Source organism: Nematostella vectensis, chromosome 4 (genome assembly GCF_932526225.1).
Source record: "Nematostella vectensis chromosome 4, jaNemVect1.1, whole genome shotgun sequence".
In the NCBI taxonomy this organism is placed as follows: Eukaryota; Metazoa; Cnidaria; class Anthozoa; order Actiniaria; family Edwardsiidae; genus Nematostella; species Nematostella vectensis.
Window position 1 is genome coordinate 941,977 of NC_064037.1, and position 496,461 is coordinate 1,438,437.

Consider the following 496,461-nt stretch of genomic DNA (forward strand, 5'->3'; position numbering starts at 1 on the left):
CTGTGTCATCAACCACGATAAACTTAGAGTTGTTTTCAGCAGTCAGAAGTAAACGTGTTGGAATGTTGCATTTTCAACTAAGTGCTTAGTGAAGTGCTCGAGCGTATTGATACGTACAAGGGAAACCAATATCAGCTTGAGCTAATGGATTCCCAGATCCCACCCCAGCTCGCTGTTTTCGTTCAGCAGTCTGCATGTGACCGAGAAGCTCTGGGAACGATAATGGTCACCGAACAGCCTTGAATAAACCCCAAATCAGGCATCGTAAACAGTGTCAGTGAAGTTAAACTTAATAGAGTTTTTCTTCAGGATATACCTAATTCCCAATATTATGCCGTTCTCTTTGTTATTTCGCAAAAAAAAATATGATTGGGCTACCTGTGGTCAGCTTGAAGTTGTCTTCGACAAAAACCCGACTCCAACCTAGAATCGACGTGCTGTCTAGGTAAAGTCGTTATAAACCGAGTTGTGTAACCGCAAGCTGTTTCTACCGTATTTTATGCGTGCAACTCGAATTGGCCAGTCTTTCATCCAACATTTTCTTCTTTCCCTTTTTTAGCCTAAACGATAAAAAACTTTTTTAAGGTCGGGGATCGTTCCAGATATAAACATACAATAGTTAAATACATACCTTTTCTAGATAAATAGCCTTTATCCAATCGAGTTTGAAAGTGTTGTTTCATGCCGACACTGCTTGAAAATTAGCTGTCGTAAAACACGCTTTTTAATTTGTGATTCAGTGGGGGTCTGGGATCGTTCCAGATGTAACCATGCAATAGTTAGATACATGCCTTTTCTAGATAAATACCCTTTATCCAAGGTCGTGTTTGAAAATGTAGTTTCAAGTCGACAACGAATTGAAAACACGTTTTTGCAAAAAACAAGCTTTTTAACTTGAGATTTAGTTGGGGGTAGGATTGTTCCAGATATAAAGATGCAATAGTTAGATACATTCCTGCACTCTGCGCTAATAATATTGAGAAAAATCAAGTGGATTATTTAAGTAGAACTGTAAATTAAAATTGTATGCCTGCTTGTATCATGGCAACAAGCAAGTTCCTATGGATCTCTACGTTGCTTGTGTTTCCACAAGAAATAGTTTTTTTCCCGAACAGAGCGAGTTTTGTTTCATCAGAGAAGACGAAGGCCTAAGGTTAGTCTTGAGTTGTTTCGCATGCTTAGAATTCTAGTAATCTGCCTCCATTTTATTCATAGTTTCTGTACGTCCTTGCTACAAGCTGTGTATCTGAGATTTTTGGAAAACTGCTTTCCATTTTATATACGAGAAACTAACCCTAGCCCTAACTTAACTAAAAAAACACACGCAAATTAGGCTCAACATTGGAATAAATGGTGCTAGAATGTGCTGAAAAAGTAAAATAAAAAAGTAAAATAAAATACATTTAAAAACTTTCAGAGGACAAAAACATTTAAAAAAAAATTAAATGATAATGTTACGTGAACGTTTAGGAAATGTTGCATTTTCAACTTTATGAAACTTTTTAAACGTTTGCGATGGATGTGAATGTGTGGGAATTATCAAGAATATTTATCTTGAAGAAGCTTAAAAAAATGCCAGGTGCTTATCAAACAATTCCTTTCACTGGATAAAAGATAACATTTCAGTTATGTTTAAAACAATAAAATTATCATCAAACAAGTAAGACATTCAGTTTTAACGATATTCTTGATACTAGAGGTTCTCGTAGAGAAGTGGAGATGGGATTGCACAATCAACAGTTAGCTTTGCTTGTTTTAACACCATAGTTTTGAAGTTTTCAACATATTTTTCTCTGCAGTTTGATTTGGGCCGCATTCTTGGTGACAATGGGCACTGTGCATGGCTTCACAGCCATACTGCTGACTATTGTACTGTTGGGACAGACTCGTTCTCAGGTCGCCCGACTTGATTGCAAGAAAGTTGGAAACTTCCAGCATTACGAAAAAGGTAAATATATTATCTACGCCTCGTTTGTTAATGTCGTTTCACATTTGTAACAATAAAATTTTCAATGCGACCAATCGTTTTTGGTCGCCGCCTGTCTCCAGAATTTGAGCAGCATGCAACTTTGATTCTGCTTTTCTTTGTAAAACCGCTAAAGCTTATGACAGCACAGGCAGCCCAAGGCAACCGTCAGTGGTTCATAAAGGGATGTATGGGGGAATTTATATGTAAGCGAAAAAATACTTTATCGTGGAAAATAAAACTTTAAATACATTTACATAAAGTAAGATAAACAATTTGTATCAGGCTTCAAACTCGCTCTACTGACATTTACTATCGGCAAATTTAAAATAAAGGAAGACTCAAACACAATATTACATGGTCTAAAGTTTTATTTTTCACAATAAAATATTTTTTTCGCTAACATATAAATTCCCCCATATATTTCTTTATAAACCACTGAAAGTAGCCTTGGACTGCCTGTGATGTCAGTTTTGAATTTCGCCTTCTAAACAAATTAGGAAAAAGACTTCCTAACGCGCTAAAAACGACAAAGCTGCCAGCGGCGTAGACAGAATTTTTGTCAGGAGGGGACCCAAAAGGCCCTTACAAGGCATTTTCTCCTGTATTTTAGATAATGTCTCCTACATTTACTCTATTTTTGGCTGCTAGAAGGGGGCCACCCCCTGGCGACGCCCCTGGCTGCGCTCAGTGCAGGAAACTGTCTATGACTGTATGATCCCTTCCCCTCACACGCGAACAATATTATTGTACGCGTTCTGTGATTGGCTTAAGATCAAGAGCATTTTTCACAGCGCAAATGTCTTTCTAGGTGGACAAACTTGTAAAGATCAGCTAGCTCAAATGTGGACAATGATAGCATGAGTAGCTGGACAGAGACCAAGACAGGACAATTGCTGGCTAAATGCAAAGTGCGAGCAAACTGTTTTTTTTTTAAGAATAGTCAATTTGACATTTTGTGTCCCACCATAAGATCAGTGCTTCAACTAGAGATCCTTGTGCACGGGTGGCCTAGTTTGCTAGCGCGTCGTCCCCGCTAAGACTAACGTTCAAATCCCGGGCTGTGGCTGGGGATTTTTTGAAGCTTTTTTCTTGATTCGAACAAGCAAACAAACAAGAAAACAAGAGATAATCAAACAAACAAATCTATAAATTAATTAATAGATAAAAGAATAAAAAAACGGAAACCCTTTCACTGCAGTAAAGCTGTCTGACTTGAATTTTTCAATTATCTCTTTCAAATGGCAGACAAGATGTTAGCAGGTCACGTGATCACCAGTTTAGAAATGACATCATTACTGGACTGTGTTGATGAATGCCTTACGGAGATAAGATGCAAATCAATCAACATAAAAGCAAACACAGGAGCGGAGTCTTTCACCTGTCAGTTGAATAATGCAACAAAGAAGAGTAGTTCAAGTGGCCTGGTGACTTCTAGCGAGGGATTCGCTTACTACGACGCTGATAAAAATGTAAGGATTTTTTTAAGTTTGTCTGTCTTCATGCCTGCCTGTGTTTATTTATGACCTGGTTTACATGTTTTGACATGTTTTGACATGTTTTGTCCAACAGCCTCACCCCAGCTGTGCCTCCTTACCTTGCCGTAATGGCGGTTTGTGCGCTGACTCCTGTGAGAGTGATTCATACACATGCGTTTGTGGGTACGGAACTCAAGGCAAACACTGTGAAAAATGGTCAGGTAAGAAAAAAACTTTTCTCCTGTTTTTTCTTCTTTCTAAAATCTTCCCTTACCCACACTTCTTTACCCTGCTCTCTCACTTTATCCTCGTATCTCTTCCTCTACTAAATTTCAATCAATTCTTCTCCCCTTCGTCCCTCATATACACTTAGTCATCTATCCGTCCCTCTTCTCGTCCCTCCCTCCCGCTATCCTGCATCCATACATCTAGTCACCCATCCATCCCTCCCACTCCATCCCTTATTCCTTCCGACCCCCCACAACGCTTTACAGTCGCTCAGCAATTAACCCGACAATTTTGATAATTTTGCACTTTTGTTTTCTGCTAGAATTTTTCTATAAACTTATTTATACTCTCTGAATTGTTATTTGCTAAACGGATTTACTAGCTACCTGTGTCTGGCTTAGTGAAATATATTCTTCCCCATTTCTCGTTTGTTTTTGTATTGCATTGTTTCTTGCTTTATCTATTTATTATTGTCTCTTTCTTTTGTTCCTTTTTTTTTCCTTTCATTATTGTTTATTTTTTTGGGGCTCATCACAACCTTTCTCTGTTTGCCGTGGTAATATTGTGGGGGTTTTTTTCTAATAAAATACTCCCATATTTTTTAGGGAAAGGCAGCAAATCCTGAAGCATTTTGGTATGCTATTACTAACCTGTCTTTTGTTTAACAGAACCGCATTTAGAATCGCGCCTTGACGTGCAGGAGGCCGGTGTGAAAAATTATGCAGAAGTGTCGCTGACTTTCGGTGTCTCAAACTTGACAATCTGTTTCGCTGTACTTCTGAAAAAAGTTGCGTCAGCTTTATTCACATTTGAAGACGAGAATCAAAATGAAATTCTTTCAATGGTGATGACAAGTAGAATGAACATGGAAATAAACATTCGCCTTGAAACCCGGTATGTTTTTCCGAGCTAGCCCATTTGGCGCTTTATTTTCCCGCCCTTAAAAATTTGGCTTATCGCAAATGAAAAATTATCGGTATTTCAAATTATTGTTAAATGTTAATGGATATAGGGTACGTGTAGATGGATATAGAGCGCGTGTAGATGGACAGATCATGTAGATGGACATCATCATCATCATCATCATCATCATCATCATCAACAACATCATCATCACTATGGTATGTTGATAAATCGACCATGAGAATTTTTTTCTTTTTTTAACGGCAGAAACCGATCAGATAGTGTTGGAAGGAAAATCTCCATGATGGTGGATTTATCAACAAGCCATACCCCCCTGGAAACCGGGGGATCTCAAATTTTGACAAAAGGTAGCTCTGGCCTTACAAAACTATGGTACCAAGTTTCATTGAATTTGAACACTCTCATATGAGAGTGATGATGTTGTATAAGACCCTATGGGAAGAGTATACCTCAACTAGACTTTTTAGAAATTTTCGAAAAAAGATCCCTTGATTTATGGTTGAAGATGTAAAGCTATAGCAACCAATTTTGGAAGATCAATTGCTGAGGCCGACGACCTACACTTCAACTCGAATTGACATAGGTGTCATTGGGGAACTAGCGGACATGACGCACAACGCGCCTGATTAATCAATCTATATTTGTCCCGAGTGTAGCAGCTTTATATTAAACAGAGTTTTGTTGTGGCTTTTAGAATGTATCCGTGCTAGGGGCTGATGTGCCCGTGATAAGAATCACGAATATTTTTTTCCTTAAATTTAATAAAAGCTAACGTCAACGAATTCCCGGAAGATCTTTATTTAAACTTTTAATACCCTGCTACAACCTATGACACAATCGACCTGCCCTGCTTTAGAAAATGCAACGAGGTGTTGACGTTGACTGGTGTAGCGCTGGGTAATAGACGTGATACTGTAAAGAGCATTAAAAAGATATATACGGACAGACGCGTTTCGAGGCTCTTGCCTCTTCATCGTTGTCTAGTGCCAAAAACGTGTCTGTCATATCTACCTTTCTAGCCCTCTTTACATTTCCCCGGTATATCTTTATAGTTATTGACGAGCCTCTGGAGACCAGGGTTTCTTTAAAATCAAAACACTACGGCCTCTCGAGGACTAACTGACTTACTGACAGAGCAGTTAAATTATATTTTATACAAACAAGGAGCTTGCAGTGATCAAGAATGCTTCAAATAAACAGTCTGGATTTTTTGCGAGCTTTTATTGGCTTGTATGCTTTGTGTAACCAAAAATTGTTAATCGAATGTTTAGCCTTGGTCTTAAGTTTTGTGGTCAGCATATAAATGCTTATTGTATCAGTTTCTTATTTCAGGAAGATTTATTATCGTTACCAAATGAAGGTTTTACTACTTTTCTCCTCTAACAATTAAGTCGAATTATCAACAATTCAATTATCAACAGTCGAAGTCGAATTATCAACAGTCGAAGTCGAATATTCAACAAGTCGATTTATCAACAAGTCGAATTATCAACACTTAAGTCGAATGACCACCACCACCACCACCACAACCACAACCACCACCACCACCGCCGCCACCGCCACCAACACCACCACCACAACCACCACCACCACCACCACCGCCGCCGCCACCACCACCAACACCACCACCGCCGCCACCACCACCACCACCACCACCACCACCACAACCACAACTACCACCACCATCGCCGCCCCCGCCACCACCACCGCTGCAACCACCGCCACCACCACCACCACCACCGCCGCCACCACCACCGCCGCAACCACCGCCACCACCACCGCCGCCACCACCGCCGCCGCCGCCACCACCACCACCACCACCAACACCACCACCACCGCCGCCACCACCACCACCGCCGCCGCCACCACCACCGCCGCAACCACCGCCACCACCACCGCCGCCACCACCACCACCGCCGCCACCGCCGCCACCACCACCGCTGCAACCACCGCCACCACCGCCATCACCACCACCACCACCACCGCCACCGCCGCCACCACCGCCACAAACACCACCACCACCACCACCACCACCGCCGCCGCCGCCGTCACCACCACCACCACCACCGCCACAACCACAACCACAACCACCGCCGCCGCCACCACCGCCGCCACCCCCGCCACCACCACCGCCGCCACCCCCGCCACCACCACCGCCGCCGCCGCCGCCGCCGTCACCACCACCACCACCACCGCCACCACCACCACCACCGCCGCCGCCACCACCACCGCCACCACCACCATCGCCGCCACCACCACCAACACCACCACCGCCGCCGCCGCCACCACCACCACCACCACAACCACAACTACCACCACCACCGCCGCCGCCGCCACCACCACCGCTGCAACCACCGCCACCACCACCACCACCACCGCTGCAACCACCGCCACCACCACCACCACCACCACCACCACCGCCGCCGCCGCCGCCACCACCACCGCCGCAACCACCGCCACCACCACCGCCGCCGCCACCACCACCAGAGCGCGTGTAGATGGATAGAGAGCGTGTGTAGATATATATAGGGCGCGTGTAGATGGACAGAGAGCGAGTGTATATGAATATAGGGCGCGTGTAGATGGAAAGGGCGAGTGTATATGGATAAAGGGCGCGTGTAGATGGACAGAGAGCGAGTGTAGATAGACAGAGAGCGTGTTAAGATGGACACGTTTAACTAAACAATCCGCCATTGGGTATGAAAGGTGAAGTTCCTTCGGACATGCGCTTAACCCAACTTCAAACTTTTCAAACCATTCCACCATGCGAAACTAGAGGCGCAAAGATGACGTAGTCACAATTTAACCGGTTTTGCTTGTAGGAACATATACATTCCATGGTTTGCAACTATTTGGAATTATCTTTGCTTCACGTGGGCCACGCAGCAAGGAACTTGGAATTTCTACCGGAATGGAATACTGAGGGGAAGCGGAAGTGGGATTGCGTCTCTGAATAGCACACCACCCGGAAAAATCATTTTGGGACAACGGAGAGACAGGAATACAGGGAAGTTTGATCCTAGTCTTTCCTATAAAGGCCACTTCGCACACTTTAAAGCATGGACGTATATCCAAAGCAAGCAGATGATAGAGGTGTCCTTGACACCGTTAGAACGTTTAGCGAGGAGCACAATCAAGTGGAGGGATTTCTTCGCAGGCACAAAAGGAAAAACAAGATTTAAAATCTTAACCACTAATTTATTTTGTAAGTTTACGCATTCAGGTGCCTTGTAAAACTTTAAACGATAAATCAATTAAATAATCATCAATTTATAATATGGGCTTGATTAATTGATTGGTTGCATAATTCACTTGAGATAATGGCGATGGCTGATGACGATGATCATGACGAAAATGGTGATGGTAAGGTGAATTGTGATGGTGATGGTATTGGTGATGATGATGGTGAAAGTGATGGTCATGATGATGGTTATGGTGATGGTAATGATTATAATGTTGCTAATGATTAATGATGATGATTAAAATCATTACCAACTTTATTATTTGACTGTTTCCTTTTTCAGTTACTCCACCCTACCACCAAACTTTTGTCTTTAACGGTCGAACCGAATCCACGTTCGTCAGGTCCCCCGCCTTACCGTCCCCAGATATTGCTGAGTTGACTATTTGCGTGTGGTTCAGGACGCGTCCTCAAGCAGGGAATTTCCTCGGTGGCCATCTTTATTTCTATCATACAGGAGACCACCCAGATCAAACGAGGATAGCGCTCTACCAAAACAGCTACGGAAAACTTGAATTTAAAGTCATGTAAGTAAGAAATATCCATGGGCGAGTAATCTGGAAATTTCAGAACATGAAGTGCTATTTAAAACACGACCTTCGAGTGTTTTGAAGGGCTTAAAATTCTCTCCAATGTTCAATGGCATGTCGATCAATCGAAACAAAACAATAGCTTTTGAATTATCAGAAGAAAAAACACGATGTACCATTGGAATTTCGGACAACAAACGATTTAAAAAACACTAGTAGAAAAAAATTAGTAGAACAATAAACACGACCAGCGTTATTAGATCGCGGACAAACATTTTTACATAAAACTGAAATCTCTCAAGGTATTAGTATTCTAAACCTTTCTTATGCACTAGTCAATTGAAAACCCACTCCCATGGTCCCGGGGAAGGGTGTGAGGTTAGACTTTGACCCTTTACAAAACCGAGAAAAGCCCCCACCCCCTCGGGACAAAACAGCAGTTAAATGCCCCTACCCCTTGGGATGCAAACTATAGGCAACTACCCGACAACAAGTCATCTGAAATAAGCTTTTTTTATCTTCCAAAGCCAGTACACTTCAGCGAGTACATTTGTACCAATTACTATGAAGAAACAGTTACAAAAAAGATGGAAAAATCAATCATCTTCATCTGCATTATTTTTTTTTAATATTCGCCGTGCAGCATGCCACACGCTGATACATGGAATTGCTTGCTACAGAAGAGTCTCAAGCCAGAAACTAACATGATATTTGTGACACTATTCACTTGTCCCAAACCCCCACGGTGGGGATAAGTCTTAGAATCAAAAACCGTCAATTCTCCCCACCCCCCGGGACAGATTCTCGTTCAAAAGCGCTCTAAACCCTCACCTTAACCCCACACTTCCCCGGGGCCATGGGGGTGGGGGTGGTGGTTTAAAATGACTAGTGCATTATCTTTTCTATACCTTTCTGCTGTTGTCTAGACCTTTCTGTTGTTGTCTAGACCTTTCTGTTGTTGTCTAGACCAGTCTTTGTTCTAGCCGTATAGGGTGCGTAAATAGTGAATTACTAACAACGATAGCGCGTTATTTTGAGCCCGGGTTACTGAAAAACAGAAGACGATGCTTATCTAATTTGAACGGTGTCTTGTAGTGTGGTTCATTCTTTATTCATTCATGATAATGATTAAAGTCGATGATGGGGATAATGATCGACGTCGATGATGGAGATAATGATTGAAGTCGATGATTGGGATAATGATTGAAGTTGATGATGATGATAATGGTTGATGATGATAATGATTGTGGAGGTAATATTATTGATGATGAAGATGAAGATGATAGGGTAATGATTTTGCCTTCTCTTCTTTAGGGATTCGGTCGCAGGATATTCCGACCCGCTTATCCTAGGATCCAGTGCGATGCACCATTTATGTGCAACTTGGAAAAGCTCATCGGGAATCGTTCGACTTTATCTTGATGGGACTCTGAGGTTCACCAGGACTGACTTTGCAAAAGGACAGCTGATTCCCCACACCAATAACTCTGGGATCATCGGAGCCAAGCGCATTAGCTTTGAAGGCCCAGTGACGTCTGTTTTTCTTGGTGAGATCACTGGCTTTGACATGTGGAGAGCTGAGCTAGCACCGGAAGTGATTGATACGTTGTCACGTGGTCCTGGAAGAGATCGAGGCGATCTTATTAATATGGCAAAATTATTAAGCAGTCACATGTCTGGTAATATTTCCCTACTACCGTCGCCTAAATCGCCAGGTAACCGATCTTTTTATATTAGTTATATTGTCATCTTAATGGCGGCAACAATGATCAGCGCTACCCAGGAAGATCAGTTCAGTTCCCGTCAATGTATAGCCTTTTAGGGGAGGAGGGGACGGGATGTTTTCGGGGATCTCCCTAGGGAGTGATTTTTTTAGGGTGTAGAATATAGGGTAGCTTTATATTCGACCTTTGAGCATCTTCTCATAAAACAAACAGCTTCTTACCATGTTGTGAAGCCTAAAGCAAAAGAATTTACTTTAAGACACATCTTGAAAGTTGGAGTTATCGTAGTGGTAATATAATGAAAATCGAAATTTTCACATTGTCACGTTATCCAAAATGCATAAAGAAAATGTTTTTGGTGATAATTTTGGAAGGCTGGAGAGAATTTGAGCTATCGGCAGTCAATTTACGAAATGTTTAGTATTCGTATAGCGCAATAATCAGATAATGAGATATGATAAATGTGCGCTTCATAAGTGAATGCGACTGACTTCTCTCATCAGTATTGAGACGGACAGCTGTGACTGTGTAAGCACTGTCACTGAAGATGGAACCACGTGTTTAATGAAATACCTTTAGGCAGGGGCGTAGCCAGGGTGTGGCCTAGGGGGCCCGGGCCCCCTTTTAGCAGCCAAAAATACAGTAAATGTATGAGACATTATCTGAAATACAGGAGAAAATGCTTTAAAAGGCCCTTTTGCCTTTTCAATGTAGAAGAGCCAAAAATAAATTCTAAAGTAGACCTGACCTTTGGGTTCGAACCCTGATCGACAAGAGCCCGTACCACTGAACCCTGATCGATAAAAGCCCGTACCACTGAACTATCGATATCTGCTCTTTAAGTTTCAGCAGTGGAAGACGTGGACTTTCTTCTTCGCTATAAACCATCAACGACCGGCGCATGCGCTAAGACGATACGCGGGTTTGAAGACATTAGCTCATTCACCATCTCAGTCTGGTTCACGACCAGTATCGACAACTTCACCAAGACCTTGTTCTCCTATCGTACCGCTGACCAAGCGGATGTATTAAGAGTGGACCTCAGGAAACAGGGCGTGTCCCCCAATCTCATCATAGTCGTCGACATTTTCTACCTGTCAGAGTAAGTTTGCGTAAACATTAATTGTAAAATACAAGGCATACTTAGAAATTTCAAATGGCCCTTTCTGAATGACATTTTAGAGAATTTTAAGTTCTTTTAGTGACCTTCTCAGCCACACCTTTGTTGTTGTTCTGTTTTAATATTGGAAAGAATGTGAAATACACCTTTTGCTGTTCAATAACGGGAAAGGGACATTCATTTGTGCCAAACGTTGTATCATTAACGTGCATTGTATGTTCATCAACATCGCACGAAACATCCTTAGCGTGACTCGACTTTCAATAACAATGCTTGAATATGCGCAAACATTCAATAGCATCAACGGGCAATCAATAACGCAATTGGGCATTCATTCGAATGGAATGAACATTCTTTTGCATGCAATCGAAAATTCAATTACACGTTTGGACAATCAGTAGCGTTTATTGACAATCATTTATAAAAAAAAAAAGAAAATTCATTAGTGCTATTAACATAAACAAAGACAATCAATAAGTCTTTTCAGACAATCATGTTCATCAATGTGACATTCATCAATGTGGTTTGACAACCATTTATCCAATTCAAACCAAACAACAAGGAAAAAGGAAAAATTATATTTCATTAGAGTTACTATTTTTCTTTTTTTCTTTAAACAGTGGGCTCCTAAAATTAAGAAAAATTTAGAACAAAAAATAATTTTTAACAAAAAACAAGACAAACAAACAACACTTTTTGTGGAGGGTTTATAAAAATTTATACTCACTCGTTCGCTATAGAAAACCAGAAAACGTTTGTATGAGAAATGCCGCCAAGAAACCGCTCGAACACAGGGAAGAGCTAGAAGAGTAGAGAGAGAGCGTACAGCCAAGTATGTGGTCAAAGTGGAAGAAATATCACAGTCACTTTGGCTATTTCGCCCACTAACGGTCTTATCTTCCACTTTTCTATCATCGGGGGAATGAATGCACAAAGATTCAACGACTTCACAAACACGACTGAATCTTTACCCCAACGAAAACGTCATTTTTATTTACGACGGCGCACCAGCGCACCATAAGCCACTAGATACCGGCCCAAACACTGAGCTAAAAAGTTACCGTCCTACAGCCCATTTCTCAACATCGGAGGCTACACCATAGGAACAGTCACGGGAGCGAAATGTGGGCAATGGTTTCGTTTTATGCAAACCTATATTAACACAGCGAGGTACATTCATTTGCGGCAATTTACGATCAATAACGCGAATATACATTCATTTTCGTCATAAAGCGCTCATTTGCGTGAACACAAATTTCATTAGCGATATTTACATCGCCAGTAACATTCAATCGAAAAAAAGATCGACAGTCATTCGCGCCTTTCGTCATTCAAAGGCGAAAAATGTACTTTAATCTGCGTGTTTATTCGATAATTAACAAAAAATCTATAGACAAATGTGCGAATTGACAGTCGTATGAATTTAGCTTCTATTTATTAGTGTTTATTGACATCTTTAACAAAAAGAGTGAATTCAATTGAATTTATAGACAACCATTTATACGGACATGACATGAATTAGTGCGATTATACAAACATTTGGACGTTCTTTGCATTCATTAACCAAAAATCTTTTTTCAATAAAACAATAGATAATTTGAGTGTTTTTTTTTTACCAAATTAGATATTTTATAAGCTTTCGCATTCTGACAAAAAGTTATGCAACCCTTTCCAAACAAATAACGGTATAAATGTAGACAACATTGTACAGTCTTTTTCTGTTCGGCAATACTGTACAGTTCGTGCCCTTGTTCAGTACCGTTGCAATGCCTCCAAGAAATAGAATCCCCTTTGAGCACCGCGAGCGAATTATACGGTCATTCGAAGATGTAGAGGAAGATTATCTCCTGGTGGCGGACACATTGGGGGTCAACCCTTCAAAAGACCGTGGTATTGTTGCTAGATACGTACGAGAAGGGAGAATTGAAGAAAGGCCACGAGGTGGAAGAAATAACGTAAGAGTAGATGACGAGATGATAGTCTGCCTAAACGATATCATTAACGACAACTGCCTTCTTACTCTCAGCCGTATCAACCAAGAACTAAGCAGGGATTCACCAAGGATTCACGACCGCAAGGTAGCGAGAACGCTAGATGGCATGTTGTTCCGTGTAAAGCTGGCAAGGCCCCTCCCAGCGGAAAGGAACAGGCCTGACGTTCTACAGAAGAGAGTAGGCTACGGCAACTGGTTCATGAACCGTGGTGTCGTGCATCATTCGGTCTTTGTAGATGAATGTGGCTACAATGTCTGGACCGCAAGAAGTCACGGGAGGGCGAGACAAGGAGAGCGAGCCTATAGACAGGTCTGCGGGCAGCGTGGGAGGAACATTACCGTAACAATGGCAATATCACCAATCAATGGTCTTGTATTCCGCTCGGCAATTATTGGTAGCATGAACACACAGCGGTTCAGCGACTTTCTTACGCAGGCTAGACTTAACCTCGACCCGGACGAGATGGTGATATTTATTTACGATGGAGCGCCACCACATCGCAACCCTGCCATACCCGGGCCCAATACAGAGCTGAAAATGCTACCACCCTACAGCCCCTTTTTGAACATTGTGGAGCAGGCAATAAGCTCTTATAGCTCTTAAAGCGGCTATAAAGGCTGACATCTCAAGACCAGAATTACAAGCCCGGATGGGAGATAGGGGTGCGGCTAGAGACCAAGGCCTTGCATTGGGAGTTTTCCGTACGCGTTTGCTTTTGCAAGCGTTTGTAGCGCAATATTGGTATTACAACCCCTGCTAAATGAGCTCAGTGGTACCGATTCATGCAAACATATTTACCACGATGTCTGAATGGTGAGGTGATCGAGGGCTAATGCAAAGTGCAGCGAAATGCTCTATGTAGAACTTTAACATGACTCACCGTTATTGAAATAGATTTTTCGTTATTGAATGTAAAGAACGCGCAAATGCTTGTATAAACCCAGTAATGTATGTCATATTTGCGTGAATGACTGTCTATAAATGCTATTGAATTTCACTCTTTGTTATAAAGATGTTAATAAATATGTGTTGCAAACAGTTGACTGTCAATTCGCCTAATTGTTTATCGATTTTTTGTTAATGGTCGTATGAAAACGCAGATGAAAGTATATTTTCCGCCTTTGAATGACGAAAGGGGCGAATGACTGTCGATTTGTACGATTGAATGATACTGGCGATGTAAATATCGCTAATGAAATTTGTGTTTACGCAAATAAGTGCTTTATGACGAAAATGAATTTATATTCGCGTTATTGATCGTATATTGCCGCAAATGAATGTAGATTTCCTGGTAATGAACAGCAAATCGAACCGAATCTAAATCGAACAACAATCGAAATAAAACTAATGATATTTTTCTTTCTGTCTTATAATGTTTGTTTGAATCGAACAAATGATTGTCAAACCACATTCATGAATGTCACCTTGATGAACATGATTGTCTGAAAAGGCTTGTTGATTGTCCTTGTTTATGTTAATAGCACTAATGAATTTTCTATTTCGTATAACTGATTGTCATTAAACGCTTGAATTTTCATTGCGCGCAAAAGAATGTTCGTTCCATTCGAATTAAATGTCCAAGTTCGTTATTGTTATTGAAAGTCGTACAATACACGCTGTCGATGTAACTTTTGGCACAAATGAATGTCCCTTTCCCGTTAATTAACAGCAAAAGGTGTAATACAATAATCATCTTAATCTAGTCACAGTTTTAATACTTGATTAATCATAAATTAAATGGAAAATGGCAATCCCGATAAAACTTTAGGTTTATCCTTCTGCTAGAATGACAAACTGGATTCTTGGTGTTTGTACTTGATTGACGTTATCATGATATTTTTAGGCTATTTACGCATACGTCAACATCGTTGACATCTGGCTGGTATCACCTCGCACTCGAGAAAACCACATCAAGGGTGAAGTCTTACATGAATGGCATTAACCTCGCCGTCGATGAAGTCAGTCACTTGGGCCCTGTCTCTTTTCCAGGACGCCTTGTGATTGGTCAGAAGCAAGAGACATTCAGTAAGCTATCTAATAATAATAATAATAATAATAATAATAATAATAATAATAATCTTTATTGCCTTAGATAAATCAACATGTCTAAGTTTACAAAATGTAGGAGAAACCGATTATAAGTAAATAGTTACCTAGCCTTAGCCATAGTTACCTAGCCTTTGACAAACCCTCCCCTCCCAAACGTTTTTTGCGGGTTCCTAGACTGGATTAGAATAAACATTAAATTTTGCAAGAGATATTTATTATATTTTTTATATGTCTGAGTTCATCTCATTTTTCGAAACTCGGCTTTTTTCCTGTTTCTCTTTTTGTTTCGCCTTTGATTAGCGTTGATGCTGCTTATAGCGCATTAGACTCATGGTGACCTGTCTCCTGCTGATAACGAATTATACTTATAATGACCTGTCTCCTGCTTATAGCGCATTATACTTATAGTGACCTGTCTCCTTCTGATAGCGCATTATACTCATGAAGACCTGTCTCCTGCTTATAGCGCATTATACTTGTGGTGACCTGTCTCCTGCTTATAGCGCATTATACTTATGGTGACCTGTCTCCTGCTGATAGCGCATTATACTTATGCTGATCTGTCTCCTGCTGATAGCGCATTATACTTATGGTGACCTGTCTCCTTCTGATAGCGCATTATACTCATGAAGACATGTCTCCTGCTGATAGCGCATTATACTCATGAAGACCTGTCTCCTGCTTATAGCGCATTATACTTATGGTGACCTGTCTCCTGCTGATAGCGCATTATACTTATGGTGACCTGTCTCCTGCTGATAGCGCATTATACTTATGGTGACCTGTCTCCTGCTGATAGCGCATTATACTTATAGTGACCTGTCTCCTTCTGATAGCGCATTATACTCATGGTGACCTGTCTCCTGCTGATAGCGTATTATACTCATGGTGACCTGTCTCCTGCTTATAGCACATTATACTCATGGTGACCTGTCTCCTGCTTATAGCGCATTATACTTATGGTGACCTGTCTCCTGCTTATAGCGCATTATACTCATGGTGACCTGTCTCCTGCTGATAGCGCATTATACTTATGCTGATCTGTCTCCTGCTGATAGCGCATTATACTTATTGTGACCTGTCTCCTGCTGATAGCGCATTATACTCATGAAGACCTGTCTCCTGCTGATAGCGCATTAGACTTATGGTGACCTGTCTCCTGCTGATAGCGCATTATACTCATGGTGACCTGTCTCCTGCTTATAGTGCATTATACTTATGACCTGTCTCCTGCTGATAGCGCATTATACTTATGGTGACCTGTCTCCTGCTGATAGCGCATTATACTCATGGTGACCTGTCTCCTGCTGATAGCGCATTATACTCATGGTGACCTGTCTCCTGCTTATAGCGTATTATACTCATGAAGACCTGTCTCCTGCTGATAGCGCATTATACTTATGACCTGTCTCCTGCTGATAGCGCATTATACTTATGACCTGTCTCCTGCTGATAGCGCATTATACTTATGACCTGTCTCCTGCTGATAGCGCATTATACTTATGGTGACCTGTCTCCTGCTCATAGCGCATTATACTCATGGTGACCTGTCTCCTGCTTATAGCGTATTATCCTCATGATGACCTGTCTCCTGCTTATAGCGCATTATACTCATGGTGACCTGTCTCCTGCTCATAGCGCATTATACTCATGGTGACCTGTCTCCTGCTTATAGCGCATTATACTCATGAAGACCTGTCTCCTGCTGATAGCGCATTATACTTATGATGACCTGTCTCCTGCTTATAGCGTATTATACTCATGGTGACCTGTCTCCGGCTTATAGCGCATTATACTTATGGTGACCTGTCTCCTGCTGATAGCGCATTATACTTATGGTGACCTGTCTCCTGCTTATAACGTATTATACTCATGGTGACCTGTCTCCTGCTTATAACGTATTATACTTATGACCTGTCTCCTGCTGATAGCGCATTATACTCATGGTGACCTGTCTCCTGCTTATAGCGTATTATACTCATGGTGACCTGTCTCCTGCTTATAGCGTATTATACTCATGGTGACCTGTCTCCTGCTGATAGCGTATTATACTCATGGTGACCTGTCTCCTGCTTATAGCGCATTGTACTTATGATGACCTGTCTCCTGCTGATAGCGCATTATACTTATGGTGACCTGTCTCCTGCTGATAGCGTATTATACTCATGGTGACCTGTCTCCTGCTGATAGCGTATTATACTCATGGTGACCTGTCTCCTGCTGATAGCGCATTAGACTTATGTTGACCTGTCTCCTGCTTATAGCGCATTATACTCATGGTGACCTGTCTCCTGCTTATAGCGTATTATACTCATGGTGACCTGTCTCCTGCTGATAGCGTATTATACTCATGGTGACCTGTCTCCTGCTTATAGCGCATTATACTCATGGTGACCTGTCTCCTGCTTATAGCGCATTATACTTATGACCTGTCTCCTGGTGATAGCGCATTATACTTATGATGACCTGTCTCCTGCTGATAGCGCATTATACTTATGATGACCTGTCTCCTGCTTATAGCGTATTATACTCATGGTGACCTGTCTCCTGCTGATAGCGCATTATACTTATGGTGACCTGTCTCCTGCTGATAGCGCATTATACTCATGAAGACCTGTCTCCTGCTTATAGCGCATTATACTTATGGTGACCTGTCTCCTGCTTATAGCGCATTATACTCATGGTGACCTGTCTCCTGCTGATAGCGTATTATAATCATGGTGACCTGTCTCCTGCTTATAACGTATTATACTTATATTATTAATGATACTATACTATACTATACTATACTATACTATACTATACTATACTATACTATACTATACTATACTATACTATACTATACTATACTATACTATACTATACTATACTATACTATACTATACTATACTATACTATACTATACTATACTATACTATACTATACTATACTATACTATACTATACTATACTATACTATACTATACTATACTATACTATACTATACTATACTATACTATACTATACTATACTATACTATACTATACTATACTATACTATACTATACTATACTATACTATACTATACTATACTATACTATACTATACTATACTATACTATACTATACTATACTATACTATACTATACTATACTATACTATACTATACTATACTATACTATACTATACTATACTATACTATACTATACTATACTATACTATACTATACTATACTATACTATACTATACTATACTATACTATACTATACTATACTATACTATACTATACTATACTATACTATACTATACTATACTATACTATACTATACTATACTATACTATACTATACTATACTATACTATACTATACTATACTATACTATACTATACTATATATGATGACCAATAGGGGCATGGCCGTGGATCGTGCCACTACATTTTGCCGCTAATGTGGTGAGATCTCAGGCTGGACGTTAAAATGAGTGCAAATCACTCAAGCTTATCCGTCCATCATAGTTATCGATCCAACATTTCTTTTTAAGATCTAACGGATGACTGGACTCAGCCTTTTTTGGGTGATATCACCCGGTTTGAGTGGTGGAGTCGACTCGTCGATGATGAAGTTGTCTGGGTGAAGAAGGCATTGTCTCAATGGTGCGGACCGATGGGAAGCGGTGATTTGTTCGGATGGAACGAAGCAAGGGGTTTCATGGCGGGGAGCTCATCACCAGAACCTGTCAAACCTTCACGTTGTGCTGCTCCACGTAAGTAATACACTGTTTATCATCTTGATGTACTCGTAGTAATCATAAGCGTCTTCGTGATGCTGCATCAGTAAAGACTCCTACACACCGAAAAAACTGTCTTTCTATCTGTCTCTTTCCTTGCAAATTATTTAATTTCGCTTCTATTTTTCGTCGCCAGGTGTATTGGCTAATCAAAAAGCCGACAGTTACTGTGAGAAGAATTGCATCGTGAACGCAGCTTCCCCGAGAAGAGCTCTCTTTGATCAACTCATCGGTGATACCACGCGACAATGGCGTTGTTATGGGGCGGCGTCGGTAAAGGCCATTAATGAGAAATACGGTTATCAGGCTGATACGCTGTCTAGCAAGGGGACTTGTATTCCTGGGCACGCGATGTGGCAAAGCACAGAGCCATAAACCGGTAAACAAGGAAAGGACGGGCCATTTGGTTTCTGGATTTTGTTAACACATTTTCTCAGTTATTTTTAAATCGATTAAATCAACAGGGCGGTAGCTAGCGGTTTAAAGGGGGGGAGAGCAGTGGGTCAAGTTTAACTCAAGTAATGTCGAGATTTTTCAATGGACATGTGGGTAAAAATCGGAGTCAGACTCTGCCATTCCCCTCTCCCCACTCTCGCACAAGCAATGTTATTACTCAAAAACCTATATACGTATCGTGTGAAAATCACATTAAAAGAAGAAAGCGACAGGCTAGTAGGGCAGGGTAGGGCAGGGGGTAGTGCTTCTGTGGTACTCCATACGATCACTGTTAGTAGGGCAGGGGGTAGTGCTTCTGTGGTACTCCATACGATCACTGTTAGTAGGGCAGGGGGTAGTGTTTCTGTGGTACTCCATAGGATCACTGTTAGTAGGGCAGGGGGTAGTGCTTCTGTGGTACTCCATAGGATCACTGTTAGTAGGGCAGGGGGTAGTGTTTCTGTGGTACTCCATAGGATCACTTGCTAGTAGGGCAGGGGGTAGTGCTTCTGTGGTACTCCATAGGATCACTGTTAGTAGGGCAGGGGGTAGTGTTTCTGTGGTACTCCATACGATCACTGCTAGTAGGGCAGGGGGTAGTGCTTCTGTGGTACTCCATACGATCACTGTTAGTAGGGCAGGGGGTAGTGCTTCTGTGGTACTCCATACGATCACTGTTAGTAGGGCAGGGGGTAGTGCTTCTGTGGTACTCCATACGATCACTGTTAGTAGGGCAGGGGGGTAGTGCTTCTGTGGTACTCCATACGATCACTGTTAGTAGGGCAGGGGGTAGTGTTTCTGTGGTACTCCATAGGATCACTGTTAGTAGGGCAGGGGGTAGTGTTTCTGTGGTACTCCATACGATCACCTGCTAGTAGGGAAGGGGGTAGTGCTTCTGTGGTACTCCATACGATCACTGTTAGTAGGGCAGGGGGTAGTGCTTCTGTGGTACTCCATAGGATCACTGTTAGTAGGGCAGGGGGTAGTGTTTCTGTGGTACTCCATACGATCACTGTTAGTAGGGCAGGGGGTAGTGCTTCTGTGGTACTCCATGCGATCACTGTTAGTAGGGCAGGGGGTAGTGCTTCTGTGGTACTCCATAGCATCACTGTTAGTAGGGCAGGGGGTAGTGCTTCTGTGGTACTCCATACGATCACCTGCTAGTAGGGCAGGGGGTAGTGTTTCTGTGGTACTCCATACGATCACTGTTAGTAGGGCAGGGGGTAGTGCTTCCGTGGTACTCCATACGATCACCTGCTAGTAGGGTAGGGGGTAGTGCTTCTGTGGTACTCCATACGATCACTGTTAGTAGGGCAGGGGGTAGTGCTTCTGTGGTACTCCATACGATCACTGGTAGTAGGGCAGGGGGTAGTGCTTCTGTGGTACTCCATACGATCACTGTTAGTAGGGCAGGGGGTAGTGCTTCTGTGGTACTCCATACGATCACTGTTAGTAGGGTAGGGGGTAGTGCTTCTGTGGTACTCCATACGATCACTGTTAGTAGGGCAGGGGGTAGTGCTTCTGTGGTACTCCATACGATCACTGTTAGTAGGGCAGGGGGTAGTGTTTCTGTGGTACTCCATACGATCACTGTTAGTAGGGCAGGGGGTAGTGCTTCTGTGGTACTCCATACGATCACTGTTAGTAGGGCAGGGGGTAGTGCTTCTGTGGTACTCCATACGATCACTGTTAGTAGGGCAGGGGGTAGTGCTTCTGTGGTACTCCATACGATCACTGTTAGTAGGGCAGGGGGTAGTGCTTCTGTGGTACTCCATACGATCACTGTTAGTAGGGTAGGGGGTAGTGCTTCTGTGGTACTCCATACGATCACTGTTAGTAGGGTAGGGGGTAGTGCTTCTGTGGTACTCCATACGATCACCTGCTAGTAGGGCAGGGGGTAGTGCTTCTGTGGTACTCCATACGATCACTGTTAGTAGGGCAGGGGGTAGTGCTTCTGTGGTACTCCATACGATCACTGTTAGTAGGGTAGGGGGTAGTGCTTCTGTGGTACTCCATGCGATCACTGTTAGTAGAGCAGGGGGTAGTGCTTCTGTGGTACTCCATAGGATCACTGTTAGTAGGGCAGGGGGTAGTGTTTCTGTGGTACTCCATAGGATCACCTGCTAGTAGGGCAGGGGGTAGTGCTTCTGTGGTACTCCATACAATCACTGTTAGTAGGGAAGGGGGTAGTGCTTCTGTGGTACTCCATACGATCACCTGCTAGTAGGGCAGGGGGTAGTGCTTCTGTGGTACTCCATACGATCACTGCTAGTAGGGCAGGGGGTAGTGCTTCTGTGGTACTCCATACGATCACTGCTAGTAGGGCAGGGGGTAGTGCTTCTGTGGTACTCCATACGATCACTGTTAGTAGGGCAGGGGGTAGTGCTTCTGTGGTACTCCATACGATCACTGTTAGTAGGGCAGGGGGTAGTTTTTCTGTGGTACTCCATAGGATCACCTACTAGTAGGGAAGGGGGTAGTGCTTCTGTGGTACTCCATACGATCACTATTAGTAGGGTAGGGGGTAGTGCTTCTGTGGTACTCCATAGGATCACTGTTAGTAGGGCAGGGGGTAGTGTTTCTGTGGTACTCCATACGATCACTGTTAGTAGGGCAGGGGGTAGTGTTTCTGTGGTACTCCACAGGATCACCTGCTAGTAGGGCAGGGGGTAGTGCTTCTGTGGTACTCCATACGATCACTGTTAGTAGGGCAGGGGGTAGTGTTTTTGTGGTACTCCACAGGATCACCTGCTAGTAGGGCAGGGGGTAGTGCTTCTGTGGTACTCCATACGATCACTGTTAGTAGGGCAGGGGGTAGTGTTTTTGTGGTACTCCATACGATCACTGTTAGTAGGGCAGGGGGTAGTGCTTCTGTGGTACTCCATAGGATCACCTGCTAGCAGGGTAGGGGGTAGTGTTTCTGTGGTACGCCATAGGATCACTGTTAGTAGGGCAGGGGGTAGTGCTTCTGTGGTACTCCATACGATCACTGTTAGTAGGGCAGGGGGTAGTGTTTCTGTGGTACTCCATAGGATCACTGTTAGTAGGGCAGGGGGTAGTGCTTCTGTGGTACTCCATACGATCACTGTTAGTAGGGTAGGGGGTAGTGTTTCTGTGGTACTCCATACGATCACCTGCTAGTAGGGCAGGGGGTAGTGCTTCTGTGGTACTCCATACGATCACTGTTAGTAGGGCAGGGGGTAGTGCTTCTGTGGTACTCCATACGATCACTGTTAGTAGGGCAGGGGGTAGTGCTTCTGTGGTACTCCATACGATCACCTGCTAGTTGGGTAGGGGGTAGTACTTCTGTGGTACTCCATACGATCACCTGTTAGTAGGGCAGGGGGTAGTGTTTCTGTGGTACTCCATACGATCACTGTTAGTAGGGCAGGGGGTAGTGCTTCTGTGGTACTCCATGCGATCACTGTTAGTAGGGCAGGGGGTAGTGTTTCTATGGTACTCCATACGATCACCTGTTAGTAGGGCAGGGGGTAGTGCTTCTGTGGTACTCCATGCGATCACTGTTAGTAGGGCAGGGGGTAGTGTTTCTGTGGTACTCCATGCGATCACTGTTAGTAGGGCAGGGGGTAGTGCTTCTGTGGTACTCCACAGGATCACTGTTAGTAGGGCAGGGGGTAGTGCTTCTGTGGTACTCCATACGGTCACCTGCTAGTTGGGTAGGGGGTAGTACTTCTGTGGTACTCCATACGATCACCTGTTAGTAGGGCAGGGGGTAGTGTTTATGTGGTACTCCATACGATCACTGTTAGTAGGGCAGGGGGAAGTGTTTCAGTGGTACTCCATAGGATCACTGTTAGTAGGGCAGGGGGTAGTGCTTCTGTGGTACTCCATACGATCACCTGTTAGTAGGGCAGGGGGTAGTGTTTCTGTGGTACTCCATACAATCACTGTTAGTAGGGCAGGGGGTAGTGTTTCTGTGGTACTCCACAGGATCACTTGCTAGTAGGGCAGGGGGTTGTGTTTCAGTGGTACTCCATAGGATCACCTGCTAGTAGGCAGGGGGAAGTGTTTCTGTGGTACTCCACAGAAGTATAAAAGTGAAATATGAATAAAAATTTGGTGTTGGGACTACTGAGCCTCCTATTTTTATTATAGATAAATAGATTGAAATGGTCCGTTTAAGGCCTCTGAGAAAACAGAGTAGTAACCGGAGGCGTAAAAAATACGCCTGTTTTGTTAGTCTACAGCTTGTTTGTAGTTTTTTTTTTTCTAGTCATACCATCTAGTTATTCTACAGCTTGTCTGCAGTTTTTTAAATCATACAACCTAGTTATTCTACTTAGCTTGCATGCGTAGTTTAGTTACAATAAAAAGATATGAAGGAGGTTTTCAATGACCCCTTAATTTACACATCAAAGTAAATTGTACGTGGGAATTGGATATTAGACGCACTTTTATTGTTGTAGCGCCGAATGAAGTCGTGGCTCTCTAAATGGCGAGGCATTATCAACGTTCTAAGAAAGAAATCTCGCGATCTAAAAAACTTTCAATCGGTTTTGGCATCAATTCTTAGAATATAGGTATCAAGCATTAAAACACTAGACAAGTCGGTTGTCGAATTTACTTCCCTGGGCGAAGTTGTGGTGGTCTAAGAAATACGGGTTAATATTGTATGCATTAAACCTCTAAAATCAACATCCTTTATTTTCTCAAAAATAAAAATTCAAAAGTGAAAATTGTTCAAAATCTCCTCGCAATTGGAAAACGATAGTATCTTCAAGCTCCATGGATTTATTTCATTGGAACTTGCGATCTGGAGGCAGCATTAATTGTATTAGATTAGGTAGGGTGACGTCATATCTTGAGACCACGCACTACCTTGAAATATTTCAGCATATATGAACTTTCATCTTTCCTTGGTAATGCATTTATATCTACAAATCAGTGCAATGCGCCCGTGTAGCAAAAGCGCAAAGTGGAGAGGTGTCAAACTTCTGGTACGGTAGTAGGTCGCCTTAAGTACCATAATACCAGCCCAGAGCGAAGGTGATGGCAGAAAAACGCCCAACCTCCTTTGGACAAGGGGGAGTCCCACCCCAGGTCCGAACTGCAGAGGCTGAACCTGTAAAGATGGCCAAAACCTTACTGCTAATCCAGCATATCGTGAAATAAGTAAAAGAATCACCAACCTTAGTACTGCCCTGTTATGAATAATGGCAACGTGTTGTAATAATATTCCAATAACATTCCTGCCCCTGCTAGTGGTGATTATAGTAATGTTTTGACATGAAACTTGTCATATTTAACCCATAAACTGATAACGGTAACTATAGTTAACAAAACTATAAAATTACCGCACGGACGCGGTTTTCCTTTGTGGTCCATTCTAAACAAAACCAGTTTAAATATACAGGTTGTGAAGGAAAAACAAATTGCACTGCTGTACCGCAAAAAGGACAGGCCGCTCTGTGTAAAACATACAAAAAGGGAAAGGGTGTATTCCGAGTCATCTGTTCATGTTCTTCTCTCACGTTGTGAGATAGAGAGGAATAAACTGGCACCTCCCGCCAGGTGGACGGCTAGTCCTTCATCAACCCCTCGACACTACAATGTAGAATAAAAACCTTGTTCTTGTTCTATTGACCATTTATGTGACTAGTTGGGTATAATATCTTCATGTACACTGAAATTAAAGAACATCATTAAAAATATTTTCAGCCTTAAATAACTCCCAAAATAAAAACGTTCCGTTTCTCAACCGAAAATCAGTCACTTAAGAGCCTTGTGTTGTTAACAAAAAATAAGTATTACCTTACTCCTATTTTATCGTTTTCATATCTGTTGTTTATATCACACCACTCTATAAACTATATGTTTATACACCATATTGAGAAATGCTTATTCTTTAATATTTCTCAAACACGACACCTCTATTGTGTATAAAGCCTTTTGATTGTATCGGCGTTTGACAAAACATTGCGTATCAAACGACGGTCATTTGCACAATTAATGAGTTGTTTTTATTTCCCTCGAGGTCGGTTTATTTTTCTGAGTTTATTTAATTGCAAATGTTTTGTTGACAGCGATCACGGGCAGACAAATCGACATATTCCTTACATCTAGGTTTTCTGAAGCTGTACTTTGTATGGCGTTTATTACTGTCCGATTTGGAGGTAAGGATCAATAATATAATAATGAAACGATGTTATCATCATAAATAACGATAGGCACTAAGTGTCCACAGATGATGGGCGGCAGAACAGCTACCAGCAACCTATCGAATTGATTATTAAATATTTGAGTAAACATACACTACACATAATAGAAACGAGAGAAACGTGAAACCTAGATTCTGTCACATCAAACTCTTTACATGCAAATCATAATATTAGCATTCCTTCATGTAGTCTTGCCCGCTTAATCCCCTCAATTAACTAATATTTATGTTTATTTTTCCATCTTTTGATGGAGGTAGCTTTTATAAACTGAAAGAACTGGTTATAAACCTGAAAAACTTGAAGACTTCAACTCGCTCAAACATCTCTATTATACATCTTTAGTGTCGTGATGACCTTCCTTAAAGGCTCAAGTTGGTAGGATTCGACTACAGATGTTGCTGTTTAGTTTATGTTGATTGTTTTTGTTTTCGATTCCTACCTTCAGATTTAAGACAGAAAAAATGTTTTTCAAGCAGGTCTTCTATGGTGGCAGCATGCTTTTTTATCCGTTTCTTTTTATGATCTCAGATGACGAGGACGAGCTTTTCAATCCAAACTTTGTCACCCAAAATCTACTGGAGAACATTAGACGACGGTGTCGTTGTCAGCGGGGAGGTGAGATACCCAATTAAAGTGAAATGGTACTTATCCGTGCAGCGAGCTGATAACCGTTTCCCCGTTGTAATTCATAACACTAATACGCACTGAAATTCAGGGCATCGCCTGCAAAACTGCTATACACCTATTTCAATTAAGTTTGACTATAAGAAATTGGAAAATGGAACAAAGTTTGGCCGATGATAATGTCTTCTTGTATTAAAAATGGGTTCATTCATTACATGGCCCTAGCTACAGGAGGAATTTAGCCTCACTGAATGTTATTAAGATACAAGACTTGTTTTCCCTAACCAGTGGTGCTCTAGGCATTCATCATTTTCCATTTTCTAAGAGTCAACCTTAATTGAAATAGGTGTATAAACTGTTGGTTGATAAATGATCGATTGATTGATTTCATAGTAACCCTAGACCTGTCAGACGAGGAAGGGGATCTAAAGAATCTGCCGGACTATCTCCACCAGTATGCCCACAAAGTCCTTAAGCCCAGGGAGACCTTCGTGCTCGTCAAGATAGAAAGTAGGTCAACGGTTAGGATGAACGGTTGAGAGGGGGTATACACAAGCTTTCAAGCACAGAGAGACCTTCATGCAATTGTCAAGATAGAAAGTTGGTAAACGGTACATGGGAGGGGAGTACACATAGGTTTTCAAGCATAGAAAGACCTTTGTGCAATTGTCAAAATAGACAGGTGGTAAACGGAACATGGGGAGAGGGGGGTTTACATAGGCTATCAAGCATAGAGAGACCTTCGTGCAATTGTCAAGATAGATAGGTCGTAAACGGTTAGGATGAAGGGGAGGGGTATAAACAAGGTTCTCAAGCCGCACAGAGAGGAGACCTTTGCTCACCAAAGCCACTTTTCAAGGTCCGGAAGGTACCACTACACATCAGACCCCCCTCCCCCCTGTTGCATCATGGGTAGATTATACACGAGGTAGAGTTGTGTTGCATCATGAGTAGATTATACACGAGGTAGAGTTATGTTGCATCATGGGTAGATTACACACGAGGTAGAGTTGTGTTGCATTATGGGTAGATTATACACGAGGTAGAGTTGTGTTGCATCATGGGTAGATTATACACGAGGTAGAGTTATGTTGCATCATGGGTAGATTATACACGAGGTAGAGTTATGTTGCATCATGGGTAGATTATACACGAGGTAGAGTTGTGTTGCATCATGAGTAGATTATACACGAGGTAGAGTTATGTTGCATCATGGGTAGATTATACACGAGGTAGAGTTATGTTGCATCATGGGTAGATTACACACGAGGTAGAGTTGTGTTGCATTATGGGTAGATTATACACGAGGTAGAGTTGTGTTGCATCATGGGTAGATTATACACGAGGTAGAGTTATGTTGCATCATGGGTAGATTATACACGAGGTAGAGTTATGTTGCATCATGGGTAGATTACACACGAGGTAGAGTTGTGTTGCATAATGGGTAGATTATAAACGAGAAACAGCTATGTTGCATCATGGGTAGATTATACACGAGGTAGAGTTATGTTGCATCATGGGTAGATTGCACACGAGGTAGAGTTGTGTTGCATCATGGGTAGATTATAAACGAGAAACAGCTATGTTGCATCATGGGTAGATTACACACGAGGTAGAGTTGTGTTGCATCATGGGTAGATTATAAACGAGAAACAGCTATGTTGCATCATGGGTAGATTATACACGAGGTAGAGTTATGTTGCATCATGGGTAGATTATACACGAGGTAGAGTTATGTTGCATCATGGGTAGATTTTACACGAGGTAGTTATGTTGCATCATGGGTAGATTTTACACGAGGTAGAGTTATGTTGCATCATGGGTAGATTATACACGAGGTAGAGTTATGTTGCATCATGGGTAGATTATACACGAGGTACAGCTTTGTTGCATCATGAATGAGTACATTTGGAATGTATTCTATAATTTATGAAGATGTATTCTATAATTTGTAATGCATTCTATTAATACTTTGGTGTTCTACGATTATCATATATTACGCCTAAATTTAGGATGTATTCTATAATTTGACGTATTCTATTAATACTCGTGGTTATCTACCATATAAAAATTGCAGAGGGGTTGGGTGACTATCCAAAGACGTATACTTCAATGCTAAATGACCTGGAAACCAGCAACCCGAAACTGCTGGGTAAGTATGCTAATAGCTTGCCCTATGTTGCCTTGAGCAACCCGAAACTGCTGGGTAAGTACGTGAATAGCTTGCCCTATGTTGCCTTGAGCAACCCGAAACTGCTGGGTTAGTATGCTAATAGCTCGCCCCATGTTGTCTATCAGAAAGCACGGTGCGCAAAGCATCGTGAACACGAATCAAGGGTTGGAAGAGACTTCTAGTGATAACCTTTCCGTGCAACAAAATGGATAATACCAAAGTTAGAAAGCACCACACAAAAAAAAACAATTCGCATTTTTTTTAATTTTACAGCACGTCTAGAAGCCCTCTCTCAAAGGCCCCCAACGAGACTAATCAAAAGTCAGCACAAAAAGCCGCACAAAAAGAAATCCATGTGGAATTTAGCTAACCGGGTGCGCAGTAAAAACGGACAGCGAAACAGCGCCGGACGTATCCGGTCCGAGACCGAACAAGCAAAGACCAAAAATAAAACATCGGGTGCCACGCCCTCCCATCAAAACAAAACGCGACAACGAAAGCCTACTAGATAATGAGCCCCTCTTCCCGTAAGGTTCTTGAAAAATTTCACATTGTTTAATAACACACTGATATTTTATTGATCTTTCTAAGTATAAGCGTGCTTAGAAAACTATGGATATATATTTATTCAGTACCTAAACACCGAATAAAATAGTACTTTTCCACTTGCTCAATATTTACTTCCTCCCTCTCTACTCTCCTGGTAGTTATAACAGTGTCAGGGGCATTTTAAATAAATAAGATACAATTTAAAAAGGAATCCAGAAAGTAGACAAGACTATTCTATCCATAACAGAAAATTAGAAGAAAAAAAAACTCGCGGCATTGTGACAGGTAACGAGTGTAAAAAAACACTTGTAATCAATCAGTGCGATTGCATTTCCTCACCAAGGGGTGTAATAGCCCCGTCAAAAAGCGAGGCAACAAGGGAGTTCGGGGGCATACGGCATTGCGAGTTGGGGTCCTTGCGAATTGGGGTCCGTGCGAATTGGGGTCCTTGGGAAATGGGGTCCATGCCAGTTGGGGTCCTTGGGAATTGGGGTCCTTGCGAGTTGGGGTCCTTGGGAAATGGGGTCAGTGCGAATGGGGGTCCTTGGGAATAGGGGTACTTGCGAAATGGGGTCCTTGTGAATTGGGGTCCTTGGGAATTGAGGTCCTTGGGAATTGAGGTCCTTGCGAATTGGGGTCCTTGGGAATTGGGGTCCTTGGGAATAGGGGTCCTTGCGAAATGGGTCCTTGGGAATAGGGGTCCTTGCGAATTGGGGCCCTTGGGAATAGGGGTCCTTGCGAAATGGGGTCCTTGGGAATAGGGGTCCTTGCAAAATGGGGTCCTTGGGAATTGGGGTCCTTGCGAAATGGGGTCCTTGGGAATTGGGACCTTTGCAAATTGGGGTCCTTGGGAATAGGGGTCCTTGCGAAATGGGGTCCTTAGGAATAGGGGTCCTTGCGAAATGGGGTCCTTGGGAACAGTAAGCTGCGCTGTTCCGACGGCACCACTTAGCAACATGGCATCATGGGAAATTAGGCCCCTGGAAATGAAGTCTTAACCTGCTATACTGGTCTGCACCATGACATCAAGAATCATGGAGGCTTGGGTCGCTCGGAACAGAATCATATATCTTTTTACCGCTAGCATAATGTATCATGGGAACTTGGTAGCCGATCCTTATAAGGTATACCGCTAGCATAAGGTATCATGGGAACTTGGGTCCTTGGTAGCCGAGCCCTATAAGGTATACCGCTAGCATAAGGTATCATGGGAACTTGGGTCCTTGGTAGCCGAGCCCTATAAGGTATACCGCTAGCATAAGGTATCATGGGAACTTGGGTCCTTGGTAGCCGAGCCCTATAAGGTATACCGCTAGCATAAGGTATCATGGGAACTTGGGTCCTTGGTAGCCGAGCCCTATAAGGTATACCGCTAGCATAAGGTATCATGGGAACTTGGGTCCTTGGTAGCCGAGCCCTATAAGGTATACCGCTAGCATAAGGTATCATGGGAACTTGGGTCCTTGGTAGCCGAGCCCTATAAGGTATACCGCTAGCATAAGGTATCATGGGAACTTGGGTCCTTGGTAGCCGAGCCCTATAAGGTATACCGCTAGCATAAAGTATCATGGGAACTTGGGTCCTTGGTAGCCGAGCCCTATAAGGTATACCGCTAGCATAAGGTATCATGGGAACTTGGGTCCTTGGTAGCCGAGCCCTATAAGGTATACCGCTAGCATAAAGTATCATGGGAACTTGGGTCCTTGGTAGCCGAGCCCTATGCCGCTTTTTCCGCCAGCACCTCGCGACAGCTGAAAGGCACGTGATCGTTCGAACTCAATCTCAAGGTTGTGCAGGAGCTCGCTCTGACCTTGGCCTTCAGGCTTGGCGGCTGCGGGAGTACTCTCTAGCTGAGAGTCTTGCGCTTCTCCCCCCTTGATACCCATCAGTCGGCGGAACTTGGGGTCCATCTCGGAGGTGTAGCTTGCCGCGCTCCACTGACCTGGGGGAGCAGCTGCCTGAAAACACGATGGGGCAGTCTAAAGTTTTACCAATCCACCCTTAGCTTGGTTTCCCCATACTAAACAGAATGGGGCACTTTAAAGTTTTACCAATCCACCCTAAGCTCAGTTTTCCCATACTAAACAGAATGGGGCAGTTTTATCAATCCATCCAACCCTTACTATCTCCTCTTTGAGAAAACCCCTATGGCTCAACGCTACGGACAGTTTGTTTATGTTTTTTTATCGAGTAGATATTATATCATTGAGCATGTAAAAACCTCTCTACATTTGGGACTGTAAGCCCTTCGTCTTCTCGCATAAGTACGTCAATCACGAGGTCCCGTCCCTCGTGGACGCATAAGAACCGCTGGATACGCTGTCACAGTTTTTACACAATAAATCTGACTCATAACTGCAAAGTGCGAGGAGCAGTTGGTGTTTATATAATAAAACAACCAGGTGCATGTGGAGCACTAAAAGACTTTGTTTTTAGGCATTTTTCTTGTCAATAAATGAGGATGTTCCTCAGTTGTTGTGCCTCATTACCTCTTTTTTCTTGCCGCTCCATAACAACTTCTTCTTCTCCTGCTGCACTTTGTACTGCTGAGGGTTGACCACCGCAGGGTTCAGGTAGCCGGGCATGTTGATTGCTTTGGCCTGGGTCTGAGCCTGTTGGCGCAAGACCTCTGCGTGCGCCGCTAGTTTCGCTTGGACCTCTTCTGATGTGGGCGCGCGAACGGGAACAGCTGGGGCTGCGATATAAGAGAGAATTCAACGTGGAGACATATTTTGTGTAGGAATAATTTGGTTTACATTTTCAAAAAAACGTACAAACAGCACCAGCTATCTGATCCCCTGAGGTGTTGACTCTAATGCTGCTTGCTGGCGCTGTGCTGGCATGTACTCGTGTGGAGTAATTTTGCCGATAGTCCCCTTGACGCGTGGTCAATCTATCAGGGCATTGTCCGCTGGGTCATGATGGTTGTTGTTGATAGTTTGAATAATGAAGATAAGAGACCTTTTATGCCTGACAGGAAAGACAATACTCTCCAGCGTTCATAAGACAGACATACTGCACGGGATTTATTAAGGTGTTGCGAGGGGGCAAACATAACCTATTTTAGTAGATATTTTCTTGTCAAAATACAAGAAATCTCGTCACTTTAGCTTTCGATAGGATTGCTATTCCGGTACTGTTAAAAAATTAAAGAAAAATGCGGAGAGGTTTAAAAACATTGACTTACTTTTGACCACAGGTGTGCACGGCCCAGGTGAACGTCGGAATCTGTCACGCCTTCCCCTCCTGTCATCACGGTAGCGGTCGCGGTCACCGTCACGCCGTCCCCTGTCACGGTCATAGCGATCGCGATCGCTGTCACGCCTTCCACGATCACGGTCATATCGGTCCCGATCACGATCACGGTCACGGTCACGGTCTAAGATGGATAGATAACAGAGAATCAAAAGAAGTTAGAACATAAAATTGAGAGAACAATGATGAGAGCAGTAATTCATAGACAGCCATTTACAATACAATACAATAAACTTTATAGCTTGATAACTTTTGACAGTTTTCTAACCCATGGCCCTCCTAAAATATACTATACTAGATTATAAAAAAATATTTACATAGTTGATCATATTACAATCAAAAGCAACTCTAGACTAATGTGAACTAAACAAAAATATTACTAGACTAAGAAACTGTAACTAGATACTTTGAAACTGTGCTACAAAGACAGCCACAAACACAACAAAATGTACAAACATGGATTACAGATGACAAAAACATGTACATGATGAAGCAAGCTTCACGTGAAGCTCGAGCACATCGACAGTTCAAATAAAAGCGGCAAGAATAGCAAAAAAGTTCTTCGAGGTGCGAAACGTGGCTTAGGCGAGGCAAAAAAAAACTTTGCGAAGGTTTTTCTTAAACACAAGCGACAAATTCGGAAAAAAGGAGGAAGTAGCGAGCCTTTTCAATTCCGGGGTAAGAGAGTTAAATAAAGACACAACAGAAAAGGTGAAAGTTAGCTTGCCGGAATCCGTTCTAGGACGGGGCAGCGCAAGATTATTTGTAGTGGCGGCTCTTGTAGAACGCCCAGAAGAAGAAACAAAAGAAAAATTATTATTATTATTAGATTTAGAAGGCGAAATATTAAGAATTTTTTTCCATAAGTTTTTAGGGTTTTCAATGTTGTTTTTATAGCATTATTAAATGCACTACTTGGTTGTGCGCGCGGCGGTATTGATTCCAGGAATCGTGCGTTTTAAAGGCCTTGTCATACGTACTTTTTTTCTCTTGCGTCCTGTCTCGCAAAAAATTGTTGCAGGTCGCACGCGCATTTTTTTGCGTGACACCCCCTTTGCAACTTAGTTTGCATTTCTTGCATTTTGCATTTGTTTCAAGTCTCAGGAAAAACTTCACGTGTGACAGGGCGCGTGCAGGGCGCGTGAGACAAGTTGCAGCCGAAAAGTCTACATGTAAAGGCAGCGATGCGATGCAGCTAGTTGCGTCTTTTTATTGCAGCACCTATTCCTGCAGAAAACCAATCAGGTTTGCGTGGTCGTTTAACGCGTTAATTTGGAAAAGAGAGGGGGATACTGCGAGCATAAGAATTCTTTTGGTCAATGTTTATTTTCTCTTTTGTCTGCTGTAAGCGCTGAATAGCATGAAATAGCATTCTCTACCTCGAGGCGGTCTTCTCTCCCGAGACGAGCTCCTTCTTCGATCACGTCGATCTCTCGCATCAGTCGATCGGTCGTCGCTAGAGCGTCTGGAAGGCGAGTGCGAGCGTCTACTGCTGTCACGTCTATGTGGAGGGGATCGCGAATTATCGGAAGAGACACGAGCAGACGGTCTGCGCTCGGAAGAGTCTCGACCAAGGCTAGACGGCCGTTTCCGTTCGGGTGATTCTCGGCTTGACCTCGGCCGTCTATCGACTGAAGATCGGCGTTTAGAGTCTTCTTCCTAGAGGATGCAGACAGCGAGGATCTTTAAGAACTGAAAGAGTTAGTATTTGCTCCGACTACAGGGGTGTGAAGGGGGCTGCGGGAGAGATTCGTGGGCTAAAGGAAGTTAAACAGCTTTCCCCAAAGGGCCCCTGTGGGAAGGGCCCACTTGCCTTTTGGTATCTGCTACGGTTATAGTGCAAGCGCGCTATCGGGGCCGCCAATACAAAAAAACGACTAATATACGAGAACCTAGTTTGGCTAGCGTTCATGTCAATCAAACTAACATCGCATCCTCGTTGATTTTCATTGATTTAACTTCTCGTTAAGGTGGCCACGACAGCGCGCTTGCCGCTGTTAAACCACTTTCCTGAACATATCTAGTTTACCATGGATTTATGTACGTTTCTATTAGGAAAAAAGGGGTGAAATTAAAAATAAATAGTGGGACCCCTCAATTTTTTTCCAAGTTCCTTTTTTCGGTCGGCAATCTTTTACGCAAAAAATGTGCATGTAAATCTTGCTCAAACCTCCTTCGACAATTCAAATATTAAAATGGTCTGTTCCTCAAGGTTGATTTTCACTATAGGTGGAACACAACTAAACAATATAATCAAGCTGCTGTGTTGCTCTTGCGTTCAAATGGGATTCGGGAAAAACCCTAGGTGAGCTCAGAGGGCACGTCACCAAACAAGTATGGCCTTGGCGGGATAACTTACCTGGCGATGGGATGCTGGGGGGTCCCGACCAAACTCATCCTCTCGGGGTTCTTCATGATGGCTGTCAGACTAGTCAGTAAAAAAAGCACTACATACTTAACTACTTCGTACATGAGAATGGTGCAAACACTTTGTTTATGTAAACGGCAGATTATTAGAAGGTTATAGCTGAATGCGCAGAGGGTCTAAGTGAGTCTTACACTTTGTAATGGGCTTGATACAAATTTCACGGAATGTGAGCAAGTCACGATAAATGATGCTAGCACCATGTGAGCAAGTCGTGATCAATGATGCTAGCACCTCAATAGTTTGACTATCCATAATCTGCATCTGATGGCAAGATAGCGATATCTGAGTAGGGTAGTTATGTCTAGCAAGTGGTCATTGCCCATGAAAAGGCGGCTATTCTAGCCTAGTCTTTTTGTGACAGTTGCTTCAGTCATCCTGTTATAGATAAGGACTGATGTACAGGGTGGGCCAATAAGCAGCCACTTTATAGGACAAGAACATGTTTTGGGACAAGGGAGTGTTTTTAGGAGGGTGGAGGGGTGGAGTTTCCGGGCAGTGCAGTCAATGAGATAAGGTAGGTAAATGGCAGAACAATGGTTGCATTTTTTTTTACAATTTTTACAAATAAATTTGCACTCAGGAATGAATGCATCATAACCAGCAGTGGCTCATGGGTAGCATATAAATGACTGAATCATAGTCTGATGACGTAAATGAGCACAGAAAAAGAACGATACAGCTTACTAAGCCTAGATAAGTTTTTATTTACATTTATTTGCTTATTAATTTAATACCCATGGAGCCCTGAGAGTATGGAACATGGATATCCTGAGTGTTACTTTTATGAAATAGGGGTATAAATAAGTTATTGAATAGTTTTCAAAACTCAGCACAACCACAATGGATTATAGAATACACATAATTCCCGAGTGCAACGTTGCCAAGTTGTCAATGCTCTAAAATAATGCTTTGATAGCTGCATACAAATAATGCACAGTATTGGGACCTGAGTTCCGATGTATAGATCCAGACATTGCAAGCTGTGGAATAACAAGACATTTACTGTATACAATTTGCTGGTTGATGGGACACTGTTTGCTAGTTTTCTAATAGACAGTTTAAAGTATTTTTCCTGTAAATATTCCATTACTACTTTCCTGTTTGGTGAATTGTAAATTGTTTTTTTTAGATTGAGCCAAGCAAAAAGAGCGATAAAAAGCATAAAAGGCAATGCCTGATTTGACTTACTTTTATGATAGCATAACAACAAAAAAAAGTTTTAAAAAGGCAGAATATCATGCATGCATTTCTAGTATTCCGGAACAGCAACTAATCTTATTGTGTACAGCAACTAATCTTATTGTGTACAGCAACTAATCTTATTGTGTACAGCAACTAATCTTATTGTGTACAGCAACTAATCTTATTGTGTACAGCAACTAATCTGATTGTGTTTAGCAACTAATCTGATTGTGACAAAGCACTTTCCACTATCCCATTGGCCTGATTGGCTGAGTCTGATTGAGAAGCAACATTATCATCTCTACAGTCATCCTTGGTTTTACCATCCAGACTAGTCCTACTACATGACCGAGTCCTGTTTCCGCGTCTTAGGAACTCATCAATGGATACTACACACTTTTTTCTCCAAACAGACTCTTGCTCCACCACATCCATGGGGTACAGTCTAAAGGTACAATATCGCACAAAGTTCAATTTATCTGCATCAAGTGCTGTCTTTCCTCTTGATCCGGTACAGTTTCTGTTCAAGAGCTCTTCTTTGGTAAACAATAGTTTGACCAGATTAGTAGCAAAATTCCCCACAGAGCAACTTTTCTGTTTTACCTTCTCAGCCCACCGCAAGAGCTCCTTCATGCGAGTACTGTCACTTTCTGAAATTACCAGACTTTGTTTGGAATTCCCATCTCCCTGGGTGCCAAACACTTCATCCTGGAATTCAGCTGGTATTGTGAAAGTACCTACCACACTGGATTCCTGGAATACCTTCCCTGGGTTGTTCCCCACTTCAGCCATACTCTCATCCTCTGTTTTAGTACCATTTTGGTTTTCCTGGATTTGGGCCACAGCAGGGGTCCCCAAAACACCATTAACAAATGTGATGTTTTCAATAGGAATTGTTGGAATCTTAAATTCAGTGAAACAGACATTCTTACTGGCATCTGTGACTACAATGTCCGGTTTCCCAGGCATGCTTGGTGACATGCTAACCAAATGAGAAGGGGATGCAAGGGTTAGTATTGGCGCTTGCCTGGGTTTACCAGGAGTGCCAGACCCATCTTCCAGCAAGCCCAACAACTGTTCCTGGTATTTTAGCATCTTCTCCTGGTTTTTCAACAGCTGGTCAACCTTGGTGAGCAATGTTTGTAGTTGCTGCTTGGTGGCTGGGTCAACTCCAGAGCTTTCAAAGAACTTTAAAGAGAAATTACTTGAGTCAGACTGCACCCTCAGAAATATGCTATGGTTTACTTTGGACAGCTATGTTGCCCTATAGTAGAATAGGTACAAATGTTGTAGGTGATATATAGTTCTCACATTACATCAATGTTAAAGGTACATGATGTTGAGTTTTAACAAAAGATGTTAGCCTGGCTTGTCTTAGCTACGGTAGTATGGACTTACTAACTACACAATTCTCGAATATTTTTTTACATTTTATACTAATGCTAATGACACTGTAGTACATGTAAAAGAAAAATAACCTGATAAAAAGGTATAAAACAAGAAGTTAGCCTTAAAATCCAGTTTCTCAGGGGTCCAATGACTGCACTGCCCAGTCGGATCATTGAATCAGTGACATAATGGGGTGGGTTGGTATAAGGGGGAGTGGGGTTTAAGGGGGGCAGGGTGGTATGAAGGGGTTGGGGTGACATAAGGGGTGATATAAGATGGACGGGGTGGTGTAAGGGTTCACTTACTCCTGGGCTTCTATCCCGGCCAGGGCTGGAGTCTTCATGTATTTGTCTGTGGTTATCTGCACACAGCAGAAAGCAACAGGTTACTACTACAAGGCCAAAGCCACCCTTAGAAATGTCTTAGTTCATATATTTACAAAGTCACCCTTAGAAATGTCTTAGTTCATATATTTACAAAGTCAAAACTAAGGCTTGAAGATTGAATAAAAATAAGGAAATAATTGAAAACTTGTTTTTGTGTAAAAGCTCAGTATCTGTTAACCTATTGATTCCTTGGTATTTTTTAGCTAAATTTACAAAAAACAGACTGAAAACAGATACCCCCTATTTTGCGTTTTATACAGCCCGTCAAAGTCAAACACCACTTTTCCTAGTCAGCAGTATCCTAGCTTCTAACAGTGCTTTGCAGTCCCATTTTTAATCCCTTGTTGCTGTGCTCATACAAGCACAAATTGATTGTATTTTGCTGTATTTTGTTGCTTGTATTTTTCATCAAAAATACAGCTATAAGCATATTGAAAGAGTGTCCTAGGACATCATGAAGTCTATTGGGGCACAATTGAGTGCTGTGCTTATGGATAATTGCAAGCAAAGGTGGATTCATGGTGATTTTTTCTTGTTTGGCTTTGCCTGGATGAGAAAATAATTTTCCAATGAACCACCAGAGTGCTCCCAAATGCTGTCTTTTCCAAAACCAAATTGATTCTAAAATTGTTTACACTGTTATTCTGGGTCTGTATGACCTGGGATTGATTTGTTTGGCTTCGGGGTGAAAAGACAAAAAAAAGACCTTAAAAAAAACATCTGACTTTGTGGAGAGGAGCATTGACTGGCTCTCCCCTAGTGAATTTTTCCCAGATCACCCAGAATGCTTTGCAATCCGTAATGGCATCCAAGTGGTTTCACAAGCTTTCAAGGAGTAGACATTGCTTTTTTAAGCCATGGATATGGACCTGGAGGATTAGAATAAAAGTATATATCTGTGTCTTGAGCTGTGTTTGCTGATCTCTTTTCCCTATGTGGTATTTTGAACATTTTGTTGAGAGGGGAGATTCTGCTTTTTTCTCCTTGTATGAGTTGAATTTTGTCTAAGAACCTGAGCTATTATTTGGCTAAAGAGTAGTTGCTATCACCTTGGTTGGATGCATATCTTCAAGACCATTTATTCCTTAGACTGCTGCCTGAGTTTGTTGTGTTTATTTTGCATTTATATTTTTTTGGGGTGGGTACTTCTCAAGGCCGGTACAGGCCAGTTGAGGGGTCAATGTGTTGAATGCAACCATTGCATGCCACTGTCTAAAAATAGGCAACAATACTGCTTATTGTAATGTGTTTCACATAGTAGGAAAAACGAGGCCTTCCTTTTGGAGAAAAGACATTGCGGAAACAAATTCAAGGTATCAAAAAAATATTAAAAAATAAAGCTATCGATTTTTTTTGCAAATCATAAAAGTAGAGTTTGGTGAAACCACACAAGACAATATATATATTGAAATAAATTATTCTTTACATGCCTTCATTGAGTTTTAAAAACTGAGGTGTGAAGGGAGAATTCGAGAGCAGATCAGTGGAGCACGAGACCACAGGTCAAGTGCTTAACATCGGGAATTCCCAAAACGAACAACAAGGTTTTCAAAACTTAATGAAGGCACAAAAAGAATCATTTATTTCTTTTATAAAGTTATTCCTAATCCTAGGCAAAAGACAAAAATAATCCACAACAGTGCACGCTCATGTTGTCATTCCAGTGCACCTCAAAACAGTTTGAAAAACTGGCTTCGAATTCCAAGCAATGTTTTCTTCATCATTTGATGGTTCATCTATTTGGACTTATTTTGCAATTTCCTATTTACATGGAACATGTTTTTCTCCCGAAGAATAATATTTTTTAGTGTTAATATTTTTTAAGGTAGAAGTTTGTGGGAATTCACAGGGTTGTTGACTGATGATGCACAAATTCCCCTAACATGGTTTTATGCTGCATCATTGCATGTCCTTCATAGCGTAATGAAAGTGACCAATCCCACCAATCAAAAACCCTGTACTTAGTTCAATTATTTTATAAGAGATATACAGTATTATTCATTCTCTATTCACTAATAAACATTATATGTAGTATGGAATGCTTTCAAGAGAAGTCTTGCATATGCTTCCACATTTAAAAAAAAACAGCTTTGGAAGAGAGTCAGTTGTAGCAGAGGCTGATAGATCCAAAACTCATGATAAAACATACCATTGCTTTCTTCACTTCTTGTCTTTTTGGTGACCACTGGAGCGGAGGATGCATCATCGTCAGCTCTCAGCCTCTTTGACACATCCCCATCAGGGCCTAACGACATTGGATTTGGCCTTGATTCCATACCTGAGGTGGTCTGCAATTCATTGGATAACTACATAATAAAAACGCACACTTCGCAGTGCTAGAAAAACATAAAGAAACAGCAAATCCCGAAAAACAAAAATAGGCAAGCACGTTTTTTTTACTGAAAGCACCCCTTTTCAGTGACTTGAAGTATTTATTTGAGCAAGAAAAGAGTAGTTGCAATGCATTTAACACTGTTAAACAGCACGTAAAAAGTTGATTTGGCCCTCTGGTATATGTCCCAACGTTTTCGTCCCAACACCCTTTCTGTAATTATCATCCAATTGATTACTGTAATGCTCAGTATGGCTTCCATTACCATTCAATCAATTGTTATTGATTCATATTGATTACCTATCATCAGACTTATTGACCACTCACTTCAGGGTATATAAAATAGTGTTACACATAAAACACAGTTTGGTTTTGTCTTTGTAAGGCAGTAAGTCCAATCAGGGAGTTGTGATAAGGCATCAAAACTTAATTTCCTATTACTAAATCTCACAGAAGATTGTATCCACAAATTGAAATGATTGTTATTATGTCATGCTCTATTCATTATTAGTTCACTCATGCCTACATTATCAGCCACCTTAGGTTTATGCTAAAATATCTTGCAAACAAAAAACATTCAGCTATCAGTATTAATAACAATAAATATTTGACTCTTTCTTATTAATAATTCAGCCTACATGAAATTACCTTGATGGCTACAATTAAGATAATTAGCTAAAAAAGGTTTGTTTTCCTATTTTCCCCCACCATGTCCTATCATCTGCCACCCAATGATCGCTCGCTTTTTTCAGGAAAAATAGCACAGAAAACTTGCATCTTTTTAGCTAAAATACCACAGAAATATCTGATAAATGTAGTTTAAAAAAGAGCCATTAAATTATAATTTAAGCTCCATTTGTCTCCATACCAAGCGATTCAAAACTGACATCACACGTGGCAGGTGTGTCACACTGCACGGCGAAGCTCACAATTGTTCAAATTTGTTTTGAATCATTCGAATGGCCAATAATAGGGGCCCAAACAATGAAATCTAGCATGAAACCGAGGCAGAAACAAAGGCCAGAAAGCACTCTGGGACATCAACAGAATGGTGGATTTGCCAAGCAGTTTTCATTGCAAGCGGTAAATATTGTATTTTTTTATGACATTTTTTCGTCCTCACCTTTTCATCTCAAATACAATTTATATTTTATGGTGCGTAAGAATAAATTACCTAGCTAAGCGAAATAATAAACAATCGTAAAAAGGTTTAGAAAACATGTTTCACAGATGTTTGTTTCTTTAAAGTTATGAAATATTTGAAATTATTTTTGGGTGGCCGGTAATAGAAAGTGGCCGTTAATTCATAGATTCTACAATTCAATCACATGCACACGAATAGTCAATCAGAAAATATGATACAATAACAGCCATGTGCTTCCACAAAAGTCCCACAAAAAGACGTCAATCGACATCAAAAAAGATTGGTTTAAGATTTCTTTATGCGAATCTGGACAAGCAAATAAGCATTTCCAGTCTGTGAAGTATGTGCCAGCCCTGTTTTCTTCGACTGGCCACATTTAGTGTAGAGTTGGATTGTGTAGAGTTGGATAGTGTATAGTTAAATTGTAGAAAAACACATAAAATTTACTACAAAGAAATGAAAAACAAAAAGCAAACACATACAAGAGCAGTGTAAGTCCTACCATTAAAATTGTGTTTAATATTACCTAGGTTACTTCAATTACATATAGGAATGACACTGTTGATGTTTGTATTTTTGCTGTAGTAAATCTTGACATTCACCAATAAAACTTGCAGTTAGAAGTCAGACGTAAACAGCGAATTCAGCTTTCTCTTCTACTTTTCCCCACACTTAAATCACTGCAAATTGACAAAAATAGCCTTGAAAACACATAAACACATAGTACCTACTGAAAAGAGCACAGCTTTATCTTATCATTTCCAAGTTTTTGTATTTTGAGCTGGATTCATGGCTGTTTCCATTCAACAACCAAACTCGTTGTTTTTGTTATTTCTATGCTTCTCGACAAGATTTTCACCAAGCTTGGACAACAAGACAAGTTTCCATCATTTTAGGTGACCGTGTTTTATTTCCCAAGTTGCAGGAAAACCCCTATAAACGTCTGTTTTTTAGATAATCACTGTCCTTATCCGACTGTTGTACAATTTGTGGACTTTTGTGGGACATTTGGCTTCTATTTGCTGCTTTCTGATTGATATTTGTGCGCGCATCGGATCTATGAATAGGCACAAGTACCTTACTGCGTAGATGTCAACTCACTCGCATTAGGTGGGTGTCACAAGATTTTGGACTTCATCACAGGCCTAATTTTTGTGAGAATGTACATACATTCTTTGTATTCACCCGCATTGGCTCTCTGGAGTTTTTCACATTTTTACTGAATTTCAACCGATTTCACAAGATTTCTGTCCAAGTTGGGTTGACAGCTATGTTACTGCTAACAAATTTTATTTTCCACAACTGTACAAAACAAAGCAAAAACATCAACTTCCGTATAATCGCTGCTTGAAAGTTGCAGAACTAATATGGTATGGCATTAAATTAAAAACGTAAACGAGCAAGCTTGATGTTTTATAGTTATTATTAGTCAAACCTCTCGGTATGGGCTCTTCACAAAGAGAAATAACTAAGGATTTGACTAGATGTCTTGGTAGGTATTATAAAAGTTAAAGATTTTCCATCTAAACTGGGAAAAGAGAGCGAAAAACAATGTAGTACAGTTCTCGAATCACCTATTTCTACATTAGAATGTGTTTAAATTGATTATCACCTGGTTTGGAGCGGATTTGGGGTGTTTTTCGCCGTCTTCTGACGAACTTGATGTGTAACCAGTGAGTCCCTCCATCTTGGATAACGATCCCCGGATGTATCATCCAAATCTACACAGGGTACCCAATACCTTGGCTGTCGCAATTCATCAATGGAGCTATGGATTCCTTTTAAACTGTTAAATGAAACAAAAGCAATTATACAGGGGGAGGAGTAAACTGTGTATTTTTTGTTTCTTCTTTCTTTCGGAATTTGGTTTACTTTCAATTTTGTTCCAATTTCGTGAGAAATTGCTCTTGACCCTCCCCTCTCATAGTGATAACAAATTTGTTTCGAGCCCAGTCTTTTGCGATTTCAATCTTCGCGCGTGAAATCAACGACAACAAACTTGACAAGCAAAGCGCATGCAAAGAACAACTCATCGCAAGCTTGAATAAACGCAGTCACAAAAAAGGAGACAAATTGGTGTCACGCGTAAGGCATGAGTATGTGAAAAGTTCCATTTCCACCTTTCAACTCTTGCGCTGAAAGCGGCCGCCGAAAAAGCGTCGAGCTAAGGTGAAAGATGTCTTTCACATTCTCGCGATTGCGATAAGCTGACAGAAAGAGTGAAAGCAATCATCTGGTGGTCTGGGGAAGTGCACATGGGGAACTTTCAGACTAAAATTACGAAAGACCATGCGAATCACAAGCGACAAAGACCCAGTAGCATAGCTGTGGATAAAGTCGACAAGTTTGTCTCGAAAGGTGCAAGACAGAGAGAGCTAAAACGCGATGGAGGCCAGAGTTCGTTCCGGCGACGCTACAGTGAGTCGGGCAACTACTCGTACAAAACGCCTTGGCCAGCACCCATGAGCGAAGTAGCATTTTGGCCGGAGTATGATTCAAAACCTCCTGTGAAATTCACGGATTTCCAGGTGGGAGTTCACTACTAATTTGCAATATTTTGGATGTGCGATAATACTAACGATTTTGCGGTTGGGCACGTGCCGCCGCCTCTTGGCGTGCATCAAAACAAGTTGTCATTGTATGTGGCTCGTGTATCTTTATTTTGTTTATTTTTGCTTTTGTTTTGGAGACAAGAGAAAAAAAAGGGTTTAATCGTTATCCCTCCTGACTTTTGCCTCAAGAAAACTTTGTTATTCGCACTCTTTTATTTTTTTAACGCCCACGGTCTTAGATATCCTGGTTCAGCAAGCAGTCATAATATTTTTATACAAAATTCAATTAAAGAAGTTCGCTTCCTTTTGATTATCCAGTGCAGCTTCCTGTTCGATATATGTGTGGTTAAAATACCAGAATTGATAAAAACCGCAATTATTTCTCGGCCTCGCTTTAGGTCCTTATATTAAATGGAAGATAATAAAAGGGAGAAAAAAGTTGAAATATGGGATGGCCACAAGGAGGTTCCGAAAAGAACCTGAAGAAAATACTTTTAAAGCTTGAGGTTTCATTTTCGAGAGGATGTCTGGATCTAACAAATTAAATTAAAGCAATATGATGGAATGTGTACATTAAGGCTGTTTATTTATAAGAGAGGTTGATTTGTGGTTTGTTAACCAGAATAAATGGCGCATGCATGGAAGATTAGTTGCTTTTGTTATTAATGCATTAACCACATTAATATTATTACTGTAAGCTTACAATGGATATAATGCATTGTGTTGACCTTGAACAGAAAAAAAGCATAGGATTTGAAGATTCCTCAATAAAAAATGAAACACTTTTGGGCCACCAATGGGGGCGTGAGTGCATCCAGTACACCACCCCTGTGTGTAGGCCTGGTAATTAACTCTGTTGTGTGTTAAACTATCTCATTTAAGGAGACAAGATTTAAAAAAAAAATCAAGAAAATGTTATCTGAAGTTGTTCACTTAGAGTTTTCTTATTTAAGTTAATTCTGGCAAACCATTGCCTTTGATAACATTCACATCACTCTAAAAAAATCATTTGGGATGAACATGATGCAAAATAAGAGATTGGAAATGGGCTCTTGCAGTGATCATGTCACAAACATTTTAATTCTTGTTAACTTCTTTTGACAGATTTTGGCCACTATAGGTAAAGGAGCTTTTGGCCATGTAAGTACTAGGATCTTACTCATCTCTATCTTTATGACAGACAGTCAAAAACTAGGGATTGGGGGGTAGGAAGTGCATGTACTGTTCTTTTCTTGCCTCTTTCTCATTAATCTCCTTATTCTATATCTTATGTGCCTGGCTCACATCCGCCCCTATTCAGCAAATAGACTGGTCTATCTAGGATTTGCCCAAGCGGGTACCCAGGCATATATATGCCATGTTTTTCAAGGGTCTAAATTTGGTCATTCATCAAATAAGGAGCATCCTACCTATACAGTACAGTACATCTTTGTTATACAAGCTACGAAACAACACAAGGTTGAAAAAGTAAGTAAAACCCTTCTGTGAAACAGAGTTGTTGCGCTGATGTTTCGAGCCTTAGCTCTTCGAGCAAAAGAAAATTAATCAGATGGGGATGGTATATTTATAGTGTAGTGTGCGACTAGTAGGCCGGCACCATGTGCGAGTGTTGCCAAAGTAACAATAGGCAATATGTAGATTGGGGTGCACTAAAGAAATTGTAGTTATGATAAACAAAATAAACAGGTGTTCAACATAGGGGAATTAGCCACCACCAAAAAGCTAAAGCAAACAATTTAATCAAAATTCAATACCCTCTCCATTTTGTTTCTCTTTTTTTTTTTTAATGACGACCAAGACAAAGACGATTAAGAGCTTTTGTCTCACATCTTTGTTGTGTGTAAATGTATTAGAAAATAGCATTAAGCACAATATGATTTCTACACGTCTTCAACTTGTTATGTTGTTGTAATGTTTAATGAAATTCTCAGAGAAATGTGTTTTTAACATTTTTGCGAAATTGAGAATGATTTTGCACCCAAATCGCAAAATCACGCGAAATTATATGCTGATCCTTTTTTTTACGAAATTAAGTGCCCGCACAATATAGTAACAATATGGTAACCAAAAGTAACTGGAGATTGTCAAGAATTATCCTCTTCATGAAAATATTATGCGACCTGGAACTAGGAGACGAAGCAAAACGAGAGAGAGTTCATTCTTTGGCCTGTGTTTTTCTGATTTGCAATTTTCTTCAGTAAGTTATTTTGATGTTTTAGAAGTTTGATTTTGAGGTGAAAGATCATGATTCATAATTCCGGTATAGGAAATGGAGATTCTCTACCATTGCGAACGTGTTGGCAATAGAATTCGCCACATAGGGAAGGAATTCGCATTTTGCAAAGTGGAGAGCGCTAGCACGCCCACAGAGATTGCTTGTCTACATTAGTTTTCCTACAGCTTGTCTGTAGTTTTTCTAGTTATATCTTTGTTATATACCTTCTTATTCAGTTAATTCTATCACTTCTCTCCTGACAGATATTGCATGCTCCTTTTAGGTTTTACAAGTGCAGCATAAGAGTACTGATGAGGTATTTGCAATGAAGGTATGTCAGGAATCACCTATCATTAACTATAGAACAGACTAAAGTTATGGTCATGTGTGGATTTGTTTTATCATTACTATAGAACATAGTAAAGGTATTGTCATGTGTAGGTTACCTTCGTTTTATCATTACTTGTAATAACACGGCCTTTTTAATAGAGATGACAGTAATTCAAAATCTTAGAAATTCGACCCTAATGTCACGTTGAATAATCCTACCAAGAACTACATCTAGCTATTTACATAGTTAAATAAAGAAGCGCACATGCATCTAAGGAATGTCCCTTTGTGTTTTAGTTTAACAGACAATGTCTCATGTGATAGGTACTCATAACACTACCCCCCTCCAAAAAGAATATCCATCTCAGATTTGAACTATTACAAAATCAAATAATGTTGTCTCTAAATCTTAAAGGGACAGTTCTTGTCCTTGATGGGCGAGATCTGCATGATTCCACACCATCGTCTCCTATAGTTGTGTCTCTAATATCTCGATCAGATACTCTATCATTCCCGTTAGCATCTCCTGTCTTCATCAGCTGTGTCGATATCTCCAGCCAGACTGAACCATGTAGGCGCTACCCTTCCCTCATACCGCCACTGCTTGTTGCAATGTACAACCTTTGGCTTGCTTCTGCTACCTTCCGGTGACGATATAAAGTCCACCGTTATGCAGAGCATCAATAAATTGATCCTTACTCAGGACATCCTGGACTTCATGGCCAGCCTCCGGGTATGCTAACCGCCCAAGCCACTCTATATCCTCCGCCAACTGTGGTAGTGTCTCTCCTTTTCTCCTCTGTCTGTTGCGAAATCTCACACGTAACAGTTCTGTCTGATGACTCGAACCAAATCTTCCGGCCAGAGCCGACACCAACTGTTTGTAGTTATTTCATTCTACATCTGCCATTGCACCGAAAACATTCAAGGCTTGTCCACGTAGGCTTGTCACCAAATTAACAGCCTTCTGACTGTCGCTCCAACGGTTAAGCTTTGCTGTTAACTGGAACTGAGCAGGATATGGTTCCAAGGAACTATTTCTGCAAAAGTCGCAGATTTTGCACCGGTCTCTTTTCTCTCTCATTGACAGAATCTTCTAAAATTCCAGACCTCGACAGACTTGTCTCCAATAGTTCTCCTTTCAACTCTTCTTTTAGCTCATGTTTTATACTGTAGCACTATGAGATATTGCCATCAGCTTTGTGTGATCTTAAGCAAGTAGGCCTTTCCATTCTTCAGAGCGATCGGAAAACTGGGCCTCCAATGCTTTTCGATTAAAATTCCCTTACCATCTCTGTCATCGCTCGAGTTCCCTTTCCATCTCTGTCATCGCTCGAGTTCCCCACATCTCTCACTCAGCACTGAGCTTAAGGCGTCAAATTTCTTGTCGATTTCTTGCACTCTTTATATGTGACTGCATAGCAAAGTTTTCAGATTGAATTTACTCTAAATTCGCTTGTTCACCGTTTTTTCGAAGCCATACTACGAGCCAGCATTCCAAACTAAATTTTCTAAGGATCCCACTGCTGCCACCAGTGTAATAACGCGGCCTTTTTAATAGAGATGACTGTAATTCAAAATCTTAGTACTTCTTAAAGAATTCAACCCTAATACCACGTTGAATAATCCTACCTAAGAACTACATCTAGCTATTGACATAACTAAGTAAAGAAGCGCACATGCATCTACAGTAAGGAATGGCCCTTAGTGTTAGTTTAACAGACAATGTCTCGTGCAATACTCATAACACTATATGTAGAAAAGACTAAATTTTTGTCATGTGTGGGTAACCTTTGTTTTAGACTAAAGTAGTTATGTGTGGTTTACATTTGTTTTATCTTTACATAGAACAGACTAAAGTATTGTCATGTGTGGGTTACCTTTGTTTTATCATTACTATGGAACAGACTAAAGTATTTTCATGTGTGGGTTACCTTTGTTTTATCATTACTATAGAACAGACTAAGGTATTGTTATGTGTTGGTTTGCATATGAAAGTTGTCCTTCATTGTTCAGTTTATTGAATACTTATTGAAGTGTACAGGTTCCATGAGCATTTTAGGATGGGAATTCAACAAACAATAAATATGTTGACCCCCCTGCTCCTGCTGTTATCTGAGTACCCCCTTAATGGTACAGTAGGCTCTCCGATTAGAGTCACATAGCTGGATCTATGACCCTATTAAAGAAAATGAATGGATAATTCAAATAATTTGATCAGAAATTCAAAATGGGGGTAGATAGCCACCCAATTCACCTCCCCCCTCCACCTGGATCCCACATGAAGTTCATACTTCTTGTGATTTGTGTTCTTTAGATTCTGAATAAGGCTGCCATCATAAAGGCAGACGCAGTGCAGCAGTGCAAAGAAGAAGTCAATATTCAGGTTTGTCTTGCCACTTATATGGACTTGACAAGTTTGCACTTTGGCCACTGTAAGTGGGAGATGAGCGCTAACTCATTGCTGCATACTGTAGCGCAACTGCTAACCCACTGTTGGAAGCAGGTATCGCACAACATTCTGGTCCTTATCATCTGCTGAAGTTATGGATGTATTCCAGCAGTTCATTAATTTCACTTATAGGTTAAATGAAATATCCTTGGCTTATAAGATTCAATGTTTAGCTGTACTTCTTAGGTGGAAGCTTGAAAGGGCTTAAAATGATTTCACAAATCAAAGTATGCTTCAGTCAACTGAAGTCGTGTTCGCAAGTAGCCACTTGTCTCAAGTCACCAAGCACCAGCTCCAGCCTTCAGACTATTGATTGCATCTTTTTTAGTTCACGTGTTACTTTGATTTATTTATTATCCAGATGAAGCTCAAGTCATTTCCTTTCCTTGTGAAGACATTTTATACTTGGCAGACTAAACATAACCTCTTTATTGGTGAGTAGAAATGGGTGGTACTGCAGTATATCTATGTCAAGTTCGATAATTTTTATTGTCACAAATCTCCCACCATCTTTCCTATTGCACACTCATTTCAGGTTGCTTATGAACTGTTAATGGGCTAACCGATGCTACACATGACAAATTACTTTACATTGCATTCTAGTATAATAATCCCATTTACTTCTGAGTTCTTTTGTGCAAAATGTGATGGAAAAAACTGAAAAGAGACACTTACCCCTAGTCCCACACTACTGATCAAGACCCAAGACTGTACGTCCCCAACAATGCACTGGGGTGTCTCTCTAGGCTAGCGATGATGCTGTGACAGCCTGTTGTTGACGACAGTTTTGCTTGTAATTTGCTGGTCTCTCCGAAGTGAGAGTGGCATTTTTGCCACTCAACCTAATTCACAGATTCTTTTCAGGCTTATTTTGAGTTCCTTGGCCAATTGTTTGCTTTGGGGCAGAAAAACTTATAGGAGCTCCCCCCCCCCCCCTGTCAGTGTTTTCCATAGGCACCCATGATGCAATGCAGTCATGCAAAACGGGGTATGCACTTCTTGGCTTGCGAGATATTAGCATGTTTCTGAATTTAAGCATTTGTTTACATTACACTGCATTGATGCGCTTTTAAAGATCATCTATCCTTGGCTAAATCCTTGATTATCCGGGTCTGGTGATGTTTAGTTTGCATGTATGATGCTTTAGAATTGGTCCTATATTTTACGGTCTTCTAGGGGCATAATGTGCTAACGTCATAACCGCAGAAAAAGACAAACATGTTGATAAATTGTAATTGTAAAATTGTAACACTAATTTCGGTTATTTTGTCGATTTGGGTTTCCTGTGGAACAAGCTGCCGCCATCTTGGGAACGAAATCTCCCGTCCCCTCCCCCGATGCGCAATTAGTAGTCTATGCGTTGCCTTTCCAGCTTCGTTTTGGATACCCTGGGTTCCAGAGGCTGAATATCCGCTTTTCCCAGCATGCTAGGGGGCGGGGGTTCAAATGGGCTGGCGGCGTCGCTCGAAAAACTCTCGCTTCCATCGAAAAATCTCCCGTTTCGCTCTAAAAATCTCGGTTCGCTTGAAAAACTCTCGGAGCCTCTGGTCTATTTGGACGGCGTCTGTACCAAGATTTGGGCTACCTTTGGCAGTCCGCGATACAAAGCGGCCATGATTTTTCGCACTTGCCCTGTGTTTACGATTGAAAGCTCCTTCTTCGATTTATACCGCGAATACGATGGCGATATCAAAGAATTATTTGGTAAGTATGACGACTTATGATCCGATGTTTTACGGGGTTTTCTTATCATGGCTTTCGAAGTTTGTCATTTGATAATAAAAGAACTCGGATAATCAAACTAGGGCAAAGCGAAAGGTATTCAAACAGCCCAAAATCCCATTGCCTGACGTTTGTACCGTAAGGCTTTGTTTATAAATGCAATTGATCGAAATTACTTTATGAAGGGAAGACAAACCAACCAAATTCCTAAGATGACGGGTAAATAATAAGCATTCAGTAGATCTCTGCGTTATTTGATGAGACTTGAGGAAATATAAAATCAATCCGAATAATCTCATTTCTCTGCCCCGCTTCTCGGCCCTTCTAATATCGATACTGGGTTTGCAGTATTTTATATTTTGAGTCTATTTTTCCACAGCAATGTCTAGTCCAGAACTACTATGATTGCAAATCATTTCCCAAGAAATAAAAAAAAAGGAATGCTACATTATTTTAAACCAAGGCAAACACAGCCACGGAGGAGAAATCAACGGAGGAGAAATCCAGTGAATACATGAGCAGTAATCTTTTCAGTAGCTATTATCATGGCAACCACTTAGACCCAAATAGCTTACTGCGTATGTACAGGCATGCAGCCCAGGGTGGGCACACGGGTTGTGTCCCTCCCACTCAACTACCAAAAAGCAGTCTTTTTAAAATATACTTACTTTCCATAATATTTATGACTGCACATCCCCTCCACAGCTAATCAGATTGTTTGTTATGGTTATCAGACTTCACCTTTCCTTTTCTAGTCATACAATGCCTTCAATTAAATAATTTCTTTTGTTTAATTAAATAAGACTACAAGCAATTTGTTTTTGTTCTACTTCTCTTATAAAACAAACAGAGAAACCATGAAAGGGTTAGTAATCAGCCAAGACAGTGGCTGCAAAGAAAATGGGGTCTTGCATAAATCTGGTCTATGGAAAATGTGCGAACTGCCCCACACAGATCTAAAAGAATATTGATTTAACCCTTGCAATTGAATGACCAACCAATCTATGAGCACTTCACTTCTTCACGAGAACTTCTAGTTTAAATTATAAATTTGAATGATATCTAAAGTGATTGAAAACTGCAATTGACAATTCCAATTATTTAATTTGCCCAGTGTCAGATTTTGTGGATGGCAGCGATTTGTTCACCCTCTGGAAGCAAGATCAGGTTTTGCCTGAAGAGCTTGTCAAGCTGTATGTAGCTGAGTTAGCTTTGACATTAGGTGGGTTACCAATAAGACTGAGGTCCTGTCCAAGAAACGTTTTTGCATATATTGTACATCCAAACCCTGACTGTAAGGTCTGACAGCCTTTTGTTTATTTGTTGAACATTTTTCGTCAAAATTTTCAAAAATTCCAAATAGAAAGAAAGTGATATTCTCGTGTGTATATTCGCGGGGACGAGGCAATTTTGACGGTTGCCAAATTCATTGTTGGCAAGCATATTAGTACGGCAAAAATACGAATATTCTGCCGGATTCCTCTGCAATGGAAAATCGTGTGGCGCTTAGATTTGGGCTGGTTAGACTCCATCTATCTGTGAGGTTGTCGCCGTGATTTGAGCGCGATTAAGCGGGAGGGGGTGTGTTTTTTAGGACGGAACGTGAGGTATGTCCAAAATTACTTGCCTACCTTTCACGTCGTTCTGGTAAGAGTTCAAATCGTGAATCTTGAAAAAAACCACAAAGGAACTTTAATACGGCCAGAGAACACGCAAAAAGTAAACATAAACACAACACTAGACTACACATGTCTTTTCAACAAGCTGTTTATCATTTTTCACCAAGTTTGTTTACCGTAAATATCAATGGGGACAAATAAAGAGCTTGGGCTACCTGTGGAAAAAGCAGGTGAAAAGCAGATTGCTTTCTTATGAGTGACAAAGATTCTATTGTGATACCTGCCTTGCATTGGGCATTCCATTTTTATGGATGATCTGTCATCACAACTTTTACCTTGAATACTCGCCTTTACGATAATGTTTCCAATATATAATTTATGCTCACAGATTTCCTTCATGCTAATGGAGTGATTTACCGTGACCTGAAGGTAAATCCCATTATTTTAACGTAAAATTTTGGCACCCTCCCAGAAAATCTATACTCCAACCACGTACGAAATTCCTTAAAGGGTCCCCATGGATTTTTTCCCTGAACATTCAGTTCTTTTGTATAAAACAGAGAAAAATAAGTCATAGGGCTGAGCCAGGTTACCCAAGAATGGATTCGAACACAAAGGATTGAAAATGGAGGGCCTCTCTAGGGCTCTCAATTTATATTTTATGTATTTGGAAACTTCATATATGTGAAAATCTCTTTTTCAGCTGGAAAATGTATTACTTGATAGAAACGGTATGTAGTTTTTTGTTCATGAAAGTCAGTGTCATAGTTTCGTGTGATTTCATGGAAGCTCATTAATTTCTTGTAGCTACGTGTAATTTTTTTTCGTTTTTAATCAGGGGTGAAGGATTGCATGGGCAATTTTTTACACATTTTAAATCTCCATGGTGATGTTTTGACAGGTCATGCTAAAATAATCGACTTTGGGTTGTCAAAACTAGTCACCCCTGGAGAGCGTAGGACGACGATCTGTGGAACGCTGCAATACATGGGTAAGGTTTTTGATTAGGGCCATTATTCCAGTAAACGGATATTTGTTATTATATCCCAGTAATGAATTTTCTCCCACGCTCATTGGTCAATACGGGTCACGTGCACATTTTCACAGGACAAATATCAGAGAGTTGATGACGTCCAGCCAAAGTGATATCTGTCCTTTGAACATTTTTGTGCAGTCAAAACTCACTTTTTGGCTGCTCAATAACTCCTCAAACAAGGATTTCAAAACGCTATGAAGGCACAGAAAAAAATGTTTCTTTTATAGAATTATAATCAAGATATTTTTTTAGAATTTATCCTGTTTAAACGCGAAAGAAAAAGCAATGACAAAAAACTTTACAACAGCGAGCGCTCGTGGCGTCATTCCCGTGCACGTCAGCGCGCGCATAACACAACTTTTGCTTCAATTTCTATATTCCAGCTCTCAGAAGAACAATAAGAAAACATTCTAGGTGTAAATCCATCACTTGAAATGCAAGTTTTGAGCTAGTAGATTTTGTTTTAATAAAAAATTGTTGCATGGTTTTTTATCTTTCGCAAATGACAAAAATAACAGGGTGCGCTTGTGGCGTCATTCTAGTGGTGTTATTCCGTTCCAGTCAGCACGCGCAGAAGACACTTTTTGCAATTTCAGTGTAGTCACTGGGATATAAAATAAATAAACCCCTTCTTTGGCTGACTGTGATATCGGCGGATAATGTCCGCGGGTGAGAAATGTTCCTCAAAATTTAACAGTTGCCCTCAAAGCTTCGTTCTCGGCCAACTGTTTATTTTTCGTACCATTTCACACACTTGGACATTATCCCCGATATCCCAGCCGCCAGAAGGGGTTTATTTACTAAATATACATGGTTGAGTATGTGATTAGTGGAATTTTTCCATTGACCAAATATTCGCTTTTTGATAAGAATTCGAATAACGAATAAAATATCTCTGTAATTCAAAATTCTATAAAAGAATAAATACGCCAGCAAATTACAAATACAAATTAAGCGGACCCTCGCCATGTAGGCCCGATAACCAGCCGTTTCCTTCTCTCCCAAACCTTCGGGCTTGTTACGCAGGCTACAACGCCAGAGGTCGCTTTCAGCCTTTTCCCCCCATAGTCTCACTGACATGATGAAATGCTAAATGGTCGCCTTCAAATAGAGCCTTTCCCCCCCGTAGTCTCACTGACATGATGAAATGCTAAATGGTCGCCTTCAAATAGAGCCTTTCCCCCCCGTAGTCTCACTGACATGATGAAATGCTAAATGGTCGCCTTCAAATAGAGCCTTTTCCCCCCGTAGTCTTACTGACATGATCAAATGCTAAATGATTGGTTCTTGAAGCGTCACAGTTGTGATGAGTTTGGTAGGAGAGAAGGTAAAAAGTAAAAAAGAGTTTGATCAAATTTATTGCTTACGCTTTTATATTTTTTTCAGCCCCGGAGGTGCTAAAGGGCGAATGTTACACGGCCGCGTGCGATTGGTGGAGCCTTGGTATTGTCATGTTTACTCTACTTGCTGGAAAGGTAAAAACACATATCAAACGATGGCCTTATTTCAGGACAAAGTGTGAAAAGTTATGAACACATCTTCGGTGAAACATTTATCTTGAGACTCGTTTTGTTTTATTATCCAAGTTTAAATACCATTTTTTAGTTCTTTGCTTTTTTCTAAAGGGGGGCGGCCCTTTTACTTTTATTAGCCTTTTGGTTTCACTTATCCAAATAAAACAAAGAAAATCGAAATGTGAATGAAATGCGAACAAAAATCCTCCATTGCCCTAGCAGTCGAAGCTTTCTTGGGTGTTTCCTTATTATACTTCTGCAAATTGTAGAGTTCGAGAGTTGATTGTATCTATTTTAGTACCCGTACGCATGCCAGGAGGACCATAATGCACAGCGCAATGTGGTGGAAGAGACTGGGTACGAGGTTCCATCACATGTTTGCGAAAGCGCGCGAGATCTGCTGTCCCAGGTAGGCCAGACGTTTTGTGGTGTGCGACCTTAACGTGAGGTGTAGCTCTCAAAATAGGAATCAGTTATAGAAATTGAAAGCTAAAACATTATTAAAACTTTACTCATAATTTTCATCGATGGGACACAGAAAATATACATAACTTTGTTATGTTATGTCATGTCATGTCATGTCTTGTTTTGCCTTGCCTTGCCTTGCCTTGCCTTGTTAATTATCACTTTTTTTTCGTGTAAAGCTCTTGCAGAAGGACCCCAAGTTAAGGCTGACATCATTAGAGTCTGCACGGAGTCACCCATTTTTCAACTGCTTGTCGTTCGACGATGTTATGGCTAAAAAGGTGCGTCAACTAAGTGTGTCATACACACCTTGGACTGATGGCTGAGTACTCTGAGCTTATTGTGCATATTCTGTATTTATGATTTGGGGATTGTCGGTACTTCTCATGGCCGGTTTTGGCTAGCATAGGAGAAAACGTGCTCAGCAACAACAGTGGAAGCAAAGGATTGAAAGTTAGACGTATAAAAGTCGATCCTTTAAAGTCAATTCATTTAACCAGTTTAGAATTAAGCCCATGAAAGCATTGTTTCAAATCATGTTCACCCTTACTTGCCACACCCTCGTTGGCACAATGTCAATTAAGTATATTTCTTTGTTTTCTGACAGTCAAAGCCATTGGATGAAATGACGATGAAAAAGCTGCGCAGACGCAGTTCAGCATCGAGGATGTGAGTTATCACTGAACAAACCTTATGTCTAATGTTCGTGTTGTGAGGTGTCACAGGTGAAGGGATGTCATCTGGAAATTGTTAATCACTGAACAAACCTAGTATTCGTGTTGTGAGGTGTGGCAAGTCATCTGGTAAATTGTTTTAGTTTTGGATACCCATTAGGCTGTCCGGTAGCTAATGGCCTCTTGGGATATTCTCTTGGGGGTTGGGCTTCCAAACTCTTTTTCCTTATAGGAAATATTGTGTTTTTTTGTGTGTGTGTTGCGTGTCCTCAAGTTTTGTTTTGTTATATATATAGGTTCTTTCCTCGTCATGTTGAACAGCGGAAAGATAGAAAGGTAATCTCATATAACCTTATTGAATAACATCTTGACAATTAGCAGCAACCCATTATTGCGACCAAAACAACAACAATACTGTAGCAACTCTAGGAGAGCAACTTTTATTTCAAAGTAGCATTATCGGAACACCAGCAGGAATGAGTCAGTTTCACCAGTTTGAGCCATCTAAAACTTGTAAAAACATCGCTATAACAAAACTGTTAAAAAAAACAAGGTATTTACATCGATGATTTTCTTCGAAGCAGCAGGTCTAACAAGAAACATTAATTTTGGTGCCATGTTTGTTTTCATTCCTCCGACCACTTTGACTTTTTTGCTAAAGAAATCATTCTCAAAAGTATTTTACAATTTAAAACAAATATCAGTTGAAAGTCAACACATAGTAAAAGCTAACTTTCTGTGTTAAACGTGGGATTTCGGTGGTCAATAATACGAAATACCTTGCCGTGAATTACTTACCTCTAGAAGGGGTCCCAGCCATACAAAACGTGAACTTCGAACGGCAAACGCCACGGCAAGCCCTTCACCTGACCGCTTGAGGTTCGCGGGCAGCCGGAAATATCGAAAAACCTGATCTTATAACCGTGACTTTCATGTCACCTAGAGCTGTAGTTACCGCTAAGAATCAACTCTGGTAGACAAGGTTTCGAAGTCCACCATTAGCCAGATCAGCAGTTGATATGACAAAAAAGCTATAATGAAATAGCAATGGCACAAGTATGGGCAATAACACACTTTAGGGGTGGGCATTTATTCATCCATAATATTTTGTTGGCAAAGGGCCTTGTGCAAATTTTTGTATTGTTGCAAAAGTAACCCATCCCCTATTTAAATGTCGAATAGTTGGCGTTCTTTATTTGGCCAACTTATTGTGTTATTTTAAACATCCGATTTGAACATTTTCATAAGCGGACAATTCAGACCTACAGACACCTTTTTGAACTCCGAATATATCCACTGTCCTAATATGTCCACTGTCCGATTATGTCCACTGTCCGAATATGTCAACTGTCTGAATATGTCCACTGTCTGAATATGTCCACTGTCTGAATATGTCCACTGTCTGAATATGTCCACTGTCCGAATATGTCCACTGTCCGAATATGTCCAGTGTCCGAATATGTCCACTGCCTGAATATGTCCACTGCCTGAATATGTCCACTGTCTGAATATGTCCACTGTCCGAATATGTCCACCGTCCGATTATGTCCACTGTCTGAATATGTCCACTGTCTGAATATGTCCACTGTCTGAATATGTCCACTGTCCGAATATGTCAACTGTCCGAATATGTCCACTGTCTGAATATGTCCACTGTCTGAATACGTCAACTGTCTGAATACGTCAACTGTCCGAATATGTCCACTGTCCGAATATGTCAACTGTCCGAATATGTCAACTGTCCGAATATGTCAACTGTCCGAATATGTTAACTGTCCGAATATGTCCACTGTCCGAATATGTCCACTGTCCGAATATGTTCACTGTCCGAATATCTCCACTGTCCGAATATCTCCACTGTCCGAATATGTCAACTGTCCGAATATGTCAACTGTCCGAATATCTCCACTGTCCGAATATGTCCACTGTCTGAATATGTCCACTGTCCGAATATGTCCACTGTCCGAATATGTCAACTGTCCGAATATGTCTACTGTCTGAATATGTCCACTGTCCGAATATGTCAACTGTCCGAATATGTCCACTGTCTGAATATGTCCACTGTCTGAATATGTCAACTGTCCGAATATGTCCACTGTCTGAATATGTCCACTGTCTGAATATGTCCACTGTCCGAATATGTCAACTGTCCGAATATGTCAACTGTCCGAATATGTCTACTGTCTGAATATGTCAACTGTCCGAATATGTCAACTGTCCGAATATGTCCACTGTCTGAATATGTCCACTGTCTGAATATGTCCACTGTCCGAATATGTCAACTGTCTGAATATGTCAACTGTCTGAATATGTCCACTGTCCGAATATGTCCACTGTCCGGATATGTCAACTTTCTGAATACGTCAACTGTCCGAATACGTCAACTGTCCGAATATGTCAACTGTCCGAATATGTCTACTGTCCGCTAACAAGTGAATTAACTGCCGTACTATACTCGTGCCTTTCAGCCTCGGCCGCTGTCATGGGCAAGTCCTGGTCATTTCACGATCCACGACAGGGTTGAGATGGATTTCCTGGTCGCCGACCTCGGCAGTCTCAGCATCATGGAAACTCCGCAGGATTCAAACAGAGACCATTAATAACCATGAGAAGAATTCTGCTGCTCAATGCTGAAAGTTGAACGTGGATGACGTCATTTTTTAATTGTGACGAAGTGGCAAATATTTATGTGATCTCGTCGAACGCATCAGATAGATAGATGGATATTCATTCTGATAACGAACTGCATTCGCTGATTGCATTACAACTGTTATGTTAATGACATTAGTATATGTCAATACTGGTAATGTGCCATTTATAGTTATGCCGAGAAGACCAAGTCACTCATCACAAAACCGAACACCATGGTAACGTCATGGTGCCACGCCTCGTATCATTGCAATGGAAGGGCGCATTGAGTCGCCTTGAGAATGTGTTTTTTTTTTTTTTTTTTTTTTGCTGTATACAATAGATTCTACTTGTTTATTTAATAAATTGGGCGAAATATGGTGGTTAATAATGGTACGGGCATTGGTGCCTCGAAAAAGCATGGAAATTAGTCCTTATCTAAAAGCATAAATTGATATGACAAATATTTTATAAGAAATAAAATATTTAGACAACATGTAAATAAAGATGAAGTATTCTATACCCTGGTCATGTCATGTTTTCCAGATGCGTTCACTGTATAATTTCTAAAGGAGAATATAAAGCCAGGGTATTTGCCCGGCGCAGTAGGGGGACGCATCTAACCCACCAAGGGCTCATGTCTTGGCCTAATTTATAGCCCCGTCACAAGACTGGTGCAGACTATCAGGAGTCACTGTAAGTTAGTGAGGGCTCAAACGAGTTTGTAGGGGAGGACGTGCACACTATCGGAAAAGTCGATCCACACTTGCCGCGCTAATCTCTCGTCATATCCTATCCCCATTCTCTAGCGATTTGGTGCTTGAAGATGAAAGAAGGAAAATCCAAAGCATTTTAGTGAGAGACATCGAAAAACCTCATCTCAATAATATATAAGCCCATTTACACGACACGAGTTTGACGTGCATTGTATTTGTCGATACAAGTATACGACTCGATCTGTAGTGGACGATTCGCTGGGCATTCTGGGAGGAGTGGGTGGCTGAAGGCCTGGGGCTAGTGGTGACTCGTGCACGTTTTCAAGATGGCGGAACACGATCTCACCTCCAAGATGGGTTGCTTTTTAGACCGGCATCTGGTCTTTCCTTTACTAGAATTTCTCTCGGTGAAAGAGGTATGTAGAGAATGTTTCATTCTATCCTTTTGTTCGATGTGATTGCTATTTGTTCGAAGGATTTCACGCCACCTTCGGTTTTTCTACGTTTTACTTTGTCCCGAATTGTCAACGAAATGAGAAGGGCACGTGAAATCTGCCTTTTGTGTAGTTAGCCATCCAAAAAATGTCCAACTGCTTCATGTGTGGCTTTTTCTAGATCTACGACGAGCATGAGCTGCTAAAAGGAAAGCTGGATCTACTGAGTAACACAAATATGGTATGTAGGGAGCATACAAGCAACTTTAGAAACTGAAATGTTAAGATTAATTTATTTGATAGATAAGACGCCTTTTTCCTCTATTTAGATAGTGGTATCTTAATACGTGTAAGGCCTTATTGTTAAACATTATATTAGGTTCTATATTTTCCAACAAAGAAATTCCTTAAGACCCAATATCTCTACAATTACATACCATAGAAAACATTTTTATGAGATCTTAAAATAGGCATATTAGGTTATTGCTAATACATTATATAATCAACGGCTCCCCCCCCCCACCCCTATGATACACACTTCGTAAGCGAGGAAAATACAATACAATTCTACTCTAGTTCTCCTTTTCTGTTTACCTGTTTACCCTTCCCAGGCCAGTCAGTAGAATTGTATATATTTAGAATAATAACAGTTACAGCAAGGACACCGAAAGCAGGCCATGGTGAACAACTTAGACCAATCAGATTTGGCTTGAACACTGTAAACATTTTGAAAAAAAAGTTTAGCCAATGAGAAATGCCGGACGTTGTTTTTTTGGCCTTGTATGTGTAGTCAACCGTGGAAAACACGGCAGACCTTGTAAAAAAAATCAATGATAGACAGAACATGAGGTAAATGTTACAGCAGATAGCATTAGTTACCGTTGGATGCACTCTGAGAGGAGCATGAAGCTCTCACCAATTCTTAAATAACTCAGCTTAGAAGTGTGAATTTTATAGCGAAAGGCGTGACAGGAAGAGGTGCCCCCCCTTAACACGACACTTGTTGCTATGGTTTATTGGCAGGTTGACTTTGCAATGGATGTCTATAAAGGGCTGTATCCAGATGAAGAAGTCCCAACTTGTAAGTAAACCTAACACAGACTGTATCCAGATGAAGAAGTCCCAACTTGTAAGTAAACCTAACACAGACTGTATCCAGGTGAAGAAGTCCCAACTTGTAAGTAAACCTAACACAGACTGTATGTATTTCAGGGCTGTAAAAAGTAAAACAAACACCACTAATTATTTTCAACTGATAAGAGTTTCTTTAGTGTTGTTTTATAAAGCTTAATGAAACAGGCTTTCCTTCTCAAAGGTGTGAAAACCTGTTTCTGTCAAGTGTCAATCATACGTTTCAGACTGTTAGAAGTTTAACTGCATTGGCCCTCTAAAACAGCATAACAACAAGTAGCTGGTAAAGTTCTAATCTTAAATATGATATTGATTATAAATGAAATTATTATAATATCAAATTTTAACCTTCAGCTCTGGTTGAAAAGCGTGTGGAGGTTGTCAAGGAACTGAAGGATTTGCAAGCCCAGACAGAGCCAATCATCAACTGCTTTAGTGACCCAGAATTTACAGCACAAGTACAGTCCACACGGTAGGCATTATATACACAGTAAAACCCTTAGATCAGGCACACAGGGAGAGCGCAAGTAAGAAAGAGGAGTGACATTTTTCTAAAAACTGCAGCAAACTTGCTTTCTGATTGGTCTCATTATAATTAAATTAAAATGAGAGGGGAGGTTGGTCTCATCATAATTAAATTAAAATGAGAGGGGAGGTTGGTCTCATAATTAAATTAAAATGAGAGGGGAGATTGGTCTCATTATAATTAAATTAAAATGAGAGGGCAGGGAGACAGCTGGGCACAATATCCGATCATGTCTTTGCCGGCTCAGCTCCATTATGAAATAGCAGGTAATATACCTTCTGAGTACATTGGAGAATGCCCTGACATAGATAAGATCATTGAAGAGTGGGCCACCGACTTCAGAACCATTTTTTCTTCTTGGATGCTCCTTGTGTGCCTGATATCCGCGACGCCCTGGTTTCCAGAGGATGTAGTCATTTCTTCTTGGATGCTGTAAACTCTCTGTTTACTCATAACTGTCCTGCATTGTTTCCCTTGAGGGTTCAAATGAATGGGGTTACATTGTACTGTGGTTTGTGTTTGTACGGGAATGTTTTAGCCTCTACACAAATTGTATATGGGAAATACTGTAAGTAAACTGTTGTTTATATTTAAGGCTTTCTATTTGACTGTATATTGGCTTGCACATGCACATTTAAATGATGAAGCAGGTTGTAAATTGCAATATTTTCATTTTGACCAAAGATGTAAACCATCAGCATTATTTAGCATGGATTGATTCACTAAATACATTGTATTATGTTTTCATTATTTATGGGGATTGTGGGTATTGATGGTAATTGCAGTTAGGTTTTCTTTGTGTGGAGAAAACCTCTTTTGAAATTATTTTGTTTTTCTGCAAACACAGGGATGGCAGACAGTTGTTTGAGTATCTAGAGAGAAACCATGATGTGAGTACATAGTATAGAACCAAGTTAAAAAAAGGCTTATTAAAAAACCAAGGCCAAAGGGTTTACTTAAGTATGTGATATTCAGAATGTAAAGTCACTCGGGTAAAATGTAAATTCATGTGTTTTGGTGTGTGGACTTGACAGAGGTGCATGGGCTAACTGAGTGGGCCCAAAATTAACTCATACATGGTTGTCTAGATATAAACCAAGCTACAGTATTACCTGAATTCCAGCCTCTCATAATAATAATAATCATCATCATCATAATCATACCTAATTTTTATAGTGCCATTTCCTTAAGCTTAATGGCTCTTTACGTTTTTTATTAACTAAAAGTTTAACATTATAGATGAAAGATATAGATTAAAGATAAAAATTCTGATAATTTACAATTTGATTAAAATAGTAAAAAGATAAAAAAATTGTTCATAACGAAGTAAATAGGAAGTAAAAAGTAAGTTAATCATAACATTGTTTAAAACATACATGAATCACTCTGTGTTTGTAGATAAAGCCTGAGATGCTGGATGTTCTCTACAAGTTTGCTAAGTTCCAGTATGAATGTGGAAATTACTCTGGGGCAGCAGAATACCTTTACTTCTACAGAGCACTGGTGAGTACCTTAAACATCAATCCCCTTTTTTGTTTGTACTCCACATTTTGTTGCTATATGTTTTCTGTTCTTTCTTTTAATGTACTTTAAGGCACCTGGGGGTGACACAAACTCATTGAATGCACTTTGGGGAAAGCTGGCCTCTGAGATTCTGATGCAAAACTGGGACACAGCACTTGAAGACCTAAACAGACTCAAAGATGTCATTGAAAGCAATGTAAGTGCCATCACTCCGAAAACACTGATACCCTTGATCACTCTGATAACCTGAACAGACTCAAAGATGTCATTGAAAGCAATGTAAGTGCCATCACTCCGAAAACACTGATACCCTTGATCACTCTGATAACCTGAACAGACTCAAAGATGTCATTGAAAGCAATGTTAGTGCCATCACTCGGAAAACACTGATACCCTTGATCACTCTGATAACCTGAACAAACTCAAAGATATCATTGAAAGCAATGTAGGTGCCATCACTGTGTCCCTTGAACACCCTATGATGAGAAAGTAACCAAATTTGTGAGTTGAGTTTCTTCAAAACTGTAGAGGCCACCGGGTTCTAGTGGGTCAACACAAGCTACTGTATTGGCACTCTAGGATCCTGTGGCCTCAACCTGCAAGAAGAAACCGATAAGTAATCTTCATATAGTATTGTATATTAACTATTTTTATCTTTTGTTAGTTAATCATCAATGAACATAATACACATTATGTAACATGCCACTGTAACCCACTGTAACTGTTCTGTCTTAATTGGATGGTCATTAAAAACTGGATTGATGGGGGTCACCTCTATCCAGCTATTTTTGTATTTTCTCAATTAATTTTTAAATTTACAAGATCCAATAGCACTTTTTTTATTTGTGAGTGCTTGCCAAGCATTAGTATAAAAGGAACCCTTATTAATCTGTGACTCCTATGGCTAAGAACAGAGGAGCCTTAAAATCTAAATACATGCTTAGTTTGTCAGGAAAGTTCCATGTTGGTTGAGTGTGCCCATGTGCATTACTGTCTATCGATCTTCTGCGGTTCAATTTGATTAATGTTATCTGGGGAAAAGAGTAAAATGATAGCAGAGCTTTTCTTTCTCTTTGTTTAAGAATGTGCCACTTCATGTCTCTTTTTTTTTTTCATTGTTCGTTTGAATTTGTGCTGAAAATTCACCTAGCTAAATCTCCGTCTAAGCCGGATAAACAGGTTAAAAGACAAAGCCTCTGGGTAGAAAAGTAAAAAAGGAGAGGATAGATTTTTACTATCTTTTCAATAATTCTTCCCATTAATACTAATAATCCAAATTCGTAACAAAATTTGTATAAAACACAAGGTGCCTGTTAATTAATTGAATTATAATTTTAGGCCTTGCTAAACTGTTAACATGCGTAACACACATTGTATAACATTTTTTTATGTTTTGTAGCTACTGTACTTAGTGTGCTTTACAATGTACAGTAATCATGAAGGAAAAAAAGGACAGTTTTATTTACTCTCAGCATCTTTGATGCTTTGTTCAGTATCCTGTATGTATTTTAGGAAAATAAATTTGCATTCACAAGTTGACTCACAGAGCCTTTGATTTTTGTCATTTTACTATAAATGGTTAACCCAATTTAGAACGAGACAATGAAATAGAGTACAAAGGCCTTGAGTACCAAAAACAAAGCTCTCCGTAACACCAAGGAATACCCAAAATTTTGAGGTGTGCTGAGTCAAATCCCCCCCACCCCCAGGTTATTTAATAAACTCCCTAAGACATTGTCTATTTATTTGTCCCAGACTTCTGCAGGAACCTTGCAGCTTCTGCAGGAGCGCACATGGCTGATCCACTGGAGTTTGTTTGTGTTCTTCAATCATCCTAAAGGTCGTGATCTTATCATTGATCTAATCCTCTATCAGCCGCAGTAAGTAGTAGAGTATTATGTAGATAGTGCAGGGTGTTAATCTGGAAAAAAGGTGTATTCCATATTCAACCTTAAGAGTAGTGGAGAGGGTCATTGACCGGTTCTTGTAGAATGTTTCGTGATGTGTGAATATTTAACAAAATATTGTGAATAATATATCTTTTTAACGCTGAATAAACATAGAATATGACCATATATATCTACATTTAGCGATTTGTTAATACTGTATGATATGCGTCCCGAAAACTTTACATATCAAGCTATTTGACCCATGGTTACCACTTAAAACCAGCTCATCCGCAGAGTATCAGCACATCAGCACATAACACACACCAAAATCATATGTCTGCGAATTTTGATTGGTTGTTTTGTTCGAAACATGGTTTTCAAAGGTGTATGACGTTTTGATACCGGATCTTCATTACATATACAGTTTATAACTTGGAAATCTGAAGTTATAGACTAGGATAATGTTAAACATGGACTCTCCATGATGAATTATATTTGTCCAATAGCTTCTCAAAGCATGCAGATTGAAGCGAAACCCATAGCTGCTAAAGCTATGTAAACCTAAGGGCGATTATGTGGCAGTCTGTCAATACTCCATTCAACGCTGGCTAATCATGGGCAAGCTTCCCAGTGATAAGAAGTGCTGTTAGCTGTTTTTCAATAGGAACTCCTTTAGGAAATAAGCATATTCGTTTCTACAGTATGAACAAAATACATCTAATTGGTAATGTTGAAAATCAAATTCTACATTCCTCAATTGTGTTCTAAGAGGATTAAGAGGATTAAGAGGATTAGTCTCGCCTCTGTGTATGTTTCTTGTGTGCAAAAATTATGTTTCTCTTATAATTACAAGTAATATTTTAGAACTTTTAATAAAATTATTTTGGGAAATGATAAAACATTCTGTCATTAAGCGAAATTAGGGAACATTAACAAAAATAACAAACCTTTCCACTATCCTCAATTGCACTTTAGATTTTCAGGAACTTTAAAACCCTATGAGTGCTGATATAGTACCAAATGGCGGTCTAAAGGATGTATTTGTTTTGGATTTACATTCAGAAATTCAATGCTGAATTTAAGTTGATTATTTATTCTACAGTGATCACTTTATGGATATATTTTATTGTGTCATATTAATTTAGTATTTGATACGCTTCTGATGGTTGTGTCACCACCCACTGTGGCAGATTTAAGAAAGGGTGCACTAGGAGAACGGGAAACCTCCCCCCATTGTTTAAACAAAACATTTTATTTTAAAAATTCTAAAATTTAAAACAAATTTAAAACATAAAATAATATAAAATAAAATAATAATGATATTAAATAACAGATAGCGATCCGTAGTGTCTTGCCCACTACTATGACAGAGGATACAGTAGGAATGTAGTATACTGTAGAATAAATGGACTCCTATTGACACACATCCATTATGGTATGGAATTGAACACAGATGCTATCATTGGCATGTTTGCGCAACAGAATCCCCGACAAATGGGGCTCTTGGAAATTTTTGCAATGAATAGGTACATACTTTTTACTAGTTATTTTCACAAAAATGAAAAAACAAATAGGCTATTAATTAATGAGTCAACCTTATAAAATCGTTTGAAGAAAAATAAAGTTGAATCATAAATTTTGTGATTAAACATGCAAAATTATCAGTTAGAACAATCACGGATAAAAATTGCCAAAGCGAATTAGTAAACCACCACAATAAAATCATGAAAACTGTGGTACGTTTTGATGTAGATTTTGATTATTTTTAGAGTTATACACTACAGCCTTAACCCTCTTACAAAGGATGTGGTACGCATAGTCCTAAAAAGCCTATGATGAAAATTGGGCTTCCTGTGGTTTCTGTCTGACATGTGCAGCCCCCAACCAAAATCCTGGGTCTGCCTTTGACCCATAGATCTGCCCATGGCTAACATAATTCTACTTTTGGTTAACCAGCTAAACTGGGACACATTGAAAATAATGCAACTTTACCCGCAAATAGTATTGCTGTATAAATTTTATAATAATCTTGTGGCTTGTCTTCTCCCTAGCTGTGTCATTCCGACAAATCAATCTACTCGGAGGCACTCACTTAGCTTTCAACAATTGTACTTGAATATTCTTTTCTTTAATTATTCTTTTTTTCCTAGAGCAATAAGGGCATGGAATTTACTTCCTGAAAATATTGTAAACCTAAGTAATCTGGAGTCCTTTAAAACAGCAGCTTTGCCAGCCATCAGGCAACTAAAGGTGCCTCCGCATCTCCGCCGGCTGTAAACTGGCCGTGCCCTCCCTAGTATTAGCGTAAGCTACTTTAAACTATTGTATAGGGGAGTAATTTATTAAAGTATTTATAAAGTATAAAGTATGGCTAACAGAATTCTACTTTTCTAGGTATCTGAATGCAATTCAGACCATGTGCCCACACATTTTACGATACCTGACCACAGCAGTCATAACCAACAAGCGAAGACGACCGGTGCTCAAAGACCTGGTTAAAGTGATACAGCAGGAATCATACACTTACCGTGACCCAATAACAGAGTTCCTTGAATGCTTATATGTGAACTTTGACTTTGATGGAGCCCAAAAAAAGCTCAGAGAATGTGAAACAGTAAGAGAACAAATAATGCAGGGCACTTTGTCGAAGTGATTTATACATAATGCTGGATATGAAAATTTGAATAAAGTATGGATAACACAATACTAAATATATGCCAGAAAGATACCTAATTGCATCCATTTCACAGCTCAAAGCTTATTATATTTACTGAGCACATGTGTGCAGTTTCGACATTTTAGTTACAGGTTTTTAGTAAAACCAGTAGTGCACACTTTTTTATACAAGCTTTGCAACAGACTTGCCACATGTTCAAACATTTTGCTGTCCAATTTATTTGAAACAAATCTTATAATTTTCTTCATTAGGCAATGTATTTTTATCTGATTGCTTGCTTGCTGACTTGTTTGTTGGCTAACTCGATGCATTGTATTTTACAAATATCAGTGTGTTGACACATGGCTCACTTTGATACCACTCTTTCAGGTGCTGCTGAATGATTTTTTCTTGGTCGCCTGTCGGGATGACTTTATAGAGAATGCAAGACTGTTCATATTTGAGACATTCTGTAGGATACATCAGTGTATCAGTATAAGGTATGCTTCCATAGTGACTTTTGTGATAAGTAGGACTTCCATTATAGAGATACAGTACTCGATATAACAATATTGATTTCAGGCCCTGCAGACTAAAATAATAAAATTTTTATTTAAAGCTGGTTGAAAGTGGTTTATTGTGAATTTGGTAGTTACCATTAAATCCTGGTTTAGTGATACAATATAAGGTAGATAAGCCATTTACATACTATACAATACATATTATTGTATTGTTGACAAACTTGGGGGATTCACCATTTTTCCTTGCCCCTTCCCACAGCCAGTTTGATCAGCCTTATTCCTAGCTTTGCCCTATACTAAGATCTTCTAGTCTATCTTTGACATATTTGCTTCACGTACCGTACAGTAACTCTTGCTTTACACATATTATGTAGCATGCTTGCCGAGAAACTAAACATGACCCCAGAAGAGGCTGAGCGTTGGATTGTTAACTTGATCAGGAATGCAAAATTGGATGCTAAGATAGACTCCAAACTGGTATGTACATTATATATACATTGTAAGTTGACCTCTGTGATATTGTATTGTTTGTGGTTTCACTAAGTACCACACTGCAAATTGTGCTAGCTGCATGGGCAGGCAGGCAACTACACAGAGTACCCAAATTTTCCACTAGATTCATTAAGGGGGGGGGGGGGGAGGTGGTGAGCTTAGTTAGGCAGTGATGACATGAGATGTACCACTTTCAGCAATTCACTGCTAATTGATAAGATGATTTTGTAGCATACTAAAATCACCTAAGCAGCAATCACGAAGTAGATGTTATTTTATTTTCTCAGATCCTGCTTAAAATTTTTGAAAGGTTGTTTTATTTGGTGTTTGCTAGATGAGCAGTGTGGCCACAGATCCAGTATTTTTCTCAAATTATCGTATCTTTATCTATGAAAGGAAAATAACTGGAATTCCTGTACTAGCCCATAACCCAAATAGATACATAGAGGGGGGGGGGGGGGAGGGGCTTGGGTTTTATACTTCCAAACAAACTGACAATAGGAGTTTTCTTTCTAATGTAGGGTTCAATGCATATATGTCAGTCACCAAGTCGTTATGTTATTCACCGGGGGCTCATATCAAACCTTTGCTAAGTGAAATCACTCAATGATTACTTATGTGTAGGGTCATGTGGTGATGGGGGTCCAAGCACCTTCAGTGTACCAACAAGTTATTGAGAAAACGAAGAACTTGCAGTACAAGACCCAGGTGCTGGCAGGAAATATAGAAAAGAAGCTTACGCAAGACAAGGGTGGATATGATGCCTATGGGGTAAGGAAATGCTCACATCTAGTAGTCAGTCTGTGGGTGAGCACACTGAACAGTCAGCGCTATCAGCCGACTGGCTGGTTAGTCAGTCTGTGGGTGAGCACACTGAACAGTCAGCGCTATCAGCCGACTGGCTGGTTAGTCAGTCTGTGGGTGAGCACACTGAACAGTCAGCGCTATCAGCCGACTGGCTGGTTAGTCAGTCTGTGGGTGAGCACACTGAACAGTCACCGCTATCAGCCGACTGGCTGGTTAGTCAGTCTGTGGGTGAGCACACTGAACAGTCACCGCTATCAGCCGACTGGCTGGTTAGTCAGTCGGTGGGTGAGCACACTGAACAGTCACCGCTATCAGCCGACTGGCTGGTTAGTCAGTCTGTGGGTGAGCACACTGAACAGTCACCGCTATCAGCCGACTGGCTGGTTAGTCAGTCTGTGGGTGAGCACACTGAACAGTCACTGCCAACTGATCCAGGTCGTTTTGTTGGCGGTTGCACTGTGGACAGTAAACTAACCGCCCCTCGGGTTTGCCAGTGATCGGTCCTTTGGTCCTGTTCAGTTGGCTGGTTATTCTACAGTCACTCAGTCAATGTCAGTTGCCGTATAACACTTAATTTTCGCCACTTCAAAATTTCGCGATTTTGAGTGGGCTAAATTTAGTTTCATAAAAATTTATAAATATAAAGTCCAACTCAACTCCTTACCGTACTATATGTACATTAGATGACTAAAAAGACAAGGTGTTTCCATAAAGCTTATTAAACGGCCAATATTCCCACAAAGGCTTTTTGAGAACTCACAAAATTTTCGCATATCCTAATTTTCGCGAATCTTTTTCAAACGCGAAATTCGCGAAATTAAAGTGACGCGAAAATTAAGTGTAATAAGGTAATCAGTTATTCAAAGTCAGTTTGTTAACATTTTTAACACATGCTTTTGCTTTGCACATCAGTCATAAGTTTTGTGTTGTATTGCTTATTCAGGGAAGTTGGAATGCCTATGAACCAGGATTTTTAGCACACTAGTAAAATCTTCAAATGCAAGTGGACATGTCTTTGGACTTCAAAGAGTTAGAACCCATCAAACATCGTGTGTCAGACGATACGAAGGATGAACCAATATCTTACCAAAAGAGGGAGAGACTTCTTGGTAATTCAACTCTGAATGCGCCATAACCATGTGATATGTGGTTTTTCTTTTAACCGTATCCGCGTAACACTGGGACTTATATCTATGTGTAGAACAGCATGTGTTGCTGTGAAATACCTAAGCGTTGGATTTGAGAATTTTATCATGAAAGCCGCGTTAGATATGAACGTCAGTGAAAAGGTCTTTTAGTTATCTATTTCCAGCAAAGTAAATATCGCATCCTGTGGTTCTTATGACAAACAAGCTACGCCCCTGTTTATCCACCCTAAGCACCACGATGAAAAGGTCCAACAAATTATGCCTTGCTGAGCTCACGTAGTTAGAAGTTCGGGTGCCCAACATTAAATGTACGAGAGTTTGGAAAGTCTTAAATAGTGCAAAACAAATAAAAATGTCAACAATGTGAACTCCTTATTTACTAGCCTACGTGTCCATTCAAAAGGAAAGAGATGTTTTTTTTGGTAATGTTTATTTCACGGGTTAATAAACCCAATGTATTAGACAAAATATATAACTATAAACGTAAAGCCTTGTATCATCCACGTTTGCATATGTTGCAAACAAGTTATTTACCCAAATATTAATCATGTCAAACGTACTCCTTGTATTGCCCCACCTTGCATTGCAGTTACCTCCCTAAATTTTTCCCCTGTGGTCTAAAATCCATTAAATATCAAGCATGTAGCTGCTGACTTAATACTTGATTACGCACCCAGGAAAAGGGCTCACGCACCCACAGAACTACCCGCTCTTGCTGCGCGGTTCTCCATGCACACGTGGTAACTCGACAAATACGTTTGGCTGGACGAGTAGCGAGTTGTACCTCGGGTTAAACCCGTCCCCAGGTCTCGGTCCGTGTACTATTGTCATGTATCTCGCCTGCTGTTTGCTCTGAGCATGCGCAATGGTTCCTATGACGTCAGTGGAAGTCACAGGCAATCGGCGGCAAGAAACTAGCAAGGGGGCAGGGTCTGAGTCGGGCAAGTCCTGCCTTTGAACGGGTCTAGTAGTCGTGCGTGGTCTTCCTGTGGTCATAACTTGATTTACGGTGTAGGGTACCATGCCTGTAAATGTTGTATGTCCGTGATGGACCTTGTTTAGCTGGATAGCATCTGTTTCCGGTGGACACCAAAACGAGGCTGGCAGATTGCGTTGCTTCATGGGTAACAATCGAGTATCTGAATATAAATGGTAAGATAAAATAAAATAAAAACCGAGTGACTGAAAATCCAGACAATCTTTGTTCTTGATATCTTGTTTTCACTGCACGAAATATGACTTCGGAGATAATAATATAAATGCTTACAACTTTATACACTCGACAATGAAAGATGGTACGGACAGAGTGCATAATAATATGCAGTGTGATCTGATCAAAAATTTGCATTTGATGTCATTCAAACTTACCAGTTACATTCTTCGTCTGGTTAGCTTCCATTGCCCTTTCAGTTGAAAAGAAATGCTTCAAAGCTTCCTCGAAATGCCGTTCAACTGCTACCCTTGGGTTTTCTTCGAAAAAGGTAAACAAACAATAACCGTCTGCGGATTGCGACTGTGGCCTACAACAACCACCTTGCACAGCTTCGCGAATCATCTTTCCATTGGCACCCACGAAAAATTGCGGGGAATTTGCACTGCCACTTGCCATTGGAATGCAATTTTGTCAATATTTCCTAATATGCCTGTTCAAAGAACTGCATATATATTTCTAAATTCCTTCAAAGGAATTTGAGGAGATGATAGAATTTTTGGACTCGCGCTGAGGCTCAAATTCTCTAAAATTGTTCAAAAAGCGTGCGCCATTAGTCGCGTTTTGTGATTCGTCAACGATCTTTTAGCGCTCTATGATTGGCTGGGTGTTCCCAGGGTAGGACTGGTACTAGACGCACGTGTTATTTTCAACACCCTTGTGAATTTCACCACCACTAGAGTGTTTTTCAAATCAAGCATTTGTAATATATCATAATGTAAGGGGAAATGAAATATCAGAAAAGTAAGGTAAGAATACAAGTAACTCTGTAAAATCACGATGCCCCCATTTAAAGATTTCCCTGGTCCTGATTCAGGTGGCATACAACTGAATGCCCAGAGCAGATGGAAAGTAAATCACTTAATGTTACACTCTGTCTGATTCATTCAATCGTTTCAAGGTCTGTAATCTAAAGAAAAGAAAATAAGAAAAATAGAAATCACTTTTGATGCAATGAGAGGTATCTAAGTTATCGGGTCGAACGCTAGTTTACTGCCAGGAGACGAGTCTAACGCTAAGAAAGTAAATTAATGAACCAAATACAACCACATCCTTTTCGGTACAAGTTACTTTGGATTTTTTAATAGAGTTCTGATTTCAAGTATTCTTATGAATTGCTTAAACAACAAAGTTATATTGATGGTAATAGTTTTTATAATTGCAGGCCTATGAACAAGTATGAATAATTAACGTTGCTGATGAATTGTACCATACAACCTGTCAATAACAAAACTGTGTGTTGAACACTTTTGTGGCGGACTTCTTACCGACAACTTCAGTCATGCGAGAGCTTTATTTCCTCGCTCAACTTCTAGCGATATTCCTGGGTTTCATGTTTTACGCTTGCTGTTGGCCTTGCGGAGTCTAATCGTTAAAAGAACACGTCACGTACTTAAAGACTTGAACGCCGCTAAAATATTGCTGTAATTTAACTACAGCTCATGCAGGTAAAATACAAAATTTGGAAGCTAGAAGTGAGGAAACGGACAGTGTTGAAGTTATGACAGCTGGATGGAAATGATACATCTAATTTGAAAAAGGCACTTTGGATATAAATTGCTGACAATGCAGCTTTACGTCGCGGTAAAGAGCCAACGCGTCACCATCTTGTCCCGTGTTGTCCAGATAAATACGTCATGGATTTTTATCGCAGAAACAATGGATAAGTCGCATGGACCCAAAAGGAGAAGCAGAACCAAGATATTTGCCCTAAAAGCATAGTAAAATCCTGCCTTTATATTGTTTATCTTAAGGTAATTCGTGTAACCAATTAATGGAGGGCTGCCAACGACACATGCTTTATTACTCATTAATCGAAATGGAATATCTTTCCCATCTGAAGTGTTGTATAATTTTTGACGGAGTTTTGAACTAGCGAGTAGATCGGATCTATAGACAATTACTAGTTTTATAAAGGGTGAAATGGTTCAAGTATCTGGACGTTATTGTTTTTTATCTCATTTTGCTCTTCTATATCGTATATCATAAGGCGAATGATCATTCGTCTTGCAAATACCACGTACAGCAGTAATTTCTATGTTTGAGTCCTTTGTTCTTTTATTAGCTATAGCCTACGCGCGCGGCGCCCGAAGTTTATGAGCTGATTTTCCCGCGTGCATGTCGATTGGCCTCGATGTGTTTGCTCAAACTATGCCCAACTCTTAAGCAGGTATTATTGTACGCACAAACTGCCGGAATAAATTAACAGTCAGGGCATGCAGTATGTTTGTTTTATTCACTGGTATTGGCCTTTTATTAGTTCTTTTAACTATAAATTTGCATGACTGCAATCGTCAACCAACATCTTTAACCTTAATTTTTCTAAGGAAGTCTTTGCATTGTTTTGTCGGTCATAGTTTTAAAATAAAACATGTTATTGAAAAATAAAATTAAAGATGGCATTTTACGCATTTTTTTTTTCTTATAACAAACGCCAAACAACGATCAATTTTGTTTTCTTCTAAATTGATGGTAGTCTGTGATGAATGTAATCGTTCCTGATCAGCTCCCGGCAACGTCTCCTTTGCAAGACGTAAACACACACAGTGTAAATAAAAATGTAGTTTTTTTTTCCTTTCCTCGGATAGATATGTAATTAATTTTTCGTTTGAGAATGGAAAATCCTTGCGACGCTGTCGAACGATAGACGCTTAAATGTCTTCTACTCCACATAACATCAACAAATCCGCGTTGTTGATGGTTTCCAGTACCAGTTCTTCTTGGCGTTTTCTGATATTAAAAAAAACTCGCTGTTTGTTAATGACATGAATTTTCGTATCGTATCGTTAAAAAAACTATTTATTAAGTTGACTTGCTATAAAAGTTTCCCTACGTGGTTTTCCCTTTATCATCATCTGATGTCAAACTCAAACAGCCTTGCTAGTTCTTCTCCAGGCGAAAGTACAAAGTATGTATGTTGATGATTTGCATATATCGTAGCCTCTTTTTTATAACACAATTTAGCACAATGCTCCACCATGTTTTCTTGTACACCAGCGCATTGCTTTGTGCACGTTCTATACAACAGCCTGCAGTGTAGCTTTACAGCAGTGAGGAAAAGCGTGCATTGAGAGCCACTTGGCGTGTCTGTCAGTGTGCAAAATTGATAAAGTTCGAGCATAACAAAATGAGATGCGGTGCAATTTCCACTGTGAAGTTTCTTCTCAAATCCTGTGGAATTCAAATGTCCATCCCTATGTCATATAAGACACTGGTTTTGAGGGCCATTTTCTGATGGTTGCCCTGCTCTAAAGCATTTCCCAATGTAGTATGCTTGAAAAAACGCCAGGACTCCAACAAGACCGATGATAAAACCCACGAACAGCACAGTAGCGGCTCCCACTGTCATCCTCACAATGCTGTATCCTGTAAATGCTTGTAAACCTTTAAAGATTTCGTGTTTATTATGGGAACATCACTGAGCTTTTTCAGTTGTCACTCGAGAAGCGTTGTGTCGCGTTTTCATGGTAAATTCACACAGGTAAACATGAATAATTGAACAAGTTCTTTCTTTACTGCCTCATAAGCGGATTTTTCTCAGACCAAGTCATCACGTGATAAACTTCCAGTCAGGTGTCACTTTTAACTCGTGAATGCTTGCAAAGCATTTACGAGTTATTGGAGGGACTTCTGTGTCACTCGATCGTCGGATGGTCGGATGGATCATCCGTAAACTTTTTGTGGTCTTTCTGTGCTTTTACAACACAGCAATTCTTAGATCTTCCTGTAAACTTCCGGTGACCAACTTCCGGTTAAAGCTTAGTATTATAAAAGAGCCTTGTCATCGACCTGTGACCGCTACGGGCATAACACGTGTTATAGCCGTAAAGTATATATAAACTAGTTTTTTTTTTTTTTTTTTCAGAAAAGTCTTCGATGTGGGTTGAGCGTGCGCATGCGCCTTCGTCACTGACGTCAATCCATCTTCTACGTTTCAGTCCAATTCAAGTTGTTAGTTTGCAAACAAAACAAGTTAAATGCTAGCAAAGCTTTTAATTCTCCTTGTTTTAGTACCTGAAGATTCGCTTCTCTGGGTTTTCGCGTTATTTTTTTAATTTGTGCTGAAAGAGCGGATAGCCAAAGCTGCGACTTTTAAAGTCAGAGAAACACAAGGTAAAAGCCTCTGTTAGCAGGGCCTTTCTTTGCAGGGTAATAAAAGAAAGCCTCTGTTTGCAGGGCCTTTCTTTGCAGGTTAATAGGAGAAAGCCTCTGTTTGCAGGTCAGATCACTACTTTTGACATCTAATTATTATTATTATTATTATTATTATTATTATTATTATTATTATTATTATTATTATTATTATTATTATTATTATTATTTTTATTATTATTATTATTATTATTATTATTATTATTATTATTATTATTATTATTACTTTTTATTGTAATAATAAATAGTCATACTGTACTTGGTGTTTCATCACATCGAAAAGAAAGGACATTTTTATGTACTCTCAGCATCTTGGATGTGTTTATCCTTTGTTTAAAATTCATCCTGTATATTTTTATGCACACAAGAAAATAAATAGAAAAACAATTTTGCATTCACGAGTTGGCTCACAGAGCCCTTTGATTAAGTTCTGCTGTCACCGCTCCGCTCGGCTGGCCGCAAGGCAGCATGGGGCTGGCGCGCAACGCTTCCAGTGCCTATATAGGACAGTACATAAGCACAGTAGCAAACCTTTTCTCCGCTCCTAAATGAAGCCAAAGAGTATCATAGTAAGCACACTAGCAAACCTTTTCTCCGCTCCTAAATGAAGCCAAAGAGTATCCTAGTAAGCACAGTAGCAAACCTTTTCTCCGCTCCTAAATGAAGCCAAAGAGTATCATAGTAAGCACACTAGCAAACCTTTTCTCCGCTCCTAAATGAAGCCAAAGAGTATCCTAGTAAGCACACTAGCAAACCTTTTCTCCGCTCCTAAATGAAGCCAAAGAGTATCATAGTAAGCACACTAGCAAACCTTTTCTCCGCTCCTAAATGAAGCCAAAGAGTATCATAGTAAGCACACTAGCAAACCTTTTCTCCGCTCCTAAATAAAGCCAAAGAGTATCCTAGTAAGCACAGTAGCAAACCTTTTCTCCGCTCCTAAATGAAGCCAAAGAGTATCATAGTAAGCACACTAGCAAACCTTTTCTCCGCTCCTAAATGAAGCCAAAGAGTATCCTAGTAAGCACACTAGCAAACCTTTTCTCCGCTCCTAAATAAAGCGAAAGGGTATCCTAGTAAGCACACTAGCAAACCTTTTCTCCGCTCCTAAATGAAGCCAAAGAGTATCCTAGTAAGCACACTAGCAAACCTTTTCTCCGCTCCTAAATGAAGCCAAAGAGTATCCTAGTAAGCACACTAGCAAACCTTTTCTCCGCTCCTAAATGAAGCCAAAGAGTATCCTAGTAAGCACACAAGCAAACCTTTTCTCCGCTCCTAAATGAAGCCAAAGAGTATCCTAGTAAGCACACTAGCAAACCTTTTCTCCGCTCCTAAATGAAGCCAAAGAGTATCCTAGTAAGCACTAGCAAACCTTTTCTCCGCTCCTAAATGAAGCCAAAGAGTATCCTAGTAAGCACACTAGCAAACCTTTTCACCGCTCCTAAATGAAGCCAAAGAGTATCCTAGTAAGCACACTAGCAAACCTTTTCTCCGCTCCTAAATGAAGCCAAAGAGTATCCTAGTAAGCACACTAGCAAACCTTTTCTCCGCTCCTAAATGAAGCCAAAGAGTATCCTAGTAAGCACACTAGCAAACCTTTTCACCGCTTCTAAATGAAGCCAGAGTATCCTAGTAAGCACACTAGCAAACCTTTTCTCCGCTCCTAAATAAAGCGAAAGGGTATCCTAGTAAGCACACTAGCAAACCTTTTCTCCGCTCCTAAATGAAGCCAAAGAGTATCCTAGTAAGCACACTAGCAAACCTTTTCTCCGCTCCTAAATGAAGCCAAAGAGTATCCTAGTAAGCACTAGCAAACCTTTTCTCCGCTCCTAAATGAAGCCAAAGAGTATCCTAGTAAGCACACTAGCAAACCTTTTCACCGCTCCTAAATGAAGCCAAAGAGTATCCTAGTAAGCACACTAGCAAACCTTTTCTCCGCTCCTAAATGAAGCCAAAGAGTATCCTAGTAAGCACACTAGCAAACCTTTTCTCCGCTCCTAAATGAAGCCAAAGAGTATCCTAGTAAGCACACTAGCAAACCTTTTCACCGCTTCTAAATGAAGCCAGAGTATCCTAGTAAGCACACTAGCAAATCTTTTCTCCGCTCCTAAATGAAGCCAAAGAGTATCCTAGTAAGCACACTAGCAAACCTTTTCTCCGCTCCTAAATGAAGCCAAAGAGTATCCTAGTAAGCACACTAGCAAACCTTTTCTCCGCTCCTGAATGAAGCCAAAGAGTATCCTAGTAAGCACACTAGCAAACCTTTTCACCGCTTCTAAATGAAGCCAAAGAGTATCCTAGTAAGCACAATAGCAAACCTTTTCTACGCTCCTAAATGAAGCCAAAGAGTATCCTAGTAAGCACACTAGCAAACCTTTTCTCCGCTCCTAAATGAAGCCAAAGAGTATCCTAGTAAGCACACTAGCAAACCTTTTCTCCGCTCCTAAATGAAGCCAAAGAGTATCCTAGTAAGCACACTAGCAAACCTTTTCTCCGCTCCTAAATGAAGCCAAAGAGTATCCTAGTAAGCACACTAGCAAACCTTTTCTCCGCTCCTAAATTAAGCCAAAGAGTATCTTAGTAAGCACACTAGCAAACCTTTTCTCCGCTCCTAAATGAAGCCAAAGAGTATCCTAGTAAGCACACTAGCAAACCTTTTCTCCGCTCCTAAATGAAGCCAAAGAGTATCCTAGTAAGCACACTAGCAAACCTTTTCTCCGCTCCTAAATGAAGCCAAAGAGTATCCTAGTAAGCACACTAACAAACCTTTTCTCCGCTCCTAAATGAAGCCAAAGTCAGTATCCTAGTAAGCACACTAGCAAACCTTTTCTCCGCTCCTAAATGAAGCCAAAGAGTATCCTAGTAAGCACACTAGCAAACCTTTTCTCCGCTCCTAAATGAAGCCAAAGAGTATCCTAGTAAGCACACTAGCAAACCTTTTCTCCGCCCCTAAATGAAGCCAAAGAGTATCCTAGTAAGCACACTAGCAAACCTTTTCTCCGCTCCTAAATGAAGCCAAAGAGTATCCTAGTAAGCACACTAGCAAACCTTTTCTCCGCTCCTAAATGAAGCCAAAGAGTATCCTAGTAAGCACACTAGCAAACCTTTTCTCCGCTTCTAAATGAAGCCAAAGAGTATCCTAGTAAGCACACTAGCAAACCTTTTCTCCGCTCCTAAATGAAGCCAAAGTCAGTATCCTAGTAAGCACACTAGCAAACCTTTTCTCCGCTCCTAAATGAAGCCAGAGAGTATCCTAGTAAGCACACTAGCAAACCTTTTCTCCGCTCCTAAATGAAGCCAAAGAGTATCCTAGTAAGCACACTAGCAAACCTTTTCTCCGCTTCTAAATGAAGCCAAAGAGTATCCTAGTAAGCACACTAGCAAACCTTTTCTCCGCTCCTAAATGAAGCCAAAGTCAGTATCCTAGTAAGCACACTAGCAAACCTTTTCTCCGCTCCTAAATGAAGCCAAAGAGTATCCTAGTAAGCACAATAGCAAACCTTTTCTCCGCTCCTAAATGAAGCCAAAGAGTATCCTAGTAAGCACACTAGCAAACCTTTTCTCCGCTCCTAAATGAAGCCAAAGAGTATCCTAGTAAGCACAATAGCAAACCTTTTCTCCGCTCCTAAATGAAGCCAAAGAGTATCATAGTAAGCACACTAGCAAACCTTTTCTCCGCTCCTAAATGAAGCCAAAGAGTATCCTAGTAAGCACACTAGCAAACCTTTTCTCCGCTCCTAAATGAAGCCAAAGAGTATCCTAGTAAGCACACTAGCAAACCTTTTCTCCGCTCCTAAATGAAGCCAAAGAGTATCCTAGTAAGCACACTAGCAAACCTTTTCTCCGCTCCTAAATGAAGCCAAAGAGTATCCTAGTAAGCACACTAGCAAACCTTTTCTCCGCTCCTAAATGAAGCCAAAGAGTATCCTAGTAAGCACACTAGCAAACCTTTTCTCCGCTCCTAAATGAAGCCAAAGAGTATCCTAGTAAGCACACTAGCAAACCTTTTCTCCGCTCCTAAATGAAGCCAAAGAGTATCCTAGTAAGCACACTAGCAAACCTTTTCTCCACTCCTAAATGAAGCCAAAGAGTATCCTAGTAAGCACACTAGCAAACCTTTTCTCCGCTCCTAAATGAAGCCAAAGAGTATCCTAGTAAGCACACTAGCAAACCTTTTCTCCGCTCCTAAATGAAGCCAAAGAGTATCCTAGTAAGCACACTAGCAAACCTTTTCTCCGCTCCTAAATGAAGCCAAAGAGTATCCTAGTAAGCACACTAGCAAACCTTTTCTCCGCTCCTAAATGAAGCCAAAGAGTATCCTAGTAAGCACACTAGCAAACCTTTTCTCCACTCCTAAATGAAGCCAAAGAGTATCCTAGTAAGCACACTAGCAAACCTTTTCTCCGCTCCTAAATGAAGCCAAAGAGTATCCTAGTAAGCACAATAGCAAACCTTTTCTCCGCTCCTAAATGAAGCCAAAGAGTATCATAGTAAGCACACTAGCAAACCTTTTCTCCGCTCCTAAATAAAGTCAAAGAGTATCCTAGTAAGCACACTAGCAAACCTTTTCTCCGCTCCTAAATGAAGCCAAAGAGTATCCTAGTAAGCACACTAGCAAACCTTTTCTCCGCTCCTAAATGAAGCCAAAGAGTATCCTAGTAAGCACACTAGCAAACCTTTTCTCCGCTCCTAAATGAAGCCAAAGAGTATCCTAGTAAGCACACTAGCAAACCTTTTCTCCGCTCCTAAATGAAGCCAAAGAGTATCCTAGTAAGCACACTAGCAAACCTTTTCTCCGCTCCTAAATGAAGCCAAAGAGTATCCTAGTAAGCACACTAGCAAACCTTTTCTCCGCTCCTAAATGAAGCCAAAGAGTATCCTAGTAAGCACACTAGCAAACCTTTTCTCCGCTCCTAAATGAAGCCAAAGAGTATCCTAGTAAGCACACTAGCAAACCTTTTCTCCACTCCTAAATGAAGCCAAAGAGTATCCTAGTAAGCACACTAGCAAACCTTTTCTCCGCTCCTAAATGAAGCCAAAGAGTATCCTAGTAAGCACACTAGCAAACCTTTTCTCCGCTCCTAAATGAAGCCAAAGAGTATCCTAGTAAGCACACTAGCAAACCTTTTCTCCGCTCCTAAATGAAGCCAAAGAGTATCCTAGTAAGCACACTAGCAAACCTTTTCTCCGCTCCTAAATGAAGCCAAAGAGTATCCTAGTAAGCACACTAGCAAACCTTTTCTCCACTCCTAAATGAAGCCAAAGAGTATCCTAGTAAGCACACTAGCAAACCTTTTCTCCGCTCCTAAATGAAGCCAAAGAGTATCCTAGTAAGCACAATAGCAAACCTTTTCTCCGCTCCTAAATGAAGCCAAAGAGTATCCTAGTAAGCACACTAGCAAACCTTTTCTCCGCTCCTAAATGAAGCCAGAGAGTATCCTAGCAAGCACACTAGCAAACCTTTTCTCCGCTCCTAAATGAAGCCAGAGAGTATCCTAGTAAGCACACTAGCAAACCTTTTCTCCGCTCCTAAATGAAGCCAGAGAGTATCCTAGTAAGCACACTAGCAAACCTTTTCTCCGCTCCTAAATGAAGCCAGAGAGTATCCTAGTAAGCACACTAGCAAACCTTTTCTCCGCTCCTAAATGAAGCCAAAGAGTATCCTAGTAAGCACACTAGCAAACCTTTTCTCCGCTCCTAAATGAAGCCAAAGAGTATCCTAGTAAGCACACTAGCAAACCTTTTCTCCGCTCCTAAATGAAGCCAAAGAGTATCCTAGTAAGCACACTAGCAAACCTTTTCTCCACTCCTAAATGAAGCCAAAGAGTATCCTAGTAAGCACACTAGCAAACCTTTTCTCCGCTCCTAAATAAAGCCAAAGAGTATCCTAGTAAGCACAATAGCAAACCTTTTCTCCGCTCCTAAATGAAGCCAAAGAGTATCCTAGTAAGCACACTAGCAAACCTTTTCTCCGCTCCTAAATGAAGCCAAAGAGTATCCTAGTAAGCACACTAGCAAACCTTTTCTCCGCTCCTAAATGAAGCCAAAGAGTATCCTAGTAAGCACACTAGCAAACCTTTTCTCCGCTCCTAAATGAAGCCAAAGAGTATCCTAGTAAGCACACTAGCAAACCTTTTCTCCGCTCCTAAATGAAGCCAAAGAGTATCCTAGTAAGCACACTAGCAAACCTTTTCTCCGCTCCTAAATGAAGCCAAAGAGTATCCTAGTAAGCACACTAGCAAACCTTTTCTCCACTCCTAAATGAAGCCAAAGAGTATCCTAGTAAGCACACTAGCAAACCTTTTCTCCGCTCCTAAATGAAGCCAAAGAGTATCCTAGTAAGCACAATAGCAAACCTTTTCTCCGCTCCTAAATGAAGCCAAAGAGTATCCTAGTAAGCACACTAGCAAACCTTTTCTCCGCTCCTAAATGAAGCCAGAGAGTATCCTAGCAAGCACACTAGCAAACCTTTTCTCCGCTCCTAAATGAAGCCAGAGAGTATCCTAGTAAGCACACTAGCAAACCTTTTCTCCGCTCCTAAATGAAGCCAGAGAGTATCCTAGTAAGCACACTAGCAAACCTTTTCTCCGCTCCTAAATGAAGCCAGAGAGTATCCTAGTAAGCACACTAGCAAACCTTTTCTCCGCTCCTAAATGAAGCCAAAGAGTATCCTAGTAAGCACACTAGCAAACCTTTTCTCCGCTCCTAAATGAAGCCAAAGAGTATCCTAGTAAGCACACTAGCAAACCTTTTCTCCGCTCCTAAATGAAGCCAAAGAGTATCCTAGTAAGCACAATAGCAAACCTTTTCTCCGCTCCTAAATGAAGCCAAAGAGTATCCTAGTAAGCACACTAGCAAACCTTTTCTCCGCTCCTAAATGAAGCCAGAGAGTATCCTAGCAAGCACACTAGCAAACCTTTTCTCCGCTCCTAAATGAAGCCAGAGAGTATCCTAGTAAGCACACTAGCAAACCTTTTCTCCGCTCCTAAATGAAGCCAGAGAGTATCCTAGTAAGCACACTAGCAAACCTTTTCTCCGCTCCTAAATGAAGCCAGAGAGTATCCTAGTAAGCACACTAGCAAACCTTTTCTCCGCTCCTAAATGAAGCCAAAGAGTATCCTAGTAAGCACACTAGCAAACCTTTTCTCCGCTCCTAAATGAAGCCAAAGAGTATCCTAGTAAGCACACTAGCAAACCTTTTCTCCGCTCCTAAATGAAGCCAAAGAGTATCCTAGTAAGCACACTAGCAAACCTTTTCTCCACTCCTAAATGAAGCCAAAGAGTATCCTAGTAAGCACACTAGCAAACCTTTTCTCCGCTCCTAAATAAAGCCAAAGAGTATCCTAGTAAGCACAATAGCAAACCTTTTCTCCGCTCCTAAATGAAGCCAAAGAGTATCCTAGTAAGCACACTAGCAAACCTTTTCTCCGCTCCTAAATGAAGCCAAAGAGTATCCTAGTAAGCACACTAGCAAACCTTTTCTCCGCTCCTAAATGAAGCCAAAGAGTATCCTAGTAAGCACACTAGCAAACCTTTTCTCCGCTCCTAAATGAAGCCAAAGAGTATCCTAGTAAGCACACTAGCAAACCTTTTCTCCGCTCCTAAATGAAGCCAAAGAGTATCCTAGTAAGCACACTAGCAAACCTTTTCTCCGCTCCTAAATGAAGCCAAAGAGTATCCTAGTAAGCACACTAGCAAACCTTTTCTCCACTCCTAAATGAAGCCAAAGAGTATCCTAGTAAGCACACTAGCAAACCTTTTCTCCGCTCCTAAATGAAGCCAAAGAGTATCCTAGTAAGCACAATAGCAAACCTTTTCTCCGCTCCTAAATGAAGCCAAAGAGTATCCTAGTAAGCACACTAGCAAACCTTTTCTCCGCTCCTAAATGAAGCCAGAGAGTATCCTAGCAAGCACACTAGCAAACCTTTTCTCCGCTCCTAAATGAAGCCAGAGAGTATCCTAGTAAGCACACTAGCAAACCTTTTCTCCGCTCCTAAATGAAGCCAGAGAGTATCCTAGTAAGCACACTAGCAAACCTTTTCTCCGCTCCTAAATGAAGCCAGAGAGTATCCTAGTAAGCACACTAGCAAACCTTTTCTCCGCTCCTAAATGAAGCCAAAGAGTATCCTAGTAAGCACACTAGCAAACCTTTTCTCCGCTCCTAAATGAAGCCAAAGAGTATCCTAGTAAGCACACTAGCAAACCTTTTCTCCGCTCCTAAATGAAGCCAAAGAGTATCCTAGTAAGCACACTAGCAAACCTTTTCTCCACTCCTAAATGAAGCCAAAGAGTATCCTAGTAAGCACACTAGCAAACCTTTTCTCCGCTCCTAAATGAAGCCAAAGAGTATCCTAGTAAGCACACTAGCAAACCTTTTCTCCGCTCCTAAATGAAGCCAAAGAGTATCCTAGTAAGCACACTAGCAAACCTTTTCTCCGCTCCTAAATGAAGCCAAAGAGTATCCTAGTAAGCACACTAGCAAACCTTTTCTCCGCTCCTAAATGAAGCCAAAGAGTATCCTAGTAAGCACACTAGCAAACCTTTTCTCCACTCCTAAATGAAGCCAAAGAGTATCCTAGTAAGCACACTAGCAAACCTTTTCTCCGCTCCTAAATGAAGCCAAAGAGTATCCTAGTAAGCACAATAGCAAACCTTTTCTCCGCTCCTAAATGAAGCCAAAGAGTATCCTAGTAAGCACACTAGCAAACCTTTTCTCCGCTCCTAAATGAAGCCAGAGAGTATCCTAGCAAGCACACTAGCAAACCTTTTCTCCGCTCCTAAATGAAGCCAGAGAGTATCCTAGTAAGCACACTAGCAAACCTTTTCTCCGCTCCTAAATGAAGCCAGAGAGTATCCTAGTAAGCACACTAGCAAACCTTTTCTCCGCTCCTAAATGAAGCCAGAGAGTATCCTAGTAAGCACACTAGCAAACCTTTTCTCCGCTCCTAAATGAAGCCAAAGAGTATCCTAGTAAGCACACTAGCAAACCTTTTCTCCGCTCCTAAATGAAGCCAAAGAGTATCCTAGTAAGCACACTAGCAAACCTTTTCTCCGCTCCTAAATGAAGCCAAAGAGTATCCTAGTAAGCACACTAGCAAACCTTTTCTCCACTCCTAAATGAAGCCAAAGAGTATCCTAGTAAGCACACTAGCAAACCTTTTCTCCGCTCCTAAATAAAGCCAAAGAGTATCCTAGTAAGCACAATAGCAAACCTTTTCTCCGCTCCTAAATGAAGCCAAAGAGTATCCTAGTAAGCACACTAGCAAACCTTTTCTCCGCTCCTAAATGAAGCCAAAGAGTATCCTAGTAAGCACACTAGCAAACCTTTTCTCCGCTCCTAAATGAAGCCAAAGAGTATCCTAGTAAGCACACTAGCAAACCTTTTCTCCGCTCCTAAATGAAGCCAAAGAGTATCCTAGTAAGCACACTAGCAAACCTTTTCTCCGCTCCTAAATGAAGCCAAAGAGTATCCTAGTAAGCACACTAGCAAACCTTTTCTCCGCTCCTAAATGAAGCCAAAGAGTATCCTAGTAAGCACACTAGCAAACCTTTTCTCCACTCCTAAATGAAGCCAAAGAGTATCCTAGTAAGCACACTAGCAAACCTTTTCTCCGCTCCTAAATGAAGCCAAAGAGTATCCTAGTAAGCACAATAGCAAACCTTTTCTCCGCTCCTAAATGAAGCCAAAGAGTATCCTAGTAAGCACACTAGCAAACCTTTTCTCCGCTCCTAAATGAAGCCAGAGAGTATCCTAGCAAGCACACTAGCAAACCTTTTCTCCGCTCCTAAATGAAGCCAGAGAGTATCCTAGTAAGCACACTAGCAAACCTTTTCTCCGCTCCTAAATGAAGCCAGAGAGTATCCTAGTAAGCACACTAGCAAACCTTTTCTCCGCTCCTAAATGAAGCCAGAGAGTATCCTAGTAAGCACACTAGCAAACCTTTTCTCCGCTCCTAAATGAAGCCAAAGAGTATCCTAGTAAGCACACTAGCAAACCTTTTCTCCGCTCCTAAATGAAGCCAAAGAGTATCCTAGTAAGCACACTAGCAAACCTTTTCTCCGCTCCTAAATGAAGCCAAAGAGTATCCTAGTAAGCACACTAGCAAACCTTTTCTCCACTCCTAAATGAAGCCAAAGAGTATCCTAGTAAGCACACTAGCAAACCTTTTCTCCGCTCCTAAATAAAGCCAAAGAGTATCCTAGTAAGCACAATAGCAAACCTTTTCTCCGCTCCTAAATGAAGCCAAAGAGTATCCTAGTAAGCACACTAGCAAACCTTTTCTCCGCTCCTAAATGAAGCCAGAGAGTATCCTAGCAAGCACACTAGCAAACCTTTTCTCCGCTCCTAAATGAAGCCAGAGAGTATCCTAGTAAGCACACTAGCAAACCTTTTCTCCGCTCCTAAATGAAGCCAGAGAGTATCCTAGTAAGCACACTAGCAAACCTTTTCTCCGCTCCTAAATGAAGCCAAAGAGTATCCTAGTAAGCACACTAGCAAACCTTTTCTCCGCTCCTAAATGAAGCCAAAGAGTATCCTAGTAAGCACACTAGCAAACCTTTTCTCCGCTCCTAAATGAAGCCAAAGAGTATCCTAGTAAGCACACTAGCAAACATTTTCTCCGCTCCTAAATGAAGCCAAAGAGTATCCTAGTAAGCACACTAGCAAACCTTTTCTCCGCTCCTAAATGAAGCCAAAGAGTATCCTAGTAAGCACACTAGCAAACCTTTTCTCCGCTCCTAAATGAAGCCAAAGAGTATCCTAGTAAGCACACTAGCAAACCTTTTCTCCGCTTCTAAATGAAGCCAAAGAGTATCCTAGTAAGCACACTAGCAAACCTTTTCTCCGCTCCTAAATGAAGCCAAAGAGTATCCTAGTAAGCACACTAGCAAACCTTTTCTCCGCTCCTAAATGAAGCCAAAGAGTATCCTAGTAAGCACACTAGCAAACCTTTTCTCCGCTCCTAAATGAAGCCAAAGAGTATCCTAGTAAGCACACTAGCAAACCTTTTCTCCGCTCCTAAATGAAGCCAAAGAGTATCCTAGTAAGCACACTAGCAAACCTTTTCTCCGCTCCTAAATGAAGCCAAAGAGTATCCTAGTAAGCACACTAGCAAACCTTTTCTCCGCTCCTAAATGAAGCCAAAGAGTATCCTAGTAAGCACACTAGCAAACCTTTTCTCCGCTCCTAAATGAAGCCAAAGAGTATCCTTAAGCACAATAGCAAACCTTTTCTACGCTCCTAAATGAAGCCAAAGAGTATCCTAGTAAGCACACTAGCAAACCTTTTCTCCGCTCCTAAATGAAGCCAAAGAGTATCCTAGTAAGCACACTAGCAAACCTTTTCTCCGCTCCTAAATGAAGCCAAAGAGTATCCTAGTAAGCACACTAGCAAACCTTTTCTCCGCTTCTAAATGAAGCCAAAGAGTATCCTAGTAAGCACACTAGCAAACCTTTTCTCCGCTCCTAAATGAAGCCAAAGAGTATCCTAGTAAGCACACTAGCAAACCTTTTCTCCGCTCCTAAATGAAGCCAAAGAGTATCCTAGTAAGCACACTAGCAAACCTTTTCTCCGCTCCTAAATGAAGCCAAAGAGTATCCTAGTAAGCACACTAGCAAACCTTTTCTCCGCTCCTAAATGAAGCCAAAGAGTATCCTAGTAAGCACACTAGCAAACCTTTTCTCCGCTCCTAAATGAAGCCAAAGAGTATCCTAGTAAGCACACTAGCAAACCTTTTCTCCGCTCCTAAATGAAGCCAAAGAGTATCCTAGTAAGCACACTAGCAAACCTTTTCTCCGCTCCTAAATGAAGCCAAAGAGTATCCTTAAGCACAATAGCAAACCTTTTCTACGCTCCTAAATGAAGCCAAAGAGTATCCTAGTAAGCACACTAGCAAACCTTTTCTCCGCTCCTAAATGAAGCCAAAGAGTATCCTAGTAAGCACACTAGCAAACCTTTTCTCCGCTCCTAAATGAAGCCAAAGAGTATCCTAGTAAGCACACTAGCAAACCTTTTCTCCGCTCCTAAATGAAGCCAAAGAGTATCCTAGTAAGCACACTAGCAAACCTTTTCTCCGCTCCTAAATGAAGCCAAAGAGTATCCTAGTAAGCACACTAGCAAACCTTTTCTCCGCTCCTAAATGAAGCCAAAGAGTATCCTAGTAAGCACACTAGCAAACCTTTTCTACGCTCCTAAATGAAGCCAAAGAGTATCCTTAAGCACAATAGCAAACCTTTTCTCCGCTCCTAAATGAAGCCAAAGAGTATCCTAGTAAGCACACTAGCAAACCTTTTCTCCGCTCCTAAATGAAGCCAAAGAGTATCCTAGTAAGCACACTAGCAAACCTTTTCTCCGCTCCTAAATGAAGCCAAAGAGTATCCTAGTAAGCACACTAGCAAACCTTTTCCCCGCTTCTAAATGAAGCCAGAGAGTATCCTATTAAGCACACTAGCAAACCTTTTCTCCGCTCCTAAATGAAGCCAGAGAGTATCCTAGTAAGCACACTAGCAAACCTTTTCTCCGCTCCTAAATGAAGCCAAAGAGTATCCTAGTAAGCACACTAGCAAACCTTTTCTCCGCTCCTAAATGAAGCCAAAGAGTATCCTAGTAAGCACACTAGCAAACCTTTTCTCCGCTCCTAAATGAAGCCAAAGAGTATCCTAGTAAGCACACTAGCAAACCTTTTCTCCGCTCCTAAATGAAGCCAAAGAGTATCCTAGTAAGCACAATAGCAAACCTTTTCTCCGCTCCTAAATAAAGTCAAAGAGTATCCTAGTAAGCACAATAGCAAACCTTTTCTCCGCTCCTAAATGAAGCCAAAGAGTATCCTAGTAAGCACACTAGCAAACCTTTTCTCCGCTTCTAAATGAAGCCAAAGAGTATCCTAGTAAGCACACTAGCAAACCTTTTCTCCGCTCCTAAATGAAGCCAAAGAGTATCCTAGTAAGCACACTAGCAAACCTTTTCTCCGCTTCTAAATTAAGCCAAAAGTATCCTAGTAAGCACACTAGCAAACCTTTTCTCCGCTCCTAAATGAAGCCAAAGAGTATCCTAGTAAGCACACTAGCAAACCTTTTCTCCGCTCCTAAATGAAGCCAAAGAGTATCCTAGTAAGCACACTAGCAAACCTTTTCTCCGCTTCTAAATGAAGCCAAAGAGTATCCTAGTAAGCACACTAGCAAACCTTTTCTCCGCTTCTAAATTAAGCCAAAGAGTATCCTAGTAAGCACACTAGCAAACCTTTTCTCCGCTCCTAAATGAAGCCAAAGAGTATCCTAGTAAGCACACTAGCAAACCTTTTCTCCGCTTCTAAATTAAGCCAAAAGTATCCTAGTAAGCACACTAGCAAACCTTTTCTCCGCTCCTAAATGAAGCCAAAGAGTATCCTAGTAAGCACACTAGCAAACCTTTTCTCCGCTCCTAAATGAAGCCAAAGAGTATCCTAGTAAGCACACTAGCAAACCTTTTCTCCGCTTCTAAATGAAGCCAAAGAGTATCCTAGTAAGCACACTAGCAAGCCTTTTCTCCGCTCCTAAATGAAGCCAGAGAGTATCCTAGTAAGCACACTAGCAAACCTTTTCTCCGCTCCTAAATGAAGCCAAAGAGTATCCTAGTAAGCACACTAGCAAACCTTTTCTCCGCTCCTAAATGAAGCCAAAGAGTATCCTAGTAAGCACACTAGCAAACCTTTTCTCCGCTCCTAAATGAAGCCAAAGAGTATCCTAGTAAGCACACTAGCAAACCTTTTCTCCGCTCCTAAATGAAGCCAAAGAGTATCCTAGTAAGCACACTAGCAAACCTTTTCTCCGCTCCTAAATGAAGCCAAAGAGTATCCTAGTAAGCACAATAGCAAACCTTTTCTCCGCTCCTAAATAAAGTCAAAGAGTATCCTAGTAAGCACAATAGCAAACCTTTTCTCCGCTCCTAAATGAAGCCAAAGATTATCCTAGTAAGCACACTAGCAAACCTTTTCTCCGCTCCTAAATGAAGCCAAAGAGTATCCTAGTAAGCACACTAGCAAACCTTTTCTCCGCTCCTAAATGAAGCCAAAGAGTATCCTAGTAAGCACACTAGCAAACCTTTTCTCCGCTTCTAAATGAAGCCAAAGAGTATCCTAGTAAGCACACTAGCAAACCTTTTCTCCGCTCCTAAATGAAGCCAGAGAGTATCCTAGTAAGCACAATAGCAAACCTTTTCTCCGCTCCTAAATAAAGTCAAAGAGTATCCTAGTAAGCACAATAGCAAACCTTTTCTCCGCTCCTAAATGAAGCCAAAGATTATCCTAGTAAGCACACTAGCAAACCTTTTCTCCGCTCCTAAATGAAGCCAAAGAGTATCCTAGTAAGCACACTAGCAAACCTTTTCTCCGCTCCTAAATGAAGCCAAAGAGTATCCTAGTAAGCACACTAGCAAACCTTTTCTCCGCTTCTAAATGAAGCCAAAGAGTATCCTAGTAAGCACACTAGCAAACCTTTTCTCCGCTCCTAAATGAAGCCAGAGAGTATCCTAGTAAGCACACTAGCAAACCTTTTCTCCGCTCCTAAATGAAGCCAAAGAGTATCCTAGTAAGCACACTAGCAAACCTTTTCTCCGCTCCTAAATGAAGCCAAAGAGTATCCTAGTAAGCACACTAGCAAACCTTTTCTCCGCTCCTAAATGAAGCCAAAGAGTATCCTAGTAAGCACACTAGCAAACCTTTTCTCCGCTCCTAAATGAAGCCAAAGAGTATCCTAGTAAGCACAATAGCAAACCTTTTCTCCGCTCCTAAATAAAGTCAAAGAGTATCCTAGTAAGCACAATAGCAAACCTTTTCTCCGCTCCTAGATGAAGCCAAAGAGTATCCTAGTAAGCACACTAGCAAACCTTTTCTCCGCTCCTAAATGAAGCCAAAGAGTATCCTAGTAAGCACACTAGCAAACCTTTTCTCCGCTCCTAAATGAAGCCAAAGAGTATCCTAGTAAGCACACTAGCAAACCTTTTCTCCGCTTCTAAATGAAGCCAAAGAGTATCCTAGTAAGCACACTAGCAAACCTTTTCTCTTCTCCTAAATGAAGCCAGAGAGTATCCTAGTAAGCACACTAGCAAACCTTTTCTCCGCTCCTAAATGAAGCCAAAGAGTATCCTAGTAAGCACACTAGCAAACCTTTTCTCCGCTCCTAAATGAAGCCAAAGAGTATCCTAGTAAGCACACTAGCAAACCTTTTCTCCGCTCCTAAATGAAGCCAAAGAGTATCCTAGTAAGCACACTAGCAAACCTTTTCTCCGCTCCTAAATGAAGCCAAAGAGTATCCTAGTAAGCACACTAGCAAACCTTTTCTCCGCTCCTAAATGAAGCCAAAGAGTATCCTAGTAAGCACACTAGCAAACCTTTTATCCGCTTCTAAATGAAGCCAAAGAGTATCCTAGTAAGCACACTAGCAAACCTTTTCTCCGCTCCTAAATGAAGCCAAAGAGTATCCTAGTAAGCACTAGCAAACCTTTTCTCCGCCCCTAAATGAAGCCAAATAGTATCCTAGTTTACACTTACCCAATTTGAACTTGAACTGAACTGTGCAATAATTAAAGCAAGAGTAAACAAGTGCAGAGCAATGTGTAACGCATTTTTTGGTGACGTTTTAGTGTAATAAATGATTGTCTCACCTTATGACAAAATGCAATAAATCTTGATAAAAATGAGTACAGGTTTCATTTTATACCTTCAAAGGCTCGTTTTAGGTCCAAACAAGCCCCCCAATTTAGCAATACTATTTTAAGCTTCACGCCATATTAGGCTGCCGCTTCCACTACCCTTCACCCCATATTAGGCGATCCCTTTCCCTTACCCTTCACGCCATATTAGTTGGTCCTTACCCTTCACGCCATATTAGTCGGTCCCTCCCCTTACCCTTCACGCCATATTAGGCCGTCCCTTCCACTACCCTTCACGCCATATTAGTCGGTCCCTTCCCTTACCCTTCACGCCATATTAGGCAGTCCCTTCCCCTATTCTTCACGCCATATTAGTCGGTCCCTTCCCCTATCCTTCACGCCATATTAGTCGGTCCCTTCCTCTACCCTTCACGCAATGTTACGCGGTCCCTTCACCTATCCTTCACGCCATATTAGTCGGTCCCTTTCCCTACCCTTCACGCCTATTAGGCGGTCCATTTCCCTACCATTCACCCCATATTAAGCGGTCCCTTCCCTTACACTTCACGCCATATTACGCGGTCCCTCCCCTTACCCTTCACGCATTATTAGGCAGTCCCTCCACTTACCCTTCACGCCATATTAGGCGATCTCTTTCCCTACCCTTCACGCCATATCACGCAGTCCCTTCACCTATCCTTCACGCCATATTAGGCGGTCCCTTCCCCTATCCTTCACGCCTATTAGGCGGTCCATTTCCCTACCCTTCACCCCATATTAAGCGGTCACTTCCCCTTCCCTTCACGCCATATTAGCCGGTCTCATTCCCTACCCTTCACGCCATATTACGCGGTCCCTTCCCCTACTCTTCACGCCATATTAGTCTGTCACTTCCCATATACTTCACGCCATATTAATCGGTCCCTTCCCTTACCCTTCACGCCGTATTACGCGGTCACTTTCCCTTCCCTTCACGCCATATTACGCGGTCCCTTCCCTTATCCTTCACGCCATATTAGTTGGTCCCTTCCCCTATCCTTCACGCCATATTAGTCGGTCCTTTCCCCAACCCTTCACGTCATATTAGGCGATCCCTTCCCCTACCCTTCACGCCATATTAGGGGTCCCTACCCCTTCCCCTTCACGCCATATCAGTCGGTCCCTTTCCCTTACCCTTCACGCCATATTAGGCAGTCCCTCCCCTTACCCTTCACGACTTATTAGTCGGTCCTTTCCCCTACCCTTCACGCCATATTACGCGCCGGTCCCTTCCCCTATCCTTCACGCCATATTAGTTGGTCCCTTCCCCTATTCTTCACGCCATATTAGTTGGTCCCTTCCCCTATCCTTCACGCCATATTACGCGGTCCCTTCCCCTATCCTTCACGCCATATTAGGCGGTCCCTTCCACTACCCTTCACGCCATAGTAGTTGGTCCCTCCCCCTATCCTTCACGCCATATTAGGCGGTCCCTTCCCCTATTCTTTACGCCAAATTATGCGGCCCCTTCCCATATCCTTCACGCCATGTTAGGCTGTCCCTTTCCCAAACCCTTCACGTAATATTAGGCGATCCCTTCCCCTACCCTTCACGCCTTATTAGTCTGTCCCTTTCCCTACCCTTCACGCCATATTAGGCTGTCCCTTTCCCAAATCCTTCACGTCATATTAGGCGATTCCTTTCCCTATCCTTCACCCCATATTAGTCGGTCCCTTTCCCTACCCTTCACGCCATATTAGGCCGTCCCTTCCACTACCCTTCACGCCATATTAGGCGGTCCCTTCCACTACCCTTCACGCCATATTACGCGGTCCCTTCCCCTATCCTTCACGCCATATTAGGCGGTCCCTTCCACTACCCTTCACGCCATAGTAGTTGGTCCCTCCCCCTATCCTTCACGCCATATTAGGCGGTCCTTCCCCTATTCTTTACGCCAAATTATGCGGCCCCTTCCCATATCCTTCACGCCATATTAGGCTGTCCCTTTCCCAAACCCTTCACGTAATATTAGGCGATCCCTTCCCCTACCCTTCACGCCTTATTAGTCTGTCCCTTTCCCTACCCTTCACGCCATATTAGGCTGTCCCTTTCCCAAACCCTTCACGTCATATTAGGCGATTCCTTTCCCTATCCTTCACCCCATATTAGTCGGTCCCTTTCCCTACCCTTCACGCCATATTAGGCCGTCCCTTCCACTACCCTTCACGCCATATTAGGCGGTCCCTTCCACTACCCTTCACGCCATATTAGGCGATCCCTTCCCCTACCCTTCACGCCATATTAGGAGATCCCTTCCCCTACCCTTCACGCCATATTAGGCCGTCCCTTCCACTACCCTTCAGGCCATATTAGGCGATCCCTTCCCCTATTCTTTACGCCATATTACGCGGTCCCTTCCCCTATCCTTCACGCCATATTACGCGGTCTCTTCCCCTATCCTTCACGCCATATGAGGCGGTCCCTTCCCCTATCCTTTACGCCATATTAGGCGGTCCCTTCCCCTATCCTTGACGCCATATTACGCGGTCTCTTACCTTATCCTTCACGCCATATTACGCGGTCCCTTCCCCTACCCTTCACGCCTTATTAGTCTGTCCCTTTCCCTACCCTTCACGCCATACTAGGCCGTCTCCTTCCCAAACCCTTCACGCCATATTAGGCGATCCCTTCCCCTACCCTTCACGCCATATTAGTCGGTCCCTTCCCCTACCCTTCACGCCATATTAGCCGGCCCTTCCCCTACCCTTCACGCCATATTAGGCGATCCCTTCCCCTACCCTTCACGCCATATTAGGCGGTCCCTTCCACTACCCTTCACGCCTTATTAGGCGGTTCCTTCCACTACTCCTCACGCCATATTAGGCGGTCCCTTCCAATACCCTTCACGCCATATTAGGAGATCCCTTCCCCTACCCTTCACGCCATATTAGGCGATCCCTTCCCCAAACCCTTCACGTAATATTAGGCGATCCCTTCCCCTACCCTTCACGCCTTATTAGTCTGTCCCTTTCCCTACCCTTCACGCCATATTAGGCTGTCCCTTTCCCAAAACCTTCACGTCATATTAGGCGATTCCTTTCCCTATCCTTCACCCCATATTAGTCGGTCCCTTTCCCTACCCTTCACGCCATATTAGGCCGTCCCTTCCACTACCCTTCACGCCATATTAGGCGGTCCCTTCCACTACCCTTCACGCCATATTAGGCGATCCCTTCCCCTACCCTTCACGCCATATTAGGAGATCCCTTCCCCTACCCTTCACGCCATATTAGGCCGTCCCTTCCACTACCCTTCAGGCCATATTAGGCGATCCCTTCCCCTACCCTTCACGCCATATTAGGCCGTCCCTTTCCCAAACCCTCCACGCCATATTAGGCCGTCCCTTGCACTACCCTTCACGCCATATTAGGCGATCCCTTCCCCTACCCTTCACGCCATATTAGGCGATCCCTTCCGCTACCCTTCACGCAATATTAGGAGATCCCTTCCCCTACCCTTCACGCCATATTAGGCGATCCCTTCCCCTACCCTTCACGCAATATTAGGAGATCCCTTCCCCTACCCTTCACGCCATATTAGGCCGTCCCTTCCACTACCCTTCACGCCATATTAGGCGGTCCCTTCCACTACCCTTCACGCCATATTAGGCGGTCCCTTCCACTACCCTTCACGCCATATCAGGCGATCCCTTCCCCTACCCTTCACGCCATATTAGGCGGTCCCTTTCCCTATTCTTTACGCCAAATTATGCGGTCCCTTCCCATATCCTTCCCGCCATATTAGGCTGTCCCTTTCCCAAACCCTTCACGTAATATTAGGCGATCCCTTCCCCTACCCTTCACGCCTTATTAGTCTGTCTCTTTCCCTACCCTTCACGCCATATTAGGCTGTCCCTTTCCCAAACCCTTCACGTCATATTAGGCGATTCCTTTCCCTATCCTTCACCCCATATTAGTCGGTCCCTTTCCCTACCCTTCACGCCATATTAGGCCGTCCCTTCCACTACCCTTCACGCCATATTAGGCGGTCCCTTCCACTACCCTTCACGCCATATTAGGCGATCCCTTCCCCTACCCTTCACGCCATATTAGGAGATCCCTTCCCCTACCCTTCACGCCATATTAGGCCGTCCCTTCCACTACCCTTCAGGCCATATTAGGCGATCCCTTCCCGTATTCTTTACGCCATATTACGCGGTCCCTTCCCTTATCCTTCTTGCCATATTACGCGGTCTCTTCCCCTATCCTTCACGCCATATGAGGCGGTCCCTTCCCCTATCCTTCACGCCATATTAGGCGGTCCCTTCCCCTATCCTTGACGCCATATTACGCGGTCCCTTCCACTACCCTTCACGCCTTATTAGGCGGTCCCTTCCACTACTCCTCACGCCATATTAGGCGGTCCCTTCCAATACCCTTCACGCCATATTAGGCGATCCCTTCCCCTACCCTTCACGCCATATTAGGCCGTCCCTTTCCCAAACCCTTCACGTAATATTAGGCGATCCCTTCCCCTACCCTTCACGCCTTATAAGTCTGTCCCTTTCCCTACCCTTCACGCCATATTAGGCTGTCCCTTTCCCAAACCCTTCACGTCATATTAGGCGATTCCTTTCCCTATCCTTCACCCCATATTAGTCGGTCCCTTTCCCTACCCTTCACGCCATATTAGGCCGTCCCTTCCACTACCCTTCAGGCCATATTAGGCGATCCCTTCCCCTATTCTTTACGCCATATTACGCGGTCCCTTCCCCTATCCTTCACGCCATATTACGCGGTCTCTTCCCCTATCCTTCACGCCATATGAGGCGGTCCCTTCCCCTATCCTTCACGCCATATTAGGCGGTCCCTTCCCCTATCCTTGACGCCATATTACGCGGTCTCTTACCTTATCCTTCACGCCATATTACGCGGTCCCTTCCCCTACCCTTCACGCCTTATTAGTCTGTCCCTTTCCCTACCCTTCACGCCATACTAGGCCGTCTCCTTCCCAAACCCTTCACGCCATATTAGGCGATCCCTTCCCCTACCCTTAACGCCATATTAGTCAGTCCCTTCCCCTACCCTTCACGCCATATTAGCCGGCCCTTCCCCTACCCTTCACGCCATATTAGGCGATCCCTTCCCCTACCCTTCACGCCATATTAGGCGGTCCCTTCCACTACCCTTCACGCCTTATTAGGCGGTCCCTTCCACTACTCCTCACGCCATATTAGGCGGTCCCTTCCAATACCCTTTAACGCCATATTAGGCGATCCCTTCCCCTACCCTTCACGCCATATTAGGCCGTCCCTTTCCCAAACCCTTCACGTAATATTAGGCGATCCCTTCCCCTACCCTTCACGCCTTATTAGTCTGTCCCTTTCCCTACCCTTCACGCCATATTAGGCTGTCCCTTTCCCAAACCCTTCACGTCATATTAGGCGATTCCTTTCCCTATCCTTCACCCCATATTAGTCGGTCCCTTTCCCTACCCTTCACGCCATATTAGGCCGTCCCTTCCACTACCCTTCACGCCATATTAGGCGGTCCCTTCCACTACCCTTCACGCCATATTAGGCGATCCCTTCCCCTACCCTTCACGCCATATTAGGAGATCCCTTCCCCTACCCTTCACGCCATATTAGGCCGTCCCTTCCACTACCCTTCAGGCCATATTAGGCGATCCCTTCCCCTACCCTTCACGCCATATTAGGCCGTCCCTTTCCCAAACCCTCCACGCCATATTAGGCCGTCCCTTGCACTACCCTTCACGCCATATTAGGCGATCCCTTCCCCTACCCTTCACGCCATATTAGGCGATCCCTTCCGCTACCCTTCACGCAATATTAGGAGATCCCTTCCCCTACCCTTTACGCCATATTAGGCGATCCCTTCCCCTACCCTTCACGCCATATTAGGAGATCCCTTCCCCTACCCTTCACGCCATATTAGGCCGTCCCTTCCACTACCCTTCACGCCATATTAGGCGGTCCCTTCCACTACCCTTCACGCCATATCAGGCGATCCCTTCCCCTACCCTTCACGCCATATTAGGCCGTCCCTTTCCCAAACCCTTCACGTCATATTAGGCGATCCCTTCCCCTACCCTTCACGCCATATTAGTCTGTCCCTTTCCCTACCCTTCACGCCATATTACGCGGTCCCTCCCCTTACCCTTCACGCAATATTAGGCAGTCCCTCCACTTATCCTTCACGCCATATGAGGCGATCCCTTCCCCTATCCTTCACGCCATATTACGCGGTCCCTTCCCCCATCCTTCACGCCATATTAGTCGGTCCCTTTCCCTACCCTTCACGCCATATTAGTCGGTCCCTTTCCCTACCCTTCACGCCATATTAGTCGGTCCCTTTCCCCATCCTTCACGCCGTATCAGTCGGTCCCTTCCCCCATCCTTCACGCCATATAAGTTGGTCCCTTTCCCTACCCTTCACGCATCTGATGAGCCTTACCATTTTTTCTTGTCCTGAGTCGGCGTCTAGGATTGACAAATTTGTGCTTGAAAAAACCCGCTTTCTAAGGATGTGGAAGTAACTCTTGCAGTTGACAACTTTTCACCCGTCATCGGCTGCGCACTATTTACGCTAATTAAAAGTTGTCATTTGGAGCAATCTTTAAAAATAAATCAAATAAATTTGCCCTTGATTTGAAAAATGTCGAGAAGCTAAACCGGCATGTAATGTATTTAGACAACTTTGTATATTATTATATTATATGGGATCCGGATTCTGTTTTTGTCTTTTCCGCCAGGCTTTCCTCACTCTTCGCCCAAACATGAAACCACAGGGAACCCGTACATGCCTTGGTCGCTCACTAAAACATAGCAACCAGTAAACGCGGCAAAAGAAATCGTTTCTTATTTTATAACTCGAGAAATTCATCTAGCACCGTCTAGCCTAATCCATGCACTAGAAGGTAAGCTCACAGTTCAGGTTTTGTCTGTTGAGGAATTCTCTAAGATTACTACAGGTTAATGTGTTGGAAGCTCCGACGAACACCGAGCTCGCAAGTTAAGATGGTGGTTGTGTAGTGTCTGGTAACCTTTCAACCTCATTTACGTTATTCTATCTAGATGAGAGCTTCGTCATCACTCTATCGTTCATTTTACAAGCACAAGGACCTAGAGACTCTGCCACACAGCTGTCAGCTTGTCTTCGCCGTGGAATAGATAAATATACGGCACTTCGAATTTAGTTGTTTGGCACAACTTCGCTTTACCGTCGCCCTTGAGATAACAGATCTTGTGAAACTAGACGTAAAGATAGCGAAATGTATTTCTAACACGTAAGTACCTCTGTGTTTTATCGCCTGTGATATCTAAGAACGATTTCCTGTTGTTAACCTTTAAATATATAGACCTTTACAGAATTTGGATGCTGTGTCGATATTTTGCTGATGTTGAAAAGCAAGCACATGTCCATAAAAAATAAATTGATATTAGGTTGTACGTTTGTATTTCTGACCAAAGCTAGAAAAGTTAAGTTCGATATAACCTTATCTAAAATTATTTTCCTAAACCACTACGCTAGAAGCATAATTAGATAAGTACTGTTTATTTAGTCCTGAGTGAAAAATATCTGCTTTTGTTTACATTAATCCGTATAAATATACCTACAAAACTACCGGTTTTATAATGCTTTGAAATATCAAACCGAGGGAATTAACCAATTTTATCAGTACCCTATGATTAACGATGCTTTTGTTTTCAGTGTATAATTTCCAAGAGCATAAAAAGTTGTCTTAAGCCTTATTAATTATACACACAATGTAGTTAAGCAAGACCATGGCAGACCGAATTCTCCAAACATTGTCATAAAACCATTCATTAACATCAATATTTTCTTATTTATTACCTTTCTCTGGAATTCCAGGGTCCAATCGCCAGGAAAAGAGAACCATCTTGTTTATATTTTAGATTTGCTACTAATTTAGAGTTGCTATTTGCCCAGTTACTAAATATGAGGTCAGCTTTCAAGGCATAAGGGGGGGAGGGGGGTAAGACATAAAACAGCAGGTAAGAGAATATACCTCTTCTGCATTTTATGGTAATAACATAATATCTAGGCTGGATTTCGAGCGGATGGTGCATTTTATGGTAGTAACATAATATCTAGGCTGGATTTCGAGCGGATGGTGCATTTTATGGTAGTAACATTATATCTAGGCTGGATTTCGAGCGGATGGTGCATTTTATGGTAGTAACATAATATCTAGGCTGGATTTCGAGCGGATGGTGCATTTTATGGTAGTAACATAATATCTAGGCTGGATTTCGAGCGGATGGTGCATTTTATGGTAGTAACATAATATCTAGGCTGGATTTCGAGCGAATGGTGCATTTTTTAAGGTTCCTGTGAAAATAGCTTACTTGACAATAGCAGAGAAAATGCTGTCAAAACTCTTTATTTCCTTACAGCCTTTTCAATTATTGTATTTTCTGTTATTTAAAATTGAGTGTGCACCTGGGATAGGGGCTGCATACTTGTTATTTAGATAATCTTACTCGAAATCAGGGCACATTTAGAAAATAAATTAGGAATAAAATGCGATAATGGTGGTAATAATGATGATGACGATTATAACGGTTTCTCCAAACAATACAGAGTACAGAACTTGCTTCGATACTCGTAGAACCGTATTTGTGCCAGCACCAAGGAGGGTCCTTCATCACTCTCGCCGGAAATGTTTCCTCTTAATGGGGACACCAAGCAAGAACACCCCGGGGGTGGGGGGTGGGGGGCTCTCCCTAACAAAATGTACATATGCTCGTTGAGAAAAGGAATTTTTACCCTAAAGCATAGCAAAATGGGTGTGGTTTCTGGATTTTTTTACCTTAAGGGATAGCAGATAAACAAAAGAATGATCAAGTTTCTGAGCTTTATTAACGACTGATTAATGAATTTTATTAAACAGAAAATCTTACAAACTGTAACAGGAGGTGTGATTTGTATTTTTCGGGGTCGAATTTTATACCCTAAAGGATAGGACGAGCATATGTTCATTTAATCCCCCCCCCCCCCCCCCCCTGGGAAGGACGACGACGACGGCTAGGACCGCGAGATTGAAAAAGATGCGTTCGCGCTTGGCGATCATTTCCAATTTATCGCAATGGTATATATTAGGGTCAGAAAGAGATATATAAACTAAGGATGTTATTTCTAGCGAAAATAGTTAAAGGAATTTACAGAGCAAACTTCCGCATCCACAATTAACCGCGCAACTTTTAACGTGTTTTTTTTTGTGGTTTGGTGGGAAATGGCTGAAATTTTTTTGGACGGAACGGTTTTCACGTGCAGCTATTAATTTTTTTATCCAACTCCAATGTTTCTGTCGTCGTCCACGTTGTCTTGGTCCGTAACTTACATCTGACGGGAACGAAATGACTTTTTTATCTGCGCGAATTGTATCGCTACAGTAGATACTTTTCATTTCATGCCTTTTATCGGTTGCTTCGCCATTCCTTTTACCCGATGCTTGCTCGTTCGATATTTTTTTCTAGAAATGTTTGCTTGCTCGATTTTTTGTGTGGATTTCATTACCAACCCATCAGATATCAAATGGTCTTCCCCTTTGTATCAGAGAATAACTGATCAATTAAAACCTCTTGTTTTTGCTTCGGATTTTGCCTTTTTCCCTTTACATTTTGAATATCATCACAAATCTTGCTATTACAATATTGTTGGATAAAATCTAGAATTTTTTTAGCCCCGATCACTTTCTCGTCCCCGAATAATATATTGTTAGGGTTAGGATTGCTTTGATTCTACAACAAGGTCGCATTGGGGTTTTTCATCACCGAGCGACTTTTTATTTAGTAATTTTGGAATGTCAGACATATTCAATTCCAGGAGTTTACTAGATTATTCGTTATCCTGTACTATTATTATTAATTTTTTTTAATGTCTGATTTTCTTACGGTCTGAAGAATACAAAGCACTCATTGTTATTACGTATAAATATAGTTTAATTCTTTCCTTGAATTTTAATATTGGACGAAATTTGGGAATTGAAATAAGAATATGTTGTTTAGGCCGAGTGTATTGGGCATGTTGTGAGGCAGTAAAATATTGGTGAGTAAACCTGTACGGGAATCATATCCAAGTGTTCGTTTGGATGAATAAAAAGGGAAGCGCTATACTAAATGCGAAGGCCATTACCCATTTTCATTTTGTAAATGACAGTTTGCTTGCAGGTGCTATTGTGGATTGCTAGACAATGTCACTAAACTCATTTTGAAATATAAATTTTGTCATAGAAGTGATTGTTCATAAGTTTAAACACACGAATCCATCCTAGAAAAAAAATATATATATATTCCGATCAAAACGTGTCCCATTCAAAAAAAAATCTCATTCCATTTTTTCATTTAGCCAAATGACTGAACTGTATGATATATAGCGAGTAACATTTTTCTAATTCACTCTTGAAGGAAGCATTTTCATTGGACTTCGCTTTGCTTGCTCATTAAATGTGTTCTTTTTAAACATGTACACAACCAGTCGAATCGCTTTTCATTTCGGTTCCTCATTATCATAACTGCGAATTAGGCCGTTCAAAAAATCTGCTCTCGCTCGCCAAGTTGGTACAAGTCGCTATGGTAACGAGAAGATGATGGATTCATGTGTGGGGCGCTGAATTCACGTATGTTTTCGACGTAAGATTTAGCGAATATCACGGACAACAGCGCGGAACGAAACTCCAATTCGCGGCGAATCTCCGTAAAGCAGTGAACTCCCAGGACTCGAGAATGTCGTGGCGGCCAAGCTCGATAAATAAGCGCTGTGATTAACTAGAGATTGCCCTACGGTAAGAGTTACAATTTGGCGAATTGGAGGGGGCCCTTGCAAAACATTTCGGTAGTTTGTTAAGGTACTACCTGACACAATCGACGTTTTCTTACCACACTTTGTTCCATATGCCAATACAATTTCGTTCGCCCATTTTTCTATCCCTTTTTTTCTTATTTTGTCGCAGTGTGCGTTTCAGCGAGCTTAACAGCACCTGTGGTTTTAAATATTTTTCTACCGGAAAAGTTATATTTCATAGTACTGATTCGCTATGTTTTCTACTCGTTTTCCCTTGAGTTGCGTTCAAGAGGCGTCTTAAGAGACGGTGTTAAGGAGGCTTACAACTTTAAAAAAATGTCCCGATTTCGAAACGTGAGCTTAAAATGATCAATCACTTAAAGTTTATTGCGACAGAACAGAGTCGAGCACGGGCTATAAAATACGGTTATCGAAAGCCGTTTGCTCGGCATGTAGGACCTTGGCTCCTTTTTACTGGTCGAGTTATCTTCCAAACGCCAAACGGAATAAAAATGTAATGTGATGATTACTGTAACTTTAGTCAATATTATACAGCGATAGGTTTTCCAGACAATAGGGAATTTATCGGTTGGGTTATTTCTCGAGGGGATCTTTAGTTTAGTGGCCTAAATCCTTTGTTGTTACATTCTCAACCGAAGATGCGTGTTGTGTTGTTTCTGTGAGGATCCCTTGATTCCAACTTGTGTGCATAAAATATGGTAACAGAATGTTTTTTCACTTCTTCCCTCTAAACTAATCTCTTGAAAAGAACTCCTTACATTGATATCGTAAAGAGAGCGTGTTTAGACGATATCCTAACTTCTTATCTTTTAAGTACGAGATTCAATCGATTCATTTTTTCCAGAGCTCTCATTTCGCAACAGTTCGGGTTTAAATGAAATTTTAATATTGCACGAGATCCTTTGGATAAAAACTTCACCGCGTCCGTGTTTGTAATGAGCGACCAAGAAGACTGTATTTGCCTTTTAAATTTGCATATACTTTGTTGGAATTATTTTCATAGATACTTCCTAGCAGATCAATGTTCCAACTTATAATATATTTGAGTAAGTCTGACCTTGTAAAAGGGCTCGACTTGGCTCGAATAGTTCAAAAAATATTTAGCTTTAGTTTTAGCAGAATAAAAAAATTCTGGTGTTATAAGCAAATATGCCCAAGGCATTGATGTTTTCGACATCATTATTTCGTTATTTGATTTCCGATTCTTGCTTAAGAATTTTAGATTATATGGGTGCAGTGCATTTAAAGCAAGTGTGTTAGAAGCTACCTTTTCTTATCTTGATAACACTCAAATAGATAACAACTCATAATTTTTTTTTCTTGAATCGGTTAAATATTCAATCTTGCATTCGCTCGTTTTTCAAAATAACCCTTTTTTATTTGTCTTCCATCATATGCATATACATTTTCGAATGTAAATCGTGATCTTGGAAATAAGAACAAAAGTTTTAAGTGATATTGTTCTAGAAGTGATCGTTGCGACTTATCATGATAGTAGCTTTTGCTAAGTCTTCTCTCTCTGAGTATAAAAATGATGTAAATTCTCAACACAAGCTTTTTTATATTTTTTTTATTATTTCATTGATAATAGTAAAGCATTATGGCTAGCGCGACAGATGGTAAAATTGTATTTTGTCTGGTTTATCAAATTCAAGTTTTCAGTAGTCCAGACTTTCCTTTTTTCCGTTCACTCAAAAAATCATTGAAAACATTTCTTCACCTGAAAACTACGTCAAAACATTCAGTCCTCTTGAAATTATCAGTAATGAGTTTTCTTTTATTGAAACGATGCTGTTTAGCATTGATTAGTATTCATTTGCTAGCTCGGCGATATCAAATACTAAATGTATGACTAGAGCTAGGTCATTGATGATCTAGCTCTAGCCCAGCCTTGTTTTTTTTAATTCTGATTATCTTTTTGACATTTTCAAAGGCATATTGATCATTTTTCTTTATTTATTCGCTTCAATCCAACATTAAATCGCATTCCGTTTCTATAGTAACCATATGTTGATGACATATATGTATATTCTTATACTTGTCAATTACAGATTTTTATCAGCCTTTGTTCACTTTTGTTTTTTGTGTATGCCTTTTTTTACTCTCCTTTCCTTTATAGCAATAGTTCAATTGTTATAGTTTATAGCAATAAATGCAATTGTTCTACTCTTTAAACGTTTTTTTTTTTAATGCTCAGACTGCCAGCTTTTTTCTGAACTTCTGACTGCTAAAGTGTTCCACACTTCTTTGCATGCAACCCCCGAGGTACCAAGGTGCTCAAGATAATCTTTCATATAATAACTTCCCCTGTAATTGACGCGGTTATCAGTCGATACAACCCTTTGGGTTTTAACTCTGGTCTCATTTCTAGTTGTTTCTTTATCGTAACTGTAGTTGCGTGAATGTTCCAAAGATGATATCTGGTCAAGAAAATTGAACACCCAGGGATATAGCCACATAAACAAAGTAAATCAGAGCGCGATTTTACATTCCTATATAATTGTAAACCATGATTGGCACATTCAAGCGAGTAATTTAGATACCGCTATTCAAGTACCAAACTTCAATTGTGAATTTAATTTAATTTAATTTTTATTTGCAAATAGCCCGTTACTTTCGGTAAAAGTTTAGGAAAGTTATGAAAGTCAGTACACATACATTCAACGGCATTGAGCGGAAGTCAGTACACATACGTTGAAATACTACGAAACGGCATTGAGCTGAAGTCAGTACACACACTTTCAAATACTTCAAAACGGCATTGAGCGGAAGTCAGTACACATACGTTGAAATACTACGAAACGGCATTGGGCGCAAGTAAGTACACATACGTTGAAATATTACAAAACGGCATTGAGCTGAAGTCAGTACACACACTTTCAAATACTTCAAAACGGCATTGAGCGGAAGTCAGTACACATACGTTGAAATACTACGAAACGGCAGAATAGAAGAAGCGCGCATGCGCATGCCTACCGACACCCTTCAAAGTTATACATCATTAAAAAAAAAACGTTGACTCACAGTAATTTGATGTTTGACTCAATAATGTTCGTATGTTTCGTAAACCTCGAACTACATACCCAAACAAGATGCGCGCAAGCGCTCTAGCGAAAAAGAAACCCAGAAGTGCATGGGCTTAAGGAGCTACCGCTGGCAGGGTAACCACGCACTGCCTGAGTATTTGTGCTGGCACCCGACAGGGTCTGGGTGGGGTTAACCGACTAGCGACAAACGGGGTCTGGATGGGGTTAACCGTCTAGCGACAAACGGGGTCTGGATGGGGTTAATCGACTAGCGACAAACGGGGTCTGGGTGGGGTTAACCGACTAGCGACAAACGGCTTAAAAAGTAACTGACTACCGACAAAACATGAAAAAAACTAGTGACTAGCGACGAAAAAAATATTTGCCGACTACCGACATTTTATCATGGTATTTTTACTCTTTACTTCCATCGTCAATTTACTTAAATTCGCCCATTTTAGAATCTGTACTATGTATTTCTTGTTGCATCAACTTTTCAGTCAATTATTAACCCATAATTAAGAATTATAAATAAGTTATTAGTTACTAATCAATCCTAAATAATGTTTAATCTTGTTTATACGTGAAATCAACAATCATGGTAAAAATCATTGGGACATTGTCGGAATTTGTCCAAATTCTAAAAAAAAATGAATGCAAGAAAACACAAAACTCGTTAAATAATATTTACAACCCCCCTTAGAACCCCCCCCCCCCCCTTCAATGTTGCGTCAAGTGTTTTGGCGTTGGCATCATCCAACCTTGAAGAGGGGGGGGGGGGGGAGACGGAGGGGGGTAAATGGCGCGTTCCATAAAGTATGTAAAAGCAGCACTCAAGGTCTCATACCTTGGACGTTAAAACTCTTTTCGTGAAGTCCTTAAACGCTAAGCTAATAGTCAATAGAACTTACTTTATTATAAAACAGTGCTGATTTGGGTTATTTTGACATTATAGGTTCTGTAGGAGCATTCAACTCAAAACAAAAATGAATTATGCGCGCACGCTTTTTTAATCGCATCGGAACCCTGTGTCCATGTGACCACGATTGTAGGTCATGTGACCACGATTGTAATACAAAAGCGAATAAATGCTTAGATTCACCGACTACCGACAAAGACCGATAATTCTTACCGACTACCGACAGATTATGGAAATTTTAACTGACTACCGACATGCAAACCACTCCATCCAGACCCGATTCAATAGACCATGAGCTTTTTTTCATTTTGTCGACATTTTACTTTAGAATTTTTACTGTTCTGCTACCCCAAATCAAATGTTCGCGTCTCTCAGACCGTGAATCATAACAGTAGTAAAACTTCCTGTGTTATAATGTTATCTGACCATGAGTAGCCAAGTTAAGGCAAGTTAGCATTCTAGTTTTATCGCGTTTTATCACCAGCTTGCGTCAGTTGATACTCAGACTGAGGTAGACTCTCACTTCGCTAAATCGCGATGAGAAACCTTGGTAACCTCTCTTCTCACTAAAATAACACCATTTCCCCTGGCTTCGCCTCAAATACGTTTACTTTAGCGCGCATATCCCTATGGCTTGCATATTATGGGATTGTACTGATTTTGTCGTGACTCTCCAGTCGCGACTCTCCAGAAAATCCACGATTACTTTCATTAGATTCTTAGCCCAGTTCATTGCTTCTTTTAAACAAATCCCATTACTATGACGCCCGTCTCGCCCTAATCAATTACAACTCCCCGCCCTGTCCAGTTTCCCTGCCCTAATCAATTACAACTCCCCGCCCTGTCCAGTTTCCCTGCCCTAATCAATTATAACTCGCCGTCCTGTCCAGTTTCCCTGCCCTAATCAGTTATAACTCGCCGTCCGACGTCGCCATATCATGTTTTCCTGCCCTAATCAATTATAACTCGCCGTCCGGCGTCGCCATATCCTCATGTTTCCCTGCTCTAATCAATTATAACTCGCCGTCCGACGTCGCCATATCCTCATGTTTCCCTGCTCTAATCAATTATAACTCGCCGTCCGACGTCGCCATATCCTCATGTTTCCCTGCCCTAATCAATTATAACTCGCCGTCCGACGTCGCCATATCCTCATGTTTCCCTGCTCTAATCAATTATAACTCGCCGTCCGACGTCGCCATATCCTCATGTTTCCCTGCCCTTTCGGCAGTTGTTCGGCGGAGAGCTTCTGTCATTGAGTCATATCCATATACATGTTATATACATGTTAGAGTAACAGGGGGAAATTGATTCAGAATTTTATCTAAATGGCAATTGGGGTTTCGTGAGAGAAAAGAGGCATTTTCTGTTCTTGTTTACCGACAAAATGCTGCTAAACTATTAATAATTGATAAAAAAAACTCTTAAACATTGGTCTAGCCATCATCTGATTGAAGGTACCTCAGGTGTGATGCACATTTTTCGCTCGCAATGTTAACGTCTAGCGTGTTTTACAAACAAGAATGTTTTTTATCAAGTATGTATGTAGTGATTTTCGTAGCGCGTCCCCCAGTGTCTTGTTTGTAGCGGCCTAGGAAAACGTTCCTCATAACAAATTTTCTTAACACTTCTCATGGTATCGCGGAAAGTTTGGTTCTAGATTATTTTTCTTTGAAATTTGATGTTTTGGCATCTCTTCGCATTTCCAAAAACCTTAGTTAAATGTTTCTTCAAGCAAGCAATAAAACCAGTATAGTATACCTTAACTGGGTAAGAATTCTCCAGCTTTCTACACTTCAATTTGGAATAACTGTTCTTCACAAAAAAGGGATTCTGAAACCTCCGCTCAATGGTTAATGGCTTTATCTTTGTTTCGCCGCTCATTGGACAATGGCTTTGCCTATGTTGCGCCGATCATTGGTTAATGGCTTTGTCTTTGTTGCAGCAAATGGGTGGCTGTGCATCGCAAGTTGTACCAGAAGAGGTTGCTGGGCAACAGCCACGAAAACGCGTTTGGTGTGTTTGCTGCACCGTCCGGTAAGCCTTCAAATCTAGACGATTCGGTTCTCCACCAATGCACTTGACAAATCTATTTCCCTCTAAGAGAATACTGATGTGACATGGCAAAATTGTGGGTAAACAGCTAGGCTGAGGATTAAGAGCCTTTTCGGAGTTATAATTGATTTACAATCGTCGATTTTTTAGGGCCGAATTTTTGTACGCTCATTCACAAGTACAAGTAGAGGTCTCTTTTCTTCGCGAACGCTAGACCGACGAAATACAAAGGAAAGAGACCTTTGCTAGCAGGAAAAGAGACCCTTGCTAGTAGGAAAAGAGACCCTTGCTAGCAGGAAAAGAGACCCTTGCTAGCAGGAAAAGAGACCCTTGCTAGCAGGAAAAGAGACCCTTGCTAGCAAGAAAAAAGAGATCCTTGCTAGCAGAGACCCTTGCTAGCAGGAAAAGAGACCCTTGCTAGCAGGAAAAGAGACCCTTGCTAGCAGGAGAAGAGACCCTTGCTAACAAGAAAAAAGAGACCCTTGCTAGCAGGAAAGTGCCTTTCCGCCCCCTGAGAGTCGGATACGACGCTACAGAGTTTGGTGTCGTGTATGGCTTTCCTCTTTAAGGGCCTGATATCACAGCTTGCAAATGCTTTAGTCGACTGCTATGTGACTAAACTATTTTGTGACTCCGTTTTTTCACAATGTTTGTTTGCTATACGGACGCTAGAACGTAATCCCAGAGTCTTCCGTCCTAAGAATATTTTTTGAGCGTTACGATTTAATCTGATAAAGGTTTGGCTAGCGATCAATGCAGCGGTTTTTTGTCACTTTTTTAAAATCCCTTTTTGCAACATGACTATGTTATGTATAGCAACAATAGGTCTGTCTGTTTCCGCGAATGCAATTTTTTACTTATAGGTGTGGTTTTTGACGCACGCTTTATGAATAAAATTCAATCCTGTGCCTGAATCCCATTGCAACTCAACGTGTAGTACCTAGTTAATCAATTATTGTCTTTATCCTCAAACGCGTGTATCTATGGGGGGGTACGCAGGGTGCGCGTCTCCATCTAGGCCGACAAAAAAGGGGGCATTTCCTATTGAAGTTCCCTGCTAACAGAGGCCGCCTTTCCTGTATTTCGCTAAAGAGGCCTCTGCTAGCAGGGAAATTTTGAAGAATTGTCATACAACAATACTATGTGTACAACATATCATAGCTGTGACTGTAACCCCCCCCCCCCCCCCTTACAGCAAATCCTGATTACGCGCCTGTTCCCGTTGGATATGGCACCAAGGAAGCATATAGATATGCAGTGCGAGCCCCGGGCGTGGGGGAACAGTTTGCAAATAGCAGCGGGATCATGAATTATTTTTTCATTGTTTTGTTCTAACAACCAGGGGATACTCGCTGATATGTGCATTGCCTCAAACCGAGACTACCACTGTATTCATGCGTTCTTAGTCCGTCTGTTGAATTGAAGCAAAATATGAAAATCCAAAGGGTGTAATGTGTGTTTTACGGGCATCCTCTTTCCATCGTGGCTTCATACCGTGCGTGCCATTGAAACGTAGCTAGGATTCTTCAAAAATAATATTTTCGCGCTCTTTGCAAGTTTAAAGAATAGAAAACCGCTGTTTTATTTATTTGTTCTCTTTAACACAGCAGTTCTTTGCCTAAAATTAATGGGCATAGTTTTTTTCTCTTTGCACAGGGTTTCCTTTCATTGTCACTTTCCGTTCTAAAAAATGTAAATAAAAAATATTTAAAAGCACTGATAGGCAACTCACCAACGTTTTGGTAACGGTGCCTTGATCAGGGATAACGGGTGAATATTATAAGTAACGCATAGGAAATGATCTTGTCATAGTTATGATGCATTATCTGCAATCTCTGTCTTAATATTATATTTCCTGTCATCCGAGATACGACGTATTTGCACTGTTCTCCATGACAATGGTGAGGGAGATTAGTGACTTATCCTAAATCCTAGTATCTAAATCTATTATAAGAAAGGATAGGACGTTCATATGATATACGTTATATTCAAATCGGATTACGTACCGCACGACAGTAAAAACATCATGTCTATCTCACCGGTCACCCTGTGGTGCCGTAGGTAGGGGGTATGTTACACACACGTGACTGTCTGCAATAGGGGATCACGTGACGTTTTAGGTGGCAAACTAGCACACGCTCGGGCTTTTAGCGGCAAAACAACAGCAAGGAAAAGCAACTTATTCAGCGCTTTAGAATAGGGCCAGCAATGTTTTTCTGTAAGGGTTAATTTTTTTTTAGAGATTTTATTTTTTCGTTTTTCTCTGGTGTGACGGGCGCATTAATTTCTGTTTATTATAGCTTGTATTTGCCACCGAAAACATAACGTGATCTCTTAGCGCAAGTCCCCTATTATGACACAAATAAGTGTCACAAATGATTTTTGAGTATCTCAAAAAGGATGCACCTAGCTATGGATTGGATTCTTTATTTTGAGATAAATCTTTTCAGTGCGTGCAGATGTTTGTCCATCGTTACTTTCCACGCTTGCCTTACTGTGCATTACTGAATACCGAACATTAACAAGCTGCACGTCATCCGTTCGCGACAAATTCTGCGTTTAACATGCCATTTGTATCCTTTATTTGTACAGAAAAGAGAACTCCTCCGTTAAGTTGTTGAACAACTCAAATGGAAGTGCCTCTGAAATGACAAAGTGAGTATGACATATTGTCTCCAAACACTCGAAGGTGACGTCAAATTGCCATATCTAACCACAGACATTCAGATGATCTGACGGCCATCTTTACTTCCTATTTGGTATTTGAACTTCATCGTAGAGCCATTGACAGCCACACCTTATTGTATTTATTAAAAATTGGAAGACATTTTTTGAAGAAATTTCGAAAACAAAGTTTATATGTTATTTACGACATTTGATAGCAAATATCGCAATAGCTTTCGCAAATCAGCCGATGGAAATTGTACTTTCTCGCTACTTGTATTTTGCTCTAGGATGACAAAATGCGGCTGACAGGGAATCTTGGGACAAAGACAAGTGGCCGCTTTATAGGGGTTAATACAGCATTCAAGAGAAAAGTAGATATTTTTGGACTTTGTATAGTGGTCGCTACATAGAGGTTGATACAGCATCCAAGCGAAAAGTAGATATTTTTGGATATGTATAGTGGTCGCTACATAGAGGTTTATACAGCATCCAAGAGAAAAGTAGATATTTTTGGACTTTGTATAGTGGCCGCTTTATAGAGGTTTATACAGCATTCAAGAGCAAAGTAGATATTTTTGGACTTTGTATAGTGGTCGCTACATAGAGGTTGATACAGCATCCAAGAGAAAAGTAGATATTTTTGGATATGTGTAGTGGTCGCTACATAGAGGTTTATACAGCATCCAAGAGAAAAGTAGATATTTTTGGACTTTGTATAGTGGCCGCTTTATAGAGGTTTATACAGCATTCAAGAGCAAAGTAGATATTTTTCGACTTTGTATAGTGGTCGCTACATAGAGGTTGTACAGCATTCAAGAGAAAAGTAGATATTTTTCGACTTTGTATAGTGGCCGCTTTATAGAGGTTACCACTGCTGTTGATCCTTTCACCCACTACCCATGCTCTTTTCCCCATGCGCTTTTGATCATAACTTCAGAAAAGATAGCATTACCTTTGCCGTTTCTTTTAGACCAACAATAGACGAAATGAAGAATTGGAAACACGATTTCCATGCGTTGCTAAGCAGCAAGTACGGCGTTAATCAATTCCAAGAATTTCTCCGCTCACAGTATGGCGAGGAAAACCTTTGTTTCTGGCTGGCCGTGGAAGACTACAGACGACTAGAGGACAGGGAGAGTCGACGAGATATGGCTAGGATGATCTATGAAGATTACGTGTCAACGCTGTCGCCAACAGAGGTAACTCTTATGAATACAGTCAAACCCACGTTGTCAGATACTTACTCCCGGGTGTCCTGTGGTTTACCAGCCCTAAATTATGTTCTCAAGTCGACTGGCTCATCACATCCTTACACGGCCAACCGCAACCACAGGTATCCGGAGTTGAAGACCGAACGTGGGCAAAATTGTTACTAAATACGCTATATTGACAGTTGATTGTCCCTTTTTTGCACAGAATATTGTAAAAGAAAGAGAGAAAGTAATTTCAACTTTGCAAGTGCGAAAATACAACACATACATTGCTCTGCATTCCTGCCAAGATCTACTTAGTTGACCACAAACAAAATGTTAGCGAAAATTGCATACAAATTGCATTGCATTGCGTTATCATTGCATACAAGCATCAGCGCAGTGCATGCTGGGTATGTTGTTTTGTCCAGTAATATGCCGGCGCTGTTTGCACTTGAGTTTAGTGATTAAATAGTCTAAACGTGTATCATCGTATAATTCGTAGATAAGTCTGGACGCCAAGATCCGCGCCACTGTGGACAAAAGTATGTCTGATCCGGACCAGAACACTTTCGACCCTGCACAAGACCACATCTACACGCTCATGTACCACGACTGCTTCCCTCGATTCATCAAGTCGAAACATTACAAAAACCTCATCAAGTCCTCATAGGCGCTTTATGTAGACATAGTGTACAGCTTTTGCTCGGGCCGTAGCAAGTGGGGTGCGTGGGAGACTGCTTTGTCGTGATACGGATTGTTGAGTGCTGTCGACAGCGAGGACTTATGTTAGCGTATTGCAATTGTGGCAAACACTACATCAGTGTCGTAGAACTGGTGTCGACCTCATGGTGGTGCTCGTTTTGCAACCCAATAGAAACAATATGTTGTTGTTTACATCCATTGTTATCGGTTAAGGTGGCACAAGGACGAATTGCCAGAATGAGTTGCGCGGAAAAAGACTAGGACGAGAGATGGTCAGGTGTAGAATTGAAGGAAAACTCTGGTTTGTTATGTCCTAGAGATGGTGCGCAATGTGATGTAACCAGAGCGGAACATATTAACCTCTCAATGGAACCTCGGCTTGTTAAACTGGTCCACTTTTATACGGAGAAGCAGAAACAAATTAAAAGATCTACAGTCATCAAAAATTGCATGTCAATGTAGCTACGAAAACGGGGATATTTTAGTTGGGTGTTGGTGAGTTTTATATCAAAATAATGTATATAACTGCGGTAATTGAACATATGAATCATATACGAGAGAAAGTAGACAGAAGCAGTTAGAGATATATATATAGTAGATTACGTAGTTTAGTCTTAACATTTTGCTGAGGAAAACCCCATTTTACACAGCCTTTATACAAATTGTCCTCAAAAATTATGTACATATGTGGTTAATGTTTTACCGAAGTAATAGGGGTTCGGGACGGGGCTAATTTATTACAAAATTGATTTTGAATTGGCTAAAAGTTACCATAGTTGTATAGTGATAAATAGATAATTGTTTATAGATACATATCATTCCTTCATTTCAAGAAATTAACGATGGGAACAAAAAAATTAGTAGAGAAGATTTTTCCAGTTCAGTTTTTCATCGCGAACCAAATCCGTAACTGCTGAACCGCTTTCTGGCTCCCGTCGATCAGACAGAAGCTGACAGGCATTTTAGGCATTTTGTCGATTGGGATCCGTAAGCGCAAGTTCGTCTGGTGCACATTAGCAAAATAAGAGCGTTATCTCAGTTTTTTACATGACATGTTAACATTGCATTATTGCTAGAATTAAGTGTATTCATTTAAGTGAAATGTCGCTGGTGAGTTGGAGAATTTTGTCGCCGTGACGTCATGCTTATGTTAAGTCACTAGTGTGCACTAGGCTTTAGTAGCCGCCCTTAGTATCACAACAGCTTCTGAGCAGATAGTCCTGGCTCCGCAAGTTGACACATGAAGAGGCCAGGCACGGTAATAGTTGCGGGTCGCGTGTGAAATTTTTAGTAATAGTTGCGGGTCGCGTGTGAAATTTTTAGAAAATTATTTACGAATTATCAAATACATTTACGGATGAAATGTACAGAATATATATAGGTATATATATATATATATATATATATATATATATATATATATATATATATATATATATATATATATATATATATATATATAATATATAAATCTTCTATTGATTACAAGTAGACAATCTAAAGAGATGATTATAAATAAACGGTTACCTTCATGTACGAGGCCATCATTTAAATTCCTTCCCGAGACGCACCGAAATCACTCTTTATCATATTTTTATCAATCTCTATCACACTCTTGACCACGCTCGTTATCACACTTTTAATCACTCTAAATCGCACTTTTTAACTCTTTATCACAATTTTTATCACTCTTTATCACACCTTTTATCACTCTTTATCACACTTTTTATCACTCTTTATCCCATGGCTCTAAAGTGGCGGACTCGGTCAAAATGGGAAAGGGTTAGACGTCGCATGTCCTATGCTAGGGGCGATTGAGCAACGCGACATTGTTGATGAGAAGGGTGCGATTGTGCAATCATTCCTTTGCAAGTGAGTCTTAATGCGAGGTAAAACGAGCAACGAAATCAATCAAGTTTTCTCGCAACAGTTGCTGAACGTGTAGTAAGCGATGTTGCGATATATACACCTACTTCAATTAATTTTACTATAAGAAAATGATCAATGGCAAACACTACTGGCTAGGGAAAACAAGTCTTTTACTGGTTATGACATTCAGTGAGGATAAATTAAGTTTGTTGCGAGGCTCTTGTAATGAATGGACGGATTTTTAATATAAAAAAAAACATTGGCCAAACTACGTTATAGGTGTAAAAATAGTATTTATATATATAGCGCTTATACAGTGTAAACCATGTTCTAAGCGCTTCACATTTAAAATCCTATTACGTATAGAATGGGAGGAAATGAGGAACAATTTTCTAGTAAGCTCACATACGTTCAGCAAATCATTTCAGGGCAGAGAAAGAAAATACTATCCTTGTCTCGATCGGGAATCGAACCCGTTTCAGGAGAGGTGAGAGGCCCCATACGCTAACGCAATAACACACTGAAAACTTGTCTCCCAACAAATCGGTTTATTGCTAGTTGAAAAGTAAAAGTCTGTCGTACTTAATCAGCAAAACTTTATTTTGTTGCTTGTACAGCAACAAAGAGAATTTATTTGCAACCAAAATCAACACTTCCAGAGCTTGTGATTGGTCGAGAAGACTTGCAATAAACTAATCTGTTAAGAGAGATGATGCTTTGTCGGTGGTAAAACGCGCAACATTTTTCTTAAACTCATTTGGCAAAAGCTACAAGACAAGTTGAGCATTTCGGATAAAAGACAAGTCAATGACAGTTTTGTACACATACTTTTTCCATCTATACATTTAGAACTTCACCAATAAGTACATGATATATTACAATGATTTTAAGACTGCTTCTGGTGACCCCCGATTGCCAAAAAATCTCATCTCAAGAAATCTTTCGAGGAAAGTGCGTCAAGTGTTGACCTTATTTACCCCCATAAAAATCTCTACAAAACAGGAGCCGGGGAGGCGGTTTGGGGGTGGGCAAGTCGCAGGGCTGAGAACAACCAAGGGAACTTGCTGACGACGAAGGGATCTTGCCAACAACCAAGGCAACTTGCTGACAGTCAACAGCAGCTAGCAAAACTGCAAAACAAATGTGTGATTAAAGGGTGGGGGGATCATTATTTGATATATTTCTGGCAGTCCATAGAGGGGGGGGTTAACCCCCCTCAACCCTCAACAATACAACAATAGATAAAACCCTTAACCCGTACAACAACAGATTTGCCATACAACAACAGATTTAACATACAACAATAGATTTACCATACAACAATAGATTTACCACACAACAACAGATTTACCATACAACAATACATTTACCTTAAAACAACAGATTTACCATACAACAACAGATTTACCATACAACAACAGATTTACCATACAACAATAGATTTACCATACAACAATAGATTTGCCATACAACAATACATTTACCTTAAAACAATAGATTTACCATACAACAATAGATTTACCATACAACAATAGATTTACCATATAACAATACATTTACCATACAACAACAGATTTGCCATACAACAATAGATTTTCCATACAACAATACATTTACCTTAAAACGATACATTTACCTTAAAACAATAGATTTGCCATACAACAATAGATTTACCATACAACAATACATGTACCTTAAAACAATAGATTTACCTTAAAACAATAGATTTACCATACAACAACAGATTTACCATACAACAACAGATGTGCCATACAACAATAGATTTACCATACAACAATAGATTTACCATACAACAATACATTTACCTTAAAACAATAGATTTACCATACAACAATATATCTGCCACACAACAATAGATTTACCATACAACAATACATTTACCTTAAAACAATAGACATACCATACAACAACACATTTACCATACAACAGATTTACCATACAACAACCATACAACAATAGATTTACCATACGACATTAGATTTACCATACAACAATAGATTTGCCATACAACATTAGATTTACCATACAACAATAGATTTGCCATACAAAAATTAGGTATACCATACAACATTAGATTTACCATGCAACAATAGATTTGCTATGATGTCTCACCTTCCATCGGTTCCCACAGTTCATACAATAAACAAACGTTGTCATTGGCTCGTCTGCACTGCGTGTTTGTAGCTGCAAGAAAAACAAGAGATATCAAGTCATGTCTTTTATAAATATCTCACTCTTAAGTTCATAAGGTATGTATGCTATGATTGGTCCAGTACATACTGTAGATGACCAAGATAGTATATATGCTATGATTAGCCCAGTACATAGATTACCAAGATAGTATGCATGCTATGATTGGTCCAAACACAGATTACCAAGATAGTATGTATGCCATGATTGGTCCTGTACATAGATTACCAAGATAGTATATATGCTATGATTGGTCCAGTACATAGATTACCAAGATAGTATGCATGCTGTGATTGGTCAAGAATCAAAATAACTTGATGTAATTTTTTTAGAATGAGTCAACTGGTTTGATGGGTTTGGCTGTATCAGCAGGTTTTAGGCTGATTCAGGTGCTTGTTGTTATTAAAAAAGAAATAGAACAAAGTTTCCTATGAACCATCACTTAATCAGGCTCATACCTTGGATGCCTTTTTTATCTAGTTCACTTATGCTTTATAGTTTTGTCTACAAATAGCACGTCCATTGTGAACCGGCAATGGACCTTTCCACTGTTGTGGGGGGAGGGGATGTGCACCCCCTGCACCCCCCCCCCCCCCCCCCGGGAATGGGTCTGGCTTAATAAAAGCACTGGCGAATACTTAGCTGCACAACAAATAAACTGGAATCACTTGCTCCCAGGGTATTATTTTATCTCCCTGCGGAGCTACTATATGTGGTATATGGTATAATAATATCAATAAATAAATATCACTGCATTGTGATGAGTGATGATGTCACAGTCGTATAGACCTGGTTGTATGTTGTCTCCCTCTTCCCACATCGCCCACACTTGAACAGATTGGTTTTCGTGCCAGCATTTTTAGCCATCTGTGCTTCCCGGATGCCTTCTTTTGTAAACTCCTGCCGGAGTTTCTTCATTTCGTCGCTAGCCATTTCCTGAAATGGGGAATACAAAATAAGAAATTCTATTTAAAGATGTTGACATTTTGACCTTTTGACCATAAGATGATGATTACCTAGTAGAACTGATATTGCCATGATGGTAGTAAACTGTAGATATGTTGGTGATTTGTAGAACTACATCTTAAACTGATGATAGTGATAATCACACTACTTGAAACTGTTGTTTACTATATACCTCTGATGTCATGACAGCAAGTCTCGCAGGGGATATCTCTCCTCCTAGCACGCGGACTTTCAACATTGGATTCTTAGGGTCCCTGAGGTTGTTCACCCGTGACCTGATTCGCTGTTTGTATTTTACATTAGTGTCCTTAAACTCCTCAAATATAACTAAGAAAAGGTCAAGGGAAAAACTTCCAAAAAGTCATTATTCAAAGCGAACATTCACAACTACTTTCACCTTAATAATTATATTTGTTCAAACAAAGATGTGGCATTTTCATAACTCTCATAAGACAATACAGAGATAAACTGGAAGGCAACACAGGGATTTCAAGTCTGTTAGCAGTCCACTTATAATACGAGTTTTAATTACAAGAGAATTGACCACATTACCGACAGTATGCTGTCACGGCCACTACAGCCTTCTAACTAACCCACTCTGACTTGTTTGGAGTGAGTGGGGGGTTTGGGTGGGGACATTTAGAAGGATACGTTGTTCACAAGCAGCTGCAACCTCCTCTGGTTTCGTGACTGCAAAAGCAAACAAAAAAAGTAAAAACTAGCCTATGCGTAGCTAGACTTGCAAAAAATATCGTCTCATACCCTCTATGCAATGGTGGTGATAATCGTGTTCAATGACGTCACGTCTTTAGCAGAAAAACCTATAATAGTCTCTGATTGGCCACTCACTTAGTAAGTTCTCTTGGATATTTTGATTGGCTCAGATTTGAGATTATCGAGTGGTTCAAATATGGAGAAAAATACTGCGACTCTACCACCTATTCGTGATAAATCTGTCCTAAGATCAGCCTTAGAAGTTGTGTCAACGTTATTTGGGATAGAGAAACCACAAAGAACAAGAGAAGGCTATTTCTACTTTTCTGAACGATGATGTGATGTCTTTGTGAGCCTTCTACTGGCTACGGACAGTTTTTCATTTACCAAGCAATTTTGTTATGTAGTTATTATCCAAAGAGGGTAGTTTTTTTTACAAATTTTCTCCTTTTAAGCAGCCGATCATGGCAACTCCTGCATATGTATGCGCTTGTGTTGTGTACACTGAAATCTAAACTTTCGAGTTCACTTCGAATGCTGAAAGTTGAGAAGCGCTTGCTATCCATGATATACCCTTTTTTATCTTTCTCAAGTAACCTCTTATAAAGAGTGCAGGTATACATTAGCAGAATTAAAATAAAGGAATGTGCATTTGGAAAATAGCAGCATTATAGGGCGATAGGGCTTTGCAGGATGAAACCTGAACATGTTTCGCGTGAACCCATGCACAGCTGTCAAATTAATTTATCAAATTTATTACAATGGCCTCACGGAACACAATAACCATCACTATTGCGTAGACGCTACGAGAGGATAATTTCCTGAGTCAGCGGCTAAAAGTAGGCTATGAAGAAACATGCAAAGCTTACATACAAATTCCCATATACAGGAGGAAAATTATCTCCCCTCTAATGTTGAAAGCTGACCCTGTCGCCTCATCAACCAACCCAGGACACGAAATGATCCCCAACTTACCTGGGACCCGAAATGATCCCCAACTTACCTGGGACCCGAAATGATCCCCAACTTACCTGGGACCCGAAATGATCCCCAACATACCTGGGACCCGAAATGATCCCCAACTTACCTGGGACCCGAAATGATCCCCAACTTACCTGGGACCCGAAATGATCCCCAACTTACCTGGGACCCGAAAGTACCCCCACTTATCCTGGGACCCGAACAATACCAAGGAGTCCCCGAAATCAAAGTGAAAGCAGAAGAAATCACTTGCAATTCTTAAAGCATAATTTAGTGTTTACAGCGACTCTTAAAAACTTAAATTTCAATTGCCCCTGCAGTAGACCCATAAACAGAGTCCAAAACAAATACATAACTTTTGATTGCTACTGAAAGGAGTACAACATAAACATAACACAGCCTTGCCCAGAACAACCAAACCTTCCATCACACTCTAAACATTTGCAGTTACAACACATGACTCTGACACTATAAATCTTGTTTCCGGTAAACATCACCCCTAAAAATACATATTCATTTGACAACCAAACATGTATTTCACCACAAAATCCATGTTCAACCAAGATAGTATTTATCGACACATTTTAGGCAGGCCCATTGGCTTCCTACGGAAATCAGCATGTCTTACCTGTGGAGACTTTCTTTTTATCGCCTGTTATGTATAAATGATTTATTCACGCCTGGTTATTAAAATTAACATCACAGGAATTGATATTTGACCCCAATTTCTTTTGCAACCACTGTATTTCCTGTCGTAGCAGTCATAGCCAAACCTTAATACTATGGTTTTGGTTAATGTAAATTTCCTGATTGTAAAACAATTTACTCTAAAGTGTTTTATATGTTTTAATAATTGAAAGCCAATCCTTCCACATTCCTTTTGTTTGTCCATTACTGCAATTCCTTAGGGTTCATTTTGGGGACTCCTGGGGATCGTTTCAGGTCCTGGGACCAGTTGGGGAACTTTTGGGGACCGTTTCGGGTCCTGGGATCATTTTGGGTCCTGTACAGTCCCCTTCTTCAATTTAGCACTTATTTGAGGAAGAGCACTACGGTAGGCCTGTCTCACCTGCTTCAAACTCTCCCTGAACCTGTAGAGAGTTGACGATCATCTCTCTGCACTTCCCTCGAACAGACTCATCAGTGATTGTATTTGGGAAGGAGATTGGTTTGTTGTCTTTGGGCGTGGTGGGTGCGTCTGAAGTGTCCGACTTTGTACTGAGGGCGGGGGAGGTACTTCTGCTGGATTTCTCACTGCTTGCTTTACCATTGTCAGCTTTCTTGTCAGATCCACTTTTTTCTATAAAGTGACAAGAACTTTTTCTATAAAAATAACAATATTTTTTCTTATCAAATGGGACCAGTGGTTGCAATAAGAATTGAAAGATTAAATAATATATTTCACATACCTGGAAGGAGCTTTTTCCACAGTTTGATCAGACTCTTTGCTAAGGTTTGTACATTGCTGTTGTTGCTCTTTTTTCTCATTGTGTTGACAGACATTCCAATCCTTGTTTTCTACAAATTCCAAATTATAGATTAGAGATTTATATAAGCTTGAGGTTTCTCAACAGCTGGTCTATCGTCTACCATGCCCTTTCCCCTGATTAATTTAAGGGTGTACTGATTTTAGTGTTGCTCAGTAACAAGGTTGCTACGCTGGCAATGTTGAGTGCGCACACACATAGCGGGAAAAAACTTTTGGAATTTGTTTTTAAACTGCTGTTTCATCATGTGAGATATCTGTGTGTCTGAGCAGGCCGACTGTGCACGCGCGGGCTTTGTTTCACTTCCGGTTCTGCGTTTTCTGAAATAGCTTTTATTTTAGCCATTCTATTTCAAAATTTTTTCAGTATTCCTTTTTATTGAAATCTCCTTTATAGAGCCAAGCATGGATTTAACGTTAATCTAACAGAAACGAAAATTATATCAAATAATCTGGATTTCAGGACCTTTGAGAAATCATTTAAGACTCATACCTCAATCATTTCTAAAACGCATGCTTGGCTTAATGCACCCATCTCTCAAGATTCATAGAACATATTCCATAATTATTTTCGAGCAAGTTTACTTGAAATAATTGTTGTTGTTTTTGTATCTAAGACGTCACAAGATGTCATGGGGTAACCTCATCATAAAAGTGAGCACACTTGTGTTGGTCAACTTGGCAAATATCAGACCCTTTATGACTTTTAAGGCTTTTATGCTATGTTCACGTTTCCTTAGCAACAGATGTCAGTACACCCTTAAGCAGATGAAGACAACCTTACCAGGCCCGTAGCCAGGATTTTGAGCAGGGTGGTTCGTTTTTCCATTTCAGCCGCCCAAATTTCTGGTATACCCCTCTCCTCGCCTTATTACATTATGCAATCAATCTTGTATTTAAAATGTTATAAATAGGGTGCTTTTTAACATATAGCGATAATAATAAAGATAATTATTATAAAAAGATTTTTAAAGTCATTTTAAAGACATATTGATGTGCACGGTATATTTCCAGCCAAACATTATATATTTTTGTTTGTTCTGAGCAGACCTTCAAGTTGGGTCCGAACCCCCCAAATCCCCCCCTGCCTGCTGTGAGCATAATGTCAGACATTTGCATACAATATACAAAGCTGACACGACAATTCATGGGATCACTTGCCTCCCTTGCATATTCAGAGTATTGGTGTATTGACAGAAGATTATGCCCTAAATACTGACCTGTAGGCATTCTAGGGTAATTGGTAGATCTTTCAGTTTTGTAAGTAGATCGACTGCCTCTTCAGGTACCATCTGTGGATAGTACATTTAAAGATTTATTGATTATGATGGTTAAAAAAAGGTCAATTAACCCAGATGTATAAGCCTAGGCTAATCATACTTTACAAAGATGTCTGCTCTACCTTAGCACAGCACTTGATAGTCATGTAGCATCATCTGATGTATGGACTAGCTCAAACATTTTCCTTAAACGTCCCAGAGTTGCACATGTTTGCTACTCTGTCTGGTCACTATTGTGCATGAATCATGCTTTTTGCAAATCAAACCTCAAAATTTATATAATACAGTATTGACCTTTTAGTAAAAATGTGCTAAACCAAGAGTTTTGGGAAATGTTTTCAGGCTTTGCCACCTTGTAAAATCTATGCCTATGATTAATTTATATGTATTTTGATTTAGTTTCCCACAACCCCCAAGGGAAAGAGAATGGTATCTGCCACCCCCCCCCCCCCCCTCTCTCTCTCTCTGTCTCTCATCTTATAATTGCTTATGGCTTAGGCATCCATTTTATCTAGAAGAGCTCCAAGCACAATTTGATCATGGAGTTCTTTTAGAATATATTCTTCTCTGATACAGCTATATTTGTTGGTTACTTACTTGAAAATAAGCATAAAGTATATTGTCGACGATACAACTCATAATAATGACTGCTTTATTCTCAATAATATCTGGCGGTTTAACGAAGCAACTAACAGAGCAGTAAAAAAATTAAGAAACTCCAGGTCGAAGGAGAGGTGATCAAACACGATCACACAACGCGGACTGCACATGGTTGTTGTGCGTGTTTAACGGGCTTACGGGAAAATGCACAGATTCGGAAACTTTGCGCCTTACCGCTGAATCCTGGCTCACAATCTTCTCAAGCTGTTTTCCGATCCTGCAAACTTCCTCCTCAAGACTCATTTCGGCGGTTTTATCGAAGAAACCGGGGAAATGGTAACTCTCACATTGGAGCCAAAATGGAGACCTTCTAACACATTGAGCCAGCGATAGCTAACCAGCGGAATTCGCCCAACACAGGGCGACCAAAGAGTCCCGGAAAAAACTCGCGTGCGCGTGACAGATCCCAGCCGTATAGCGTGACAGAGTTCACCAAACGCACGAAATAGTATTAAAAAACTAGTATACACCTACTTCAATGAAGGTTGTCAGTGCACATGGCAAATGGCGACTCGCAAATGGCAGTTTTGCGACCGAAAGTAACCATGCGTCTCGAAGAATATGAATAAATCAAAAGAATTATCCATTAAAGGTTACCAATGCTTGGCTCTGGCATTGCTGGACTTTAGTTTAACACCTTTAATTTTACGAATAATTTGTACCCATAAGCCATTTACCATTTGTCATTCGCCATTTGCACTGACAACCTTTAGTGAAATAGGTGGGTACAGCTAGAATACGACTGGGCGCGAATGGTTCACAGGGGCGTACGCAGCCTATAGGCCTGCAGTCACTGGACTGCAAAATAAATGGCGATCTTATTTGCATAACGAGGGGGGAAAATCAAATCTTTACTCATTCATTTGTATGTAGGTAGTTTTATATATATGATAAGAATAAAAACTATTATTTTTTTAATCATGGTAGTCTACAGATGATTTCCAAACATATTGTTATGTCGTTCGGTACCACGCAAAGACTGAAGTCCTATTTTAGATCGAGGATGACAGAGGATCGTGTAATAATCTCAAAAGTCTGACGCATTGGCGCCAATTTCAAACCCAAAAGCAGGAGCTATGAAATCTTCAAGGGGATGCGGGATGAGGGGCCACGCCCTCATTCGGGAATTCATATATTAGTTAACTTAGCAAATTAACTTACTAGTACTAGTAAATGAAATTGGGGACGAGAAAGTTTAGTGGTATTATTTTGAAATTTTATAGAATTTTAAAATTTTATAGATAAAAACAGACTAGTAAACAAAATTTCGGGGCGAGAAAGCAATCTGACAACTCGCCCGAGATTTGGTTTACTAGTATAATAATAACTATACTATTAAATGAAATTACGGGGCGTAAAGCAAAAGCGACAACTCGCCACACGAGATTTGGTTTACTAGTAGTAAGTAATTATAATACCGAGAAATTACGGGGCGTAAAGCAAAAACGACAACTCGCCCCGAGATTTGGTTTACTAGTAGTAATTAATTATAATACCGATAAACTACGGGGCGTAAAGCAAAAACGACAACTCGCCCCGAGATTTGGTTTACTAGTAGTAAGTAATTATAATACCGAGAAATTACGGGGCGTAAAGCAAAAACGACAACTCGCCCCGAGATTTGGTTTATTAGTACCAAGAAATCATAATACCGATAAATTACGGGACGTAAAGCAAAAACGACAACTCGCCCCGAGATTTGGTTTACTAGTACCAAGAAATTACGGGGTGTAAAGCAAAAACGACAACACGCCCCGAGATTTGTTTTACTAGTAGTAAGTAATTATAATACCGAGAAATTACGGGGCGTAAAGCAAAAACGACAACACGCCCCGAGATTTGGTTTACTAGTAGTAAGTAATTATAATACTTATAAATTACGAGGCGTAAAGCAAAAACGACGACTAGCCCCGAGATTTGGTTTACTAGTAGTAAGTAATTATAATACCGATAAATTACGGGGCGTAAAGCAAAAACGACAACTCGCCCCGAGATTTGGTTTACTAGTAGTAAGTAATTATAATACCGATAAATTACGGGGCGTAAAGCAAAAACGACAACACGGCCCGAGGTTTGGTTTATTCACGGGAATTAGGATACTTTGTCAGCGATTTCTCTATAAAATAAACAAAAATGAATCCTCAATTTATGTTAAATAATGAACTCAGCTAATAAAATATTTCTAACCTTATAATCCGAAAGGTCACCTGCCTTCTGAGTTAGCGAAACCCTTTTTAGTTTCCTCTTGTTATATTTCTATTTCTCTTGTCTAAAAACCCTAGCGATCGTTGTTTTTACTCGAAACATTTGAACGGTACTGTGTAACCATAGCCTCTTTAGGCCCGAGCCCTCTCCGAACCTAACTTCGTATTTAGGTTCTATATAAAATGAGAAGGGAGTGAAACAACGCTCGATCCCATTGGTCGAAAACCTGCCTAGTTACGGCCAATGATGTGATGTTGGTATGAGACATGATTGACTGAGAGCTCACCTTCTCTTTGAACTTATCTCGCCGCCGACACACCCAGGCATGCGACAAGTGCTGGGATCGGGGCTTCTTTTAAAAATGTTTTACGTACCCAGAACCGTACCCAGGGGGGTGCAGGGGGTGCGAACGCATCCCCCCACAACGGCCGAAAGTCCACTTTTGGTTCTCAGTAGACGTGCTATTTGAAGATAAAACTCAAAATCATAAGCTAGATCACTCTGGTTTTAGCCAAATCCGACAATAAACGTCCCGTGGAGATACTGCAAAGGCATAAAAAAAGTCCCTTTTTGTTCTTTCGGAGGTGGTTAGACTTTTATCCACCCCACCAACTCGAAAAATTAGGTCCACTTTTTCCGATCTAGCACCCCCCTCCCCCTCCCCAAGAAAAATCCTGGGTACGGGCCTGCTTCTTCATACAGGAAAAGTTAAATGACAGGAGCTTATAATTTGATTTGCTTTATCCCCCCCTTCTCCACTTCGCCATTAATAAAAACACTTTGCCCTCTGCCGATAACTTGCAGAATTTTCTGTTGTTCCGGGTAAAAATTAAAATTCATTTGGCAGTTATATAACATCTTTCGTTATATGGGCGGGATTTACTTTTCCCGCCTAGTTCGCTTAGTTCGATATTCAACATAAATTGAATCATTTTTGTTTATTTTACAAAGAAATCGCTGACAAAGTATCCTAATTCCCGTGAATAAACCAAATCTTGGCGTGTTGTCTTTTTTGCTTTACACCCCGTAATTTCCCGGTACTAGTAAACCAAATCTCGGGGCGAGTTGTCATTTTTGCTTTACGCCCCGTGATTTCTTGGTACTAATAAACCAAATCTCGAGGCGAGTTGTCGTTTTTGCTTTACGCCCCGTAAATTATCGGTATTATAATTTCTTGGTACTAATAAACCAAATCTCGGGGAGAGTTGTCGTTTTTGCTTTTACGCCCCGTAATTTATCGGTATTATAATTACTTACTACTAGTAAACCAAATCTCGGGGCGAGTTGTCGCTTTTGCTTTACGCCCCGTAATTTATCGGTATTATAATTACTTACTTCTAGTAAACCAAATCTCGGGGCGAGTTGTCGTTTTTGCTTTACGCCCCGTAATTTATCGGTATTATAATTACTTACTACTAGTAAACCAACTCTCGGGGCGAGTTGTCGTTTTTGCTTTACGCCCCGTAATTTCTCGGTATTATAATTTCTTGGTACTAATAAACCAAATCTCGGGGCGTGTTGTCGTTTTTGCTTTACGCCCCGTAATTTTATTTAATAGTAGAGTTATTATTATACTAGTAAACCAAGGGCCGGTTCCTGAAAGGCCGATTAACTTAACCCTCGATCAGCGCCTAATCCCGGGTTAAAATTCGCTAATCGTAGGTTAGCTAACCGACGGATAACTCACCGTTCCCGAAAGCCAAGTAATCCCCCGAATTACTAACCCTGGATTAAACGAGTGAAAAAGTGGTTTGAGGAGTAAAATTCACACAGGGTACCCAGTATATCAACAGAAAGCAACTTAAATTTACCTTTGGTGATTTTATTTTCACAGAAAAGCCCCAAAACACCTCTACATCACCTGTAATTACCTCCATTTCATGGCCAAAAAAGTGTCATTTGCAGGATTCGAGTTGGTGCGTGACACTAGCGAGACAGATTCATTTCAAGTATAAATTTCATGTAACTTTCTGTCTGTCCCAGCACAATTTTCAAGTCGGCATCGCAACGAGGGTCACATAATAAAGCGGAATGTTAGGATATTTGATCCCTACATTGTGTAACGTCTTTTTTGTCGACAAATTTATTTTATGAAGCTTTAGTTCTACTTCAAAGTTTGGGAGGCCTGTGTTACGCCAACTAAACAGTGGGTTAGCGAGTTAACCCACCTCGCGAGCAGGGTTAGATTTTACCTCCAAACTGACCCAGAGTTAGCGCTAACCAGCGTTTCGTGAACGGAACTAATCTGGGGGTAAAAATTTAATCGTGGGTTAGGGTTAATTTAACCCTGGGTTAGCGCAAATCGGCTTTTCAGGAACCGGCCCCAAATCTCGGAGCGAGTTGTCAGATTGCTTTCTCGCCTCGAAATTTTGTTTACTAGTATGTTTTTATCTATAAAATTTTAATATTCTATAAAATTTCAAAATAATACCACTAAACTTTCTCGCCCCCAATTTCATTTACTAGTACTAGTGAGTTAATTTGCTAAGTTAACTAATATATGAATTCCCCCCTCATTTAGCTTCTGAATGCTATGACTGCAACTAGTTAAAATCCTGCGTACGCCCCTGGTTCATAGGTTTGGATTGCCCGTGCAACAGGTAATAATCACATGCCGATTACACATTGCTTGCAATCCCAAGAAAAAAGTTTCCTATTGCTCGCAGTACTGTTTTTTGCTGCTCGCCAGTGCTCATGGCGTGGCCCTAGCCTGGGCACATGTTGACGAGGCTCTAGAGCTTTATTGCATTTTTTCGGCGTTGGTGCGAGTTTTGGGAGAGCCTGTAGCAGCTGTAGCGACGGCCGCATGGAGAAGATGCAAGCGTATCCTGCGAGCCGGCTCTCATTCGGGCTCATTCGAAAATGTTTTGTTTTCGAATATTGTGAATTCCCTCGCCCCAGCGCACCTTGGCCTTCACGCGCGCCACAGAATTCCCAATATTCGAAAACAAAACATTTCCGAGGAAACAAGAGGGGAAAGAAGCAGATTGGAGGGGAAGAAAGAGGGGAAAGAAGCAGATTGGCAGATTGGAGGGGAAGAAAGAGGGGAAAGAAGCAGATTGGAGGGGAAGAAAGAGGGGAAAGAAGCAGATTGGAGGGGAAGAAAGAGGGGAAAGAAGCAGATTGGAGGGGAAGAAAGAGGGGAAAGAAGCAGATTAGAGGGGAAGTAAGAGGGGGAAGAAGCAGATTGGAGGGGAAGAAAGAGGGGAAAGAAGCAGATTGGAGGGGAAGAAAGAGGGGGAAGAAGCAGATTGGAGGGGAAGAAAGATGGGAAAGAAGCAGATTGGAGGGGAAGTAAGAGGGGAAAAAAGCAGATTGGAGGGGAAGAAAGAGGGGGAAGAAGCAGATTGGAGGGGAAGTAAGAGGGGAAAAAAGCAGATTGGAGGGGAAGAAAGAGGGGGAAGAAGCAGATTGGAGGGGAAGAAAGAGGGGGAAGAAGCAGATTGGAGGGGAAGAAGCAGATTGGAGGGGAAGAAAGAGGGGAAAAAAGCAGATTGGAGGGGAAGAAAGAGGGGGAAGAAGCAGATTGGAGGGGAAGAAAGAGGGAAAAGAAGCAGATTGGAGGGGAAGAAAGAGGGGGAAGAAGCAGATTGGAGGGGAAGTAAGAGGGGGAAGAAGCAGATTGGAGGGGAAGAAAGAGGGGAAAGAAGCAGATTGGAGGGGAAGTAAGAGGGGGAAGAAGCAGATTGGAGGGGAAGAAAGAGGGGGAAGAAGCAGATTGGAGGGGAAGAAAGAGGGGAAAGAAGCAGATTGGAGGGGAAGTAAGAGGGGGAAGAAGCAGATTGGAGGGGAAGAAAGATGGGAAAGAAGCAGATTGGAGGGGAAGAAAGAGGGGAAAGAAGCAGATTGGAGGGGAAGTAAGAGGGGGAAGAAGCAGATTGGAGGGGAAGTAAGAGGGGAAAGAAGCAGATTGGAGGGGAAGTAAGAGGGGGAAGAAGCAGATTGGAGGGGAAGTAAGAGGGGGAAGAAGCAGATTGGAGGGGAAGAAAGATGGGGAAGAAGCAGATTGGAGGGGAAGAAAGAGGGGAAAGAAGCAGATTGGAGGGGAAGTAAGAGGGGGAAGAAGCAGATTGGAGGGGAAGTAAGAGGGGAAAGAAGCAGATTGGAGGGGAAGTAAGAGGGGAAAGAAGCAGATTGGAGGGGAAGTAAGAGGGGGAAGAAGCAGATTGGAGGGGAAGAAAGATGGGGAAGAAGCAGATTGGAGGGGAAGAAAGAGGGGAAAGAAGCAGATTGGAGGGGAAGTAAGAGGGGAAAGAAGCAGATTGGAGGGGAAGTAAGAGGGGAGACAAGTGGGGAAGGAAGCCACCATCAAAACAGGAAAAGGAAAATAAGAAAATATGGCAAAGGAGATAATAGCTCTGTGTATTATTAATTCATTCATTTATTTTCTTTACACCCCTAGGGGTAGCGCTTTATCTAGAGACTCAAATCAAGTTGTCTAGGGAACACCTCTTGAAATCTGTCAAACCTTTTCGCACTTGATTGGCTTTCTGACAATAGTTTCTTTCTTCTGATTGGCTTAGCCTAATTGGTACTAATCTGGACCGCATTAGGGCCTTCAGAAAAGAAAGAAAAGCGCCATAGTTCGCTTTTCAAATTGCAGATAAGTTCTTTAACCCATGTACTTTGTAAAGTCTCGTTCAGAAATTGAATAACGTACCGTATATATGATGAATAATGAGAACGGGACTGAGGGACATTCACCCCGTGTAAAAAGCCTTAAAACTAGCAGCATAACAAACGATGTTGCTACCCACGAGGTTGATCGTAACAACGACTTGGAAACTTCGCAGGAAGGACATATCGACGATACAAAGAATGGGCAAGAGCTAGATGACAGTAATAATAACAACTTGGACGTTAAACTACCGGAGACGTCTGGGGAGAACACGAATTCTGTTGATCAGGAGTTGGAAAGCCAGAATGAGCCATCAAAACACCTAGAAGAGACGGCAGATAACGAAGATACCAACGCCGTTACTATAAAAACAATAACTCCACGAAAAGCGAAGAAAAGGGGAATATTTGTGTCTTATTCTCCGGAAGCAGGTTTTGAGGAAAAACGACTAATAGCGTATACTGTCAAGGAGTTGAAAACGGACGAAATAGGATTCGCAAACGACCTGTGGTTCGACAAAGATGATGCCGTATCTGTTCCCTATAGTCCGTTCTGTTATCAACAGCGCCTGGAAATCGCAGAGAAATGTCGTGCAGTGCTTGTGTTTTTATCAAAGTCTTATTTGCAAAGTAGACTCTGTCAGCATGAAGCGAAAATTTTGCTCAGCAGACACGAAGAGCTCGAGGATTCGGAAGGAAATTACAAGCAAGTCCGGGTGTTCTGTGTCAATTACGATTGCGCTTCTATTCCTCACGATCTCCGTGGCTTCGAGGAGAACATCGTTGACTTCAATTCTGAATGTTTGGCGTTTAGAAGTACTGCCGAAAAAGCTTCAGAAATTGTGGGAGCTTTTAGTGTGGAAATGGAGAAATACGCGCCGCTATTCGGCCGAAGCCCCCCCTTGTCTAATAAAGAGAGTGAATCGTTCGCTAAGAAACGGGTTTGTTTTTGGAACATCAACGATGTGCAAGAATGGCTCCACTCGCTGAGGATCCCACCAAGATTTTGTTTAAGTTTTGAGGAAAACATGGTTGATGGGTTTCTGTTGTTGTCTCTGGATTGGAAAGGGTGCGATTTAGAAAGATATCTCATGGTTGACAGCAAAGTTGTTAAGCGCAAACTGGAACAGCAGTTGAAGGGTATCCTAGAAACCCAAGAAAAGGATTTGTGGTTTGAGAAAATACGGAAGTGCAAAGTAAAGGATGACTCCGTGTATATCATTTATGATCCTACCGATGCAAGATTCTCAAACAATTTGAAAGAAGATATCAAGAGGAAATGCCCCAAGGTAAAGTTTTTAAAAGGGGTTTTTAAGTATATTGTATAATTAATTTAAATCAATATATAATTTTACCCCAACGCCCCCTTATCATAATCTTTATCAGGTTTACACGGACATAATCTTTAATGGGTTTGCATTAAGATGCTTGCTTTGTTAATGAATGTTATTTCCTTTGAACAAATAGGAAATGATATATTGTGTGTATTTTGATTTTCAATTATTACGGAAAAATCCAAGAATACATTACAAGTGAAATTAGTCAGTAAACATACAAAGTTGCTCAAGTTTTTCAAAGTAATGTATATTTATTTAAATGGGATACTACACGGTAGTGAAAAGCGTAGCAGTATTGTCATTGTGTATGAAATGAAGAGCCATTGATTCAGATGCGTGGATTTGAATAACTTAGCAGAATCTATTGTTTCGTGGAGGATACTAGCTAGCAGCATAAAAGCTTTTAAGCTTTTATTAAAATATCCTCCAGGACAAGCAGCTTGAAAAGTGACTAAACTTTGATATTCTCTAACAATAATTTATCTGATGGCTATGGTTACCTAACAAATAGTACTGGGAACATTAAAATGGGTCTTAATGGACATTATATTTATTCATTTATTTCCTCCATTATTTATCCATTACATGGATAAATAATATTACTCTCAATGGGTGGGGGGCGTTGGGTTTTGCGGTATTGGCTCTTTTTTGTACGATATTCAGTAAAAGAGCACAAAACATGCGGTGATGCAGTATTTCAACCTTTGCTATTTTCTTCAGAGGGTCAAATATCACCTCTGTTATTTACTGCAAATATTCACTGCAATGCACAACAAAGTGGAGCTGGTCCTTCACAATCTCAGGACAGAATTGACATTTGTTTATAGGGTCTGTGATTCCTCCCTTTTTCTATTTTGAGATCATATGGTTGCTGATGTGCAATTCAGAGAGGCACCTGTGATGATTTTGGTTCAGGACATCTATTGTAATAGACCTCCCCGAAATCCCTACTTGATTGATACTTCATCTGCTACTTTGCTTTCTAGGTTGCCATGCACAAGCGGCTTGGCCAGTCCAAAGAAGACTTCCTTAAGCTCAATGGACCAGACTTGGGAGCTTCAAGTTCTGTGGTTGTCTTGATGTCTGAAGCATCAGCAACATCAGTATTCGTCTACAGTGAGTTGTTGTTTGCTGATTGGCTGAATAAGCCATTTATTGTTGCTATGGCAAAGAATTCCTGGGGTGCTATGAGGCCAAGTGTTCAGGCCATATTAGGAGATTGCCCAGCCATTGACTTTGAGAGCTGCTCATATCATGACTGTATGGATGTCCTGCGTTACCAATTGAAGCCTCTGAGGAGCATGCCTGCAGTTATTCTAGAGCAAGAGTTCCTGGATCATATGGTGGATAGCATCAAGCCATTAAAAGTACTTGCTGATAATGTTGGTAAGTTAATTTAAAAAGTAAAGTTTTGTAGTATTTCTCTTTTTTATCTGACCATCTGCATTAATTTCTTTCAGCTCCAAGCATTCCCGATAATGAAGATATTTCAACACAGCCTAGGGTCTTTCTTAGCTACCACTGGGATGTCCAGACCAAAGTCCAGCGACTAGCACATTTCTTGGAAAACCAAGGGTTTGAGTGTTGGACAGATGTCAGTGGTGTTTCTAAGCAACCACTTCCGAACACTTCACTTCATGGAAACAATGATACTGGGACTCTTCAAACACAAATTAAGAGAAGTATGAAGTCTTCAGTTGCCATTTTGTGCTGTATAACCCGCAAGTACATATGTTCAGACAATTGTTTGAAGGATTTGGATTTGGCTGAGTTGCTATCAAAGCCAATAGTCCCATTGATATTTGAATGGCCTCTTGAGTTTGCCAGAGAAAAAGAGAAAGTGAGAAAAATTCTCGCACCACTGCCCTCTATTGACTTGAGCAATGATAAACAATTCAAGAGAAACCAGACCACATTAATGACACAATTGAGAAAGCATGCTGCACGTCACGCTAGTCTTAGCCCTAGAGATGGAGCACGCTCATAGTGTAGTCTTATTTCAAAATTACTGGTCTTAGCCCTAGAGATGGAGCACACTCATAGTGTAGTCTTATTTCAAAATTACTGGTCTTAGCCCTAGAGATGGAGCACACTCATAGTGTAGTCTTATTTCAAAATTACTGGTCCTAGCCCTAGAGATGGAGCACGCTCATAGTGTAGTCTTATTTCAAAATTACTGGTCCTAGCCCTAGAGATGGAGCACACTCATAGTGTAGTCTTATTTCAAAATTACTGCAAGCAGGGGCATAGAGGACATTGGGATACTCCCCCTAAAAACTCACATTATGCTTTTCAAGAAAATAGATACTAAAATTGGTTTGATTAACAAAATATTCAACCTAAATAGGATATTTTGGGGGTCCCTTATACAATACTATACAATACTATGGGAATACCACATACCCTTTGAATATGAGCTTGAAGTCAACACCTGACACCTGCTCCTGACTTGATGATGTTTAAAGGCCATTTCTGCCGCCCCTTGCATGGCCTGTCTGCTTAGTCCCCCCCCCCCCCCTCAAACACATAATAATTCAGTGGGGGGTCTCCTCTAGGCATGTCCCGTTTTCTCAATATTTCCTGCTCCGAGGAAATATACATTACCTGCTATAGCTTTGTCACTACCTTGCGTGAAATGGTGTTCCTGGGGGGGGGGGTGTACTCTGATATGAAACAGACGGGGATTATCCTCGGGATTTCTTGAAAACAACCCTAAAAGATACTAAAGTGGGCGAGGTCTGGTTACATTTTAACCCTAAAAGATACTAAGTGGGCGTGGTTACTCATAAATTTACCCCCTAAAAGATACCTCAAACAAACGTAAATTATTTGTAATAAAAACATTTATTTAAAACTGACTCTAGTGATCTAAAAACACCGATTGACATGTTAACACTCTTTTGTGAGCTATGAGCGATGGCTATAATAGCACCCTAAAAAATACAGAGGTAAAAAACAATCTGGGCATTCTCATTTTCTTCTTTTTTTTATAGGGGAGATACCTCCCTATGATTGACAAATCTTACTTTTGTCGTTTTTTTTGTCGGTGTGGCCGCTAGAATATGAGTGCTTACACGGGAGTCTTTCTGAGGTTGAGCTCAGGAGACATCAAGACAAACAAATAGCTCATTTTGTCGCTAAGGGTTGAGAGATATAGAGATTTATGAACAGAGCGGTCCTTAGTTAGACTACTGCAAAGAGGTTCTTAAGTTTGCATCGATTTTGTGTTTAAAGGAAAAGATGACATTTCTAACAATTTTCGCAAATTTTGATAAATCTTGATACAAAACGAACATGTCATTAAAAGTAAGCCCCTCCCCCTTTTATGTTTAAGGCTGACCCCCCGGCTATCTCGGCAACATTTAAACTTAGTGCCCCCCCTCTTGTTTTACAGCCCCCCCCCTCCTTATAATTATTGCACAGTCCTTTAGCTTCTTTTTGTTCTGGGGAGGGGCTTAGTTTTTGGTCGCCTTTTTGGGGGAGGGTCACAATTTTTGGGCTTTAAATGGGGGGCGGGGAGGTCAAAATTTTTCAACCAGAAAAAGCAGCCTTCCCCCCGATAAATAATGACGCTTCCCTAACTTGATGAGCAATATTGAATTCCTTGCCATTTCGCTAAATGGCTTACTTCACACACAGGTAGCCCAATGTAACCATTCATGCGCATAGGATGAGGGTGGACAGCCTAATACACAATCATACATCATACAATCATACAGCTTTTCACCCGTACTAGCTCAGAGCCTGGGAGGCCTGTGTCTTATACTTCTTGTGTACGTGAAAGGAGGCATTGGTTATTATCAAGAGACCATGATGTAAGAGAACGAATCCCCCGTATTAGGGTGTGTTCCAATGATGACGTCCGTAAAAACTATATTTAGAACAAGCAGTTATTTTTAGATACGCCTCTGATTGGTTAGCGCTCACGTTTCCTAGCAACACGAGTCAAACGCGCGATCACATCTTGAGCGATGTGAGCCGGCAGAGGCTGTTATGGAAATCTTTTTGACCGAAAACCATCCTTTTTTACAAACGCTGTGAAAATGATTTTCCATAGAGTACGCTGGATCCAATCAACCGTTTCTCGGACATTGAAATGCATAGAGTGCGTGATTTTAGGCTCGGGGATTTATAAGTATAACAACAATCAATCATAAATCTGTGTTTACAACACACAATTCTCTTCCAATTCCCTTTTAATGAAAAAGATACATCCAGAACTCAATACCATTATATTCACACCGATATTGTGGTCATTAAGGCAGGTATTTCACAAATAAAAGATTTCAAGTCTCCATAATGAAGTAAATCTTATTCCGGTGACAAGGGTTTCTTGAGTGACATGATTTCTGAACATTTGCGTGAAGAATTGAAGTTCATTCATCATCTAAAAATATTGTAAATCAAAGAAAAATAAAGGCCTTCTTGTATTAAAATACATAACATAGACTGAGAATGCCTAAGTTTTTCATCTCACCGTATTGAAGAGAAAAAGAACTTTTTAGGAGTCAGCCTGATGCATCTTGAATGAACTCCAAACTCGCTGTTTCCCCGACGTCTTCCCGTTCAATATTTATATAACATTTAGATAACTTAACAGATACCAGGACACCATCCTACAAGTAGCATTGTAATCATGAGCTATGAGAAGCAGCTAAAAGGATAAAAACAGGTAGCGAACGAAGTCAAGAAGTGCAGAGGGAAAAAAATTGGGAAAATGTACTATAGCTCGCGAGGTGCCCATAACCAAATATGGCGCGACGAACCATTGGATGCTATGATTGAGGAGCTCGCGCAATCTAAAAATAGCTTTCATAGACGTTATCATGGGCCACGGGGATTCGTTCTCTTATATAGTGGTCTCTTGTTATTATAGAATTAGACCCCAAATTCTGAAACAAAAACACCACAAAGCACTATAAGAAGCCGGAGAGTACAAAATGCTGGTTGCAGGTCGGAGGTTGGATGCAGGTCGGAGGTTGGATGCAGGTTGGATAATGCAGGTTGAGTACAAAATGCAGGTCGGGTGATTCCACCGTTTTGCTTTCTCTACTTCATTCAATTTCTACGGCTCATGTGACGCGTTAAAAATATTGAATACTCAGATTCTCTTTTATAACTAAGCAATAACGTGACCATGGGAATAATACGAATATCTCGCCAGCGATTTGTTGCACATCAACCAAACTTGGGTCAAGTAATGTACAGGTAATCTTGAGACTCCCGCCTAATGCGGGAGAGTTGACAGGTATGCAATCGCGGGCTCCCTGTGATATGGACGACGACGACTGTTAAGGGACTGTATTTTTAATGCTAAACGAAGAAAAAACGGCAAACTCGTTGCAGTTCGTGGCGGACAAAACCGAACTGTACAAATTACGAAGCAGCCCCCCTCCCTAGTCTCGCGCGGTTCGGACACAGGGCTCCCGCGCTTGCATAAGGGAAAATGCAAAATCAACATATGTAATCGTTCAAAACACCCCCACCCGTGACGTGATCCGGGGTGAAACGTCACTATCTAAACACAGTTCAATATCAATAACAATAACGTAACTATCGTCTTAGCTGTTCGGTCATAACAGTGTCACTGTTCCTGGCTTGCTTCCAGGAGCGCTAGCTTCCCAACAGGTCGGATCAATGTTCCTTTCGTAGTTGCGACTTCCGCTGATCGCACAAGACCATCAGGACTAGCAATCGGTGCCAGAACTCGTCCCAAGCGCCACTTGCCTCTGGGTACATCTCTCTCCACGATCAACACAAGGTCGCCGCGGCGAAGATTGCGCTGTATCGCACGCCACTTGCTGCGCTGGACCAGGTGTGGCACGTACTCTCTTCTCCACCGGCGCCAAAACTGATCGGCCAAGTACTGACTATGGTGCCATCGACGACGAAGTGACATATCTCTCTTGCTGAATTCACCGGGCGCGGAATTTGTACTCGCACATCCATGAAGGAAGTGGTTTGGCGTTAGCACACTCACATCAGTAGGAGATGACACACTTCCCCCGTACACCAGTGGACGCGAGTTCAGTATAGACTCTGCATCGGCGAGAACAGTGCGGAAGACTTCATCTACTGTAAGGACGTTTCCTAACATCACTCTCATCGTGCGCTTGGTAGACTTCACCAACGCTTCCCAGGCTCCACCGAACCAAGGCCCATCAGGCGGATTGAAGTCCCACTTGACACCGTGCACACTGAGCTCATCTGCGATTCGTTCTTGACTCAACTCCTGGAGTGCATCCCTCAACTCTCGCTCAGCTCCTACAAAGTTCGAGCCATTGTCACTCACAATCCTGACAGGATTACCTCGGCGGGCGCGAAAGCGAAGCAAAGCCATAATAAAGGAATCTGTATCGAGGCTATGCGCGGTCTCTAGATGCACGGCGCGCATGTGCTGGCACGTAAATAGGCACACGTAACGCTTCTCCACGCGATTTCGACCAACACGAACTTGAAACGGCCCCGCGTAGTCTAAGCCTACATGCTTGAACGGCGTGCTGACACCAGCAAGACGAACGGCTGGAAGGTCACTCATCTTCTGGGTCATCGGCTGGACGCGACGGCGATGGCACAGTGGGCACTTAATGGTGCACTCCTTCACTTCTGCCCGCCCACGCAGTATCCAGAATCTCTCGCGTAGGTGGTTGAAGACATGCTCCACTCCAACATGGCGAAGCTTCTGATGGTACTCGGCGACTATCAGGCGTGTGACGTCCTGTCCGTGGTCGAGGATTATCGGGTGCTTCGTTTCCCATGGTATGTCGGCCCGGTCTATCCTCCCTCCGACGCGGAGAACTCCATCTACAAGCTGTGGGTCGAGGTTTGCAATGCGACTTGCTCGAGGAACTGGCTGTCCCTTCTCCAACGACTCAATTTCTCTGGCGAACCTGTCTCTCTGTGCCCACTTGATCCAGTACAGCTCCTCTGTCTTCAACTCTTCAATGCTTAGTGCTCCCGACTTGGGCTTATCTCGGTTGCGCAAGTTATACAGGAAACGCAGGATCCAGGCCGTAACTCGGCGCAGCTTTAACCAACTGGAAAACGCAGCAGGGTCGATCAAAGGGGCGTCTGCTTCTTGCTGCACTCTCAGGACCTTCTTTCGCATCTCAGACTTTTCCGACGGCGGTGCAGTGGTTTGAACGTCATTTATCGGCCAAGCGTGCACTGGTAACCTCAGGAACTCCGGTCCTTCAATCCAAGTTGTGTGGGCTTGTATGTCGCCTGCGGAGGCTCCTCATGTTGCCAGATCGGTGATGTTCATCTCCGTTCGTACGTGGTGCCACTGGATGGGGTCACTCTCTGTCAAGATCTCAGCTACACGGTTGGCGACAAACGGCTTGAAATTCCTCGGCTCGCCACGAATCCACCACAGTGCGGTAGTGGAGTCCGAAAGGTAGATCACCTCTTGCATACTCAAACTGAGCTGTACACAAGCGGCCTTGGCGAGTCGTACGGCTAGCTGACACGCCATTAGCTCCCCTCTCGGGGTTGAGATCGGCTTCAACGGCATGAGGCGCGTTTTTGCGATGACTAGATGACACGTGACTTCCCCGACTGTCGACGTTGCGCGCACGTAGGCGACTGCGGCGCATGCTTCCTCAGACGCATCGCAAAACACTACTAACTGCTTCTTCCTTAACTTACTGGGCTGACGGTAAATGTAGCGTGGGACAACAAAGGACTTTAGGGCAACCATCTCCGCCTCCCACTTACTCCACTCTAAGCGCAGATCTGACGGTAGTAACTCATCCCAGTCTATGCCACGTGACCATGTACGCTGCAACATGACTTTGGCGCGAACCACGTATGGACTTGCCCATCCTAACGGGTCATACAATCCCGCTAGTTTCTTGAGGACACCCCGTTTTGTTTCTTCTGCGGGGGGTCTTTCGACGTGTGCAAATGCAAAGCCGAGGGTGTCTGACTGAGGATCCCATCGCACCCCAAGCGCTCGACCTTGCGGCAGCTCCCCCATCTCTAGGGCCTCGTTACGGACGGCTCGCTCTGTCTCTGGTACGGTAGCTAACACCTCGGCAGACGACGACATCCACTTACGCATGGGAAATCCCCCTTCAGCCATAAGTGCGGTAACATCCTCGCGCAGCTTTACAGCTTCTCCGACATCCTCACAGGACGTGTATAAGTCATCAACGAATATGTCGCGCTTGACTACGGCGGCGGCATCTGGCCATTGCTCCTTGTTGTCTTCAGCCGTACGCTGGACGGCAAAGTTCGCTTCACATGGCGACGACTTATCTCCGAACACGAGGCAATTCATCTCATTAACATCGGGCGGCTTGTCCGTCTCTAGATCTCGCCAAAGATAGCGGTGGTACTTGCGGTCCTCTGTACGCAAGCGCACATGACAAAACATGTCTGATACATCACCCGCGAGCGCTACAGGTCGTTCACGGAAACGCATCAAAACGCCTGGTAGATCGTTATGTAGACTAGGCCCTGCTTCTAGACAGTCGTTGAGACAGATCCCATCGTGCACTGCGGCTGAATCAAACACGACTCTTGGAAGAGGCTTGTGTGGCGACAACACCGGGTGATGGGGTAGCAGCCATTGCTCTGTATCCTCCACCCGTTCCTCATCTGAGAGCTTGCGGGCAAACCCCTTCTCGACGTACGCGCTGATCGCTTTCTTATACCCTTGCGCCAGCTCCGGGTCTTTCTGCAGGCGACGCTCCACTGACTCTAGGCGACTCAAGGCTGTGGCGTAGTTATTAGGTAATGGAGGTCGGTCAGGTTTCCACAAGAGCGCTAACTCGTAACCTGAATCCACTAGTCGGCATGACTTATCCAAGGCATCCAAGGCTCTCTGTTCGCTGCGGCTGTATGGTGGTGATTCCTCGACGCGGACGCCAAACGTGTCTACTTCCCAAAACAGGTTGTGATTTGCGTCGTCTTCGGCTTCTGACACTTGTGCGCGGAGTATGCGCTTTCCCGCGATAACCCACCCCAGCGGTGTCTTCTCAGCATACGGTTCTGTGACCCCACCCCTCCTGACTTCCAATGGGGCCATTAAGGCTGCTGTGTCGAGGCCTAACAAAACATCAACCGTCCCGTTGCCCGTGTTCTCTACTGGGACATCACACAAATGCGCATAGCGTCGCTTGACCTCTGACCAATCAATAGCACTGACAGGAGCACAGATGCTTTTCATTGTCCACGCGCTCACAGTTCCTTTAACCGCAGATGATGCAAATGGTAGATGCACGCGCTCTGACTTGACCGTGGTACTAACCCCCCCTACTGTGTCAACGGTTAGGTTTTGCCTAGGACCTGATATCCCCAGTTGCTTTGCAAACCCAGTTCTTACAAGGGTAGTTTCGCTGCCTGAATCCAAAAGTACTAATCCCATAACTACTTGGCCAGAGTCACTGGTAAATGGTACTGCAACAGTTTTGAGCGCGACTTTATTGACACTTGGCGTGCTGTCTTGCGCTTTCCCGCAATGAACCCCTTTATCCCCTGGAGGAAGTTCGACAGTTAAGGGCTCTCTAGGTGGTTGTTTGGGAGCAAAGGAAAGCAAAAGGTAATGATGACCTCTGTCACAACCATCAACCCCGCATTTCTGGGATCTACTGCACGAACGTCGCTGATGTCCCCCCCTGAGACAGCCAAAACAGACTCTTTTCTCCTTAACCATCTCCCAGCGCTTGTCTACCGTTGCTGGTAAAAGGGTTGGGCATTTTGACTCTAAGTGATCCTTTTCACATAGGGCACATTTTCGTTGGTGCTTCTCACCAACGTGCATGGTTTGGTACCTCTGGTGTCGCCTTTGCTGGGACGCACCTTTAGCTGCGGGCACGCTTTTAGCTGTGGGCTGTTCATTATAGCGCTCGCGCATGCGCAGTGTCTTTGACCGTGTCTGCGCCCACTCAGCTAACCCCTTTAGATCCTCTTGCACCTGCCCCCTCTCTACTTGCCGCAACTAACTGGGTGCAAAGTGGCAGACTCTTTAGCTCATGTTGAAATGTAGGGTTATCTAGCGCAAACACTGCGGCCTGCAAGGCGTCTGCAAACCCCACAAACCCCGTGCGGTCATCACTCCTAACAGCAGGCCAGTCTGTGATTCGGTTTAAATGGGCCTCTATCACATCCCTCGGGTCCCCAAATCTTCCCTCTAACAACTTGACAGACTTCTCATAATCCCCAGGACCCCCGGTTAGACCCGAAATCACAATTTTGACATTGTCAGCGAGGGAGTTGTTCAAATGTACGAGCTTCACAGGCTCACTCAGCGTTTTATTGTCATGCACAAGGGACTTGAAAATACCCCAAAAATATGGCCAGTCTTCCCGATTTCCTTTGAAAAGTGGGACCTGAACTCCCTTCAAACCGCTTCTATTACTATTTCCCATGACATCGCTACTGTTAGCAGGCTCTGAACTAGCGGCTTCACTGAAATAATTTACAACTTCTCCCATAATCTCACTTACGGCTTCCTCTAGGTCTTGTAACCAGTCCCCGTCCGCTTCTATGTGTTCCGGATCGAGCTCCTCTAGGTCAGCAGTTAATTCGCTTGCTTTACCCCTTACCTCATCAAGGTTGTTTGCGAACTGCCTCACTTTTGACTTGTTTTTCTTGTCGGGGAGCAATTCTTTGATCTTGTTTATGTTCCTCGTGCAATTGGACCTGACGACTTTTCTCTTCGCTCGGCAATTCTCCACATTCGACCGGGTTTCTGGCATTCTGGCTACTCCAATATTCTTCAATACATCCGGCTCGGAAGGACCAACTAGATATGGACGACGACGACTGTTAAGGGACTGTATTTTTAATGCTAAACGAAGAAAAAACGGCAAACTCGTTGCAGTTCGTTGCGGACAAAACCGAACTGTACAAATTACGAAGCAACCCCCCTCCCTAGTCCCGCGCGGTTCGGACACAGGGCTCCCGCGCTTGCGTAAGGGAAAATGCAAAATCAACATATGTAATCGTTCAAAACACCCTGTGGTTAGCTATCTCCCTCGCGCCTAAATTTTAAAGTTCCCGGATAATCGAGCGCGCCTAACAACAAATCTCTGAATAGTGAGTGAAACTGAGCTGATGTTAATATATAGATTTAGGCACTGCCTAAAAGCGATGCCTGCGTGGATGCACTTTTTTAGCAATACTTGTAGCAAATTTAAGGATATAGGGGATGCAAACTAGCTTTGGAGTAGTTTTATTTTATATCCATTTCCAAGTAAATCCTGGTGTCTTGGGTACATTACTAATTTCTGCCATGACACCCACCCACTGGGGTTTGACTCTCCAAAAAGTAGATAGGGTGTAGATAATCATCTTTTAGGGTATAAAATTCACCCAACTACTATCCCTCAGGGGGTGTTTAATGGTTATTCTAATACTGCTATCCTTTAGGGGTATCAAATTAATAAATTTTTGTATTCAATAGCAACTGATATATTTACCTCCCTCCACTCCCCTAGGAAGACTACGCAGGATTATGATGGATGAATGAATTGAATTGAGCACGAGAATGACAATAAATACTTATATTAACAAATGGGTGCCTTTTAGAGAATGCTTGTTTTTATTTTTTATCATTGTACTAATGCACCATTATTTGACATGAAAAAGTCAAAGCTGAGATCCAGCAGTATGGGATTGCTTTTAGTAGGAAAGTGGTGTATACACGTAAGTAGGAAAAATGCATGATGTTAAAAAAGGTGTTATTCTGAATTATTAAGAAATCATGGCTTTTAATTTAAAAGCATTTATTTAGGCTGGTGTCTTATCACATATAATTTGGTTGTGAAAAATTGTGCTATGGCAGAGTCTGCTAATAGGACTTTATGCTTGTACTCCTGGATTTCAAAATAGTACACCTGTCATGTACAGTATCTTTCATTGAGAATTGTTGTGCAAAATTGATATTTTAACTATAAAAAGGGTAACATCAAAACTTTGAAACTTTTAGAAATACGACAATCACCACCTACAATATGTATGTATGTATAGTCAGGTCTCTTAAGCATTTGATCGTTACAGAACTGACAAAAGCACCAAACTTGGTACAGTTATAGCTTATGGTAGTACTAACAAAATTAGAAGGGGTGCCCTTCCCAAAAATTCCTTTGTAGCAAATTAATGAGAATTAATTTTCGAATAAATCATTAGTTGGGCTCCCTATGCATATTTTGAATATTAATTTATGAGGCCTGAAATAAAAATGAATGGCGATATATGCGAATAAGTATGCTTTCCATGTTAATCTCAATATTTTTCATCGAAAAATATTCTTAAAAGCAAAAGCGAAAGATTATTTTAAGCATTGCTGAAAATTGCTAGTGCCAGTCCCACACGGCCATTGGAATTAAAAATGGCGGCTTCCAGGAGTCACATCTCCGATATCTGTAAGTATTGACGATTTTCTCGTTGCTTTTACCAATAATTGATCAATTTTACACCACTGGTATCTTGTTAAGGTCAGCTAAAGTCATCCAGATCAGTTTTTCGTCGAAATTGATGTGTTAATTAGAGTAAATACTAGAAATGTTGATCGTGTGGCTTCGATGGTTTCTTATCTTTCAGGCACATAAATGGCATTCTCCTGGAGCCGCTGTATCGTTTGCCAAAAAGATACAACTGAAGAACTTAAATGCCCGCTAAGATCCCTTGGTTCTTCACTATATGAGATATCCGCTATTTACGGCTCTTTTCTAAGAAACGTATCGGAGTTTTCTAGATTAGATGCGCTTCCATCAGTAGTATATTTGCCTACCGACACACAGACAGAGGAGCTTGTTGAGAAAGCAGCAGTTTGGCATAAGTCCTTTGTGGCCAGGCTGGAGGAAAACATATCCACGAAGTGTCAACGTATCCCACAAATAATAAAATCCGCCACATGGTTACCGAATTGCAAGATCATACAATCTTGCCCAGGATTTCTGGAGCAGAAGATCTTATGGCAGCAGATGCGATCTACCATTTTGACTGTATGACCGATCTACGCAACCGTTATAGAAGTCATGTTACAAGGAACAGAGTAGAGAACTTAGAGAGAGAAGATGAGAAAATAAAAGAATCGCAGGCCTATGTTGAGCTCACGGAATATATCAAAGATTCAGCTACTGCTGATGGCAAATCATTAGGTTAAGTGAACTGCATTCGTTGTACACTAGTCGCCTCCAGACTTTGGGTGTGGACAAAAAAATAAATAAAACGAGACTTAAAAATTCTCTTCTAGAAAGTTTCCCAGAAGCCCAAGTCACCAAGTTGTTGGTGACCTGCTGATGGATCTGGATGGACTGTTGCCCTTACAGAATCAAACGTAGCCTCATCGGGTGAAGCCGATTCCTTCTTAAGGGTGACTTATCTAAAGGACCAGGTATGTGGACAAATTTGTATTTGTTAAGCTCTACTTACTATATCACTTGATGTGTTTTATTCAAAGTACTTCTTTTATTTAAAATTGACTGTATTTTCGGCTATCATTTTAGACACGCCCATCAAGTTACTGTTCTGGCATAACAGAAACTAAAGAGCGAGGCGTTTTCACACAGCGGCGACCAGTTAACGACGGCTGAATGGGAGCAAACAATGAAGTCAAGCCCAACATTTCGCTTCTGGAATGCAATACTACACTACCAGATGCTAGTCTTACTAGTGGTGCGTGCTCAACGTCAGCGAAATTTTGTCTTGTATGTGGAAGCCTTGGAGGAGCTGGTCCCGCTGTTTTTCGTGTTGGACCATGTAAATTACGCCAAATGGACGTCAATTCACATCAGGGACATGAAAAGCCTTCCACAAAGTATCACCGAGAAGTTTCAAGACGAGGGCCAGTTTGTCTTGTCAAGGACTGACAACGACTTTTCAGCAATGCCGTTCGACCAGGCCCATGAGCAGGAAAACAAGATCGTGAAGAGTGCAGGCGGGGCAGTTGGACTCACAGAGAATCCGACAGCTTTCAGGTATGACTTATTAGTTGATCTAGCAACTTAACATGAACTGATTTATTACTTACACTAGATACAGTGAGCTGATAAATATAAGCATGAGCTTAAGAATAATCAATGATATGGTGTATTATAGTAAGGAAGACAGATAGCCTAATAGATAGATATTTTTCATAAATGACACGGCTGTTTCTTCGGGGTCGCAGTGAAAAGTTGAGTCTTGCGAAGCTCACAAAACATGACTGCCAGTGATGGAAAATTAGCATTGTCTTGCTTTCGAGCAATCTTGCTAAGCTCTCTTGCTGCCCCAATCGCACATTCATTATTAGGTAATCTATAGTTTGCTACAATACTGATGAAAACATTTTTCTTTCATGTAGGCGCTGGATGCTATCAGGCCCAGAAACGACACGATTATTACAACAGTTTTAAGGGCAGTACCTGGACGACACAGACAGCGAGACAGGAGATCGGACAAATCATGAGACGGGACTGAGCTCTCAGAAGACCTTCAAGATCCAAGTCAACAATCTGATTGATGTCATCCGAAAGATGGGGAACCCCTTCCTTGACAACTTTCCTGAGCTCGTTACCCTGGACAGCCGCGACTGTATGGATAATGAAGTAGCCGAGACTATAGTCAACCTTGATGCTCTTGGTAAGAGCCAGTATTCAAGCTTCCTCAAGGATGTAATCAAGGACAGAACGGTGGCAATTGGCAAATCCCTAAAGCAAAACAAGCTTCCCCTTTTTCGGAAACAGGCGTCACGCAACAAGTCTAAACAGTCCAAGACCATCTTCCTTTTGCAGAATAATGTCGCCCTGTTTGCTCAACTGTACATAGCTATGCAAAGCCGTGATGCGGACTTGAGAGAGTTCTTTAGCCATGAGGTTCAGCCATTCCCGCCTTCACTGTCAGAATTTGGAAGTCTTCGTCTTCCGACGGCCAAGTCCGACCTTCTCAAGTGCCTCAGTCAGCCCTCCCAACCAGAGCCCCCTACAGAAGTGGACTGCAAAGTCTGTGATGGGGCTGTAATTGTCCACTCTCTGCCCGTGCCCGGAGTGATGACATTCGATGACTATGCGGAAAATGTCTTCCTCCCATATATACGTAATCTGAGATCCAGACGAGTGGACATTGTTTGGGATTCTTACATCCCTAACTGTCTTAAAGAAGCGACTAGAGAAAAGAGAGGAACAGGCTTGAGACGAAAGGTGGAAGGGAGGACCAAGATTCCTCCAAAGTGGATGGAGTTCTTGCGTGATCCCCGCAACAAGCAGGAGTTGTTCCAATTCCTGTCGGTCAAAGTGGCTGAGTTCCCCTGGTTTACTGTCAGAAAGGAAGTTTACATCACCAGGTGCAAGTGCATCAAAGCACACCAAGAATGCACACTATTGTGCAAGTGCAAATGCCGCAACACTTGAACAGCCATGCAAGGCAAATAGGTTTTTGGGACAAACCTATATTTGTGTCAAAGAACAGCAAGGAATGGGCTCATTCAGTATACATCTTGCTGCTTAGATGATTGCCTTACTTTTATATGACACACTAGGCCAAGGAGTTGGAACGTGGAACGAATCTTACTCATACAGAAATGGACATTTTTCGAATAGCTGTATTTTATATACATATTGAGTTCTATATTTCATTGGTTATTTTGATTGGAATATAGATACAATATCAGTTTGCACGATAGACCAGATCTGCACATGCGCAGTAGCTGTTTAGTGCTAAACAGCAGACCCAGAATAGAAGAGTAGACACCTGATTTCATAGGTCGAGGGATATTTTGATATGGATATGGAAACATTACACAAAATTGTGAACAGGCGCTATGGTTGCTGATTGTAGATCTGCACATGCGCAGTAGAGGTTTCTTATGTTTAACTGTGCTCTCCGCCTTTTCGAACATGTAAAGCTTATGCAGATAAACAACTTTGCCAATTTGTTTCACCATTGCTCTTTTTATTTCGTTGTAAATAATTTTTATTTGAAATCAAGACTCGGGTACCCTGTGGTTTTTCGCATAAAATTAAACTATCCCCGTTAAAGGAGACCCTGAGCAGATTTTTTGGGCACCCCTTCTAATATCATTAGGTATGCCTAAAGGAATCTGTGTACCGTGTTTGGTGCTTCTGTCACTCCTGTAACGATCCGGCCAATTTTCCGGCCTAAAAGACCTGACTAGTATACGAGATTTAACTAAAACACAACTATAATATTTATGAAACATCTGAGGTAACAAAAACACAACTATAATAATTATGCATTATATTTTGGGTGCCAAAACTAAACCCAGCTATGATATTTATGCAATATTTGAGGTGACAAGAAATAAGACAACTATAACATTTTGATATATTTGAGTTGACAAAAACAAACACGTCTATAATATTTCTCTTTCGGATAGGCCTTTTGATTACTGTACACGAAGTTTACACACAATATAATGCAGAACGAGAATTTAACTCAACAGAATTGGGCTTAACAGTTTTAGCTATGCATTTTACCCAACCAAGCTAAGTATGCAACATCTGGCACACTTAGCTTGATAAATAAACTAAATGACAAATAAACTAATTGTGCATTACTGATTCTAGTTTGCTTTATTTGAGGTATTTGCTCTTACTCTCAATAGAAAATGATAGCTTTAGTCTAAGAAGAAGAAAGAAAACAAATAAGAATATCGATACAATTACAAAAGAATATCGATACAATATAGACACTCAAAGAAAACTCACCAACAAAAGCGGTAGTAGTGGAGGGCTGCCTCTGTTGTTTTCTCCTGAGTCTAGATGCCCTCTGTCGCTCACGAGCCCTTTCTCTTTGCCTTTGAGCAAACAAGCTGTCTTCTGCCATCATTGCACGCTGGGCGTTGAGTGTTTCTAAGTTTCTCTGCCTCTTACGAGCTCTCTGCTCGTCATCTAGTTCGTACTCCGAGTCCTTTTGCTTTTTCCGGACTCTTTGCTTACCACTTAACCTGTACTCGGAGCTCGTCTGTCTTTTTCGCACTCTTTGCTCCTCTGTGAGTACAAGGTCACGCTGTCTTTGCCGAGCTCTTTGTTCTTCTGTCAACACTCGTGGCCTGCGTGACCTCTCCTTCTCATTATTTCGCTCCTCCCCTCTTCTTGGTTCTTCTTCAACTATAATAGATCGAAACGAGATGACATGATATGAAAATTAGCCCAATGGTATAAAATATACCTAAAAAGTCAAGACAAGCGCGCGCAAGACTACCGCCATCTTGTTTTTGGGCACGAGTTTTAACAAAACCATTGTACACACACATTCTTCTCTGTAAAATAGAAGTATTTTATTCTTAAAAATAAAATGCTAGTATCGTCTGATAATAAATCCGTGAAAAACCTTTCTAAAATATACTTAAAAAGGCACTCAGTTCAAAACCGTTTGTTTTTTTTTAACATAATACCTACTGGATGTAAACATGAAACTATAATAGTTGTGCACTTACCTCTTTTATCACCACGTGAAAGGTCGTCCATGGTCACAGTGGAAATAAAAAACTTCTCAATATTCAATTTCTTGTTTCGCTTTGCGGGTTTGCGTTGTTCATAAAAGAACTTTGAAGCATAAGTACGGAAGTTTGGGGGCGGTGGTAAAAAATGTTATTTCCAGTTAGACTGGTTATAAACCGGTTATGTCCAGTTTGGTGATTGAGTTAACATCTTCATGACGTCATCGTGATTGACGTGTCACTTGACGATGACTCCTTTCTAGTTGGGCCGGGTGGGGCCTGGGAGTTGCATGATTAACTGGATTGTGACACACAGGGTACCCAAGCGATGACCGCAAAAACCAAGTCGCATAGTTATACCATATTTCCATACCTATGGAGCTCCGCGCGCGGCCTGCGGCCGCGATGGCTCCGCTATGATAATAGACAGGACTGAGGTCTCCATGCGCTTCTAATGCTGATATTGAATATTACATAGAGAGAGTGGTGAGTACTCTGTTAATATATAGATTTAGGCACTGCCCAAAAGCGGAGCCAGCAATTTTTTCCACTCTAAACTGGATGTATGTGCTCATCCCCACCTCCCCCCCCCCCCCCCCCCCAACGAAGACCAAACTTCAGCGAGGGACACACACAGGGACATAACAGGATTCTAAAATTCGATTTTGCTTCAGTTATTTGACCTTCCAACCCTATCTTAAATGCATAAAAATACATGGCTTATAACTTTTACTTTTCAACATTTTCATATTATATCCTCCCAATCCCCCAAGAGAATACCCAGAACAATGGCGCTATTAGTAGTTTTTATTGACAGTACTCAGGCTTCTATTTGCATAAAGAGGGATCTGAGCTATTATGTGTGTTGTACTTGATAGACAACTGATACAGAAAATATATTTCTAAATTTGCCATATAATCAGATATTGCTAAATTGGGAATTATACATTTATGTTAGTCTTGTTTTATTTATTGAGTATACTTTAGAGAATCTACAAAGAATTTTTAATGGGTCAATAGACTTCTTTGGGATCATACCCTAGAAAAAGGGACCCTCAAGTTTATGTGCCATTGAATAAGAGATGAGTGGATATTATTTGGATATTATAAAAAGGGACTATCCTGAAATAAAAATGATGACTGAGTTTATGCAGTCAGTACTATAGCCAATGTTGTTCAGCATAATTTCAGGTTGCCATGAAGCAAGGGGGAAGGTTAGGCTATAAGCATGGTGGTATGGGCCAAGGTGCTGTGGGTGGCTGGTTGCAATTGGTAATAGTCGAAGTAGTATGATTATAGATGTAAAGAGTGCTGAAAAGGATGATATTACAGACATTTTTAGCCTTTTCTAGACTATAATCATACTATGGGGCCTAGAGAGCCCAAAATTACATACCCCACAACACCTAGGTTAAAAACTTTCCACCCCCTACTGTAGAATATGTGATCCTCAATTCTACACCACCTCATATAAAGTATCCTAATCCTTTTTATACATTTTTACCAATTACTATATTCATTGGATACCAATCTGCAAATCTTTGATAAATCAAATCCTTTCATGTATACATCATCCCTTCACTTAGATCCTGTATTAAAATCAAACTTCCATCTTAATAACAACAGACATATCTATTGAACTACATTTAAATATTCCAACCCCTTTCCCCTGTCATTATTACATATGAGTTACTCTCTTGAACCATGTTCATGAATAAGTTAAAGCTAATCAGACATGAAGAGGGCCAAGCCATTGAGCAAATGCATAAGACAATTACAAGAAAAAAAGACTATCTACATTTGCTAATGACAGTTTTGCCAGCATTCATGTGTCAAAACTGAAAAAAATACAATCAGTTGGGTTAATTTGCAATAATGTTAAATACAGTAAGTAACTTGTATATGATAAGTATACGATAAATTATTTTGATGAAAGTTAAGGCTCTTATATGCGCAGGCGCCGATCATGGCGGCCACGATGTTTTTTGCTCTGTGTTTAATTTTTTGTATGATCGGTACTGTTCCTCATGAAAATCTCTCAATCAATGAAAGGGATTCGTCTTCGCCGAAACGCCCAAGGCAACACCAGTTCGGGTTTTTTTGCACTGTTTTCAAGCCTTTGCCAGTCTTATTGCGCTTGGCGCCATCAGGATTTCACCGATCGACGCGTTCCGTCACCAAGATATCAAAACATGGCTACACATCCCTAGCAATCCCAGGACATGATCCTCCGATTGATGTTACAATATTTATGGACATTTCTATAAACCCTGGCCCAGAAATTCACTTAGATTATTCTTCGAGACCTGCTATGGATTTGCATACAGCTTCGTACACTAAAACAACACCAACATTCTCTCGTGAGTCCCTCTACAGTATTCGCCGCCAAATGAGAACAAGGAATCTGTTTCTGAAACCTGTTAATATCTCATTATTTCGCACACTAAAGCACCTGGGTATATTCAGATTCAGAGGGAAAAGAGCTGGAAAGAGGAAGAGATCTGAAGCTAATTTACAACTTGAGTTACAACTTCATGTCAACACCGCGATCTCAAGTGATCCTGGCCGCAACCATTCTATTGTTCATGGAGCTAAGCTTTGCGAGAACAATAGCCAACACCTACCTGTGTTAATCACCACACGCCATGATTATTCGACCAGCGCCAACACTCATAATGCCAGGAACTCATCTAATCTCTTAAAAATAAATACTGGAAAAATTACACCGGACAGTGCGCCTCGATTACACTTAGCTACTTGGAATATTCGTGCCATGAACAGGAAAGCTGCATCTATCTGTGATCTTGTCATATCCAAAAGAATTGATGTCTTAGCCCTTGTTGATCCTTGGCTGACTGCTGAAAACACTTCTAAGTCTACCGTGGTTGAAGACACAAGCACCCGGTTGCCTGTTCCTAACTGCTCAGATCCCACTGTTGCCGATGTAATAAACACTCTACGGGACTTCGACTTCATTCACCTACCGCGTGCTGGACGAGGTGGCGGCATTGGTTTCTTTCTTAGAAAGGCTTTAAATGTTAAACCTAATACGTCGACTGTCTTTAAGGCTCTGGAATATGTTGATCTCTCTATCACTGCATCGAGCTCATCGATGCGTCTAGTCACCGTTTTTAGACCTCCACCGTCTAAAGTAAACAAACTTACTACTCGAATGTTCTTTGATGATTTCTCTGTTCTTCTTGAACACCTTGCAATGGATCCTGGGAAATTAATCATAACAGGTGACTTTAATTTTCACATTGAAGACCCTGGTGACGCTGATGCTGTCAGACTGTTGGATATGCTCGATGCAGCTGGATTCGAGCAAAAGGTAGTAGGTCCTACGCACAGAAAATACCACACCCTTGACCTAGTTGTTGTGCGGGACGCCGACTTGTCAGTGCGCGGACGTCCTGAAATCATTGCATTCCCTAACTCTGTATCTGACCATAGTGCCATTATTTGTGATGTTGACATGCCAAAGCCATGTGCCTCCAAGAAAATACTGCATCGGCGTCCGTTACGGAAAGTTAACTTGGACTCTTGGTGCAATGACATCAGGGATTCCGCCATCTACAGTTCTGCTCCGAGTGATGACTCTGACTGCAACGTCTTATGTGACCAGTATAACACTGTGCTAAACCACTTCATCGATAAACATGCTCCTGTTCGCACTTTTTCAGTTACACTGCGACCCTATTTACCTTGGTATGATGATAGTCTTAAGTTATTGAAAAGACAGAAACGCAAAGCAGAACGGAGATACGTTTCATCGAGATTAGAAATCCACCGCCAGATGTACGAAGAGAAGTGTAGAGCTTACAACACTGCAATGAATGTAGCTAAGCGGAACTTCTACAAGGATCAAATATCTGGTTCCAATCAGACGCAGTTATTTTGTTTAATTGATGGCCTTTTCAGGGTGAAGCCGGTTCCGTACCTACCATCATAGGAATCCCCTCAAGCTCTTGCAGAAGATTTCATCTTATTTTTTACTATCAAGATTCAGCATTTAAAGGACAACCTACGATCATCGCCCCTGTTAACGATGGAGATGTCAGTGATGCCAGCTCAGCCACAATGTGTGGCTTCATTCCCTGAGTTCTCTGCTGTATAAGTAAGTTATATACGTGATCTTTTACAACAATCAAAGCCTAAATCGTGCATATTAGATCCTGTGCCGACAAGTGTACTAAAACAATCCATTGATGTTATTGCCCCGGCCATCACTTCCATTGTCAACGCATCTTTGTCATCTGGTGTTTTCCCTACCTCTCTCAAGGGTGGAGTGATCAACCCTTCCATCAAGAAGCAGAGTCTTGACCGCGAAGCATATCCAAGCTACCGACCGATTACAAACGTTGCCTTCCTATCAAAAACACTTGAACGTGTCGCTGCTAACCAGACGATGAACTATCTCATCCCCAACGGCTTACTGGCTAAATTACAATCTGCTTACCGCCCCTTCCACAGCACAGAGACTGCTCTTCTTCGCGTCTTTAATGACATTCTGACCGCTATTGACTGCCAACAGGAAGTAGTACTTGTTCTCCTTGACCTGTCGGCTGCGTTTGACACTATAGAACACTCGGCTCTGTTGTCGCGTATGCAACATCGTTATGGAATTAATGAGATAGCACTCCAGTGGTTCAAATCATATCTAACTGGCAGAACTCAACAAGTCCTTATAGACGGTGTTCTATCCTCCAGCCAACCACTGTGTTATGGCGTTCCTCAGAGTTCTGTACTCGGCCCGTTGTTGTTCTCTTTGTTTTTCGCGCCTATCGAAGATGTTGTTCGTGCACATGGTCTTGGTGCGATGATGTATGCTGATGACACGCAGTTATATGTGTCCATTTGCACGTCTGAAGATCGGTCAGTTCTATTAAGGCTTGAAGTCTGTGTCAAGGATATCCTCATCTGGTGTACGTCAAATGGCCTCGCTTGTAACCCCGATAAAACGGAAATTGTACATATCTCATCTCGAATCACGTCAACCAACATAATTCCTGAAATCGACGTTGATGGACATTTCATCAAACCAGCCCAGGCAGCACGCGACCTCGGAGTAATCATCGATTCGAGTTTATCTGTGACAAAACATGTCAACAGCATCTGCAAATCAGCCTACCATTCTATAAGGAACATTGGCAGAATCCGGAAATACCTTGACCGCAATAACTGTGAGCAGCTCATTCATGCTTTCATAACTTCAAAACTAGATGCCTGTAATAGTCTTCTGTCTGGACTCCAAGAAAAAGAAATAGCCAAACTACAGCGTGTTCAGAACTCTGCCGCAAGACTGATCGTTGGTGCTAAGAAGAGGGACGCCATTACACCCATTCTTAAGGAACTTCACTGGCTACCTGTTGCTTCTAGAATAGACTTTAAAATTCTTACAATCACACATAAAGCTCTCCACAACCAGGCTCCTGAATATATCACTGAACATTTATTTACTAATGCTGTTCCTGTTCATCTGTGCTTTCATTTCAACCAGCTACATAATGACTCTGGGTACACTTTAGTCCTTGCTTTATTCACCTGAATTCACCTGAAAAAAGGAATACTTAGTCATTTCATAGCTATACCAGCTATATCATGTCATTACTTTAGCATGTACCTAGGCAAGCACTTTTTATCTCATAAAACAGCTTGATATAAAAGACACAGAAAACAAAAACAAACAAACACAGACAAAGAAAATTTCAAAAGATTTTTATAGAGAAGTGATAGAAAAATATTTTAGAGCTCTTGAATCTTAAAAGTAAGATCAAAACTAGAGAGTACTTTTTAGATGTCTTTAAGTAAGTATATACTTTGATTGCAAAAACATTCGCTTGCTACAGAAGGTAAATAGCCGGATATAGTTCTCAATCGATTATGCCAAACAGTACATCATTTCTCCAAAGTAACTGAGCATTTTTAGCCGTTAATCTCCTCCTAACTTAAGAAAATAAGCCTTTATTTGTAGAAGGAAGACTTTTGAGAAGTTTTTCACGATTTACACAGACATGGAAGCCAATAAACTGCCAACAAACAATCAGCGTTCAAGGATTTGCTTTCTTAGCCAATCCAAATCACGGTGGGTGATTTGAATCAATGACAACTACAATGAAGCTACGACTTAACTTTGAAGCGAAAAACAAGACAAATATAGGGAATTAAATAGAAACTGCTCATTTAATTTATATATGTTCGATTTAATTATCTGATTATTGTGAATAAAAAATATCCTTCGTGGTTTGTGTTTTCTTTCTGCTGATGAAAAATTATCTTGTTAAATAATAATATGATAACTTTACCTTCCTGCATTGATTTTGCTTCGTGACATCTTTATGAGAATAGCAGTGTCTATAAGTCCTCCTTTTAGCTGCTGCTACAATTGAAAAAACGAGACGGGCGGATTCACAAACACACGGCTCCATTTTACTATCGGCTCGTACGTAGGCTTCTAAACTTCTCAGTTTCGTCAGACAAACGCTTCCTCAAAGACTTGTTTGACCCTAGACCACAAACATCCCATTTGAATACGCATATATTCTCATTAAATACTATTTTCTATTTCTGTGAACATGCGAACTGACGCGGTAAAAAACACGTAAAAACGTAAGACCGAGTGGGGCCTGGGAGTTGCATGATTTACTGGATTGTGACACACAGGGTACCCGCGCTACGACCACAAAAACCAAGTCGCATAGCTATACCATATTTCTATACCTGGAGCTCCGCGCGGAAATGAGCGAATAAGGAAACAGACGAATAAGGAACTAAAATCACAGGTAACCCAAGCACTCGGTTTGTATTCTAGTACGAAAGAGAATTTGTATAGTGATAAAAAAATGGAAAATTAAAGAAAATAGACTTTCTAGTGGACTCACTTTATTCTTGTCTGTTTTTGGGATCTCTCCTGAGTATTATATTATATATATCATCTGCCAACCCAAACTATCAACTCTAAATAAACGCAATGAACTCGTGTCCTCGTGCCGCCACAGAAACAAAGCCCTGCTACGAAACAATTAAAGAACTGTTAATCCCGTCACCGTTAAATTTTCGCGCTATCAATTTTTCACACGTTCCGCACTGTTAGTTTTCGCCCCGCATATTTAATGTAACTCGCTATTGTTCCTCTTACCGCGTTAGCTAAAACTATCAGTCTATTATTATGTAAATTTCAATGTTAATAGTATATATACGATGGTAGGAATATTCTCATTAAATCCCCTGATGAGTGGGCAACCACGAAACAGACCTGTAGGGAAACCTATGTAGTTTGTATTTTTCTCAAACCAACACTATACACCGCTCTACTTTCGAGTATTGAGCACTTTCTATGAAAGCCTTCAACCATCATTTTATATATATATATATATATATATATATATATATATATATATATATATATATATTTATATTATTTTATATATATTATATTTTTATTATTTTATATATATTATATTTTTATTATTATATATATATATATATTTATATTTATATTATTTTACTCACTCGTTTCCCTTTCAGCACCAATACAAGCACCCATTCAAGACTTCCTTTAATTTTCCATTTTTTCATCACTAAATATACAAATTCTCTTGTGTACTAGAATACAATAAATATGACATAATACAGTATTTCCAGTTATTCGTAAGGCAACTGGCGTGATGTTACGCACGCTTTTGTCTTTTTGCTCAATTTAAACGTTCTTAAACAGAAGCTTTGTCAACCAAAAGCAAAATTTATATTTCAATTTATTGGAGCGACGTTGTCTTACAGCCTTAGCATATTGTTTGTCAATAAAAAGATTTGAAAGCGTAATTATTCCCAGAATTTCGGGCGCAAACTGGCGCGTTTTCAAGTTGATACCAACATCATGCACATATGTCATGCACATATGTCATATGTCATTTTTATGTATGTGTTGTTGTTGTTGTTTTTAATTTACTTTTATGATAATTAATTATACTATTCTTGGTGTGTCGTCACAACGTAAAGAAAAAAGGTAAAAGGACATTTTTATGTACTCTCAGCATCTTTAAACTGACGTTCGCGTTTTCTTTTCCTCGCTAACGCCAGCCCAGCGAAATACAAAGAAAGAGGCCTCCCTAGCAGGTAATGTTTAAATGTGAACAAAGTTCGAAATTCTATTGAGGAAATAATAAATATGAACAAGAGAGCATGAAGCATCGATAACTGGAGTTTGCCCTTGTAATTCTTTAATATTGATTTTCCTGATAACAGCTTTTAGATAGGTCAGCAAATCATTGTTCTACGGAAGCCCAGGCCGGTCACGCGTGAAGTTTAGTTTTGAATTTCACTTTGCGACTTCAACTATCAAATTGCAATCTGTTATCAAACTCCAACTTTCAAATTAAAGTCTATTATCGAATTCTAACTTTGAAATCGCTCTCCAATATCGGGCTACAACTTGAAAAACAAAAACAAACTCCCAAGTCGCTCTATTTTTAGTCAACATAAAATTGCGCCTTCGCTTTTGAGCTAGCAAGTCACCCTCGCAAGTCAATCAACGCTTTCGATTTTCAACTTCTCTAATTGCTCTCGCTTTTTAACTTCAAATTACAACTCACAAACCAAGATCGCTTTTCATCTCCAAATTACAACTCTCAAATCACACTCGCTTTTTATCTTCAAAATTCAACTCTCAAACCAAACTCGCTTTTCATCTTCAAAATTCAACTCTCAAATCACACTCGCTTTTCATCTCCAAAATCTAATTTCATCTCTCTAATCTAATTTAATGTCATCGAACATATTAATCCGTTAATGTGATTGTGACTTCATTCTGAAGATCGATTACACAATTGGATTTGAGAGTTGAAGTTGAAGTTGTAGAGAGATTTGAAAGTTGAAGAATTGGTCCGGTGGTGGGCGGCCACCACCGGACCAAGTGTTGATTACGTGGAGCGTAAGACTGCATTTTAATTCAGTCCATGCAGTCTTTGCTTGGTGCTCATCATATTATTAAAATAATGAGTGATGAGCACCAAGCATGGATAGCTATTTTATCCCTTGGGTGGCTGTTGAGTGTTTTAAAAGAGCCTGTTTAGGTGTCCGCTCTGGGGCACCCCATTTTGCTGATAGCCTAGGACGGCCAAATGATTCGCCAAGCTCTTTTATCGGGCAACGCCCCATAATGCATTTGGGTCACGATGCAACCACCACCTTCGGTAAGCCCGTGTCTTAGGTTTGTAGATCACTCAAGACACAAATAGATACCTTTATTTGAGGTAAAATACAAGCAACCATCAACTTGTGCCGAGCATTAGCACAGCGACAGGGATTAGAAATGGGACCGCAAAGCACTGTTGGAAAATTTAGATACCGGTTACTAGATACAGCGGTTTTTCACGGGCTGAAAAAAAACTCAAAATAGGGTGAAGGTATTTGTCTGTGGTCTGTTTTTTTTTTTCAGTTAAAAAATAGCCAGGTGTCAATGGGTTAACGTCGCCTAAATTACAGCCATATCAAAAGATAATAGAGAGATATTCAAGCAGAAATTATATTTTCCCGGAGGGAAGGAGCCTGATGCGAACAATGCCATCCCCTTCCAGGGGACCTTCCGGGCCTCCCCGCATTCTTACTTTCATTCGAACCTTCCCACTACTCCTTCAGATGAAGCAACACCTGGGATACTTTTAAAATTATTTGTCGTTGACATCGTATTCGCAGTATTAATTGTAGAAAAATTCTCAACATTATCGTAAGCTAGCTCTAGTAATAGAAAATATTATTGTTAATAATAATAGTAATAATTAATCTTGATCTATGTTCCATCGTTTTAATAATTTCTTAATAACTCTTTTTTACCCTGTTCATAACCCTCTCCACGTCCTGAATTCTTTTAAGATTGATAACCTTATTCGTAGCCTATAAGGTTATAAGAAGTGACTTCCTTATTCGCTTCTCCCCTCATAAGGTAGCCTGTGTGCATCCGGTTTCAAAACTCTTATTGTTTAGAATTTTTGTGGTCTGCTACGCACGCCACTCGCAATTTGTGCTGCTGAAAACTTTCATAGCTATAAAGATTATCCAAATCGGAGGTGAGTCATTTATAAATGTGATATTTTTGTGTGTTTAAAAGAGTGTGTCAGGATTAGAGTGTAGCATATTTGTTGAAATATTAGTTTTGACGAAAGATCTTCGGTACCATCAAAGCATCAATCTGAGTCTAACTGGTGTGAGAGCCCGACCGCCTTGTTGTAATTTCGGTCTCCAAAGTGCAAATGAACCAATGCGAATGGCAGCAACGCAACTGTGCTTTATCGATATTTCAAGATTTACTACTTGTATAAGTAACAAACCCTAAAAAGATGTAATTTAAGTGTCTATAATCATAGTTTATTTGCTGCCATTAGTTAGATTCGATTTTGTGCAGAAGTAGTACTTGAGCTGTTTGATACAATTCACAGCCATTTAAATGGCAAACAGCCTCGAAAAAAAGGAATTAAATAACCTTTCAGACTTCAATATGTGAACTAGATCAAAAAACTTGCTTTCTATTGCGACTTCCCTTCATGTTTGAAATGCTTGGCAAACAACGTTTAAGTTTGTTGACCTGAATACAAAATCCTAGGATGTGGAATATGATATGAAAAAGCGCATTTGGAAGATGTCGCATAACAAATAGTTTTAGACGAATCGGGACTTGCCACCTACTCATTTCATAATGGAAATTCGAGCGTTTGGAATAACACCAAGCGATAGCTATAAAAAAGGGCTGCAACGCCACACAATGTATAATACTACCTCGCAGGCAATATAATTCCCACGCAAAATTATATACATTCCGCCACAAAATTTGATACCTTGGTAAAAGAAAAAGGTACTCGCCACAATTTAATACCTCAAAGTAACGCAAAATGTAATCCCTTTAGCCACAATGTAATACCATTTACAAATTATTTTATTGGCGGTTATAGCTGCGGTAAACGATTGTTTATTTGACGCACAACAAATGTATGACGATGGAGATGGGTCGGAATTACAAAAATACATCAAGAAAAAAATGGGGTTAAATTAAAAAATGTGTATCGATGAAGATGGGGCTGAATTACAAAATGTGTATCACGATAAAAATGGGGCTGAATTGCAAAATGTGTATCACGATGAAGATGGGGTTAAATTAAAAGATGTGTATCGTGATGATTATGGGGTTAAATTACAAAAATGTGTATCGCGATGAAGATGGGGCTAAATTACAAAATGTGTATCGTGACGAATATGGGGTTAAATTACAAAAATGTATAAAGATGAAGATGGGGCTAAATTACAAAATGTGTATCGTGATGAACATGGGGTTAAATTAAAAAAATGTATAAAGATGAAGATGGGGCTAAATTACAAAATGTGTATCGTGATAAATATGGGGTTAAATTACAAAAATGTATAAAGATGAAGATGTGGCTAAATTACAAAATGTGTATCGCGATGAAGATTGGGCTAAATTACAAAATGTGTATCGCGATGAAGATGGGGCTAAATTACAAAATGTGTATCGCGATGAAGATTGGGCTAAATTACAAAATGTGTATCGCGATGAAGATGGGGCTAAATTACAAAATGTGTATCGCGATGAAGATGGGGCTAAATTACAAAATGTGTATCGTGATGAAGATGGGGTTAAATTACAAAAATGTATAAAGATGAAGATGGGGCTAAATTACAAAATGTGTATCGTGATGAATATGGGGTTAAATTACAAAAATGTATAAAGATAAAGATGGGGCTAAATTACAAAATGTGTATCGTGATGAATATGGGGCTAAATTACAAAAATGTATAAAGATGAAGATGGGGCTAAATTACAAAATGTGTATCGCGATGAAGATTGGACTAAATTACAAAATGTGTATCGCGATGAAGATGGGGCTAAATTACAAAATGTGTATCGCGATGAAGATGGGGCTAAATTACAAAATGTGTATCGCGATGAAGATGGGGCTAAATTACAAAATGTGTATCGCGATGAAGATGGGGCTAAATTAAAAAATGTGTATCGTGATGAATATGGGGTTAAATTACAAAAATGTATAAAGATGAAGATGGGGCTAAATTACAAAATGTGTATCGCGATGAAGATTGGACTAAATTACAAAATCTGTATTACGATAAAGATGGGGCTAAATTACAAAATGTGTATCACGATGAAGATGGGGCAAATTACAAAAATGTATAAAGTTGAAGATGGGACTGAATTACAAAATGTCTATCGCGATGAAGATGGGGCTAAATTACAAAATGTGTATTGCGATGAAGATTGGGCTAAATTACAAAAATGTATAAAGTTGAAGATGGGACTGAATGACAAAATGTGTATCGCGATGAAGATGGGGCTATATTACAAAAATGTATAAAGATGAAGATGGGGCTGAATTACAAAATGTGTATCACGATGAAGATTGGGCTAAATTACAAAATGTGTATCGCGATGAACATGGGGCTAAATTACAAAATGTGTATCGTGATGAATATGGGGTTAAATTACAAAAATGTATAAAGATGAAGATGGGGCTAAATTACAAAATGTGTATCGCGATGAAGATTGGGTTAAATTAAAAGATGTGTATCGTGATGAATATGGGGTTGAATTACAAAATGTGTTTCGCGATAAAGATGGGGCAGAATTACAAAATGTGTATCGCGCTGAAGATGGGGCTAAATTACAAAAATGTATAAAGATGAAGATGGGGCTGAATTACAAAATGTGTATCCAATGAAGATAAGGCTGAATTGCAAAATGTGTATCACGATAAAGATGAGGTTAAATTAAAAGATGTGAATCACGATGAAGATGGGGTTGAATTACAAAATGTGTTTCGCGATAAAGATGGGGCAGAATTACAAAATGTGTTGCACGGTGAAGATGGGGCTGAATTACAAAACGTGTATCACGATAAAGATGGGGTTGAATTACAAAATGTGTTTCGCGATAAAGATGGGGCAGAATAACAAAATGTGTATCGCGATGAAGATGGGGCTAAATTACAAAATGTGTATTGCGATGAAGATTGGGCTAAATTACAAAATGTGTATCGCGATGAAGATGGGGTTGAATTACAGAATTGTATGGAAAAGTTTATCCCATATGCGTGGCTTGTTAAAACAAAAACTATATATAAATTAGAAGTAATCGTAGATTAGTGAAGTGCTCTCGTGTTAAAACGAACAGGAATGGCTGTGGCGAGTAACAAATTATTGAATAGGCAATGTTTACAACACAACATTTTATTGTAATTATTGATAATAATGTCAACTGTAAACTGTTTGTGGCTTGTTTTCTATATAAGGGAAGGGTCATTATTTAACGGGGGAGGGCTTTTATGTTTGAGGGGAGGGTTGCGATTTTTTGAGCGCCGATTTGGAAGAGGGCCTCGATGTTTAAATAGGGTTTAGGGGAGGGCCTTAATTTCTTTTTTATTGTAATTATTGATTATAATGTCAACTGTAAACTGTTTGTGGCTTGTTTTCTATATAAGGGAAGGGTCATTATTTAACAGGGGGGAGGGCTTCTATGTTTGGGGGGAGGGTTGCAATTTTTTGAGCGCCGATTTGTGGGAGAGCCTCGATTTTTAAATAGGGTTTAGGGGAGGGCCTTGCAATTTTTAAAAAGGTGTTCTGATCAATTTCCGAGCCTCCTAATAGTCTGGAATGTCAAGATTTATTGGGGAGAACCCCAAAAAAATTAAATAAATAAATATGATAGGCCTCTTGCCTATACTTTTATGACTCCGTTTGACTGCGCTTCTATTTGTTTTATCTTTTGAAGTTTCGGTTTTTTCGAATTTCCATTCATGTCAATCCCCCACTAACTTTTTAGATTGGTAGTATGAAAAAATATACAAATAAGAATTCTAGTGGAAAGGAGCTCTAATGTTGCTATTTAGCTTTTAACAATAATGACTAATATTTCACTGGGGAGTATGCCCCCGGACCCCTATATACAATACTATATATACCCCTTGAATATGGGCTTGAAATCAACACTTTTCCTGACTTTATGATTTATGAAGGCCAGTTCCGCCGCCCCTTGAATGGGCTGTCTGTCAATCCCCCTTCCCTTACACACATAATGATTCGGCGCCGCGGGGGGTCTCCCCTCAGCATGTCCCGTTTTCTTAATATTTTCTCCTCGGAGGTAATATACTGTACCTGAATAGCTTTTTTACTTTATTTGGGTGAGATGACACTCACGCCATTTCCCGAATAACATAAAGAAAGTCTTTTTTTTTCTTGACAAAGTGCCCAGTCTAGTTTTTAGTACATCACGGCACCGTAGAAAGAGTTCTTTTACAATCAAAAAGTCTTTTGGTACTCCTGGTAGAAATTGCCGTACGTAAAGGGTATCCCACGGCTAGACTATAATTTTAATCAAGTAAACCGGATATTTTAGGGGGTATCCTCTAAGCATGTCGCGTTTTCTCAATATTCTGTACCTGAATAGTTTTTTTCACTCCCTTTCGTGATATAGTGTGAAAACGACCAAACATTTACATGGACGAAGTTAATGGATTTACATTCTTTTTATTCTGGGGGAGGGCCTTAATTTTTAGTCGCCTTATTGGGGGGGTGACATTTTTTAGGCTTTAAATGGGGGGGGGAGGGCCGTAATTTTTTAACCTTTCCTAACATATAAATAACTTTTTTTGAAATACAGCAAAGTACATCAAATAATGCTCAGGAACGTACTGTTCTTGCAAGTTTTTTGAAATCTTGAAGAAAAATGTTCTTTTTTTAATGCGTCTGAATAAAGCATAATACACAATTCGGATCCTTGCAAACGTGCGAAATTCCGGGAAAGTACTTTCACTACGTCATGCAAAAATCTGTCTGGCGAGTCCGACCGTGAAAACCCGGTTTGACTGCTGTTCATTGGCTGAGAACCACCAAATGGAGGCTAAGTTTACCCGCCACATCAACCTTGAAACACTTCGGCATTCAGCACACGGGCGACAGGATTAGGAAGCGCTTGTATAACTCGCGCAATAAATACATATAAATACACAGGTTGGTGAAAAAACGTGGTTGATTTTATATGATCCAAAACTTTACTCATGATTCTGGCTCCTTCGCGTCGTCGGTATAATCACAATTATCCATGACCCCTTACCATATAATGAGTTTCTGTTACGTGGCCGCGCAAGAGCATTTAGCGTCCCTCTGTTACTTGGCCACGCAAGAGCATTTAGCGTCTCTCTGTTACTTGGCCACGCAACAGCATTTAGCGTCTCTCTGTTACGTGGCCACGCAAGAGCATTTAGCGTCTCTCTGTTACGTGGCCACGCAAGAGCATTTAGCGTCTCTCTGTTACGTGGCCACGCAACAGCATTTAGCGTCTCCCTGTTACGTGGCAACGCAACAGCATTTAGCGTCTCTCTGTTACGTGGCCAGGCAAGAGCATTTAGCGTCTCCCTGTTACGTGGCAACGCAAGAGCATTTAGCGTCCCCCTGTTACGTGGCCACGCAAGAGCATTTAGCGTCTCTCTGTTACGTGGCCACGCAACAGCATTTAGCGTCTCCCTGTTACGTGGCAACGCAAGAGCATTTAGCGTCCCCCTGTTACGTGGCCACGCAAGAGGATTTAGCGTCTCTCTGTTACGTAGCCACGCAAGAGCATTTAGCGTCTCCCTGTTACGTGGCCACGCAAGAGCATTTAGCGTCTCTCTGTTACGTAGCCACGCAAGAGCATTTAGCGTCTCCCTGTTACGTGGCCACGCAAGAGCATTTAGCGTCTCTCTGTTACGTGGCCACGCAAGAGCATTTAGCGTCTCCCTGTTACGTGGCCACGCAAGAGCATTTAGCGTCTCCCTGTTACGTGGCCAGGCAACAGCATTTAGCGTCTCTCTGTTACGTGGCCACGCAAGAGCATTTAGCGTCTCCCTGTTACGTGGCCGCGCAAGAGCATTTAGCGTCTCCCTGTTACGTGGCCACGCAAGAGCATTTAGCGTCTCCCTGTTACGTGGTCACGCAAGAGGATTTAGCGTCTCTGTTTCTGGCCCTTGCCACAGCATTTAGCGTCTATCTGTTACGCGGCCGCCAAAGTTACTGGGCCTCGCCAGAGAAAGAGAGGCTTCGAGGCTTATGGGGCCAGGGTAAATCACAATTCCAGTCTCATTAACTTACGTGTTGATAAAACCACTGCATTTCCACTTTAATTGCTCTGGTTGTATAACCATTCGTTCTGCCTATGATTACTTAGGAGTGCAAGTTATTCTATCATCAACAAAGCCTAGCGTTCAACAAATGTCCAAGAACTACCCTAACGTTTCTGCGGTGATAATTAGCAGTGTGAGCCTGGGTGCGGCATGGAACCAGCTAGCAGCAATGGTCAAGACACCCTACACCCTCATCGCACGGGACCTTGTCCATTTTGATTTCAACGCCCGCCTTGAGCGCCAGATAAGAATGATAAGCGACACAGATCACGTAGGGGTAGTGGGTGGGGCGTTTCGTAACCTCACGGGTCACTGGAGGGTGGGGTGTCGACAGAGCCGGATGTTTAACTACGTATTGAGTTTCCAGGAAGGCTACCATTATTCCAGAAAATCTTGTATGTTTTGTAGCGATCTTGAAGGGCCCTTTGTGGCTACAACTGATTTACTGAAGTCTGTCAAGTTCAACACAATACTTCCCAAGGAGGTGGTATTTGAGGACTTTTTCATCAGGGTTACTCGTGCTAGCTACCTCGTCATGAATTGCCCTGATGTTATGTGTTACACAACGGATTACTCATCCGAGACCAAGATGCGTGACAAGGCAATTTGGCGGGAGTTTGCCACCAAATGGGTATTAGTGAGAGTTGCGTTACCAAGCGTCACTCATTCATTCTCCTGTAGCGACATCTCTTACAAGTGTAGCGTCGGCGTGACAAAATACTCCCCTCTCCCTAATTGCTGCTTGGAGCAGTTTAGCGGCGCAATGAGATTCCTCCAAGAATTCGCAGAGAAAAATAACGTGGCTTTTGAGTTGGACGCTGGCTCGGTACTGGCTGCAGTTAAGTTCAGTGACTACAATCCCTTTGATTTGGACGGTGATATATCAATGCTTTCATGGAATTTCTCATTCATCAAGGACAACATGCCATATTTCAAGAAAAATGGCTACACTTTCTCGTCTTATTCCGCTCCATCATTTGACAGCAAAGGGAATGTTAAAGGAAAGGGCTATTTCATGTACTACAGCCCAGATATATACACTGAGTGTTATGGGTTTGCCGATATGTCGGCAAATAGACACCTACCGAAGGACCTGCGCGATATGCCACATTTCACAAAGGCGTTGATTGGCGACTCCTGGATCAACATCATGTTTTCACCTGGATTGTTCGCACAGAACCGCTACGGTTTGGACATACTAAAGCATTCTCAGAGCTGGATGCAGGTTGGAGGAATGGGATCTAGTTGGGGTCGTTACAAACCTGGGCAGTTTCTGAAATGTTCAAAGCCGGATTTTCACTCCTCTGTCTGGACAAGTTCCCAGCAGATGGAAACTTGGCGTTTAAGGTGGATTAATAGAATGTAACTCCACGGTTTTTAAGCATAAGGAAGTAATTTTATAAGAATTTAGCCTTTAATTTGTACTGCTATGTTCTAAGTTAAAAGAATAAAAGTAATAGCAATCATGTTCGCATTATTACTCTCGGAATACGCGACTGTATAGTCACGTCGTAGTCACGACGGGATGAAGAGGTTTCTCTGATCGTTACACATTTGTTTTTAAGGAAAGCAGTCTTGCTACCAAAGAGGGTATGAATTTTCTCATTAGCTGAGAAGTGTCCATGTCGGCGTACTCGCCCTTGGGGACTTGTGGTATATGTTCGCTGGTCGAAGACTATTTATTAAATAAACCCCATCTGGCGGCTGGGATATCGGCGAATGATGTCCAAGGATGAAAAATGGTGCAAAAAATAAACAGTTGGCCGAGAAGCGAAGCTTTAAAAGCAACTGTGAAATTTTGAGGACCATTTCTAATCCGCGGACATTATCCGCCGATATCACAGTGAGCCGAAGAAGGGGTTTATATAAAAAGGGCTTGCATTAGGAATTTGCTGTCGTTGCGTTTGCTAGTAAAATGCTTGTAGCTGGGGTCCACTCTCCCGTGAGTTTTATATGTGCTATGGCCAGGAAGTGCCAAGGGCATTCCGCATTGCTGACCTGATAAGTCACAATGTAGCGGACATACCAGAAACCACCTTGTATCACTTAGTTTAGATTTATATTAAGACTTCGTATCAATATTCACGACAGCGTAGCCCCACACCGCCCTACCCTCGACTTGTCTTTGTCACAGTTTCCTCACTAACTTTAAAATTGTGAGTTGTTGTGTGAAACGTATTGTACAGCTGTGGATCATCGACGGAAACCTAAAATTACTGTTGTCAAAAAAATCATTTCTCGCAGGTTTTTAAGCGGATTGCTTAAAAACTCGATTCGGGGATAGTTCCCTCCCTCTCACATCCTGTACCAGTGTCAGTGTTTTCGTACTGCTTAAAATCCGGCAGAAAATCGCGCTGAAGCAGAGGTAGTCATAGAATATAGTTTCCAGCCTTACTCATTAACATACAGACTTATCGCTCTAAACTCGTAAATTTGAGCTTCTATGAAAGAAAAACCAGCACAGACGGATGCATTTACATTCCATCTAAGTTTATTTCATGAATTAGAGAATGAAGATATAACTCGTAGATAATTATTTGCGTTAATTCGTATGTCGTTAGAAATCCTTCACTGACGCGGGTGGGAAGCCTGTGGTTGACGCTATGAACATGTACAGCCTCGATTTCAAACTTCACTCACATTACGGAGACATCGGCGGTGAAAATAGGCACAATTCGTGCTGATGAAAACTTTCAAAGCTATAAAGATTATCCAAATCGGAGGTGGGTATCCAGTCATTTATAAATGTGATATTTTGGGTGTGTTTACAAGAGTGTATCAGGATTGCAATTTTTCCTTCATTTTCGTTCTAATAAATCGAGGTGTGAAGTTGTTTACTCTTTGTGGACGGCTATTCTGCAGTTAAGTTATTTTTAGAAAATAAGCTTGGATGTGGCCCTAAATTCTAACTTTTTTGCGTTCCATTGTATTTATTTGCATTTCGATTGTATCCTTTGCGTCAGTATATTCGCTATTCATTCGTTTTTTTTGGCATTGTTTTCGTATTTTAGAAATTCTCGCTCGAGTACCCGAAAAGCGACCATTTTAATGAATTCCAACGGCGGCGCAGTTTTGAGCAGCGGTATCCATCGTTTCCATGGTTTCTATTGTGATGTCACTGGTGGGGATAAATTAAAATGTATTGAGAATTCGGCGTTCGAGTAGGCGCTCTGAACATACCTTTCACGAAAACACCGACAAAATAGGCTTTTGAGTCCCCAAAAATTGAATGCTCTATAATTAGGATGTCTACAATCGAGCGGTTAATATACTGTACTTGTTAAATTCTCAAAAGATAGAGAAAATGGTGAGAATCATAGACAAATGGCTCGTTGTTCCCGCTGGCCAAGTGACCGTGTGCTGTGGGAACTACATCTGTGTTGCTATGATTCTGCCGCCATTTTGGAAAAGAGTTCTAAACTAGACAAATGTTCGATCAGAACTGGTCAATTTAAAAGTCAGTTTCCCGATCGAAAAAGCACATCATTGAACATTTCTTGATCAATTTTGTTCTTGGCCTACATTATTTAGCGTCTAGCCACGATAAAAAAGAATTTAGATAACTGTTTAAAACATATTTCTGAGGTAAATTGTGTTACATGACACCCTAATTTCTTTGTAACAAGCTTACTTAGCTTATCGCTGGACAAAGATGGTTTAGATCTTCAATCGAAGAAATTTACTTATCAAGACAGGTGCACTTCCAAATAATGGCAATTGAAAAACTGGTAAGTTACTGTATACAGTATTTATATTAGTGTATTTTCGGTATTGATCTAGATTGCTGTTGCGTCAATTTGAAATCTCCTTTTATTGTGGAAATACAAATAACTTTCTTAAGTACTAAGAATACATTATTAAAATGGTGCAACGACAACAACAACATTTTTATTGTCTTTGAATAAAGCAAATAACTATTTAGAATAGCTGTAAGTTGTGTGCGATGGACTAAATTCCACGTTTGCTTGCTTTGATATGCACTCACTCCATGCTTTGTAAATAAAAATGTTGTACTGTATAGCTTATCATATGTAATTTTTTCAGCAATGGCTAAGGAAATAAATGACTGCAAAAACCTATAAACTTCACATTATACTCAGAATCATATGTACCTAAGCTCATTTGCATAGGCAGGATATAATAACGGACACCAACAAAAAGTCTTTTGATCTTCATCTTTTTTTGTATGTTGTGTAAGGTTCATTAAATGTTAATGTGTGCTTATTTGTTTTAGTGCCCATCTTCTAGCAGCACCATACAGGGAATTTCATCTGGTGGTCAGCTCATGGCAGGAAGAGATGTTTCTTCCACTTGTAGGGGGGTTTGTCCAAAAGTAGGAGTGTTTTGTCCACAAGTAGAGTTTTTTTTTCATCCACATATACTTTTTCCAAAATCTTGCCACTCAGCTTAAGTTCAGCTTCCTGTGACATGAGTTTCACACATAACTTTTGCGTTTATCCCTTAAAGCTACAAATTTCATAGTTATAACTGTGCACTTTCAGTTGTGCTTCACTAAGATTAGTTACTTACAGCTCAAGCTGACAATTAGCATTCTATATCAATTCTGATCAATCAATACAAAACTTTTTCTAGAGGAAACAACAATATTCTGTTTTATTAACAAGCAAAATCAGTTATGCTTTATCAGTAGAAATAGATTGAAAATGGCATATATTATACATATCTATATATATATATATATTTTTTATATTTATACAAACATTGATATTTATACAAAACTTCTGGATAAACTTCCATCTAGAGTAAACCTGGAAAAGTCTCCTGCTCTAACAAAGCATCTTTGTCCAGATTATGGTGTGATGCAATAAACTAAAATCATATGTAGGTAACAAACTTTGTTATTGTTGGCAGTGCAACTTCACACCCATTACATATCTAACCTCTGCAGTATGAATAAAGTTGAAAAAATTCCAAGCATTGTTGTGTTGTTGATTTTAGTTTGTGTCTTGTGTTTGCATTCTCCTTGATTATAGAGTCAAACAGTTTTCCATCTTTATTGAGTCAACAACAATAATTACTACTACATTCAGAGACGATACAATACAGAAACATACAAAACAGAGAAGTGAACTCAAAAGGGAACACTTTTGGGCTGCCAGAAAGCCATATGTAACAAAAAATACCTACTGCCCCCTTTACCAGTGAACCAAACCCCGCTTTAGCGAAAAGCTAGATCCACCCATGGGATCAACAAACTTAACTTAAATGAATTACAAAATCATTCTGTGACATGCATGGTAGGTACACAAAAAATATGTCAAATGTAGATGTTCAATGTCAAATGTAGTGGTGAGGTAGGTTAAGAACTGGCTTATTACATAATCTGTACTAAGTAAAATACTATTTAAAGAAAATATCATACTTCAAAAGCTGGGTCAGTAGGCAGCTCTTACAAGCTGTAATTTGATTGGACAAATGAACAATATTAGCACCTTGACACAAAGAACAAGAAGAATAGAGATAAAAGAACTCCTTTCACGGTGGGCTAATAAGTGGTCAAAATCGGCGCTTTTGTATTCTCGCGAGCCCGCAAAAACCAGCGGTTATCCATCCAAAAAACACTCTGAATTAAATATGGCGGCAAAGGCTGTTCGAAGGAGTCTTGTCAAATTATTTGATTTAGAAAGGAAAACAACTCATAGTGGAAGATAAGAAACAAAGCAGCAAAAAATTGAGCTTCTATGACAAGCGTGAGTCTCTCTGAAGAAATAATTTTGTCGGGGTTCGAGAAGAGCGACGCATATTTTCTTACCAATCTGTTCTCAAGGCTGCACAAGAGAGGTTGCAATGTGATTGTGTTTCTCTAGGAACGAAAATTGAGGCCCAATGGGACAGATCCCCGAGGAAGGAGTCTCTGGAAGATTTCCTTAGAAGGATAAAGTCTGTGAGCATGTCGAATTATTATTTTTTTTTTATTCTATCGTTTTTTAAAGTATTTTTGCTCTGTTGATTCTAGCTTCAAATTTTACCAAAAGGTCCATGATGGTGATATTTGTAATAGAATACCTGTTATTTATTAAATAATATGTCTTACATGATGTTTTTTTGCAAATTGATTTACATGTAACTGTCTTCCAAACATCGGCACTGTATATTTCAAACCCCTTAACATATTTTAATAACAACCTTGTACTATACAATTCGAGCATCACTCCCCTTTGAACAATTTATAAAATGCTAAATTCCTATCTCAAGCATCTCATTATGACTGGGCAAGAAAGTAATTTTTATCTTGCCTTTATCTTTTCTCTAAAAAGTATATTCCTAAGCAAAAATAGTAGTATTAGAATTGTCTTTTAAATCCACTTACTCTTTTGTAGCTTGAAGCAGTCATAAAAATCCTTGATACATGAGTCCACCTTTTTCATGAAATCTCTCCAAGCTACTTGGCTTGTACTGTTGTCTTTCATCAACAACTGTACAAGGGTTTAGAATACCTGTTATTGTCTGAGTGGAATCTATGATTTCTCTATTTTTATTATTCTGGATTGCTTTTACTTAAAAAAGCTTTATTTTTACTTGCTATTCCAAGTCCTTGATAGCCGTCTTCCTCTTCTATGCCTTATCTTGTGAATCCCATAAAAGGTGATAACTCTAGTTCATGATACCCAAAGAACTATATCAACCAAAATATATTCAACTATATCAATTAAAAAATTATATGAACATAGTTTTCCTTACATGTCCTAAAATCATTTTTGGTTTGTTGTGAACAGACACATCATTTACATAACCATTGATGCAATGTCAAAGTATTTTGTGCAGCTGTCCTTACTGTCAGACTAGGCTAAGACTAAAGACCGCTGTGGTAGAGACCATAGTCTAGTGGAAATAGAAACAGAATCTTTGAGACTGAGGAGGTGTTAAAAGTGCTTCAAGAAACTGATGATAATTATTTAGGATGTTCATGATAATGTAAGTGATGCCTGTCCTTTTTGTTTTTGTCTACACATTAGTCTACTCAACTGATTTGACAAATTCCTAGTCTAGCTTCTAGAGCAGCTGTGCAGTAGCTGGTACCAAGTACTCATATATTTTTTTATGCATAGGAATCTTTTTAGCTAAAGAGGGGGGAGGGGGAGGTCAAGCATGCCTACCTGCCAAGTTCTCCATACAGTAGGTCACTCAAGAAATAGGAGCAAAGTAAAGGACACCCTTTTTCCATATGTGAAGGCACTAATACAAATAAAATAGATGTTGGACCTGTCACATTCCAAAAGTTAAAGTAAAACCTAAGGAAAAACTTACAAGCAAGTGTCATCCAGCCTTCAGATAATATTCTACAACTACATTCGGTGAAGGGTCCAGCCCTAAGAGCAAACTAAATCCAGGAATATCGTTTGTTTTGAATTAGTTGTGCTGATTCAGGGTGGAAGAGTTAACAAGAACATAGCTTAAGTAAACAAATTTCCCTCTGTTCAAGTTTTAGCGGGTGAAGTACAAAAAAACACTTTCAAATAACAAAATAAGAATTTATGAATATATGAAATAGAGTGGGCCTACGGTTGAACAATTGGGAACCACGGCAAAGTGGACTGAGAATTACGCTTGCTCTGACTTTGAAAGCTAATAACTTCACAAAAACCAAACTAAAGTCGATGGATTTTATAGACTGAAAAATTTCCGGAAAGACAGGTCAATAGCTACTCGATCCTCTGCTGAAATACTATCGGCCAAAAATCTCATTTAGATATCAAATCGATACTTATTCGCTCGATCCCCGTTATACGCTCGAACCATCTCATTTTCCGACTAGATGCGAACTAGAGAACCTCACAAAAACTTTAATAACTTGAAAAGCTTTAGGTAAGACGAGCTGATTTTCAATACATATACACAGAGAAGCATAACAAAGAAAATGTTAATGAAAGTTTTGCTTGTTCGTCTGATTTGATAGGTTATTTTCTCGCGTTTTTACAGAGGACGCTCGAGTAGATATCCCACTCGCCAGAAAATTCTGATCGATTGACAATCATACGCTCGAGAGTTTTGTCAGTTTCTGAAAAGAGGTTCTCATGAGAAAGACAACGAAATTTTCTTTTGAATCCTGGATTTTTATTAACATCAGATACAATATTTGTGCTGCTTTGGTGGTCTGATTTCAGCGCTCGCGCCAATCGGCAGTGCATTGTTTACAGAACGCGCCTTTGGTTACCGTGGAAGCGAAATGCATTCGAAAGTGGGGAAATCTGCCGGCATTTGAAAGCGCCGATTTCGTGCGCCCGCTAGCCCATCGTGATTGTAGAACACAGATAATAGGAGACAAAGCAGCTGCGTACTTACTCTAAAAGCTTCAAAAGCTCAGAAGGTCAATACATAAACCACAATTATTTAGCAACCCTTGCATGCATCTGGGTCTTGGACAATATAGCCATGGAGAGCTCATTTGGGCATTGTTTTGCCTGGCTAGTTGAAGTAATGAAGAAAGCTTTCTTCGTTACGAGATTACTTAAGTACATTTTGAATACATACGGGTAAAATCATCAACAAGAGAGTATTCGAAAGATGCATTTTGTACTAGAGCAAATAAGTAAATGTACTTACAGTATATGTCAGAATGATTTTTATTTAAAACAGATTTTCATACTAGTTTTAACATAATTTACATTCAATATTTTATAGAACAATCGCTTACTTTTCTTCAGATGATCGAATACGAGCTTTGTGTGAGCTATCAATACCTTTTTATACGCTTACAGCGTACAATAACAGCACGGAAATACAGATAATGCGCAGACAAAAATACCTCGCAAATCTCGACCTCTTCGTCAGATATAACTTGTGTCATCAATCCTTATTTAGAGAACAATCGGCAAGGCTATTTTGCTGTAAAAACTAGCAAAAGAAGCTGTGATAACATTTTCCCCTTTAGTGACGGCCATCTAGAAATGACATGCGCATTAGATAATTTGTTACTTTGGCAACATCCCCACCACTGGGGTACACCGCTAATAGTTTTTGCGCCGACGTACCAAGCGGAGTTTTTCGGCACTTTTCTTGAATTTTCTCAAATAAAGCGAATAACCGCGCAAAAACACCCGCAAACTTCTTGAAGACCCAATCATATTTAGCATCCAGTGTCCCTTTAATGCATTTTTTCGAGGGTGTCTACAAAACGAAGACCCGAAACCTGTGACTCCAAAAGCTACGAACCCTAAAGCTACTTCCCCAAAAGCTACGACCCCAAAATTATTTCAGTTATTTTTAGAAAATAAGCTTGGATGTGGCCCTGAATTCTAACTTTTTTTGTATTTATTTGCATTTTCATTGTATCCATTGCGTTAGTATATTCGCTATTCACAGCTATTTGAATGGCAAACAGCCTCGAAAAATTCACTTTAAAAATCTTACAGATTAAAGACCTTCAATCTATGAGCTAATATCGAACAATTGCTATTCATAAAACTCATAATCGTATGCAATAGGCTTACATAATACACCTGTGAGGCAAGGCATAGTTAGTAGAGTATAAAGTGTAAGGTGGGAGGTAGTGTATGTGTCGGTGTGTGGGGCTTAGGTGGATGTTGGTGTTGTGTTGGGGCTTGGAATAATCGTGGTGGGTTGTATGATGGTGGGGTATGGGTAAAGTTGGTATGGGGCTGTTTGTGGGGTGAGGGATGAGGGGGTGCTTGTTGTGGGGTAAGTGGGTGGTTGGGTGTAGGTGATGTGAGTAGGGGGGTACTTGGGTGGTTAGCTAGGTATGAGGGGGGAGAAAGGGGGTTGTGACATGTATAGAGCTGGGTGGTAGTAGTGGGTAGGTATGTTGTGTGGTGAGGATAAAATAAGATTTAATTTGTGAGAGGGATGTGGGTGAGGGGGACGGGGTGGAGAAAGAAGTGGTGTGTGGGGGATTTGGGGGACGCCTTGGGATCCCTTAATGTGATACAGCACTTTCCCAGTATAGTAATCATAGTTTTGGTTTTAATCTGGTATTCGTACTGAGGCTTCGATGCTTAACTGTGGCTGTGTGGGGTGATAAAATGTGTGGTAATGGACGTTGGTGTGTGGGTTAAAGTGTGTAAGTGTGGCTATTTTATATGGTGTATTGCATTGAGGGCTTTAAGGGTCGGAGTAGTGGCTATGTATGAGAGATGGAAATAGGCTAGCAGTGAGATGTTAGGGGAGAACTGTGTGTTTGACCTTCGGAGGAAGGTGATAATTACATGTTGATAACTTCTTGTGATAACATATTGTTCAATCTTGTGGAGTGTAATGTGAGCTTGTAGACAATTAAATAGAATTACAAGGCCGGTGATAGGAATAAAATATGAAGGCGTGCAGATACGGTATAAAAGAAAGAAATGGATGGCAAATAGGAGATAGATACTGGTTATATAAGTATAGGACAGTTGGCTCCTTGAGTACGGGGTGTTCTATTGTGTCGTGTAAAGAGAGATTGTGTAACGATGCGCGCTCTAAGATAGTGGCTGATAAGCGATGAGTTTATGCGATGGCCTATATTGAGCGAAAATAATACGCAGAGGCACAGACAGCAGAAACGGCAGGAATACGAAAAATCGAGAGAAGTGAATGGCGTGTACCTGGGGGGGGGGGGGGGGGGGGGGGGGCTGATAAAAGGAGATACACAAACACACAGAAATAAAACAATAACGTGAGAAATTTAATAAGAGCTCTTAGAAATAAATGTGCCACCACACTAATTCTAGCCAAGATTTATCGTCAGGGAGCAAGATCGATGGCTAGTTAGACGCGGTTAGGGAGGTAAAAACTGATGGGTGCCGAGGGTAGAAGACACGAGGACTAGGGCGGAATAGGAAAAGGCTAAAGGGGAAACAGGAGATATTACCGCGTCTGAGGTGTATTTCAAACTGTTGGCGATCGATCTAAACAGCTTGCTCCTATACACCAACGTGTGGTTGCACATGTTATGTGTTTGTGTGTGAGGCTTACCTTACGTCGGATTTTCGTTTTACTAAGGTCCGCATTTTCATAGCTTGAGCTTGTGATAACACGGTGCGACTAACCTAATAATGGCATGTACCGGATGTGATCAGATTACGATGTTACAAGATTGTATTATTATAAAATGTATGTATATGGTGGGGGAGGAGGGGGTGGCGTGACGTAGTGCAAGTTGCGGCGCGTATGAAGTAGGCGGGTTGTTTGTGTATTTGGGGGGGGGGGGGAAGGGATGGTTGGTAGAGGGCTGTTATGTGTGGTGTAGGGGTATTGTTATTGTATTGTGATTCTGTTGTGTTGTGTGCAGTTTGTGGTGGTGAGGGGGGGGGGGAAGAAGGTGTATGTGAGTGTTGTAGGGCGTGTTGGTTTGTGGGTAGGGAGGGTGGGTCATAGGGTGTGGTCGTTTGTAGTTGGGTTTTGTGCTGTGGGGTAAATGTTTGTATGGTGGGGGCTGTATGTAGGGGGGGCTGGTTGTGGGGTGGTGTCTGGTGTAGGGTGTGGCTGGTTGGTGTGTTGTGGGTAGGTTGATAGAGTCGTAGGATGCTATGGTGTGTATGTAGTAGGCTATGTGTGGAGGGGTAGATGTGTGTGTGGTGGGAGGGGGGGGGGTTGGGCTGTAAGTAGGGTGTGTTGTTGGAGGGAGTGCTGGTTGTAGGATTAGTGGCTGCTGTAGGGTGTGGTTGGTTTGGTGTGTTGTAGCGTGAGCCGTGTTGTGGCCATGGGGGGGGAGGGGGGAAAAAGGGGTGTGTGGTTTTTGGTGTTGGCAGGGGTATGGCTTGTGTAGGGTGTGTTAGGTATGTATATTTTAGGCGAGAGTGTAGGAAAGTGTAAGGGGGGAGGTAGTGTATGTGTCGGTGTGTGGGGCTTAGGTGGGTGTTGGTGTTGTGTTGGGGCTTGGAATAATCGTGGTGGGTTGTATGATGGTGTGGTATGGGTAAAGTGGGTATGGGGCTGTTTGTGGGGTGAGGGATGAGGGGGTGCTTGTTGTGGGGTAAGTGGGTGGTTGGGTGTAGGTGATGTGAGTAGTGGGGTACTTGGGTGGTTAGCTAGGTACGAGGGGGGAGAAAGGGGGTTGTGACATGTATAGAGCTGGGTGGTAGTAGTGGGTTGGTATGTTGTGTGGTGAGGATAAAATAAGATTTAATTTGTGAGAGGGATGTGGGTGAGGGGGACGGGGTGGAGAAAGAAGTGGTGTGTGGGGGGTTTGGGGGACGCCTTGGGATCCCTTAATGTGATACAGCACTTTCCCAGTATGGTAATCATAGCTTTGGTTTTAATCTGGTATTCGTACCGAGGCGTCGATGCTTAACTGTGGCTGTGTGGGGTGATAAAATGTGTGGTAATGGACGTTGGTGTGTGGGTTAAAGTGTGTAAGTGTGGCTATTTTATATGGTGTATTGCATTGAGGGCTTTAAGGGTCGGAGTAGTGGCTATGTATGAGAGATGGAAATAGGCTAGCAGTGAGATGTTAGGGGAGAACTGTGTGTTTGACCTTCGGAGGAAGGTGATAATTACATGTTGATAACTTCTTGTGATAACATATTGTTCAATCTTGTGGAGTGTAATGTGAGCTTATAGACAATTAAATAATTACAAAAATTACAAGGCCGGTGATAGGAATAAAATATGAAGGCGTGCAGATACGGTATAAAAGAAAGAAATGGATGGCAAATAGGAGATAGATCGTGGTTATATAAGTATAGGACAGTTGGCTCCTTGAGTACGGGGTGTTCTATTGTGTCGTGTAAAGAGAGACTGTGTAACGATGCGCGCTCTAAGATAGTGGCTGATAAGCGGTGAGTTCATGCGATGGCCTATATTGAGCGAAAATAATACGCGGAGGCACAGGCAGCAGAAACAGCAGGAATACGAAGAATCGAGAGAAGTGAATGGCGTGCCAATAAACCCCGGGGGCTGGGTGAGAAATTTCATATGCGTGTTGTCAAAGTCACTTTTATTCTTTTAATTAAAGCCCAATTTCTCATAATAATGTACGGAAGCCCATGAGGGCCACTCAAGGTTTTCGTTAACAACATCTCACTTTTCGGTCACGACTTTGAACTATTTGCGTCACGACAACTCACTTTGAGTGTCACGACAAAGCACTATTTGATTATCGCTTAAAACATTGCAGGTTTAGTTCACCATATCGCACTTTGTCTCAAAACATCGCACTTTGTGTCTTAAAAAACTCATCATTTTGCCTTTGCTTAAAACATTTCAGTATATCGTTCACGACATTCAACTTTGTGCTTATAACATAGCACTATTTGTCTATTGCTTAAAATATTTGACTTTGTGCTTTATAACATGGGACTTTGTGTCTTAAAAAATCTCGCGATTTGCCGAATGCGCAAATCATTTCAGGTTTTGTCTATTGCATAAAATATTCAGCTTTGTGTCTAAAAAAATCTCGCGATTTGCCAAATGCGCAGATCATTCCAGTTTTTGTCTGTGCATTAAATATTTAACTTTGTGCTTTATAACATGGGACTTTGTGTCTTAAAAAATCTCGCGATTTGCCGGATGCGCAAATAATTTCAGGTTTTGTCTATTGCATAAAATATTTAACTTTGTGCTTCATAACATGGTACTTTGTGTCTTAAAAAATCTCGCGATTTACCGAATGCGCAAATCATTCCAGTTTTTGTCTGTGCATAAAATATTTGACTTTGCGCTTCATAACACGGTACTTCGTGTCTTAAAAAATATTATATTATTATATTTATTCAGTGTTCTACAGATGCAGGTACCTCTAGCTCGCCTTGCGGGACTACAAACGGCCCCGCAATGATAACTCTACATCGGAAGCCTTTCCTCCAAACGATAAATCACGGCATTTGACTTTGTTTATAACTTAGGCGGCTCATCGCATTAATACTAATAATATCTAACTTTTTTGACAATCATTTACAGCATTCCATAATATCTTAGGCAACGACTCACAATGGGTCGCAATGCTGAATTTTTTACTTTGTCTTATCAACAATGCTATTTATTTCACTGAGCTTTATGGCTTATAATCTTGATTTAATATTTATATTTACTTATATATCTCAATTTAAGCTCAGGATTTCGCAATTACGTTTCTAGTCTATTCGCAAAGCATGCTGGTCTATGTAGAAAAAAACTCACTTTTTGCAAACGCACTTTGTGCTTTACGAGATTGCACTTTTTGCGTTACGATATTGGACTTTTTGCACAACGACATGTGACTATTTTCCCTGCTAGCAGAAGCCTCTTTTCTTTGTATTTCGCTGGGCTGGAGTTCGCGAGGAAAAGATACCTCTGCCATGGGTCGCAAGTTCGTTTGATCAAACCGCCGTCCACGATCGTGGACGAGATCCAGAGCGCATGCTCCGTTCATTAATTACTGGCCACTATTTGAGCCCACAATGACTAGCGCATGCGTGAAACGTATATCCGCTGCGAGATAATGAGCCCGCATTCGAAACGGCGTCCTCCGTAGAAATATCAGGCGACGAATTATAAAAGAAGCCATTCAATGCCTTATCTTCATTCAAAATTTTCTCTCTTTTGACTAACGAGTCAATCTTCCGTTTACAGGTTTTGCATATTCTTCTGGGAATAGCTGATCTAAGTTTGCCAAAAAGTTTTGTAACATTTTCTTCGAATCCAACTGTGCGATATTTACATTTAATTGAAGAAACTCGCCTGCACAGATGTCTTGAAATTAATCCCACAAACAAGACAAAACTCGTCTTTGCTGCGTTTGTTGTTCAATCTTTTTAGTGACGTTTTAGGTGATTGAAATTGAACAGTTGTTTTCTTTTTTCGAAGAGGAAAACTAACCGGAGTTTGATTCATGATTTCCGACTAAACCCATGCAAAGCACGGGTTTTGGCACGTCGGTCGCTTATTAACGCTCACGCATGCGCAACAGAAACAGTTTCGACCCATGGCAGAGGTATCTTTTCCTCGCGAACTCCAGCCCAGCGAAATACAGAGAAAAGAGGCCTCTGCTAGCAGGGAAGTGACTATTTGTCACACACGATTGGATGTTTGGGCTTGCGTCATGGCACATTATGCAAATCGCCAACAACATCTGACTCTTGGCGTCACGACATGAGACAATTTGCTTCAAAACATTTCAGTTTTTGTCTATTGCATAAAAAATTCAACTTTGTGTCAAATCTCGAGATTTGCCGAATGCGCAGATCATTCCAGTTTTTGTCTGTGCATTAAATATTAAATATTTAACTTTGTGCTTCATATATTTACATATTTTTACAGTAGATTGAACCTTTGATAGGCTTGTATAATAGATACGTCAACAAGGGAAATGTGGTAGATGTAAAAAAAAAAAAAAAAAAGACTGGAGTTAGAATCAATATGTCTTTGAGATATGCTGCAGTATAAAGGGATTTACTGGCATTACTATACATTGTGCTCACTATGTCGATTCTGTTTGTCTAATAGTGCAAGCTTTATATCGAGAAGCACACAATCAGCTAGCAGATTAGTGATTTTATGCATGCATATTGTCAGTGTGGGGCTTTTGTGCAAATCAGGAATAAATTTTGTTTTTGCGAAAGTGAATTTTACTCAATCAATGTATAATAAAACCATTATTGAATTCGATTTAGTGATATCTGGAATAAAAAATGTCTTGCTAAGTGGATTCATTTTTGGTCTACGGCCCCGCCTGATTCCACTTGTCTCAACATTGATTATTCCGGATATCACTAAAACCTCATCCAATAATTGTTTATATCTGCTGATCAAACTTTAATCAAACTCATACTACAATGATATCAACAATCTCTTTCAACTCTTTTCAATTTAGAGATAATTTGTTTTATCATAATCTTATTATCTTGTGATTGTAAATCACAAATCTAAATACCTACCGACCGACCGACCGGTTAATATCCGATAATATCACAATATCCAGTGATGCAGCAGAGAGATCGAAGGAATCTATATAGACATCTAGTAGATTCTAATAAGATAATCTCAAATAATATCATAATACCGAGGGGTCAAGCAGATGGAAGGAGAGTTTCTAAAAAGACATCTAGTAGATTTTAATAAGATAATCTCAAATAATATCATAATATCGAAGGGTCCAGCAGAGGGAAGGAGAGTTTCTAAATAGACATCTAGTAGATTTTAATAAGATAATCTCAAATAATATCATAATATCGAGGGTTCCAGCAGATGGAAGGAGAGTTTCTAAATAGACCTATAGTAGATGCTAATAAGATAATCTCATATAATATCGCAATATCGAGGCGAGAGGAGATGGATCTAACAATTATCTGATAGCATACAATTAGAGGAAAATCGTGCTGTCTAAATCAGCCTTTAAAAACCCGGCGAACTTCAAAGAAGATAAACAATAGGCGCTCACAAGGTAGTAGATTTCAGAAGCTCTTTCAGGAAGTCATCGCGCCATTTCTTGTTCGCTTCGTCTTTCAAAGAAGGCAGTTTACAAATTCCGATCCTTTTCGTCTTCGGCAGGAACCACTGGCGGTAGTTACAGCCCGGGGGGGGGGGGGGGGGTACTATATATTAAGATATATAGTTTATATCGGTGAAAAAAGTTGTTGGACATGTAAAAGAACATAATTGATTTTATATGATCTAAAACTTTACGCCTGATTATTCAAAGCGTAAAATCTGGTTGAGGCCGTTAATTTCTGATTCTTGGCGTCGTCGGTATAATAACAATTTTCCTTTGCACCTGACCGTATGGTGAGTTTCTGTTACGTGGCCGCGCAAGAGCGTTTAGCGTCTCTCTGTTTTGTGGCCGCGCAAGAGCGTTTAGCGTCTCTCTGATACGTGACCGCGCAAGAGCATTTAGCGTCTCCCTGTTACGTGGCCACGCGAGAGGATTTAGCGTCTCTGTTTCTGGCCCTTGCCACAGCATTTAGCGTCTATCTGTTACGCGGACGCCAAAGAGCCTTAAACGTCTCTCTGTTACTGGGCCTCGCCAGAGAAAGAGAGGCTTCGAGGCATATGGGGCCAGGGTAAATCACAATTCCAGTCTCATTAACTTATGCGTTAATAAAATACTAGATCGTGGAACTAGATCGTAATAACTTTATATTTTTATATCCTTATTTAACCTACGGTTTTTCTCTTTTTCAGGGTAAATAAGAAATGGGTGGAACACAGTTACAGAACAAAAAACTTCTGTTTGGGACTTTAGCTGTATGCGTCCTCATATTGGTGATAGCATTCACAGAATTGATAAACCCAAAGCTAGAAAAACATTTCTGTGCCGGTGCCAAAATCTCGATGACGAAATGCAAGATTCCGGCCCCAACGGATTTCTCACAAGATAAAAAAGATATCGCAAGGAAGCTACTAGAGGTCAACTTACTCCTAAAGGCGGACATCCTTCAGAAAAGGGCACCGGCCCCAGATACTGTTCTTAAGCTAGAAGCTGTAATAGAACAACTTGAGCCAGAGTATTCACTGAGTAAGTCAAGAGAGAAACCTAAGCAGGATGTTAATACAAGTGTTATACTCGACGTATGTCCTGAAGAGTACCGCGGCGAAAATTTCGGTTACCCGTTCTTCCATACTGGCTGGGAACTCAGTAATTGCTCTAATGCAAGATCTCTACCAGAGGTCAGAGTGAGCTTATAAAACATACGATGAAACGCTGTTTCATATTTGATTGAATCTCCTTAGTACCAGTATGCAAGTTTAACCATATTATTTGCTGTTCATAGGTTATCACCATATTGCTCAACACGATTGCATACCCAGAGCAAGATGATCAGCACATCACAAACGTTCTCCAGGGCATAAACAGTACTTACCCAGGTAAACCGTTACACAAGTCTTGCTTGCCTTGCCTCCGTGTGTTCGGGGTTAGGGTTAGGATTTTATCTAACAATATGACACCACACCACCCCCATCCCCCTAACCTTCCTCCCACATCACCCATATATCGCCTGAAGCGGCCACTATACTTCTCCCTTGGCAAATCCTAGGCACGCGCGTGATCTGTCAGACCGAGTGAGCCAGTGGCTATCGTATGCTAGAATACTCAGAGTACTGAGTATGAGGCTATCATGTCATATACCACTGCATTTCCACTTTAATTGCTCTGGTTGTATAACCATTCGTTCTGCCTATGATTACTTAGGAGTGCAAGTTATTCTATCATCAACAAAGCCTAGCGTTCAACAAATGTCCAAGAACTACCCTAACGTTTCTGCGGTGATAATTAGCAGTGGGAGCCTGGGTGCGGCATGGAACCAGCTAGCAGCAATGGTCAAGACACCCTACACCCTCATCGCACGGGACCTTGTCCATTTCGATTTCAACGCCCGCCTTGAGCGCCAGATAAGAATGATAAGCGACACAGATCACGTAGGGGTAGTGGGTGGGGCGTTCCGTAACCTCACGGGTCACTGGAGGGTGGGGTGTCGACAGAGCCGGATGTTTAACTACGTATTGAGTTTCCAGGAAGGCTACCATTATTCCAGAAAATCTTGTATGTTTTGTAGCGATCTTGAAGGGCCCTTTGTGGCTACAACTGATTTACTGAAGTCTGTCAAGTTCAACGAAATACTTCCCAAGGAGGTGGTATTTGAGGACTTCTTCATCAGGGTTACTCGTGCTAGCTATCTCGTCATGAATTGCCCTGATGTTATGTATTACACAACGGATTACTCATCAGAGACCAAGATGCGTGACAAGGCAATTTGGCGGGAGTTTGCCACCAAATGGGTATTAGTGAGAGTTGCGTTACAAAGCGTCACTCATTCATTCTCCTGTAGCGACATCTCTTACAAGTGTAGCGTCGGCGTGACAAAATACGCCCCTCTCCCTAAGTGCTGCTTGGAGCAGTTTAGCGGCGCAATGAGATTCCTCCAAGAATTCGCTGAGAAAAATAACGTGGCTTTTGAGTTGGACGCTGGCTCGGTACTGGCTGCAGTTAAGTTCAGTGACTACAATCCCTTTGATTTGGACGGTGATATATCAATGCTTTCATGGAATTTCTCATTCATCAAGGACAACATGCCATATTTCAAGAAAAATGGCTACACTTTCTCGTCTTATTCCGCTCCATCATTTGACAGCAAAGGGAATGTTAAAGGAAAGGGCTATTTCATGTACTACAGCCCAGATATATACACTGAGTGTTATGGGTTTGCCGATATGTCGGCAAATAGACACCTACCGAAGGACCTGCGCGATATGCCACATTTCACAAAGGCGTTGATTGGCGACTCCTGGATCAACATCATGTTTTCACCTGGATTGTTCGCACGGAACCGCTACGGTTTGGACATACTAAAGCATTCTCAGAGCTGGTTGCAGGTTGGAGGAATGGGATCTAGTTGGGGTCGTTACAAACCTGGGCAGTTTCTGAAATGTTCAAAGCCGGATTTTCACTCATGTCTGGAAAAGTTCCCAGCAGATGGAAACTTGGCGTTTATAGTGGACTGATAAAATAGAACTGCGAGACGGTTTTTAGGTATAAGGAAATGTAGTTTTATAAGAATTTAGCCCTTCATTTGTACAGCTTTGTTCCCAGTTAAAAAAAGCAATAGATCAGAGCAATCACGCTTTTCATCTCCAACCCACCTCCAACCAATTTGCGGATGTGTCGCAAATTTCGTTTTCCTTCACCAGAAAAGTTGAAAAATAACTGATAAATATTTGACGAGACAAACTGTTTATTATATATATAAAATAACTTGAATCCAGTAGTAGAAACCTACCCTTGCGGTACACGGGATTGCCGAACATATTCTTTTGTGAACCGATTTTCCGCTATAACAAAACCGGGCGGGACCATCCGGATAAAGGGCCGCATACCTTTTGGTTGGTATATTGCTAAAGATGTCCCACAAAAGTACACTTCGTGAGCCTGAACGCAAACTGAAAGTTCGTTTAGAAACCACAGAATAAACGCAATTTGTGCAACAGGGCCGAACTTCCAGTAGCAGCTCACTTCAATCAAATAAACCATACGGTCAATGATATCATGAAGCACAACACCCTGGCGCCAAGCGGCCTAAATCTAGACTCGTGACTACCGGTTTGATCCAACAGCGCGCCATTCCACGCAATTGAAAACACGCCATTTCAAAAAAGCGCGCGCTGTTTTGTTTTTGTAAAACAGCGTTTTCCTTGTTTCTGTTATTTATTACTGAGAATTATTAAAATCGCCATTTATTTAAATGTAGTATGTGAGTGGATTTATAATAAAACAATTAGACTACTCGTTCTCGTTTTCTATGAATCAAATGATAGACAGACAGACAGACATTGCAGCCAAAATGCTGAATTAAGCATTATGTAAAAAAAAAAATATATAAAAAATTTAAATACGACAATATTAATAAATATTATTATGAAAAAATATAATTACTTCCTATAAAAATATATGATAAAATGTATATAACTACAGCCTAAGTTGTTTGATCATGGAGAATATGAAAGTATTACTAGCCCTTTTTGTGCGAAGTCTTGGAACATTAAAACGGCGCTGGTGTCGCAGAGCATATCGGGAGTGATCATTTACAGGCGGCAGAAGAATACTTAACTTGTGGTTAGGATTATTAATAGTGTCATTAAAAAGCTTGCTGCACAGTAAAAAATTATTATGGTCAAAGATCGGATTGATGTCAATATCCTTCGCTAATTTACACCTTCCTGATGTTATTATTGATACCGCCCTTTTTTCAAGGTGCACAAACTCATTTTTCAAGTATTGAGGAAGGCTATTATAAAATACTGGCGCGGCGTAGTCCATAAGGGATCTAACGCATGACGTGTAAAATAATACTAGCTCATGTTGGGGAACTCCAGCTCTTTTTAGTTGTGTTAGAAAATAGAGCCTTTTACTAGCCTTTTTCGTGACCTCAGTAACGTGGTCGTTCCAAGTTAAGTTGTTCGTTAACGTATCTATTGACTCAAATAGCTACGCGCCTCGTTGACTATCTATTGACTCATAGAAAACTCGAACTCGTAGTCTAATTGTTAAATATATAAGTAATGAGCATAAGACAATTACTGCCCAGGAACAACAACACAAGACAAACAACAGTAAATGCACGCAAACAACCATTATGTTTTGCACGCTCGCGCCACCTTTCTTGAAATGCGCGCGCTTGTTCCGATTTATACAAATAGAACTCAGTGCATTGTAGGTTCACGCGCGGCAACATATGACGCAATCAAACAGATACCGTTAGTTTAAAAAAAATAGAAATTAGTTATTATCTCACGGACTCCGTTGTGTAAAACACATTGGTGTAGAATATACTGAAGACAAGCGTTACCGGTAAAAGACATACATAACATGGAAACAACTAAGATTATAGGTAAGAGCATCGAAAAATTATAACTTAATGAAAAAATCAATTCAATGATATTTCCAACGAATCATCCTTTGTGTACATACTTACTATTGCTCTATTATAACACCACTTTTGCACATGGATTTTTACCCACAGGCTGTTTGCGCCATGAGATGGATGCGGGATGGGCATGGGTCGTGTGTGCAGCCTCGTTTTTTATCCAGTTTATCGTTTTTGGAACCATCCAGTCTTTTGGAATAATCTTTGTTTCATTGCTAAATGAGTTTCAAGCATCTGAGTACGAGACAGGTAAGTGTAGCTACATATTTGACAGTCGTTTTCAAATTGCATGTTATTAAATAATTATCAAAATATCATATCGGCACCAATGCATTGGCTGAAAGGTCTTGGAATTATGCACCCAAGTGAGGTGATAGCAACTACTATACCGTTAGCTCGGGTTCAGCAGAATTTCCTCTCTCGACAAAACGCTCAAAATATCACAAAAGGAAAAGACATCAGTAAAAATAAATAACTTAATAATAATCTTCTAGGTTCATTTCTATGTCCCAAATCACAATACCTACTCCTTGGAGTGTTCCATCACACATCCTACCACCATCACAGAATGCAAACGACCCAATACAGGCTTAACAGACCCAAGAATAGCAGTACAACTACTTTGGAACCAAACAAAAATTTCGCTTATGCTAACAGCTCGCCCCATGACAGGTTCTCCAATAGGGTTCTGGATTCCGGATTCCATGTGGGTTTTTTCTCGTGGATTCCGGATCCCAGCAGCATGGATTCCGGATTCCATATCTAATTTTTTCATGGATTCTAGATTCCATATCTCATTTTTTCATGGATTCCGGATTCCATATCTCATTTTTTTTTCATGGATTCCGGATCCCATATCTTATTTTTTCATGGATTCCGGATTCCGGATTACCTGTCATGGGGCGAAACAGCAAATATTGTCAAAACTCGAGCACTAAGTACCTCTATCATAAGAGAATAGTACAACCCTCCTGACCATTGTTAAGGAGTTTTTTGATAAAGTTTCACTGAAGAAATTTGACCAACAATGTGGATTATTTCCACGTAATAGTTGTTGTTGTTCCTCGGTTTCCTCTAGCATGTGTCGGCTCAATGGCGTATGGCATGCTCTTCTTCATCGGCCCTGTCACAACAGCACTCACTGATCACGTGGGATGCCGGAAAATGGTCATGATTGGAACGTGCCTTATCATCCTTGGCCTCGTGACGTCCTCATTCGCCACCAGTCTTTCCGTGCTTTACGTCACGTTTGGTGTTCTGTGGAGCATTGGCGCCAGCTTCGCTTATTTTCCCGCCATTCTAGTCCTACGATTCTACTTCTTTGGCAACCTATCGTTCGCGAACGGCCTTTCCATGACAGGTGCCGGCATCGGAACTATTGTACTGAATTCCGTCATTAACTACGTCAATCAGCGTTATGGCTGGAGGACAGGGATGCGCATGCTCGGTGGGGTGTCCGCTGTTATGTTTGTGTGCGGGAGCATATATTTACCGCCTCCTCAAGAGTTCCTTAACATGATGGATTGGACCAGTTACGAGAAGGTACGCGGACTAAGAATTTGACTAGTAAGCAGTCACGGATCCAAGAGTGGGTTTTTGAGTTCAAATTATAGAAATATCAACCAAAATGATGTCCTTAGGGATACAAAATCGAAGGCTTCGTAGACTTTGATATGGTTCATATTTCAAGTTTTGATAACATTCTTCAACAGGAACATTATGAAGAAAACGTTGTCGTTTTGGGGGTCTGGTACCAAGGAATCTTAGATTCTTTTCCAAAACTTTCTCCATTGACTAACGATGGTCACAGTCACTTTTTTTATCTCCTGATTACAAGTCATAAAGTTTACCAAGCACCTGTGGTACGTAAACCTTAAAAATGACAAGAATCATGCACTTTTTCCAAATAAGGAATATATTAGTTTCCTTATATGGAAGTGACCGCGTTTGGCAAAAACGACAACTTTCGGCTAAATTTTCTGGAGACCGTAGGAGGGGCACGCCCCTATGTTCCCATGGCATCGAAAAAAGTACAGTTCTAAACAAAAGCGTGTGCCTGTCTAGCATGCGTATAACTGTAGCCGTATTTTTTAATTAAAATTCTCAACGTCCTCTTAGAAGCCTAAATAAACGAATTGCACGATTCAATCATTGCTGTGTTTGCAGGTAAAGCTGAAATTCAAGATCTCCCGTTTTATTGACCCGCGCCCTTGGAAGATGAAACCATTCATCGTGTTCTCAGCCTGCATGTGCTGTATCTGCTTTGGCTACTTCGTCCCCTACGTGCATCTTGTGAGTGATTCAAGGCAGACAAGCTCTGATAAATGCTTGTCCCGTCACAACTTCTTTCTTTTTTTTGCATCTTATATTGCTCAAGCCACCGTACGTCTAACAACTAGCTTTTCATTTTCCGAAAGCCGCAAAAAAAAGTAGAATTTGAGAGTTTCAAAGCGTGTGTAGAATGACGGTATGAACGACATTTTAAAATAAAAAAATAGGCGTACCCAGAACGGTTTTAGCTTAAAATCCACCTAACTCGTTATATTCTTCAATTTCTAAGCAAAGGGGTGGATGTTTTTGGGCGCGCAGGATTTTTTTTTCAATGCATTTGGCGTGCTTGAATTTTTTTTTTACCGACGCAGGATATTTTGTTTCGTCAACCAATTGGTGCAGGTTTTTTTTTTTTTTCAAATCATCCACCACCCCCCCAACCCCCTCAAATGTCAAACATTCGACCCCTTACGTACGCGCGTAATATTTGGCCAAAAATATCGCGGGCTCGTGCGCAGAACTGGGTGCGCAAATCAATTCAGAAGAATGAACTTACTCGCTTCTTCTCTCCAAAACAAACATCTTCATGGGCCACGCTATTTTAACACTTAAAAGTGTTAAAAGTCTACGGTTGTTTTTAATATATCAGCCGATCTGCTAGCCCTCACCATAAAAAAAAAATAAATAAATTGTACTTCTTCTATCCAAAATTGCCAATAACACTTAAACAAAGACTTATGGAAAACCTAAATTCTTTAATAACTAATTATAACACGCTAGTAAGATTTTCGTTGCAAGCCTGCGCGATAGAGAAGATGAGTCTAATGCTATTGGGTTAGAGAAAGAAAGAAGAAAGCGTTGAATAATTCCGGTTTATAGCTCCTGTGGATCAGAGAAGATGTCCCGTAAAGTTACCTAAAAGTTATTTGTTTTTTCAGGTCCGTTATGCTGAAACCCTCTCTGTGCCACTATCCGAGGGCGCCCTTCTGCTCGGCTACATTTCCATATCAGCTATCTTCGGCAAGCTGCTGTGTGGACGTGTCGCTGACATTAAAGCCTCGCTCCGATTGTATTTCTTCGCCGTTTCCACGTTAGGAATGGCAGTAGGGAATATCGGTGTCACTGCTGCTACAGGCTACGGGGGACTCGTCGCGTATGCGGTTCTGTTTGGTTTTTTCGACGGGTGTTTCTGTGTTCTCGTCCCGCTGCTTATCAGTGATATCGTGGGACGGGACCTGATGTGCGCCGCGTTTGGGAGTTTCTACGGGTTTGTGGCTATTCCTACGACGCTTGGTCCTCCAATATCAGGTTAGAACACAAGGGATTGTACACTGCACATCATCCAGCACACAATATAACAACAGAGGGGTCAACACAACAGATCACAATATAACAACAGAGGGGTCAGTACAACAGATCACAATATAACAACAGAGGGGTCAACACAACAGATCACAATATAACAACAGAGGGGTCAACACAACAGATCACAATATAACAACAGAGGGGTCAACACAACAGATCACAATATAACAACAGAGGGGTCAGTACAACAGATCACAATATAACAACAGAGGGGTCAACACAACAGATCACAATATAACAACAGAGGGGTCAACACAACAGATCACAATATAACAACAGAGGGGTCAGTACAACAGATCACAATATAACAACAGAGGGTTTAACACAACAGATCACAATATAACAACAGAGGTTTCAACACAAAAAATCACAATATAAAAACAGAGGGGTCAACACAACAGATCACACTATAAGAACAGAGGGGCCAAAACAACAAATCACAATATAACAACAGAAGGGTAGTCAACACACAGATCACAATATAAAAACAGAGGGGTCAACACAACAGATCACAATATAACAACAGAAGGGTCAAAACAACAGATCACAATATAACAACAGAGGGGTCAACACAACAGATCACAATATAATAACAGAGGGGTCAACACAACAGATCACAATATAACAACAGAGGGGTCAACACAACAGATCACAATATACCTTATTATACTTAATCTTCAGGTATTCTAGTCGTAAATTTGGCGATTTAAAAACATTCGCGAGTTTAATACTGATCGCCAAAAAAAGACCGCGAGCTTTGAAATACAATGGACATAGAAAAAACAATATATTTGACTTTTCAAGGGCCCTGTAACGTATGTGTACAAGGATTGATACTATGGGCCATCATCTATCAATGTTGAGATAAGCAAGATTAGCTTAAGATTCGCCCCATAGTCGTCCTCGCAGTTCCTCCAAGTCGTCGAATTGAACTTCTACTCCCCAAAGTGTGTAGTTACGAACGTCTTGAAATCTTACGTTGGTGTATATTTATCATGATTTCACATATTAGCTTTAAAATACCAGAAATTAAATCCCCGCAAACACAATTTTTCATATCGCATTAAAGCTAAACAACAGCAAACTGCAGCTTATATCGCATTATAGCTAAACAACAGCAAACTGCAACTTATATCGCATTATAGCTAAACAACAGCAAACTGCAGCTTTAAATAGCATTATAGCTAAAGAACAGCAGAGTGCAGCTCATGACATCACAAAGCACAACACAAATGTCTTGTTTTAAGTTTGTTGCCACGCACTTCCGAGGATAAGTGTAACTGAAAACATAAGCGTGCATACCTGCAACAAAGCATCGTACACCACAAAATATGTACAAAGTGCACGACCCCATAAACTACTTAGGAACTCACTTTATTGCTCGTTCTTTGCTTGGCAGGTTTGCTGTACGATAAATTCGAATCCTACACAGTAGCATTCCTATCTGCGGCGCTACCCATGATAATGGGCACTTTACTTCTCTACTTACTCTACCGCGTCAAGCCAGAGCTGACCAGACCTCCACCTGTAAGCGTGCAGACCCAAGAAGACATGTACTCCTGCGATCTCCTACCGACCCCGAGCATACAATCGAACATAGCAGACGCCATGAGCGGGATGATCATCACAGAGCAGTACCCCTCCGCTATGAGTATCAATTCATCCCTGCAGCACTCAAGCTTCAACCCACTGATCAACATGTACCGACTACCAAGAAGCCGTGCGGGCTCCCACATTAGCTCACTGGCCAGGGGATCCGGGTTTTCGGTGTTTGACGGCTCTAGAGGCGGCGCTCAAGCTTTTTACCCGCACAGAAGGTCAACCCAAGCGATGTTCGATTTGAATATGGAGAGTCCAATCTCGCGCAAGATAGATGATAGCGTTAGCCGTGAAGAAGAAAGTGTGTCGTCTTCAGTGTCAGACGGGACCATAGCCCCAGCTGACGATAGTGTTCATTCTCACGATGATATAAATGACTCGAGCAAGGCTGAACACACCCTTTCGGTACCCAATGTGAATGTAGACGATACAAAACAAGGAACAGACAACGAACAAGTAAACTCTGCTAGGGAGCGGTTTCGACTCTCCATTTCTGAGGACCCTTCCAGCTCTATCGCTGATTTAATCCAAAAGGCAAGCTCTATGGAAATCCTGGCCCGTGCAGAAGAGAACCCAGACTCCAAGGGAGAACCAGACGAACTTGAGTTAGTCAAGATTCCTCCGCCCCCAAGCCACGCCCAAAGACGTTCCAGATTACCCTCATGTTCTGACGGGGTCTCGCTCGTTAGCGACGGATCCGTCGACGTGTTTGTCCCGTCTAGTGATACCAGCAGACGACAGAGCCTGAAAGAACTGGCTGAGATCAACCTTGAAGATGCTTTCGCAGACTCTTTCACCAACCCCTTTCACGTGACCACCACGTCCCCTAGTCAGGCAGCTTGTGAGGGCTCAGATCCAGCCCAGCTGCCCAGAGATACAGTGAGCTCGTCAGGCTTAATTGAACTAAATCAAGGTGCAGCAATTGACTCCAGTAACCCATTCCTAACTGATGGCTTCTTAGCAACAATGTCCGCTGAACAAGCTTATGGTACTAGATGCTCAACTCAGCTACAGCCTGACCGCGGCGGAGTGGAATCAGAAGACCCTTATCATCCCTCCGAACCTGTCCATCACATTGTACGCATGGCTATTGGCATTTCAGGCACCCACGCTGAGCAGGAGCATGGTAGCGCGGGCGCAGATCACCAACACCTCGTTATCGGAAATGAACAACACGAAGTAAGCTCCGCCGACCTCCCTGATAGTGCAACTACCGACTCGACGAACCCATTTCTAACAAGTGACAATGCAGCAATGGATTCCTTCCAGGACTCCGCTAAAGACTCAACTAAACAGGAACATTTAACAGAATCTGATCAAATCTGAGTTTTCCCGGCTAGAGATGAGTCAGATCAGATGCCAACCCGCCACGATGCCATGAACTAAATAAACCCTAAGAAAACCCGTGTTATAGAAGGAGCCCCTCCTAAATCCGTATTCATATCAATTAGTATGCGGATGGATAATCCTGATATTTGATTGGTTCAGTATCTTGTATGCGGATGGATAATCCTGATATTTGATTGGTTCAGTATCTTATTTGTTTTCATGATTTCAGGGGCCGTTCATTATTTAAACAGGGAAGGGAGTACGGTGCAGAGAGAAATATTTAGATCGAGCTAAGGACACTACTCCCCACCTCCCTCCCTCTTCTTTTTCAACTCTCGGTGCTCCTTTGGATAGTGAACGGTCCCTATGCCTAGTACAAATCACCCTCCCCCCCTTTTGTGGAAGAGTTTTAATCACCAAAAAATCTATAAATAAATGGTTAAAAGAATACTGTTTTTTAATTGATATACAACATTTTTTTATAATTTGTTCGCTATTGTGCCGTGGGACTAGACTTTTTCGTGGGACTAGACTAGGCCGCGCGGCCTTCCCGGTTTGACCGGTTGGTCATTGCTTTGCGCTGAGGACTAGAAGCTTAACTAGAAGCCCTCTTTTTTGTCTTAATACCCTGATGCTTTTAATTGGCAGATGCGGTTATAGAGCTTTTATTATCTATTATCGAAACTTCATCTATCGAACTTTGATCATCGAATCGCAGCTAATTCGCAATAAGGGGTGTGATGAGAGAATAGCAATGTTAACGAATCATAGACGAATCATCCTCTTCGAAATAAAAAGTTCATGGTCGAGCTTTGTCCCTGTAGTCTTACCGAATTTCCTGTGTTTTACGCACAAAATTTTAAAAATTTTGAAGACTCGCATCGTTATGGCTGCATCTTTGAGTTATACAGGCTATAGATCCCAGTCCCGTACCCAGGGGGGAGGGGGGTGGTCCCCCCCCCCACAACGGCCGAAAGTTCACATTTTGTTCTCAGTAGGCGTTCTATTTGTAGACAAAACTAAAAATCATAAGCTAGATAACTCTGGTATGTACTGTTAACGTCCCGTAGAGATACTGCAAAGGCATGAAAAATCCCATTTTGTTCTTTCGGAGGTGGTTAGATTTTATCAGAGAATTCCCCCCCTCCCCCCGGGAGAATTAGGTTCACTTTTTGGATTTCGCACCCTCAAGAAAAATCCTAGGCCTGTCATCAAAGGTAAGCAACTACGGACCAGGAACGCCCTACCATATTCCTCTTATTTCATTCATATCGCTAAGAAAAGCGCTGTAGCGTGCGTCAAGAGTCCTTAAGTTTAACAACCTCATAAAAACATTGTAACAACGCGCGCCAAATCTTGTAGCAGTGACAAAGAATGTTCTCGGATAGTTAAGAAACTTTTTCGTGCTGCGCTCTACAAAATATGTCTCGCGCTAGATGTTAATCGTTTTAGCTTACCAGGGATCATTTCTGGCGGACATATAGTACGCTACATTGACATGTCTTCTACTTTAGCAAGGCCAAAAGTTACTTATTGCAAATTCAAGCCAAAATTAACACATAAACAGGCCCGTGGCCGGGGGGGGGGGGGGGGGGGGGGGTTGGAAGAACCCCCTTCCCCGTCGACTGGAAGGTCCGCTCAGAGATCGACCCTCTCCCCGAAGACACTTCGGTATAGCACGTGCTTGCGATTGCCACGGGTAGCCTGTATTAGTAGAACCACTGCCAATAATTATGCCATCAAGGAAATGGACCTCGAAACCTAGGTCACTCGATCCAAAGGTAAAACACATTTCTTGTGGCTGTTTTTTTAACATATATACCTGACCCTGAGGGTACATTATATACAAGCTACACACAAAGAGAAGATTCTCAATGAAATAGACATTGTCTGTTTTTTATTTCATTTCTTATTCATTTGTGTTTAGTTTCTTATTCTGTACACAATCTCTGAAGCATTTCACCTCAGGAATCTACTTAATACGTACATAATCCACGGCAAAAACAAATCAGTAATTCTCTATTTCCTGGTCTATAAAATCGAGAGCACGTGCTAAATTCTCAATGTCCAAGTTACTTAATTTTAATCAAAAGCTTATATTTCCATTAACTGCACTTTTTTGCCTTAACTGTGGATTATAAGGAGAACGTTTTTGTGGTTACCATGCTATTTCGAATATCTCTGAAGTTCTGTGCCATATTTTTTTTCCAATCACTGAATTGTACATAACATTACTAGGTGGGCGATTTAATGTGTTTAATTGTAGATCTGGAAGCTCAGGTGGCTGATTTTACTTCTTGTCGACACACTTGATAACCTGGGAATCAACCTCTAGGTACTGCAGAAGCCAGTCACAGTCTGGGCTGCAGCAAGCATTCATGTTTCGTCCTTTGGATGGTAAGAATAGAAACATCTTCTAGCAACTGTAACATACTATATCTTAGACTATGTAGCAAGGGTTGGGTTCAGGGGACTTGCTCTCCCCCCCACCCCCTAACCACCAGAGACACCCCTCTCAGCTGCCAAAGACCACCCATCCAAGAATTGGCAAATTTAGAAGAGCCAGAATGTTCCATCCTTTAAATATTAGCAATATTGAAGAGTCAGTTAGCAACTTTGTATAGCCAAGAGGAGGTGGTCACTCTCAAATTATTGGTAACATTCTCTCAAGACATGGACAGTTTTGATATTTATGAATTTTGATTCTAAAATGACAGCTGCCAAGCAGAAAGGTGCATTTGTGTCCATTCCAGAAGCAATTGAAGCAAATGAAAAATATTCATTCTAGGTCAAGCCAAAGGTTCATTGGCTTAAAATAAAATTATGGCTGAGCTATATGCAATAGTAGGGTGCTGCTCATGTGTCCCCTCCCATGCCTTTATTTTATTAACTTGCCTTTGGCTGTTAGAAGCATACACTATATTCATATCCATCTTAATCCATTTCCACAGGTGCACACATTTTTAAAAGAGCACCTGTGACTTCTGATTTGTAGGCATGGTTACCAAATTTTGACATTGACTTATATGTATTATCTAAACCATCGTTTACTTACTGTAGTTGCTGCTCATGTGATACTCAAGCTCTGCAAAACAATAAAAATGCAAATTCATGAGACAAATAGAAAGCAATTGGTACACAGTAATGATGAGTTCAAGTACTCACCTCTCTTACGCAGGAAGCTTTTGAAATCATTTGCCCCTAAAACAGCCAAGTTTTAATGAGTCATATTTTATTGGCAGTGGTAGTGGCTATGGTAATGTGAAAGGCTGGTATTTATTCAGGCTGCCTATGTTCTCTCATTTTGACCCCCAAGAAATGGTTTTCATATGCTTCAGGCATGAATCAAGTATTTGGTGGAGAATGTTTCTTTTTATAGGCTCCCAACTACCAAAGCAGAATTATTCAGGATTCTCTAGTGTTTAATTCATGATATTCATTGGAATAATTTATAATGTCACATTGCATAAGGTAAACTCAAGTGAATCCCTCAAGTGAAATGAAAAACTGTTGGTGTTAGTGAGGGCTTCAATTTATTCGTGTAGAAATTACTAAAAATTGATCTCTAGGCAACTAGAGTCAGCTTGAGTTAGTAAAGGAGCTTAATCGTGTTGAAATTACATAAAATCATTTTCTAGAGAACTTGAAGTTATCAGGGTTTCACATAATTCTATTTTCGAGATACATACATCTCTTTGAGTTCTCTCCGCATAGATGGCTCTTGGATAGATCGATGTGGTAACTTTCCAATGCAAGCTTGGCTGGCCCCTCACAAATCACTTGCTCCTTAGTCTGTCCTATTACAAAAATCAGGTTAAATGGATTAGAGTCATTTCAGATTATTTTAAAACCCATAGTGCTTGAACATTTTTAAAAACGTTCACACATTTTTTTCCAATAAAACAAAAATATACAAACAAAGAGTAAAAATTGAGAAACAGATTTAGACAAGTGCTGGTGAGAATTTTCTCGATAAAGACTAACGTTTCCTGTCGAATGCTCTCATTTCTTCCAGTTTTTCTCGCCTCGAGGAGTAGGCTAAAATTTAAAAAAAAGCGATAAAATTGGTATGGGCAAGTATTTGATATCTATAGCTTGTGTTTAGTATAGTGCTTGGCAAAATTTTTATTGAGACTAACGTTTTTTCATCTTGGCGAAGCCTGTTATTTCCTCCAGTTTTTCTCGTTTCGAAAGGTACGCTGAAGAATAATTGAGGCCAGTGGTAAAAATCGTTGAACAGAAAAACAAATATCTCAGAATTCATTGAAGTTAGTTAAAAAAACTAAAAAAGTTATTTGAGGTTTATTATCATTTATTTAATTTTAATTTTTAATTTAATTTTTTTTTTGAGAGATGAGAAGGAAAAAAAACATTGTCATTACATTCCTTGATGCAGATATGTTAAGATAGTACTAACAAGATTTTGACTCAAGCTCTTCGGCGTCTTCTATACCTGAAACGGTTAATAGGATTTGCGTGTATACCAAAAACATAGAGAAAAACACAGGTGCACTTTTTTTTTTCAATTGACTACTAACGTGTTTCGTTCTCAGGACCTTCCGAAGCCACTGCAAATGAACGAAAAACCACTTAGCTTTCCGCCCCCAAACGGTAGGTAAAATCCCATTGTCATAATTGTATAATGGTTGCCCAATTAGTAAAAGTAAAGCTTTTCTTATTGGGAAAGCATTTACCCAATAAATACTCGACTCTCTCATCTAAGGTTGTGGATGTTATGGGCATGTGGTATTTTCCATTTTTCCCTACTTTTTATCGCCTTTTTATTTCTTTTTTTGCTCTACTATTTCCCCACCAAATCCTTTTGGACAGAGCCAACTTTTGATCTTTTCTCAACGATATAGCTTTTTGCCTAAGAATTATAATTTTGTTAACTGACTTTTTTATACTTTACCTGTTTTTAAAATAATTAAGCTATAATTGGAAATCGGTATCAGCCAAGTACAGAATATTGTTTTTTTTTCTGTCGAAAGTCATTCATCTATAATATTAGGGAAACTACCCTGTGAAAAGTATTCCGGCTCGCCATCCCTTTAGATGCTCAGGGGTTTAGCGTTTGGTATGCATTATTTTTCTATTAAGCTTATATTGCAAATGTAGCACATATGCGCTCAGTTTAAAGAAAGAAAACCTCTTACTTTGATTTTTTAGAGTTTTCAGTCGGTGCTTTTATGTCGATGATTGGACATTAAAAAGGCGTCGTCGCGGAAAGACAGGGTTTATTACGCAATCTAATATAGAGGGAAGAAGAAGGTGTGTTTTTCGTCGCTTATGTTTGGCAATGTCTACTAAGTTACTGTTTTGCAAGAAATTTGAGTTATTGGAGACAAACATTAATTTCCTGAAAATGCGACTTTATTTTCATAAGAGTGAATATTTAGTAAATAGAAATGACAAGTTAAGGACTTACTTAACCTAGCTCTGTAGTTTACTAAATGAGCAACTGAAAAAAAAAACAGTCCATCAAAAACTAATCCGCTTTACGTCTTTCCACTTATATTAACAGCATCGAATCATTGATTGATCGGCAATTTCCTATTTTAACGACACATTCCTCACTTTTTCTAATTTTCATTATTACCGTCCTTCCAATTTTCTTTAGAAATTTCTAGTCAACGCCTAAAGCAAAAACGAGTTATTCCCAATAATTATTTATTAAAGCCTTTAAAGTATTTTAAAGAGATACTTCTTTTTGCATATTTGTCAAAATATCCCCTCAAGCATTCTATGATTCTCGCCTTGTTTAGCTTCGAGAGCTTTCACTACTCAATTGAAAAAAAAGACTAAAAAGGACAGGAAATTGTTTTCATCACATCATAGGCTGTTTTGTAGTTTATAAGATTTAGATCAACGTTCTCGCTCCGTCTGTCACCTGTCTAGCTATTGTAAGACCGATGGCGTCTCGCCAAACAGTTTTCCAAGCTTAGTTTAGCGTTTCGCCGAACAGTTTTCTAAGCTTAGTTTAGCGTTTTGCCAAACAGTTTTCTAAGCTTAGTTTAGCTTTGCCGAGGAAGACTGTTAACTCCTTATCCAGTTGTTCTTCCTCAGAGACCGACAATATTACTACCGTGTTAGTTAGGAAGTACGGTAAATGCAATAAATATAATGGTTTTAATTTAACATTAACTTTTATATAAAAGAATGTGTTTTAATATCTGTGTTATTGCGGTATGTATAACACCCAAAAGATCCGATACCAAATGTTTTCATAATGCCTGCATGAGTTATTACGTACATTATCTTAGAAATCTTTCACCGAATGAATATCATTTAATTGATTTAAGACTTTGTTTGCGCTATTGAACTTTGGTAAATTACATTGGATTGCTTTTATAAACTAGGAAAACATTTTCTTAAAAGTGCACCGAAAATCCCAAACAAATCGAATATGGATAACAAAAAATTAATGTTTTATTTTTGCTTATCAAAAACATGCCAGGTGCCCTTTCGTCTCGTATCATTTCATCAGCTAAGTCTGAGTTTTGCGCTAATTTTTGCTCCTAGCCTCAGTGGATTAATCGCTTCTAAGATCTGCTTATACCAACCTTCCGGGCTAGGGAAGAAAAAAAAAATGAAAATAGAAAAAGGTAAACATTTTGATCACCTTTAAAGCAACCCTGATTTTTTTAAGCGTTCCCTTTTTTTAACATTTAATAACATGCAATCGAGGGTTTTTTAAAAGAGTGGCTTCCTAAGGCTAGCCTCAGCAGTTTTTAAAATATGTAAAAATAAAACGATGGCTTAAACTATCACTCATCGCCTGTATAAATCAACTTTCATAAATCAACTGTGTAAAGAACATTTTTGCAATATATTTCCACTAATAATTTTTTTCACTAATATTTTCAATAGATCGCGCCATGGTAGTTTTTAGCGTTAAAAATGTTGAGTTATCTAATCAAATTTATTTTCTTTATCTTGTATCACTTTCATCTTAAAACAGATTTCTCATTTGGTTTTAATCTCAATTCCTGTATTATTCATTAGAGAATTCTAAGCAATGGTGCTTGTCTAATCTAAACGTTCTCCATCAAAATATTGGGACTTCGCAGACCCGAGCCGATTAACCTGATTATTGTTTGGATCCAACGAAAAAAAATTCCGTTGTATGTCTTGAGAACGAAGGTTTGTATCATATATAGTTTTCTCGTTCGATTATTTCTATTCCCTTAGAACACCATTAGCCAATCAAAATAAGATCCACTTTTGCTGTTTGACCTTGCGTTTTCTGATTGAAACATTTTTTTCCTTTTTCCTAATCACATTTTTCTCATGTAACCACACCATTTCATTAAGGGAGTTTTTCAAGCTCCCACATAAACACACGTCTATCTATAGCTTCAGAATTTGCTGAGTTTGTCGTTATCAATACTTTGAGAAAAATATTCATGATTCGGTCCAAGCCACTCTTTCTCACCTTAGCCACGAACATTTTTACATCCAATGAAATATTCGGTATCAACACCTATCGCATTTCATCTATTAGCTTCTTTTTTCTTTAAAATGAATCGTCTTAAAATATGTGAGAAAAATTGGTTGCCTTCAGGGTGTCGATAAATGCAAACGTAGATGCATATTTTTGTTTTTTTTCATTTGATGTTCCTGAGTAATGAAATACCTTATATATACCTATATATTGAAAATATCTGCGGAAAACGTTTTTGTTGTTTTTGTGCCTGAGAATTGATGCAAACGTTGTTCTCTTTTTTCATTTTAGATTTAAACTTACTTGTTTCTTCTCTTGGGAATGCCCCTGTAAAAAAACACAAAGGCAAATATTTTACTTCACCACACCTTTAACGTTTTGCTAGGGTTTCAACCAGCAGCAGTCTGTGCTTGATTCCCCTGTATGAATAATACCAGTATTCCCTATCAAAGGGAATATTCCTAAAAAGGGTCATATTAATGTTTCAGCCAAAAGCAAAAGCTGAAGAACTGCTCTTTGTCACCCACAGTAAGGGGTAAATTACGAATTGCGTCCGTTGCGTTATGTGAGGAGATGTCTAGGAGTAAAGTCGCAGTAAATTTTCTATTTTCCCGTTTAAAAAGGGGGGTCGAGAGCCAGTTAAAAGCTCGACTTTTGTGACCTTTTGCTTTATTACAGTTTTAAATTTGCTACAAACTTAACTAGGATTTGAATACGAAAAAATCATTAAATATTTACGTGTTCGCGTTTGTGTTTTTCATGTGTCCGCCACATTTTGGTAAGGCTGCACGCATTTTACTTAAACACTAACATTGGCTACAAACTTTTTATTACAAAAAATACAAAACATACAAAAATGAAAAGTTATTTTTTAAACTTGTTCTCCATTATCAAAACTTTTTGAAATTGTGTATCTTTTTTACAAGAAACTAAAAATGATCTTATCTTGTCTTAACACGAAAAGGCGGGAAATCTTAGCTTCCTTCTGAGGCTGCTGATATGGTGATACTAGCCTGCGATTAATTGCTTCAAATTGGATGGGAATAGGAACAGAGAAAAATAACATTATATCATGCGGAGGAAAATACTACTTACATGTAATGGCGACAACGCAGCCGAGAAAGAGAAGCGCTGAAATCTTATTCATTCTGATGCTATTCAGGCCTCACTTCTTCCCACCCTGTCTTGCTTTACGCACGAAGTGAGCTTATACAGAATTAGTGCAGCTTTATATATCATTCGCTCACTACCTTACTAAAGGCACATCACCGAACAGTGAAATGCTTGTTAGTGATTGGCTACCGACTCAGAAATAACCCAAACGAGGCTATCCCGGCGTCCAATGGTATTTCCTTATAGATTGCTTGGATTTGTTGATTTTTACTCCCTCGGCTCGTCACCTGGCCGGGTTCTCACGACATCAAAAGGCTTTTGTACCGATGGGACAGCCAGTGTAGAGTAAAGTAATTTTATTTCATTCCAATCTAAGTCTCATTCACGGTAATGGGTGTTTGTTCAAGCCGAACGAATTGTAAAATATTTATCTCTTCCAGTTTTGTTTCATTTGTGCAAACGCGTAGGCCACGGCAACTAATAAGCAAATAACTATTCTCAACTCATAAACTCTGTTAAACCTAAACCCGGGTATTTGTTTATGGGATTATTTTGTGTGTGGCTTTAAATTAACCGCAACATAACTAAATAACTTGGATCAGAGAGCTTCGCTGTTCTCGTCGGGCGCAGATCACTGTTTATTGGTTTTGCGTGTGAGGCAAAATGAATCATAGCAAAAGATGCGCCAAATGCTTTTGTCCAACACTTTCAAAAAGGTGATTTCGCTAACACAGTTAGAGCTGAATTTAAATTTGATGTCGATCTGAATTAAAATAAGAATCACGTCGTTAATATTTCAGAATGGGAAAAAAATCAATTAGCTTTAAAGAAGTCACGCCTCCACAAAATAAACTGTTTTTATGGGGGTCAAGTTAGTGTGTGTCGTATAATTAAGAAATATTTTAGAATTTTTAGTTCGGTTTCTCGTTAAGAAGGGACTGTGAGTGTTTTTATTAATACATGCTTTTGTTGTTATTATTCCTTAGAAACACTATTTGTGTAGCTATGTATATGCCATAGGCAACAAGGAAACGAAATCGAGTAAAACTAATTACATTCGACATAGTAAGTAAAATTCTATAAGAATGTGATGACTCGATACTAGAAAAAAATGGCAGAAAATTTCCCTTATATCCTAACGTTAGAACCACAGCTAAGACTCATTTATGTCATGTATCTTTGAATCAAATATGAGAAACAAAAACATCTTTCGCGTATGCATCAATAGAAAATCCTGGAAATGAATATTTTATAGTATATTTAAAGAAGTCAAACACTCTTATAAAGTGTTCTTAGGCCAAAATATGACCATTTGTTCACTTTTATTATATATATTTTTTGTATTTTTTTTTAATATTTTACTACTACTGGTTGAAGCGGAGTTTCTTTCCTAAGGTACGTCCAATTAATTTCCCTTAAAAAGTTTTCTTCGCCAATTAACTTTTCTTTTTTCTAGTTCGTAAAATATTTAATATGTTTCCGCGCTTGTTGCCCTGGAGGTGCTTAGCGAAACCAAAACATTGCCGTCACCCATGGCATGCATCAACATTACCCCGCGAAATTTCCAGCCGTTCCTATGTTTCACTTTGGCGGAAGATAAAGACCTCCTATACTGATTTTATCCCAGATTATCCCTCAACCAATCTCCTTTCGTAAATTAAAGAACTCTTTTGAGGACAAAAACGTGCAAATAATAGTAACTTTCTCCCCGGAGTAAATGTCTGTCAGTAAAATTCTCGCGCATAGTTTGTAGTTTTCATATGAAATCAACAATGCGTCGTTGCGATTAATGGGTTGCGCCGTATTTCCCCCTTGCGCGCTTCAGCCTAAGGTACCATTTTGTTATCGTCCTCGCTCAGATAAGCGTTGCACATAATAATGAATGTGCTTTATCGCGCTCGGTGATGGCGAGCTGTTCATTACAGTGTAGACAGCCCACAGCATTCCGGCGATCGCCATGATATGATTTCCCTTTCGCCGATGACTATTGGGATGATTGTAAAGATATGTGGATAATACGTGCAGGGACCGATTCTTCTGCATCTGTTATCTTGCGGTGCAATATATTGCATAGAAGAACGCGCGCTTTTTAATTTTCGTCTTTGCGCTGTTTCTCATCGTGAAATTTCATTTTCGAAAGAGTGGCCGAACTCAAAACACTCACACTTAGACCTTCGGTGACATAATTGCGCGACCTGTGAAACCATATTAAAAGACAATAAATTTCGATATAGCATTAGTCTATAGTACGGTAATTGTGTTTATATGCGATCCACTTTTCGTACGTGGGTGAATCATCGGTCAAAAGAGACTTGTCTTTCAGTATTAATTCTAAGAATACTCTAGTGTGCTTACTTTTGGTTAAAACCGTTCATTCTTATATGTTTAGCAGAGGCGGGTAACATACCGTCTATATTTGTTAGCGTCTATTTGTGTGCGTCTATATCTGTGTTTTGTTCGAGTATTGCCATATATTTTTTAAAAACCTTTTCCGAGTTTCTTGTCTCCAAAGTTTCTTTCATATTGTATAATGGTCAAGTTCATCATATTTACTCATATAGTTTTCACCACAATGATTAGTCGTCATTTACCATCCTTCGCCTTACGGGCATTTTGCTTCCACGCAGATTCTTTTACTATTTCTTAGAGTGTCGAGGAAAATAGGTTGATACTTTTTCGTTTGACACTCAGTTATTCTGTGGATTAGTTTTAAACTCAATTGGTTTTGGGTACTTTGTTATTTAAAAAATTAATGTATTTTGTTAATAAGAAAAGCCGACATCGCCAAAACAGCTTTTGGGACATTCGAAGTAAAAGCGAAATCACCTTTTGGACTAGTTCTGGAGATTTGTCTGGAGAAGGCAACTGTCTTAAGCTCTTTTCTTATAAACGCTCTTTGTTTTTGACATCGATATTTTATCGTATGTGGTGTAGGATGGACCAATTTTTAGCCGCAAATCTTCGAGATGTTTTATAGTTTGTCGCGTCCAACGCGCTACGAGCGAGTGTAACAAAGTGAGTGTATGGACACCGGCAATGCGACATTTAACCTGTCATATATTTGCAAGTTTGACAGATAACAGATAAAGACCTTCTAATTTTTCTGTGTTATTAACCAGACTGGAAACATTTTGCCAAACAAGCCAAGACTCACAATAGAGCCATCGGAAGAAAACTCCACTAGGCTTACTGACGCGCTGTAAACGATTCCCTTACAAATTCTCTTCGTATGACATGGTTATATTTCTTGGTTTCGATATATCGTTTTTTCCCCAAATTTGCCTTGAATAACGTACATGTGCGATTTACAATCAAGAATCGGGCCTTTTTCATCGCTTTTATAGGTATATTTGAAAGCAGTTTTAATCATTTCGAATAAATTTTATTCTCACGATCCCAATACTATTGACCCCACGATAAATCTGTCCTAATTCGTGTAAAGTGAAATCTTTTCCTTCAAGTGACTCTCAGCCCCGTATAATATGGGCTAAACGGGCTTATTGTTTCAAAGGCGGTTGCGGATCAAGTCTCACTGATTAAGTCGTAGAGGTGTGACATGGACGCGTTCGAGTCGGTTCAAAACCAGTTGTAAAGAACAACTAAACATTTACGTGTTTCAAGGAACGCATCCATGAAGTTATCACCTGTTGAACAAAACATCAATAGTACAAGTGCTGTGATTGGCTCTTGGACAAAAAGTAGAATAGTATGCACGCCCTGATTGGTACTTTTGTTTGCTTAAGGTGCGTTTCTATCTCCATAAGTAATTTTATAAATAAAACCCATCTGAGGACCCTTATTAGCAATAATTAGAATAATAGTAGTAATAGTAATTGGCTTATCCACTCCTTTCGTAGTGTTTCTCATAAACTTACAGGAACACTAAGCAAAATTACAACCGTTTATTTGAGGTGGACGGGGACACTTGATACACTTGGTCATTTTTTCAAGAGGTAAACAACCCGTTCAACCAACCGAAAGGAACTATCCATCTTGGTCGCTTTCATGACCGTTTACATCGCGAATAGACACCAGAATAGAAATCGCAAGTTAGAGCGGTCCTTATCGAGTGTGGTGACGTCTTTGTATCGCATTTCCTTATTATCCTAAAAGGGCCATCTGCGTCAACGCAAGTATAGCTCTACCCACGTCTCGCACCTTAGGAGCGCATTGTTCAGATTGTCACGATGTAGTTGTTAGGAGCGCATTGTTCAGATTGTCCCGGTGTATTTGTTAGGAGCGAATTGTTCAGATTGTCCCGGTGTAGTTGTTAGGAGCGCATTGTTCAGATTGTGGCCGGTGTAGTTGCTAGGAGCGCATTGTTCAGATTGTCCCGGTGTAGTTGCTAGGAGCGCATTGTTCAGATTGTCCCGGTGTATTTGTTAGGAGCGCATTGTTCAGATTGTCCCGGTGTATTTGTTAGGAGCGAATTGTTCAGATTGTCCCGGTGTAGTTGTTAGGAGCGCATTGTTCAGATTGTGGCCGGTGTAGTTGCTAGGAGCGCATTGTTCAGATTGTCCCGGTGTAGTTGCTAGGAGCGCATTGTTCAGATTGTCCCGGTGTATTTGTTAGGAGCGCATTGTTCAGATTGTCCCGGTGTATTTGTTAGGAGCGCATTGTTCAGATCGTCCCGGTGTAGTTGCTAGGAGCGCATTGTTCAGATTGTCCCGATGTAGTCCTTAGGAGCGCATTGTTCAGATTGTCCCGGTGTAGTTGTTAGGAGCGCATTGTTCAGATTGTCCCGATGTATTTGTTAGGAGCGCATTGTTCAGATTGTCCCGGTGTAGTTGTTAGGAGCGAATTGTTCAGATTGTCCCGGTGTAGTTGTTAGGAGCGCATTGTTCAGATTGTGGCCGGTGTAGTTGCTAGGAGCGCATTGTTCAGATTGTCCCGGTGTATTTGTTAGGAGCGCATTGTTCAGATTGTCCCGGTGTATTTGTTAGGAGCGCATTGTTCAGATCGTCCCGGTGTATTTGTTAGGAGCGCATTGTTCAGATTGTGGCCGGTGTAGTTGCTAGGAGCGCATTGTTCAGATTGTTCCGATGTAGTTGTAAGGAGCGCATTGTTCAGATTGTCCCGGTGTAGTCCTTAGGAGCGCATTGTTCAGATTGTGGCCGGTGTAGTTGTTAGGAGCGCATTGTTCAGATTGTCCCGGTGTAGTCCTTAGGAGCGCATTGTTCAGATTGTCCCGGTGTAGTCCTTAGGAGCGCATTGTTCAGATTGTCCCGATGTAGTCCTTAGGAGCGCATTGTTCAGATTGTCCCGGTGTATTTGTTAGGAGCGCATTGTTCAGATTGTCCCGGTGTAGTTGCTAGGAGCGCATTGTTCAGATTGTCCCGATGTAGTTGTTAGGAGCGCATTGTTCAGATTGTCCCGGTGTAGTTGTAAGGAGCGCATTGTTCAGATTGTCCCGGTGTAGTCCTTAGGAGCGCATTGTTCAGATTGTGGCCGGTGTAGTTGTTAGGAGCGCATTGTTCAGATTGTCCCGGTGTAGTCCTTAGGAGCGCATTGTTCAGATTGTCCCGATGTAGTCCTTAGGAGCGCATTGTTCAGATTGTCCCGATGTAGTCCTTAGGAGCGCATTGTTCAGATTGTCCCGGTGTATTTGTTAGGAGAGCATTGTTCAGATTGTCCCGGTGTAGTTGCTAGGAGCGCATTGTTCAGATTGTCCCGATGTAGTTGCTAGGAGCGCATTGTTCAGCATGTCCCGATGTAGTTGCTAGAAGCGCATTGTTCAGATTGTCCCGATGTAGTTGCTAGAAGCGCATTGTTCAGATTGTCCCGATGTAGTTGTTAGGAGCGCATTGTTCAGATTGTCCCGATGTAGTTGTTAGGAGCGCATTGTTAAGCTTGTCCCGGTGTAGTTGTTAGGAGCGCATTGTTCAGATTGTTCCGATGTAGTTGTAAGGAGCGCATTATTCAGATTGTCCCGATGTAGTTGTTAGGAGCGCATTGTTCAGATTGTCCCGGTGTAGTTGTTAGGAGCGCGTTGTTCAGATTGTCCCGGTGTAGTTGTTAGGAGCGCATTGTTCAGATTGTCCCGGTGTAGTTGTTAGGAGCGCATTGTTCAGATTGTCCCGATGTAGTTGTAAGGAGCGCATTGTTCAGATTGTCGCGATGTAGTTGTTATGAGCGCATTGTTCAGATTGTCCCGATGTAGTTGTTAGGAGCGCATTGTTCAGCAATGTCCCGATGTATTTATTAGTTTCCCTCCTACGTCACGCTTACGCCATGCACTCATGGCAACACTTCCACAGGAGCACGTGATCTAATCTGATAATGGCTGACGTAATTCAGCTCTTTTTGTAGTTATATTTTAGCTTCGTTTCTTGTGATAGCTTCATCTCCGCAATAAAGCTCAGGGATAATTCCGAGATAGATTCACAGATAGCGTTAAGAGTATTTCTGGTCCCAATTAAAGGCTGTCTGTGAGGAACGTGCTTTGGTCTTTTTTACTATGCTGAAGAACTTTATTTGTTTGTTTGTGAAGCAAGAAGACGTCACATAAGTAGATTTGCAAGCACACCTCTTGTTACATTTGCATCCCAGTGATTGATCCTGCCCTCTGTTCGTAATCCAGTGGAATTATTTCAAAAGGTTTCATATTTCATTGCAGAACATTTTAATACAAATATTCAAAGCCTTCTGAGCCGGTACTAGCGGGTTTTTCTTAATTCAAATAGTTCAGATATCAGGAATTGTCGCATATGAATGAAATCAGATATCAAAAATTGTCGCATATGAATGAAATCAGATATCAGGAATTGTCGCATATGAATGAAAGGAACAGAAAGAACCAGCTTTTCCCGCAAACCGAGCACTGAAATTTTTCATAACCGTCTCCTTGTGTACTTACATACCCGTACTTACATAACCGTCTCCTTGTGTACTTTACAGCCCCGCTGACCACCAGACCGACAACTTTACGAATACCTCGGGTTTTATCTGCTTATCAATGATTTAATGAGGGTAATAAAGTGAATACAGAGTATAAGATTTGCTTCGGTTCTAGTACACATAAAAAGTGCAAGTTTACAAAGCCATCTCTTTAAACAGCCTTTACACATACACAGCGGCGTAGCATAATAAAAGCCAAAACAAAGACGGACAGAAAACACTTGGCTGGAGCTGTCTGACACCGATTTTGTATAAAGGATTAATTAAAAACGTATCATTTGTTTGGTAGTTTAGATACATTTTGCTTCCTATAGGAATCTCTTTCTCAAGCATTTCTGTACATTTCTGGGGCGTGTCTGAAATGTGCATAATCGACGCACGCGCTTGGAGGTTGCTGAGAAGTATAACATTTTACGAAAGTGTTTACGCGCAATCCTTTCCAGGAGTTGACATCGACTATTTTTAAAAGAAAAGAAAGAAAGAAAAACTGCTCGATTTATCCTTGTAGAAATTACACAAAATAGTATCTAGGAAATCCAAAGCTAGTTAGAGTTACGGGCAGTTCGAGTTATTGGAGTTCCACCCTGTAACGGCATCCGCATGCCATGGATAACCCCTTAGTTATTTTTAGTCATCTCATTACGTCACCAATCAATGTAACGCTAGCGATCACGTGACCTTAGCTTTATAAATGCAGCAAACTTGTAAAGCCCCTAAGGCTCACAGAAATTCGACGGGTTCACACGGGTTTAAGTTAGCGCCGCCCTAGGCCAAACTCGCTGTAAAGCTTACCAAGTTCTTACACGCAATAAAACCCTAGCCTTGTGGAATTTGTGAGTACTTCATCAAAGTTTCCCGGATCTCTCCGCCACGCGGAGCTGACGCCGCTACAGTCGAATTTCTGTTGGAAAGCTGAATCCCTGCCGATTCAAGCAAGTCCTCAGTCAAGTCAAGTCCAAGTCAAGCTTCCCTGAAGCTCTAAGCCCATCAAAGGAGAAAAGGCCAGTCAAGTCCGCCGACCCCTAGACCCGAACCGCCCATCCGAAAACCGTAAGTCCGTTCCACTTTTTCTACTAATTTCGAAAATTTGGTTCAACTACAACCGGATACGCAGAGATTTCACAACAAAGGAATGCTCTCTGCATTACACAAAAGTCAAAAGTTTCAAACCACATGAAGACAGAAAATTTTGAAGTCATTCTCAATTAGAATTCACAAACTGATTAATCATCTACTGGTTTCTTCAGTATATTGCCATTATTCTACGTCGTCTGTTCGTTAATACAAAAAAAATAAAAAAACTTTGTGTGACTTATCATCTTGCCGCTCGCCGCGACCATCTACAATAAGAATTTAAGAATGGCCGAACGCCCCAATGCGCCCGCCCCAATCAGCGAAAATATCCCCGAGAACATTGAGAGTTTTTCAGAAAATATAATTCCCCATCAGTCGGTAGAGCCCGAAACTACAACGTTAAGATCACGTACCATGACCGAAAAGGGTTTAGAGTACGCAAAGGAACTTAAAGCAAAAACCGCAAAAGCCGCGACCGACCATTTCCGGCAAGTCATATCCGATTTCCTGGCACATTTAAGCTCATCAAATAATAAAGACCAAATATTGAAAGAACTTAGTCATTGCAATGCCCTAGCAGAAAGCGCAACAACGAAATTAAACGACTTCTACGATCTCATAAAAGAAACGCCAGATTCACAAGAAGTGGCCGATTCACAGTTAGATATCCATCAGTCGATTAATGAGGCTAAGAAAATAGCCCATGAGAAGATAACAACTCTCGAGTACCAAGCTGACAAAATGTCAGTAATTTCCTCTGCGTCACACTCTTCACGGAGATCATCAAAAAGCTCGAAATCCGCAAGAGATACTTTAATAGACGTGCGAGCAAAGCGTGCTGCCTTAGAAGAAAAGATCAAATTTAATAATTCAATCTTGGAACAGGAACAAAAACTAGCAAATCTTAAACTGCAACAAGAATTAAATGCAACAAAAGCCGAAGAGGCCGTTTATAAAGAAGCGATCTCGCTAGAAGAGTTTGAACTGCCTATCGAGAAAGAGAATTTAATAAGCCGTTTCCTGTCCGAGGCACAAACAACCAAACCTGTTATCACAGATCCGATCCAAAGTTGCTTATCTCCCTTTAACTTTCCTAACACCGAAAGTTCTCTCGTATACACTAAACCGCAGCGACCCCTTACCGCCAACACGTTCGTGACCTTTCAGACCACTCAAGTACCTGAGAATCGTCCCTTCATCAGCCAATCCCAAACAAACCCGCCATCAACACTTACCGCTTGGCACAACGCACAAGAGTTTACGCCGAAAAGCTCCACTGTCTATCAGGAAATTCAAAATGCACAGCCAATGTCACACAACCAAAATGTGCAGTCATCTGACCCGTCACGCCATTACAATGGGATACCGAATCAAAGCGTCACACAGTCCTACCAACAGCCCTTGCAGACAGATAGCGTCAAACAAATAGCCGAAGCCCTTGCTAAAGTCACACAACTCCAGCGCTTGCCGCAAGCTAAGCCAGACATCTTCACCGGGGAAGGGCCCCACACGAAATTCTTTATCTGGGAAACAGCGTTTGATGCATTAATAGACACTGCCCCGGTGAGCGCGCAGCAAAAGCTTTATTTATTGTATCAACATCTCGGCGGCAAGGCTAAAGTAGTAGTAGAGCAATTACAGTACATGGTTGGCGCAGATCCCGACACTGCCTACCGTGAAGCTAGAAATAAGCTGAGAAACCGCTTCGGACGCCCAGATATAATAGCGACAGAATTTGAAACAAAACTAACAAATTGGCCAAAGATAGCGCCTAACGATGGAAAGGGGCTACGCGAATTTAGTGACTTTCTGTATCAAGTGCAAGTTGCCAGCGCGCACATGTCAGCCCTTAAGATTTATGAGTTCCCTTCAAAAATACAGTCCCTAGTAGAAAAACTCCCGGGATGGTTCGCGACAAAATGGTCAATCAAAGTGCAAGCACTACAACAGGAAAGGGGGTACAGCGCGTTTCCTAGCTTTAGTGATCTCGTCACAGAAGTATGTTTTCACGCCGAGCGAATGAACATTCCTCAACTCACACCGACCAAGCACTCTAGCACTCCAACTCCCATACAAACGCACCGCAAGCCACAAGAGCGCATTCACAATGTACTCCTAACTAAAACCGAGGCCCAAAAGAAGGAAGCATTGGTTAAACACACAGAAAAAAAGGTCTGCCCGTACCATAACAACGCAGCGTCGCACAACCTAACTGAATGTAAAAGGTTCAAAGAACTCCTATATGAAGAAAGGCTAGAGTTCCTAAAATCAAATGGGCTATGTTTTAAATGCACAGGAAAACACTTTCGTAAAGACTGTGAAGAAACTCCTCCCCGATGCGAGGCCTGCAACAAGAACCACCTAACTTTGCTTCACGAAGACAGAAGCGCCCCCGCTAAACCTGCACCCCCTAGCCCCCCAGAAGCATCAGCAACATGCACACAAGTCTGCGGAGGGGAGGGGACCGGTAGGTCGTGCGCCCGAATAGTCCTTGTCAACCTCACACATGAGTCACAGCCACACAAAAAACAGCTCACATACGCCGTCCTCGATGATCAATCGACAGACGTATTCATCACGGATAGTCTATCAAGATTGCTAGGAATAACAGCACCGGAGCTCGACCTAAAGGTCAATACTATAATCGGCTTCAACACAATTCGTACAAAAAAGATAACTGGTCTACGAATTCAAGATATCAAAAACGAACACGCGCACGTCAGGATTCCGTATGCATACACACGCGAGTACATCCCCGCCGCACAAAGCGATATCGCTAGTCCCGAAGTAGCGAAGCAGTGGACCCACCTCGCACCCATCGTAGACCAGATCGCATACAGACCGGACATAGAAATCGGACTACTCATCGGTCGAAACGTCCCGGCGGCCTTCCAACCAACTGAAGTGATAGCAGGAAGCCCTGAAGAGCCATGGGCCGAGAAGTACAAGTTTGGTTGGACGGTAATCGGTCGAGTGTGCAAAGACAGAGATGATGACGTGACAGCTCGTGTGAATTGTGTGACGGTAGAGAGAGAAGTCCTACTCGAGCACAACGCTTCAAGCCATACTACCGTACAGCCGCCCTTCGTCCGCACGACACCATCCAAAGACATGACAAGCCCGCAGCAAATACGCCAAATGATGGAGCTTGACTACACAGAACTCCACCACGACCGAAGTAAACAAAGACAAGGAAAAACAGAATCAAGAGAGGACATACAGTTTAACAATATAATGGAGATAGGTCTACACAAGAACGAGAATGGAAACTGGGAGGCACCCCTACCATTCAGAGCAAACGAGGTACACCTACCAGACAACAAGAAGCACTGTCTACACAGGCTCCTCTCACTCAAACGGAAACTTCTTGGTAATGACAAGCTTAGAAACGATTACATCGCCTTCATGAAAAAGGTTATTGACCGTGGTCACGCAAGCCGAGTCCCCGTCGACCAGTTGCGTACATCCCCTGGCAAAGTGTGGTTTCTCCCCCACTTCAATGTACAGCACCCTCGCAAGAAAGACCTCCGCGTGGTGTTCGACTGCAGTTCAGTATACGAGAACGAGTCCCTAAACAAGAACTTATTACAAGGACCCGACCAGCTGAACTCACTCATCGGCGTCCTCATGCGCTTCCGAAAAGAAGAAGTAGCCTTTACCTGTGACATCGAGCAAATGTTCCACAGTTTCTATGTTAATCCGGAGCACAGAGATTTCCTGCGCTTCCTGTGGTTCGAAGACAGCGACTTAACCAAGCCAATAGTAGAGTTCCGCATGGACGTGCACCTGTTCGGCGCAGCATCGTCGCCCGCGGTCGCAAACTACTGTCTTCACCAGACTGCAGAAACAGGCAGAGAAAAGCACGGAGATGACGCAGCAGAGTTCGTACGCCGAAACTTCTACGTGGACGATGGTCTCAAGTCCCTTCCCACAACAGAACAGGCCGTGCGCACTATCAAAGCCACACAAGCAATGTGCGCGGACGCGAACCTGCGACTCCATAAATTTGCCAGCAACAGTAAGGAAGTTTTAGAAGCACTACACCCTGAGGATCGAGCCAAAGACCTCAAAGACCTAGACCTCAACCACGACAGCCTACCAGTCCAAAGATCGCTCGGTACTTACTGGTGTATAGAGTCGGATACACTAGGATTTCGTATCGAGCTAAGAGACAAGCCTCTTACAAGACGCGGTATACTCTCCACCGTCAGTTCAGTGTACGACCCCTTAGGAGCCGTGTCCCCCGTCATCCTTACCGGGAAACAGATTCTACAGGAGCTCTGCAGTACCCATACAGACTGGGACGAGCCCCTCCCCGAAGACATCCGACCACGCTGGGAAAAATGGCGCACAGAGTTACCGCTTCTCGAGAACCTCAAGTTCCCCCGATGTCTCAAGCCTCCTAACTTTGGCACTCTGACTTCTACTCAAGTCTGCAACTTCTCAGATGCTTGCCACAACGGAATCGGACAAGTCTCATACCTACGCATGGTTAACGAGAAAGGAGAAGTCCACGTAAGCTTTCTAATGGCAAAGTCTCGAGTGGCACCCCTCAAACAAATCACAATACCCCGGCTGGAACTCACGGCAGCAGTAATATCCGTGAACGTTTCAAGCATGGTCGAGCTTGAGCTAGACCTACAACCCACACCACAGCGCCTCTATTACACCGACTCGGAAATAGTCCTAGGCTACCTTAACAACGACGCTCGCCGTTTCCATGTGTATGTCGGCAATCGTGTGCAGCACATCAGAGATCAAAGCGAGCCAGAACAATGGTACCACGTGCCAGGAAAAGAAAACCCAGCAGATGAAGCATCTAGAGGAATGACAGCCGCACAACTTATCGAAAATAAGCGTTGGTTCAGCGGACCACAGTTCCTTTACGAGAACCCCACACCAAGCAACCAGAAGCCGTCATCTCAGCTAGATCCAGACGATGCTGAGTTACGCAAAGAAGCCTCTGTCCTCTCAACTAGTACCACTATGCGTACACAGTACTTAGATACGAAGCACTTCTCACACTCGTCTTCTCTACTGCGCCTCAAGCACGCAATCGTTCGCATCCAACGGATGATAGAGAGACTACGCCCAAACAAGACACACAACTGGCGACCGACAAATGGCGCGTCTACAGTAAAGGAGCTATGGGAAGCAGAGAAGTGTCTATTCAAGACTGCACAAGCCACCACTTTTGAGAACGAAATAGATACACTGCAAAGAATGAAAGGAAACAATAGCAAGTTCGAAGATCGCAAAAGCGCGCGCGATCGCAACAACATCATCAAAGCCACCAGCAATATCTACAAGCTAGACCCGTTCATAGACGACGAAGGTCTACTACGAGTTGGTGGTCGTCTTAGAAATGCTGAAGAAGAATACCAACTAAAGCACCCTCTTATCCTACCAAAAGATCATCACGTGACTACTGCTAAGGACGGACAACACAAGTGCTTCGAGCGTCCCGTCCACAAGCTTATCATGCTATTAGCAAGGGAAGATTAGTCAGCTTAGTCCAAGACACAATGAACACTTTCCAAATTTCAAGATATAAAGGACATTCTCAGTAATTCTTATATAGCTAAAATATACCAGCTTCATTTATAACAAGCAAACAACCATAAATCAAATTTAGGCTATCAATTAGTAATTTTCAATCAACAAATCATAATTTCCTTATCATTATTAATTAAACAAAAATAAGCAATCAGCTAGCATCGCAATTCAATGCTTAGAATATAAACATCTTTTATGCAATTTATACTTTATTTTCTTAATAAATGTAGGCACATTTAGGGAAGCAGTGTAACGGCATCCGCATGCCATGGATAACCCCTTAGTTATTTTTAGTCATCTCATTACGTCACCAATCAATGTAACGCTAGCGATCACGTGACCTTAGCTTTATAAATGCAGCAAACTTGTAAAGCCCCTAAGGCTCACAGAAATTCGACGGGTTCACACGGGTTTAAGTTAGCGCCGCCCTAGGCCAAACTCGCTGTAAAGCTTACCAAGTTCTTACACGCAATAAAACCCTAGCCTTGTGGAATTTGTGAGTACTTCATCAAAGTTTCCCGGATCTCTCCGCCACGCGGAGCTGACGCCGCTACACACCCGACATTGATGCTGATGGCGATTTATTTTGTGCATTTGGTTTTGCCTTACTTCTAATACCATATGGGCCGCGTCTCGCGAACATGGGCGCGTCACGCGAAAATAGGCGCGTCACGCAAAAATGGCCGCGACACGCAAAAATGACCGGAATAACAATGACTATGTAAAAAAGTACAAGAGATCGGACCCTACAGCATGACTAGGCCGTTACGATCTTTGTCCTATCCTGATTGTTTACACATATGACTTGTTAGAGATCCCCAAAGTGTCGTCTGGACTTGCAAGAGGAGCGCCTTGCCTGGAAATACAAAATACACACATAAAAATTAATACTTGTCATATTTATATGCTAACCAATGGGCTGGAAATATGGGTGATTTGAGATATAGCGGATAACGATGACGTTCTTGATCGCAGTCTTCTAACAGCATTGTCACCAGTTTACTTCGGGTCGATTACATAATAATCTCAGATAATTTTTAACGGAAAACGCGAAAAGTATTTCAAAATTGTAAAAACAGTGTGTCTATTGGAAGTTTCTTCGAGGTTGTGAATGATAATTCAGAGCGGATGGCCTGTTTAATAGCGCAGATTCTAATAGATTCTTTTGTCTCTTGTCGGTTGAGGTTTCCGACGGACCTCCGGAAGTAATAATCTAGTGACAATGCGGCTTTAAATGTTATGACGGCAAAATAGTCTTCTAAACAGGGGCGTGCCTTAAATGTTATGATGGCAAAATGAGGTTAAAACTCCCTTTGGCGGATAACGCCACTGATCTATCGGTTTATAGTCGTGTCGGCATAGTGTACGTTAAATGCCTGTTAAACCACCACTCCCCTCCATGACTCCACATCAGACCTACACCACCCCTCCCCACCATGACTCCACATGAGGCCTACACCACCCCTCCCCTCCATGACTCCACATGAGGCCTACACCACCCCTCCCCTCCATGACCCCACATGAGGCCTACAACACCCTCCCCTCCATGACTCCACATGAGGCCTACACCACCCCTCCCCTCCATGACTCCACATGAGGCCTACACCACACCCCTCCCCTCCATGACTCCACATGAGGCCTACACCACCCCTCCCCTCCATGACTCCAAATGAGGCCTACACCACCCCTCCCCTCCATGACTCCACATGAGGCCTACACCACCCCTCCCCTCCATGACTCCAAATGAGGCCTACACCACCCCTCCCCTCCATGACTCCACATGAGGCCTACACCACACCCCTCCCCTCCATGACTCCACATGAGGCCTACACCACCCCTCCCATCCATGACTCCACATGAGGCCTACACCACCCCTCCCCTCAATGACTCCACATGAGGCCTACACCACCCCTCCCATCCATGACTCCACATGAGGCCTACACCACCACTCCCCTCCATGACTCCACATGAGGCCTACACCACCCCTCCCCTCCATGACTCCACATGAGGCCTACACCACACCCCTCCATGACTCCACATGAGGCCTACACCACCCCTCCCCTCAATGACTCCACATGAGGCCTACACCACCCCTCCCCTCCATGACTCCACATGAGGCCTACACCACCCCTCCCCTCCATGACTCCACATGAGGCCTACACCACCCCTCCCCTCCATGACTCCACATGAGGACTACACCACACCCCTCCCCTCCATGACTCCACATGAGGCCTACACCACCCCTCCCCTCCATGACTCCACATGAGGCCTACACCACCCCTCCCCTCAATGACTCCACATGAGGCCTACACCACCCCTCCCATCCATGACTCCACATGAGGCCTACACCACCACTCCCCTCCATGACTCCACATGAGGCCTACACCACCCCTCCCCTCCATGACTCCACATGAGGCCTACACCACACCCCTCCCCTCCATGACTCCACATGAGGACTACACCACACCCCTCCCCTCCATGACTCCACATGAGGCCTACACCACCCCTCCCCTCCATGACTCCACATGAGGCCTACACCACCCCTCCCCTCCATGACTCCAAATGAGGCCTACACCACACCCCTCCCCTCCATGACTCCACATGAGGACTACACCACCCCTCCCCTCCATGACTCCAAATGAGGCCTACACCACACCCCTCCCCTCCATGACTCCACATGAGGCCTACACCACCCCTCCCCTCCATGACTCCAAATGAGGCCTACACCACACCCCTCCCCTCCATGACTCCACATGAGGACTACACCACCCCTCCCCTCCATGACTCCACATGAGGCCTACACCACCCCTCCCCTCCATGACTCCACATGAGGACTACACCACCACTCCCCTCCATGACTCCACATGAGGCCTACACCACCACTCCCCTCCATGACTCCACAATCAATCAATCAATCAATCAATATATTTTATTTGGTACCCTTATACATAATTATATATCAGGTGTTTTTCCAAGTAGTTAAGATAAAAAGGAGGTTGTCATTATCCGTGGTGTGCATTTATTCTTTTAGGCATTCAAATCTTTTTCTTGTGCAGTCAAAAATATATTTTGCAGTTTCCCTGTTAATGATCTCGTTTCTTTGATCCATGGTAATAATAAAAAGGAAAGCTCTTTCAGATGTCATTGCATTTAAGTTGATATTAGTTTTGTCTTTGATAACACTATAGTATGCCTTTCTAATCGCGTTGTATGTAGGGCATTTTACAAGAAAGTGTTCTTCGTTTTCTATTCCATTTTTGCAAATCGTGCACCTCCTCTCATTTGGGGGCACATATGGTTTGGCATGTCTACCTGTTTCGATGGCCAAATTATGATTGCTTAGTCTTAATTTTGTGACGGCAATTCTGTGTTGTACATTATTAATTTGGGTAAGATATTTTTCAAGTTCGTAGACCACCTTGAAGGTCCTGAAAGTTCGCAATTTATTCTTTTGGCGTGGGTCTCTTCTACTATCATTGTGAATCTCACTTAGCCACACCTGTCGCTCGATATCTTCAAAGCGCATCTTTATTAAATTTATAGACGTGTTTGGGGCATCAAGCCATATATAGCCCAAGCCTGCTCGATCTAAAATGTTTTTCAGTTTGTGCACCCAAGTTACCTTGCTGTTATTTTCTAAAGAATCTAGGAAAGCCAACACAGCAAGTTTACTGTGGTCAGAATTTATCATTTTTTGCCAATATTTTATTGCTCTACATTTGGCTTTTAAACGCATTGGAAATCTACCGACCTCGGATCTACATGCATTAAAACTGCAGTACCTGTTGACGCCTAGCAGCCAACGTATAAACCTTGTGTGTACAGATTCTATGGGGTCTTTTTCTAGTTTGTCATTGCAGTCTGTTCCCCACACCTCGCTACTATATAATAGAATTGGGGTTACAAGGGTATCAAAGAGCCTAAGTGTTAGAGTTATTTTGTCTCTAAAGTGGTTTCCCATTTCTTTTCGAAGCTTATACAAAGCTTTTAGTCCGACCTTCTTTATTTCTTGCTTTGCTAGGCTGAAGTTCCCAAAGGTGCTAAAATGCACCCCAAGGTATTTATATGACTTGACAATGTCAACTTTACTGTTTCTGTATTTAAAGAGATAGTTGTTCATTGTTTTCCCAGAGTTATTAAATATCATTATCTTAGTTTTTTCTAGATTAACAGTGAGTTTTGCTTCATCACAAAATTCGCTTAGTTTGTCTAAATATTTTTGTAGCCCCCACATGAGGCCTACACCACACCCCTCCCCTCCATGACTCCACATGAGGCCTATACCACCCCTCCCCTCCATGACTCCACATGAGGCCTACACCACCCCTCCCCTCCATGACTCCACATAAGGCCTACACCACACCCCTCCCCTCCATGACTCCACATGAGGCCTACACCACCCCTCCCCTCCATGACTCAACATGAGGACTACACCACCCCTCCCCTCCATGACTCCACATGAGGACTACACCACCCCTCCCCTCCATGACTCCACATGAGGCCTACACCACCACTCCCCTCCATGACTCCACATGAGAACTACACCACCCCTCCCCTCCATGACTCCACATGAGGCCTACACCACACCCCTCCTCTCCATGACTCCACATCAGACCTACACCACCCCTCCCATCCATGACTCAACATGAGGACTACACCACCCCTCCCCTCCATGACTCCACATGAGGCCTACACCACCCCTCCCCTCCATGACTCCACATGAGGCCTACACCACACCCCTCCCCTCCATGACTCCACATGAGGCCTACACCACCCCTCCCCTCCATGACTCCACATGAGGCCTACACCACCCCTCCCCTCCATGACTCCACATGAGGCCTACACCACCCCTCCCCTCCATGACTCCAAATGAGGCCTACACCACACCCCCCCCCCCCCCTCCATGACTCCACATGAGGCCTACACCACCCCTCCCCCCCTCCATGACTCCACATGAGGCCTACACCACACCCCCCCCCCCTCCATGACCCCACATGAGGCCTACACCACACCCCTTCCCTCCATGACTCCACATGAGGCCTACACCACACCCCTTCCCTCCATGACTCCACATGAGGACTACACCACCCCTCCCCTCCATGACTCCACATGAGGACTACACCACCCCTCCCCTCCATGACTCCACATGAGGACTACACCACCCCTCCCCTCCATGACTCCACATGAGGCCTACACCACCACTCCCCCCATGACTCCACATGAGGCCTACACCACCCCTCCCCTCAATGACTCCACATGAGGCCTACACCACCACTCCCCTCCATGACTCCACATGAGGCCTACAACACCCCTCCCCTCCATGACTCCACATGAGGCCTACACCCCTCCCCTCCATGACTCCACGTGAGGCCTACACCACACCCCTCCCCTCCATGACTCCACATGAGGCCTACACCACCCCTCCCCTCCATGACTCCACGTGAGGCCTACACCACACCCCTCCCCTCCATGACTCCACATGAGGCCTACACCACCCCTCCCCTCCATGACTCCACATGAGGCCTACACCACCCCTCCCCTCCATGACTCCACATGAGGCCTACACCACCCCTCCCCTCCATGACTCCACATGAGGCCTACACCACCCCTCCCCTCCATGACTCCAAATGAGGCCTACACCACCCCTCCCCTCCATGACTCCACATGAGGCCTACACCACCCCTCCCCTCCATGACTCCACATGAGCCCTACACCACCCCTCCCCTCCATGACTCCAAATGAGGCCTACACCACCCCTCCCCTCCATGACTCCACATGAGGCCTACATAAAGATGCCTGTCTTGAGGCTAAATACGCCATGGCAGGGGCTCATAAGTAGGGGTAATCAACTTCCCCACATTCTAGTATTATATAGGTGTCAAGGCGTTTCCTAGGATCAGGCTATTTTTACACGCGCGGATGAGCCAATCAGATTCGACCGTTGTGTTGACGTTTTGGGTGAGCTCAACTGCACGCGCAGTCTCTGACAAAAAACTATGATCTCTTCACAGTATTTTAACTTTTGTTTCTCTATTTTCTTTTATATGAATCCAACCCTACCTACGACTTTGAATTCTAGCTTGCAATTCTTTTGGTAAACAAACAAAAATATTCTTCCTAGCTGCAATTTGCGCGTGCAGCCTTACGTCACTCGCGCGCGCGACCAACGTCAACGTAACTGATTGGCCCGTTTGTTCCCGGGTTAGTACGCAGCTCTTACAAGCTGCAATTTGATTGGGCAGATGAACAATATCCGCACCTTGACACAAAGAACGAGAAGAAAAGAACTCCTTTGTAGAAGAAAGATAATAAGAGACAAAGCAGCTGCGTGCTTACTCGTTTGTGCGCGCGCGTCTAAAAATAGCCTGATCCTCAGAAACGCCGTGACACATATAGTACAGAAGATTGCCCCTACTCTTTTATACGAATGTACGTTTGTCTGCGGTATCTATGGTATTTTTCAAATGCACGCATTATTACGAATTTTCAACTTATGAGCCCCCCCTTTTCTAGGGTCAGCGGTAATCCACTAACCTCGCTGGGGAGTAGCCATTGGCAGAAAACTTGGGAAGTCTGCTGACCGGAGTAAGGATGATCGAGGGCGCAGGTGTCTTTGGCTGTTTGCTTCGCTCTGCGTACCAGTCCCTCTCGCGCCGCAAACGTTCGATTTCATCATTGCGTATCTGGTGAGTTAGAATAACAAACGGCTCCTTAATTATCGTTTACATACAGCCCTTTATTATTATTGTTTACATACAGCCCTTTATTATTGTTTACATACAGCCCTTTTTTATATTTTACATACAGCCCTATGTTATTGTTTACATACATCCCTTTGTTATTGTTTACATGTGTATGAAAACCCCATAACGAGTACCATCAACAAGAGTAATTTATGTATGTATTTATTTTTTTTTAGGGGGAGGGGGTGACATACCTCGTATTTTCTTGTGAACTTTTTGAGCTCACCATTGACCACGTAATGCTAGGAGAAAAATATAAATAAATCAATACAAAGGAGAATAATCATTATAGGGTTGACAATAATATTTATAGGGTTGATAATAATATTTATAGGGTTGATAATAATATTTATAGGTTTAACAATAATCATTATAGGGTCCAAATCGCTGGAGATTGTCATTTAATCGACCGGAGTAAACTGGTGACAGCGCCGCTTTTTAAAGCTTATTAAAATAAGCGAATGACAAAAGTGAACAAAAAACATTATTGCTCGCGCAGCGATCATGTCGATTTGGGTTTCCTGTGGAACAGGCCGCCGCCATCTTGGAGACTAAATCTCCCGTCCCCTCTCCGATGCGCAATTAGTAGTCTACGTGCGGTGCCTTTCCAGCTTCGATTTGGACGGCGTCTGTCTGTCTGTCTGTCTGTCTGTCTGTCTGTCTGTCTGTCTGTCTGTCTGTCTGTCTGTCTGTCTGTCTGTCTGTCTGTCTGTCTGTCTGTCTGTCTGTCTGTCTGTCTGTGAATACCAAGATTTGGGCTACCTTTGGCAGTCAGCGATACAAAAGCGGCCATGATTTTTCGCACGTGCCCTGTGATTACGATAATGTTGAAAGCTTCTTCTTCGATTTAAACCGAGAATACGATGGCGAAATCAAAGAATTATTTGGTAAATATGACGACTTATGATACGATGTTTTACGGGGTTTGCTTATCATGGCTTTCGAAGTTTGTCATTTGATGATAAAAGAACCGATTAACTTTAAGCGGATACTCAAACTAGCCCTGAGCCTTAAAGGCAAAGCGAAAGGTATTCAAACAGCTCAAATCCCACTGTACTGTAAGACATAAAATAGTTTTTTCTTCGATACTGGGTTTGCAGTATTTTATAATTTGAGTCTATTTTTCCACAGCAATGTCCAGTCCAGAACTACTATGATAGCAAATCATTGCCCTAGAAATAAAACAAAATTGATTGCTACATTATTTTAAACCAAGGCAAACACATCCACGAGACAGAAATCCTTTAGAAGTCAGTGGGTTCCAGTGTATACTGCTGTGTACTTACATGCAGAAGCTATTGTTAGGGAGAAGCAGATCATAAATTCTGTATAGTTCACTGTATGTTAACACATGGGCAGTAATAATTTCAGTAGCTATTTTTTCATGGCCACCACTTAGACTCAAATAGCTTACTGGGTATGTACAGGCATGCAGCCCAGGGTGGGCACACGGGTTGTGTCCCTCCCACTCAACCACAAAAAGCAGTATTTTTAAAATATACTTATTTTCCATAATATCTATAACTGCACATCCCTCCACAGCCAATCAGATTGTCTGTTATGATTATCAGACTTCACCTTTCCCTTTCTTGACATACAATGCCTTCAAGTAAATAATTTTCTTTTTAATAAAATAAGACTACAAGCAATTCTGCCCCACACAAATTTTAACCCTTGCAATTGAATGACCAACCAATCTATGAGCTCGAGCACTTCACTTTTCCACGAGAACTTCTAGTATACATAATATTCATAAGATGCCACATTAAAATTGAAAAGATTCGGGAGAACTGGCACCAACTCGCATCTAACATGGCAAGGGGGGAGGGGTGGTAGGGACCTGTCTACGTGAACACTTTATATACCTTATGCAATGTCAAAATTCCCGCCATACATTGCAGGATGACATACAGTGCAAGGCCCGCGTATAGGCACACCATGTCATATGTATCACGTGACTCGACTGCCACTGCTATCGTGTTGAGAACAGCTATGAACGAGATGAACAGCAAATTTCCAAGCTGGTATTTGTCCTGCCAATCAAAACACAATCGACCAATCACAGTTAAGCTTGATGTAGAAACTTCTCGCAAAATGGTAATGCAGTTAAACTCTGTTAACTTGAAAGCCTCAGGGGTGCAAATTAGCAGGGAGTTCCAGTTATCCGAGTTGAAGTAACTGGAGAGCCTGTTTGCAAGCTAGAGGGGCAACTGGGCTTCTAATCAAACACGGTTTCTGTGAGAACTATTCAAGTTTGACAATCAAAAAAACTGTCAGCTAATGCAAATAAGCATACTCCCATGTTCTCACCAGGAATGTGAGATAGCTGGTCCTTGGTAGATGCAGTGACGTCACAAACTTGTACGCAACGCTAATGAGCAGAAGTAGGAGTGTGACGGTCAAGCGGTCAGCGGTCTGTTGCGGTGGAATAGCGAACGAAGCGAACGAGAGCGCCGTAAGAACAGACTGGGGAAGGAAACAATTCGATTATGATTTGCGGATTCGACAGACAGACAGACAGACAGACAGATGATAAATCGAATAGATCAAGGTTTTGTTGGAGTGCTGAATCCGCCCCAGGTAAACCTACGAGTGAGTGTAAATTAGTGGAGGATATCACATATATATTCTTTAATTGAGTACAAAGCTAATTTCTTTCTCACCATAACTACCGCCGTGTTCCAAAAATAGTGCACGGCCCTGCGCCTGACATGCGCAGTGATGATATAGACAGGGTAACTCCGGTCATTGGGTCCCAGGCCCTCTCCCTCCTGAGTGGCCGTGTCTGTGTGCACGTGGGGGTATAGGACCCAATCACGTGGTGAGCTGAAGGTCTGCTGTCTGAGGTAGTCTGGCTTGGTCATGTCTTTTTCGAACGTCACCGTCCTGTCGCTCCAGTCAGACGAAATTATGATGGATAATTCCTGGAAAATAGCAACTGTAATAAGATGGGTGCGCAGGAGATTTTGACACGCCCAGGGGCCGGTTCCTGAAAAGCCGATTAGCGCAAACCCAGGGTTAAATTTGCCCTGACCCACGATTAAATTTTTACCCCCGGATTAGTTATGTTCCCTAAACGCTGGTTAGCGCTGACTCTGGGTTAGTTTGGAGGTAAAATCTAACCCTGGGACCGGTTCCTGAAAGGCCGATTAACTTAACCCTAGATCAGCGCCTAATCCCGGGTGAAAATTCGCTTATCGTAGGTTAGTTAACCTATGGATAACTCACCGTTCCCAAAAGCCAAGTAATCCCAGATTAACTAACCCTGGATTAAGCGAGTGACAAACTGGTTTGACGAGTAAAATTCACAAAGAATACCCACAAAAAATTTACCTTTGGTGGTTTTATTTTCGCAGAGAAGGCCTAAAACACCTCTACAAATGTCATTTGCAGGATTCGAGTCGGTGCATGACACTAGCGATACAGATTCATTTCAAGTATAAATTTCACTTAACTGTCTGTCTATCCCAGCACAAAACTTCGAGTCAGCACCGCAACGAAGGTCGCATAAAAAAGCCAAATGTTAGGACATTTGATCCCTACATTTTTTTGTGTAACGTCTTTTTTGTCGGCAAATTCATTTTATGAAACTTTAGTTCTAGGCCTGTGTTACGCCAGCTAAACCGAAGGTTAGCGAGTTAACCCACCTCGCGAGCAGGGTTAGTTTACCTCCAAACTTACCCAGAGTCAGGAACTAAACTAATACGAGAACAGAACAGAAACAGAACAGAAGAGAAACAGGGAACATAACTAATACGGGGGTAAAAAGCAAATTTAACCCTGGGTAAGCGCTAATCGGCTTTTCAGGAACTGACTCCCGCTCGCGAGGTGGCGCCTTTCAGGAACCGGCCCCAGAACTAGCCAAAAGGAGCAGTAGTCAAGCCTTTTTAACCGGCCCCAGAACTAGCCAAAAGGAGCAGTAGTCAACCCATTTTAACCGGCCCCAGTACTAGCCAAAAGGAGCAGTAGTCAAGCCTTTTTATGAAGGTTTTCACATTTATGAATATCATAAATGTATGTGACCCGCGACATAAAAAATATAACATAAAGGGATACCTGAGTGTTATGAGATTTTGTCTTGAAAATACACGTAACAAATATTAGTATCTAAAGTAAAGGAGTTACAGAAGATGGTAGTAGCGTGATACTTGATAATTTTCCCACATTTGCCGTGAAAGTCGAAGGGACCTTTGGGAGCGCTCGCCATAAGAGCATGTCTGCTTTATATCCGGTCAGAAACTAACCTGTAGATCCACGGGAAACTGTTCAAGGCTAAATTGCTCCTTGAAGGTACCTCGGATCTTGTACACCTCTTGCGCAAGCGGTACAGTGCTGTTCTCCTCATAATACAATCGTCTACCCTTGTACACGCGGTCGAGCAGGAGAGAGTTCGAGAATGAGATCTTTGGGCTCCATTCATTGTCCCATTTCACTTCCTGAAACAGAAGATGGGCGGAGGTGAATTCAAAAACTAGTGTGGCATGCTAGGATGTTACCGTAGCCAGGGGAGGGGAAGGTCGAATCTGTGAGGAACGTATGTGATGATCTGCCCAATGTCTCCAGCAACTGGATGAAAAGTGGCGGTTCTACTACTTTAAGTGATAGGCGTGGCTGGATGAGAACATTATGCTGTTCATGAAACGCGCAAAGGAGGGAATTCTTTGAGGAATCCAACCTTCTGAAATCTGGAAATTTACGCTATGGAAGTGATCGTAGGCAATTATTGGATGAGTTTTTTTTGTGTGTGTGTGATATCCAGAACAATTAATGTCGAATTGAGGGGAATCAGGCGAGATTGAAGGTCTAAAATCACAAGCATGAACCAAGAAAAAAGTGCTCAAAGAACAACGGCTAAATTTGTCCACGAATGCATGACCGAGAGAAAGGCCTATAAAGGGAGGATAATATCAACAATAATTTTATCATTAATCTATTTGGAGACTCATCCATGCACATTCTTGTGTACCCGATGCCAAATAAAATATGTCTATGTCTATAAGACCCCACCTCATCTAAGACCCCACCTCGTTTAGGACTCCACCTCGTCTAAGACCTCACCTCGTTTAAGACCCTACCTCGTCTGAAACCCCACCTCGTTTAAGACCCTTCCTCGTGTAAGAACCTACCTCGTCTAAGACCCCATTTTGTCTAAGACCCCACCTCGTCTAATACCCCACCTTGTTTAAGAACCTTCCTGGTCTAAGACCCCATCTCGTCTAAGACCCCACCTCGTTTAGGACCCACCTCGTCTAAGACCCCACTTCGTTTAGGACCCACCTCGTCTAAGACCCCACCTCGTTTAGGGCCCACCTCGTCTAAGACCCCACCTCGTCTAATACCCCACCTCGTCTAAGACCCTATCTCGTCTAAGACCCCCCCCCCCCCTCGTCTAAGACCCCACCTCGTTTAGGAACCACCTCGTCTAAAACCCCACCTCGTCTAAGAACCCACCTCATTTAGGAACCACCTCCTCTAAGACCTCACCTCGTCTAAAACCCCACCTCGTTTAGGACCCACCTTGTCTTAGACCCCACCTCGTCGAAAACCCCACCTCGTCTAAGAACCCACCTCATTTAGGAACCACCTCGTCTAAGACCTCACCTCGACTAAAACCCCACCTCGTCTAAGACTCCACCCCGTTTAGGACCCACCTTGTCTTAGACCCCAACTCGTCGAAAACCCCACCTCGTCTAAGAACCCACCTCATTTAGGAACCACCTCGTTTAAGACCTCACCTCGTCTAAAACCCCACCTCGTCTAAGACCCCACCTCGTCTAAGACCTCACCTCGTCTAAAACCCCACCTCGTCTAAGAACCCACCTCGTTTAGGACCCACCTCGTCTAAGACCCCACCTCGTTTAGGATCAACCTCGTCTAAGACCCCACCTCGTCTAAGACCTCACCTCGTCTAAAACCCCACCTCGTCTAAGACTCCACCTCGTTTAGGACCAACCTCGTCTAAGACCCCACCTCGTTTAGGACCCACCTCGTCTAAAACCCCACCTCGTCTAAGACCCACCTCGTTTTTCTTCCCAGCAAGCTTGGGCTCCCTCCATGACGCCGTCATCCATAGCTCGCACGTGAACTGCTGCCGGATCACGTCAATGTCACCCAGGAACGAAATGCCGCAACGAATCAACACCGTCACCTAAAATTAACACAGAGTCATAAGTGATTGGGATACCTTGACAGTATATCTGAGGTGACACTGGGGGAAAAAACACAGCGCAGAAGAATAGAATGAATGGATCATGGAGCACCGCCAAATTTTGCCGGGGGCGAAAAGATTTCCCTGCCCCCCCCCCCCCTGCACCCCCTGGAAAGCACGTTATGCTTGATGTCCTAGAGGTTTCTATCTGTCATCTCATATTCAGGACAAAATAAAGAGGCTACGGACAAAGGCGGCACTCAGGAAATGCTAAAGGTTGAAAAACGTTGGGGGTAGTCAAAGCGAGGCGCCACGCACTGAGCAAGAAAACAGAAACACTGTTACCTCGCTCAGACGGGCCATGAGAGCTTTGGGAGACTAGACTGGTGACAGTCTTGATGTCAAGTACTACTAATAGGGCAAGTATTGTTTGCAGATGATGACAGCTCTGGTTAGAGATGACACTTGTGGAGAAAGACACCAAAAGCTAAAAAAAACTAGCATTATTCCTTTTTGCAGTGACCCTGCTATTTAGCGACACGAAAGCCATTTTTTTTACATATCGCTACGTGGATCTAGTGAGCTTTTGGCAACTTGAAAAAAGATAAAATGAATCCCATGCCAATCCCACAAGAGACCCTTAATTAAACTGACTCAGAATAACACTTGATCTTCTGATATTCCGAGCGTTCTTTCTGGTCTTTAAATAGCTGCTTTTATCGAATTTATATTACACCTTTTAACAATTCGCTAATTGCAATCATTATCGCTTGAAATAAACTCGAAAGCGCGCTTAAAATTCAAAACTAAGTTCAAACTCTCTATCCAAGCATGAGAACTATAAAAAAAACCGAAAGCTATGAATAGCTTCAGATAATCTTTAGAAAGTGCTAAAGTATTAATTAATGGATAAAGCAGGATAGTTTAGATGTTTAGCTTCATAATAACGACTTGACGCCGAGGGATTGATTTCTCCACTTGACCTTGAAGCCAGAACCACTCGCGTCAGCAAGACGAAAGTAGTAATCACTTCGTCACATAGATCAATTCCTGGAGAACAATACTCACCCGAACTCTTAGAAAATGACTTTCCTAGAAAGATGACAATTAGTCTTGCTCGGAAACATGCTGCGGAGGTCTTTGCGCGCGCACGGTATTTCACTGAACTTCCATAACAACGTGACATCAACCATTGACCTCTTGTGATGGGGCTCATAGCGTCACCCTTGCTCTTTTCCCGCGCGCAGGCATATTAGGTTCTGTCGAGGGCGACCGACGGTTGAAAAACAGCATCTTACATTAAACAAAGCGCTCGTGTTGTAAAGCTCTTTTTTATAATGTCTAGGGCCGCTGAGTATATTTGGCGTCGGCATGGAGGGGCCTGATTAATCAGGCTATTGAGAAAGCTCTTTTCAGCGCTATAATTGCAAAACAGCCATCACATACTGGTCTAGAGGCGCCAGCGAAGGGGACAGATCAGTGTTCTTTCAAATGGGCTATTTTATACTCGAAATGTGTTTTCTACATACAAACCTCTATTTTTTATATGTTAAGTGTACTATTATTATTATTCTCTTTTTATTTGCTTTTTGCATTCTTTTGACTTTCTGTAGCTCGAGTTCTTTGTTAAGTTCTTGAAGGATGTGTAAATGGTTCTGGAATGCGCATTGTCAATAAGGGCATCCTCCCAGAAATCATGCCGTGTCGTGAGTCGTATACGGGACCAGCTTTGGGGCAAAGTTTTAAGATTCTTAGACACTTTGGAAAGTAATGAAAGGATAACGCTTTTAAACTATGATAACTCCAAATTTTCATGTTAAATTAACCTTGTGTACGTTTGTAAACAGATATTAATAAGAAACTTGTTTTACATTAAAAAGGTATACAGCGTGGCTTTGCCCTGGAACAACCCGTACCCTACAACTCGCACAGTTGTCATGCCATGGAGAAAGATAATAAAACAAGAAATATGGGGAGAGTTATATTGAACTTTACCAAAGAGATGCTTAATACAGACCTTATCGGTTGGCGTTGGCGTTGTCGGCGTACCAGGAGTAGGCATAGTTGCTCTTCTTCTTCGCTAATCACCGTATACCAAGATTAGCAACGATCTCGAATTTCCAGAACCACGAGGCCCTAGCAGAAGTTCCAATCACGCTTTTTAACTGCCTCGACCACTGCGCTATCTCTAAACGGGGCACGCGTTGTTTCGCCAAAGAATGTTGTCTTCTTGTTGACTCTGTCTAATTTATGGATGCTTAGATGCATTGACTTTCTGATTAGAATTTCCCTCACGGAGATAAAAGCTGTCGATCAAATGTTTGCCCAAACAGTGCGCGCGCCAAAGCGAGTGTCGAGTGTCGTTTGAAGTGACACCGCAAAGCTAAACATACCGACTGTTAGCTAGGTAAATACAATTAGTCACTGATTGATAACGAACGGGATGATCCCATAAACAGATCAAGCCTCCCTGTAAATGTGATTGTTTTTTTTTTTTAGAGTTTAGGAGTCTTTGTGAGGGTATAAACTTGGAATGCACATAAGGATTTATAAGGACATTTTAGACAGGGGCAGAGAATGCAGTCAAAAGTTCTTTCATCTGTCAGCTTAGGTATTTGTCATGCTAACGGTGAGCATACTAAGCTGTGCAAGCAGAGGTCGGTGGTCGCAAATGTTTTTTTAGGAAAAAAGATCTTTTAGGGAATTTAAGTTTCAGGGTTTTATTTTTTTTTTTTTTTCGAGCGTTACCTGTAATTTTTGGGGTTTTGCTCTTTATGGGATTAAGGAAAGCGTAAGAAAATGCTAGAATCCCATCATAACACACGAGTCCCGGATGGAAGAGATGAATGAAGAAAAAGCATTGCTCTCTCATTATGGCGAGATAATATATTTCAAAAATTCCGCCCTATCAGGTGTAGAGCCTGTGCTTGCGGCCTGAGGGCGTATTTCAGGTATGTTGAACCATCGCCAGGGGCCATATTACCCTCCGCCCCTCCCCCGTTCTCCCCTTGCCCCCAAGGGCTGTAGATAAAAGGAGCACCAAAAGTAATTGCGCAAAGCCTAGTAGCCTGAGTGATATTGAATATGAAAAGCATATTTATATATATATATATACCACGGGGAAAACCAGACCACTCTCCAAAGCTGCCTCCCGAGCGATTTTGACCTCTTCGAAATCTTTGTTGCGCGACACCCCAGAATCCACAATACTTGTCTCGTATGACAAAAACGCTAAAGCAATCAAGCAACGATAAAAACTGCCTCCATAGTTTGATTGACCACGCACAAGAAGAGAATCTCCAATCCAGACCGGGGATTTAGGATTCTGGGGAGGTCGTGCAATAACTATATTTTTCGACTATAACTGAAGAGAAATAAATGAGTAAGGCTTGGAGCCTCTGTTATCCAGATTACAATATTACGATACTATACGGTCGTAGTAGCTAAAATCCCTTTCTTGGTAAGTCAAGTCCAGTTTTCCCGCCTACCAGTCAGATTGTGCTCGTTTGCTGCACGACGGTTTCCCTGTGGCACTAGTCTCGCTAAGGGTCCTGGGAAGTATGAAACATGGCGGACGAAGAAGGACTTCTTGGCAAAAGTGAATATTGTCTTTGTCGAGCTAAAATCGCGAAAAAGTAGCCTAGCGATCACTATCATTTACCCGTTGCTTTCGGTACGTACGTTTGCTTGAAGGGTTTGGCTCTTACGTTGCATTTTACATTTGGACGCTAGCTTCGCAAGGTGACACAAGAAAGGGGGGCGGGGTGTGGTCGTCCTTATCTCGCTGGACAGATAAACAGACCATGTCACATATTCCTCCATTTTCCTTTACGAAATATTATCTCCGAAATTTCAATTTTGGCTTTTCTTAACTTATTTGTTTTTATTTATTATAAATGGAATGTAAAGTCAATTCGATTGTAACGTTCGTTCTTTCTATTAACTTAAGCTTAACTTAAGTTAATACACGTTTTTTTTGCGTTTCCCACAATTTGCAAATTGTAATCCTAAGTATTTAAACAATATTTCTTTCGTGTTTATAGTTTGAAGAAGAAGCATTTCATAACAAGCTATTTTCATTTCATATTACTCTACCGAAACTGTTTGCCTTGCAGGTTGTCATAAATAATTCACGTCTTCAATAGACAGTAATCATATTATCACTCTCAAAAAAACCTTTTTGGGGCTTCATCCTTGTACAAGTGAGCTCATTTTAAAGCCCATATTTTTATTTTCTCAGATTTTCTTAGATTATGGAGTGGTTTATTTCTCTGTTTGCGGCAGCAGCACTGATTGCTGTAGTATTTTTGTCGGCCTGTGTCTCTGTCTACCTGTTACAGCCATCTCTTATTGTCGAGCTGATGCAAAGGTATGTGCTGAAAATAGCTAGAGCTGTATGCAAACAGCCCCAGTATCAATGAACATGGCTGGCACTACCCTGCTTAGTTGACACCAGGAGAAGCTGGCTAGCTTAGCACTTCCTAACATGGTGTACATACAGTGTGCAGACATTGTACAAACAGCCCTAGCACCATTGATTCTGCTACTGTTTGGATGGGACTCAACATACACATATTTAATATACGTTGTCAGTGCAAATGGCAAATGGCCATTGACAAATGGCAGTTCTACTACCGAAAGGACTCATGGATCCCAATTATATTTGTTCCAGATTCAGTATAATATAAATAGTACATACAACTATCCATTAATTTTAATAAATACAACTATCCATTAATATAAAAAATGGTTCTGACATTGCTTGAATTTATTTATCACCTTTTATTTTTACAAATAATTTCTACCCATAAACACCTGTCGGTCGTAGAACTGCCATTTGGCAATTGCCATTCGCCATTCGCACTGACAACCTTAATTGAAATAGGTGTATGGTAAAACTCACATAAATGGGACTACACATGGGCCTACAATTATTGTCTGTTATTTACACACATAGATTAGGTAAGTATTTCTCATATGCAAGTCGCTCTACCTTATTCTGCTTAATTTCAGAACATACTTAAACTCATGATTTTGGAGATTCTTGAAACTTAAAGACTCACGAAAAATAAAAACCACAAACTTTGATCTTGCAAAATTTAATGGATGTAGACAAATTGATCACAAAGATTGAAGGTTCTATTGAGATTTCCTACGATAATAGCTTGAGGAACAAGAAACACTTTTCCATCACTGAAGACTGTTTAAGGCAATTCATCAGACACTAAGGGACAACTTTTTGTTTTTTTGGGGGGTTTGTTTTAATATTTTAGTCCTGTTTCAGTTGTTGGTTAACATAATTTTTTTTGTAAAAACGAAAAGAAAAAAAGAATTAAATTGAACTTTGTATTCGCAACTTAAATTATATCCCCTGCAAACACAATTTTTCTCCGTGTTCACGAAATTAAAGAATTAAAAATTTAAGATCCATTAATATAAAGAAGGGTAAGGTACTAGTGTTTAAGATGTATTGACTAGGATAATATTTCTTGACCTTTTCTTTGCTGTCGGCATAAATAGTTTTTGAATGTCAAGTTTATATTTTAGTACCTTTGTTTATCATCACAGGCTGGTCCAATTCTTGTACTCACTTATTTTGGGTGGAAACTAAAATAGATTTCTTCTCAAATTCTCAGATTCCTTCTCAAGAAAAATGCTATTTGTAAAAAGCAAACCCTTGATCTGATTTATTTGGATTTCTACTAACATATAAATTCTGTTTTTCCTGTTCAACCTAGTAGAATTATCCACTTTCAGAATATAAAGTTATGTCAATGCTCAAGGATCAATTATTTTTTGTATAGGTGGAGTATGTTCTGGGCGGGATTCTCCAACAACACTATCAGAATTGGAGACTTTGAGTTCTCTTATATTGAAAGAGGAAGGGAGAAAACAACCCAGTCAACAATAGTACTCATCCATGGTTTTAGCTCTAGCAAGGATGTGTGGTGTCAAATGTCACATGGCTTGCCCAGGTCATACCATCTTATTGCACTAGACTTGCCTGGACATGGTAAAACCACCAGGAAGCACCATGATAATTTCAGTATCCCTTCACAAGTGAGCAAGCTACATCAGGTAAAGTTTTAGGAAATGGCAAAATCAGTGATAAATAAATTCACATTAAAAGAAAAGTCTAAAGGAGCACTCTCAGGCAGACCTTGTAATTGGTGATATGGGCAGACACTTTTAGCCATAATATTTTGCATGTTTCTCCTTTTTTTTTCTTTTGGCTTTTTTCTATGTACTTTTTCCCAGGTGGTTCCGTGTGTTTATTCGGTGGAGGGGGGGAGGGTGACTTTTGCTGCAAATAAACCAATCTTGTTCAGCCACCAATTGAGCTCTTCAAAAAACAAACGTATTTATGATCCTAATGTATTTATAATTGAATTCATTAAAATGTGCATAAGACTGAGACAGTCCTTGATATACTAAATTGTAATTTTTGCCTAGTTTCTCCATGCTGTTGGCGTCAATAAGAGGAAGTTTCATCTTGCCGGGATATCAATGGGTGGTCATATTGTAGGTGTTTATGCTGCACAGCACCCTGCAAGGGTTGCATCCGTTATCATGATGTGTCCAGCAGGTATCCAGGCCCCTGAGCACAGTGAGTTCATCACAGATGTTGTCCTCAATGGGGAGAAGAACTACCTAATCCCAGACACACCAGAGGATTTCCAGAAAATGCTGAACAAAGTTCTTCACAGGGAGGTCACCATTCCATATTTTATTGCCAAGCTGTTTGCTGATGTTAGGAGACCTTGTAAGGACTTTTATCAGAAAGGTGCGAACAAGCATTTATGTATGTAAGTATTATTCCTTACTCTGGGCTTTAAGTCATGAAAATGTGATTTCCTGTTTTTGCATGCTAAATCCTGTTAAAAGTCTGGAATTTCAATATGCTGTAAATGCTTGTTTTAGGATTCTGGGTGCTTATTTAATTTATTTGTAGTTCCCAAGGGGATCGCTTATTTCAAAATTCAGACTTCAGATAACTGAGTCATGATTTTATTTCAAGCATATTTAAGAAAGGTAATTCATATGAATCATTTTTCAGTCAGAAATGAAACACAAACAACAACAGCATACCTGCCAACTCTCCCACACATTTAATAATTGAATTACTGTTGATACAAACTATGGTACAATTTAATAACTAATGCACTATTAATACAAACTCACTATAATACAATTTAATAATAGAATTACTATTGGTGCAAACTAACTTTGATACAATTTGATAATTAAAATTACAATTTCATTATTTAATTACTATTGATACAAACTAAGTTTTTGTATTCATTGTTTTTGTGCTGATCAGCTTGTTTTTTTTTCAGTTCTAGAAGACATTGTGCACCCAGATCATAGATTTCTTCTCCATCATGTGCTTGATGACATACATGTACCGTCACTGGTACTCTGGGGGGTTGATGACAAGGTGATAAGTTACATTAAAGAAAATCGTTATAAGCTTTACTTGGCATTCATTCATTCATTCCTTGGTTTATTCCTTGGTTTATTCCTTCGTTTATTTATTCATTCATTAATATTTATTTGTAAGGTTTTTGATGCAATGTGGTAAGGCAAACATTACAGAGCACAGCTCTAGAACCAAAAGTGTTAGGTCTAGCATGCCAAGAGGCCTCACTCAGAATGCCCTTTTAACTCTTTGACTCCTGGATATTTTTGAGTTGAATTAACAAAAAACAGACTGAAAACAGATACCTCCCCCCTATTCTGAGTTTTACACAGCCTGTCAAAGTCAAACACAGCTGCACCTAGTCAGCAGTATCCTAGCTTTCCAACAGCGCTTTGCGGTCCCCACTTTTAATCCCTCATCGTTGTGCTGAAGCGAGCACAACTTGATGGTTGCTTGTATTTTTCATCGGAAATACAGCTATGAGCATATTAGGAGAGTGTCTCAATACATCATGAAGTCTATTGGGGTATAATTGAGTGCTTTGCTTTTGGATATTTGCAAGCCAAGGTGGATTCATGATGATTTTTTCTTGTTCTTGGCTTTGCCTGGATGAGAAAATAATTTTCTAATGAATCACCACAGCTCTCCTAAATGCCGTCTTTTCTGGAACCAAATTGATTCCAAAATTGTTTACACTGCTATGCTTGGTCTATATGACCAGGAATTAATTTGTTTGGCTTCGGGGTGAAAAGAGTTATAAAAAACCATCTGACTTTGGGGAGAGGATTGTTGACTGGCCCTCCCCTTGTGAATTTTTCCCTGAATCTTCCAGAATGCTTTGCAATCTGTAAAGGCATCCACAAGTGGTTTTACAAGCCTCCAGGGAGTGGACATTGTGTTTTGAGGCCATGGAAATGAACCTGGAGGATCAGAATAAAGGTATCTATTTGTGTCTTGAGCTGTGTTTGCTGATCTCTCTCCCTTGTGTGGTATTTTAAACGTTTTATTGAGAGGGGTGATTCTGCTTTTCTTTCCTTGTTCGATTTGAAATTTGAACCTGTGCTATTATTTGGTAAAGGGTAGTTTCCAACACCTTGCTTGGATGCATATCTTCAATACCATTTATCCCTTAGACTGATGCCTGAGTATCTTTATCTTGTTGTGTTTATTTTGCATTTATGAATTTTTGGGGTTGTGGATACTCCTTAAAGCTGGTACAGCCAGTTGAGGGGTCAATATGTTAAGCAATCAAAAGTATAGATATATTTTTAATTATCGGGCTGTAAATTACAGACTATTATACACCCACATAAAATTACTGCATTCTTTGTGTTAAAAATAATTCTATGGGTTGTGTCATGGAAAACGGGCACTGATGAGGAATGTTTGTTTCTTTCTTTGAGACTTTTTAACCATTTCTCCATCATGAAATCATCAATTGTTGATTTCATAATTTAGAATCATTCTAGTGGCTCAGCAATTTATTTGGTTATACTGTTTGGACTCTTTTGTGATACAACCCATATCTAGTTGAGAATGCGTTGACCAGTTTATCATTGCTTTGTAGATAATCCATGTTTCCAGTGTCCATGTGATGAAAGAAAAAATGAAGAATTGTCAAGTTCAGCTGATAGAAAGGTGTGGCCACGCTATATTCCTTGAGAGACCTTGGAAAACTGCTAAATTAGTTAATGAATTCTTGTCGTCATTGCATTAGTTAATAGTTAGACCTTTTGCCTTAGCATTTGGAGATCACTGATCAGTCCTCCCAGTCAGAGTGTATGTGTCTGTGATAGAGGGTTTACCTCCCAGTCAGAGTGTATGTGTCTGTGATAGAGGGTTTACCTCCCAGTCAGAGTGCATGTGTCTGTGATAGAGGGTTTACCTCCCAGTCAGAGTGTCTGTGATCTGTGACAGAGGGTTTACCTCCCAGTCAGAGTGTATGTGTCTGTGATAGAGGGTTTACCTCCCAATCAGAGTGTATGTGTCTGTGATAGAGGGTTTACCTCCCAGTCAGAGTGTATGTGTCTGTGATAGAGGGTTTACCTCCCAGTCAGAGTGTATGTGTCTGTGATAGAGGGTTTACCTCCCAGTCAGAGTGAATGTGTCTGTGATAGGGGGTTTACCTCCCAGTCAGAGTGTATGTGTCTGTGATAGAGGGTTTACCTCCCAGTCAGAGTGTATGTGTCTGTGATAGAGGGTTTACCTCCCAGTCAGGGTGCATGTGTCTGTGATAGAGGGTTTACCTCCCAGTCAGAGTGCATGTATCTGTGATAGAGGGTTTACCTCTCAGTCAGAGTGTATGTGTCTGTGATAGAGGGTTTACCTCCCAGTCAGAGTGCATGTGTCTGTGATAGAGGGTCTACCTCCCAGTCAGAGTGTATGTGTCTGTGATAGAGGGTTTACCTTCCAGTCAGGGTGCATGTGTCTGTGATAGAGGGTTTACCTCCCAGTCAGAGTGCATGTGTCTGTGATAGAGGGTCTACCTCCCAGTCAGAGTGTATGTGTCTGTGATAGAGGGTTTACCTCCCAGTCAGAGTGGATGTGATAGAGGGTTTACCTCCCAGTCAGAGTGCATGTGTCTGTGATAGAGGGTTTACCTCCCAGTCAGAGTGCATGTGTCTTTGATAGAGGGTTTACCTCCCAGTCAGAGTGCATGTGTCTGTGATAGAGGGTTTACCTCCCAGTCAGAGTGTATGTGTCTGTGATAGAGGGTTTACCTCCCAGTCAGAGTGCATGTGTCTGTGATAGAGGGTTTACCTCCCAGTCAGAGTGTATGTGTCTGTGATAGAGGGTTTACCTCCCAGTCAGAGTGTATGTGTCTGTGATAGAGGGTTTACCTCCCAGTCAGAGTGGATGTGATAGAGGGTTTACCTCCCAGTCAGAGTGCATGTGTCTGTGATAGAGGGTTTACCTCCCAGTCAGAGTGTATGTGTCTGTGATAGAGGGTTTACCTCCCAGTCAGAGTGCATGTGTCTGTGATAGAGGGTTTACCTCCCAGTCAGAGAGTATGTGTCTGTGATAGAGGGTTTACCTCCCAGTCAGAGTGGATGTGTCTTTGATAGAGGGTTTACCTCCCAGTCAGAGTGTATGTGTCTGTGATAGAGGGTTTACCTCCCAGTCAGAGAGCATGTGTCTGTGATAGAGGGTTTACCTCCCAGTCAGAGTGGATGTGTCTTTGATAGAGGGTTTACCTCCCAGTCAGAGTGTATGTGTCTGTGATAGAGGGTTTACCTCCCAGTCAGAGAGTATGTGTCTGTGATAGAGGGTTTACCTCCCAGTCAGAGAGTATGTGTCTGTGATAGAGGGTTTACCTCCCAGTCAGAGTGCATGTGTCTTTGATAGAGGGTTTACCTCCCAGTCAGAGTGTATGTGTCTGTGATAGAGGGTTTACCTCCCAGTCAGAGTGCATGTGTCTGTGATAGAGGGTTTACCTCCCAGTCAGAGTGTATGTGTCTGTGATAGAGGGTTTACCTCCCAGTCAGAGTGCATGTGTCTTTGATAGAGGGTTTACCTCCCAGTCAGAGTGTATGTGTCTGTGATAGAGGGTTTACCTCCCAGTCAGAGAGTATGTGTCTGTGATAGAGGGTTTACCTCCCAGTCAGAGTGTATGTGTCTGTGATAGAGGGTTTACCTCCCAGTCAGAGTGTATGTGTCTGTGATAGAGGGTTTACCTCCCAGTCAGAGTGTATGTGTCTGTGATAGAGGGTTTACCTCCCAGTCAGAGTGCATGTGTCTGTGATAGAGGGTTTACCAACCCTCCCCTGGCTACATGCATGATAGCTTAAAATAACGTACTTTAAAGATAGAAATAACAATTTGAGCTCCCAAATTTTTTTAGTGTAGAGTTCATGTGAAAAACTGTAGGAATGTTATGTTCTGTGTTGTTTTGTACATGTGAGTGCATTTCATACATTGTAACCATGCAAAGGGAATTGGATGCTCCCACAGGGGGGGGGGTCAATATGTCCATATTTCAATCTTCTAGACAGGTTTTACAAAGGGGATAAAAATATATGTACTTGATATGGAATGTCTGGTTCTAAGTTATCTAATCTGAGAAAACCTACATTATTGAATACTAACAGTACAATAGCCATTAACCTCTTTTGGATGAAAAAAATAATTGAAAAAGTATGTAGGACAAAAGATTGTTTGAAAGGCAGATAATCCTTAAATTATACACATTTGAATAGAAAAATGCTTGAATAATGAAAACTGTCATTCATTTAGCCGGTAGGTACTGTAACTAAATAAGTACTCTTACATTCAATAAATAGTTACAAAATATAATACGTTAATATTAGCATAAGTGAACATCAATTGAGTTTGATAAATTATAATAGACGAACCTGAGTGAATTGTAAATATAATTTATTTGATAAAAAAACATTTTAGAAATACTTCTATTTTTTTTTCATTCACTTATTCATTCATTTACATGGTTTCTTTCACAATACGATAAGCAAAACACAAAACACACCACCTCAAATGTAAAAAAAAAAACTTTACATGTATACCTCGACCGACAATTAAGATGTGCTTTTGGGAGCAGGGAAGAGAAGTCAACGTTTATTATAATAACTTTATAGGGCATTGTTGTGCATTTTGCGGGCTAAAATGTCGGTCTTAAAATATATTTATGCCCGCGAACCTCAACAATATTGGTATATTAGGGCGAAATTCCCTTTCTTTCAGTTGTCGCGAATAATTTAGCGAGACCTCTCTTTTTCATACAAAGCTATGCTGAGACCATTGCTCCGCTAAAAATTGTTTTGTAATAGAAAAAAAAACCACAGATAAGCTGTAGAATAACAATGTGGTATGCTTAGGCTGGGTGAAATGAGGGATGTAAACCAACACAATTTTTAAATGGCATGTACGCCTAGAGTGGTTTCACTGACATTTCAAGCGTTAGCCATTTGACGGAGGTTAGCGAAAAGTTAGCGAAATTTATTCTGCTCACATAGGTGTAAATCATGTCATTTCAGCCTTGTTATTGCCCTCATCGCGCTCGTCTAAGATTATTTAAATACCCATGAACTTTTTTAATGAAATTGACCCCTGCCAACAGACGGGCATCCCTCTGCGCGCTTGTAAAATGATCTAACAATGCAAGCAATAGCACGATGACGTACTTCGCTGTCGGGGTTGGAGAATTATTACTGATCATATTCTCGCAGAACTTAACGTTAAAAGTCACTTGGTTAAAATTATGATTGTTCGTCATTTGGAAACAGAGATTTGCTTTATGTTGAGAAAGCTCAAATAGAAAACTTCGAGGAAATAGCTGTGTTCTTCGGTTTTATCATGAGAAGAAGAAGGAAATCCGCCCCGAAGGCAGGAAGATTTTTTCATCAGGTATTTAGATTGAACATGAAGTGTAAAAGTAATCAGTTTGGCGGTTATTTGCGCTAGATATCGGACAAACACTCGTGTTTCCGGCTCTATTTCGTGCCCATTTTCTTGTATATTGTTAATGCAATAGGTTTACACAATGTTAAATTTTGTTTAAGTTGCTTGTAACAAGTACTTTCAGTTTACGTGCGTCTTGGATATAAACCTCTTTTTTTATCAAGTTTTTGTCGATCACAGAAAACTACTCGGCGTTACTATGTAAAAATTTGAGAGATTTGAATGTTTGTTGTCAGCTTAGAACGCCCGGAGAGAGCATTGTTATTTTTTTAACAGGATGTTGTAAAATAAATTTATTCCTTGCGAAACATGTAAGAAATTGTCACTATGCGATGAACGTAATGTAATCTATGTATTTAATGCAATAACGGGAAACGCATTTTTAGAACGTAAAAAAGCTAAACAGAGAACTAAACATACAAGGTCAGGATGACTATTTACTTCGTGTTCCGATATTTGCTACAAGAGAATACTAAGAGCTTTCTATGTTCACATCTTTAAATAGTTCGTTAGCTGGAGTGACCACTTTGCGCTATGTTAGGGCGATCTGTGAGCTACGCCAGGGCGAGCTATGAGTTATGTTAGGGCGATCTGTGAGCTAAGTTAGGGCGATCTGTGAGTTAAGCTAGGGCGGTCTGTGGGCTAAGTTAGGGCGATCTGCGAGCTAAGTTAGGGCAATCTGTGAGCTAAGTTAGGGCGATCTGTTAGCTAAGTTAGGGCGATCTGTTAGCTAAGTTAGGGCGATCTGTTAGCTAAGTTAGGGCGATCTGTTAGCTAAGTTAGGGCGATCTGTTAGCTAAGTTAGGGCGATCTGTTAGCTAAGTTAGGGCGATCTGTTAGCTAAGTTAGGGCGATCTGTTAGCTAAGTTAGGGCGATCTGTTAGCTAAGTTAGGGCGATCTGTGAGCTAAGTTAGGGCGATCTGTTGGCTAAGCTAGGGCGATCTGTGAGCTAAGTTAGGGCGATCTGTGGGCTAAGTTAGGGCGATCTGTTAGCTAAGTTAGGGCGATCTGTGAGCTAAGTTAGGGCGATCTGTTAGCTAAGCTAGGGCGATCTGTGAGCTAAGTTAGGGCGATCTGTGGGCTAAGTTAGGGCGATCTGTTAGCTAAGTTAGGGCGATCTGTTAGCTAAGTTAGGGCGATCTGTTAGCTAAGTTAGGGCGATCTGTGAGCTAAGTTAGGGCGATCTGTTAGCTAAGTTAGGGCAATCTGTGAGCTAAGTTAGGGCGATCTGTGAGTTAAGCTAGGGCGGTCTGTGGGCTAAGTTAGGGCGATCTGTGAGCTAAGTTAGGGCGATCTGCGAGGTAAGTTAGGGCGATCTGTTAGCTAAGTTAGGGCGATCTGTGAGCTAAGTTAGGGCGATCTGTGAGCTAAGTTAGGGCGATCTGTTAGCTAAGTTAGGGCGATCTGTAATCTAAGTTAGGGCGATCTGCGAGCTAAGCTAGGGCGATCTGTTAGCTAAGCTAGGGCGATCTGTGAGTTAAGTTAGGGCGATCTGTGAGCTAAGTTAGGGCGATCTGTGGGCTAAGTTAGGGCGATCTGTGAGCTAAGTTAGGGCAATCTGTGAGCTAAGTTAGGGCAATCTGTGAGCTAAGCTAGGGCGATCTGTGAGCTAAGCTAGGGCGATCTGTAATCTAAGTTAGGGCGATCTGTGAGTTAAGTTAGGGCGATCTGTGAGTTAAGCTAGGGCGGTCTGTGGGCTAAGTTAGGGCGGTCTGTGAGCTAAGTTAGGGCGATCTGTGAGCTAAGTTAGGGCGATCTGTGTGCTAAGTTAGGGCGATCTGTGAGCTAAGTTAGGGCGATCTGTTAGCTAAGTTAGGGCGATCTGTAATCTAAGTTAGGGCGATCTGCGAGCTAAGCTAGGGCGATCTGTTAGCTAAGCTAGGGCGATCTGTGAGTTAAGTTAGGGCGATCTGTGAGCTAAGTTAGGGCGATCTGTGGGCTAAGTTAGGGCGATCTGTGAGCTAAGTTAGGGCAATCTGTGAGCTAAGTTAGGGCAATCTGTAATCTAAGTTAGGGCGATCTGTGAGCTAAGCTAGGGCGATCTGTAATCTAAGTTAGGGCGATCTGTGAGTTAAGTTAGGGCGATCTGTGAGCTAAGTTAGGGCGATCTGTTGGCTAAGCTAGGGCGATCTGTGAGCTAAGTTAGGGCGATCTGTGGGCTAAGTTAGGGCGATCTGTTAGCTAAGTTAGGGCGATCTGTGAGCTAAGTTAGGGCGATCTGTTAGCTAAGCTAGGGCGATCTGTGAGCTAAGTTAGGGCGATCTGTGGGCTAAGTTAGGGCGATCTGTTAGCTAAGTTAGGGCGATCTGTTAGCTAAGTTAGGGCGATCTGTTAGCTAAGTTAGGGCGATCTGTGAGCTAAGTTAGGGCGATCTGTTAGCTAAGTTAGGGCAATCTGTGAGCTAAGTTAGGGCGATCTGTGAGTTAAGCTAGGGCGGTCTGTGGGCTAAGTTAGGGCGATCTGTGAGCTAAGTTAGGGCGATCTGCGAGGTAAGTTAGGGCGATCTGTTAGCTAAGTTAGGGCGATCTGTGAGCTAAGTTAGGGCGATCTGTGAGCTAAGTTAGGGCGATCTGTTAGCTAAGTTAGGGCGATCTGTAATCTAAGTTAGGGCGATCTGCGAGCTAAGCTAGGGCGATCTGTTAGCTAAGCTAGGGCGATCTGTGAGTTAAGTTAGGGCGATCTGTGAGCTAAGTTAGGGCGATCTGTGGGCTAAGTTAGGGCGATCTGTGAGCTAAGTTAGGGCAATCTGTGAGCTAAGTTAGGGCAATCTGTGAGCTAAGCTAGGGCGATCTGTGAGCTAAGCTAGGGCGATCTGTAATCTAAGTTAGGGCGATCTGTGAGTTAAGTTAGGGCGATCTGTGAGTTAAGCTAGGGCGGTCTGTGGGCTAAGTTAGGGCGGTCTGTGAGCTAAGTTAGGGCGATCTGTGAGCTAAGTTAGGGCGATCTGTGTGCTAAGTTAGGGCGATCTGTGAGCTAAGTTAGGGCGATCTGTTAGCTAAGTTAGGGCGATCTGTAATCTAAGTTAGGGCGATCTGCGAGCTAAGCTAGGGCGATCTGTTAGCTAAGCTAGGGCGATCTGTGAGTTAAGTTAGGGCGATCTGTGAGCTAAGTTAGGGCGATCTGTGGGCTAAGTTAGGGCGATCTGTGAGCTAAGTTAGGGCAATCTGTGAGCTAAGTTAGGGCAATCTGTAATCTAAGTTAGGGCGATCTGTGAGCTAAGCTAGGGCGATCTGTAATCTAAGTTAGGGCGATCTGTGAGTTAAGTTAGGGCGATCTGTGAGCTAAGTTAGGGCGATCTGTGGGCTAAGTTAGGGCGATCTGTGTGCTAAGTTAGGGCGATCTGTGAGCTAAGTTAGGGCGATCTGCGAGCTAAGCTAGGGCGATCTGCGAGGTAAGTTAGGGCGATCTGTGAGCTAAGTTAGGGCGATCTGTGAGCTAAGTTAGGGCGATCTGTTAGCTAAGTTAGGGCAATCTGTGAGCTAAGTTAGGGCGATCTGTGAGCTAAGTTAGGGCGATCTGTGAGCTAAGTTAGGGCGATCTGCGAGCTAAGCTAGGGCGATCTGTTAGCTAAGTTAGGGCGATCTGTGAGCCTAAGTTAGGGCGATCTGTTAGCTAAGTTAGGGCGATCTGTTAGCTAAGCTAGGGCGATCTGTGAGCTAAGTTAGGGCGATCTGTGGGCTAAGTTAGGGCGATCTGTTAGCTAAGTTAGGGCGATCTGTGAGCTAAGTTAGGGCGATCTGTTAGCTAAGCTAGGGCAATCTGTGAGCTAAGTTAGGGCGATCTGTTAGCTAAGTTAGGGCAATCTGTGAGCTAAGTTAGGGCGATCTGTGAGCTAAGTTAGGGCGATCTGTGAGCTAAGTTAGGGCGATCTGCGAGCTAAGCTAGGGCGATCTGTTAGCTAAGTTAGGGCGATCTGTGAGCCTAAGTTAGGGCGATCTGTTAGCTAAGTTAGGGCGATCTGTTAGCTAAGCTAGGGCGATCTGTGAGCTAAGTTAGGGCGATCTGTGGGCTAAGTTAGGGCGATCTGTTAGCTAAGTTAGGGCGATCTGTGAGCTAAGTTAGGGCGATCTGTGGGCTAAGTTAGGGCGATCTGTGAGTTAAGCTAGGGCGGTCTGTGGGCTAAGTTAGGGCGATCTGTGAGTTAAGCTAGGGCGGTCTGTGGGCTAAGTTAGGGCGATCTGTTAGCTAAGTTAGGGCGATCTGTTAGCTAAGTTAGGGCGATCTGTTAGCTAAGTTAGGGCGATCTGTGAGCTAAGTTAGGGCGATCTGTTAGCTAAGTTAGGGCAATCTGTGAGCTAAGTTAGGGCGATCTGTGAGTTAAGCTAGGGCGGTCTGTGGGCTAAGTTAGGGCGATCTGCGAGCTAAGCTAGGGCGGTCTGTGAGCTAAGTTAGGGCGGTCTGTGGGCTAAGTTAGGGCGATCTGCGAGCTAAGCTAGGGCGGTCTGTGAGCTAAGTTAGGGCGATCTGTGAGCTAAGCTAGGGCGATCTGTGAGCTAAGTTAGGGCGATCTGTGAGCCTAAGTTAGGGCGATCTGTTAGCTAAGTTAGGGCGATCTGTTAGCTAAGCTAGGGCGATCTGTGAGCTAAGTTAGGGCGATCTGTGGGCTAAGTTAGGGCGATCTGTTAGCTAAGTTAGGGCGATCTGTGAGCTAAGTTAGGGCGATCTGTTAGCTAAGTTAGGGCGATCTGTGGGCTAAGTTAGGGCGATCTGTGAGTTAAGCTAGGGCGATCTGTGAGCTAAGTTAGGGCGATCTGTGGGCTAAGTTAGGGCGATCTGTTAGCTAAGTTAGGGCGATCTGTGAGTTAAGCTAGGGCGATCTGTGAGTTAAGCTAGGGCGGTCTGTGGGCTAAGTTAGGGCGATCTGCGAGCTAAGCTAGGGCGGTCTGTGAGCTAAGTTAGGGCGATCTGTGAGCTAAGCTAGGGCGATCTGTGAGCTAAGTTAGGGCGATCTGTGAGCCTAAGTTAGGGCGATCTGTTAGCTAAGTTAGGGCGATCTGTTAGCTAAGCTAGGGCGATCTGTTGGCTAAGTTAGGGCGATCTGTTAGCTAAGCTAGGGCGATCTGTTGGCTAAGCTAGGGCGATCTGTGGGCTAAGTTAGGGCGATCTGTGAGCTAAGTTAGGGCGATCTGTTAGCTAAGTTAGGGCGATCTGTGAGCTAAGTTAGGGCGATCTGTTAGCTAAGTTAGGGCAATCTGTGAGCTAAGTTAGGGCGATCTGTGAGTTAAGCTAGGGCGGTCTGTGGGCTAAGTTAGGGCGATCTGTTAGCTAAGTTAGGGCGATCTGTTAGCTAAGTTAGGGCGGTCTGTGAGCTAAGTTAGGGCGATCTGTTAGCTAAGTTAGGGCGATCTGTTAGCTAAGTTAGGGCGATCTGTTAGCTAAGTTAGGGCGATCTGTTAGCTAAGTTAGGGCGATCTGTGAGCTAAGTTAGGGCGATCTGTTAGCTAAGTTAGGGCAATCTGTGAGCTAAGTTAGGGCGATCTGTGAGTTAAGCTAGGGCGGTCTGTGGGCTAAGTTAGGGCGATCTGTGAGCTAAGTTAGGGCGATCTGCGAGGTAAGTTAGGGCGATCTGTTAGCTAAGTTAGGGCGATCTGTGAGCTAAGTTAGGGCGATCTGTGAGCTAAGTTAGGGCGATCTGTTAGCTAAGTTAGGGCGATCTGTAATCTAAGTTAGGGCGATCTGCGAGCTAAGCTAGGGCGATCTGTTAGCTAAGCTAGGGCGATCTGTGAGTTAAGTTAGGGCGATCTGTGAGCTAAGTTAGGGCGATCTGTGGGCTAAGTTAGGGCGATCTGTGAGCTAAGTTAGGGCAATCTGTGAGCTAAGTTAGGGCAATCTGTGAGCTAAGCTAGGGCGATCTGTGAGCTAAGCTAGGGCGATCTGTAATCTAAGTTAGGGCGATCTGTGGGCTAAGTTAGGGCGATCTGTGAGCTAAGTTAGGGCGATCTGCGAGCTAAGCTAGGGCGATCTGTGGGCTAAGTTAGGGCGATCTGTGAGTTAAGCTAGGGCGATCTGTGAGCTAAGTTAGGGCGATCTGTGGGCTAAGTTAGGGCGATCTGTTAGCTAAGTTAGGGCGATCTGTTAGCTAAGTTAGGGCGATCTGTTAGCTAAGTTAGGGCGATCTGTGAGCTAAGTTAGGGCGATCTGTTAGCTAAGTTAGGGCAATCTGTGAGCTAAGTTAGGGCGATCTGTGAGTTAAGCTAGGGCGGTCTGTGGGCTAAGTTAGGGCGATCTGTGAGTTAAGCTAGGGCGGTCTGTGGGCTAAGTTAGGGCGGTCTGTGAGCTAAGCTAGGGCGATCTGTGAGCTAAGTTAGGGCGATCTGTGAGTTAAGCTAGGGCGATCTGTGGGCTAAGCTAGGGCGATCTGTGAGCTAAGTTAGGGCGATCTGTGAGCTAAGTTAGGGCGATCTGTGAGCTAAGCTAGGGCGATCTGTTAGCTAAGTTAGGGCGATCTGTGAGCTAAGTTAGGGCGATCTGTGAGCTAAGTTAGGGCGATCTGTGAGCTAAGTTAGGGCGATCTGTAATCTAAGTTAGGGCGATCTGTGAGCTAAGTTAGGGCGATCTGTGTGCTAAGTTAGGGCGATCTGTGAGCTAAGTTAGGGCAATCTGTGAGCTAAGTTAGGGCAATCTGTAATCTAAGTTAGGGCGATCTGTAATCTAAGTTAGGGCGATCTGTTAGCTAAGTTAGGGCGATCTGTAATCTAAGTTAGGGCGATCTGCGAGCTAAGCTAGGGCGATCTGTTAGCTAAGCTAGGGCGATCTGTGAGTTAAGTTAGGGCGATCTGTGAGCTAAGTTAGGGCGATCTGTGGGCTAAGTTAGGGCGATCTGTGAGCTAAGTTAGGGCAATCTGTGAGCTAAGTTAGGGCAATCTGTAATCTAAGTTAGGGCGATCTGTGAGCTAAGCTAGGGCGATCTGTAATCTAAGTTAGGGCGATCTGTGAGTTAAGTTAGGGCGATCTGTGAGCTAAGTTAGGGCGATCTGTGGGCTAAGTTAGGGCGATCTGTGTGCTAAGTTAGGGCGATCTGTGAGCTAAGTTAGGGCGATCTGCGAGCTAAGCTAGGGCGATCTGTGAGCTAAGCTAGGGCGATCTGTGAGCTAAGTTAGGGCGATCTGTAATCTAAGTTAGGGCGATCTGCGAGGTAAGTTAGGGCGATCTGTTAGCTAAGTTAGGGCGATCTGTGAGCTAAGTTAGGGCGATCTGCGAGGTAAGTTAGGGCGATCTGTTAGCTAAGTTAGGGCGATCTGTGAGCTAAGTTAGGGCGATCTGTGAGCTAAGTTAGGGCGATCTGCGAGCTAAGTTAGGGCGATCTGCGAGGTAAGTTAGGGCGATCTGTGAGCTAAGTTAGGGCGATCTGTGAGCTAAGTTAGGGCGATCTGTGAGCTAAGTTAGGGCGATCTGTGAGCTAAGCTAATGTCATCTCTGAGCTAAGTTTAGGGCGATCTGCGAGGTAAGTTAGGGCGATCTGTGAGCTAAGTTAGGGCGATCTGTAATCTAAGTTAGGGCGATCTGTGAGTTAAGTTAGGGCGATCTGCGAGCTAAGTTAGGGCGATCTGCGAGGTAAGTTAGGGCGATCTGTGAGCTAAGTTAGGGCGATCTGTGAGCTAAGTTAGGGCGATCTGTGAGCTAAGTTAGGGCGATCTGCGAGGTAAGTTAGGGCGATCTGTGAGCTAAGTTAGGGCGATCTGTGAGCCTAAGTTAGGGCGATCTGTGAGCTAAGCTAATGCCATATCTGAGCTAAGTTTAGGGCGATCTGTGAGCCTATGTTAGGGCGATCTGTGAGCTAAGCTAATGCCATCTCTGAGCTAAGTTTAGGGCGATCTGTTAGCTAAGTTAGGGCAATCTGTGAGTTAAGCTAGGGCGGTCTGTGGGCTAAGTTAGGGCGATCTGTGAGCTAAGTTAGGGCTGTCTGTGAACTAAGTTAGGGCGATCTGTGAGCTAAGCTAGGGCGATCTATGAGATAAATTTGGGCGATCTGTGAGCTAAGCTAGGGCGATCTGTGAGCTAAGTTAGGGCGATCTGTTAGCTAAGTTAGGGCAATCTGTGAGTTAAGCTAGGGCGGTCTGTGGGCTAAGTTAGGGCGATCTGTGAGCTAAGCTAGGGCGATCTGTGAGTTAAGCTAGGGCGATCTGCGAGGTAAGTTAGGGCGATCTGTTAGCTAAGTTAGGGCGATCTGTGAGCTAAGCTAGGGCGATCTGTGAGCTAAGCTAGGGCGATCTGCGAGGTAAGTTAGGGCTATCTGTTAGCTAAGTTAGGGCGATCTGTGAGCCTATGTTAGGGCGATCTGCGAGCTAAGCTAGGGCGATCTGTGAGCTAAGTTAGGGCGATCTGTGAGCTAAGTTAGGGCGATCTGTGAGCCTATGTTAGGGCGATCTGTGAGCTAAGCTAATGCCATCTCTGAGCTAAGTTTAGGGCGATCTGTTAGCTAAGTTAGGGCAATCTGTGAGTTAAGCTAGGGCGGTCTGTGGGCTAAGTTAGGGCGATCTGTGAGCTAAGTTAGGGCTGTCTGTGAACTAAGTTAGGGCGATCTGTGAGCTAAGCTAGGGCGATCTATGAGATAAATTTGGGCGATCTGTGAGCTAAGCTAGGGCGATCTGTGAGCTAAGTTAGGGCGATCTGTTAGCTAAGTTAGGGCAATCTGTGAGTTAAGCTAGGGCGGTCTGTGGGCTAAGTTAGGGCGATCTGTGAGCTAAGCTAGGGCGATCTGTGAGTTAAGCTAGGGCGATCTGCGAGGTAAGTTAGGGCGATCTGTTAGCTAAGTTAGGGCGATCTGTGAGCTAAGCTAGGGCGATCTGTGAGCTAAGCTAGGGCGATCTGCGAGGTAAGTTAGGGCGATCTGTTAGCTAAGTTAGGGCGATCTGTGAGCCTATGTTAGGGCGATCTGCGAGCTAAGCTAGGGCGATCTGTGAGCTAAGTTAGGGCGATCTGTGAGCTAAGTTAGGGCGATCTGTGAGCTAAGTTAGGGCGATCTGTGAGCTAAGTTAGGGCGATCTGCGAGGTAAGTTAGGGCGATCTGTGAGTTAAGTTAGGGCGATCTGCGAGGTAAGTTAGGGCGATCTGTTAGCTAAGTTAGGGCGATCTGCGAGGTAAGCTAGGGCGGTCTGTGAGCTAAGCTAGGGCGATCTGCGAGCTAAGCTAGGGCGATCTGTGAGCTAAGTTAGGGCGATCTGTGAGCTAAGTTAGGGCGATCTGTGAGCTAAGTTAGGGCGATCTGTGAGCTAAGTTAGGGCGATCTGCGAGGTAAGCTAGGGCGATCTGCGAGGTAAGTTAGGGCGATCTGCGAGGTAAGTTAGGGCGATCTGTTAGCTAAGTTAGGGCAATCTGTAATCTAAGTTAGGGCGATCTGTGAGCAAGGTTAGGGCAATCTGTAATCTAAGTTAGGGCGATCTGTTAGCTAAGTTAGGGCGATCTGTGAGCTAAGCTAGGGCGATCTGTGAGCTAAGCTAGGGCGATCTGCGAGGTAAGTTAGAGCTCTTTTGGAATATCCCCTTAAGAGTCCTTTAGTTCAGGAATTTAAAAGCTGAACAAGTATTTGGTTTTTAAGACGTATTGATTGATTTTTCCCTTTTGGCCTTTATTTCCCGCCTCCGTTATTTCAAAGGTTGCGCTCTGAATGTTTACATATTATTAAAGGCTTCTCAAAATGTTTACTGAACTTCCACCTTTAAAAGCTACATTTTTTTTTGCTTTATTTACTCTTTATTTAGAGTTAGATAGAGGCAATGACCCTTAAACTATAAAATGTTCTTAATTATGGTTTTTAACACTTGGAAACTGATTGTCTTAAACTATTCGACTGTTTTTTCGATAGAAATATACGCATATTGCTTGTTTTAAATCACAAAATGTTACGAAAACTAGAACCTTTAAACATCTTGAGATTTTCTACTCGTGTAAGCTTTTGAAAGCACGTTTTTAGTTTTATTGCTAGGAGAATGCTCTAAAAAAAGCGCGTTCAGCCAAACAATGCGTCGTAACGAATTATAGGATAGCCACGCACCACGCTCAATTTACCTGTTTAAATTTTAATGACTACAATACATCACAACTGTTTGTGGCTCAACCACCTTGTAAAGAGATCGCCATGATTCCAAGGCTCTGCGATGGTCGACGGTTGTTATGTTCGCAAATGTGACTCTTGATCCGCGTTCGCCTCACTTGAAAACGGCTCCAACGACTGGATGTCAAAATTTTCTCCATGTTGGCCCGGAGGGAAGCGGGAAATCGACTTTACCTGATTTACGAAAAGGTCCTTGCTATTATCACTTGGATAGATGAAAGAGATACACACGCTGAAAAGGTCGGTAGTTTTCTAAACTTGTCATGTTTTCAATCATTCCCCAAACGATAAATCGGGTATCGCGTTTTGTTGTAAAGACGAAAAACAAAACAGTGCGAAGATCGAAAAGCCGTTCGCCGTTTTCGATAAATAATTAGATACGTTTATATCTTAATGTGTCGGCAAATAATATGTTAGAGAACCCTTACATAAAAAAAAGCAAAATGCTATTGGATTTAGACCTATTTTAAAGCCTAATAAAAGATCAAAGCGGTATCACAATTTTCTATCTCATACATGGTATGACGTTCCTGAACTAAGCTCAATGTGGACTTTGAAACAAAAGTATCACCATGCATTCTCGACATTGTATTAGAAAGTTTAATAACTGTTCAACACTTATTTACCGTCGTCTTCTTACTTCTGCTTTATCCAGCAAGTAACCGAAAATATATAGAATTTGACTATAATGAAAGGAAAATTGTTGTGTTTTAGTCAATACAAGACAGCACTTGTCTATATTAGCTACTGAGCTGTCAATTATTGGTGAATCAGAAGTCCCGCTTTCCGAGATGACGGTATTTTTTCTTGGGTAAGTATTGCTTATTAAACAAGAACCTCTAGGCAAAAAATCAAGCAAACAATTACAACCTTAAAAACCTTACAATTAGAACTTTGCCATTTTTTGCTCCTGTCATGCTACAGTACAAGCGCTCATTCTTCGTCATCAATATCCTCGCTCATAATTTGCTCTCTCTCTCTCTCTCTCTCTCTTCTTTCTCTCTTTCTTTTCTTTCTCGTGCTGCGCTTTTCACGCATAGAGAAGAACGAAAAGTCTTTTTTCCTTTTTCTGTGTCATATGAAGCATCAACCTTTTCCAGGTTGACAACCTTGATTTAGTCGAACATTTGAGAAATTGAGTGCCTTCACTATTTCTGAATTAGTGTTTTCAGCCAATTCCTGCCCCTCCACTTTCTGTCCAGCTTGCAGCTAAACTCTTGCTCGCGTTCCTTTGATATTGTCGTTGGCGTTTCCTACTTTGCTCCTTCTTTATTCGGGGGGGGGGGGGGGCACCGAAAATATTGGGGAAGCATAAGAGGGTGGGCATGGAAAATTTTGTTTTACCTCACCCTCACCCCCCTCCCCCCCCCCCCCCCTCCCTCGGGATAATAAATGAACTTTGGACCCATGTATGAAGGGCTACATGAATGTTAGGAAAAATATGTCATTATTTATATTTAAAAGGATTTATTTGCGATAAAAAAAGGTATTGATTTTAAAAATGTATCTGATGCAGCTGGTCTCCGGAGTTGTCTTCATCTCTTCGTCGCCCAGCAAAAGTTAGAATCACACAAGTTAAAGGCTATTTTTTGATATAGTCCAATTGTAAAGTTGCCGCCACTTTTCAGACACATTAAATATTTACAAGCGTCTGAAGTTGCTACAAAGAACACCTAGATACTTTAAGAATGTAAGCCAATAAGGATAGGAGAAACGTACTTTCTGATTGACGCGAGTTTCAATAGCCAATCAGCGTGGCAAATCAAGACGGATCCCCTTTTTTAAAGTATCAGTCAACTGTGTGTTTCTTGTCTCGGTGACCACACTAGCGCCCGTCGCAATATATTTTTATTTGTTGCTTGCAAATCAACTGCCAAATAGTTTGCTTTTGCATTTTCTGTGTAATGTCTAGTGGATCCTAAAGTCCCACAGCGGCAACATTGTACCCACCCATAACACAATTTAAGAAATCCTCGGGTTCAGCAGTTCTCGCCAAACCCTGCGTAACTACGCTTGCCTTGCCGTCCGTCAGTTTGTCTACCATGTTGGTTGTTACTGTGAGGAAGAAGTTTACAAGTTCACATTCTTCTGAGCCACCAGCAGTCCTGGCTGACATTGGCGTTCTTTATATACGGGCCACGAATGCTGCTTTTCGCTAAATTAGCAAACTCTATGGATTCTATAGATTTTGAGAGTTTAACACGTCCGCATGTGTTGTGGACTTTGTTAAGATTCTAAATCAGGGTTCCCCACGATCTTTGTTTAGATTCTAAATCATTATATCCTCCTGACCTTTGCTCAGATTCTAAATCAGGGTTCCTCCTGACCTTTGTTCAGATTCTAAATCAGGGTTCCTCCTGACCTTTGTTCAGATTCTAAATCAGGGTTCCTCCTGACCTTTGTTCAGATTCTAAATCAGGATTCCCCACGATCTTTGTTTAGATTTTAAATCAGGATTCCTCCTGACCTTTGTTCAGATTCTAAATCAGGGTTCCTCCTGACCTTTGTTCAAATTCTAAATCAGGGTTCCCCACGATCTTTGTTTAGATTTTAAATCAGGATTCCTCCTGACCTTTGTTCAGATTCTAAATCAGGGTTCCTCCTGACCTTTGTTCAGATTCTAAATCAGGATTCCTCGCGACCTTTGTTCAGATTCTAAATCAGGATTCCTCGCGATCTTTGTTCAGATTCTAAATCAGAATTCTCCACGACCTTTGTTTAGATTCTAAATTAGGGTTCTCCCCGACCTTTGTTCAGATTCTAGATCAGGATTCCTCCTGACCTTTGTTCAGATTCTAAATCAGGATTCCTCGCGACCTTTGTTTAGATTCTAAATCAGGGTTTCTCCGACCTTTGTTCGTATTCTAAATCAGGATTCCTTTGCGACCTTTGTTTAGATTTTAAATCAGGATATCCTCCTGACCTTTGTTCAGATTCTAAATCATAATTTCTCCTAACCTTTGTTCAGATTCTAAATCAGTGTTCCCCCGACCTCTGTTTAGATTCTAAATCAGGATTCCTCGCGTTCTTTGTTCAGATTCTAAATCAGGATTCCTCCTGACCTTTGTTTAATTATAAATCCGCATTCCACCGACTTTTGTTCAGATTCTAGATCAGGATTCCTTGCGACCTTTGTTCAGATTCTAAATCAGGATTTCTCCTGACCTTTGTTAGATTCTAAATCATAATTCCTCCTGACCTTTGTTCAGATTCTAAAACAGGATTCTCCCCGACCTTTGTTTAGATTCTAAATTAGGATTCTCCACGACCTTTGTTTAGATTCTAAATCAGGATTCTCCCCGACCTTTGTTTAGATTCAAAATCAGGATTCTCCCCGACCTTTGTTTAGATTCTAAATTAGGATTCTCCCCGACCTTTGTTCAGATTCTAAATCATGATTCCTCCTGACCTTTGTTTAGATTCTAAATCATAATTCCTCCTGACCTTTGTTAAGATTCTAAATCAGGATTCCTCGCGACCTTTGTTCAGATTCTAAATCAGAATTCTCCCCGACCTTTGTTTAGATTCTAAATTAGGATTCTCCCCGACCTTTGTTCAAATTCTAAATCAGGATTCCCCACGATCTTTGTTTAGATTTTAAATCATGGTTCCTCCTGACCTTTGTTCAGATTCTAAATCAGGGTTCCTCCTGACCTTTGTTCAGATTCTAAATTAGGATTCTCCCCGACCTTTGTTTAGATTCTAAATCAGGATTCCTCGCGACCTTTGTTTAGATTCTAAATCAGGATTACTCGCGACCTTTGTTCAGATTCTAAATCAGGATTACTCGCTCATCTAACTTTTCAAGTGGATCAATCTTCACCTCATCATCCAACTCCATAAGCATTAGCAATTCATTCAGTATTCTATCAACTAATCATGATGAACCATCAAATTCACGTTCTACGCATAGTCTTTATAGTCCTCTTCCTGTCACATCTACCCCGGTTAAACGCTTCAGGAAAATCACTAGACTCAATTGTATTGAAATCAATTGTGACAGCATAAAGAGCTCTGAACGTGCAGCAGTTTTTGCCAGCCATGTTAGTATGTATAATCCTGATGTTATTTTTGGGTGTGAATCCAAACTCAGCCCAGAAGATCCAACATACTCGTCCTTTCCACCAGACTACACAGTATATCGTAAAGATCGATTGGATTCAGGTGGTGGAGGTGTGTTTATTGCCATCAAGCACGACATCCCATCATTTGCATCACCGAACCACACTATTGACTCTGGAGACGAAGATGAATCATTATGGGTTTCTGTAAAGCTCGCCAAACAAAAGGAACTCTATCTGTGTTCTTTCTACAAACCTCCCAAGGCTACTACATCACGTATCGACTACCTTTCACATGCTGTTCTCAAAATTTTCGACAAGAATAAAAAATCTCACCCTAACATTGTTATTGCTGGCGATTTTAACTGTGGAGACATAAACTGGAACTCTGACCCTCCTTCAATCACTAACCATGCGTCGGCACCCATGATGAATTACCTACTGGATTTTATCAGCAATAACGCTCTTACTCAACACGTCCTACATCCCACACGCCCAGCTTCTCTTAATACTTTGGATCTGGTGTTATCGTCATCTCTTGCTCTAGTATCCGATGTCAGAATCCTCCCAGGTATGAGTGACCACGATATTGTGTCTTTTTCTATCACCTGTAAGCCTCCAAGGCTAACAAGTCCCCCCCACAAAGTTTATATGTACGATAAAATGGATGTCGAGGGTCTCCATCGTGATGCTATGACCTTGGCTAGTGAGTTCTTCTCTTCATGTGAGTCTAGGTCAGTGGAGTCAAATTGGTCGCATTTCAAGAACGGTCTCTTATCTGCTGTTGAAAAACATGTTCCTTCCAAACTGACCAAGTCGAAACTTTCTTTACCTTGGATGTCACCAACCATTAAACGCCTTATGAGGAAACGAGATTCTCTCCTCCTTAGAGCTAAACGTAGTAACAACAAAAGCTCAGAAGTATGGCGTGCTTACCGTCAACAGAGGAACAAAGTCGTCAAGGCTCTCAAGGTTGCACATAACAACTATTTGAATGACGTGATAGGCGAAAGTTTGCAATCAGATCCCAAGAAATTTTGGAGATATGTTAAACGCTCAAGATCAGAAAATGTAGGCATTCCAACTCTCCGTAAGGATAACATGCTTTTTATATCAGATGCAGATAAAGCTGAGGCTCTTAACCATCATTTCCAGAGCGTTTTCACTAGTGATAATGGTCAACTTCCGGATCTGTCGACTTCTAGTTACCCTACAATTAAAGATATTATCTTTACCGAGCCTGGCATTCGTAAGCAGCTTGAAAGTCTCAATCCATCTAAGTCTGTTGGACCGGATGGTCTTTCTCCAAGAATCCTCCGTGATCTATCATCTGAGATCTCAAATGTGCTCACGTTTATCTTCCAGCAAAGTTTTGACTCAGGTATTTTGCCTGAAGACTGGTTAAAAGCTTTGGTAGTCCCTGTCTTCAAAAAATCCAGCAAGGACAACCCTGAGAACTACCGTCCCATATCCCTGACTTGTATATGCTGTAAAGTTATGGAACATGTAGTGCTAAGCCATCTGAACAGTCACACTGCTATGAACAACATCTTATCTGATTTGCAACACGGTTTTCGTTCTGGTTTTTCTTGTGAGACGCAGCTTGTTCTTACTACTTATGACTGGGCTACTTCTCTTAATAATCAAGGCCAGGTTGATGCTTATTATATTACTCGACTTCAGTAAAGCCTTTGATAAAGTCTCGCATTCCAAACTTTTGTATAAGCTCCGTAGTTATGGTATCTGCGGTAAGACTTGCCAATGGATCACTAGTTTCTTATCTGTTAGAACACAATTTGTCTCTGTGAATGGTACCCACTCCAGCTGTACTCCAGTGACCTCAGGCGTTCCTCAAGGTTCTGTGTTGGGTCCGGCGCTCTTCCTCTTGTTCATCAACGACATTACTCTCTGCACCAGGTCTCACCTACGTTTATTTGCTGATGATACTGTAGTCTATCGCAATATCAGGTCTGCAGATGATCATCAAGTGCTCCAGCAAGACCTGGATAACTTAACTAAATGGTCAAATGATTGGCAAATGGAATTCAACGTGTCTAAGTGTCATCTGCTTTCTATCACAAACAAGCGCAAACCATCCTTGCATACTTACTCCATCAACAATAAGTCTCTATCCAAAGTTGCAGAGCAAGATTACCTTGGAGTACGCTGTTCCTCCAATCTTCGCTGGGGCCCCCACGCATCTAAAATCTCGGATAAGGCAAACAAAGTTCTTGGTCTTCTTCGCAGGACTTTGAAACCATGCAGTCAGCTAGTTAAAGAGAGAGCATACTTTACCTTAGTAAGACCTATTCTTGAATACGCAGCTCCAGCTTGGAACCCTTATACTGATACCGATGTCAATCGCCTGGAACAAGTGCAAAAGAACGCTGCACGGTTCGTCACCAACACATATGACCCGTATGCAAGTACCACAAAACTTGTTAAAGACCTATCTTGGGACACTCTTGAACAAAGACGTTTAACTAGTCAGGCTATCTTATTTTATAAATTTCATAATAGTCTTATATATGCTAAATTACCTGATCTTGTCACGCGATCAACCAGATCCACCAGGCGCAAAGAGCTGTATTATAACCAATTGCAAGCAAATACCCTAGCTTTCAACTATTCTTTTTTCGCTAGAGCCATAAGAATCTGGAATTTGCTCCCCAACGACGTCAAATCAATTAATACCCTTGCCAAGTATAAGGCTGCTGTTCAGCCTGCAGTTAGATCTCTACAAGTACCTAGCTACTTGCGCAGGCTTTAGATTCCCAACCCATTAGCTGCTTAGTTTGTTTGTTTATTTAATACTCATTCATTTATTTATTTATTTAACTATTTATCTATTTATTATTTATGTATTTAGCTATTTATCTATATCATTTATCTGCAATTAGATTTAAAGTGCATGTTACTTGTGTTAGCATTTAGATCCTCAATGGTCCTTTCCCCTTGTGGCGTTCTGTGCTTCTGTCTACGCCGGAGTCCTCTGCAATGCTTTGTTGAAGCGGTTGCGAGTGATTCTGGTGTGGATGGGGGTGTGGAGCGCCGTAGGGGGAAGGGTCCATTAAATATTTCGTTTGTCTGCTTGTTATTCACTACTAATTTATTTATTTGTTTATTACCTATTTGTCTCAAGTATCTATCCTGTTTTCTTATTTTATCTATTTACTTATTTATTTATTTATTTACTTATTTATACGTTGATGTTTGTTTTTGCTACAGTTACTCTTTAATACTCTTTGTATCACAATTATACAATAATTACAATATTTACTTATACAGTTACTCTTTAATACTCTTTGTATCATAATTATTCGTTATTATTTGAGCAATACTTATTGTAATTATTTTAGCTCTATATGCCTCCTAGTATTAGCGAAAGCTACTTATAGGAGTAATAAATCGAAGTACTCGCGACCTTTGTTCAAATTCTAAGTCATAATGCCTCCTGACCTTTGTTTAGATTCTAAATTACGATTCTCCCCGAACTTTGTTCAGATTCTAAATTGTTCAGATTCTAAATCAGGATTCCTCGCGACCTTTGTTCAGATTCTAAATCAGAATTCTCCCCGACCTTTGTTTAGATTCTAAATTAGGATTCTCCCTGACCTTTGTTCAGATTCTAAATCAGGATTTCCCACGATCTTTGTTTAGATTTTAAATCAGGATTCCTCCTGACCTTTGTTCAGATTCTAAATCAGGGTTCCTCCTGACCTTTGTTCAGATTCTAAATCAGGGTTCCTCCTGACCTTTGTTCAGATTCTAAATAAGGATTCCTCCTGACCTTTGTTCAGATTCTAAATCAGGGTTCCTCCTGACCTTTGTTCAGATTCTAAATTAGGATTCCTCCTGACCTTTGTTCAGATTCTAAATCAGGGTTCCTCCTGACCTTTGTTCAGATTCTAAATCAGGGTTCCTCCTGACCTTTGTTCAGATTCTAAATCAGGATTCCTTCTGACCTTTGTTCAGATTCTAAATCATAATTCCTCCTGACCTTTGTTCAGATTCTAAATCAGGATTCTCCCCGACCTTTGTTTAGATTCTAAATTAGGATTCTCCACGACCTTTGTTTAGATTCTATATCAGGATTCTCCCCGACCTTTGTTTAGATTCTAAATCAGGATTCTCCCCGACCTTTGTTTAGATTCTAAATTAGGATTCTCCCCGACCTTTGTTCAGATTCTAAATCATGATTCCTCCTGACCTTTGTTTAGATTCTAAATCATGATTCCTCCTGACCTTTGTTAGATTCTAAATCAGGATTCCTCGCGACCTTTATTTAGATTCTAAATTAGTATTCTCTCCGACCTTTGTTCAAATTCTAAATCAGGATTCCCCACGATCTTTGTTTAGATTTTAAATCATGGTTCCTCCTGACCTTTGTTCAGATTCTAAATCAGGGTTCCTCCTGACCTTTGTTCAGATTCTAAATTAGGATTCTCCCCGACCTTTGTTTAGATTCTAAATCAGGATTCCTCGCGACCTTTGTTTAGATTCTAAATCATAATTCCTCCTGACCTTTGTTCAGATTCTAAATCAGGATTCTCCCCGACCTTCGTTTAGATTCTAAATTAGGATTCTCCACGACCTTTGTTTAGATTCTAAATCAGGATTCCTCCTGACCTTTGTTCAGATTCTAAATCATAATTCCTCCTGACCTTTGTTCAGATTCTAAATCAGGATTCTCCCCGACCTTTGTTTAGATTCTAAATAAGGATTCTCCACGACCTTTGTTTAGATTCTAAATCAGGATTCTCCCCGACCTTTGTTTAGATTCTAAATCAGGATTCTCCCCGACCTTTGTTTAGATTCTAAATTAGGATTCTCCACGACCTTTGTTTATATTCTAAATCAGGATTCTCCCCGACCTTTGTTTAGATTCTAAATCAGGATTCACCCCGACCTTTGTTTAGATTCTAAATTAGGATTCTCCCCGACCTTTGTTCAGATTCTAAATCATGATTCCTCCTGACCTTTGTTTAGATTCTAAATCATAATTCCTCCTGACCTTTGTTAAGATTCTAAATCAGGATTCCTCGCGACCTTTGTTCAGATTCTAAATCAGAATTCTCCCCGACCTTTGTTTAGATTCTAAATTAGGATTCCTCCTGACCTTTGTTCAGATTCTAAATCATAATTCCTCCTGACCTTTGTTCAGATTCTAAATCAGGATTCTCCCCGACCTTTGTTTAGATTCTAAATAAGGATTCTCCACGACCTTTGTTTAGATTCTAAATCAGGATTCTCCCCGACCTTTGTTTAGATTCTAAATCAGGATTCTCCCCGACCTTTGTTTAGATTCTAAATTAGGATTCTCCACGACCTTTGTTTATATTCTAAATCAGGATTCTCCCCGACCTTTGTTTAGATTCTAAATCAGGATTCACCCCGACCTTTGTTTAGATTCTAAATTAGGATTCTCCCCGACCTTTGTTCAGATTCTAAATCATGATTCCTCCTGACCTTTGTTTAGATTCTAAATCATAATTCCTCCTGACCTTTGTTAAGATTCTAAATCAGGATTCCTCGCGACCTTTGTTCAGATTCTAAATCAGAATTCTCCCCGACCTTTGTTTAGATTCTAAATTAGGATTCTTCCCGACCTTTGTTTAGATTCTAAATCAGGATTCTCCCCGACCTTTGTTCAGATTCTAAATCAGGATTCTCCCCGACCTTTATTTAGATTCTAAATCAGGATTCTCTCCGACCTTTATTTAGATTCTAAATCAGGATTCTCCCCGACCTTTGTTTAGATTCTAATTTAGGATTCTCCCCGACCTTTGTTTAGATTCTAAATTAGGATTCTCCCCGACCTTTGTTTAGATTCTAAATCAGGATTCCTCGCCACCTTTGTTTAGATTCTAAATCAGGATTCCTCGCCACCTTTGTTTAGATTGTTCAGATTTTAAATCAGAATTCCACCTGACCTTTGTTCAGATTCTAAAGCAGGATTCCTCGCGACTTTTGTTCAGATTCTAAATCAGGATTCCTCGCAACCTTTGTTCAGATTCTAAATCAGGATTCCTCGCGACCTTTGTTCAGGTTATACTGACCCAGTAGTCTTTTTTTTAGATTCGTCCCTAGACGTTTTCGCACCTCCCACGCTAGACCTTCGCTCCTTCTGGTCACCTCCCACATTAGACCTATGCTCCTTCTGGTCACCTCCCACATTAGACCTTCGCTCCTTCTGGTCACCTCCCACATTAGACCTATGCTCCTTCTGGTCACCTCCCATATTAGACCTATGCTCCTTCTGGTCACATCCTACGCTAGACCTATGCTCCTTCTGGTCACCTCCCATATTAGACCTATGTTCCTTCTGGTCACCTCCCACATTAGACCTTCGCTCCTTCTGGTCACCTCCCACATTAGACCTTCTCTCCTTCTGGTCACCTTCCACATTAGACCTTCTCTCCTTCTGGTCACCTCCCATATTAGACCTTCGCTCCTTCTGGTCACCTCCCACATTAGACCTATGCTCCTTCTGGTCACCTCCCATATTAGACCTATGCTCCTTCTGGTCACCTCCCATATTAGACCTATGCTCCTTCTGGTCACCTCCCACATTAGACCTTCGCTCCTTCTGGTCACCTCCCATATTAGACCTATGCTCCTTCTGGTCACCTCCCATATTAGACCTATGCTCCTTCTGGTCACCTCCTACGCTAGACCTATGCTCCTTCTGGTCACCTCCTACGCTAGACCTATGCTCCTTCTGGTCACCTCCCATATTAGACCTATGCTCCTTCTGGTCACCTCCCATATTAGACCTATGCTCCTTCTGGTCACCTCCTACGCTAGACCTATGCTCCTTCTGGTTCCCACATAAGACCTTCGCTCCTTCTGGTCACCTCCCACATTAGACCTTCGCTTCTTCTGGTCGCCTTCCATGTTAGACCTATGCTCCTTCTGGTCACCTCCCATATTAGACCTATGCTCCTTCTGGTCACCTCCTACATTAGACCTATGCTCCTTCTGGTCACCTCCTACATTAGACCTATGCTCCTTCTGGTCACCTCCTACATTAGACCTATGCTTCTTCTGCCTTCTGGTCACCTCCCACATAAGACCTTCGCTCCTTCTGGTCACCTCCCATATTAGACCTATGCTCCTTCTGGTCACCTCCCATATTAGACCTATGCTCCTTCTGGTCACCTCCCACATTAGACCTTCGCTCCTTCTGGTCACCTCCCATATTAGACCTATGCTCCTTCTGGTCACCTCCCATATTAGACCTATGCTCCTTCTGGTCACCTCCTACGCTAGACCTATGCTCCTTCTGGTCACCTCCTACGCTAGACCTATGCTCCTTCTGGTCACCTCCCACATAAGACCTTCGCTCCTTCTGGTCACCTCCCACATTAGACCTTCGCTTCTTCTGGTCGCCTTCCATGTTAGACCTATGCTCCTTCTGGTCACCTCCCATATTAGACCTATGCTCCTTCTGGTCACCTCCTACATTAGACCTATGCTCCTTCTGGTCACCTCCTACATTAGACCTATGCTCCTTCTGGTCACCTCCTACGCTAGACCTATGCTCCTTCTGCCTTCTGGTCACCTCCCACATAAGACCTTCGCTCCTTCTGGTCACCTCCCACATTAGACCTATGCTCCTCCTGGTCACCTCCCACATTAGACCTATGCTCCTTCTGGTCACCTCCCATATTAGACCTATGCTCCTTCTGGTCACCTCCCACATTAGACCTTCGCTCCTTCTGGTCACCTCCCATATTAGACCTATGCTCCTTCTGGTCACCTCCTACATTAGACCTATGCTCCTTCTGGTCACCTCCTACATTAGACCTATGCTTCTTCTGGTCACCTCCCATATTAGACCTATGCTCCTTCTGGTCACCTCCCACATTAGACCTTCGCTCCTTCTGGTCACCTCCCATATTAGACCTATGCTCCTTCTGGTCACCTCCCATATTAGACCTATGCTCCTTCTGGTCACCTCCCACATAAGACCTTCGCTCCTTCTGGTCACCTCCCATATTAGACCTATGCTCCTTCTGGTAACCTCCCATATTAGACCTTCGCTCCTTCTGGTCACCTCCTACGCTAGACCTATGCTCCTTCTGGTCACCTCCTACATTAGACCTTCGCTCCTTCTGGTCACCTCCTACGCTAGACCTTCGCTCCTTCTGGTCACCTCCTACGCTAGACCTATGCTCCTTCTGGTCACCTCCTACATTAGACCTTCGCTCCTTCTGGTCACCTCCTACGCTAGACCTATGCTCCTTCTGGTCACCTCCTACATTAGACCTTCGCTCCTTCTGGTCACCTCCTACGCTAGACCTATGCTCCTTCTGGTCACCTCCTACGCTAGACCTATGCTTCTTCTGCCTTCTGGTCACCTCCCACATTAGACCTATGCTCCTTCTGGTCACCTCCCACATTAGACCTATGCTCCTTCTGGTCACCTCCCACATTAGACCTTTGCTCCTTCTGGTCACCTCCCACATTAGACCTATTCTCCTTCTGGTCACCTCCCACATTAGACCTTTGCTCCTTCTGGTCACCTCCCACATTAGACCTTCGCTTTTTCTGAAAACCTCCCACATAAGACCTATAGACCTATAATATGCAGTAGGAGTCGCATTTAGAAAGACTTAATTCGGCATGCGTGCTGATACGCCAATCTCAGGCTATCAATTACTCCTTCCCTTTTTTTGTTCGCTAAAAGATGTCTGCAGACCCTGTGTCATCTTTTGTCAGAAGTTGTAATCTGTGGTTACTGACATTTTTTACGTTTTGAAAGACCCAAAACTATTGCTGCAGAATTTTAGATATTTAAGATTTAAGGTTATAGAAGCAATAAGGGTTTTTCTTTTCTCAGAATAGTTAAGGGAAGGATTTTTTTATGTTTTGAGTGCTCTAAACTGATGCTATTATGTAAAGTATTTGGGCAGTTTTTTTAAGAAATGTGCCGTCTGGCCTGTCTTAATCAACCGTACATTTTCTAGCGGCTATATTTAGTAAAGTGTATCTTTACTGAAGTGTTGGCTGTAGAAAATATTATACCCGACCTTTAGAAAGCACGATCATACGATCTTTTCCTGTTTTTTTTAACCCATATACATATTTAAGGCGTTCCTTAAATATGTATAGCTGTAAATGTTTTCATAAAATAGCATTGCAGCCCATCAAAATAAAATAAAGATAAACACTAGGGTAACACGTATGCGATGTCGCATTTGCTTGATAGTTTGCTTTCGTTTATAACGATTATTACATATCACTCTATTTTTTAGTCTTTTTTTCATAATTTTTGTTTTATTTATACTTAAAAGGCAGATCCGTTACCAAATAAAACGTATTAAGCTAATCGGTTTTAAGTGCTTGGACGTTTTATTCACAGAATGAACACGAGATTGTAAAATGCTTGGTCAACAATGTCATTTCCTAACTTTATATACCCCGTCTACACACGAGATTGCTTCATATTTTTTGTTAATATGAAATTTCTTAGGAGACACATACCCCCTAAGCGTATACATTACACAAGATTGTTTTAATATTTTTTGTAAAGCGTCCGCATGTATCGTTTTGAGCGCTCAGCTTAGCGGGTAACTATACGTTTATATTCATTCCTGCTTAGTTTGTTTTCTCTGTTGTGCTAAAAAGTGTCTTTTCTTTGTATGTTATCAATTCCTTTACCGCCCGCTGCTCGCCACCGTTGAGTTTTATCTCAACCTGAATTAGAAAACATATTCACTGTGCGTTAAATTTCCCAAATGGCTACAAACTAGCTTTAGAAACTCTCAAGAAAACAATACTCTTTCTCTGTATAGATTTTTCCTTGTTTTCAAACCTCACGCACTGCCTACTAGCAGATGTATGATACTTTGGGTTTTTAGTCATAAATAAATAAGCAGCCTTTTCTTTAATATTCCAATGCCATTCAGTACATGGCTAATTGTAAATGATCGCTTTCGTATCTAAAGTCTCGAATAATTAAATCTTCTCTTTGTTGGTTTGACCTAGCGTTTTTTCATTGGGTAGCTTTGTGAGTGAAGGTTTCAATGAAAAACGATTCAGCCCGTGTGGTTAAGTGCTGACTCCTTAAGGAGATAGCCGTGTAACAGAATTCATTCAGAAACATGTCGCCCCAGTGGAGTCTATCGAGGTCGTTTAGAGATCTCCCAGTGTCTGAACATGTCGAGGTTCCTCGTCGAGCGGCAAGTAGCTCGGATTTTATCCGAACCTCGCAATCCTTGGAACCTTCAAGTGGACAGTTGGATATGCCCAGATTGGCGTCCCAGCGAAATTCGGTTTGTTTTAGTCTCAACCGTTGTTTCCCTAGTTGCATTACCTCCGGCTTTAGCCGAAGTCAAATATTAATACACTAATGGCATTAGAGTTAGCAGGATCCTACTTTAGGATAGCAAACGTTAGGATTGTGTGTGGCATGTTAACCATTTCCAACGTTTTTCAAGTCATTGGAATTTAATATTCGATGATAATCCAGCCCCTCCAACAAAATACGCAAACACATTAAATTCAATTGGATTTAGGATATTTTCATAATGTCTTATATCTTAATATCATTTGTAAAGTGTTTGGAATTGGAATCGGAAACAGGGCACCTTATTTTCAATTTATGTGCACACTATATATACTTACATCAGTGGAAAAGAAACCATGGATTCAATTTGATTCGGCAGTACAAATTGATCTTTAATAAATTGCGCTCTGGGAGATCAAACTCAACTACTGATCACATATGCAAACGAACTTTACGCCATCTATTGATCTAGTGCTACACTACGTACTACTTTAAGACAACGGCCTTCCAACATGAACATTAAAAGATGAGCTCCTTACCACTGCAGTGCCGTGACTGACTTGTCAGTAAGTATTTGCCAAGTGTCTTGAAGTGCTTTAGTACCCGCAACTACCGTAATCTGGGACCACATCGGGGCCGAGGAATCGGAAACTAAGGAATTGCTTTTCGCTAGCAGTAGTAACATCAGGTATGAGAAAGCATTCTTTTTTTGAGTAGCATATACAACTATTTTCTCGTATTTTTGCTTCGGACGATAAACAAAATTATCCTTAGCGAACTGTAGAGGCAATTAAAAATCAGTTAATACCCTGAACAGGAACGTTTTTATTTGTTTATTTTTTAGAGCTGGTAATGCATAAATCAAATCCTTTATAAATTTAAAGCATCGATATTGTAAAGAGAGGTATCTGGATGTTCACTTGTGCATTTAGCTGACCGTTTAGGTTATTTACTTGTTAGTTATTGTTTTCTTTTGTATCATGTCAGTATTATTGTACGAGGAGTTCCATTCCATGTGACTGCATTGATTTAGTAAAGAGCGGTGTCTGGATGGTCACTTGTGCTTTTAGCCGACCGTTTGTTTTTACTTCTTAGTTATTGTTTCCTTTTGTATCCTGTCTGTATTATTACGCGAGGAGTTCCATTCCATGTGACTGGGATTTGTCGCATGGTCTCGAGTTATTATCTCGTCGAACTTGCAAATGTGGCTCTTTTACATAGTCTGTGCAATGTTTGCGCAACTAGTTTTACCTATTGTTTTGAAGGCGAACGAACTACTCGGATCGACCTATTTCAAATCTAATGTATAAAATCTAATGTATAAGAAAATTAACCCTGGGAAATGGACAGATGCGTTAAGCAGTGATGCAGCCAGTGAGGACTTTTTAAGAAAATGGAAAAAGACAACTTTCCTGAAGAGGTAGGGAAAGCTTTCGTGTTGTTTCCCTCGCGTTTAAGATAATAATAATAATAGAAAAGTTACCATAGACTCAATACAAGATACCATTTTAAAACTAATTGATTATAGATAACCTTTTTATGAAAAATAGATAGTGGAATTGATTTTATTTTCAATATGCTCGCAGAGGGCGATACTTGCGGTTTACGTTTCTTAAAATAGAATTATGTCGTTTAAAATGTAATTTCCACAACGTGTAAGCTACTGTTATATTCTTAGAGAACAATGTGTGATGGTTTTCAGTCACAGAGTTTCTCTGCTTTTTAAATGCTCGAATGCTTCTTGTAATGAAATCCATGGATTTGCGCTATATTAATAATTTCGTCAATTTCAATATGTCCTTTTTCCCCAACTCTTGCTATGATAGGGGGATCTTAGATATTTGTGGTCATTTTTTAACTTGATTCAGAAATTTTTAACAACTTTATACCAAGTGCCAGGACAACTGAAAGTTTCTTCAAGCACGCCGTGTGTAAATGTCGTTAACGATTTTCCCTCTTTGTATAAAGTCGTACAATTTGCAGTTTTAAACTAGTCTTTCGATTTGAATCTATAAAACGATGCAAGGAGGCTTTAATAAAAAATGTATCTTTTCTTGAAACTCTTGGAATTATCATCCAAAGGTTGTAATCATGTCGCACAATATTAATATTAATTTGTGCAGGTGATTAGAAAGTTCGAATTTGAAGGCCACGATCAGAGGAATAAGTTGTTTGACATTGCAAACATGTAACATATAAATCTTTCGCGATGTTTAACTCGTTTGACTGCCAGTAGCAGCATGTCTCTGTTTAATTATATGACTATCAGGGTTACGGTAGTCAAAGCAAAGTCTACTTCCCAATTAGTGCACCTTCCCCTGATAATACGAGGCGGGATATTATTTTTCTAACTAAATTGCTTTTGATGAGGATATGATATCGTTTCGACGTGTTAGTTCTAGCCTCGTCTACTAATTTTAAAACCTTTTCGCGCAGCCATCACTCCTCTTAAAAATCTAGATTATTTGGTTGCCTTTCAGAAAGACAAACCAGAAATCAGTCAAGAAAAGGTAGAATCGCTATGTCTAGTCTTATGGGCTAAAGGTCTTGGTAAGGCTTTTAAGCGCAACCCTAATAGTTTTCTTGCCCATGTTGCTACAAATATTTTTTACATATGAGCGTTTTTTACTGTTTTACTAAGGACTGCGTCAGATATGCGGGTTATTAATTTCCTCTGCAAGACAAATAAACCTTGATTTTTAAAGGCGGTAATTGCACCAGTAGCACCACAGCTGGTAAGCGACTTAGAGCTCTCCGTCCGATTTATAAACAATATTCACGAGCATTAGAGGTCACAGTGACACAACAGCAGTGAATACATAGACTTTGGCTACTTGGACGTGTAAAATTGTATTGAAAACATTTGAGCAAAGGCCAATATTCTCCCAATTTGAATACAAGCTGACCTTGTATTCAAGTATTCAGTTGTTTGGTTAATTGATGCTAAAATGAGTTGAGGCAAAGTTTGGCTGAGCAAATATATAACAAATTAAGGTTTAATTTGGAGTATTATGCGTGACATGGACTCCGATTTAAAGAGTGCGCGCACTAGCGGTACACTGTCGCACTAGCGGTACACTGACACACTAGCGGTACACTGACACACTAGCGGTACACTGGCGCACTAGCGGTACACTGACACACTAGCGGTACACTGACGCACTAGCGGTACACTGACGCACTAGCGGTACACTGGCGCACTAGCGGTACACTGGCGCACTAGCGGTACACTGGCACACTAGCGGTACACTGACACACTAGCGGTACACTGGCACACTAGCGGTACACTGACACACTAGCGGTACACTGGCACACTAGCGGTACACTGTCGCACTAGCGGTACACTGACAAACTAGCGGTACACTGGCGCACTAGCGGTACACTGACGCACTAGCGTTACACTGACAAACTAGCGGTACACTGGCGCACTAGCGGTACACTGGCGCACTAGCGGTACACCGCGCACTAGCGGTACACTGACGCACTAGCAGTACACTGACGCACTAGCGGTACACCGACTTTTAAGCGGTACACTGCCGCACTAGCGGTACACTGACACACTAGCGGTACACTGGCGCAGCGCACTAGCGGTACACCGATCCACTAGCGGTACACTGGCGCACTAGCGGTACACTGGCGCACTAGCGGTACACTGACGCACTAGCGGTACACTGGCGCACTAGCGGTACACTGGCGCACTAGTGGTACACTGTCGCACTAGCGGTACTCTGACGCACTAGCGGTACTCTGACGCACTAGCGGTACACTGACACACTAGCGGTACACTGACGCACTAGCGGTACACTGACACACTAGCGGTACACTGGCGCACTAGCGGTACACTGTCGCACTAGCGGTACACTGTCGCACTAGCGGTACACCGCGCACTAGCGGTACTCTGACGCACTAGCGGTACTCTGACGCACTAGCGGTACACTGGCGCACTAGCGGTACACCGCGCACTAGCGGTACACTGACGCACTAGCAGTACACTGACGCACTAGCGGTACACCGACTTTTAAGCGGTACACTGCCGCACTAGCGGTACACTGACACACTAGCGGTACACTGGCGCAGCGCACTAGCGGTACACCGACCCACTAGCGGTACACTGGCGCACTAGCGGTACACTGGCGCACTAGCGGTACACTGGCGCACTAGCGGTACACTGGCGCACTAGCGGTACACTGGCGCACTAGCGGTACACTGGCGCACTAGTGGTACACTGTCGCACTAGCGGTACACTGGTGCACTAGCGGTGCACCGACGCACTAGCGGTACACTGGCGCACTAGCGGTACACTGGCGCACTAGCGGTACACTGGCGCACTAGCGGTACACTGGCGCACTAGCGGTACACTGACAAACTAGCGGTACACTGACAAACTAGCGGTACACTGGCGCACTAGCGGTACACTGACGCACTAGCGTTACACTGACAAACTAGCGGTACACTGGCGCACTAGCGGTACACTGGCGCACTAGCGGTACACTGACAAACTAGCGGTACACTGGCGCACTAACGGTACACTGACGCACTAGCGGTACACTGGCGCACTAGCGGTACACTGGCGCACTAGCGGTACACTGTCGCAATAGCGGTACACTGGCGCACTAGCGGTACACTGGCGCACTAGCGGTACACTGGCGCACTAGCGGTACACTGGCGCACTAGGGGTACACTGTCGCACTAGCGGTACACTGGCGCACTAGCGGTGCACCGACGTACTAGCGGTACACTGGCGCACTAGCGGTACACCGACGCACTAGCGGTACACTGGCGCACTAGCGGTACACTGGCGCACTAGCGGTACACTGGCGCACTAGCGGTACACTGACGCACTAGCGGTACACTGACAAACTAGCGGTACACTGGCGCACTAGCGGTACACTGACAAACTAGCGGTACACTGGCGCACCAGCGGTACACTGACGCACTAGCGGTGCACTGGTGCACTAGCGGTACACTGGCGCACTAGCGGTACACTGACGCACTAGCGGCACACTGGTGCACTAGCGGTACACTGACGCACTAGCGGTACACTGACAAACTAGCGGTACACTGCCGCACTAGCGGTACACTGACAAACTAGCGGTACACTGGCGCACTAACGGTACACTGACGCACTAGCGGTACACTGGCGCACTAGCGGTACACTGTCGCACTAGCGGTACACTGTCGCACTAGCGGTACACTGGCGCACTAGCGGTACACTGGCGCACTAGCGGTACACTGGCGCACTAGCGGTACACTGACGCACTAGCGGCACACTGCCGCACTAGCGGTACACTGATGCACTAGCGGTACACTGCCGCACTAGCGGTACACTGACAAACTAGCGGTACACTGGCGCACCAGCGGTACACTGACGCACTAGCGGTACACTGGTGCACTAGCGGTACACTGGCGCACTAGCGGTACACTGACGCACTAGCGGCACACTGGTGCACTAGCGGTACACTGACGCATTAGCGGTACACTGGCGCGCAAACGATAAACTGGTGCACTAGGTGTTAACTGGCGCACAAGCGATAAACTGTCCCACTATAGCGGGACACTGGCGCACTAGCGGAACACTGGCCGTGTTGACCATCTGCTCTCGTATGCTAACTTACGGTGCGTGTAAACGGTAGACAGTTTAGAGATTAGGAAGTTCTCTTGTTCAGAATTATGCAGGGTATCGCTTGGGGTCAGCCCTTGCTCCTGTTATATACAGAACGGTTTCTATCACCAAGAACTTTGCTTTTAATAATGTAATATTATTTTATTCAGCCTGCACCTTAAAAGAGAGGTTTCTAAAGCTTAGATTTCTCTAAGAATTAAAGGATGATTATAAAGGGTAGTCGAGTAACGACTGTGTTATAAAGGCGATATTTGTCTAATGTTTGATTTTTTTATCCTTTTGCATGCAAATCCTTTTTCTATTGCGATAATGCGCACGTCATATAATAGACAAACCCTCTTACTAATCCTATGTAAATCTAGATATTGAAAAGGTGATAATGTGAGTGTTTTAAGAGTCCACTAGCGTACTAATTAGGCATTACATGGTAATCACGCGTTTTACAAATAATATGATTCGTACACGCCCATCTTTTACACTTATATGCACTCTTAATTTGCCCATTTTATTTTCTTCCTTTCCTCGTGACTTAAAAATCTAATTTTGGGCTGCGCCGTTTCATCCCTTTTTAAGCAGAACTGAATTGATCTGCTCTGCATCCCTTGAAATAATTATGTTTTTAACTTATTTCCCAGCATTTACTGATATGCAGTTCTAGATGCACTTTACAACTGAGGAACATTTTATCTGATCAAACAAAATTTGGACTCAACTATATATTAAAGATGTTTATCTCAAGTAGAATAACTGGATTTTCAAGTAAAAGGGGAAGATTATTCAAAACGCATAGCTGTTCTTAAAAGCATTCATAATTACTACAAAGCAGATACCAATTTTTTCGATATTTTTTCATTCATTCATTTCTATTTGAGAGGATTTCCTAAAGATAGTTTTACCATGGCGTTTGATGGTTATTTTTGAACATTACATCTTTTGCTATTTTTGTGCTTTAGTTATTTGCACAGATAAGAAATATAAACTGTTTTCATGATAAAGTGCTATCTGCTACAGAATATCTTTAACATTGCGACTTTCTATTTTAAAATTGTCCCTTTATTTACCGATAAATCCGGCGCTAAGTAAAAATATTTTTTGTATATTGAATATTCATAAGCCTTATGTAGTAAGGCGGGCTTACTTTTCCTGAATTCCTTGCTTTCCTGGTAAAATCCAGTTATTATCGGTATTTGTTTTATACGGACTTTTTCAGATTTTTATTTTCCTGAATAACTATTACGTTCTTATGGTATCAAGTGTTTCGTTGCGGTTTGCACCTATAGAAACACAAAACACAGGTGAATGTCATACCTGCTCTATCTAACCAATATTACAGGTATCCGTGCGAATTACGAACACAAATTACTAAAAAAAACATTCAGCCATCAACAAGCCATAACTTTATTACATGAAACACGTCTTGTAAATTTTTGATAGTATACTTTTCTTTTGTTCGCCAACTTAATAGATTTTTGCATTTCCCTTAACTGGAGTAAGTGTAAGGCGCGAAGGGGTAAAGTGTAAATGGCTTATCGGATGTCACATTTGTCATATTGTGGCAAATTAAGTCCTGAAGTCGGCACGATGAATTATTAACGGAGTATTTCCCTGACACTGAACGGTGCCTTGCAAGGATGCGGGCTTGCTTTATGAAAGATGACATTCTCAAATGGTCTCTCTACAATCCATAGGTAATGTTCTCCTGTACGTTGCCTGCATTCTCGCTAAATCGTAAGGAGTCGAAAAAAGCCAAAGAACTCGAGAGGAAGAAGTCGCTATCGAAAGGAAAGGACCGCTATACTATCGTGAAGGGGCTTGCGGGAGGGCCCGATGGGATCTCCTTCGAGAGCCTGTTCAAGAAGAAGCATTTCCTAAGGGCGCGAAACGGATGTCTGATATTGGAACTCTATGATGACTCCGAGGAATACCGTAAGTGAAGTAGAAATTATACCTGCTATCTTGTGTAAATCTTCATTGAAAGCCTCACAACTATTTCAGGCTCATTAGGGTTTAACAACTCCCCTTGCTAGTATGTCTAAATCTCCGACGAGTACAGATTGTACATCAGTGTTTTGTACTTTTCGCGCGAAAATACTTTCAATAGTCCACTGAAAGCTCAACACATTGACGTGGCGTGTTTGTTTTCCCTGAATGGAATATGCCAAACCAATGAGTGTAGAAAAACATGCTGCTTCTAACCAAGATGTGTAGGAAATATTTTAAAGGGAGTGTTTACTATCTCCCATGTTTGTTTCTCATGTTGAAGTTTCTATTTTTGCTTGCTACTTTATGTGATTTCATAAGAGCTGCACAATATCCCCGAATTAAAAACAAAAAAAAGTTATATTTGTTTCGACTATGGCCACTTTCCCTAACCAAACATTCATCAAAGTTTAAAGATTCCTTTCAAAATCTAGAGATTTAGCTATCAATTTCAAATTGGTATTGGAAGCCGTGCTGCCCGGGGCACTATTTCTTAATTTTTTTTTCTTCTTTTAATTTTGTCTATTATCTTTCATTACATGTTTTCTTGTTATGTGGAATCACACTGATATAAATACCGTTCGCTTGCCAGACTTTACGAAAACAACCCTCGAGGCGTCTCGTTGAGACATGCCATTCTCTTAATTAGAGATATGAGCTAAAAAATTCATAATGTTTAGGTATATTGATGATCAGGTTCAAAACTACAGCTACTCGCCACAAAAAAATAGTCAAAATGTATTTTCTTTCTCTTCATTTATTTGCTTTTTTTGGTTACCTATTAAGAAAAGTGTATACTTTCCTTTTTTTTTGCTTTTAAACATTGAAATTTGAGCCACCAAAACCAGCAATTTGATGGCAGATTTTTGGCAACGATTTTCGTGAAGAATTTACTGCATACTTTCCAAATCCATTCACTTCGACATGTTCTTTCATTCTAGCCTCCATGTTATTTGGATAAACAGGCTCGGGTTCTAGGAAAGTCCGAACAAAATTGCCGGCAAAGATATTGGTCAGTATATAATGGTAAGATTATGTCCTGTATCTACTGCAAAAGCGGTTTCTCGGATCTTTTCAAACAGAAAAAAAAATTCTTTACAAGTGGTAAGATTATTTCCTGTATCTCCTGTAAAAGCGGTTTCTCGCATCATGCCAAACAGAGAAAAAAATGTTCTTTACAAGTGGTAAGATTATTTCCTGTATCTACTGCAAAAGCGGTTTCTCGCATCTTCCCAAACAAGGGAAAAAAGGTGCTTATTACTTCAAAATGTTTTAAGCTTGGCTTTCCAAAAACCTTTATAGAGCTATCCTAGTGTTCAATACTAAAAGATTGGTTTAGCCTTGAGTACCAAAAATCTTGAGTTGAAAGGATATTGAAATGAGGATATTAAAATGATTAAATCTAGATAAGTATATACCCATGGTATCTTTTAGTCTTTATTTCTATCTTTCGCATATTTCCTATGCCGGCGAAAAGCGCTTCTATAGCCAACACAAATTCTAGCTGACGGGCGTTATTGATTAATGGTGATTTTTGCAACAGTCAAACATTCCCTTGATAGCCAAGATTATAACTCCTTGTTGGTTCTCAGTAGCGACTTGGGCGTTTTCAGAATTATGCCAACTAATACAACATTAAAAATAGAGCACTTATAGTTTTCCCGCCAAAAGCTAATATAGATCCCGGATGCTCGTCCGCGCTTGACACCAAATATGGTGTTACTTGCTTGTGATTCTATCAAGTTGTAAACTGTCATACTTTCAGCCGTTATGTATTTCGAGCATGTATTGGGAACTCTTATGGGTACTAACTTCGATACAGGTTGTACAAGCTAAGATAAATTAAGTTGACGTGAGTTGAGTTGAGTCAATTTTTTTTTTTATTATTAGAAGATTTTCTTTTCATTATAGAAATTAAGGGTTTTGACTAGGTCTAGATTTGGAAGTGGTGGTTCAACCTCTCAATTTCTTTAAGTTTTAAATTTGACCCTTTTGATTAAAGATTTTCTATGTCTGATTCCAGTTCTAGCTTCTCAAATGCTTGGTGCATTATTCCTTGCACACTGTGGCAGGGTGCTGGGCTGGCGTGGGACGTGCCGGTGTCGAATTGAACGTGAAGGCTGACTGGTATAAGAAGCCAGAGAATAATAAACATAGGGGTTTGTCTGACCACGGAACGTAATTTGTGGTCAGCCGGTGTTGCAGTAAACATACAAGATTATCGTGTTTTTGTTTGACCACTCAAAAAGTTTGTTATTGAACAGACTCCTACGCCCTTGCACAAGTATACTCTTTTCTGCTCAGATATTGTTGTCATTTTAAAACAAAAATGGTAAGATCACGCTAAGCTTTTATGGGATTTAGACAAATAAATGCTAAGCATTTTTGGGGACATTTTTGGAAATTTGCTCTTTGTTATTTTGTACAATTGCTTTTCGACGATCTGGAATATATTCACGAAGAGAATTCATTTTCTATGCCTCATTCAAGTGAATTACTTGGATTTTTCCAATCAAATATTGTTTTCTCCGGTCGGTTTGATGTTAGAAAAAACCGTTGTGTATAAACAGGAGCGAGGAGCACGCAATGTATGAATGATTCACGAAGCATGTGGGAAAGAAGCGTCGCTGGTAATCTGGTATCGTCGATGAAGTCATATTTTTATCATTTGTGTGACCAAAGCGTTTGTCGCCCAATGACTCAACAACTTAAACCCTTTTGAGTTGGTGAGCACTTTTACTTTAATGATAGTCTTTGAAGTTTATTATACAAAACAATGCTTGGTATAAGGCATCTAGACCGCGCGCGCGTATAGAACTGATCCTATACCCGAACCCTCCTCCGGTCTACCTGTGGTGCACCCGCGTACGATAGCACAGGCTCTGGACTAAGAGCAAAAACATTTTAAGTGTAGTTATCTGAACCTACCGTGTGTCATGCTTACGTGTATTTACGTTAAGGTTAAGAGATAACGCGCCACGTTTGATTTCTCCCGCTGTCTTTAATTCCTTCCATTGATAGCTCTCCCTACCTTCAATACATTACAATACACTTTTTTTATTTATTCATTCGTTCGTTCGTTCGTTTGTTTGTTTGTCTGTTTGTTTGTTTATTTATCTCCATGTCGTTATGATCTATTTGTTTTCCTCTTTGCCGTGACCGTACCGTTTCTACGTGTGTTCCAGGTAAGCAAGCAACCTTCATCCCACTCCAGGATATGTGGTTCTCTGGCTACATTGTCTTTGAGTCGTTGTTGGATCCCGCGCATTTCATTCGTCGTTGCAACGAGCAATTGATTTTGCAGAAATACGAAAATTCTCAGTTCTTTAAGGAAGACGCCAGCTTCAAGCTCACTAGGAAAAGATGCATTGGTTAGTAGTCTTTCGTCTTACATGAACAACCACATGTTTCATGCAAATGCCATCTATCTATTTTCTATAAACTTATCCGGTTTTTACTAACTTTACCTTGTAGTGTGCAACAATATTTCTTACAACAACAACAACGAACTTGTTCACTGGCGGCGTATTTTGGATATCCGGAACTACAATACTGTGTGTAGATGGATGGGGCTTATTTATGTTGAGAAGGGGTTAAGCCCTCCATGCTGTCCATGGACTTGTGAATAATTTTTCGGTAACTAGATCCAAATGAAGACATAAAAAAGTGAACAAAGGCCTGCAAACGTAGTGTTTATCGCTTTTAACTAGTGTGATTTTTTTCTTTGTGTTATTCAGCGTGTGTGAAGATTGGTTCTCGCGTCTGGGCAAAAGCTGAAAAAGGCTGCTACCTCCGTGGTATCGTGGTCGCCGTCGACGACGATGTCCATGTAAAACTAGAAAATGGCAGCCGTGTTAAGCACAAGAAGAGTCCAACCGAGGTCGCGTTCGTGCCAGACATCATCCCTCACCCACTCGAAATAGAAGTAGGCACGAGGGTACTAGCACGCTGGTTTAACCGACTCGACACTTACTACCCTGCTATTGTCACGGGGATAAGAAGGACTTATTACGACGTTAGGTACGACGATGGTGATAAAGGAAGCAATGTGATCGCGGAGATACGACTTCTGAAGCTGCCCGAGGTGGAAGGTATGTACTTGGGCCAAGTGCAGGGTGTGGAAGGTGACCAGGGTTCATGTGATTGACAATGTTGTCTTCCCAAGGAGAAAATAATCTGTTCGAAATTGCATAGTATTATATAGTATAGCCAGTGTAGTTGCAATATGAAAAATGTTCTGCCAGTGACACGACTCTTTTTAAAAAAGAGCCTTAAAAGCATCATGGTGTTTTTCAAGGTGGGTAATTTGGACCGATTTCAGGTGAAAAAGGAAGTCAAATATAGAGCTGCAAAAGTGAACTTTTTTATGCCCATACTAGTTGGTTTTGGATTGAACTTTGGGCATTGGGGTTTCAAAAGAAACAATTTGATACAAGTTATCAGAATGGTCTGGTTGAAGATGCTGTATTTATATTATGTAAAAGAGATAAGATAAGAATTGCAAAAATGGAAAATGTAACACGTCGGTATGTGGGGAAGTTCTGAATCGGATTGTTCGTCTTTTGTCGACAAGGCAGATTTTAAGGTCCTTTTAATTGTTACCTGGGGACATAGACCTAGACCTAGACCTAGACCTAGACCTAGATATAGACCTAGACCTAGACCTAGACCTAGACCTAGACCTAGACCTAGACCTAGACCTAGACATAGACATAGACATAGACATAGACATAGACATAGACATAGACATAGACATAGACATAGACATAGACTTAGACTTAGACATAGACCTAGACCTAGACCTAGACCTAGACCTAGACCTAGACCTAGACCTAGACCTAGACCTAGACCTAGACCTAGACCTAGACCTAGACCTAGACCTAGACCTAGACCTAGACCTAGACCTAGACCTAGACCTAGACCTAGACCTAGACCTAGACCTAGACCTAGACCTAGACCTAGACCTAGACCTAGACCTAGACCTAGACCTAGACCTAGACCTAGACCTAGACCTAGACCTAGACCTAGACCTAGACCTAGACCTAGACCTAGACCTAGACCTAGACCTAGACCTAGACCTAGACCTAGACCTAGACCTAGACCTAGACCTAGACCTAGACCTAGACCTAGACCTAGACCTAGACCTAGACCTAGACCTAGACCTAGACCTAGACCTAGACCTAGACCTAGACCTAGACCTAGACCTAGACCTAGACCTAGACCTAGACCTAGACATAGACATAGACATAGACATAGACATAGACCTAGACATAGACATACGCGGGTACAAAGTTCTTGTTTTTTGTTTATGTTTTTTGTTACCTGGGGACATAGACCTAGACATAGACATACGCGGGTACAAAGTTCTTGTTTTTTGTTTATGTTTTTTTGTTACCTGGGGACATAGACCTAGACATAGACATACGCGGGTACAAAGTTCTTGTTTTTTGTTTATGTTTTTTTGTTACCTGGGGACATAGACCTAGACATAGACATACGCGGGTACAAAGTTCTTGTTTTTGTTTATGTTTTTTTGTTACCTGGGGACATAGACCTAGACATAGACATACGCGGGTACAAAGTTCTTGTTTTTTGTTTATGTTTTTTTGTTACCTGGGGACATAGATCTGGACGCGGTACAAAGTTCTTGTATTGTTCTTTTTTCGCAGGCGGCACCTCCATCCCCTCCTGGTCATCACTGGATGGCCTGCCAAGAGTAGGCGGGCTATGCATCGAGTCTACCGACAACCAACCCGAGGGTACCCCCCAGGAACAATGGGTTCGCTCGCCCCGGGACTCGCCAGTCGAACTGACGGAGTCGCCCAGTGACCTGGACACGGATAAGGATGGTCACTTTGGCTACGAGAACAACTTCCAGCACCTGACTCCCGACAGCCATCAGTACCATCATGCGCCCGTGGAACGGAACTTCAGTCAGGTCAGCGGTAGTTCGTGTGACAGCGGTTACCATGGTGGAGCGGGAAACAGTCGTAAGAGGAAGACTGGGCTCTGGGGAGTAAGTCACTGTAAGTTGATTTGGCTGACCGCTGACCGCTTGTGCACAAAACCAAAGGCGCTTCTATGACGAGATATTTTTTATTTAAACACGAGGTTCCGCTCTAAAAGGGACAGCTCCTCCCACCTCCGGGCTCAAATTTGCAATTATAATCAGAACACTGCCACGCTTATTTCTGAGCTGGAATAAAACTATTCAGCTGGAATAAAACTATTTTTGCACATGTAACAAGACACTTGTGTTTAGAGATTGCTAACTTAGTGATTTGCCTTCCAATTATAAATTTTGCGCTATCCATAATCTATCGCATCTGCATAAATTATTCTCGGGCTGTGATGGGAATGCTCGTATTTTAGAGCGCACACAGCTTGGTATAGCATTATTTTACGATAGACAGACACTAGGAATGATATTTATTTTGGTTTAGAATATGAAATTTGAATTTAGCGCTCAGAGCAATTGTCCTGACATGTTGACTACCCATTGACGGCTGGGGCTGGGAGGAGCTATCCCCTTTATAGCGGAACCTCGTGTTTACGCCTTTTTTTGTAAAGGGGTTGCTTGGTCTGAAATTATCATGGGTATAGCTACCCGCACTCATGAGAGCCTGCCGTAATTTACTTCCGCCAAAGTGAAATACGACGACTCGCCTAATAACGGATGCGAGAGAGCTAGTGATTTCTCAGAGCCTGTGATAAGCCTCTGAGCTAGTCTGCCAAGATATGTCTTCACCTTAGACACGTTCTTCTGTCATTGCCGCCAAGTGTTTAAATATCCGCTATAGATGAGAAATGCTTAAGCTATCTTTGCTTTGCATGCCCCAATTCTTTTGCAGACTGCCCTGTGCTTCCACTGTAAGTTGAAGACTCTGGAAGCCAACTTGCGTGACGGGATGTACATTTCAGTAGCAGTATAACAATTCACTGTAGAGTTCAGCTCATCTCTATTCTAGAAAACCTTTAAAAGAAAAAGTCGACAACAACGCAGATTTATGTTTTTTAGAACGATATTTCGGCAGGCCAATACCTGCCTTCTTCAGGTTATAACCTAAATTATCAACTGTCGACGCAGACCACAAGGTCCGACGCACACCAGCAGATAGAGGCTGTCCGGTGGTTTCTTCCTACGTTTTTGTCTATTCTATAGCTGAAATAGGCTATGCATAATATTTCCCAAAATGATAAGATATTTCAATATTCGATATTATAATTATATTGAATTATTATATGGCAACAACCACTTCCGGTGGAATGGCCCACGCTGATTGGGTGTTGAGCGGTCCGGATCCTCCTGTAATGACCGCGGTCGTTACAAAAAAACCGACGACGACTCACTCGAGAAAATCAACAACAAAAAGGTTGTTGTTAACACTGTTATAGCAATTTGTTGCCAGTTTTATGCAAGGATGAGTTTCAATATTTATATTCAGACAATGAGTTTTATTACATACTTAAGCTTACTTATCTTATTAATTTTTTTCCTGAATTTAATTTTCAACTTTGTTTACCTTTCTTCTAAACAGTTGCTTCTTAGAGTTTCGCTGATGTTCGTGAAGATCGCTTGCTCGTGAAGATCGCTTGCTCGGTCCGTACTGAGAAATCTCAGGCCTTGGTCTCTTGGCACAGACTCGGTCTGTACAAAAAGCCCGCGGGCTGAGATTTCTCAGTACGGACCTCGCGCTGGGTTAATAAGTAGTATATATTAAGATATTTCAAAATCGAACCCCAGTGTCACGCAAGTCGGCTCCAGTGTCACGTAAGTCGGCTTCAGTGTCACGCAAGTCGACTCCAGTGTCACGCAAGTCGATTTCATTGTCGCGCAAATCGGCTCCAGTGTCACGCAAGTCGGCTCCAGTGTCACGCAAGTCGGTTCCAGTGTCACGCAAATCGGCTCCATAGTCTTGAATACAGCATGGTTTTATTTACGTCATGCTAAAGGGGAGAACGCTTACTTTTATCGGCCGCAGAGCACGCTGGGTATTCAAGCATGCGTCTAGTTATTTTGTTATTTGAGCAAGGGTGCTGGGAACAAAGGTTGTTTGATAAATTGATTTAGATATGACAAACAACGAAATTCCCCTCTGATTTGGTCGAGTTTTGCCTTGTTTTGCGACGCGCTCTCCGTTTTTATACGTAGATACCCGGTCAAGTTACGTTGCGTAATCCGAGCTACTACCCCGCGGTGCGCGAACAGTCCCCGACGCTATATACGAAACGTGCCCGACCTAAGAAATCAATTTACCAAACAACCTCTGTTCCCAAGCCCATGTTTGAGTCTCTTTCCATACTTTCTTTGGCCATAATTTCTCTATCTTCCTCTTCCTTGTAAAATTTGGAAGCCTTAGACAGATCTAACCTGCAATGCCAGGATGGATATCCCTCAGCGGTTTTCTGATTCTTTTCACACGGATATAACAGGGCAGCATTATAGTAACTCCTGTCAGTTTGTTCTTGCTACATAACGACTAACCACACGCAATGCGCACGATTCTGTCTGCTTTACCCGCTGGACCGCCTGTACCGCCTATTTCACGAATCTTGTATGTGCACCATCGAAGAGTCGCATGAATACAATTACATACTGACATAGTTGAGTGTTGAAACCAATGATATTTTTGCATGCGGCAGGTCGATGATTCAAGATTTAAGTCGTAGCATGTGCATGTCTATGTTTCTGGATTAGGGTGGAACAAAGAAGAGCTCATAACTTATTGATTATATTTCGACAATAATTGTTTAAACTAAATTATATATTTGGCGATTGACATATTTGGCGATCTCTTTCAACTGCTTTATCATTATTAAACCGCTCAGAGAAAACCTTGCACAGAAAAAAAGTCATTCCTATCAGCTATTTTGAAAAATACAAATAAATTTCTGAAGATATCTTCCCAGGTAACTGTTAAACTAAGGCAACATGTGTTTGATATGGCAAGCTTGCAACCACTAGCAATACTATCATTATTTGGTTGAAATCTGGAGCCAAAGTACGTAGCTTTTTTTCTCCTTCTGGAAAGCCTTCAAGCATGAAGCCCAAAGTTTTTGTACCAACCATTGCATGACGCAGACGTCTAGAAGTGCATGACACTGTTGCAATAACTCACAAGTCCTTCGCGTTATGGCATCTTTTGGCTCGTGGTGATCAAACGCTGCGTTGAACCCGCAAAAAAAGGGATGGAGAATCAGCGTCTCCTCATGAATCTCAGACCTATTTTCTTCTCTGTCTTCAGCGGAATCTAAAGACCCCAGCGTCAGTTACGATTCCAGGTTCCTTACTCCCTTCTCCTATATCTCAAACTTCCACATTCCTGGTCTGTCAGAAGATAGGAGAATTCTAAGCGCTCTGAGTGTCGGCTCAAGCGTAGACTCTGGATACCAGGGTAGCGGCTTCGGTAGTAACGACATACGACCAATGAACAGGCAGTCTAAATCTACATGTAAGTGCCCTCGCATGGCGTCTTGGCTTGTAACTCGCCCAGGGCGCAGGGCAGTGGCAACTTGCCGACAGACAAGTAACAAGTCTTGTTCGACGCCCCATGAATGTTAGAAAAAGAACAATTAGCGACTATTTATATTAGGCAATGGCGAGAGTTTTATGAGTTTCTTCTAAAATGCCACACACGGATTATCTGACCATTCGAATTTCGAATACTTCCCAAGGAATAAATGCTTGAAGGTAAACAATAGAGTTGGGGATCCATGATACCCCGAATGACAGATTGGTTTGGGTTTTCCGCTGAAAAATAAAAGGAAATCGATATTTTTGTCTTTTTACTCCGATATATGATAACTTTACGTAGAAAAAACATTAGAAAAAACATTATCGACTATGGCATGCAAACTGATGGTTTCAATCTCATCCACAGAACATGACACTTTTTCGCATCGGCATTATCGTTCACCAACATTTTTACTTTGCATAGCACTTCTCTTGATTGTGTTCAATTTTCTCAGAATCAGCACGTTTGCATGAAACCTCAAAAGGGCGATGAGCCACTTTGTCTGCTTTCTTAACTCGCAAGGGAAAAAGGTCACAACATGCACCTCACCAAAGACGTGCTTGGCACACCTCTCACTCATAGAGGCTTACATTAAGCAGGTCACCGTGTATCAGTGAGTGAAGAAAGGGTCACAACACGCACCTCACCACAGACGTGCTTGGCACACCTCTCACTCATAGAGGCTTACATTAAGTATACCCGTGTATCAGTGAGTAAAGAAAGTGATTCATCACTTCCAAGAAAACAAGGTCTATTGTGATTTGCATTGCAGGTCCAGGAAAAGCCGTCCCCGTTTGCAAATACGTCGAAGAAGACACTTGTCAGTACAACGGCGAAACCAGTGACAATCCCCTGTCAGACAACGAAACCAGTAACTCCACCACCTACTCAACCAATCATGACACAGGCTACCTCTCGGAACACTACTCAACCAATCATGATACAGGCTACCTCTCGGAACACTACAGCTCCAGCTTTTCAACGCACTTCGAGGGAACTCACTACTCCAACCATGTTCCCGCCTCGCGACCTCAAAAAGACCGCTCACGGAGCTTTACGTCCGGCGACACAGACCCGGAAAATAGTACCAAAGTCGCCCCGAGACTTCCTAGAAAACACTCTGAGCACAGCAGCTCTAGATTCGGTGCACACCTCGCCCCGCCTTTACCGGAAGAAAATGGCACCCAATTCTCCACAAAGTGCGAGCGCTATCCTGGAGCCAAGCTCGTTGGATCTTGTCCAAGACATAATGGACGGCATGACACCGAGGGTTTTACGAAGACAATTGGTATCAGCCGGTCAGCGGACGAACTGTCAAGCAAGCCGAAGTCACATGATGAGCTGCCGAGATACATAGGTATGACGTATGGTATGACGTATGTATGGCGTGCATTGGCATGAAGTCAGCATGGTCGAACATAGGTATGTATGACGTGCATTGACATGAAGTCAGCATGGTCGAACATAGGTATGTATGACGTGCATTGACATGAAGTCAGCATGGTCGAACATAGGTATGTATGACGTGCATTGACATGAAGTCAGCATGGTCGAACATAGGTATGTATGACGTGCATTGACATGAAGTCAGCATGGTCGAACATATGACGTGCATTGACATGAAGTCAGCATGGTCGAACATAGGTATGTATGACGTGCATTGGCATGAAGTCAGCATGGTCGAACATATGACGTGCATTGACATGAAGTCAGCATGGTCGAACATAGGTATGTATGACGTGCATTGACATGAAGTCAGCATGGTCGAACATAGGTATGTATGACGTGCATTGGCATGAAGTCAGCATGGTCGAACATTTGACGTGCATTGACATGAAGTCAGCATGGTCGAACATAGGTATGTATGACGTGCATTGGCATGAAGACAGCATGGTCGAACATAGGTATGTATGACGTGCATTGACATGAAGTCAGCATGGGCGAACAAAAAAACGCGTTGCTACAGTAACATCCTCAATGGTTCTTTGCTTGCGATTGCTCGATTGAAGAAAGGGATGAAGACCTTAAATTGTAAATCAAACCTCTAAAGGTGTCAATGTAAAGAGTATTCCGTGGGCTTAGCTTTATCCTTGTCTTTATCTAACAATCCGCCATTAGAAGGGTGACTTGAATTTTATTTCGCCTAATATCGAATGAGTGATAGCTTTTTCCTCCCTTAGCGTGCCCCAAATAAATTCCATGTGGAAACTAGATCCGACAAATCCCCTTCGCACCAAACAGTGCCAACTGATTTGAAGGGAAAAAATGATAGATCACGGTCTGAAGTGGGTTATTTATTGTATCTTCAGGTATGGAGACTGTAATATAATATATCAAGCAGCCAATGACTGGTCTAGATGTACACAGCATCCGAAAGAGAGAGCCAAGGCGAGGACGCGCCCTCATGCGGCAAACAAGTGGTTGCTAAGGAAGTCCACGTGATTTTGACACGTGGTTCTTAAGTGATCCACGTGATTTGTCACGTGATCGTCATGCTTCTGGTAGATCGCTCACGTATGCGCATGCTTATGAAGGTCGTCTAACAAGTTTAACATTTGACCTTCAAAATGCCAATCGAATATCTATTGGTGGTCATTTTATCATAAAATTGAACTAGATAACCACTGGATAGTGTTGTTAAGGTTGTCAATGTGATCACCAATCTACCCACATTGTCGTCAGAAAAGCGAACTTCAATTCCAAATTTGATGACGGGATTATCAAAGTTGTCCACGTGAAGTCAAAGTTTATCACGTGGCTACCACGTGAATCGAACACGTGCTGGTTGTTTATTTACAGTTCTCTTGAATTCGGTTTGGTGGAAGTGTGGTTTCGTGATGGTCAAAACATTTGTGATTGACAAGAGAGTAATGCGGTTGCTTATTCCACATAACATCGTGACTTGGTTGTGCAGGGGTATAACGCAATCAAAGGGACTGTCTAGGGAACACAATTGTAAACTGGACTTCTACAGAAGCGATCATATATATTTCTAAGATATTCAAGGTACTGCATTCCCTGAACTTACGCCGAGACACATTTTGCTACTTTGCAAATGACAGGACCAGCGAACGGATTTTTTTTACCAGTCAATGAAGTATTTTAAATCTTTAAGTTCTGAAGTAGCGCTTATTTATCAAAAAACGTTTTGTTCTAGACCCAGGCAAGTGAATTTCTAGAGTTTTATATTATTAAACCTTTAGACAAAGCTTGCGAAAGAGTCAAAACTTGGAAAATGGAAAATGACTTATATCAAGTAGCTGTCAAAATGGATTACTTTAATCTAATGAAGATAATATGATTCTTAAATAGTAGTTGCACTGTGTTCACGAAAACAAAAAGTGTTATGTATGATGAAAAGGTACTGTATTTGTAGACTAATACTAATAGATTTTTGTTTGTACTAATTTAAGCATAAAGCAGAAGGCTTAGCAGGACTAGCCTTACCTCGTGAATAAATGGTTCTTTTTGTAGCGTGTTGTAACTCTATCACCTCTCGACCTCGCTCCTCTCTTCAGCAATTTATGACCCCTACGATTTCTGTCTGTTTATCACCTCTTTTGTCTGAAGTTTTACCTTTTTTTTCTGAATATGTTGTAACTTTGTCACCTTTTGGGCCCCTCGCCTCCCTCTTCTGCATTTGTTACCCCTCCCCCCTGTACGTGTTCCTGTTGCTACCCCTCCCCCTGTACGTGTTCCTGTTGCTACCCCTCCCCCTGTACGAGTTCCTGTTGCTACCCCTCCCCCTGTACGTGTGACTGTTGCTACCCCTCCCCCTGTACGAGTTCCGGCTGCTACCCCTCTCCCTGTACGTGTTCCTGTTGCTACCCTCCCCCCTGTACGTCTTCCTGTTGCTACCCCTCCCCCTGTACGTGTTCCTGTTGCTACCCCTCTCCCCCTGTACGTGTTCCTGTTGCTACCCCTTCCCCTGTTCGTGTTCCTGTTGCTACCCCTCCCCCCTGTGCGAGTTCCTGTTGCTACCCCTCCCCCTGTACGTGTTCCTGTTGCTACCCCTCCCCCTGTAAGTGTTCCTGTTGCTACCCCTCCCCCCCTATACGTGTTCTTGTTGCTACCCTCCCCCTGTACGTGTTTGCTACCCCTCCCCCCCTGTACGTGTTCCTGTTGTTACCCCTCCCCCCTGTAAGTGTTCCTGTTGCTATCCCTCCCCCCCTGTACGTGTTCTTGATGCTACCCTACCCCCTGTACGTGTTCCTGTTGCTACCCCTCCCCCCCTGTACGTGTTCCTGTTGCTATCCCTACCCCTCTGAATTGCTCCTAACTCCAAATTGCTAGTCGTTTTAAAATCCCTATTCCATCACCTTTCGGCAATACGCTCGTCTTAGTCACTTACCGTGTTTCCTGTGCTCGTGTCGCCTGGAGCAAGGTCTCCCTTATGACGTCAGAACACTTTTGAGTGTTAAAACCACCACAGGGAGACCGACTAGGACACCGTCGACTAGACTGGCGCGCGAGGACTGGGGTTAAATACTATCCTAATTCATCTCGCCCTTTGAAATCACCCAACCACTACCCTTATTCCTGGGTTAAATACTATGACAATCCATCTCGCCCTTTGAAATCACCCAACCACTACCCTTATTCCCGGGTTAAATACTATCCTGATCGATCTCGCCCTTTGAAATCCCCCAACCACTACCCTTATCCCTGGGTTAAATACTCTGACAATCCATCTCGCCCTTTGAAATTACCCAACCACTACCCTTATTCCCGGGTTAAATACTATCCTAATCTATCTCGCCCTTTGAAATCACCCAACCGCTACCCTTATCCCCGGGTTAAATACTATCCTAATCCATCTCGCCCTTTGAAATCACCCAACCACTACCCTTATCCCCGGGTTAAATTCTATCCTAATTCATACCGAAGTGATTAACGTTAACGCCTATAGCGCGCTAATCAAAGGACAGAAGACTGTTTTATTCAACCTCTGCAACAGGACGGACATTATGAACTTTGCTTTTCTTATTATTTTTTGAAGGACCTCAGATGTTTGACGTAAATGGTCTTGAATAAATATGAGGTTCTAAATTTCCGGTGTCAAATCTTCCTATAGAAATCTTTTCTAGACCTCTATTAGATTCTTCCCTTGAGTAATGCTGTGGTTATCTCAGAATCAGTTTGCGGCATATTTGACATTTGGAAACCCGGAAATCAGTGTATGGAACCCATTATATAATATTTTATTCTTTTCGTTCGGCTAGTTGTTTTGTTGGATGTTTTCATCATAGGAGAGTACTGTTGATTTAGCCAAGGATGCTTTATTAAATATATTGGATTGCATTGTTTGAAAACTTTGACCTCTCAAAATATCAAACGGGTGTTTTGAATAACCGGGCACAAGCTCTACATGAATAATTCTTGATTCTCACTGGAACGCAAGAGAAAGCGGAATTAGACGCAGCTACTTGTTTTCCGTGCTCTTGCGTTCATCGTTTCTCAGTACTCGTTTGACGCCTGCTCTTGCCCTTTGAGTTCTAGTTAGAACCAGCCTTTATCAGTTATCGATGACTTTGTTTATAATCGATCGCTTTGTGGTAATGATATTTCACTCGCAGATAAGCGCGGGGCGGGCGTGAGAATTATGCGACGCCATCGTTAAATGGAGCTGATAATCGAATCCATGATCAAACACACTGCGACACGCCAAAAGCTGCTGGCGAAAGCCATTTAAGTGACGAAAGCCGGTAATTTCGTGCTGAAGATAAATGGCTTCATGGCAGATAAATGGTTTCCTATGTGAGTTTATCCGCGCAAGGGGAGAGAAAGAAACGAATAAGCGCAATGAAATCAAGGATCGAACTGAAAGCTCCGAACATAAACAGTAATCAGACTATGTAATAACTCATTTGATGATTGATTGAAGGTAATTTCGAAGAGGTGCAGTATTTGCAGCTGTCAAGAAACTGAAATTAAATCATCCCCGAGAGATTTGGTTTATTCCGGCAACATTCACCGTTCTATCCCATTTATTAAATATAGGTGCCGACCACTCGATATCTGACGAATCAGTAACAAAACAAAAAAAACGATTTAGCAAACCACAATCGAGTTCATGAGAAAAAAAGAGAAACCTAACCGGCGGGTTATTTTGAGTAGGGAAAAAGAAGTTTATCCATTTCAGGTTTCTAATGGTCGGTCCCTTAGCCGTGTGCTATGTCGTATAGCTTCTGGTCGGTCCCTAGGCCGTGTGCTATGTCGTATAGCTTCTGTTTCTGGGGCCCTGGATGTCTAAAGGGCTTAAATGATTGTCAGATTTTCCTTTGGGGACCCCCTGGTCCTGTATTGTCTCGAGGAAGTCGCATGCAAGTCTGTCACCCCAATACACGGGCAAAGCGTTTTCTAAAAAGCCACAGTGACCTCCATTCTCTGGAGCGACGAGAATAAAATTAGACGAAGTTTTGAAAAGGCTAAATGGAATTATCTCTTTTGGAATGACCGGATCATCTATCGCGCTCACACACAGAACTGGAATGCTAACATTGGCAACGTTACGCATCGGGTTGTTTAATCGCCAATACTCATCCGTTGAGTAGTACTGAGGATTCAAGCGCACATGAACTCTTTCTTCAAAGTCCTTGACCGTCTCGCTCTTCATAGCGTTATCGTAGTTTATAGCCTCCCACAAGGAGGAATGTTGCCGAACAAGCATCTTGAGTTCACGGATAACTATCGTGTTGTACGGCTCGAAAAACTTCCCTCTAAAGTACCCCTCTGTGTCGTAACTAGGCGAGATGCAAACAGCAGCTGTGACGTTGGTAGTTGACCCTACTTCTCCTAGATACGATATCAAAAGGTCGGACCCCGTCGAGTAGGCGACCGCGAAGATCTCCGCGTACGGGAACATGCGATGAATGAACGTCACGGCTTCCTCGAGATCCCCACCCTCAGCGAACGCCTGCAGTCGCCTTGTGGTTAATGGAGTTAAGCTGTGACCTCTGCGATTAAACACGACCGGGCGAAATTTTCGCTCAAGCGCCATTGTACACGCGGACGACAGATCCACTGCTGTTTGTGTTAGTGCTGGGATGAGTAACATAACAGGACTGACTTTAAGTAGGCTATTATCATTGACAGTCATCCAGTCCAGTGCGATGATTCCCTTGTCCGCCATTTGTAGATATTCCCGCGTAAATTCGACCTCAGCTTGCGGTAGAATCCACGGTAGAAAAGTCTGTAGACGGTTACCGCTAGCCCAAAAAGTCGGCGTGAATGGTTTAGTGAGCGTTTGGCATTTCTTCACAAGTAGAACATTAAGACGCGATTTTTTGAAGTATAGAGTGTTTGTAAATTTACGTTTTCTTTGATAAAACAGAAGGCCGACCCAGAAGACGACAACAACTGCTAAAACCGCGGGCAAACCAACCATCTTCTCGAAACCTCCTTCTCTTGATTGACCGTTCATGAAATTAGGCTTTTCTGAAACGCTGTTTCGTTCGTTGAAGTTCGTTACAATAATAGATCTTTCCCCTCTTACGTCACATTAGTGTTGTGTTTATCTGGTTGGAACAAAACATACGATGCTGAGTACTATTTGTTTACCCGTCATTCGACATCAACAACCATCTGGTTTGAAGCTTTGGATAAACCTCACAGGGCTGACCAAGTTTGCGGCTGAGCTATCGATGAAAAACAAGAATCACAATCATTAAGTGCATCATATGATTAAAACGACAAAGGCTATCGCACTTTCGCGCGTCGAAACAAAACAAAGAAAAGATGTAAATGAAGTAATAAATTGCATAATCTATACCCTTTATCCCTTGTTTATCATGTTCCAGTGTTGTTCTATTGAATTCATAGCTATTAAATCCTCAACTTTTCATATCAGAACAGCTTGTTGTTTAATCGTGCATAGCACATGAAAACACAAATCTCACTCAGATCCAAGTACGGGTTTACTCGCGTTTTTCGAGCTCGGCATATCAAAGTACTGACCTTATAGTGCTAAGCACTACTTCTCTGAGCACAGTTCCTCAACAGAGCTATTCATTATTTCCACGATACGCCTTCAAGCTCTTATTTACACTTATTAGTTTTGCTTCAACTTAATTTGGGTTCGCAAATAGCAAAAAAATAAGACAGAGTTCATGAGTGACATAAAGCCCGGCATCGCTTTTTATTTTTTAGGCTAATATTCAAAAAATATAAACGTTATCTTAGGACGCCCTTTTCCTCTAACTTTTTAGCTCTAGCGGTTGATAAACAAATACTACCAAAACAATTGACATGTTACTTGCTTCATTAGAGTTACTAAGTTTGAATATTTTTGCGATCATAGCATCCCCTTAATCTCCTCTTACCTCTGCAATAACCGCTCTAAATTTCTCCTAAAAATGAAAGAGAAAACGCTGTTCAAGCTTGCTATGGAAACATTTTTCCCGCGTGGCGATAATGTAAAGAATATCAAACTTATGAAAGACAGCTGACGAGTTGCCCCAAAATGGAAATTGGTTTTCGTCGGCTAACGCCAATCATGTTTGCTCGCCCATTCATCTTTGTCATTAAAATCGCCTTTGTTTGTTTGCGCTTTAGTTAAAACACAGAGAAGCCCCACCATTCGAGGGCCCTACGGATGATCTTATCAAATGATTTACCAGTAGAAATAAGACGTAGATAAGTGGACTGCGGACATGAACGTCAAAATGCTAATTGTTGTCGTTTGTTTGCTTTCACTTTACGGATACACGTTATAGACTTATAGATGTAAATTTTGTTCACTGTGCAAGCGTGGTTAGTTTTTAAAAGCGCTATTTTAAATCTAGGCTCTAGCCTGGCAAGGAAGAGTTCTTGTTGAGTACTTCCGCTCTTTTCCAGAGCTCGGTTTCTTGGGACATCTGCATTGGCATGTGATGCGCATGCGCAAATGCCTTTTATACACTCTCCCTGGTGAGCACGTACGGGCAACTCTTTCGTTAAGCCCGGAAGATACGCAAGCGGAAGTGAAAGAGAACAGTTTGTTAAATTCTGCTTGACTAAATGGACAGCACCTAAAGCACACATTTAAAACATCAAATTGCGGTTGAGATACTCTCTTCACAAAGAAGCCGGAAAAGTTTGAGGACATCTTTCGTTGAAGCTTTTAAAGAGCCGGAAAGATAGCGACGTGGAGTCAAAGTGTCTTCTTCGATAGCCCGAGAGCGATTAGCGGTCGCTAAGCTTGTTTTACGCCAGTATAACAAGCCAATTGAAATACAGATGCTTTTGTTGTCAACTGTTATGGCCAGCTTTCACGCATTGCGCCCCCCACAACTCAGCGCATAAAAGAGTTGCCGTATAAATAACATTTCCAAACAATTCCAAGCGACCCAATCGTCTCCCCAGTCGACATGCATTGTGCCTTTCTTAGTTATTATTTTTTCTAGTTGTTCTAGACGTAGCAACGTCTCAGTTCAGCCGTAATCATGGCTTTTAAGCTCGTAAGCTTTAAAATGATACAAAGTATTGCTCTGATGGGTTTTCTCACAGGAGGTATAGGTGGTTGTTGTTTCTCACTTCCTTATTTTGTCAAAAGAACTTCGGATTGTCATTGAAGTTCTTTTGATGGCGGAGGCTCGTCAGACAGAATATTTTATCATTCTTTTTTATGATTTTACTCTTTAATTCTCTTTTTGTATTCATCGCTTTCACACTCTATTCACTTTTTTATCTTTTCCCATTGGTGGCAGCATTTTAGTGTTTTAGTTATTAAGGGCTTCATAGTCTGGCTTCATAGTCTGGTTCAATAAAGATTGGCTAGGAAGTAAACAAGAGTCTAACTAGGCATCATAACAACAGTATGACTTCAGAAATTATCCCGAAACGCGAGCAGTTACCTTTTTTCCTTTATGCACCATCATGGTTATGGAAATCGTATAAATGAAATTAAAGATTAAATTTTGAATTTGGCAATTTCAGGGAAATCGCATCAAAGTTCTCGTGCAACATCTGTTTCTGTTTATCACTGCGCATTTGTATTTTTGGCAACAGTTGACTTTGTGCGCAATATTACTGTGCTGCAGTTTCATGTATTCTTCTGTCATTCAAAGTCCTTGAAGCATTTCCATTGGCCAGCACTGAAATGGTTTTCAATCACCCTACCTTTGGGCAAGACGCTGACCAATCAGAAAGCATCAAAAGTATTCCGTTTGAATGGCGAATGCCAGGAGAAAGCGGTTTGTTGAGATTCACTGATAACTGCAAAAACGCAAAAACACATTCAGCTCGAAAATGTTTCCTTTTTTTCAGTAAGATAAAGCTTAATGATTTAAAATCTACCATATGCCAGTAACGCTTTTTGTTTTGCTGAACCATGGACATGACTGGCAACCATCATTTATTAAATACCCTTATTAAATTCACAGGCCAAACCGAAAAAGATCATTGTGTAGTTCCAGAAAATATCCATACCCCCCCCCCCCAATTTTGGAAATTCCGGGGGGGGGGGGGGGGGGTTCAAACGCCCAGGAATTTCCAGAAGGGAGGGGGTAAAATGCCGTCTTTCCTTAACAGTTACTGTATTTATTTTTTTCCAGGGGGCTGGAAATTCCAGAGGGGTGGGGGGGTCATACCTCCGACCCCCTCAATAGGGGGTATGGATATTTTCTGGGACTACACATTCGATTTTTGTGCCACATACAGAATCTCAATATCTTGATTTCCCCAAAAATCATCAATTCTTCTGCTTAAAAAAGCGAATCTGCAAATATTGTCACCAGTAATGACTTTCTTATCTTATCTAGCGCTGTTATCGTTATTAAAGCATGTCGGATTTTGATTTAAACAGACATTTACCTTACACACATTTGGAGACAATGGGCTGCTGACTAATTATACTTTTTTAATGAATGACATCAGCATCAATGCTGTAAAAGGTTTATTTAATATTTTTTTATGCCCCCTATTGTATTGGAACAACTGTCAAATGCAAAAAAAGCAATTTCCTTTCCAGTTCCCAATAAATTTTGTTGTACCCACTCAACTTTTCCATAAAGCAGCACCGATAACCTTTATTTGCAATTAGATTTTGTTCTACGTGTTTTCTTTGGTTTTCTCTCTTTCTCCCGTGAATTTCAACCACATCTGTTTATTGCGGAAAGTCGCGCGTCTAATACATCGTATTTCCCTGCTAGCACAGGCCTCTTTAGCCCAGCGTAATACAGAGAAAAGAGGCCTCTGTTAGCAGGGAAACATTGTATGAAATGTTTCAAAAAATTAACCATGCGTTTCAGAAAATAACTTTAAAGCGAAATTAGGAGTATAATCGAAAGGAAACGTCGCGATACTTTTTGCATAATTGATAAAGATTTCTAGTTCAAGGTAGCTTAGATGCAATAACGCTCATGACTGATGCTTTGAGGAAAAATTTCTTCGCTTTGGTCTTTACTGCAATAATGATTTGTGCCTCTGATTTTTTAGTGCTTTTGAGTATAAAAGCATCTTAATTTATTTTATTGTAAGCACAGATGACTTCTAACAGCGGCTAGACTTTTTCATTTAGAACTTGTATACTTTTCGGAATAAACAAAAACCTCAGTTGTAAATAAAGATTTCTTATCTAAATTAAGACGGTGCTATTTTACGGAAGTGCAAATCAGTTTGTCGCCGAAGCAATAATTTGGCGGTAAAAGTGTGGGGCGCGTGCTTTTGGCTACCTCGCCTTTTTTTACAGTGAACAAAAAGACTTGAATTATTTTTAAATGCTTTCAAGGTCGCCATTTAAAAGATTAGTAAGGTTTCCGTTGCTTGTCGCAACATTTTGTCGCTTATAAAAACAACGCTCGCTTTTATTATTTCTTTTTGCCTTTTATTTTTTCTTTGATGAGCATGTTTACAAAAAATATATATATATTATTAGAATCTGATCTCTTTGAGTGTTCCGTTAGGATAACAACTTTGTTAAAACATAGTAATCAAAACTATATATAGCATTTATAGGTACAATTGGGTTTTTTTAGAGCAGGCGTAAAATGAGAAGATGAAAAACACAAGCTTCCTCATTCGTTAGTCATGCATTAAATTTCGGATCGGAACGTCTTAATGTTATTGCCTGTAGACATGAGACCGGATTCACGTAAAAAAATGCTAAATTAGATAGATATAGATAGAAAGAAATATTAAAAATGTGAGTTCCAACAACAAAAGAGCTACAACTTCATTAGTCTCCTTCGTTATAATTCAAATGTTCTTTTAGCAATTTTCTGTCGAAGAAAACAAAAGCATTAATAGAAATATGTCAATTAGGTAGTTGGTGTCATATTATTGACTTGGAAAAATGCTTGCAGCACTTTTGTCCACTTTAAAAAAACGCTGTCAAATTGTACACACTGCTCCGTTTCCGTGAGGTGATTATGAAATAAGGAAAATTGAATGAAAAAACATGTCGTGAAAAACGTCTTAAGGCAAACACAGATTGTGCATATTCAAATTTTGCTCACAATTAACCAAGGCTTGTTCCCAGTAAACAGTAGCATTTTCCTGAGAATTTTCATAATAGGATACTCACCCTCGGCTCACATAATTAAGAACTATCGATGCGTTGTCCGCAACAGCGAAATTTTGTTAATTTCTAGAAGCGTTCTCTGCGGGATGTTGGCTGTTTGCATGAAAGGACACGGTCTAGTACGCTGACAGCTAAGATTAATGTGGTATAAAGCAAGCTCACTATAGCAACCGCTATCGTACGCATTTATCATGCTCAGAGGATATCGTCTCTGGTTGGACCTATTAGCATAGCTATTAACCGCTCCAAGCCTGCTTTGAATTATGCTATTAAAAGGTTATCTATCACCCACGAAATGGAGACGATCATAAGCCCACCTTTCCTAGCAGCTAAATGCGAGTTTTTTAGGTTTATAGAGTGTCTTTGTCATTTATCATTTCTCCAATACGGTCATTATAATGTTTCTATAGAACTTTTTAATGTATTTCTGCTTTTATAATTTCATTTGTTCTGTTGGCCAAGAAATACGCCTACTTGCATGGCAAAAAAATATCGGTCTCGTCGCCAATATATCTCGCCTGAACTGAACAGGGATATCCCCCTTTACGAACGAGCAGGAGAATAGCTTTTTTTCTTCCATAGCTTATGCAGTTAATCCTTATTTATTCTTATTCTTATTCCTTTTTTATTTTTAAGTTCGCAGACACTTGGACAAATATCCGTCGCAAAGTAAAACCACTTGAAAGTAGTCAATATTAGAGATTCCAACAAACTCAATTTATCGGCTAACTAAATTATTGTGGCTTCTTATCTACCCTAGTCAATTCTCTCAGTGAAAAAAAAAGCCATTAAATTACACAAATAGACTTCAATGAACAATTCTTGAAGCCTGTGAGTTTTCTTTTATGTAATTTACTTGTCCCTGGGGCAGCTGACGTAATTTAAACCTGCATTGGATTTTTTTGTGTGTAATCTCACGAACATTTGAATTCGTAATCTACCTTATTATACTCAATTTTCGCGACACTATAATTTCGCGATTTTAAAAGATTCGCGAAAATAAAGTGTCGCTAAAATAAGGATTCTCGAAAATTAAGTGAGTACAGGGGGCCTTTTAATAGGGATGATGGAAACACCTTGTCTAGTCATCTAATGTACATATAGTACGGTAAGGAGTTGAGTTAGACTTGTATTCATAGGTTTTTATAAAACAAAATTTAGCCCAAGCATCTTTTTGTTACAAATTGTTTCAGTTTAGATGATAATAATGATGACGATGGCGCACTTTGAGATAATGATGATGATGATGGCGCATATTGTGATAATGATGCTGATAATGATGATGATGATGACGCACTTTGTGATAATAATGATGCTGATAATGATGATGATGATGGCGCACTTTGTGATAATGATGATGATGATGATAATGATGGCGCACTTGGAAATAATAATGATGCTGATAATGATGATGATGATGACGCACTTTGTGATAATAATGATGATTATAATGATGATAATGATGATGATGATAATGATGGCGCACTTTGTGATAATGATGATGATTATAATGATGATAATGATGGTGATGATAATGATGGCGCACTTTGTGATAATGATGATGATTATAATGATGATAATGATGATGATGATAATGATGGCGCACTTTGTGATAATGATGATGATTATAATGATGATAATGATGGTGATGATAATGATGGCGCACTTTGTGATAATGATGATGATTATAATGATGATAATGATGGTGATGATAATGATGGCGCACTTTGTGATAATGATGGTGGTGATGGTGGCGCACTCTGTGTTAATAATGATGATGATGATGATGATGATGGCGCACTTTGAAATAATGATAATAATGATGATGTTGATGTTGCATTTCCTTACTCATCCACCCATCGTCCATGACTGTAGATATATACTACTAACCCCTCACAAATGATGATCGCCTTATCTTTCGTTGTAGTTTCTTGCGTTTTCTTACTCATCCACCCATCTTCGATGAATGTAGATATTGCTACCCTGTCTTGCACTTCTTCTGGATCACTTTCAATGGAAAAAATGTATCATCGCAGCAACCTGTAGAACTATAACAACAGTGATGACAACAGTAGCTACGCAAAGCAAAGTTTTCTTTTCATACTTCGAATTATTCTTGGTCAGATTAAATTCAAGCTCGGGGCAACACGTAGCAACCGGAGTCTTTAAAATTGTGTGCATTGGGTACATTATATTTGCTCACATACATGGAATTTATTATCATGATCGATGACAGCCAATCACGCGCTCCAAAAGTTAGTGACAATCACACATTTTGGACTGAGGGACGGTGGCCTTTTCCAGAACTGACAATTGACAGATGTCAATTTGGTATGGAAAACGCTATTTTAATGCTAGGCCCTGATGTCATATTGTCAATTTGGTATGGAAAACGCTATTTTAATGCTAGGACCTGATGTCATTTTGTCAATTTGGTATGGAAAACGCTATTTTAATGCTAGGACCTGATGTCATTTTGTCAATTTGGTATGGAAAACGCTATTTTAATGCTAGGACCTGATGTCATTTTGTCAATTTGGTATGGAAAACGCTATTTTAATGCTAGGGCCTGATGTCATTTTGTCAATTTGGTATGGAAAACGCTATTTTAATGCTAGGACCTGATGTCATTTTGTCAATTTGGTATGGAAAACGCTATTTTAATGCTAGGACCTGATGTCATTTTGTCAATTTGGTATGGAAAACGCTATTTTAATGCTAGAACTTGATGTCATTTTGTCAATTTGGTATGGAAAACGCTATTTTAATGCTAGAACTTGATGTAATTTTGTCAATTTGGTATGGAAAACGCTATTTTAATGCTAGGACTTGACGTCATTTTGTCAATTTGGTATGGAAAACGCTATTTTAATGCTAGAACTTGATGTAATTTTGTCAATTTGGTATGGAAAACGCTATTTTAATGCTAGAACTTGATGTCATTTTGTCAATTTGGTATGGAAAACGCTATTAATGCTAGAACTTCATGTCATTTTGTCAATTCGGTATGGAAAACGCTATTTTAATGCTAGAACTTCATGTCATTTTGTCAATTTGGTATGGAAAGCGCTATTTTAATGCTAGGACTTGATGTCATTTAACAAATATTCTGAACGGATAGCCTTGCCCAATGTATATAGATAAAAAACCTCAAGTGGAGGCTCTTTTCTAAAATAAGAAGGAATGTGTACATCGAACATCACATTAACCCTGGTGTCGTGTCAGAACACTCTTGGGGCCCTGGTAACCAGGTCACGTGATGTTACCATCGGAGCCTCCAAGATTGTTATAGTATCAGCTTTTTTAGGCTCCATCACAAGCCATTTCTGTGAGCTTTCAGTGCGTGTCCAAACCAACATATAGTTAGTGGGACAAAGGATCGTAACACCCGACGTCCCCTGGAAATAAAGCGTAAACATAATACAGGCGCCCCATGTTCAAAACGTATTAAAAAAATATAAGAATTGGTAGTGGATTTTGGTGTATAATAAAGGCTGAAGTGTTACAAGAAGTCTATTCTCTGAGATTGTATATCAAATTGTAATACTATTTGCTAATTTATTCCTTTATCTATAGGTTTCGAGCATGTAACTCTATACTAACTGTAACCAAGACAATAAACCATGAACAGTGCAGCATTGAGTGTTTGATGCGTGACATCTTGTTCCTCAACGTCCTCAACAATACATCGCTTTCTTTCCCATTTGAGCCGTTTTGGGAGTTCAGAGGTATCGAAGTGCCTGAACTTGGGGCGCCTGTGGACATATTGAAGTTTTTTGGGATTGCACCTTTTGGGATACCTGCGGATGGAGACCTCGGCCGATTTCGTGATAGTAGCACTTTTGCTTGTCCCCAATTTCCCAGGCCGGGCAGGATGAGCGGGAATTTCCAAACAGAGAGGGAAATATTGGAAATGTTTATCGAATCTTTTTGAAAAATGATGGGGTGTGTTCAGGCAAAAGTACAAGAAATATAAAAGGGCTAGTGTTACACTGATAATCTATAGGAGTGGTTAAGTTTTTCGTTTGGTATGTCTCGACTAACGCCACAAAGCAACGAAGATGACAGTGAATACATTTTGGTGGCAAAACTCGATAACGCTAGAAATATGACTACTCTACTCAAAGCGGTGCACTTTAAAGAGGTAATTATACTGTTATCAAGCAATTAGTGTTTATATCTAAGACATGATATCAAAAGTAGAACTACTTCCATTAATTACAATGTTTGTCCGCTCATTTCATTATTGTTCTCACTCGTTCAGTGCTCGCTTCTCACTCTGAATGACTCTGAAAAACTCTCAAATAGGAGGAGTCAGGAGCTGAGAAAAAGGAAGGGTGGGTGGCTGAACCAAACCCCAATTTTTTCCCCTTTTTAAAATAGTAAATTCAAGCCTTATCCCTAAACAATCAGGTTTCCAGGAAGATCATACATTCTCTGGCATTTCTTTTCCAGAGTGCCACCTGTTTTGTCAGTTCCAATGGTATTAAAGTGACTGTTGAAGATGCCAAGTGTCTGCAAGCCAATGCCTTCATCCAGTCCGACATATTCCAGGAGTACATCTTCAAGGAAGAAAGTGCAACTTTTCGAGTCAACTTGAATGTGCTTTTGGTTGGTAACAAGTCCACCTCAGGTTGAATAGTTTGTGTGTTAAATTTTATGTTCCCCGTTGCCTGTGTAACAAGCATTCCCACATGTCTTTAAAGAAAACCACAAACTTAACTGAGGAAATAAGGAAAATTGTGCCCTCTGTCTAAGTATATATTTTATTAGTTTTTTTTTAATACAAAAGGCCCAAATAGTTGTGATCATAAATCAGAAAAATAGATACAATGCACCAAGATCATTCAACTCGTATTCAACTAGTATTCAACTCTGCCAAATTTTCATCTTTCAGAGTCGAACACCAGTTTTTGGTGCATTATATTAGTTTTTAACATATTTTATTAGTTTATATCCTACAACAAAACTCAGGTGTCAGTGATTTTTAAGAGGATGCAATTTATTGCAGGAGTGCTTGAACATCTTTGGTTTATCTAAAGACTCTAGTTCTACCACAGCTTTGAAAATGTGCTATAAGGGTTATGGAAACCCTTTGATTTTGATGTAAGTATTGAATCGTTTACTTGCAATTCAAGGTGGTGATGACACCATATAAGGGTTATGGAAACCCTTTGATTTTGATGTAAGTATTGAATCGTTTACTTGCAATTCAAGGTGGTGATGACACCATATAAGGGTTATGGAAACCCTTTGATTTTGATGTAAGTATTGGATCGTTTACTTGCAATTCAAGGTGGTGATGACACCATATAAGGGTTATGGAAACCCTTTGATTTTGATGTAAGTATTGAATCGTTTACTTGCAATTCAAGGTGGTGATGACACCATATAAGGGTTATGGAAACCCTTTGATTTTGATGTAAGTATTGAATCGTTTACTTGCAATTCAAGGTGGTGATGACACCATATAAGGGTTATGGAAACCCTTTGATTTTGATGTAAGTATTGGATCGTTTACTTGCAATTCAAGGTGGTGATGACACCATATAAGGGTTATGGAAACCCTTTGATTTTGATGTAAGTATTGAATCGTTTACTTGCAATTCAAGGTGGTGATGACACCATATAAGGGTTATGGAAACCCTTTGATTTTGATGTAAGTATTGAATCGTTTACTTGCAATTCAAGGTGGTGATGACACCATATAAGGGTTATGGAAACCCTTTGATTTTGATGTAAGTATTGGATCGTTTACTTGCAATTCAAGGTGGTGATGACACCATATAAGGGTTATGGAAACCCTTTGATTTTGATGTAAGTATTGAATCGTTTACTTGCAATTCAAGGTGGTGATGACACCATATAAGGGTTATGGAAACCCTTTGATTTTGATGTAAGTATTGAATCGTTTACTTGCAATTCAAGGTGGTGATGACACCATATAAGGGTTATGGAAACCCTTTGATTTTGATGTAAGTATTGAATCGTTTACTTGCAATTCAAGGTGGTGATGACACCATATAAGGGTTATGGAAACCCTTTGATTTTGATGTAAGTATTGGATCGTTTACTTGCAATTCAAGGTGGTGATGACACCATATAAGGGTTATGGAAACCCTTTGATTTTGATGTAAGTATTGAATCGTTTACTTGCAATTCAAGGTGGTGATGACACCATATAAGGGTTATGGAAACCCTTTGATTTTGATGTAAGTATTGAATCGTTTACTTGCAATTCAAGGTGGTGATGACACCATATAAGGGTTATGGAAACCCTTTGATTTTGATGTAAGTATTGGATCGTTTACTTGCAATTCAAGGTGGTGATGACACCATATAAGGGTTATGGAAACCCTTTGATTTTGATGTAAGTATTGAATCGTTTACTTGCAATTCAAGGTGGTGATGACACCATATAAGGGTTATGGAAACCCTTTGATTTTGATGTAAGTATTGAATCGTTTACTTGCAATTCAAGGTGGTGATGACACCATATAAGGGTTATGGAAACCCTTTGATTTTGATGTAAGTATTGAATCGTTTACTTGCAATTCAAGGTGGTGATGACACTAAATGGATCCTTTAGCCTAGTTCACATTCTCAAGTTCTAACCAATTGTAAAGGGGGTGCTAGGGGGTGCACCCGGGTGCATGTGTACTCCATCAACCGCCAACAACCTAGGCTCATTTTCTTATTAAGGGATCTTTAAATCTTTTCCCATTATCAATGTTAGTGCATCACCCTGGCTACGTGCCTGATATTTGCAGCTTGACTTTTTATCAAAACCATAAACATAACCACCATCACCACCAACATAGTCCACAACATTTCTATCCAGGCCCGTAGCCAGGGGGGGTTCGGGGGGTTTCGGACGAACCCCCCCCCCACCTGGCTTGAAGGTCCCCTCAGAGTAAACAAAAATATATATAAAATAATATTGCCTAATGCCTAATGATTGCCTAATGTAAATAAAGCAAGGAGAGGGGTATACTGGAAATTTGGTCCGCTCAAATGGAAAAACGAACCACCCCTCTCAAAATCCTGTCTACGGGCTTGCTATCATAGCCATAACCATCATTACCAACACCAACATCAAACATTTCCATCATAACCACCAACGGCGCACCCGGTTGTTAACCACCAACAATACTCCCATGATAACCATAACCACCAACAATACTCCCATGATAACCATAACCACCAACAATACTCCCATGATTGAGCATCATAACCACCAACAATACTCCCATGATAACCATAACCACCAACAATACTCCCATGATTGAGCATCATAACCACCAACAATACTCCCATGATTGAGTGTCATAACCACCAACAATACTCCCATGATTGAGCATCACAACCACCAACAATACTCCCATGATTGAGTGTCATAACCACCAACAATACTCCCATGATTGAGCATCATAACCACCAACAATACTCCCATGATTGAGTGTCATAACCACCAACAATACTCCCATGATTGAGCATCATAACCACCAACAATACTCCCATGATTGAGCATAATAACCACCAACAATACTCCCATGATTGAGCATCATAACCACCAACAATACTCCCATGATTGAGCATTATAACCACCAACAATACTCCCATGATTGAGCATCATAACCACCAACATTACTCCCATGATTGAGCATCATAACCACCAACAATGGCATAACTTGTTGCTTTGGTTTGTCAGGCTAGAGGAGGGTGGAGTTCTGACAGACTGCAGTATCCAAACCCAGGAACCAGATGAAACTCTTGACTTTGACTTCAGTAGTTCTAATGTCCTAAACAAAATTATAATGAAGGTGAAAATTAGATGATTGTTCTCCTACCTACTTTTTCCTGTGTTTTAGCTTTCTTAGCCCTTTAAGGCCACCACACAATCCAGTTACCAAAACTGACTACATTTCCTGTGTTTCCTTACCTTGTAGTCTGAGTGTTTGAGAGAAGCATTCAATGAGTTGGATATGACCAGTGAAGTTTTACAGATACTAATGTCTCCTGACAGCCCATATTTTAGACTCTCCACATTTGGGCATGCTGGCAGTACTCATGTATGTAAACAACACCATCTCCAAAACCTGACATTTATGTTTGAAGGAAAAGGGGGGAGCCTACCCAACTAAAATACCTCACGTCAAGATTGGCTACAGCTGGCTCTAGGGTTAACACTTATATCCCCAAGACCTGACATTTATGTTTGAAGGAAAAAGGGGAGGGGGGGGGGGAGGTGGAGAATACCCTCTCCTCATGGTAAGCTGTTAATGGCTCAAGGGCTAACACATATCTGAAACACCTGACATTTATGTCTGAAGCAGGGTGGCGGGGCAGGGAGGTTTACATTGCACCATTGCATACACCATTGGTTGGACATATAATCATGTAATACTTCCCCCCTTGATTTGCCACCCCCTTTTATATATTAACTAGGATTAACCCCTTTACCTCCAGATCCTGTGAATTAGTGCATAATTGCCATTTCTCAGCAGTCCTTATCTAAGAGTTGAAATACCAAAAATATTATGATATTCGGTTTTAGTCAGACTTCCCAAAGGAATCAGACATGGTGGAGTCCTTTGAGTGTGAACAAACCCAGACCAACAGGTGTGTACAATCAAGAGGTTTCTGCTCCTTTGGCATACTCAGAAACGTTGTTCAGTGTATTAGCAAAGAGTCCAAGAAGACATTGTTTTCAATTTCCCATTTCCCCCTGCCTTTTGCTATCCTTGATTACCTCCCACTTGATCTGGGGGGGGGGGGGCATGGAGAGGGAGGGGCTAGCAGGTTTTTAATTCTTTCTCTGTGAAACCTCTAGAACCATGTGAATTTTGAGTTTTGTGCTCTTCGATAACAAGAAATGGCAAAATATAAACATCCAATCACACTATACATCAAATGTTGTGCTTTGGAAACCATTTGACTGCACTAAAATGTGTAACTAGTGCCTATGATTGAATGAATAAATTTCTTCCAAACAACCAAATTTTGAGATCTGAAGAAATAAAAAAAAACATAAAAAAAAACAACCCGCCCGCATGTTCCCAAGGAAGATACTGCAACCGAAATGAATATTTCTTGTGGCCTAACAGTACTTGTTTCAACTATTATACAAGATTTTTGTGACCATTTTTCCCAGGTACAAGATAAATTTGCTCAAGCCTTCAACCAAGGCTCTCCAGCTGTCAGCCAAAATTTCAATCCGAATGGACGAGAGAGGCTTCCTATCGCTTCAGTACATGATCATCAACGAGGAAGCCCAGATCTGTTTTGTTGAGTACCTGGTAATACCCTTTTAAACAATTCACATATGTATTTTATCAGAAAAAAAAATTTGATTCTCGAATTTTGCAATCTATATCAAAACAAGCTCCATAAAATTTCTTACGTATTTAAGCAGTGAAGCGTTTGATGCTCATTGGCTTTACCCATGTTCTATCAGATAATACTTGATGAACTTAACTGGATATTGCAATTTGTAACACACTGTTTTGTTAGACTATATTTCTTGTTGTTTGATGTTTGGATAATTATGTTAGACTATATTCCTTGTTGTTTGATGTTTAGATAATTATGTTAGACTATATTCCTTGTTGTTTGATGTTTAGATAATTATGTTAGACTATATTCCTTGTTGTTTGATGTTTGGATAATTATGTTAGACTATATTCCTTTTTGTTTGATGTTTGGATAATTATGTTAGACTATATTCCTTGTTGTTTGATGTTTGGATAATTATGTTAGACTATATTCCTTGCTGTTTGATGTTTGGATAATCATGTTAGACTATATTCCTTGTTGTTTCAGTGTGCTCCTGATGAAGAAGTTGATGAGGAAGAAATGGACGATGACAGATAGTTATGAATATAATGTAATTATTTATTGTATATTACTTGTACTAGCTAATACAGAAAATAATCAAAAGGTTAGATGTAATATTTTTTTAAAAGGTTCATTCAAAAATACTGATGTGATACAATGTGCAAAGGATGTATGTTATATTAAAATACAATTGAATATCTCCAATAAATGAAAAACATTTCTTGCACAGGGAAGTGTAGCCTGTGTCACATCCAGAAAAATATGCTATGATATAATCTTATGATTAGTTTGCAGCTATTATTACCCACATCAGCAGATAATAATAATAACTGTAATAGCATATTTATAGCAATGCAGGCTAACCGAAGTGCCTCAATTATTATTTTTTTATCCTGGAAGTTTTTCTTTGAGTCTGTAAAAACTGCTACACTATGATAAGCTATTCAAACCAAAGAATGTTCTTAAGGGAGAAGCACCACCTACATGCTATGTCTATGGACATATACTATTAATCCATTTCTTGCTATAGTACAATGGTGCCACATTCTTTCTCCTGTAATGCTAGTATGGACTGTCTGTCCGCTATTCTGCTGTCTTTGAAACTACACTGGTCTTTGTTGAGAGATAAATGCTCCAGAAAAGTGCCACCAAATTTGCAAACAACACACGATACTGAAAGCAGAAGAAGTAAAATGATTGGTATGGAAAAAAATAATTGCAAATTAAATTTTGCAGATGAACAAAGGGTGTAAACATCCTAGTTGAATAATTTTTTTTTATTTTTTTTTTAGAAAACATACTAATTATATTTACTGTCAATAGCAATCTGAAAATCTGGATCATCTTTCCTTCCCTAAAACATTGACATCTTATTTTGTACAGATTATCACCTGAACAGGAATGTAGGTGAAGTTGACGAACTGCACAAGTGGCCAGACCTTGAGGCTCATTTTCAGAGCTCCCCAGTAGTTTGCTTTTATCCGAGCGATTGCCTCTTTATTTGATTTGCCCTTGAAAAAAATAAAATAGTTATGCCTTTTTTTTAAACTAGTTGATCAGACTTTAGACTCAAATGGTGTTATGTTTCTTGTTGTTGGCCTATTTCTCTGCTAAAAAGCTTGTATTTTAATTCCTTGGCCAAGTATGAGACAAAACCATAAAGAAATTTATGATGTTTTCAAACATAGTTATTCCATAGCATGAACCTTTTCACATTCCCCTGCTCCAAGCTCTCCTTTGAAGTGAGGTTTATTTTATACATGCATCATTATAATCATCTGTTAACTGCATAGCTGTCAACCCAACTTGGATAGAAATCTTGTGAAATACAGTAAATGTGTGAAAAAAAAAACGAGTGTGGGTGAATACAGAGAATGTATGAACATTCTCACAAAAATAGGCTTGTGATGAGGTCCAAAATCTTGTGACACCCACCTACTGTAATGTGGGTGAGATAATAGCTATGTATGTACCAGTTCTGTGTTTCTAACAATGCTAGGTCTATGTTCGATTTTCTTTCAAACAAGTGAACAGGGTTAAATGAAGAGCATCTCTACAGGCAGACGTACCTCAAATATTGCTACAATGTAGAAAAACAGCAAGTAAAATGGAGGTGAGAATATCAGCCTGTCGATAAAGAGCTTTTTGGCTTTGCTAAATGGTACACCTCTAGGAACAAACTGCTCCAGGTAGTTGTAGAAGTAGTGCACCAATGGACCAGTTACAAGGAATCTGGAAAGCACATGGAGAGGATAGTGGTAACCCAATGGTAAACACTGATAAAGTAAGTACTTGATAAACAGATGGTACAACCAAAAAAGGGACAATAATCATAAATTTACTTTATTGAATACAGTAAACCTAAGTGAAAATCTCCCTATTTTGTAAAATCACCTCATGTATAACATATTTCTCATATAGCAAGCAGCAATTCTAGTGCAGTTTATGCAAGTTCTACCTGAATTTCAATTTCTGCTGGTTTTGAAGGCCAATCCTTGAGCTACTCTTAGATTCCTACTACCTGAGAGTAAGTTTACAAGAGTGTGTGCCCTAACATAAACTGTCTATATCTCAGAATTTTATGTGGTTCAGATGCTAAAACCCCCCTTTGTCTACCCAACACGTAAAAGTAAAATAAGAAAAAGGGCAGAAAAGTTGCATCTCCTATGGAGTGCATAGCTGTCAACCAAACTTGGACAGAAATCTTGTTAAATCGGGTGAAATATAGTAAATATGTGAAAAAACCCAAGAGAGGCAATGTGGGTGAATACAGAGAATGTGAACATTCTCACAAAAGTAAGGCTTGTGATTACCCTGGGTACCAGAGCCTCCAGACTTCTCTCATTGGGGTGATGCTCAGCCAAATGCTGCGACAAGGCTTGTTGGCTGAGCGTCACAGGACGAGAAATATCTGGAGCTTGTGATGAGGTCCAAAATCTTGTTGACAGCTATGGGAGCAGGGTAGATCTCCCCAAAGGGGTTGGGTAGGGCTATTTGCCCACATCCCCCCCCCCCACCTCCCCTGAATTTCTGGTATCCCTTGTTAAAATCAGAATCCTCCATTGCTCGCCTCCTCCCTTTCACAACTTCTGGTGCACCCTCAGCTAGTTTTACTTACCCAAATCCTGAGAATGCAGCAATTGCACGGTAGTTGATATTCTGGCCTGTTGCACGCTTAGCTGCAAGTTGAGACACTAGTTGCCCTAATCCTGAAGTGATGGCACTTAGATAAAAGTTGCAAAACAATTAACCACAGGCATCCCAATACAAGGATATAATATATCAAAGACCAAAGTGTTTTGCGAACACTTGACCAAAGCGTCCGCAAAATCTCTTACAACCTTTTAAATTTAAACAATTGCAAGAAAACTGGGGTAATGATTTTGTTAAATGAAATATACTACGCCATTAAAAGAACTATAAGTTAAAAGGATGAATGCTCTTTTGCCATTTTTACTTTTAATACCTGGTAATTGATTTTGTCAGAATTGGATGGGTCTGTAAATAATAGCTGTACTGTACTATCAGTTGTTCCAGCAGGGTCTTGGATTTCTTATTTTTCCCATCATCTCTGTCAAACTTTCGCGACATAACATCTCGAGAAGACATTGTAATATTAAGATTACCCAGAGTGCTTTTGAACAACAACACAGGGTGACCAAAATCTGAAGATAATAATCTGGACAAAGCGACACATCCATTTTTATCCCCTGAAACATTTCTCTTTTTTTTTTCCTTCCTAAACGGTAAGCTACTCTGATAAGATGGCGGAGAAGTTAATGGTGAAAGATGAGGAATCTCCTAAAAATCAAACAAAACCTCAGAAAGAGTACGATTTCGACGATCTCACACGACTGGCCGGCGGTTTTGGCAGATATCAAGTGGGCTTATTCGCCTTCATGTACTATCTGTCCCTTCCAGCAGGGGCGCAGAACCTTGTCCAAGTGTTTTACGGTGCTACGCCTGGATATGAGTGCATAAAATATGAGGAGAATGGCATGAACAGCTCGTGTCCCCCAGACCAGTGTTGTGCTAATTGCACCAGTTACACATATCATGGCGAGTTTACGAGTGCAGTCACACAGGTAAGATGCTAATTGCTACAGTTACACATACCATGGCGGGTTTACGAGCGCTGTCACACGGGTAAGATGCTAATTGCTACAGTTACACATACCATGGCGGGTTTACGAGCGCTGTCACACGGGTAAGATGCTAATTGCTACAGTTACACATACCATGGCGGGTTTACGAGCGCTGTCACACGGGTAAGATGCTAATTGCTACAGTTACACATACCATGGCGGGTTTACGAGTGCTGTCACACGGGTAAGATGCTAATTGCTACAGTTACACATACCATGGCGGGTTTACAAGCGCTGTCACACGGGTAAGATGCTAATTGCACCAGTTACACATACCATGGCGGGTTTACGAGCGCTGTCACACGGGTAAGATGCTAATTGCTACAGTCACACATACAATGGTGGGTTTACAAGCGCTGTCACACGGGTAAGATGCTAATTGCACCAGTTACACATATCATGGCGGGTTTACGAGCGCTGTCACACGGGTAAGATGCTAATTGGTCCAGTTACACATATCATGGCGGGTTTACGAGCGCTGTCACACGGGTAAGATGCTAAATGCACCAGTTACACATATCATGGCGGGTTTACGAGCGCTGTCACACGGGTAAGATGCTAAATGCACCAGTTACACATATCATGGCGGGTTTACGAGCGCTGTCACACGGGTAAGATGCTAATTGGTCCAGTTGGACATACCATGGCGGGTTTACGAGTGCTGTCACACGGGTAAGATGCTAAATGCACCAGTTACGCATACCATGGCGGGTTTACGAGTGCTGTCACACGGGTAAGATGCTAATTGGTCCAGTTACACATACCATGGCGGGTTTACGAGTGCTGTCACACGGGTAAGATGCTAAATGCACCAGTTACGCATACCATGGCGGGTTTACGAGTGCTGTCACACGGGTAAGATGCTAATTGGTCCAGTTACACATATCATGGCGGGTTTACGAGCGCTGTCACACGGGTAAGATGCTAATTGCTACAGTTACACATACCATGGCGGGTTTACGAGTGCTGTCACACAGGTAAGCTGCTAATTGGTCCAGTTACACATACCATGGCGGGTTTACGAGTGCTGTCACACGGGTAAGATGCTAATTGGTCCAGTTACACATACCATGGCGGGTTTACGAGTGCTGTCACACGGGTAAGATGCTAAATGCACCAGTTACGCATACCATGGCGGGTTTACGAGTGCTGTCACACGGGTAATATGCTAAATGCACCAGTTACGCATACCATGGCGGGTTTACGAGAGCTGTCACACAGGTAAGATGCTAATTGCACCAGTTACACATACCATGGCGGGTTTACGAGTGCTGTCACACAGGTAAGATGCTAATTGCACCAGTTACACATACCATGGCGGGTTTACGAGTGCTGTCACACGGGTAAGATGCTAATTGGTCCAGTTACACATATCATGGCGGGTTTACGAGCGCTGTCACACGGGTAAGATGCTAATTGCACCAGTTACACATACCATGGCGGGTTTACGAGCGCTGTCACACGGGTAAGATGCTAATTGCTACAGTCACACATACAATGGTGGGTTTACGAGCGCTGTCACACGGGTAAGATGCTAATTGCACCAGTTACACATATCATGGCGGGTTTACGAGCGCTGTCACACGGGTAAGATGCTAATTGGTCCAGTTACACATATCATGGCGGGTTTACGAGCGCTGTCACACGGGTAAGATGCTAAATGCACCAGTTACACATATCATGGCGGGTTTACGAGCGCTGTCACACGGGTAAGATGCTAAATGCACCAGTTACACATATCATGGCGGGTTTACGAGCGCTGTCACACGGGTAAGATGCTAATTGGTCCAGTTGGACATACCATGGCGGGTTTACGAGTGCTGTCACACGGGTAAGATGCTAAATGCACCAGTTACGCATACCATGGCGGGTTTACGAGTGCTGTCACACGGGTAAGATGCTAATTGGCCCAGTTACACATACCATGGCGGGTTTACGAGTGCTGTCACACGGGTAAGATGCTAAATGCACCAGTTACGCATACCATGGCGGGTTTACGAGTGCTGTCACACGGGTAAGATGCTAATTGGTCCAGTTACACATATCATGGCGGGTTTACGAGCGCTGTCACACGGGTAAGATGCTAATTGCTACAGTTACACATACCATGGCGGGTTTACGAGTGCTGTCACACAGGTAAGCTGCTAATTGGTCCAGTTACACATACCATGGCGGGTTTACGAGTGCTGTCACACGGGTAAGATGCTAATTGGTCCAGTTACACATACCATGGCGGGTTTACGAGTGCTGTCACACGGGTAAGATGCTAAATGCACCAGTTACGCATACCATGGCGGGTTTACGAGTGCTGTCACACGGGTAATATGCTAAATGCACCAGTTACGCATACCATGGCGGGTTTACGAGCGCTGTCACACAGGTAAGATGCTAATTGCACCAGTTACACATACCATGGCGGGTTTACGAGTGCTGTCACACAGGTAAGATGCTAATTGCACCAGTTACACATACCATGGCGGGTTTACGAGTGCTGTCACACGGGTAAGATGCTAATTGGTCCAGTTACACATATCATGGCGGGTTTACGAGCGCTGTCACACTGGTAAGATATTAGGGACCTTAAGATTCACGAGGGCGGAGAGTCGAGGATGGCGCACATGCAAGATGTCAGCGCACACTACCACATTTTTTTTAGCGCGTCGTGCCGTCGCCGTCCCTCCGCCATAGTAAATCTTAAATCCACTAATGAACCAGGAAGGGAGCAGGAAGGGAGCAGGAAGGGGGGAGGGAAGGGGAGAAAAGAAAGAGCATAGCTAGAGATAGTGACTGGGTGTGCACAGGGGCAGCGAAATTCTGAGAATTTTTGTTGACCACACCTTAGGTGCCCTCCCTCAGGGTTAAAATCAATTTGCAGACAATCACCACTGTCTCTTTTTTCGGTGTGACCCCCCCTCCCACCTGTTTGATACATATTTAGGAACACACAAACACACACACATCCGCCTGCTGTGTCTCCCTGTCCACCGTTCCTTGTGCCTACCCTCCCTCAAATGTCAAAATTTTTTACACATACATGTAGGCAAATGTGTTGTGAAACTGTAGTCACAGCTCAAATTTTAGCTTAAAAACCTTAGCTACATAAGAAATTTTTGTAAACATGGAAATCCTTTGGGATGAAATCCATTGCATGGACCAATGGCATAGAGACCTAGGGGGTACCCCGATAAAAACAGACAGGGGTTGTCATCCCCAAAATTGGTTTTTAACACACTTTCGGTCTGGTAAATTGGGTGTGGTCGACGGAATTTTTAAACCTAATAGAGAGGGGAAACGGAAAAAAAGATGTTAACCGCCCCCTAAAAAAATTTCAATTTAAGGTATAAAATTTCAAATTTTATACCTTAAGAGATAACAAAATCGGAAAAATCCTTCAATACCCCCTAAGGGATGGCAGTTGGTCGCAAATTTTATACCCTAAAAGATATGACGATCACCCTACTTTTCTAGAGAGTCCCCCACCCCCACCCTTAGCGTAGAGAGAGCTAGTAGGTGGGGTGGGGTGGGAGGGGGAGAAATTAGATGTCACACTACTAACTGGCAGTAAAAACATGTGAAGGCTTGGTTTCTTAGGTCTAACTGTAATCAAAGAAAGATGTTTCAGATATGCTCATTTCACATCATTGGTCACAGTACTAATGCTAATCTGCATTTTATGATTTACCCATATTTCCCTTTCACTTGCAGTGGGATTTGATCTGTAACCGTGCCCACCTAAAAGCCTTAACTCAGGCGATGTATATGGCTGGCCTGCTGGTCGGTTCTTTAGTGTTTAGTGCTGTTTCTGATAGATTTGGAAGAAGAATTGGTGTCTTCATCAGTATAGCTCTTCTGGTAAGGCGTCTGCCTGTTTATACCTCTGTCCAACCTTATGTGAATTGCCTGTCTATCAGACAGCCCTGGGTGGCCGGCATTCTGGGCAACTGCATATTTGAGAGTTGACAGGTATGTCTCTCTCTCCATCTCTTTTTCCTTAAATCCCCATTCACCTTTTTTTATCTGTTTGTTTTGTCTGTCTGGGAAATAGCCCTTGTACAAACCCAATCACCCACGTTTTATAGAGAAATAATGTGCTGAATTGCTTACCCTAGGCAGTGTGTGGAACAACATCAGGTTTCTCCAACTGTCTTTCCCTCTTCATCCTCCTCCGCTTTGTCACTGGGATGGCTAATGCAGGCTGCTTGCTTGTCCGTTATGTCTTCTGCATGGAACTCATTTCCATCAATCACCGTACTGCTGTTGGCTTTCTCACCAACATCTTTGTCAGCCTTGGGTTTGATATGCTTTCTCTGTTGGCATACCTCATACGGGATTACCAGTATCTACTATTAGCTGTTTCTCTACCTGCTGCACCTTTGGTTTTGTTTTGGGGGTAAGTTAGTATTAGATTTAACTGAAAAAGAGAGAGAATATGGCTAAGATATGATGGTTTATCATAGTCTTAAGACAACACTGAGGATGTAAAGACAAATGATGAAACCCACTATTTTGTACTTCCATTTATTATTTACCATTTATTGACTCATGTCTGACTACAGAACACAGCTTAGATTGAAGTTGTTTACAGAGCCATTCTCTGCCAACTGCCCCAGCAAGGGACACTAAAAATGCTTGAATTTGACACAGTTTTGTATCAAGCACTTTGTGTCAAACAAACTGTGTCAGGCATTACAATCCTGAAAAATAAATTGTGCATGTTTGTTGACATCTCATTCACACCTACAGGGTTATTCCTGAAACTCCTCGATGGCTAATTGCACAGAATCGTCTAGATGAAGCACATAAACTTCTTATGGACTTTGCCTCAAAAAACCAAGTGTCAGTAGACCCCGCCCACCTCCATCACGTCATCCAAGTAGTAAAAACGGCAGAGCTACGTAAGGATATGACCCAAAAATATGGCTTCTTGGATTTACTTCGCACACAAAAACTGAGAAAAAGGACCCTGATTATGGGCTTTAATTGGTAAGGGATGGTCATTACTTTCACAGTATTGGTGTACAGGAGGCTTTCTTAGAAGGGAAAAGAAAGTTTGAGAGATTTTGTTGAATTTTTCTTCCTGTATAAAATTTGGTTCCTTTCTTCTTCAGGTTTGTAAACGCTGTTGTCTTCTTCGGCCTTAATCTGAATGTTAAGAATCTTGGTGGAAACATGTATCTTAACTTCTTCATCATGTGCATCATAGAGATTCCTGGGGCACTCATCTGCTGGTTCCTTATTGGACGGTAGGTTTCATCCTTTTTGCTTATTGGACATTGTCTGGTCCCTGATTGGACAGTAGGTTTCATGCTCTTGTCTTATTGGGGGTCAGTACGCAGCTCTTACAAGCTGCAATTGATTGGGCAAATGAACAATATCCGCACCTCGACACAAAGAACGAGAAGAATAGAGACAAAAGAACTCCTTTGTGAACAAAGATAATAGGAGACAAAGCAGCTGCATACTTACTCCTTATTGGACAATGGTTATGCAGGCTCTTATTGAGGACGAAAGGCAAGAAGATTGATGCAGCCTCAATAGGGGCCTCAATGTGACCTCTCTTGGTGGTAAATTCAAAACAAAATAATGAAACAAACAAACAGAATTGACTAAGCCTGTCACACCAAAGAACGAGGAAATAAAAAACAATATTTAAATGAAACTAAACCCCTTCTGAAAAGAAGGAAAATGAAAAAAATTCCGGCTGAATAAGTGGCTTTTTGTTGGTGTTATTTTTGCCACTAAAAGCCTGAGCTAGTTTGCCACCCAAACAGTGACGTGATCTAATTGCCAGGTCTCTCATTGTTTTGGGTATTACCCAGACCGTGCCATGTGATGCCAAGCATGAAATAAAAATAAGATAAACTTGATTAATATAGGGCCATTTCCTAAAGCTCAATAGTGCTTCACATTTAAAATCCTATTACATATGTATTAAGAAAGCTTCTAGTAAGCTCACATACGTTCAACAAGTCAAATATTTTGGCCCCATACGCTGACACGCCAACACTGGGCCACCTGTGATCCCTCTCTCGCATTGCTCTGCTTCACTCCGGTCTATTGTATTTCTGGTTGTTTGTAATATTTCCGTACACTTAGAACACATATCTTATGTTGTTTATTTTTTCAGATATGGTCGTCGAGTGCCATATGCAGCGTTCGAAATCATCGGTGGTACAGCGTGCATGCTGGTACTGGCATTTCCTAAAACTCACAGTAAGTAGAAGAGTTCCAAGAATTTGCTGAAAACTTCTATGGTTTTTCATTCCAGAGCTCCCAAAATGTAAAAGCTTTCATCCCCACCTCATTCAAACCCCAAACCAAACCAAACCCCAGACTTATAAAACCGGGAGATTTTTAAGGGGGTTGGGGAGGGGTTAAGGGATATATTCAATCAATATAACGACTGTACAATCTCAGTTCACATTTATTTGATAACATATGATAAATGGGTACCCTGTGGTAAATTGAAAACAGCTTTGATATAAATTTTCGAGATGTTTGAAAAACTTTTGGGAAGTTAATAAGGACATACTACTCTGTCATTTTAGAGCGAAATTACTTGTGTTGCAATTTTTGTAAAACAATAGATTGACTGGACTAAAGATCAATTTGAACTACTTTTTGAGAGGGCAGCGTTTTAATTCCATCATATCCTGATCACAGAGCGCCTAAAACTTCTCTCCAAGCATTTGCAAGTATTTCAGGATTTGTGGTAGTCCTGTGGTCTACAAGAAACAACTGCGAAAGGCTCATTGATTATTTAGATCCAAAAACCTGAAAACTTCATAAGTTGGATACAAACTACAGTACAGTATAAGAATTGCAGAACTTTGTGGATAAATCGACTTCTACTTCAAAAACAACTCGACTGATTAAAATTTTGTCATAAACCGGGAGATTTAAAGTTAAACCAGGAGACTGGGAGATTTGATTAAAAAAATGGAAGAGTTGGCAGGTATACCACCTCTCTCAATATTACCTTCCATTTGGCCTATCCCTCGCTTCAAACTTCCTCAACTGGGCCGCCAAAAAGCATGACTTCTTATTGAAGGATCAACAAATACCATACTTGTTTTCATTTTTCCCATATGATACTTATAACTGCACAAATCTCTCAGGAAGCCCTGTGTGCCTGAAACTATCAGTGAATAGTAGTTTGAGATCAAAAGGGCTTCCACTGAACCTGAAATGTAGTTCACTATTTACCAGTTTTTTATTTTCCAGTCGCTGCCATCACCACACTCGCTATGATCGGTAAAGTCTCTGTCAGTAACAATTTTATGACGTCGTACGTGTTCACCGTGGAGCTGTACCCCACCATTATAAGGTAACTGTATGCCGAGCACTCAGTTTGTTTACCCCACCATTATAAGGTAACTGTATGCCGTGGACTTAATTTGTTTACCCCACCATTATAAGGTAACTGTATGCCAAGCACTCAGTTTGTTTACCCCACCATTATAAGGTAACTGTATGCCGAGCACTCAGTTTGTTTACCCCACCATTATAAGGTAACTGTATGCTGTGGACTCAGTGTGTTTACCCCTCCATTATAAGGTAACTGTATGCCGAGCACTCAGTTTGTTTACCCCACCATTATAAGGTAACTGTATGCCAAGCACTCAGTTTGTTTACCCCTCCATTATAAGGTAACTGTATGCCAAGCACTCAGTTTGTTTACCCCTCCATTATAAGGTAACTGTATGCCGAGCACTCAGTTTGTTTACCCCTCCATTATAAGTTAACTGTATGTCAAGCACTCAGTTTGTTTACCCCTCCATTATAAGGTAACTGTATGCTGTGGACTTAATTTGTTTACCCCTCCATTATAAGTTAACTGTATGTCAAGCACTCAGTGTGTTTACCCCTCCATTATAAGGTAACTGTATGCCGAGCACTCAGTTTGTTTACCCCACCATTATAAGGTAACTGTATGCTGTGGACTTAATTTGTTTACCCCACCATTATAAGGTAACTGTATGCCGAGCACTCAGTTTGTTTACCCCTCCATTATGAGGTAACTGTATGTCAAGCACTCAGTTTGTTTACCCCACCATTATAAGGTAACTGTATGCTGTGGACTCAGTGTGTTTACCCCACCATTATAAGGTAACTGTATGCCAAGCACTCAGTTTGTTTACCCCACCATTATAAGGTAACTGTATGCCGAGCACTCAGTTTGTTTACCCCTCCATTATGAGGTAACTGTATGTCAAGCACTCAGTTTGTTTACCCCACCATTATAAGGTAACTGTATGCTGTGGACTCAGTGTGTTTACCCCACCATTATAAGGTAACTGTATGCCAAGCACTCAGTTTGTTTACCCCTCCATTATGAGGTAACTGTATGTCAAGCACTCAGTTTGTTTACCCCTCCATTATGAGGTAACTGTATGTCAAGCACTCAGTTTGTTTACCCCTCCATTATAAGGTAACTGTATGCTGTGGACTCAGTGTGTTTACCCCACCATTATAAGGTAACTGTATGCCAAGCACTCAGTTTGTTTACCCCACCATTATAAGGTAACTGTATGCCGAGCACTCAGTTTGTTTACCCCACCATTATAAGGTAACTGTATGCTGTGGACTTAATTTGTTTACCCCACCATTATAAGGTAACTGTATGCCGAGCACTCAGTTTGTTTACCCCACCATTATAAGGTAACTGTATGCTGAGCACTCAGTTTGTTTACCCCACCATTATAAGGTAACTGTATGCTGAGCACTCAGTTTGTTTACCCCACCATTATAAGGTTACTGTATGCTGTGGACTTAATTTGTTTACCCCTCCATTATAAGGTAACTGTATGCTGTGGACTCAGTGTGTTTACCCCACCATTATAAGGTAACTGTATGCCGAGCACTCAGTTTGTTTACCCCTCCATTATGAGGTAACTGTATGTCAAGCACTCAGTTTGTTTACCCCACCATTATAAGGTAACTGTATGCTGTGGACTCAGTGTGTTTACCCCACCATTATAAGGTAACTGTATGCCAAGCACTCAGTTTGTTTACCCCTCCATTATGAGGTAACTGTATGTCAAGCACTCAGTTTGTTTACCCCTCCATTATGAGGTAACTGTATGTCAAGCACTCAGTTTGTTTACCCCTCCATTATAAGGTAACTGTATGCTGTGGACTCAGTGTGTTTACCCCACCATTATAAGGTAACTGTATGCCAAGCACTCAGTTTGTTTACCCCACCATTATAAGGTAACTGTATGCCGAGCACTCAGTTTGTTTACCCCACCATTATAAGGTAACTGTATGCTGTGGACTCAGTTTGTTTACCCCACCATTATAAGGTAACTGTATGCCAAGCACTCAGTGTGTTTACCCCACCATTATAAGGTAACTGTATGCCGAGCACTCAGTTTGTTTACCCCTCCATTATGAGGTAACTGTATGCTGTGGACTTAATTTGTTTACCCCACCATTATAAGGTAACTGTATGCTGTGGACTCAGTGTGTTTACCCCACCATTATAAGGTAACTGTATGCCGAGCACTCAGTTTGTTTACCCCACCATTATAAGGTAACTGTATGCCGTGGACTTAATTTGTTTACCCCACCATTATAAGGTAACTGTATGCCAAGCACTCAGTTTGTTTACCCCACCATTATAAGGTAACTGTATGCCGAGCACTCAGTTTGTTTACCCCACCATTATAAGGTAACTGTAAGCTGTGGACTCAGTTTGTTTACCCCTCCATTATAAGGTAACTGTATGCCGAGCACTCAGTTTGTTTACCCCTCCATTATAAGGTAACTGTATGTCAAGCACTCAGTTTGTTTACCCCACCATTATAAGGTAACTGTAAGCTGTGGACTCAGTTTGTTTACCCCTCCATTATAAGGTAACTGTATGCCAAGCACTCAGTTTGTTTACCCCTCCATTATAAGGTAACTGTATGTCAAGCACTCAGTTTGTTTACCCCACCATTATAAGATAACTGTATGCCGAGCACTCAGTTTGTTTACCCCACCATTATAAGGTAACTGTATGCCGAGCACTCAGTTTGTTTACCCCACCATTATAAGGTAACTGTATGCTGAGCACTCAGTTTGTTTACCCCACCATTATAAGGTAACTGTATGCCGAGCACTCAGTTTGTTTACCCCTCCATTATAAGGTAACTGTATGCTGTGGACTTAATTTGTTTACCCCACCATTATAAGGTAACTGTATGCTGTGGACTCAGTTTGTTTACCCCTCCATTATAAGGTAACTGTATGCCAAGCACTCAGTTTGTTTACCCAACCATTATAAGGTAACTGTATGTCAAGCACTCAGTGTGTTTACCCCTCCATTATAAGTTAACTGTATGCCAAGCACTCAGTTTGTTTACCCCACCATTATAAGGTAACTGTATGCTGTGGACTCAGTGTGTTTACCCCACCATTATAAGGTAACTGTATGCTGAGCACTCAGTTTGTTTACCCCTTTATTATAAGGTAACTGTATGCTGTGGACTCAGTTTGTTTACCCCTCCATTATAAGGTAACTGTATGCCAAGCACTCAGTTTGTTTACCCCACCATTATAAGGTAACTGTATGCCGAGCACTCAGTTTGTTTACCCCTCCATTATAAGGTAACTGTATGCTGAGCACTCAGTTTGTTTACCCCACCATTATAAGGTAACTGTATGCCAAGCACTCAGTTTGTTTACCCCACCATTATAAGGTAACTGCATGCCAAGCACTCAGTGTGTTTACCCCACCATTATAAGGTAACTGTATGTCAAGCACTCAGTTTGTTTACCCCTCCATTATAAGTTAACTGTATGTCAAGCACTCAGTTTGTTTACCCCTCCATTATAAGGTAACTGTATGCTGTGGACTCAGTTTGTTTACCCCTCCATTATAAGGTAACTGTATGCCAAGCACTCAGTTTGTTTACCCCACCATTATAAGGTAACTGTATGTCAAGCACTCAGTGTGTTTACCCCTCCATTATAAGTTAACTGTATGCCAAGCACTCAGTTTGTTTACCCCACCATTATAAGGTAACTGTATGCTGTGGACTCAGTGTGTTTACCCCACCATTATAAGGTAACTGTATGCCGAGCACTCAGTTTGTTTACCCCTCCATTATAAGGTAACTGTATGCCGTGGACTTAATTTGTTTACCCCACCATTATAAGGTAACTGTATGCCAAGCACTCAGTTTGTTTACCCCTCCATTATAAGGTAACTGTATGCTGTGGACTCAGTGTGTTTACCCCACCATTATAAGGTAACTGTATGCTGAGCACTCAGTTTGTTTACCCCACCATTATAAGGTAACTGTATGCCAAGCACTCAGTTTGTTTACCCCACCATTATAAGGTAACTGCATGCCAAGCACTCAGTGTGTTTACCCCACCATTATAAGGTAACTGTATGTCAAGCACTCAGTTTGTTTACCCCTCCATTATAAGTTAACTGTATGTCAAGCACTCAGTTTGTTTACCCCTCCATTATAAGGTAACTGTATGCTGTGGACTCAGTTTGTTTACCCCTCCATTATAAGGTAACTGTATGCCAAGCACTCAGTTTGTTTACCCCACCATTATAAGGTAACTGTATGTCAAGCAATCAGTGTGTTTACCCCTCCATTATAAGTTAACTGTATGCCAAGCACTCAGTTTGTTTACCCCACCATTATAAGGTAACTGTATGCTGTGGACTCAGTGTGTTTACCCCACCATTATAAGGTAACTGTATGCCGAGCACTCAGTTTGTTTACCCCTCCATTATAAGGTAACTGTATGTCAAGCACTCAGTTTGTTTACCCCACCATTATAAGGTAACTGCATGCCAAGCACTCAGTGTGTTTACCCCACCATTATAAGGTAACTGTATGTCAAGCACTCAGTTTGTTTACCCCTCCATTATAAGTTAACTGTATGTCAAGCACTCAGTTTGTTTACCCCTCCATTATAAGTTAACTGTATGCTGAGCACTCAGTGTGTTTACTCCTCCATTATAAGGTAACTGTATGCCGAGCACTCAGTGTGTTTACCCCTCCATTATAAGTTAACTGTATGTCAAGCACTCAGTTTGTTTACCCCTCCATTATAAGGTAACTGTATGCCGAGCACTCAGTTTGTTTACCCCTCCATTATAAGGTAACTGCAGGTCTGTAACCAGAATTAAAATTTTACAGAGGCAAAGTCAGCCACTGGGTGATACATCCGACAAAAGCAGCTTTATCTCATACTTTTTTTGTTTGTTTGTTTGTTTGTTGTTATATCGGTGTTGGGGCTGCTTCCATGATGGCCAGGGTCATTACTAATTTGTGTTTGTGTGTGTGCACGAATATCGGTCTTGGAGTTGCTTCCATGATGACCAGGGTCATTACTAATTTGTTTGTTTGTGTATGTGTGCAGGAATATCGGTCTTGGAGTTGCTTCCATGATGACAAGGGACATTACTAATTTGTTTGTTTGTGTATGTGTGCAGGAATATTGGTCTTGGAGTTGCTTCCACGATGGCCAGGGTCGGTGGTATCGTTGCTCCCTACTTCGTTCTTATGGTGAGAAAACTATCCTTTGTTCATTCCCCACGGCAGAGAGCCTTTTCTCTGTAAATTGAGAAGCAGCACTGAAACGCTTAGATGGGCTTAATCCACTGTTGTAATACAAAAAGTTCCAGAAAATATGATCGATAAGTCCAAGCGCTTACCTGGGTGGGGGTGGGGTACACTCTAATAACTGGGTCATTTTATTTTTTGAGGAATCAACAAATGCTTTTTTCATTTGAACCCTTGCCTGTGCCCCCCGCTCAGTAAATATTTCATGTACCATAAATGATCTTACAAACGCCCTGGGCGTTCTTTACAAACGATGAAAATATAACAAGTGCAGTGGGGTTTTAGTCTCAGTCAGGATCACGTTAAATTATAACCTGCATAGCAAGCATTTCTTGACATTACACCCAGTAGAAGCCAAACAAAGATTAATTAATTTGATTTATATCACCGAAATTCCTGTCGTTTTTTTATGCTGGGAGGGAGGGTGTGGGGCGTTCATAACAAACTTTAGGGGGGGGGGGCGTTCATTAGATAGGAGGCGTTCTCTAGATAGGGGGTGTTTATTAGATCATTTACTGTAACTAAAACTATTCAACAGACATTTCTGGTAGTATCTAAATGGATCGATTGTTACAGGGGGAGCTCCCAGACGTGGATAACACCGTTCCCATGGTGATATTCGGGGTTCTTGGTCTTGCTGCTGGTGTGGCGGTGCTGTTTCTACCGGAAACTCACTTCTCGCCCATGCCCCAGACCGTGGAGCAGGTGGAGGAGTGGGACGAGGATTACCATATTTGTGGCTGGAATAAGCCACTGGGAACACATAAGAGAGACGAAGTTCAGATCGCCCTGCAGGATGGTGTCGGGAGATTCTCCGCTGAGCCTTGCTAAACAAGAAAAAGAGCTCCATACGTATTCATAGGACTTATTTAAGTAAAAAAAACGCATTGCAAATGCTAAAACTGCTTTCACATCCTGTGACAGTGCATGACTAAAAGCGGACGATATGTTTCTTCTTAGGGGAATGCCCCCCCCCCCCCCTAGCTCCCTCAATAGCTTTCTGGCTTATGGTTATAACTGTCTATTTATTTGAGCTAAATCCCGGGGGGGGGACTCTCCAGAAAAGTAGACGCAGGTGATTGTCCAATGTTTAGGCTATCAAATCTAGACCAACTGCTATCCCTTAAGGTTTGTGGGATCTCTTAGGGTATCAAATCTAGACCAACTGCTATCCCTTAAGGTTTGTGGGATCTCTTAGGCTGTCAAATCTAGACCAACTGCTATCCCTTAAGGTTTGTGGGATCTCTTAGGCTATCAAATCTAGACCAACTGCTATCCCTTAAGGTTTGTGGGATCTCTTAGGCTATCAAATCTAGACCAACTGTTATCCCTTAAGGTTTGTGGGATCTCTTAGGGTATCAAATCTAGACCAACTGCTATCCCTTAAGGTTTGTGGGATCTCTTAGGCTGTCAAATCTAGACCAACTGCTATCCCTTAAGGTTTGTGGGATCTCTTAGGCTATCAAATCTAGACCAACTGCTATCCCTTAAGGTTTGTGGGATCTCTTAGGCTATCAAATCTAGACCAACTGTTATCCCTTAAGGTTTGTGGGATCTCTTAGGGTATCAAATCTAGACCAACTGCTATCCCTTAAGTTTGTGGGATCTCTTAGGCTATCAAATCTAGACCAACTGCTATCCCTTAAGGTTTGTGGGATCTCTTAGGCTATCAAATCTAGACCAACTGCTATCCCTTAAGGTTTGTGGGATCTCTTAGGCTGTCAAATCTAGACCAACTGCTATCCCTTAAGGTTTGTGGGATCTCTTAGGCTATCAAATCTAGACCAACTGCTATCCCTTAAGGTTTGTGGGATCTCTTAGGCTATCAAATCTAGACCAACTGCTATCCCTTAAGGTTTGTGGGATCTCTTAGGGTAAAAAATTAGACCAACTGATATTCCTTAGGGGGTGTTTAACGGTTTTTTTTTTTTTTCGATTCTGCTATCTCTAGGGTTAAAATTACTTCGACCACACCCAATTTGCTATCTCTTAGGAGTAAGAGTTTCCGTTGACTACACCCAAAGTGTTACCCCCCCTTTTGGTTAAAATTGAGTTAGACTACAATATACTCGACGATCAGCCCCTTCTGTTTTTATCGAATCCCCCCCGGAACTATGTGTAGGCCAAAGGTCACCCACCCTTCCATTTTGTATAACAAAATATTGGTTTATATGTGATATTTTTATATATTATGGTACACCAAAAACTGGTAATCGACTATGCCAAATCTTCGTCTTTAATAAGACTTCTTCAGTTTGCCCTGAAAAGTCTTATTAAAGACGAAAATGTGGCAGAGTTGACTACCAGTTTTTTGTGTATTGTATTTATTCTTCTGATTCACGAACACGACAATTTGTGCTTTTTGTATTTATTTATATATTATGGAGTATTCTGTAAATGTTATAATAAATACAAAAGAATAAATAGACCAGAATAAATACAATGCACCAAAAACTGGTATTCGACTCTGCCAAATAATTTTCGTCTTTAATAAGACTTCTTCGGGGCAGACTGAAGAAGGTGGATTGTTACAAGCTTATTTACATCAGAATGGTGGCGCGAGACGTAAAAACATTATTTGCGTCTCGCGACACTATCCGAAAATTTGTCGAATAGCAGTTTTTTGTGCATTCTATAAATATTATAATATATAATTAAAAAAAGCTTTTTATCATATCTAATAAGCCTCATGTAATACAACCAAAATAACTCGCGATAATTTGACATTTTATGTTTTTCTCTCAAGCGGCGACAACGAACCCTAGAAAGTCTTAGTTATAGTCTGCTTTGCAAAAAAGGCGTGTGTACCACTAAAAGCGGCTGCTAAGCAGACTATCTTGGTCAAGGCTCAAGGAAATCTGTCGTCGTCTTTAATATATCTACCTTTATCGTCGAGTAATTTGTCGATTTTATAGAGATTAGTTCAACTCAAACTGACCAAATACATTGTAAGAAAATTACCGTGGGGTTTAGCCGAAAGTTAGGGTTTGAGTTAGTGGCGGGTTTTTCAATCTAAAGAAAAAATATTAGCCTGCGGAAATATATGGCATAAATCTGCGTCGGCGTAGCATTCTTGTAAAGTTAAATGCACCTTTCAACTCTGGCACTATTATTCTAAGGGCATTTTGAAGGCATGTTTGAAAGCATCTTTTGAATTTTTTCATACGTCTCTTTGTGGCCTTTCCTAGCAAATCATCGAATTATTTATACGACGGGATACGTTTTTTTTTTTTTGCCGGCCCGAAATGAATGCTTCAGTGCGTGCCTGTGGTTACTAACCACTTGTTTTCTTTTTTTTTATTTTCATAAAATATTCATACAATTTTCATTGGCTTACTTTCCTCATCCGTTCAGCGCTCGTGTGTTTATATATATATATATATATATATATATATATATATACCGTTAAAAGACAAAAGAATCTATTAGAATCCGAGATATTTACATGCCATCCGCTCTAAATTATCAATCACATCCTCGAAGGAACTTGCAATAGACAAACCGCTTTCAATATTTTGAAATATTTTTCGCGTTTTCCGTTAAAAATCATCGGAGATTGTGTTACGTAATCGACCGGAAGTAAACTGGTGACAATGCGGCTTCAACGTCGCCGAAACTCTTGTTGTCGGAATCTGTTAGTAAAATTTACTTGCGAAAAACAAACAGAACCGGAACACCGCAGAACCACGTGGCTACAGTCGGTCTTCGAACAAGATCAACCAGATCCAGGAAAAATTATTTCACATGTCGCTTGGAAAAAAAATTTAATAGTTATACTACCCTCGAATACTCTCTCAATTTTTTACTCACATTCGCTTTTTGGGTACCCTGAGTTTTACCCACACGTCCATGCGCTCGTAGAAGCGCTCGTTCGAGAAGATAAATAACAACAATGGCGAGCCATGTATGCCTGACAAGAAACTACAGAAGGACTTAGGACCTGTGCAAGCTTCATTTTATCTCCACATGCTTCATTTGTGTGCCTTAGTGCAGTGTAGATAGCAAGGTATGTATTTCAAGCGTATCGTTTATCATTATATAACGCTAGTATAGCTTGTTCTGGATGTTTTATTGTCTGCGTGAAATCACGCTCAATCAAACGAGACTTGCTTCTGTTTTTAGTTGCCTTATGTTCTCTTTTGCACCAGGATATACCTAGTGTAGCTATGGAACAAGAGACTGGGCACCAATGGTAAGCACTCGATTGTTTTAATTCGTCATCTCTTAGTTTTCGCTTTTCGACTATAACCCCACACGTGCGATGCCTTTCTACTTTGTAAAGACTAATTTCTCCAAAACACGCCATCTTTTTTTTCCTCTGCAGGTTTTATTTGCTGTTGGATAGCTCTAGAATTCTCACCATCGTCATCTCCATTTTGCTTATCATATATGGAAGTTTCAGGTATTAAACACGTTTCACCCATGTCATAAGTTATGGCTGTCGATTTGGACCATTTCAACGAGCTTCCGGCCCGAATAAATTTTCGCTACAATGTTATTCCGATTTTTCTGTAACTCGGATATAAGCATCATCGCTAACAACGTGGTCTTTCAAACTTACTCTTGATTGGAATTATAATTGTAGAAAACAGCTGGTAGTTTTCAAGATACATTTCAATTTAGAGTTCCTATGACTAAAGGGTTTCCATTCTTTTTTTCAGCCCCGTTGAAGTATTCGATCTTTTTTCAAAATCCTGGGGAGAATCGCCAAACATAAAAGCATTTATGCTTGACACTTAATGAAAAGCTTGTTTATTGGTGCTCTTTCTAATTCTAGTCGTTGTGAGTGACTTCTGTAAGACGGCTTATTATTTATTTATGGGTAGAACGGACAGCTTAAAGATTATTGTTTCTATGTCGATAATGTTGTATTAAGTTGCTTTTTTTTCGTCAAGCTGTAGTTTGGTTTGGAATAGTATATAGTTTTGATAGCTATTTGTTATGATTTTCTTCTGGTATGTCAAGTTTCAAGTATTTATAATGTGTTATGCCCAAGACTTTCAATGCACATACCACACAAGCCATTCAATTTATCAAAGAGTCTGTCTTCCTCTGTGATGCTCTTTAATTTTGTGCACATCGCTTTTCTGATAAGATAATTTTGAGAAATATACATGAACAGCTATAGTAAATGGAATACACTTAATTCAAGTTTCCATTACTTTAAGTAAATACTATTACCATATGCCACAAAGCACAAAGGAACATGAATTTATCAAAGGGATTTCCATAAAATAATTCTAGATAAAATCATGTTCTTTGGCTATTTGAATAAATGCTGACTGTGCCTTGATCTCCTCCGTGTCAGAGTTCATTTCTTTGCCTACAGATCTCACAGAGATCTATTCTATATTTTTGTCAATTTTTTGGTTCAATGTTGATATTTTCTCGGCAATGGTGCTTATTGTGTAATAAGGTGTTTTTTATCACCCATTTAATAAAATAATTGCTTGTTTTTCTATGACCTAAGACATTATTGGTTATGTTTCTACAGCTATAAATAACTTTCTTTTCACAATCCAATATTTACATAAACTCAAGGTTCATTTATACCCAAAATGAGGGAGGGGGGATTCTTTTGAAATTTGCCAAAGGAAAATTGATTTGCCCTGCCTCAAATAGGGAATCTTGGTTCCTCCTTGGTTTATAGCTTTTTTACTTTCTGAACTAGATAATTTGTCCCTTTCATGATTTGCAATAAACCAAAAAGCCTATTTACAAACCACAGGAATCAACCCTTACTTAACTCTTTGCTTATATTTTCACTAATGTTACATGACTGGTCATTATAGAGCTCTTGGTATAGACTCGGCCTGCAAGAACCAGGCTGATGCTGACGATGACTCCGGACAAGGAGGCACTCCCCTAAATGGCTTCCTTGATGGTAAGTTATTAAATACTTTAGTCCTTTGGTTCCGGGAACATCAGTATTTCGAGCATATCAATTTCCTGGTGTCAAACAAGGCATCCAACACAGCAATATACTAGATTATACTGCACCTGCTTCAATACTTTGAACCCTTTACTGAATATATTCTTTACTGAATATCTTTTCTATTTTTCTAGGTTTTCAGACCATCAATTCAGCACAAGCTGTTTTTCTACCTGTTGGGGCGTCTTTCTCCCTTCTCGTTATGTTTTTCTTCTTTGATACACTTCAGTTCTTCTTTGCACTCTGCACAGCAGGTAAAATATTGATGGTACACTGATAGATCTTCCTATAAAAGGAATTATTAGGATTATTAGGATAGGTAACAAGGACTTAAAAATGTGTCATAGATAATTGATCCTTGGCATCCTTTGTGAGAACGGGGTGCCTCATTAAAAAGCCCCTCCCCTGGATCTGTCACCAACTATACTACACGCGCACCAACTATACTACACGCACACACCTACTATACTACACGCACACACCAACTATACTACACAGACACACCTATTATACTACACGTGCACACCTACTATACTACACGTGCACACCTACTATACTACACGCGCACACCTACTATACTACACATGCACACCTACTGTACTACACACGCACACCTATTATACTACACACACAAACCTACTGTACTACACGCGCACACCTATTATACTACATGAGCACACCTATTATACTACACACACAAACCTACTGTACTACACGCGCACACCTACTATACTACACACACACACCAACTATACTACACGCGCACACCTATTATACTACATGCGCACACCTATTATACTACACACACAAACCTACTGTACTACACGCGCACACCTACTATACTACATGCGCACACCTACTGTACTACATGCACACACCAACTATACTACACTCGCACACCTACTGTACTACATGCACACACCTACTATACTACACACGCACACCTATTATACTACACGCGCGCACCTACTGTACTACACATGCACACCAACTATACTACACGCGCACACCAACTATTCTACACGCACACCTATTGTACTACACGCGCACACCTACTGTACTACACGCGCACACCTACTGTACTACATGCGCACACCTACTGTACTACATGCGCACACCTACTGTACTACACGCGCACACCTACTGTACTACATGCGCACACCTACTGTTCTACACATGCACACCTACTGTGATACACATTTTATAGGTGCCACATTTTCTTAGCTGATTTGGTGTTAACTGATTTTTGTTTTTGTCTTATGCAGTTCTCGCTACAGTGGCCTTTTCATTTCTTCTTCTTCCTGTCTGCCAGTGCATACTCCGGCCATGTGACAAGAACCCCAATCACAAGTTAGTAGCATTCCAGAGATTTACACTATTCAAATAGTTTCCATTTAGACCATTGCTTACTGTCACAGTGGCTACACCTAGTTTTCTATTCTCTCAATCCTTATAGTTTGTGATATTTACAGTACCTGATTACAACAGTGTCTCATTTTTTCTAATGATAGAAATTCTTATTCCAGGATCTCCCTTGGTTTCTGTGGCCGGTTCACTTGTGCTGAGCTCATGTCTCTTGTGCTGTCTGCCATGTTAGTTCTTGTGTGGATTCTGACGGGTCATTGGGTCCTCATGGATGGTGGGTATTGTGGAGTATTTTGCTTACAGACCAGGAAAAGGTTGTCCATCTAAAAGTGCATTTCCAATGTTAGAGATGTCACATCCTATTTCCATGAGTAGAATATCAGTTGTGTTACATTTGTGTTGTCTGTTTGAACTGTTATTAAAAATGTTTAGTTTGAGCCCTGGAGTGGCGTCATTAATTTTCTTTGTTCTATTTGAAGCGCTGGCAATGGGCCTTTGTGTGTCTATGATTGCTTACATTCGTCTCCCAAGTCTGAAAGTTTCCACTTTACTACTTACTGGTCTGCTGATCTATGATGTATTTTGGGTAAGTGTTAAATAGAGAATTCATAGAATTATAGCAACCCTAAATATAGCTTTGGATAAATGTAAAAACTGATTTTGGCTGTTTGAGATAAGCATTTTCTTCTTTTTTAGCAGGTTTTTAAACACTAAAAATCCCCTGTATTTGCAATTTTAACATCGACCTTAACACGTTTAGCTACTTTGTAATATTGATGTGTTCATTATTTCTTCAAGGTGTTTTTCTCTGCTTATATATTTAAAACTAATGTGATGGTGAGAGTAGCAACCCAGCAGGCAAATAATCCAGTAAGTAATCCAGTAAGTAACTCGTCCTTTTTAAATAAATAAATCCTCTTTGTTGTTTCTACAGTAACTTATCTGTTTGTTCCTATTTTCAGGTTGCATATGTAGCCAGTAAATTCAGAATGAACTCATTCAATTCTTCTCCCCAAATCTCTCTGCCAGGAAAGCTTGTATTCCCAAGGTAAATTCTCCTTCCACTTTCTTCGCCCTTATGGCAATTACTCATGTGATGTTATCCCTTGTTTTTTAAAGTCAAGAACGTGGGCGATTCTCAATGTTGGGCCTTGGAGATATAGTAAGTACAGGCTTGGTTATTCTTTGTGTCTGTGCCCTTCAAAACAAATATAAAAACCTCCCTAGCAATGTTGGAGAGTTTTGTGTGTGATGCCTGTCATCTCCTATTAGTATTTTTAACACATAATTTATTTTGTCACCTTTCTCACATTTTGGGAATTGCTTAATTGTCATACTATCGCAATGTGATTGGCTTAGAGTTAGTAATGTTACACAATGTGATTGGCCTAGAGTGATTAACCCATTGACTCCTGGCTATTTTTGAGCTGAATTTACAAAAAAAAACAGGCTGGAAACAGATACCTCCCCCCTATTCTGGGTTTTATACAGCCCATCAAAGTCAAACACAGCTGCACCTAGTCAGCGGTATCCTAGCTTTCCAACAGTGCTTTGCAGTCCCCACTTTTAATCCCTTGTCGTTGTGCTGAAGCGAGCACAACTTGATGGTTGCTTGTATTTTTCATAAAAAATACAGCTATGAGCATATTAGGAGAGTGTCTTAGGACATCATGAAGTCTTTTGGGGCATAATTGAGTGCTTTGCTTAATGGATATTTATTTGCAAGCAAAGGTGGATTCATGATGATTTTTTCTTGTTAGGCTTTGCCTGGATGAGAAAATAATTTTCTAATGAATAACCACAGCTCTCCTAAATGCTGTCTTTTCTGAAACCAAATTGATTACAAAATTGTTTACACTGCTATTCTGGGTCTGTATGACCTGGAATTGATTTGTTCGGCTTCATGGTGTCACACAATGTGATTGGCTTAGAGTAAATAACGTCACACAATGTGATTGGCTTAGAGTAAATAATGTCACACAATGTGATTGGCTTAGAGTAAATAACGTCACACAATGTGATTGGCTTAGAGTAAATAACGTCACACAATGTGATTGGGTTAGAGTAAATAATGTCACACAATGTGATTGGCTTAGAGTAAATAATGTCACACAATGTGATTGGCTTAGAGTAAAATAATGTCACACAATGTGATTGGCTTAGAGTAAGTAACGTCATATCTTGCAGGTGATGCCCGGCCTGCTTTTGTGTTTTGTCATGCGCTATGACAAGTACAAGCGCCAGCAAGCCCCGCCTACAGACACAGAGTCCCGAATCACTTACTTCCACTGCTCACTCGTAGGTTATATTGTAGGTGAGTAAAGCCTTCTTTGTGTTTCTGTTGATGCAATGCGCGCTACCGTGACCACTTCAATGGTTTTATGAAATAAACCAATAAGGAATAACAAACTTGCTCTTTGACTACTCACATTAGATTTACAAGCCAATTAACGTGACAAAGAAATGCTTAAGTGTGCATAAGAAGATGTTGAAAACCCCCTGTAAAAGTTGTTATCAATTGTTATCAATCATTGTTGTTCGCCCTATGAACAATGTGGACTAGAAAAAAAATTACGTAGAATTTTACTGCTCAAACCTGAAAGGGGAATTCACTGCTGTCAGGATAAACTTGTGTCATGCAGGGCATTCTTTTTATGGATAAATTTGATTGTGACTGTTTTGTGCTTGAACATTAATTCCAAGAAAATACAGCTGCCTGCCTTGATTCCTAGAAAATTCCTGGAAAACGAATATTTGACGTAAAAAAAAGGGATCAGGATACTTTGGTCAATATGTGACATGTTATCCTATTGGAGGTCTTGGACATTCCAAGAATGATATCCTTTTGGAAATTTGGACATTTCAAGAATACATGCTTTCGCGGATACATATTGATAATGCCTGTTGTTTTTAGGACTAGTTACAGCTACGGTTGCATCGGAGGTGTACAAGGCGGCCCAGCCCGCTCTCCTCTATTTGGTACCATTTACGCTATTACCCATACTACTCATGGCCTATCTAAAGGTAAGGTCCTTCAACAGAACAGAAAACACATTAATGAAAGCTATTCCGCAGTGAACGACGGCTTCAGTGTGTAGAATCAATCGTGTTGCTCTTGTGTCTAACTGTGAACCAATCTTGAGCGGGGGTCATTGACTTTTCCACTTTTTTTTTTTTGCAGGGTGATTTGAGGAAGATGTGGCAAGACCCTTTTCTAGCTAATGCTTTGCCAAAAGCAAAGTTCATGGAGGTTTGACACGGCCATAAACAAGACACAGAAATATTCTAAAAGGAAAGATGACATTACTCAAGCTTAGCGAATTCGAGTTGTATATAATCGTTTGCATGGGCAAACTGGGAGTTCTTGGATCTTGCTGATGATCATGTTTTGCATCTGGATTTCAAAATGAGTACTAGGATATCTCAGAGACTGAAACATGTGTTTTTTGGGGGTGTCTCGTGCAAAACAGTGCCAGCATCAACGTGGAAAAGCTTTCATTGCTGATCCCAGAAGTGTGTGATGCTTTTGTTAACTTTCACTAACAGCATAACTTGGCTCGTTAATGCCAAGTAATGATGACTTTTAAACCCGATTGTTAGTAAGGCAAGGGTGTTATGGTTTTTAGCTATTCTATGTTATAGTCTGCCTTGAAAGCTGCTAGCAAATTACTCAAGGGCCATGGAGAGAGAGGGACTGAAGACATCTTTTTTTTTCTTAACTACACTAAGTATTATGTTGAGTTTGGGCCCTTTCATTGAGTTGGGGTGTGTTGAGTTTGGGCCCTTTCATTGAGTTGGGGTGATGACTTTGATGATGATGACAAAGGCGGTGATGGTTTTGAAAATGATGACAAAGGCGGTGGTGATGATGACGTCAAAGGCGGTGGTGATGATGATGACAAAGGCAGTGGTGATGTAGAGGAAGCCGGATGGATGATTTTGATGGTGATGGTGCTAGTGGCGGTTTTGATGTTAATGGTTTTAATGATGATGACAATTACAGTTATGTTGAAGGTGATGTTTTAATGGTGATGAAGATGATGATGACGATTAAGGTAGAGCGTATTGTGAGTACTGCTGCTGCAATTGGTGATGATGATGATGATGATGATGATGATTGTTGTTGTTGTAACTATCTTTGTGGTGATGAACATTGAAAACCAAGACAACACGATGCTGCTAAAAGTATGCTGTTTCTATAGCCAAATTCGTTGTTGCGCGACCTCACAGAATCGAATATTCTTTTCTTCGTTTGGGAATAGCGCGTAGTCAAGCAAACCAAACAATCAAAACCAGACAAGCCGCCCCCAAAGCGTGTCTGACTAAGCGCTATTCCCAAACGAGACAAGGATTTTGGATTCGCCGAGGTCGCGCAACGAATTTGGCTGTAATCAAAAACACCTGTTTATCACAAGACATTGTACTAAAGCCACTTGGTAGCCTTGTAGACTCTGTCCTGATATAGAACACAAATATGGATATCTGATTACAAAATCTACCCGTATTTATTGTAAAAAGGAGACTAGAGTGCTGATGCGTCCGCTATTGCTATACTTCATCCTCGCAGGGAAAATAGAAAGCTTTAGAGTAGCTGTGAATATATATTTTCGTTAAGATAATAAAGAGAATAAGGGGATAGATTTTAACATTTTATTGATTACGATTGAATTATAGCTATGTATATATTAAATTATATAATAAATGTTTTACTTTGTGAAGCATGTCTTGTGAATTTATTTATCTCGCGTATAACAGTTCCCCTTATAAAAACTTGAACTTCGCATAATCTAGTCTCTTTAATCTAGTGTCTCTAATTTCAAAAAGGGTTGCTCATAACTAATGATAACACATTCTGACGGCGTGGGCTTGCCACTCAAAAAGTCACGTGATTTCCTCGTGAGGTCGTGAGGGCCTACCGACACATTGTAATCACTAGGTGGTGGTGGTGGTGGTGGGGGGGGGGGGGGCGGTTACTTCGCTTCTTACAAAGAATTCGGTGGAAGGATGAGACTTTAGCTGCTGCTCTTCCAAGAGTTGTTCCTTTGCTGTATTCCTAGAAATGAACGTCATACCAATCATTCGTTGTCACCGTTTTTGCTCGGTTTGTTTGATCCAAATTATACTGAGAAACCCAACAGGAGGGGCTTGCTGTGTCGTCACTTCCTATCGCCCGCGAAACCCGATCGGCACGACTTGGCCCTTACAGTATCACGTGGGGTAAAGCTCAGATGTGATCACGTGATATCAGTCCAATATGGCGTATGCCTTATGCTGTACACAGAAAAAGGATCTTTAGTGAACCTCCATATGAAATCTCGGGATCATAGTAGATCGGAGGTTATTGCAGAGATTAACAACTCTTAGGTAACACCGTGTCAGATGTATCATCAAAACTTACCCTTAGGAAAATGATGATAGACAAGCAAAGAACGCCATTCATCAGCACAACAGCAGTGAGTAACGCGACGACCTGAAAACAGATACTGGGGGTAGACTTTGGGTGAGGATGCAAATAAAGCGTCGTCGTTTGGTCCGCACCCCCCCCCCCCCCCCCCGCACCCCGCCCAATCTCCCCTACTGTCACTCACTTTTGAAAGCTGACCCCTTAATTGACAGCTGTCACTTATCTAATAGGCGATCCTTTGATAGACTACTGTCACTCACTTTTGAAAGCTGACTTCTTGATTGACAGCTGTCAGTCACTTTTTCAAGGCGACCCATGTGATTGGCTGTTGAGTGTGGCCACGATCTGTACGAAGGTGAAGTACATGTTCCTCGCCATGTTACCGATATACAGGCTAAGTACGCGCCTGGTCCACACGCGTTAACCCTAACATTACACACCCCCTAACTACACGTCTGGTCCACACGCGTTAAACCTAACATTACACACCCCCCCTAACTAGTACGCGTCTGGTCCACACGCGTTAACCCTAACATTACACACCCCCTAACTACACGTCTGGTCCACACGCGTTAAAACACCCCCTAACTACACGTCTGGTCCACACGCGTTAAAACACCTCCTAACTACACGTCTGGTCCACACGCGTTAAAACACCTCCTAACTACACGTCTGGTCCACACGCGTTAAACCTAACATTACGTACTCCCTAAGTAGGCACCTGGTCCAAACGCGTTAACACTAACACCACTTCTATATGGCCATAGCGTGTGGGCTGCAGGCAAAGCAGAAAAAAAACTGTCTATAACGGCATAGCCTACATTCAGACGTAGCCGAATGTTTTTGTGAAGAGGTTAAATGTCGAACAGCAGTGCAGGCGCCGAGCCAGGACTTGCTGAGTAAAGGGGGGGATACAGATATACATCTATCTATGACTATCAAATGCCTGTTATTTGACTATTCGTTAGCAAGGGAAACCCTTGTGGGCGGTCAAGGTTGGCTGGGGGTGCGCGCTGAACTAACCTCTAAGAGTGCGTTGTCACCTAAAAGGCCATGTAATGCTGGCTGCTGCTTATTTTCACGAAACCAAACAAGACAAGATGACAACGAGATGATGATGCACCGCTTTTCTGCGCTATATATATAACAGGTGTCTGTAAGTCTGAAAAAAAAATCATGTTCGTGAATTAGCGCTAGGCACTTTTGATATTGCGGCTCCACCCGAATCTGTCATTTCTCAAGACACGCCCTCTTTGAAAGTTTCATGTACTTATATTCATATTTCTAGAAGATATTAAATCGACAGTGATTTTCATTTCAGAGCTATGCCTTGTAGCACTGAGAAAGACAACGCGGTATGATTCTATAGGTAGAATACAAAACATGCCATAAGAGGGACTGAAACATGTTGATCATGTTATAAACCAGTTGGAACAAATATCACCACCATTCAAGGCCATTCCAATTAAGAGTATACATACCCACCGCGCCTCAGAGGAGATTTGAAGTTAAAAGAGGAGTCGCTGATTCGGGTATACATACCTACCGCGCCTCAGAGGAGATTTGAAGTTAAATGACGCCGTGATACCTGCTCTGTGCGACAGTTACCGCCTTGCTCGGTTGGCCAAAGCAAAGGTTAAGGAATAATAAACAGTGAAGCACGCAAGATCGTGCAACACAAACTACAAACAATGACAACCGGGCACAACGATGTTGTATGGTGTTCCCAACAACGCTGGGACTGTTGGTCAATACTCAGTTTTCTGGATCTAACAGGGCAAATGTGATACCTAACGGACATCCGATGGCGTGGCCTTTTATCAAGGGCGCTGAGATTTCCAAATCACGTGACAGGCCTTATAAGCAAACACATGAGGGTTTTTTTGCCAAGTTTGAGAAGTGTTAATTTTGACACAAGAGGTGAAATGATACAATTTGTTTGAACGTGGGGAGGGGATCATGCTAATGATTTTTATTCATCGTTAAGAGTTTGTTTTAGCCCGAGTATCAGCGATTTTATTTTTCAAAAGTCCGAAAGGTAAAATAAAACCACCGCTTCCCGTTATATACGTTAAAAGGGCCTGACACTCTGGCTGGAGTTTTTTTTTTTTTTTTTTTTTTGGAGACACTATTTACAAATTAGGGGTCAGTACGCAGCTCTTACAAGCTGCAATTTGATTGGGCAAATGAACAATATCCGCACCTCGACACAAAGAACGAGAAGAAGAGACAAAAGAACTCCTTTGTAGAACAAAGATAATAGGAGACAAAGCAGCTGCGTACTTACTCCAAGTTAGTGCATATCTAACAGGGGGGGGGGGGGGTACCAGATCTGGCAAAATGGCAATAAAAAGGGTTAACACACTTAAAGTGATGATGCATAGTAAGCTTAAATCTGAACTTTAATAATGAAACATTACTTGGAATAAAGAATAATTTTCAAGAACTCATAATGCAGAAAAATAATGGTAGATAATCCAAGCTCAATTATTTACAATATTGTACAAAATTTGATAATCTCAATTATATTATTATATAGAGAAATCCACAGTCATTGCATTGCATAATTAAATTACTAACTTGAAGACCACTAACTTTGGACACAACAAAAGTTGGCTCAGAGCCACAGCCTTCAGAGTTATGGGTTGCAACTGAGGACTCTATTTCTGCTTTTACATAAGGTAGGCTTATGCAGTCTGTCTCAGTATCAATACGAATTCCACAACAGCAAAAAATGACTTGCTTATTCTGGTGTAGAGGGTTCCTGAAAATAAAAGATAAGATATAGGAAATAACAAGATTATAATTTAGATAGGAGGGTTATTAGCTCAGTGGTAAGGCTTTACTTTTCAAGCAAAATGACCAGCGTTCAAGCCCATGTCATTTCAACTTTCAAAATTTAAGGTGTACAAATCTATTGGGAACTGTGCATCCTTTTCTTACTGTTCATTTTATAATATCTGTGCACCCAGGCAATCTATAAAGGTTACATTTGTTTTCCGAAATTTCTTAGGGTATAAAAATTGCCCAAGTGTCACCCCTTAAGGTGTCTCTAGCTGGTTGAGGGCTAGAAATTAATGTTAAAAACACATGACTTGAGAATTGATAAAATCATGTAAGGGGGGCAATTAGAAAACCTCAATATCCAATCCACTTTTTTGTAAAATTTGTATTATAATTACACCTTTTTTCAATACAGTACCTTTTACACACAGGGCATATCACATCATCAGTCTTAAGTCCTTCAATAGCAGCACACAGTGATTCCTCTTCAAATTTCTGGTTCTCATCGTACTGAGCCAGAATAAGTTTCTCTGGATACCAATAGAAGGAGTTAAACTAGGTCGGAAACGATAACGTTTTTTTTGCATAAACAATTGCAAGATCAAGACTCCTAACAAGAATTGAGAGTGACAATCCAGGCTTACCACATAGCATGTTCTATCAATTTGTATTGCATTCAAATGATTGAGAGTGACAATCCAGGCTTACCACATAGCATGTTCTAGAAATTTGTATTCATTCAAATGATTGAGAGTGACAATCCAGGCTTACCACATAGCGTGTTCTAGAAATTTGTATTACATTCAAATGATTGAGAGTGACAATCCAGGCTTACCACATAGCATGTTCTATCAATTTGTATTGCATTCAAATGATTGAGAGTGACAATCCAGGCTTACCACATAGCATGTTCTAGAAATTTGTATTGCATTCAAATGATTGAGAGTGACAATCCAGGCTTACCACATAGCATGTTCTATCAATTTGTATTACATTCAAATGATTGAGAGTGACAATCCAGGCTTACCACATAGCATGTTCTAGAAATTTGTATTGCATTCAAATGATTGAGAGTGACAATCCAGGCTTACCACATAGCGTGTTCTAGAAATTTGTATTACATTCAAATGATTGAGAGTGACAATCCAGGCTTACCACATAGCATGTTCTAGAAATTTGTATTGCATTCAAATGATTGAGAGTGACAATCCAGGCTTACCACATAGCGTGTTCTAGAAATTTGTATTACATTCAAATGATTGAGAGTGACAATCCAGGCTTACCACATAGCGTGTTCTAGAAATTTGTATTACATTCAAATGATTGAGAGTGACAATCCAGGCTTACCACATAGCATGTTCTATCAATTTGTATTCCATTCAAATGATTGAGAATGAGGAATACTAAAGGTGACCAGAGCATGTAATTAAACAAAACAGACAAATGTACTTCGTATATTTGTATATATTGTATATTACACTTAACCTGATAAGTTACCTTCTTCCATAAGTTCTTGCTGAATTTCATCCATGACACTCAAAATCTCATTGATATCTGCTTCTTCTGATGGTTCTAGTGGCACCTGAAAATATTCTTTCTGTCACTGTGTTTGGGAGGAGGGTAGGGGGAGCCAGGGGTGCTTAATAGATCTCACAGCTGTCAACTATCCAGCATTAGGCGGGAATCTCAAGATTTTGAACATTTTCTCAAGCCTAATTTTCTTGAAAATATCAATACATTTACTGTATTCTCCTGCATTAGCTATCTTGGTACTTCTAATACATACACTGTATTTTCACAAGATTTTTCCTGAAGCAAAGTTGACAGCTATGCTACTGTATGTACCACGTCTGACATGATTAATGCAAAGTTTACTGTCGAATCTGCTGTATCGCGACGCCACATTTTCAAAATATTGATTTTTTTTTTCTTTTTGGATTTTCTGTTCCACCAAGCTAATTATTCTAAGCCATCAGATTCTTTCCATCTCTTGCCTAGTGCAGTTGCCTGGCTTTCTGTCACGACACTATCTGGTTTTCATCCAGAGGATAGCCAGGGAAGTGCACAAAGCGAGACTCAGAAAACCAAAACAAATTGTGTTTTGAAAATGTGTCTCGATACAACGGATTCAACAGTAATGGGGCAATTATGTAATTTGGGTGAATTGATCGATTTTCTTTGATCGGTTCATAATCACTTGCGATCTTTAATTATCGATTATCTAATGCAATCAATATCAATTTACTAATTATCAAAGATATCTTTTTCTCAATAGGAATTCCTATTTTCAATATTGTGGATTGAGCACTCCAGGTGTACAGTTTGTGATGCTGCTCTTACATTAGAGAAGGGCCGGAATGATCTTCGCGTGGGTTTCCATTGTGGTAGGTCAGCATGCTCCTTACTGAGTCGAGTCCACTCCTCGTCCATCACCTTGTCAATCACAGAAGCCCCTCCCACCGCCTCGTCTGTCTGTCGGAATTTTCCCAAGAACTTCTGTCTACTGTCTCTAAGTCTTTCTTTGCAACGCTAAAATAGAGCTTGGGTTAGTGTGTATAGTGTAGATAAGTGCATGCGTGTAGATATAATTACTAGGAAATGATTAAAATAGAGTTGTAATCGACAGGATTGTTAAAATACTTAAGTCCTCTACTCTAGGAAAGCTTGCTGTACATAACTAGACTGGATTCCAGTGCATCAATTTGTTTTCACTTTTTGACTCGAATAAGCATCGGATCTTAGTGCAGCGCATCTCTACCTTTCTGTATGTATCTTTCCATGGCGGAGTAGAGCATTTGTATTGAGACCTGTGCCGAGAGAGAGGATCAGGGCTTCGACAAACGCCACTCATAGCAGTGAGAGCCGCCATCTTTGCTAGATTTCCCGCGAGATTGAGAGATCGAGAAAATGAAACGTGCTTATTTATTGGTTAAAAGTAACCAATCTTTAGCCTTGTACTGTTAGTATAATCTAACCAATAGCATTCGTTGTTAGAAGTATCAATAATATTACAACTCGAAAAGGCTCATGGGAGCAATAACAAGAAACCAAGATGGCGGCGGCTACTTCGCTGCAAACTATGAGACAAGTCTGGAAGGACTTCAACCTCCCTGACCTCCAGGTATCAATTCTTCATTGATTTTTATTCATTGTTTTTCTTTCTTTGTTCCAAATGCAACTCTTTTTCTTCAGGCTTTTTATTTCACGACTAATGTTTATTTATTTTTTACGATGGAAGAGCACTTTTAAAACAGTAATCTTTCTTTTTTTGTAGAAATCTTTAGATACGGCTGCTGCAGAGCTAGCCGATCGCCAGGACTCTTCGGACACATCAAGAAAACGACTAGTAGAACTAAGCCGTGATTTCAAAAAGACTGCAACCGAGGTAGGCCCATGTGTATTTCCGGATTAGAAAGGGTGGGTTTGAGATGGATGGTGACGTGGAACCCATCAAATAAGTTTATTGTAATTCTTGATTTTTTTGTTTTTGGTTTAAAATATTTTTATTGTGTTCTAGGAAACAAGAAAGAAAGTGGCTCCTTTGCTAAAGAGTTTCCAAGCTGAGGTATGTTTCGCCATTTTAAAAAACAAACAAACAATCAAATATATCGATTTACAAACAATTGTCGGACTGGGTTCAACAGAAAATAGAGCTGTCCGCAACAAATTTGGTCCAGATACGGCTGGACAGTGACAAGAAAACATTAGGAAGACCACAATGGCAGCAGATCCAAGTGGTGTGGGAGTTGTTTAGTCCCTGATAAATATGCAGTGGCATTTCGAGGCATCTGGTGTGTTACCACAAATCACATCCATCACAATAGATAGCAAGTTGATCCGCCTTAGTCAGCTAGCCACAGGAACCGCAATAAAATTTCACAGGCCCAGGGTTCAGGATAGATCCATTTGAGCTAATAACTAGCAGCATTTTAAGCCAGTTGCTTGGGCTGGTAAACGGAGCTGGGGTAGGACAAAATGCTGACTCAATGTGGCGCCTGGACGTGTAGAAACACAAAACTGATGCACTAGAAGGGATCTGTGAATACGTAGGCGTCTGGTGTAGAACCTTAGATGCAGGGCTGGAATTGCAGATTTCACTTACAAGCACCGCAACAGCTAACATAAGCAAAGAGACGGCTTTCAAGGTCAAGATGGTGGCCGAAAAATGAGCTGCAACTGAAGAGTAGTTTTGATGATTAGAGAGGTTAAACTCAAGAAAACCAGTCCAGAAGGAAGACCATAAGTTGTGTAGTCTGACAGAAGTAAATAAATATGAGTAGCGGCGGGCTGAGTAGATTCTTTAACAGTATTAACGGAGCCATGGAAAAGCATTACAAAGCGCCTTGATCGCTGACCTTTGATCAGTGGTCAGTGATGTGCACTGAAACATTGGCACACTGGTTGGCTAGTTGTGGTCATGTCACCCAGACAGAGCATTACCTACAACCTTGTTGGCCAAGATCTTAAAATTGTCAGGTGGCCGAGGCGGAGTGCATTGTACTACAATACTCATTGTGTTATATCCAGTAAATCTCTGTGTTCTGAACTTGTCCCTTCCTAATCCATCTTTCCTCCAACTCCCTTGTCTTTATTCCCTCCCTATCTCGTCTCTCCTTTTTTTCTTTCCTGCCATTATCTTCTTTGTCTTATGTATCCCAGCATTTACAGTAGATGAAAATAAGTTAAAGAACACTGCTAATAATACAAATTGTTTCCTTTTGAATGACATTTTTTTGTCTCTTCTCTCAGATTGATGCTCTCTCAAAAAGAAGCAAAGCTGCAGAGGCTGCTTTTCTCTCAATTTACAAAAAGCTTGTGGATGTACCAGGTACAATATGTTTATAATGGGATACATTTAAACAAACTTGCTACTCAGGATCAGGATGAGAGAATGGTACAATTTCTTATGAATTGTTCTTACACCTGTAACTAGTCATCAAAGTAACTAAATGCTCCTCCATTGTTCCCTGACCCTAAAGCCCCATGTACACTAACAATTTTTAGTTGACAATTTTTATGTGACAATTTGTATTTGCTAAAGTGTAGATGGAGCAAAATCGGAAATTTTTATGGCAACTATAGTTGCTCAAAAGCTAGCAGGTTTGCTTTTTCTCGGCAATTTAAAATTGTCACACATGAAAAATTGCTAGTGTACTGTAGATACCAACAGAATCAAAAAGCCCAAACTGTCGCGATCTCGTACCAGAACAATGAATACAATACACCAAAAACTGGAAATCAACGTCGATTTCCAGTTTATGGTGTATTGTAGATACCAACAAATATAGTTGTCAACTAAAAATTGTTAGTGTAGATGGGGCTTAATCCCACCATTGTTCCTAATACTAACCTTACCATTGTTCCCTAACACAAACCCTACCATTATTCCCTGACCCTAATACTACCATTGTGCCCTGACCCAAACCCTACCATTGTTCCCTGACCCTAACCCTACCATTGTTCCCTAACCCAAACCCTACTATTGTTCCCTAACCCTAACCCTACCATTGTTCCCTAACCCAAACCCTACCATTGTTCCCTAACCCTAACCCTACCATTGTTCCCTAACCCTAACCTTATTATTGTTCCCTAACCCAAACCCTACCATTGTTCCCTAACCCAAACCTTACCATTGTTCCCTAACCCAAACCTTACCATTGTTCCCTAACCTTACCATTGTTTCCTGACCCAAATCCTACAATTGTTCCCTAACCCTAACCTTACCATTGTTCCCTAACCTTACCATTGTTCCCTAACCCAAACCTTACCATTGTATTTCCTAACCCAAACCTTACCATTGTTCCCTAACCTTACCATTGTTCCCTGACCCAAACCCTACCATTGTTCCCTAACCTTACCATTGTTCCCTAACCTTACTATTGTTTCCTGACCCAAACCCTACCATTGTTCCCTAACCCTAACCTTACCATTGTTTCCTAACCTTACCATTGTTCCCTAACCCAAACCTTACCATTGTTCCCTGACTCAAACCTTACCATTGTGCCCTGACCCAAACCTTACCATTGTTCCCTGACCCTAACCCTACCATTGTTCCCTGACCCAAACCCTACCATTGTGCCCTGACCCAAACCTTACCATTGTTCCCTGACCCTAACCCTACCATTGTTCCCTGACCTAAACCCTACCATTGTTCCCTAACCCTACCATTGTTCCCTGACCATTGTTCCCTGACCCAAACCCTACCATTGTTCCCTGACCTAAACCTTACCATTGTTCCCTAACCCAAACCTCACCATTGTTCCCTAACCCAAACCTTGCCATTGTTCCCTGACACTAACCCTACCATTGTTCCCTGACCCTAACCCTACCATTGTTCCCTGACCTAAACCCTACCATTGTTTCCTAACCCTAACCCTACCATTGTTCCCTGACCCAAACCTTACCATTGTTCCCTGACCCTAACCCTTACTTTTACACTTGTTGATAATTTCTTGATCGTAGACAGCTATATCATGAGAGCTTTTTATAACCTTTTCTCTTTTTTAATAAATCCATTATTATGGTACAGTACTTGTATTTGTTGAGTATTAAATCACAGACAGCTTTTTCTAACCAAGATTTTGTGATAGATCCATTGCCTGCACTTGAACAAGCTGTTCTCCAGCAACAGAAAGCATCCAAGCTGCAGGTATGATATGACCAAGATCTGACTTACATACAGAAGACATCTGTCAGTGCTGTAGTGCCCATGCTGGCTGTTTTTGTTTTCTGAAATTAAAAGGAAATCACCAGAAGGTGCTTGGCTGGCAGACCTAGGAGAGGGGTCTCCGTGCACTGAGAGAAAACAGATGCTACAATAGGAGCCACTTTCTCCGTAATTTCCTTTTGCAAGGCCGCCAACTTTGCACTGCCATTACCTTGAACAAATCCTGGATCCTCCACTGTACATTGGTCACTTCTTATTGTACTGTGAACAAAAGACTGAAATATACAGATAACATCTTCGACTACTAGCAAATCTTGATCCACATGAGATCACAAGCTCAACATAGGGGTTTTTAATTTTTGTTTTTCAATTGGGCCTTAAAAATATATAGAATTTTATCTATTTAAATTTTACTGAAATTAATCAAAATAGAAGTGATTTTGTGTTCTCCTGGAGAATTTGTCTTCTCTTTGTGGAAATACAGGTGGCCTAGTGTGTCAGCACGTAAGCATACCTGAGACGTGGATAATAACTTTCCGTGTTTTGGCCCAGAATTCAACTTGTTAAACACGAGGGCTTACTAAAAGCTTGTATTCCCCAGTTCCAGCATGGGCGTTCTTATTTCTAATAAGATTTTAATTAAAAGCACTTGACACATGATAGCTGTAGTAAGCACTATACTTTACTATGTATTTTTTAATATTTTTTGTAGGACTACGAAATAGAAAATAAGCAACTAAGAGAGACTCTTGAGGAGTACAACACAGAATTTGCAGAGGTCAAGAACCAAGGTACGCCTCAAAACTCATGATTACACATTTTATGTCCAATTAGTATAAAAGTCTTGTCAAGAACAAAGGTACGCCTCTGTTCAAAACTCATGATTACTAATTTTATGTCTAATTTGTATAAAAGTCTTGTCGAGAACCAAGGTATGCCTCTGTTCAAAACTTGTGATTACACATTTTTGTCTAATGAGTATTTAAGTCTTTAAGTTCTGTTATTTTTTAGTTTGCTCAGATCAGATATTTGTGACTACATTTTCAGTAAAATCATGAAAATATCTTAACTGTCTAAATTCTTAATTGTGATTTGTTACAAATCAGTGAAATACCTACCACACATGCTATGGGTTTTTTTTTTTTTGTATTAGTGATTTTATAGAGTGATGCATACTTTATGATTTAATAATATAACCATATTTCAGAGGTGACAATAAATAGACTGAAAGACAAGCTCAAGGAATATGAAGAGCAAATTGGAGACAGAGTACAAGTGAGTTTTCTGTATTAAACATCAGGGTCAGACATCACATTCGTGTAATTCACCATCACAGACACAATACATGAATTGCAGTAGATGGCCAGCTAGTACAGAGTCTGTTATACTGTGAATAAGAGGATCTAGGGATGAGCCAAGTAAGTCCTGGCCTCCTTTTTATAGAGGTTTTACATATGAAGACGTATAAGGAGATCCATGATAGAATAATGCCCCCTTCCCCAACCACCTTCCACCCTTGCTGTTGATAAAGATGGATCAGCTGTTAAAATTCATTACAAAGCCCTCTGTTTTCTACCCTGGGTAACTGAGGCTCTGAGCTTCACGGCCACAAAAATTTGAGCAAAGCGAATGAGCCTCTCGTGCAACAGATAGCCAGCCTCACTATGGTGCTAGCTACATCTGAGATTATTTGACAACTCCGCAAAAGCAGCATTTAAACAAAATAATTTTAATTTTAGTAGTGTGCAGCATCAATATCCTAATTTATCCTAATTGGTATCTCACCGTTCGAACTGCTTTTGCTAGCATGTCAAATTTTGCCCTATTCTTTCCGGAAACAAAAGTTCCCGACATAATTAATCGAGCTACAGTCATACAATGCATTTTAAGCATGTCAACATTCTAGAAAGGCGCAAAATCGTTATTCAATGAATAAGCGTGTTTGAACGAGTTTTGTTTGATATTTTGTACTTAATTTATAAAAAAAGAATTATGGCAAAAACAACTTATGAAAGTCCAAACTAATTTTCTTGACCTGCAAACAGAGGCCCTGCTAACATTGGCTTTTCCCTGTTTCTCTGACTTTAAAAGTCGCAGCTTTGGCTATCCGCTTTTTCAGCACAAAATCACTCTTTCAAATTCAAACAAATAACAAGAAAACCCACAGACGCGAATCTTCAAGTACTAAAACAAGGAGATTTAAAGCTTTGCTAGCATTTTACTTGTTTTGTTAGCAAACTAACAACTTGAATTGGACTGAACCGTAGAAGATCGATTGATGTCATTGATGAAGGCGCATGTGCACACTCAACCGACATCGAAGACTTTTCTGACAAACTAGCTTATACACGTATTTCAAATAAGGTTGCACTCTGAGAATGTGTGTATCGTAACCCGCAGTGATTTATGGGTATCAAGTAAATCAAAACAAAACAAATAAGCGTAAATAAAATACACATCCAGGTTTCTAAAGCTGTAGAGTTTTTTATGTTCTTATGATCATTCACATAGCTTTCAGATACAAGGATTCAGCCATTGAAACGCTACCCATGAACCACCATGGGTTATGACACATGGATTCTCGAGTGCAACCTTATTTGAAATAGGTGTATATACTTTACGGCTATAACATGTAATGACCGTAGCCGCCACAGGTCGATGAAAAGGCTCTTTTATAATACTAAGCTTTAACCGGTAGTTGGTCACCAGAAGTTGACAGGAAGATCTAAGAATTGCTGTGTTGCCAAAGCACAGATAGACCACAAAAAGTTTATGGATGATCCATCCAACCATCTGACGAGTGACACAGAAGTCCCTCCAATAACTTGTAAATGCTTTGCAAGCATTCACGAGTTAAAAAGGAGAAGTTTGTAGATTGTTTATTGAGCTGAGTGTTAGCTTGGATCCAATAAAATTCTGTCTGTACTTTGCATAAACTGCGTTCGACAACTTAAGAGAGGATAGAGAAGGTAAGCTCACTTGCCTACATGCTCGAGGATCCAGCATACTTTGCAGGTGCTCCCAAAGTTCACTACCGCAGAAGAGCCGCTGGAAAAGTTTATGACAATTTCGATTTCCAAAACGCTGGGAGCTGCTGTGCTGGATTGAGCTTTAAAGGTTTAAAAAAAGGCCCAATCACAGCACAGCAGTGTTTACTTGTAAATCCTAATTAACAACACTTGGGTCGCTGTCAAATGCTTAGCCTGTTTGATGAATCAATTTCCTTTTTTTGTACAATAAGAGAAGCCTGGTATTTGAAATATTGCCACTTCTTTTCAAAGAAGCCAGCAAAATTGGCAACTTGAATCTTCCCAAGAACCCTGTCGTTGTGGTCGTTAGCCCGCTGAAGTTGATCGTCCAACTGCAAGCAAAGAAGCGCTTGGAGATCAGATCTATATTGAGACGAATTTTTTCTTGAGTTTAAGTGAACTTATTAGTGAAAATTTGCCTGCTTTAGCGTTGGGCTGCAGCATGAAAATAGCGTAAACAAATGCTAAGTTTTCCACATTTTGTTTACTATAGCGTTTCTTCACAAAAAGTTCAAACTAATAAAAAATAAGACAACAGTTTAGTGTGTACTGACTGAAAAAGAAGATATTTCTGACGTTCCATTTTGGTATCTCGAAGAAAGAAACTATTTCATTCTGTCAGAATGATTTTGATTTCATTGGCTGTAAGTTTTAAATTGGCTTAAGCTTCCGACGTGTCACGCCCCCAGAACTAGTCTTACTAGGAAACTTTTCCATCTGCTCTTTTGCAGTAGTGACCTTTTGGAGCGCCTGCATAGTACGCTGGATCCTCGAGCATGACCGACCCACGGGGCATTACCAGCATTAAAGTCAAGGTTCACAGAAAAACTGGAGGCACAGGAGATAGCCTTTATTTACAGGCCCACGAAAAGATTTGCCAATTATTCACTCATCATCGGCTTAGCTGGAATGATTTTGTTTGTATACATTTTCCCAAGTAAAAACCGGTTTGGTTGGAATGGAGACGATCCTCCAAATATGGAATCCTACTATAATAGCAACTTTTATTGACCAAACAACGGTGTAGTACAAGTCTTGTATGAATATATTAGCACCATAGCGAGGCTGGATATCCGTTGCACCAATGGCTTGTTTGCTTTGCTGAAATTTTGCTGTGAGCCTCTGGTACCCAGGGTATCTGTTTACCTTTTACGTATGTGCATTTTGTACCTTACTAACTGTATTTATTAATAACTTAGACAAGAGCAAAGGAAAGAGAGAAAGAGCTCCAAAAAGCATTTGCAGAAAAAGAGAACCAGCTGAGAGAGACTCAAGTTAGTGTTGCCAAAAAGCTGGGAGAGGCGGAGCATAAAGTGGCCACACTGCAAGCAGGTATTTAGAAAACCATAGAGGTATACTGCACAGAAGCCATTTCCTTGACCAAGAGAAATAAATAAAATGTACCAAAAACTAGTATCAGACACTGCCAAATGTTCATATTTATAACAGCCTCTTTAGGTTCTGAGAAGAACTTGTGATTAGGACATGCGTCCAAGAAAGGGGGCTTTGATGAGATTCCAGAACATAAAAATAGAAATAGAGGGTTTCATATTATGTTAAACTTACCTAGTGACCAGCTCCTTGACTACAATATCTTTCTTCTCATTCTTCCTAGAACTACTATCATTGAATGAATATGCCACCAGAAAGATAACTATGTTTATTCACTTGTATTTTAGCTCTGGACAATGTCAATTCTGAATTATTTGACATCAAGGCAAAGTATGATGAAGCCTCAGCTGCAAGGTCATCAGAAATGGACATGCTTGAGGCAGATGTGGAAAAGTCACATCAGGTGATGAATGTTGTGATGACGGCCTGGCTAAACCAGGCGAAATTTAGGCACTGCCAAAAACATGTAGTGTGCAACAAATTTTGTAGAGAAACATCCTTTGCCTCTTTTACAAGATTTGGCGTGCACTACAATGCCTCTCTGGGTTGCTACGCTAGGAGACATGCAGGCGACATGTATCACGCGACATGAGGTCCTAACAGTGACACAGAAGAGACCACCACATATAACTATCAGCTAAACTGTACCTCTCTAAAGCGAGTTGGTCAGGCTAAGGATCTCTGTGTAATAGTGTCGTCTGACCTAAAATGGGCCAACCACTTAACATCTGTCACAGCTAAGGCCTTCAAAATGCTGGCATTTTTGCATCGCCATAGTATAAAGTATTTCGACATCAAACACAAAAAGTTGCTCTACTACACCCTCGTTCGTCCCTATCTTGGTTATGCTAGCCAAGTCTGGTCTACATGCTCTATAGGTAACATAGAACGTGTCCAAAGGAGAGCTACTAAGTACATCCTCAACACCACCTGGCAAGACAAGAGTTCCAAGATCGCCTTAAGGAACTCAATATGTTGCCACTTTCGTACTGGCATTTAAACAAAAATCTTGTCTTTTATTACAAGTGCTGCTTGAGGACATTATCTCTTACAGATTGAAAACTATGTTCAGCCTAAACCACCAGAACCACTCGCCTCTGCACATGATGTACTAATGCCTAAATGCCACACTGAACTTTTTCAGTCAAGCTTCTTTAACCGCATACCTAAACTCTGGAACAATCTCCCTGTAACCACCCACACTCAATCTTCCGTTAATAGCTTTAAATTCTGTCCAACCCAGCACAACTCTACTGCACTTCATGCCTCTTATGATATTGACATTTTTAACTCGTGGAAGCTACAAATGCTCATCCTTCCGCAATCTCGTAACCACTAGCAACTGCTGCTACTATTAGCTGCATCGGTTTTACAACATTATGATTTAAATGTTATTAGCCTTTAGACTAATAACCCCCCTCCCTACTCAACTGGCAGCTAGGAGGAGTAAACTATCCACCCCCTCCCCACCTAAAATCCCGACAGCCTTGAATACTTTGTCTTCAGACACACCCTTTAATCATTTTTTTATAAAATATACCAAAAAATATCTCAACTGGCAGCTAGGAGGAGTAAACTATCCACCCCCTCCCCCCCACCTAAAATCCCGACAGCCTTGAATACTTTGTCTTCAGACACACCCTCTAAATTTGTTTAATTTGTATAACTCTAATCTCACTGCATCTTATTCAATTCTGTATTTTTAGAGGGCTTTGTCTGCTGAGAGACAGGTGGAAGCTTTGAGAGAAGAGCTTGCCAAAGCTCAGCATGCACTTCAGGTTTGTTAGCATTTTGGACTACAAGGACAAACTTGTTATTCAGAGACCTTGTGTGTTAATTATCTCTCTTTACTTCCCAAGAAGAACTTGTTTTAACATTACTTGTGAATTAATTCTCTCTCTTTACTTCCCAGGAAGCTTATGATCCAAAGAGGCCCAACATGGTAAGAAATTAAAAAAAACTCTGAACTGACCAATTTATTATAATTTGACACTATGCTTTGTGTTCAGTTTGTATATTTTGAGAAAATGTTTCATTTTGTCACTATTCAATCCCCAAATAGGAAGAGGCTATAGATCTTATATCCAGATCCACCCTTGAACATGAACTTGCTGCTAAAGAGAGACAGGTATGTGTTGGATGGAAAATAATAATGGAAGAGATTAAAGAGGAGGAATAGAGAAGAATGGTAGGGAGGAATAGGGCAGCTTACTGATAAGGGTAGGAACATGTATCATGTAAAGGGTCGGACTAAGTTTGGGGAATAAAAGAATGGAGTAACAATGCTTGCAGTCAAGAGGTGAAAGATGTATGGAGATGGGAATTAAAAGATAGAGGCAAATGCATTTGGTATTGCTACTTAAGGAGGAAACAATGTGCCCATATGAGAAATTTTGGAATGAAGATGTATAATGGATATAAGGAGAAAAAGAGGTGGGAAGGAATGGAGCATCAATTCTTGTAGTCAAGAGGGAAAAGATTTGTAATCTGTGAGAAGGGAAGCAGTTGAGCATCAGCTTGCTGCTGTAGAGAATGATTTAGTAAAATGGATTAGGGTGAATGAGGGGAAAGGAATAAGGGAACATCATTCTGCAAAGGAAGGGTAAATGTGATAATTCATGGAGGAGAGATAGTACATACTGTAGTGGATGTTACAGTAGTTAGGGTTAGTGGCTTGTGGTGGAGGGTATACAGGGAGCTGGTGTTTTAGGTTTTCACAGTAGTTAGGGTTAGTGGCTTGTGGTGGAGGGTATACATGGAGCTGGTGTTTTAGGTTTTCACAGTAGTTAGGGTTAGTGGCTTGTGGTGGGGGGTATACAGGGAGCTGGTGTTTTAGGTTTTTACAGTAGTTAGGGTTAGTGGCTTGTGGTGGAGGGTATACAGGGAGCTGGTGTTTTAGGTTTGTACAGTAGTTAGGGTTAGTGGCTTGTGGTGGGGGGTATACAGGGAGCTGGTGTTTTAGGGGCTGTATGTAACAGAATGTACAGCTATAGTTGGGAAAACAAGGCTGAAATAAAACATTGTGTAATGGCATGTTAACAGATTTCACAATTGGTCAGTGATGTTCAACAAATGCAAGCAAGTGCTTCTAGATTGAAGGAATCAACTGCCAGCCAGGTAAAGAACTGTGTGTAAAAGAAAGCAAAAAAAACTATTTGCGCTGTGATTGATAAGGTCCCATATTGCAATCCATAGGTGGCAAGACTGGAAGAACAGTTGACAGCAAAGACGACAGCATTACAAGCTTTGGTAAATAATGACTTGATGTTGAGGTCATCCCTAACCTACCTATCATAAATAAGACAGTCCACCTTAAAAGGCGGACATATTGCTTTTATGCATTTTCACCTCTACTGTTCAAAGTAGAACATACAGTGATGCACTAATAATTCTAGGCGTTTTCTTGATGTTCCTCACCCCCCCCCCCCTTTTCATCTAATATATTTTTTTAGATATTGGTAAATATGATTTTCTCTTTTAGGAGGAGAGAGTTCAACAACAGCAGGATTACGAAGAAGTTAAGCGGGAACTCAGGTTGGCAAACACTACAGACTGATTCAATATTAGTTTAGTTTGTTTTTCTTTTCATATCAATCACCTCTTTTTTGCAGTGTCCTAAAAACAATTGAGTTTTCTTCAAGTAGTCAAGAACACACAGAGGTAAGATCTGTTAATTTTGCAGGATGTGAGAATAAGCCTGCAAACAAATACTTTAAGAGGCCTCTTTTCGTAGAGGCATTTCGTCGTTTTCCTTAAAATGCTGGTTTGACTCTTATTGCATTTTCGTATGATTATTTTATCACATTGACCCCTCAACCGGCCTGTACCGGCTTTGGGAAGTACCCATAACCCAAAAAATTCATAAATGCAAAATAAACACAACAAGATGAAGATACTCAGGCATAAGTCTAAGGGATAAATGGTCTTGCAGATATGCATCCAACCAAGGTGTTGGCATCTACTCTTAAGCCAAATAATAGCACAGGTTCTTTGAAAAATCTCAAATCGAACAAGGAGAGAAAAGCAGAATCACCACTCTCAATAAAACGCTCAAAATACCACACAAGGGAGAGAGATCAGCAAACACAGCTCAAGACACAAATAGATACCTTTATTCTGATCCTCCAGGGTACATTTCCATGGCCTCAAAACACAATGTCCACTCCTTGAAGGATTGTACAACCACGAAGATGTCTTTACATATTGCAAAGCATTCTGGGAGATCCAGGGGAAAATTCACGAGGGGAGGGCCAGTCAACACTCCTCTCCCCAAAGTCAGATGGTTTTTTATAAGTCTTTTCACCCCGAAGCCAAACAAATCAATTCCAGCTCATACAGACCCAGAATAGCAGTGTAAACAATTTTGGAATCAATTTGGTTTCAGAAAAGACAGCATTTAGGAGAGCTGTGGTGATTCATTAGAAAATTATTTTCTCATCCAGGCAAAGCCAAACAAGAAAAAATCATCATGAATCCATCTTTGCTTGCAAATATCCATAAGCAAAGCACTCAATTATGCCCCAAAAGACTTCATGATGTCCTGAGACACTCTACTAATATGCTCATAGCTGTATTTTTGATGAAAAATACAAGCAACCATCAACTTGTGCTGGCTTCAGCACAACAACGAGGGATTAGAAGTGGGGACCGCAAAGCACTGTTGGAAAGCTTGGATACCGCTGACTAGGTGCAGCTGTGTTTGACTTTGACGGGCTGTATAAAACTCAGAATAGGGGGGGATGTATCTGTTTTCAGTCTGTTTTTTGTAAATTAAGCCCAAAAATAGCCAGGAGTCAATGGGTTATGCCTTGATAAAATGATACCCTGATTGTTTTTAGGATTCTCCCCCCAAATCACTGGAAATGCTTCTTCTGGAGAAAAATAGAAGTAAGTCTTTTTACTATTATGAAATGATAATGTTACAGCACCCATCATATCATACTCCTCTTGTCATTGAAAAATAATATTTTGTTGTTTACAGGATTGCACTCTGAGAATACAAGCCTCAAAGTGGAAAATTCAGATCTTGCAGGTTTTTCAACAATGTCACTTAACTTCTTAAGCAGTAATTTAGATAAAAATCAATTAAAAAAGTTTTGTGGGTGATCATGCATATATTTGAGAGATCATTTAATGGTTTAAAGGTAAATAGTCCCAGCAATTTATTGAAATTGTAAAAGATTTTAATAAAGTTATTTGGCTATTTATGAATAATTTTAATGATGTAGAATCTGTTACTTTTCATGACAGGCCGTTTTGAGGATCTGGACAAGAAGTACAGTGAAGCAGTGCGCACAGTGGAAGATCAGAAGGAGCTGATTGGTCAGCTTGAGTGTGACCTGCTCAGCGTCAATGCGCTTCCCACAGCCTTTCGCGGCCAGGGAGAGGTAGTGTATTCTAACACACTTACCACAGCCTTTCGCAGCCAGGGAGAGGTAGTCTATTCTAACACACTCCCAACAGCCTTTCGCAGCCAGGGAGAGGTAGTCTATTCTAACACACTTCCTGCAGCCTTTCGCAGCTAGAGAGAGGTAGTGTATTCTAACACACTTCCCACAGCCTTTCGCAGCCAGGGAGAGGTAGTCTATTCTAACACACTTCCCACAGCCTTTCGCAGCTAGAGAGAGGTAGTGTATTCTAACACACTTTCCACAGCCTTTCGCAGCTAGAGAGAGGTAGTGTATTCTAACACACTTCCAACAGCCTTTCGCAGCCAGGGAGAGGTAGTGTATTCTAACACACTTCCCACAGCCTTTCGCAGCCAGGGAGAGGTAGTCTATTCTAACACACTTTCCACAGCCTTTCGCAGCTAGAGAGAGGTAGTGTATTCTAACACACTTCCCACAGCCTTTCGCAGCCAGGGAGAGGTAGTCTATTCTAACACACTTCCCACAGCCTTTCGCAGCCAGGGAGAGGTAGTCTATTCTAACACACTTTCCACAGCCTTTCGCAGCTAGAGAGAGGTAGTGTATTCTAACACACTTCCCACAGCCTTTCGCAGCCAGGGAGAGGTAGTCTATTCTAACACACTTCCCACAGCCTTTCGCAGCCAGGGAGAGGTAGTCTATTCTAACACACTTTCCACAGCCTTTCGCAGCTAGAGAGAGGTAGTGTATTCTAACACACTTCCCACAGCCTTTCGCAGCCAGGGAGAGGTAGTCTATTCTAACACACTTTCCACAGCCTTTCGCAGCTAGAGAGAGGTAGTGTATTCTAACACACTTCCCACAGCCTTTCGCAGCCAGGGAAGGTAGTGTATTCTAACACACTTTCCACAGCCTTTCGCAGCTAGAGAGAGGTAGTGTATTCTAACACACTTCCCACAGCCTTTCGCAGCCAGGGAGAGGTAGTGTATTCTAACACACTTTCCACAGCCTTTCGCAGCTAGAGAGAGGTAGTGTATTCTAACACACTTCCCACAGCCTTTCGCAGCCAGGGAGAGGTAGTCTATTCTAACACACTTCCCACAGCCTTTCGCAGCCAGGGAGAGGTAGTCTATTCTAACACACTCCCCACAGCCTTTCGCAGCTAGAGAGAGGTAGTGTATTCTAACACACTCCCCACTGCCTTTGGCCTTAGACTTCTTGATATTTTGTGGATTGCTCTTGACAATTTCTTGATGTTGTCTCTATACGATGTTTCTGTCATCAGGGCGAGGCTGGCCCTCCATCTGAAACAGAACTTGTAGCGACAGCAGTCCAGCATGCAAGCACACCTGGTAAGTGTTGATAGAATGCTTTCATGTCAACATTTCTTTTTGTAAGAGCTTCCATGGTATGCAGTGAATCTTCAACATTTCTATCAAATGTTTTAGCAAAACCGTTGAAATATTTTTTTTTTGCATGCATATGTTTTTCTGATAGAAACTCAGGACAAGTTGGCAGTTGATTCCTTGCTCCCAATTGTAGCGAGTCAAAGAGAAAGATTCAAGCTACGTAACTTAGAACTGGAGGCAGTAAGTACTATATTAGCATAAATTCTCCAACTTGTGCTGGAAGCTCTTGTCTGTCAGGGAATTGGGCCCCTTTCACCAACCTTAGCCGTGTCCCTGGCATTATTGTATTTGGAGCTCCTACAGCCACAGGAAACTTTAATTTGCTGTTGACCTTTAGTTGTCCCCAGATGTAGGGTGTATTTTGTCTGTTTGGGGGCAGATGAAGACTAATGTGTGCTTGAACTGTAGCAATCCCGGCATCAGCAACAGCAGATCAGCCTTCTGCAGAATGAGGTGGACACTCTACGGTCAGACAACGTCAAGTTGTACGAAAAGATCAAATTCCTTCAGAGCTATCCCACAAAGGCAAGTATCTATCACCCATAGCTACCCCACAAAGGCAAGTATCTATTACCCATAGCTACCCCACAAAGGCAAGTATCTATTACCCATAGCTACCCAACAAAGGCATATATCTTATGTTCTCCTTTACATGACATCATGTTCACATATCTATGGTTATCGTTTACATAAGATCCGTATTTTCTGTGTTTTTTTTTCTATGGTTATCGTTTTCATAAGATCCGTATTTTCTGTGTTTTTTTTTCTATCTCTTGTATCGGAACAGCTTTTAATTGTCTAATGCTGTCCTGTCTAGGGTTCATCTTTACGTGATGACGAGGCCGCTGTCAGCAGATACTCATCGCAATATGAGCAGCGTCTGGATCCCTTTGCCGCCTTCAATCAGAGGGTAAGTTTAACCTCTTTGTGGCCTTTAACCAAAGGTTAAGTCTGACCCCTTTGTCACCTTTAACCAGAGGGTAAGTCTAACCCCTTTGTCACCTTTAACCAGAGGGTAATTCTAACCCCTTTGCCGCCTTTAACCAGAGGGTAATTCTAACCCCTTTGCCACCTAACCTGAGGGTAAGTCTAACCCCTTTGCCGCCTAACCAGAGGGTAAATCTAACCCCTCTGCCGCCTAACCAGAGGGTAAGTCTAACCCCTTTGCCGCCTTTAACCACAGGGTAAATCTAACCCCTTTGCCGCCTAACCAGAGGGTGTCTAACCCCTTTGCCGCCTAACCACAGGGTATGTCTAACCCCTTTACCGCCTAACCATAGGGTAAGTCTAACCCCTTTACCGCCTTCAACCACAGGGTAATTCTAACCCCTTTACTGCCTTTAACCAGAGGGTAAGTTTAACCCCTTTGCTGCCTTCAACCACAGGGTAAGTCTGACCCCTTTACCGCCTAACCAGAGGGTAAGTCTAACCCCTTTACCGCCTTCAACCACAGGGTAAGTCTAACCCATTTGCAGCCTTTAACCAGAGGGTAAGTCTAACCCCTTTACCGCCTTCAACCACAGGGTAAGTCTAACCCCTTTGCCGCCTAACCACAGGGTAAGTATAACCCATTTGCCGCCTTCAACCAGAGGGTAAGTCTAACCCCTTTACCGCCTTCAACCACAGGGTAAGTCTAACCCATTTGCCGCCTTTAACCAGAGGGTAAGTCTAACCCATTTGCCGCCTAACCACAGGGTAAGTCTAACCCCTTTACCGCCTTTAACCACAGGGTAAGTCTTACCCATTTGCCGCCTTCAACCAGAGGGTAAGTCTAACCCCTTTGCCGCCTAACCAGAGGGTAAGCTTAACCCATTTGCCGCCTAATCAGAGGGTAAGTCTAACCCCTTTACCGCCTTCAACCAGAGGGTAAGTCTAACCCCTTTACCGCCTTCAACCAGAGGGTAAATACAATTAACCCCTTTGCCGCCTTCAACCAGAGGGTAAGCTTAACCCATTTGCCACCTTCAACCAGAGGGTAAGCTTAACCCATTTGCCACCTTCAACCAGAGGGTAAGCTTAACCCCTTTGCCGCCTTTAACCAGAGGGTAAGCTTAACCCATTTGCCACCTTTAACCACAGGGTAAGTCTAACCCATTTGCCGCCTTTAACCAGAGGGTAAGTCTAACCCCTTTACCGCCTTCAACCAGAGGGTAAGTCTAACCCCTTTGCCACCTTCAACCAGAGGGTAAGCTTAACCCATTTGCCGCCTTCAACCACAGGGTAAGTCTAACCCATTTGCCGCCTAACCACAGGGTAAGTCTAACCAATTTGCCGCCTTTAACCACAGGGTAAGTCTAACCCCTTTACCGCCTTTAACCACAGGGTAAGTCTAACCCCTTTACCGCCTTTAACCACAGGGTAAGTCTTACCCATTTGCCGCCTTCAAGCAGAGGGTAAGTCTAACCCCTTTGCCGCCTAACCAGAGGGTAAGCTTAACCCATTTGCCGCCTAATCAGAGGGTAAGTCTAACCCCTTTACCGCCTTCAACCAGAGTGTAAGTCTAACCCCTTTACCGCCTTCAACCAGAGGGTAAGTCTAACCCCTTTGCCGCCTTCAACCAGAGGGTAAGCTTAACCCATTTGCCGCCTTTAACCACAGGGTAAGTCTAACTCATTTGCCGCCTTTAACCAGAGGGTAAGTCTAACCCCTTTGCCGCCTTGAACCAGAGGGTAAGTCTAACCCATTTGCCGCCTTGAACCAGAGGGTAAGTCTAACCCATTTGCCGCCTTTAACCACAGGGTAAGCTTAACCCATTTGCCGCCTTCAACCAGCGGATAAGCTTAACCCATTTGCCGCCTAACCAGAGGGTAAGCTTAACCCCTTTGCCGCCTTCAACCAGAGGGTAACTCTAACCCATTTGCTGCCTTTAACCAGAGGGTAAGTCTAACCCCTTTGCCGCCTTGAACCAGAGGGTAAGTCTAACCCATTTGCCGCCTTGAACCAGAGGGTAAGTCTAACCCCTTTGCCGCCTTGAACCAGAGGGTAAGCTTAACCCCTTTACCGCCTTCAACCAGAGGGTAAGCTTAACCCCTTTACCGCCTTCAACCAGAGGGTAAGTCTAACCCCTTTGCCGCCTTCAACCAGAGGGTAAGCTTAACCCCTTTACCGCCTTCAACCAGAGGGTAAGCTTAACCCATTTGCCGCCTAACCACAGGGTAAGTCTAACCCATTTGCCGCCTTCAACCAGAGGGTAAGTCTAACCCCTTTGCCGCCTTGAACCAGAGGGTAAGTCTAACCCATTTGCCGCCTTGAACCAGAGGGTAAGCTTAACCCCTTTACCGCCTTCAACCAGAGGGTAAGCTTAACCCCTTTACCGCCTTCAACCAGAGGGTAAGTCTAACCCCTTTGCCGCCTTCAACCAGAGGGTAAGCTTAACCCCTTTACCGCCTTCAACCGGAGGGTAAGTCTAACCCCTTTGCCGCCTTCAACCAGAGGGTAAGCTTAACCCCTTTGCCGCCTTCAACCAGAGGGTAAGTCTAACCCCTCTACCGCCTTTAATCAAAGGGTAAGTCTAACCCATTTGCCGCCTTTAACCACAGGGTAAGTCTAACCCCTTTGCCGCCTTCAACCAGAGGGTAAGCTTAACCCATTTGCCGCCTTCAACCAGAGGGTAAGTCTAACCCATTTGCCACCTTCAACCAGAGGGTAAGCTTAACCCCTTTGCCGCCTTTAACCAGAGGGTAAGCTTAACCCATTTGCCACCTTTAACCACAGGGTAAGTCTAACCCATTTGCCGCCTTTAACCAGAGGGTAAGTCTAACCCCTTTACCGCCTTCAACCAGAGGGTAAGTCTAACCCCTTTGCCACCTTCAACCAGAGGGTAAGCTTAACCCATTTGCCGCCTTCAACCACAGGGTAAGTCTAACCCATTTGCCGCCTTTAACCACAGGGTAAGTCTAACCCATTTGCCGCCTAACCACAGGGTAAGTCTAACCCATTTGCCGCCTTTAACCACAGGGTAAGTCTAACCCCTTTACCGCCTTTAACCACAGGGTAAGTCTAACCCCTTTACCGCCTTTAACCAGAGGGTAAGTCTAACCCATTTGCCGCCTTTAACCAGAGGGTAAGTCTAACCCATTTGCCGCCTTTAACCACAAGGTAAGTCTAACCCCTTTACCGCCTTTAACCACAGGGTAAGTCTAACCCCTTTACCGCCTTTAACCACAGGGTAAGTCTAACCCATTTGCCGCCTTCAACCACAGGGTAAGTCTAACCCATTTGCCGCCTTTAACCACAGGGTAAGTCTAACCCCTTTTTGCCGCCTTTAACCAGAGGGTAAGTCTAACCCCTTTACCGCCTTTAACCACAGGGTAAGTCTAACCCCTTTGCCGCCTTCAACCAGAGGGTAAGCTTAACCCATTTGCCGCCTTCAACCAGAGGGTAAGCTTAACCCCTTTACCGCCTTCAACCAGAGGGTAGGTCTAACCCCTTTGCCGCCTTCAACCAGAGGGTAAGTCTAACCCCTTTACCGCCTTCAACCAGAGGGTAAGTCTAACCCCTTTGCCGCCTTCAACCAGAGGGTAAGTTTAACCCATTTGCCGCCTTTAACCACAGGGTAAGTCTAACCCATTTGCCGCCTTTAACCGGAGGGTAAGTCTAACCCATTTGCCGCCTTTAACCACAGGGTAAGTCTAACCCCTTTGCCGCCTTCAACCAGAGGGTAAGCTTAACCCATTTGCCGCCTTCAACCAGAGGGTAAGCTTAACCCCTTTACCGCCTTCAACCAGAGGGTAGGTCTAACCCCTTTGCCGCCTTCAACCAGAGGGTAAATACAATTAACCCCTTTGCCGCCCAAATGCTCATATATTTAGTTGTATTTTAACCATTTATTTAGTTCTATTTTAACCATTTCTTTTCAGGAGAAGCAGCAGCGTTATATGAATCTTGGACCTCATGAGAAAGTCACACTGAACCTGGTAAGTAGTGATGTGGGTGCTGTGTGGGGGTTGTGTACTCGGCCTAAGCAAGATGACACAGGTCCGTCTTTCAGTAAATATAGATGATAAGAGTATATGGTTTGTGAGGTGTGGGGGGGGGGGAGGGTGGGGGAGAGCTATGAGCATAAACAGGAACTGACCGCTGACCGCTACAACAGAATAACATAGCTTGCATGAGCAGGATTTTTAGTTCGCCAGAGTTCTGTAGATTTAAGGTCTGACATTCTATTTTGACTTTGCTGTTCCTTTTTCAGGGCCGGTTTGTGTTAGGCAGCAAGATGGCCCGTACGATAGCATTCTTCTATATGCTTTTCCTGCACTGTCTTGTGTTCCTGGTGAGTCTAACTAGACACCAAGCGGACCTTGGTCATATGTCCACATGCATAAACCAACTCTACCATACGTATCATAACCCGTCCATAGATGCACTACAAACATGAACCCAACTCTACCATACGTATCATAACCCGTCCATAGACGCACAACAAACATGAACCCAACTCTACCATACGCATCATAACCCGTCCATAGATGCACTACAAACATGAACCCAACTCTACCATACGTATCATAACCCGTCCATAGACGCACTACAAACATGAACCCAACTCTACCATACGTATCATAACCCGTCCATAGTTGCACTACAAACATGAACCCAACTCTATCATACGTATCATAACCCGTCCATAGATGCACAACAAACATGAACCCAACTCTACCATACGTATCATAACCCGTCCATAGGTGCACTACAAACATGAACCCAACTCTACCATACGTATCATAACCCGTCCATAGATACACTACAAACATGAACCCAACATTACCATACGTATCATAACCCGTCTATTGATGCACTACAAACATGAACCCAACTCTACCATACGTATCATAACCCGTCTATTGATGCACTACAAACATGAACCCAACTCTACCATACGTATCATAACCCGTCCATAGATGCACTACAAACATGAACCCAACTTTACCATACGTATCATAACCCGTCCATAGATTCACTACAAACATGAACCCAACTCTACCATACGTATCATAACCCGTCCATAGATGCACTACAAACATGAACCCAACTCTACCATACGTATCATAACTCGTCCATAGGTGCACTACAAACATGAACCCAACTCTACCATACGTATCATAACCCGTCCATAGGTGCACTACAAACATGAACTCAACTCTACCATACGTATCATAACCCGTCCATAGGTGCACTACAAACATGAACCCAACTCTACCATACGTATCATAACCCGTCCATAGATGCACTACAAACATGAACCCAACTCTACCATACGTATCATAACCCGTCCATAGATACACTACAAACATGAACCCAACTCTACCATACGTATCATAACCCGTCTATTGATGCACTACAAACATGAACCCAACTCTACCATACGTATGCATTGCGTACACGAACCTAACACTAAAATGCAGATCAAAACCCGTCTAGTGATGCATTACAAACATAAACGCAACTCTTCTATTCAGATCATAACCCATTAACAATGTCCAACCCAGCTCTCTGAAATTTGTATGACTTTTTTATATCTAATAACATAGCACGTCTCAATCAACCGGTCTGCCTGCCTGCTTGCTTTTTATTCCCTCAGCTAGGCGATCGTTAAGTTAGCTAGTTGTCTAACTATCTGAATCAGGGTGGAATCTAGAACCTTTTGCTTCAGGTTGTCTGTCTTATCTTGTGGTACGGAATATAAGGCGCTGATCTTGTTTTTATCCAGACAGCCTAATGTTTTTTCTTACTGCGACTGTGTAGGTGTTGTACAAGATGGCGTACACTGAATCCTGCAAACGCGATGTCTCCTCTGAGTGCGCAAAAAGGTACTTTGACTTGACTTCCAAATTTACGTCTAAAGGCAACTCCCAGACAATCCATTTCTTTACCAGGGTAATAATGGTTCAGAGCGGAAGTGGTCATTCTAACGACACACTTGGAATAAAATCTTAAATATCATATATCTATCATATATCCTTTCCCTGTAAATTCGCACGTGTTGACCTCTCTCATCCCTTTCCCTGTAAATTCGCACGTGTTGACCTCTCTCATTCCTTTCCCTGTAAATTCGCACGTGTTGACCTCTCTTATCCCTTTCCCTGTAAATTCGCACGTGTTGACCTCATTCCTTTTCCTGTAAATTCGCACGTGTTCACCTCTCTCATTCCTTTCCCTGTAGATTCGCACGTGCTGACCTCTTATTCCTTTCCCTGTAGATTCGCAGAACATATGCAGCAGGTTCACGGGGAATCATGGCACTAGACAGGCAGGTACGCATGCGCGAACACCTTGCTTGCCTTCAATAATACATTCTGGGTGGCCGTCTAGTGATCTACAATCTTCCACGCAAACCAAGATATCAATTAAAGGATTTCGTAGCGAATTTGTTATAAGACATATTTATAAAGACATTTAGAACCAGAGGTGATTTGGACTGTGTAAATAAAAGATATAGAAGGGGTGTTTTATAAATTGTAGATAATCAATGTGAATAAAATAAGGCCCAACGGTCTTACTTGAGTTATGCCATTTCTTTATTCGTTTTTTACAAAATGGTAGGATCTGCCTTTACGCCTTTTAAATTGCGATGCTTCAAGCTATCAATATCATGCCCGAGATCGTCCTATCCTGTATTTCCTACTTATGACCGCTTTTTATTGCTGTTTGATCATCGGGTGCTGATCCTGAGCTCTTCCTAATACAAGCGATTCCAAATGAACTAATTAATTGTGATAAAAACTCTTGATGTAGCACTAGCGGTACTGACTTTACACCTGCAGTGCCGTGTGTGGGGCTCAGGCGCCTAGCCTTTGCTTTTTTATTCTTATTCGTCCATGTAGAGAGGCGATGTCTCGTCTTCTGCGCTTACCGCTACAGACCCTATGACTTGGTCTAAAGCAAGACGCTTGGCGACAAGTCCTGCAATAGTACACATTCACGTTTTAATTCTATTTTGTTCGACGTTGACGAGTACTTTGATACGAAGCTGGCGTATTATTTTCACAGTATCAGTATTTTGGATTACAGTGGTGCGTCTATTAAGCAGCCATAATTAAGTGGTCGGGTCGTATGTTTTATACGTCTATAACACCCTTTGGTAACACAAATGATACCCTTTGGTTACACAAATGACACCCTTTGGTAACACAAATGACACCCTTTGGTTACACAAATGACACCCTTTGGTAACACAAATGACACCGTTTGGTTACACAAATGACACCCTTTGGTTACACCAATAACACCCTTTGGTAACACAAATAACACCCTTTGGTTACACAAATGATAATAAGTGAACAGTGGCCTCTTTGGTCATGCCGAGGGTGGCCGCTAAGAGATGTACAACTATATTTAATATGTTTGCCTTTCTTTTAGATTTTCGTAGGTTTCAAAAATAAAACGCGGATTAAACGAAAGAAACAAGAAAAGTCACGTGTCCTACCACCCCTAACCCTAATGCCCCCTGAACACCCCTAAACCCTAATGCCCCCCTGACCACCCCTAAACCCTAATGCCCCCTCACCACCCCTAAACCCTAATGCCCCCTCACCACCCCTAAACCCTAATGCCCCCTCACCACCCCTAAACCCTAATGCCCCCTAAACACCCTTAAACCCTAATGCCCCCCTGACCACCCCTAAACCCTAATGCCCCCTCACCACCCCTAAACCCTAATGCCCCCTCACCACCCCTAAACCCTAATACCCCCTCACCACCCCTAAACCCTAATGCCCCCTCACCACCCCTAACCCTAATGCCCCCTAAACACCCCTAAACCCTAATGCCCCCCTGACCACCCCTAAACCCTAATGCCCCCTCACCACCCCTAAACCCTAATACCCCCTTGACCACCCCTAAACCCTAATGCCCCCTCACCACCCCTAAACCCTAATGCCCCCTCACCAACCCTAAACCCTAATACCCCCTCACCACCCCTAAACCCTAATGCCCCCTAAACACCCCTAAACCCTAATGCCCCCCTGACCACCTCTAAACCCTAATACCCCCTCACCACCCCTAAACCCTAATGCCCCCTCACCACCCCTAACCCTAATGCCCCCTAAACACCCCTAAACCCTAATGCCCCCCTGACCACCCCTAAACCCTAATACCCCCTCACCACCCCTAAACCCTAATGCCCCCTCACCACCCCTAACCCTAATGCCCCCTCACCACCCCTAAACCCTAATACCCCCCTGACCACCCCTAACCCTAATGCCCCCTCACCACCCCTAACCCTAATGCCCCCTCACCACCCCTAAACCCTAATGCCCCCTCACCACCCCTAACCCTAATGCCCCCTAAACACCCCTAAACCCTAATGCCCCCCTGACCACCCCTAAACCCTAATACCCCCTCACCACCCCTAAACCCTAATGCCCCCTCACCACCCCTAACCCTAATGCCCCCTCACCACCCCTAAACCCTAATACCCCCCTGACCACCCCTAACCCTAATGCCCCCTAAACACCCCTAAACCCTAATGCCCCCCTGACCACCCCTAAACCCTAATACCCCCCTCACCACCCCTAAACCCTAATGCCCCCTCACCACCCCTAACCCTAATACCCCCCTCACCACCCCTAAACCCTAATGCCCCCTCACCACCCCTAAACCCTAATGCCCCCCTGACCACCCCTAAACCCTAATGCCCCCTCACCACCCCTAAACCCTAATACCCCCTCACCACCCCTAAACCCTAATACCCCCTCACCACCCCTAAACCCTAATGCCCCCTCACCACCCCTAAACCCTAATGCTCCCTCACCACCCCTAAACCCTAATGCCCCCTCACCACCCCTAAACCCTAATACCCCCTCACCACCCCTAAACCCTAATGCCCCCTGACCACCCCTAAACCCTAATGCCCCCTCACCACCCCTAAACCCTAATGCCCCCCCCTCACCACCCCTAAACCCTAATGCCCCCCTGACCACCCCTAAACCCTAATGCCCCCTCACCACCCCTAAACCCTAATGCCCCCTCACCACCCCTAAACCCTAATGCCCCCTCACCACCCCTAAACCCTAATGCCCCCCTGACCACCCCTAAACCCTAATGCCCCCCTGACCACCCCTAAACCCTAATGCCCCCCTGACCACCCCTAAACCCTAATGCCCCCCTGACCACCCCTAAACCCTAATGCCCCCCTGACCACCCCTAAACCCTAATGCCCCCTCACCACCCCTAAACCCTAATGCCCCCTCACCACCCCTAAACCCTAATGCTCCCTCACCACCCCTAAACCCTAATGCCCCCTCACCACCCCTAAACCCTAATACCCCCTCACCACCCCTAAACCCTAATGCCCCCTGACCACCCCTAAACCCTAATGCCCCCTCACCACCCCTAAACCCTAATGCCCCCCCCTCACCACCCCTAAACCCTAATGCCCCCTGAACACCTCTAAACCCTAATGCCCCCTCACCACCCCTAAACCCTAATGCCCCCTCACCACCCCTAAACCCTAATACCCCCTCACCACCCCTAAACCCTAATGCCCCCTCACCACCCCTAAACCCTAATGCCCCCTCACCACCCCTAAACCCTAATACCCCCTCACCACCCCTAAACCCTAATGCCCCCTCACCACCCCTAAACCCTAATGCTCCCTCACCACCCCTAAACCCTAATGCCCCCTCACCACCCCTAAACCCTAATACCCCCTTGACCAGCCCTAAACCCTAATACCCCCTCACCACCCCTAAACCCTAATGCCCCCTCACCACCCCTAAACCCTAATGCCCCCCTGACCAGCCCTAAACCCTAATGCCCCCTGACCAGCCCTAAACCCTAATGCCCCCTCACCACCCCTAAACCCTAATACCCCCTTGACCAGCCCTAAACCCTAATACCCCCTCACCACCCCTAAACCCTAATGCCCCCTCACCACCCCTAAACCCTAATGCCCCCCTGACCACCCCTAAACCCTTATACCCCCTGACCACCCCTAAACCCTAATGCCCCCTCACCACCCCTAAACCCTAATGCCCCCTCACCACCCCTAAACCCTAATGCTCCCTCACCACCCCTAAACCCTAATGCCCCCTCACCACCCCTAAACCCTAATACCCCCTTGACCAGCCCTAAACCCTAATGCCCCCTGACCACCCCTAAACCCTAATGCCCCCTCACCACCCCTAAACCCTAATGCCCCCTCACCACCCCTAAACCCTAATACCCCCTCACCACCCCTAAACCCTAATGCCCCCTCACCACCCCTAAACCCTAATGCTCCCTCACCACCCCTAAACCCTAATGCCCCCTCACCACCCCTAAACCCTAATACCCCCTTGACCAGCCCTAAACCCTAATGCCCCCTGACCACCCCTAAACCCTAATACCCCCTTGACCAGCCCTAAACCCTAATGCCCCCTCACCACCCCTAAACCCTAATGCCCCCCTCACCACCCCTAAACCCTAATACCCCCCTCACCATCCCTAAACCCTAATACCCCCCCCTGACCACCCCTAAACCCTAATGCCCTCTCACCACCCCTAAACCCTAATGCCCCCTCACCACCCCTAAACCCTAATACCCCCTCACCATCCCTAAACCCTAATGCCCCCTCACCACCCCTAAACCCTAATGCCCCCTCACCACCCCTTAAACTTTAATGCCCCCTCACCACCCCTAAACCCTAATACCCCCTTGACCACCCCTAAACCCTAATGCCCCCTGACCACCCCTAAACCCTAATGCCCCCTCACCACCCCTAAACCCTAATACCCCCTCACCACCCCTAAACCCTAATGCCCCCTCACCACCCCTAAACCCTAATGCCCCCTCACCACCCCTAAACCCTAATACCCCCTCACCACCCCTAAACCCTAATACCCCCTTGACCAGCCCTAATGCCCCCCCTGACCACCCCTAAACACATTATTAGTATAACCTTTACTGCAGAATCCACACGTATTTGGACAGAAGCGCTCCATAAACCCGGTCCGTATTCTCCATGAGCCAGACCTGCATCCCTCCTCGCCCCACTGTGAACACGTGTGAGGATAGTAATCTATGCATGCTGAAAATGACAGCGATTTAATGACAACGATATAATGGAAGCGATAAAATGGGAGCGATATATATTTGGAGCGATATCATGGGAGCGATATCATGAGAGCGATATAATGGGAGCGATATCATGAGAGCGATATCATGAGAGCGATATCATGGGAGCGATATAATGAGAGCGATATAATGGGAGCGATATAATGGGAGCGATATAACGACAACGATATAATGGGAGCGATATAATGGTAAAGGTGGACCGTGGATACCGTGGGATCCCTGTGTTATAGTCTTGCCAGGATATTTTGGGTGTAATACATACGCCGACAGCCTTTCTTGTCCTCCCCGAGGGCTGAGGTGCCGTCCCAGCAACACCCGTAGCCGATATCCTTGCACGTCAGTCCCGGGGCGAAGTGCTCTGCGCAAAACAAAGTGTAGAGTAAGAATCCCTCGTCATTCCCACCGTGCTCATTAGCCAAATAGTCAAACACAGACAAAGTGAAGAGTAAGAATCCCTCGTCATTCCCACCGCGCTCATTAGCCAAATAGTCAAACACAGACAAAGTGAAGAGTAAGAATCCCTCGTCCTTCCCACCGCGCTCATTAGCCAAATAGTCAAACACAGACAAAGTGTAGAGTAAGAATCCCTCTTCCTTCCCACCGCGCTCATTATTCAAATAGTCAAACACAGACAAAGTGTAGAGTAAGAATCCCTCGTCATTCCCACCGCGCTCATTAGCCAAATAGTCAAACACAGACAAAGTGTAGAGTAAGAATCCCTCGTCCTTCCCACCGCGCTCATTAGCCAAATAGTCAAACACAGACAAAGTGTAGAGTAAGAATCCCTCGTCATTCCCACCGCGCTCATTAGCCAAATAGTCAAACACAGACAAAGTGAAGAGTAAGAATCCCTCGTCCTTCCCACCGCGCTCATTAGCCAAATAGTCAAACACAGACAAAGTGTAGAGTAAGAATCCCTCGTCATTCCCACCGTGCTCATTAGCCAAATAGTCAAACACAGACAAAGTGTAGAGTAAGAATCCCTCGTCATTCCCACCGCGCTCATTAGCCAAATAGTCAAACAGACAAAGTGAAGAGTAAGAATCCCTCGTCATTCCCACCGCGCTCATTAGCCAAATAGTCAAACACAGACAAGTGTAGAGTAAGAATCCCTCGTCATTCCCACCGCGATCATTAGCCAAATAGTCAAACACAGACAAAGTGTAGAGTAAGAATCCCTCGTCATTCCCACCGCGCTCATTAGCCAAATAGTCAAACACAGACAAAGTGTAGAGTAAGAATCTCTCGTCATTCCCACCGCAATCATTAGCCAAATAGTCAAACACAGACAAGTGTAGAGTAAGAATCCCTCGTCATTCCCACCGTGCTCATTAGCCAAATAGTCAAACACAGACAAAGTGAAGAGTAAGAATCCCTCGTCATTCCCACCGTGCTCATTAGCCAAATAGTCAAACACAGACAAAGTGTAGAATAAGAATCCCTCGTCCTTCCCACCGCGCTCATTAGCCAAATAGTCAAACACAGACAAAGTGTAGAGTAAGAATCCCTCGTCATTCCCACCGTGGTCTTAGCCAAATAGTCAAACACAGACAAAGTGTAGAGTAAGAATCCCTCGTCCTTCCCACCGCGCTCATTAGCCAAATAGTCAAACACAGACAAAGTGTAGAGTAAGAATCCCTCGTCATTCCCACCGTGCTCATTAGCCAAATAGTCAAACAGACAAAGTGTAGAGTAAGAATCTCTCGTCATGCCCACCGCAATCATTAGCCAAATAGTCAAACACAGACAAGTGTAGAGTAAGAATCTCTCGTCATGCCCACCGCAATCATTAGCCAAATGGTCAAACAGACAAAGTGTAGAGTAAGAATCTCTCGTCATGCCCACCGCAATCATTAGCCAAATAGTCAAAAACAGACAAAGTGTAGAGTAAGAATCTCTCGTCATTCCCACCGCAATCATTAGCCAAATAGTCAAACACAGACAAGTGTAGAGTAAGAATCTCTCGTCATGCCCACCGTGCTCTTAGCCAAATAGTCAAACACAGACAAAGTGAAGAGTAAGAATCTCTCGTCATTCCCACGGTGCCCATTAGCCAAATAGTCAAACACAGACAAAGTGTAGAGTAAGAATCCCTCGTCATGCCCACCGTGTTCATTAGCCAAATGGTCAAACACAGACAAAGTGTAGAGTAAGAATCTCTCGTCATGCCCACCGTGTTCATTAGCCAAATGGTCAAACACAGACAAAGTGTAGAGTAAGAATCCCTCGTCATTCCCACCGCGCTCATTAGCCAAATAGTCAAACACAGACAAAGTGAAGAGTAAGAATCCCTTGTCCTTCCCACCGCGCTCATTAGCCAAATAGTCAAACACAGACAAAGTGTAGAGTAAGAATCCCTCGTCATTCCCACCGTGCTCATTAGCCAAATAGTCAAACACAGACAAAGTGTAGAGTAAGAATCCCTCGTCATTCCCACCGCGCTCATTAGCCAAATAGTCAAACAGACAAAGTGAAGAGTAAGAATCCCTCGTCATTCCCACCGCGCTCATTAGCCAAATAGTCAAACACAGACAAGTGTAGAGTAAGAATCCCTCGTCATTCCCACCACGATCATTAGCCAAATAGTCAAACACAGACAAAGTGTAGAGTAAGAATCCCTCGTCATTCCCACCGCGCTCATTAGCCAAATAGTCAAACACAGACAAAGTGTAGAGTTAGAATCTCTCGTCATTCCCACCGCAATCATTAGCCAAATAGTCAAACACAGACAAGTGTAGAGTAAGAATCCCTCGTCATTCCCACCGCGATCATTAGCCAAATAGTCAAACACAGACAAAGTGTAGAGTAAGAATCCCTCGTCATTCCCACCGTGGTCTTAGCCAAATAGTCAAACACAGACAAGTGTAGAGTAAGAATCCCTCGTCCTTCCCACCGCGATCATTAGCCAAATAGTCAAACACAGACAAAGTGTAGAGTAAGAATCTCTCGTCATGCCCACCGTGCTCATTAGCCAAATAGTCAAACACAGACAAGTGTAGAGTAAGAATCCCTCGTCATGCCCACCGCAATCATTAGCCAAATAGTCAAAAACAGACAAAGTGTAGAGTAAGAATCTCTCGTCATTCCCACCGCAATCATTAGCCAAATAGTCAAACACAGACAAGTGTAGAGTAAGAATCTCTCGTCATGCCCACCGCAATCATTAGCCAAATAGTCAAACACAGACAAAGTGAAGAGTAAGAATCTCTCGTCATTCCCACGGTGCCCATTAGCCAAATAGTCAAACACAGACAAAGTGTAGAGTAAGAATCCCTCGTCATGCCCACCGTGTTCATTAGCCAAATGGTCAAACACAGACAAAGTGTAGAGTAAGAATCTCTCGTCATGCCCACCGTGTTCATTAGCCAAATGGTCAAACACAGACAAAGTGTAGAGTAAGAATACTGCTCATTCGCCAATTAGTCATACAGGTTCTCGATACCAAATATGGTTCGTAGTACGAAATAAGGTGTATTAGTCTGAAGTTATCTCCATAATCCGCAAAGTAGTTTGTATGAGTTATGTATTTGGCTAGTTCAGTCAACCCTGGTGTTACGGACGCAGGGGTGGACACGGCAGCGCTAATTTTCGTTAGCTGCAAGGGGAATTCGATACACTTATTAGAAGTTTAGATTAAAGAAGCGAATATAGAGCATGACTACGAGACCCCATCTCTTCCACTCCCTCATATAGCACCTTACTGTTTGACTTACGCCGGACTTCTCTCATATAGCAACTTACTGTTTGACTTACGCCGGACCTCCCTCATATAGCAACTTACTGTTTGACTTACGCCGGACTTCTCTCTTATAGCAACTTACTGTTTGACTTACGCCGGACTTCTCTCTTATAGCAACTTACTGTTTGACTTACGCCGGACTTCTCTCTTATAGCAACTTACTGTTTGACTTACGCCGGACCTCCCTCATATAGCACCTTACTGTTTGACTAACGCCGGACTTCTCTCATATAGCACCTTACTGTTTGACTAACGCCGGACTTCTCTCATATAACAACTTACTGTTTGACTTACGCCGGACTTCTCTCATATAGTAACTTACTGTTTGACTTACGCCGGACTTCTCTCATATAGCAACTTACTGTTTGACTTACGCCGGACTTCTCTCATATAGCAACTTACTGTTTGACCTACGCCGGACTTCTCTCATATAGCAACTTACTATTTGACTTACGCCGGACTTCTCTCTTATAGCAACTTACTGTTTGACTTACGCCGGACTTCTCTCTTATAGCAACTTACTGTTTGACTTACGCCGGACTTCTCTCTTATAGCAACTTACTGTTTGACTTACGCCGGACCTCCCTCATATAGCACCTTACTGTTTGACTAACGCCGGACTTCTCTCTTATAGCAACTTACTGTTTGACTAACGCCGGACTTCTCTCATATAACAACTTACTGTTTGACTTACGCCGGACTTCTCTCATATAGTGTTGTAGTTTTACTTCCGGTTAATTAGCATATCTTTCGCACATGCGCACCCGGATGGAGTTCCTCGTGTAGTCCGCCATGTTTTGTACTGTGTTAATAAAATAGGTGAATAAAAAGCCTTCAAGTCAACTTATTACATGGTGTCAGAAGCAAATTGAAGGAAAATCACTCTCAAACATACCAGGTCGGTATTTTACGAGAAATCTAGCAAGTTTACACAAGGAAAATGGCCGAACTCACTGGACTCACTAGCCCTCGTATGGACTGGAATGCAACCGATCTTCAACAAGCGCTAAAAAAGTTCAAGGCAACCGTCGAATTGTACTTTTCTGGCCCGCTTAAGTCCAAATCGGAGGAAGAAAAGGTCAGTTATCTGTTGATATGGACGGGAGAAGAAGGAATTGAATTAGTTTCTACGTGGTCGCTAACCTCAGACGAGAAGAAAAAGCTGTCAACTTACTGGGAGAAGTTTGAAGAATACGTCGCCCCCAAGAGCAATTTTCGCTTAGCACGATTTAAACTACGCACTCTGAAGCAAAAGGACGATGAACCAGTGGATTCATTTATAAAGAAAGTAAGATTGCTAGCCAGCGAATGCAGGTATGATAATGTAGACGAACACATTATTGACGCTCTAATTTTCGGGTCTCGCCGCCCACGTGTCCAGGCTAAACTCCTCGAGTTAGACAAAACTCTAACGCTCGCTAAGGCAATAGACATAGCCAGGACTGAGGAAGCCACTTCGGCTCAGTTACAAGATATTAGAGGCACAAACACTATACCTGTACACGCAACAACCCACAAAAGCCCTTCTTCACATCCCAAGACACACTCACGTGAAAATAAACAAATACAAACTTGTGGGAACTGTGGCACTAGCCATAATGTGACACAAAAATCCCTGTGCCCCGCAAATGGAACAAAATGCAGCAACTGTGGGAAACCAAACCACTGGGCCAAGGTTTGCCGTTCCACCAAACCCCAAGGTCCCACCCCGAGGGGAAGAGGCAGGCGGGGAAACCGGAACAAATCAAAGCAACAGATAAACACCCTCAGCAATGAGAATGCTAGCACTGCACCTGAGCCCCTAGATTCCCCACAGTTATATTTTCACTCTCTGACCATTGATAGTATGTCTCGACAGATCACTCAAGCGCTCGTCAACATACAGGTTAACTCGAGTAACGGGACACTACCACTATTATGCAAGATTGACACTGGTGCTGAAGGAAATGTGATCCCATTAAGCAACTACAAGCACATCTATCCAGAATCACTCTGCGACATAGACGGCAAGCCCCTCAGCTTAGCCCCATCAGATACAAGGATAACAGCATATGGAGGCCATGAAGTACAACACTACGGTACCTGCAACCTCACTTTACTACATAACGGTCAGTCCAGCCCTCATGAATTTCATGTTGTAAACACGACAGGACCTACAATCCTAGGACTACCCACATGTACTGCAATGAAGCTTGTAACCCTTAACCACAGTCTAAGCAAAGACCAGGCTGAGCCAGCCGAAATACGACCAGCTCAAGTACCCAAGGATGACCCTGAGGCAAAGGCAGCTCTACTAAGACAGTATGCTGACTGCTTCGAAGGCATCGGATGCTTCAGCGGAGAGTTCCATATCACACTTGACCCTACAGTACCCGCTGTGGTTCACCCGCCACGACGAGTCCCTGAAGCACTTCAGGAGCCTCTGCGCAAGGAGTTAGAATCCCTCGTACAGCAAGGAATCATCACCAAGGTTGATGAACCCACTGACTGGGTCAACTCGCTAGTCTGTTCCACAAAGCGGAATGGCTCCATACGACTCTGCCTTGATCCAAAGGACCTCAACTGCGCCATCAAACGTCCACATCATCGTACACCCACTCTTGATGAAGTCTTATCAAAGCTAAGTGGATCCGAGTACTTCTCCATAGTTGACGCCCGCAGCGGTTATTGGAACATAAAGCTTGACCAGGAAAGCTCACTCTATACAACATTTAACTCTCCCCATGGAAGATTCAGATTCCTACGACTACCCTTTGGTCTGATTTGTGCTCAGGACATCTTCCAAAAGAAGGTCGATGAAACCTTTGGTGACTTACCTGGGGTGACAGGCATCACAGACGACATAGTTGTTTACGGACGCAACCGTAAGGAGCATGACTATAACCTGAAAGCAGTAATGGAGCGTGCCCGTGAAACTGGTCTGAAATTCAATGCTGACAAATGCAAAATTGCCAGCAAGGAACTTGTCTTCTTCGGACACACCCTAAGTGCAGATGGTCTGAAACTTGACCCTGCTAAGGTTGAAGCCATCAACAACATGGATCCTTCAACGAGCCTCACAGATCTCCAAGTCTTCCTAGGTATGACGCAATACCTTAGCCGTTTCATACCCAACCTCGCTTCAACAGCAGCGGTCCTCTGGGACTTGACAAGGAAAAGTAGTCAATTCCAGTGGTGCCCAGAACACCAGAAAGCTGTAGATGACATCAAGAAACTCATCACATCGCCAGCCTCGCTGCAGTATTTCGACAGCACCAAGCCTGTCGTAATCCAGGTGGATGCATCTCAACGTGGCCTCGGCGCGACACTCATCCAAGATAAAGGCCCTGTGGAGTACAGAAGTAAGCTACTCACTGAAACCGAGAGGAGGTACTCCAACATAGAAAGGGAAATGCTTGCAGTCGTCCATGGTCTCGAGAAATTCCACTACTACGCTTATGGACGCCACGTCCAGGTCCACACGGACCACAAGCCACTGGAGGCAATATTCAAAAAGCATCTGGCCAGCGCGCCACCCCGCATTGCCAGGATGATGCTGCGGATACAGAAATATGACATCGACATTCGATATGTCCCAGGGAAGGACATACCCCTGGCCGACGCCCTCTCACGACTCAACCCAAGTCCCGGTGACACTATCGCTGGACTTGATGTCTCTATACATGAGCTACACTTGCACCTCAATGCTAGCCCTACTAGGATAACGCAGATCCAAGAGGAGACGAGGAAGGACACAACACTTCACTCACTTCGTGCCGTCATCGCCCAAGGTTGGCCAAACAAAAGAGCTGAATGCCCTGAGTTACTACACCCATACTGGAACTATCGTGACGAACTTACTGTCGCCGATGGATTGGTCCTGAAGGGTACCCGAATTGTAATTCCAAAGACCCTGCAACCAGATGTTCTACAGCAGCTACACTATGCACACCAGGGTGCGGAAAAATGCAAGCTCAGAGCTAAGGGATCAGTCTTTTGGGCGAACATCAATGCCGACATCGACAACATGGTCAAGAGTTGTGCTCCCTGTCAGCATAATCAGTCCATGAACACTAAAGAACCGCTAATGCCTCATGATGTTCCACCAAGGCCCTGGCACACCCTAGCATCTGACTTGTTCTCCTGGAACGGTTCACCATACTTACTACTCTCTGATTACTACAGTAAGTTCCCAATTGTGCGCAAGCTAACTAACATCCAATCATCTACTGTCATCGCTCACCTCAAAGGAATATTTGAGGAACATGGCATACCAGACAAACTTGTCACAGGACATGACACCCAGTTTACGTCTGCTCTATTCAAGGGTTTCAGCAGCACCTATGGATTTATTCATACAACTACAAGCCCATACTACAAGGAGGCTAATGGCTTCATAGAGAGAAATGTGCAAACTGTCAAGGATCTCCTTCAAAAGTGCAAGGAATCAGGGCAAGACCCACATCTAGCCATGCTGTGCCTGAGAACAACCCCCTTGGGTCACACCCTGCCATCACCAGCAGAGTTGCTAAATTCCAGAATATATCAGTCTAACCTGCCAGCTACTTCCAGGCATGCACTACTGAACAAACCTGACTATGATGCCAATGTCAAGCTGCAAGCCAGACAAGACCGACAGAAATCATATTACGACAGGACTTCCAAGTGTCTACAGCCTGTCTACCCTCAAGACGCTGTCAGAGTCTTCAACCCCCTCAACTCCAAATGGGAGCCAGGAATAGTTCGAGCCGCTGCGCCAACCCCACGCTCGCACATTGTGGACATGGCCAATGGCAGTACTCTCACCAGAAACCGCAGACACATTCGTCCCACAGGTGAAAAACTAAGCTTGAATAATACCTCAGCTACTGATGACTACGAGCCTGTATCAGAACCAGCACCTAACGGCAACCAACCCCCAACAGAGCCAAGGACATCTACACCTGGTACCCCTGCGAAGTCCACACCTACCCAAAGTGGTCCACCATTACGCAGATCAACACGGACAGTGAAGCCCCCAGACAGACTGAACTTGTAGCATTTGCTACACAAACATTAGATATTGAACTATGTTATTATTAGTACTGCAAAGTTCTTTGTTTTTTTTTTTTACACCCCTAATTGGACACTATCAGTCACATTTGTACTCATGTAATTTTTCAGCTTTTCAGCTTAGAGAAGGGGATGTTGTAGTTTTACTTCCGGTTAATTAGCATATCTTTCGCACATGCGCACCCGGATGGAGTTCCTCGTGTAGTCCGCCATGTTTTGTACTGTGTTAATAAAATAGGTGAATAAAAAGCCTTCAAGTCAACTTATTACATATAGCAACTTACTGTTTGACTTACGCCGGACTTCTCTCTTATAGCAACTTACTGTTTGACTTACGCCGGACTTCTCTCATATAGAAACTTACTGTTTGACTTACGCCGGACTTCTCTCATATAGAAACTTACTGTTTGACTTACGCCGGACTTCTCTCATATAGCAACTTACTGTTTGACTTACGCCGGACTTCTCTCATATAGCAACTTACTGTCCGACTTACGCCGGACTTCTCTCATATAGCATCTTACTGTTTGACTTACGCCGGACTTCTCTCTTATAGCAACTTACTGTTTGACTTACGCCGGACTTCTCTCATATAGCAACTTACTATTTGACTTACGCCGGACTCTTCTCATATAGCAACTTACTGTTTGACTTACGCCGGACTTCTCTCATATAGCAACTTACTGTTTGACTTACGCCGGACTCTTCTCATATAGCAACTTACTGTTTGACTTACGCCGGACTTCTCTCATATAGCAACTTACTATTTGACTTACGCCGGACTTCTCTCATATAGCAACTTACTGTTTGACTTACGCCGGACTTCTCTCATATAGCAACTTACTGTTTGACTTACGCCGGACTTCTCTCATATAGCAACTTACTGTTTGACTTACGCCAGACTTCTCTCATATAGCAACTTACTGTTTGACTTACGCCGGACTTCTTTCATATAACAACTTACTGTTTGACTTACGCCGGACTTCTCTCATATAGCAACTTACTGTTTGACTTACGTCGAGGGAAATATAAAGTTTACGTTAATCCCTACCACTCTCTGTTTCCTTTCTCACATAGCTTACTGCTTGGCTTGTGAATTATACGAATGTAAGATAAAGGCCTACTTAACCCACCCGGCCCCCTCTTCTGTCAACACACCCCCTCTCCCCCCTCCCCCTCTTTCTGTCTTGTAGTGATCTTACTGCAGTTTCCGCAGCTGAATGGGCAATCCTCCATCCTTCTCGCCAACACTTCCGGGTCTTTTGGCTTGCAATTGGACTCATTGGCATATTGTTTACACAAGTCAACATATCTGTCATAGCACATTTTTTCTGTAAGGGAATTAAAGTAGTTAAGGTAAAGCTTGTTTAATGGACCATGAAATATTTGCAACCATTCAGCAATTTAGCAGTTAAACTCTCGTTGCTGGCTCTCCTTTCTTAGCTTATTTCTTACGTACGAGGGCAGCCTTTGTAATCCGGTCCATCTGCAGTTGTTTGTCCATCCATACAACAGCCATATGCGCTTTCGCTGCAGTCAACGTACGGCTCTGAAAGCGAGATAAAAATATGACTTGCCTACGTATAAATGGATCTTTTTACGTCCGATAATGAAGAGAGAACGACGGGCGATAGCCCTAAATTGACGAGCTTTGTCATCGCTATCAAGATGGGGACCATGACGACGGCGAAGACGATGATGGTGACGACGATGATAATGTTGATGATGGTGACGATGATGATTATGATGATGGAGATGATGATGATGACGATGATGGTTATGACGACGATGGTTATAATGATGATGATGATGATGATGGAAATGTTGGTGACGATGGTGATGATGATGACGACGGTGATAATCTTAAGTTCACTAATGATGACGGTTTACGTGCATTTGAAATATGGAACTTGTAACACTTACTGCAAAAGCCACAAAACTTTGGACATCTTCTCTCCAGGAATGGGCGAAACTGCAAGCTTGAACAGTATTTTTTGTACTGTTCTGGGCATGGGCCAGTGTCCTTGCATTTCTCATCTATAAAAAAGTCAGTAATTCTTCTCATTGGCAGTGTAAGGATGGAAAAGTTCACTGCCGTAGCGGGCCTCAAAATAATGGAGGGGGCACAGCCACGCCCTACTGGTCATTTCCTCATAATTTTCTAAAATATTGGGGAATGACACGTGCCCCCAGTGCCCCACCCTCTGCTGCGTCCCTAAATATTAGAGGCTTATTAAAGATTAATGTGCTGGTTATGGATCTAAGGGGGGTCATTTCCTGGAAAATTAATGGATCGCCCGTTTACACTCGCCTATTTCTAACGAACCTGATGGGCAGCCTTGCTGGTTTGGTCCAGCGGCAGGAGTCTTTCCATCCGAACAGCACCCATACTTGCTACCGCTGCAATCAACCTCTGATTCTGGAAACGTAATGGGAATGCTTGATGCCACGCGTTTGCATGTGGTAAATCACTTTGTAAAAGATAACAAAGGGCTTGGAATACTTACTGCAGTAGCCACAAAATTTGGGACATCTTCTTTCAAGAAACGGACGATATTTAGCACTTGAACAGAATTGTTTGTACTCTATTGGGCACGGAAACCGGTCCTCGCATTTCTCACCTAGACAACAAAGATATTTATTTTCGTGCTGGTGCAGGGAGGATTTAACCATTCCTCCGGCCCTTGCACTTTTGAAATCTTTGAAAGTTTAAGGACAAAACAAACAAAGGGCGCTTACATGGGCTTCCTGTAGTAATGTTAATCACTTCCCTACTGGGCTTGTAAGGGAAGGAATGTCAGTTTGGTGTTATGGTTTGTCGTGTGCATTGAATTTTAACAAACTATACAAGCAGGTCACATGTAGAAATCCGTGTAGTGTTTTATCGTTAAGGTTTTTGCACATTTTTGCCAAATTTGAGGGAATGTGGTGGTTTACTATCATAATTTAGCCTAACAAACCCCATTCCTCCGGCCCTGGCACTTCACCCATTCTCAGCCGCCATTTTGAATTATTTTGAAAACAAAGTCAAGCGCATTCGCAACGATCGGGTTACATGGAAACAATCTCTTTCCCAGGGCCCACGCAATACCCATTTGTAGCAGAACACAATCGTATCTTCCACAGGAAACCCGTGAATCTCACGTGCGTAAACCATATTTACGCGGGCTTTACTCTTTTCTGTTATAAAACGCTTGAATGACATCTTGTTTTAACGCTCTTCTGTTTTATGGAATACACGCGCTTCTTTCTGATAGGGACGAGATCAAGTACTTTGACATTGCTTAGGCATCATTGATCAATATAGCGTCTTCAAAGATGCTATTCTCAATTCATTTATAGTTTCAATACAATAATTTCGAGACATATAGTATAGTAGGACTATCACAATACCAATTTTCAAGTCCAATGCTTAAGATCTTATAAATTAGATAGTAAAGCATATGTAGAAAACTATTTTATTAACAATATATTGTTAGTACAAATACATGGCATCCCCCCCCCCTGCCCCTCACAAAGGGTAGTGCGGAACAGACTGCTTTTGTTTATTTAGATTTCTTTCCTGAAAAAGTTTTTAAAATTAATACCCAAGAATGATATTAACTCATACTGACTCACCTTCCCCAAGAGAAACGGCAAATAACACAATCACAGCAAAAAATCTAAGACAGAATTTCATTTTGAATGTTTTTGCACCGACTTCACACTCCCTCTAGATAGAAGACGTTAACTGCTTTGAATTTGTGCGCCATTTATTTATACGCTCTCACGAGTAACCACAGCGTAAAGAAAGCGTTTCTATTGGCTGTCGCTTTCTAACGGTTGTTTTGTGGCTCTGGTGACCATGCAAGCGAGGAAAATAATTATAAGCCTTTATTGGTAACGATGATGATACGCGCCTTTGCAGACGATCAGATATTGTACCACGGGAACTATGATTTCTTGTAAACAATTTAAGCCCACACAACACGCCGAACAAAATTATATAACGAATTAATGCAAATGAGAGATACTGTAAACTACAGCACAGGTAGCCCAGGCTCCAGGCGAGTGTAGGTTTATTACAGAGTTTGTATGAGCGAACAGAGTTTGTATGAGCGAACAAATCTTGTTGAAATAAATATGCTGATTTGAAAATAAAACAGTAGCTTGACGTTGCTGCTACTCAAACCCGCCATTAGTTGCCATTGAAGGCAAATTTTCCCGTCGCCTTCTGTATATAAAATAGACAAGGTTGCAAACTCCGACAACCGCCAAATTCCAAAGTGCTCAACAAATCCACCGATCCTTTCAAAATCCAGACTCACACGGTAAAATAAACCTCGCAGAATCATAGCACACATATTTATCCTTCTAACCATACTTTTTGATCGCCTTTTTGTCCCGGTTTTGCCGTTTGAGCGGCGAGAATCTTTCTTTTGAATTTGAAAATATTCGTGATAGCGACGCTCGATGGGCCGTTCGTGGAGAAAAAGACAATACACGGCATGCCAAATTATACCAGCCGGGGTAGGCTGCTTCGCATCAGTTTGACCTTGCTATGCCTTGTATCTCTGAGTCTTTACCGACGTCCCTCCCAACCTTATTACCACCCCAACTTATAGAAAATGCCGAAATAAAATCTGTCTATCTATCATTTATCTATTTATTCATTTGTTTGTTTATTTTTCTTTCATTGTTTGTACAACGGACATCCACGGTACCGTTTATCTTACAATAAGATAACATGTTTTCTTTTTTCATTTCATTTTTTGGGGGATTGGAATGATTTTTTTTAGCAAATCCCTAAAAGGTTTTTCGTCCGTCGCACCGCTTTGGTCAAATTGATGCGAAGCACCCTACCCCGGCTGGTAAGAATTTGTCATGGCGTGTATTGTCTATTTGAGTAGTTTGAGTTTGAGTAGCAGCAACTTCAAGCTACTGTTTTATTTTCAAATCAGCATATTTATTTCAACGAGATTTGTTCGCTCATACAAACTCTGTAATAAACCTACACTCGCCGTGAGCCTGGGCTACCTGTGATTACAGTAAATAAAATATATGGATATATTAATCTTTTCCGAATTATTAGCAATATTGCGCTACGCCATCAGCAGTGTCACGCGACGTAAACACGCAAGATGGTCTTTTCAAACTCTGCTTTGACATGCAGAAATAAAATCCAAGATATGCAATTTCATTTTGACTGTTTCCTCCATTGATTTCGCACTCAATAGAAAACGTTAAACGCTTTGATTTTACGCACCATTTATTTTATACGCTCTCACGGGTGACCACAGCGTCTAAAGGTTATTTTGCTGCTCTGGTGAGCATGCAAGCGAGGAAAATAATTATTACTATTAATTTGGATTCGCGTCTCTTACCTTAAGACGCGTAAGATATTGGGCGACGACTCCTTCGACTGCTTGTTAACAGTTCAAGCCTACTCACCGGCCTGGTGGGGCGAATCATTTACTGCCGAATCAAACGAATCATGCTAAGCAATCGGCAGTGAAGCGCAAAGCGAATCCAGGGTCTTGTATCCTTTTTTTTTTTCTTATTTGAAAACTGCGCTATGTGTAAGCAAAAAATCAATTGTCTGTTATTTCTAAACATTTCAAATCGGTATTAAGTAAACGAAAACATAAAACAATCCCGAACGAGCTCATCTCTTTACAACGATGATCTCATATTTTATTTTACTATTGTATTTTAGTTATTATGTTATTAAATTAAAATAATGCTTTAAAAAACAATGGTTGCTGCTCCATGGAAGGGAGTGTTTTTTTTGGGCCTCTAATCTAATGGGATACGGGAGGCTGCAATTTGTGATCCTGCGGTTTTTTCCAAAATTTTCGGTCCTCTACCCTCTAATCTCGCTCCCAGACAACGTCCCTTTGTACATTGACGCGAAAATCTCAATGCGCTTAGTTTTATATAATACTGTAACGTTTTGTCAGCTGTGACTGGGGAATGTTTTAAAGGCTGAACGTTCTGATAAAAATGTTCTGAATTTTCTTTATTAAGAAATGCTTTATAGCAGGTCACTAAGCTCTTTCAAAAGCTTTTCCGTCTCAATTAGTTCATCCCGTACAAAATGTATTCAATCCATTGACACGCAGTAGTTGAAGATAAATACTCCTCGATGACAACTCAATTTATTGACAAAGATGTTGAAGTCGTCTCCACACGTCCCATAGTCCTGGGAACGAGAGTGGTCAGCGGTAATCTCTACAGTAGTGTACTCGGGAAAACCGTTTTAAAAACTGCTCCATTATAAACCAGCTGGTGCAGAAATCGAGTGCCCATTGTTGTGTCGTGATAATGGCTCAGAGTGCTTCGCTGACATTCCATACAGCTCTCTGCTGTCTAATATTACTTGAGAGGGGCCTGGTTTCAACTCGAAAGGTTTCAAAGTCGCTACAAATTCTTTTACCGCGACGCGAGCGAGTTTGTTCTCCTTCTCCCGCCAATTTTGCACCCCGCCTACATCAATGAGGGGCTGTCGTGAGGGTGGCTCGATCATGCTTTTTCTTATCCCCACGACCTGCAGCGCGCGCTCGTGAGCTCTTGTCACATGCGGGGGCGGATGTAAACTCGCCAACCACGGTGGAGCGCTCCAAGCTCTCTCCCTTCCCGCTACGAAAAAATCTGAAACTCTCCTCCACATGTAACATTTCATGCTTATTACCGTCGACGGCCGAATGATTTCCCCCTTTCGGAACGAGTACTCCATTTTGTAAGGGATACGGAAGTTTTTGTTTAGCTCCTTCAGCTTGGTGGCTGGAGGCTCGCATGGCGCTGACCTCTCAGATCCACTCTCAGATCCTTCATCAGCCCGCTTGGCCCTCTCTGTAACCTTGGCAACGAGATGGGGATTGTAACTCCAACCCTCACTTTCAGCTTGTTCTAAATTTGTATTTGCTTTCTTTGCTCTATTTTCAAGTAGCACTTGTCGGGTTTGTATGTCTAATTTTCCAGCGCGAAAATAACAATGATTTTGCTCCAGCTTTATTTTTTCAGACTTGAAGTTTAAAGTCATATTTTCATGTCGTTTTGCAATTTCAGCGCTTTTGATAAGACGTTGGTAAAAATTCTTTGCAGTTAATTCCTGGGAATATTCAAGATTACTGACTATGTCATCAGATTGTTTCTGAATCCGGTACATGTACTTTTTCAACTCCCTTTCTTCCATCTTGTTCGCCCCAAGACCACCGGTCTTCAACTTCTCTCGATCTCCCATCTCGAATTAAATGAAATTGTCACCACATCCAAGATAAACAAAACGTTCTAACATCAACAATTCAATATTTAACTCAAATATTTACCCTCTAACTTCGTTATCCTCTGAATATATCGCGTATTTTAAGTGTCCTCTAAAATGTTTTCATTTAGGCCGCAAATGACCATCAGTTTCGTGTTTTCCCTCTCAGTATCCATGAAAACACAGAGCTCAAACCCAGAAATGGCGGTATAATTTATTTGTTTGCATTAAAAATTACAGGCAAGCAGCCAATGAGAAAGCAAATTATTTATTAAATAGTGCATTAATGCTATTTTTCCTTTCGGGATACGACAGGTGGTTCTGAAAAATGTTTTTTCGCTTGTTTTAATTAGAAACCATGTATTTTTAATGGAATGGAAACACAAATGCTCCCAGTGGGCGTGCGGCAGATCATACGTCGATATAACACTTTTTAATTTACAGCACAATAGGTTCACAAAACAGATAATTACTAAGAACAAATTCATAAGAGTTTCTTCAAAACAGTGCTCCTAATAGATGCTGTAACTAATAAAAATAGAAAACGTGTTCTGACGCAGGCGCACTGGGCAGGCATTTTTCCCATGCGTCTTTCCATCTATTGGTCCAACGAATGCGCCGTTTTACAGATGGAGGGCTTCGGCAAAATGGGTTTGTTCACAGCTGTCTTCGAATATTTATAGCTTTTTTCTCACTCAATAACAGCATTTCAAACCTTTAGCATTCAGCTTTATCGTAAAACTAGCACACATTTTCAAGACGGCTGTAAACAAACTTGTCACTGCCTCGCTTTCACGCTCGAATTACACAGAACCCCCATTAACAGCCAATTGACCAATTGGATATAAATTATTCCTTCTTCGTTACTAATCACATATCAGCAGGTTGCTGTCGAATGTCTGTCCCTGGGGACAATCTACATGTTTCGTCATTCCTTTGGAACAAACAATGAAACCGCGCGTAGAAGGCTGGGCCGGGTAACGTCCATCAGGCCTGGTTGCGCAGTACTGGTACGCAGCAACTAGATATAGAATAAAGAAAGAGGTTACGTAATAAAAGAATAGAGGTTACGTAATAAAAGAATAGAGGTTACGCAATAAAAGAATAGAGGTTACGTAATAAAAAAAAGAGAGGTTACGTTATTAAAGAAGAGGGATTACGTTATTAGAGAAGAGAGGTTACGTTATTAAAGAAGAGAGGTTACGTAATTAAAGAAGTGAGGTTACGTTATTAAAGAAGTGAGGTTACGTAATTAAAGAAGTGAGGTTACGTAATTACAGAAGTGAGGTTACGTAATTAAAGAAGAGAGGTTACGTTATTAAAGAAGAGAGGTTACGTAATTAAAGAAGAGAGGTTACGTTATTGAAGAAGAGAGGTTACGTTATTAAAGAAGAGAGGTTACGTAATTAAAGAAGAGAGGTTACGTTATTAAAGAAGTGAGGTTACGTAATTACAGAAGTGAGGTTACGTAATTAAAGAAGAGAGGTTACGTTATTAAAGAAGAGAGGTTACGTTATTAAAGAAGTGAGGTTACGTAATTAAAGAAGTGAGGTTACGTAATTAAAGAAGAGAGGTTACGTTATTAAAGAAGAGAGGTTACGTTATTAAAGAAGAGAAGTTACGTTATTAAAGAAGAGAGGTTACGTAAATAAAGAAGTGAGGTTACGTTATCAAAGTAGAGAGGTTACGTAATTAAAGAAGAGAGGTTACGTTATTAAAGGAGAGAGGTTACGTAATTAAAGAAGAGAGGTTACGTTATTAAAGAAGAGAGGTTACGTTATTAAGGGATGAGGATGGGTTGGATGGAGTTAAAAATATGGAGGAGCCCGTTAAATCAGTCCCTTAGGAGTATAAATAAGCGGGAAGTTTTACTTAGCCTAAGAGAAAAAGTTATATTATAGAATTCTGGGGGATTTGTGATTAGAAGAAGGAGGGGGTGGGGTTGTGGCGGTTGAAGAAAGTGGTTGGGGATTGTAGTGGATAAGAGGAGGAGGAGAGCAATAAGGTCTTGACTTTTTCTGTCTATCATGATGCAATAGTTAAATTAACAATTTATCAACTTACGTGTAAGATCACAGCTTCGAGGGCAGTTGTTGTACATCCAGGCCCAGTTTGTGACGCAGTCTCCTTTGACAGCCCATGCAGGACATTTACTATCCTTGTCATAAACTGAAAGGGAAACCAGGAGAGGTAGACCAGGAGAGGTAGACCAGGAGAGGTAGACCAGGAGAGGTAAACCAGGAGAGGTAGAAAAGGAGAGGTAGACCAGGAGAGGTAAACCAGGAAAGGTAAACCAGGAAAGGTAAACCAGGAGAGGTAGCCCAGGAGAGGTAGACCAGGAGAGGTAAACCAGGAGAGGTACACTAGGAGAGGTAGACCAGGAGAGGTAGACTAGGAGAGGTAGACCAGGAGAGGTAGACCAGGAAAGGTAGACCAGGAGAGAAAGACCAGGAAAGGTAGACCAGGAGAGGTAAACTGGGAGAGGTAAACCAGAAGAGATAGACCAGGAGAGGTAAACCAGGAGAGGTAGACCGTAGAGAGGTAAACTGGGAGAGGTAAACCAAAAGAGGTAGACCAGGAGAGGTAAACAAGGAGAGGTAAACCAGGAGAAGTAAACCAGGAGAAGTAAACCAGGAGAAGTAAACCAGGAGAGGAAGACCAGGAGAGGTAAACCAGGAAAGGTAAACCAGGAGAGGTAAACCAGGAGAGATAGACCAGGAGAGGTAGACCAGGAGAGGTAGAAAAGGAGAGGTAGACCAGGAGAGGTAGACCAGGAGAGGTAGAAAAGGAAAGGCAGACCAGGAAAGGGTGGACCAGGAGAGGTAGAAAAGGAGAGCTAGACCAGGAGAGGTAAACCAGGAGAGGTAGAACAGGAGAGGTAAACCAGGAGAGGTAGACCAGGAGAGGTAGAGCAGGAGAGGTAGAAAAGGGGAGGCAGACCAGGAAAGGGTAGACCAGGAGAGGTAGAAAAAGAGAGCTAGACCAGGAGAGGTAAACCAGGAAATCTAGACCAGGGGACGTAGAAAAGGAGAGCTAGACTGGGAGAGGTAGACCAGGAGAGGTAGAAAAGGAGAGGTAGATCAGGAGAGGTAAACCAGGAGAGGTAGACCAGGAAAGGTAGACCAGGAGAGCTAGACCAGGAGAGGTAGACCAGGAGAGGTAAACCAGGAGAGGTAGACCAGGAGAGGTAGACCAGGAAAGGTAAACCAGGAGAGGTAGACCAGGAGAGGTAAACCAGGAGAGGTAGACCAGGAGAGGTAGACCAGGAGAGGTAGACCAGGAAAGGTAGACAAGGAGAGGTAGAAAAGGAGTGGTAGACTAGGAGAGCTAGAACAGGAGAGGTAGAAAAGGAGAGGTAGACAAGGAGAGGTACACCAGGAGAGGTTAACCAGGAGAGGTAGACCAGGAGAGCTAGACCAAGAGAGCTAGACCAGGAGAGCTAGACCAGGAGAGCTAGACCAGGAGAGCTAGACCAGGAGAGCTAGACCAGGAGAGCTAGACCAGGAGAGCTAGACCAGGAGAGGTAGACCAGAAGAGGTAGACCAGGAGAGGTAAACCAGGAGAGGTAGACCAGGAGAGCTAGACCAGGAAAGCTAGACCAGGAGAGCTAGACCAGGAGAGCTCGACCAGGAGAAGTAGAAAAGGAGAGGTAGACCAGGAGAGGTAGATCAGGAGAGCTAGACCAGGAGAGCTAGACCAGGAAAGGTAGACCAGGAAAGCTAGACCAGGAGAGGTAGAAAAGGAGAGGTAGACAAGGAGAGGTACACCAGGAGAGGTTAACCAGGAGAGGTAGACCAGGAGAGCTAGACCAAGAGAGCTAGACCAGGAGAGCTAGACCAGGAGAGCTAGACCAGGAGAGCTAGACCAGGAGAGCTAGACCAGGAGAGGTAGACCAGGAGAGGTAGACCAGGAAAGGTAGACCAGGAGAGCTAGACCAGGAGAGGTAGAAAAGGAGAGGTAGACAAGGAGAGGTAGACCAGGAGAGCTAGACCAGGAGAGCTAGACCAGGAGAGCTAGACCAGGAGAGGTAGAAAAGGAGAGGTAGATCAGGAGAGGTAGACCAGGAGAGCTAGACCAGGAGAGGTAGAAAAGGAGAGGTAGATCAGGAGAGGTAAACCAGGAGAGGTAGACCAGGAGAGCTAGACCAGGAGAGGTAGAAAAGGAGAGGTAGACCAGGAGAGGTAGACCAGGAGAGGTAGACCAGGAGAGGTAGACAAGGAGAGGTAGACCAGGAGAGGTAAACCAGGAGAGGTAAACCAGGAGAGGTAGACCAGGAGAGGTAGACCAGGAGAGGTAAACCAGAAGAGGTACACCAGAAGAGGTACACCAGGAGAGGTAGAAAAGGAGAGGTAGACCAGGAGAGCTAGACCAGGAGAGCTAGACCAGGAGAGGTAGAAAAGGAGAGGTAGACAAGGAGAGGTAGACCAGGAGAGGTAGACCAGGAGAGGTAGACAAGGAGAGGTAAACCAGGAGAAGTAAACCAGGAGAGGTAGACAAGGAGAGGTAGACCAGGAGAGGTAGACAAGGAGAGGTAGAAAAGGAGAGTAAACCAGGTAAACCAGGAGAGGTAGACCAGGAGAGCTAGACCAAGAGAGCTAGACCAGGAGAGCTAGACCAGGAGAGCTAGACCAGGAGAGCTAGACCAGGAGAGCTAGACCAGGAGAGGTAGACCAGGAGAGGTAGACCAGGAAAGGTAGACCAGGAGAGCTAGACCAGGAGAGGTAGAAAAGGAGAGGTAGACAAGGAGAGGTAGACCAGGAGAGCTAGACCAGGAGAGCTAGACCAGGAGAGCTAGACCAGGAGAGGTAGAAAAGGAGAGGTAGATCAGGAGAGGTAGACCAGGAGAGCTAGACCAGGAGAGGTAGAAAAGGAGAGGTAGATCAGGAGAGGTAAACCAGGAGAGGTAGACCAGGAGAGCTAGACCAGGAGAGGTAGAAAAGGAGAGGTAGACCAGGAGAGGTAGACCAGGAGAGGTAGACCAGGAGAGGTAGACAAGGAGAGGTAGACCAGGAGAGGTAAACCAGGAGAGGTAAACCAGGAGAGGTAGACCAGGAGAGGTAGACCAGGAGAGGTAAACCAGAAGAGGTACACCAGAAGAGGTACACCAGGAGAGGTAGAAAAGGAGAGGTAGACCAGGAGAGCTAGACCAGGAGAGCTAGACCAGGAGAGGTAGAAAAGGAGAGGTAGACAAGGAGAGGTAGACCAGGAGAGGTAGACCAGGAGAGGTAGACAAGGAGAGGTAAACCAGGAGAAGTAAACCAGGAGAGGTAGACAAGGAGAGGTAGACCAGGAGAGGTAGACAAGGAGAGGTAGAAAAGGAGAGGTACACCAGGAGAGGTAGACCAGGAGAGGTTAACCAGGAGAGGTAGACCAGGAGAGGTACACCAGGAGAGGTACACCAGGAGAGGTAGACCAGGAGAGGTTAACCAGGAGAGGTAGACCAGGAGAGCTAGACAAGGAGAGGTAGACCAGGAGAGGTAAACCAGGAGAGGTAGACCAGGAGAGGTAGACCAGAAGAGGTACACCAGAAGAGGTACACCAGGAGAGGTAGAAAAGGAGAAGTAGACCGAGAGAGGTAAACTGGGAGAGGTAGACCAGGAGAGCTAGACCAGGAGAGGTAGAAAAGGAGAGGTAGACAAGGAGAGGTAGACAAGGAGAGGTAGACCAGGAGAGGTAGACCAGGAGAGGTAAACAAGGAGAGGTAAACCAGGAGAGGTAGACCAGGAGAGCTAGACCAGGAGAGGTAGACAAGGAGAGGTAGACCAGGAGAGGTAGACCAGGAGAGGTAAACCAGGAGAGGTAAACCAGGAGAGGTAGACCAGGAGAGGTAGACCAGGAGAGGTAAACCAGAAGAGGTACACCAGAAGAGGTACACCAGGAGAGGTAGAAAAGGAGAGGTAGACAAGGAGAGGTAGACCAGGAGAGGTAGACCAGGAGAGGTAGACAAGGAGAGGTAGACCAGGAGAGGTAGACCAGGAGAGGTAGACCAGGAGAGGTAGACCAGGAGAGGTAGACCAGGAGAGGTAGAAAAGGAGAGGTAGACAAGGAGAGGTAGACCAGGAGAGGTAGAAAAGGAGAAGTAGACCGAGAGAGGTAAACTGGGAGAGGTAGACCAGGAGAGCTAGACCAGGAGAGCTAGACCAGGAGAGGTAGAAAAGGAGAGGTAGACAAGGAGAGGTAGACCAGGAGAGGTAGAAAAGGAGAAGTAGACCGAGAGAGGTAAACTGGGAGAGGTAGACCAGGAGAGCTAGACCAGGAGAGGTAGAAAAGGAGAGGTAGACAAGGAGAGGTAGACAAGGAGAGGTAGACCAGGAGAGGTAGACCAGGAGAGCTAAACCAGGAGAGGTAGACCAGGAGAGGTAGACCAGGAGAGGTAGACCAGGAGAGGTAGACCAGGAGAGCTAGACCAGGAGAGGTAGACAAGGAGAGGTAGACCAGGAGAGGTAGACCAGGAGAGGTAAACCAGGAGAGGTAAACCAGGAGAGGTAGACCAGGAGAGGTAGACCAGGAGAGGTAAACCAGAAGAGGTACACCAGAAGAGGTACACCAGGAGAGGTAGAAAAGGAGAGGTAGACCAGGAGAGCTAGACCAGGAGAGCTAGACCAGGAGAGGTAGAAAAGGAGAGGTAGACAAGGAGAGGTAGACCAGGAGAGGTAGACAAGGAGAGGTAGACCAGGAGAGGTAGACAAGGAGAGGTAGACCAGGAGAGGTAGACCAGGAAAGGTAGAAAAGGAGAGGTAGAAAAGGAGAGGTAGACCAGGAGAGGTAGAAAAGGAGAGGTAGACCAGGAGAGGTACACCAGGAGAGGTACACCAGGAGAGGTAGACCAGGAGAGGTTAACCAGGAGAGGTAGACCAGGAGAGCTAGACCAGGAGAGGTAGACCAGGAGAGCTAGACCAGGAGAGCTAGACCAGGAGAGGTAGACCAGGAGAGGTAGAAAAGGAGAGGTAGATCAGGAGAGGTAGACCAGGAGAGGTAGACCAGGAGAGGTAGATCAGGAGAGGTAGAAAAGGAGAGGTAGACCAGGAGAGCTAGACCAGGAGAGGTAGACCAGGAGAGCTAGACCAGGAGAGCTAGACCAGGAGAGGTAGACCAGGAGAGGTAGACCAGGAGAGGTAAACCAGGAGAGGTAGATCAGGAGAGGTAAACCAGGAGAGCTAGACCAGGAGAGGTAGACCAGGAGAGGTAGACAAGGAGAGGTAGACCAGGAGAGGTAGACCAGGAGAGGTAGACCAGGAGAGGTAGACAAGGAGAGGTAGACCAGGAGAGCTAGACCAGGAGAGGTAGACCAGGAGAGCTAGACCAGGAGAGCTAGACCAGGAGAGGTAGACCAGGAGAGGTAGAAAAGGAGAGGTAGATCAGGAGAGGTAGATCAGGAGAGGTACACCAGAAGAGGTACACCAGGAGAGGTAGAAAAGGAGAAGTAGACCGAGAGAGGTAAACTGGGAGAGGTAAACCAGAAGAGATAGACCAGGATAGGTAAACCAGGAGAGGTAGACCGAGAGAGGTAAACTGGGAGCGGTAAACCAAAAGAGGTAGACCAGGAGAGGTAAACCAGGAGAGGTAAACCAGGAGAAGTAAACCAGGAGAAGTAAACCAGGAGAAGTAAACCAGGAGAGGAAGACCAGGAGAGAAAGACCAGGAGAGAAAGACCAGGAAAGGTAAACCAGGAGAGGTAAACGAGGAGAGGTAAACGAGGAGAGATAGACCAGGAGAGGTAGAAAAGGAGAGGTAGACCAGGAGAGGTAGAAAAGGAGAGGTAGAAAAGGAAAGGCAGACCAGGAAAGGGTGGACCAGGAAAGGTAGAAAAGGAGAGCTAGACCAGGAGAGGTAAACCAGGAGAGGTAGACCAGGAGAGATAGACCAGGAGAGTTATACCAGGAGAGGTAGATCAGGAGAGCTAGACCAGGAGAGGTAAACCAGGAGAGGTAGACCAGGAGAGATAGACCAGGAGAGTTATACCAGGAGAGGTAGATCAGGAGGGGTAGAATAGGAGGGGTAAACCAGAAGATGTTAAACAGGGATAGGTAAACTGGGTAAACCAGGACAGAAGTGGTAAACAGACGACCAAAAAGTCTTATAACTTGAAAGACTACAAGCAAGCTGTAGAAACACTGGATGGTTTGCGTAGGCGTGGTGTAGACAAGGTATAAATCAACACAAGGTTGAAAAGGTTTATGCTCCGACGAAAGGCTAACGCTCGAAAGGTCAGCGCAACTTCTCTGTTTCACAGGTGTTTAACATACCTTTTCAACCTTGTGTTGATTTATACCTAAACCAAAAAAACGATTGGCAGATGGACGGTCGACATACAAACAGGTGAATGTAAATGATTTCCCACCTCGACAAAGGCCGCAACTCTGACGACACTGTGATAATATCGGCGACGGCTTCGCCTTGCATTCACCTGTCAAAGCACGCTCTGGGCACGAGAGCATTTGGTCTTTGCAATCTGAAACAATACCAAGCAAGAGAGCATTAGGTCTTTGCAATCTGAAAAAATACAAAGCAAGAGAGCATTTCGTCTTTGCAATCTGAAACAATGCCAAGCAAAGAAAAAAGTTTTAGCATGACTCATGTTTTCTCGATCCTCTTGGAACAAAAAAGGCACCCGATTGGTACATGGAAAACGAGGTGCATAAGCTTTTTTTCTTTAATTTTTTCGTTGCTGTTTGTTCCATGCTGTTTTCTGTGTTTTTTTAGAGCAGGTTTTTTAACTCATTGAAAAAATACAAGTATTTTCCTTGCTATTTTCTTGTGTGAATAAAATATAGGATACTAAACAAAGTACCAACTATGAACACTTCAAAGATGGTTTGAGTACATAAAAATGCGTTTGATTTTACAAACCTTATCACTAGCAACATTCACGTGACCACTAGCAACATGCACGTGACCACTAGCAACATGCACGTGACCACTAGCAACATGCAAGTGACCACTAGCAACATGCACGTGACCACTAGCAACATGCACGTGACCACTAGCAACATGCACGTGACCACTAGCAACATGCACGTGACCACTAACCATGCGATCACTCACCTCGGCACTGATTGCAGCTGATGCGACAGTTGATCAACATCCACGATTTATTCCGATCGCAATCTCCGCGAGCAGCCCACAGCGGGCACTGCTCTTTGTCGATATCCTTGCCTTCTGAAATTTGCAATAAAATAACAGTGTTATGGCAAAATTATACGTCCTGATCATATCGTATTAGTTATAAGTTTTGTGGTGATGGTAGTCATGGGCATTATCTGAAGTGATGATGATAGACACGGACATTGGGGGCGATTCCACGTATAATACAACGGCCTTGTGTAATGCAAAATACGCCACTAGGATGACGTCAAAGGGTGCACCACAGAGCCATCATCACAAAATGAACAACAATGCCCGCTGAAAAAAATACTTTTGATAAGAAAATAGTCGCGCGCAACAGAGCAAAGAGAGGGATGGAGTTTTACCTCCGTCTTTCCATTTCTTGCAGCTTTCACAGCACTCACGACTCATCCATGATGCATTACTGTCACACTCCCCCTCCGCGGCCCACGTGGCACATCTTGCGTCATAGTCTACACAGCCAATTACTGCACATTGAAATGATATTACGTCATAGTCTACACAGCCAATTACTGCACATTGAAACGATATTACGTCATAGTCTACACAGCCAATCACTGCACATTGAAATGATATTACGTCATAGTCTACACAGCCAATCACTGCACATTGAAATGATATTACGTCATAGTCTACACAGCCAATTACTGCACATTGAAATTATATCACGTCATAGTCTACACAGCCAATTATTGCACATTGAAATGATATTACGTCATAGTCTACACAGCCAATCACTGCACATTGAAATGATATGGCGTCATAGTCTACACAGCCAATCACTGCACAGTGAAATGATATTACGTCATAGTCTACACAGCCAATTACTGCACATTGAAACGATATTACGTCATAGTCTACACAGCCAATCACTGCACATTGAAATGATATGGCGTCATAGTCTACACAGCCAATCACTGCACAGTGAAATGATATTACGTCATAGTCTACACAACCAATCACTGCACAGTGAAATGATATGACGTCATAGTCTACACAGCCAATTACTGCATATTGAAACGATATTACGTCATAGTCTACACAGCCAATCACTGCACATTGAAATGATATTATGTCATAGTCTACACAGCCAATCACTGCACAGTGAAATGATATTACGTCATAGTCTACACAACCAATCACTGCACAGTGAAATGATATGACGTCATAGTCTACACAACCAATCACTGAACAGTGAAATGATATTACGTCATAGTCAACACAGCTGATCACTGAACAGTGAAATGATCTTGCGTCATAGTCTACACATTTACTTAACAGTGAAATGATATTATTTCGAACAAGAATAGCAACGAAGGAATTTGAAACACCCGGTAGAGGGTTAAGCATGAAACATCCGGTAAGGCATCTAAGGCATCGAACAAAAGGCAAATTTACTCTACCCTCTCAGTGATAAATTGGGGGTTCTTGCATGTTTGTGTGTAACTCAGATCTCTTACGTTATGTGCCAGGTGCGGGGAGTCAACTCAAAAAGCCCTCGCCCCACCTCCTTTTCTCCAACATACCAGGTGCGGGGGTCGATTCCGTTCTCGGCGCGACTGTTGTTGGTCCTTGGGTACCCTGTGTTGGCACTGCGCCAGTACCGTCGTCTAGATAGAAAAGGTAAAACAGCAACACTTGGAGCGGGTCGTGCAAATATCGTATTACAATGCCTTTATCATCTATAGTATGTAATAAGATGCCAGTTAAGAGGATGCAGAATCTCTTAGCTACTCTTCTTTGTTATCAGGGGGCTCTGAACTCTTTGGAAAATGTATCTAGTGTGACCCTTTGATTTATCAAGTGTGATGGTGGTGCTCTGTTTGGGCAGTTGTCATAGCGATAGCCTACCGCAAATGCCGCACGTGGCTGGGCAGTTGTCATAGCGATAGCCTACCGCAAATGCCGCACGTGGCTGGGCAGTTGTCATAGCGATAGCCTACCGCAAATGCCGCACGTGGCTGGGCAGTTGTCATAGCGATAGCCTACCGCAAATGCCGCACGTGGCTGGGCAGTTGTCATAGCGATAGCCTACCGCAAATGCCGCACGTGGCTGGGCAGTTGTCATAGCGATAGCCTACCGCAAATGCCGCACGTGGCTGGGCAGTTGTCATAGCGATAGCCTACCGCAAATGCCGCACGTGGCTGGGCAGTTCTCCTGCATGTAAGGCAGGTTGCACTTCATATTTTCTTTTAGAAACTGCTGGCACTGGCTTCTCGAGGGCTTGTCCTCACAAAGTTCTAGTTGAATTAACAATGTTAATAGAAGGATGGATATGATGACTTTTTATAGGATAAGTATCTGTATTATATAGTATGAATAATGAGCCCTCGGTCACCTGAACAGTCCGGCGGTCTCCACTTTGGCGCGCATGTGCATGAGCACGTGTCTGTGTTGAGAATCCCTCCGTTCGTGCATTCCAGGGGACATTCTAAAACATGAAGACTTGATTTGGTAAGGACATTCTAAAACATGAATACTTGATTTAGTGAGGAAAAAAAGAAATAATTGCTGATCTGATAATGTACCACACGTCACGATGCAAAATATTCACGTACGATAAAGTCGCATGCTCTTATTTCGTCTTTGAATCTATTGCGGAAATGTAATGATTCACATTTTCTAGTTGGTTTTGGTAAAAGTTTACGACAGAATTCTTGAGTGTACATTTTTTTCGCCTATTTCGTTCTGTGTTTTGTTTCAAGCACTATAAAATAGTAGGGACATGAATGGTTCATTATCAATGTATGAAAAACACTTCTTTTGTCTGACTAGAGCATACCACAAAGATTGCACATTTTCGGACAAATCTTGGCCATCCGATCCTTGTAGATTGTACACAAGTCGCTAGTCAAGGACGTTCCACACGCTGGGCTGAAATCTTTGCAGTCCCCTGAAATAAACCCAACATTTTATCGAAAGGTTAACCTATACTTATACATCTATCTTATCAAAAGGTTTACCCATATTTATACACCTATTTCAGATAAGCTTGCACTCGGAGAGTCCATTTGTCGTAACCCGCAGTGCTTTATGGGTATCAAATAAATGAGCAAATAAGTGGAAATAAATAGTAAATAAAACTTCAGTTTATAAAAGTTGTTGCATTCCTTGTATCTGTAAAAAATCACATGTTGTTTAGAGACCAGGATAGAGTCATTGATGTGTTACCCGTGAAGCACTGCGGGTCTCGAGTGTTACTTTATTCGAAATAGATGTTTATTGTTATTGTTTTAGTTGATATTGTATCGATATTGTTATAGTTTTAATTGATATCGTATCGATATTGTTTATTGTTTTAGTTGATATTGTATCGATATCATTGTTTTATTTGATATTGTATCGATATTGTTATTGTTTTATTTGATATTGTATCGATATTGTTATTGTTTTTTTTATATTGTATCGATATTGTTATAGTTTTAGTTGATATTGTATTGATATCATAGTTTTAGTTGATATTGTATCGATATCATTGTTTTAGTTGATATTGAATCGATATCATTGTTTTAGTTGATATTGTATCGATATCATTGTTTTAGTTGATATTGTATCGATATCATTGTTTTAGTTGATATTGTGTCGATATTGTTTATTGTTTTAGTTGATATTGTATCGATATTGTTTATTGTTTTAGTTGATATTGTATCGATATTGTTTTAGTTGATATTGTATCGACATTGTTTATTGTTTTAGTTGATATTGTATCGATATTGTTATTGTTTTAGTTGATATTGTATCGATATTGTTTATTGTTTTAGTTGATATTGTATCGATATTGTTTTAGTTGATATTGTATCGATATTGTTATAGTTTTAATTGATATCGTATCGATATTGTTTATTGTTTTAGTTGATATTGTATCGATATCATTGTTTTATTTGATATTGTATCGATATTGTTATTGTTTTATTTGATATTGTATCGATATTGTTATTGTTTTTTTTATATTGTATCGATATTGTTATTGTTTTATTTGATATTGTATTGATATCATTGTTTTATTTGATATTGTATCGATATTGTTATTGTTTTATTTGATATTGTATCGATATCATTGTTTTATTTGATATTGTATCGATAGAGACAACTTACTGCATAGATTATTGTAGCACCATCCTTTTCCCGAGATGCACTTCGAGCAAGGTCGGCCTGTTTTGTAAGGGAACTGTCCGTAGGTATTGCCGCTAGAGTGCAATAAAAGATGAAAGAGTTATTGCCCGCGATATATAGCGTTGTGTAAACGGAGGTCGGATTACGTAGGTTAGAAAGTTCAAATGTTACATAATCTCGCGATTATTGCTTGGTAGGGTGACAAGTGTCCGGATTGTGCAGGTTATGGAGACATACTAACCTTATTGCATAGTCGCAGTTGACGAGCGTGTTGCCCGGTACACTTGGGTGACGAGTGTCCGGATTGTGCAGGTTGTTGAGACATACTAACCTTATTGCATAGTCGCAGTTGACGAGCGTGTTGCCCGGTACACTTGGGTGACGAGTGTCCGGATTGTGCAGGTTATGGAGACATACTAACCTTATTGCATAGTCGCAGTTGACGAGCGTGTTGCCCGGTATACTTGGGTGACGAGTGTCCGGATTGTGCAGGTTATGGAGACATACTAACCTTATTGCATAGTCGCAGTTGACGAGCGTGTTGCCCGGTACACTTGGGTGATGGGGCGGCTCACCAAACCTTTTATTGCACCATTTCATCCCACATCCGAGATACCGACTGAGTGCCCAGACCAGCTGAAAGAATTCATAGATCCGACATGTCAATCACGCGCGCACGAATAGCCAATCAGGAAAGAGATGATGCAATAACAGCCATGTGGTCCCACAAATGTCCCACAAAAAGTCGGCGATCGTCGGCGAAAAAGATTGGTTTGAGATATTTTTCTGCGAATCTGGACAAGCAAATAAGCATTTTCCGGTCAGCATAAAAAGTGCTAGCCCTTTCTTTTGATCGGCCACATTTAGTGTACAGTTGGGACTCAAATTGTAGAAAAACACGTAAAATTTACTACGAAGAAACGAAAAACAAAAAGCAAACAAACCACTTACAAGATCAGTTCAAGTCCTACCATTAAACTTGTGTTTGATATTACCTAGGTTACTTCAATTACAAATATGAATGAGACTGCCGTTTGTAATTTTGCTCTAAATCTTGACGTTTGCCGATAAAAATTTAAGTTAAAAGTAAGGCGTAAACTACGGTTGCGTATAAGGGCCATGTTCTGCATTTTATTTAATGTCACGCTATTTCTTTTACATTGACAGTTATAACTGGCAATTGACCATTATAACTGGCAATGACACTTATATTGACACTAATAACTGCCATTGACACTTATAACTGGCATTGACACTTATAACTGGCAATTGGTCGACACGTGCAGTTTTCTCCAGTTTTCTTGGTGAAAAATAACAACAAAAAACAACAATCACAAATTTATTCAATTCTCTAGAATTAGCCGGAAAATCTCCGTCTCTTTATTTTTTTGGCGTGACGGCCGCAGCCATCTCAGTGTTTACTTTACCACCCAGGTGATTTCTTGGAGCAGGTCGCTTACTAAAGTGTTAACTCCATTTTCGTTGAAATGCAAATAAAGTGTTTCAGTTTTATTGTGTTGTACTTTGTACATCGGTTGGCAAAGAGGGGGTAAATACGGATCTCCATAAGTGTGCAGCAAAACAAGGTAATAAAAAGGAGAGCCCCTTGTCAAGTCAGTCTTCAGTCTGCCCTGAAGAAGTCTTATTAAAGACGAAAATTTGGCAGACTCGAATTCCAGTTTTTGGTGTATTGTATTCATTCTTCTGGTTCACGAACACGACTATTTGGGCTTTTTGCATTTATTCTAATTTAAATGTAGGTGCTACTAATAAATTGCTGTCTCTATAGTATCTTTGACATTAAAATATAACTCAGGTGGTACCCAATAATAAACCTAAGGCTTGGACAGTGTAAATTGACAAATAGATCCCATTGTTTTGGCGTATGCCCTGTAATAGATGAGCAGATGACGTCACAGCGTGTCATAAACAAAAACATACACAACGAGGCGCAGTCGAGTACTTTACAATAGTTTTGGGGAACGCGCGCGCATACTAACGCCAAGCGTGCGGTGTGTCCTCTAATGTCCTCACATGTACTCTTGACCGCGCGATTTACGAGTGTCGTTGTATAAATCCAATTCCTTGTATGCGTTATAAACATTAGTTAAAGGTAACAAGGACAAGAAAGATAACCAGCAGCAACATTTGCCAAAACGTTGCGACCTATCTTTTTCTCACACGAAGCTTTTATAAATCTCTGATTGACTAAAAAAATAAATTTGCACCAAATAGCAGCCAAACAGAGATTGAGAAATGTGACCCATTCCCGACGTGAATGTTCACATAAAACCTGCACGAAAAATTCTTCAAGCTTCATGGATGGATGCAAATAGTAGTATCCATATTTGGCGTCAAATATTGTAAGCCCACCTCCCCTTAAGACTACAGTAAGCTTACAGTATATCCATTTGATCCATTTACCGATGTTTTATTGACTATACGACGGTTGTCAGCTAATCGCCAAGCAACGAACTTTTGTTGAATGATTAATCCAAGGCGTTTAGTTCCCAATTTCCCAATTAAATGCCGTGTCTTCCATTTGTTATGGCGCTAGATTACAATACGTATTGTTAATCAATCAGTACCGTGGCAGGCCTAAAATATTATTGGGTTGTGTGTTTGGGGGGAGGGGGGGGCAGAAAATATTTGTGGCACAGCCATGCCTCTACTGGCCTACTGGTCATTTCCGTATATGTTACTTTTAATGATGGGGGGGGATGTAGGGGCACTGGGGTGTTTTACCCCCTTCTACGGCCATGACGATAAAAAAGCTTATATCTTTTTTTTAAGTAGTGCATTGTAGAGTACTAGTGCTTTATCTGCTGTTTTTGGGAATGACAGCTCCTCGTCCTCCATTATGAGACTGGCCAGCTCTGAAAACGTGTTAGCACGCGTAACACTAGGGTTAGCGTGACACTAGGGTTAGCGTGACACTAGGGTTAGCGTGACACTAGGGTTAGCGTGACACTAGGGTTAGCGTAACACTAGGGTTAGCGTAACACTAGGGTTAGCGTGACACTAGGGTTAGCGTGACACTAGGGTTACCGTGACACTAGGGTTAGCGTAACACTAGGGTTATCGTAACACTAGGGTTAGCGTGACACTAGGGTTAGCGTAACACTAGGGTTAGCGTGACACTAGGGTTAGCGTGACACTAGGGTTAGCGTAACACTAGGGTTAGCGTGACACTAGGGTTAGCGTAACACTAGGGTTATCGTAACACTAGGGTTAGCGTGACACTAGGGTTAGCGTGACACTAGGGTTAGCGTGACACTAGGGTTAGCGTAACACTAGGGTTACCGTGACACTAGGGTTATCGTGACACTAGGGTTAGCGTGACACTAGGGTTAGCGTGACACTAGGGTTAGCGTGACACTAGGGTTAGCGTGACACTAGGGTTAGCGTGACACTAGGATTAGCGTGACACTAGGGTTAGCGTGACACTAGGGTTATCGTGACACTAGGGTTATCGTGACACTAGGGTTATCGTGACACTAGGGTTAGCGTGACACTAGGGTTATCGTGACACTAAGGTTAGCGTGACACTAGGGTTAGCGTGACACTAGGGTTATCGTGACACTAGGGTTGCGTGACACTAGGGTTAGCGTGACACTAGGGTTATCGTGATTCTGTAACACATGCAGGATATCTTTCACATCATCCAAACAAACTTCCTTACGACAGCGCCTATTAAAGTCATTAAGTTCTGGCAAATAATAGAGTACGTCTGTGCGACCAGGTGGTGTTTCTTGGTTAATGCATGGCCTGATTCTGTGTAGGTTCCAGTGCATAGACACACGATCTAATTCATCTTGAATCAACTGCATAAAACAAAATTTCAGGCACTCAACCTGGACTGTATCGTTGTCACAATATTGTCCTTGATCCCTCAGATCTTTAAAGAAATTCATCCACCAATTCTTCTCTGTTTTTCGTAGGAAGCTCCACCATGCCTCGATTCGCTGATTAGAGACAGAGCGTCCGTACAGAAAACTTTTCTCATAAGATAATGAATCCCCATGATCGGCTCTTAAATACCTTTGTATTTGAGCAATATGTGTATGTTCACTTCCACAATCCCCACGGATAACAGTTGCTCTATTCCCATGTTTGTAAACGTAATTGATAAAATAGGTGGCTATGACATAAGGATCGTTATTTGTGACACCAACCTTGAGCCAAAGAATACGACGGCTGTATCCGTCAATTGTTCCGTGTATACAAAAACCAAATGGTTTCAACTTATCGTAGCCGTCTAAGTGCCAGATATAGTCAGGGCCTTTCGCTCGGTATTGACGCCTTTTCAGTCTATGCTTTGAGCGTCTGTTAACACCTTCAGGATCAAGTGCTTTTAAAACTCTTCTTACTGTTTCTTGGTCTACTCTTAGTCCATAATCAATAACAAGCCTTCGGTGCATTGACCGGTAACCGATGTAACTGCCGCTTCCTTGGAGTTCGGTCTCTACAGCATCTACAACGTCATGGGCTTGACTATGTTTACCGATTTTTCTTAAATGTTTCGCTTTGAGAATTCTTTTCAACTGTCTTAAGCTAATAGATATGCCATGTAAACGACCAAGGAAACCAATAATTTCCTAATATTGAAAACCCAATCTAAAATATGCCTCTATAACTTCATCCCGTGGTAGGTCGTGAGAAGGGAGGTAGCTTGGTTCTGCCATTATGACGGGACATAAAGCAAACACATTTTTACCTCTTCCCGTACTGCTTTCCACGTACAAAAAAGTAGTAGGAAAACCGCTGTACGCAAGTACGGAGTCATCTCAAGCCGCGCTAAGTGTCAATGACAGTTATAAGTGTCAATGGTAGTTATAAGTGTCAATGACAGTTATAAGTGTCAATGGCAGTTATAAGTGTCAATGGTAGTTATAAGTGTCAATGGCAGTTATAAGTGTCAATGGCAGTTATAAGTGTCAATGGCAGTTATAAGTGTCAATGGCAGTTATAAGTGTCAATGGCAGTGCTAAGTGTCAATTGACAGTTATAAGTGTCAATGGTATTTATAAGTGTCAATGGTAGTTATAAGTGTCAATTGACAGTTATAAATGTCAATTGACAGTTATTAGTGTCAATGCCAGTTATAAGTGTCAATGCCAGTTATTAGTGTCAATGGCAGTTATTAGTGTCAATGGCAGTTATTAGTGTCAATGGCAGTTATAAGTGTCAATGGTAGTTATAAGTGTCAATGGCAGTTATAAGTGTCAATGGCAGTTATAAGTGTCAATGGTAGTTATAAGTGTCAATGGTAGTTATAAGTGTCAATGGCAGTTATAAGTGTCAATGGCAGTTATTAGTGTCAATTGACAGTTATAAGTGTCAATGGCAGTTCTAAGTGTCAATGCCAGTTATAAGTGTCAATGGCAGTTATAAGTGTCAATGGCAGTTATAAGTGTCAATGGTAGTTATGAGTGCCAATGGCAGTTATAAGTGTCAATGGCAGTTATTAGTGTCAATGGCAGTTATAAGTGTCAATGGCAGTTATAAGTGTCAATTGACAGTTATAAGTGTCAATTGACAGTTATAACTGTCAATGTAAAAGAAATAGCGTGACATTAAATAAAGTGCAGAACATGGCCCTTATACGCCACCGTAGTAAACAGCGAATTCGGCTCTCTCTTCTACTTCTCCCCGCACTTTAATCCCTGCAAGTTGACAAAAATAGCTTTGAAAACACATAAGACACGATGTACCCACCGAAGAGAGCACCGCTTTATCTTATCAATTCCAAGTTTTTGTATTTTGAGCTGGATTCGTTCTGTTTCCATTCAACAACCGAACTCGTAGTTATCTATGATTTTCTACGCGCGTCGGATCTATGAATGGGGATTCGATGCATGAAATTTCCGTAGGAATCAATTTTCCGTCTATTGAGCTTCTCCTTTTAGGTTAGCAAGATAATTAAATTCTCATTGCGATTCGCCCAATTGCCGACATTGATGCTAATCGCCATTGCTACCAAATTGTGTAAAGCGAATAGCGACCGCATATCCTACCGACCTGTGTATAGTGACCGCATATCCTACTGACCTAAGAATAGTGACCGCATATCCTACTGACCTGAAAATAGTGACCGCATATCCTACCGACCTGAGTATAGTGACCGCATATCCTAACTACCTGAGTATAGTGACCGCATATCCTACTGACCTGAGTATAGCGACCGCATATCCTACTGACCTGAGTATAGTGACCGCATATCCTACCGACCTGAGTATAGAGACCGCATATCCTACCGACCTGTGTATAGTGACCGCATATCCTACCGACCTGAGTATAGTGACCGCATATCCTACCGACCTGAGTATAGTGACCGCATATCCTACCGACCTGAGTATAGTGACCGCATATCCTACCGACCTGAGTATAGTGACCACATATCCTACTGACCTGAGAATAGTGACCGCATATCCTACCGACCTGGGTATAGTGACCGCATATCCTACCGACCTGAGTATAGTGACCGCATATCCTACTGACCGGAGAATAGTGACCGCATATCCTACCGACCTGAGTATAGTGACCGCATATTCTACTGACCTGTGTATAGTGACCGCATATCCTACCGGGCTGGCAATAACCGGGGTACTTGCCATAACTGTAGTAGTTTACTTCTCTGTGCCATCTCTCAACCCGGGACTCGGGGTCGGCCATTTTGCCGTACTCCCGAGCTAAATTCTGACCTAGAACAAAAATACGAAGTTACGTAGTATGCACATATGCACTTATGTATATTTCTGTCGATATTAGCATTACTGGAGATTTCCCGTTTACGCATCTCCAGAAAACGTGATGGGATGTAACCCAGTGCCCCTAGCACTCGTAACGCACCGAGTTGATCGTCTCTCCTCGCGACCTTTGGCTCGTTTGGGTAAGCGCTGCCAAACCGAACAAAGCCGTGAGCGTAGTCGCACTGGTTCGTCCACATTTGAGCAAGGCTTGCTAGGTCCTCATCCCAGACCTAAAAGGAAAAGGGAAAATAAGGGGGAGGTGGGGGGTTCAGTCTTGCATGTCTTTTTACTCACCCCCACCCCCCTTTCACTTTTCTAACGGTCCGTCCCTTACGCGCCGTAGCGTTCTTTACCAGTAAGAGAGGAGGACTTGGCTCGGCTAGGAAAACTTTCCCCTGGTGTCGACATTCTCATGGCACCTCATTAATTTAACCGTAGAAATGCGGGGCGCAAAGTGCTGCTGGGGCGTTGGCCCGCTGTTGAAAGGTTGTACCACTGGTTATATATTTTTTCAGTGACAGTGCTGACACTAGGTCAATATGATTGCTAACGGCGCGGTGCATCAGTCCGTCGCGTACAGTGCTTACAGAATTTGTTTTTACCATGTATTCCATGTTAGCCGCAGGGGGCTTGACGGAGCCTCGGAACTTGTTATGCTCGTCCAGCATCTTCTGTTTTTGCTCTGTTGTCAGTTCGGATAGTGCATAATCCATGGCCCGAGGCTCAGGCCTGTTGATGTTAGCTCCCAAAACGCCTCGGTGAATTGTTATTCCCACACAGCAAAATAAAACCACTATTTCGTAACCTGAAGGCTGCATACTGGGGGAGTGAAATGACAGCAAAACGTTTGACCGTCTTTTGCTACCCTGAATTTATTTGTACAATGTACACAATTGAACAGCAAATCTAGGAATCCAGCTTCTCGATCTTGATGTCAAAAGTAGCCAAGCGTTTTAAGTATCGTAGAAAATACTGATCTGTTTTTCCTTTTTATATGTTTTCTTGAGGCGACTCCAATCCAGGTCTTGCTTCCGTCGCCATTGCTGACCTGCTAGTTTCGAATCTTCCGCATTCTCCAGATTGACAGAGTTATAGTTATGGTTATGTACAAAAACGTCTCGTCCCCCAGTTCTTGTGATTTCTGGGTAAATATATTTGTGTACGTAAATGACATAATTATCGGTACAAAGGCGGGACTATTTGATCTTTCACTGGTGTTATTTTGGGTCACAGATCTTGGCAAAGCCAAATTCAAACAATTTTTGCCTTTGTACCTCTGTCTTAATTACAAGTGTAAATAAATTTTGAAAGTTTTGTCTAAATAAAGACGGCTTTTGAGTTTATTTGGTTATACTACGGCGAATAATGCATCTTACAATGTAATCGTAGATTTTGACAAAATACCAGAATAACCTGCCATGGGTACTCGAAAGTTCAAAGCGTAGCTAAACCTACCAGCATTTTATTGCACTAAAAGTGACCCCAGCGCTCTGGCGCGCGTTTCCCCCCACCCCTTACCTGCCATGTCGATCTTAGCTCTGTCTGCAAACATGGAAGTCACCTGAATGTTGTTTTAGCGAGTGTTTTTTTTTCTACAAAGCTTCTGGTCGATCTTGGAATTTGTGCGATCCGTTGGATTTGCAGAAAGACCCTTGAGGTTGCATTTTGGATTAGTCACCGATCTCTTAGTCACCTAAAATGAATACCTGTAATTGAAGTTATCGTAACATTTGATTAAATAAAACATCGTGATTTGTATCAAACGTTATATATTAGTTGTAGTAATAAGTTTATGTTTTTCCCCACTTAAATTGGTCCATGACTTTTGATAGAAACAACGTTTGACAACCAAACTTGTTAGGCTTCATGGCATATGTGGCATTATTGATGGTGTCGTAAAAAAAAATAAAACATTGCCAGAAAACTAAATACAGGAGATGTAGCAGTTACCATGTAGCAGATTTAGGTTTCAGGGGTGCAACGAGATAGTAACGTAATAAGTGACACCATTTAAAGTCAGAAGTATGTCATGGCCATTTAGCGACCTAACTGGTTGTTCATAGACCATATCGACCCCCTTACACCTTCATCTGCCACCATGACATCAAGTTCTGGCTGTCTGATGTGACTTGTATGAGACTGTGGTCACGTGACCCTACTGCTCTACTCTTATGAAGTGACCACCTCTTTTCACCCATCATCTTATGAAGTGACCACCTCTTTTCACCCATCATCTCAAGGAGTGACCACCTCTTTGCACCCATCATCACTCTTATGGAGTGACCACCTCTTTGCACCCATCATCTTATGAAGTGACCACCTCTTTGCACCCATCATCTTATGAAGTGATCACCTCTTTGCACCCATTATCTTAAGGAGTGACCACCTCTTTGCACCCATCATCTTATGAAGTGACCACCTCTTTGCACCCATCATCTTATGGAGTGACCGCCTCTTTGCACCCATCATCTTATGAAGTGACCACCTCTTTGCACCCATCATCTTATAAAGTGACCACCTCTTTGCACCCATCATCTTATGAAGTGACCACTTCTTTGCACCCATCATCTTATGGAGTGACCATCTCTTTGCACCCATCATCTTATGAAGTCACCACCTCTATGCACCCATCATCTTATGGAGTGACCACCTCTTTGCACCCATCATCTTATGAAGTGACCACCTCTTTGCACCCATCATCTTATGGAGTGACCACCTCTTTGCACCCATCATCTTATGAAGTGACCACCTCTTTGCACCCATCATCTTATGAAGTGACCACCTCTTTGCACCCATCATCTTATGAAGTGACCACTTCTTTGCACCCATCATCTTATGATGTGACCACCTCTTTGTACCCATCATCTTATGAAGTGACCACCTCTTTGCACCCATCATCTTATGAAGTGACCACCTCTTTGCACCCATCATCTTATGGAGTGACCACCTCTTTGCACCCATCATCTTATGAGGTGACCACCTCTTTGCACCCATCATCTTATGAAAAGACCACCTCTTTGCACCCATCATCTTATGAAGTGACCACCTCTTTGCACCCATCATCTTATGAAGTGACCACCTCTCTGCACCCATCATCTTATGGAGTGACCACCTCTATGCACCCATCATCTTATGGAGTGACCACCTCTTTGCACCCATCATCTTATGAAGTGACCACCTCTTTGCACCCATCATCTTATGAAGTCACCACCTCTTTGCACCCATCATCTTATAAAGTGACCACCTCTTTTCACCTATCATCTTATGGAGTGACCACCTCTTTGCACCCATCATCTTATGAAGTGACCACTTCTTTGCACCCATCATCTTATGAAGTGACCACCTCTTTGTACCCATCATCTTATGAAGTGACCACTTCTTTGTACCCACCATCTTATGGAGTGACCATCTCTTTGCACCCATCATCTTATGAAGTGACCACCTCTTTGCACCCATCATCTTATGAAGTGACCACCTCTTTTCACCCATCATCTTATGGAGTGACCACCTCTTTGCACCCATCATCTTATGGAGTGACCACCTCTTTGTACCCATCATCTTATGAAGTGACCACCTCTTTGCACCCATCATCTTATGGAGTGACCGCCTCTTTGCACCCATCATCTTATGAAGTGACCACCTCTTTGCACCCATCATCTTATAAAGTGACCACCTCTTTGCACCCATCATCTTATGAAGTGACCACTTCTTTGCACCCATCATCTTATGGAGTGACCATCTCTTTGCACCCATCATCTTATGAAGTCACCACCTCTATGCACCCATCATCTTATGGAGTGACCACCTCTTTGCACCCATCATCTTATAAAGTGACCACCTCTTTTCACCCATCATCTTATGGAGTGACCACCTCTTTGCACCCATCATCTTATGAAGTGACCACCTCTTTGCACCCATCATCTTATGAAGTGACCACCTCTTTGCACCCATCATCTTATGAAGTGACCACCTCTTTGCACCCATCATCTTATGGAGTGACCACCTCTTTGCACCCATCATCTTATGGAGTGACCACCTCTTTGCACCCATCATCTTATAAAGTGACCACCTCTTTGCACCCATCATCTTATGAAGTCACCACCTCTATGCACCCATCATCTTATGGAGTGACCATCTCTTTGCACCCATCATCTTATGAAGTCACCACCTCTATGCACCCATCATCTTATGGAGTGACCACCTCTTTGCACCCATCATCACTCTTATGGAGTGACCACCTCTTTGCACCCATCATCTTATGAAGTGACCACCTCTTTGCACCCATCATCTTATGAAGTGACCACCTCTTTGCACCCATCATCTTATGGAGTGACCATCTCTTTGCACCCATCATCTTATGAAGTGACCACCTCTTTGCACCCATCATCTTATGGAGTGACCACCTCTTTGCACCCATCATCTTATGAGGTGACCACCTCTTTGCACCCATCATCTTATGAAGTGACCACCTCTTTGCACCCATCATCTTATGAAGTGACCACCTCTTTGCACCCATCATCTTATGAAGTGACCACCTCTCTGCACCCATCATCTTATGGAGTGACCACCTCTATGCACCCATCATCTTATGGAGTGACCACCTCTTTGCACCCATCATCTTATGAAGTGACCACCTCTTTGCACCCATCATCTTATGAAGTCACCACCTCTTTGCACCCATCATCTTATAAAGTGACCATCTATTTTCACCCATCATCTTATGGAGTGACCACCTCTTTGCACCCATCATCTTATGGAGTGACCACCTCTTTGTACCCATCATCTTATGAAGTGACCACCTCTTTGCACCCATCATCTTATGGAGTGACCACCTCTTTGCACCCATCATCTTATGAAGTGACCACCTCTTTGCACCCATCATCTTATAAAGTGACCACCTCTTTGCACCCATCATCTTATGAAGTGACCACTTCTTTGCACCCATCATCTTATGGAGTGACCATCTCTTTGCACCCATCATCTTATGAAGTCACCACCTCTATGCACCCATCATCTTATGGAGTGACCACCTCTTTGCACCCATCATCTTATAAAGTGACCACCTCTTTTCACCCATCATCTTATGGAGTGACCACCTCTTTGCACCCATCATCTTATGAAGTGACCACCTCTTTGCACCCATCATCTTATGAAGTGACCACCTCTTTGCACCCATCATCTTATGAAGTGACCACCTCTTTGCACCCATCATCTTATGGAGTGACCACCTCTTTGCACCCATCATCTTATGGAGTGACCACCTCTTTGCACCCATCATCTTATAAAGTGACCACCTCTTTGCACCCATCATCTTATGAAGTCACCACCTCTATGCACCCATCATCTTATGGAGTGACCATCTCTTTGCACCCATCATCTTATGAAGTCACCACCTCTATGCACCCATCATCTTATGGAGTGACCACCTCTTTGCACCCATCATCACTCTTATGGAGTGACCACCTCTTTGCACCCATCATCTTATGAAGTGACCACCTCTTTGCACCCATCATCTTATGAAGTGACCACCTCTTTGCACCCATCATCTTATGGAGTGACCATCTCTTTGCACCCATCATCTTATGAAGTGACCACCTCTTTGCACCCATCATCTTATGGAGTGACCACCTCTTTGCACCCATCATCTCATGGAGTGACCACCTCTTTGCACCCATCATCACTCTTATGAAGTGACCATCTCTTTGCACCCATCATCTTATGAAGTGACCATCTCTTTGCACCCATCATCTTATGAAGTGACCACCTCTTTGCACCCATCATCTTATGAAGTGACCACCTCTTTGCACCCATCATCTTATGAAGTGACCACCTCTTTGCACCCATCATCTTATGAAGTGACCACCTCTTTGCACCCATCATCTTATGAAGTGACCACCTCTTTGCACCCATCATCTTATGGAGTGACCATCTCTTTGCACCCATTATCTACCAATTTATGTTTCTATTATGAGATGTGAATATCGCGTACTTCATGCTTTTGTTTTTTAATATATCGTGCAAAGTTTTTAATGACGTCATAGTTGACGTCACACATCTGAATGGCCCTCTGGCTGAGCCCCCCCTTGGCACCTACAAGATAACTTCCAAATTTGGTTTTCATGCGATTTGGTGACGGCCGACACCTGAACCTTGCACAAAGGGGCGTTTTGCTAACATCATTTTTTATTGGTTCTGAAAAGATATTTTCAAATGCTCCAAACACATTGACGTTTTTTTTTGCCTATTTCACATGCCAAACCATTCATCGCTTTTCAGACAGAATAAGAAAATATGCTGCAATGCTGTCAATGTAATTATTGTTTCGTTTGGTTTACCCGTCTCAGACTCGAACTGGTTAACTGAGGTTCTACTATGGTGGGACGTTAAAAACGGTTTGAGTCACTAGAGGTTTTTTCCTCGCCGCCAAACCCGAAACCCCAGTGGTGTGAGAGAGCATGCGTGATGGCCGAACTGCTTTTTCTGGTGAATTTCAACCGTTTTCCTCCAAATCACGAGCATTTTTTTTAGCATTTTTCAATTATTTTCACAGACACTTGAGCAAATGGCGGCCATTTTTTTGTCCTTTTGTATCTTCGAATTTCCCTGAAATTCTGCACTGAAATTGCGTTTCCTTATTGGCTAAAAGACTGTTGTATTACCAATTAATCAGTCTCAAGATGTTGTCATTTGCACTGGTATTACAACTTTTTGCACTGGGGCCGGTTCCTGAAAGGCCGATTAACTTAACCCTCGATCAGCGCCTAATCCCGGGTTAAAATTCGCTAATTGTAGGTTAGCTAACCGACGGATAACTCACCGTTCCCGAAAGCCAAGTAATCCCCCAAATCTAACCCTGGATGAAGCGAGTGAAAACCTGGTTTGACGAGTAAAATTCACAGAGGATACCCAGTAGATAACACAGAGCAACTAAAATTTACCTTTGGTGGTTTTATTTTCGCAGAGAAGCTCCCAAACACGCCTACATCACCTGTAATTACCTCCATTTCATGGCCAAAAAAGTGTCATTTGTAGGATTCGAGTTGGTGCGTGACACTAGCGAGACAGATTCATTTCAAGTATAAATTTCATGTAACTTACTGTCTGTCCCAGCACAATTTTTGAGTCAGCATCGCAACGAAGGTCGCATGACAAGGCGAAATGTTAGGACATTTGATCCCTACATTGTTTTGTGTAACGTCTTTTTTGTCGGCAACTTTATTTTGTGAAGCTTTGTTCTACTACAAAGTTTGGGAGGCCTGTATTAAGCCAACTAAACGATAACCCACCTCGCGAGCAGGGTTAGATTTTACCTCCAAACTGACCCAGAGTTAGCGCTAACTAGCGTTTCGGGGACGGAACTAATCCGGGGGTAAAAATCTCCTGGTTTACCTCTCCTACCTGGTTTACCTCCTTGTCTAATCTCACCGTCGACGAGAGAACGCAATTTACCAAGAAATATAGCGAAGCTCGTAGAGAAAGCTGCCGTGGACACTTGTGCTCTGCATCTGGCTTTTTGCGATTTGCAATGCCGCATCCGTTACACATCCAACAAGGGTAAATACTAAAGCGTATCACATTTCCTAGCATTCGTATTTCCTTAATGCTTCCCGTTTGAGGTTAATACCCTGTCCTTATTTGGTGACACAGTAAACAGGAACCCAGAGTCCCGAAAAGCATTATATATAAATCCCACCGACCCTTCCAACGCAGTAAAGCTTGCAGAGAACGGAGATGAAAGCTGTTTGGACCCTTATACTTTGCACCGGGCTGTTTGCGATTTGCAATGCCGCATCTGTTACACAGACAAAAAGGGTAAGTTCTAAAAAGAATATCATATCTTATACTTCTTGTTTTTCTTATTATAAAAATGACTCTGCACGCCTAAAACAGGGCCGTAACTGGCCCTGTAGACATCTATATATGATTCCATTCGTCAAGCAGTGTTTTTCAACTTATGCTCCTCTAGTCTTTGTATAATATGTACAGGGCTCACGGCATGGAGTGGTTTAGTGTAAGTCTTCGATTTCATTCTTTGAAGTGATACTGGATTCAACGATAGCCATAACCTTAGACAACCAGCGTGAAAGTGAGGATAAAATCAAATGAAATCTTTATTTTCTAGAGTGAGTTGACCATCCTTGAGCAAGCCTGTACCACCATGAGAAGCGGCCAAGTGCGATACATCGCCGTGTCAAACCTGCTCGAGATCTGCAGCAATCAGCGATGGACGCCCTTCTCACCGTCCCACCGACTTCGACTCGGACTCATCGGCCACTGGAAAATGGACGAGCAGTCAGGCAATGCTGTCGATGATGATTCGGGAAGCGGACATCATGGCATCGCGGCAAACGCTTCCCCCCAACCAGCGAAATTTACCCGAGGGCGGAGATTCCGCTCCAGTGGCTCCATTACCATACCAAATGCCCCAGGACTAAACCTTGGCACTAAGAGCTTTTCAGTCGCAGGCTGGCAGAATATTGTTAACGTCGTCTACCCGCGAACAACCTTCGCCGTTCGGAAGGGATTCGGGTGCTACTTCGGGCCCGGTCGGAAGGGTTGGGTCCCAGGCTTCGAGACAGGGCATGGTTACAAAGCAGAAGGCACTGACGTCTGTATCCGGGACAATTTGAATAACATGGTGAGCCTAGGGGGGAGGGGGTGGGGGGGGGAGAGGTGAACTTGGATGGCGTAGCTAGCAGGGCTGTAATGCCTGTGCCTTTCACCTGGTTCCGGGAACCATTCCCGGTTCACAGATGAGCTGTGTTTGTTGGTTCTCCCCTTCGTTTCGAATGTTTTTCTCCTGTTTTTCTCCCTCCACAAAAACAGTCACGAATATTAGCTATGGTCCGTGGTGAAACATGAGTCGTATGGCGGCAACATAGTGCACTTGTGCCTTCGACTTGACCACGTGATATCGGTGCCATCGTAATCCAGCAACAAACAAGGCGATAAGCTTCTCAAATCAATCCACTTATTCATTTGAACTTTTCAAGGTTCGAGCCACGCTCGTCCATGATGACGGGTCCAAGGGAGGAGACGTTCTGAATCGGTGGGTGCACTATTTGTTCACCTTTGACCGGGAGGCGGGGGTTGTCACGCTGTACCTAAACGGCCGTAAGCAGCAGAACACAGTCGACATCCGGCGCGTACGCGGCAGCATTGACAACGACAAGCCGCTGGAGTTTGGTGAGCTGTACGGATGGAAAACCCAGGGAACTCTGGACGACTACAGGTTGTACAACTACGCGCTGAGCTACCACGAAGCCAAGATGCTTTATCTCGACCATCACTTGTAAAACTACGCGCTGAGCTACCACGAAGCCAAGATGCTTTATCTCGACCATCACTTGTAAAACTATCACTACTTCTCCTTGGGAATGGAAGTTTGCTTATCCCCCTCCCCCTAGTAATGTTGCTTGTGATTTTTCTCCTTCCGTGTAGAAAGGGGTGATTTCATTAGTTTATTAGTTTTATTAAGAGTGTTTCACAAATATAATCTCAGTGTTCAACTTAGTGTGTAACAACATAATAGTTTGTAATCAACATAATGTTCAACCTGTGTCATCAAAGTTAAATTTTAACGAAGTGCTTCAAGTTTCTGTAAACGCGAAATTTCCCAAGCAATTCTGCGTAAATATTGATTATTATAGTGTCCAAGGCCTCTGCCGTTCTCTCCGGCTACTCCCTTCCGTATTCCGGACACTGTACGCCTCTGCCGCTCTCTCCGACCACTCCCTTCCGTTTTCCGGACACTGTACGCCTCTGCCGCTCTCTCCGACCACTCCCTTCCGTTTTCCGGACACTGTACGCCTCTGCCGCTCTCTCCGACCACTCCCGCTTTCCGGACACTGTACGCCTCTGCCGCTCTCTCTGACCACTCCCGCTTTCCGGACACTGTACGCCTCCGCCACTCTTTCCCGAGCACTCCTTTAAGCCTACCGGACAATGTGTTTTGTGGGAGAGTGGGGAATGAAAAAGGGTCTAAGGGCGAGGTCTGTCACGCTGGCTTTTGTCACGCCATGGTTTTCAAAGTGATTTTCGTCGAGAAGTGGCCACATCTCGATAACTTCCGGTTACGTCACGCTAGCGTTCTCACGTGGTCAGGTTACGGCAGCTTCCTCCACGAATCGTTACGTGACGCCGTCACAGCACGGCTTCTTCTTAGTAGCTTCCTATGACATAGCCATGACGTTTCCGTAACAGAAGGACTTTTGGATGTCCAAGTCCTTCTGGCTATTATACAACTTGTCACACCCGGAACAGACAAACATATCAACCGGCGAGTACCCAGACGGGCTTTTGACCCGGTTCTTCCCTTCCTTTACACGAGGCTTAGAGAACACTTCATCTTCCGGTTGCACGTGGTCACGCACGTGGTTTCTACTAGCGGCCAGCTTGGCGCTCAGAGATGCCAAGTCTCGCTTCTCTTGTAACCGTGATGCACCTGGGCTGTGGTGTCGGGTCTTAGCAGACTCCGCACGAGGTTTGGGAGGCGGGCGTGGCTGGACCAAGAACGTAGTGTACTCGTCCACGGCTGAAAGTTGCCTTTGAGCCGATGGTGGCCTCTTGGATGTCTTGTCTTGTGGTGGGGAGTCGATGAAGCACCCCGGACTTGGTGTCCTGTACACCGAAACCACCAAAAGGTTATTTAGGAAGCGTCTTAGCACACCAAAAGGTTAATTAAGAAGCGTCTTAGCACACCAAAAGGTTATTAAGAAGCATCTAAGCACACCAAAAGGTTAATTAGAAGCGCCTTAGCACACCAAAAGGTTAATTAAGAAGCGCCTTAGCTCACCAAAAGGTTAATTAAGAAGCGTCTTAGCACACCAAAAGGTTAATTAAAAAGCGTCTTAGCACACCAAAAGGTTAATAAGAAGCGTCTTAGCACACCAAATGGTTAATTAAGAAGCGTCTTAGCACACCAAAAGGTTAATTAAGAAGCGCCTTAGCACACCAAAAGGTTAATTAAGAAGCGTCTTAGCACACCAAAAGGTTAATTAAGAAGCGTCTTAGCACACCAAAAGGTAAATTAAGAAGCGCCTTAGCACACCAAAAGGTTAATTAAGAAGCGTCTAAGAACACCAAAAGGTTATTAAGAGGCTTCTTCCTCTTTGCACCCATCATCACTCTTATGAAGTTACCACCTCTTCGTACCCATCATCTTATGAAGTGACCACCTCTTTGCACCCATCACCTTATGAAGTGACCACCTCTTTGCAACCATCATCTTATAGAGTTACCACCTCTTTGCACCCATCATCTTATGAAGTGACCACCTCTTTGCACCCATCATCTTATGAAGTGACCACCTCTTTGCACCCATCATCTTTTAGAGTGACCACCTCTTTGCACCCATCATCTTATGAAGTGACCACCTCTTTGCACCCATCATCTTATGGAGTTACCACCTCTTTGCACCCATCATCTTATGGAGTGACCACCTCTTGTACCCATCATCTTATGAAGTGACCACCTCTTTGCACCCATCATCTTATGAAGTCACCACCTCTTTGCACCCATCATCTTATGGAGTGACCACCTCTTTGCACCCATCATCTTATGGAGGGACCACCTCTTTGCACCCATCATTTTATGGAGTGACCACCTCTTTGCAACCATCATCTTATAGAGTTACCACCTCTTTGCACCCATCATCTTATGAAGTTACCACCTCTTTGTACCCATCATCTTATGAAGTGACCACCTCTTTGCACCCATCACCTTATGAAGTGACCACCTCTTTGCAACCATCATCTTATAGAGTTACCACCTCTTTGCACCCATCATCTTATGAAGTGACCACCTCTTTGCACCCATCATCTTATGAAGTGACCACCTCTTTGCACCCATCATCTTTTAGAGTGACCACCTCTTTGCACCCATCATCTTATGAAGTGACCACCTCTTTGCACCCATCATCTTATGGAGTTACCACCTCTTTGCACCCATCATCTTATGGAGTGACCACCTCTTGTACCCATCATCTTATGAAGTGACCACCTCTTTGCACCCATCATCTTATGAAGTCACCACCTCTTTGCACCCATCATCTTATGGAGTGACCACCTCTTTGCACCCATCATCTTATGGAGGGACCACCTCTTTGCACCCATCATCTTATGGAGTGACCACCTCTTTGCACCCATCATCTTATGAAGTGACCACCTCTTTGCACCCACCATCTTATGAAGTTACCACCTCTTCGTACCCATCATCTTATGAAGTGACCACCTCTTTGCACCCATCATTTTATGGAGTGACCACCTCTTTGCAACCATCATCTTATAGAGTTACCACCTCTTTGCACCCATCATCTTATGAAGTTACCACCTCTTTGTACCCATCATCTTATGAAGTGACCACCTCTTTGCACCCATCACCTTATGAAGTGACCACCTCTTTGCAACCATCATCTTATAGAGTTACCACCTCTTTGCACCCATCATCTTATGAAGTGACCACCTCTTTGCACCCATCATCTTATGAAGTGACCACCTCTTTGCACCCATCATCTTTTAGAGTGACCACCTCTTTGCACCCATCATCTTATGAAGTGACCACCTCTTTGCACCCATCATCTTATGGAGTTACCACCTCTTTGCACCCATCATCTTATGGAGTGACCACCTCTTGTACCCATCATCTTATGAAGTGACCACCTCTTTGCACCCATCATCTTATGAAGTCACCACCTCTTTGCACCCATCATCTTATGGAGTGACCACCTCTTTGCACCCATCATCTTATGGAGGGACCACCTCTTTGCACCCATCATCTTATGGAGTGACCACCTCTTTGCACCCATCATCTTAGGAAGTGACCACCTCTTTGCACCCATCATCTTATTAAGTGACCACCTCTTTCCACCCATCATCTTATGGAGTGACCACCTCTTTGCACCCATCATCTTATGAAGTGACCACCTCTTTGCAACCATCATCTTATGAAGTGACCACCTCTTTGCACCCATCATCTTATGGAGTGACCACCTCTTGTACCCATCATCTTATGGAGTGACCACCTCTTTGCACCCATCATCTTATGAAGTGACCACCTCTTTGCACCCATCATCTTATGGAGTGACCATCTCTTTGCACCCATCATCTTATGGAGTGACCACCTCTTTGCACCCATCATCTTATGGAGTGACCACCTCTTTGCACCCATCATCTTATGAAGTGACCACCTCTTTGCACCCATCATCTTATGAAGTCACCACCTCTTTGCACCCATCATCTTATGGAGTGACCACCTCTTGTACCCATCATCTTATGGAGTGACCACCTCTTTGCACCCATCATCTTATGGAGTGACCACCTCTTGTACCCATCATCTTATGGAGTGACCACCTCTTTGCACCCATCATCTTATGAAGTGACCACCTCTTTGCACCCATCATCTTATGGAGTGACCATCTCTTTGCACCCATCATCTTATGGAGTGACCACCTCTTTGCACCCATCATCTTATGGAGTGACCACCTCTTTGCACCCATCATCTTATGAAGTGACCACCTCTTTGCACCCATCATCTTATGAAGTCACCACCTCTTTGCACCCATCATCTTATGGAGTGACCACCTCTTGTACCCATCATCTTATGGAGTGACCACCTCTTTGCACCCATCATCTTATGGAGTGACCATCTCTTTGCACCCATCATCTTATGGAGTGACCACCTCTTTGCACCCATCATCTTATGAAGTGAACACCTCTGCACCCATCATCTTATGAAGTCACCACCTCTTTGCACCCATCATCTTATGGAGTGACCACCTCTTTGCACCCATCATCTTATGAAGGACCACCTCTTTGCACCCATCATCTACCAATTTATGTTTCTATCATGAGATGTGAATATTGCGTACTTCATGCTTTTGTTTTTTAATATATCGTGCAAAGTTTTTAATGACGTCATAGTTGACGTCACACATCTGAATGGCCCTCTGGCTGAGCCCACCCTTGGCACCTACAAGATAACTTCCAAATTTGGTTTTCATGCGATTTGGTGACGGCCGACACCTGAACCTTGCACAAAGGGGCGTTTTGCTAACATCATTTTTTATTGGTTCTGAAAAGATATTTTCAAATGCTCCAAACACATTGACGTTTTTTTTTTTGCCTATTTCACATGCCAAACCATTCATCGCTTTTCAGACAGAATAAGAAAATATGCTGCAATGCTGTCAATGTAATTATTGTTCCGTTTGGTTTACCCGTCTCAGACTCGAACTGGTTAACTGAGGTTCTACTATGGTGGGACGTTAAAAACGGTTTGAGTCACTAGAGGTTTTTTCCTCGCCGCCAAACCCGAAACCCCAGTGGTGTGAGAGAGCATGCGTGATGGCCGAACTGCTTTTTCTGGTTAATTTCAACCGTTTTCCTTAAAATCACGAGCATTTTTTTTTTAGCATTTTTCAATTATTTTCACAGACACTTGAGCAAATGGCGGCCATTTTTTTTGTCCTTTTGTATCTTCAAATTTCCCTGAAATTCTGCACTGGAATTGCGTTTCCTGATTGGCTAAAAAGACTGTTGTATTACCAATCAATCAGTCTCAAGATGTTGTCATTTGCACTGGTATTACAACTTTTTGCACTGGGGCCGGTTCCTGAAAGGCCGATTAACTTAACCCTCGATCAGCGCCTAATCCCGGGTTAAAATTCGCTAATTGTAGGTTAGCTAACCGACGGATAACTCACCGTTCCCGAAAGCCAAGTAATCCCCCAAATCTAACCCTGGATGAAGCGAGTGAAAACCTGGTTTGACGAGTAAAATTCACAGAGGATACCCAGTAGATCAACACGGAGCAACTAAAATTTACCTTTGGTGGTTTTATTTTCGCAGAGAAGCTCCCAAACACATCTACATCACCTGTAATTACCTCCATTTCATGGCCAAAAAAGTGTCATTTGTAGGATTCGAGTTGGTGCGTGACACAAGCGAGACATTTTATTTCAAGTATAAATTTCATGTAACTTACTGTCTGTCCCAGCACAATTTTTGAGTCAGCATCGCAACGAAGGTCGCATGACAAGGCGAAATGTTAGGACATTTGATCCCTACATTGTTTTGTGTAACGTCTTTTTTGTCGGCAACTTTATTTTGTGAAGCTTTGTTCTACTACAAAGTTTGGGAGGCCTGTATTACGCCAACTAAACGATAACCCAACTTGCGAGCAGGGTTAGATTTTACCTCCAAACTGACCCAGAGTTAGCGCTAACTAGCGTTTCGGGAACGGAGCTAATCCGGGGGTAAAAATATAATCGTGGGTAAGGGTTAATTTAACCCTGGGTTAGCGCTAATCGGCTTTTAAATTTTTAAATATCAGCCTTTAAACTAATAGAAAACACACGCCTAGTTTCGTCGTGTTCTATAAAAAAAACATTTATAGGTTTGAAAAAACAAGTACGTGAGAAAATAACAAGTTAACGACGCACTTCCTGTAGCAGGTTAAAATTGAGCTGAAACAGGAAACAGGAAACAGCCTAAAATAGCATATAAATCTCACCGTCGACGGGAGAACGCAATTTACCAAGAAATATAGCGAAGCTCGTAGAGAAAGCTGCCGTGGACACTTGTGCTCTGCATCTGGCTTTTTGCGATTTGCAATGCCGCATCCGTTACACATCCAACAAGGGTAAATACTAAAGCGTATCACATTTCCTAGCATTCGTATTTCCTTAATGCTTCCCGTTTGAGGTTAATAACCTGTCCTTATTTGGTGACACAGTAAACAGGAACCCAGAGTCCCGAAAAGCATTATATATAAATCCCACCGACCCAACGCAGTAAAGCTTGCAGAGAATGGAGATGAAAGCTGTTTGGACCCTTGTACTTTGCACCGGGCTGTTTGCGATTTGCAATGCCGCATCTGTTACACAGACAAAAAGGGTAAGTTCTAAAAAGAATATCATATCTTATACTTCTTGTTTTTCTTATTATAAAAATGACTCTGCACGCCTAAAACAGGGCCGTAACTGGCCCTGTAGACATCTATATATGATTCCATTCGTCAAGCAGTGTTTTTCAACTTATGCTCCTCTAGTCTTTGTATAATATGTACAGGGCTCACGGCATGGAGTGGTTTAGTGTAAGTCTTCGATTTCATTCTTTGAAGTGATACTGGATTCAACGATAGCCATAACCTTAGACAACCAGCGTGAAAGTGAGAATAAAATCAAATGAAATCTTTATTTTCTAGAGTGAGTTGACCATCCTTGAGCAAGCCTGTACCACCATGAGAAGCGGCCAAGTGCGATTCATCGCCGTGTCAAACCTGCTCGAGATCTGCAGCAATCAGCGATGGACGCCCTTCTCTCCGTCCCACCGACTTCGACTCGGACTCATCGGCCACTGGAAAATGGACGAGCAGTCAGGCAATGCTGTCGATGATGATTCGGGGAGCGGACATCATGGCATCGCGGCAAACGCTTCCCCCCAACCAGCGAAATTTACCCGAGGGCGGAGCTTCCGCTCCAGTGGCTCCATTACCATACCAAATGCCCCAGGACTAAACCTTGGCACTAAGAGCTTTTCAGTCGCAGGCTGGCAGAATATTGTTAACGTCGTCTACCCGCGAACAACCTTCGCCGTTCGGAAGGGATTCGGGTGCTACTTCGGGGCCGGCCGGAAGGGTTGGGTCCCAGGCTTCGAGACAGGGCACGGTTACATAGCAGAAGGCACTGACGTCTGTATCCGGGACAATTTGAATAACATGGTGAGCCTAGGGGGGAGGGGGTGGGGGGGAGAGGTGAACTTGGATGGCGTAGCTAGCAGGGCTGTAATGCCTGTGCCTTTCACCTGGTTCCGGGAACTATTCCCGGTTCACAGATGAGCTGTGTTTGTTGGTTCTCCCCTTCGTTTCGAATGTTTTTCTCCTATTTTTCTCCCTCCACAAAAACAGTCACGAATATTAGCTATGGTCCGTGGTGAAACATGAGTCGTATGGCGGCAACATAGTGCACTTGTGCCTTCGACTTGACCACGTGATATCGGTGCCATCGTAATCCAGCAACAAACAAGGCGATAAGCTTCTCAAATCAATCCACTTATTCATTTGAACTTTTCAAGGTTCGAGCCACGCTCGTCCATGATGACGGGTCCAAGGGAGGAGACGTTCTGAATCGGTGGGTGCACTATTTGTTCACCTTTGACCGGGAGGCGGGGGTCGTCACGCTTTACCTCAACGGCCGTAAGCAGCAGAACACAGTCGACATCCGGCGCGTACGCGGCAGCATCGACAACGACAAGCCGCTGGAGTTTGGTGAGCTGTACGGATGGAAAACCCAGGGAACTCTGGACGACTACAGGTTGTACAACTACGCGCTGAGCTACCACGAAGCCAAGATGCTTTATCTCGACCATCACTTGTAAAACTAACACTACTTCTCCTTGGGAATGGAAGTTTGCTTATCCCCCTCCCCCTAGTAATGTTGCTTGTGACTTTTCTCCTTCCGTGTAGAGAGGGGTGATTTCATTAGTTTATTAGTTTTATTAAGAGTGTTTCACAAATATAATATCAGTGTTCAACTTAGTGTGTAACAACATAATAGTTTGAAATCAACATAATGTTCAACCTGTGTCATCAAAGTTAAATTTTAACGAAGTGCTTCAAGTTTCTGTAAACGCGAAATTTCCCAAGCAATTCTGCGTAAATATTGATTATTATAGTGTCCAAGGCCTCTGCCGTTCTCTCCGACCACTCCCTTCCGTATTCAGGACACTGTACGCCTCTGCCGCTCTCTCCGACCACTCCCTTCCGTTTTCCGGACACTGTACGCCTCTGCCGCTCTCTCCGACCACTCCCGCTTTCCGGACATTGTACGCCTCTGCCGCTTTCTCCGACCACTCCCGTTTTCCGGACACTGTACGCCTCTGCCGCTCTCTCTGACCACTCCCGCTTTCCGGACACTGTACGCCTCTGCCGCTTTCTCCGACCACTCCCGCTTTCCGGACACTGTACGCCTCTGCCGCTTTCTCCGACCACTCCCGCTTTCCGGACACTGTACGCCTCTGCGGCTCTCTCTGACCACTCCCGCTTCCGGACACTGTACGCCTCAGCCACTCTTTCCCGAGCACTCCTTTAAGCCTACCGGACAATGTGTTTTGTGGGAGAGTGGGGAATGAAAAAGGGTCTAAGGGCGAGGTCTGTCACGCTGGCTTTTGTCACGCCATGGTTTTCAAAGTGATTTTCGTCGAGAAGTGGCCACATCTCGATAACTTCCGGTTACGTCACGCTAGCGTTCTCACGTGGTCAGGCTACGGCAGCTTCCTCCACGAATCGTTACGTGACGCCGTCACAGCACGGCTTCTTCTTAGTAGCTTCCTATGACATAGCCATGACGTTTCCGTAACAGAAGGACTTGTGGATGTCCAAGTCCTTCTGGCTATTATACATCTTGTCACACCCGGAACAGACAAACATATCAACCGGCGAGTACCCAGACGGGCTTTTGACCCGGTTCTTCCCTTCCTTTACACGAGGCTTAGAGAACACTTCATCTTCCGGTTGCACGTGGTCACGCACGTGGTTTCTACTAGCGGCCAGCTTGGCGCTCAGAGATGCCGAGTCTCGCTTCTCTTGTAACCGTGATGCACCTGGGCTGTGGTGTCGGGTCTTAGCAGACTCCGCACGAGGTTTGGGAGGCGGGCGTGGCTGGACCAAGAAGGTAGTGTACTCGTCCACGGCTGAAAGTTGCCTTTGAGCCGATGGTGGCCTCTTGGATGTCTTGTCTTGTGGTGGGGAGTCGATGAAGCACCCCGGACTTGGTGTCCTGTACACCGAAACCACCAAAAGGTTATTTAGGAAGCGTCTTAGCACACCAAAAGGTTAATAAGAAGCGTCTTAGCACACCAAAAGGTTAATTAAGAAGCGCCGTAGCACACCAAAAGGTTAATTAAGAAGCGTCTTAGCACACCAAAAGGTTAATTAAGAAGCGTCTTAACACACCAAAAGGTTAATTAAGAAGCGTCTTAACACACCAAAAGGTTAATTAAGAAGCGTCTTAGCACACCAAAAGGTTAATTAAGAAGCGTCTTAGCACACCAAAAGGTTAATTAAGAAGCGTCTTAGCACATCAAATGGTTAATTAAGAAGCGCCTTAGCACACCAAAAGGTTAATTAAGAAGCGTCTTAGCACACCAAAAGGTTAATTAAGAAGCGTCTTAACACACCAAAAGGTTAATTAAGAAGCGCCGTAGCACACCAAAAGGTTAATTAAGAAGCGTCTTAACACACCAAAAGGTTAATTAAGAAGCGCCTTAGCACAACAAAAGGTTAAGAAGCGCCTTAGCACACCAAATGGTTAATTAAGAAGCGCCTTAGCACACCAAAAGGTTAATTAAGAAGCGCCTTAGCACACCAAAAGGTTAATTAAGAAGCGTCTTAGCACACCAAAAGGTTAATTAAGAAGCGTCTTAGCACACCAAAAGATTAAGTAAGAAGCGTCTTAGCACATCAAAAAGTTAATTAAGAAGCGTCTTAGAACACCAAAAGGATAATTAAGAAGCGTAATAGCACACCAAAAGGTTAATTTAGAACGTCTTAACACACCAAAAGGTTAATTAAGAAACGCCTTAGCACACCAAAAGGTTAATTAAGAAACGCCTTAGCACACCAAAAGGAAGCGTCTTAGCTCAATCAATCAAGTCATCTTCCCCATGTCTTCCCACAACTTTTTGTGACGCTCGTTCAACATAGGCCAGGAGGGCAGAATTTGAATAAAGCTTGCCCTTGATCTTGGCATCACGCGCGCATCGCGGAGAGTTGTGGGAAGACATTGGTGAGGTAGACAGGGGCGTATCCAGTGTCAAAGGGTGGGGGGGGGGGGGGAAGAAAGCGCAAGATATCTCGCATAAACGGGACTAGTTGGGACCTGTGATTTTGCTACATTATACATGGAACGCCTTATATATGGAGAAGGCAATTTTCTAATTAGAAGAAATCAGTCCTATACATCGGAGTGAGATTCCTGTTTAGGCAAGTTCTAGAGAGTTCTAAAGTTCTAAGACGTTTAGATCTTTTACAATACCTGTACTTTCGCTTGTCATCTTTGTATGAGCTCTGTGGTCTCCATAATGTCATTGGATCTTGAGCCTGAAATATTTATTTACTCATTCATTTTTACTATTGTTACTAAGGTTCGATCGAGTCTATAACAGAATACCCTGGATTTCGACTGACTATACTTCCGACCACTACAAAAAGAGGTCGGTTTTGTGCTAGTGATATAAGAGAGCACAAGCCGCTATGATAGGCGTTGTTCATAAACAATTTATCCCCTAAATATGAGAGTAAACTCTTTTTATGAGGAGTTCACACAGTAATTTATATTCTAAACAAGAGAATAAAGTACTATTTTGATGGGCGTCGTTCATAAACAATTTACCATTTAAATACGAGAGTAAACACATTTTTTGAGGAGTTCACGCATTAATTAGTGATTTTCATTAACCCCTGAAATACATGTTAGCGTATTACACTTTATTGTTCTCTTTTTTGTGTTTTCCTGACTATTACACCTTGACTATCACACTTTGTTTTACGGGTTAATGAAAACCTCTTTATCTTCTAAACAAGAGAATAAAGTACCGTTTTTCTAGGAGCGTTTGCAGAGGCATTCATAAGTAAAGTAATTGAGCTTCTGAGCTTGTCGTTCTGTTCTTCCAGTAGCTGAATGCGGATATTGTTGGCCATCACCTGTCGCTCCATGTCCTTCACTACGTCAAGCTCTGTCACCTCACCACCACCATTAGCATCACCTGCCATCACAACAATAAACCTCATTAGTAAACGGATGGGTGATGGTAATAGAGACTAGGCCGTTAGGGGGGGGGGGGGGGGGCTAGCTTCAGTCATTTCTTGTATTTGCTGCAGGGAAAGGGGAGGCAGACACCATTTTCTTTAATATATCAATTATATCATTATATTATATATCAATTATATCATTATATCATATATCGATTATATCATATATCAATTATGTCAGTTCTGGCTCTACTAAGGAAGGGGAGGGAATAGTATCATGATACTAGAGTAGATGGAGGAGGTAGTGATATTGGTTATGATAATAATGATTAATGATAATGGTAATGATATTGGTTATGATAATAATGATTAAAGATGATGGTAATGATGGTTATGATAACAATGATAAATTATTATGGTAATCATATTGGTTATGATAATAATGATTGATGATGATGGTAATGATATTGGTTATGATAATAATGATTAATAATGATGGTAATGATATTGGTTATGATAATAATGATTAATGATGATGGAAATGATATTGGTTATGATAATAATGATAAATGATTATGGTAATGATATTGGTTATGATAATAATGATAAATGATTATGAAAATGATATTGGTTATGATAATAATGATAAATGATTATGGTAATGATATTGGTTATGATAATAAAGATTAATGATGGCGCTGATGATGATAGAGATAGTAAAGTTGATTATAACGATAGTGATTCCATGAGAATAGTTAGGCAGGAGTTGATGATGGTTTTCACAGAAATTTTCAAAACAGACGCATTGATTAATGGTGCTGCAAGGAACAAAAAAGGAGTAAACACCATGAGCTACTGTAGGAAATACCTAAGAGATACAGGTTTTTAATGCACGACATAAAGCAACGAGACATTACCATGTCCTGTCGACCCGTCCATAGTGGGGTACTCCATGACCATCTGCAGCTTCTCCTCTGTGTCTGTAAGCTGCTGCTGAAGCTCCTCAGAGCTCTTCTGAAGATGCTCAACCTCCGCTACTAGACCTTGCTTTTCCTCTTTTATGCCCGCAATGAGTTTCTACCAAAAGTTCAATACAACAGTCAGGATAATTATCATCAGTTTTCCATAAAAAGTAGCAGATTAAATTTGGAAAAAAAATCATCAACATCACTATCACTATCATTTACTATGAACATCATCATCATGTTTCAAAGATAGCTGAATCACCAAAGTTGGTTAACATCAACATGGGTTTGATTATAATTATGATCTTACCATTTTTTCATCTAATTCCTGTGTTAGCTTGATAGTTTTGCCTTCAGCAGTCTCTAGGGAGTCTTGCAGGTCATCCCTTTCCCCCTCAACATCCATGAGACGGCCTCTCAGGTCCTCACACTCACTGTCTAGCTCATCAACTCTTTGTAGAAGAGTATCATGCTTACCCTGAAGAGCCTTAAGCAAAAATATAATGACATCAACATGGCATTTCATCTGGATCTATAAGCTCTTATACTGTACAAGGACTTGGTCAATGAAAGCCACTGTATGTATCAGGGTAATTTTTAATAAATATAATGAATAAAGGAATTATCTTTTAGCTTGAGTTTTTCCTATAGTGATGTGCTATGTTTATCTATTTTAGTTCAAGTCCTGCCTACCTGTTCGTGTTTGATCAGGGATCTGTTTTTAGCTTGAGTCTTGCCAAGTTCCATGGAAGTTTCCCTTAGTTTTATCTGGACATCATTTAGCTCAATCTTAATATTGACAATCTCCTCATCGACTCCTTTCAGCCGCTCAACTTCTTTACACTCTTTCTCGAAACTAGCAGCCAGTCCTGAGTTTTCAGTTTCTGTAATAAAGAAAAATATCCAAGATGGTGATGTACTTCAGGTGGTGGAACCTTTTAGTTCCATATTACATTGCTTTCTATCTTAAGATCATTTTGAGTTAAATTAGAAGGCGAGAGAAGATTAGTGGCAGATCCAGAATCTTGACAAATAGTACAAGGTACTGAAGCTAAGGCCTGGATTTCAAATATGGAGGGTGGTCTTTTGTTTGTCAGAAACATTTTAAGAAATAACAGGTATCTTTTAGAAACATTTAAAAAAACATCACCAATTTCAAAAACCTACTTCTCACCTAATTTTTTCATTGTTTCCTTTTGACTTTTGATTGTAATATTCAGCTTAGCTACCATGTCCTGGAGCATCTTCTTGCCTTCTTCAAGGGTTTTGTTAGCATCTGCTGCATCTGACAGCAGTGTGTCCTTATCCTCAACAATTTTCTGTAGTTTCTGTTTAAATTCACCCTCCCGTTCCTTCATTTGATCCCTTTCAACATTGAAATCATCCTCTAAACTTTTAATCTCTTTCTGTAGGCTTTGGCACCTTTCCTCTGAGCTTTTTAGCTTTGCTTCCAAAGGGTTTATCTGTGCATAGAGGTTGTCTAGATGGCTATTAATTCTAGCTAAGTCCTGATTCTGTTCTGATGCCCATCTAGAGATATCAGCAGCTGCCATGAGAGACTTCCGCAACAACTTCTTCTGCTTAGCTAAAGAAGATAGCAGTCCTTGAGACTCGCACAAATTCATCACCATATTTCCCACATCTAACAGGTTCTGCTGAGTTCTAGAGCATGCCTCACATGGGATGAAAGCTGTGTCATAAGTTTGGGTTGCAGATTCTTGAAGGGTCTTTGCAAATGCGACATCTTCAACCAAGAGGGTCATGTCATGGCTGGGGGAAGGGCTTCTAAGATTTAGGCTTTCTGTAGGTGATAAAATAAACCTAGCGGAACTGGCTGATTGTCCATGGCTTTTAATCTTGCCACTAACAGAGGTATGTTTGCCTCTTTTCTTGTCAAGCACTTGTTTAAACATCTTTATCTCATCACGAAGATCGCCAATAGTGTCTTCCATCTTGAATAGTGTCTTGTTTTTAGTCTCATCCTAGAAAAAAACACATCCATGCGAATTTTATTAAAATATTAAAAAACACTATTCAAATAAATTCTGAATAGAATAAGTCAGGTAGAAGTACTGTGTTCAAAGGCATTACTAGATTACTAGACTCAGACATACTGTTTGTAGGTATAGGAAGGCTACACTAGATACTGTAACTAAGCCTTAACTACCTTATTACACTTAATTTTCGTGACATCAAAATTTGCGATTTTGAGATGGCGATATTTCAAGCCCCTTTTTTCATAAAAACCAGATCACTTTATTTTCGCAATTTCGCGATTTTGGGATAATTAAATCAAGCAAAACAAGTGCAATCAAGCTGTTATCATCAAAGCTGAAACAATTTTTAACAAAAAGATTCGTGGGCTAAATTAAGATTCATAAAAGTCTATAAATACAAGTCCAACTTAACCCCTTACTATACTATATGTAAATTAGATGACTAAATAGACATGTTTTTCCATAAAGCTTATAAAATGGCCAAAGGCTTCTTGTGTAGCCACTTAAGTTTCGCGCATCCTAATTTTCGCTTAATTTTCACGTCACTTTATTTTTGTGAATTGCGAATTTAAAATTGCAAAATTTGCAAAATTAAAGTGACACGAATTAAGTGAAATAAATTAAGTTAAGTGAAAATTAAGTGAAATAAGTTAAATAACTAGGCTCAGACAACAATGGACTATTATGTATGACCATGTGTGCAATTCTGACTGACATCCGACAATTGCAGGTTCTTCTGGGGACACCACTCACCCATAGCGCAAGATTTAGATCTGCAAAGGTGTCTGGTTGTTCGAGTGTTTTTCTCTTGCTAGTAATCCCATGCACGTCTTCAGAATGTCTAAATAATTAAATCAAGTGGTGTAGGAAGGCTACAGTAGATAACTAGGCTCAGACATACTGTATGTTGGTATAGGAAGGCTTCAAAGGTGTGGTCCACTTGGCTTAATATATTTAACTACTGAAAAAAATTCAAGACGTTTTCTAATGTTTGCTTTCAGGAATTAAAGATAAAAAAACTTACTCCCTTACTCCACTGATCTGTGTTGGCCTTAGTTTCTTTGTTCACCAATTATCATTATTCTTTTACCTCTAGCTGTATCTGTTGCATGCTCTGTTGCATTTTGACAGCCTTGTTCCAGTATTTTTTGGCCACAAGACCTACTGACATCGCAGAGCCAACAAGTACTCCGCTCAGAGGCCGGGACTCCTTTCCTGAGGTCTTTAGGGTCTGGTCTATGAAGTGAGACATGCTCTGTAGCAACAGAACCAGTCTAGAAGCATCCAAAATAGAAATAAGTTAACCTACACAATTTGCATGATATGAAAAAATAGGGTACAAAACCAATTCACATAAGCTTTATAACATGGTCTTTGCCAGAGTTTTGTTTGTTTCCTATTAAATGGGAGGTGTCTACAAAACGAAGACCTAAAACCTAAGAACTGTGACACCAAAAGCTACGACCCCTAAAGCTATGAACCCAAAAGCTACGACCCCAAAATATTGATGTTATTATTAAGCCTTCCTTGTTTCACAAATGGAATAAAAGCACGGAAGTTTTATATTGAATAAGTGATCCAAATGAGATAATTCAGTGATTATTGTTTGTGCTTTTCAAAAGAAATATTCTCATTTGTACATGCGGATGGACAAACCATTTTTTATTAGTCACTAATTTTTGTCCTATTTAAAATTGTAGTTACACTCATTTCCAGCGGTGAGGCTACGTTCCTTCGTCCAAAAAGTATCCCAAAAACTCTATGGTAACCAAACGGGCGAAGAAGAGCGTTTCCCGACAAGCAACTTATAATTTCCAAAGTTTATGAATAGATTGCCTAAATGATTATTGAAATCCTAGTTTTGTCGATATCTGTAGACAACTGGCACTCCAAACATTGCTGTGGCATCAGCATTTTTCGAAATACAAAGAACAAGTAAATAAAGTCTCAATAAGCCTGACAACTTGAAAATGAAGCAATTGGAGCTCTTGAGCCCCCATAAGTAAGCAGGATTTTTAGCCCAAAGATAGGGGAGGAGTTTTGAGAAACACTCGAGAAGTTTAGCATTTTGAAAAACGACCCCCTGGAAACATAAGTAGTTCTTTTCCCTATTACTTAAATGATATTAATTTAAAAAAAATGAAATTGAACTAGCTGAATTACTTATACCTCAAATGGATCATTGATTCCATATGAAACTTCTGTGCTTTTATTCCATTTGTGAAACAAGGAAGGCTCAATAATAATGGCAATATTTAGGGGGTCATAGCTTTTGGGGTCACAGGTCTAATGTTTTAGGTCTTCGTTTTGCCCAATGTCAGCCCATCAAATGGGCTGACATCAACCTTTGCAAATGGAACACAAAGGTGCAATTATTCCCTGTACAAAACCATCACTTGAATCACTAGAAGAGTTGTTGGATTACCTATCAATAACCAGCTCGAACAGAATAATGTGGGACATCTTGCAGTGATCCTCATCTTCGGAATAACAATATCGCTCAAGAAGATCCTGAATATCGAGCTCACTAGAAACTTTATCAGGATACTTCCATGAAGGAAATCGGACGGGTCCCACGCGCGAGATCACATCTGTAATAACTGCTTGAATATCGCTCACATCACGACTCAAGCTATCCAAGCAGCTTTCGGTACCAAGCAAATGAGCCATGATTGTAAATGAAGCTGATTCTTGTCGGGTCTAGTCGATCACATTAATGGTGGTCGCTTATCTTCTAGCATTGATATTCATGTTTGTTACCACTTGGATAATTTTCTTGGCTTGTTCAAAAAGAGCTAGTAATGGCCCCAAGCAAAATAGATGTCGCTTTTTCGGTATTTGTAAACTTCCCAAAATGACAAATAACATTACAATCATTCAAGTCAAATAAGAATTTCGAGTCAAAAAAGAACAAACAGATCTGGGGCCATCATTTGTATAAAGCACCACTTATCTTCCTTTCAAGATACATACGTCTTCAAGGCTTTGGTGCATGTTTTTACACGTTACAGAAGAGGAGTAATATATTTCTCACTTTGAAAACACGGCCGCCATTTTTGCTTTGGTTACAAGACTCAATCCCATGATGCATTTGAGAAAGCACAGGGTGACCACAGATCATGTATTTCACGGTGCACAAAGGCTTAGTAACAGTCACCTTACAGACGGACAACCTGCTATTACAAATGCCCTGTCTCTAGGTTCAGCAAAAAAACAGACCTTTTTAAAGTTGCAAAATTTTGATATAAAAAACAATGTTGCAATATTGTATCTTCGGGTGCCATGAGTCCTTCGATCTTCATCCCTATTGTATCCTATTGTATTCATTCATGAAATAAGGAACCAAGGTCCCATTGTTCTGTCACAAAAAGCTTTCCCCATATAGGATCTTTTTTATACAAAACATACTGGTAAGAACATGTATAGTCACCCTCGCAGCCATTCTTTGTATCGGTCACGCAACATTCCCTATGTCGGTCACGCAACACTCCTGGATGAGAGCGTTGTGTGACAGACACAAAGAATGGCTGCGCGGGAGACTAGAACAACTAGAACATATAAAGTATAGTGAGATTTTAAGGAAATTATGCAGAAAATGTGCTCCCTAATAAATCTTGGTGATTTTCTGTTTTGAACCAATCAGATGGAGCAGGGACAATAGTTTTTTTCTCTTCCAATTTTAACAAGGTTACCTACTTCAACTTTCTCTAATAAGTCATTTTACAAAAAAATAATAATTCCTAACAATAAATATTAAAAAACATTAGGTAAAATCTTGTTTTAAGTGTAACTTATGCTTAAATTCTGTGTCTCGGCCAATCAAATTTCTAGTATTAACAAATACATTTCTACATGCCAGCGTACATTTTGCATTCCATGCATTTGTTGCAGTTACCTATTAGCTGGACTGTTACTTAAAAAGAAAGCTCACAAACATAAGCTTAATAGTTTGCTCTATAAAAAAATTTCTCTAGACCATACTTTTACATAAATATTATCATTTTCAGTCATTATTTTACAATTCTATATATTCTATAGAGTTGCACAAAGTTGTACAACTGCATCAGAAGTAAACCCATCCCCTTCCCCCTCTGTCTGTACCAGCTGTGGAGGCCTATTACACATGGGGCACAATTTGTTCCTCACAGCTGAGGCCCTCATCCAGATGATAAGGTTGTATCGGGATCCCTGTGTGGTTGGCAGGGCTCCATGCATTTGCTGCCCACGGTGTAACAATCCGTAAGTTGGTCTGTTCTCAACTTCAGTACACTGCGTGTCCTCAAGGAGAACCTACAGATAGATTGGATTAGTCAGTAAGAAAAATCTTAATCTTTTTCAAGATCAGAATCTAATCATATTATCATGGGGGAATGTAACTAAGAAGTCCATTTCTCAAAGTGGCCAAATAAAGTAACAATTTGTATTGCAATGCAGAAGGTTTGCAAAAGAAAATAGCTAAGTCTGGACCAAGTCATTTCAAGACATATACCTGTCTCATGTCTCCAAAATACAGATCACCACCTGAGAACTCTCTACCAAGGCACACGCTCAGCGTTACTTCAGCGTTGTCATAGTGATAGCTTAGCTCAGTATCCTTGCCTGGCATGTAATGAACTGTGAATGCCTTATGGGAGTCAAGCCCATCCCCACCCCACTGGGGGAACAGAAGGGCAGTTATAGGCTGAAGGTATTCTCTCCTCAGAGGGTTAATGAAGTGTTCGTCAAAACCAAGATCGCTTAGAAGAACCTGTCAAAGCAAAGAAATGATTAAACTAAACATAAAGAGAAATTAATTTTGGAATATCATTAGACTCCTATCAGTCTGGATGCCAAGTTAAGGTGTTGAAAGATTGTTAAGCAATTGACTAGAAGAAAACTGGTGCAATTGCTGCTATTAGGTGTTGAAAGGCTTACAAGATTTGAGCATCTAACCTGAGTCATGCAAGGAATGTAAAGACATAAGGACATGCAACCTTCTTTGTTTATGCATAAAAAATATTGTGGGGAAAAATATCATGATGTACCCTCGGTACCAGAGGTTTGAGATTCTGTCAGACGTGACAGTAAACAAATGAAGCTAAAGCCTCTGGTACCCATGGTAATCATGATGAGAGTCTATCTATTGGTTGGTCTGGCATAGACCTACTCCATAGTTATTCATAGTGTTGGGTCTCCCTCTAGGAACATCTGATGATTCAAAGTGTTCCAACTCTTCTATAAATTGCTCACAAAATGACTCAGTGAAGACAGGCAGTCTGTATACTTCCAGACCTAAATAAAAGATAAAGCATTAGTTTGCCATTTTGTCGATTGAAGTAGCCTCTTTTAGAACAGCAAAAGCTGGAATGTGTGAGAGTTAACCACCCAAAGGGACACTTAGTGTAAATCTCGGTTTGTATCTTTGTTGGTAATCCCTGGTTTACAAGTATTTTGTAAACTCCCTCGTTTTTAACCTAAATTATCTGAACAGAGACCAAGTATTTGCAGGTCTTGGCCCAAAATCTCCTATTTTTTGTTAAGAAATCTTCCATTTTTGTTGAAAAATCTCCAATTTTTGTTGACCGGCCTGCATTTTCAATGATAAAGGCTTGTTAGAACAATCACCTTGTTGACACACCTCAAGCATAGAAACCAACTCCTTGGCAGTCGCATCATTTCTTTTGGCATATCTGACAACTTGCAGGAAAGTGTCACTCAAAAATGATTCCTGGTGATCAAAGAAGAAATAATTCTTATTTACTTTGGAATCTGCACTTGGAGCCACATTTCCCCAGCCCTTTCGTACACCTCTGAGGAGATACTAATACTTTATGACACTTTATCACACGCTCTGATTGATTGAGAGACCATGTGTTATATGTGTTGTTAACTGAGAAAACATTTTTTTATTGTGGTATAAAACAAATAGATCTCATTTTTGCGTGCGTCTGTGTCTCATTGCATACTTTTTTGTTCATGACTCGCAGTGGCATCATCTGTGCATCTATAAGAAAACATGCAAAAATGAGATCTATTTGTTAAATATTAACCTCTAGATTGTATAGGTGAGGGTGAAGAGGGGAGTAAGCTTGTGCTATCTGCTGTTTTCTTCTTTTTGATTCAGCGACAAGTTTTTCTCTCCTGGTGACTTCTTCTTTAACCTTCACGAGGAAAAAAGGAGAAAATTTCAGAGTTAAAAATTAAGACTGCTCTGTACTGAATATGGAGTATTATAAGATGGATGGCCATTAGCCAAGTCGCAGACGTTAACGAAAGAAATTCCATTGGGCGAGAAGCCTTCTCCAAACAAGAATATTTACCTTCCGTAGTAGTGATTTCCATTGTTCCTCTGTATTACATCCTCTGTTGTAAAATGCCTGACAAAGGAATAGTGATAATTAAATAAACAAAACATGTGAGACTACAAGAAAGGGTTCTACCTTGGTAAGATATGGTCAAGAAGCATTGAAACAGATAGAACTTACCTTTTTATATTGACTGGTGAATTGCTGCTCACTCTCAAACGTAACATGAGCTTCATATTGCTCGAGAAAGATGTTATGCGTAAAAAAACAACGACAGACGAAACGGTTGCAGTCGGCCGCCATCTTGGACGTGACTGTCCAAAGAGCCTGGTACGGAGTACTCTTGTCGCGTGCCTGTGGCGGGCGGAGAATTGCGAGTGAATGCGTTATGCGAATAATGAGGAAGGGAAAAACGCGCCGCTTGGGGTAGAGGTGGTCGAGTTACTCATTTACCAGGTGGTGGCGGTTACACAGTGCGTCGTTTGTAGGTCGCAAACACGTAGGGACAGAGCTCGCTGCAGGAGCAAAACCAAGGCAATTACATCCAGCCAAAGTAGGAGTACTTGCTTATTCAACACTAAAAAGACATTAGATTCATTTCGGAGTTAAATTATCCTATAGCCCGTGATCGGGCCAATCAAAATCCGGAGTTTCGTTCGGTCACTAGTAGGTTTTGGGTTTTTTATTCTTTACACAACCTAATACGCCCCAAAATCTAATAACTAACGCAAAATGTAATCTTAACGCGTCACAAAGGACTGAAATACCCATATATCATCATAGAAACACCTTGACACCTATATGACATCTGCCAAGTTTGGTTGCCTAACAAATTAGTATACCAGTTCTTAGTAACGTCGTTGATGAGGACGTAATGCTGAGACTCCAAGTAGTCGCCTGCGTCCCCCTCCCCAAGAAAACCTTGGCGAGTCCTTGGAGTATACGCTGGCCATGGCTAGAAATCAAGTGAGACCATTCCAAAAGCACATCTTTAATCGTCAGGTTTAATAACAACCCCCTTCTCCACAAAATAATTATACAGTTTTCTCGTTTTATTGACGTCTATCCTGACAAGCACTCGGGCTTGAGCTAGCCGCAGGCCTCCATTCTTGGCGGATTCTCGCGTGAGTAGATTCTTGTAATTGATGAAGTCGTTTGGAAGAACGCGCAGAGTACTACATAACTAGAAACAAATAGAAGATCAAGGCATGAGCGTGTCTTATTCTGAATATGACCGCGTTTTGTATGAATGGGTGTGTTAGACAAGCCCCCCTAAAGTACTTTGCTAGCAGAGCTTGCCTCCTGATTGTTTCTAAGCATTTACTTAGCCGTGTCACGTGACCCCGACAAACGAGCACGCGAAAGAACATAATATGGGAGACGGCTAAGTTAACAAATAGAAATAAAAAGAAAGAAAGCTCTTATAACAAGGTACCCTCAGAAGTGTAAACGTCGGTAAAAACTATGTTTATTCAACTAAATAAAACATGAACCTCTAAGATCACTAATTTGAGGTTACCCCTCCAGTGATGCATGTATTTTCAATCAGTAACGTTCTAAAGTTATATGTTGTTATGCGGTGGCCATGGAAACAGATCAATTTACCTCTCGCTCATCAAGTGTGAGAAGCTCTATGCCTGGCGCTCCACTCAGATCCAGTCGACTAGCGGGCTTGCGAGCTAGAATGACAGATACAGAGTGGCACTCTTGATTTTAATTCTCAAAACGCCAGCGAGACTATTCTGTTTTCAAGAGGCATAAAACATTCCATTTCAACCTTGTGCTGACGCACTTCCTTGATTTAATCACATCGCCCGTTCTATTTTGCTTGTGCAAACGAACGAGTATTTTGTCCTCTATTTCAGACAATGTGACACTGAAATTCAAGTTCCAAATGTTACATAAACTAAAGTTGAATTTTGGCTTGGGAAATCCGCGAAACAAATCGAGCTCCACCCGGTGTGGTAGAATTCACTCACCAGCGTTTGGTAACGGAATAGGCGCCAATCCACTGCCATTATCTCTGGAAAACGAAAGGGAAGAGTTTTATAACACGGATAAATAATCAATTGGTTGCCAAATACAGCACACTCAAATCTGGATATTAAACTTACAAGGCAGCCTGCCGCTGGAGCCATGTCTGACAAGCTTTCTGGTCCTGAAAATCAAAATAAAACAGAGATATCGACATTGTCCCTGCATATAGGAAGGGGGGGGGCATTTGTGATACATATTCACTTATAAGCCTCCTCTAACAAAATACATTTCAATGCCCCCTTGTTGTTAACTCCTGCAATATAGTGTTTGAAAAAGAATGTTGCCTTGCATAAGTAAATGTATGTCGACACACACCCTTATATGGCAGAGAATATCATCTAAAGCCTTCCTCCGCCTTGTTTTCTCTTCGTGTCGCTTTTTCAGCACTTCAAATATCTCAGCACCTGAAAGCCAATTTGCAGTAAATTAGATGGAGCTTTAGCAAAAAAATTAGTCCCTGTAAACAAGGGAAGATTCAAACATTACCGGGTTTGCATTTACCTGCTTAAGCCAATAACTTTGAATGTTTTTAGCAATTGATAAAAGTTGGTAATTTGAGAAAGCCACCCCAAACTCACATTCGGTATTTGGTGTGCTAAAATATGGTTCAAAGTAGCTCTCTTACCCTTTTGGGTAAGTTAACACTGACAACGACTAGCTCTCTTACCCTATTGGGTAAGTTAACACTGACAACGACTAGCTATCTTATACCCTTTTGGGTAAGTTAACACTGACAATGACTAGCTCTCTTACCCTTTTGGGTAAGTTAACACTGACAACGACTAGCTCTATTACCGTTTTGGGTAAGTTAACACTGACAATGACTAGCTCTCTTACCCTTTTGGGTAAGTTAACACTGACAATGAATACCTCTCTTACCCTTTTGGGTAAGTTAACACTGGCAATGACTAGCTCTCTTACCCTTTTGGGTAAGTTAACACTGACAACGACTAGCTCTCTTACCCTTTTGGGTAAGTTAACACTGACAATGACTACCTCTCTTACCCTTTTGGGTAAGTTAACACTGGTAATGACTAGCTCTCTTACCCTTTTGGGTAAGTTAACACTGAAAACGACTAGCTCTCTTACCCTTTTGGGTAAGTTAACACTGACAATGACTAGCTCTATTACCCTTTTGGGTAAGTTAACACTGACAATGACTAGCTCTCTTACCCTTTTGGGTAAGTTAACACTGACAACGACTAGCTCTCTTACCCTTTTGGGTAAGTTAACACTGACAATGACTAGCTCTCTTACCCTTTTGGGTAAGTTAACACTGACAATGACTAGCTCTCTTACCCTTTTGGGTAAGTTAACACTGACAATGACTAGCTCTATTACCCTTTTGGGTAAGTTAACACTGACAATGACTAGCTCTCTTACCCTTTTGGGTAAGTTAACACTGACAACGACTAGCTCTCTTACCCTTTTGGGTAAGTTAACACTGACAATGACTACCTCTCTTACCCTTTTGGGTAAGTTAACACTGGCAATGACTAGCTCTCTTACCCTTTTGGGCAAGTTACAACTGACAACGACTAGCTCTCTTACCCTTTTGGGTAAGTTAACACTGACAATGACTAGCTCTATTACCCTTTTGGGTAAGTTAACACTGACAACAACTAGCTCTCTTACCCTTTTGGGTAAGTTAACACTGACAATGACTAGCTCTCTTATCCTTTTGGGTAAGTTAACACTGACAATGACTAGCTCTATTACCCTTTTGGGTAAGTTAACACTGACAATGACTAGCTCTCTTACCCTTTTGGGTAAGTTAACACTGAAAACGACTAGCTCTCTTACCCTTTTAGGTAAGTTAACACTGACATTGACTAGCTCTCTTACCCTTTTGGGTAAGTTAACACTGACAATGACTAGCTCTCTTACCCTTTTGGGTAAGTTAACACTGACAACTACTAGCTTTTTTACCCTTTCGGGTAAGTCAACACTGACAATGACTAGCTCTCTTACCCTACTGGGTAAGTTAACACTGACAATGACTAGATCCCTTATCCTTTTGGGTAAGTTAACACCGACAATATCACCTCTCTTATCTCTTACCCTTTTTAGTGCGGATACCGGCCATCCTGTATTCCTGTAGACACAAGATCTCCCTCTTCAGCATATTTTCCACTAAAAAGAAGTACAATATACCTGAGTTACTATTATTATAAGTTATAGCATGGCACAAGGAGAATTTATAGATTAAATGTCCCTGCAACCAAGGGATGATTAGTTGAAGTCCTGATGCCTCATGCTCCTGAGTCCAAATATTGGCATTGTTTTATCCTGAACTGGGAATACAATATTTACTCAAATATGCACCAGGGTGCATACTGGACAATTTTAGTCAAGATGGGGCTGAGTTGGGGGCAGACTTAAGTTATTTAGTAGATATCATAAATTCAGGAGAATGGTCCAAAATGGGAGTGACTCAATGGTTAAAAAAAAAAGTAATATAAAAGATCTGCATATATGCATCTGCAATAGTAACAGAGGATAAAAAAGGACCCTATATTTATCCATATACTGATAACATATTATAAACATATAACATGTGGACATGGTAATGAACATACTTTTAAGGCCTTGGATTAGTTTTTCATGATCCTCCGGGGATTGGAGTCTGGCAAAAGGTAACATACTTTCACGCAATTCTCGCTCAGCTCTGTCTAATCTCTTCTCAAGCACTGTAAAAACAAACATAAGGTACAAGTTACAATCAAAACACAATATCTTCTCGAGCAATGTGAAAACAATAAAACATAATGCACAAGTTACAATCAAAACACAATATCTTCTCAAGCACTGTGAAAACAATGAAACATAAGGCACAAGTTACAATAAAAACACATGCAACTTTGGGTCTCCTGAAAAAAGTATTGGCATCATGGTGACCTATCAACTAAAGAGACAGATGAATAGATGATTCTTTTAAATGTTTTAAAGAATTAGATACTCTATTTTTAGCCAATTTCTTGATGACAAGAAATTGATGACACTTTTTTGGTTCCTTAAACAGTAATTATCAAAGCAAAATGAAAGTAAAAGTGCAAAGTAAATCAAGCTATCCTCTTAATGCTCTTGTCTCACCAAGTACAACACATTAGGTGACTTAAGGCAAGTCTAGCATTGGCTCTGATGCTTGAATTATGCTTTAACATGCTTTACTTAGAAGTAATATTGTAACGGATAATTACTCTGCCATTTCTTGATATTCACGAGGCCATAACGCCGCACAATTCTGTAAAGCAAGATAAAATATATAAACCAACAGTATGAAAAGCAAAACTATAAAAAAACAAGTTTATTTTAATAGCAGAAAATAATAAAGTATAAATTGAGAAACTCACTGTTTTCGATACCATCTTTCTCTAAGTCTTGTCAGAAATATTTCAACTGCTGCTATTTTTAGCTCTAAAAATATTCATTATCAAATGTCGGTTTAGTGAGAGGAGAATGCAATAAGTAAAATCTAAATAAATGAGATCAAATAAATATAATTATTTCATACCTGTTAGTAAGGAAGAGTCATTGGTGTTCTCAAAAGAAATATCCTTGATATCAAATTCTGCATAATTATCATATTCCTGGGTACATAAGAATCTCAATCAACCATTACAGAAAGAAGGAATATGGGTAGTAATTTTGAGACACTGCAGCAAGTAAGATTAATACTATACATAAACACAGTTTGTGAATGGCAAGCTCTGGTGACAAACATCTTTTTAAACCAATATTTTGACTCCTCGTGCATTTTAAGCATTTTAAATTGAAAATAGACAATGGACTAAAATTAACTAACCACTTCAAAGTCGCCTCTACATGGCATATAGCCAGCAAGCTCAATACTGCGAACAGAGTCCATCGGGGGTCTAGGAGGATCTTCTGAGACTTAAGGGGAAAAAACAAACAGAAAAAAAAATGTTGTAGTGCATGTGACCACCAGCAACACCCAAGGAATTACATTCACATTTTGGTAATTTTGCTTAATAAACAATAGCAATGAGCAGGAAAATGAAAACAGTTGTTCTTACAGTACCTTTGAATGGCACTGACCAAGTGGCCACAGTTGGTGTTCTTGCATCTTTTGGCGGTTCAAGGACTAAAAATTTAAATTCTTATTTAGAAAATGCAATGCCTCTCTTAACTTTCTATCCATCCCCTAAATATAATACAGTGAAGCCGCTTAATTTGAACCTTAAAGAATATGATTATCACTGAGTTTCAGCTATCTGAGAAGAATTTGGATCAGGGTAATTTAAATTCTCTGAGTTCAAATTATTGGGGTTCTTACCTGGTAAGCCATGAGTTAATGCTCGCTTGATATAACACTGATTATAGTGGCCCCTGCATTCTGAATGAGATAGATGGTAAGACTCCAATAAAAGTGACTAAATTTAACCAAATCATGAGTACCTTCTTCTGTCTTGGTCTGCATCTGTTTTGACACCTCAGCCCTAAAGTACAAATTACAAGTTAGCCACTATACCATGGCTTTGACACCTCAGCCCTAAAGTACAAATTGCAAGTTAGCCACTATACCATAGCTTTGACACCTCAGCCCTAAAGTACAAATTACAAGTAAGCCACTATACCATAGCTTTGACACCTCAGCCCTAAAGTACAAATTACAAGTAAGCCACTATACCATAGCTTTGACACCTCAGCCCTAAAGTACAAATTACAAGTTAGCCACTATACCATAGCTTTGACACCTCAGCCCTAAAGTACAAATTACAAGTTAGCCACTACACCATAGCTTTGACACCTCAGCCCTAAAGTACAAATTACAAGTTAGCCACTATACCATAGCTTTGACACCTCAGCCCTAAAGTACAAATTACAAGTTAGCCACTATACCATAGCTTTGACACCTCAGCCCTAAAGTACAAATTACAAGTTAGCCACTATACCATAGCTTTGACACCTCAGCCCTAAAGTACAAATAACAAACTAGCCACTATACCATAGCTTTGACACCTCAGCCCTAAAGTACAAATTACAAGTTAGCCACTATACCATAGCTTTGACACCTCAGCCCTAAAGTACAAATAACAAACTAGCCACTATACCATAGCTTTGACACCTCAGCCCTAAAGTACAAATTACAAGTTAGCCACTATACCATAGCTTTGACACCTCAGCCCTAAAGTACAAATTACAAGTTAGCCACTATACCATAGCTTTGTACATGAAAAAAAAAACTTTATAATAAAATAACTATTCTTACAATGATATGGCCACCAAATATTATTCGTATCCAATTACAATAATAATGCTTTTGCTTAGATGTGCAATCTTCAGGGTTGAAATTGCAGTTGTTTTTTTTAGGGGCTGCCTGAATAAAATATTTGTAAGTGCGATGAGCCTACCAGTTTCCATATCCACAGTCAGATAATGCATCCATCAACCTCAGCTCTTCTTCAGCACTCCAAGCTGCCTCAAAGACAGGAAACGAATTACTCTACAAGGAAAAGAAACATAATATTATGTCTTGATATTGATCTAGAAAGTGCATAACACTGTTTGTAAATTTATAATTAGAACGAAGAGTCCTCTTTAATCGCAAGGAAATCCAGTGCTAATGAGTAATAGTAAAGTTACTCACAATGATTTCATAACTGTGGTCATTTCGGTGTCTACCACGCTCAGCGCCTCTTGCAAAACACTGAATAAGCATATAATACGATATATGTTATTTGCTGCATCTTGCCTGCCTATGGAGGAATTCCTCACTTCTTTCTCAGAGATAAAAACACTCACATGGACACAGATATCGACGACAGGGCGACAGCGAGAACAACGAATAAAAGGCTCCTTCAAAGCGACAGAACAAATGAAGCAGCGGAAACAGTCATCATTGCACTGCGAATCTAGAACAAGAGACACGATGAGATAAAAGAGATTTAAAAGAGAGAAAATTTTACACAAAACACGATTGATCAAGGCCATTGATCAAACCTTCCTTGATGTCCGCCATCTCGAAATCAGCGGTTATCACACAGTGGGCTCGATATTGCACAGGGAGACCAACCAAAGGGGACATGTATTATAGCAAGGAAGAAAAGCTCGCGCCCTTTTTAATCAAACTACGTCATAGCTAGCCCAAACATGACGTCATGTGAGTGTGAAGTTATGTGAGTGTGAGTCGGAAAGAAAATGAGAAGTCGATAAAGTCTTAGGTAAGGTAATGGGGCCTTTCATAGTTACACATTTTCTTACTATGTTTACCTCCCTAAATCAGAATCAGTTAGGGTTATCGGGTTATCACATACGCATTTTCATTCGTTTTCTATGAAAAATATCAATTGTGCACCTAAACCAATTATAACTGATGAGTGTTGCTTGTATGACTGAACAAAACATGCTAAAAAAATAAAGGAAGTTGTTAAATGGATTGAAAATTATTGAAGGCAAATAGTTGAATGTTTCGAGTTACAAGTGGTAAAAAATACATGAAATTTTACATCAAATGTTACACCAAAAACTGTCAATCAACGGAGTCGGAGAAATAAAAAAAGTAGTTCTCCTCCGCTCTCTGTTATGGTTCTCGCTCGCGCTGATTAAAACAAGTGGTAAGGTATAACGGTTACCGCTCGCGCTGATTAAAACACGTGGTAAGGTATAACTGTTACCATTTAGGTGTAGCCTGGAGCCCCGTAGACCGCTTCTCGTTATCGGCGCATTCAACTCGTGTTGTTGCATTTTATCGTAGCTTTCGCCGATGATTGAAGACTTGAAGGACAGAAGGGACCGATTACGCACCAGAATCACTGCTCTACAGTCTGAGCATGGCGGTAGGCTTATCCTGGCCATTAATATTCACTTTTCCTTGCTAGCCCAAACCAAAACACACCAGCTGTTCAAAACCCGCTCCATCTACAATTTCCATTTTGATTTAGACAACACCCGACCTGATCTCCGTGTTACCAACACCAGACTTCTGCACCAGAACATAGAACTGATGACGAAACACTTCGAACTAGAAGCAGAGGTAAAGGAAAAAGATGATCAAGTAAAGGCACTTAGAGAAAAATGCTCCAAGCTGCGGGAGAAGCTTGCAAAAACAGAGGTAAGCGCTTACACCCGTAGACTGTGCACATGCGCCTGAAGTGGATCCTACACGAGAATGTGAGAATGGTCAACCGCTTTGAAGTAGCATTGTTCCGTTGCACACTGCTCGTTTAATTCAAATGTAAAACGTCTTACGCGGGTTGGTTTTGCATATCGTTCTTGGTCCATGGACAATGATGATGAACCTGAACTACCCTGGCGCTGTACAAGTAAAGACTTCACAGAGTGCACATATCTGCTAACGATTAGAAAACATTATAGATATGTAAATCTAACAACAACTAAATTTCAATAGCAACGAATAAGCGGCAAGTTCGAAAGAATATAAGTATTGGTCTTCCTTTTACAGCAAGAGAAAGAGGATCACTTTAGGACGAGGAACTACCTGGCCGATCTAGTAAATGACTTACGCAAAGACCTTGAGGATGAGGTGGATAGGAATAAGGATCTGGAAGCACAAGTCCGCAAGGTTAGAAGCCGGGTCAAAGTAAATACACTCGGGTCAAAGGAAATGCAAAAGTATTCCAGACAGCTTTCTGATTTTATACCGAGAAGAAATGACCAGTCGAGCGGAACAAAGGAGCCAACATTTTACAAGGAGTATATGGGATCGGTACCCTGGAAACCAGAGGCTTGGGTTTTTTCGAGCGAAGCGAAATAGGATTCGGTCCTCTGGTTTCCAGGGTACGGGATCGGAAATACATCAATTTTTCATTCGCAACGTTTTATCTATTATATTTCTTCTTCTTGGACAAAATGACTTCTTCTGGGCCAAAAATTACTTTTTCTTGGCCAAAAATGAACTATGACCAAGGCATTATGATAACAGCTGCATCATAACGCCTATGAATGATGGAAGAGGTAAGCCTTATTCCTGGGAATAATGGGCCCACAAACTAAAATAAAATAGTTTTTATTTTACAGTTGTCCGGGGAGGATCACAGTGATCAAACGCTGTGGAGGAAGACGTGTGATGGTTTCAAGAATCCCTTTAAAAGGCGCAAGTGAAAGCTCTCAGACAAACCCGAATGATGAGAGCAGATAGCGTGTTCATCGGCATATGAGTCACGGGTGGTCAATCTCCAGAACATCGATCAATACCTTTTCTGCAATCTACCCCGTAATCTGTTGTTGAGTTTCGAATGAACAGCAGCTAATTTATATGCGTTTGATAATTTTATTAAAAATAAGTTGTGGGATGTATTGGTTTGTTTCACACGGGAAAGTTGAATACTTACAAATTTGAAAATGTAAAACTTACTATCTAAATATCAATTTCTATTTTATAACTTTCTACTAATTTTACATACATGACCCTGCCACCCCTTTTTTACATTTACTTAAAGTCAAATAATTTTTTCACGATGTTCGAATTTAAGTATCTAAACTCGTTGGAAGTTAGACTACCTTGAAAATTAGTCAGGATCGTTACAATGTGATGCACGCTACCGCGGCCACTTAAAAAAAGTTAACTTTTGTAAAGTAAACCAATAAAGATGCGAGATACGCGCTATCTGAATGGCATCAACGTCACTAGCCAATCATCGTGGCAAAAAATGCTCCCTTGCACATTACACACGATAGAATCCTTCGAGCTATAACAAAACAGTAAACCTCGCATACTAATTAACCAAATTTCTTAAAAACTTGTCTTGGTGGTCACGGTAGCGGGCATCGCACTGAAAATGTGCGCGTGATCGACCTTCTTAAAGAATTCAGGTATTTTGCCAAGGTTATCTATTGGAGCCGCGGGAGGGTGGGAGAGGAGACAGGATCCTACGCCTTCTCTCGTCGGCCGCTTGCTCCTTCAGCTTGTCTTTCCTGTCTTCGATATTCTGCTCCAAAGAACCCATAACGAGCTCACTAAAAACAAAACATTCAAGATATAAACATAAGGATGATACAACAAAACAGTCAAGAGGCAAACGTAGGGGTGATACAACAATACAATGAAGAGGCAAACGTAGGGATGACACAATAAAACAGTCAAGATGCAAACGTAAGGATGACACAACAAAACATTCAAGAAGCAAACGTAAGGATGATACAATAAAAAGTCAAGATGCAAACGTAAGGATGACGCAACAAAACAGTCAAGATGCAAACGTAAGGATGACGCAACAAAACAGTCAAGATGCAAACGTACGGATGACACAACAAAACAGACAAGAGGCAAACGTAAGGATAATACAACAAAACAGTCAAGAGGCAAACGTACGGATGACACAACAATACAGTCAAGATGCAAACGTAAGGATGACACAACAAAACAGTCAAGATGCAAACGTACGGATGACACAACAAAACAGTCAAGATGCAAACGTACGGATGACACAACAAAACAGACAAGATGCAAACGTACGGATGATACAATAAAACAGTCAAGATGCAAACGTACGGATGACACAACAAAACAGACAAGAGGCAAACGTAAGGATAATACAACAAAACAGTCAAGATGCAAACGTAAGGATAATACAACAAAACAGTCAAGAGGCAAACGTACGGATGACACAACAAAACAGTCAAGACGCACAGTATGTATGCTTCTGTATCGTGCCAAATATATCGAGGGCTGCTACATTTCTGTGAATACTGAATTTTCTATTACCTGTAATTTATTTCGCCATCTTTATTCTTATCCAAAGTCTCGATTAAGTTGAAGAGCTCAACATAGTTCATATCAATTCCAGTTTCCTGAAACACAAAATAAGAATCGCTCATACTTCTGTAAACGTTTAAGCTGTATATATATCTTTCAATCAATTAATATACGTAAGCTTGTCTTTTTTATAGTCGATGATTTAGTTCAGCAAGACACAAGAGCGTGTAATTGGGCCACTTGAGAAGTACCGAGTTGGTTTTTTCTCCCTCGCGCTTATATGTACAGGGCTGAGTAAAGAGGTTGGGTTCGAGGGTCGAAGGACATACTAGAAACATGATACAACATGAATGACCAATATACCAAGAATCACCTAAAAATCCAAAGTACAACACTGATGCTTTAAAGGCGGATGAAACAGAATTTGTCAGGCTGTAATATTATATCATGAAGTCCGTTAACGTTATTTTACTATTTAGAATAATGTCAAATCATGCGTCATGTCACAGTTAGAGCAACTTGTTTGGATTTCGTAAGAAAACTAAAATACAGCATATCACATGAATATACATAGCAGAAAATTAAGAGAGATTAAGACATAGCAGAAATTAAGAGTGGTTTTATACTATATATCTGCCTTTGTGCTAGATATCTTAATCTCCAAGAAAGAGCATATATTTAAACACAGAAGGTACCTTGAGACCATCAACAAACTCCTTGATTGTCAAACTCATACTCTTGTCTTTATCCAGGGTATTAAAAAAATCAAGCAGCCTCATTCTATTATCAGAGATGTAGTTCTTCAGGATCTTCATGGGGGCAGGACGCCCCTTAGGTTTGTGAAGAGCCCCCCCAGAGCCACCATGGGTGATCTTGACATTAGGCCTTGCGGCAATCACCTCACCACAAAGTTGTAGAAAATCATTATTTACAGTGATATCCTGCAAGTAACACATTGATGTTAGTCAATGAAGCTATGTACATAAGAACACAAAGAGCATGGGTATAAGAAAAATGCTGCACATCCAGAAGTTCTCAAAGGGGGTGAAGGGGTCAGGGTAACACCCTGAAGGATGGTGCTAATACACAAAACAGTTTGTAGATTTTATGTCCCATATTCTAAAACTTCAAAGTGGGAAATGCCACAGTAGCCAGCAACTTTATAAAAGACCCTTCCATAATCGTGAATGAACATTGAATACGATGAGACGCAAATGAAATTATGTCTAGGGGATTCCTAAGCGCTGAAAGCCACTATCAACACTTGCGGGAGGTACTCACACTAAGCTCGACCTCTACTAAAGCCACTATCAACACTTGCGAGAGGTACTCACACTAAGCTCGACCTCTACTGAAGCCACTATCAACACTTGCAGGAGGTACTCACACTAAGCTCGACCTCTACTAAAGCCACTATCAACACTTGCAGGAGGTACTCACACTAAGCTCGACCTCTACTAAAGCCACTATCAACACTAGCGAGAGGTACTCACACTAAGCTCGACCTCTACTAAAGCCACTATCAACACTTGCGGGAGGTACTCACACTAAGCTCGACCTCTACTAAAGCCACTATCAACACTTGCGAGAGGTACTCTCACTAAGCTCGACCTCTACTAAAGCCACTATCAACACTTGCGAGAGGTACTCACACTAAGCTCGACCTCTACTAAAGCCACTATCAACACTTGCGAGAGGTACTCACACTAAGCTCGACCTCTACTGAAGCCACTATCAACACTTGCAGGAGGTACTCACACTAAGCTCGACCTCTACTAAAGCCACTATCAACACTTGCGGGAGGTACTCACACTAAGCTCGACCTCTACTAAAGCCACTATCAACACTTGCGAGAGGTACTCACACTAAGCTCGACCTCTACTGAAGCCACTATCAACACTTGCAGGAGGTACTCACACTAAGCTCGACCTCTACTAAAGCCACTATCAACACTTGCGAGAGGTACTCTCACTAAGCTCGACCTCTACAAAAGCCATTATCAACACTTGCAGGAGGTACTCACACTAAGCTCGACCTCTACTAAAGTCACTATCAACACTTGCGAGAGGTACTCACACTAAGCTCGACCTCTACTAAAGCCACTATCAACACTTGCGAGAGGTACTCACACTAAGCTCGACCTCTACTGAAGCCACTATCAACACTTGCGAGAGGTACTCACACTAAGCTCGACCTCTACTAAAGTCACTATCAACACTTGCGAGAGGTACTCACACTAAGCTCGACCTCTACTAAAGTCACTATCAACACTTGCGAGAGGTACTCACACTAAGCTCGACCTCTACTAAAGTCACTATCAACACTTGCGGGAGGTACTCACACTAAGCTCGACCTCTACAAAAGCCACTATCAACACTTGCAGGAGGTACTCACACTAAGCTCAACCTCTACTAAAGCCACTATCAACACTTGCGAGAGGTACTCACACTAAGCTCGACCTCTACTAAAGCCACTATCAACACTTGCGAGAGGTACTCACACTAAGCTCGACCTCTACTAAAGCCACTATCAACACTTGCGAGAGGTACTCACACTAAGCTCGACCTCTACTAAAGCCACTATCAACACTTGCGAGAGGTACTCACACTAAGCTCGACCTCTACTAAAGTCACTATCAACACTTGCGAGAGGTACTCACACTAAGCTCGACCTCTACTAAAGTCACTATCAACACTTGCGGGAGGTACTCACACTAAGCTCGACCTCTACAAAAGCCACTATCAACACTTGCAGGAGGTACTCACACTAAGCTCAACCTCTACTAAAGCCACTATCAACACTTGCGAGAGGTACTCACACTAAGCTCGACCTCTACTAAAGCCACTATCAACACTTGGGGGAGGACCTCACACAAGCTCGACCTCTACTTAAGCCACTATCAATACTTGCGGGAGGTACTCACACTAAGCTCGACCTCTACTAAAGCCACTATCAACACTTGCAGGAGGTACTCTCACTAAGCTCGACCTCTACTAAAGCCACTATCAACACTTGCAGGAGGTACTCACACTAAGCTCGACTTCTACAAAAGCCACTATCAACACTTGCAGGAGGTACTCACACTAAGCTCAACCTCTACTAAAGCCACTATCAACACTTGCAGGAGGTACTCACACTAAGCTCGACCTCTACTAAAGCCACTATCAACACTTGCGAGAGGTACTCACACTAAGCTCGACCTCTACTAAAGCCACTATCAACACTTGTGGGAGGTACTCACACTAAGCTCGACCTCTACTAAGGCTGACTCAGGGTTATTCTTCATGGCATTCAGGATCGCATATGCACCAGCACTCTGCATTGGGTTCTTGCCAATCTAAAAAATGATTTTGAATACTTAGACAATATCATTTTGAGGCATATCCTTCTCCACATGAGTTCCTGACATTTTACTTGATAATACAGTGAAAATGTGGTAGCTCCACTCTTTCACACACTTTAGAACCTTGATTGATGATAGCAAATAAACATACCTTTAGAACCTTGATTGATGATAGCACACAAACATACCTTTAGAACCTTGATTGATGATAGCACGCAAACATACCTTTAGAACCTGAAGAGTGGTGTTTATTGTGAGACCTTTGCCAAGGAGAACAGCACCCTCAGCAGTGATTCTGTTATTACTAAACAAAAATATAAAACAAGCTGAGCCCATTTAAATACATCTTATCCCAAGTGTCCGTACATGTGTACCGCTAGTGCGTCAGTGTACCGCTAGTGCGTCAGTGTACCGCTAGTGCGCCAGTGTACCGCTAGTGCATCAGTGTACCGCTAGTGCATCAGTGTACCGCTAGTGCATCAGTGTACCGCTAGTGCGTCAGTGTACCGCTAGTGCATCAGTGTACCGCTAGTGCGTCAGTGTACCGCTAGTGCGTCAGTGTACCGCTAGTGCGCCAGTGTACCGCTAGTTTGTCAGTGTACCGCTAGTGCGTCAGAGTACCGCTAGTGCATCAGTGTACCGCTAGTGCGTCAGTGTACCGCTAGTGCATCAGTGTACCGCTAGTGCGACAGTGTACCGCTAGTGCATCAGTGTACCGCTAGTGTGTCAGTGTACCACTAGTGCATCAGTGTACCACTAGTGCGTCAGTGTACCGCTAGTGTGTCAGTGTACCGCTAGTGCGCCAGTGTACCGCTAGTTTGTCAGTGTACCGCTAGTGCGTCAGAGTACCGCTAGTGCATCAGTGTACCACTAGTGCATCAGTGTACCACTAGTGCGTCAGTGTACCGCTAGTGTGTCAGTGTACCGCTAGTGCGCCAGTGTACCGCTAGTGTGTCAGTGTACCGCTAGTGCGCCAGTGTACCGCTAGTGCGTCAGTGTACCGCTAGTGCGCCAGTGTACCGCTAGTGCATCAGTGTACCACTAGTGCATCAGTGTACCACTAGTGCGTCAGTGTACCGCTAGTGTGTCAGTGTACCGCTAGTGCGTCAGAGTACCGCTAGTGCGTCAGTGTACCGCTAGTGCATCAGTGTACCGCTAGTGTGTCAGTGTACCACTAGTGCATCAGTGTACCGCTAGTGCGTCAGTGTGCCGCTAGTGCATCAGTGTACCGCTAGTGCACCAGTGTACAGCTAGTGCGTCAGTGTACCGCTAGTGCGTCAGTGTACCGCTAGTGCATCAGTGTACCGCTAGTGCGTCAGTGTACCGCTAGTGCATCAGTGTACCGCTAGTGCGTCAGTGTACCGCTAGTGCGTCAGTGTACCGCTAGTGCGTCAGTGTACCGCTGGTGCGTCAGTGTACCGCTGGTGCGCCAGTGTACCGCTAGTTTGTCAGTGTACCGCTAGTGCGTCAGAGTACCGCTAGTGCATCAGTGTACCGCTAGTGCGTCAGTGTACCGCTAGTGCATCAGTGTACCGCTAGTGCGACAGTGTACCGCTAGTGCATCAGTGTACCGCTAGTGTGTCAGTGTACCACTAGTGCATCAGTGTACCACTAGTGCGTCAGTGTACCGCTAGTGCGTCAGAGTACTGCTAGTGCGTCAGTGTACCGCTAGTGCGTCAGTGTACCGCTAGTGCATCAGTGTACCACTAGTGCATCAGTGTACCACTAGTGCGTCAGTGTACCGCTAGTGCATCAGTGTACCACTAGTGCGTCAGTGTACCGCTAGTGCGTCAGTGTACCGCTAGTGCGCCAGTGTACCGCTAGTTTGTCAGTGTACCGCTAGTGCGTCAGTGTACCGCTAGTGCGTCAGTGTACCGCTAGTGTGTCAGAGTACCGCTAGTGCATCAGTGTACCACTAGTGCATCAGTGTACCGCTAGTGCGTCAGTGTACCGCTAGTGTGTCAGTGTACCGCTAGTGCGTCAGAGTACCGCTAGTGCGTCAGTGTACCGCTAGTGCGCCAGTGTACCACTAGTGCATCAGTGTACCGCTAGTGCGTCAGTGTACCGCTGGTGCGTCAGTGTACCGCTAGTGCGTCAGTGTACCGCTAGTGCGTCAGAGTACCGCTAGTGCGTCAGAGTACCGCTAGTGCGTCAGAGTACCGCTAGTGCGTCAGAGTACCGCTAGTGCGTCAGAGTACCGCTAGTGCGCCAGTGTACCGCTAGTGCGTCAGAGTACCGTTAGTTCGTCAGTGTACCGCTAGTGCGCCAGTGTACCACTAGTGCATCAGTGTACCACTAGTGCGTCAGTGTACCGCTAGTGCGTCAGTGTACCGCTAGTGCGTCAGTGTACTGCTAGTTTGCCAGTGTGCCGCTAGTCCACCAGTGTGCCGCTAGTCCACCAGTGTGCCGCTAGTGCGTCAGTGTACCGCTAGTGCGTCAGTGTATCGCTAGTGTGTGAACAAAACATCAGGGACAAGGTTGAAATAAAGAAAAATTAAAAGCTTTCTCAAACAACGGCTCAACCTTTATACTTACGTTAAGTCTAGTTCTAGCAGCGATGCATTGACTTTTAAGGCCTCTCCCATGGCTAGGGCTCCATCATTCCCAAATCCATTCCAAGCAAGATTCAAGATTTTTAGAGTGATGTTTTCCTGAGGTGAATGATAAATAAATTAGTTCCTTTATCAAAATTTTCTAGTAAGAAAATGTACCACATACTTAACACTATTATACCTTGTACCACATACTTAACACTATTATACCTTGTACCACATACTTAACACTATTATACCTTGTACCACATACTTAACACTATTATACCTTGAGTGAGAGAGCAATGGCACAAGCACCCCTGTTACGAAGATGATTCCAGCTCAAATTTAACTCAGATATTGTTTCATTGGCAGCTGAATAGAAAGGAAATTAAAGCAGGTGGATTGGTTGAAAAATATGTAAATAGCAGGTGGACATAATATAATGTATGAACAGATAGACAAATGGGTGGACAGACGAACATTAAGTAACTGACCTAGTGCAGGAGCTAATTCAAGGCCAGCTTTTTCTCCAAACTTGTTGTGACTCAAACACAGATACTTTAACCTGTTATTAAGCTGTAATATAAAGCACACAATTATTAAAACTACAATAAGTAAACATTATCAAAAGAACAAACAAAAAACTACACTTAGGGTACCTTGATTGCTTCAGCTAAAATTTTGGCAGCTTTCTCATCAAAGCCATTGCCGTTAGCAGTCAGTCTGTGAATATTGGGGTTGTGCAGCAGGACATCAGCTATTGATTCTGAACCATGGTCACCAAGTTTGTTCTCTGACATGTCCTACAAAGGTTATTTAAATAAAAAAAGCACAAAATCAGTAGGAGAAATTACCCCTACCACCTACCTTCCCCTCGTACTCAAAATCCTGTATCTAATTGGTAGCAAATCCCAAGGAAATAATGCATGACAAGACAAATCACTCTTCTTGTAGCTGGAATGCTGGATTACATCAGAAAGCACCTCACACAGCTAACAAATGACTTATGACTGACCACAGAATACAGCTTGGACTGAACTGAACAACTGACTGAACAACTAATAAACACAGCATAAAGGAAACCCACAACCCAGTTGTGATAGAAAGGGGCATAAGAGAGTGATAGCCCACTAAGATAGGATAAGTGACACCCCACCTTGGCTTACAAATACTCACCCCCCCTACCATTGTACACCCACCACACCCACAACCCAGCCGTGAGAGGCAGAGGCATAACAGAGTGATGGCCCCCTAAGATAGGATTAGTGACACCCCACCTTGACTCATAAATACTGACCCCCCCCCCCCCCCCCGCCATGGTACACCCACCATGTACCTAGCTATTCATATGCCATGGTACACCCACCATGTACCTAGCTATTCATATGCCATGGTACACCCACCATGTACCTAGCTATTCATATGCCATGGTACACCCACCATGTACCTAGCTATTCATATGCCATGGTACACCCACCATGTACCTACCTATTCATATGCCATGGTACACCCACCATGTACCTACCTATTCATATGCCATGGTACACCCACCATGTACCTACCTATTCATATGCCATGGTACACCCACCATGTACCTAGCTATTCATATGCCATGGTACACCCACCATGTACCTAGCTATTCATATGCCATGGTACACCCACCATGTACCTAGCTATTCATATGCCATGGTACACCCACCATGTACCTAGCTATTCATATGCCATGGTACACCCACCATGTACCTACCTATTAATATGCCATGGTACACCCACCATGTACCTAGCTATTCATATGCCATGGTACACCCACCATGTACCTACCTATTAATATGCCATGGTACACCCACCATGTACCTAACTATTAATATGCCATGGTACACCCACCATGTACCTACCTATTCATATGCCATGGTACACCCACCATGTACCTAGCTATTCATATGCCATGGTACACCCACAATGTACCTACCTATTAATATGCCATGGTACACCCACCATGTACCTAGCTATTCATATGCCATGGTACACCCACCATGTACCTAGCTATTCATATGCCATGGTACACCCACCATGTACCTACCTATTCATATGCCATGGTACACCCACCATTTACCTACCTATTCATATGCCATGGTACACCCACCATGTACCTACCTATTCATATGCCATGGTACACCCACCATGTACCTAGCTATTCATATGCCATGGTACACCCACCATGTACCTAGCTATTCATATGCCATGGTACAACCACCATGTACCTAGCTATTCATATGCCATGGTACACCCACCATGTACCTAGCTATTCATATGCCATGGTACACCCACCATGTACCTACCTATTAATATGCCATGGTACACCCACCATGTACCTAACTATTAATATGCCATGGTACACCCACCATGTACCTAGCTATTCATATGCCATGGTACACCCACCATGTACCTAGCTATTCATATGCCATGGTACACCCACAATGTACCTACCTATTAATATGCCATGGTACACCCACCATGTACCTAGCTATTAATATGCCATGGTACACCCACCATGTACCTACCTATTAATACGCCATGGTACACCCACCATGTACCTACCTATTCATATGCCATGGTACACCCACCATGTACCTAGCTATTCATATGCCATGGTACACCCACCATGTACCTACCTATTCATATGCCATGGTACACCCACCATGTACCTAGCTATTCATATGCCATGGTACACCCACCATGTACCTAGCTATTCATATGCCATGATACACCCACCATGTACCTAGCTATTCATATGCCATGGTACATCCACCATGTACCTAGCTATTCATATGCCATGGTACACCCACCATGTACCTAGCTATTCATATGCCATGGTACACCCACCATGTACCTAGCTATTCATATGCCATGGTACACCCACCATGTACCTAGCTATTCATATGCCATGGTACACCCACCATGTACCTACCTATTCATATGCCATGGTACACCCACCATGTACCTACCTATTAATATGCCATGGTACACCCACCATGTACCTACCTATTCATATGCCATGGTACACCCACCATGTACCTAGATATTCATATGCCATGGTACACCCACCATGTACCTACCTATTAATATGCCATGGTACACCCACCATGTACCTACCTATTAATATGCCATGGTACACCCACCATGTACCTACCTATTCATATGCCATGGTACACCCACCATGTACCTAGCTATTCATATGCCATGGTACACCCACCATGTACCTAGCTATTCATATGCCATGGTACACCCACCATGTACCTAGTTATTCATATGCCATGGTACCTACCAGGTCAGTAATATAGCAGTTTTCTCTTAGCATCTCGGCAACATAACTTGCACCTTCTGGTCCCATCCAATTATCACTCAAGTTCAGCTTAACGACTGAAGTGTTTGACTAAAAATACAGGACACAGATAATGACTGTAAGTTCAACTTAACAGCAGTCGAATTTCTATGCATTGTTTGATACTTTAAAAATATTCAATTGAGATATTATATTGGGGGATGAGTTTAATTTAAATAGGATTCAAGAAGATTTTGGTTTATTCCTCAAATAAATATCTCATCTACAAAGGGTTTCAACGCCAACAAAACCATATGACATGCAAGTTGTTAAAATAAACTTTGACCCACCACAAGTGCTATAGCAATTGCTTTTGAACCCATAGCACCAAGACCATGATGCTTGATATCGACTTCTGCTTCCAGCATGTTACGTAAGAAGTAAGAGACAGGGATAACCCCTGCTTCTCTGCAAGCCTGAATATATGTTGTCCTTCCTGTTACGTCATACTCTTCTTTGCTCTCTAAAAAATAATATCCAATAACTCAGGCACATATCCAGATGTCAGATTCCTTTTAAACATTGAAGGGATTAATATATATGTTTTCATAACTCATAAACATCAATATTTAATATACCTATCTAACATATTGATACTTGGAAGAGAAGTGGTGACAAAACTCTTTAATAATTAAGCTGCCACCCAGTGACTTGATGGTAAACATTCAAATATTTCAAGCCACAAACATGCAACAAAAGCGAGGATTTTTCTCATTGTTCATTTGTAATTAAATTTGAGGCTTTGAATCCCGCTGGACGGGCATGCGTGTGGATAAAAGGTAACAGTCAGAGCACGCAGCAATAATTGTTAACAGTTGTAGAGGGTCCTAAAATTTTCTTAAGTATTGATACCATTAAGAGACACTACAAACACATCAAACCGAAATAGTCCTTGAGGTCAAGAATAAGTGACGCATAACGTTACTTGATTTTATCAATGAATATATTTACTCGGCAATTTCCTGAGAAATAACATAAGGATATTTTATGTTTATTAGCTACGGTATTTAAAGGTTGTGCGTTAGCAGTGATATTCTCTTACCGTCGACTTCTAAGTCCGTGTCCCAACCCGAATCTTCTTCTTCGATGTTCTCTACGGTCAGATCTTCATCAGGCGACGAAGAACCAGTTGAATCTCTCCTTAAAACTCCAGTTGGCGGGCTAAACGCAGCCTAAAACCCAAACAACAATTACAAGTCATTACAATTGAAATCGAGCAATGAAAATTCTAATAATTTTCCGCGTGGAATTTAACACCTTGACTAACCTTGTGAAGCCCGAACGGAGAGCCGATACCACTCGCACGACTCACTGTTCTAGAATCCTTTTCCGAAGGAGAACGAATTGGAGTCGAAATTCTTCCTGTTCTAGAATCCATAATTAAGAGTGTCTTTGATGGAATGATTACATGTCTTGTTATTAGGGGTTTTACCGCAAAAGATAAAGAGTTTTTTTTTATAGAGAGTAAGTTGAGCGCTCAATTGCTTGAATGTTATGGAGCCTCACTATCGCGTTGGCAGGGCACTGGTGATGTTCATTTGCTTGCGTTACCATGGAAACATAACTCTTTACTTTAAAAAATCTAATTATTAGTCTCTATCAAAAAGCGATCCTTTTTATAGAAAAAAATAAAAGGTCTTTCGCAATCCTTAAATAAGATCACTGAAAAAAATATCGTTAGAATAAATACAAGTTCCCATTTTTTTAATACGGAATATATCTTTTTTTTTTAATTTGAAAAATGACACGTTACTATGAAAATAGTAAAATATGTAAGGGCTGCTATTAACTTATCCTACTGAAATTGCGAAAAAAAAGAAGAAAATAATTTCATTTAATCATCTTAGTTATCCCAAGCCTCGTTTTCAGAGCGACCTATTAGTACTGGGACTAATAGATTACATAACCCTCTAACCATGACGTCATTAGAATCATAGTCCGCCATCTTTGAAAGCGTGCGTATCTACAAGGAAACAAGAGCCTAATATTTTCACGATTTTTAGATATATATACAACAATTTAACAAAATGCCTAGAGGAGGAAGAAGAAGCAGTGGACGATCTTCGTCCCCGATGTTTAGTAAGCCCGCTCCAAAGCCATCTGTGCCCGCGACGAGACAGGCAAGCTCAGTAGCGCCTCAACCATCGTCACAGATGCAGCCAAAGCAACCAGGCTTGTTCGGCCAAATGGCCTCTACTGCTGCAGGAGTCGCTATTGGCTCTACTGTGGTAAGTCAATTAGTTTTATTTCTTCCATTTAAGATTCCAATTTTATATTTAGTGTTTTTTTGTTAGTATTGTAAATTTGTAACTTTACATCAAGTTGCGTCATTTGTTTTCTGTCCTACTTATAAAATATCTATGCTGAGTCATGATTATCGTCATATGCATCTCGATCTTGTATTTTAGATAGAGCAGTGCATATCTGGAATAAAAGAAGGTTTGGTTGTCTTCCTTAAATGTGTGATATAACCTAAAAAATAAGTTTATTCTTTTGAGATCTCATGATGTATTAATTAGTGGTGACATCGCGTCAATGATGATGATAATTTGTTCTTTTATCTACAATAGACGTAACCAAATAACAACTTATGACAACAAGATACACTGAACTAATTCTCCTCTTATTTAGGCATACCAGTGAGGGTTTTTAAAACTCCCTATACCTAGCAATTATTAGCACTCAACCTGCAGTATAATGCACTAGTCATTTGAATCCCCATGGTCCAGGTCAAGTTTATGGTTAACATGGTTATGGTTACTCTAAGACTTGTTCCCAACATGGGGGCTTTTGGACAAATTAATAACATAAAAAAATGTACTTTGCAAATGTCATGTCAGTTTCTGACTTGCATGGCGAAATGTGCAAAAACAAATATGAATGATAACTAATGCCAGATAAAGGTAATTTATTTGGTAACTGTTATCTTCATAGTTATTAGTACAAATGTACTCGCAGACGTGTACTGGCTTTGAATAATAAAGCCTTTTTTCAGATGACTTATTCTATTCTTATTGCTCTCTTGCTCATGGACAAGGAGAGTTATGGGTAGATGCGAATCTGTAGGCAAGAGAGATAGCAGGTCTAGAGGTAGAGGGAAAGAAGGAGGGAGGGAAGACAAAAAAAAAAAACAGGTGAGACTTTTCCGACCCTCCCCCACCCATATACTGTAAAGCAAGGGTTGCACCAATGCCTAGGTTTGAATAGTTGCCTATAGTTTGCATCCCGAGGGGTAGGGGCATTTGACTTCAGTTTTGTCCCAAAGGGTAGGGGGCTTTTTGTTGTTTTGTACAGGGCCAAAGTCTAATCCCCACCCGACCATGGGGGTGGGGTTTTCAATTGATTAGTGCATAAAAGAATGAAGGGGGGTGGGTGCGCATCTTTACAGTAGACTTCAGGTGTTCAGATACCTGGGGTATGTAACCATGCCCATGACCTGAATGGATAAAGACTTCACTTTTAACTGTTGACATGATCATATGATATAAAGTGTTGCTGAATCATCAAACAGATTGCATTGTAGCTCTATTTTAAGGTCTTGGTAAAGGTAAACGACGTGTCCATGGAAAAAAAATGTGGTCACGCCACAATTTTCCCTACATGTACAAACTATATATCAAATAAAAGCTTGAATTATCTCCTGCTTGTTTTATTTTTGCAATAGCTAATTCCGTGTTTAAGTTTTGAAGCCTCAAACTCAAAAGTACGGAGTTCACTCTAGAGCGTAATGCACCTTCGGGTTATTGTGAATGCACTTGCACGTAATTGCATCTCAATGAGAGATAGATGATCTACCAAAGTGTGTGAGGACTTTTTGTTATTTGACACTGTCAACTAAATATCCCGAATCAAATTTGGAATTCTCATTTCTGGCGAAATTTGGACACGAAAAGTGCTATAAAATCGATCTTCAGTCAAAAATCAAAAATTCCTCACACACTTTATGACATGGCATAATTAACTATCAGATCCCGAAAATTTAAAGGCGATATCTTAAAACCCGTCACGAGGTTACGCCAGACAAGCTTTAGTTGTCGCCTCAAAATAATACTCTAGAATAGTCAAAGATTTCGCGTGAATTCACGGTCAACAGGTCACGGGGAAACAGCAGGCCCAGTAGACAACAGGCCCATTTTAGCTGTCTTAGAATGCGATTTATGGAAAAAAATGTTTTTCAAAAATAAAGTTTAAGAACTATGGATACAGGTTTTGCAAAAACCACAAAAACAAACAGTGGTGTCAAATTTACCTTTACCAAGACCTTAACGCAGTTCCAAATTCTAAGTTGTTTTCATCCAAAGGGTCATGTGATTGGTGGAGCACTGGTTGGGGGAGGGGGGCATGGCTCAGAAGATGCCGCCCAGCAGCAACAAGTGTCACCTTACCAGCAGCAGGCTGCGCCATATCAGCCACAGATGTCACAAGGCCAACAGCAAAATCCATGCCAGTACGAACTTCAGCAATTTGTTGAGTGTGCACAGAATAACAGTGATATGAACATGTGCCAAGGGTTTAATGAGGCTCTCAGACAGTGCAAGCTTTACAATGGTAAGTTTGAGGTTATGGTAGCAGCATAGCCAGGAATTTTAACAGGAGGGGGCCAATATGCCCTTTCAAGGCATTTTCTCCTGTATTTTTATTAATGTCTCATACATTTATGTATTTTTGGCTGCTAGAAGGGGTGGGGGGTCAATCTCCTGGCTATGCCCCTATATGGTGTACTTTTTTTTTTTACAAATTTTTAATGGCCGCAAAGTTTCATGGTTTCTAGATCAAGATCTGCATGTATTGGGATTCCACGATTTCTTTCTTTGTGGCAGGTATAACTGTCAGTTTGCATATTTAGGTTTGGTGCTAATTTTGGGGAGGCACTCATAAACCATATTTCTCTCTTATGGGACTTGATTTGGCATTACTGAGCTTTAAAATTAATTTTAACTTCCCTCTATATTTTCATGTAGATAGCTATACTCTGAACAATTGTTACTTCATTTGTTTACAGGCCTGGCATAGAGAGTCAACAGAAATACAAATAGTCCAGCCGCAAGCAAAGCAAGACCTTCTTGGTGTGAATCAGGACTCTGAGGAAATGGCACTGTTGGTTAATTGTTGAAGGGATGGTTGGTGAATGGGGCAGGGTTTTTTTTATTCAGAGCATATGTTGATTTTTGTTTAAAGCTGGTTTTGTAAGTTTCAGGAACTTTTTTCTTTGCCTTAATATCAACTGACTGCTTTATTTATATGATATGAAAATAAAAACAGATTTATATTCAAACTGTTCAGTCCCTTGAATATGTTTGAGTAGAGGACACTTGTGTTGTTTAGGGACACAGATTTGTGAGAATGTCTTTCTAGAACTTTATTTCTCTCTTCCTGATTCACATATGTTCAACTACCAGTTGATTTTTTTAGGCAGCTTAGTGGGGATGTGTTGTGTGCTGAAAACAGTAGTCGTACTGCACAATATCCTATATACAATTTGAATTTAAATAGAATGATAAATTCTGGATTGACCATTAAATATTATTGACTAACCCAAACCTATAGAACCTTTGACTACGATTTCTGCAAAACAATGCAATACAAATAATGTAAGAATATAACAAATTGTAATATTAGATAAGCTTGTTTGTTATATCAAGATATTAATGGGTCTCGTTCTTCTTATTGGTATAATGTAGTTGGGTCTTGTCTCAGTTGTCTACTTGCTCATCATGGCCTTGTCTCAGTTGTCCACTTGCTCATCCGGGTCTTGTCTCAGTTGTCTACTTGCTCATCATGGTCTTGTCTCAGTTGTCTACTTGCTCATCATGGTCTTGTCTCAGTTGTCTACTTGCTCATCATGGTCTTGTCTCAGTTGTCTACTTGCTCATCCAGGTCTTGTCTCAGTTGTCTACTTGCTCATCCGGGTCTTGTCTCAGTTGTCTACTTGCTCATCCGGGTCTTGTCTCAGTTGTCTACTTGCTCATCCGGGTCTTTTCTCAGTTGTCTACTTGCTCATCCGGGTCTTGTCTCAGTTGTCTACTTGCTATTCATGGTCTTGTCTCAGTTGTCTACTTGCTCATCATGGTCTTGTCTCAGTTGTCTACTTGCTCATCCGGGTCTTGTCTCAGTTGTCTACTTGCTCATCCGGGTCTTGTCTCAGTTGTCTACTTGCCAATCCGGGTCTTGTCTCAGTTGTCTACTTGCTCATCCGGGTCTTGTCTCAGTTGTCTACTTGCTCATCATGGTCTTGTCTCAGTTTTCTACTTGCTCATCCGGGTCTTGTCTCAGTTGTCTACTGGCATTCAGTACAGCAAATTCCTGTGTGTACACTCCCTCTGCATATTCCTCACAAGCCCCTTCAAGTTCACCAGCAATATCCACAAGCATCTCATCTAAGATACCCTCGCTTATCCTGAAGAATATGATGAAGCATTAGGTTAGAAGCCTACTTCTAAAAAATATCCAGCAGAGAAAAAGGCTATTCTCTCTAGAAAAGAATAAAGCTTTTAGCAAAAAAAATTATAAAAATAATAAAAATATTGCCTTAAAACGTATCTGAAACATGGAAGAGGGGTGGCATAGGAATTACAAGAATAAAAAGGATTAGACTTTCACGTTCAGTTTTGAGGACATCAAGAGATATGGTGTTTCCTCTTGCATTGAAAACCGGGCCTGACAGAATCTGGCAGCCCAGTAGCCATTGGTACATACTCATCCACAAGCTTCCAAGGGTTGAATGACCCGTGAACATGGGTTGCTGTGTCGCGCAAGTATCTCTCGTATTTACTCCTGTATGCGGTAATGCTTGCTCGTAGTTCCGTCGGGACAAAAAGAGCGATCTTAGATGTGGTTCTAGCATGGCTTGGTCTCGGTGAATGAGTACGTTTTTGGTGAATGTCATCACTCGATCTTTCATTTGAAGATGGGGACGATATGCCTAGAAAATCGACAGCTCAAAGATTAGGCGTTTTAAAGGACAAAGTACTCTCACTGTTATAAGTGTTCCTTACCTTTGGTGGAAGCTAATAAATAAATAAATTACATTTGTACCGTTTTTTTTTCTTAAGAACCCTAAAGTTTTTTTTTCTGTGTTTTATGCCAAAGTAAAATTGTAGCTTGTCCGGCATCGAAAGAATAGCCATGCCGAAAACAATAAAAAGCAGGATGGCCAAAACCTACATAGCCTCCCGGCTGGCGTGCGATCTGCCTGAAAGTGTATGCTGGGAAGTCAAAACCTTCATCGCACAGAAAGCCCTGAACGGTAAGTAAAATGGCAAAGGAAGAGCATGAGCATGACAGGCTACAGGGGGGTGATTCCGCGGGTTCAAAATGAGGAACTTCTTAGGAACTAACACTTGAAAGCTTGAAAAACTTAGACATGTTTGGAATATTCTTAATCCGCCATTAAAAAAATACCTTCTAGTAGGGATGCGGTGCCGGTCGAGTCAAGCGTCTCTCGTCTGGTGCGAGATCTCTCGTGCAGCCTGTCGATCTTCTCCCTGATCCTGTCATTGTGCGAATGTGGCATAGTGAACATAATAGGGCCGGGATGGCCGAATGCATTTCCCCCTGAAACACCCAGAAAATTCGAAGTTAAAGTATTGGCTCTTTGTTTTGTATAAAGTAACAAATAACGTATTTAAAGGATGTATTTTATACAACTCTGGATCAGCTTCTGCAATTTACCACATTTTAACCCATTTTAACTCTGTGTTAATCTTTCAGGCTTGATTGTAACGAACGAACAATTTTTTAAATCAATTGTAAGGCGGCTATAAGCAAATCCTGACCTGTGAAAGCCTCGCTTTTGTGCTCAAATTCCATCGTCTCCTTGTGTCACACACTACGGGTTTTGTACTACACAGTCGCCCACTCAATCACTATTTAGCGGTGGGTGGCGGCATTTCGTCTATCAGAAATGTTCGGTGCGGGGACACTTCTTACCCTACACACTACGATACGGGCCGAATATTGTTGTTTTCATTATTCTGATTTTGCTGCCCCATATCCCACAAATCGTCACATCTCAAAATCAACTGGAAGACCCAAAAGCTCAAACAGAACAGCTTTAACAAGATGGGGGTAGTATTTTCTTTTTTTCCACGATAATCGATTGGACAGACCTGAAGGTTTTGTTCTGGGTTTGAACGTCTGGGAGTCGGGCTCGGCATACTCGACTTGTTGCCAGCGGCGGCGAATTGCATCCTCCTCTCTCTGGGGAAAAAGAGTAATAAATAAACAGCGCAGATCATCATACAAAACTCTAGTCTTCTTAGTCCCTCAATACAGGCCCTCCTGCATAAGAACATGATTTCCTCGTGGCCAATGGTCATCTGTGGAGCGATTGACTGAATGTAAGAATGTATGATTGGGTCAAGTACCTCAAAGCTCTCCAATCGTTGCCGGATGTTCTCCAAGGTGGTGCTGTCTAGCATGCCCGCTGCCACCTGATTTACCTCGTCTGCGTCCTCAAGCCTGCTCAAGGTCAAGACAGAAGATACGATTATTATATCAAAGAAATAAAATAGACAAATACCTGAATGACAGGAGATGATGGTGATGTTAATGATGATGCTGCTGATGGTGAGGATGATGGTGATGTTGATGAGGATGATGGTGATGTTGATGATGATGCTGCTGATGGTGAGGATGATGGTGATGTTGATGATGATGCTGCTGCTGATGAGGATGATGGTGATGTTAATGCTGCTGCTGATGGTGGTGTTGCTGATGGTGGTGAGTATGATGGTGATATTAATGATGATGCTGCTGATGGTGAGGATGATGGTGATGTTGATGATGCTGCTGATGGTGAAAGATGATGGTGATGTTAATGATGATGCTGCTGATGGTGAGGATGATGGTAATGTTGATGATGTTGCTGATGATGGAAGATGATGGTGATGTTGATGATGATGCTGCTGATGGTGAGGATGATGGTGATGTTGATGAGGATGATGGTGATGTTGATGATGATGGTGGGTATGATAGTGACGTTAATGATGACGTTGCTGATGGTGAGGATGATGGTGATGTTAATGATGTTGCTGATGGTAAGGGTGATGTTGATGATGATGCTGCTGATGGTTAAAGACGATGGTGATGTTGATGAGGATGATGGTGATGTTAATGATGATGTTGCTGATGGTGAGGATGATGGTGATGTTAATGATGATGTTGCTGTTGGTAACCATGATGGTGATGTTGATGATGATGCTGCTGATGGTTAAAGACGATGGTGATGTTGATGAGGATGATGGTGATGTTAATGATGATGCTGCTGATGGTGGGAGATGATGGTGATGTTGATGATGTTGCTGATGGTGAGGATGATGGTGATCATGGTGATGTGCTATTTATGGGGGAGATTATCCCTGAGGAAGCACCTCACCTTTCAAGTTCCTCTACGGTGTCTTCTAAAAGGTCGTCTAGTAGCATGTCTGCGAGGGTGTCTGCCTGAGCCATGGTCTTAAGGTATGAAACATGAACTATCAGCACTTTTTCTTTCATATGGCTTAGAAAAATATAAATAAGCATCAATAATAGGAAAGTAAGTAGATTGCCTTTAGCGACAGAATGTACGGAGCATTTCACAAACTAAATACGAACGTTAGAAGCTTGCTTCTCACAAAAAAACCCTTCCAGGCACATGGCTCACCGTTTCTGATGCGAGGCTGGCTAACTGTCGTCGCAAAGAACGCTTTTTTTCCTGTTCGTTTAGAGTGTTTTCCTTAACGATAGCCTTTAACAACAGAAAAAAACGTTTGATTTCCTCTTAAATACACGGACAACAACATGCAATATTGTTTAGATAGAAGGTTTAAGCTCAAATGGTCATGAAACTTAATGCTATCAACTCAAATGGATGTATGAAATTAAAAAGGAATTGGAAAATCTAGGTATTATTAGATGGAGGTGATATGCACCTCGGGAAAGGATATAGAAATTGTTCTATATCTCGATTTTATATTTTGTTGTATTTGAACCAGGGAGTTTTCTTAAATTAATGGTATAATCTAGATATAATTGAGTTGATGACTTCCAACAAACAAAAGTCAACAGGATGAAAATAAGAAAACCAAGATGACTTGCCTCCGCACGGTCAAGTAATGGTCGCAGCCGGTGGACAATTGCTTCTTCCGTTTCTCTTATCATCCGTCGCGCAAGCTGCACACCATCACTGCTTAAAAGAAAAATCTTAACATTTGCCGAGCTGAATCACGAACAACAAGAGGTATCGAATGACTGCCAGAGGATGTGATATTCTATGTTCTGTTTTATGGTAGTAAAAAGAGACGTGGCGCACCTGACTTGTCCATCTAGACGCCTTCCACGTGTGCGCAACTCATCCATTTCCTGGACCTGCAGTATGACAAATTAAAACATCACATAAGTACTAATAATGTCAGTTTCTGATCAACTCAAGGCCCGGACTCATCCCAAAACACTTAGCACGTCATAATTTTAGAAGCAAAGCCAATCGAGCAAAGTACAGTCTATGAAGCCTTATCACTTATCAAATGGTTAGATGAAATTTGTCTTACCCGTAGCTGAGCCTCACGGTCAAGCCAGGCCTGCCTAAGTACAAACATCCAGTGTTAGCAAACTAGCAACAACAAAGAAAAATGCCCTCTTGGCAAAAAATGTATACACTGCTATTGATAATAAGAAACATTTAAGCGTGCATTGAAGGGCTAGACATCAGTTACATTAATTCTAGTTAAAGCACATAGGTTTTTTATTGGTATGTTTCCTTTATAACATCGACAGAGTGACAAAGAGAACAATAAAGATTCCTTTTGTCCCATGCTGTCTTTTCTCATATGGCAGGCTGTCGGGTAAACCATAGAAACTATGTTATATATACCACTACAGATGTCCAGAATGTATAATCTGTGTTTACTTTTGCTAACTTTTGTATTCCAGTAGAGTACCACTTTTAGGCAAAATTACTCAAGTGATTTTAGCCTAGAAACTGGATACTGTTTACTTGTGTGACTAGACGTCATGAGTAAACAACGAGAACATGCCAGAGAGCATGCTAGCCACTATGTACCGTGTTATTTCTCTTTCCATGAGATCTCTTTCCTGAGGGACCATCTGTCTTGCATACTTAGGGCTACGCGGACTCTGTGGAGGCAACTATAACATCAAATTAGTACCTCAAAACTAGATCTCTGTTCCTTCCAAAAATATCCTCATCTACCTTCTTTTTTTGTAGTTTTACTGTATGCATTAGCAGTGCACACTTATTCCTGTTAGGTAAGAGTCTGAAATCTGAGATAAGTGCCCAGCCTTAAATAAGCTCTGACTCCCAAATTAGCGTCCCCCTTCCTCCCAGAGAAAATAATGCTAAAAATAATGCTTAAAATAATACTAAAAATAATACTAAAAATAATGCTAAAACAGTCACTTATACAATCAGCACATATTAAGACAGCCTACCTCATGATCAAGTCTTCTCCGCGGTGATCTAGGGGATAGCTCTAGTTTTTCACAGAGTCTTTCAGGTGTTCCGAATTTCTTAGTGGGTGTCCCTCTGGGTGACTTAGTGGGTGTCACCTGTTTAGTTGGTGTCTGCGGGGGCGTGGTGGGATAAGGCTGTGCCTTATTGTTCTCTTCCCCAGGGTGTTCTGGGATGACTTTCCTGAGTTTAGACGAGACTGTGTCTTGAGCAAATCCAGCATCGCCAATGCCGCTTGGTTTGAGTATAGATTTGCCAGCTTGCTGAATACGCTCACGCTTGGCCTGCAAAATTCAAGATAATGTCTTAGTAACACAAATACCACCTTTTTTAACTAATCAAATACCACCTATAACAGAAACCCTGTCACAGTTCTTCTCCCTCAATAACATAGAATTATTGCATATGGTAATTCTTATAAGATAATCAAACCAACCGATGGCACAATATTGGCTGTACCTGTAAATGTTGAGGAAGCAAAAGAGATTTTTTGGCAGGCTTGTTGATTGCAGTGGGCCGTGGTACTAAGGTGGCTTTAGGCTGAAAAAGAAAACACCAACACTATAAACAATTTATTTTGACAACAAAATGAAAGCTAGAAAACTTACAGCAGAGAAAGGAGTCTGCGTGATGTTTTGCCTTGCTCTCATAAGTGCCTCTATGCCAGCCTGCAATACAGCATTCCTCTCAGGGGAGGGGTTAGGAGTTCTGTGCACTGCAAATCAAAGTAGATTAAAACTTGAAAAAACTCATCTATGAACAGTAAGTAAATGAAACTTAACATTCCTACTGTAAGCAAAATCTTGACATTTCCAAGAAAAAATCTAACTGTTAGAAGGCAAAAATCTGACATTTACTTATTAAAACGTTTCTGCTCGTTGGTAAATATGTTACCATTTGTATGCAGAAGACGTTTCTTGGATGCATGTTTGGCTGCATCAATGTCCTTTTGGAATGCGCTAGGTATTGGCTGGTGACCACCTTTTGTATACTGCAAAACACAATTTATTGAAAAAAAAAAAGACTGGTGAAGTAAGCCAATCAAACACGGAATATTTAGAAACAGTGAAATGAGATGTACCCAAACATTCTACTTTTTACCCAGGGGGAGGGTTCAGGTGTGCCTGCTACTCACCCACTTGAAGGTCCATTTAAAACTTATGACTTTGATATTTGTTCTAGATGATAGTGATGTGGTAATGTTGAATATTGAATGCTCTAAAAGAGGGTATATAGAAATATTTTGTCAGCTGAATTGGCTAGTGATCCACTTAGTTGTAGCTACTAGCTATGGGCCTGAAAGAATCCCAATTTGTGAATAATTTTCCAGGGTATTGTAACTCTTTATTTGAGCATCAGATCAGAGTTATAGCAGAGATCAACCCTAAAGAAATCTGTTTTTATATGGTTGGCAGGACCAGTAATCAATATTATAATGAGAGTTGGCTTTATCCCCACACTGACCTTGGGTTCTCCAGCAAGCATTTCCTCAGAGAGGTCATCACTGCCTATCTGTAGCTGTGTGGTAAGAAGTGATAACTGCCTGATGAGGATCGCCAGGTCCTGGTACATGGGGGGTAAGCCGCTGCCCACTTTTGGCTGCAAGGGTGCCTGGCTGATGAAGGTCTGAAGGGCCCGCAGAGCTGCACGATGGGCTGCAGCAAGTCTGCTAAGAGTCTTACTCTAAGAATTGAATATTAAAAAATTAAAACAGTAGACTAACAATGATTGTGTTAAATATTCTGCAGGCAACGGAAATATATTAGAAATTATTATTTTACCCAGAATTGCAGAAGGTTGTATTTTTTCTGAATTTACAGACTTTTTCTCTATGGACCCCTTATAATAAACAATAAAAAACAAACAATGCTTTTATAGTGCATATTCAGGCATGTTCTAAGAGCTGTCACATGGTTTACATGAAAGAAAGGTTATGTGGTCAAACACAGACAATTGAAGATGTGCTTTAAGTGTCTTTACCTTTTTTGTGTGTTTGATGTTCGTCCCTGTCTTGGTGAGCTCATCTTGCAAATCTCTGACCTTTAAAAATAAAGAGGATGTTTTTTTGTTCATGTTGTTAACTACAGGGCCTGTTTTAAGGTATATTGTTGCTTTTTCTCATCAAGTATACATGCCTGAATGGACTTAAATGAATGGAATAATTAGAGATGGCTTGAGTTTGCAAAAGGCAAACTTGTGCGAATGGCAGTATGTAAATCAACATACAAGACAAATATAAATCAAACCCAGATCCCCACTTACCCTGCAATTCAGCTACAATAGTTATAAAAGTAACTTGATCATACTGAGTTTTTCTTTTTTTTTTAGATCAAAATGGAAAGTATTCAAGTGTAGCAAGAAATCTCTGTAAGGAATTTTTTTGCTTAGTGGCATACAATGGAGATGTATATTAGAGAAACCCAGAACAAGACTTGTATCAAGTCTTGAAAGGACCAAGATCCAAGGCTTGCAAGGACCAAAAGAGGTTGAAGCAAGGGTTTCAAGAAAGGGGGGGGCGGATTCATTGTTCTTCCGTGGATTTCCTTATATTTCTTGTTAAGAGGGGGCCCACCCCTAGATCCGCCCCTGAAGACTGCAAATACCTGTCGCTGTAACATGTACAACATTCTGGAGGACCTTGAAGCCTGTTCCTCAGCTCTGATAACTTGTCTGGGATCAGGCTCATCGGCAGATAACCTCAAATTATCCTCTGCTCTTCGCTTGATCCTCTTATCTCGGTTTCTCAACAGAGTGGGCCGCTGGTTCTGCAGATTCTCCAGCTGGTTCATGCATTGGTAAAGATCTTTCCGCAGCTTTTTTATCTCAGTTGTTTGTGGATCATCAGAGTTGTTTTCGAGGTCAGCTTCACGGCCAGAAAAGAAATGGACCTCCTGTAATCCCTGCTTCTCCTGAATGATCAAATCCAAAGAAAACAAAATACATTAAATAAGGGACTTACTAAGTACTTTTAAAGGTATAGAGCATTCAAAAATTGATATTTTTAATCAATTTCTTTGTTCCTATGATTTCTACCAACTAGAAAAAAATAATTTTCCCCTGACCATACATATATTATTTATATATTATTGTAATTAATTCATTGTAAAATTTGTTAAATAGTCTTTGGTACTTGTAATTCCTTACCTTCTCATGTTTCCTTAGTGTTTTCTGAACACGTTCCCTCAGTGACATACCGTCATTACTTGGGTCAGTTTGCTTGGTTTTCTTTGCCTTCCCTTTCCCCTTCCCTTGCGTCTTCTCACTCTTATCACTTGGTCTCCCTAGAACTTCCTGGGCCCATACAATCTCTGCAGGGTTAAATCTTGCTTTTTTTATATCTCTTCTTGCCAAGTTAATAGCAAAGGCTAGCCGTTCACTTGACACTGATGAGTTTGCAGAAAATGGAAATTGCCCTTCTATTGACCTGGACACAAATGTCTGATGAAGTTTATTCTCATTTTCTTGAACTCCAAGTTTCTCAATAACAATTGGTTTGGGCTTCCTAATTCTTGTTGCCAAGTTCTCAGGTGATGAGGGTGCCCCAATATTGAACTGAAGTTGATTGGTCAAAAAGGCAGCGCTAGAGGGAAACATTCCACTTGTAGTTTTAGTATTTTGGACAGCATCATCTAGATAGGTCCTCTGGGGAACAAATGCTGGGGGTATTCTATTCCCTGGTGCAACGTGTTGCCCTTGCGCAACAGAGAAACCCAGTTGTGTGCGCTGCCACATCAAATCGGTCGCCATCTGGAAGGCACAAGAATGCATCATTTGGATGCATCATGTAGACAAGCCAGACAAGTATTTGTTGGATTAGGCAAATGATTCGATATAAAAAAAAATTAAAATCTTGCAAAAGGTGCCTTTAACGCTAACATAGCACCCTGAAGACAGAATCTAGAGTTAAGTATGTTTAAGTAAGTACATGTCCACGATGTTAAACTCACAAAGCGAAGACCGATCAACAAGCAAGTACTCATGAACAGTTTTCCATCGATTTACAGATAAAAATCGACAAAACCAAGTCTAAAATCATACCTGCTAAATTCCCTTTCTTCTACAAGGTTATAGTTTTCGTCAAACATCCATACGTCAGGCAATGGCTACGAAAACATCCAGAATAACACCATAATAATAAACACAGCTTGAAGAAACCGCCATTTTGTTTTAAAAAGATCACTCGACCCCAGAGCCCGGGCCCCTTGTTTCCACAGGGTGACCAGTTCTGAGCACACCATTTATCATGGACGGGTTCAGAAGAGAGGTGAACTTATCAAGTTCCCAAATCTAGATATTTTCAGACTATTTTTTCTCACCCATTTTCAGTCTATTTTTTCTCACCCATTTTCAGTCTATTTCCCCCCTCCATTCTGTAAGTGTTTTTCAATGCCCATATTTTGGTGTGATTTTATATAAAGAAAAGTTGTGACACCCAACATATTCATGTCAAATTCATATTCAAAAAGCAGCTTAACACTTCATTACCTAGCGAAATGAGCACACCCTGCTCCAACTGATGCTGGCCAAATAAGATTAACCAACTGCTCAGTAGTGTATCTAGGGGGAGGGTTTAGGGGGTTTAACCCCCCCCCCCCCCCCCCTCTTGGGCTGCCAGAAAGCCATATGTAACAAAAAATTACCCCATCCACCCCTGATGTTTTTCACTTGAGGGCAGACCACTCAGCATCAGCTACACGCTAAGACTGGTATGACAGTACCAGCTGCCCATATCGGGGATGTAGCCAAGGGGAGGGGCCTAAGGGCCCATTTGCAACAGCCAATAATACAGTAAATGTAAGGACACTTTTAAAGTACAGGGAAAATGTCAGATGAAGGGCCATTTGGGCACGCTCCTGGATACAACCTGGTGAATGGGGGACTTGCGCTGAGATCACATGACTGTTTGGGTGGCAAACTAGTGCGTGCTCAGGCTAGTTTAGCAGCAAAATAACAGCAACAAAAAGCAACTTATTCAGCGCTTACAAAAAAAGCCAGAATTCTTTTTTTCAGAATGGATTTAGTCTCAATTAAAGATTTTTGTTGTTGTTCTCATTTGCGCTGGGTGCAGTCTTTCCTGATTTTTTTGTTTGATTATTTTCTTTTGAACTTGCCACCCAGAAAGCGCAAGTCCCCTATTGTATCTTACTACCATAATGTGTAATTGTTGGCTGCGACCTGTGTGGTTCACTCCACTAAAAGGGGCGAGCAATGGCCTATGATGTAACACACGTCTCAAAAACATAGCTACAAGTGAACGTGTAGGAGATTATTTTTATCCGTTTATTTTCAATTTATGCCAATACTCATTCTATGTGTGCAGATTTTCACACCTTTCTTCAAGAAATATCTAGTTAAATATTACCATTCATAAATAGTGCTCTCAAAGGAACACACAGAAGAAGCAAATTCAGGATACATCTGAGCTACTAATTACAAAGAAATGTTATTAATTACAAAGAAAAGAAGTTAAGGAAAACTATTTACAAAAATAGTATGCAATAGGAAAACTATATACAAATAAATTTTTCTTTGATGCTTATTATATGGATAAATTTGAAAAAGTCAAAAAGGATATGGGAATTCAAATATAAAATGTTTTAGGTCACAGCATCGATTTGTATATTCTATTTTTTTAAAAGATTATCTTTAGACACTATAATAGTTAGAAGAAGTCTTTGCGACCAGGTCTGCCTCTAAGGATAGCTTGTTGCCTTCTCCTTCTGTCGGCAACAGTTGAGTTTATGTTGGGTCGCAACATAGGGAGGGACACATTCTCAGATGTCACCCTCACTCTTGATGTTGCCCTGTGATTAGGAGAAAAGAAATGTGCAGCATTGTCAGGCATTTTTAGTGAGGAGGGCAGCTGTTACATACAAACATTATTAAACATTGTGTAAGTTGCACATGTTTGTGCACTTGCACTATCAATAGCCTTTTTTTCTAAAACATTTACAACTACAGTAGGAGGGGTATAGTTGCCCCTGACTTTAGGGGGAGGGGGGATTAATAGGGGTCCTCAAATCTGCTGATCCAGCTAATCTCTTCTTTGAAATGAGAGAGTCAACAACGTATCTCATTCTACATCTTGTCTGTAGCCTTTCTGGCAAAACCACTCTATATCTTTAAACCCTAAGACTAGGTTAGAGAGAACATAATCAAGGGCTGAAATTCCCACTTGTATTGTTTGTTGCACTAAAGATTTGAATTTATTGCATCAACTGGATTTAATACAGACTCCAAAATGTGAGTGAAATTGTAAAGTTGAATATCTTTGTAATTTGAAACCCCTATTTCAGGAAAATTGTTACCACTTACTTTCCAGAGACAGATTGGTCTCGCATCGGAAGTTTGGGAAGTGGACGGTTTCCATGTGGCCATTCACCACCAGAGCTTATTGCATCGCCACCCTTGACGTAAGACTTGGTTAGAAGATATGTATCTGAGCTCCACTTATTGGAGTTTGCTGCTTCGCGCAGATCAGATTTCAGCCTTGTTAACTGATGAAGTAAGGGTGTTCAGGTAATGAGTAATGCTCAGTGTGTTCCTGATCTTTCATATGGATAAATTCCTAAGTAGAGTTACCTATCTGGCCAGTATCACAAATTGTACTTACCTCTTGAGCTTGTTTAGAATTCATCTCTTGCTGTTGCTTAATAATTGTCTTGCACTCAGACAAGGTTGGTGATCTGGGCGCAGATTCTGTTGGAAAATGAACCTCAATAGAATTGTCTTTTCTAATTGTCACCATAAACACCTGTTGACTGTCAGTAACAGACTTTTGGAAGGGTGCTTGAGGTGTCTTGTGACTTAGTGCATGTTGTGAGCCTGCCATGTTGGGAGGAGGTAAGGGCTTGTCATTTACTACTTGTGGTTTGGTCTTCTGTTTGTTGGCAGATCTAGACTTTCCAGATCCTCGAGCTGATCCAGGTTTTACTCCAGAAGTTGCGGGAGTTCCAGAAGTCACTTTCTTTTCCTGAAGTGACCTATTTTGCAGAGAAAAGTCAAAATTGAAGATGGGTGCAGAAATAAATAAATCACTCTAACAGGCTATTGTAGAAATGATATTTTTACATGACAAACCTTCAAGCAAACTGAAATGTTTTATCATCACATTACCGATGGCCGCTTACAAAAAAAAAACAGTCAGGGATAATGCTGAGCCAGTGGTACGGCAATGGTAAAACCCTTTACAAGCTTAACTTTTGCAATTTTACCTGAAGTAACCTCAAATGCTGTTGGCTAAGTTAACAATTAGAAAAAAAAAAACATCTCTAATCTATTGGGTTCCCAAAAAGGGCTCTTCCGCTCCTTCTTTATTTTCCTGTTACCTAAGTTTATTTCTGTTTGAAAAAATGGTCTGTATTTTGCTTTTGTATTTTCTAACTATCCTAGTGAAGAGCATACATCTATTTTTCATTTATCTGTACAAACTTTTGCTGCACTGCAACAAAGCTAAGGAGGGCAAGGCATTTGGTGATAGAAAATAACCATCAACACACCTGCTTGACACTCTTTCCTGAGATGGTAAGCAAGACCTCATTTTGTCAGACCCACTACTTTTTCTTGGTTCTTTTTTGCTATGTATTTGAGCTTCTTCAGGCTGTGAATTATTGTCCCTCTGATTTGAACTTACATTGCCTAAAGTGGGAAATGAGAAATCAGGTGGTGAACAAATTGGGGCTGTTTCAGATATAGATAATGCATTAACTTGTTTGTAAGGCAGGGGCTCAGGAATAGATGCCTGAAGACCTTGGTTTTGACCTGAACAAGAACCACAAAAGCAATATTCAACATGTAAAACCAGACAAACTACAAGCTTAAAAAAGTTGCTGCACCAAACATCAGTTTTGGAAATACTTGTGAAGTTAATTGGAATTCTTTTTGGGGGAGTTTTCTCTCATTTAAACTTCCAGTTGTATTAATTTTTCTTTCATTTATTTGGACCTCCCAGTCAAGTGTAACACCCTTATAAACACAATTCCAGGCTTGCACCTCAAACCCATGAATAACAAGATGTAAATTATACAATTTACCAAATGGAAACAGAACAGCTAATTCTCATCTAACCCTTGCCAAATCTCTTAAAACTCAAAAACAAGAATATACATGTTTAAAGGGGAGGACAATGATTTTTGTTTAAATAATTGCTAAAAGGTGTTTAATATTCATAGAACCACAGGGTATTTCGGGTATTTCTTTGTCTTGGGCAACTTTTATGTATAAAAGCCTGATTTTATTTTTGATAATGATCTTACCTTCAGTAGAGATACCACCAGCTATCATCACGATCTTGAATTTTAAAGCTGAAAAATGATTTGCTATCATAAGCTTGAAAATATTGCTAAATCCAATATTTTTAAAAAATGGCGAGTGCTATGAGGGAAGTAGAGGCATAAAAGGCATATGTTGAGTACTCAAATCTTCAAGTATTAATGACAATTAGATAAAGAAAACAATATCAGAAGAAATTTAAATCCTTTATCGCCTCAAATTGATGATTTTCACAAATAACCGAGAAAACTGCCCTAAATCCTAATTATCACTGAAACAAACAAACCATTTTCACCTTTATTTTCCTCTTTTAATCTCTCGATTTCGTCGTGTAGATTGTCCAATACTTGTGAATGCTGTGCTTGCAGAAAGTCTAAACTGTTTTCCAAGCTTTTGACCCTTTGGTTCGAGTTCAAGTCGGATGATGTCGAAGGAGCAGACACTACTCGCGGTAGACCATTCACTCTCTCTTCATTCTCGAGATCCATAGTTCGTTCTTCCAGTGTCTTGATCGGTTCAAGTTGATCGCGTATTAAAGGTTTAGGTTGTTTTCGTCGTTCTAGAGAGCTTCTTGACCAAGAAGGGAGGTTTTGTAGCGGGGGTAAGCTCGCCGGTGGGGCACTAGATCCTTTTGACATCGCCTGTGTCTGCATTCTGAACCGACGACAAAACCTCCCTGATAACAACTACCACAACACAAACACAACCTCAAAGTAGAGCGATCGTGGCCAAATCTTCAACAAAGAGAGCCATGATATTCTCAAACAGATATACACAGAAGCTTTTTCAATACAGATTACCTTAACATCTGTGTTAAAAATAAGCTTTTCGGGCGAGCTTTTCAAAGGAATAACTTCTGCCCAACAATGGTCAGGTTTACTTGGGGTTCGCACGGCGCATGACACAAAACATTGTTGCCTAGAGACGCTTGGGAGAATGCCGACGTGGATCATAATCGAACGTCTTCGCCAACAAACTAATCCCCGAGTACGCCAGAAAAGTTTGCTAACTAAAGCGTCTCTTATTAACACAATCGCATATGGTTATTCGTATCATAAGCGTAAAATATAAGAGATACAAACTTCACCCCGTCTACACGCGAGACCTTGTTTTGTTTTGCGAATAATTGCTTTTTTTTTCGCGGTCACGTCCCGGGCGGCTCAACGCTTTAGAAAAGTAGAGGGTATCACCTTGCCAACGGCGTTTGGTGGAATATGAACTCCGTATCAATAACTAAATAAACGCTATTTTTCTTTAAATAAATAGCAACGGAATCTCGCATAGAGGGAGTCAACATAGACAATTAAAATCGGCATTTCTAAAAACAACAAAAAACAACGAACATTGCGCGTGCGAACACCCGGGAAGGGCTATTTCGTAACAGATTGAAATGCTTTGTCAATGAAACGTGATTTGGTTTTGGTCTAATGAACGTTATTTCCCGAGAAATGTGATTTTAGAAAACCCAAATAAACGTGATTTTTTTTGGCAAGTGGAAATACATTTACTATACTCCATGCAACGCGTTTTGCGAATTACCCCTCCGATATATATTTTATATCCTATACAAATCCCATAAAAATATTTCCTAGAGTTTCTGCTCTTTTGAAAGAAATAAGATATCAGAAATTTCTCTTTTACAAAGTTTATACTCCAGCTTCCGGTAACCTCTAAAGCCAAGACAACTGTAATTCAATTTCTTTTTATTTCATGTAAAAATACCCTTCCAAAGGAAGGTGTTCTATATTCACAAACGCAAGAATAAAGATCTGGCGGCCTCCTTTCTTTAAATATATATTATATGCTCGATTACTATCTCTCCAAAGTCTTATGAAGGATACAAATTTATGCAGCTATATACAAGATATGCTTATTAAAGTGTATAGATTTCTTTGATTACCAAATACAAAAACATTGGGAGAAGAAATCATCCACAATAGTTATTTTTTAACAACCGTAGGGAATTACAAAATGCCCGATTTATACTTTTATACATTCACATGATACAGAAGGAGTGCCTTGCTTGGTTAACAGCAAATTGCTGTTATAAATGTTGATATAAAATCAGTAAGACTAGACATGCAAACTTGTTTGGAAATGTATGCATGGATGGGTACTTCAGCGGTCAAGAATATCCTTAATTGTAAAAAAAAACCTCTGTGTCTTCCTCAAATACTGGGTATGAGTAGTTAATAGCTTCCTGAAATCAAAAGCGCACTTCAAGGCTCTGTCGAGCGTATTGAGTTCCCTTGTGATAATCCTGTTTCACGAGAAATCTGAAAAATAAATAAATAAAATGTCACCGGTAAAACAAAAAAATTCAGAGACAGTTCAAAAGTAGTTACGGCGAAAAGCCGTATATTGGCGTTGGAGATTTTCAAGGGGGTGGGGCGTATCGTTTCGACGTCGTCATTCTGTCTGTCAAACACGTAATGGTTTTACCTGATCAGCAGGAGGAGGACTGGAGATGAGCCAGGTTGGCAACGTTCTTTATTTTTCCGCCCTTGCCGCTTTGCCTCAGTTCCTTCATCGCCACATTTTGCCGCGCAAGCTTGGAGCTAGACGGGGACGAGCGAGAGTCACTACGCGGGCTACCTGTGTGGTTATATATCAGCGCGGCAGCGGCCTCCTCGGCTGCAATCTGCCGTGATCGAGGGGACTCGGCACTAGCACTGTCCTGAGATGACAGTGAGTCAGTCCGTGTATTCGAAGGCGAGATCTGCACGCCCATATTTGGTGGACGGCCGTTCAGTTTGTGATTGGCTACTTTGGCGGAGACGACTACGCGCTGCTTGTGGGGTGCCTGTGGTTTCGCTGGTATGTGTGGCTTGGGTGCAAGCTCATTACTCGAACTGGATAAGCTGCGTAAGTGATTTGCGTAAGAATCCTTGCTATAATACCCATCGTCTGTTAGTCGTTGATCGTCCATGCTGGAATAATCACCACCTCGCGACTCAGAAACGGTGCGACTCGACCGTGCTACATCATTTGTCTTCGCGTAATCGATACCTCGTCGGAGGTCTGCTCGGGATTGGAGAGTGCTAGATCTACTGTAGGTGTCGTCAGTGGGCGAATAATTATCGACTCTGTCGTGATCAGTCCGAGACATCGACGTGACCCTCACCGGGATAGCGTCATCTTTATTACCTTGGTAGACTACGGAGTAGGTTTTACGGGGCGTGGTGGGTTGCCTAACATCGCCGTTCGCGATAGGTCCCTTGGACCGCGTGTGGTCCAAAGCCGGTTCCTCCGGGTGGACCTCTCTCGCTACAGATCGTCCATCGCTAGTGCGACTAAGATCCAGGAATGACGTACGAGGTGACATGGGGCTGATATGTGTATCCAAGTCCCCGTTGGTCAACTCTCCTATCCTGTAGCCCATATGGTTAGACATGCCCGTACGGCTACCAGAAGTATGGTTAGAAACCGCAGTCTTTAGTATGGACCCTCCAGGCTGTATATCTTGAGCGGGCTGTCGGGTGCGAAGCGAGCTAATGCTTCCAGGGGTCTTTCCAGCATCGTCATGACTCAGCGTCTCGCTGCTGCCATGTAACCCTACATTTCTCTGCTGCTCCTTGATATCCGAGTAGCTGTCGACATCGGAATCGGAGTGGTGCTCTTCGGATGCCCCGTTTGGAGGGGGTGGGCCCGAGGAGGGGCTGTCTACGGACGACACCCGCAGCCCACTGATGTCTACACTGGAGACACTTCGCTGTGAGCTGCGACGGCTGACATTGGAAAGGTTGGCGTGCGACCCTCTTGTGCGACGGTAGTGCGCGGGCGTGTCTTGCGGTATGCTTTTGCTCGCTGGGCTATCGATAGCGTCTACGGACGACACGCGAAGATCTCCCGATGATCGTAGCAACGCGCTATAAGAGCCATGCAGGCGAGGTCGGAGGTTCGCGGTGCTTTGGGATCGAGTGTTCGGTCCGGAGAGCACTCGGCGCTCTCGATTGATGTGGTTGAGGTCCTCGGCACTCTTCGCGCGCATGTCGAGTTCAGAGCCGATGGAGTGCGCTACGAGCGAAACGTTGGAGTTGATGGTAGAGGAGGAGTGCGCTTTTGGCATGAGCTTGAAGCTCGGCTGATCGGCCTCCTCGGGGTTGGAAATGTCTGGGGAGAGAAATAATCAGATTCAATGTGAAGGGAGGAGAAAAGCAACACGCGATAAAATATTTTCGCGACATCACGAGGCCTGAACAAAATAAGTCGACAAAAATTTCAAACACATGCAAAATAAAGTGAACATATGAAGAGCTGGAAACTTCACTCACCCTACCCTAAACAAAACGCAGGGTTAGGGTAAATCACATGTCACTAAGAAACATCCCACTAATAAGTATAATTTTAGCGTGCGCACGCATATAAAACACGCCTAAATATGGCACGAAATAGATGCAGGTCATGCGCAAATGTCTTCATCATTGCACTCAAAGCAGCTTACCTGCCAAGGCGCATAGCGCACGCACGGTGCACTGGACGGCGCGCCGACTGTTGAGCTTGCCAGAGCGAAGCATGACTTCCTCTTTTCCAACTCCGATCACGTCGAAGCCAAGCGAGGCGAGAAGCTCGTGGCAGCCGTCCGTCCGCCACAGCTTGAGCTGGAGTGGCACCTGCACGCTAGCCGTGTTGTTGTAGAAGCAAGACAAGACCTTGTTAAGCTGCAACAGAGACACATGTAAGACACATTACGCTAGCCGTGTTGTTGTAGAAGCAAGACAAGACCTTGTTAAGCTGCAACAGAGACACATGTAAGACACATTACGCTAGCCGTGTTGTTGTAGAAGCAAGACAAGACCTTGTTAAGCTGCAACAGAGACACATGTAAGACGCATTACGTTAGCCGTGTTGTTGTAGAAGCAAGACAAGACCTTGTTAAGCTGCAACAGACACACATGTAAGACGCATTACGCCGAGATTATTAAGGTCTAGTTTAGACGCCGAATGATTTGGGTCTAGTTTAGACGCCGCTCTTTCCATGCACCCTTTCTTATGCAAATGCGTGTAAATGCATAAAATTGTTCTATCTTCATTCGTATTCATTTACACTAGGAACGGCAGATGGAAAAGCCTTTAAACTAGGTCTAACCCATTATTCTTACCAGTGACACAAGAGCACGGTTGGTTGCCGTTGCGTAGGCAAGTTTTGCAAGGGCTTGAAGAGTGGTAGGGCTCAAACCTGCAAAACAGAAGAAAATCTTTCAATCGTTGCTTACCACTGACACCGGCCAGCGGACACGTAGATTCACAGCGCAGGCCCATGGCGAATTGGACCTACCTAACAGAGCGTACAAGTCTTCGCTAGCCTTGCTAAGCCGATCACTAAGGCTCGTAGTGGCCGTCGGAAAGAACACTGAGTCTGGTAGTCCATTTTTCGCTTTCTGGAATCGGAAGCCGACGGAGCGCAGCAACTCGCGCCAGCCCCTCACGCCCTTGACCTTGGCATCAATGCTCGCTTCGGCTGTGTACATGGATGACCGCTGACCACGCCTGATGCGCTCGGAAGCCTTGTCGATCTATAGACAACACAGTTGTTTGCTTTAATCAATTTGGATGAAGACTTTCATTTCAAATTCCACTAATATACCTAGCTAGAGTCCCCTGGAGCTCAGAATATAACAATACAAGGACTTAATTTTTCAGGGTCTCGCTGGTATCTGCCTCTAAATGTCTTTATGCGTTGTTTGTGTTAACGTACGGCGGGTAAAGAAGAAAACTAGACGTATATTAAAACAGCAGATGGAACTCACATTATTGTTGAAGTAGGTGGTCTGCGAAGGCGTGAAGAAATGAGGTATGTAATCACAAGGTTGAAATGGTATATTTCTAGTGGATTATTTCCCTGTACTCGTAACATACAATGCTTCTGGTGAACATTGGCAACAATAGGGCTCGGGCTAGGGCTCTAGGATAGTTCTACAGCCTGTTTGACTGATTTAAACAAAGAGCTAAACTCACCAGATGCACGAGGACTTTGAGCGCCTCTCGCACAGACTTGGGATTGTTGAGCAGCAGGGCGTAGGCGTGGCCCATCATGGCTTCTCTACTAGCGATCGCCGTGTCCCCAACCAGCACGAACCCCGCCCAGTTAGACGGGTGCGAGAATTGCTTCGTCTTCTGGACCACGTTCATCGCCTGACTTAGGGCGTGGCTGGCACTCAACCCCTTTAATAGCCCCCCATAGAACGCCTTCATTAGAAGCTTGCATGCCAAGTCCGGGACGGGCCATAGAGATACCAAGACGCACTGCGCACCAGACGACAAGAACGCGCGTGTCAATCCTACCAGTCCTTCAGACGTGATCCGATTCCTCACCGACTGACTGTCGTTATGTGCCGCACCGATCACCACAATCTTTGCGGAGGTTTTTTGTTCCAAGACGTCCGCAGCGGTCAACAAAAAATCAGATAGCGGTGGAGCGTCGTCCGTGTCACCAAGGAAGTCGAACCCTTCGTTGCCGGAGTCCGTGGATGCTGTTGTAGTGAGTTTGTTATCGGACGTGCTCGGGGATAGGATAACAGCGGTGAGTTTCCAGGAGACGTGAGTGGCGAAATGCACGCACTCGGCTGTCGGTAATCTTCGTAAAATTTCCGTCTTCGATGCCGAGTTTCCGAGTAAAGGCTTCGCCATAAAGAGGTCGGCGACAATCTTTGCCTCGTGTTCAGCGCTTGGGTTTGAAGACCACTGACCAAACGTGGATGGAACCTTCGGGTTTCCTACTATCAGAACCGATGAGGGGTCGATTTTAGAGAAGTCTGTTTCACGAGACGCCTTCTTGCTGGAATACAAGGCCTGTAATGAGGGCACGACCATGAGCCGGAATCTGCGAAACATCGACTCCTTGGACACAGTGCCTTTTAATACCGCAAAAGGTACAAGGTACAAGTCTCCCTGAAGAACAAGCACAAGCTCCGATCCCTCATTCTCGAAGGTAGAGCTCGAAGGCAGAGAATCCTCCATTGGTGCTATTAACAACTCATACAAAGCCCTCAAAGGCGGCTTCCCAGACCAGTTCTTCTTCGCACTCGACCGCACTCCATTCAACTTGCTGACACTATTGCGCATGCTCAAAATGTTATTACGCGGAGTCGAGGCCATGCTTGGACGACCACCAGGCGCGGATACCACGCTCATGACGTCATCATCCTCGTCCGCTGACACGTAGGAACGAAGAGAAGTCGACAGTCCCAGCATGCTGTCCCCTTGTAGAGTGCTTTCGATGTCGCCATCCGTCATACTCGTGGCGCGTTTGAGGTTCAAGTGCGGCTTGACGCCAAGAGCGTCTCGTAGGTGGGTGATGTACGAGTCGAGCAAAGTCGCCGCGTGGGAATAAATACCGCTTGTGCTCTGCTCTAAGTCAACAGCCGACTCTTCGGCATCGTCCTCTCCAACTAAGCTATCATGGAACTTGACAAGCCCACTCTTAGGCGTTAGCAGCCAGCTGTAGAGGTGTCCGGCCGCGATAGAATAATATAGGATGGTGGCTTTCTGGTTCTTGACGAAGTTCATTATCTGTTCCGTGGATCCCAAAGGGTTATTCAACGAGCTGGTAAGGTCACCGCTTATGTTGGCCCCACCCTGGCGCTGCAGCAACAAGTCTATAAAGTCTCGAGATCTCGCCCGCTCAGCTACGGTTAACGCCTCTTCGTGCCTTCCTAGTCCTACCATTACACGCTGTAGAACCTGATAGCAAGCGGACTGAAGCTCGTACAACGATAACTTGTAGTCCCCATTCCGGATTCCCTCTTCCCGGATCCGCTCCAGTAAGTCAGCTGCATGATACAGTTCTTCTTGAGCCGCCTCCAGTTGTTTGTTCGCAAGGTAGGACATACCAAGTCTATGACGCATGCGTGCTTCGTCTTCCGTCCTCTTCAGCACCTCGGCAATTGCCAGACCTTGCTTTAGAAACGAGATGGCGTGGGGATAGTTCTCTAGAGCATGGTAAGTGCGTCCGAGGCAGCTGTAGGCCTGGGTCTTTGCCAGGCGATCGCCCATGTGGGACGCAAGATTTAGGTTTTGTTCTTGACACACGATGGCTTGTTCGTAGTTTCCCAGCAGTTCGTGTGTCATGCCGAGGTTGTGGTAGGCGCGCGCCTGGCTCTTCTGGTTGCGTAGCTCTGTGGCAAGTCTCAGCTCCTCTTCGTGGTGCCGTAGCGCCTTGCTGTACTCGCCCATTTTTTGGTTGACAATACCAAGTCCGGACAAGGCTTCAATCTCGTTCTCACGATCGCTACATTCTTTCGCGAGGGATAATTGCTGCTCGAAGAAAGCAATGGCTTGTTCGTAATTTCCCAGAGCTTTGTGTAAAGTCCCTAGCTCACCATAAGCTGCTGCCTTCGAACTTAAATCCGTTAATTCATAAGCGACAACAAGCCTCTTTTCGAAACACACTAGCGCCTGCTGCAGATTCCCCGTGGTCTTCAGAGCGACGCCGAGCCCGCGGTAAGCCTTGTCCTGATCGTATGCGGATTCCGCTTGTTGCGCAGCCGCAAGATACTTTTCATAGTCCCTGATTGCCTCATTGCTGTCACCCAACAAGTGGTAGCACTCCCCGCGCTTACCATAAGCCCTTCCACTGTCCAGTAAAGCGCCAGGAAGCCTCTCCAGTGTCGCAAGCTGGTGTTCAAAGTACCCCAGCGCCTCATGATAATCACCTGTTTTTAACTTACAAAGACCAAGGTTTCCACACGATTGCGCCTCGAGCGCGGCGTCGCCAATATCACTGGCTTTATTCAGCTGATCGTTGAAGCACGCATGCGCGTCGTTATGGCGGCCCATTTCCATGTAGTCGAGACCTAGGTTCCCCAGCGCCCTGCATGCAGCGAGAGCGTCATCACTGCGATTGCGCAGATCAAGTTCCCTTTTATGGCAATCGAGAGCCTTACTCGGCTCTTCAGCTGTCCTGTACGCACTCCCTAACGTCCCACATGCATCGCCCATCAACGACAAATCACCCAGAGATTCCGCAAATTTTAGTTGCTCCTCATATTCCTCCACTGCCAAAGTCGCATTTCCTAAATTCATATAAATGTCCCCAATATTCCCATGAGCTTTGATGATACCTTGAATATCCTTCAAATTTTGTGATATAACCAGAAATTCGCGCTGACATTCGAGCGCTCGGTCGTAGTTCCCCAACGCGCTGAACGCAAGTCCAAAATTACAGTAGGCGCGAGCAAGACTTGTGTGGTCGTCCAAGTCCTTCGCCAGCGCAACATTCCGCTCATAAAACTTCACAGCCTCAGAATGATTTCCAAGAGAAAAGTGCGCAAAACCGAGATTATGGCAAGCCTTACACTCACCCGCGTGATCTCCAAGCTGCCGAGTAACGTTGAGGAACTTCTCGTAGTACGGCACGGCGTTTGTGAACTCCCCGCAAGAACTATAGAAATTCCCCAAGTTACTAAGCGCTACACTCTCGTTCATTTTGTCCTTTAGCTCCTGAGCCACTAGCAGGTGCTGTTGGTAGTGTTTGAGCGCCTTGGCCTGGCTCCCAAGCGCTTGGTACGCCACCGCAAGATTCCCGTGCGTGCACGCCTCGGAAGCACGATCGTTCACTTCCTTCGAGATTAGCAGTTCTTGTTTGTGAAACTTGACCGCTTGATCGTAGCGTCTGAGAGCGCTGTAAGCACACCCCATGTTGCCGTACGCTCGTCCCTGTCCTGCGCGGTCCTCCAGCTCCTTACAGACAGCTAAGTGCCCTTTGTGGAGCTTCAAGGCTCGCGCGTAAACACCCTGCTGTTGAAATATGATCCCTAAATTCGACAACGCCCGCCCTTCCGTCGCCCTGTCTTTTAATTGAACCGATACTTCCAGTTGAAGTTCGTGGAAGTTCCTGGCCTCGTCGAGGTCTCCTTTGAATCTGTAGGCGTGACCCAAGCCCGCGTACGCCCGCGTCTCCATCGATAAATCATTCGTCTTTTTGGCAATATCTTGCACGAGCTTATGGAACTGAATGGCCTTGCTGTAGTCTCGTTTGCAATGATAAGCGCTGCCGAGGTTGCTATAGGCTCGGCCTTCCTCGGCGCTATCTCCAAGCTCCACGGCGATTTTCAGATGCTCCTGATGGCAGTGTATTGCTTGGTCGTACTGTAGCAACAAAACGTGCACCGCTCCGATATTCCCCAATTCCCTTCCCTCAGACAGCCGCTCCCCCATCTCCTTATAGAGTTGACTCGCCTGCCTGTGACTCGCTAGCGCGTTACTGTAGTCGTTCACAGCCACGTACACGTGACCAAGTGAGCTAAGCGCCAAAGCCGCCGAGTGCAAGTCCTTGATTTTCATCGCGATAGCGAATTGCATTCTGTAGTGCTCCGTTGCCTCGTGGTGGAGCCTTTGTGAGTAGCACGCTCCACCGAGATTTCGATGCGCGCGGCACTCCCCAACCTTATCACCAAGCGATTGCGATGTCTCCAAGTCCTGTTTCATGTATTCCATCGCTTTGGTGACATTCCCCATTTTCCAGTAGGCAGTACTAAGCGCGGAAATCACCGAGCCTCGCAACTTCAACCCACACGTGCCAATCTTGAGCGCCGCCTCCAGGCAACCAACTGCAGCCTGCAAATAGTTGAGTGACAGCAGCTCTTGGCCAATCAGGGAGATCATGACAAATGGGCTTTTGTCCAATCGCATGGTCTTCAGTTGGTCGCATGTTGGCTGCAGGGAATCTGAAAACACACACCCACAAAAAGTGTTATACAAACTCTTCTTCATTTGTCTTGTGCGATCCATTTCTTTCAACAACGTTTCTGGTTGGTGTAATTAACATGTTACCCCCTTTCCCTACTACCTCCCTCCCCCCCCATCCCCATCCCTTAGTCCTTAGTCCACGAACCTTTGAGTGGCGATTTTAAAGCAGCATCCAGCAAGGTGTTGAGTAACTGCGGACTCTTCTCGTCTTGCGCAAGCGCAGTAGCGAAGGCGGCCAGTGCCTCGGCATGGCGTCCCATACACTGGAGAGCCACACCCTGGCGGTAGTGGGCCTAGGGAGACAACGAATATCAAGTTAGAATGCACGGGATTTCTGTGGTACATGAACGGAAGTCGAGTACTGGGGAGTAATTTGGAATAGCCACTAAGCACCCAGAGACGTGGATATCTTCAGTATAAAGTTTTGGGATTTCTGTGGTACGTGAAAAACTCGAGGCAACTTTGGCTTCACTAGTAAGACTTTGATTGCCAGGGAATGGTTAAGGTAAAGATGAGAGATAAAGAAGTACGGCATAAGACAGGTGATAAATACCAACAATACTCATTTATCGGTTAACGTGAATGATATACATTAGACTAAAACAACCAAAAGCCCAGTCCATAATGCATTTGGGGACCTGAAAAGAAGCATCCATACATTTTTATTTTTATCTTATATGAAACTAGGGCATTCAACCCGGAAAGAACGCAAAGCATCACGGGATATTTACTTTGCATTTTAAAACGCATCTACTAGTAACTGGAAAAGAACACTTGGCGAATTTATCACTTAGCACTCATTTAGTATATTTGATAACCTAAATTGATTACAGCATTATCCGCAACAAAAGTTGATTAAAATCTCACGCAGATACATCTTTGAGCCCGTGTCACCACAGAATAAATTGAAATAAGTACGAGAAGGCATGACAGGGATGTAGCGTGTGTGAATATTGCAACACCTCTGTTCAATCTGCCAAAGAAAACAAAAGACACACGAGAACAAATTCTGACACTGCGATACAAGCACGACGTCTTCTGTTGTGACCACCGGACAACCGGAAGCAGACTCCGTCAGTGTGGAGTATATCAAACTATTAATCTCTTTGGAATACAGCAAAGAAATGCACGCAGGATTACCAGTAGCGTAGATAAGGACAGCGAAGCAAGGTCCGATAGTTTAGCAAAAGAAGGGGCTCGCAAGAAACCAGCAAAGCCTAATTAAATCTAGAGTTGACTTTACAATATCTGTCATACCTCTGTAGTTTGATACATCTCTGAACAGCACGCTAAAGCCCTAAGGTCTAGAGACAGTTTCGGAACTGTTGCAATTTAAAGAGGCCTTAGGCGATCTCATATAGTGCGAATAACCAAAATCTGTAGCGTTTCGAAATGCTGGGTTGAAAATACCGGCAGTCGTGCTAAAAATCATGTAAGATGAAGTAAAAAGTCACAACAAATCTTTGGATGCTATGACAATCCGGCTGAGCCAGAGGAAAGGTCAAGCTAGCCTTGACAAACAAAGAAAAAATAATGCTATCTTGCAGAAGATTTGAGTCATTTGTAGCAAGCTTTGCGGGTTTGAAAGAGATAGCATGCAAGTTTAGGACTTTTAGCAATGAAACGAATACCTATATCAGGTTGAGTGGAACAAATGTGGTATTATTTGGGAGGCGATTTTGCAATAATAATATTGCTAGCAACACGCGGATGTTGATGTTTCGTGCTCAACCCAATCTGATTGCAAAAAAAGTTACAAGCAAACACTTTTAGTATGATAAAACCGGAAAGAGAAATCTGAGAAATAACAAAAGTCATACGCAGGGATGTAAGAGAAATGACACTTGTACGTAATTAAACGTGACAAGATTATGAAGACGGACTTCTCATTTATCACATGGTAATAAACGGAAAAAAGCTTGAAGATCGCTTTCTTATACTATAGCAGCCTCATATGGCTATTCGAGTACTAAAAGTTGAGTTTTATCGATAAAGACTGACAAAGCGTTTTAAAGCATTGGACAACGGAAATTCAAACTGTTGGATAGCCAATAAACTAATCAACCAGCTTCAAAAATACTCTACTATACGCAAAGACAAAGAGCTTTATCCGAGTCAAATTGATGACAACAGACGCACGAGATATTTGATTGCTTCTAATGAATTCTCGAAGAACAGTGCCTTACCCAACTTGTCACGCCAAATACATGGCCTTTAGGCGGAGAGGGGTCTTGGGTTTTCTTGTTGACAACATGCCTTCTCATTTTCGGCCCATCTCGGCCTATCTCGCCCTCGCCTTCTCCAGCGAAATTTGTGGCCTTTTACGTGGTTACATTCGCGCGTTCGTCCCAGACATTCGTGACAAACAAAACTTTTCAAGTGGCGTACAAAGCATTCTTGAAGAGCACTGTGTCTATTTGTTTCCTCTTTAGAGAAATAGACCGTCGCACAGAAATCACGCAGGAAGGCCGAAGAATACGATTAGCTCATACTCAAGCAATGATACATTGGCTCTGTGGCACCAGAAGTGCGATCGCTTGTGTTATTTCTTGGTCAGCTTCCGAGAGTTCGAAGGTACCGGCCAATTTGTGATGAAAGCAATCGGGTACTTGACGTGTAGCTAGTATTACGGCGGTTATTACGAAGATGTATTTACGAGGGCTCCTTCCGTAATCTCGCAACACCGTAGAAATGTTTACCAAGACAGGGTCTAGCAAAACGCTAACTGCCTCTTGGCCTCTCAGGGATGACACGCGTGGCTTAGAAACTCTCAGTGTTCCGAAAAGATCACAAAGAGTACCCCCAATTCAGTTATCCAGTGGCGAGAAAATCGCGGTAGCTATTCAAAGGCACTTCAGCCAAGCTGTCCATCCAAGCAAATTGAATACAATTCGTTGACATAGCCAAATCCGCCTGGAATTTATCTTGACAAAATGACATGCTATAGGCTGCTACCTTGCTGTGCAAACATTGTAGGCAAACAAACTTGTTATTAATTTTGTCAATGCAAGGATGAGAAAAAATAAATTGTTTAGGTTTGGCGACTGTGGATCCGGAAGCTGATAAAATCACGGCCATTACATTACTTTTTCATTGGAGGCAATAAAGCATTTAAATCCTGGCACTTTTTTAAAGTAACGCGTTATCTATCGGTCGTAAATATACGTCACAAAGAAATGTCAGAGGAACAAAAAGAATAGGACTCTTTGAGGCAACACCATGTTAAACACGCCACCTGTGTAGAATGTGAAAGCCAAGGAAATAAGGCGGATAATTTCAACAAAAAAATCACACCTAAGAAACAGCTAGTTAACGGAAGAAAAATTAACTTGTCTTTCAATTTCAGCACATTCTAAAGTGAATCCTGAATTCTATTGGTCGAAGGTCGCCCTTTATAGTATTAGAAGCCTAAATAGGTTGAGTTTATTTAGGGGAGGGACTGTCATTGAAATATCAATTTAAAATTCATGTAATTAGTTTAACCCTAGAAGTAATTACATACTGGTGTATTGTCTGGTTAAAAAAAAGCAAACGTGAATAGCGCTTCCCGGTGCTATATATAAAACAAATTTAGCTTAGAAAAACAGGAAAATGCAATGATTGAACATATGAGACGAATAGGTCAAGGATATCTTATCCAGTAAAATAATAAAACGGCTCATCATTTTGCGGGACGGATACCCATTGCAAAATAATAATATACCATCTGAAATTGTAGAAACAAACTATGTTAAAGAAAAAGTAAAAGTAAAAACAGATAAATCTATACAGTAGTTAAGCCAAATTTCTGACATTTTTTTCAATACATACTTGACAAATAAAAGCAGTCGTGTCTGCAGTTTCAGCAACGTCATTACAATAAAAACTGACGATTTTATAATTGACAAAATCAAAAATTGATTGATACCAAAAAAGGTATCAGAAGAGTTATCAGACTCAGAAGCTGACAAGGAGCTAAAGTTCTGTACGACCGCACGGAGAAAATTACCTTTCGAATGACGTCCGACATATAGCGAACTTTGGAAAAATACAGTGCGGGCTTGATGAACTAACTCTGCCACGCGCCAAACACACTAATCATCGAAAGAACTTGGTTTGCGCCGGCTAAACACAAGTTCAAGTGATAAATTTATCAAGAGTCTCGTGGCTGAATGATACTGGAATTCAAGCACCCAAGCAAGTTTCATGCTGCACTCATCAGTTGGAGAGAGTTTATCTTGGCGCTGAATAGTGATGATTTTCTATCAGAGACCAAAGAGAAAATGTTTCCCCCTCGCTGAAGTGCGACGGAGCGCCAGTCATTTGGCCATGTCCACGTGTGCAGGCTAGCGCTTGTCTTTCCACGACTAATAGCTTCGATTAACTCAAATAGAGGTCTATTAAGCGACCACCTCTATCTTACAGGGGATAGTGGTTTGGGGTTAGCTAGCACCTAGCGCGGTGAAGTAAAGGGCTTCCTGTACACACCTTGCAGCACCTAGCGCGATGAAGGCAAGGGCTTCCTGTACACAGCTTGCAGCACCTAGCGCGATGAAGGCAAGGGCTTTCTGTACACAGCTTGCAGCACCTAGCGCGGTGAAGGAAAGGGCTTCCTGTACACAGCTTGCAGCACCTAGCGCGGGGAAGGAAAGGGCTTTCTGTACACAGCTTGCATTACATAGCGCGATGAAGGCAAGGGCTTCCTGTACACAGCTTGCACTACCTAGCGCGATGAAGGAAAGGGCTTCCTGTACACAGCTTGCAGCACCTAGCGCGATGAAGGCAAGGGCTTTCTGTACACAGCTTGCAGCACCTAGCGCGGGGAAGGAAAGGGCTTCCTGTATACAGCTTGCACTACCTAGCGCGGTGAAGGAAAAGGGCTTCCTGTACACAGCTTGCAGCACCTAGCGCGATGAAGGAAAAGGGCTTCCTGTACACAGCTTGCAGCACCTAGCGCGGGGAAGGAAAGGGCTTTCTGTACACAGCTTGCAGCACCTAGCGCGATGAAGGAAAGGGCTTCCTGTACACAGCTTGCAGCACCTAGCGCGGTGAAGGAAAGGGCTTCCTGGTGAAGCTCTCAAATCTGATTTCAAACTGGATCAAGGTTATCATATTCAAGCGAACTTGACTTCGCGAAGTGTGACAGAGAGGCACGCCTCCAAGAAGTGGCCGTTCAACTTGTAAACCGCTTATAAAAGTAAAATACATGGGCTGAAACTATTAAACCAATATCAAACCACTTAGATACTTCTTATTATATCCTTCGCACCACTCGCAGATAGTGAGTATCTTTCAGCAATGCAGACAAGGTAACCTGACAATATGTGACTACCATGCGGTGGACGCCCTCAGGTAAAGAACGCTTCAGCGACCCCTCAGGGCAGAGCCCACACTGTGAAAGAAAGACCAGGCTTCAAGCAGCTTGAGACAAAACGAGATCTATCTATTTGTCTCTAGTTTTGAACAGACCATTTCCAAGTAGTAGACTACAGTAGGCAGGATTTAGTCTAAATCCTGATTAATTCGACATTCCCAGTCGGTGTGTGGAGCTTGGTTTTTATCCAGTCAACAGGAGTTACGCTACGACACGGGGGTCATGACGGTGTAAGACCACCTAAAAGGGCTCAGCGGTTGGCAAAGTGACCTCATCAGAACTACAAATATTCACGTAGTCCACCAGGTCGAACGAACAGAGTCTTTGGGTTCGTTTTCACCTTGCCTGGCCATCTAGAGACGTGCATCGACACATCACACGGTGTACCGTGGTCGTCGATTCCCGTGGTTTCTCACGAAATATTGGCGGGTTGCGCACGTTGTGCTGTTGAGGTAACCACGATGTACTCGAGGTTTTCTCGAGGTGTACTCGGGGTGTATTCGGGGTTAAGTCGTGGTTCGCTCGTGAAGTACCCACAGGGTACTCGTCAACTTATAATAACATACTCCACACTTTGATATTGAGACCACTTCAAATGTAGTCATCGCCACAAGTGCCTTGATCCTCCACGTGCGCATTCAACATGATGTAGGCAATTTCTTGCGAAGGTTTTAACCGCCTTGACCTTGACCATACCTTGCCTTCTCATCAAATAGCAATCCCATCAAATAACTCATTTAGAAAACTATGGTAGCCTATAAATTAAAGATAACAGGGAAAACAGAATCTCAAGGGGGTAAAACCTCGATCTCCAGGGGTTCATATCCTGGTATGGATTTGGAGAGGTGTAAATATTTAAAAAGAGAGTTTCTCAAAAAGGGGTATAGATCCTGATATAGATTGCAAAGCAGATTGAGAATGAAATAATGAAATAAAAGAGTGTGTCACTGACAATGCATTAAACCTAGGCATTTCTATCATCAGGGGATAGGCTGAGCATAATTCATCATAGAAAAAAAATAATCGTAAAAATAAATTCATCATAAAAATAAATTCATCATAGAAATAAAGCAAAAAACACTTTTACACACTCATATTTTGTGAATAAATCTTTTTTTCAATTGCATGCAAGAATAAGAAAAACCCTGTAAACTTCAGTGGAGCCACTGAAAAACAAATTGGGTTAAACTATCTTCAATTCCACCACACCTATATGCCAGCTTTTCTACAAGCGGCCATGGTCTTTCTTGTTAAAGGCAATAGCAGAGCCAAAAGTACAGGGGTGGGGTGGGGGTGTTGCCCTAACATGGAAAACTATTCTAGGATACAAGATAAGAAAGACAGGAAACAAAGGCAGTCTGGATGAGAAAAGACCCCCTCAACCCCTCCCCCTGATATGGCCCTGTAGTTATACCATAACATAGGATATGGCCCTGCAGTTATACCATAACATAGGATATGGCCCTGCGGTTATACCATAACATAGGATATGGCCCTGCGGTTATACCATAACATAGGATATGGCCCTGCAGTTATACCATAACATAGGATATGGCCCTGCAGTTATACCATAACATGGGATATGGCACTGCAGTTATACCAAAACATGGGATATGGCCCTGCAGTTATACCATAACATGGGATATGGCCCTGTAGTTATACCATAACATGGGATATGGCACTGCAGTTATACCAAAACATGGGATATGGCCCTGCAGTTATACCATAACATGGGATATGGCCCTGCAGTTATACCATAACATAGGATATGGCCCTGTAGTTATACCATAACATGTGATATGGCCCTGCAGTCTTGCAAGTCGCATGACAGGGCCTGGATATTTGTAAGATTCCTTAATAAGGATAATGTTTCTTCTAAGGTATACAGACAAAATACACTCCCTACAAGTTTTGTACACTTCACCATATTGCAACATAAGAACAAGTTAAATGATATACAAACAGGAAATGACAGGGCATACATTACTGTAATAATATTTGTATTTAGAGAATAACTCTTGGAAGCACTTGAGAAAATCCACTTCTGTATTGAGACAATAAACACATAAATAAAAACTGATAGATATTAAGACCTGTGTCTCAAGTGGCTTGAACTTAAATATTGACAAACTATAAGCAAATACCCAAGATAAATTCAAAATATTTGGGCTGCAAGCATCATTGATGGAAGCTTTAACAACAAAAAGAAAGGTACACCGTTGGCAGGGTAAAAATCAAGACCAGAATATCTAAATAATTCTACTGCTTCAGTCCTTGAAAGTCTAATAGATAAAGGGAAATATAACTCTGAACAAACAAAATACAAATCAACATTATATTGAAAATAAAATCCCAAATAACTTTTGTTTCTTTTTTCTATTGGTCAATGGTTTTTGACCTTAAAAAGTGATAAAATCTGTTGAAAAGGGTAAATCTGGCATATGATATTTTAATTCAAAAAGGATATTTTCTGTGAATCTTTTAGATCTTTTAGACTAAAATGACAACTTAAAAAAAGAAAGGAAAAGGGCAAAGCAAAAATAAAAAAAAATGTGATATTTAATGTAAACCAATTTTTTTTTCTGCTACTCAGTCTCTTTGTCTTTGGGTTAAACTTAAAGACGTAAAGTCTATTATTGGCGGTTAGCAGAGTGGAACAGAGTCCACATGACTCCACTATCTCAGACATTCAATTTAATGGTGAAATAATGAGCAAATAACAGCAAGATGACTTCTGTTACAGAGCAGTGAGTGCTGATTCACAAGGTTGTGTATCAAATCACTCATCAAGCAGCAATACACTTGAGAATGAACCTAAATTTAACCAAAATGCTACAGGTTGAGAGGATTTATATACTGTCAGTATTTAATAAAACAATGCAGCTATGATAAAAAAAATAAACCCTCAGGCAAAATGCTGATCACAAACTGTCTCCAAACAGTTCTAGCACGATGCATTTAATTCTTATCCCTAAAAATAATTTATTTAAATTTTTTAAACGTAATTTGCAAGAAGCAGAGATAAATTATATAAAATGTCTTTGACACAAGATTTTGCTATGTGTGAGGTTGGATCTCTATATTAAAGTTTAATTATGCAAAGGGATGTACTGATAATCTTGAGGAAGATAAAAATGGAAACTACAAATTGTTAATGTACAACATATGTTGAATGTCAATAAACACATGTTTCTAAATTGTCCTTATTAATGAAAAATGACTAGAAGAGCAATAATCTAGAGTGCATTTACAAAAGTTCAAACAAGCATTGAACATAGAATAGTGCTTGTGGGAGAGAGCTTATTACAAACTTTTTTGCACTGCCTCATATCTCGAGAAGGATCTTATGCACCAAAAGGAAAAGCAATCAAAACTCTATCAAGCTGAAGGTATTGTAATTTAATAGACATATGTGGAATGCTCTGCTGCCTCAGTTGAGTCTAAGTATCATTTAAAACTTATCCACAATTCTCACGGAGTGTTAATGAATTCTTTGTGTGAAGGAATGTCCTACTTTAAGAAAGCAACAGTTGGTTAACACTCAAATGGCTTCCTCGTGTCATTGAACTGGCTTCCTTGAGTATCCAATGGGGTTGAAGAAAACCAGTTTATAGAAAAACGCCTTTCAAACACTTAAGAACACATCTATAACTCTTTGAAGATTGATCATAACCATAATAGGATCAACGCCTAACTAAGAAAAGGAAGGCAACATGTAGCTACATGACAATGCTATTTTGGTAATTGTCTAGATTATGCTAATAGCTTGTGATAAACACGACAAAACTACAAAATATCGAAAAACTTAACCTAAGAATACAACGACAAAAGATAATTATATGAAGTCTATGAAACTTGAACATATATTTCGTCCGAGTGTCGTTGTTTGTACAACATCTAGGTGAGCTGTTTCACCAGTTCTGCATAGTGGTTAGAAAACGCAGCAGGTCAAAATATAAACAACAGTTTCTTCAGGCTTCTAATTAGTAAGTTCAACAAATGCAAAGCTTATACTTCAATATCACAGAGGGTATTCGTTAGTTTTGTCTCAACTAATTACTCGACGTCAAACGAGAGCCGACAAAACTAGCGTTACTTTGTAAGCAACAGGTTCCTGTAGACAAATTCCGCTCATGTGCTAAGCAAACAAAGTTTATCCGATGTGAAAGGGGGGGAAAGGAGCCCATTTTGTTGCCATTATCATTTCACACTGTAGTAATCTCAGGTAAGAATTAAGTGTGAGATCCGGCACAATTTCTAAATCGTGTAAAGCAGAAAAATATTTTACACTTCAGGCAAACAGCATAATAGTACAAAGTGAGAGTTTAGTGAGCTGAACGCAGCGGTCATATTCAGGTCAACAGTTGATAAACTTGCATTAGTTAAAAGCTGTAAGCAATAGACATGTTTGCATTTGGGTTTTGGCAGCTTCTGTCCAAAGATCGATTAGTGATTGCTCTACTGCAGGCCCCCTTGTTTATAAACCACAAGCGAGTCATCAATGCTCAAAACCAAGCAACAAATGAAAACATTCTAAGAATGTTCCAGTCCAATTACCAAGCAAACTTTAGACCTGAATCAAAGCATAATCTAACAGGGTGGAGTGTTTTTCTTGCCATATGTTCACTCTAGTTTGAGAAATTATTCTAAATTCAACAGGATATCGGCTAATGTAAATATAGTTATGCGATGTGAAATGAGTGCGACGTCCCAGGGACAAGTACTTCAGAAAACCCACTTAAAACACAAACACTGTACTTACAGTCGATAAAAATACTCAGAAGGAAAGAAATGTGACAGATCAAGATTAGAACATGATCATTAGAGTCGTGAAATCACGCTTTTCCACTAAAAGATTGTTTGGCGGTCACACCACCAAATTACCATATCATGTTCCATACACGTATAAACTTCACCTACCTTTGGCCATAAGGGGTTTAATTCCGCTGCTTTTTTCCCGTCCTCAAGGGCTTGTTCGAGCTGCCATGTCCTGATACAGGCAGCAGATCTATTCCCGTAAAGAACATGGTTGTTTGGATCGAGTTTGATCGCTTCGCTATAAAGTTCCACAGCCTTTTGAAAGTCACCCTTTGAACAAGCGTCCCCAGCCCACTTGGCTTTCTCGTGCAACCCAGGTCGCGATTGTTCTGTCAAATCGACCTGAATCATACGAAAGAATCAAAACAAAAACACGTAATGCTTTGCAGCAAATTTTTATCTCAGCCTCTCTTGCTTAGAGCAGCTCTTGTTAAAGCAGTCTAACTGCGATAGGAAATAGTCTGACCCTTGAACGACCCTGCTCATAGAGAGAAATTGCATAGCAAACTGATGGTGAAGTACTTTTGCGTCGATGGTATAATGTTACGTTAGGGCTCTAAACCACAATCTTTTGACTTTTGCGTAAGCCTGCAGCGATTTGCAAAGCTATAATAAACATCTAGGCCTCCAACTGCGAAGCTTCATCGTTAAGCAAACGAAAATACGCCTTGCAAAGTATAGCAAGTTGCTTATAATTAGCCGTTATGGTAATGCAAGTGCATCCTAGTATACAAACTAAAGCGAGTCGCCAAATAGAAACCTACCTTGGATTCGTCCGAACAAAGATTTTTAGCCATTTAGCCTGCTCTCAAGCAAGGCAAGATAATTATTGGATATCCTCGAGATGTTTCCCACCGCATTAGATTCGATTTGCGGCGTAAGACTTGCCCCATTATGTGACTAGTTTCGTCTGAGGGGATTTGGCAACCATGTTGGAAAACTCTATGGTATTATGAACTCGGCCCAGCCTCCTAATGACGTCATATGCTAAGCATCTATTCGCGGGACATTCACAAAATCCCAAATTTATAGAAAATTGAAGCTCAAAAATAACCAATGCGGTACATTCTCCATAACTATTCATCCCGACAATGCCATAAACTCATAATGGATATTTGTTTTAAGTAGTGTTTTAATTTGAATTTACGAGATGTTTCTGCCTGATTGACATGGTACGTATGTTTGTTGAGTAAGTACAAGTTTGCTATTTTAAAGTGATCTTTATAAATAGATATCTGCGAATGCCCCATAAATACGTCTTATCTCGAGGAATGCCCATATTAATGAATTTTATATTGCCAATAAGCATTATCGCCATTGGCTACTATTACTCACGCCCACCACTTCTCAAGTTCAGAGCCGACAAAGGCGGGTCTTTTCTAGGTTGATTGTAAAGCATTATAGAATTCTAAGTTTTTATTACGAGTTTATTTTGTCACTCAGAAATCAATGAACGATAAAAAGGTGGCGCCACTACTTTCCCTCGCGCAAAGTACATAGCAGGGTGGCTAAGCACTTTTTTGTGCACTTTTTAGTAGAAGCACCAGACTTGGCACATATGTCCCTTAGGTCAAGCAAATAACTTTTTCAGCTAAATGCTACTTATTAGATGTTAAACTATATAAACATGTAATAAGTATCATTTAGCTGTTTTTCGTTTCTCTTATGTCATAACTGATAGGAGAAAACACTAGAGGAGTCTAAGATTTTTGGCACCCTCTGAAAAAGTTATTTGCTTGACCTAAGGAACGTATGTGCCAAGTTTGGTTCTTCTATTAAAAAGTGCACAAAACAGCCATTTTTTGCGCTAAGCCACCCTACTAACACCAATCTCGTACACTGTGCCATTTTGTTTATTTCTTTCTTTTCTAATTTATTTGCTGTGATCTTGAACCATACCAGAATGGGGCGTGGCGATGCTGGAAAAGAACCCTTTTGGGAGACTGGTGGTCGAAGAGGTGTGCGCTGGGCCTCTAGCGCCCGTTCAGTTGCTACGCCGACAGGGGTGCCGCGCAGATGGGGGAAGGGGGTTGTTACCCCCCTAACACGATAAACGTTTTCACATATCCTTGTAGTGAAGCCCCCCCCCCCCCCTACATCGCGGATGCAATTCCACTTATAAGCCCCCTGTTATTATTATTATTATTATTATTATTATTATTATTATTATTATTATTATTATTATTATTATTATTATTATTATTATTATTATTATTATTATTATTATTATTATGTACGCGCCTAGTAGCCTACGTAGTAAGCGCTAAGGGAGTGTTCATTAAATACACCGAGGGGGGGGGAGGAAGATATTAGGGGGGGGTGCGAAAACTTTTAGCCATCAAAAGGGGGGCTCTGAATTTGTTAGGAGCCATACTTTTCAGCTTTAATATTTTACTGATATGATCTAGTTTGTAGAACAAATACAGATTAAATATTAAGCCTAATGACAAATGTATTTAATACTTTCTTATAACTGTTTTTATAAACAATAATATAGATACTTCCTGTATAGTCGGATTTACCGATACAGTTAATTATCAGAATAACAGGAACAAATTAAAATAAACTTCTAAACAGTGGTGGAGCATGCAAATCTCCATACATTTTTTACGTTTGACATTATCCCTTTTTTACAGAAAAATATTCTTAACATAAACAAATTTATACAAATGTATATTCCTTCACAGGCTACCTAGGGGCGGACCATGAGGATTTTGAAAAAATCCCTGCACCATTTAACATGATTTTACATGCAAAAAAATATGAAGTATGCCTAAAAGAATTACCGCCTTTTGATCATGAGAGACAAAAAAAATTATTTTCCAAATTTAAAGCCTTTTTTGTTTATTGAGGTCGTAAGAGGGGGGGCGCTCCGACAATTTTGGTGTTCTGAAAGGGGGGTGGGGGGAGGGACTCCGACAATTTTGGTGTTCTGAAAGGGGGCTCCGACAATTTTGGTGTTCTGAAAGGGGGGTGGGGGGACTCCGACAATTTTGGTGTTCTGAAAGGGGGCACCGACAATTTTGGTGTTCTAAAAGGGGGCACCGAAAAAACATTTACAATAAAAGGAGAGCTCAGAAAGTTTAAGGTGTCTTTGTCTTGAGTAAAAATCGTCCCTCCCCCCCCCCCCCCCTTCCCCCTAAGGGTTGGGAAAAAAAAAGAGAGATGCACAGTTACGAGTTCGCGCGCGGTATTATCTCATCTTGCGAAGCTATTGCCGCTTGATCTGCAGGCTCCGCAGGCAACGCGTCCAGGTGCTTCCAACTGTTATCTCAAGCATGTGCGGATTTTGTGCGATATACGTATTTCGAGTAAAAATTTGCGTGTGAATTCTTAAGTTTAAAAACT

At 41.8% G+C, this 496,461-nt stretch overlaps 47 protein-coding genes and 4 long non-coding RNA genes across 94 annotated transcripts; 24 read left to right on the forward strand and 27 right to left on the reverse strand.

The window, feature by feature from the left end:
• The first annotated feature begins 3,207 nt into the window (after positions 1-3,207).
• LOC116620223 lies at positions 3,208-5,174 on the forward strand. Its single transcript, XM_032385921.2, has 4 exons — positions 3,208-3,438; positions 3,539-3,665; positions 4,341-4,566; positions 5,102-5,174. The coding sequence occupies exons 1-4, from the start codon at positions 3,208-3,210 to the stop codon at positions 5,172-5,174; spliced, it is 657 nt and encodes a 218-aa protein (XP_032241812.2).
• Positions 5,175-7,916: 2,742 nt separating this feature from the next.
• LOC116620201 lies at positions 7,917-19,392 on the forward strand. The gene is made up of 7 exons (XM_048726088.1): positions 7,917-7,959; positions 8,121-8,364; positions 9,682-10,082; positions 10,935-11,193; positions 15,049-15,230; positions 18,772-18,993; positions 19,154-19,392. The coding sequence occupies exons 1-7, from the start codon at positions 7,917-7,919 to the stop codon at positions 19,390-19,392; spliced, it is 1,590 nt and encodes a 529-aa protein (XP_048582045.1).
• A 294-nt stretch (positions 19,393-19,686) lies between these two features.
• Positions 19,687-20,601, reverse strand: LOC5500060 (platelet glycoprotein Ib alpha chain). The gene is made up of 2 exons (XM_048726089.1): positions 20,364-20,601; positions 19,687-20,174 (listed from the first exon to the last, which is right to left on the reverse strand). Exons 1-2 carry the CDS (start codon positions 20,599-20,601, stop codon positions 19,687-19,689), a joined length of 726 nt encoding a protein of 241 aa, XP_048582046.1.
• Positions 20,602-20,702: 101 nt separating this feature from the next.
• On the reverse strand, positions 20,703-21,902 carry LOC125561759 (mucin-2-like). The gene is made up of 2 exons (XM_048726090.1): positions 21,713-21,902; positions 20,703-21,523 (listed from the first exon to the last, which is right to left on the reverse strand). The coding sequence occupies exons 1-2, from the start codon at positions 21,900-21,902 to the stop codon at positions 20,703-20,705; spliced, it is 1,011 nt and encodes a 336-aa protein (XP_048582047.1).
• A 3,515-nt stretch (positions 21,903-25,417) lies between these two features.
• LOC116605316 (uncharacterized protein CXorf65 homolog) lies at positions 25,418-29,097 on the forward strand. Its single transcript, XM_048725879.1, has 5 exons — positions 25,418-25,586; positions 26,160-26,246; positions 26,649-26,765; positions 28,333-28,407; positions 28,702-29,097. Exons 1-5 carry the CDS (start codon positions 25,559-25,561, stop codon positions 28,938-28,940), a joined length of 546 nt encoding a protein of 181 aa, XP_048581836.1. The 5' UTR covers positions 25,418-25,558; the 3' UTR covers positions 28,941-29,097.
• LOC5516170 (serine/threonine-protein kinase fray2) lies at positions 28,983-42,878 on the reverse strand. Of its 10 annotated transcripts, none has more exons than XM_048725874.1 (9): positions 42,706-42,835; positions 39,767-39,923; positions 37,537-37,592; positions 34,592-34,660; positions 33,612-33,891; positions 32,165-32,356; positions 31,467-31,672; positions 30,680-30,935; positions 28,983-30,559 (listed from the first exon to the last, which is right to left on the reverse strand). In XM_048725874.1, exons 1-9 carry the CDS (start codon positions 42,778-42,780, stop codon positions 30,543-30,545), a joined length of 1,308 nt encoding a protein of 435 aa, XP_048581831.1. In that variant the 5' UTR covers positions 42,781-42,835; the 3' UTR covers positions 28,983-30,542. The 10 variants fall into 10 exon arrangements, with proteins under 10 accessions (XP_048581831.1, XP_048581830.1, XP_048581833.1 ...); XM_048725873.1 differs by having other exon boundaries at positions 28,983-30,619; XM_048725876.1 differs by adding an exon at positions 41,620-41,773 and having other exon boundaries at positions 28,983-30,935; positions 39,767-39,905; positions 42,706-42,787.
• On the reverse strand, positions 29,294-29,935 carry LOC125561760 (early nodulin-75-like). Its single transcript, XM_048726092.1, has one exon. The coding sequence runs from the start codon at positions 29,933-29,935 to the stop codon at positions 29,294-29,296; it is 642 nt and encodes a 213-aa protein (XP_048582049.1).
• Positions 42,879-43,057: 179 nt separating the features above from the next.
• LOC5516136 (ribosomal protein S6 kinase-related protein) lies at positions 43,058-58,820 on the forward strand. 4 transcript variants are annotated; one of them, XM_048725870.1, is made up of 16 exons: positions 43,058-43,621; positions 44,750-44,785; positions 45,044-45,112; positions 46,144-46,191; positions 48,508-48,576; positions 49,004-49,076; positions 51,479-51,586; positions 52,372-52,412; positions 52,687-52,714; positions 52,885-52,974; positions 54,406-54,494; positions 54,832-54,942; positions 55,178-55,279; positions 55,606-55,667; positions 55,969-56,008; positions 58,141-58,820. In XM_048725870.1, exons 1-16 carry the CDS (start codon positions 43,349-43,351, stop codon positions 58,270-58,272), a joined length of 1,371 nt encoding a protein of 456 aa, XP_048581827.1. In that variant the 5' UTR covers positions 43,058-43,348; the 3' UTR covers positions 58,273-58,820. The 4 variants fall into 4 exon arrangements, with proteins under 4 accessions (XP_048581827.1, XP_048581828.1, XP_001636267.2 ...); XM_048725871.1 differs by having other exon boundaries at positions 58,147-58,820; XM_001636217.3 differs by lacking the exon at positions 45,044-45,112.
• Positions 58,821-59,288: 468 nt separating this feature from the next.
• LOC5516169 (eukaryotic translation initiation factor 3 subunit E) lies at positions 59,289-70,508 on the forward strand. Of its 3 annotated transcripts, XM_001636216.3 has the most exons (13): positions 59,289-59,432; positions 59,632-59,691; positions 60,474-60,531; positions 60,936-61,053; positions 61,955-61,997; positions 62,506-62,610; positions 62,702-62,827; positions 64,387-64,511; positions 66,915-67,134; positions 67,567-67,676; positions 68,072-68,174; positions 68,814-68,960; positions 69,940-70,508. In XM_001636216.3, the coding sequence occupies exons 1-13, from the start codon at positions 59,343-59,345 to the stop codon at positions 69,979-69,981; spliced, it is 1,347 nt and encodes a 448-aa protein (XP_001636266.1). In that variant the 5' UTR covers positions 59,289-59,342; the 3' UTR covers positions 69,982-70,508. The 3 variants fall into 3 exon arrangements, with proteins under 3 accessions (XP_001636266.1, XP_048581829.1, XP_032241752.1); XM_048725872.1 differs by lacking the exons at positions 59,289-59,432; positions 59,632-59,691; positions 60,474-60,531 and adding an exon at positions 60,548-60,579; XM_032385861.2 differs by lacking the exons at positions 59,289-59,432; positions 59,632-59,691; positions 60,474-60,531 and adding an exon at positions 60,609-60,627.
• Positions 70,509-70,752: 244 nt separating this feature from the next.
• LOC5516135 lies at positions 70,753-75,587 on the reverse strand. The gene is made up of 2 exons (XM_001636172.3): positions 71,513-75,587; positions 70,753-71,283 (listed from the first exon to the last, which is right to left on the reverse strand). Exons 1-2 carry the CDS (start codon positions 71,751-71,753, stop codon positions 70,847-70,849), a joined length of 678 nt encoding a protein of 225 aa, XP_001636222.2. The 5' UTR covers positions 71,754-75,587; the 3' UTR covers positions 70,753-70,846.
• Positions 75,588-97,925: 22,338 nt separating this feature from the next.
• LOC5503961 (regulator of G-protein signaling 17) lies at positions 97,926-113,538 on the forward strand. 2 transcript variants are annotated; one of them, XM_032372203.2, is made up of 6 exons: positions 97,926-98,043; positions 98,201-98,412; positions 107,845-107,936; positions 110,547-110,609; positions 111,592-111,820; positions 112,317-113,538. In XM_032372203.2, exons 3-6 carry the CDS (start codon positions 107,848-107,850, stop codon positions 112,482-112,484), a joined length of 549 nt encoding a protein of 182 aa, XP_032228094.1. In that variant the 5' UTR covers positions 97,926-98,043; positions 98,201-98,412; positions 107,845-107,847; the 3' UTR covers positions 112,485-113,538. The 2 variants fall into 2 exon arrangements, with proteins under 2 accessions (XP_032228094.1, XP_032228095.1); XM_032372204.2 differs by lacking the exons at positions 97,926-98,043; positions 98,201-98,412 and adding an exon at positions 101,677-101,934.
• Positions 113,539-115,193: 1,655 nt separating this feature from the next.
• Positions 115,194-123,019, reverse strand: LOC5503943 (transcription elongation factor A protein 2). The gene is made up of 9 exons (XM_001624843.3): positions 122,858-123,019; positions 121,964-122,035; positions 120,667-120,775; positions 120,327-120,557; positions 118,214-118,252; positions 117,735-117,889; positions 117,386-117,532; positions 116,519-116,590; positions 115,194-115,515 (listed from the first exon to the last, which is right to left on the reverse strand). The coding sequence occupies exons 1-9, from the start codon at positions 122,924-122,926 to the stop codon at positions 115,507-115,509; spliced, it is 903 nt and encodes a 300-aa protein (XP_001624893.1). The 5' UTR covers positions 122,927-123,019; the 3' UTR covers positions 115,194-115,506.
• A 6,406-nt stretch (positions 123,020-129,425) lies between these two features.
• Positions 129,426-133,801, forward strand: LOC5498615. The gene is made up of 3 exons (XM_001620253.3): positions 129,426-130,794; positions 131,829-132,228; positions 132,303-133,801. Exons 1-3 carry the CDS (start codon positions 129,556-129,558, stop codon positions 132,827-132,829), a joined length of 2,166 nt encoding a protein of 721 aa, XP_001620303.3. The 5' UTR covers positions 129,426-129,555; the 3' UTR covers positions 132,830-133,801.
• Positions 133,802-136,426: 2,625 nt separating this feature from the next.
• LOC116611710 lies at positions 136,427-137,950 on the reverse strand. Its single transcript, XM_032372193.2, has one exon. It carries the CDS (start codon positions 137,948-137,950, stop codon positions 136,427-136,429), a length of 1,524 nt encoding a protein of 507 aa, XP_032228084.2.
• Positions 137,951-138,079: 129 nt separating this feature from the next.
• On the reverse strand, positions 138,080-140,701 carry LOC116611709. Its single transcript, XM_048726878.1, has 2 exons — positions 138,493-140,701; positions 138,080-138,432 (listed from the first exon to the last, which is right to left on the reverse strand). The coding sequence occupies exons 1-2, from the start codon at positions 140,699-140,701 to the stop codon at positions 138,080-138,082; spliced, it is 2,562 nt and encodes an 853-aa protein (XP_048582835.1).
• A 2,328-nt stretch (positions 140,702-143,029) lies between these two features.
• LOC5501401 lies at positions 143,030-146,180 on the forward strand. The gene is made up of 3 exons (XM_032369721.2): positions 143,030-144,187; positions 144,334-144,770; positions 145,136-146,180. Exon 3 carries the CDS (start codon positions 145,308-145,310, stop codon positions 146,178-146,180), a length of 873 nt encoding a protein of 290 aa, XP_032225612.2. The 5' UTR covers positions 143,030-144,187; positions 144,334-144,770; positions 145,136-145,307.
• A 1,231-nt stretch (positions 146,181-147,411) lies between these two features.
• Positions 147,412-148,487, reverse strand: LOC116611721 (RNA-binding protein 25-like). Its single transcript, XM_032372219.2, has 2 exons — positions 148,229-148,487; positions 147,412-147,899 (listed from the first exon to the last, which is right to left on the reverse strand). Exons 1-2 carry the CDS (start codon positions 148,257-148,259, stop codon positions 147,412-147,414), a joined length of 519 nt encoding a protein of 172 aa, XP_032228110.2. The 5' UTR covers positions 148,260-148,487.
• An 18,497-nt stretch (positions 148,488-166,984) lies between these two features.
• On the forward strand, positions 166,985-184,002 carry LOC116607383. The gene is made up of 4 exons (XM_048726963.1): positions 166,985-167,129; positions 181,462-181,947; positions 182,052-182,145; positions 182,471-184,002. The coding sequence occupies exons 2-4, from the start codon at positions 181,474-181,476 to the stop codon at positions 183,778-183,780; spliced, it is 1,878 nt and encodes a 625-aa protein (XP_048582920.1). The 5' UTR covers positions 166,985-167,129; positions 181,462-181,473; the 3' UTR covers positions 183,781-184,002.
• On the reverse strand, positions 171,482-175,791 carry LOC125561939. Its single transcript, XR_007307652.1, has 2 exons — positions 175,339-175,791; positions 171,482-171,603 (listed from the first exon to the last, which is right to left on the reverse strand). It is a non-coding gene; the product is annotated as an uncharacterized LOC125561939 (long non-coding RNA).
• Positions 184,003-184,636: 634 nt separating the features above from the next.
• LOC5503959 lies at positions 184,637-192,711 on the forward strand. Its single transcript, XM_001624849.3, has 6 exons — positions 184,637-185,663; positions 185,796-185,948; positions 186,778-187,241; positions 187,866-187,991; positions 188,909-189,278; positions 190,735-192,711. The coding sequence occupies exons 1-6, from the start codon at positions 185,642-185,644 to the stop codon at positions 192,258-192,260; spliced, it is 2,661 nt and encodes an 886-aa protein (XP_001624899.3). The 5' UTR covers positions 184,637-185,641; the 3' UTR covers positions 192,261-192,711.
• Positions 192,712-194,134: 1,423 nt separating this feature from the next.
• On the reverse strand, positions 194,135-200,960 carry LOC5503952. 5 transcript variants are annotated; one of them, XM_032372197.2, is made up of 10 exons: positions 200,803-200,960; positions 200,011-200,034; positions 196,802-196,831; positions 196,681-196,716; positions 196,403-196,462; positions 196,248-196,301; positions 195,953-196,060; positions 195,429-195,464; positions 195,319-195,348; positions 194,135-194,651 (listed from the first exon to the last, which is right to left on the reverse strand). In XM_032372197.2, the coding sequence occupies exons 1-10, from the start codon at positions 200,852-200,854 to the stop codon at positions 194,554-194,556; spliced, it is 528 nt and encodes a 175-aa protein (XP_032228088.1). In that variant the 5' UTR covers positions 200,855-200,960; the 3' UTR covers positions 194,135-194,553. The 5 variants fall into 5 exon arrangements, with proteins under 5 accessions (XP_032228088.1, XP_032228089.1, XP_032228091.1 ...); XM_032372198.2 differs by lacking the exon at positions 196,802-196,831; XM_032372200.2 differs by lacking the exon at positions 196,403-196,462.
• On the forward strand, positions 199,251-222,263 carry LOC125561941. The gene is made up of 2 exons (XR_007307654.1): positions 199,251-199,406; positions 220,861-222,263. It is a non-coding gene; the product is annotated as an uncharacterized LOC125561941 (long non-coding RNA).
• LOC116614782 lies at positions 208,301-214,840 on the forward strand. 2 transcript variants are annotated; one of them, XM_048726964.1, is made up of 2 exons: positions 208,301-211,889; positions 212,889-214,840. In XM_048726964.1, the coding sequence occupies exons 1-2, from the start codon at positions 209,077-209,079 to the stop codon at positions 214,294-214,296; spliced, it is 4,221 nt and encodes a 1,406-aa protein (XP_048582921.1). In that variant the 5' UTR covers positions 208,301-209,076; the 3' UTR covers positions 214,297-214,840. The 2 variants fall into 2 exon arrangements, with proteins under 2 accessions (XP_048582921.1, XP_032232082.2); XM_032376191.2 differs by having other exon boundaries at positions 208,302-214,840.
• On the reverse strand, positions 214,539-229,563 carry LOC5503958. The gene is made up of 9 exons (XM_048726965.1): positions 229,256-229,563; positions 227,110-227,238; positions 225,335-225,526; positions 223,754-224,014; positions 223,401-223,556; positions 222,956-223,123; positions 221,285-221,332; positions 220,882-221,030; positions 214,539-215,203 (listed from the first exon to the last, which is right to left on the reverse strand). Exons 1-9 carry the CDS (start codon positions 229,298-229,300, stop codon positions 215,140-215,142), a joined length of 1,212 nt encoding a protein of 403 aa, XP_048582922.1. The 5' UTR covers positions 229,301-229,563; the 3' UTR covers positions 214,539-215,139.
• Positions 229,564-231,491: 1,928 nt separating this feature from the next.
• On the forward strand, positions 231,492-234,048 carry LOC5503957 (monoacylglycerol lipase abhd6-A). Its single transcript, XM_032372191.2, has 3 exons — positions 231,492-231,607; positions 233,043-233,316; positions 233,692-234,048. The coding sequence occupies exons 1-3, from the start codon at positions 231,492-231,494 to the stop codon at positions 234,046-234,048; spliced, it is 747 nt and encodes a 248-aa protein (XP_032228082.2).
• Positions 234,049-234,575: 527 nt separating this feature from the next.
• LOC116611715 lies at positions 234,576-285,074 on the forward strand. Of its 9 annotated transcripts, none has more exons than XM_048726407.1 (8): positions 234,576-234,676; positions 236,226-236,296; positions 271,795-272,032; positions 275,272-275,457; positions 275,824-276,177; positions 277,756-278,112; positions 282,374-282,958; positions 283,911-285,074. In XM_048726407.1, exons 3-8 carry the CDS (start codon positions 271,798-271,800, stop codon positions 283,928-283,930), a joined length of 1,737 nt encoding a protein of 578 aa, XP_048582364.1. In that variant the 5' UTR covers positions 234,576-234,676; positions 236,226-236,296; positions 271,795-271,797; the 3' UTR covers positions 283,931-285,074. The 9 variants fall into 9 exon arrangements, with proteins under 9 accessions (XP_048582364.1, XP_032228097.1, XP_032228100.1 ...); XM_032372206.2 differs by lacking the exon at positions 234,576-234,676 and adding an exon at positions 235,562-235,597; XM_048726408.1 differs by lacking the exons at positions 234,576-234,676; positions 236,226-236,296 and adding exons at positions 250,265-250,368; positions 250,843-250,939.
• LOC125561841 lies at positions 272,045-274,702 on the forward strand. The gene is made up of 2 exons (XR_007307530.1): positions 272,045-273,112; positions 274,110-274,702. It is a non-coding gene; the product is annotated as an uncharacterized LOC125561841 (long non-coding RNA).
• Positions 285,075-287,541: 2,467 nt separating the features above from the next.
• LOC5503946 (protein ABHD15) lies at positions 287,542-294,269 on the reverse strand. Of its 3 annotated transcripts, none has more exons than XM_032372224.2 (3): positions 294,104-294,269; positions 289,923-289,949; positions 287,542-289,238 (listed from the first exon to the last, which is right to left on the reverse strand). In XM_032372224.2, the coding sequence occupies exon 3, from the start codon at positions 289,022-289,024 to the stop codon at positions 287,813-287,815; it is 1,212 nt and encodes a 403-aa protein (XP_032228115.1). In that variant the 5' UTR covers positions 289,025-289,238; positions 289,923-289,949; positions 294,104-294,269; the 3' UTR covers positions 287,542-287,812. The 3 variants fall into 3 exon arrangements, with proteins under 3 accessions (XP_032228115.1, XP_048582864.1, XP_032228114.1); XM_048726907.1 differs by having other exon boundaries at positions 289,923-291,795; XM_032372223.2 differs by lacking the exon at positions 289,923-289,949.
• A 3,667-nt stretch (positions 294,270-297,936) lies between these two features.
• On the forward strand, positions 297,937-304,163 carry LOC5499076 (cell cycle checkpoint protein RAD1). Of its 2 annotated transcripts, none has more exons than XM_048726379.1 (8): positions 297,937-298,244; positions 298,556-298,711; positions 299,112-299,206; positions 301,812-301,923; positions 302,050-302,172; positions 302,658-302,724; positions 303,227-303,399; positions 303,923-304,163. In XM_048726379.1, exons 1-8 carry the CDS (start codon positions 298,131-298,133, stop codon positions 303,971-303,973), a joined length of 891 nt encoding a protein of 296 aa, XP_048582336.1. In that variant the 5' UTR covers positions 297,937-298,130; the 3' UTR covers positions 303,974-304,163. The 2 variants fall into 2 exon arrangements, with proteins under 2 accessions (XP_048582336.1, XP_048582337.1); XM_048726380.1 differs by having other exon boundaries at positions 297,938-298,244; positions 302,658-302,722; positions 303,255-303,399.
• Positions 303,974-307,075, reverse strand: LOC5503951 (peroxisomal membrane protein 2). Of its 2 annotated transcripts, XR_007307521.1 has the most exons (6): positions 306,903-307,075; positions 306,555-306,659; positions 305,506-305,668; positions 304,828-304,947; positions 304,433-304,609; positions 303,974-304,366 (listed from the first exon to the last, which is right to left on the reverse strand). XR_007307521.1 is itself a non-coding variant. In XM_032372212.2 (5 exons), the coding sequence occupies exons 1-5, from the start codon at positions 307,043-307,045 to the stop codon at positions 304,520-304,522; spliced, it is 621 nt and encodes a 206-aa protein (XP_032228103.1). In that variant the 5' UTR covers positions 307,046-307,075; the 3' UTR covers positions 303,974-304,519. The 2 variants fall into 2 exon arrangements, 1 of the variants encoding a protein (XP_032228103.1); XM_032372212.2 differs by having other exon boundaries at positions 303,974-304,609.
• On the forward strand, positions 307,076-322,832 carry LOC5503945 (organic cation transporter protein). Its single transcript, XM_048726378.1, has 9 exons — positions 307,076-307,521; positions 311,287-311,433; positions 311,691-311,971; positions 312,325-312,564; positions 312,690-312,824; positions 313,709-313,794; positions 314,806-314,908; positions 320,027-320,099; positions 320,733-322,832. Exons 1-9 carry the CDS (start codon positions 307,201-307,203, stop codon positions 320,985-320,987), a joined length of 1,641 nt encoding a protein of 546 aa, XP_048582335.1. The 5' UTR covers positions 307,076-307,200; the 3' UTR covers positions 320,988-322,832.
• Positions 322,833-323,738: 906 nt separating this feature from the next.
• LOC5503941 (signal peptide peptidase-like 3) lies at positions 323,739-332,171 on the forward strand. Of its 3 annotated transcripts, none has more exons than XM_032372215.2 (14): positions 323,739-324,162; positions 324,279-324,348; positions 324,481-324,558; positions 325,949-326,040; positions 326,223-326,342; positions 327,354-327,438; positions 327,615-327,727; positions 327,933-328,039; positions 328,252-328,335; positions 328,416-328,501; positions 328,573-328,615; positions 329,641-329,767; positions 330,368-330,477; positions 330,635-332,171. In XM_032372215.2, exons 2-14 carry the CDS (start codon positions 324,323-324,325, stop codon positions 330,707-330,709), a joined length of 1,146 nt encoding a protein of 381 aa, XP_032228106.1. In that variant the 5' UTR covers positions 323,739-324,162; positions 324,279-324,322; the 3' UTR covers positions 330,710-332,171. The 3 variants fall into 3 exon arrangements, with proteins under 3 accessions (XP_032228106.1, XP_032228105.1, XP_001624895.1); XM_032372214.2 differs by having other exon boundaries at positions 323,741-324,162; positions 324,305-324,348; XM_001624845.3 differs by having other exon boundaries at positions 323,749-324,162; positions 324,305-324,348; positions 328,252-328,323.
• Positions 331,169-335,051, reverse strand: LOC125561837. The gene is made up of 4 exons (XR_007307522.1): positions 334,404-335,051; positions 333,118-334,019; positions 332,852-332,923; positions 331,169-332,724 (listed from the first exon to the last, which is right to left on the reverse strand). It is a non-coding gene; the product is annotated as an uncharacterized LOC125561837 (long non-coding RNA).
• A 190-nt stretch (positions 335,052-335,241) lies between these two features.
• On the reverse strand, positions 335,242-338,559 carry LOC5503940 (RPA-interacting protein A). The gene is made up of 5 exons (XM_001624834.3): positions 338,400-338,559; positions 337,982-338,170; positions 337,139-337,223; positions 336,060-336,171; positions 335,242-335,621 (listed from the first exon to the last, which is right to left on the reverse strand). The coding sequence occupies exons 1-5, from the start codon at positions 338,508-338,510 to the stop codon at positions 335,381-335,383; spliced, it is 738 nt and encodes a 245-aa protein (XP_001624884.1). The 5' UTR covers positions 338,511-338,559; the 3' UTR covers positions 335,242-335,380.
• An 86-nt stretch (positions 338,560-338,645) lies between these two features.
• Positions 338,646-361,011, forward strand: LOC5503963 (protein CASP). Its single transcript, XM_048726219.1, has 27 exons — positions 338,646-338,762; positions 338,916-339,026; positions 339,159-339,206; positions 340,391-340,469; positions 342,232-342,290; positions 343,021-343,099; positions 343,516-343,583; positions 346,537-346,669; positions 347,017-347,132; positions 348,436-348,507; positions 348,642-348,671; positions 348,792-348,857; positions 349,772-349,846; positions 349,925-349,978; positions 350,211-350,263; positions 350,341-350,389; positions 351,568-351,616; positions 351,711-351,761; positions 351,980-352,116; positions 353,381-353,447; positions 353,593-353,684; positions 353,913-354,029; positions 354,322-354,414; positions 358,364-358,420; positions 358,696-358,776; positions 360,249-360,313; positions 360,704-361,011. The coding sequence occupies exons 1-27, from the start codon at positions 338,694-338,696 to the stop codon at positions 360,747-360,749; spliced, it is 2,016 nt and encodes a 671-aa protein (XP_048582176.1). The 5' UTR covers positions 338,646-338,693; the 3' UTR covers positions 360,750-361,011.
• LOC5503953 (papilin) lies at positions 361,004-378,390 on the reverse strand. Its single transcript, XM_032372196.2, has 9 exons — positions 377,948-378,390; positions 376,837-376,950; positions 376,656-376,748; positions 376,253-376,366; positions 375,789-375,878; positions 375,532-375,660; positions 365,822-365,917; positions 365,384-365,512; positions 361,004-361,406 (listed from the first exon to the last, which is right to left on the reverse strand). Exons 1-9 carry the CDS (start codon positions 378,006-378,008, stop codon positions 361,312-361,314), a joined length of 921 nt encoding a protein of 306 aa, XP_032228087.2. The 5' UTR covers positions 378,009-378,390; the 3' UTR covers positions 361,004-361,311.
• LOC116602157 (uncharacterized protein K02A2.6-like) lies at positions 370,025-374,595 on the forward strand. 2 transcript variants are annotated; one of them, XM_048726214.1, is made up of 3 exons: positions 370,473-370,612; positions 371,157-372,831; positions 373,192-374,595. In XM_048726214.1, the coding sequence occupies exons 1-3, from the start codon at positions 370,607-370,609 to the stop codon at positions 374,313-374,315; spliced, it is 2,805 nt and encodes a 934-aa protein (XP_048582171.1). In that variant the 5' UTR covers positions 370,473-370,606; the 3' UTR covers positions 374,316-374,595. The 2 variants fall into 2 exon arrangements, with proteins under 2 accessions (XP_048582170.1, XP_048582171.1); XM_048726213.1 differs by having other exon boundaries at positions 370,025-372,831.
• Positions 378,391-378,710: 320 nt separating the features above from the next.
• Positions 378,711-381,628, reverse strand: LOC116611711. The gene has a single exon (XM_048726225.1). The coding sequence runs from the start codon at positions 381,549-381,551 to the stop codon at positions 380,583-380,585; it is 969 nt and encodes a 322-aa protein (XP_048582182.1). The 5' UTR covers positions 381,552-381,628; the 3' UTR covers positions 378,711-380,582.
• A 133-nt stretch (positions 381,629-381,761) lies between these two features.
• LOC5502399 (protein draper) lies at positions 381,762-409,122 on the reverse strand. 3 transcript variants are annotated; one of them, XM_048726220.1, is made up of 16 exons: positions 408,990-409,122; positions 403,083-403,257; positions 402,167-402,705; positions 401,665-401,794; positions 401,374-401,516; positions 395,324-395,448; positions 394,795-394,886; positions 393,482-393,592; positions 393,038-393,130; positions 392,826-392,939; positions 392,225-392,308; positions 391,043-391,165; positions 390,618-390,731; positions 389,914-390,024; positions 383,637-383,741; positions 381,762-382,593 (listed from the first exon to the last, which is right to left on the reverse strand). In XM_048726220.1, the coding sequence occupies exons 3-16, from the start codon at positions 402,380-402,382 to the stop codon at positions 382,439-382,441; spliced, it is 1,716 nt and encodes a 571-aa protein (XP_048582177.1). In that variant the 5' UTR covers positions 402,383-402,705; positions 403,083-403,257; positions 408,990-409,122; the 3' UTR covers positions 381,762-382,438. The 3 variants fall into 3 exon arrangements, with proteins under 3 accessions (XP_048582177.1, XP_048582178.1, XP_048582179.1); XM_048726221.1 differs by having other exon boundaries at positions 403,083-403,270; positions 408,990-409,109; XM_048726222.1 differs by lacking the exons at positions 402,167-402,705; positions 408,990-409,122 and having other exon boundaries at positions 403,083-403,850.
• On the reverse strand, positions 398,245-399,805 carry LOC116611723. The gene has a single exon (XM_032372227.2). It carries the CDS (start codon positions 399,231-399,233, stop codon positions 398,367-398,369), a length of 867 nt encoding a protein of 288 aa, XP_032228118.2. The 5' UTR covers positions 399,234-399,805; the 3' UTR covers positions 398,245-398,366.
• On the forward strand, positions 408,984-411,188 carry LOC5502397. 2 transcript variants are annotated; one of them, XM_048726228.1, is made up of 5 exons: positions 408,984-409,118; positions 409,212-409,376; positions 409,687-410,202; positions 410,558-410,833; positions 410,891-411,188. In XM_048726228.1, the coding sequence occupies exons 2-5, from the start codon at positions 409,296-409,298 to the stop codon at positions 410,915-410,917; spliced, it is 900 nt and encodes a 299-aa protein (XP_048582185.1). In that variant the 5' UTR covers positions 408,984-409,118; positions 409,212-409,295; the 3' UTR covers positions 410,918-411,188. The 2 variants fall into 2 exon arrangements, with proteins under 2 accessions (XP_048582185.1, XP_048582184.1); XM_048726227.1 differs by lacking the exon at positions 410,891-411,188 and having other exon boundaries at positions 410,558-410,865.
• A 5,875-nt stretch (positions 411,189-417,063) lies between these two features.
• LOC5502396 lies at positions 417,064-419,167 on the forward strand. The gene is made up of 4 exons (XM_048726226.1): positions 417,064-417,203; positions 417,297-417,457; positions 417,768-418,283; positions 418,637-419,167. Exons 2-4 carry the CDS (start codon positions 417,371-417,373, stop codon positions 418,937-418,939), a joined length of 906 nt encoding a protein of 301 aa, XP_048582183.1. The 5' UTR covers positions 417,064-417,203; positions 417,297-417,370; the 3' UTR covers positions 418,940-419,167.
• Positions 419,025-428,344, reverse strand: LOC5502395 (coiled-coil domain-containing protein 157). 2 transcript variants are annotated; one of them, XM_048726217.1, is made up of 9 exons: positions 427,700-428,344; positions 426,365-426,548; positions 424,452-425,259; positions 423,971-424,161; positions 423,588-423,764; positions 423,230-423,389; positions 422,157-422,326; positions 421,597-421,661; positions 419,025-420,339 (listed from the first exon to the last, which is right to left on the reverse strand). In XM_048726217.1, exons 1-9 carry the CDS (start codon positions 427,942-427,944, stop codon positions 419,892-419,894), a joined length of 2,448 nt encoding a protein of 815 aa, XP_048582174.1. In that variant the 5' UTR covers positions 427,945-428,344; the 3' UTR covers positions 419,025-419,891. The 2 variants fall into 2 exon arrangements, with proteins under 2 accessions (XP_048582174.1, XP_048582175.1); XM_048726218.1 differs by lacking the exons at positions 426,365-426,548; positions 427,700-428,344 and adding an exon at positions 426,028-426,181.
• A 150-nt stretch (positions 428,345-428,494) lies between these two features.
• LOC5502393 (2-oxoglutarate and iron-dependent oxygenase domain-containing protein 2) lies at positions 428,495-431,913 on the reverse strand. Its single transcript, XM_001623532.3, has 7 exons — positions 431,739-431,913; positions 431,574-431,630; positions 431,304-431,414; positions 430,879-430,981; positions 430,421-430,545; positions 429,764-430,021; positions 428,495-429,564 (listed from the first exon to the last, which is right to left on the reverse strand). Exons 1-7 carry the CDS (start codon positions 431,859-431,861, stop codon positions 429,307-429,309), a joined length of 1,035 nt encoding a protein of 344 aa, XP_001623582.2. The 5' UTR covers positions 431,862-431,913; the 3' UTR covers positions 428,495-429,306.
• Positions 431,914-432,533: 620 nt separating this feature from the next.
• LOC5502391 (transcriptional adapter 2-alpha) lies at positions 432,534-439,627 on the reverse strand. 2 transcript variants are annotated; one of them, XM_001623530.3, is made up of 18 exons: positions 439,560-439,627; positions 439,362-439,471; positions 439,207-439,266; positions 438,971-439,062; positions 438,015-438,055; positions 437,893-437,952; positions 437,638-437,700; positions 437,401-437,489; positions 437,110-437,185; positions 436,949-437,012; positions 436,796-436,839; positions 436,175-436,285; positions 435,657-435,728; positions 433,911-433,999; positions 433,673-433,716; positions 433,538-433,581; positions 433,164-433,237; positions 432,534-432,741 (listed from the first exon to the last, which is right to left on the reverse strand). In XM_001623530.3, exons 1-18 carry the CDS (start codon positions 439,576-439,578, stop codon positions 432,550-432,552), a joined length of 1,344 nt encoding a protein of 447 aa, XP_001623580.2. In that variant the 5' UTR covers positions 439,579-439,627; the 3' UTR covers positions 432,534-432,549. The 2 variants fall into 2 exon arrangements, with proteins under 2 accessions (XP_001623580.2, XP_048582181.1); XM_048726224.1 differs by lacking the exon at positions 439,560-439,627 and having other exon boundaries at positions 439,362-439,553.
• Positions 439,628-439,674: 47 nt separating this feature from the next.
• On the forward strand, positions 439,675-441,871 carry LOC5502390. 2 transcript variants are annotated; one of them, XM_032370652.2, is made up of 5 exons: positions 439,675-439,780; positions 440,314-440,395; positions 440,501-440,670; positions 441,022-441,141; positions 441,583-441,871. In XM_032370652.2, the coding sequence occupies exons 2-5, from the start codon at positions 440,323-440,325 to the stop codon at positions 441,715-441,717; spliced, it is 498 nt and encodes a 165-aa protein (XP_032226543.2). In that variant the 5' UTR covers positions 439,675-439,780; positions 440,314-440,322; the 3' UTR covers positions 441,718-441,871. The 2 variants fall into 2 exon arrangements, with proteins under 2 accessions (XP_032226543.2, XP_032226544.2); XM_032370653.2 differs by having other exon boundaries at positions 439,676-439,780; positions 441,597-441,871.
• Positions 441,570-454,082, reverse strand: LOC5502388 (leucine-rich repeat-containing protein 74B). The gene is made up of 13 exons (XM_048726223.1): positions 453,801-454,082; positions 453,576-453,705; positions 452,824-452,996; positions 452,477-452,584; positions 449,811-449,954; positions 449,646-449,727; positions 449,438-449,523; positions 449,153-449,268; positions 446,843-446,921; positions 446,516-446,611; positions 443,970-444,215; positions 443,284-443,369; positions 441,570-442,535 (listed from the first exon to the last, which is right to left on the reverse strand). Exons 1-13 carry the CDS (start codon positions 453,909-453,911, stop codon positions 442,406-442,408), a joined length of 1,587 nt encoding a protein of 528 aa, XP_048582180.1. The 5' UTR covers positions 453,912-454,082; the 3' UTR covers positions 441,570-442,405.
• Positions 454,083-454,452: 370 nt separating this feature from the next.
• On the forward strand, positions 454,453-457,808 carry LOC116609850 (coiled-coil-helix-coiled-coil-helix domain-containing protein 2). Its single transcript, XM_032370654.2, has 3 exons — positions 454,453-454,761; positions 456,835-457,081; positions 457,536-457,808. The coding sequence occupies exons 1-3, from the start codon at positions 454,561-454,563 to the stop codon at positions 457,544-457,546; spliced, it is 459 nt and encodes a 152-aa protein (XP_032226545.2). The 5' UTR covers positions 454,453-454,560; the 3' UTR covers positions 457,547-457,808.
• A 69-nt stretch (positions 457,809-457,877) lies between these two features.
• Positions 457,878-468,176, reverse strand: LOC5502387 (protein moonraker). Of its 2 annotated transcripts, XM_048726216.1 has the most exons (22): positions 468,021-468,176; positions 467,127-467,729; positions 466,586-466,891; positions 465,963-466,022; positions 465,447-465,665; positions 464,877-464,973; positions 464,591-464,697; positions 464,442-464,522; positions 463,964-464,266; positions 463,575-463,660; positions 463,063-463,096; positions 462,825-462,880; positions 462,611-462,698; positions 462,177-462,260; positions 461,910-461,986; positions 460,900-460,993; positions 460,642-460,732; positions 459,935-460,087; positions 459,230-459,455; positions 458,815-458,930; positions 458,591-458,654; positions 457,878-458,558 (listed from the first exon to the last, which is right to left on the reverse strand). In XM_048726216.1, the coding sequence occupies exons 2-21, from the start codon at positions 467,727-467,729 to the stop codon at positions 458,611-458,613; spliced, it is 2,925 nt and encodes a 974-aa protein (XP_048582173.1). In that variant the 5' UTR covers positions 468,021-468,176; the 3' UTR covers positions 457,878-458,558; positions 458,591-458,610. The 2 variants fall into 2 exon arrangements, with proteins under 2 accessions (XP_048582173.1, XP_048582172.1); XM_048726215.1 differs by having other exon boundaries at positions 457,878-458,654.
• Positions 468,177-469,248: 1,072 nt separating this feature from the next.
• Positions 469,249-473,155, reverse strand: LOC5502386 (coiled-coil domain-containing protein 74B). Its single transcript, XM_001623526.3, has 6 exons — positions 472,549-473,155; positions 472,238-472,285; positions 471,482-471,620; positions 470,596-470,965; positions 470,298-470,479; positions 469,249-469,786 (listed from the first exon to the last, which is right to left on the reverse strand). Exons 1-6 carry the CDS (start codon positions 472,904-472,906, stop codon positions 469,645-469,647), a joined length of 1,239 nt encoding a protein of 412 aa, XP_001623576.1. The 5' UTR covers positions 472,907-473,155; the 3' UTR covers positions 469,249-469,644.
• A 784-nt stretch (positions 473,156-473,939) lies between these two features.
• On the reverse strand, positions 473,940-494,069 carry LOC5502403 (tetratricopeptide repeat protein 28). Of its 2 annotated transcripts, XM_032370647.2 has the most exons (9): positions 493,878-494,069; positions 493,216-493,455; positions 483,088-483,235; positions 478,212-482,920; positions 477,532-477,769; positions 477,356-477,432; positions 476,698-476,914; positions 474,696-476,366; positions 473,940-474,529 (listed from the first exon to the last, which is right to left on the reverse strand). In XM_032370647.2, the coding sequence occupies exons 1-8, from the start codon at positions 493,908-493,910 to the stop codon at positions 474,700-474,702; spliced, it is 7,329 nt and encodes a 2,442-aa protein (XP_032226538.2). In that variant the 5' UTR covers positions 493,911-494,069; the 3' UTR covers positions 473,940-474,529; positions 474,696-474,699. The 2 variants fall into 2 exon arrangements, with proteins under 2 accessions (XP_032226538.2, XP_032226539.2); XM_032370648.2 differs by lacking the exons at positions 493,216-493,455; positions 493,878-494,069 and adding an exon at positions 485,129-486,698.
• Between the last annotated feature and the right edge of the window lie 2,392 nt (positions 494,070-496,461).

Bases quoted from the DNA above. Each gene is read 5' to 3' on its own strand.
- LOC5502390 (XM_032370652.2), top strand. From the start codon at position 440,323: ATGATTGAAGACTTGAAGGACAGAAGGGACCGATTACGCACCAGAATC. The intron at 440,396-440,500 runs GTAGGCTTATCC...ATTTTGATTTAG, and splicing joins TCTACAGTCTGAGCATGGCG to ACAACACCCGACCTGATCTC. The intron at 440,671-441,021 runs GTAAGCGCTTAC...TTCCTTTTACAG, and splicing joins AGAAGCTTGCAAAAACAGAG to CAAGAGAAAGAGGATCACTT.
- LOC5502397 (XM_048726228.1), top strand. From the start codon at position 409,296: ATGAAAGCTGTTTGGACCCTTATACTTTGCACCGGGCTGTTTGCGATT. The intron at 409,377-409,686 runs GTAAGTTCTAAA...TTTATTTTCTAG, and splicing joins CTGTTACACAGACAAAAAGG to AGTGAGTTGACCATCCTTGA. The intron at 410,834-410,890 runs ATGCTTTATCTC...CACGAAGCCAAG, and splicing joins TGAGCTACCACGAAGCCAAG to ATGCTTTATCTCGACCATCA.
- LOC5503963 (XM_048726219.1), top strand. From the start codon at position 338,694: ATGGCGGCGGCTACTTCGCTGCAAACTATGAGACAAGTCTGGAAGGAC. The intron at 339,027-339,158 runs GTAGGCCCATGT...ATTGTGTTCTAG, and splicing joins TCAAAAAGACTGCAACCGAG to GAAACAAGAAAGAAAGTGGC. The intron at 353,448-353,592 runs GTAAGTGTTGAT...TTTTTCTGATAG, and splicing joins CCAGCATGCAAGCACACCTG to AAACTCAGGACAAGTTGGCA.
- LOC5516169 (XM_001636216.3), top strand. From the start codon at position 59,343: ATGGCGGAACACGATCTCACCTCCAAGATGGGTTGCTTTTTAGACCGG. The intron at 60,532-60,935 runs GTAAGTAAACCT...TTTAACCTTCAG, and splicing joins AGATGAAGAAGTCCCAACTT to CTCTGGTTGAAAAGCGTGTG. The intron at 61,054-61,954 runs GTAGGCATTATA...CTGCAAACACAG, and splicing joins GCACAAGTACAGTCCACACG to GGATGGCAGACAGTTGTTTG.
- LOC116611710 (XM_032372193.2), bottom strand. From the start codon at position 137,950: ATGCGAAAGAAGGTCCTGAGAGTGCAGCAAGAAGCAGACGCCCCTTTG.
- LOC5500060 (XM_048726089.1), bottom strand. From the start codon at position 20,601: ATGGAGTACCACAGAAGCACTACCCCCTGCCCTACTAACAGTGATGCT. The intron at 20,175-20,363 runs GTATGGAGTACC...CCCTACTAACAG, and splicing joins CTGCCCTACTAACAGTGATC to TGATCGTATGGAGTACCACA.
- LOC116611709 (XM_048726878.1), bottom strand. From the start codon at position 140,701: ATGCGCGAGCGCTATAATGAACAGCCCACAGCTAAAAGCGTGCCCGCA. The intron at 138,433-138,492 runs CCAGTAAGTTAA...AGGAAGCATGCG, and splicing joins ACGCTACATTTACCGTCAGC to CCGCAGTCGCCTACGTGCGC.
- LOC116607383 (XM_048726963.1), top strand. From the start codon at position 181,474: ATGGGTGGAACACAGTTACAGAACAAAAAACTTCTGTTTGGGACTTTA. The intron at 181,948-182,051 runs GTCAGAGTGAGC...TGCTGTTCATAG, and splicing joins ATGCAAGATCTCTACCAGAG to GTTATCACCATATTGCTCAA. The intron at 182,146-182,470 runs GTAAACCGTTAC...ATGATTACTTAG, and splicing joins CATAAACAGTACTTACCCAG to GAGTGCAAGTTATTCTATCA.
- LOC5502386 (XM_001623526.3), bottom strand. From the start codon at position 472,906: ATGCAGACACAGGCGATGTCAAAAGGATCTAGTGCCCCACCGGCGAGC. The intron at 472,286-472,548 runs GTGAAAATGGTT...ATCATTTTTCAG, and splicing joins ATTAAAAGAGGAAAATAAAG to CTTTAAAATTCAAGATCGTG. The intron at 469,787-470,297 runs GTAAGTGGTAAC...TCCTAATCACAG, and splicing joins GACCAATCTGTCTCTGGAAA to GGCAACATCAAGAGTGAGGG.
- LOC116620201 (XM_048726088.1), top strand. From the start codon at position 7,917: ATGGCGATGGCTGATGACGATGATCATGACGAAAATGGTGATG. The intron at 8,365-9,681 runs GTAAGTAAGAAA...TCTCTTCTTTAG, and splicing joins AAACTTGAATTTAAAGTCAT to GGATTCGGTCGCAGGATATT. The intron at 18,994-19,153 runs GTAAGTAATACA...TTTCGTCGCCAG, and splicing joins TTCACGTTGTGCTGCTCCAC to GTGTATTGGCTAATCAAAAA.
- LOC5502396 (XM_048726226.1), top strand. From the start codon at position 417,371: ATGGAGATGAAAGCTGTTTGGACCCTTGTACTTTGCACCGGGCTGTTT. The intron at 417,458-417,767 runs GTAAGTTCTAAA...TTTATTTTCTAG, and splicing joins CTGTTACACAGACAAAAAGG to AGTGAGTTGACCATCCTTGA. The intron at 418,284-418,636 runs GTGAGCCTAGGG...GAACTTTTCAAG, and splicing joins GGGACAATTTGAATAACATG to GTTCGAGCCACGCTCGTCCA.
- LOC5503945 (XM_048726378.1), top strand. From the start codon at position 307,201: ATGGCGGAGAAGTTAATGGTGAAAGATGAGGAATCTCCTAAAAATCAA. The intron at 312,565-312,689 runs GTAAGGGATGGT...TTTCTTCTTCAG, and splicing joins CTGATTATGGGCTTTAATTG to GTTTGTAAACGCTGTTGTCT. The intron at 320,100-320,732 runs GTGAGAAAACTA...CGATTGTTACAG, and splicing joins CTCCCTACTTCGTTCTTATG to GGGGAGCTCCCAGACGTGGA.
- LOC116609850 (XM_032370654.2), top strand. From the start codon at position 454,561: ATGCCTAGAGGAGGAAGAAGAAGCAGTGGACGATCTTCGTCCCCGATG. The intron at 454,762-456,834 runs GTAAGTCAATTA...TTTCATCCAAAG, and splicing joins TCGCTATTGGCTCTACTGTG to GGTCATGTGATTGGTGGAGC.
- LOC116605316 (XM_048725879.1), top strand. From the start codon at position 25,559: ATGGCGTTTATTACTGTCCGATTTGGAG. The intron at 26,247-26,648 runs GTGAGATACCCA...TTGATTTCATAG, and splicing joins GTGTCGTTGTCAGCGGGGAG to TAACCCTAGACCTGTCAGAC. The intron at 28,408-28,701 runs GTAAGTATGCTA...TTAATTTTACAG, and splicing joins CAGCAACCCGAAACTGCTGG to CACGTCTAGAAGCCCTCTCT.
- LOC5503946 (XM_032372223.2), bottom strand. From the start codon at position 289,024: ATGAACGGTCAATCAAGAGAAGGAGGTTTCGAGAAGATGGTTGGTTTG.
- LOC5499076 (XM_048726379.1), top strand. From the start codon at position 298,131: ATGTCTCGACTAACGCCACAAAGCAACGAAGATGACAGTGAATACATT. The intron at 299,207-301,811 runs GTAAGTATTGAA...TTGGTTTGTCAG, and splicing joins GGAAACCCTTTGATTTTGAT to GCTAGAGGAGGGTGGAGTTC. The intron at 301,924-302,049 runs GTGAAAATTAGA...CTTACCTTGTAG, and splicing joins TAAACAAAATTATAATGAAG to TCTGAGTGTTTGAGAGAAGC.
- LOC5502393 (XM_001623532.3), bottom strand. From the start codon at position 431,861: ATGGCGGCCGACTGCAACCGTTTCGTCTGTCGTTGTTTTTTTACGCAT. The intron at 431,631-431,738 runs GTAAGTTCTATC...TTCCTTTGTCAG, and splicing joins TCACCAGTCAATATAAAAAG to GCATTTTACAACAGAGGATG. The intron at 431,415-431,573 runs GTAAATATTCTT...TTCCTCGTGAAG, and splicing joins GGAAATCACTACTACGGAAG to GTTAAAGAAGAAGTCACCAG.
- LOC5516136 (XM_048725870.1), top strand. From the start codon at position 43,349: ATGGGGAACTTTCAGACTAAAATTACGAAAGACCATGCGAATCACAAG. The intron at 45,113-46,143 runs GTAAGTAAAACC...TGCTCCTTTTAG, and splicing joins AACAACACAAGGTTGAAAAA to GTTTTACAAGTGCAGCATAA. The intron at 52,975-54,405 runs GTAAGGTTTTTG...TATTTTTTTCAG, and splicing joins TGGAACGCTGCAATACATGG to CCCCGGAGGTGCTAAAGGGC.
- LOC116611723 (XM_032372227.2), bottom strand. From the start codon at position 399,233: ATGCACCGAAGGCTTGTTATTGATTATGGACTAAGAGTAGACCAAGAA.
- LOC116614782 (XM_032376191.2), top strand. From the start codon at position 209,077: ATGGCCGAACGCCCCAATGCGCCCGCCCCAATCAGCGAAAATATCCCC.
- LOC5502391 (XM_048726224.1), bottom strand. From the start codon at position 439,550: ATGGCCTTGATCAATCGTGTTTTGTGTAAAATTTTCTCTCTTTTAAAT. The intron at 437,013-437,109 runs GTATGAAATAAT...GAATATTTTTAG, and splicing joins TGACTCTTCCTTACTAACAG to AGCTAAAAATAGCAGCAGTT. The intron at 436,840-436,948 runs GTGAGTTTCTCA...CTTGCTTTACAG, and splicing joins GAAAGATGGTATCGAAAACA to AATTGTGCGGCGTTATGGCC.
- LOC5502388 (XM_048726223.1), bottom strand. From the start codon at position 453,911: ATGGATTCTAGAACAGGAAGAATTTCGACTCCAATTCGTTCTCCTTCG. The intron at 443,370-443,969 runs GTACCTTCTGTG...TTTGTGTTTCAG, and splicing joins AGTTTGTTGATGGTCTCAAG to GAAACTGGAATTGATATGAA. The intron at 442,536-443,283 runs GTAATAGAAAAT...TTTTGTTTTTAG, and splicing joins GATGGCGAAATAAATTACAG to TGAGCTCGTTATGGGTTCTT.
- LOC5498615 (XM_001620253.3), top strand. From the start codon at position 129,556: ATGATGAATAATGAGAACGGGACTGAGGGACATTCACCCCGTGTAAAA. The intron at 130,795-131,828 runs GTAAAGTTTTTA...TTTGCTTTCTAG, and splicing joins TCAAGAGGAAATGCCCCAAG to GTTGCCATGCACAAGCGGCT. The intron at 132,229-132,302 runs GTAAGTTAATTT...AATTTCTTTCAG, and splicing joins AGTACTTGCTGATAATGTTG to CTCCAAGCATTCCCGATAAT.
- LOC5502403 (XM_032370647.2), bottom strand. From the start codon at position 493,910: ATGGCTAAAAATCTTTGTTCGGACGAATCCAAG. The intron at 493,456-493,877 runs GTAGGTTTCTAT...CGTATGATTCAG, and splicing joins TTTGTTCGGACGAATCCAAG to GTCGATTTGACAGAACAATC. The intron at 476,367-476,697 runs GTAAGCTGCTTT...TTCTCTCCCCAG, and splicing joins TGCGCTATGCGCCTTGGCAG to ACATTTCCAACCCCGAGGAG.
- LOC5503959 (XM_001624849.3), top strand. From the start codon at position 185,642: ATGGAAACAACTAAGATTATAG. The intron at 185,949-186,777 runs GTAAGTGTAGCT...GGTTTCCTCTAG, and splicing joins AGCATCTGAGTACGAGACAG to CATGTGTCGGCTCAATGGCG. The intron at 187,992-188,908 runs GTGAGTGATTCA...TTGTTTTTTCAG, and splicing joins TCGTCCCCTACGTGCATCTT to GTCCGTTATGCTGAAACCCT.
- LOC5516170 (XM_048725874.1), bottom strand. From the start codon at position 42,780: ATGGAGGGACTCACTGGTTACACATCAAGTTCGTCAGAAGACGGCGAA. The intron at 37,593-39,766 runs GTATGTTTTATC...TGCTGTGTGCAG, and splicing joins AAGAAGTGAAGAAAGCAATG to ATAACCACAGACAAATACAT. The intron at 34,661-37,536 runs GTAAGTGAACCC...TTTACTGACTAG, and splicing joins GCCGGGATAGAAGCCCAGGA to TCTGACAGCCATCATGAAGA.
- LOC5503953 (XM_032372196.2), bottom strand. From the start codon at position 378,008: ATGAAATTCTGTCTTAGATTTTTTGCTGTGATTGTGTTATTTGCCGTT. The intron at 376,749-376,836 runs GTAAGTATTCCA...TTACGTTTCCAG, and splicing joins CAAATTTTGTGGCTACTGCA to AATCAGAGGTTGATTGCAGC. The intron at 376,367-376,655 runs GTTCGTTAGAAA...ACTTTTTTATAG, and splicing joins CCAGCAAGGCTGCCCATCAG to ATGAGAAATGCAAGGACACT.
- LOC5516135 (XM_001636172.3), bottom strand. From the start codon at position 71,753: ATGGCAAGTGGCAGTGCAAATTCCCCGCAATTTTTCGTGGGTGCCAAT. The intron at 71,284-71,512 runs GTAAGTTTGAAT...ATTTATATTCAG, and splicing joins CCAGACGAAGAATGTAACTG to ATACTCGATTGTTACCCATG.
- LOC116611711 (XM_048726225.1), bottom strand. From the start codon at position 381,551: ATGGGAGATCGAGAGAAGTTGAAGACCGGTGGTCTTGGGGCGAACAAG.
- LOC5503952 (XM_032372197.2), bottom strand. From the start codon at position 200,854: ATGAATAAGATTTCAGCGCTTCTCTTTCTCGGCTGCGTTGTCGCCATT. The intron at 200,035-200,802 runs GTAAGTAGTATT...GTTTTTTTACAG, and splicing joins CTGCGTTGTCGCCATTACAT to GGGCATTCCCAAGAGAAGAA. The intron at 196,061-196,247 runs GTTAGTCTTTAT...TTTTTGTAATAG, and splicing joins GAGAGCATTCGACAGGAAAC to GACAGACTAAGGAGCAAGTG.
- LOC5503941 (XM_032372215.2), top strand. From the start codon at position 324,323: ATGGAACAAGAGACTGGGCACCAATG. The intron at 324,559-325,948 runs GTATTAAACACG...TGGTCATTATAG, and splicing joins ATCATATATGGAAGTTTCAG to AGCTCTTGGTATAGACTCGG. The intron at 329,768-330,367 runs GTGAGTAAAGCC...TGTTGTTTTTAG, and splicing joins ACTCGTAGGTTATATTGTAG to GACTAGTTACAGCTACGGTT.
- LOC5503958 (XM_048726965.1), bottom strand. From the start codon at position 229,300: ATGCCTACTCCTGGTACGCCGACAACGCCAACGCCAACCGATAAG. The intron at 223,557-223,753 runs GTGAGAAAGAAA...TTCCTTCCCCAG, and splicing joins GGAACACGGCGGTAGTTATG to TCTGTTCTTACGGCGCTCTC. The intron at 221,333-222,955 runs GTATATAAAGTG...TTTTTCTCCTAG, and splicing joins GAATTTTGACATTGCATAAG to CATTACGTGGTCAATGGTGA.
- LOC125561759 (XM_048726090.1), bottom strand. From the start codon at position 21,902: ATGGAGTACCACAGAAAAACTACCCCCTGCCCTACTAACAGTGATCGT. The intron at 21,524-21,712 runs GTATGGAGTACC...CCCTACTAACAG, and splicing joins CTGCCCTACTAGCAGTGATC to TGATCCTATGGAGTACCACA.
- LOC5501401 (XM_032369721.2), top strand. From the start codon at position 145,308: ATGGGGAACCCCTTCCTTGACAACTTTCCTGAGCTCGTTACCCTGGAC.
- LOC116611721 (XM_032372219.2), bottom strand. From the start codon at position 148,259: ATGGACGACCTTTCACGTGGTGATAAAAGAG. The intron at 147,900-148,228 runs GTAAGTGCACAA...GATCTATTATAG, and splicing joins TTCACGTGGTGATAAAAGAG to TTGAAGAAGAACCAAGAAGA.
- LOC5503940 (XM_001624834.3), bottom strand. From the start codon at position 338,510: ATGGCGGCTCTCACTGCTATGAGTGGCGTTTGTCGAAGCCCTGATCCT. The intron at 338,171-338,399 runs GTAGAGATGCGC...GCTCTATTTTAG, and splicing joins GGAAAGATACATACAGAAAG to CGTTGCAAAGAAAGACTTAG. The intron at 337,224-337,981 runs GTAAGAGCAGCA...GAATATTTTCAG, and splicing joins CATTCCGGCCCTTCTCTAAT to GTGCCACTAGAACCATCAGA.
- LOC5502399 (XM_048726220.1), bottom strand. From the start codon at position 402,382: ATGCAGCCTTCAGGTTACGAAATAGTGGTTTTATTTTGCTGTGTGGGA. The intron at 401,517-401,664 runs GTGCGTTACGAG...TTTTTGTTCTAG, and splicing joins GAGGAGAGACGATCAACTCG to GTCAGAATTTAGCTCGGGAG. The intron at 390,732-391,042 runs GTAAAACTCCAT...TGCAAATTTCAG, and splicing joins CAAGAAATGGAAAGACGGAG to AAGGCAAGGATATCGACAAA.
- LOC5503943 (XM_001624843.3), bottom strand. From the start codon at position 122,926: ATGAGTCTTGAGGAGGAAGTTTGCAGGATCGGAAAACAGCTTGAGAAG. The intron at 118,253-120,326 runs GTGAGACAGGCC...TTGCTTTTGCAG, and splicing joins TCAGGGAGAGTTTGAAGCAG to TCACGAAACCAGAGGAGGTT. The intron at 117,890-118,213 runs GTATCCTTCTAA...ACCTTTTCTTAG, and splicing joins TGCAGCTGCTTGTGAACAAC to TTATATTTGAGGAGTTTAAG.
- LOC5503961 (XM_032372203.2), top strand. From the start codon at position 107,848: ATGGGTGGCTGTGCATCGCAAGTTGTACCAGAAGAGGTTGCTGGGCAA. The intron at 107,937-110,546 runs GTAAGCCTTCAA...TTATTTGTACAG, and splicing joins TGTGTTTGCTGCACCGTCCG to AAAAGAGAACTCCTCCGTTA. The intron at 110,610-111,591 runs GTGAGTATGACA...CGTTTCTTTTAG, and splicing joins AGTGCCTCTGAAATGACAAA to ACCAACAATAGACGAAATGA.
- LOC5503951 (XM_032372212.2), bottom strand. From the start codon at position 307,045: ATGTCTTCTCGAGATGTTATGTCGCGAAAGTTTGACAGAGATGATGGG. The intron at 305,669-306,554 runs GTAAGTAAAACT...TGTGCTTTCCAG, and splicing joins GCTGCATTCTCAGGATTTGG to ATTCCTTGTAACTGGTCCAT. The intron at 304,610-304,827 runs GTGATAATCTGT...TTCTGCTTTCAG, and splicing joins TCACCTACATTCCTGTTCAG to TATCGTGTGTTGTTTGCAAA.
- LOC125561760 (XM_048726092.1), bottom strand. From the start codon at position 29,935: ATGTTGCTAAGTGGTGCCGTCGGAACAGCGCAGCTTACTGTTCCCAAG.
- LOC5503957 (XM_032372191.2), top strand. From the start codon at position 231,492: ATGGAGTGGTTTATTTCTCTGTTTGCGGCAGCAGCACTGATTGCTGTA. The intron at 231,608-233,042 runs GTATGTGCTGAA...TTTTTTGTATAG, and splicing joins ATTGTCGAGCTGATGCAAAG to GTGGAGTATGTTCTGGGCGG. The intron at 233,317-233,691 runs GTAAAGTTTTAG...ATTTTTGCCTAG, and splicing joins AAGTGAGCAAGCTACATCAG to TTTCTCCATGCTGTTGGCGT.
- LOC5502395 (XM_048726217.1), bottom strand. From the start codon at position 427,944: ATGGCTCATTTGCTTGGTACCGAAAGCTGCTTGGATAGCTTGAGTCGT. The intron at 425,260-426,364 runs GTAAAAGAATAA...GTTTTTTTCTAG, and splicing joins TGCAACAGATACAGCTAGAG to GATGAGACTAAAAACAAGAC. The intron at 423,390-423,587 runs GTAAGATCATAA...AACTTTTGGTAG, and splicing joins AGGAATTAGATGAAAAAATG to AAACTCATTGCGGGCATAAA.
- LOC5502387 (XM_048726216.1), bottom strand. From the start codon at position 467,729: ATGGCGACCGATTTGATGTGGCAGCGCACACAACTGGGTTTCTCTGTT. The intron at 460,994-461,909 runs GTGAGGTGCTTC...GACCTTGAGCAG, and splicing joins ACCGTAGAGGAACTTGAAAG to GCTTGAGGACGCAGACGAGG. The intron at 458,931-459,229 runs GTATGTACCAAT...CATATTCTTCAG, and splicing joins CCTTGGAAGCTTGTGGATGA to GATAAGCGAGGGTATCTTAG.
- LOC116620223 (XM_032385921.2), top strand. From the start codon at position 3,208: ATGGCAGACAAGATGTTAGCAGGTCACGTGATCACCAGTTTAGAAATG. The intron at 3,666-4,340 runs GTAAGAAAAAAA...TTTGTTTAACAG, and splicing joins ACACTGTGAAAAATGGTCAG to AACCGCATTTAGAATCGCGC. The intron at 4,567-5,101 runs GTATGTTTTTCC...TTATGGTTGAAG, and splicing joins AACATTCGCCTTGAAACCCG to ATGTAAAGCTATAGCAACCA.
- LOC116602157 (XM_048726213.1), top strand. From the start codon at position 370,239: ATGGCCGAACTCACTGGACTCACTAGCCCTCGTATGGACTGGAATGCA. The intron at 372,832-373,191 runs TGCTGCGGATAC...TTCCAAAGACCC, and splicing joins ACCCCGCATTGCCAGGATGA to TGCAACCAGATGTTCTACAG.
- LOC116611715 (XM_032372205.2), top strand. From the start codon at position 264,299: ATGTCGCCCCAGTGGAGTCTATCGAGGTCGTTTAGAGATCTCCCAGTG. The intron at 264,470-271,794 runs GTTTGTTTTAGT...TACAATCCATAG, and splicing joins TGGCGTCCCAGCGAAATTCG to GTAATGTTCTCCTGTACGTT. The intron at 276,178-277,755 runs GTATGTACTTGG...CTTTTTTCGCAG, and splicing joins GAAGCTGCCCGAGGTGGAAG to GCGGCACCTCCATCCCCTCC.